General features: G+C 39.9%; 1 protein-coding gene, 1 long non-coding RNA gene, 3 other non-coding genes and 1 pseudogene across 16 annotated transcripts; 2 read left to right on the top strand and 4 right to left on the bottom strand.

The window, feature by feature from the left end:
* The first annotated feature begins 79,692 nt into the window (after nucleotides 1-79,692).
* On the top strand, nucleotides 79,693-79,821 carry LOC145508128 (small nucleolar RNA SNORA19). The gene has a single exon (XR_014055387.1). It is a non-coding gene; the product is annotated as a small nucleolar RNA SNORA19 (small nucleolar RNA).
* A 50,671-nt stretch (nucleotides 79,822-130,492) lies between these two features.
* LOC145507328 (uncharacterized) lies at nucleotides 130,493-160,284 on the top strand. Its single transcript, XR_014054778.1, has 15 exons — nucleotides 130,493-130,603; nucleotides 131,957-132,319; nucleotides 132,466-132,571; nucleotides 135,710-135,774; nucleotides 136,008-136,086; nucleotides 136,377-136,537; nucleotides 136,657-136,850; nucleotides 137,160-137,341; nucleotides 137,558-138,146; nucleotides 141,851-141,934; nucleotides 142,373-142,605; nucleotides 146,083-146,675; nucleotides 156,354-156,551; nucleotides 158,545-158,884; nucleotides 159,952-160,284. It is a non-coding gene; the product is annotated as an uncharacterized LOC145507328 (long non-coding RNA).
* Nucleotides 156,671-375,550, bottom strand: COP1 (COP1 E3 ubiquitin ligase). Of its 12 annotated transcripts, none has more exons than XM_081493670.1 (20): nucleotides 375,011-375,550; nucleotides 351,927-351,986; nucleotides 341,932-342,029; nucleotides 334,819-334,895; nucleotides 334,025-334,144; nucleotides 320,093-320,161; nucleotides 310,235-310,294; nucleotides 306,366-306,442; nucleotides 284,334-284,391; nucleotides 272,925-273,039; nucleotides 271,693-271,828; nucleotides 242,666-242,809; nucleotides 239,398-239,506; nucleotides 238,544-238,625; nucleotides 229,514-229,630; nucleotides 203,226-203,343; nucleotides 200,125-200,249; nucleotides 198,930-199,090; nucleotides 159,142-159,186; nucleotides 156,671-157,008 (listed from the first exon to the last, which is right to left on the bottom strand). In XM_081493670.1, exons 1-20 carry the CDS (start codon nucleotides 375,427-375,429, stop codon nucleotides 156,991-156,993), a joined length of 2,208 nt encoding a protein of 735 aa, XP_081349796.1. In that variant the 5' UTR covers nucleotides 375,430-375,550; the 3' UTR covers nucleotides 156,671-156,990. The 12 variants fall into 12 exon arrangements, with proteins under 12 accessions (XP_081349796.1, XP_081349797.1, XP_081349800.1 ...); XM_081493671.1 differs by having other exon boundaries at nucleotides 334,831-334,895; XM_081493674.1 differs by lacking the exon at nucleotides 320,093-320,161.
* LOC145508142 (small Cajal body-specific RNA 3) lies at nucleotides 181,697-181,837 on the bottom strand. Its single transcript, XR_014055400.1, has one exon.
* A 9,798-nt stretch (nucleotides 375,551-385,348) lies between the features above and the next one.
* Nucleotides 385,349-385,420, bottom strand: TRNAE-UUC (transfer RNA glutamic acid (anticodon UUC)). Its single transcript has one exon. It is a non-coding gene; the product is annotated as a tRNA-Glu (tRNA).
* A 57,112-nt stretch (nucleotides 385,421-442,532) lies between these two features.
* LOC145505159 (small ribosomal subunit protein eS4-like) lies at nucleotides 442,533-555,262 on the bottom strand (annotated as a pseudogene).
* Nucleotides 555,263-558,264: the final 3,002 nt, after the last annotated feature.

The following is a 558,264-nucleotide window of genomic DNA, read 5'->3' as shown; positions in this document are numbered from 1 at the left end:
GGAAAGGTATCACCAGCATCCATTGGTGCTTCGACTTCCTGCCTGGCTTTTCTGTAAGGTCTTTCATATTCATTGCCCGTATTTCTTTTCATTTTTCTTATCTATCAATCACTCTTAAGTAAAGAGCCATTCTCTTCTCTGCTGTTCGGTTTTGACCTCTCCTTTCAGTGGCTCTTGTCCTCTTCTTTCTGCTTTAGGAAGCAAGCCCCCCACCTTGGGCTATTTCCAGTTCTGTTTATTCAGTGTTCTCCCACCTTCTCCCCCACTCTGCTTTCTTTGACTTCCTCTCTCCAAGTGGCCAGAGTGTGATAAGATTCCAAGATTCAGATGGGGAGGACAGAGAAGGTCCTTCTCGTGGGTGACAGTGGACTCTATTCCCCCCCATCCCTCCCTGGGTCTGCCCTGCCATGGCGTTGTCTAGATGCCTATGTTAATATGTAGAAGAGCTGGCACGGTGAGAAGAAATACAAAGGCAGTGTGCTCTCTCTGTGGGGTTTCTGAAGAAGGGGGTCAGGCTGGTTGTGTCCAGGCTGGTTTATTTCATAGTCTTCCTACCCCCTCCAGGAGTCAGTCTATAAGACCCTTGTAGGTCACACACAGGCGACTCACAGGGCATGACTTCTGATCTTGGTCCACCCAGGGACCTGTCATTCTCCCCAAAGTGGGTCGCCTTCCCCTTCCTTCCCCTTCACCATCTGTTTATAGCCTCTTGAGTCTACATTTCCTCTTCCAAAAAATGAGAACAATAATCTTTCCTCTGGGCTCTGAATCCCTTAGAATGTGTTCTGAGAATTGAATGTGAGGCTGCAGGCAAGGTTCAGAGCATTTAGGGAGGAAAAGGCCTCAGTCAGTTCAGTTCAGTCACTCAGTTGTGTCCGACTCTTTGCGACCCTATGAACTGCAGCACACCAGGACTCCCTGTCCCTCACCAACTCCCGGAGTTGACTCAAATTCATGTCCACTGAGTCGGTGATGCCATCCAACCATCTGATCCTCTGTCGTCCCCTCCTCCTCCCTCCTTCAATCTTTCCCAGCATCAGGGTCTTTTCTAATCAATCAGTTCTTCACCTCAGGTGGCCAAAGTATTGGAGTTTCAGCTTCGGCATCTTTCTTTCCAATGAATATTCAGGGCTGATTTCCTTTAGGATGGACTGTTTAAATCTCCTTGCAATCCAACGGACTCTCAAGAGCCTTCTCCAACACCACAGTTCAAAAGCATCAATTCTTCAGCTCTCAACTTTCTTTATGGTCCAACTCTCACATCCATACATGACTACTGGAAAAACCATAGCCTTGACTAGATGGACTTTTGCTGGCAAAGTAATGTCTCCGCTTTTCAATATGCTGTCCAGGTTGGTCATAAGTTTTCTTCCAAGGAGCAAGTGTGTTTTAATTTCATGGCTGCAGTCACCATCTGGCAGTGATTTTGGAGCCAAAAAAAAATAAAGTCTGTCGCTGTTTCCACTGTTTCCCCATCTATTTGCCATGAAGTGATGGGACCAGATGCCATGATCTTCGTTTTCTGAATGTTGAGTTTTAAGCCAATTTTTCACTCTCCTCTTTCACTTTCATCAAGAGGCTCTTTAGTCCTTCTTCACTTTCTGCCGTAAGGGTGGTGTCATCTGCATATCCGAGGTTATTGATGTTTCTCCCGGCAATCTTGATTCCAGCTTGTGCTTTATCCAGCCCGGCATTTCTCATGATGTACTCTGCATATAAGTTAAATAAGCAGAGTGACAATATGCAGCCTTGACGTACTCCTTTTCCTATTTGGAACCAGTCTGTTGTTCCATGTCCAGTTCTAACTGTTGCTTCCTGACCTGCATACAGATTTCTCAAGAGGCAGGTCAGGTGGTTTGGTATTCCCATCTCTTTCAGAATTTTCCACAGTTTATTGTGATCCACACAGTCAAAGGCTTTGGCATAGTCAATAAAGCAGAAATAGATGTTTTTCTGGAACTCTTTTGCTTTTTCGATGATCCAGTGGATGTTGGCAATTTGATCTCTGGTTCCTCTGCCTTTTCTAAATCCAACTTGAACATTTGGAAGCTCACGGTTCACGTATTGTTGAAGCCTGGCTTGGAGAATTTTGAGCATCACTTTACTAGCGTGTGAGATGAGTGCAATTGTGCAGTAGTTTGAGCATTCTTTGGCATTGCCTTTCTTTGGAATTGGAATGAAAACTGACCTTTTCCAGTCCTGTGGCCACTGCTGAGTTTTCCAGATTTACTGGCATATTGAGTGTAGCACTTTCACAGCATCACCTTTCAGGATTTGAAATAGCTCAACTGGAATTCCATCACTTCCACTAGCTTTGTTTGTAGTGATGCTTTCTAAGGCCCACTTGACTTCACATTCCAGGATGTCTGGCTCTAGGTTGGTGATCACACCATCGTGATTATCTGGGTCATGAAGATCTTTTTTTTTATAGTTCTTCTGTGTATTCTTGCCACCTCTTCTTAATATCTTCTATTCTGTTAGGTCCATACCACTTCTATCTTTTATTGAGCCTATCTTTGCATGAAATGTTCCCTTGGTATCTCTAAGTTTTTTGAAGAGATCTCTAGAGTTTCCCATTCAATTGTTTTCCTCTATTTCTTTGCATTGATCGATGAGGAAGGCTTTCTTATCTCTCCTTGCTATTCTTTGGAACCCTGCACTCAAATGGGTGTAACTTTCCTTTTCTCATTTGCCTTTCACTTCTCTTCTATTCACAGCTATTTGTAAGGCCTCCTCAGACAGCCATTTTACCTTTTTGCATTTCTTTTTCTTGGGGATGGTCTTGATCCCTGCCACCTGTACAATGTCACAAACCTCTATCCATAGTTCTTCAGGCATTCTGTCTATCCGATCTAATCCCTTGAATCTATTTCTCACTTCCACTGTATAATCATAAGAGATTTGATTTAGATCATACCTGAATGGTCTAGTGGTTTTCCCTACTTTCTTCAATTTAAGTCTGAGTTTTGCAATAAGGTGTTCATGGTCTGTGCCATAGTCAGCTCCCCGTCTTGTTTTTGCTGACTGTATAGAGCTTCTGCATCTTTGGCTGCAAAGAATATAATCAATCTGATTTCGGTGTTGAGCATCTGGTGATGTCCATCTGTAGAGTCTTCTCTTGTGTTATTGGAAGAGGGTGTTTGCTATGACCATTTTGTTCTCTTGGCAAAACTCTATTAGCCTTTGACCAGCTTCATCCTGTACTCCAAGGCCAAATTTGCCTGTTACTCCAGGTATTTCTTGGCTCCCTACTTTTGCATTCCAGTCCCCTATAATGAAAAGGACATCTTTTTTGGGTGTTAGTTCTAGAAGTTCTTGTAGGTCTTTATGGAACTGTTCAACTTCAGCTTCTTCAGCATTACTGGTTGGGGCATAGACTTGGATTACCATGATATTGGATGGTTTGCCTTTGAAATGAACAGAGATCATTCTGTTGTTTTGGGGGTTGCATCCAAGTATTGCATTTCATACTCTTTTGTTGACTATGGTAGCTACTCCATTTCTTCTAAGGGATTCTTGCCCACAGTAGTAGATATAATGGTCATCTGAGTTAAATTCACCCATTCCAGTCCATTTTAGTGCACTGATTCACTCTTGCTATCTCCTGTTTGACCACTTCCAGTTTGCCTTGATTCATGGAACTCACATTCCAGGTCCCTACACAATATTGCTCTTTATAGCATCGGACTTTACTTCCATCACCAGTCACATCCACAGCTGGGTGTTGTTTTTGCTTTGTCTCTCTCTCTTCATTCTTTCTGGAGTTATTTCTCTACTGATCTCCAGTAGCCTACTGGGCACCTACCAACCTGGGGAGTTCATCTTTCAGTGTCCTATCTTTTTGCCTTTTCATACTGTTCATGGGGTTCTCAAGGCACGAATACTGAAATAGTTTGCCATTCCCTTCTCCAGAAGGGCCTCAGAAATAGTCTATAAAGGTATCTTGTTTTCCTCACTGTTCATATCGGTGAACTGAAGTCCAGATCTTTTGGGGGGTTTGTGGGTTTGTTTTTTTATTTGCACATTTGAGGGTAGCCCAGAATCAGAGAAGCTACCTTAAGCCCCATCCGAGATAGAGTCATATTTTCTCACTTGTACTAACACTGTTGGAAAGCATTCACTCAACAGCTCAAAGTCAGATTTTGAGTTTCTTTGGCCTCACAGGCAGGCCACTCGTTCCTGTATCAGCATCTCTACTTCACACATTCCACCTAAACTGAGCCAGGGCTGCATCTCCAGAAAGCATGTGCTTTTGGAAACTTTGTCAGATCTGAAGACAGGGCCTTGCCTTTGTCCGAATTGGACCCAGTCCTGGGCACCTGGAAGTGACTGGGACCCACCATGCTGTGAATGTAAATGTAGAAGCTGCTTTCAAAAGAGACCTTTTGATTGCAAAGAATAAGCTAAGTAGACTGAGTTTTAAAAAACAAAAAATATTTTAAATGACACAGATATTTAGGTTAGAGGAAAAAGTTAGAGGAAGACATATATTAGGAGGATCTATATATGTACATGCATATGAATACATTGTTATGAACTAAGGCATTGTGTTAAGCATTTTGCATACTAGATTTCATTTATTTAAATGCTTAAGAATAAAAATGGAGAAAAAAAAACAAAAAAAGAAAAAAAAATAGAAAAAAAAAAAAAGAATAAAAATGGAGGAAAAGAGTTTTCTAAGTAGTTAAAAGCATGCATTTATCCTGTAGCAGAGAATGAAGATGAATGAAAAGGCTGGTTAAGTAAGTAGGTAAAAAAAAATTCTACATAGAGACCAGCTTTAGTCTGGGCTGCCAGCCAGAGGTATCTAGAAGAAAGGAAATAATGAACTTATACGTTGTCAAAACTGGAAAGAGCCCCAGGACTGATCTTTCCAACCAGTGATTGTTCCATTTTACAGATGGGAGAAGTGACAGAAGGGAAGTGACACAGCCATCCTGACACATCTGATCATATCGTGTCCTCTCCTTGGACAGGAATCTCTCAGGGAAATCTAACAGCATTTCCCCGTACCCCAGCGAGATTAAGTCACTGTATTCCATGGACAGTCATCATTAACCCTCTTGTTGTCCTTGTGGTCCACTGCCTGGCAAGGGCTCTGGCTGACCACCAGGCTATCCACCCAGCCCTCGGAGGACGTGCTTGCCCCAGTTTCCATGTGCATCTTCTCGTGCAGCCAGGGGGCTTCATCCTGGCTTATAGCCTCTGTGTCATTATTAAAGACTAGTCCCCAGACTCAGCATCTGACCTTTGAATCTGTTGTGCTCTTTGGAACCTCAGAGTCACAGAGTATTTGAGCTGGCAGAGCCCATGTATCACCCGGTGCAACCCCACCAACTAGAGAGTAGTTAGAAGACTTACCCAAAGTGACACAACTAAATGAAAATCGCTGATGCCGATGTCTCTTCTCACTTCCCATAAGGAAGCACTGGTGTTGATGGCAGTAGTGAACAATTCTCATAGGTTCCTGGCCCTGATGGATCCTGGGGGAGTGCCACTGCCAGGATCATATACAAGGACGGAGGGGCATGGGGCCAATGGGAGGCCTGGTGTGGGAAAGGGCTATGTCCACACAGCCAATATCTGTCCCCCGCACACCGGCTGGGAGCCATGCCACCTGCATCTGTCCAGACTCTCGTCTCGTTGCACACACATGGACGCCTCACGTGACGTTGGGAAGAATGCGTGCAGCTGCCTTCCACCCCACTTCCTGGGAAGAGTGTGTGGGCTGAGAGATAAAACCTAACTGATAATAAGGAATAATGTGATAAAAATACGAGTTTAATATAAATAATAAATGATAGCAAAAATTAAATAATGGGCTATGTTCACACAAAAAATAAGTTATGGAACCTGAGGACCTATGTCTCTGTGGCCATATTTCCTATGCAATCAGAGTCAGAATAATAAATGCTTTTTTTTAGCATTTACCAGATACTGTTGTTCATGTATATATATAGAGAGAGAAAGTCCAAAAAAGTATATATCTATGTATGTGTATTCATATACACGGGCTTCCCTGGTAGCTCAGCTGGTGAAGAATCTGCCTGCAAGGCAGGAGACCTCGGTTTGATTCCTGGGTAGGGAAGATCTCCTGGAGAAGGGAATGGTAACCCACTCCAGTATTCTTGGTCTTCCCTGGTATATCAGATGGTAAAGAATCCCCCTGCAATGAGGGAGACCTGGGTTTGATCCCAGGATTGGGAAGATCCTCTGGAGGAGGGTATGGCAACCCACTCCAGTATTCTTGCCTGGAGAATCCCCATGGACAGAGGAGCCTGGTGGGCTACAGTCCATAGGGTCTCAAAGAGTTAGACATGACTAAATCACTAAGCACAGCGTACGTATACATACATACATATATATATATATTCTCATTCATTCTTCATAACAGCCTCATTAGGCACTATTATCCCTATTTCATAGATCAAAATACTGATGGATGGAGAAGCTGAAACATAGCTCAAAACAAAACCATATTTAATTAGCAATACTTTGTACTGGGTTTTCAGATCATGGAGTCTGACCACAGCTCAGTTTATCAAGTGACTTCATCCAATGATAAGCAGAAGGCTCCTTCCCTCATCGCATCCCCACCACCCCCTCCCCCAACCACCCACACACATATACTTTCTTTATTCCAAAGGGGAGCTGGACCAAAGCCCAGAAGAAGTTCCATGAACCTTTTTTTTAATTCTCCTGAGTCATCCAGCATATCTCTTCTTAAGCTTAATAATAATAAGAGGAAAGAAAATTCAGCTTGAGGAAGGAGCAAACCATCAGCAGGAGACAGTGTTTATTTCCGGTGCCATGTAGGTGAGCAGGCAGCAGCCTAGCGCTCTGGATGAAATGCCTGAAGTGACTGGGGGGCCAGGCAGCCCCAAGGGTGCCCCCAGAGGACAAGTGGGGAAGTGTCAGGGCCCAAGGCTCCCATAGGCCTGGGTGGAAAGGGCTAGTGCCCTTAAACAACAGTGGTATTAAGAGGGTTTGACTGCAATCTAGAAAGCAATGAAAAGATATCTTTAAAATCCATCTTATGCCCTACCATCAAAAACCAAATTATCTGGTGTCAAGAGCAACTGAGTAGATAGAAAGTACAGGCAAGGAAAGGGGTGGGCGGTGGAGTGAGACATGCAGGGCACAAAGAACATGCCAGTCAACAGGTGGGACAGAGAAAGAGCAGGATAAACAGGATTTGCAAGAAGGCCCCAGGAGAGAAAACAAGCTGAACAGAGCTGGGCTGTGGGATGGGGGTGGGAACAGCCCCGGCTTCCTTAGAACAGCGTGCCTGGGGGCGTCAGCTCTCCCAGCAGATCAGCCGATGGGACCCCCCAGCCTTCAAGATGATGGACTGCGTCCTCTGTTTCTCCAGCTCTGGGACTCTATGCCTTGGGGAAGGGCTGTCTCGGGGCCACAGTATTCCTGAGATTGTGACACGAGCGTGACCCTCCCCCTTGAGGGAATGGAAATAGAAATGACAGTTTTAAAAAATGAAAAAAAAAATTCTTTTTGTTTCTCTCCCACCGCAGGTCCCAACGTCTAACAATCAGATCACCCATTTCTCAAACATGCTGGATGCCAGATGTCTGGACACCAGAGGCTTGCAGAGTGGATGAAATATTCAACCCGAAGTTAGGTTTTTAAGAGTCTTCTCCTCAAAAGAGCTCACATTCCAATTCTGTCACTAACTATTTTTTCTCTTATAAATTGCTTATGCGGGAAGAGGTTCAGGGCTCCAGACAAGTGAAGAGAGCACTGGGTATGTATTCAGTCCGAACCCCAAGCCAGGAGCTTGTTGCTCTTCACTGAGAGAACACAGGGGCTCTGAGCATTACTGTGTGTATGGGTGTCTCATGGGTGTGTGTGTGCTAAGTTGTTTCGGTCATGTTCAACTCTTTGCACCCCCATGGACTGTAGTGCGCCAGGTTCCCCTCTGTCCATGGGATTCTCCAGGCAAGCATACTGGAGTGGGTTGCCATGCCCTCCTCCAGGGGATCTTCCTGACCCAGGGATTGAACTCAAGTCCCCTGCATTACAGGTAGGATCCTTTACCATCTCAGCCACCAGGGAAGCCCATTTTAGAGGGAGGTGATCCTTGTGTGTGTGTGGTTGACACGCATGCACTCTTCTTATTCCACCTCCATCCCCATAGATATTATAAACCTCTTGGGAACGAGAATAGTGTCTGGCTCCTACGTGTATCGTCTGCATCCCCAAGACTGCCTCACTCAATACATATTCGTCGAATTGAACTGAATGGAACAAAATTGAGTTGTGGGGGGAAATCATAACAATACTTTTTTGGCCTTGGAAGTGAAAAGAAAGGAATTTGTTAAGAGAGGAGCAAAGACTTGGGATGAAGAGAAAGAGACTCCCCTGTTTTCTGATAAGGCCACCAGTTGGGTATTGAGGGGACATGCTCAGCCCTTCTTCTAGGACATTATTATCTTTGCAAGGGCCCCACAGCTCCTTGTCCTCTTAATAAGGATATACAACCTGTACCTTCTTTATATTTTCAGAAGTATTCAGCCTTTTTAAAAGGCGTCTCTGGGACTTCCCTGGTGATCCAATGGCTAAGACTGTGGGCTCCCAGGGCAGGCGGCCTGGGTTTGATCCCTGTTCAGGAAACTAGATCTCATATGCCACAACTAAAAAATATCCCACATGCCACAGGGAAGACCTGGCACAGCCCAATAAATTTGAAAAAAAAAAATTATTTGAAATTCCTGGCACCTGGTTTGGTTGAAACCTGTCTCTATCCACTCAAGCTGAGTGCTGAAACGCTCCAGCTCAGCAGTGAATACCACCAGCCTTCACAGGTAACACAGCAGCCACAGGCATAAACAGGGCTCTCTTTACTCCACTCCCTTCCATCCCTCCATTCATGGGAATTCTGGTTCCCTTTATCCTCCATCCAGGCATCGCCAGATGGTGTCTCACGGATTCAGGGAAAACATCTTAGCTGTATGTACTCGTGCCATTTCCCTAAGCTTCACGTTTGGCTCATTGGGGTGGTGTCTCTAGTTGCCCCCAAATGCCAGCAGTGTCACTGATGCCCACTCTGCCACCCTATGATGTCACCCTATGATGCCTGGGGTCCCAAGGGATGCATCTATCATTCTGGGAACAGAGCTGTTACAACACTGGGCCCACCCTCTGCTGCACTACTGACCCTGACAGGCAGGGCTGCCCCAGCCAAGCCACAATGCCAAGGTCATGACCGCTGTCACTAGCAGTGCTTTCTAAAGGGCCAGCACCTTGGTGCAGACCTCCAACTCTGCCAGCAAAGCTTCTGCCAAAGCAGCCATCACCAGCCCCAAGGCTAGTATCAGGCTGGGCTCTTCGTGCCTCTTGGAGGATCTAGAAATAACTCTGGGTGTTTGCAATGCTGGCTTGGCAGCCTCATCCTCCTGAGTTGCAGATGTGAAACTATGGGGGCTAAATGATGCGATCTGAGTGGAAGATCACTGCTATTTTTCAAGTGGCCTCTCCTTTCTGGGGACAGATCACCGTGCTTGAACCTAGTGCAGCTGTCTGCATTGTCTCTCTGCTCAGCATCAGTCCCCCCCCTTCCTGCCTCGGGTCCCTCAGAGCTCAGCTTTACTGGACATCCCAACAGGCCTGAGAACCAGCCCAAACTCAGATAAAACAGAGGCTGCAAACACAGATGCAGCCAGAGAGGATGGGCTTGTGGACACAGTCCAGGAAGGAGAGGGAGGGGTATGAATTGAGAGATTAGGGTTGACATACATATAATACCATGTGTAAAATAGATAGCTAGTGGGAAACTGCTGTATAGCCCAGGGAGCTCAGCTTGGGGCTCTGTGATGACCTAAAGGGGTGGGATGGAGGCGGGGGAGGGAGGCCCAACAGGGGGGGATGTATGTATACATATGGTGGATTCACTTTGTTGTATAGAAGAGACTCACATGACATTGTAAAGCAATATACCCCAATTTTTAATTGATAAATTAATTTTTAAATTGAAAAATAGATAACTGATAAAGATATACTGTTTAGCACAGGAAACGCTAATAAATACTCAGTAATGACCTATATGGGAAAAGAATATGAAAGAGAGTGTGTGTATATATATGTATAACTGATTCACTTTGCTGCACCACAGAAACTAACACTAAATTTATGAATCAACTATACACCAATAAAAATTTTTTAGAAAAAAAAAAAAGAAGCCTAAGGCTACAAATTCAAATATGCCAATTAAAACTTAATTTTTGCCTCAAATGTATTTTTGTGGGAATGAAAGTAAAATATAATGGCAGGGCCTAAAGCAAATGGGGCAGAGTCACAGGGCAGGTCTAACAAAGACCAAGCAAAGGGCAAAAAAGGAAACCCTGTGGCTCCCTTTTCTTCTCACTCAGCTTTTCCAGGAATTCTAAATGTGTTTGCTACAGCTTTCTGAATGTGTTTACTCTGAATGTATCTCCTTGCTTTGGGAAATTGTTTAAGAACAACAGCCTCGGCTTTGATAAAATCAGAAATGCCCCAAATGGTATGGGATAAGATAAAGGTTATAGTGCAGGTAGCCTGCTAGATTTGTCAAAACCGTTCCCAAGGTAGAATACAATTGGCTTTATCAGATTCTGTCTATTTACTTTTTTCCCCATGAGGAAGCTCCAATATCCTACAAGTCCCCACCCCACTTTCGTCTATGATCTCAAGGCCACAACAGGTCCTTGGATGAAAGCAAACATCTTCTGGGCTGTCCTTGCCTAGAACTCACTGAGGACTGATGAGTATTCTGATAACCAGCCAGGGTTCTTGGCCTTTCCCAATCAATAGAAATTGACTAGAGGCCAGACAAAAAATTCAGGCGAGGCTTTACTGGGGTCCCTGCTACAGCTTCCCTGATAGCTCAGATGGTAAAGAATCTGCCCGCAATGCAGCAGACCCCGGTTCAATTCCTGGGTTGGGAAGATCCCTTGGAGAAGGGATAGGCTACCCACTCTAGTATTCTTGGGCTTCCCTTGTGGCTCAGCTGGTAAAGAATCCACCCGCAATGCGGGAGACCTGGGTTCAATCCCTGGGTTGGGAAGACGCCCTGGAGAAGGGAAGGGATACCCACTCTAGTATTCTGGCCTGGAGAATACAGTCCATGGGGTCGCAAAGAGTTGGACATGACTGAGCGACTTTCACTTTCACTTTCTGCTACAGCAGGAGAGAGTGAAAACGAGTAACAGGTCTCCTTGCTCCCATGGTCTGAGGAGCCTGGTAGGCTGCAGTCCATGGGGTCACTAAGAGTCAGACACAACTGAACGACTTCACTTTCACTTTTCACTTTCATGCATTGGAGAAGGAAATGGCAACCCACTCCAGTGTTCTTGCCTGGAGAATCCCAGGGATGGGGGAGCCTGGTGGGCTGCTGTCCATGGGGTCACACCGAGTCGAACGTGACTGAAGCGGCTTAGCAGCAGCAGCAGCTCCTTGCTCCTCTTGGAGGTGGGCCAAGCTGGTTTCTTATACGGGATGAGGGGAGGGGAGGGTTCAAGGACCGGGCTGGAGGGGTGGCTTAGGTGTTTTGCCCACTCCTTTAGTGGTGCTGAGGGCAGGGGGCACGAACAGTATACTTTTTTTGCTCCCGACACCCAGTTTTTTGCTCCTGGCTCTTCAGAAGTAGCAATTGGGTTTTTGTAATCTTTTTGTACCTTTTGTCCAGAATTTGCCCCGTCTGCACATGCTTGCAGTTGTTTTTAGTCCCCATATAGTTTCTTTGTGTTTTTGTTGCTAGAGGAGAGGTCTGTCCAGGTGCAAGCACTGCAGTACTGCAGCAAAGGGTCCCAGGTCCCAGCCTACCTCCTGATAGAGAGACTGAGCACACCATGAATGATGGGCTCCAAGGAAATTTGAAGAACAGGGAACTCTACTCAATACTCTGTAATGACCTATATGGAAAAAGAGTATAAAAAAGAGTGGATATCTGTATATGTATAGCTGATTCACTTTGCTGTACAGGAGAAACTAACATGACATTGTAAATCAACTATAGCCAATAAAATTTTTCAGAAAAAAGAAAAAAAAAACCCTGAGGCTACAAATTCAAATATGCCAAGTAAAATTTAATTTTTGCCTCAAATGTATGATACTTTTTGAGGCATTTGAGGAGTGCAGCATCATATTAATAATGGGATCAGATTCAAACCATCCCCTCCCACAGCTCCCCTTGACCCAGGGGTCATGTACAGGAAGGCCTTGGATGTGACCTGAAGACTCCAGAACCTTCATCCTTCACTCAAAGAAAAGAAAATGACTCCATAGGCACAATGGGAACAGGAGTGGAAAGAACTGGAAATAAATTTATCCTTTCACAGGCATGGAGAATCCATTCTGTTCTATCTAGCACTAGGTTATATATGTGCTTCAGAAATGCAGGAAATTTGATCCTTGGCTCTTGTCTTCAGGGACCAGATTCTTTTTGAGCAATGTCATGATGCCATGGAACACCAGAGAGAATGAAGGAAAAATGGACACATAGAAGGGCCAGCCACTCACCTTTCAGTTCTTACTCATAAGAATTTTTTTCAGCAAACAACAACAACAACCAGGAAAATAGCTTCTTCTCTGACTTTTCTAGTTCCTGATTCAGTTTGAATGACTCCTTGAGGAATGAGATATGGAGAGCTGTCACCAGGAAATTGTTTGCTATTAACACCTATGCGAAATAAAAGATCAGCTGGTCAGTTTCCACCTTATTCAAAGGATCTAACTGGTGAGAACCCTACTTAAGCAGGCACCTTCCTACTTAAGTGAATGTGGATTGGAATGTATGCCCCTCCCCAAATATGTTTCAATCCTGACCCTTGCTGCCTGTGAATGTGACCTTATTTGGAAGTAGAATCTTGGTAGAGATAATCAAGTTAAGATGATTGGAAATCACGGGATTAGTGTGGTCTCTAATCTAATGACTCGAGTCCTTATAAAAAGAGGGAAAATTGAACATAGGCACTTCACAGCATGTGAAGATGGCGGCAGAGATTGGTGTGACATGTCTGCAAGCCAAGAACACCAAGAAATGCTGGCAACCACCAAGGGGCTAGAAAGATCCTCCCCTACAGCCTTCAGAGAAAGCGCTCTCTGCCAAGCCCTCCATTTTGGATGTCCAGCCTCCAGCACTGTGAGAGAATACATGTCTATTGCACCCAGCTTGTGGTACTTTATCACAGTAGCCCTAGAGAAGAATACATTTCCCTGACCTCTGCTTCTCCCAGCTGCCACGGCTCTTCTCACGCCCCTGCTTCCCAGTACATATGCTGCTGCTAAGTCACTTCAGTCGTGTCCGTGTCTTAGCGACCCCATGGACTGTAGCCCACCAGGCTCCTCCGTCCATGGGATTTTCCAGGCAAGAGTACTGGAGTGGGGTGCCATTGCCTTCTCCAGTACATATACACACACACATACACTTCTAAAATCAGAAAATTGTTCTAAAGCCTAGACCTGGCGTTGCTTCCTGCCTGACCAAGATTCACACATTCTTAGCCTTTAATCCCATAGCAAAATCTCCTGTGGCAAAATAACCCTAAAACTGACAAAGAAGCTGAAAGAGACACCCCAACAGTGCCTGAGGATAAACACGGTAAGACAATGCTGAGGGGAGAAGCCTCAAGAGAACAAACTGCTACTGGCTGGGGGAGGGGAGACACCGAAGGCAAAGACTCTGGAGAGAACAGCAGTTTCTTTGCTTCAGGCTGGCACAGTCCCAGGATGGGCCTCCCAGGACCACTTCAGCCCCTTGTACGTCGGGAGATGTGAGGGGTGGTACCACCCTACTCTATAGCAGGCCAAATGACCTGGGAAGGTGGATGCCATTAAAGTGGGAGACATTCCGATTCCTTCTCAGCTCCTGTACCCATCCTAACTCAACAGCAGAGGCCTCTCAGTTCTCTCCCATCCATCCGTGCCTGTTCCTGAAAGCACAGGCTCAGTTGCCTCTGAGCACAAAAGCTCTAAGGATGCCTTAGAGCACAAAAAACTCAGCAATCAGAACCTCAGCCACCTGCAGACTTGATTAGACCCAGAAGGTTTGGTTTTTCCTTGCGGAATTCATTTACATCATTATCCCCCACCCACTAAATTGGCATATTCATAAATACCAACCCATTTCCTAACCCATTAAGGCACAATTAGGAGTCGAGAGATGCACATCCAATTCAAGCTCTTCTAAGACAAAGTTGCCTCACTCTTCTGCAATTCCTCACATGCCCAGGGGGAAAGCTCAGGAATGCTACCAAATGGAAGGTTTGGGGACCCAAGTTCTGGGGCAGCATGGATCATTGCATCCAAGGAGGTACTGGACAGAACCAGGTGCTTGCTTATTTACCTCCCTGGGACAAGAGATCTGCATCATGTTTAGAAATCCATCTTGACAGAATGATAGAATGAGAAGGAAAAAAATCACTGAGCACCCATCTGGTCCAGCACCTTCATGTTACAGCCCAGAGATGTGAAAACACTCCCTCCAGCCACACAATCACTGTGACAGAACAAAGACTTGACCCCAGTTTCCCTGACTCCCAGTCCAGTCCTCTTTCTACAACTGTGATCAAAGAAGCGAAAATAATATACATAGGGAATCCTAGGCCATTGAGGAGCTGGCACATTCTAAAGCATCGCCTTGATGGCCCTGACCAGTGACCCTTTTCACCCTCTCAGGGTCAACCCCAAGTTGTCAAATCAAATGAATGAATTGCTGATATTCTCGCTTGCCTAAGAAAGTCACCTCTTGGAGGGTTAATAAAAGCTGTCTGGACTTCCCTGGTAGTCCAGGGGTTAAGAATCCACTTGCCAATGCAGGGGGCATAGGTTTGATCCTTGGTCCTGGGACATCCCATATGCCTTGCACTAACCCCACATGTCACAACCACTGAGCCAGAGCCAGTGCTCTAGAGCCTGCAAACCGCAACCACTGAAGCCCTTGAACCTAGAGTCCGTGCTCCATAGAGAGAGAAGCCACTGCTATGAGAAGACTGCGCTTTGCAACTAGAGAGTAGCCCCGCTCACCGCAACTAGAGAAAGCCCGTGCACAGCAGTGAAGACCCAGAACAGCCAAAAATAAATAAATAAACACATCTTTTAAATATACATATATATATAAATTTTTAAAATTAAAGCTGTCTCAACTATCCTACAGTATCCCACCTTACATTCAGAGAGCACTGCTGCTCTGACGATTGGTATTATGATGCCCAAAGAGGATCCAAATTCCTGTGCTTATCATTGGATATCTAGGCCTTCAAGGCCTTCTACAGTCTGATTGATATCAACCACTCTTATAGACCTTATTCTCTTCCAGGTGGAGATGCATAAATTGTTTTACTGTCTGACTTCCATCTTTCTTCCTAATAGCACCCTATTTTCATTTAAAGTAATGTCAGCTATAACAGTGAAACCTCAAAACTTCAATTACTTAACGTAATGAACATGCTTCTTTTCCACCTAACAGTCACTATAGGCACCTCTCCTCCAGGAGGTAATTCAGAGATCTAAGCTCCTTTCATATTACGATCTACTGTCTCTAATGTATGGCTCTCAAGATGACATTATGTTACCTCCACTGTGGCTACCAGATGGGAAAAGAAGAAGCACATGCCTGGAAGTGATAATATGCAGAATAGCATCACTTCCCCCTCATATTCATTGGTTAGAACTCAGTCACATGGCTGTACCCAACTGCAAAGGAGGCTGGGAAACAGTCCAATCCTGCCTAGGAATAAGAGGAAAGAATTTTGTTGATTAGCTAGTATTTTCTGCTGCATGTCCCAAATGACTTAGGTGGGCTTTCCTTTTCCTTATCTTGTGAAATCATAGCAGACGATAATCTTTGGGTTGCCTTTTCATTGGCCACCTCCCAAGGAAAGCCGAGGGGCTAAGAGTCCCTGGTTGTAGACTACCTGCACAGACATTAACTTAAACTCAGCCTATCATGTATTTTCCATCAGGATTTTGAGTCTTGAGTGAGACAAAAGATGCAACAAGAGATGGAGAAAGTGCTTTGAGGTCATTTTTATTGCACTGTGGTGGGACTCGGTGGTGGTGATGACCTCTGGTGGACATTCAGATGTCCAGTTAAGCAGAGCTCAGGCTGATGTCTTCATTTCCACCTCTCACACCCACTCCACTGATCCTTCTTTTCCCAGTGCCAGAGGATTACTTCCCACATCTCAGTATCACCACCATACTCTAGAGTGGAAAGAAGATTGAGAACAGCTGCATGGGAAATAAAGAGATTATCCTTAGAAGTCATCTAACACTCTCTCAGGCTTCTGTGGTAGCTCAGACTGTAGAGTCTGCCTGCAATTCAGGAGACCTGGGTTCAATCCCTGGCTCAAGAAGATCCCCTGGAGAAGGGAATGGCAACTCACTCCAGTATTCTTGCCTGAAAAATCCCATGGACAGAGGAGCCGGCGGGCTACAGTACATGGGGTCACAAAGAGTCAGACATGACTTAGCAACTAAACAACAATGAAAGTTCCTCTAGAGTAAGGAAACTTTATTCTGTGGTGTTCCCTCAGCACTCCTCTCATTTCTGCTAAAATACACCCCCTTCACCATCATGTGCGTAAAGTGATGCTGAGCATCTGGACTTAAAGACCGGGCTTACCATACGAGGTTCCCCATAAAGAGGGTCCCCAACTCTAGATGCAGAGGGTGGGTGAGTGCCTCAGAAGTGAGACTCAATGCCCCTAAATAAAGCACGGCGTCTGAGAAGCCTCCACCCCACTGTCAGAATGTCTCCTTGCTATTTAAAAAGAAGCTTTCAGTTTCTCAGGGAAATTCTCAGGAGCCTGGTTTCCTTACTGTTTGGCTGTGAGGTGCTGCATTAAGTACCTTAGGGCTGCCTACTTAGCTCTCAGCCCCCTCCATAAAGCATTACCTTTATATCTCACTGTTTGCCTCCCAGGAACCAGATACTTTGCTAGCCCAGGGTTTTCATTAGCACTGGATGGGAGCAGCTCTGTAAACATCAACATTTCACCTCTTAGTGTGTGTGTGGGGGGGTGCGGGGAGGGGGGGAGTCACCTTCCTGGTGGAGAGGAGTGAGCTCTGAACACTGTGGTCTCAGCCTCAGGGCTGGGGGTGAGCAGAGAGGTCAAGGCAGATTCTTCCTCCTTCACATATCTGGTGATGAGGGCATCTCAGAGGATCTAGGTGCTTTGTTGGGACACCTCTCACCTTCAGCTACAGAGACTCCCAAGCAAGAAAGGGACTGAGAGTGGAGAGAGGGTTCAGAAGATGGAATTGAAACTGTCAAATCAAGCCCATTGTCCCAGCAACCCACACCACGTGGATTGCTCTACCTGAGCACTAGCCTTCTGTAGGCACACTCTAGATCCATCAAATTCCAGTGAGAATCATGCAGCAAGAGTATTATCAGCTCCGCAACACATGAACAAAAGATGCTGACCAAGGATAAGGCTTTGACCTGCATGGCACATGGGGATTTTGGCAGATGTGCTAATAGGTGGCACTAGAGGTAAAGAACCTGCCTGCCAAGGCAGGAGAGGTAAGAGACGGGATTCAGTCCCTGGGTGGGGAAGATCCCCTGCAGAAGGAAATGGCAACCCACTCCAATATTCTTACCTGGAAAATTCCATGGACAGAGGAGCCTGGCCAGCTATAGTCTATAGGGTTGCAAAGAGTAGGACACGACTGAAGCAACTGATTGTGCACACAGGTGCTAACTGGGGCTTCAGCACCCTAATCTAGGCAGCTAATCTACCTGATGGAATCCTGCTCCCTCCTCACTCAAAGGGACGCTGCATGCACACTCATCTGACACTGCAAAGAGCTCTGCTGAGAAGCCAAGCGTGGGATGAGAGAATTGGGAGAGGGTTCAGGGGCTCTTAGAGGCACTAAGCCAGGGTTTCCCACACCAGCTATACTTGACACATTCTAGTGAATCAGAGACAAGCATCAGATTCAACAGAGTAGAAAGGAGGTTACGCTGAGGGTCTCAGCTCTAGACTTCCCTGAAACTGTGAAGAGGTAGCACTCAGTGGGAAGATTAAATGTCCGTGCTAGAGAACATGCTTACATCACATTGGGAAGGATTTAGGCTAAACAGAAGGAAGAATTTCAAACATCAAATGTTTTGAAATGATATCCAAATCTTTAAGGCTTGATAATTCCTCTCAAATGTTTGCTTAATTGGCCCTCTCTTCTCTAAGGTCAAGGACGCATTAGCTTTCACCTACACAGCAGAGTTAGTCCTCACTGCTGCTTGTGTTACTTACCTCTAAACCATTTTCCACTCCTCCACATTGCAGACAGAAGTATCCGTAAAGGAAGTCTGACCATGTCACTCCCTTCCCCAGATAAAGGCCAGGACGCTTGCATGTGGTCTCACACTTTACCTTCCAGCAACATCAGTCTAGTCTCATTTTCTGCCTCATCCCAGGCTGTTTGCAGCTCTGTGACTTTGCATATTTCTAGTCCCCTTGCCTTGAATGCCCTTCTGTCCTCTGCTTCACTCCATCCTCTTCTTCACCGGGAAACTCTTCCTCTCCCACCAACACTCAGTCCAGGTGTTTCCACCTCTAAAAAGTCTGTTCCAGCCACAGTGGCTTCTGTGCTCTCCTCCTGGCAACCTGGGCCCATCTTTAGCATTGCCTGGACCGTTCTCTCTCATCATGGTCTGTATTATCTGTCTTTCCAACTCTACAGTGTTCCTTGAGGACAGCAGACCATATCTGGCCCACTCATCATTGTATACACAGGGAAAGGCATGAAAGGGGTGTAGTAAATACTGGTTGATCTAACTGGAACTAAATTTGCCTAGTTTGGGGTAGTCCTGGGCTTAAAAAAGCCAAAATGATGTTTCTAGGTGAGAACTCACTCATCAGAGCTTTGAAAGAAGAAATAAATACACTTGTCCATGATCAAGGTTGCTGGTGGCCTTCAGTCTGGCTCCATCCTGGGCCAGGTGAGTTCTCTGTGCAGCACACAGGACTCGACTCTGCCCATAGCCTCCCTGGCTCTCCACCAGCAGCCAGGGACTTTCTGATGGGCTTGTCCTGAGGCTCTGGGGCCACGGAGGTTGTGCAGGGGCTTGGAGGTATACCAACAAGTTAGATATCTTGTTCTTTGCTTTCTGATCAAGATGTGAAGAGTTGGGCTTCCCTGATAGCTCAGTGGCGAAGAATCCACCTGCCAATGCAGGGGACACAGGTTCGATCCCTGGTCTGAGCAGATCCCACATGCCACTGAGCAACTAAGCTCATACCCCACAACGATTGAGCCTGTGTTCTAGAACCCGGGAGCTGCATCTGCTGAAGCCCACGTGTCCTAGGGCCCATGCTCCGCAAAAAGAGAAGCCACCACAGTGAGAAGTCCACTCACTGCAACAAAGAGTAGCCTCCCCTTGCTGCAACTAGAGAAAAGCTCACGCAGCTTTGAAGATCCAGCATAGCCAAAAATAAATAGATAATTTATTAAGAAAAAAAAAAGATGGGAGGGGCCCTTGCTTCAAGTCTACTGTAGCACAGCTGATTTCATCTGGAGAGAAGACTTGAGGGCAAGGACTCCAGTGGGTCTGGCCTCTGAGCTCACTTCCTCTCTGCACATGGGGCCTGCGTGCCCGTCGGCTGCCTTGTCCCAGTCATGATCCAGCCCCCAATGGGAATGACCTAACTACCCCCTTTCCCAGAGAAGTAGCCATGAGAAAGGAGCCCCCAAATTCACATTTAAGAGGGACCGCTCTGCCTCGGCCACATAGGAGAACTCACTCTCCTCAAAACTCTGGGTGTAATTTTAAGGTAAAATATCATGGTTTGGTTTTGCTTTTGGAAAAAGACAGAGGACTAAATTTAGCGGCCTGTCTGGAATACACTCCCCGGGGAGTCTCTACCCTTTAAAAAGAACTGGAGAGAAATGTCTCCCAAGCAGGAGCAATCCATTCATGAAGGATACAGGCCTCAGGGTTCATTCCTCTCTTTCTCAGAGAGGAGCTCTCTCCTCAGAGCTTTGACATCCCATCCATTCCTGCTCTAGGTCCTGCAATGGCTCCCCACTGCCTTTAGGATAAAACTCAACCTACTTCAAAGGATCCTCTGGGGCTCTATAATCTGACCTCCACTGATACATTCATTGAACAAGTAGTAACTGAGTGCCTGCCTGGTGGTAGCTTGATGCCAGTCCTATGAATGAGAGATGTAATCATGGACCTTGCCTTCAGGAGTTAGAAGTTTCATGGATATGACAGTTGGTTTTATGTGTCATGCTTGGCTGGACAACAATATCCAGTTATTCACTCAAATGTTAGCCTGCATGTTGCTGCAAAGACATTTTGTAAATGAGATTGAAGCCCACAATCAGCTAATTTTGAGCAAGGAAGGTTTTCCTAGATGATCTTGGTGGGCCTGATTCCATCATATGAAAGGCCTGAAAAGCAGACCTGGGACTTCCTGGTTGAAGACATTCCATCTGTGGCCAGAACTCCAACCTATGTCTGAGAGTTCTGGCCTGCCCACCGGACAGCCACCCTGTGGATTTCTTGCTTGAGTGGCCAGTCCCCACAGCTGCACAAGCCAATTCTATGCAATAAATTTCTGATACAGTAGCAGTGCTGGGGGCTTGCCTGGTGGCTCAGCAGTAAAGAATCCACCTGCAATTCAGGAGATACTGGTTCAATCCCTGGGTCAGGAAGAGCTCCTTCTTCAGAGAGGAATGAGGTCCTTCTCCTTATATCCTGGAAATCAAATGGCATCAGACTCTAAGGAAGGGGAGGCTGCTCTGAGGATGTAAGTGGGGCTAGGAGGCCTCAGAGACAGTGGGTGAGAAGGGGAGTGGGAAAGTGGGGGGAAAAAAAGGGAGCCTAGAAATGGCAGGTCTGTTTTGCCCAGTGACACTGTTCAAGGTCTGTAGAACAGCCCACCCAAAGCACAGTAATTAGAAAGAGTGACTTTTTTTTAGCTGGAGGGAAAGTACTTTAAAAAGATCCAAGTTTCACATTGGCATTAACATGGAGAGAGACGGAGATGTCCTTCAAGGAAAATAGAATCCAAGAGGCAAAGGAAGTGAGGATGATACAGATTTCACTTTGCCAAAAGTCTATCCATCTACTGCTTTAGAGATTAGTCAGAATCTTGGAGAAAACTTTCACTTTAATAATCCATGGAATTAGGAGCCTTTTCAAAGCAATTTCATCTACACGTCAAGGGGCTTGGAGTCCTTAAACTGACAGCTGGTTGACAGAAGCAAAGTGCTATGATCCCAGGGGTCATCTGCATCCTTCATGCCAGAGCTGGCTCCACCCCCAGACACTCAAGTGCTGACAGCAGCTCACCCCCATGTAGGGTTCGTGGCCTATTGGATTTTATTGGATTTTGTCTATTAGCGAGTATGACTGGTCTTTTCCAGTAGGCTGAATATTCCTGAGGTACTGACATAAGGATGAAATCTCATGCTCCTTGCTGGCCCCCATAATTCCTGACTCAGAGTCTAGCACATGGACAGAGGGAATCCTGCATCTGTGGGTTGACTCCTGCCCTGGGTTCATAAGGAGAAGGACAAGAGTTGGTAGCAGGGACTAAAGAGTGTTGTCCTCGGTGGTGATCTGGCTCCTGAACCCAGAGAGCCCACTGCTGGGACCAGGGACGCCACCTCAGCAGCTGGAGCAGAACATACAGCAGGTTTGTGCTCAGGATCAGGTGTCCTACCACTGCGGCCCCTCCAGGTAGCACATTCCTACACCAGGGAACTCAGGTCCTGACAGAGGGCAGGGATTCAGCAGTCCTGCAACTGGTGAAGGATCCCTGACCATCCCCCAAATAATGCAGGTAAGAGAAACCCAGCATCAGGAGGAGGAAATAGGGTTTCCCTGGTGGTCCAGCAGTTAAGAATTCACCTGCCAATGCAGGAGACACAGGCTCAATCCCTGGGCCAAGAAGATCCCACATGCCACGGGGCAGCTAAACCCATGCGCCACAACTACTGAGCCTTCGCTCTAGAGCCTTCAAGCTGCAACTACTGAAGCCTGAATGCCTACAGTCCGTGCTCTGAAACAGGAGAAACCACTGCAATGAGAAGCCCTCACCCTACACTACAGAGCAGCCCCAGCTTGCTGCAACTAGTGAAAGCCCGTGAGCAGCAGCGAAGACCCAGCACAGTCAAAAATAACTAAATAAACATTTTTAAAAAGAAGGAGGAGGAAGTAACCTCGAGTGTTCTCTATGTAGGATCACACGCCCAGGATCCCCAAGAGAAGTGAAAATCCCCCTGATCTTTCTAGACCGTGGGATGACTGCATGGTCGGTTACAGTCCTGATACCTCCTGCCCTTGCAGAATCCCTGCCTCTCATCTAAACCGTCTCCACCAGGCTTCAGAGCTCTCATTTCAGGAGCAGAGGGAAGGCAGCCCACCTGTGTTTTTCTTTAGAGGAAGGCTCTGGAGTGGCCACGTGCCTCACTGCCGACACAGTAAACCTTGGCCTTTTCCCCTCCCGCCTACTGTTCCTTCTCTAGTGACAACTGTGTCATTTGCTGATGAGAGAAAGAGATGCAAAGTCCACCTGGAAGGCAAGGGAGAGAAAGAGCAAAGGGCTCTAGGAAGACAGGACTGGTCAGGCGCAGACATAAACGGATGGGATCTCTCCTTCCCCGTGTCAGTGATGCAGTTTCTCAACAGCGATGAGCTCAGGTGACAGAGCCACTGACCCCACACTTTGCTGCACAGACTTTTCTGATTACAGAGCCGACACAGGACCCCACATCTTATCATTGTGTTCTGGCTCCCTGATGGGTTCACTGGACACAGAGGCAGGAGAAGAAGTGAGAAGGGGAAGGGAAGACTCTGGAGGGAAGGTTTGTACAGAACCATCTCTGGCCTACTCACCCTCTGTCTTTCCACCCATTTCTGCTTACTGCTTGCATGATTCCTCAAATGCTTTCCCCTCCTTTGGATCTAAACCGTTCTCCTGTCCAGTTTGCCTGCTGACTCCATTTGGGCTCTCCTCCTCTCGCCAGGATTTTCAGCCCCTTCAAGACTCACCTTCTCCTCTTGCCCTTTGGTATTCAATGTGTTGACCGCGAACCAACTGCCTGGGCTGGGCATCACCTCAGAGCTTGTTAGAGATGCAGGGTCTCAGGCCCAACACAGACCTACTGAGTCAGAATTCTCATCACAGCCAGATGCCCAGATGATCTGTGTGCCCATTGAAAATTAAGTTACTCCACTCTAAATTAGAAGACACATTCCTGGGAATCCCCTGGTGGTTCAGCAATTAGGACTCAGAACTTCCACTGCCCAGACCTGGGTTCAATCCCTGGTTGGGGAACTAAGATCCTGAAAGTTGTGTGGCTTGGCCAAAAAAAAAAGACAAATTCTTGACAGCAGGATTGTTTTTGCCCCATTGTATTCTCAGAGCTGACCACAATGTCTGGCAAATAGTAGATCCTCAATAAATGTTAACTGAATGGGTGGATTTCTGGGCTTTTTCTTTCTGACCTCATGTACCTTGTCCTCTTCTAAGAGGGCTTCTGACTCATTTGTACCCCCTGCACCACCCTTCTCCTTGCCCCTCCGCACTCACACTTTTTCCTCCTCCTCTGCTGCAGGGGACAGGGCAGACGACATACAGGAGAAGAGTTTGCTGAAGGTGGCTCAGAGGCCCCGGCAGAAGATGGCATCAGGCTTTGCTGGTGTATGTGCCACAGAGAGGAGCCACACGTGGAACAGGAAGGGTGTCACACTCCTATCACTGACTTCTTCACTCATCAACCAGCAAAACCTCTGACATGATGAGGGGCCCAAGAATGACTTAGAGACAGTGCTCTTAGGGACAACAAATGCAGGTTCTAAGTGACAAAAACCTGAGCTCCGGTTTGCTTCTGTGTTCACCCTTTCAGTAAATGCACACATTTGAAATATTAATACTAGTAACAGGGGAGGGGATGAAGAAAATATAAAAAGTGCTAAGAAATAGAACATGCTCTCAAGGAGCTTGCAGAAGCCCAGGCAATGCGTCCTAAGATAACTCAGTTGTTTCTGATGCTTTTTTTTCATCATAGCGTAACCTCTCACAGGAACAGCAGGAAATCAAATTGAACTCCTGGCCAGATTACACAAGGATCCTAGGATTGTCAAAGTGTAATTAAAAGGAGGAGGAAGGGAGAGTAAGCTCAGAAATGGAAGCTGACTGCACTGACAAAGAAGAGGATAAAATGTGAAAATAAGGGAGAAAGGAGAGAATAACCAAGAAAAAAGAATGTTATTTGCAGCCATGAAATAGTCACACTGTAAACCTTTATATATATATATATATATTTTTAATTGAGGTATAATTGCTTTATGATGTTTTACTAGTTCCTGCTGTACAAAGAAATGAATCAGCTAAATGTATAAATGCTTTTGAATTGTGCTGTTAGAGAAGACTCTTGAGAGTCCCTTTGACTGCAAGGAGATCAAACCAGTCCATCCTAAAGGAAATTAGTCCTGAATATTCATTGGAAGGACTGTACTTGGGCCACCTGATGGGAAGAACTGACTCATTGGAAAAGATCCTGATGTTGGGAAAGATTGAAGGCGGGAGGAGAAGGGGACAACAGAGGATGAGATGGCTGGATGGCATCACTGACTTGATGGACATGAGTTTGAGCAAGCTCTGGGAGTTGGTGATGGACAGGGCAGTCTGCCATGCTGCAGTCCATGGAGTGGCAAAGAGTCAGACCTGACTAAGTGATTGAAACACATATCCCCTCTCTCCTAAGACTCCCTCCCACGCCACCCCTCATCCCATCCCTCTAGGTCATCACAGTGCACCGAACCAAGCTCCCTGTGTTATACAGCAGCTTCCCACTAGCTCTCTCTATTACACACTGTAGTGTATATACATCAGTGCTACTCTCCCAGTTCATCCCACCACACCCCCCCGCTTTGTCCACATGTCCATTCTCTATGTCTATATCTCTATTCCACATATATGTCCTAGTGAATGACATTTGTTTTTCTCTGACTTACTTCACTGTGTATGACAGACTCTAGGTTCATCCAGATCACTACAAATGACCCAGTTTCATTCCTTTTTATGGCTGAGTGATATTCCATTGTACCACATCTCCTTTATCCAATCATCTGTCAGTGGACACTGAGGTTGCTTCCATGTCCTTGTTATTAAAGCCACCTTGCCATTACTTAGTAAGCAGGTGAGAAATTTCAGCTGTGAACTTGCAGATCGCGTGTTCAACCACCTTCTGAATGTCCTGGGTAGAAGGCTGGTAAGTCTTCTCCCAGGGGCCTACTAGCAGTTGGCAGCATATATTCTCCAGCGCTTCATTCCCAACAGAGGGAGTTCCACAAGGAGATAACAATGTGAGCCCTACATGCCGAACTCCTCCTGGATGAGAACAGGAGACAGCTGTCCCTACCTCCACATCCAGTGGGTACAAGCAGATCATGACAAAATCTACAAAGCCTGCCTTCCTGTGAAAAAGCTTCAGGTCACAGTCATCCTGGCTGGGCCAGGCAGGGGAGCTGCATCTGAGGGCACTTTGCTTGAGCTGGCTGCAAAGCCAGGGGTTTCTAGGCGATCAGTGTGTGCGCTGGGCGACATTCTGACTAGAAGGCATAGAGCCAAAGATCGAGGGACTTTTGCCAGCTGAAACTGTGAATAATCACTGAGAAAAAGCTGATTGCTTAATTACGAGGTGGAGTATAAACACAGAGACAGGAAGACAACAAACAGGGGTGGGAGGGTGGGGGAGCATGGAAAGCTGAGGGTCTCTGGATCTCCTCTCCATGGTTGCCATGGCCACTGGCTTTCCAGCCCACTGCTGCCACACACCAAGCCCTGGACCATTTCTCCATCACATAGGCAACCACTGGGTTAATCAGCTCATCCTTCCAGGAGGCAGGAAAGAGGTGTGAGTGGTTGACCTGGAATTACAGCACAGAGACCAAGAACCCCAGAAAGACAGGTGCCCTGGTTGGCATCACAGAGAGACTTGAGTCAGGAACAGTTACTTGAAAGTTCCTTAACCTTGTTGATCATCATCTGTAAAGTGGGTTAATAATATAGATGTCATGAGTCCTCAGAATAGAATAAAAGGGTAATTTTTCTAAGCCAAGGAAGTTGAGTTAGGAGGGAAGAAAGGCCATCCTGAATAATGTGGAAATGTAGAAGCAATGAGAATTCCTTTTTCCTTCCACTTCTAACTCCAGGTTTATGCTCAACTTCCCCCACCTCCAGCCAGCTCTGCTACACCTAACTTTGTGACCAGAGGTTACCTCTTGGTTGTCCCATCTAGAAATAAGAACGATGTCCTTTCTACTATGAGTAACAAAAAACTGATCATGGCCACCTCTTCAGGCTTATCTTCTGCAGCCATCTAAACTCTTATGCTTCCAAACTTTCATATTGCAATGACTCCTGCCATTGCTTCTTTCCTTGGCAATCAAACTAGTGCTCATAAAACTCAGCTCAAGCATCAGCTCATCAGGAAGCCTTCCTTGAATGCTTGGTTTCATTTGGATGCTCCCACCCCACACAGTTTCTCATAGCATCCGTTATTGTCATTCTCTTCTTTTTGAAATTCATTCATTAATTAGGCTGTGCCAGGTCTTAATTGTGGCATGTAGGAATCTTTTAATAGTTCTCTGTCTAAGGACAGAACCTGGATCTCCTACATTGGGAGTGTGGAGTCTTAGCCACTGGACCAACAGGGAAGTCCCCTAGTCATTCTCTTCTGTATCTGGGGTCTTTTCTATTTCCTATGAGATTCTGAGTAAGGACTGCCGCATTCACCTCTGTGTTCCCACCTTTTAGCACAATACCTGGCCCATTACAGGCTTTCCAGGTGGTGCTAGTGGTAAAGAATCTACCTGCCAATGCAAGAGATGTAGGTTTGATCCCTGGATGGGGATATCCCCTGGGGGAGGAAATGGCAACCCACTCCAGGATTCTTGCCTGAAAAATCCCACTAGCAGAGGAGCCTGGCAGGCTACAGTCCATGGGGTCGCAAAGATTCAAACACAACTGAACTACTGAGCACGCCTGCTGGCCCATTACAGATTATCAACGAGTCCTCAATTAATTAATTAATTAATTATAAATATAATGGATGGGGAATAAGCTTCCTGGATATATGGGGGGCAGGGGGAGTGAGAGGCAAGAAACAAGATGTACAATTGCCCAAGGTTGTAATACACTTGAGCTTTAACTTCTAGAAAAAGGAAAGTGAAATAAATGACCTAGTGCACTAGAAAGATTTTTAACAGCCTTGCTCTGTGGCCCTAATAAGAAAGTGAGTTAGAAAAGGATGTAGGGCATCTTTCCTGGATAGATTTAGAATAGAAATGAAATATCTTTATGCAGCTACAGGCAAAAGTCAATACCAAAACAGTAAGTGAGAAAAAGGAAATTTCCAGTCAGAAAACTCCTTAAAGGCAGGATTTAGGTTACACGATCCTGATGGGAGGTTAAGCCAAGATTTCTTCAACTGTAAGCATGCCCTGTTGAACTTTCTTCCCAGTGAAATGCAAGCAGGTCTGGCCTGGCAGAGCTAGACAGTCCTTGGATATGACATCAGGGAAATTGCCTTACATATTGAACTATATACTTGTTCCTCTTTAATAGTTTCCTGGGTATAAATTGCCCTAAAAAAACTGTGGGTTATTGAGGGAAGGGCCTGTGCCTTTAAACTGATCTGTGTCACCTCCTCCCTACACACGCACACACGCAAGCGTGCGCACACACACACACACACACACACACACCATCTAAGATGGGTCCAGGCAGCTACATGTGCTGGGCAAATACTCAGTTAAAACAGATTTGAGTAAATAACGATCCATTTCCTTGGGTTTAGATTGTTGACAAACATTTACAGAGTATTTTTTACCACATGGCCTTCTCTGTACTAATAGCTTCATATGTTTTATTTCACGCAATTTACACAATTAGTTACTGAGGCTGGAATATCCCTATCCTCATTTCACTGATAAGGAAACTTGAGGCCAAAGAGGTTAAGAAACGTGCCCATGTTTATGCAGAGAGTAAGGGGTGAAGCTGGGATACAAACCCAGGCAGTCTGGCCTCAGAGTTCCTGCTCTTAACCACGACTTTCTTTTTTCCACTGTACCACGTGGAATCTAGTTCCCCGACAAGGGATCGAGATCACACCTGCCCTTCTGCATTGGTAGCACAGAGTTTTAACCACTGGACTGCAGGAAAAGTACACCTCTACTTTCTCTCTGAAGAGGTAAAGCACATGTAGATGCTGACTGCTGATCTGTCTCTGGCACCACCAGGTGTGATGGGCGAATGTTTGTGTCCCCCCAAATGTGTATACTGAAACCCTAATGCCCCATGTGACTGTGCTTGAGGACAGGGTCTCTAAGGAGGTACATGCGTGCTCATGCGTGCTCAGTAGCTTCAGTTGTGTCCACTCTTTGTGACCCTATGGACTGTAGCCTGCCAGGCTCCTCTGTCCTTGAGATTTTCCAGGCAAGAATGCTGGAATGGGTAGCCATTTCCTCCTCCAGAGAATCTCCCCAACCCAGGGATTGACCCTGCATCTCCTGCAGCTCCTACATTGCAGGCAAATTCTTTACCACCAGTCATCGGGGAAGTCCTCTTTAAGGACATAACTAAGATTAAAGGAGGGCATAGAGGTAGGACCCTGATCCAATAGGCGTGCTGCATGCTAAGTCGCTTCAGTCATGTCTGACTCTGCGACCCCATGGACTGTAGCCCACCAGGATCCTCTGTCCATGGGCTTCTCCAGGCAAGAATATTGGAGTGGGTTGCCATGTCCTCCTCCAAGGGATCATCCTCACCCAGGGATCGAACCCACGTCCCTTATGTCTCCTGCATTGGCAGGTGGGCTCTTACCACCAGCACCACCTGGGAAGCCTGATCCAATAGGACAGGGGTCCTTATAAGAAGAGATGCAGAGAAGCAAAGCAGTATCAGGACACAGTGAGACGGCAGCCATCTGCAAGCCAGGAAAAGATTTCCCACCAGAAACCAACCCTGCCTGCACCTTGATCTTGAACTTCTGACCTCCAAACTGTGAAAAAAAAGTATGCTGCTCCTAAATGGGAGAATACATAATGGAATCACTCTGTTGTACACCTGAAACTATCACAACATTGTTAACCAACTATACGCCAATATAAAATAAAAAGTTAAAAAATAAAAGTGTGTTGTTACAGCCACCCAACCATGGTATTTTGCTATGGCAGTCAGAGGAGATTGATAAACCAAGCCAGCATCTTCCAACACAGGCAAAGTACACACTGAGTGCCTCCTCAGAGCCCAGTTGAGCAGAGCGTCCTCCTCCAATTCCCACCCTCTTCTCCAGGGTCTTGGAGCTGACCCCAGCACCCCAGGCTCCAGTGGCAACTCATCCTATGACCACCATCAGAGCTTTCCCATCTCATGTTCCATTCTCATGGTGCAAAGGCTAGCTGGATTTGCTGTAGTTTTGCAGGCACTATGTTGGTCTTCTTAGCATTGCAGACTTTAATCCCCATCACTGCTCAGGGAAACCAGTGCTGTGGTATCTACCCAGTTGGTTGTTTTGTGGATGAAATGCAATAGTTTGTGTACAGGGCTTTGAACAGTGGTCATCACCGGTTAGTGTTCACTTGGGAGGATTATTAAATCTCCCTGCATCCCAACTGGTAATTTGGTAAAAGCTGAACTTTGACCCTCAATCTTCCTGCCTCCAAAGACCAAGCTATAAGCTTTCCAAGGTGACAACCAGCTCATGTGATTAATCAGTTTGACATCATACCAGCATGACTCTCTCCACTATTCATTAAGCAGGATTTCTTTCTAGTTCTACTCATTTTGGTTGAGAAAAAAAACTGTTGTATGCATGTGTGTGTATGCATACGTATATTTTTCAACTAAAATTCAAGTCATGCTGTCACAGAAGGGAGTGGCCTAAGTGAAATCTGGTGGAATAAATCTTTTTACCTTTACCCTCGGGAAATAGCTGGGAATAGTTCAGATCAACCAGAGATGGACTGGAGTGACCAAGGCTTGTTTTCTCATCTACACAAAGGTCTCCAAAACATTCCCAAAGTTGCATTCAGAGTAATCCCTATGTATACGAAAGGGTCACAAAGGAGGGAGGGGTGGATGCCCAAACTCAGATATTCTGGGCCCGTCATGGGACCTTCAGAAAGGATCTAGTCAGAGTGGGGACTGTGGTAGAGTGTGCTGGTCATAAATCTGTACTCAATTCCAGACCTAGATGTCAGATCTTCTGATTTTTCAAGAAAAGTTAGATACACCTGAAACTACCACAACATTGTAAATCAACTAGAAAAAAAAAGTCATGCCCCAGGCCCTCAAAACCATACTCTGTCAGTGTTTCAGGCTGTGAAATGAAGGGCAGAGTCTGGTGGACCTGACATTCAGTGCTTCTGACAGCTGACTCTATTTCTTAAAACACAAAGAATGAGATGCACATTTTTAGCACCAGCCACAACACACAGTGGGTTCTTAGTAAACTCTTGTTCTTCATTGAATTCTATTTAATTGCTCCGGGGGTAAAGAGAGGCAGGTACAGGGAGGAGCTGGCATAGGGCACACAGAGGTCCAATCCAGTGTAAAAAGCCAAGAAGCAGGGTTACCCCTTTGTTCCAAGCAGGCCTCTAGCTCATATCTTGGACCTACTGATTAAGCACTCAGCAGAATAGCTGTGTAAGTGCTAGGATGGGAGCAGAATTTTAAGAAGCCATTCAAAATAAGCACAGCCCATGACATCATTGTCTGTTTCACAGTGACGTTGAGGGAGCCTCAGGGGCCAACTGGGAATCAGGTCACAAAGACAGCAGGAACGAAATATGGATCCATGTGTGAGGGACTGGGAGAAAAGGGTCTCCATCCTGTTCCTAGTGTGAGGAGCCTGGGAAGACAACAGACTAACTGTGTGCGTGACTGCTATTCATTAGGCTTCCCCACCAGCAGTCATGAGCCAAGGAAGACGAAGGAGGGGCTCCGAGTCCCCATCACTGGCTCCCAGTTAAGTGCAGAGGCCGTGATCTGCCTGCAGCTACTAGGCTAGGCTTTCAGCTCATGCTCCGCTGTGCAATTTGTGAACCCCCACTTTGCAAAACCAGCACCAGTTTCTAAATTTAAGCAGCTAGAAATGTTCATTTTAAAGCCAAGGATCTGGAGTTGGTTTAAGCAGGGAAAATACCACAGTCCCCATTGGCTCCCACTCTGTCACTGTGACAGTGTCGGCAATGAATGGTAAAGCTGCAGCTTGCCTTCCAAACTGTGGCAGTCATTTTTTAAATGAGATCATCCAAATAAATGGCTATTTTAAGTCCAAGGCAAAGACGTACACTTATGTCATAGGAACACTCTGAAAAAAGCCAGTTCACCAAGTTCTCAGGCCCCCAAAGAGCTTAATTCACTGTGTCTTGCTGGGGACATCACTGCCAGGGACTCAGAGGTGAGAGCCCATGTTCTAAGCCCATTGCCAGGGATGCAAGCGTGTCAAGTGCCAGAGGCAGGAAGCCAAATTGCTCTCGACCTGCAGGAAATTAATATAGGGGAGCTCTGCCTGCAGTTCGGGAGGAATGCTCCCCTCTACCAGCCAGCTTGCCTCAGAAGGATGCAGGGCCCCAGAGCAGGTCCAGATTCGGGAGGCCAAATTCCCAGGTCTACACAGAAGATTTGAACTTGAAGAATATTCTCACAGTTGATGGCAGCAGATAATTCTCAGAACCATAGTGGCAGCCGGCCTGGAATGATCAGGAATGGGATTAGCAGGGAAGGGGCTAGAAGGATCAATGAAAGTATTAGCCCCTTAGTTGTGTCTGACTCTTTGAGACCCCATGGGCTGTAGCTCGTCAGGCTCCTCTGTCCATGGGATTCTCCAAGCAAGAACATTGGAGTGGGTAGCCGTTCCAACCCAGTTATCAAACCCAGATCTCCTGCATTGCAGGCAGGTTCTTTACTGTCTGAACCACCAGAGAAGCCCCAGAAGGAGCAGAGTAAACTTCAAATCTGAGAAAGAACTGAGGCATGGCAGTGAGAGGATAGAGGGAGAATTATACCACAGCAGCTTTCCAAGGAGGGTGTGTGTGGTTAAATAAAAGCTCTTCATTTTGCTGAGCCTCTGATGGATATGGATAAACCAAGGATGAGTCTTTCTTCTCTAGCATCTGCTTTAGCCTCTTTGTAAACAGAACAAGAAGAGTTCAAGGTCCAGGGGCCCAGCCTGGAGTAAGGGCTAAGGATGGGTGCCCTGGCGAGGCAAAGAAATTTGCAAAAATGCCTGAGGGGCAGATGGCCAACCAGCCTTTCAGAACAGGAAATATCTACTGTTTCATTTGAAGATATAGATGCTGCCGTGTAAATAAGCACCTTCCAAATTGACATCGAAGTCTGCTCTACACTCAAAGATCATGAATCAAAGAAAATAGATGCGTTTCCCAGCAGGGTCAATGTGGGGCAGAGAGAAGCAGCTGATGCCACGGGACGACGTGACGATTCATAAAATGAGCTCATTCCGTAGAGGCGGGCACTCAGGGCGAGGCAGTGATGAGAGTGTACATATTCTGGGAAGGAGGGCCATCTTGATGCAGGCATTGCAATTCCACAGGGCCTGCAGTGGCAGCCAGAAGAAATAGGAGCTAGATCTTAAGGGCAGGGGAGATCCACCCATCATGCAGGCAGATTATGGGGAAAGGGAGGAGTTAGACCAGAATACAGACAAAGTGGGACACATGGGGGGCCCTGCGTGAAGAAGCCTCATTATCAAAGAAGGACGTCACAGAGGGCAGGGGTCTGCGGCTCAGAGGTCACCACTGATACCCTTATTGTGAGATTCAGATTCCAGGGTTAGTTTAACAGGATGACCTTGTGTAAAGGAGTAGCTGGGACAGCTTACATCTTTAGGCATCTCCCTCTCCCAAGTGGGGGACCCCAATAGCTTAGTTCTGAATAGCTCTCCAAGAAAGTGTCCTGGCATATCCAGTGGAGAAAGAAAAATAGGTACCATGGAAGGTTTTGAAGAAAAAGGATGATACAATGAAACAGATGTTCTAGGAGGATAATTTGGCCAGGATGTCAGGGTGAGTTGCTGGTGAACAGATGATACGTAGGGAGAGGAGATGGCTGGCCCAGGAATAATAACCTCCCGAATGAGCAAGGTGGCTGTGCTGATGGTGGACAAAACAGAACTGAGTGCATCTCCATGAAGATTACACAGACTGTGTGGGGCCGAGAGCAGAGGAGAAATCAAAGACTTCAAGCTTGTCTGAGATGGAGAATGATAGTGAAAGTGGTACAAATAAAGAAGGGGGTGTAGTTTTAAAAGGAGAAAGCAAGAGCATCTTAGAAATGCTGAGTCTGAAGCGACAGCCAGACAGCCAAGTGAAAGTGTCTAATTAGACCTTTAAAATTATAAGATGGAAATTAAGGCCAGGGCTTGAGATTGTGTTGGTGAGTCATTTGCCTAAAGTAAATGAAACTGCAAGAGGGAAGCATGTGATGGAAAATTGGAGATGTCTGCAGTTACAGAAATGGGAAAAAACAGGGTAGTCAGAGAAGCCCTCACTCAGGATGAAGGGTGAAGGACAGGAGAGGGCCTTACAGCGAAGACTGTGAGTGTGAGACAATGGCCACAGAGAGGCCTTCAAACCTGGACTCTGAAAGTGACCTTGATTGATGCTCTGGAGAGAAAGTGGCCTGGTCAGTGGCCGCTGGGGGCCCATTTTGAGGGACAACCTCAAAGGAGGACACTGAGGAGGGAGACCACTCTGCTAGAGATCAGAAGAAATCACTACTTTCTCACCAAATTTGGCAATAAAAAGGAGACCTGAAGGAAGACAGAAGTTGGGAAGAGGGGCTTCCCTGGTGGTCCAGTGGTTGGGAGTTTGCCTTGCAATGCGGGGATCACCAGTTCAATCCCTGGTCTGGGAAAATCCCACATGCTGCGTGGCAACTAAGCCTGCACACAGTAGCTGGGGAGTACTGCCTACTGCGACTAGAGAAAAGCCCACGCAGAAATGAAGACTCAGCATAGCCGAAAGCAAATAAATAAATAAAATTACAAAAAAATAAGTTGGGAAGAGGTGGTGTGCTGTCCCCTGAGGCACACAAAGAGAGGTGGCCAGTGGGGGAAAGGCTCTTGGAAAAAGGATCAGTAAAGGAGCCAGAATCTTCCAGAGATGGGAAAGGAAGAGACTGGGAACAGACTAGGCCCATAAAGGAAATTCTTCTCTGTATCAGTTACCTCTTGCTACATAACAAGCACCTAAAAACTCAGTAACTTGAAACATTCACCTGTTTCATCTATATCAGCGGTCTACATGTAGTTTGGTGAGTTCTGTTTTCTGGACCAGGCCTGAGCGGTATCAGCTAAGCTTGTTCAGACACAGGTGGTCAGCTGCTGAGTTGGCTAGGAGCTTGGCTGGTCTGAGCTTACTCTGCTGGGACATCTTCACTTTCCTTCTTCCTGCTCCCCCATCTTCCAGCAGGCTCTCCTGGGCTTTTGCTCACCACAGTAGAGGGGTTATGAGAGAGCGAGTAGAGGTCCATGCAAGTTCTTCAGGCCTCATCCTCACAAACTAGCATGAGATCCAAGCAAGTCACAAAACCATTCCCAATTCAAGGCAGGCAGGGGGTGGTTCCACAAAGTCACATTGCAAGAGGCACAGATAACAGATAAAAGACTTCAGGCCATTTTTGCAATCAATATCCCAGGACCTCCTTGCCTTCATCTTCTCTGAATCATGGAGATGAGATGCATCAGTAAGGAGGCAAAAAGGTGAAGAAAGTCTTTTTTTAAAGAAAAAAAAAAAAAAACAAGGTCTTGATTTGCCCAAGTTCCACAGAAATAGAATAGACCTGGAGGTTACGAAGAATGAGAAAAACTTGGAACAGCCGCCGTAAAGCTTGCGGAGGGAACCTGCGTGCAAAAGAGAAAGGGTTGCCAAGGAATACAGCGAGGACCAGCTGAGAGCAGGAAGCAGGGACTGCAATGCCATCCACAGCCCCCCAGAGCCACCCAGGGCCACCCAGAGCCCAGGCATGGGAAAAAAACACACACAGTGGAGGCTTAGGGGGAGGTAATGAGACAGAGCAGCAGCAGCAGCAAAGCCAAAGCTGGGGCGGAAGCCAGTGGTTCAACGTCTGTGTCTCTGGCTCACAAGGGCAGAGTGGTGGGCCTTTGGCCAGTGCACCCACTTGCCTGGTGAGACAGTGGAGCCTTCTCTGGGGAGAAGCCCTAGGCCCCCTGTGTCTCTGAGGTGCCCTCCATGTTGATGGGACTCCCCAAGAGGAGCCCCAAAAACTGTAAAAAGTAACTGAGTGAGTGGATGTGACTCTGAAGGGCAACAAAATCAATGAACGGAAAATAGCTCATTTCTGTCCCATTGATTTTTTTTTTTTTATGCTCATTGAGGACGCGGCTACCCATTGTCATTAAACTAGCTACTTTTCGGTGAAATACTTTAATTCTCTCTAAGATCAACTCCTGCATAACCAATTCCTAAAATAAATTATTTATAACGCATCTCATTCTCAAAAGAGTGCATTTTTAGATTGCATAACCACAGTGGGGCAGTCAATCCAAAGGTTTTTTTCCCACCTGACATAGCCTCACCCCCTCGCCCTCTCCAGGTGTCGCTATTTCAGCCTCGCCCTCTCTCGCATGAGACTCCCCTGCCCTCTGCCTCCATCCAAGTCCAGGACTTTCCCCCCCAGGCCTTGAGCCCTTCTCAGGTTCCTCTTGCTCTGAACCCTTGGAGTACCCTCTTCTTGTCTGGAGATGGAGAGCCATCACTCATTGCTTAGCCTCCAGGCCTCCACGGCTGAAACCTTGAACCCACCCAGGACATCAGATGGCCCACACTCTCAGTTCAGTAGCCCTAAGCTCACTTCTGGAGGGGAATAAGTGTTGATCTTAAAATTCCCCCAGTCTGTGGTTTGAACAAGCTTCTCCCTCCCCTGAATCCTTGTTCAGGCCTCCCGCCCACCTCTCTGGTCTCTGCGAGAATGCTTGTTCACACAGAGCCTGGGCGTGGAATAAGTCTCCTGTTTGCCAGGAAATCTGACCACCCACCTAGCAGGCTGGCTTTCCTCTACCGGACCCTGCAGAGAGGTACAGATTACCCTAGAAGGGGTGAAGAGGTGAGCGTGGTAACTCTCAAAAGGGCCTGGAGTTTTGTTTAGCTTTTATTTTGAACTGGTCTAGAAATTACTTGATATACAAAATAACTTTTAAAATCTTCCCCTTGGGCCTGGTCCTGTGGTCCTGTGGTTAAGGCATTTTGCAATGCAGGGGATGTGAGTTTGAGCCCTGTTCCGGAAAACTAGGATCCCATACACCCACTGTGTAGCAATAAAGCCTCTGTGCTGCAACTCAGACCCGACGCAGTCAAATAAATAGAAATAAAATAAATAAATATTTAAATAAAACAAAATATTTCCCTTAAATTTTTTTTTTAAGTTGGCGATGATTTTCAGACTTTCACAGGTAGAAAGCACACTTGTTACCATAAATCTGTCACCTTCCAGAAGGATCCTGCCCACTGTCCATTTTCAAGATCAATCTTTCTTCTGAGTGTTTTACCTCCCACTGCCTATGAGACTCTTCCAGTTGGGTCCAATATTAAAACTCAAGATGCCTCATTTTGTATTTTATGACTTGCTCCCCAAAATCCAGGCCACATAGTTTCTAGAAACTAAAAACTTCCTAGTTTCTATTAGTGAACCATTAATAGAGGTTAAAAAAGTATATGTCGTCAAAAGAAAGAACAGACTGATGGTTTGCCCAGGCCCCTGGGTCCACTATCATCTAGGGAGTAGGAAGGGGAAGAAGCTGCAGCCCTGCGGGGCTCCTGACACAGAGCAGAAAAAGCACTGGCTGGTGGGGAGGTGGGGGTGCAATCTTGATGCTGCTTTTTATTAGTCCTGTGACTTGGTAAATTCTCTAAAATGGTAGGAAAGTTGCAGCTGAGACTCAAGGGGTAAACAATGAACATAAACATAGTTTCACTAACACTAAAAAATTGTCTTCAAATTTTTCAAATAAAGAATCACAGATTATTATTACTAAATTAACCTGATTTCACCTGCATAGTCATGTACAGAGTGGTAACGGGGTTCAGTACACATTATCTGTGTGTACAGTAGCATATTAAATATCTTAAGCTGAAAACGTTTAAGAAAACAGCAGAATCAAGTCATTCTAACACATATTCAACCCTTCTTTTCTGAAACAGGCTGTTAAATTCCCATATGAAAAGTACTTTTCCTGTCCCAGGAGGAAGGAAGATACTCTTATGACCAGAAATGGGGAATTGAGGTCTGAGAAACCTGTGCAAATAAGCCTTGTCAAATTAACTCTTATCTTCCTGGTTACTTCTTCACCACTTACTAACCCTACCCAAACCCCTCTGACTTGTCAATACTTCACAAATTTATTGTTTCTTTGTCTAAAAGGTATAAAAGCTTCTTACTCTGATCACTTATTCCGATCTTCGTTTTCTTGTGACAGCTCCCATGTACCTGTAAAAATTCATTAAAATGTGTATGCTTTTCTCCCGTTAATCTGTCTTTGTTTAACTTTCAGACCCAGCCAGGGAGCCTAAAAGAATTAAAGAAAGCTCTTTCCTCCACTGCAGTGGACTAAGGGAAAATGGATTTCCACAGTGGGGTTTTTCAGGTCTTCTGATTCCCTTAGATTACCTGTCCATAGGGTTACCTGAAATAATAACCCAAATAAACATCCCAGTGTTATTACTTCATTCATTCAGGAAACATTTCTGATTACTATGTCCCAGGCATATTGCAGGGATATGGCAGTAAATATAACAAATACCCTGCCCTCTTGGAATTTACCTCCAGTAAGGGAACCTGATCCACCCCCACTAAATTAACAACAACCAAGAAAACTCCGCACACATAAAATGTCAGGTGAATAAAGTCAAGTAAGAAGAAAAGGGAGTCCCTGAAAGCGGACAAGGAGTTCATCTTTATACGACAGAGTCAGTGTGGGCTTAGAAAGCTGACACAGCGGGGAGACCCGGAAGAAGTGAAGACTGACTTCAAATGAGTGGTCTACAGCTGGCCTGCCCTGGTTCGGGATGGTTCAGATTTGGCCACTGTACCAGGGGAGGGGTTCTCAGAGGTGGTGTGGTTGGTCTCTACCAGAGTCAACTGAAGGACCTCTGGGCCCCACTGAATGCACCATCTTGTTTTCTTGCTCCAGCTGGCGGGGAAGTTGTAAAGGGGGAACCTCATACTTGGGTGAACTCAAATCTTCTCATCGCCTTCTGCCCCCTCTTCAGATACACCAAAAGCAAGCACATCAGTGATATAGGAAGGTCCAGAGAAAAATGGAGCTAGCGGAGGAGTGACTGCTGTGATTGACAGGAGCATCTCTATTGTTTTAACCTGGCTTGGTACCTTCAAATGCCATTACCTACCAATGCAGCTCCAACCCAGCTAGATGAGAGAAGAAAACTTCAGTGGGCCATCTGAGAGGAAGCCTGTCAACAGTTCAGAAGCAAGAAAGTTGAATCTGATGGGTTTAAGATTTCCACCAGCAAAATGTTCTGCTAACACTTCGGAATTACTACTCTTCCACCGAAATATGCATTCTCCCCATCCCCATTCCACTGCCAGGGTTCACAGCTACAGTCAAAAGGAAGCTTTATGTTATATTTTAAGTTTAACTGTAGGTGGTGTTTAGCCTTTCCCTTTCTTTCTCTTATTGCTTTATTTCTCCCTTTTCTTTCTTTCCTTTTTTTTTTTCTGAATTTACTCTGGCTCATGAAGAATAGATCAGTTTTCTGATTCTCTGAGTCAACACATATACTCCAATATCAAAGTAGAAACATTGGTAATTAAAAGGAGAGAGTGGCAAAAGAAGAAATAGCAGGAGATAGGAAAGAAGAAAAGTTACTATAACAAAGAAAAGACTACAAACTGAGCAGTAATGGATAGCTAGATGATGCTCCTCAGTTCCACCAACCCCTCTAGGCACCCACAGCCTCAAACTCTTGTATTAGTGTGCTTGGGCTGCCAGAACAAAGGACCACAGGCAGAGCGATTTAAACAACAGAGATGTATTGCTTCACATTTCTGGAAACTAGAAGTATGAGATCAAGGTGTCAACAGGGCTGGTTTCTCCTGAGTTCTTTCGGTTGTGCTTGTATATGATGGCCATCTTCTCCTTAAATCTCCTCATGGTCTTCTCTGTGTGTCCTTGAGTGCTTAGCTGCTCAGTCATGTCTGACTCTTTGAGACACCATGGACTGTCACCCTCCAGGCTCCTCTGTCCATGGGATTTCCCAGCAAGAATACTGGAGTGGGTTGCCATTTTCTTCTCCAGGGATCTTCCCGATCCAGGGATCGAAACCACGTCTCCTATATCTCCTGCACTGCAGGCAGATTCTTCACTCTCTGAGCCATCAGTTTGCCTGTATCCAAATTCCCTCTTCTCATCAGTATACCAGTCACTGCATTAGGCCCCACTTTAATGATTTGGTACATGTGACTCCACGGACTGTATCCCACCAGGCTTCTCTGTCCATGGGGATTCTCCAGGCAAGAATACTGGAGTGGGTTGCCATGCCCTTCTCCAGGGGATCTTCCCCACTCAGGGATCAAACCCAGGTCTCCTGTGTCTAATCGATTGCAGGAAGATTCTTTACCATTAAGCCACTGGGGAAAACTTCATTTCACCTTAATTACCTCCTTAAAGACCCAATTTCCAAATAGAGTCATATTCTGAGGTTCTAGATATTAGAACTTCAACGATGGATTTTGGAAGAACACAACTCAGCCTGTCCCAGCCCTGAAACTTCAGGATCTCTGGACTTCTGTTTCCTTTGCATTCTTCCTTCCTCCTTTCTGGGATGTTTATTCTGGAATGGAAGAGTAAGGAAGAGGGCATTCAGAGCCAATGCTGCCAGGAGGCTGGCTCCACCAGAGTGGTGGCCGTGGCATGGATGCCCTGTCAGCTCCTCCCACTCAGGACTGGCCCCAACAAGCAGGGACCACACAGTCCCACCTCAGTCCCAGTGAGGAGGGCAGCCACCCAAGACTCCTGGAACAAGGCGTTGTAGCCACACATCCCACCAAACAAACTCACTCAGAAGGACAATGCAGATAGTAGAGTGCAGTTTATTACACCAGTGGGCCCAAGGCAGAGTCTCGCCTTAGCCAAGGACCCCAGCCATTTTTTGTGAAAACCTTATATGCCCTAAGTGTACATGCCCAAACCCACCTCCCCAAATTCCCTGAAACTAGTCTGAACAAAGGGAAAGAAAGATACACTCGAAGTTAACCCGTGATTCATATGCCTTAAGCCTATGTAGTTAACAATAGTGGTAGTAGACAACTATCAATAAGCCTGTGGTCATACCCCAATAAGCATAATAGAATTTATGATTCTGTTTGGTTACACAGATAATTAGGGTATTCTTTTAGGCGACAGAGAGTCTAGGTATGAGCCCTGGCCTCTTCCACGGCAGGGGGTGGGGGGTAGGGGGTAGGGTGGGGTGTCTGGATTTCCAGTTGGTATGTCATTTCCGCAGATACTAGGCATATAGCTCAAAGTCCACAGTCCGGCCCAAGATGGTGTCATGCTTTCAAGATGGAGCTTGTTCTGTCTGTTTCTTCCTTCAAAGGGACTAGAATTTCACTCTAACAAAAGATGAGCAAGATGGTTTCCTCGGTGATGAATCACTAGGAAAATGAATTTCTTCTTCTCTAGGGGGTAGTCGTGAGTCCATGAACAGAAGTCAAGCTTCTAACCATCCCTGCTCCCTTCATCCACACTCCTATCTGTCCCTGCTCCCCAGATCTGAGCATTCTGGAAAAGAACCTCCATCCCCTAGTCCTCAGAAGAGAAGACAAGTTCTTAATTCCATCAGCCATCACTAGCCATGTCCTCCAGACTTCTAAGAAGTTCTCAGGTCTCATCCTAAGACCCCCATCCTCACGGCTTGAACTTTTGCCTGAATCTCCCTGTGGGGGTAAAGTTGAGAACACTAAGGAAGCTTCAAGCTCACAGTCCAGGGAAGCAATTGTGTGTCCTCCCAAAGACAGGACTGTTTCCTCATTTTTCTCCCTGAGACTCAGCCAGCTTTGTGGGGAAGCCAGACTTGAGCAGCATCGTGGTGCCTGGAGGACACAGTTACACAAGGGCATTCTCCTCAGACAATGGAAGGCTCGCCCCGGGCTAGAGCACATGGCACTGTGCTGATAAGTTGGATTCCAAGGCAGAGCTGTCAAAGGATGGCAGCGCTTTTGGCAGGGCTTTAACAATTATGTAGAAATGGGCCCTCAGGCTTCCCATCTCACCAACGACACAAGCAAAAGCTCCAAATATTGGCTGAGCCCTGAGTCCCTGCCCAACCCGACCCCACCCCACTTCCGCTTCTCAAGAATCCAGGAGAAATGGGCTGTTCACAGGGGTGTCAAGTGCCCCTCAGGGCCCATCAGACAAAACTGTTGAACAGTTATTATTTCAGAAAGAAGAGCACCATCTTTCAGGGTCTTAGCAGTGTTCCAAAAGAGGGGCAGTCAACAGGAGTATTTCTAGCACTTTGGGGTCTAGGCTCAAAGAATTTAAAGTGGGTACTTGAAGGGAATGACTTAGACAAAATTAGGCAGGGTTCCTGACATAATAAAGTTTAGTGGACATAGTAAAAACAGGGCCTTGCTGTGAATCTTGGTAGGCACACTCTTGTTTGATAAGCAAGTTCTTTATTTAGGTGAACAAATTATTAGTATACTAAAAGAGCTGTTTGTGCACATAAGAAAGCCATTGCTGCATAAATTGGGCTTCCCTGGTGGCTCAGTGGTAAAGAATCTGCCTGCCAATGCAGGAGACACAGAAGACACGAGTTCAATCCTTGGGTCAGGAAGATCCCTTGGCATAGGAAATAGCAACACACTCCAGCATTCTTGCCCGGAAAATTCCATGGACAGAGGAGCCTGGCAGGATACAATCTATGGGGTCACAAGGAGCCGGACATGACTGAGCATGCACGCATGCTGTATAAACCGGTTTGCAGTGAGATTGTGGTCATGGGTGTCTCAATTCTTAGTCCTCCCTCATGGCCATTCTCCAGTCTAAGGTGGAAAATAAACCATTACCTTCTAAGGTTGTGATCAACCCAGATCTGCATTGCTGTTTAAGGTGTCATGATCATGCGTCAAATTCTGATTGTAACTATTTCTACCTCTGTAAGTATCAGGTTTTCCTGTTTCTGGTAGGCAGAGTAATGGCTTTTCAAAGCATGGCCATACCCTAATTCCTGGAACCTGTATGTTATATCACGTGGCAAGGGAAACTTTGCAACTATAGTTAAGGTTACTGATATCAAAGTAGTAAGATTATCAGGGATTATGTATTAGGCCTGGTCTAATCACAAGAGCCCTAAAAAGCTAAAAACTCTCTCCAGCTGGAAGCAGAAGAGATGCAGCAGCAGGCGAAGTAAGAAAGATTACAAATGTGAGAAGGGTTTGACACGCCTATGCTGGCTCTGAGGTGTAGGGCCCCATGTGCAAGGACCAAAGAAAGGCCCATAGGCATTCAGGGTCATCTCTAGGGACAGTTAGAAGGAAAACGGGACCTTCTGGTTTATCGCTATAAGGAATTAGATTTTGGCAACGATTTGAATGTTCTTAGAAGCAGATTCTTCCCAAAGCCTCACAATAAGAGTCCAGACAGCCAATACCTTGATTTCAGCCTTTTGAAAACTGAGCAGGAGAAACAATCAGAGCAGCCCAGGCTTCTGATCTACATAGTAATGACATGATAAAATTGTGCTGTTTTGACCCACTGAATGAGTGGCAATTTGTTATGATGGTGGTGCTGGAAAACTGATACACTGCTTTTTGCTGGCTGGTCATCTGCTGGGTCTTTTGATGGAATGGCAAGTGCACACCAGTATTTGAGCACTGCAGCAAGACTGGTGCAAAGAAAGGAATTATGATCAGCATTTGCAGTCCATTCCTAAGTGAGGAGCCAAGTATGTCCAACAGAAAAAAATCCATTCCAAAAGGAACAGCTTACAAAACCATGTATTAGTTAATTTATCTACTTTCCTATTTTTTATGCTTGTTTCCCAAATCTCTAGAAATTTAAATGCAACATTTTGGGCCCACAATAGCCTGTGTCTCACCTTGAAAGGCCAGTATTATATCCGGGGCTTCTCCATTGTGAATTACCATCTGTCCAAACTTACAGCCTTCTTGGGTCAGGACTTCTATGCCCTTAGCAGATTATCCAGCTTCCTCAACAATAAATGAATGAATTTCCAGAATTTCAGGGCCTTTATTTAAGACATGAAATAAAGAGGCTGGAAGAAAAAAAGGAAATAGTTCAGAATTTTCCTTAATGATTAAGATTTGGGCTATCTTAATAGGCTCAGTTTTTTGAGTTATCTAAATATCTCTTTTTCCAAGAAGGAAAGTAGATGGGCAGATGCAAATTCTGGGTGATATTGGAGACTATTGGAAGGCAGGCTATAGTTTTTCAGGATAACAAATCCCCATCTGGCTTGTGAGTTGTAAGCTTTTTGCTCACAAATCCAATCCTAGCTATTGGGAGCCTCCCAATGATCAGAAATCAGCCAAAATATCTCTATGAAGTCATTGAATCTTGTTTCGGCAGTACTTGACAAGAGTGATTTGGCATGAGCCAGTGAGAGTTATAGAAAAGTGATTATTAGGTTGATTTGAAACAGAAAAGCAAGAAACTGGGCTTAAGTCATGAGCCTTTCTGGAAGGGTCTACAAAAGTAAGGCAGCTCCCAAATGCTTATGGTACCCTGGCCCATATGTTTCATAGTCCGTTTCCAATGTCTGTTTCTGGGAACATTCAGTTACATAGGCCAGTTCCCATAGAAAGTTCCCAGGTCTTGTTTCCATGGAAATAGGAAATTTCCTTCCAAGATATGATATGACAGCAAGTCTTAGATTTTTAGCTCTTTGGCCATTTTTGATGTTTGCCATCTAAAACGTCAAAAAATGATTGAGGAAAAAAGTGATTCATTACAAAGGGCTGGTGCTGAAGAAAGATGGATGGTAACCAAAGAAAAATGAGTATAAAGTCAACTGTTGGTTTTATTGGATATTTTGGCCAAATCTTGAGCCAGATATTAGACTATAAAATGCAAAGAGCAGTATGAAGACAAGGGCCTATGAGCATCACAGTTAAGGGTTAACAAGTAATTGTGAGCAGATTTTTAAATTAGTTAAGAGGAAAGAATAAGGTGCTTAAAAAAAAAAAGAATAAGAAATATAAATTAAAACCTGATCACGTGTGGCTCTGGAAATCTAGATTTTGTTCTGTGGATGTTGGGTGGAAGTTTGCAGGAACACTGTATGCTGTTGTCTACTTGATCCAAGTATTGGTTGATGCTGTCTCCTCCTTTCTGGAAATTGTCAGAATCCTCAGTGTAAAGCCCCCAGGTGGGGCAGTCTCCCAGTGACCTTTATTCGAGAGAGATAAATCCAGGGGTCAACCCTTCAGAGTTTTGCTGTTGTTCTAGTTTTTTTTCGACAGTTTTTTTTTTCTCCCCCAGAAAACCACGTTAGCATGATATATCTTTCTTCATCCATTTACTTTTCTTTAAATATTTATTCACGTGGCTGCGTTGTGTCTCATTTGCGGTTCAAAGGCGTCTCCATTGCCGTATGCGGGCTTCTCTCAAGTTGTGGTGTGCGGGCTTAGTTGCCCCGCAACGTGCGGGATTTTAGTTCCCCAACCAGGACTCAAACTCGTGTCCGCTGCATTGGAAGGCAGGTTCTTAACCACTTCACCACCAGGGAAGTCCCTTCACCTGTTTATCTTTAATCTGTATATGTCATTATATACAAAGTGTGTTTCTTATACACAATATGTAGTGGGATCTTGCTTTTTGATTCCACTCTAACAATTTTTGATTTTCAGTTGTGCATTTAGACCACTGATGTTCAAAGTGATTATTAATATAACTACCATAGTTTTACCATTTTCTACTTGTTGCCCATATTGAATTTTTTTCTTTGTGTTTTTGTCTTCCATGTTCTATCTGCCTTTCATGGTTTTAATTGAGCATTTGATGTAATACCACTTTCTCTCCTCTCTTAGCATATCTAGTAGAGAAATTATCTGGTTTTCTCAACAAATAAATAACATAATAAAAACACAAGTGGGAGAGATGTTACAGTTTTAAAGAGGTATCACCCAAATGCAATGTATGAACCTTGATCGGATTCTGAAACAAAGAGAAAAGAAAGTTTTTGAGGTAACTAGGGATATTTGAACACAGTCTGGGCACTAGTTGTATTATTGGATTATTGTTGATTTTGTTAGTTGGGATAATGGTGTTTAATTATGTTAAAAAATGACAAGAGGACAGGTAGATAGATGAAACCACCCTGGTAAATGTTAGCAAGCTAGGTAATCAACACATAGGATTTCCTTATATTTTTCTTTCTACTTTGTTTTGTGCCAAATTTTCCATTATAAAGATTTTTTTTTAAGCTGATAAAAGTGATCTTTATAAGATGTGGAGCGTATATACAAAGGAATATTACTTGGCCATTAAAAAGAATGAAATAATGCCATTTGCAGCAACATGGACGAACCTAAAGATTATCACACTAAGTAAAGTCAGACAGAGAAAGACAAATATCATATGATGTAACTTATATGCAGAATCTGAAAAAATGGTACAAATAAACTTATTTACAAAAAAGAAACAAATTCACAGACTTAGAAAACAAACTTAACAGGAGGGAAGTATCGGGGGGAGGAATAGATTGGGAGTTTGGGATTGACATGTACACATTGCTTTTTAACATAAATAACCAACCAGACCTACTGTATAGCACAGGGAAGGCTGCTCAATATTCTGTAATAACCTAAATGGGAAAAGAATTTGAAAAAGAGAATAAATACATGCATATGTCATTTTTAAACTAATCTTTGTATTTGAAAAAGTCAGCAATTGCTTTCATAGAAATGATCCAAATAAGTAATTCACAACTCTTTGCTACCACATGGACTGTAGTCGGCCAAGCTCCTCTGTCCATGGAATTCTCCAGGCAAGAATACTAGAGTGGGCGGCCATTCCCTTTTCCAGGGAATCTTCCTGACCCAGGGATCAAAACCGGGTCTCCTGCCTTATTGGCAGATTCTTTACCATTTGGGCCACCAGGGAAACCCTACATTAGGTGACAGAATGCTAAAAACCTATCTCCAATTCATCAGCGTGGTGTGTTTCCTTTGCTTATAGCTTATTCATGTTGTACACGTTTCTGCTGTTTTGTGGAACAGAAGAAACCAACACAAAACTGTAAAGCAATTATCCTCCAGTTAAACATAAATAATTTTTTAAAGAAGGAAAAAAAAAGAAATAAAATCAAAATAAGGAACCATAAAACATGGCTTCCAATATGAACTGGAATACTCACTTTAACCTTCCTGGACCTCAAATGATTCCTGCTCTGTGAAGCAGAATAATGACTTCCCACTTATTTAGATTAAATAAGCATTTTAAAAACCTAAAACATTAAATAAGATAATTCACATTAAAACTATCTAAAATATGTAATGCTACATAAACGGATGGGATTGTTATTTTTGTGGTTATTTTCATCAGCAGCATAATCATTATTCAAATGTATTTAGTTATAGGAGAGCAAAGGTGAATAGATCAGGATAGTTCCTATGAGGGTAAATCTGTGTAATGGACTTGAGTGCTTGATAGAGAGGAGATGATGAAATAGACCAGAACGAGGTAGATTCTCCATACCTGGCTTGAGAGATCTAGATATGACCAGAAAGGTGGGGCCTCTTAGGTCAATACAGCTTTTTATTCATTCGTTCATTCACTCATTCAACAGACACATATCAGGTACTTGCTACTACATGCCAGGCACTATGCTGGATGCTGAGGGACAGCCGTCTAAGAAGATGATTATAACAGAATGTGGGATTACAGGAACGTGGAATAGAGACGCCCGACACAGCCTTGGAATGGGAAGGAGAGTTCACATGTAGGCTTCTTTGAGCTGTGTCGGTCAAATAGAAAGAGGGGGGAGGAATGTTCCAGCAGAGGGATAGCGTGACCAAAGACATGGAAGATGTGCTTTAGGAAACCACAGAGTGGCAGCAGTGGTGATTTTCTGCCAGAGGCAGGAAGATGTGAAATTGAGCTGAGATGGGACAAGATGGCAGAGGCAAGAAGCCAGGCATGGGGAGTGGAATCCTGAAGCCAGAAGATCTGTGGACCCAGGGACCAGACTGCAGTGGCAACTAGGAGGCCCCTGGGAGTTGGAAGAGGTAGGGAGGGAGCTGTGGGCTTTTTCTTGCATTCTGGCTCAGTTCTGCTTACAGGGCCTTCACAGTGGTGCACCTGACTTTAGGCTGAGGAAGCCAAGGGCACTTCTCAGGTGTGAGCAAGCCACTGGGTTGAGGGTGTATAAACAACAGCTAACTTTAATCAGAGATGCCACAAAGGAATGTGTCGTGCTGAGTGCATGTTAATTAGGGCCTCCCAGGTGATTAAACAGAAGTACCACTTCCAGCTCAGTTAAGAAAAATATTAATTAAAAAAGAGCAAATATGATAAAGTTCAGATGCCTCTATGCTGCCTCTTCAAGTCAAAACTCCATCTGTTCTTTGATTTGGGAGTAGTGAGTGAAGATACCCCTCTCGTCTATGCAGCTGCAGAGCAAATGGCATCCTTTGACATTTGAGTCCATTAGATGCACCCTGGAGATGCTGCCAGCCTTCATATCCCAGCTCCTGTCTGACTTACATAGCACTCTTCCTGGCTTCCTTATCCAGGGGTGAAACTCAGTGTTGCTGCTCTCCCAGTAAAGGAGATAGATGTAGAGTATGTAGATATAGAAGCTTTTTCTCATCTCTTTCCATTGAGCTGGGGTCAGTCCATCATTCAGAAAGCTAACACTCAAGGGAACAGGATGAACTACATGCTTCTCAAACCAGAATCTTAGGATACCTAGGTGTGGGGCTGTCCCTGAATGTTTATTCCCAGTATTTCCCCAAATCTCTACATTACTTTCCAAATTTTGTGTTAATCCATAACCTTAAAAATAATGAAATCACATCCTAGAATCATTTTACAAGTGGCATAGTGAGACTCATTGCTCAAGTTTACCTTCGTGCCACCAGAAGGCCAAATTGTTTCAAGCCACACCATATGAACAAAGGTTTCCAAACAGTTTACATCAAAACAGTTGTTGGACTTCCCTAGTGGTCCAGTGGTTAAGACTCCAAGCTCTCAATGCAAAGGGCCCAGGTTCAATCCCTGGTCAGGGAATTAGATCCACATGCTGCAACTTAGTGTCTGCATGCTGCAACTAAGGCCCCACACAGGCAAATAAAAAACCATTGTTGTCTCCAATCCCTTAGCATCAACCCCTCCCTAACTGGTATACATGTCAGAATTTACAGCATTAATGATTGCAGGTAACTTGTATATGAAGGATGTGCAGTAACAAATCCTGACTCAGAAAGCAGGGAATGCAGTTCTCACATTAGAGCTGCTATGCCACACTCACAGTATTTTGCTATCACTGTAACCTGTTGATGCCAAAAGAATGGTTTTATAATAAAAAAGTATAGATGTATCCTAAAAAACAAACAAAAAAAACCAGTTGTCGTAAGAACACAGTCATCACATCTACTCTCTCACAATAGTGCATTTAGTTTGTATTTAATTTCTGCATTAAATAAAATCTTTAATATGAATACTTCCTTCAAGCAAATAAGATACCTTTATAGAATTTTTAAATAACATTTCATTAGAACTGCTGTTTGAGATTGACATGCTGGCCATCTTCATCAGTTTTTAGATTTGATTGTCCTGAAATAGCATACACAGCCCTGAATTTACCCAACATTGTAAATATATTTATAAGCACTTGAGACTCAATATATTTAAAAGCATTCTTGTCATGATTATTAGTTCTGAAGTCAAAATAAGGAAATAATGTAAAAGTGAATGTGATGCTGCAAATTTCTCCTCTTTCGTTTTCTTGTTTTGGCCATGGCGCATGGCATATGGGATCTTAGTACCCCCACCAGGGATTGATCCCACGCCCCTGGCATTGAAAGCACAGAGTCTTAACCACAGATTTCTCCTCTTAAGCCCAACAAGTTGCCTTCAGGAAGCCCCATCATCTGTCAGTGTGGACTCATGGTTCTACGGACAGGCTTTGGAGGTAGTCTACAGGGGTAGACTACAGGGTAAATCCCTGCTCAGTCGCTGCCCAGCTACGTGTCTTCTTTATCTTTGCCCTGTCAGCTCTAAAATGGGAATAAAAATGGTAATACCTGTTAAACAAAGTTGTTTCAAGAACTAAATGAGTAAGTGCGTGCGTGCTAAGTCGCTTCAGTCTTGCCAGACTCTTTGCAACCCCGTGAACTATAGCCTACCAGGCTTCTCTATCCATGGGACTCTCCAGGTAAGAATACTGGAGTGGGTTGCCATTTCCTTCCCTGAAGGATCTTCCCAACCTGAGTATCGTATTGTGATCCTGAGTATTGGGGATACTGTGGCTCCTGTATTACAGGTAGATTCTTTACCACTGAGCCACCATGGAAGACCTAAATGAGTGATTAAAGTTATTGAAATATAATGTAATGTAAAGTTATTGAAGCACTGTCTGGCACTTAGAGAGGGATTTAAAAAATTCAGTCATGAAATGGTAATGTTTTCAGTATAGCTACGGGCAACTTCTTCAAATCGAGGTCGGGGCAATTGAATGGTTATTCCTGACTATCCTTTGTGTGCCCTCACTGGCTTCAGAGCTACACACGCTGGAAGAGAGGGGCCTTCATGGACCAAGTGGCCTGTGCACATTTCAGGGGGGTTTCCACCTGTGCTCCTTAGAACCCAAAGGCATCCTGAGTTGAATGACATGTTTTGGGTTCCGCGAATGTTCTGATTCAAATTTATAATATGATTTTTTTTAACTCTAGTAAGACTCAGTGAAAGTGAAAGTCGCTCAGTCATGTCCAGCTGTTTGCGACCCCATGGACTGTATAGTCCATGGACTTCTCCAGGCCAGAATAGTGGAATGGGTAACCTTTCCCTTCTCCAGGGGATCTTCCTAACCAAGGGATCAAACTCAGGTCACCCACATTGCAGGCGGATTCTTTACCAACTGAGCTATGAGGGAAGCCCCTAATAAGATTCAACACAATATCAAACGTGCTCTGTGCTAACTCTGATAGTGAGGACAACCAACCAATGGGTTAACTTTGTTCTGTCACATTGACTTGTTTTCATGCAGACCTTAAAGAAAAATGTCTACTGACAGATCTGGGGATAAATTTGAAGGACTTGTAAATGAGTCATTGAACATGATGTCTGTAGCTCTGTACTAATCTTTTTAAAACTCAAATATGCACAAGTGAAAAATCAAAAAGTAAAAATAAAAATGTATATATAATCTAGTACTCCGTGAGAGATCAGACAAGTTCGGTTTGTTCATTCATTCACTCAACAAACATTGATTTTATGTCTACTAGGTTGCTGGTTCTTCTCTGAGCTCCTTTATATAGCTATGAACAAGGTTTAGGCACATTTATTCAACCTGTTCTGAGTCATAATTAATATGCAATAACAAGTAAAATCAGAACACTTTTTGTCTCATTACTGTCATAAAATTGGTAGACTAAGCATTTATTGTTAAGTATGGAGTGTCTACTGAATGACTTTTATATTTACAATAAGGAAGTGAGTTTGCTGTTAGTTGTTGGTGATTTAACTTTGAAACAAAAAAGTCCTACAAATCCTCCCTAATGCTTTTGGATCAGTTTGATTGAAGAGAATCTTGAGATTGCAAGGTAAGCTACTTGTCTGTTTGAATCAGGATTTTCTTGATACTGTATATCCAAAATGGATTACAGAAATAAATTGGATGTTGAGGTGTGTATAACACTGCAAATGTCAACCACTATCATGATTTTCAAATTCTGTGTTCATCAAAATAGATTTGGTATCCTTTTTGATTGACTTTGTAATAATTAAGAAAAGGTATAAGTATGAATGCTGTCCTTAAAATGCTACCATTGTATATTTTATATATTAGGATACTGAGCGAAATTCTGTCTGGAAAAAATTATTCCTCTGACATTTTTAAATTGCTGGTGTAAAAATCAAGTGGACTGAAGGAGAGAGAAGGTTTGTTGAGATCCGCTTTCATACACTGAAAATTAGAGCAGAGATCAGGCCTTCCAGTTACTAACACAAGAGAAGAGGCAAAAACAGGATAATTGCCTGTAAGAATGCTGTAAGTTTCCAGAGTCTTTATATTTCTTACAGCTTTGGTGTAGTTTTTTTTCTTTTTAATACCTCCAACCTCTTGAGTATTGGAATAGAACCCGTAAAGCATAAAGGCTCTGTAGTTCTATTTTAAGGGACCACAAAGAAAAGAGCCACTAGGGAGACTGGTCCCATAACATTCTAGAAATGTGGCCAGCCTTGAGAGCTCTGATTTGGAAAGCTACATTGCACTACCAACCCCAGCTCTCCAGCCTTACCTGTGCTCTCAGTGCAGATAGCAATCTTTTCCCATTTCCCTAGTGAACTTTCTCTGTCTCCTTACTTAGACCAGTTATTCCAAACATTCAACATCTTCCCAAGTTCCCTGCTCTACCCCAGCCAACCTCACAATGCACATAAAACTAGGCACTACAGTTAGAGGGGTAATCTGTGTAGTGGTTAAGAACATGGTACTCTTGAGCCGGACTAACTGGGTTTGAATCCCAACTCCATCACTCAGTAGCTGCATAACTTGAGTTGAGTTAATTAACTCCTCATGGGCCTTGGTTTCCTTATCTCTAAAATAAGATAAAAATGTGGTGGTTAATTCTATGTGTCTACATGCCTCGGCCATGGGGTGCCTAGCTCTATGGTCAAATACTATTCTGTGTGCTTCTGTGATTGTATTTTTGAGCAGGATTAGCATTTGAATTATGGGAAATTATTTCCCCAAGTAGATGGGGAAACAATGGTAACAGTGACAGACTTTATTTTCTTGGGCTCCAAAATCACTGCAGATAGTGACTGCAGCCATGAAATTAATAGACATTTGCTCCTTGGAAGAAAAGCTATGACCAATCTAGACAGCGTATTAAAAATCAGAGACATTACTTTGCTGACAAAGGTCCGTCTAGGCAAAGCTATGGTTTTTCCTGTAGTCATGTATGGATGTGAGAGTTGGACTATAAAGAAAGCTGAGCACTGAAGAATTGATGCTTTTGAACTGTGGTATTGGAGAAGACTCTTGAGAGTCCCTTGGACTGCAAGGAGATCAAACCAGTCCATCCTAAAGGAAATAAGTTCTGAATATTCATTGGAAGGACTGATGCTGAAGCTGAAACTCCAATACTTTGGCCACCTGATGTGAAGAACTGATTCACTGGAAAAGACCCTGATCCTGGGAAAGATTGAAGGCAGGAGAAGGGGACGACAGAGGATGAGATGATTGGAAGGCACTACTGACTCGATGGACATGAGTTTGAGCAAGTTCTAGGGGTTGGTGATGGACAGAGAAGCCTGGTGTGCTACAGTCCATGAGGTTGTAAAGAGTTGGACACAACTGAGTGACTGAACTGAACTGAATATTTGAATTGGTAAACTGAATGAAGCAAATGGCCTTCCTTAATGTTGGGTGGGCCTCATTTCCTGGTGGCTCAGACGGTAAATAATCCACATGCAATGCAGGAGATCCAGGTTCAATCCCTGGGTCGGGAAGATTCCCTCGAGAAGGGAATGGCTACCCACTCCAGTATTCTTGCTTGGAGAACCCCATGAACAGGGGAGCCTGGTAGGCTACGGTCTATGAGAGTAGACCGTGCTGTCTCAAAGAGTCAGACAGTACTGAGTGACTAGGCATCCATGCAATTGGTTGAAGGCCTGAGTAGAACAAAAGGGCTGACTCATCAGAGAAGGCAATGGCACCCCACTCCAGTACTCTTGCCTGGAAAATCCCATGGATGGAGGAGCCTGGTAGGCTACAGTCCATGGGGTCGCTAAGAGTCGGACACGACTGAGCGACTTCACTTTCACTTTTCCCTTTCATGCACTGGAGAAGGAAATGGCAACCCACTCCAGTACTCTTGCCTGGAGAATCCCAGGGACGGCAGAGCCTGGTGGGCTGCCGTCTATGGGGTCGCACAGAGTTGGACACGACTGAAGCGACTTAGCAGCAGCATCCTTGAGTAAGAGAGAATGCCTCCTGCCTCACTGCCTCTGAACTGGAACATTACTTTTTCTTGCCTTAGGACTCAGACTGAAACACTGGCTCTTCCTGGTCTCAAGCCTGCTGGCTTTTGGACTGGAACTTATGCTAGTGGCTCTCTCAGTTTGGGCCTTTATACTTGGACCAGAACTCTACCGTCAGTTCTGGGTTATACTGCTGTGTGTCCAGCTCACCAATGGCAAATCCTGGGAGCTGTCAGCCCCCATAGTCCTGTGAGCCAATTCTTTACAATAAATCTTTTCTCTGTTGGCTCTGTTTCTCTGGAGAATGCTGAGAATACAAATAATGACACCTTTCCTCACAAGTTAAGCTAATGATCTGATAGATGTAGAGCTCTGAGAAAAGAAGATGGCATGTAGTAAGTGCTCAGTAAGTGTTAACTGACTGAACACATTACACCGCCTCCCTTCTCTTCCATAATCATGTAATGACAAAAGAAATAGAAAAACAAATCCATAGCAGCACTGGAAAGTCAAGAGAGAAGCCAACTAGCAGCCCACACCAGATGAATCTTCTGAAAAGTAAAACAGAAAAGATTGACAACAAACCCCACAAAACAGAGGAAGTCACAAATCCAACAGGTAAAAAAAGAAAAGCTTAAAAAAAAAAAAAGTGAATTTTCCACTAGTCCTCCAGAGAACCCTTAGAATCACAGGCACCAGAGGATAAACTAAGGGAAATTAATCAATCACTGAGTGATGGAACAGCTGTTCTAATTTCTCACTTTCAGAACAACTTATTCTGGAGTTTATCTCAGTTGAATTTTAAATACTGCTCTCTAAAATGGGAGTTCTAACATTAAAGTTTTAACTTCCAGTAGGGCTGGAGTACTGGGGTACTGTCCCAGATAATTTAAGGCTACAGTGACATTTAGATAGCCTTCTCCCAGAAAATTAGCTACATTCATACCCTAAAGCCACGGTTCTCAAACTTGGCCACAAATTGAAATCATCAGTGGCGCTTTTGAAACCTGAGTTAAACTTCCAGCGGTCTCCTCGAATTGCTCTAAGGAGCAACATGAATGTCATGATTTTTCAAATCTCACCAAAGTGACTCCAGTTTGCAGGCAAAGTTGAAACCATGCTAAATAGAAGCCAACTGTCAGTAACCCCTCCCACTTGAAAATCTAACTGAAATGAGGTAGCTATTAGATCAACTATATGAAATTTTCAACATTCAACCTTTCTTTTTTTTTGACCTATAAACATGGCCATTTCACATAGTTCATTGAGCATTGCAAACTGAAGGAAAGAGGATCTTCGTTATGACAGAAAGTTTAGCAATACTGTCATTTGCAGTAATGTGGACAATAAAAAAATATATACCCAATGAATTGGATAATTTAGCTGGAGATATTTATAGGCAAAATGTCTATAGTGTTGATAGGAAATGTAAAAACTGAAAGACATACTAAAGAAAAAACTGTTATACATGAAGGAACTGGGGATTTATGGTTTTGAAAATTCTCAACCTCTCTAGACAACAAAGGATGTCAAAAGTAACAAATGGATCCTAAGCACAGATCAAGTTCAGGACATTACCAGGAACCTAAAGATGAGCTGAGGGCATGGCTATAATATTCTTTGTTAAAGCTTCAGAAATATCGAAGATGTTACCTCAGCATAGCATTCCATTTTTTAAAATAACAGTCCCCAACCTTTTTGGCACCAGTGACTGATTTTGTGGAAGACAATTTTTTCCATGGCCCAGGGTTGGAGGGGATGGTTTCAGGATGATTCAAACATGTTACATTTATTGTGTACTTTATTTCCAATCTAATGCTGCCACTGATCTGACAGGAGGTGTCAGTCTGTGGCCCAGAAGTTAGGGACCCTTGTTTTCAAAGATTCTTTAAAAATTTCAGGAGTATGCCTAACAGATCCTCCAAAAGAGGTAATATGGCTTCTAGGAAACTTCAAGGTGTTGTCCCTTAGCAAACTCCTAAGATAGACAAGGGTGTATCTCAAAAAATTTTTATGGGAGTAGCTTTTGTCTAATGGAGTTGGCCTTAACAAGATTCCCAGGAGGTGTGCAAAGCTTTCAAAAGAATTATACCAACAAAAAAACACTACCAGCTTCAAGGAGAAAGAGATATTACAAAATGAAAAGAGGGATGTTTGGATTCTTAAAATTCCACTGAAAGGAAGCAGGCTAAGATAACTACTTAGCTAAACACACATGCTACTGTTTATAACAAAGGCCCAGAAAGAAAATCTGTGAACCACGGAGAATAAGTTTCAGAATTAGTAGGACTGAGTCCTGATCAAGGAACTTCAAACATTCTCTTGGCTGACTATATAAAGTTTAAGAACAGAAAAAGTTATTGTAAAGCAATAGAAATCAGAACAGTAGTTGTGAATGGTGGAATGGGTGGTAGAAATTGACTGGAAGTTTGGAAATTTCCTATATATACAGGTCTGCAGGCATTTATCAAAACCTATCAAAGTGTACCCTAAAGATCTTTTAATTTCAGTGTATGTACATTTTACTTGAGTTGATAAAACATAAAAAGAAATTTAAAAATTAAATATAGGCTGCTGAGCTAAGGCTAAAAGTTAAATGAAAAATCTAATTCAAATTAAATAATGAGAGAGCTAGAAGCTCAAACAGAGCAAAATAATTTTTAATAGAAGAAAGGAATTAATAAAGGTAATTGAAAAATAATGTATTATTTAAAATAGACTTAATAAATTATGATTCCTTAAAAAAAGACAACTTTTGACATAATGGTCAAGAAAGAAAATAAAACATAAATGAGGTTAAGTATATGACTACAGCTATTTAGGAAATTCTAAAGATTATAGCAGTTTATTATGTACAACATTACCACTAAATTTGAAAGTCTAGGTCAAAATATTATTTGCTAAGAAAATATATAAACTACTAAAAAAACTTTTTTAAAGAATGTAAACCCAGATTAGATCAATAGTCATGGAAGAAACAGAAAAATATTGTTGAAAAAAAAGTCTCCCTTCTGAGAAAATCAATACAATCAGATCAGTTTAAAGATGAATTCTACAAAATCTAAAGACAGTTTCTTTAATATTGAATGCTTTAAGGACTGTGAAGAGATATGATGCCATCCAGTTCACTTCATAAAGCAAGGATACTTATGATACTAAAGGCGGACATGGTAGCATAAAAAAGGGAAATCTTAAACTGTAGATAAATATGACTTTTGACAGAATTTTAATGAAATAAAATAATAAAATATTTAACCCATTATATTCATACACAATGCCAATTATGATTATGTTGGCTTTATTTGAAATCACAAAGATGGCTGAAACTGGAAATTTAGTAATGCAAATTATTACATTAAGGGTAACACATGTCATCTTAATAGATAGTAAAAGGCATTAATAATATTCCATATTCATTTTTTAATGTAAATATTCTTTGAAAAGTGGAAATGTAAGTAAACTTCTTTGTTATATGAAGTATATCTACCAGAAATCTACCCAAACATCAAACTTACTGGTAAATCTTTGAAGATTTCCCACTCAAGTCAAGAACAGTATGAGTCTCATTAGTATTGTTCTTATTCAATATTTGATTGATAAGAATAACTTCCATTCTTACATCCTTGCCAATACAGTAAGAAAAAGATTTGAGTATAAACGCTGACTAACCTGACACTAAATTTTAATTACCCAAGGGTAATATGATTCTTTATCTAAAAAATCCAAAGGCATTAACTGAAAAACTTTTATAGCTAGTAAAAAAGAAATTCAGTAAATTGGCCAGATAAAACTTATATCAAAAACTAAAGAGTATTAATCAGAATTCTTTCAACTTCCAGTTCCTTCCATATCTACAAACTTCTTAAAACTTCCCTACCACACCTTCATTCTTCTTATAGCTTCTGTGTCTCCTATATTTACTTAATTGCCTCAGAAACTTTGAAATCTCCTTAAATTACTTCTTCCAGTTTATTAGTCACCAGGCTCTGATTACTTGACTTACTAGGCACCTTTCTGAAGCATCTCCTCCTCTCCAACTCCACTACTACACCCCTGTTTCAAGCCTTCACTGTCTCTCCTATGGTTTTATGATAGCATTTTGTCTGATCTCCCTGTATTTGGTCTAACACAGTCAGTTTCTGGACAGAAATCCCTCAGTTGGTAATTATCATTTCCTTCTTCTCCCTATAGACTAGTGATTGGTTCTCCCAAGTAAGTAGCACCAGTGTCGCTGTTTTTAATCACTCAGTCATGTCCAACTCTTTGTGACCCCATGGACCATAGCCTGCCAGATTCCTCTGTTCATGGTGTTCTCCAGGCAAGAATACTGGAGTGGGTTGCCATGCCCTCTTCCAGGGGATCTTTCCGACCCAGGGACTGAATCCAGGTCTCCCTTATTGTAGGCATATTCTTTACCATCTCAGCCACCAGGGAAGCCCATGTAGCTACAGCTCCACATTCAAAGTCACCATAAAAGAAAATAGCCACATGACAACTATGTACCCCAGACAGTGCAATGTAATGAGAGCCTGGAAACAGAAACAAGAAGACTTGAAGCACTGCTGATGCCAAAGAAGGTTGAAGCATTACTTCTAGGCCAGAAAATGCACTTGGGAAAGTTCCCCAGACTGATGTCTCTTTATTCTAGTTATCTTTTGCATTGGCAAACAATAATGGTAACCATTCCCAATTAAATCTTTATTTCCTATTTACATTTTGGGACTCAGTGACACTAATTCAGTAGATCCTTGGTATCCAAGAAGCTAACATTATCACCTACCATTTACCAGCAGACCCAAGGATCTTTGACATGTGGAAATGTGTGATTTTGCAGAGGCACAAATCTCAACCTCACAGGCTATGAGACTGCTGTTTGTGAGTGAATCACTTAGTAGTGAGAGAGCCAGCCATCCTGGGGTTTGTTGAGTCATACACTCAAGAATGGAAACCAAAGGCCAAAGCTCTGGATTTGTAGTAAACGGTTTGGGGCAAAGGGGACCTGGGTATTTGTCATTCTGCAGGCAAAAAGGAGGGAGAAAGCTGAGATGCCCTTCACAATGAACCTCAGCAGGGGAAGAACCCCAGGAGCAGAGTGGCTGATGGTAGAAAGCTGAGTTCCTGGGAACTCTGACAAAGAGAAAAGTATGAGACAAGTTGGCCTGAGCCTAAGATGGAGACCCAGAGCTGGGCTGAGTTCAGCAAGGGCCGTATGCAGCTTACAACAAGAACAAACCTAAAGAGACAAGCTAACATTCTTTCTTCCCCATCAGCATGAAGAGTCATCACTTTTATTATCCTAAATAGAAATGACTTAGAGCACAGCATGTCAGCCAGGATGCGATAGCTGGAAGAGGCTGGTATGTAAGACACAAGTAGGAGTGACACAGAATCCTCAGCTACCTTGCCCAGAAGGGCAATCCTTCAAAAAAATGAGTCTTATTTGAGCAAAGATGTCAGACTCCAATACCCATTTATATGACTTGTTTCTGCTCCATCTTGCACTCAGAGGTGTCTGGATAACTCTACCCAGTGAATAATAAGACCATCTTATCTCCTTAGGGGATTCTGTACCTTTGGGGGATACATCATTCTGGAAATCAAATTAAATGCCCTTTCGTATTGAGCTCATCTCACTTGTAGCGGAGGGCCAGGTACATTAGCCCAGGGAAACAATGTTGCCAGGGCCCAGCCTTGGAAGGAAATGGGTTTAAGTGTCTAGTTCAGTTTCAGCACTTGGAAATCGTCCATCTTGATGAGGAAATGAAATCAGATGATCTTTCCTTTGCTTATTTGAAGACAACGAGACATTTCTCTACATCAGACAATGGGCTTGTGACCCTGAAGGACACTTGTTCTCTTTACTTTGCCTTGGCAGCTGTAAGCTCTGAGCAGCTGACGTGAGCATGAAGGAAAGGGGCTTCCTTAAGGTGCACCATCAAAGATGGATAGTCTGAGCCAACAGTGAGGTCAGGGATACAGGGAACCCCAAATGGCAGTTAATTTTAATTTTAATTGGTCTTGGCATACCCTAAATGACTTCCTGCACAATAAATCCATCTTTTTAATTATTAACTTAATTAACCCAATTATTGGTTGAGCTAATATTCAAGTTAGGTGGTATTCTCAAAGTCACTTACAGTGTACCAGCATGCAGAACCATGCAGAACCAGGAGGACTGGGTTGAGATAACGCTGTTGGGTAATTGGAGATCGACAGGCACTCCCATTGGGGATATCAGGCACACTGTTGATCCAACATAAACCAGTTATACAGAGTTCTGGGTCAGCCAGGCTCCCCAAACTTTCTAGTCATCCTTCAAGGTGATTTCTCACAATGGTGTTGACATTACACAGGGTGCTGAGAAGGTAGAAGTGGCCCCAAATCACCATGCTGGTGCTCACCTCCATGCCTTGATGCTCCCCACCAGTAGTACCCTACTCTTAAATTTCCCTGGACTCGCTCTTCCTCAAACTTTACGATTGAGCTCAACGACTCTGCCTCCTGGCAGTCTTCTCAAAGGGCTTCCTGATCACTGCTCCTGTATCGATAGCATCTAGCACATTGCCTTGTGGGGAAAGGCACTCAATAAATGTTTGATGAAGAAAAGAATCAATTACCCTGTGCTTATCACTTTTTACACTCTACAGCTATTGTCTGTTTTCTTATTTATAGCTCCAAGTACTGTGAACCCCTTGAGGACAAGAAACTTATTTTATTCATTTGTATGTCCCCACTCCTAATAATTTATGGCACCAAAAAGGCACTTAACAAACAGGAAAAGAGCTCATCTTGGGACGCTGACTTTTCTGTTTAGAGAGTATACTTCAATAAGCTAATTTTCACATAAACTTTCTGAATTATAAAATGTTTTCGATGTCTTATTAATGCTTGCCCTCATTAAGGATGGGGGCAGGGCAAACTATGAATTAAATGCTTGTATCATTCCCATTGGACAGATGGGAAAACTAAGGCTCATGAGGTCACATGGCTTGCCTGTGACCACACAGCTTGTATATGAAGCAAGAACTCAAGCAGTTTGTCTGACTTGAGTCTGTACTCGGTTATTTTCTAATCAACAGCAAAAATTTGTTCCCATCTCTTACCCACAAGTCCTGTCTCCCTGGAGCACCTTCCTCTCAGACTACGAATTAATGGTTCATTCATAAGTTAGCTCAATGCAGTTTAAGGGTTAAGATAAAAACATGTTCAGAGGTGTTTGCCTTTTAAGATGACACTCCTGGAAACTGATGTCCAGAAGAGAATGACTTTCAAGTGCAAGAATTTCAGACACGACACCAGACAAGCAGAAGGTGGTGAATAACTGGAGGCAGTAACCTGGGTGACCCAATAGTCATTTATTATGTATGATATGTAAAGTGATGATATTAGTCATTTATTGCTGCATAACAAATTGCTCCCAAACTTGGCAACTTACAACAACAGTAAATATTTACTTTCATACACAATTTTTTAATGTCAGGAATCTGGAAGTGACTTTACTCGATGGTTTTCTCTCAGGAGGCCCTGCAGGGTTGCTGTAAAGCTGTCAATTGAAGACTTAACTGGAGCTGGAGGATCCACTTCCAAAATGGTGCACTCACATCATGCTGGTTGTTGGTAGGAGGCCTCAGATCATCCCCCACTGAGCTTCCATTTCCATGGGCTACTTAAGTGTTCTTGGAATACAGGGGCTGGCTTCAATCAAAGTGAGGACTTCAAGAGCAAGCAAGACAGAAGTCACAATGTCTTCACCAACCCAGCTTTGGCAGTCACATTTCCTCCTTTCCGTAGTGCCCATTGGTAGCATGGTCTGTCCTACTCAAAGTAGGAGGGTCAGTAGGAGGTGAGGATCATTGGGGACTGTCTTAGAGGTGACTACCACCAACCAGTAGGTTGCTGTGGCCAGGATCTTTACTCTGACCCCTAGGTTTGCTTCATTGATGGCTCCAGCATGAAATAAAAGTTGTCTTTTTTATTTTTATATGTTTTAAACAGGCAGAACTTTAGTAATATATTTAATCAAAGAAAGCCAAAAACACAAAGTTAAATCTCTTAACCTGATGAAGATGAGATGGACAAGATCAGCCAGGTAGTTTCTGGAAGAACTCAGAAGAGACAAGAGGGCAGGAGAGCTAGTTGGCCTCTACACTGACCACGCCCTAAAATTAGACTTTTGACCTTCTCTCAAAGTTATGCACACAGTCCTAAAGATACAAGGATGCAACTGAAGGAAGAAGATGTTCACCATTCAACCTTACACTTGCTTTTGTGACCATACAACACTGCTTGTAGACTGTGAATTCATATTTTTCTAGGTTTTTGACTATTAAATTATATTGCATTGATATTTTTCTATAAAGAACTCTAATTTATAAAATATAATAAACAGTTGAGATACTCTACAATTTTTACAACTTTTGTTTTTGTTTCTTTCATTTTAATATAAAAGGAGCCTCAAAAAACTGAAATGCCCTAGGTCTTTCTTAACATCTGAGACACTCTGCTCTCAATACCCTCCATTCTTGTTCCATTTGAGTAAGCACAGGGGTTGAGTAAATGATCACTAAGTTCCTTCCAGGTCTCGAAGTCCTTTAGGCCTCTAGCCCCACAGTTGTCAAAGTGTATCTGTAAGTGTTCCTGGATGATCGTTTAGTAAAAAGGAGGAGGCAGGAAAGGAAATGTAAAGGATAAATTCTGGCCATCACACTGGTACTCTCTTCACAACTTAGTGAGCAAGGAGAGAGGTAGAGCTATGAAGTGGGAGAAAAACATAGGGATCATTTTACAGGGTTTTTTCCTGATTCATAAAGTCACAGTGAGATTGGCTGTCGGTTTGAAACAGAATGGAGTCCAGAATATTCCACTGAGAGTTCATCTCTCCTCTGTGGTCTGGCTTGGCCAGGGCCTCCGACTGCCCCTGCAGCAAGCCTGCTCTAGAAGGGCTATATATAGATGTTCTGCCTCAGAAACTGGGCCACAGGAGGGCTGGCCATTTGTTTTTGTTTCCTTCTTGTCCCACCAGCATCTCTGAAAAGAATAATGATTGTAGCCATAGGCCAGGGCACAGGGCTGGGACAGTGTGGGGATGCAGGTAACACAGCAAGGATTCCTGGTGCCCACAGGTGGTCAGGCTGCTGATGGTGCTGCTGGCGCGCTGCTAAAAAGCACATTCTGGATGTGTAGGACTGATAAATGGACTTCTCTGGACCAGGGAGGTAGATGTGACTGGGTGAATGAATGAGGAAGGAAACCTCTGCTCACCCACCACCCACTTCTGAGCCACCTCCTGACCTTGGAAAGGCTAGTAACCTTGACTTGGTTTGATCAGGACCCTTCCCCCTCCTCTTCCTTTCCAATGATCCCTCATTGACAAAATGTCCCTGTCCCATGGCAAGGACACTCTGCTCTCCTCATCTCCTGGCATTCAGCAAAGTCCCCAGGAGGATACAGGCGTCTCCCCCAAACTTCCCATCATGCCTAACACCAGGTAGAGCTATAGAGTTCAGTCTCTCAAGAACTTGCCATATTTCTGAACAGTTAAGGTGCAGAGTGTAAATTCAGCTCTTCTTTTAAATGCCATTGCAGCTGAGGTCTTTTGCCCTGGGGTGACTACCCTCAAACTCTAAGATGATACTCATCTAGCCCCTGCTTTTCCTTTGGTCTTTCCTTTGGAGGAGTATCTGTGTAAGAAAGAGAACCACCTGGCTTTCAGGGATGGAGATGTTCTCTTGCGGATCATCTATTGACACTGTGATGCCACCAGAAACCAGCTGGAGGGGTGGGACTCAGTGGAACTTTTTAATGTTACTGTGTGACTGGGGTTAAAAAAAAAAAAAAAACCAGAACATTGCTGTAGAAACACACAAAGAGCTGCCACAAAGAAGAGGGGATTAGGCTATTCATTAATCCCACAGGAAGGGCTAAGGCCCTGGGAGAGGTTAGTGGGAAGCAGATTCTAGCCCGAAGTAGCATATCCTGCCTCAAGACATGGCGAGCTCCGTCACTGGGGGTGTTCAAGAAACAACCTTTCTAAAATATCAGACAAATTTCAAAATGAAAAATAAATTTGAGGAGACTTCAAATCCAACTGAGTTGTTTTTTTTTTTTTTTTAATGGAGTTGAAGGAATAGATGGATAAATGTGGAAATGGAGGGAGGCTTGAGCACAGGGATTTCTTGTTACTTTTTTTTCCAGTTCCAAGTCTCTGTCCTCTGGTTCTTCCCAACTTTCAGAAAGCACGAGGCTCCGGAAGGAATAAGACAGTGTGCCCACGCCAGGGCCCTGAAGGAAGATGAACTGAGGGAAGACTGGGGCCTCTTAAGCATCTGTGAATCTGTCGAGGAAAAAAAAAAGTCACCCAAGAGATAAGGAAAATACTCCAAATCATTCCCAGACTGAATATTTAACAAAATTGGGTTTTTATTTTTTTTAATAAGGCATCAGTGGCTCTTTTTAAGCAACAAAGAGACTGTTTTATGCAAATTTCCCCTCAGGGCTTTCATTAAGATGTTAACATCTTTCTTATCACAGTATCTACTTTATTACAATGAATCATAGTGCTTCTCTATTCTCTTGCTGAGACATCTTTGTAAGATAAACTCTCTGGACTGAGAGCAAGGCCTATTTTTTTTTTTTTAAGTGAAAAAGTCGAGAGTTCTAAGGAAAGGGTTGGGAGACAGGAGATTAAAAAAAAAAAAAAGGCCTCTAGTGTGGGTGACACCTCTCTAGTGTGGGCTGCTGGGCACAGAAGCCTTTTTGTCCTCCATATCTTGTAGGCAAGACTCCAGCATCCATGACCTTCCCTGACATCCAAAGGGCAGATTTGAATAGTTCCTAATCAAGGAAGGAGCAGCCAAGAAATCACCTGAACCAAGATTTAAAGGGACCAGAGAAGATCATCAAGATCAGGAAAGGAGATTGAGATCAGGAAAGGAGATTGAGTGTGCTCTGCACACATCCTAATCTTGTCAGCAACCCCACCCTTGAACTATTGCTATAAAAGTAAACTTAGTGTCAGTCACTCAATCATGTAAGGCTCTTTGCGACCCCATGGACTGTATGTAGCCCACCAGGCTCCTGTGTCCCCGGAATTTTCCAGGAAAGAATACTGGAGTAGGTAGCCATTCCCTTCTCCAGGGGATACTCCCCACCCAGGGATCAAACTCTGGTCTCGTGCATTGCAGCCAGATTCTTTATCATCTCAGCCACGAGGGAGGCCCTCATCAAATCCTTCCAAGTGAGGACACAGAGTTTTCGAGGGCAGAAATCAGTTGTGTCCCCCTTTGCTTGACAAAGCTATAAAGCTATTCTTTTATATTTCACCCAAAACTCTGTCTCTGAGATTCAATTCAGCACTGGTGCAGAGGTGAAGCTTTTGACATCAAGAGCAGTGGGGAAATCTGGACACCATCCTGATGAAGAAAATGGGCTGGCTTGCACTGATGGTTATGGTTCAACTCCCACTGGACACCAAGCTCATGTCTCTTGGGCTGGGAATATTTGAATCATTCTGCTTCTACCAGCGAGGCAACATCTAAGCCCTTTGAGGACAGACTTCATCTCTCCATCCAAGCCCCTCTCTGGGCCATGGGTAAGTGTTTGTTTGGTCACAGATATTATTTTTCCTCTGCAGGGACTCATTCCATGGCCCTAGAATGAAAAAAAAAAAGAGGTCACAGGAAAAAAAAATGCCATATAGAGGATTTCCCTGCTGGTCCAGTGGTTAAGATTCTGACTTCCAATACAGGGGACAGATACGGGTTTGGTCCCTGGCCGGGAAACTGAAATCCACCATGCCATGGAGCAACTAAGCCCATGCACCACAACTAGAGAAGCCCCATATGCCACAACAAAGACCCAAGGCAGCCAAATAAACAAATAAATACTAAAAATAAAAACAATAAAGGGCTGTCCTATATTCTAAAAGTAAAAAAAAAAGAAAAAAGAAAGAAAAGAAATGCCATATATAACTCCATTGTTATGTGGATGGGAAGTCTTTTGAATCACAAGGTCCCAAAGGAGGAGAATGGGAGTGCTTTCCATTGAGACTTAGACAGGAGAGCTGAGGCCGGGGGCACAAGCTCTCGGGCTCCTTCTGCCCTACAAAGGCATATGCAGAGCAGGCAGGTCAGGGTGTGGGGCAGCCTTCAAGGAGAACACACATTCTTGTAGACCGGGAGTCGGCAAAGGTCTGTGAATGGACAGAGAGTAAACATCCTAGGATTTGAGGGCCATGTAGACCATATGGGCCCAGAGAGTGTGGACATGTTCACAATTAGGTTTTATTTATGGATATTGAATTTGAATTTCATATTAGTTTCATGTCGCACACACAAAAATATTCTTTTTGCTTTTTTCCTCCAACTATTTAAAAACATGGACTTCCCTGGTAGCTCAGCTGGTAAAGAATCCTCTTGCAGTGCAAGAGACTTGGGTTCAGTCCCTGTGGTGGGACAATCCCCTGGAGAAGGGAACAGCTATCCACTCCAGTATTCTGGCCTGGAGAATTCCGTGGACTGTGGAGTCCATGGGGTCGCAAAGAGTCGGACACAAATGAGCGACTTTCACTTTCATTTAAAAACATAAAACGGTCTTAGCTCGCAGATTGTATAAAAACAGGCAGAAGCCCTTCAATTTTCAACCCCTGATGTGGACCAAACCCCTTCATGATGGAGTCTTTCCCGCACTTGCATGTGAGGCCCAGATGTGCTTCATAGCAGGACAGGACCTCCCCAAACCCTGGAGCGGCTGATTAACCAGACCGGGGACGGCTGCCTCCCAGTTCATGCTTCCTTTGCCATCTGACCTCAAATATGATATTCTTGTGAGGAAACCTAGTCTATGGGTTCAAAAGCATTTCTATTCTGCCTGTGGAATGTGATTAAAGCGTGCAAGGGGCAAGCGGGGAGGCCAAGGACCTTCCAGGAGACGTTTGGTTCAGAGAGCCTGATATAAAGAGTTCTTTTAAAATCATTTTAAAGAAGGTTGGTGCTAAATATCAGGAAAGAGGAAGTTGTGTGAAAGTGAATTAGAAGAGAAGGCCATGGAGCCCAATCTTTTGGAAATGGCTTTGCTGGAAAATTGGGTTACAGGAAAGTAAAGACAACAGACAGTTTTAGGGAAAGGGGGCTGGGGACTTGTATATATGAAAGGAGGGGGGCAGGGCTGATATTCTGTGTGGTCCAAACCATAGGACTGAGGGGGAGTTAAAAGAGCAGGTTCCCTGTGATGATGATTCTCCAGGCCTTTAGCCGAGGAAACCCCCACACCCACCCCAACCCCTTGGGCAAGTTACTTAACCTTGCACGGTGGCTCTGAAAGGCATACCCACAGCAGATGAAGCACAGAGCATGGCCAGAATGAAGGGTCAGTGAAAGCTGGTCCTTATCATCACAACCATCACCACTTCTTAGCGTCTCTCCCGTAGATTTCGGTAAATACATCTAATTTCAAATTTGTCACGCTCAGTGGATCTTATGTTCTGCACTTCGCTCTTAAAATGTTTGTATATGCTTTTCCCATGTGTCTCAATAACTTTTAATTTTTGGCCAATGGTTTCATAATATTTCTTTGAATTGATTAGGTTCCAGCCACTTAACCTCTTGCCAGTTTGTAAGGATTTTGGTCTTCACTATTACAAGCAGCGAAAAAAAAGTGAAAGTGTTAGTCTCTCAGTGGGCTCCGACTCTTTGCGACCCCATGGACTGTAGCCCTCCACGCTTCCCTGTCCATGGGATTCTCCAGGTAAGAATACTGGAGTGGGTTGCCATGCCCTCCTCCAGGGGATCTACCCAACTCACAGTCTGAGCCACCAGCGAGGCAACATTCCCATGAATAACAAACTTGACTTTCTCAGAAGGTGAAACGCAGCCTGAAGATGGACTCATATATGGGTTACTTATGGTCTGTCCTCCAGAATATTAACACTGACTCTGATAATAGGAGAGAACCGCTGTCTGCAGAGAGCTGCACCAGCCTTGGGTTTTATTATTTTAGTTTATTTTTGCTAACAAATGTGAAGTGGTAGCTCACAATTTCTTTATCATTCTTTTTTAAAAATGATTTACATATGAGATGGGTCACCTCCCTTGCTAACTTTATTAACTGCAATTGATATTTGTTTACATTCTCCAGCTACAGGGTCAATAGACATGTGGTTTTATCTCTTGTAGGTGGCTGTAGGCTCTTTGTTTACATCGAATGTAAAACTTTTTCACAGATTTTTTTTTTCTACATTGTTATCTGTTACCCATTTCCTATTCGTTTCCTTCATATATGGTTTTTCATGAAGCTTTAAATCTATATGGATCTTAACCCATCATCCTTATTAATGAAAATGTTATGAGTCAAGCAAAGAATAAATCAGCTCCCCTTCACAGCAAGGAAAGGTTAAGATTCTGTTTTATTCTCTTTTTTTTCAACATTGTGTCTCTAATCCACTCAGACATACAATGCTATACAGTATAAGTTATGGACCTGGATTTTTCTCCATGTTGCTTTTAGTGATCCCAACAAAATATACAATTATGTGTTTCCCCATGGTTCCTTATACTTCTCTTGTCACATATTTTTTAAATATTTCCTCTTTAGAGTCTATTTCTAGAATCTGTTATCACCCAATGAAGTGACCTATATTCTGTTCTTAAGTCAGTGCTATAGCATCTATAGCATCTTAATAATTGTCACTGTGAAATAAAAAAGACTTGTAAGAGCAAGTTTCTAGCAAACAGCATGACATACAATAGAAGCTCATTAAATGTTTATGGAAGACATGAACAAAGTTTTCCAAATTATTTTTATTGTTAAGCATCATCGTTTACAGTAGTTTGTTTATCTCTATGAAGTATCTTCACTATTTAATAGGATCAAACCTATAAGTTAACTTGGAGAATACTGTCATATTGTACTTGTCTTATCATTCAAGAGTAGCTTTGAGTGAAGCTATATGAGATTGTAATTAAGAATCTTATATGCCTTCCTATTTTCTGTTGATGGCTGGAGGTGTGTTCCCTCCCTGCTATTTACCTGGGGCCAAATTATGGTGGAGGTAATGAAGATAATGGTGACCTCCTTCAAAAGATCCCATGCATGTACTGCTACACTCAGTGCCCCCAACCCTGCAGCAGGCCACCACCGACCCACACCTCCGCTGGAGACTCCTGGACACTCACAGGCAAGTCTGGGTCAGTCTCTTGAGGGGTCACTGCTCCTTTCTCCTGAGTCCTGATGCACAAGGTTCTGTTTGTGCCCTCCAAGGGTCTGTTTCCCAGTCCTGTGCAAGTTCTGGCAACTTTATAGTGGGGTTAATGGTGACCTCCTCAAAGAGGGCTTATGCCGTACCCAGGTTTGCTGCACCCAGAGCCCCTGCCCCTGCAGCAGTCCACTGCTGACCCGTACCTCCACAAGAGATGCTGAAACACAGTTCTGTCTCTGTCTCTGTGAGGTCCCTGGGTCCTGGTGTGCACAAAGTTTGTTTGAGCCCTCTGAGCGTCTCTGGCAGGAATGGGGTTTGATTCTAAAGGCGAATTCACCCCTCCTACCATTTTGCTGGGGCTTCTCCTTTGCGCTTGGACGTGGGGTATCTCATCACAGCCTCCAGAGCCAACCATCTTACTCTGACCTTGCTCCAGACCTTGGACACACCCAGCAAAGGAAAATTGGATTAAAGATTTACTGAGCACGGCCCCGCCCATCAGAACAAGACCCAGTTTCCCCCTCAGTCAGTCTGTCCCATCAGGAAGCTTCCTTAACCCTCTTATCCTTCTCCCTCAGAGGGCAGACAGACTGAAAACCACAGTCACAGAAATTTAACCAATCTAATCACATGGATGACAGCCTTGTCTAACTATGAAACTATGAGCCATGCCATGTAGGGCCACCCAAAACAAGGTCATGGTGGAGAGGTCTGACAGAATGTGGTCCACTGGAGAAGGGCATGGCAAACCACTTCAGTATTCTTGCCTTGAGAACCCCATGAACAGTATGAAAAGGCGAAAAGATAGGACACTGAAAGAGGAACTCCCCAAATCGGTAGGTGCCCAATATGCTACTGGAGATCAGTGGAGAAATAACTCCAGAAAGAATGAAGGGATGGAGCCAAAGCAAACACCCAGCTGTGGATGTGACTGGTGATGGAATCAAGGTCTGACTCTGTAAAGAGCAATATTGCATTGGAACCTAGAATGTTAGGTCCATGAATCAAGGCAAATTGGAAGTGGTCAAACAGGAGATGACAAGAGTCAACATTGACATTTTAGGAATCAGTGAACTAAAATGGACTAGAATGGGTGAATTTAACTCAGATTACCATTGTATCTACTACTGTGGGCAAGAATCCCTTAGAAGAAATGGAGTAGCCACCATAGTCAACAAAAGAGTCCGAAATTCAGTACTTGGATGCAATCTCAAAAATGACAGAATGATCTCTGTTCGTTTGCAAGGCAAACCATTCAATATGATGGTAATCCAAGTCCATGCCTTGATCAGTAATACTGAAGAAGCTGAAGTTGAACGGTTCTATGAAGACCTACAAGACCTTTTAGAACTACCACCCCAAAAAGATGTCCTTTTCATTATAGGGGACTGGAATACAAAAGTAGGAAGTCAAGAAACACCTGGAGTAACAGGCAAATTTGGCCTTGGAGTATAGAATGAAGCAGGTCAAAGGCTAATAGAGTTTTGCCAGGAGAACACACTGGTCATAGCAAACACCCTCTTCCAGCAACACAAGAGAAGACTCTACACATGGACATCACCAGAGGGTCAACACTAAAATTGGACTGATTATATTCTTTGCAGCCAAAGGTGGAGAAGCTCTATACAGTCAGCAAAAACAAGACTGGGACTGAGGGTGGCTCAGATCATGAAATCCTTATTGTCAAATTCAGAGTTAAATTGGAGAAAGTAGGGAAAACCACTAGACCATTCAGATATAACCTAAATCAAATCCTTTATGATTATACAGTGGAAGTGAGAAATAGATTTAAGGGACTAGATCAGATAGACAGAATGCCTGATAAACTATGGATGGAGGTTCATGACATTGTACAGGAGACAGAGATCAAGACCACCCCCAAGGAAAAGAAATGCAAAAAAGCAAAATGGCTGTCTGAGGGGGATTTACAAATAGCTGTGAAAAGAAGAGAAGCTAAAAGCAAAGGAGAAAGGAAAGATATACCCATTTGAATGCAAAGTTCCAAAGAACAGCAAGGAGAGATAAGAAAGCCTTCCTCAGTGATCAGTGCAAAGAAATAGAGGAAAACAATAGAATGGGAAAGACTAGATATCTCTTCAAGACAGTCAGAGATACCAAGGAAACATTTCATGCAAAGATAGGCTCAATAAAGGACAGAAATGGTATTGACGGAACAGAAGCAGAAGATATTAAGAAGAGGTGGCAAGAATACACAGAAGAACTGTACAAAAAAGATCTTTGACCCAGATAATCACAGTGGTGTGATCACTCACCTAGAGCCAGACATCCTGGAATGTGAAGTTATGTAGGCCTTAGAAAGCATCACTACGAACAAAGCTAGTGGAGGTGATGGAATTCCAGTTGAGCTATTTCAAAACCTAAAAGATGATGATGTGAAAGTGCTTCACTCAATATGCCAGCAAATATGGAAAACTCAGCAGTGGCCACAGGACTGCAAAAGGTCAATTTTCGTTCCAATCCCAAAGAAAGGCAATGCCGAAGAATGCTCAAACTACCCAACAATTGCACTCATCTCAGACACTAGTAAAGTAGCGCTCAACATTCTCCAAGCCAGGCTTTAGCAATATGTGAACCATGAATTTCCCAATGGTCAAGTTGGCTTTATAAAAGGCAGAGGAACCAGAGATCAAATTGCCAACATCCACTGGATCATCAAAAAAGCAAGAGAGTTCCAGAAAAACATCTATTTCTGCTTTATTGACTATGCCAAAGCCTTTGACTGGGTGGATCACAATAAACTGTGGAAAATTCTGAAAGAGATGGGAATACCAGACCACCTGACCTGCCTCTTGAGAAATCTGTATGCAGGTCAGGAAGCAACAGTTAGGACTGGACATGGAACAACAGACTGGTTCCAAATAGGAAAAAGGAGTACGTCAAGGCTGTATATTGTCACCCTGCTTATTTAACTTATATGCAGAGTACATCGTGAGAAACGCTGGGCTGGATGAAGAACAAACTGGAATCAAGATTGCCGGGAGAAATATCAATAACCTCAGATATACAGATGACACCACCCTTATGGCAGAAAGGGAAGAAGAACTAAAGAACCTCTTGATGAAAGTGAGAGAGGAGAGTGAAAAAGTTGGTTTAAAGCTCAAAATTCGGAAAACTAAGATCATGGAATCTGGTCCCATCACTTCATGGGAAATAGATGGGGAAACAATGAAAGAGTGGCAGACTTTATTTTTTGGGCTCCAAAATCACTGCAGATGGTGACTGCAGCCATGAAAAGACGCTTACTCCTTGGAAGGAAAGTTATGACCAACCTAGATAGCATATTAAAAAGCAGAGACATCACTTTGCCAACAAAGGTCTGTCTAGCCAAGGCTGTGGTTTTTCCAGTAGTTATGTATGGATGTGAGAGTTGGACTATTAAGAAAGCTGAGTGCTGAAGAATTGATGCTTTTAAACTGTGGTGTTGGAGAAGACTCTTGAGAGTCCCTTGGGTTGCAAGGAGATCCAACTAGTCCATCGTAAAAGAAATCAGTCTGGAATATTCATTGAAAGGACTGATGTTGAAGCTGAAACTCCAATACTTTGGTCATCTGATGGGAAGAGCTGACTCATTTGAAAAGACCTGGATGCTGAGACAGATTGAAGTTAGGAGGAGAAGGGGTCGACAGAGGATGAGATGTTTGGATGGCCTCACCGACTCAATAGACAGGGATTTGAGTAAACTATGGCAGTTTGTGATGGACAGGGAGTCCTGGCGTGCTGCAGTCCATGGAGTGGCAAAGAGTCAGACACGACTGAGTGACTGAACTGAACTGATGCCTTCCTAATTGCCTTTGCTTCTATTGTTTAGGTTGCAAGTTCCCAGAGACTTTTATTCTGTTTCTCTCATTTTTATGTACTTGATATATCCTTTATCTTTGAAGCTTTACAATGATATTTTCTGATCATCTTTCTTTGGTAATTAATCCTAAAAGGGACTCTGTACAGGTTAATTCCTTTACTAAAACACTCTGGGAAACTTTCTACTAGTATGTCTTTATTTACTCTTTCCTTATTTATTAAACTTTCCTAATTCCTATCTTCTATAGAGTGGCTCTTCCTATACAGCTAGTCCTATTTTTTTTTCATGTATCATAATTATTTATTTAATTATTCTATTTTTTGGTTTAATTTTCCAACTTATCCTGTATCTCACACTTTTGTCATCCAGAGTCAATTCTAGTATTTTTTTCATTTCTAAGAATATTCCATTTTTGATATCTACTATGAAACTATAGTCTCCACCTCCAAACAAGGTGGAGACCATATTATATATTTATTATAATCATTTATAATTATTATTATTATTATTAAGCCTTAAATTTTCTTTTATTTATTTTTTTTCTAAGCATATTTTCCCTGTTTCCTGATCCCTGGCTTGGGGGCCTGTTAGTTTCATTAATGTTTTTTCCTGAGCTTTTACAGCTTTATTTATTTCTGCTGCAAAACTTGTATTAATAAGTTTGGGTGGGACTTCCCTGGTGGTCCTGTGGTTAAGCCCAGGCACCACAACTAGAGAGTCCATGCACCACAGTGAAAGATCCCCTATACTGAAACTAGGACCTGACACAGCCAAATAAATAAATAAATATTTTTTTAATATTATTTTAAAAAATAAGTTTGGGTTACTTTGGAGAGAGTAGGACACAGGGTCCTTTGAATAAGGTTGAAATACGTCATTGCCCAGCTGAGGGAAGGTCCAAACAATGAGAGTCATAGGAGGAGAAAGGTTCATTGACCGAGAGATGCTTAAAGAAGAGGAAACCAGTGGAATGATTCCAGCAGTAAATTGATGGAGCACAGGGGAGACCGGGAGCATCTCCAGGTCGGGCAAGAGGAAGAGAGAAGAGCAGACTCACATGCTCTGTGCTTGTAGTTCAGGAAGTCAGGCTTCAAATAGCCTTTCAAGACAAACAGGAAAATAATTGGCTCCAGAGAAAGAGGCAGAAATTGGAGAAGTTTCTGGAAGACTGATGAGCTGAATTTATGGTGCTATGTAAACATGAAAGCTTAATGGGAAGAGTTTAGTAAGAGGTCATGATCTCACACTACTGTACAACAAATTAAAAGTTAGAATTGGAGGCTAACTGCTGCTTGTATCTGAGCTGATAAATCAGATAATTAGATTGGTTGCAGAATTTTAATGCAGAGAACAGCACTGCAGCTCTCAGATCTCGGGGGCTCACCCCTCACCCACCAACAGGAGGGAGCAGTTCACAGGAAAAAACAAGGTCTTGGTGGATTGTTTTGTCCATCACAGGGAGCAGAGGACGGGAGATACTGGGTGTGGAACCCAGGAGTTTAGACTGTGCAATGTTTCATTAAAGTGTTTCTTTCACTCCTCAGATGACAAGTGCCCACACCCAGCAACAGGGGTGGCTCGGTCAAGTGACTCCTGTTAGAAGGTGACCCACCCACCCTCCCAACATCTGTTATTTGATGCTTGACACATGGTTGCACTCATATTCTTCTCCCAAGTAGATCTGGTTCTGGGAGGAGAACTCACTGTCCATTAGGAGCTTTCCTAATGGGGAAAAAAAGCACAACAATCTGCTGTGTGTTGTGTTTTACTTGTTTTTTGTGACCTCCAAACTGGAACTAACAATAATTGGGCAGAATCTGTTTGGAGACTGACTTGGGTATAGTTTTACAAGGAAGCTCTCCAAGGATAGAGTGGGCAGCCAAGAAGGTGGTAAGTGAGAAGACTGCAGATGGGGTTGAAATTATGTAAACTGTTGCAGGAGACCACCTTTAAGACCACCTTCCAGTCCTGAGTTTCTGTGAGGTTAGGTACCATGAAGCAACCTCCAAGTCTTCATCTGCTGGGAGAGACAGCCTCTTCTAAGTGGTGAAAAGAATCCTCAGAGGAAAGTCAAGGAGCAAAGTGTATCTTGATCTGCCAGCTCTTACAGGCTGCAGGACCTGACATAGATCCTCAAACTTTCTCTTAAGAGAAGGGGCTTAAACTTGTTTTATCACCAACCTGTAAGTCCTACTGACTGTACCTTCCAAACATACCTCGTGTGCTCTCTCCATACCTAGTGCCTCAGCCTCTGCTGGACCCTAGTCCTTTCTCAGCCAAGCTATTACCAGCATTTTCCTATGAAGTCTCTGGTGTCCTCTGGTATCCCACTCCCAATGTCTCCGCTTCCTGGCCTCCAGAGTGATCTTTCTAAAATGCAAATTGGATCACATCACTCCCCTGCTTTAAACTGTTCAGAAGCTCCCTGGCGCCTTCATAATAAAGGTCAGCTTCCTGAGTATGGTCCCCCAGGCTTCCCAGTCAGCCAGCTGTAGGGACCACATGCAGCTCATTCTAGCATCCCCAGGACCTAGATCCGTGCCTGGCACATGAAAGAGCTCTACAAACATTAGTATACATGTATGCATGCTCAGTCATGTCCAAGACTTTGGGACCCTATGGACTGTAGCCCACCAGGCTCCTCTGTCTGTGGGATTATCCAGGCAAAAATACTGAAGTGAGTTGTCATGCCTTCTCCAGGGCATCTTCCCAACCCAGGGATCGAAATCAGGTCTCCTGTATTGCAGGCAGATTCTTTACCGTCTCAGCCACCAGGGAAGCCCAATGTTAGTAGAGTGAATGAATAAACAAATGTCCTGCCAACCCTGTTATTAATACCCTCGTCAGCCCCAACTGACAACGTCTCTAAAGTTCAAGCCTAGCACATCTCTATATTCTGAAGTGTTCACCACCACCTCCCTAGCTCCAGTTATTCCTTTACTTGTTCCTCAATATCCCACTCTGCCTTTTCTAGGACTCTGCCTTTTCCATTTCAGAACACAGAAGTATCCAGAATGAAGCTTGGCTTCTGAAAGTGCACGCTTTGACTGCATCTGCAAAAAAGCCTCAGGATACCCCCAAGGAGACAAAGGTCACTACACCGATAGGAAGCAATTAACAGCCTACCCCTGCCCTTGTAATCTCAGAGCCCTAGGTCTTTGAGAAACAGTAAGAGGCCAGCTTTTCTTAGTGGGGAGGAATCAGAACCTACTTAAGCCTCACTCTCCCCCTCCCACACCCATCAGAAAGGAATACATAAGATGAAAAGGCTGTAAAGGGGAAAACGGTGGGGAGGGCATGTTACAAGCCAAGGTCAGGCCAAGGGGTTGGCTCTGCTCTTAATGAGCAAGGAAAGCCCCATCAGGTAGGCAGCGGGGAGAGGAAGGCAGCCTGAAGCTGGTAATTTTCAGCAGGCAGGGAAACTGCTGAATTTGACTCTGGTGAAGGGAAGATGTCAGTTGGACATCCGTTCCCTACACCGCAGCAACTAATTATTTCTCTGTGTTGCGGTCGGTTGGGGTGGAAGAGACCAGAGGCTGGCTGAGTCCTGTCAATAAACCAGAGTTTGACTGGCAAAATAAATCAGTAAATAAATAAACACAACCCATGGCCACCAGAAACAATAGCATCCAAGCAGCCTTCCTTTCCTGTAGGAGCAATTGACCTTTGTGCCTGGCGGGGCAGGCATGGGAAAGACTAAGGGAATCACATCCCAATCTCCCCCACTATCATCTGCTGTTCTCAGGCTCTCTCTCCCTACATAGTCTCAAGGAGCACTGGCCCCCATTTCTGAGCCTCTTATTCCCATAGATGCTGAAAATTTCATCCTCCATCAGCCCACATCTTCCTTGTTATCACAATCCGGGGGACCAGAAGGACCAAGAACATTTTTAAGAGGATTTTCCTATGCAGTGTCTCCTATTAGATTAGACTTCAGCCAAGTTGCAAGTTTCTTTTTATTTCATTTACTTTTATTTATTTCTTGACCTTGCAGTGTAGTATGCGGGCTCTTAGTTCCCTGACTAGGGATCGAACCCACATCCTCTGCAAGGGAACAAGGATTCTTAACCACTGGACTACAGGGAAGTCCCCAAGTTGTAAGTTTCTTTAGGAAGCTCTTCCTGCATCCTTTCCCTCTTTTGGCCCAATCCCGTCTCTCTCCACAGCTCTTACCTTCCCTTGGGTCTCTGACAAGAGAAATACCTGGCCAACTTATTCATACACCATTAACAATTAACTGAAGAAGGAATTCGTAGGGCCTGGACTCCATCTTAGGCCTGTTCGTGCTGATCACGCTCGGCCCCCTCTCTAATGGACTCTGAACTCTGTGCTTTGTGCCTGTGGAAACGACAATAGAAGGATAAGACCCCCTCCGGACAGGGGAACCTTGAAGATTGTATCCAGGTTACTCATCGCCTAAGAGAAAACATACACTAATCACCCCTGTCTCTGGACAGGCCATAAATTTTTCTGTACCTATCGGAGTGTAACCTCGGGCTTATTGATTATTGGCCAATTGTTTAACTGTTTGAACACATAACACCTGAATGATGAGATTATTGTGACTGTATTTACCCTTCCTTTGTTTATGTAAGTCTCAAGGAATTTGGAGTGGTGAGTTCGGACAGGTACACATGGGGTATAAAAGATTTTCACAAACGCTGGTCGGGGTCCTTGGCTAAGAGGAGACTCTGCCTTGGGCCTGCCGGTGTAATAAACTGCCCTCCATTACCTGCATTGTCCTTCTGAGTGAGTTTGTTTCCCAAAACGCGTGGCTATAACATAACCTGTGTCACCTGGTTTTCATATCTTTTTCTCCAACCTGGACAAGAATTATTTCTGTAAACCTGATGCCCGGTGCATAGACAGAGTCCGGTAAAAGTTTGAGGGGGAGAGGCAGGGAAAGCGAGACAGACGATGTTAGCAGGAATGAATGAATGTTAGTAACAGTATGTTACCCCTGCTGGACTCCATGAAAAAAAAAACAACTTCATTTCAAAATGCAAATTGGGGCAGGAAAATGAAGACCACACCTGCATCCTTGGAATTCTCCAGTTCAGAGAAAGAAGACAAAGTCCTGAAAAGACAGAAAGGGATATAGTGATGTCCAGTCTGAGAAGGAACATCCAGAAATAACCATAATTGTTACTATTGAGTGCTTGAGCCAAGGGTGGGGGTGATGCTGTGGAGGGGTGGGGGAAGGAGAGTAAAGGCAAATGGGTACAAAGGGCTGTGGCTCTGGACCCCAGAGTCAGCCATCCTGTTGTGGGCCCCAACAAGTGCCATCAGCTATCTGAGACTCAGTTTTCTTGTCTTTAAAATGGGTATAGGAGAACTTCCATCAGGGGATGAATGTCAGTAAGAAAATTGAGCTTCTTTCCTCCTACAATTGGAAACTTTTCCAAGACACACATCTGGCCAGGCTGCTTCTGCTGAAATTCCTTCTGTGACTTCTGACAACACTTAGAAAAAAGCCCAAGGTCCTGCAAGAGGCTCACACAGTCCCACGAGGTCTGTTCTGCCCATCTTTCCAGCCTCCCCTCCCCTCTCATCTTTGCCTAGGCAGCCAGATCTTCTTTCAATGCCTCAACCTTGACTTTCTCCCCCATAGGGTGTGCATATTTATGTTCTGGAATATTCTGTCCTTTTATCTTCACTTGAGGAAATGGCAACCCACTCCACTATTCTTGCCTGGAGAATCTCACAGACAGAGGAGCCTGGTGGGCTACCATCTATAGTGTTGCAAAAAGTTGGACACAACTGAAGTGACTTAGCATAGCACAGCACAGCTACTTCTACTCAGCACAAATGCTGCTTCTTCTGGAAACGTAGATGATTCCACCTCTCTAACCAAGTGGAATCCCTTTATGATAGAGGAAATTCCTAAACCCACACCATCTCTCCTCCTCCTCCACCACCACCATTCCAGCCCAAACACCATCATTTCCCTCGGGACTCCTGCAGCAACCTCCTGCTGACCACCACTGTTGCCTGCCTACGGTCTGTTTCCACTTGCATCCAATGTCCTTCTAGCCTCAGGACCTTTGTATGTGCTGTTCTCTCTACCTGGAAAAATCTTCCTCCAGATCTCCGTGGGAGTCTTTGTCAGCTCTTCTATTTCCCTGCTCAAGAGTCATCCTTTCAGAGGGGTTCCTCAGTACCATCCTGCCCAAAGCCACACTCTAACCTCTTCCTCTGTTTTGTTTATATCATGGCACTCACACATCATCACACTAAACTTCCATTATATGTTTACTTTGACATTTTATGTTCAGTAGTCTCCTGTTGTTGTTGTTATTCAGTCGCTCAGTCGTGTCCGACTCTTTGCAACCCCATGGACTGCAGTGCACCAGGCTTCCCTGTCCTTCACTGTCTCCCAGAGTTTGCTCAAGTTCATGTCCACTGAGTCAGTTATGCTATCCCAACCATCTCATCCTCCATCACCCTCTTCTCTTTTTGCCTTCAGTCTTTCCCAGCATCAAAGTCTTTTCCACTCTTGTCTCATCTCCTGTACTAGGACGTAAAATTAAAGAGGGCAGGAGTTTACCCAGTTTACTGCCATATTCTCAGCTCTTAGAACAGTTCCTGACACATAGAAAAGACCTTCGCAATACCATGAACTCATGTTGGTAGTAATCTCACAGTGGCTTTTGACTGCTTTAACATCTGCCTCTTCTGCTGATTTATAAGCTTCATTAGGGTGCGGACAGTATCAGTGTTTCCTTGTCATAGACTCCACGGTCTCAGTAGCCTGCCTGATACATAGTAGGCGCTCAATAAACACTTACTGAACAAATGCATGCATAAGAGGAGGAGTGCAGGGAAATGGAAAATTATGAACACAAACATCAGGTCCTACGATTAGCTTCGGTTGTATCTCCTAATCATACTTGCTAATACTGGGAAGCAGTGAGGTAGAGAATTTAAGTCTGTGCTCTTTTGGCTCAATTCGTCTATTGCTTTTCTCAAGGATTTTTGGAGGGAGGGGCAGGCTCCTGGGAACGCATTCTCTGCCTCTCTGATTTCTCCTATATTTGAAAAAAGTTGAGGCCCACAAACTTAGTTATAGGATTTTCCAACTTGCTTCCATCACATTTTACGCCCTTCTCCAATTCAGTGCTCAGAGTAACCTCACATAAATATCATCTTCTACATCAATAACACTTGTGAAATCTCCATCTTCCTTGTGGGCAGCCTGCAAACTCAGCTCATAGCAAATACTCTCCCTGTCTTATGCCCTCTGTTCTATGGGAGAGGCTGAGAAGGCAGCAGCAAAGAGCTGTGGTTGCATACAAGTTGGTGGTGTGTGATGGCATGAACTTCACTGCCACATATTTGAGGAGACAGAAGTAAGTTGCTGTATCTCTGCCACTCAGATGAAACGTAGTTCTTCCCAACTCGGGAATATAAACTTTATAGCACCCAGCTCTCTCAGAGAATGATAACTCACATTCCAAGGGAATTCATCAAAATCCAGTTTATTTCAGTGCACATTTCATTGACCTGCTTTCTCTCGTATATGTGAGCAGTGTTAATCTTATGTGCTATACAAATAATTGAAGGTTAATTAGCAGTAAAACTAAATAGAAATGCTGCCAGTCTCCTTCAGACAAATAAAAAATCCGCTTTATTTCACAACAGCATTTAGTGTGGTGATTCAAATTACTATAAGCTCTGCAGAAATAGTCTAGCTATGATATAGCTCATGGAAGTCAGGGAGGGCTAGACATCAAGACAGACTAACAAAAATGTCAACAGTCATAGTTCTGAACTCTTTTCCTATTCTACTAAGACCTTGGTCGATATCTTTTGATCCATCTAAGGTCTGTCTCTTGGAAAGTACAGGAAAAAACTGATGGAAAATGTTGCAGTGTAGTCCTTTTAGAGTAAGATTGCTGCAATGTTTTTATAAATTTGCATTTTGTTTTAAAATGTTACCTGTATTATTTGACCTCCCTCCCCAACATTTCCCAGCACTAACTAACCAGCACTGGTCTATGGTTTAGTGAAAGGAGTGTGGAATTAGAAGACTATTGATTAATCCTGTGATATAGGGCAAGACATCTAATAATTCTGAGCCTCAATTTCCTCCTCAGTCATTCCTCCAAATCAAGATGACCAGTCTTGCCTCATAAAACTGTAATGAGAATTAAGTGAGGTCATCAAGGGGGCTTACGATGGATGCCCAGTAAATACTGGTTTCTTGTGTGGAACGCCATCTCAATCCTCTTCCCCCAGTATCAGACTCAGCCTAATTGGTCAGCCCTGACTCTTGCTTTTGCTTTGAAAATTCCCTCCTATTTTTTTTTCCTTGTGTTTGTTCTGACTTCAAACTAGATTATAAACTCTTTGGGGATAGGAATGTTCTCTTCTCTTTTCTCTGTAAATCACGGTTTCACAACACCTAACTATCCTGACCTGTGTACAAGACAATGTTCTATTGACTGGGTGGATTTACAGGTAATGAGCCCAGTAACATAAGAGAGAAGAAGGAAAGCTGAGGAAGGGCTGAGCATTGGTCTTTTACATGTTGTAAGCAGCAGAAAGTTTCTGTCTCAGAAAAGTAAATTCTCATTTCTCACATAGCAAGAATTTTCTCTGTGGTCCTGAAAAGGCAGCTGTTTTATTATTATTATTAATTTGTTTTTTGATGACCTAAACATCATATGGAGGGGTAGCCAAAATCCCCATAATAAAATCTGGTTCTGGATAGAGGTATAGAAGGTCAGGAATAAGGTTGCCAGATTTAGCAAGTAAAAATGCAGCATAGAGACTTCTCTGATGGTCTGTGGCTAGGACTCTGCCCTCCCAATGCAGGGGGCCCGGGTTGGATCCCTGGTCAGGGAACTAGATCCCACATGCTGCAACTAAGACCTGGTACAGCCAAATAAATAAATAATTTTTTAAATGTAGCATGCCCAATTAGATTTAAATTTCAGCTAAGCAAAAAATTTTATAAGTACTTCTGATTCAATATTTGAGACATTTTTACATTAAAAAACTATCTGTGATTTAGCTGAAATTCAAATTTAATGGGACATCCTGTATTTCACCTGACAGCTCTAGTCAGGTAAAAGCAACCATAAAACATCTGGGTAGAGAAGGCTAAGAGGAAGAGAGGAAAAACAAAAACCAAAAACTTCCCACTCAAAATGAGCCTTCAAACCAAAATTTCAATATACATTAAGAAAGTAAAAGCTAATACATGTACAGCAACTATACTTTAATTTAAAAAGAAAAAAAGTTAATGCAAACAGCCAGATAAGCAGCACAAATCCACTGTAGATGAAATTATCATTTTTTAAATAAATAGCATTAGGGAGAACTGTAATATCAATATTTTATTCCTTCCTATGTATACCTCAAGCATACTAAAGGTTAAAATAATTTGTATCTTCTTCCTTTTTAAAACATAATGTATATGAAGTAAAATTTTAAAAATCCAGACCAAAAAAAATTAATAAAAAGGAAATGTAAATAAATTATATCAAATTCTACCATGTAGAGATAATCACTGCTCTCATTTTGGTGTCTTTTTAATTAAGACATAAAGGATGAAAAAAGCCAGTCTTGTCAAGCACTGGGCAGAAAGAAAGGTACACGCAAAGTCCCTGAGGTAGGCAAGTCTTGTGCTTATGGAAATAAATATGGGACTGTATGGCTGGAGTAAAGAGGATATCACTGAGATATGCAGTTGTACAGTAACCACTGGCCAGTTCATGCAAACCTTGCTTTGATGTATAATTTTACCTTATGTGCAGCAAAAAGCTATAGTTTTAAGCAGAAGTGGATGTTTATATTTAGTAATTATCCTTCTATTTGTATTTTTCCAATAGTATTTTAATAATTAGCTATGGTTTTTCTTTCTCTGGTACAGCTTTTAAAAAACTGAGATATAATTGACATATAGCATTGTTCTAGTTTCAAGTGTACAATATGTTGATTTGATAAATGTAGATATTGTGAAGTTATTACAACAATAAGTCTTGTTAACATCCATCACCACACATAGTTACAATTTTTTATTTTTTTACAAATATAAGTTTATTGTACAAAATTAAGGCCTTCACAGTCCATAATTCATTAAGGCAGCTCAGCTGGTAAAGAACTCACATGCAGTGCTGGAGACCTGGGTTCAGTCCCTGGGTTGTGAAGATCACCTGGAGAAGGGAACGGCTACCCACTCCAGTATTCTGGCCTGGAGAATTCCATGGGCTGTATAGTCCATGCAGTCGCAAAGAGTCAGACGTGACTGAGCAGCTTTCACTTTCACAAACACAGACTAGGTAATTTTTTTAAATCCTTTATGGAAATTTCACAAACACTTCCCCTCTCCCTCCAACTATTAAAGTGGACTGACCAAATGTTATTAAAATGAAACTATAAATAACACCAAGTCTTTTAAAAACAGTTATCCTAGGGACTTTAGCTGGTGGTCCAGTGGTTAAGAATCTGCCTGCCAACGGAGGGAATGGGGATCTGATCCACATGCAACGGGCAACTAAGACCCAACACAACCAAATAAATTTTTTTTTTTAAGTCAGCTATCCTAAATGTTACTTATTTGCATAGGTGATATTCATGGATAGGACAGTGTGATCTTAAGTCCCTATAAAGCATCCCTGGTAGTTTCAGCCTGTCCATCATTTTCAAATTCAACAAAAGCAATGTCATGCCTCCCAGGTATCAAGCATACTTCTTTGAAACCAGGAAACTGATTAAAGAACATGGTCAACATCATTTCACTAATCTCTTCCAGTAAATTATTAAGGAATAAAATATAGTTTGGAGGGTGATCAAGGACCTGAAGACTTGGTATTGCATTTCCTTGGTATCAGCTTAATTTGGTGTTCCCTGACCAGGCTTTTTGTTCACAATTATTACCATTTGTTCCACAGTTTTATCTTCTTTTCTTTTCTTTGTCAGCAAAAGTGCCACGCATTTTAGATATTATATCACAATCTGTTCTTACATACTGAATTTGCTTCTTTTTTAATGTTGCCATTCATATGGTTGATATAAATTGTATGATTTAGTCTAATATCCATGTTCTGGGTTAAATTTTGTTCAAATAGATGGAGGCATCTGCCACATCCCCAATTTTTTGTGCTTTGAGTCTTTTAGATGAAATTAATTTTGTATAATTGGACAAAGACTTTTAATTACAGTATCTTTAGTATGTTCTTAGAGAAAAGTGAAACTGTAACTTCAATACTGAAAAGGGTAAACAAAACTAGGCAGCAAAAAAATGAGGATAGTAAAATAAGAGAGAACTCATTAGACATCCTTGAAATTAAAGAAAAATGTCAGTAAATTTTACAAGTTTAGTAGACGATAAAAATTTCATAGTCTAAATGATAGAACTGAGGAATTCGCCCAGAAACAGACACACACACACATACACACACACACTATATATAATGCAGTTAAGCAACAAGAAGGAACAATTGAGAGAGAAGTCTTAACATTCATCTAATTCCAGAAAAAAAGAGAGAATGAAAAGAATGACAGGGACTCAATATTTTAAGAGATAATTATTAAAAATCTTTCCAAAATTGGATAAAGTTATGAGTCATTAAACAGAAAGCACATTCTAAGAATCTAGTGAGATAAATACAAATGAATCCATTCACAGATGCATTAAAAAAAAGTAATAAGGGCCATGGGGAAATCTTTAAAATGATCAGAAAAGAAGACAGAACAATTAGACTAACAGCAGATCTTGGATCTGAGATAATAGCTTGCTAAGTACAATAAAATACCATCCTCAAAGGTTGAGAGGAAAGCAAACATCGCCCTAAAACTGAATTTTGCTGTTAGCTTCAGAGACCTAAAAAGAGGCTTACACAAATTAAATGAAGGTTTCATTGTTTCGTATCAAAGGAACATGGAAGTGGCAGCCCAGGAGTGGGTGGAGCATCACAAAACCCAAATCCATTCCTGTGCTTCTCCTCTACTTTCCTAAGCTTATGGCTTCTTTCTTCATTGTCCAAGGAAGGCTCCTGTGTTCTGCAGAAAAAGGACAAGGATAAAAGTGTGCTCCTCTTGGCTAAGTCAGCTCTCTTTGGGAAGCTCTCCCCCAACTTAATGTTTTCTGCTTACATCTAATTAGCCACTCATGGCTATGAGCGTCTAGAAAATATAGGCTTTCTGCTGAGCATACAGCAGCCCTAAATAAAATGTGTTCCAATTCTGTTTCCAAGGAAGGAGGAAGACAAGTTGTGGGCTGGGCAGCTAGCAGTCACTACCCCAGCTACTATTTAGGAGTTCAGGCAGAATAAAGACACATTACTAACCATAAAAAATACTAAAGAAACTTAACACCCACAGCCTCTCACTAAAAGCACTATCAAAGATGCACTTCATTTAGAGATAAAGCAAACCCAGAGGAAAGATCTGGACCACAAGAAGCAATGAGGAGTACAGAAACTTATAAAATATGTCAGTAAATGCAATTGCAATTTATTAGAAAAATAGATATTATTTTTTGCTTTTTTAAAAAGGATAAAACTGCTAATGAAATTACAAGATGCTGGGGATATTTAAATGTTGTTGTTTAGTCACTAAGTCATTTCCGACACTTTGCAACTCCATGGACTGCAGCTTTCCAGGCTTCCCTGTCCTTCACTATCTCCTCAAGTTTGCTCACACTCATGTCCATTGAGTCCGTGATGCTATCTAATCACCTCATCCTCTGTGATGCCCTTATCCTTTTGTCTTCAATCTTTCCTAGCTTTGGGGTCTTTTCCAATGAGTCAGTTCTTCGAATCAGGTGGCCAAAGCATTGGAGCTTCAGCTTTAGCATTAGTTGTTCCAATGAACATTCAGAACTGATTTCCTTTGGGATGGATGGGTTTGATCTCCTTGTTGTCCAAGGGACTCTCAAGAGTCTTTGCCAACACCACAGTTCAAAAGTATCAATTCTTCAGCGCTCAGCTTTCTTTATAGTCCAACTCTCACATCCATACATGACCACTGGAAAAACCATAGCCTTGACTAGATGGACCTTTGTTGGCAAAGTAATGTCTCTGCTTTTTAATATGCTATCTAGGTTGGTCATAACTTTCCTTCCAAGGAGTAAGCGTCTTTTAATTTCATGGCTGCAGTAACCATCTGCAGTGATTTTGGAGCCCCCTAAAATTAAGTCTCTCGCTGTTTCCACTGTTGCCCCATCTATTTGCCATGAAGTGATGAGACCAGATGCCATGATCTTCGTTTTTCGAATGCTGAGTTTTAAGCCAGCTTTTTCACTCTCCTCTTTCACTATCATCAAGAGGCTCTTTAGTTCTTCACTTTCCTCCATAACGGTGGTGTCATTTGCGTATATGAGGTTATTGATGTTTCTCCTGGCAATCTTGATTCCAGCTTGTGCTTCATCCAGCCAAGCATTTCGAATGATGTACACTGTGTATAAGTTAAATAAGCAGGGTGACAATATACAGCCTTGTTGTACTCCTTTCCCAATTTGAAATCTGTCCGCTGTTCCATGTCTGGTTCTAACTGTTGCTTCTTGACCTGAATACAGGTTTTTCAGGAGACAGGTCAGGTGGTCTGGTATTCCCATCTCTTTAAGAATTTTCCAAAGCCCCCAAGCTCCTCGGTCCATAGGGATTCTCCAGGAAAGAATACTGGATTGGGTTGCCATGTCCTCCTCCAGGGGATTTTCCCAACCCAGGGATCAAACCCAGGTGTCCTGCATTGCAGGTGGATTCTTTACAGTCTGAGCCACCAGGGAAGCCCAAGAATACTAGAGTGGGTAGCCTATCCCTTCTCCAGCGGATCTTCCCAACCCAGGAATTGAACTGAGGTCTCCTGCATTGCAAGCGGATTCTTTACCAGCTGAGCTACCAGGGAAGCCCACAACTGCTATATCAGTTGCCTAAGTTATCAACAGCACTGTGGAAGCCTGAGAAATGATCATGCTGTTTTAAAATTGCCCCACACAATAGCACATAACCCTTAGTTAAACTTTAAAAAACAAAACAGGTTGAAAAACAGCTTAAAGGAGGCAAACACAGCATCTGCTGTATCAACTCAGAATAGTCCTAGCCTTACTCTCACACTTGCTAATTCCACAACTGCTTTTTTTTAACCTTAACATTTTTATTTAGCTACAACCAAAGAGTGTGTACCTCTTTATAATTCTGCCGCTTTCATAAAGTACCATTTTCTTACATTTCTGCAGTCTTCCTAATAATCATTACAATGACCACACAGCACAGCATCTTTTATCCTGAGTTCAATTCCCCGCCTTAGCCAGCCTGCTGCGGGTGCTTGCAGGCCACCGCTCTTATCCTATTCCCTGATCACATCTCCATGGGCCCAACCCTTATATCTGGTCCCTTGTACTGTCCTCCAGCTCCTGTGCTCTTAACCACGCTGCATCCCTGCCACTTGGGCAGTGATAGGATGTGACACCCTTTATGACACTGTCCATGGGGGACCCCAAGAACAGCTATTTGAGTGTTACCTTTGCCAATAACCACCGTTGCTTTTGGAGCTAGGCTACCAGGGACCAGCCAGGGGCTGGGCACCTCTTTTACACTATTACAGGCAATTCTCAAGGCAACCATGAGATAGCCACACATAGCTCTACTTTACAGATGAGAAATGTGGGGCTCAGGGAGGTTTAGCAGTGATTTTGGAACCCAAGAAAATAAAATCTGTCACTGTTTCCAATTTTCCCCTTCTATTTGCCATGAAGTGATGGGACTGAATGCCATGATCTTAGTTTTTTGAATGCTTAGTTTTTTGAGTTTTAAGTCAGCTTTTTCACTCTCCTCTTTCATTCCTATCTTTAGTTCCTCTTCTCTTTCTGCCATTAGAGTGGTATTATCTGCATATCTGAAGTTGTTGATATTGCTCCCGGCAATGTTGATTCCAACTTGTGATTCATCTAGCCTGGCATTTCACATGATGTACTCTCATATAAGTTAAATAAACAGGTAACAATATACAGTCTTCAAGTACTCCTTTCCTAATTTTGAACAAGTCCACTGCTTCATATCTAGTTCTAACTGCTGCTTCTTGAACCACATATAAGGTTTCTCAGGAGGGTGGTAAGGTGGTCTGGTATTCCCACTTTTTAAGAAGTTTCCTCAGTTTGAAATAGTCAATGAAGCAGAAATAGATGTTTTTCTGAAATTCCCTTGCTTTCTCTATGATCCAAGGAAGCTTGGCAATTTGATCTCTGATTCCTCTGTCTTTTCCAACTTGTACATCTGGAAGTTCTCAGTTCATGTACTGCTGAAGCTGACTTGAAGGATTTTCAGCATAACCTTGCTATTGTGTGAAATGAGCACAATTGTATGGTTGCTTGAACACTCTTTGGCATTGCCGTTCTTTGGGATTGGAATTTAAATGTACCAAGATGTTAAATACAAAACTGATGTTGAGTATATAGATTGTACATTATCCTTTATATTTGTCTATAAGCTTGGAACATCTCATAATTTGAAAAATTGAGAGGCAATACATACCTAGAATTTTAAAACATCTTTGCATCAAAAGACATCACAAAGTTAAAAGACAAGAAAGAGACGCTGGAGGGAAAATGCTTGCAATATATGCAACAACAACAAAAAAATCAATGTCTAGAAGATAGAACATTACTTTGCATCAATAGAGAAAAGCCAAAATCCAATGGAAGAAGAGGGAGAGGATACAAAGGAGATTTTATAGAAGAAGAAATACAAATGGCTAATAAGTATATTAAAAGGATGTTCAACCTTGTAATCGGGGAAATTCAATTTAAAATAATAGGGTGTTATTTTTTACCCACTAGAGAAATAAAAACTTAAAAAATTGAAAATACCCAGCCTTGACAAAAGAATAAAGAATGACTACTCTAGGACCCTGTATGAACACGTGATTTGGCAAAACTAGTTTGATTTAATTATTTGGTAGAACTTAAACTTTTACAATATTCATACCATTAGACCCAGAGTTACACCTCTAGAAATTCATTTTACAAAAACCACATGGTATAGTCAAGCTGCCTTCTCAGAGGTCCTATATGTTCAGTGTTAAGTGATTTTTAAAAATCGCTGTTTCTGGATGGACCTAGAGTCTCTCATACTTCCCTGGTGGCTCAGCAGTAAAGAGTCCCTGCCAATGCAGGGGACACACGTTTGATCCCTGGGTCAGGAAGATCCCCTGGAGAAGGAAAGGGCAATCCGATCCAGTATTCTTGCCTGGAAAATTCCATGGATAGAGGAGCCCGGTGGGCAACAGTCCATGGGCCACAAAAGAGCCAGACATGACTAAACATGTGACTAAACAGCAATAACAAGAGTCTGTCTTACAGAGTGAAGTCAGAAAGAGAAAAACAAATATCGTATATTAATGCATGTATGTGGAATTTAGAAAAATGATACAAATGAACCCACTTTCAGGGCAGGAATAAAGACGTAGATGTAAAGAGTAGACTTGTGAACACAGTGGGAAAGAGGAGTGTGGGATAAACTGGGAGATTAGGATTGACGTGCATACACTACCATGTGTAAAATAGCCAGCTAGTGGGGACCTATCGTACAGCACAGGGAGCTCGGCTGGCTGCTCTGTGATGACCTATATGGGTGGGATGGGAGTGGGATGGGAGGAAGGTTCAAGATGGAGGGGGGATATATACATAGCTGATTCACTACATTCTATAGCAGAAACTAACACGACATTGCAAAGTAATTATACTCCAATATAAAATTAAAATAACCTGTTTTTTGACTAGCTTAAAGATGGATTTGAAAACGGTTTTGGATACAATTAAGTTATTTAGACTATAAACTCATCTTGACCTAAAAAAACGAAACAAAAAAACACACATGAACACCAAAATGTATAGGTAAGAATAATCATTACTATAATTTACTATAATTATAAAAATTGGGACTAACCTAAATGACCAATTTAGGTTAGGACAATAGGAGAGGGGATAAATAAGCGATAATACATCTATGCTGTAGAATATCACAGAGCCATTTTAAAAATGGAGCAGAACTCTGGTGATATACTATGTGAGATGCACAAGCCAAACAATGACTACAGCATGATCGTATGTGCACTCCTTAAAAATCATTCATGAGTATGTTCTGCACTTAGAAAAAAGGCTGAAATGATACTAAAATACCAATAGACGTGAATTCCAAGGAAGAGTGTGGGAAAGCTGCTCAACTCGATTCTGTACTGTTTAAATCGTTTAAAAGATTTGATGTTTAAAAGGCAAGAAAGAGACATAGGAGAATGTTCTCAAAGTAGTTCAGGAAGTATGATAGGCTTCATTTCTCTCACATGTAAAGTAAGGATAGTTGCATCTGAGCTTGCTCTTTCACTGGAGATTGTGAGGGTCAAATGAAGGGGCAATGAACATCTGTTTGGAAAAGAAAAGCAAGACTATATTCAAAAGTAATGAACGATCATTGAATAAGTGGGGTCAGGCATTTTACCACGAGAAATAGATTTTAACGTTTTAATTATCTTAATGCTAAAACCAGTCTAGTGAGGGGCAAAGTGAAGGATTGAACCAAAGTGATTCTGCCTCCTTGCTTTCCCAGAACCCCAAAGTTCAGCATCTTTTGAGAAGCGGTGCCAGTGATGGGTAAGAACACAAACTGTTCTCCTCCCTGTGACTTCGGGCAATTTACTAAACTTGTCTCTTTCTCACTGTTGTCTTTTATGAAATGGGTATGCAGAACCTACTACAGACAGTTATTAAGTGAGTTAACACACGTGAAACACACTGGAACCTGACACAGCAGATGGTCTGTAAGGGATGGCTGTTGTGACGACTGGCTTGAATTGCCTGGTTAATCACTGGGAAAAAGAAGCATTTTCCCCTGCTTCTCTGATTTGGGGTTTAGAGAAGAGTGAAAAACTCAATAGGAACCTCCTTTCTCCCTTCAGAAATCTTTGTACACAAGTAAGGAAATATCTTTCTTATATTCTAAGTCCCCCGTTCTTGAGGACATCTCCACCAGTCTCTCCCTGCCACGTGGCAACTCAAACCCTCACCAGGTCCAAGCGTGGGACTTCCCCCTAGCATGTTGCAGACCCCAGCTCCCCTCCTGGGGGCTCTCTTAGGTTGCCCCTGTCTGACTTAGCACTCTTCAATCCATCCTGCCCAAGCAAAGACCAACACGCAAAGTTTTTTTAATCCATGGATGGATCAGAGATGTCAAAAACCACATATCCATTTCAAAGCCTCATTTTTTAAAATTATTTTTAAACTTTTTATTTTGTACTGGGCTATAGCTGATTAACAAACAATGCTGTGATAGTTTCAGAAGAACAGTGAAGGGACTCAGCCATCCTGGACATGTACACACTGTGCTGTCATATTTAAAATGGATAAGCAACAAGGATCTACTGTATAGCACAAGGAACTCTGTTCATAACTTCATTTTGAGAGATATTAGAGAAATCTGGCATTTCCTTCTTAAATTGTGCATCTTTCCAGGAAAGTTTGCTTCTCTTTCTGCCACAAAGGACCAGGGTCCTGACTGACCCCAGCTCATCTTCCTGTGCCAGGCTACCTGCCACCCTACTGCTAACTTCCCACGGACTTCCAAGAAGTTCATGCCTTATGTACACTCCTTCTCCATGCACGTAGATGGGAGAAGTTGATTGAAGACAGGAAGACAAGTCCTCTACTGCCTGCAACACTGGGGAATGAGGGCTGTGAAACCCCAGGAGGCGCTCCAAGGAGGGGCTGGCTCTGCCTCCCTTCCACAAGGGACACGTGAAGGCAGGGGCTGTCACTGTCCTCTACTGCACATGCTCAGTCCGGGGCCCAGGGCTGCCAAACAGTAGTCTCCCACGGGTCGGTGAAAGACTTTGGGAAGTGCTGAAGAGCAGAAGGACTAAGGGCAAAGAGGAAGGAGAAGTAAAAAGGAAAGCCAGGGAGATAAAAGAGCCCTCAGGAAATGGCAGCTCCAAAAAACAGCAAGATGTTTCAATCTTCAGGCCAAAGAAGAACATCATCTGACTCTTTACTGTTTTGTTCATGAATCTTTGCCAACTGAAAATCATTTGGGAACGTTCTCTTTCAGGATATGTGACTGTAGCCCATTCAACTTAAAGAGGTGGCTTTGAGCAAGTCTCTTAACTTTGCTCAGCAGTAGTCTCCCCCTTTGAGAGACAGGATAAGCATACCTACCAGGAGAAGATGGGTTGCACTGATTTAAACAAGACAGAGGTTTATAATCCTCTTGTGTAACAAAAATCTAGAGGAGGACATTCCATGGTCCTATGGCAGTTTCATAGTCATTGGAGGCTCTGGGCTCTTTCTGTCTTCCATCTATAGTTGGCATATGGCTTCCAACTGCAAGGTCACATCATAGTCTAAGAAGGCTATCAGAGCACCATACGTCATGTCTGAAATTGAGGTAGAAATTAGAAGGAAGAAGGGATGGACATACTCCCAGCTGAGTCAGTCTCCTAAAGCAAGGGTTCCCAACCTCTGGGATGTAATGCCTGATGATCTGAGGTGGAGCTGCTGCAACAATAACAGAAATACAGCGCACAATACATGTATAGCACTTGAATCATCCTGAAACCATCTCCCCACCCATCCCATTCTATGGAAAAACTGTCTTCCCCAAAACTGGTCCCTTGGTGCCAAAAAGGATGGGGACCACTACCCTAAAGAATTTTCCCAGGACCCTCACCCTCTGCAACAACTTTTGCTTACATCTCATTGACCATCCGTAGCTGTAAGGAAAGCTGGGGCATGTCTTTTAACTGTGCACATGGCCCCCAGGAGTAAAAGGAGGGGAAGTAGGTGAGCATACATACTGGGCAGGCAGTCCCTGCTGTAAAACCTCAGAGAGGTCTTAAAGAGCCACAGGAAATAATGCATGCAAGTAAGCACTTTGTAAACTCAAACTAAGGGCTTGGCAGCTGTTCTCAGTCATCTTCATTGCAACACTGTAAAGTGGAAACTGAGGTGCAGAGAGACCGCCAAGGTCAATAGCCATTAAATGATAGACCTGGGATTCTGAGGGAGGCCTGGCTGTGACTTTCTTATACCTCCTCTTCCCATAGGAGAGGGTTTATCTTAGGAGTCTGTTGTGAGTCTGTGGAGGGGTCTTGGCAGCCATGCATACATGACTGACCTCCCATTCTGCTGAGTCTAGGTACTGGGGGTGGGGGGCGGTTCTTTTGCAAGCTGAGAGCCTGGGCTGCCGTCCACTGAGTGTGGAGCACCAGAGGACCCCAGTAATCTTCAGCCTCCATGAACTCTGGTCACGTTGTCTTCTTTGAGATTATGGATGCTTTTAATTTTGCCTTTTACCAAGGGCCTTGGGACCAGAGGCCTTCAGGCATGAGTGCCTATAAATTGCATCTTATTACATTATTAATTACCATGTTATCTGGAGTCAAATAACTGATTAATTCTTTGGCAGGCAATGCTGTGAAATAGAAATCCTTCCTATTCCCTTTCTCCCTGCCCCTCCCCAGCTCTCAGGGAGGAAGTAAGGGATCAGACTTCTATCTGTTTTGAACTCTTTGAAAGAACCACCTGTGACCATGAGAGGCAGCTGTGCTGCCGGTGTCTGGAATATCATGAAAAACAAGGAAGAAGTTAACCCACTGGAAACAGAATGATAAAAACAGATATCCTGGGACTTCCCTGGTGGCTCAGTGGTAAAGAATCCATCTGCCAATGCAAGAGACATGAGTTCTATCTCTGATTCGGGAAGATCTCACATGCCGTGCAGCAACTAAGCCCATGTGCCACGACTACTGAGCCCACGTGCCTCAACTACTGAAGCCCGAGAGCCCTAGAGCCCATCCTGTGCAATAAGAGAAGCCACCGCCAGGAGAAGCCAGCTCATCACAACTGGAGAGCAGGCCCCACTCACCACAACTAGAGAAAGCCCATGTGCAGCAAAGAAGACCCAGCACAGCCAAAAATAAATAAACAAATCAATAAATAATTTTTAAAAAAAGAAATAGACATTCTGGGACACCTGAAATTCAAGATAACATGGGACTGGGACCAAGATGAACCAGCCTGAAGTTTGGATGCAGCTAATGGAGGAGATGGGAAGTAAAAAAGATGCATGTTAGTTTGTGGGGACAGAAAAGCTCAAGAAGGAAGCTACTGGACCTGGAGTAGGCTGATAACCTCCAGCAAAGACAAAGGGGCATTCTGAAATATAGGATTTGCCTGGCGTGTCAGCAGGAAGGGCCTTGGGTTCCTTGAGACCCCTGAGAGGGAGCCCTCCTGGTCCAGAGATGAACCCTGGAGGTCACAGAGGGCTGGGAATCATTAGTGCTGTCTAGCTCGGGGACCTGCTGTGCAGAAAGGGACCCGTCTTTGCTTCTTGGTCCACCAGTGCATGGAACCTCTTAACTAGGGCGAGACTCCTCTGTTTTGGGGGCAACCTGGAAGTTTCTCATAAGCTTTTATGATATTCCAGGACAATAAGGTAGGGCTACCAGTGGGTGGTAGATTTTTAAGGAGCTGTGACCTTCTGGGGTTTCCCAGGTGGCTCAATGGGTAAAGAATCTACCTGCCAATGCAGTAGACGCGGGTTCCATTCCTGGGTCGGGAAGATCCCCTAGAGGAGGAAATGGCAACACACTCCTGTACTCCTCCTGTGCCTGGGAAATCCCATGGACAGAGGAGCCTGGCAGGCTACAGTCCACAGGGTAGCAGAGACTTGAACACAACTTAGTGACTGAGCACATATGAACAACCTTCCTAAGTTGCACTTGATAGCTGATAGAAGCACCCTCTTCTCGTCTCCTGCCATCTCACACGTGGTCAGACATGCTGCATCGGTGAGAGTCTTGATGGACTCTTCATGTGGGAGGCAAATTCTTGGCATCTTCCAGCTGCATCTGTGCAGTTGGCAAAACCCCTGCCTGCAGAATTGCTGTGAGGGTTAAGTCCCATCTGTCAAACCCTCACACCAGGCCTGATGCAGAATCGCTACTGAGCAAATCTTAGTGACATATCACAGCACAGGGCCCTCCCCTAAGTACTGCAACTGAGAACACAAGTAGGAGGGCAGGTGCAGGCAGGTCAGGGCTCCACGGAGGAGGGGTTCTAATGTCCTAAGAAGGTGGCTCCTGGGATAGGGTCATCACCCACAGTGAAAGTCTCCTTTCTTTCCAGCTTGGGAAACTGCAGACTTCAAAGGGAGGCAACCCATCACACAGGGTTTAGCCCGAGTCAAACTCAGGTTTGGTCCAGACTCTGCTGTGTACTGGGCTTCCCTGGTGGCTCAAGTGGTAACGTATCTGCCTGCAATGCAGGAGACCCAGGTTTGATCCCTGGATCAGGAAAATACCCTGGAGGACAGAATGGCAACCCCCTCCAGTATTCTTGCCCGAGAAATCCCATGGACAGAGGAGCCTGGGGGGGCTACAGTCCATGGGGTCGCAAAGACTCAGACACGACTGAGTGACTAACACACACACACACACACTGCTCTGTACTAGTTAGACGTTCAAGGCCAAGCTGCTTAACCTCTCTGAGACTTAGGAGATTCATCACACCTCCCTCAGAAGGCCGGCGGTGTCTGAGGAAACCACACCGCTCCACCACCGCAGCTGGACCGGAAGACGTAGGCAGCCGGGGAGGCCGAACCAGCATACACACCCCCGTGGCCCCCACGAGGTGTCTCCCAGAGCCTCTGCCAGAGAAAGGTCAAAGCAGAAGCAGCTGGTAGATTTCTCCTCCCTGGGAGAAAATGAGCCCGCAGAAGACCACCAGGATTATGACAGCATCTGTGGGCTTTTCACTCTGATTCTGAGGAACCTAGCTACCAGCATTAGACACGACCCCACCCAGCTTCCCAGCCCTCTGAAAGCAGAGAAAGGGGACAGGAAACTCAGGTCCAGAGAAAGAGAGGCTGGAAGGGAATCACAAGCCGAGGAAGAGTGAGGACTCAGGCCTCTCACAACCAGCACTCAGGGTGAATCTAGACTCAGCCCATGGCTTGCTCAGCCTCTCTCTCTGCTACACATATGCGCATGGATACCCACAAATGCGCAGACTTTTAAAACTGGACACACACTTTAAAAACCATATGAAACTTGTGCATGAAGTCGATGGAAAATAGAGCCACTTCACATAGGAAGTGAATACCTGACATCTTCCCCGCTGCATCTGTGACAGGGGGCAGAGACTGTTTGTCCAGTTGGTACGAGGATAAAGTCACATACATAAACCCCTTACCAGGTGTCTGACACAGGGTGGCTCCTTGACAGGTGTGAGCTTTATGTTACTGCCTTTGGACCCCTCCCAGGTCCACTCACACACCACCACTCAGGTTGTGCACTGCCCAACTCCAGGAGACACCATTCCCGTAGACTACGCTGTGTGCAGTCCTTCCTGGGTTTGGGCAGTACGCATCCTGCACCACTGTGCGTGGTATGCCTACTGAGGGCCCGTCCCTTCCTCAGAACAGACACACAGCACCCTCAGACATCCCTGCTGACTTTGACTCTCAGCTGGCCTTCCTAGCCTTTCACTTGCTCTTTCCTCAGCTTTGAATCCCTCAGCTGATGGAGAACCAAAGTGGTGTAGCCACCAGGAAGGCAGTGTGGGCAAAACTGAGGGCAGTCTGAGTTTCTTTCCTTCTTTTCTCAAGTTTACCTAGATCTGGAGTCTCTTATCTTTTAGGGCCAGTGGATGATTTTTGAGACTAAGTGTGCTGCGTTCCCTGACCCTAGGCCTGGCTCTCCAGCCTGGATCCTGAGGCAGGGGGGCCTGGCTGGGCTACAGCAGTCACCCGGTAGAAAAAGGATGTTGGGGGATCATGAGGTATTTTACTCACAGCAAACGTGGAGCAGGAAACCTGGGAGGCTGCAGCTGCTGCCGCTATTTCCATTTAACTTGTTCAGTCCCAATCCCCAAGTCATTTATCTGGTGAACCAGCCAGGCAAGGACAGAGCCTGGCTCTCAAGGCAGGCCTGGTTCCCAATGCACTAATGACACTTAACAGACACCAAATCCTAGCAATTTCCAAACAAAACCTTGAAGCTCCAATCCCAGAGCCCCCGGGAAACACTCCATTGCTTCCCCAGACTTTGCTCAGCTGGTCCTTACTGATTGCCAGCAATCCCCAGCTGAGAAGTCCCCTGCTCTCCTGCCCCTCCCTACCCTTCAGCCCCTCACTCCCCTCCCAGCTCTTCCCTGCCCACTCCCCGTCCACTTCCATGTCCCTGCTTTAACAGGGGAAGCTGAGTTAAGCTCCAAGAGCCCTCTGAGAAGGTGGCCAGACGGTGCAGCAGGCCCTGATTTATGTTGCTTTTAAGAGCGTCACCTGTTTGCAAGAGCTTCATCCAGTTGCTGAAATGACGCTACCCGTGGACCTGGCTGGGATGTTCAGATCCACCATGTGAATATTGCAGAGTTCCACGGCTACTGCAGATACTGTCTGCCAAATAGCAGACGCCAGAGCTTTTCACTCAAAAAAGACTTTACATAAAACACAAGACCAGACAGACTTTCAACCGGATTTGAATCCTTTTTCACTCTGCTTCACTTCTTGTTCTTAAAACACAGAGAAATTTTAAAATTGCATTATTATTTTAATGATGGAATAATTCACTTGAAAAAATATCAAATACGTCATAAACAACCACTCCACATAAAGAAGAAAATAAATGTGTTGAAAACTACCCATGTAAACCTATCCCACCCTCTTGCCTCCTGCTCAGTTGTCACCATCCTAAATTAGGTCTTTACTATCTCCCTGTGTCTTTATATATTGCATTCTTTTTTTAACTTTGAGATACTTGTGGATTCACATGCAGTGGTTAAGATAATAGAGACAGAGTCTGTATACTCTTCACCCATTCCCTACTGCAGTAACCCCTTAAAAAACTGTAGCACAATATCACAACCAGCTAACTGACATGGAAACAACCCACTGACCCTATTCAGATTTCATCAGTGTGACATACACCTGTGTGTATGTGTGTGTAGCTATACATGTGTATGTGTGTGCATTTAGTTCCATGCAATTTTCCCTCCTGTGAGGATTCGCATGACGACAACCATGGTCAGATATAGAATAGTTCTATCACAAGGACACCTGTCACAACCAACTTCTCTCTTCCCTCCCTAGCTCCTGGCAACTACCAATCTCTTCTCCACTTCTATTATTTTACCATTTATCATATAAATGGAATTATACAGGATGTAATCATATATAAGATTACCTTGTTTCCCCACTAAATGAGATGTCCTTAAAATCCATCCAGATTGTTGCATCTATCACTCATCTCTTCCTTGTTATTACTGAGTACTATTCCATTGAATGGACATAACATAGTGTTTAACCATTCGCCTACTGAAGGATATTTGTGTTACTTTGAGGGATGTTACAAATAAAGCTGCTGTGAGCCTTTTTTGTAGAAACTTTTATGTAAACTTAAGTATTCATTCTTCTGATGCAAATGGCTAAGACTGCACTTGCTGAGTTGTATGATAAGCACATACTATTATGTGGAACTGACTCCTTTCTTTTAAATACATATTGGTATCACACTTTGTGCTTATTTTTCTGCAACTCACTTCCCTCTCAACATATGTTCCTTGAAACTTACCCACGTTTATATATGTAGTTTTAGCTTATTTTTACTGATATATAGTATTCCACTGGCTTCCCTGGTGGCTCAGATGGTAAAGAATCTGTCTGCAATGCAGGAGACCTGGATTTGATCCCTGGGTTGGGAAGATACCCTGGAGAAGGGCATGGCAACCAACTCCAGTATTCTAGCCTGGATAATCCCCATGGACAGAGGATCCTGGCGGGCTAAAGTCCATGAGGTTGCAAAGAGTCTGACACAACTGAGCGACTAAACACACAGCACATAACATTCCATAGTGTGAATATACTACTATTTACTATCTTTTCTAACTCCAATTCTAGAAGGCTAAAAATTGTTACAAGAGAATGGATTTGGTACATATGGAGGTAATTTATCTTCCCAGTTTTAGAATGGGGTGATATGAAATAAGCTTTAACTAGCCAAGAAGACAAGCCTTGATGGTTTAGCCTTGGTTCTGCCCGCTAGATTACCTTGGTAAAGTCACTTAACCTTTCTGAGCTCAGTTTTGTCATCTGTAAAATCGGAATCTCAATAATAATACCTGCCTTAATACTTGTGGGAATTAAATAAAAATATAATATATAAACTAAAATAAAGCATGCAGAATTAATGGTAATTACATTTATTAATAAATATAATTAAGTGCCTATTCTCACCAAAGGAAAGAATAACCAAACTATGCGTTCTAGACTTTTCATGGAAAATCCAGTTTCAAATCATCTCCTCCACTATTCTTCTAAGTTGTCTTGTCAGGTCTGATCTGCTTTGAGGGTCCAAAGATGCCATCAGTAGCAAGGTCAGGGTGACCATGGAGATCCTAGTCCTGATCTCCCTTCAAGATTGTTATCCCATTTTATAGATGAGGAAACAGAGGCTCAGAGGTTGAGGAGCTGGTCTAGAATCACACAAGAGCTGGACTCCACTGCCTTTAGTTTTGGATTCAACTTCCTCACTGACCTGAAGGGTTTGTGGGAAACCCTGGGCCACCCACACTTGGTGTCCAGACTGAGAGTGGAGGGAGTGGGCTTCGGTCCTGCTCAGAGGTGGCAGAGGCTCTTCCCTGTTCGTAGCAACCTTGAGAACCACCCTCTCTCTCTCTCTCTCTCTCACACACGCAGACACACACACACTCCTCCAGAGGCCAGCCCATCCCCTCGCCCGCTCCCCCTGCCCAGGCTTCTGGAGCGGGAAGTCTGAGATCAGCTGGGCCACCACAGGATGGGAGGAAGGGAAAAGGGCGGAGAGAACGCTGCGTCAGACCCAGTATCAAGTCTTTAAATATACATTGCTGAATTGCTGGGCTGAGCATCAGCCAGGGTGACATGACAACACTCTCCAAATATTTAGAATGTGTGAGTCCTCAGGAAGGAGATTTTTTTTTTTTTTTAGTCTGAAATGAGGAGGGGAGGCACTGGGGGAGGGGCTGCTGAGGAGCAACGGCACAGGATTCAGAAGGAGAAGGAACTCAGATGTCGGGCCCAGAAACCTTTTCCCTGCCTCTGCCTCAGTTTCTCCCTTGTAAAGTGGGAGGAGGGGAGCTGAACGTTCTCTGAGGTCAGCCCAACTCTGGAAAAAAATTAAAGCTTTTACATCTGACATCCAGGCGCCACCTGTCCCTCAGGGGAAGCAGAGAAAAGAATGGTCCCTGAGGCGTTCCCGTTGCCCCGAGGGTTCCAGACCTCAGGTGTCACAGCCGCCACTGACCACTGACGTGCTTCCTATTTTTCCTGGCTCTCCTACCTCACAGGCTGTGTGAGCTGGAATGTTTCCTAGGACTGCAGGTGAGGGAACTCACCTAGAGAGGGAGCAGTAGGATGGGGAAATGGTGGGAGCTTTGGGGAAGGGTTTCGTCCTGGTTCTGGAAAGGCCATTGCCTGAAGCCCAGTTTTCTGAAGTGAGACCCACTGATCGCAAGCCCGGGCCCCCCGCAGCCCCCGCCGTGACTCCCCGAGGAGGGAGGGCCTGCGGACTCCTCTGTCCTGATTCTGATGTTCTCCTCACAGCCTCACGCAGGGAGCATCCCTGTCACACCAGAGAGAGACCAAGAGGAGGCCTGCACAGGGCACCCTAGATGCAGACCAGCCACCCCAAGCCATCCGTCATTCAACATTCAGGACCCCTGCAGCTCTTCCCAAGCCTCTTCTCCTACAGTCTAAGCCTGCTTTCACAGGGGAGACAGCCCATCCTGGCAGCCCCCTTCTTAAAGAGTTTCTGGTAGAAAAATATCTAATATCACCATCCCCCCCAAAATAGGAAGGAGGTGCCACCTCCACCCTCTGGTGATCCGCTGAGCTTTGCTCTCCACCCCGCATGTCCCCACATGGTCCACCCCATCCTCTCACTCCCTGGCCAACCAGGCCTCCTTCAAAATGCTGCCCTGCACGTCCTGTCCCTGTGTGCCCAGCACCACCGCCTCATGCCCTCAGCGTGCTCTCACATACATCACAGGCCCACACCCCTCATCCCAAGCCTGGGGGACCTGATGTGCTTCAGAATTCAGGTTTCTGATTTTAAGGAGGTGACATGATGCTTATCCCCTCTGGTGTCTCACATCCCTGCAAGGTCTGGACAAACTCTCTGCAATCAAACTCGTTAATACTTCCGCCGGGAGACCCATGAATATTCACGCCAAGTGGGGATAAATAAAAGACTATAAATAGCTTCTGTTTAGGACAGCTTTTGCCTCCAAATGAGTTCCATGAAAACTCCTCTGTTTTCTGGCTTCTGTAGATAAGAGAGTGAGAGCCTGACTTTAACCTGAGCTGTTCCCCGCTCACCTCCTGATTGTCATGTCACTACTTTGTCCAGAGTGCTTGCTATACCCAGGTGGTCTCCTGTAGTCCCCTGGTCTTATGGATCTCCAATGGTCTCAGCCTGCAGCGGCTTGAAGGAAAATTTCACTTCCCCAGCCAGATACTGAAGTCAGGGCATGGCAGTGAGAATGCTGAATCCTGGCCACTACACCATCAGGGGCCAGTGGTCAGTAACAAGGCTCTGGTCCATCAGCTGTGTAGTAAAGAACTTCCACAGAAAGATGGAAAGTAGTGAAAAAAAGTAAAGTGTTTATTAGAGGAAAAGTGTCCATGTGAATATACACACAGGCAATTCCCTGATAGCTCAGTTGGTAAAGAATCCGCCTGCAATGCAGGAGACCTGGGTTCTATCCCTGGATTGGGAAGATCCCCTGGAGAAGGGAAAGGCCACCCATTCCAGTATTCTGGCCTGGAGAATTCCATGGACTATATATCACTTTCACTTATCTTCCAGGTTTCCTTGAGCCAATCATCTTGCTTTGCCTGGTTCTGAGTCTGTATTTGGTTTGTCTCAGGGTCCTCCCATGTATGTACACACATCTCTCAACCAAGATGGATTCTAGCAAAGAGGCCTATGGGTAGGTTGACACTGCTCCCTTTTTGACCTTGAAGGAGCCTTTCTTCCCACATACAACCAGGAAGGTCTTGTTGACCTCAAGAGTGAGAAATACGTGATCTCTCACCTAGGCAGGACTTAGCTCCCCCTCCTCTTCATCTTAGAGAGTCTGTCCACAGAGGACAAACTCCAGCTATTCATCCTGGGCCCAACTACCTCCTGCCTCACCATCTTGCAGCTCATCTGCTTCAGACCTTCCAGACTGCCCTTGAAAACATGACTCCCTTCCCCTCCCTGGGCTGCTCTTCCCCAGGTCAGCTCTAGGCTCATGGGCCTCCCTGACCAGCAGAGCAACCTCTTATTTCACAAGCTCCTCTGAGGTGAAGCTGGGTGATTACTTGTCCTATTGCACAAGGGTTTTATACTGATGGTGCGAAGGGCATAGATGGGGTGCTGGTTAAGACGGAGGAAACACTAAAGGAGACAGAGTGGAGATGTTGGGGGTGGTGTTTGCCTGGGCACAGCCTGCTCAGTGGACAAGGGTCTGCAGCCTTAGCCCGAAGCCTGAGGGTAGGTGCCGAAGGATTTACTTCCGCAGTGGATGCTCTGAGCCAGGAGCATCGGCAAGGCCACCATGGGGCCCAGGACACAGTGTGCAAACTAGAATGGGGCTGAGGACAGGGCCAAGCCTGCCCTTATGATGCTTTTATGCAAATTATAAAAGGTTCCCCCTCTAATGGCATGGAAGCATGGAAAATTATCATATGTGAAACGAATCGCCAGTCCAGGTTCAATGCATGATACAGGGTGCTCGGGGCTGGTGCACCGGGATGACCCGGAGGGATGTGATGAGGAGGGAGGTGGAGGGGGGTTCTGGAAGGGGAAAACATGTACACCCATGGTGGGTTCATGTCAGTGTATGGCAAAACAAATACAATATTGTAAAGTTAAAAACTAGAAAATAAACTAATTTTAAAAAATAAAAAAAATAAATAAAATGTTCCCCCTCTAGACAGGCACCACGAGAGGCTCACAGTCCAGCCCATCCCTTGGCTCAGCAACCAACTCCGTGCAGGTCACCAGGTGTATAGTTGTACACAGAAGCCCCAAGGATTGGTCTTTCCAACTTTCACCTAGAACATTTTGGGGCTTTGAGGAGGGCAGGCTGAGGACATGGCTGGGGGTAGGGGTTGGGGCAGAGCAGTGAATGCAATTCCAGAGGTACTTTCTCAAGCTAGACAGCGGGAGACCTCCCTCCAGTGGCCTTGATGGACAGCCAACATTGGGGATCCTGGAGAACTGATGGCGAGCTTGCCAGATGCTTCCTAGAAGGACTGGCAGGTGTATTTTGCAGGGAGTTGTCCTTTGATGTTATGCAGATGAAGGGCAACACCCAGGAACAGTGAACTCTTAATTATCACTTCCTTCAACCCAGGGACAGGGGACATCTGGGGTTTAAAGACTCCTTGGGGCCCTTGGGTAGTCAGAACCTAGTTTTCTAGAAATGGCTGGCCCCTGAGGAGTCAGAAATCTTCATGCTGCTATAAAGAGAGGGACCACTCTTTGAGGTCTGGAAGGAAAGAGGAGAGAGAGGCCCAGGGGGACTGCCTCCCGCCTCCCTCCTGGATTCTGCAGTGGCCCTTCTTGCTCCCTGGGCGGAACCCCAGACACACTAAGGAAGTGAGTGTGGGGGTCAGAGAGCAGTAAGCAGAAAGGAAAAAAAAAAAGAATGACAAATAAAGACAAATGGAGAGGAACAAACTATGAGAAGCGCTCGCTTCAGCTTACCTACCCCCTCCCCACTTTCCCTAGAAGATCAAATTATGACCTGAAATCACTAGATACATATTTTATTATGTGGGTAATTTAAAAGATTAGAGTGAGACAAAGAATTCATAAGCTGTAGTCACATTAGAAGACAAATTGTTTCCATTAATCTCTGAAGAAGGGAGGGAAAGTGAGAAATGAGAAAATGTAAGTGAGCAGGAGAAAGGCAGGGGGAGAAAGCAGAGTTGGGGGGGTGCGGGGGGGGGACAATGAAGCTTCTTTTCTCCCTGTCTCTGGCAGCTCCCCCCTACCCCTCCCCTCAAAAACAAGCTGAGGCTCTGCTCCAGAGAAAGCTGATTTGCATTGCAGATTTGTCTCAGCTGCTTTTTGCTTCTGTTGCCAACCAGAGATGGTTTAAATAACATGTATTGTTCTGCGTGATTCCTTATGCAAATGTTTCTAGCCTGTTTGTTATTCCTGAATAATTTCCAACGCCTGCTGTCTGGGCAGAAGAAGCAGCTCACTCTCCCAGCTGTGCTAGGAGTCACCTGCTGGCGGCAGGTTTTAATGGCCCTAGCCCCACTCCGGAAGTCCAGCAATGGTGTTCCAGGGAGCCCCATAGGCAAGTCCCAGCCCTGGACTGGAGAATGTCATAGCTGGGAGAACTGCCAAGAATCTGGTCTAACTGCAGGATTTTATGTAGAGGAAACCGAGGTCCAGGGGAGGGAAGTCACCTCAGTGACTGGGCCCACCCTGTCTTTCTCTGAGGAGGAGGCTTGCTGAGTGCTGGTGACATGGAGTTGTCCGCAAACACAGATTATGAAGTTGAGGACCCGCCTCCCATGAACAAGCTAGTGAATAAAATGAATGACCTTTGATTTAATGAATAAATTGTGTGGGCACCTACTTTTTTTCCAGGAATGGGGTTAGAAAAATAAGAATGTTATTGAATCAAACCTGGGTCCACTCACCCGATGTGCAACAAAGCCTTCACATGGGTTGTAGTGAAGCAAAGTCCAAGGTGCCATGCAGGAAGAATGGACCACTCATCCTCAAAAGACCCAAACTCATCAATGGCTTTTAGTGCTGGGTTTTCTAGTGTAAGGGAGAGGATTTTATGGTATGGATCAGCTAGAGCACAATTCTCAGATTGGTTGGTGGAGAGTCCCTTGGACTGCAAGGAAATCAAACCAGTCAATCCTAAAGGAAATTAGTCCTGAATACTCATTGGAAGGACTGATGCTGAAGCTGAAGTTCCAATGCTTTGGCCACCTGATGCGAAGAACTGACTCATTTGAAAAGACCTTGATGCTGGGAAAGATTGAAGGCAGGAGGAGAAGGGGACAACAGAGGATGAGATGGTTGGATGGCATTGCCAACTCAGTGGACATGAATTTGAGCAGGCTCCAGGAGTTGATGATGGACAGAGAAGCCTGGGGTGCTGCAGTCCATAGGGTCACAAAGAGTTGGACACGACTGAGCGACTGAACTGACTGACTGAAGGTAGTAGCTTCACTGATAGCTCAGATGGTCAAGAATCCACCAGCAATGCAGTAGACCTGGGTTCGATTCCCGGGTTGAGAAGCTCCCCTGGAGAAGGGCATGGCAACCCACTCCAGTATTCTTGCCTGGAGAATTCCATGGACAGAGGAGCCTGGCAGGCTACTGTCCATGGGATTGTAAAGAGTTGGACACAACTGAGTTAACACTTAAGGTAACATAGTAATATTTCAGAAATCTCAATCATCAACCTCAGTTACAAGTCTGGGTCTACGTACTGGTGGTCAGTATGCAGTTAACTTCTTCCATCTGGTGAGGGTTTTTATATCTGTAAAACAACTCAAGGATATGGCTCAGGATATGATCTAGAACCCTTGAGGAAGAACTAAAGGTCCTTGACTTTGTGTTATGGCTACTCATTATTATTATTATTTTATCTTACTTGACTGTTTTCCTTTGTTTCTTCTATTTCTCACTTCTCTGAAAACATTTTCTCTTTGGAACTGGGGAAGACTTCTACAGAAAAGAGGAAGGGGACATGGGGGTTATCCCTAGAAATGTCCCATGGGATCTTGCTAAGTTTCAAAAATACAAAGAGATCCTTCTCTCAAGAAGCTCCAGGGCCCAGGCTGGAGTTGGTACGTGAAGTGACATCACCTTCAAGGTTTACCTCCTCCTTGCTTCTACCGGATCACACTTTGCCAAGGTTGTCCTGGTCTTGTTTGGGAAAGAGAAGACCTGGAGGGTCTCTGAGAATTCTCTTCCAGAACCTGGAGGCTGCCCGGGGACCAAGTCCAGAGGCCAGGTGTCAGTACCAGACACCAGAGATATTTTTATAATAAAAAAGAGGAAAAATGTTAAAATGCTTAGGGCTGTCTCACCAAGGAATGGGCACCCCTGAGGGGTAAGGAATCAAGCAGAGGATGGAAGGATGGAGTCTGCCGGATGATGGAGAAGGACTCCCAGAGCTGGCTGGGAGAATGGACATTGCTCAGCAAAGTTCATTGACCTTATAGTTCCAGAATGTGTAGTGCACACAACATAGAGAAAGAGAAAGGGAGAAAAGAGTTTTCCAGGAGTAGGGGCCTTAGACAGGCCCTTGAAGATAAGTGGAGTGTGGTCCTCAGAAAGGACAGATTATGGAACATTCTCACCAGGGAAGCTGAAGGACCAATCCCTTTCTCATGGGTGGTCCTTCCACCCTGGCCTCCTGCTCCTGACTTCCCAGAAGCACCAAGACAGCACATGGAAGTCAGGCACTCAAAGCCTCAAGAGGAACTCCCAGGCCTGGAGAGGGGCAGGCCTCCAGCCACCCACCGCAGCAGCCCTAGCCACTGAGCTGCATATTCAGACTCCAAGGAGTCTGATGTCCCCCCAGGCCTGAGCTGGACGGCATCATGTGCTTGGGATGGGGATGAGTGGACCGCAGCTCGGTTGAGTGGGGGTCACCTTAACCATCCAATCCCATTACCCACTACGTGGGCGATGCTGTCAGGCAGGAACCGGTCGATCAGGAAGCGGTAAAAACCAGCTTTGCTGGATGTGACTTCCATGCCCACATGCTGCTGGAGCCAGGAAATCAATGGATCCTAACTGGGGCAGATGGTCCAGGGGTGGGCACCCCGGCTGGGCTTCTTACCATCTATGGAGACGCTGAGCAAGTGACCTCACCTCTCCAAGCCCTAACTTCTTCATCTACCTCCAAAGAGAAAACACTTATGTCACAGGGTTGCCAGGAGGACAGGAGAAGATGGAGCAATATGTGTTCTCTTGGGACAGAGAGGGTGTCCGGCACACAGGGCAAGAAAAGTGAAAGTGTTAGTAACTCATTTATGTCCGACTCATTGCGAGCCCGTGGACTGTAGGCCCCCCAGGCTCCTCTGTTCACGGAATTCTCCAGGCAAGAATACTGGAGTGAGTTGACATTCCCTTCTCCAGGGGATCTTCCTAATCCAGGAATCGAACCCCAGTCTCCTGCATAGCAGGCAGATTCTTTACCAGGGAAGTGGGTGCTCAACAAATATCCATCCATTTGTTTTATATCCTCATTTTTTTCAATGATGATGGACAGGTAGTGGGATGCGGGCGTTTTATATGATACCTGAAAGCGCCCCATCTGGGATAAGAGGAGGATCTGTCACCCCTAAAAGCTGTGCTCCACCAGGCTTGGTTTGTCCTCACTTTAGGGCAGAAGATGAGAGAGAAGAGCAGTCACACAACACAGCCTTGAAGCCCACTAGCTTTGGGGATAAGGATTCCAAGTGCACATCTGAAACATGTAGACAAGTGACGCTGTATTCTCCTCCCTTCCTCCCCAGGGTCCTAGGCTGAGTGGGGTGATAGCGTCCTAACTCCACCAATTCAGAGCACTTTCAAGCAGTCCTTAGTTTGAGCCTTAGTTTTTCCATTTGTAAAATGGGTGTTAGAACACCTACTCCACAGAGACGGTGCAACGATTAGATGTCATAGTGCACGCAACACCCAGCACAGTGCTCGCAAATAACAACAACAAAATGTGAATTGCCCTTCCCTTTCATCCCCTACTGCTGATTTTAGCCCCGGGCTTGCATCACCCTCCTAAGCAAGTCATCTCTCAGTCTCCCTGACAGCAGACCATCATCCAGCGATGACGGAGACTAGCAGCAGGACCGAGCCGAGAGGTGAGGGGAGAAGGGAGAAGCAGCACTGAGAAAAGCGGTCAGCATTTATTAGAAAATTCTTGGTGGATTTACAAGGAATTAGTGTACCTTGTCTCATACCAGATGCCACACTGCTCTATCTTTAGAAACCTCGGGGTGAGGGAAGGTTCCAGGCCTGTGAGCATCCCGGCTCTCCAAGGCTGGCTCTATAAATACCCACCCAGCCGGATTCAGCAGCTCTGTTCTCAGATCTGGAAACAGCCCCTCCTCGCAGCAGCCCTGGAAGCCAGTGGCCTAGAGCCCTGAGCAGCCCTGGACACAGAACAGGGCCATCAGGAGCCCACCTCCTGCTCTGTCCCCAAGCGCCATGCCGCAGCCCACAAGCTTGCTCTGGTGCCCGAGGGCCAGGGAGGAAGGAGGCAAAGACAGAAGATAAGACAACTGGCCCTGAGATTGGGGGCGAGAAGGCGGGGGGCACACGGCAGGGGGGTGGAGGATGCGAAGCGACGGCTGATGTTCCTTCTCCCCAAAGCGTGTTCTGAGCTTCTGCTCCAGCAGGGCAGGGCACCAGGCCAGGAGGAACCCGGAGAGGACAGACTCAGGCCTCCCTCGGGGAGCTCAGAGTCCGCTAAGCCCATGGAACAGGAAGCAGGCCATCACTCGGAACCCTCTGCTTGAGTGAAGAATAGAAACCGAATACTTGGAAAAGCCTGGGAAAATGAAGCCTAAGGAGAGAAGGGACTCTACTTAATACTCTGTAAAGGCCAAAATGGGAAAAGAATCTAAACAAGAGTGGAGGGATGTCCTTGGTGGTCCAGCGGCCCAGACTCCAAATGCTCCCAATGTGGGGGCCCCAGGGTCAGTCCCTGGTCAGGGAACTAGATCCGGTATGCTGTAGCTAAGACCCAGTGCAGCCGGATAAATAAAAGCACATAAAAAAATAAAAAGAAGTGGATATATGTATAACTGATTCACTTTGCTGTACACCTGAAATTAACACAAGTAAATACTTGTAAATCAAGTATATATATATATATATATATATGATATGTTAGTCACTCAGTCATATCTGACTCTGCAACCCCATGGACTGTAGTCCACCAGTCTCCTTTATCTGTGGGATTTCCCAGGCAATAAGAATACTGGAGTGCGTAGCCATCTCCTTCTCCACTGGATCTGGGAACCAGCTCTCTTGCAGAGCAGGCAAATTCTTTACCATGAAGCCCCATCAACTATACTTCAATAAAAATTTAAAACTAAAAAAAAAATTTTTTTTTAAAAAGAGAGAAGTGGGGAGGAATCCACAGAAGAGCAAAGAAACCAATGTAGTTCCTCAGCTGTCTCCTAGTCCTGTAGGTGCCTCCCCCAATACCTTTGCACATGTGTGTATAGACGGAACGTCCAGCATTTGAGTGATGTGGATTTTGAAAATATTTATTATTGAAGTATAGTTGATTTACAATATTAATTTCAGGTGTACAGCAAAGTGATTCGGTATTTTTGCGATCCTTTTCCATTATAAGTTATTAGAAGATACTGAATATAGTTTCCTGTGTTATGCAGTAAATCCTTGTTTCTCTTCATATACAGTAGTTTGTATCTGTTACTTCCATTCTCCTAATTTATCCCTCCTCTTCTTCCCCTTTGGTAATCATAAGTTTGTTTTCTAGGTCTGTGAGTTTCTGTTTTGCATATACATCCATTTGTATTGTTTTTTAGATTCCACATATAAGTAATATCATACAGTATTTGTCTTTGTCTGGCTTATTTCACTAAGCATAATATTCTCTAAGTCCATCCATGTTGCTGCAAATGGCAGGATTTCCTTCTTCTTTAAGACTGAGTAATATTCCATTGTGTATGTATATATTATATCTTCTTAATCTAATCGTTTGAGTCTTGTTTTAAATGCACCAGTGGGTCCATAGATAAGGTCATCCACAAGAACTTGTCTGCGATGGAGCTAATTGTGCCCCCTGTACACACATGCACACAAACATACTCATGGAGGCATCACACTTTGCCGGCTTCATCAGCCTGAAAGATTCTCAGTGAGTTTCTAGAAGTTGGCCAGGCTTGGACATCTTTGAAGAAGGGAGCCCCTCTCTTCAGCACATCCCAGGTGACTTCTGCCCACTGTGTGCTGGCCACGGAGGTGTGTCTTCAAACCATTCTAACTGCTGTCAGGCCGGGCCTGGAGGGGGCAGCAGCTAGGGACGGAGAGGAGGTGAGGGGGAAAGGAGGGGAGGGGAGAGGGAGGTCTGAGACAAGGAGGCAAGAATTGGGACTCAAGGGAGATAGAAGGGGAAGGAGGGAGGTAAGTGATCTTCACTTCTCTTCCCTTCCATCTGCTTCCCTAGTCCCCTCTCCTCTCTTCCTGCTCTTTACCCCAGAGCCCCACCTCTCTCTCTCACATACACACACACACTCTACTCTCCATCCCCACATCCCAGAATCCAAGCTCCCCAACACAGATGTAAAAACAAAACTGGGTCATTTGTAGAGATGTGGATGGAGCTAGAGAGTGTCATACAGTGTGAAGTCAAAAAGAGAAAGTCAAATATTGTATATTAACGTATGTATAGGGAATCTAGAAAATGGTACAGATGACCCATGTTGCAGGGCAGGAATAGAGACTCGATGCAGAGAACAGATGTATGGACACGGACTGGGGTGGGATGAATTGGGAGACTGGGATTGACGTACGTGCACTTGCTGTTTAGTCGCTAAAGGCATGTCTGACTCTTTGTAACCCCATGGACCGTAGCCTGCCAGCCTCCTCTGTCCATGGATTTCCCAGGCAAGGATACTGGGGTGGGTTGGTATTCCCTTCTACAGGGGATCTTTCTGAACCAGGGATCGATTCCATGTTTCCTGCATTGCAGATTCTTTACTGCTGAGCCACCAGGGAAGCCCTCCATATATACACTGCCATGTGTAAAACAGATAGCAAGTGGGAAGCTGCTGTATAGCACAGGGAGCTCAGCTCAGTGCTCTGTGATGACCTAGAGGGGTGGGATAGGGGAAGGGAGATCTAAGAGGGAGGGGATATATGTATAAATATAGCTGATCCATTTTGTTGTACAGCAGAAACTAACACCATATTGTAAAGCAACTGTACCTCAATTTTAAAAACATAAACAAAAAGTGAAAAACACACACACACACACGGACCAGGCTCTCTGGTGGCCATAGGTGGGGTCTTATTTCTCCAGTGAACTAACTCCTAGGACTGGAGTCACAGGTGGATGGAGAACTAGGTGGCCTCAGCCTAAGCCTGCCTTTATCTCAGTGTTGGCCTTGTTAGTGGGGCTCACAAGACAGTACCACACCACTGTGAGCCTCGGGATTATGCTCTGATGGTACAGGGCAACCGTTCAAAAAAGGATGCTAAGCAATTGCACAGAATAACCTTGGAGACACCCTGGGTTTCATTTATGCCTGGAGACTGGCATGGGGACACAGCTTCCATCACAGACTCATCTTCCCAGGAAAGGCCTTCCAAGTGCCCAGTGCCAGATTGACTTGGGAGTTATGAAAGTGATTCCTGTAGGGGCCGGGTCGCCCGCACACCCACAGCTGGTGACCTTCCCTTTCTAACTGGGTTTATTTTTGTGACCGGCACCAGCAGACCTGAGCCACTCTTTGGCAAGGTAGATGGTTTGTTTTGAAACCCCTGTGTCACGCTGAAGCAATCGCAGGCTTGTTCCTGAGCCACTGCAAGTAGAATTCAATTGTCAGCAAGGCAGCAGGGTTAAAAGTCAGGAAAGCAATTTTTTAAAAAACCGACCTCAACTCATTCTGTAATATTTCCTATTTACATTGAAGAAATGTCAATGCTTGGCTTTAGGCCTCACAAGAGACCAAGGATTTAAAAATACCTATGAGACAGATATAAATCTTTGATAAGACAATAACCGCAGAGAGAGATATGCCTGGAAATGTTAAGTGGGCTGGGTTCGCTCACTGCTCTTTCCAGTTTCCTCGACTTGACTTACACACGTCCGGGTGCTCCACTTACTCCTGTTCACTGTATCGAGTGCAGAGTGTGTGTGTGTAACTTGGGCACTTGGTGTCTGGGCCTGTTGTTCACAGAGGGGAAGAGCAATTAGAAATGTGCTAATTATCCTTTTATTTGGACTATGGTCCCCAAAGCTTAAATGTACAGCTCGCATCTATCTTGGTCTGATGCAGCTGTGATGATTCCTGTGGGGGGGGAGGGGGGCGGTGCTGGCTGTCTACAGCTCCCCTGCCAGGAAGGCCAGGTGCAAAGCAGAACAGGTCACCTGGCAAGCATCTGGGCGGGGTCTAGGAATCAGGGCAAGAGCCTGGAGCAGGAGCTGGACATCAGGAAGGATTCTGAAGCCTTAACAGGACTCTTTGTTTCTTTTTTTTTTAATATGTCTTTTAAATTGTGTAAAAGTCACCTAATATAAAACATACTATTTTAACCATATTTAACTGTACAGTTCAGTGGCACTGAGTACATTCACAGGGTTGTGCAACTCACCATCATCCATCTCCCGAATTTTTCACCTTCCTAAACTGAAACTGTCCCCATTAAACACGAACTCCCCATCTTCCCTTCTTACTCCATCCCAATGCTCTGGCCCCTGGCACCCACCAATGTACTTTCTGACTCCAGAAATTTGACTAGTCTAGATATCTCACAGGAGACAGGAATCAAGACCATCCTCAAGAAAAAGAAATGCAAAAAAGCAAAATGGCTGTCTGAGGAGGCCTTACAAATAGCTGAGAAAAGATGGCAAGTGAAAAGCAAAGGAGGAAAGGAAAGATACACCCATTTGAATGCAGAGTTCCAAAGAATAGCAAGGAGAGAGAAGAAAGCTTTCCTTAGTGATCAATGCAGAGAAATAGAGGAAAACAATAGAATGGGAAAGACCAGAGATCTTTTCAAGAAAATTAGAGATACCAAGGGAATATTTCATGCAAAATGGCCTCAATAAAGGACAGAAATGGTATGGACCTAACAGAAGCAGAAGATATTAAGAAGAGGTGGCAAGAATGCACAGAAGAACTGTACAAAAAAGATCTTCACGACTCAGATAATCACGATGGTGTGATCACTCACCTAGAGCCAGACATCCTGGAATGTGAAGTTATGTGGGCCTTAGAAAGCATCACTATGAACAAAGCTAGTGGAGGTGATGAAAGTCCAGTTGAGCTATTTCAAATCCTAAAAGATGATGCTGTGAAAGTGCTGCACTCAATATGCCAGCAAACATGGAAAACTCAGCAGTGGCCACAGGACTGGAAAAGGTCAGTTTTCATTCCAATGCCAAAGAAAGGCAATGCCAAAGAATGCTCAAACTACCGCACAATAGCACTCATCTCACACACTAATAAAGTAATGCTTAAAATTCTCCAAGCCAGGCTTCAGCAATACGTGAATCGTGAACTTCCAGATATTCAAGATGGTTTTAGAAAAGGCAGAGGAACCAGAGATCAAATTGCCAACATCCACTGGATCATCGAAAAAGCAAGAGAGTTCCAGAAAAACATCTATTTCTGCTTTATTGACTATGCCAAAGCCTTTGACTGTGTGGATCACAATAAACTGTGGAAAATTCTGAAAGAGATGGGAATACCAGACCATCTGACCTGTCTCTTGAGAAACCTGTATGCAGGTCAGGAAGCAACAGTTAGAACTGGACATGGAACAACAGACTGGTTCCAAATAGGAAAAGGAGTACGTCAAGGCTGTATATTGTCACCCTGCTTATTTAACTTATATGCAGAGTACATCATGAGAAACGCTGGGCTGGAGGAAGCACAAGCTGGAATCAAGATTGCCGGAAGAAATATCAATAACCTCAGATATGCAGATGACACCACCCTTATGGCAGAAAGTGAAGAAGACCTAAAGAGCCTCTTGATGAAAGTGAGGGAGGAGAGTGAAAAAGTTGGTTTAAAGCTCAACATTCAGAAAACTAAGATCATGGCATCTGGTCTCATCACTTCATGGCAGATAGATGGGGAAACAGTGGAAACAGTGGCTGACTTTATTTTTCTGGGCTCCAAAATCACTGCAGATGGTGACTGCAGCCATGAAATTAAAAGACGCTTACTCCTTGGAAGGAAAGTTATGACCAACCTAGATAGCATATTAAAAAGCAGAGACATTACTTTGCCAACAAAGGTCCATCTAGTCAAGGCTGTGGTTTTTCCAGTGGTCATGTATGGATGTGAGAGTTGGACTATAAAGAAAACTGAGTGCCAAAGAATTGATGCTTTTGAACTGTGGTGTTGGAGAAGACTCTTGAGAGTCCGTTGGACTGCAAGGAGATCCAACCAGTCCATCCTAAAGGAGATCAGTCCTGGGTGATCATTGGAAGGACTGATGTTGAGGCTGAAACTCCAATAATTTGGCCACCTCATGCGGGGAGCTGACTCATTGGAAAAGACCCTGATGCTGGGAAAGATTGAGGGCAGGAGGAGAAGGGGACGACAGAGGATGAGATGGCTGGATGGCATCATCGACTCGATGGACATGAGTTTGGGTGGACTCCGGGAGTTGGTGATGGACAGGGAGGCCTGGCGTGCTGCGGTTCATGGGGTTGCAAAGAGTTGGACATGACTGAGTGACTGAATGAACTGAACTGAAGATATCTCACAGAAGTGGAATCAAAGAATATTTGCTCAACTCTTTGTTTCTTGAACTACACATCAAGTTTCAAGAAATAGCGTGCCCAATATCCCATAACTGTGATGGGCCAGGCGAGGTGGGAGTCCAGGCTGCCCTGCTCCTAAGGTTCATGCCTCCACTTTACTTGACTACCCGGAGGCCTGCCCCAGCCTACCCTCCTCCACAGCTGCCTGTAACCCTGCACCTTCCCGGTTCCCTGCCCTGCCTGGCCGCCTCTCCCAGACTCAGTTCAGCTAGGGGTCTTGTGCAGGTTGTGCCGCTTCACGCTTTGGTTGGATTCCCTTTCATTCTCCACCCAGAAGCCACTGGCTTGTCCATCTGGCTTCCCCGGCTCCTGCAGCAGCCGCACGCTCACCCCTGAGGTGTTTGGCAGTCCCCGCATTCATTGTCTGTCACCAGGGGCCTCTCCCGTGGCTGCCCCTGACCTCTTGGCCCTACAGCCGGTGTTGACAGACACTTGGGAGGTCATCCTGTCCGAGCCCCAGTCTCTCATTGACAAGGCACACACATGATTCTAGTCCCCGGCAGGCACCTGGCTAAGGTGAGCCTGAAGGGAGGCTGCGATTCATCTCGTTGATGCCACCTGGAAGCTCCCATCTTCCTCAGGAAACAGAGACTCCCACACTCACTGTCTCACCCAAAGGCTTTCCTGCAAAGAGGAACCTGGCCCACGGCAGCCGTCCACACACCAGAAGGCCCTCACCCCCTCAGCCCCTCACCCTTTCACCCCCTCACCCCAGACCTGCCACTCCTCAGGTAATCCCAGCTCCTCCATCTCCCCCGGGACCATCTCCAGGCCCCCAGTCATCCTGGAGACTGTCTCCTGTAGACTCGGGAAAGCCATTTTTAAATTCAGCCTGTGAGTCCTTCCTTCACAGCGACCTAAGCAGGGGTTCCTCGGGGACATCAGAGCCACCGGGTGTTTTCTCATCCAGGAGCACTGCCCGCAGGCCATGTGGCCCACCCTGCAGAGGCCCTACCCGCCCACAGCAGGCATGAGGCACCTGCTCTCTGACCGAACAATGCAGACTGGGTGGGTCCCTCTGCCCCAACTCCCAAAAACTAGATGCTCCAAGAACCCCAGGCTCAGCCAGACAAAGGGGAGTTTCCTTCAGTCTCTTTGACTGACTAAGGGATAAGAATGAACGGGAGACATTACTCCCCGGGGGGCTCTAAACAAGGGCCCACAGGAGCCACCCTTGCAGGATCAATCATTCCTTCTGCTTCACTGCAGATTAGGAATTGGGGGAGGGGCTTGCCTCCCTCGGAGGGTCTGGAGGTTATGGTCTGGTGGGGGGGTGTGATGGGGCCTAGGGGAGAGGCTTCCCTGGCTCAGTCTGAGGTGTTCCTGTGTTTGGGAAATAGGAGGATGGTGGGAGGTGTGGGGGGTGTCAGGAGAAGCAGGGGGCCTCTTCTCAGCTGTGCTGTAAAAGCCATCAGGAACCACCAACCATTTCAGTAAAGTGAAGGGGCAGCTGGGATCCTGGGACTTAGCTTGCATCCACCCCTTTGAAAATCTCCTAAATCCTAGGGACCACTTGCACAAAAGTTTGCCCGCAGTTTGGGGGCTGTGGTGGAACTCCCCAGCCCCGTGGACCTAGATCTGCCTGGTGGGCCCCCCCAGTTCCCTCTGGCTCTGTCACCTCCTCTCTGGCTGCACAGTGCAGCCTGGGTGGGCACGAGTCCCCTCCCTCCTTCTGTCCCAGCTCCCAGGAACAAGACGATCCAAGAACCCTGGCTCAGCAGACAAAGGGGAGTTTCCTTCAGTCTCTCTGACTCCGCTACTAAGGGAAAAAGAATGGCGGGAGACATTACTTCTGCGGTTGCTGTTTTCTAGCTTACTGAAAGATCTGCTCTTTTGTGCTGCTGTAGAAGAAAAACAGCGCTGTGACTGGTGTTTCCAGGATTTGTGGCACGCACTTTGGAGGGTCTGTCATGTTTCTCACAACTGCACACACGTTCCTTCTCAGCGGGTTGTGGGTGGAGGGGGCCCAGCCCTCCCCACGGTCCAGCTAAATCTCTTGGGGGAGCTCTTGGAATCTTGCCCAGGAGAGAGAATACAGGATGGGGGGCCCTTCTGGGAAGGCCGGAGGGACCCTGATAATCGATAGCACAGCCCTCATCCATCTCAGATCCTCATCGGTCTGTGGCCTATTAAACACTCCCAGCCTGTCGATAACCCAGTATTATAGCTCTTTTGTTGAGCCCGCCAAGGCCAGCTTCCATTTGGCCAGAGAAAAATAATGATTGTTTGTTTATTAGTTGGGAAAAAATGTCCAGCCACAAACGTGCCTTTGGGCCAAAGCCAGATTCCATCAAGCCCTCCCTGGGCCCAGTCTCTACCCTCTAGGTCTCCTGTGCTGGTGGATCTATGGGGTGGGGTCGTCTGTCACGTGCGGGTGGCCCAGGGACCGCAGGGGTCCCTGTGGAAGTCTCCTCACAGCCAAGAACACTCTGACGACCTTGGCTGATTCTTGGCTGCTGCGTGGGAAGTGGGGCCCGGCCGGGGAAGACTCTGGTCAAGCCACACAGGCTAGTGTGACTCAGGAGCCCAGGCTGCTCTGGCCATGGGTTTGAGCCCCCCCATGTGAGCTCCAGGGTTTCTCAGCTGGAGGCTGCTGGCTGAAAGCTCAGACAGCTGTTCTGAGCTGGGGCTACCAGGATGTAGGGGGCCTGGGCGGGAGGAAGCGTTTCCTCTCATTCTGTCTCTCCTCTCACCCTCCCTTGACCAGCTTTCTTCAGCAGGATCTTTGGAATCAGAGTGACCAGGTTTCAAACCCCAGCTCTGCCACTCATGAACTCTGAGATCCTGGCGAATTATTTAACTTCCCTGAGCCTCAAATGACTCCTCTAATTATTGGGAATCTTCTGACTGTGTGAGATGAAATACAATAAGTGGGTGATCCAAGGCCTATGGGTTCCAGGCCCTCAACACCAGCTCACTGAGTTGCTCCCTTCTCCTCCTGGGGAGCCCGCATCTTAGATGCACTTGGTGGTTGGAGCTGGTTGCCTATCTCCCTAATCTATCTCCCCCAAATTTCCCTTTCCCAGTGGCCCGGGGGACCCCAATCCCCAGCTCCCACTTTCCTTGTTGTCCTTCAAATAAAATGACTTGCCCTTTTCTTTGGAAAGAATCTGCCTGAAATGCGGGAGACCTGGGTCCAATCTCTGGATTGGGAGGATGCCTTGGAGAAGGGAATGGCAACGCACTCCAGTATTCTTGCCTGGAGAATTCGATGGACAGAGAAGCCCGGTGGGTTATAGCCCATGAGGTCGCAAAGAGTCGGACACAACTGAGTGACTAACACTTATTGATTTCCTTTCTTTGGAAAAGTTTCACTGTTAATCACTAAAGGGAAACCAGAAAGATGCAACCAGAACTAGACTGATCAGACTCCAGCCTGAGTCCCAGCTCCAACAGCCACTCACACAGTGTGACCTGGGACAAGCCATCTGGCCCCCTAGGTCTTCAGTCTTCTCACCTGTCAAACAGGAGAACAGTCCTAAACAAGCTAAGGTCTCCCCTACCTTAAAAATACTGTTTCCTCTTAGAAACAAGAGAAATATCTTGCAGCATCCTCCTAAGTGCTCTCTCTCTTCTATTTCTTGTGTTTGCTGACCCCACACCCTCTTACTATACTGCTCCACTGATCCTGGGATGCTGGTGCCCCTCCCCACCCCCAGTGCTCTCTGCCTGTCCCACAGTCTTTGGACACCCTGTTCTGGAAGATCAGTAGCAGTTCAGGTGACTCAGCGAGCCATTTACATCCCAGAGGAAGTCCTAGGCACTTCCCTTCTCTCCATGGCTCCCAAGCGTTCTCAAGCAGCGTCAGAGTCAGTCAGTCCCTAGGTCTTCGGCCTCCCTTTCCTTCTCCTCCTTTCCGCATGTAATCATTGAACTTCAGCTAAGTTCAGCAATGGTGACAAACGGCCCCAAATCTCAGTGGCTCAAGCAGCCAGGATTTCTTTCTTGTGCACACTCGTGTTCCTGGTGAGTCTGCAGAGCTCAGCTCCACACCCTCTCCCTGCCAGGACCAGGGCTAAGACAGAGCAGCCCCACCGGGCTGAGGAAGAAGCACTGATGGCACGTGCAATGGCTTTCCAGGCTTCTGCTTTGACCTGGTCACCGTGACTTCCATTAATATTTCATGGGCTTACAGATGGCTAACAAACACATGAAAAGATGCTCAACATCGCTCATTATTAGAGAACTGAAAATCAAGACTACAGTGAGATATCACCTCACACCGGTCAGAATGGCCATCATCAAAAAGTCTTCTATTTATTTATTACATAAATAAATGTATTATTTTATTTATTTATTTATTACAAACAATAAATGCTGGAGAGGGTGTGGAGAAAAGGGAAGCCTCTTGCACTGTTGGTGGGAATGTAAATTGTCACTGTGGAAGACCATATAGAGATTCCTTAAAAAATTAGGAATAAAACTACTATATGACCCAGCAATCCCACTCCTAGGCAAACACCCTGAGGAAGCCAAAATTGCAAAAGACACATGTACTCCAATGTTCATTGCAGCACTATTTACAATAGCTAGAACATGGAAGAAACCTAGATGTCCATTGACAGATGACTGGATAAAGAAGCAGTGGTATATATACACAATGGAATATTACTCAGCCATAAAAAGGACTGCATTTGAGTCAGTTCTAATGAGGTGGGTGAACCTAAAGCCTATTATACAGAGTGAAGTAAATAAGAAAGAGAAAGAGAAATATCATATGCTAATGCATATATATGGAATCTAGAAAGATGGCACCAATGAACTTATCTGCAGGGCAACATTGGAGAAACAGACATAGAGAACAGACTTACGGACACAAGAGAGAGGGGGGGAGAGGGTGAGATGTATGGAGAGAGTAACATGGAAACTTACATTACCATATGTGAAATAGATAGTCAATGGGAATTTTCTGTATGACTCAGGGAACTCAAATAGTGGCTCTGTAACAACCTAGAGGGGTGGGATGGGGAGGGAGATGGGAGGGAGGTTCAGGAGGGAGGGGACAATGGTTCACCTATGGCTGATTCATGTTGATGTTTAACAGAAAACAACAAAATTCTGTAAAGCAATTATCTTTCAATTAAAAATTATACTAATAAATATATGTATATATATATATTTCATGGGTTAAAGCAAGTCACATGGTCAAGCTTGCCTCAGCAGGGGAGGAGTCATAATCTTTCCACAGGGTCAGACAGTGAGTATCATGACAGTAGTGCAGTCCTCATTGTAAAGCCTTACAGGGGTCCTCTAGTCCACTCCCCTCATTTTACAGGTGTGGGGAAGAAAGCTCAGAGACATGAGGTGACATACCTGAGGACACACAGCAGTCAGTGGGTGAGGAGGGGTCAGAATCTAGGTGTGTGATGACCTTTCAGTTCAGATGCGGGAGACAGGTGTGAATCGAATCCCACCTCCATAATTCTGGATAAGGTATTTGAGCTCTGAGCCTTGGCTTGCCTCTGTGGACGACGGGGAAAGGCTGTCAGTCTCCCCACAGGGAGGTTGGGAGCTTGGGTGAGGTTTAATAAAGCGTCACGCTCAGTGTTTGACACAAAGGCGTCTCTAAACACATGTTTGTTCTGGTCCCATTGTTTCCTGTCATCAGCCCCAAAACTCCTTCATCTCATTCCCCTCCACTTTTTTTTTTTTTTTTAATATTTGCTTATTTACTTGGCTGCGTTGGGTGTTAGCTGAGGCACACAGGATCTTGTTGCATCACATGGGATCTTTCATTGCAGTGCAGAGACTCTATAGTTGTGGTGCGAGGGCTTAGTTGCCCCGTGGTGTGTGGGACTTTAGTTCCCTGAACAGGGATCGAACCTGCATCCCCTAAATTGCAAGGCAGATTCTTAACCGTTGGACCACCAGGGAAGTCCCTCATTCCCCTCCACTCTTTTTCCTTAACTGCCTCCAAGCTTACCACTTTTTTTGTCAAGAAGTTGAGCCAGAAAAGCCTCTGACGGCAAAGCCTCCTGGTGTTGCCTCCAAGTTGAGGAAGCAAAAGATCCTCATAGCAAAGTCCTTCTCAAGGATCTGACGACTCACGGCCCCTTTACATCCACTATTTCTCAAAGCCTCATCTTAGCCCTGGGCATCATTCCCATTACACAGATGAGAAGATTGAGGCCCAAGGTGGTTAGGGATGAGCTCGCCTGCCCTGCAGAAACCAGGACTTTCAGTCACTACTCTACATGTCTACACTCTTCTACAGCACCTGACCTTGGACCCATCCCCACAATTGCCTCCCCCTCCTCCTTCCCCTCACCCCTAGTAATGAGTAGAATGCCTTTGAGCTTCCAGAAGAGCCATGGTGGATTTGGGCATGACAGAAATGTGGCTGGTGTTTAAAAAAAAAAAAAGAGTCTTCAAGAACAATTGTCACCCGTTCTGTTTGGCTTCGCCTTATAAAAATTCTGTTTTCAACAGTCATGAAATGAAGGTCCAGGGAAGTCTGTTCAAGCAGAGCCATTTCCTGAGAGCTCTGACAGTTAACATTTCAGGGATGTGTGTATGTATGTGTGCGTGTATATATATATATATATATATATCCCTCCCAAAGATAGCTCTGGAGCCTGTTTGGAATATGTTTTTATGATTAGGTGAGGGGCGTGTGTGTGTGTGTGTGTGTGTGTGTGTGTAGGTTGTTTGCTGCTGTGTTTGTGTTTCTCTCTCTCTCCTCTCTCTGAAGGGCTGTTTCCTTTGTTCTGGGAATCTGGCTCTTCTCAGAATGTCTAACAACGGCACAGATGGTCCCAATTTATTGCCACCTAACCTGTCTGGGGAGACATCACGCCCTGTCCTGCCTCCCCACACCTGTCTCCCTGAGCATCTCAGGAGGCCCCTTTTGCAGCCGGCCTCAGCTTCCTTCCCCAGGTTACCCTCTCAAGAGCCCTCCCACTCAGACCTGGTGGCTCAGGCTGCCCCTACCCTGGGGGGGATGCACCTTCCCTGGGGCACAGACATCTCCCGCTCTGGGCTCCAAGTGAACTAGGAAAACTCCCTGGTCTCCCAAATCTCCAGCCTCCACCAAGGATGCAGAGCTGCCCAGCCTGGAGACAGGCCTGCTTTGCAGGGTTTGCCCAAAGCAACAGGGCTCTTACAGAGAGCAAGACAGAGATGCTGTTTTACTGATTTTGAACTGACTGTCCTGGAAGGGGAGGATGAGATGGAAGGCTCAGGGTTTCAGAAGCAGCAAGCTGCGTCTTCCCTGTAGTAGGGGCCTCCCTCCTAGTCCTGCAGGGTACACTTATCGCCCCCTCACACACACACACACACCACCCTCTCGTACACTCACACACACCATCCCCCTCCCCGAGCCTACCACATCTGGACACTGTTCTAAAAATCAGGGATATGGCAGGAGGAAAAAAAAGAAATTCTTAACCAGTGTGGGGTGGGGGAGGAGTTGGATGGAAGGGAAAGAACGAAGTTATATAAGGTATGGGAAGTGTCCAGTGTTCTGAGCAAAAGTAAAGCAGACAGAGAGGATAGGGAGTCCTAGGATTGGGGTTTGTGTGAAAGTCTAAGTATGACTTGAAGGAGACGAAAACTCAAGTGGTGTGGGTGTCTGGGGACAGAGCAATGCAGAAACAGTGACCAGCAAGCGTGAAGCTGGAAGTGGGCTGTCTCAGGGGTAGTGGGGAGGAGAGAGTGTCTGAGGGGAGACAAGGCAAGGGGTAGGAGGTGAGGAGAGGAGGTGCTGGGGGACTGGACTGTAGCCGAGGGCCACTCCGGTGCCTGGCCATTATCTGAGTGTAGTGGAGGCCATGGGGTCATCGAGGAGGTTCAGGATCTGACGTGTTTTGAACACCTGCCTGCTGTGTGGACTGTGGATGCAAGGAGGCAAGGATGGGAGCCGAGAGGTGAACTGGGAAACTACGCCAGGATCCTAGGAAGGACTGCCCCGGCAGCTCAGGCCACGGTGGTGACAGTGGTTGCTTCTGAGTGTATTTTGATGGTAGGGCCCAGTAGGATTTGTTAGTGGGTCAGCAAGGGGGTGAGAATTCCAGGGACTTGGCTTCAGCAACTAGAAAGTGGAACAGGTTTGGAGGCGACCCTCGGGGTTTAATTTTGGGTACATTCTGTTAAGTTTCATATGCCTGGGACTTCTCTGGTGGTGCAGTGGCTAAAAGTCTGTACTCCCAATGCAGGGGACCCAGGTTCAAACCCTGGCCAAGGGAACTAAATCTCACATGCTGCAACTAAGAGTTTGCATGCCGCAACTAAGATCTGGCACAGCCAAATAAATAAATATAAATAAATATGTGTTTAAAAGATGCCTGTTAGATATCGAGGGCAGAGAAACACATTTGGGAGTAGACAGTCTCTGTTCCCATTCACCGCGTCATCTGGTCTTCACCGAAGCCTGTAGAGTTGGGGGGGCACAAAGTACAGTCAAGCAAGTTTCCTGAGCTCACACAGCCAGTCAGAAGGGCTAGAAAAGAACTCATCTTCCTGGAGATCTTGACTCTTGACCCTGGGCATGTTACTCCCAGAATCCTCAGTGTTCCTCACCCATGATTGATCAGTCATCATACATCAAGCAGTAACATCTACCGTCATTGTCCTCTCAGGATCACAAGAGGCAAGGGGCTCTAAAGAGATGCCTCTCCTCTTCTCTCCAGACTCCACTTCCTGGCTTTCTCCAGCACCTGCCTTCCAGTTAAGATGCTTCCTAATCACCCAGGGCCCCCAGGCTGTGTGTTTATTTTGATGACTTTCTTACAGAGACTCATTTAAGATGCTTCAACGTCACCCTGACTCTAAGAAACAAGCAGCTGGATTTTTCTCATCTCTTTAACCCATTAACTTCTGGAACAGTGTTTTAGATTTTGTAGATGGCAACCAGATAGACTGGAGAACCATAAAGGTTTTTTCTGGACGCGTTTTCTTTGCTTCCTCCCATCCTCTCGCTCATTTTTCTCTCCCTATAGGTCAAGGCCAGGCTCCACGCAGTCCTTTAATTCCTGTGACCTTGCTCAGGGGGCAGGGAGATGGGATAAAGTCTATAACAGCACAACTTCCTCTCAGCCAGTCAACCTCCCAAGAGCCACAGGCTCTGAGCAGCAGTGTCCAACAAAAATATCCAGTGAGCCACTTACACACTTTCTAGTAAAAGGATAAATAATGAAAAGAAGTGAAAGTAATTTTAACAATATATTTAAATTAGCTGTATATAACTCAGGTGGTGCTAATGGTAAAGAACTTGCCTGCCGATGCAGGAGATGTAAGAGACATGGGTTCGATCCCTGGGTAGGGAAGATCCCTTGGAGGAGGAAATGGCAACTCACTCCAGTATTCTTGTCTGGAGAATCCTGTGGCTAGAGGAGCCTGGAGAGCTACAGTCTATAGGGTCGCAAAGAGTCAGACATGACTATAGTGACTTAGCACAGCACTGAAACTTAAATATCATTCACTGCTACATATAACGGAGAAGGCAATGGCACCCCACTCCAGTACTCTTGCCTGGAAAATCCCATGAACGGAGGAGCCTGGCGGGCTGCAGTCCGTGGGGTCACTGAGTCGGACACGACTGAGCGACTCCACTTTCACTTTTCACTTTCATGCCCTGGAGAAGGAAATGGCAACCCACTCCAGTACTCTTGCCTGGAGAATCCCAGGGACGGGGGAGCCTAGTGGGCTGCCGTCTATGGGGTCGCACAGAGTCGGACACGACTGACGCGACTTAGCAGCAGCAGCAGCAGCTACATATAAAAGTAATAATGAAATAAGGTACTTTGTTTCATACCAAATCTTTGAAATCTGGCATGTATTTCACACTTAAAACATATAATCAATTCTAAAAGCCACATTCCAAGGACTGGGTAACCACATGTTAGCTAAAGGCTACATGTAACCACAGGCTACTATGCTGGATCCTGAAGGTGTTGGGGTCGGGTATCTTTCTTAGCCCATCAGGTGTTTCCAGGTCTTAGTTGGTCCTGATTCCCTGTGCATCTCACTTGGCCATCCATCTCCTGGGTCAGGAAGGAGGCTCTTCCAGGGCCCCTCCTTCTCCTTTCAAGTCCTCTTCCTCTTTTTAACCCCTTCTTTTCCTCTTCAAGGTCCCATCTGCCTCTGTCCAGCCCCTGGCACATGGTTGCAGTTCCTGTCTGCCGGCCTGGTTAGGTGGCTGCATTTGGGGAAGGGAAAACAAGGCATTTCCAATCCTGGGGGCCATGGAGGCCAAAGGGGGAAGGAAGTGACATGCTGGTCTGAGTGCTGTGAGGGTATCTGAAGAGGCCGCAGGTGACCTTCTTACCCATGCAACTCACACACCTGATTAGGCTACAAAGAATGAGAACGCCCTTCCTGCCACGAATACCGTGACAGTGGCCCTTCCAGGCCTTGTCTGTAGGACGATCTGGGTTTCAAAAGGGATATGCGTGGAAAAAACCATCTCTGGCCACCTGTCTCTCATTTCACTCTCCCCGGAACATTGTGACCCAACTTTGGATTGCTCCTCTTGTCCCTGGTCTAGCTTATCTCAAGCAAATGCATTGATCTTGGAGTCTGATGAAGCCTGGGACATTCCCCACTGTCACCTTTACTACACATACCAGACCTAAAACCTGGAAACTTCTGGGGAGCATTCAGACATCACCCCTCACCCAGTCCCTGCTCCCATCCACTGCTCCTTCCAAATATCTCTCCCGGCCAACACCCAGACACCAACAGGCATGGAAACATATCCTGCACCATTGTTCTTGCTAGGCCTTCCCTGTCTTCCCCAGAGCATCCCTGCTATGCTCCTTCTGCCCCCTCACCACTGAATGTCTTTGTGTAAAATGGAAATAATAACAGAATCTGCCTCATAAGTGTTAGCATAAAGATGAAAGGGGTTGTGTTTGTAAGGCTCTCAGAATGCACAGAGTGCTAGTGGGTTTGTTTCAGGATTCCCATAGCAAGAGCGTGAGATCGGCATCTTCAGACCATCATAGAGATGAAGAAACTGAGGCAGAGAGAAGTGAAGTACGTCCCCAGGCTTCCAGACAGGAGTGGCAGAACCCAGACCCCAGTCTGGGACTCTTTTCCCCACTTTCAGAGTCCGTCACATCATGTTTCACAGTCTCAGGGAGAAGAAAATGAATGGAGCCTGCCCGGAGGAAATGTAACGCAGTCAAGGAGACGGTAAGTGCATGGAAAATTCCCGAGACTGTTTCAGAACCGAGGAATCCAGAGGGGAGGAGCCTGAGGGGCGCAAGGGGCTGTCTAGCTCTCTCAGAAGCTGCTGTCAGGAGTGCCCTGACTGTGCCCCCATCACCCTCTTAGTGAGGATCCCAGCTCATCCCCTCCCACCCCCACTCCTCAGTGTGGGCCTCCAGCATCTCCTCCTGGTTTGATTGACTGCCGGGAAGTAAACAACCAAAAAGGCCGACTAGATCAGCAAGGCAGCATATGCTGCTCATGGGGACTTAAACAATTGCGCTTCTAAATAACAGCTCAACACGGGAGAGAAGAGATGTTGCAAGGCAGGATATGATTAATTGCCAAATAAATTATTGAAATTATAATTGCAGAGGAGTTCAGAGGAGCGTGTGATTGCTGTGGGTGGGTTGGGTCAGGAAACGGGGCAGAGGGCTGTGTGAGCTGGGCCTGCAGGGGGGTCGGCGATGGGCAGGGCACAGCGCGAGCAGAGGGCATTCCTGACACAGGGAAGAGAGGGGATAGTCTGATTCTGGTGCCCGGGGTGCCCAGGGGCTGAACTGCAGACAGTCCTTCCCACCATGGGCATCCTCTCCCCAGTGACCCCATGCTCACCTTGACCTTCCTGCTCTCTGAGCCTGCGGGGTCTGAGTGCTGGTCTTTCACTCCTCTCTGGTCTATCAGCCTCCTGCGCCCATGCCTCAAGAGTTCCATCTGTACAGTGGGCTGAGAGGCATGTCTTTCACACACTGTAAGAGGAAAAACACATGTCTCTAAGCCTGGAAGGGAGAGGTACAAAGTCAGCAAGGTCTGCTGCAGCTCTGTTATACTGAGGTTCATTTTCACAAGTGCTCAAACATCTAGTGAGCCAGATTACGCCTCCTGGAACATGCTCTGTAGAACAGTGGCAGAGGCATAAACTTAGAAGTGATTTTCAAGCTCCTGCATTTCAAGCCCCGCTCTGTCTTGTAATGGCTATGTGATCTTGGATAACTTGCTGAACCTTTCTGAGCCCCACTTTTCTCATCTGTAAAGTAGAGCTATGTGGCTATCTCATGGTTGTCCTGAGAATTGCCTGCAATAACGTAAAGCAGGTGCCCAGCCCTTGGCTGACTCATGGTAGCCTTGCTCCATGAGCAATGCTGGTTATTGGCAAAGGTAACATCTCAAACAGCTGTTCTTGGGGTCCCCCATGGACAGTGTCATAAAGGCCGTGACACCTTATCACTGCCCCAAGTGGCAGGGATGAAGTATGGTTAAGAGCACAGGTGCCAGAAGGCAGAACAAGGGACGAGATATAAGGGTCAGTCACATGGAGATGTGATCAGAGAATAGGAGAGGAGTGGTGGGCTGCAGGCGCCCGCAGCAGGCTGGCTAAGGTGGGGATTTGAACTCAGGCTAAAAGATGCTGTGCTGTGTGGTCATTGTAATAATTAGGAAGACTGCAGAAATGTAAGAAAATGGTACTTTATGAAAATGGCAGAATCATAAAGCAGTACACACACAGTGGTTGCAATTAAATAAAATGTTAAGGTTAAAAAAAAAAGCAAAAAAAAATAAAAATTAAAAAAAAAAAAAAAAGCAATTGTGGAATTAGCGAGTATGAGAGTGAGGCTAGGACTATTCTGAGTTGATACAGCAGATACTGTGTTTGCCTCCTTTAAGCCATTTTTCAACCCCCCTTTTTTTTCTTAAGGCTTCACTAAGGGTTGATATGTGCTATCGTATGGGGCAATTTTAAGTCAGCATGATCATTTCCCAGACTTCCATGGTGCTGTTGACATCTTAGGCGACTGATACAGCAGTTGTGATCAATAGGACATTTCATCTAGGAAAAAAAGTTTTATCAGCCTTTCAACATAAAGGGGCCTCATCGGAAGGGTGATGTCTGTACAGGGATCTCTGCCACTTCTTTTGATCAGACCCTTTGGAGGGTAAGGCTCCCGTTTGGCTGCAGGTGTATTTTACAGGGATGGAAAGAAATGTGTCCAGTGAACAGATTTCCCAAGTGGCAGTCTGGGAGTGCCTGCGGGAGGCGGTGGCCTGCATTGGTCCTCCCAGGTGAAGAGTTGGCAGGGAAAGAGGTGCTAGAAGGTGGCGCAGCTTGGCCCTCAAAAGTCGGGGTCAGGGCAGGGGAAGGTATGTGGGGTGTCAAAAGGAGGCCAAGAAGGAACTTTTGAGCATTCAGAACCTCTCATGAAGCAATGGATGGATGACCTGCAGTCAGAGGGCTGGGACTGGGGAGGACTGGAAGGAGCTAGCAGGAGGTAGGCCTGGATCTCTGGCTCATCAGAATCAATAAGGAGTGAGGTTGGAAAACATAGATTCCTGGAGCTCTGCCCCAGGCCCAGTGAGTGAGAATCTCCCTCCAGCCTTGTATCAGAATCTGTACGTTCTAAGAAAATCCCGTTGGGATTCTCAGGCAGGGAGCGAGGCCGGCCCTGGGAACCGCAGGCTGATGTTGCCTCTAGTGGCCTTGGAGACACGGTGCTCAGAGCCCTTCTGGGGAGAAGCAGCTTTGGGCCCTTGACTTGGCTGGATACATGTGTGTGGGCTCAGTTCTGTCTGACTCTATGCGACCTCATGGACTATAGCCCCCCAGGCTCCTTTATCCATGGGATTTTTCAGGCAGGAAAACTGGAGTGGGTTGTCATTTCCTCCTCCAGGGGATCTTCCTGACCCAGGGATCGAACCCATGTCTTCTGTGTCTCCTGCACTGGCTGGTGGATTCTTTACCACTAGAGCCACCTGGGTGCTTGCCTGTTAGCAGCTGCTCCCATCCCCTACACCAGCACCACCCCACTCCCCCCGCCCTCTCTCACCCAGGATGCTCTGATGGAGAACCTCTCCCAGCAACCCTCTCTGGGGAGGGTGGGAGAATCAGTCCTGAGGCTCCAGAATTCTCCTTCCAAGCACTCGCTGTGCCAGATCAGTCCCAGACCAAGCGGAGTCAAAACTGTATATTCGTGATGAATGTACACAGAGAGTTGGAATTTCAGCTGACAAACAGAATACCACTTTTTTTCTTTTCTTAAATAGAGTGCCATTCAAGTCTCCATTTCCTCCAGCTTGAATAAATTTACCCTCAGTCACCATAAAAGCTGCTCATCTCGCCCAGGATCATGCACAAGCTGAGGCTTCAAAAAAGACCTTCTAGTGGTTCCTAAGTGGGACAGCCCGCCGCTTGGCTTCCTCATGGGAGCAGAAGAAGCTGCTGTGAGGAGACCGTGAATTAATATCTGTAAGGCATGGAAAACTGGGCCAGGCACAGAGCAGTCAGTAACCATGGTTGTTGTTGTTGAGCTGTCTGTGCTGTTTACTACTGAAACACCCATTCTCCTACCCTCATGCTCCCTCCAGGCCCAGTCACTCTCAGGGCCCAGGAACCTTCAGGAAGAAGCCAGAAAGCTCCTCTAAGCTCTTGTTATGCTCCCAGTTTTCTTTCACCAAATAGTCCCCAGCTCCTCATGCTGCCCTGGGCCATTCGAGGGGAGCCCCTATCCCTCCCTTGCCCCAGTGCCCTGCATGGTATTTGGCATAAGCTCATGTTTAGTCTTGAATCAGGCGTGCAGCAGCTTTGGAGGCTGCCATGCTGAAATGGGAGATGGGAAAAGAGAGGAAGAATAAACGGTGAGTGGAGCTGGGGTTTACATCCACAAGGCTGGAGGGTCTGGACTCAGATCTCTGACCCAGTGCCCTGAAAGCCCCCCAGCTAACTACACCCCACGAGGCTCACAGAGCCTGCCAACGTGGTGCTGGCTGGTTGTAGCTTAGTAGGCGTGTGCAGGGCCACCCTCCAGGGCTGCTCCACTTTGAAGGAGGCTCCTAGGGACAGAAAGCTCAGAAGACTGGTCCTCTGGTAGAAAGTCTGCAGATCTCCAGGGAAACGTGAGCTGGAAATGTTGGGAAATACAGCTTTCCATGCTAAGTCACTTCAGTCGAGTCTGACTCTTTGTGACCCTAAGGCCATAGCCCACTAAGCTCCTCTGTCCATGGAGTTCTCTAGGTAATAATATTGGAGCGGGTTGCCACTTCCTCCTCCAGGGGATCTTCCCTGGGATTGAAGATCAAAGATCGAAGACCCAGGGATCCAACCTCCATCTCTTATGTCTCCTGCATTAGCAGGCAGGTTCTTTACCACTAGCGTGACCTGGGAGGAACCTTCCAAGGCACCTCAAATCACACCCACAAGCCTCAGGCCCACTGCATCATTCGTCAGTCAGTCAAGGAATCCATCAGAGCACTGAGGGAACACAGTGAAGTGTGCTGGCCAGGGCCTGAGGCCGTGAGAGGCCATCCTTAGAGACTCTGGGATGGGCCATCAGGTTTTACATCCGGACTCCTGTCTCTTCCTCCGCTTGGGCATCACCACAGGCCATCAGGTTCAGAGGGCAAGGCCCTGAGAAAACCCTGCCCAGAATGTTGCTTTTTTAGTGTAAGTATATCCCGAATATTGGATGGGACATATGTGTACTAAAAAATTAGTTGCCATTTATCTGAAATTAAAATCTAACTACGTACTCTGCAGGCTTACTCGCTCCATCTGGCAGCCCTACCTCCCAGGGGCACCCATCTCTAATCCACGGCCCCCAGGAAACCACCAGGTTGCATTTTTCAGATCCTGTAAGGAGTGTTTGCACATGTACAGAGAGAATCACAAATGCCCCACATCACAGAGTGGAGAAAGCACAGTCACAGCTAACACTTGGTGCTTTCTAGGTCTTTCTATGGGCCGGGCACTGTTGTCAGTGCAGACCTGTATTAATTACCCCTATTAATTCATTTCATGCTCACACCAAGCTGATATGGGAAATGTTATTGCTACGCGCCCTTTTACAGGTGAGGGGGGCCTGAGGCTCAGAGAATTAAGATGACACAGCTAGGAAGAGCAAAGCCAGGCTGATCTGGAGCATGAACGTAGCTCCGCAGCCTGTCACACAGACTTTATTTTGGATAAAAAGGGGCTCTGAGAAGAAGTTATCACGAGTGCGTTTGCTGATGCTGGAACTGCCAGATGGGCTGTGCCATCAGGTAGGTCCCTTCTCGGGTGTCACACAGAAGTGTCGAGTCGTGTATTTATCATACAAACACAGCTCCATCTACATTCAGAATACTGACAGAGCATTAACCAGCTGCCAGCGCGGTCTGTCCCAGGGAACGTTTGGTGCACTGCCACCAACTGGCAGCTTCGCAGACACGTGGGGCTGTCACTGCTGGAGCAGGAACAGGCTGGGCGGCTGCACTGGGGCTGCTCCCCTGCCCTCCCCAGGCCTGTGTAAGATCCACACCACTTGGGCCATTCTACACTTATTCATAATGGTGTGTATACCGCTTGTCTCTTCCAATAAAAGGCAAGCCCCTAAAGCAGAGAGCGGGCCTTCCACTGATCCCTGCACTGAATGTTTTTTGAGCACTTACTGCGTGCCAGGAGCATGGGTAGGGACTGAGATACTAGTCCCAGTGATGGCAGGGCTGGGTAGACAGCACAATGAAAGAAACTGGTATCACAGACTATGATGTATTCTAGGGGGCAATGCTGGGTACAGAGAGGAGGCCCTGGGGGTGGGGTTGGGGTGAGGTGGGGAGGGGTGTGCAGGCAGCTGAGCCACATCAGGAAGAGCTTTCCAGAAGGTCAGAGGCTGGGGAGGCGAGCCTGTTAGGGACCTGGTGGATGTGACCACATTGTTCCGCTGTCCATGTTGCCCGTGGCCAGGTTTGCCAGGGGCGGGAGTGTCACACAGGGGACAGGTGACATTTTCGCTGTTCCCCTCTTTTCCCGTGAGGGGAAGGGAAATAGAACAGAGGCTAAAAGTGCGTTGATTCTGTTGTTGCTTTGCTTTTCTGGGTGAGAGATATTTGAGGAGAATTAAATACAGAGGGAAAGGATGTTGTGCAGATGGCTAGGTGGAGGATGTAGGAGGGAGGGGGGAGAGTGACCAGGATGGGGGGTGCTGCAGGCATGGGGGGGGAGGGGAGGACTCACCCTCACTACTCGGAGGGAGCGAGGGATGCGACCCGACGCAGCTAGAGGGTCTCAGCCATCACTTCTGTCTTCCCTGGGATGGAGACAGTGATCTCCCCCCATGGGTACTGACTCAGGCAGAAGCTGAGGGCAGAGAGGTTCATGGCCCTGCTTCTAGCTCACATCATTGCCCAAGATTGGTGCCCGAAAATGTTTGCTGACCTTGACTGAACTGACTCGGGGACCCCTCCCACCCTCTACCTCCCCGACAGGATTCCCACCACCTTAGACCAGGTCTCACTACGGTCTGCAAGGAGCTGCCCAAACCCCCTCATCTGCAAGGCTCCCCCTGCTCCCAAGCCTGCCGGAGCCCTCTCTCTGTCCCTCCTGCCCTGCCCTGCTGGGGGAAAGCCATTCTTACCTGCCCATCAGCGGGTTCTGTGCAGTGGCTCCTGCGGGCTCATTCCTGCCCTGGCACCTGCCCTTTTCTCTGCCTGGAAAGCTCTTCCCTTAGGTCTCCCCAAGCCCACTCTTCTCTTTCAGCTCTGGTTCCTCCAGGCATCACCCTCAGAAAAGCTTGGCCTCTTAAGTAGCTGGAGCTTCCCACACCTATCTACCCAAACATCACCTATGACTGCCTCATAGCATGTATAACTGAGGGCATTGGCATCTGTCGTTTACTTAGTGTTTCCTCTCTGGAGGATGTGGCCTCTATGAGGGTCTGAACCAGTCTGTCTTGTCCCCTGTCTGGCATCTCGAAAGCATCTAATGATTGTGGAATGAATGAATAAGTGAATGAATGAATGAACCCACAGACCCTGCCCCAGGCACTGCTGACCTCAGTTGTCACAGAGAGAGCAGCTGAGGCTCCCGAAAACCCCCTTGGTCCCCCTCTCCCTGTCTATTGTTTTCCTACTAAATCGTCTTCTGGGAATTGTGATGAGCTGGATTAGATAGCATAATCAAGATAAACTGGTTATTTAAACAAGGCCCCCGTGGATCACCCTATGGCTTTTCTGAAACGCTTTTTCATCAGGCATTTTCTCTTCAAGGAATTGGGGCTTGTGCGGCAGGCCTTTAAAATGTGTTTTGTTTTTTTAAAAGCGATTTCCTGTCTCTGGCCTGTCAGATGCACTCAGCCCACTTCATCCATATTGAGTGGACCACGTCTCAGTCCTGTGGCTCATGGAGACTGTAGAAGGCCCAGCATCTTTCCTCCTCTCCAGAGAAGCTGCTGGGGACCCGAGAGCCCCAGCCCTCAGGCGGAGCGGGGAGGACAACATCTGCTGATAATCCCTGGACCTGGGGCACTGAGAGAGGTTGACTGAGCACCCAACGCTGCTCTCCACGCTTTTCCACATCACATTCCTCAAGAATGCCACCAGATAGGCGTGTCTCGATTTGATGATGATGATGATGATGGCTGAAGCACAGAGACACTAAGGAACTTGCCCTAAAGTCCACACAGTGAGTGGAGGGGTTAGGACTTGGCTCCACGGAGTCCAGCACCACAATGCCTCTTTCACTTTCCCCAGCCTGTCCTAAGAACTGTGGACAGGATGAACAGTGAGTGCAGGCGTGGCCCTCTCTACCCCTCCCTCCCTCCCTCACAGGCCAGCAAACAGGCTGGTGCCCTGAAGAGGGCAGGAGAGCCCACTGGGAACCAGGAGCCAGCATGATGTAGTGGAGCAGCCCAGCTGTTGGCAGCAGACAACCCAGGTTGGATCCCAGCTCCGCCTTCTTCTCAATGCTCTACGTTTCTGGGGATAACGCCTTGTGCTTCACAAAGATACATTTCATGTATGGCTTTGGGATTCCCTGGAGATGCTAAAAAGACAAAAGAGATCAAGTAGGCACACACCCCCATGAGGTAAATCCAGACACTGAAATGTCAGAAAGGGCCCTCAGACAGGAGCCAGGCTAAACACCAGGTTTTAGGGATAGGAGATAGAGGCCCACAGTGGGGAGTGGGCTCAGGATGTGAGTGGAGGAGCAGAGCCCACTCCCTCCTCCCCTTCTCCTCTCTCGGCTCCCTTTCCTTGTAGATCGTGAGTGAAGGTGTGCTCTGGGCTACGCAGAGTATTTCTCTTCCTCTCTTGGAGAAAGGCCAGCCCTGCCTGGCAGCCGGGACATGGAGAAGAGAGACTATTGGGGCAGAGATGACAGCCACACTCAGGGGTCACTGTTCCCCTGCCCCTTGAGAGATGAGGACATGAGAATATGAACCACAGTGTGTGAGGGAATCAGTTATGAGAGGAAGGTCTTTCAGAATTTTTGCTGTGGTCCACCTATCTCCCTTCAAGACAGTCAAGAAAAGTTTAAAGTGACACACCGGTTGTTAAATAGGGTGCTACTTGGTTCATAAACAGTATGTCTTTGAGCACCAACTATGTTTCAGCACTCAGAACACCAAGCTGTCCTGGAAACCATGACTCAAAGTAGGGATCTTTAGGTGGCTCCATTCAGTCAGGGTTAATGTCTCTAAGGTTCTTTTGATCATTTCCTCATGATTGCAGTGTGGCTGCTGAAGCACCAACCATCAGATTCTCATTCACAACAGGAAGAATGGAGAAAGGATCAGGAACTTCACAGTAGAGTTCCATTTATGTCTTATTAGCTAGAATTGTGCCTCATGGCTACACCATAGGAAAGGACACTAGTAGGAAATAGGTTGGGAATGGGGCTTGGGTCAGGCAGCTTGTGTTATCTGTCATACTCTCCTAGGCTACTTTTATTTCTGCCAAACTCAGCAAGAAGTTACTGTTATCTAAAGTGTAAGTGGACAAGAGCTTAACAGCCTGACCATTTAGGAGGAGACTTCAGTAGTCTAAACCTTCAAGACACAAAGATACAAAGCCACAAGTAGTATGAAAGTAGGTTGGTGGACAAAGACATTGAATCCAGTCCTCTCTCAAATTGTGCTCAGTGGGACTTCCCTCGTGGTCCATTGGTTAAGATTCCATGCTTCCACTGCAGAAGGTGTGGGTTTGGTCGCTGGTCTGGGAACTAAGATCCTACATGCCACATGACACAGCCAAGAAAAAAGAAATTGTGCTTGTGGGTGAGCCCAGCTGCGTCATCCCTTGATGAGGTGTCCAGCAAATGTGCCAGTGAGTGGTGAGTTATAGATGCAAGCATGTCTGCAACTGTCCACTCTCTCAGGTCCCCTCAGTACTTCCAGAAATGAGGGGGAAAATGACTTCAGATGGGAAAGGTGTTTCTCAGGCCATTTCCCCTCCAGTATCAATATAATCACCCAGGAACAGTTAGTTTGGCTCTATCCACAGAGATATAGGAAGCACATGGTACATGCCAGGTCCTGGGCAAAGACACCTGGGATATTGTCACCCCTGTCTTGCCCTCAGGAAGCCCACAGTCTAGATCAGCACTGGATTAACCAACAAAAAAGACAAAACATGTATCTAGGAAAGCCAGAGCTCCAATCCAGGAAGCTATTTGATTTTTAGCATAGAAATATGTTTCTGATGTTTGTTGTTTTCAGATGTAGCATCACTTAACTTGAATTGGCTATTATGGGAGGTGGGAGATACCGCTCACTACACATCCCCTCAGTGGGGCACTCCCCAAGGGCAGCCACTATATTTATTCTCTTTTAGTCCCCAGCACCTAGTATGTGACTGTTAGGGCTCAAACATCTTTTTTTAAAAAAAATAGATATTTATTCGTTTGTTTAGAAGCTACCTATAGATGGCTGGGGGCTTCTCAGGTACTAGTAGTAAATAACCCACCTGCCAATGCAGGAGACGAAGAGATGTGGGATCGATCCCTGGGTCAGGGAGATCCCCTGACCCAGGGAGGAAGGCATGGCAACCCACTCCAATATTCTTGCCTGGAGAACCCCATGGACAGAGGAGCCTGGTGGGCTACAGTCCCTAAGGTCGCAAAGAGTCGGACATGACTAAAGTGACTTAGCACGCATGCACGTATAGATAGCTGGAGGAATACAGGAAGGAAGGCTATCTTAGAGGCTCTGAGAGTTTTTATTTTTTGTAGCTACACCTCATGGCATGCAGGATCTTATCTCCTAGACCAGGAATTGAACCTGTACCCACTGTAGTGAAAGCACAGATTCTTAACCAGTGGATCGCCAGGGATGTCCCAAGGGCTCAAATATCTTAATGCAGCCCTGCAACATCTTGTCTGTCCTCCGGGCACAGAAATTCTTTACACATCTTTCCCGAACAAGTTGTGAGGTGTCAGATTTGCCTCTTGCGTCACAAATGAGCAGCTACGAAAAATGGTTTTAGAACCTAAGTTAGCAAAATGATGAATTAGTTCAGACATACACATATTGAGACATTAGAGCCCACTCGGGCTGGTCTATGTAATAAGGTCACGTCCACCTCTCTTTCTCTGATACATTTTCGAGGCCAGACAGAGAGAAGGACCTCTGGGGTGTGTGGGGAGAGGCTGTAAGTCACAGGCTTTGTCCAGGGAAGAGTCCGAGTCCTCTGTGATGCGAGACCGTGGGCATATGGGGAGGGGTGGATCAAGAGGGTGGTGATTAGAAGTGCTGGGATTACAAGCAGAGGGGCTCCAGCTGAGTCCTCGGGAGCCTGCTCAGGGCTCTGGTGAAAGGCAGGAAGTGGGCAGCAGGGGACCTCGAGATGGACCTCTCCCAGCCTGGCTTCTGTGCTCCTAACAAGAGCCAGCGACACGGATGGTTCTCCAAGGCGGTCATGCATTCCTGGATGTAATGGCCCTAACTATGGGTCTGTGTCCAAAGCATGTAAACTATGCTGCTCCCAGACACCCTGGGAACTGCAAATTTAGCCAGACCTAAATGAATATTAATCGTCTGAGCCAGGAGTGGTTTGTGCTTTGTTTTGCTTTCAGATGCCTCTTTCTCTGCTTTGAAGTCCCAAATACAAGCTCTACTCGCAGAGATCCTGGCCAGGCAGGTGCTCCAAGCCTCTCTCCCTCATTTCTACGGCAGGAAGGACGGTGGGAGCAGACATGGTAGGGAGCAGGCCTAGGACCCAGAGGGTGTGGGCAGGTCTGGGCTGAAATCTGCCCTCTGCCTTTTCTGCAGGAAGAAGGTAAGGAAAGCAAACCAGTCCCCATGGAATAGGTCGCTGGGCAATCATGGCCACTGATGGCTCATCTCCATCCTCACCCTCACCCCCAACCACAGGTGACTGAAGAGGGGTGGGCAGTTGGCTCAAGGGGAATCAAACCACAGTTTGGTTGGTGGCCTGAACAAGGACACAGAGGTTAGTTTTTAATCAGGTCAGTAATTCTCCCACTTCAAACTTGAACTCAGAAATTCTCTCTCTACCCACTTAAAAAAAAACCCGCTAGTGAGCAGGATATGCATGCGTGCATGCTCATTTGCTTCACTTGTGCCTGACTCTGTATGACCCCATGGACTGTAGCCTGCCAGGCTCCTCTGTCCATGGGATTTCCCAGGCAAGAATACTGGAGTGGGTAGCCATTTCCTTCTCCAGGGGATCATCCTGACCCAGGGATCGAGCCCACATCTTCTGCTTCTCCTGCACTGCAGGGGGATTCTTTACCACTGAGCCACCAGGGAAGCCCAGTGAGCAGAGTAAGCTGCAGCCTAAAGGACTGGCTACATGAGAGTGTGGCCAGCTGGGTCCTGAGCTTGCTGTCCAACCGCCTTTCTCCCCACCATCACCATCGCGGAAGTCCTGAGACCTCTAGGTAGATGGAGGGCTGAGGATTGGGGAGAGAGGAGGCCACACGCTTCTCACTTCATCCTGCTGGGCTGCCCGAGGAACTGCCCTCACCAGACATGAACTACTTCACAGCTCTCTTTCCAGGAAGCTGAGAGAGGCCAACGAGGGGGTCTCAGGGTGTGGAGGAAGGAGACTCTCCTGGCAGGCAGGTTTTCGACTTCTCCTTCCTCTGCCAGCAGCCAGCTGTCATCTGGAGGCAAATGCACGTTAACCTGCCCGGATTTTATCTTTGAAATGGACTAGCTGATCTTGAAGATCTTATTTGACAGTCTCAATAGGTGAAAGGTGTTCCGAGAGAATAAGTAGGAGAAAAGAGTGTGTGCGTGTGTGTTGGGAGGTAAGCGGTTCCTTTGGTGGCTGGTTGAGGGGGTCCTTCTGAGAATGCCACATTCGTGCTGCAAGCGGGCGAGAGAGGAGAGAGCGGTGAGTCTTTGGGGCTCCAGCAGTCTGGCAGGAACACATATTTCAATGTGTGGGTATGAAGAGACTTCGTTCACAGTCACAAAGTTGTCTTGTGTGCCAAGGACCACAGTAGGTGCTGGGGGGTGGAAACAAAACAAAATTATAAATACAGTGCCTGCCTGTAGGGGGCGCTCTACTGACAGTGTGAAACAACGGAGGGACTCGGGGTGTTTCTCCGCGCTGGTGCATCTCCGAATGTGGTGGAATCAGAAACCGACACCGTCCTTCTTCTCCTTTATGGAAACTGGCAGTGCCTCTGACTTCCCAAGGAGGACATGACATAAAGAGGATGATGCTGACAGACCAGGTGGGGACAGGCCAAAACTTAGTTGAAGCGTGCAGGTACCTGCGAGAACAGGACAGGTGGAGTTCTGGACAGGAAAAAACCTATCTTGGAAGCAACTATTTCTTCAACACATTTTACGGAACACCTTCTATTGCCTTGGTCCTGTTCTGAATCCAGGAGGGCTGGGACATGGTGACTGGCCAGGTGAGGTGACATGTACCCCCCTCTTCCCTCCAGGTGAACCTCAGGCTCTGCAGACGCCCCATAGCCTCACAAGCATCTCAGGGGCCCAAGGCTCAGAGCCAGAGAGGTCAGCGCCACAAATGGAGCTTGTCCACAGCCTCCCTGCTTGTCTGGGGACCCCGAAGGTGGGAGGGCTGCCTGGCAGCCTTGCACCGCGTGGCTAAAGGGAGGGAAATGGAGGCAGAATCGTCAGGCTCCTCTGGTCTATAAACAAGCCCAGCCTGTACACACATGAGCCTCGGTGCTGTGACGCTGTAGTCTCTCATTTCCCTCCGTCTGACGGATAGCTGCGGCAGGGCCAGAGGAGAGAGGGGTGTGAGGAGGAGATGCTGAGGGACTCGGAGGACTCCGCAGTGTTCCTCTCCTACAGAAAGGGCGGATCCCGCACTTCAGTTCAAACACGTCCCCATCGCCTGCTACGCACAGGCAGACGAAGATTTAACAGGAAATCAGCGGCAGGTGGAGCCCTTGTGACGCTCCCCGTGTGGTGGGGACACGTGTGCCTACCTAAATTACAGATCCAGGCTAGCGACACCTTACTCGTGGCACCCATCACAGAGCACTGAGGATGCACGCAGCAGAGGCAGGTTTGCTCGGTGGATGGGATGGTGGTGGGGGGTGGCGGGGCAAGGGCAAGGAGAGAGACTGGGAAGTCATGGAAGGTTTCCACAGGGAAAGGGCATTCCTGGCAGAGGGCTTAGCTTGTGAGCGGGCTGAGTAATGGGAGATTCGAGGGTGGTAAATACGGAGGCTAGCAACCATTTATTTATTCAACAAATATCTGCATGCCCCTAATATGTCACTGCTGGGTGCTAGAACCTTAAATGTCAGGGCCAGGGGAAGAAGTAGAATCAGGAAGAAAGGTAGGGGTGGCTCATTTTATGAGGGCTTTGAAAATCAAGCTAAGAAAGCCAGTGGCAAATTCCCTGGCGGTCCTGTGGTTAAGACTTCATGCTTTCACTGAGAGGAACACAGGTTCAATCCCTGGTTGGGGAATTAAGACCCTGTGTGCAGTGCAGCCAAAAGGAAAAAAAAATGCTAAGAAAGCAAGTATCTTTGAAAAAACTGGGAAGGACAGGGCAAAGATCACTAAAGAGGGGATGACTAAGGTCATGACCCTTTCCTGCAAAGTCCTTAGCCTGATCCTTTGAAGAAAAGTCCCTAAATGAGGGAAAGAAGGGGACACACACATATAGAATTTCACTGCAGTAGGAGCCATTAGAATTCTATGAAAACTCAACTTCGTGGAAGGTAAAGGACATTGGGGCTGCAGCAGTGCTCGGAGGAGTTGTAGGGAGCCTGCTACCTGTCAAGTCTTTGGGGATCTGGTCCTGCTGCAGGAAAAATACATGCCTTACACTTAAGGCTGGCGGGAGTAGCTGGACAAGAAGAGACTTGTCCAGCTTAACAGAATCTGAACATACAGAGAAAAAGAGAATAATGGGAACAGCCCAGCACTCTTCTCGAAGCTGAGTGAGGCCCTTGCTTTAAAGTCATTTGAAGGCTGGGAGGTGGTGGGGTTGGTGGTTATTAAAGCCACACCACCACAGGGCTGTTTGGAGTGGAATTCATGCCTTTTCTGCAAGAAAATGTAAGAATACAGTGATACCACCAGTAATGTTTGCTGATGCTTTTGGTGAGTGTTGGAGAAATAGAATTATAACACAATGTAGTATAATTAAAATCAAGATGCCCTGGATTTCCCTGGTGGTGCAGTGGATAAGAATCTATCTGCCAATGCAGGGGACATGGGTTTGATCCTTGGTCTGAGAAGATCCCACCTGCCACAGAGCAACTAAGTCCATGCGCCACAATTGCTGAGCCTGTGTGCCACAACTACTGAAGCCTGTGCCTGGAGCCTGTGCTCTGCAATGAGAGGCCACTGCCATGAGATACCCAAACACCGCAATGAAGAGTACCCCTCTCTTGTGGAAACTAGAGAAAGCCCGCGGACGGCAACAAAGACCCAGTGCAACAGGAAAACAAACAAACAAACAAACAGTATGTGCCAGCTCAGATATCCTCTCCACAAAGAGAGTAGAGAAAGAAACCCCTGTGATGATTGAACGAGCATGAAGCCAGAACATGATATGCATCACAGGCAATCCACTAAGCGATTGCAGAGACAGAAAGAATCTCCCCCTTATCTGGCCAAGCAGACATAGCCCATTACATGCATGCTCCCAAGGTGATCAATAGCTAGTCTTTAAGAGAGAGGACGTGACCACACCTCTATCACGCATAGTTTCTCCTAATGTTATCTTGGTAACTAGGGAGACCGCTTGTGTTGACTTGATCCAGAGGTGAAAGAAACTTCTCATATCGTTAGATCAAAAGGTAGTTTTGCAAACTGGAGCATGGTGCCCACGAAAGGCTATTACCCTCCGACACAAAGTGGGAGATGGGGGAGCTGGCTCCCTGGATGTTTGTGTTTCAAAAAATGTCTTCCAGGAAGTCCCAGGTCCAGGAGAAAACATTTCTTAATTGGGACACTGGCAAGAGGCTTATTTAGCCAACACAGTTGAGGTCAATTATGAAGATTTAAACACATTTGAAAAGGACAGAAAAGAAGTTCTGAAAGAAAAAGGGAGCTGTTTTTTTCTTAGTTTCAATATGAAGACTTAAGCCTCATTTTAATTTCTGTTTGCCCTTACAATCTCCTCCCTGTGTTACTATAATAACCTTATAATCTTCTAATTATTTCCTTTGTGGCGTCTACCTTTCTCTGGGCAGCTTACAGTTGTCTAAATATCCAGTAAGTTTATAGTAAAATGGGAACAAATTAATTACCAGAATTACAATTTAACATAAGGATGAATTTAAATAATCAGTGTGACATATACAGAATAACCCAGTGTCAACCTGGTGACATCAGGCCAGTCTTTTGCAGTCTTTCTGTCTATTAATTAGATGCTCCTCTTTCCCACATTATCTTTCTAAACAAAGCAGTTAACATTTTTTTGTGTGTCAAATTTAGAGCTTGAGCACCTGGGTAGATACTAATTGTTTTCACTTCGTTATCATCAAAACCACTAGTGAAGATGGTTCTAATTGTACTCTGCTAATAACTGGGCTGCTGTACTAAAGCCCAGCCCATATCCATACTGAGAACACAATATAGTGCTGATGAGAAATATTTGGTTGTGGGGACCATTACTGGGAGCACAGAAAGAGAGAGTAGGGTGACAAATAATATTGTTTGTTTTCTAATAAATGTGATTTTCAAAGTAAGTGGAATAATCATGGCTGTGAATAGGACAGCTAGGCAGCCTGTGAGAGTAGTAATACATTCTCCAGAATATTTCTTTTCAGTTGAGGTCAATACCAGTTGCTTTCTCTGGAAAAGTTAAGTGTTGGGTCCTTTGAAGTACCCACAATCCAGTCTCCCATGATACTAGCTTCACATGGGAAGCATGTCCTTCACTTTGGTGGCATATGCGTAGACAGCAGCAGAAAGCATCCCTTCCCACTCAATGAGAGCCATCTTTCTTCTGTAGACATAGATGAAGTCTCCCAGTTGACAGGGGTGGTCGACTTCCTCCAGCAGATCCTTCCAGATGTTTGTGACTTTAACTTTCAAGGTTTCTGGAAAAAGAAGTCTTGAACACAGTTTTAGGTATTGAACATACGCTGCTGTTGCTGCTGCTAAGTCGCTTCAGTTGTGTCTGACTCTGTGAGACTGCATAGACAGCAGCCCACCAGGCTCCTCTGTCCCTGGGATTCTCTAGGCAAGAGTACTGGAGTGGGTTGCCATTTCCTTCTCCATTGAACATATGAGTGGATTCCATTAAATTGGACACAGGACATGGCCTCAGACCCCAATTCATAGGCCTGACAAACATAAGTTCAAAAGAAGACAATCCATGCCTGCTTGTAGGGGCTATTCTAATTTCTAATAAGACTAGTGATAAAGCTCTAGGCCAGTGTTGACCTGCCAGATGCTGAACCTTATTCAAGGCATGGTGGCACCAGTGGTAAAGAACCCGCCTGCCAATGCTAGAAGACATGAGACGTGGGTTCAATCGCTGGGTTGGGAAGATCCTGTGGAGGAGGGCATGGCAACCCACTCCAGTATTCTTGCCTGGAGAATCCCCATGGACAGAGGAGCCTGGTGGGTTACAGTCCATAAGGTCACAAAGAGTTGGACACGACTGAAGCGACTTAGCACGCACAAAAAGTTTGACTCACTTGTTCTCCTTGCCCAGAGGACCGGGGCTTATGGGAATCTGTAAACATTGGTGTAATTTCTGGAGAACAGTAGAACCAAAGTGACTTTTTCTGATTCAGTATTGTAAGCGAGCCTCTACCACTGCCTGTGCATCAGCTTTTGAAAAGGAGACGACTTCAGGCCACCCAAACATGGTACTCAACGTAAGTAGACACAATCTACCCACCCTTCCTCAGGCATTACTTTTATGAAATCCAATGGCTTCCAGGTTCCTAGTAAAGCTGGTCAGGGAGAACTTTCTGAGCTTGCTTTCAGAATGGCCTGTAAAGAAGTCTGTTGACAAATAACACATCTCTTCTTTACATGTTTTGAATTATTTTACCTTTTTGGTAAGTGTAGTATGAGCTTAGTGTATTTAAATCCTTCTTTTATTCGGGTGACTTTGTTGATGACACAACATCAACCAAGCAAAAAGGCACTAGTTTGTGTTAGGTAATTTCCATGGTCCATTTTCTTTTGCAAAGCATGGCATTACTGTTGGTAGGAATGTAAATTGATACAGCCACTATGGAGACTAGTCTGGAGGTTCCTTAAAAAACTAAAAATAGGACTACAATATGACCCAGCAGTCTTACTCCTAGACATATATCCAGAGAAAAACATAGCCTGAACAGACACATGCACTCCAGTGTTCATCGCAGCGCTGTTCACAACGGTCAAGCCGTGGAAGCAACCCAAATGCTCCCCAACGGAGGAATGCATAAAGAGGTTGTGGGACATACATGCGATGGGATATAACTCAGCCATAGAAAAGATCAAAATTGCGCCATCTGCAGAGATATGGATGGACCTAGAGACTGTCATACAGAGTGAGGTAAGACAGAAAGAGAAAAACAAATATTGTATATTAATGCATTTATGTGGAATCTAGAAAAATGGTACAGATGAACCTACTTGCAAAGCAGAATTAGAGATTTAGACATAGAGAACAAACATATGAATGCTGGGGGCAGGGAGAGTGGGGTGGGATAGATTGGGAGATTGGGACTGACATATATATACTTCTATGTATAAAATAAATAACTAATGTATAGCATGGTGGAAAAAAAGAAGGTATAATCTGTTTATGGGACATATATTAAGTTAACCTTAAAAATGCATTCTAATATACATTAGGTGCAGACAAATAATGTTTGATTCCACTTATGTCAGGTACTTAAAATAGTCAAATTCAGAGTCAGAAAGTACATTGGTAGTTGCTAGAGGCCCTGGGGCCGGGGTAGGGGGCTAGTAGGGAGGGGTGATGGGGAGTGCGTGCTTAGTGGGGACACGGTTTCTGTTTAGGAAGGTGAAAGTTTTGGGAGACAGATGATGGTGAGAACTGCACAATGATGTGAATGTCCTTAGTGGCACTGAACTGTACAGTTAGATATGGTTAAATAGTATGTTTTATATTATGTGACTTTTACTGCAATAAAAAGTTTTTTTAAAAAATGAACAAACATTTCTTGTTGTCTTGAAAGTGCAGCTCTGCCATGTTTTGACAGCAGCTTTTGCAGTTCTGTCAGCAAAATGAATTGCTGATATGTGAGCTGGCAGTTGTAAGGCGCTTAACAGATCAGCTTTCAATTTGACACAAGATTTTTTTTCATTCTCATTGAAGTCAAAAGTTTTCTATTTTAAAAAAATTTTGCATGACAGACACCAAACACATATTTACTGCAAATACATAATTTTCATTGTAAGTCCAGAACCAAAAATTGCAGCTCTAGTAACCATTAACTCAGCAGCTTGTGCCAATTTAATTTCAGATAGAACATAAGCCACCAAGATTTCATGAGAAGTAACGACAGCATAGGAAGCCTTAAAGTTGGCCATTCTTACTCTGGGTACATGACCCATCAGCAAACATTATCAAATCTGCTTTTTGATCTGAGACATCTGATAAATCACACTGAGGCCTAGTATCTTCTTTTATTACTATTGTATAATCACAATCATCTACTTGATCAGGATCTTAGAAGAGGGTAGCAGTTTAGGAGACTGTACCTCCCAAGCACAGTATTAGGACTGGATACCAATGCCCGCTCATAGCTGGCTTGAAGGCACTCTCACACATGTTGCGCTTATACAATTGTAAGATCGCTGTCATAGCAATGGGTATGCACATAAGTCAAATGACCCAAGGTAAGAGATGAAAACTTTTCAATAACAGTGGCTGTGGCCCCTGCCCCTGCTCCGAGGCACCCAGGCATTACCAGTACTCCAACATCCAGAAAATCTGAGAAATAAGCTATTGGTCTATGGCCTAGTCTCAGTTTGGAGTTAATACGCTCTTAAGTAGTAGTTCATCATCAAACAAGTGGAAAGGTGTTTTTTTTTTTTCAAAATCTGGACTCCCCAAAGCTGAGGGAGAGGCTATAGCCAATTTCAGTAGTGCAAAGCCTCTTAGACTCTAAGGAGCAGACGAGGGGGTCTGGAGAGTTATGGAATTGCTCTGTCAGAGGTTATGCACACTTGGCAAAAGCTGGGATCCATTATTGTAGCACCTAGTCCCCCATACTATGTTTTTTCGTAGCAGGCTGTTTTATATGCAAATTTGGCTGACTCTCAGACTGTGACATTTTTGGCCTTGGCTGACAACCTTGTGGTTGTTGTTTAGTCACTACGTCGTGTCTGACTTGATCTTGAGTTAAATTAATTCCATTAATCCCTTGGGCCCAAAGCGATGCCTCAATTTGTTCTGGGGTGCTTTTCCAGCACGGTGTGAGATTGCCACTCTGCCATCCCTCTTTTCTTTCAGAGGGCACATAGCAAACAATTCAAGTGCTTTTTTCTATTTTAGGGAGCTCCATGAACACTCTGACCAGGGTACAGAATATAGTGGCCTTCAATTGGTACAGCAGGGCTCTCCCTAATAGGTTTACAGGAGAATTAGGAGAAAGTAAAGCAAGCATGCTCCTCAGTGAGGGCAACTGTCTCTATGGGAATCACGGAGGAAAAGGAACAAGAGGGCTGACCCAAAATACCAACAGCTTGTATTACCTTTTGTCACATGGAAAGTGAGAAATTTCTGAGGAAATTGCATGATAAGTAGCACCCCTCTCTACTGGAAAAGGCAAGAATAGATTAACCTGAATAAAATTTATCAACATATTTGCTTCCCCACTTTCCACCTCTGAGAGTCCCTCAATCTCTTCATTCTGAGCCATTTGCCAAATATTTCCTGGCAAAGGTTTTTTCCTGCTAGACCTTCCTGATTCGCTTACCCCTGCAACCTCCTCATATTCCCATCTCCCTTTAAGGTCCTTCCACGCCCTGATGTTTTGCAATGATGATGTATAGTTTTGTCCTTTTCCTTTGCTCTCTTCATAGGCTGGCCAGAGTTGGGATTATTCCTTTTACTGAAGAGTCCTAAGTAGCCAACACAGCAGTCTTTAAACTCTCTTTTTCTTTGTCCTCTGGATTATCCCCAAACTGAGTGGCAGCTGCTAAGGTTTGAACACTAGTCGGTGCTTGCTATCCTGCCACCTTCTCCTTAATCTGGGTTTGGAGAATTGTCAAGAGAGCTGAGAGAAAGGTTGCTAAGACTGGAATGTGGATTTGATCTGCCCCTGAGTCCATTCCCATAATGTTAGAGAGAGCCTCAACAAACAGCACAGAAATCAACAGTGAACTCCCTGCCTTCCGTGTACACTGCCCACAACTTCTCCCAGCTCACCTTTATTGGAAAGGCGTCCAGTCCTGCCATCAACAACCCCTCTCCATGGGTCTTTAAGGCCATCCGTTCTTCTGCGATTGTAGGGAGTGGTGGAGTATTGCCCTCTCTCAGCACAATGTCCTCCTGTAGGCGATCATTTCCTGGCCCACAATGAGCTTGCTACATCAGATACTTGAAATCTGTTGGTCCCCAAAATCCCCGCAGCATCTAGGGCACACTCGGGGCTGTAAACTGAAAATATGCTGAGGACCATTGCTGCCAACTTTTGTGGATCTTCCCAAAGTGCGAGGAGAAAAAAAAAAAGCCTTTAGATGAGTGACATTTGCGGGGGAGAAGGGTGTGGTCAACTCAGTATTTCCTTTGTGCCTGAGGGGCTTGGGTGGCTTCTCAGCTGCACCAGCTTTGCTAGAGATCCGAATAGGAGGGCTGGTTTTCCTCATATTGAAATAGGAAACAGGATTATACGCACATTGGTTTCTTTTCCCATATTTGTATGTATCAGTGTAACTCCTTTCTCGTTCGTCTCTCCAAGCATCTAGTGCAAATACTGTCCACCCTGCAGCGTTCATATAAGGACTCAGTTCTCAGTCACCCCAGCATCTTGATCATTCCTCATGTCTGCCTTTCCAGCTACATGGTGTGTGTATGAAAAGGGACTCTAGGAGGTGGAGTCTGGTCTAGGACATGAAGAAGACTCAGGGCTAGTCCAGCAGGCACACCATTCTGCATCCTCCATCAGCGGGTAACACCTTACCTGCTGTGTAATGTACAGCTAGCAAAGTCACGCACATCTTTCTCAGGGAAACCCCCTCTTCGAGGGAATCACCGTGTCTGATCGTTCTCTACTCATCCCCAGGAGTCATTGTAAGACAGGGAGGGGAAAGTGAGACAGCAGATGAAGGTGGAGGAGAAAGAGAAAGCACCTCGGACTTCCACATTCCTGAGTTGAGACTGGGGATTTCCCCGGTGGTCCAGTGGTGAAGAATCTGTCTTCCGGTCACTGAGCCCAAGTGCTCTGGAGCCTGCTCACGACTACTAGAGATGACTTTCTGCCGTGATGAAGGCTAAGCACAGCCAAAACAATAAAATAAAAACAAAACAAATCTAAAACAAAACAAAAAATATCACTTCCCTGAGCTGTGAGGCTGGTAAGAGGCTTATTTAGCCATGATGAAGATTTATTTGTATCTATCTGAAAAGGAAAGAAGTTCTGAAAGAAAAAGGTGAGGAAGTCTTTCTCCTTAATTTCAACAGGGAGAATTAAGCCTCTTTTTAATTCGTAGTTGTCCCTGCAGTAGGCAGACAAGTATTCCACCTTGCTTTCCTCGCCCTCTGCGTCAATGAATTAGGATCATATTTTCAGATTTGAAACAGGTTTGAAAGGATGATTCCAAAGGATGATTCCAGGCCTCTGTCTTCTGGCTGCTGAGTGTCTGAATCATTTAAGACCAATAGTTGTGATCACCTCTGATGACCTCCCAGGATGGAGAGGTCACCCACTAATGTTGCCAGAGGCTTTCAGTGTTTCAGCAGTCTGATAGGTTCAGAGTTTTGCCTCAAATATGAGTCCTTTCTGCTATACATTAATGATTAAATAAACATCACTAGACGATTATCATCAAACTAGAAGATTCCTCGCTGTTTTGACAGCCAGGTGTACCTGTTCTCATCTTTGAAGATAACTCTCACCCATGTCATCTGGCAGTTCTTTGGTCAGCAGAGGTAAACTGGACATATGACTCAGTATTTTTAGAATGTCATTGAAATCCTATATCCTCTATGGTTGGTTTAGTCCCTAAGTCGTAATCGACTCTTTGTGACCTTATGGACTGTAGCCCACCAGGCTCCTCTGTCCATAGGATTTTCCAGGTGAGAATACTGGAATGGGTTGCCATTTCCTTCTCCAGGGGATCTTCCTAACTTGGGGGTAGAATCTTGGTCTCCTGCACTGCTGGCAGATTCTTTACCGACTGAACCACCAGGGAAGCTATATCCTCTATACAACACATTTTAACACTCTAATCTGCCCTTTTAGCTCTCTTCCCACTATAATATATGCAGTAAATAATTTAACCCTTCTAAATATGCTTTAAAAATAATGCTGACTTCACAGGATTACTGTTATATAGAAATTATTTTCACACGTGTATCTTACCTGCCTAGGGCTCCACGAAGGGATCACGTCCTGTACTACCGGCTATCTTCCAGCATGCCTGGCAGTAAGATCTAGGCCTAGTGGGGTGGGTAAGGGGTATTCCACTGAGATAGAATTCAGCTCAATCTAGGAAAAAACCCACCTAACATTAGAACCATCCAGGCAGGATGTTTCAGGAAACAGCGCACTCTCTCAAGCGCTAGATGTACTTCAGTAGACACTACAAGACTACTACTAGCCACGGTGCCCTTCGAAGAATTTGGACACTGAACAGGGTGTCCAATTCACTGGTTGCTTTGGAGAGAGGACTGGCTCTTTGACCCTGAGAGCAAAAAAGAAGGGATTACTTAATGAAATGTACTGATTATATGGTCAGAAGGGCTGGATTTCTGTTCAAATGGCCTTCCCTCCCCACCCCTCAGCTCAAAAAGGTGAAAACTAATGCCAAGGTTCTGATAATGTAGAAACAAGAATAACGAGTTAAAAGCACTTGGCGTCACTAGACTGCTTACCCTCATATACCAAGGAGAGGTGAGGAGAAGGAGAGACAGAGACATCCCTCTCCTGTCCTAAAGATTTGTTATGACCAGAAAGGGTGGCTAGATGCTAGAAGAACACTTCCAGGGGAAAGAAACCTTGGGAAACATCTTTGGCTCCACTTGTGGCACTGTGGGTATCACTCTCTTCCACGATAACCAACCTCTTCTCTTGCCTGCGGTCACAATTCCCCCTCCCTCCTCCACTCTGGTTGCCTGTGCAGAGCAACAAGACCCCAGCAAAGGTGTTCCAGGTTTGTAGCTAAATCCTACTCTAAATCTTCTCTAAGGAGAGAATGCACTGGGCATGTAGTCGGAAAAGGGACATTTCAGAAATTTCACTGTGGGCATTTTCCTAATCTTTCATGGCAGCTATGACGATGGACTTTTGGCAGGTCATCTCAGAAGTAGATGTCATGTTTAGAAAGTACAGGGATAAAGCCATTATATGGACATACTGAAACTTCCAGAGCAGCTAATCTTAAACTTTTGCTATTCCATTCTTCTGTGTCTGATGGCAATTTTTATAATTTATACTTCATTATTCTTCATAATGGAAAGAAACTGAAAAGTAACTACAATTTTAATATGCATATGCTAATACTACCCTGTATTCAAGGAATGCTTTTTAATTTCCACAAGTGCCAGAGGCCTTTCCAGAGAAGATATGTTATTGAAACTGCAAAGCTTTGCAATTCAGAAACATAGGAATACCATATCCCAGTTCTAAGAATAGCAGGGTAAAAAAAAAAAGAATAGCAGGGTAAAAAAAAAAAAAAGGAATAGCAGGGTGCCCTTCCCAAGAGAACCACAGGGCTCATGAGAAGTTTCTCCTGGGACTGGTCAAAGAGAATTTGAAAAGTGGAAATGAAGACTCTTTCTTAACAGTTGGCCAGAGTTTGGTATGAAAAATATTGAAAAAGTAATAATGTGCTTGCTAACTGGGCTGGTTAATTTGAACAGTTGGCCAGAGTTTGGTATGAAAAATATTGAAAAAGTAATAACGTGCTTGCTAACTGGGCTGGTTAATTTGCTTAATTTAGGGAAAAAAGTCATTTTGTTGCATTTTTCAAAATTTAACCTTCGAAATTGAATGCTTCTATGAGACTCAGTCATTCCAAGAAAATATCTGTCAGGTTCCACTTCTCCATGAAAGTGGTACGAGCTTGAAAAGCTGCTTTTATATTCAGAAAAGAAATTTCAATAGCACAGGATGAAAGCCCCAGAAAGGAAAGTAAAGGGGCGGGGGAGTCAGCTTTGCAAAATACCCTCGGTTTTCACACAGAAAACAGGCTGCCTTCTGCAAAAATCTTGTCAGAGTATTCAGTGAAAATAATCTCAAACCCAGGCCTCTCAGCCCTCTCTGTTCAAGGCATAGAGATCTTCTTACTGTTCATTGAGCTTTGACAGAAAAGAGTGTCCCTTGGTTCTGTGCAAATGCAATACCAAGGTGCATCCACACTGCTTGTGTGCACTCCTGTGGAACGGCCATCAATACAGCAACAAAAAAGCTTTAGTCATGTGGTGTGCCCTCCAAAACAGCCTTCCAGGTTCCTGTGCTAGAGACACACCATTATGGCAAGAGAACCCCATTACTTTAGAAATACTTTTATCCTCTTGAATGTAAGCTCCAGATTGATTGGATTTTTCATGGCTTTCCTCTTCCTCTGTCACTGCTGTTTGGTGAGCACTTTAGAACACAGGTCATCAAACCTGGGCCTGCAAGCCAAATTCAGCTGGTGGATTTTTGGATGGCTCATGAACAACCCATGGTTTCTACATTTCAAAATGCTTGGAAAATAATTTTGAAACATATTGTTGACACTTGATAATTAAATGAAATTCAGGGACTTCCCTGGTGGTCCAATGGCTGAGTCCATGCTCCCAACGCAGGAGGCCTGGGTTTGATCCTTGGTCAGGGAACTAGATCCCACATGCCGCAACTAAGAGTATGCATGCTGCATCGAAGACACCACATTCCTCAAGGAAGACAGATTCTGGATGCCGCAAACAATACCTACCCAGTGCAGCCAAAGATAGAGAGTCACATCTCAGTGTCCATGCATCAAGTTTCATTAGAACCCAGGCACACTCATTTGTTTACACTTTGTCTAAGGCTGCCTTCACATGCTAAAATGGCAGAGTGAAGTCATGACAGAGACAATATGGCCCACAAAGCCTAAAATATTTATAATCTGACCCTTTACAGAAAAAAATTCTGCTGACTGCTAGCATGGAAGAGACTACCTCATAAAAGGGGCTTCAAATTTTGTTGAATGAATAGAGGTGCCATATGTAAGTGGCCCTCGGACCTTACTCATCTTTTTTGAGCAATAGCCCATATCCATTATGGACCACTAGCTGAGGATACCAAACATGGGAGTAAACTGAGTTACTGCATATGTGCTCAGCCTTGTCCAACTCTTTTGTGACCCCAGAGACCGTAGGCTCTCTTTTCATGGAATTTTCCAGGCAAGAATACTGTAGTGGGTTGTCATTTCCTCTTCCAGAGGATCTTGCCCACCCAGGGATTGAACCTACGTTTCCTGCATTGCAAGTAGATTCTTAACCACTGAGCCACTAGGAAGTCCAAGCTGAGCTGCTATTAGGTTACAATTTCACCAAAGCTCACTTACAAAAAAGATTCTGCAATAGAATAGATTCTTTCAGGTATAAAAAACTAAAGGTTAATCTTTATAACAAGTAATTACTTGTGTTTGCCTTGGTTCTTCCTCTGGAAAATCCTGAAGACTATTTTTGTATGTTTTTCTCCAAAAGGCTCCTAAACCTCTGGTCACAGATTAGTACTGACAGTAGGGCAAAAGCAGTACAGGTAGGAAAATCTATAAAATCACTTTCAGAGAGATTGAAAAATATACTATACAATAATCGATTAACCCAGACTACTACCATCTTCTGGAATTTTAACACAGAATTCATGAGCATCCCTACCCAGTTCCAATCTGATGCAAGATCTTCAGAACTTGGGCACTAGGGAGTTTGATTTGAAAACTGGTCAACGACAAATGACTCACAGAGAAACAGGAAGACATTAAAACCACAAACAAATGGGAAGATTTCTTTTCTCATATTAAGAAGCTGCAGTGATCTTAGATGAAAAGAAGAAACAAATGACTGTAGGCACTCAGATATCTTAGTGACTAAGTCACAAGAATGACAATGGACTTTCCATAGTATAATCTATTTTCAGAGATGAGCGTATTACTCTCAATGAGTAGAACTGAGAGATAAATACGGAGTGTAGAGGTTTACTTTTGCAAAACTCAACAGTTTCTTAGTGGTGAAGTTGAGACTTCACTTAAATCTCCTCTAAACTCCATGTTTGCTGCCATTTTTGTTTTAATTAAAGTGGTAGCTGTGACAGATCACTGTGGTTTATCATGTACTCCTCCAGCTTTAAATCACACTATTGTCTTGCACTTCGTTTTGAAACTATCCTCATACCTTTTGTTTTTGACAAACTCACCTTAGAACAGTTACTTCAAGATTTACAGAAAAATTGTGAAGAGTTCTTCATATAGCCTATACTCAATTTCCCTATTATTAACTTCTTGCATTAGCATGGTACATTTTTTACAATGAATTAATATCAACTAAACTCCATACTTTGTTTAGATTTCCTTAGCTTTTATGTAACATCCTTTTCTGTTTCAGGATCCTGTTCAGGACATCACATTACATTCAGTCACTCCTTAGGCTGTGAGCTTCTCATTTTCCTTGTTTTGATGACCTTGACAGTTTTGAGGAATACTGATAGTTTAGTACAATGTCATTCAACAGGGATTAATATATTTTTATCATTCAGACTGGATTTATGAATTTGGTGGAAGATCACAGAGTTAAAGTGTCATTTTTATTATATCATATCCAGGATACATAGAATCAACAAGACATAACTTTTGATGTTGACCCAGATCACTTGGCTAAGGTAGTTATTTGTCAGGTTTCTCCACTGTAATCTTTTTTTCTCTCTCTTTCCACATTGGACTCTTTGGAAGTCACTACACACAGCCCATACTTAAGGAGTAGGGAATTATGTTCCATCTCCTTGAGGGTTGAATAGCTATATAATGTGGAATTCTGCAGGGGAAACTTCATTTATTCCATTATTTATATAAGCACAGACTCAAAGATACTTAAATTTTGAGTTATAATCTATATTCCAACACTAATTTATTTTATTGCTCAAATTGTTCCAACTTTGGCTACTAGAAGCTACTCGAGCCGTTTTCTTTGCTTCCCTTGGTCTTGAATGTTTAGTCTTCAGCTGAGATGAAAAATATTCCTGATATAACTCCCCTACCCTGATCCTTAATCCCTAAATGTATTTTCCAGTACATCTAGGCTACTAGGGTACTTCTGTATTTTTACTTATCTATTTCTCCCAGTGGATGATAAACTTTTTGAGGCAGGGATTACATCTTTTTTAAAATTTTATTTCCTTATTTATGGCTGTGCTGGGACTTGGCTGCTGCCAGCTGTGGTGGGCGGGGCCTGCTCTCCAGCAGTGGTGCTCTGGCTTCTCACTTTGGTGGCTCCCCTCCTTACGGAGCACAAGCTCTCGAGTGTGCAGGCTTCAGCAGTTGTGGCACACGGGCTCAGTTAGTCCTCAGCATGCAGGACTAAGGAGAGAACCCATGTTCCCTGCATTAGCAGGTGGATTCTTTTTCTCTTATTTGTGGCTCCGCTGCTGTGTACAGATGTTCTCTAGTTGCAGTGAGCAGGGGCTGCTCTTTGCTGAGGGCTGCTCCTTGTGGTGGCTTCTCATACTTGGGAGCACAGGCTCTAAAGAGGCTGGACTTCAGCAGTTGTGGCAGATGGGCATAGCTGCTCTGCGGTGTGTGGGATCTTCCTGGACCAGGGATTGAACTGATGTCCCTTGCATTGCAAGGGGGCCTCTTAACCACTGGACCACCAGAGAAGCCTCAGGGATTACATCTTATTTATTTTACACATCTAGTATACAGTATCAATACATAATGCCTCGCTCGTACAAAGAAGGAACTTAACAAATATTTCTAGAATGATCACTATGGTTTTCTCTTTAGTCCAAGAATCCCGGGTGCTTAATATGTTAACCAGAAGCCATACAGGAGTTGGTTATTAACTGTTCTGGTAGGAGCTACAAAGTGCTACTATTACAAGTGTCAAAGTCAGTCATGTAATGCAATAAGCTTGGGATCTAAGTTAGCACTTCCTCACGTCTCATTTGTAAGTAAGCAGACTTTTCCTATTAATTTCAGTTATACGTGCATAATTACATTAAGGGTAATGACCAATTACCTTTCTATTTAGAACCAAAGCTAGGGAGCTTCTAGTTCTGCTTAACTTAGACAAGTGGTGTTCTCAAAACAGGATACAGGAATTTCAGTCATGAGGTTCCCAAGAGACTTACTGCTGGTTGAGGACTGCATATCCACTGAAGAAAAAATATGTGCTGAGCTGCATTCGTTGTTGTCAATACTTATGAGGAAATGACTTTAAAATTAATCAAGAATCTTCCAAGATGTAGGAATAAGATGAACTCTAATAAGATGAAACCGATTTTGAGGTTGGATCATGCTACCACTCTAGTCCAAGCCACCATTAACTCTTGACTGATCACCTTTCCTAAATGCACTCTTGCCTCCATCTATCCATTTACCATAAATGAGATCATGTCACTCCATTTAACACAACCACTTAACTCTTTTATTACAAAATTCAAAATTTTATGCATGCCCTAGAAGGTTCCATACTTTTTGGGGCAGGTCCTTTATCTCTTCAAAGACATTCCACACTCATCTCTTCCTTAACTAGTAATGGTCCAGCCACTCTTATCTTTCTGAGGTCATGGCACAGTCCCGTAAATTTTTTGATGTCTAGTACCTCAATCTTCTTATAAGAACTTTTCAAAGTTTTTCAATCCTTAATGTTTCTTGTGCATGAGTTGTGTACCTAAGAACAAAGGCAACTTGTCTAAGAAACCCTCACAAACACACTGAAATAAAGACTAGATTAAAACATAAAAACTCATATTCTTGAGTTAGAAGCTTTTCTGGTGTTAAAAATGTACATCATCTTTGAGCTTTAATTAACTGATGTTATTTTTCTGAGAAAGAGTAATATTTAATTTTGACATCGTGCAGAGACTAATTCAAATTTTAAAATGTTTTCTATTTACAAGAAAGAGTTAAACACAAATTTAAAGAAAACATCACCTTCTTAATAAGCTATTAAAAAATTGAGTCCCTTTGATAACTAACGGTATCCTATTGCAATCTTCCAAATGTATGGAAATTAACATAATCTTATAATGCTGAGAGCTTGAGATAAAACAACAAAAAAGTCAGACCAAACAAAAATCTTAATAACCTGCTTCTATTTAAATGCATTCAAAGAGGCATTAACTCTCTGCTTCCTACTATGATGACTTTCTGGACATATGTGCCTGAGTAAAGTTCTTTAAGTGAAGAATATACATGTGAATATTCTTTCTCTATTTTTGCAAAAGGTCATTCATTAATCTCAGAAAAGAATCCCAACCGACATTGTTCTGGCTGATGACAGGTGTAACTTTTGAATGATAGTGATCCTTCCTCTCAGAATTGTGTCTAAAAATTTATCAGGTTCTTAACTCCCAGATGTTATTAGTTAAGATACAACTGTCTTGAAGCTTTAAAAACTGAAAAATTTCACTTAGGTTTCAGGCTTACTCATTTGGCAGTAAAAACTAACCTGAACTGATGAAGACTATTTTTAGTCTTTATTAATCTCACGTAACGTGAACATTGATACATTTTGCTGCAGAAATATTAATGTGTTTAAAAACCTCCAGACTCTGTCAGAGGATGTTATATAATACATAGTATATGTACTCTAGGGCTTCTCTGGTGGCTCAGCAGTAATGAATCCACCTAGATGCAGGAGACTCAAGTTCAATCCCTGGGTCAGGAAGATCCCCAGGAGAAGGAAATGGCAACCTACTCCAGTATTTTTGCCTGGGAAATCCCATGGACAGAGGAGCCTAATGGGATACAGTCCATGGGGTTTCAAGAGTCAGACAGAACTTAGCGACTAAACCACCACCACCACTCTATTGCTTTCCTAAAAGTCAAAAAGTTCTAAATTCCAAAATGCATTTGGCCCAAGGGTTTCAGATAATGAAATGTGGACCTGTAGTAGGTTTCAATAATTTTAAATAGAGGGATACATGGGATAGTCTGATCACCTTTATCAACTACATACTTATTCATACTAAACTTTTCCAGGTGTCTATTTCTATAAAATACATGTGGTATATAATTCTGATTATCTTTATCTAAAACGTGTTCAGACTTAAAATAGCTCAAATAGAAAGCTTCTGCTTTTTACTTTTGCTTTTACTGCTACTCTAAGTTCTTTCCTTTTACAAACTGAAATCAATGTGCAAAATTAACCAGACAGTCTAAGAGATTATATGGTTTGAACATTTGGGAAATAGGGCTTCAATTTCTTTTCTTCTAAGTGAGAGGCTGGCAAATGATGGTCTGTGGACTTCTGCCTATTTCACAGCTATGCCCATTTATTTATATATGGTCTGTGGCTGCTTTTCAGCCACAATGGCAGAGCTGTGTAGCTGTGGCAGAGATCATATGACCTGCAAAGCCTAAAATATTTACTATCTGGCCCTTTATCGAAAAAGGCTTGCTGAGCTTTGATCCAAGTCGATCACCCCACAAGGGGATTAATACCTATGACTACATTATAGCCATGACTTTATAAAATAAGTTGGTTTGTCTGCATTTAGGGCTTATTTAGGGCTTCCCTGGTAGCTCAGCTGGTAAAGAATCTGCCTGCAATGTAGGAAATCCTGGTTCATTTGATTCCTGGGTCAGGAAGATCCGTTGGAGAAGGAATAGGCTATCCACTCCAGTATTCTTGGGCTTCCCTGGTGGCTCAGCTTGTAAAGAATCTGCCTGCAATGTGGGAGACCTGGGTTCAATCCCTGAGTTGAGAAGATCCCCTGGACAAAGGAACGGCTACCCACTCCAGTATTCTGGCCTGGAAAATTCCATGGACTGTACATTCCATGGTGTTGCAAAGAGTCAGACATGACCAAGTGACTTTCACTTTCACTTTAAGGCCTTATGGGTGACATTTCAAAGGCAAAGATAGAGATAGCTGTCACAGACTGATATTCCCTTTCTGTCTGAATGTGGTCTCAACAGGTCAACATGTTAGACCCTTGGCCAGATCCAGAGGGACTGAGGAATATGCTACTTGCTGATAACATAACTCTGGTCAGAGGATGAAGACAGAACTTCATAAGGTGAAGTTAACAACGTTCCCATCGATTGTAAACATTAAATTCACTGAAAAGAATCCATATGCTTTATATTTATGTTGATATGCATAATTCCAAAGAGGTAGGGAAATATGGATCTTACAAATTATTCATCAGTATATTGTAATTCATGTGTGCTATGCTTCTTGGAAAGACAAAATTATCTTTTGCCATATTTGACAAAAAGTTCCCCAGCTCAGCTGTGGCTCAATAAACTTTTATTATTTTTTTGTTATTTATTTTTATTCAAAAGAATTTGTTTCCCTATCACAAAAATTAGATAAGCATACCACCAACAGCAGCAAAGTCCGTAGAGTTACATTGATGGTTGACAGTTCACTGGGTATTCCCAATGTCCCGAAGGTCAAAAGGAAGAAAAACAGGGAAAGAAAAAAATACTCAAAACAAATCCAAAACCCATGGTGACTTTGGGGAGAGACATTGCAGGATCTGTCTTCTCTTATTGTCAGCTGCAGATGTACTTCAGCAGAATCTAGTACAATTTAACTTGAGCAAACCCTTCATACCAACTCTAGCACCTAATAGAGAGAAAAAAGAATCAGTGTAATAAAACAGTTTTACAATATAGAAAAAGTTTAATCAGTCTTTATTACATTGTAAATAAAGAACCAAACCAAGTAATCATTTCCCAATTGCTAAAACGCCAAAGACTTTGAAGGGTTTAGACATTAATCCATTCTTACTTTCAATTTGATAGCTACATGAACTCTTTCAGGTTAGTTATCTCTACAGTTAGCTAGGGTGCCTTCGAGATAAACTACATAAAAAATAAAGATAAATAACTGACTGATGCACAGCGTGAATATGATGTTTTTGGAATATTATGTTGGTATCTTTCTACAATCATAAGAAAAATTTTAACTATTATTGTTTAGAATTTTAATCTATTTCTTGCATTGACAAGCATCTCATAGTGATCAAGGTATTCAGGACCTAAAATCTAATCTTTCTCTATTGCTTCTTTTATTTTCAAGTCAACTATCTGGGTGTCAAGATATTTTGTTAGCTATCAGAGTAGTACCTTATCATACAAAAAAAATTGTGATATTGCTAAAACTAAAAATAAGAAAAAGCAATGATCAGTTATAAAAAGAGTAGAAGAAATGGCTGAGAAAGGATATGGAATGTGAGGACAATTATGAGTACTGTCAAAAAGGATTATGTTAGATGGAGACTGTAATTCTAGGTGGTTAAGAATTAAAGGGGCAACTTATAGCCTGCTGTGCTAAGGCCTGAGTTATACGTGTGCTTCCCTAACGCTTTTTGTCTTTATATTTGGCAAGCACGTTACTTTACATAAGAGGTGGCTTAACCAGTAACTGCTGAACAGAAATCCTAGATTTATCACTGAGATTCTATAAGTATGTATGTAGCTTTGAGCTTTCTGTAGATACATTAGCAATACCAGTTGCCTCAAAGGCCAAACATGCAGAAGGCTGCTTTTTCAATACAGCCTTGCCATGAGAATAAAGAGAAACTGAGAGACTACAGAATCACTTAAAATGGAGATTCTAAGATCTTCTACCATCTTGTATGAGGCTTCCATAACATAGCACTGGCTTTTGTCCATGACTCTCTAATAAGGCTTCGCAAATGAAAGAAACCAGATATATAAAAAGAAGTATACCATGTAAATTAATTTGACCGGCTAATAGTGCTGTTCTGCCTTGCATTTGCTCCTTTCATCTCTGTAGGGCAGTGTGTGAGGCTTGGATTTGCTCTCTTGATTACTGGGTCATTCTCCACTCAGGATGAGTGGAAGGAAGCCATGGCAAAATTAATGTTAAGTGGCAGGGAAACAGATACATCTTATTAAAAAAGAATGCATTCTGATACTTCTTTATCAGCAGAGACTATGTGGAAAGAACTGGTACCCACAGACTAAGTGCTAATCAAACCCATGTAGTAAAAACCCTTCTCCAAGAGGATGTTTTGTTTAAAAGCTCACTGCTTGGCTCAGGATTTATTTATCCAATGTATTGTACCTAAGTGCTCAGTATCCAATGATGTAACTAGATAAATTTTTTTATTTCCTTGAACCTCTAACTACCAAGAAAAGCATGTGGAATACTATATCTGAATTTGGGAATGAGGCTGTGAGTGAAGAGACTAAATCAGTTTTCAGATTATACCAATGGCCTGATCACATGATCAATCAATGTTCAACAGAAAAGCAGAATTCCTTTTCTTCCCCTAGCAACTGAGGAAAAATCTACTTGTCAAGGTAGAAAAGGAAGAAAAACAAGAGGAAGAGCAGAATACGATAAGACTTAAAGACATTTTAAACTTTGCTAAGTGTCTAAGCATCTGTTGCTGTATCTTGGCTTCTGTCCCCTGAATGCCCAGCGGGACAGCGGCACCGGTGTAACAGCAGCTGAGTGGTGAGTGGCCCAGGTGAGTGCTTACTAGTCTTCATCTGGTTGTCATGCTGACCGCCCTTCAATCCCTTCAGCATCTGTATAACCTCTAACGAGTACTATCATCTTCTCCAAAGTTGCAAGCTACCTGTTCTTTTCCCCTTCAATCAAAGCCATTTCCAAGCAGAGACTCATGATTTGGCATGCTCTCTAAGGCTTAGTACAACTCTATATTTCTGTGTTATAGTTATAGTCTGCTATAGCCTAAAAATGGAGATGTATAAAATAGCTTACCTTAATTGTACCCTGACTGTTAGCAGCAATCAGCACATTGGACTCCTAGAAAAGAACAAGAACTTTTAGGGTACAGAGAAGGATTTCCTGCAGGGCAGCCCGGGAGAATAATTTCCTCTTCATCCTTCTTTCTTTCACTTTACCCTAAGACACCAATACAATCTAAACTGGAGAACCAACTTTAACATGTTTTTAACTATGAATTATAAATTCAAAATCCCATATTTTGAGGATTACATTTAATAAAAAAAATACAATTGGAAGCAGCGTAGGAAACTTTCAAATGTAAAGAAAAATAAAAGAGAAACAGACTGCCACTAGGAGGAAAGCCAAGGGAAACACAGACTGAAACAAAGCGCAAATAATAACTTGAGAAAAACAAAGTACACGATTCTTTCCATAGACAACTTCCCCTTCATTCATTTTATCCCTAAGAAACCAGTAACTGGTACACATCTCTATGTATAGCTATTTGGTATTAGGAAAACAAAATAAAACAGAATGTGAATATTCATCTGGAGACAGACGGTTATCTTTCTTTTCAACTATTCTATCACTCACTATATGCATTTAAAAAACCTTGGTTATTACTTCAAATAGAATGCATGTGGCAACATATTGTTTAAATATTCTAAGCCTTAAGAAAAAACTATTTCTCTGGAAAGCAGAAAGGATGGAAAAGGAAATAGGCAAGATTGAGTTTACCAGAGAGAATCTCCCTGAGTAGGAAGAGCTGGGACATGCCTTCTGTTGTAAAGAGTCTAATAGGCTTTGAGCTTTGGCGTGTATACAGGTCTTTTTGTTTTTCAGAGCAGGCAGTCAGAAGGAAGTAAACAGATTCAAAACTGCCATAGAGGCCGTTTGACTGATATGAAGTCCAAGTCCAAATAACAGCTCTCAGAAACAGATAAAGTGGTCAAACTTCAATGAAGGATGGGATCTGCCTGAATATCCTACAGGTTTCATCAGAAAGTGATGAAAAGAAAGAACACTTTGGATTTGTATTCTGGGAAAGTTATTGCAACCAATCTTGAGTTAAACCTTAGTTTCTTTGATGCAAAGCATCTGTGCTCTACAAATGTCTGTATTTCTATCATTTAACTTTCTCTTGGATTGCAAGTAAAGTTACCTTTGAAAACTGTTCACCTTGTTGCTATTGGTGTAGGAGGAAAAAAATAATCTCTTCCGCTAATCCCAAATTTGGGGGATCAGACTATTTCTTGGATGCAGTCAGTGGTGACAGCATCAATGGTCAGTAGTATCAAGAAGGAATAAAGAGGTCTTCCCTTGGTTAGGAATCTGCCTGCCAATGCAGGGGACATGGGTTCAATGCCCGGTCCAGGAAGATTTCACATACCTTGGAGCAACTAAGCCCATGAGCCACAACTACTGAGCCCACATGCTGCAACTACTGAACCCTGTGCACCGAGAGCCTGTGTTCTGCAACAAGAGAAGCCACAGCAACAAGAAGCAACGCACGACAACTAGAGTGGCCCCCACTTGCCATAACTAGAGAAAGCCTGAGCAGCAATGAAGACCCAGCACAGCCAAAGATAAATAAATAAGACATAAAAAGGAAGGAATAAAGACACGCTTTTTCTGGAAGTGGGCATGGGAATTGCTGATGATAGGGTTTGGAACACAGAACCCCCAAATATGGCACGTTGGTATATTGAATGTTTCAAGCTAAAGGATTTCAAAAAAATGGCAGAAGCAGTAAGGTTACTCTGCCCTTCCACACCTCCTTCCCTTCTCCCCTAAAATAAAATTCTCATGTGGGAGGTGTCCTCCCTATACCAAGGAAAGGAACATTCTTATCTCCAACAACAAAGGAATGCTAAGAACAATCCAAGTTTCCTGGGGCTTACTACTCCCGAGTACAATTACCTCATACTCCCTAACCTATCACATTGCTTCATGACCACCCACTCTTCACAAACACAGCAGAGAATAAACAGGTCTACTTCCTTGGGTCTTCATTTCCTTATGAAGGCTTTCATGTCATGTAAAATATATTAAATAAATCTATACGCTTTCCTCCTGTTAACTTGTCTGTCAGAATTTACAGACCCAGTCAAGGACCCTAAAAGAGTAATGAAAAACTTTTCCCTTCCCTGTTGTTGCTCAGTTGCTAAGTTGTGTCTGACTCTTTATGACCCCAAGGACTACAGCACGCCAGGCTTCCCAGTCCTTCATTATTTCCTGGAGTTTGCTCAAATTTATGTCCATTGAGTCGGTGATGCTATCTAACCATCTCATCCTCTGTCGCCTCCTTTTCCTCCTGCCCTCAATCTTTCTCAGCATCAGGGTCTTTTCCAATGAGTTGGCTCTTCACATCAGGTGGCCAAAGGACTGGAGCTTCAGCTTATTTCCTAGCTGAGTTTTCCCCTTAAATCAGCACATGAGAGTTGGGCCATGAAGAAAGCTGAGCACCGAAGAATTGATGCTTTTGAACTGTGGTGTTAGAGAAGACTCTTGAGAATCCCTTGGACTGCAAGGAGGTCCAACCAGTCAATCCTAAAGGAAATCAGTCCTGAATATCCATTGGAAGGACTGATGCTGAAGCTCCAATCATTTGGTCACCTGATGTGAAGAACTGACTCACTGGAAAAGACCCTGAGGCTGGGAAAGATTGAAGGCAGGAAGAGAAGAGAACAACAGAGGATGAGGTGGTTGAAGGGCATCACCGAATCAACGGACATGAGTTTGAGCAAGCTCCAGGAGTTGGTGATGGACAGGGAAGCCTGGAGTGCTGCAGTCCATGGGGTCGCAAAGAGTTGGACATGACTGAGTGACTGAACTGAACAGCACATATATTCTTGAAAACAGTAACACAGGAAAATAGCATTCACTATCAGAATTAGTTTCAATATCCACTTTGGGGAATTATGGGCTATCACTGGGACTAAATGTGCATAGAGTTAATACATCCATATGAGGGGGTGGTTGCGATAGGGGGTATTCCCAAATCCCTCTTATTTATCTACTCTTTTAGTAAACTAAGTTCAGAAATTGGTTGGAGTGAGTTTTAGGCATCTTTCGGGAATACAATAAGTCACTGTGAGCTTCTCAAGAGGCGGAATTTCTGTAAGTGCCGCAGAAAACAACAAAAAGAGGCACTGTAGTATAATGTGATTTCTTTCTTGCAAGAACTTTAAACAAGCTGTTTAAAGCTAGATGCGGCAGTCACCAAGAATTGCTCCCTCTGCTATGGGAACACATAACATCAGGATAATGAAAAATGTATGGCCTAAAGCTACCTCTCTTTCTGCCATTTTGGTTCGAGTCATCTTTCAATACAGAAGAAAGTAGAAAATCCTGGTGGAGATGAAGACTCATCCTGAGGGGAATCCACCTCTGCCAATTACAGAGATTATTAATTACACAACATAAATTTGTAATTCTTCAAAGGTTGGAAGAACCTCTGAAAAAACCTGCTATATTACCATACAGTATGAAACTGTATGCTCAATATAAGAAACTTAACTTGAAACACTTTTTCCTGTGGAGATAGATGAAATATCTCATTTACAAATAAGCTAACACAGAGAGTGACTGGCCAGTTGGAACTGTCTTTCAGGACTAATATATAGGTAACTGAGTCCTAAGAACTTTTAGAAACACTCAAAACTATTAAACATGACAAAAAATAAAAGAAAAATAACAGGTTCACTTCTCAGCGTGCCCCTCCCTCCAAAGCAAACAAACGTATTAAAAAGGGATTTAGGATTAAATTGTCTTTCAGAAAGGCAGATATTAGCTTAAGATAAATGAATTTTTACATGCAAAAGAAAAATAAAACCAGGTATTTTACTTCAGCATAGAGGTACAGAGGTGATAAGTACAAGGTTATTACTATGGCTTTTGAGTAATTGTTTGCATTTTGAATGACTAGTAATTCTTAGCTGTAGCCTGCCAGAGCGCTAATGTAAAAAAATAAGTTCTGGCTCAATGTGTTGTTTTTACTCACTAAATAAAATAAAAATGCCAGCCAGTAGTTCTCATTATTTTCTCCCTCTTTCTTGGAAACTGGTAGTTTTCCTACAAAGACCTCCTCAAGGTTAAGACAATAATGCTCTTACTATTTTCTTCTTAAGAGACTAAAAAAGACAACAGAAAAATCAGCAGCAAGTCTTTTACAAAAGTAGAAGACAAATACATAAGCATAGACCAACTTACTGAGAAAGCCGGAGATAGATACTACAGTAACTTACACTGAAACAAAACTAGCGTCCATTGGAACTGTTTCTTCTTTGCCAGCTTGCCTGTAAAAGAGCCACCACAGCTACTACATTAAAATCCTGAGCAAGCTGAGAACTGACAATTACTCATTTAGCTTGAAACTGGAGGATACAGTCCTAGAGATAGTCATAATTGATTTTAAATGTGAAGTTGCTTCACTAGATATATAAATATGTGATTAAGAAACTTCTAATTCTGGCTAGGAACAGAATAAATGGAATGGATTTGCCCTCCTACCTTAAATAGGTAGAAAACTGAACAAAATATACAAGACAGCAATGGACAACAGGCAGTACAGGACTGTGATTACAAGAGGAGAAACAAAAAAGGTCATCCTATAGTCACCTCAGCTTTCTGCCTGGAGGCCATTTCTGGACCACAGAGCAAGTGAGGGGAATCCAAATAGAAGAGAGAGGAATCTGAGAAGACCACAGCAGAGTAAGGTGAGGAGACAGAGGTGTAAGCATGGGGTATCTGTGGAACAGCTGAGATTTGTAGGGCAGAGTACCACAGAGGAGAAAGCTACTTAAAAGAACAGTTCCAGGAATCTGTACTGGGGTGCCCGTGACTATACATCAGAATAACACACTGTGTGCTCACAGGGAGAAATCACACAAAGCCAGAAAAAGAACAATGAAAAGGGAAAGTGCAACTACTGAGAATCTAAAACATTATCCAATTCACACAGGGTTAGGAGATGTCGGAGTTTAGACAAACCAGAGTGAAGACAACATTCAATGCCCCCATTTAATAGAGTCCTCAGAGGGTTAGGCCTTATCAGTAGGGCTAACCTAGCCTTAAAACAAATGTTCCTCTAGACCAGGGATTAGCAAACTGATCCTATGGACTAAATCCAGCACAAACTGTCTGGATTTTAAGCTTCACTTTTAGTAGAACCCAGCCATAGTCATTAGTTTACAGTTGACTCTTTGGTTCCACATCTGTGGATGTAACCAACAGTGGATCAAAAATATTTGGGGGGAAAAAATCTAGATAGTTCCAAAATGCTAAACTGAATTTGTTATTTGCGGCAACATTTGATTTACAACTATTTACAAAGCATTTACATTGTATTAGATGTTATAAATAATATAGAGATGACAAAGTGTACAGGAGGATGTGCTAGATTACATGTAAATACTATGCCATTTTATACAAAGACTTGAGTGTCTATGGATTTTGGTATCTGTTGGAGGTCTTGGAATCAGTCCCCTGTGAATACCAAGGATTGTAGGTAAGTACTGTCTATAGCTGTTCTTGCAATACAGTAGCAGAATTGAGGAACTGCAACAGAGACCATATGGCCTGCAAAGACTAGAATATTTGCAATGTGCCTTTAAGAAAGAGTTTTGTTAACTGCTACTTTAGTTCTCCTAATAAAGTTTAAAAACCAAGTGTCAAAAGAACCAACTTTGTCTCCAAAAACTCAACTTTCTGTCAAAACAAACTTCAATACTCTTAAAAGAATAAAACAAAATCTAGACATTCAACAATAAAGCATTCACAGTATATAGGATTTTAGAGGCAAAAATAATCAGGAAAAAATTTCAATGAGTAGAACCAGATGTAGAAATGAAAATATAACAGAAGTAACAAATGAATACTTCAAAGTAAGTATAATTATATTCAAATATTTAAAGGAAACAATGGACTTAATGAAAAAAGAAATGGAAGATATAATATAAAAATCAAATGGAATTTCTTCACTTGAAAAGGATAGTATCTAAAAAAAAAAAAAAGAAAAGGATAGTACCTTAAATGGAAAATTAATTGGATGGGCATAACAATAGATAAGACAGTGAAGAATAAAGTAACAATAAATGTGGCAACACAGGAAAAAAAAAATCGAAACTGACACAAAGCCTGGAAATTAAGAAAGAAAAAATATTAGTATTTGAGTAAACAATAGGACAATATGCAATCTAATAAATGTATAATGGGAATTTCAAAGGAGAAGGGAGAGAAAAGGTATATGAAGATATAAACCTAAAATTTTTCTAAATGTGAAAACCCATAATCTAAGAAGCTTAATATTTAAGTAGAAAAAGGCACAACACTAATATATTAAGATACATCATAAACTACTAAAAATGAGTAAGAAAGAGAAAATCTTGAAAACTGCCAGAGGAAAAAAAGGACATGTTGTGTAAAATAAACAGAGTAGAGAGATCAGAAGGGGGAGCATCCACATCCTATCAAGATTCACACAGATCCCTCAGAGCCTCTTCCCCAAATTAAAATGATGACAGCATTCTGACTGGTGTGATATCTCATTGTAGTTTTGATGTTCATTTCTCTAATAATGAGTGATGTTGAGCATCTTTTCATGTGTTTGTTAGCCATCTGTATGTCTTCTTTGGAGAAATGTCTGTTTAGCTCTTTTTCCCACTCTTTGATTGGGTTGTTTGCTTTTCAACATTGAGTTGTATGAGCTGCTTGTATATTTTGGAAATTAATCCTTTGTCAGTTGTTTCATTTGCTATTATTTTCTCCAATTCTGAGGGTTGTCTTTTCATCTTGCTTATAGTTTCCTTTGCTGTGCAAAAGCTTTTAAGTTTAATCAGGTCAGGTCCCACTTTTTACTTTGTTTTTATTTCCGTTACTCTAGGAGGTAGGTCATAGAGGATCTTGCTTTAATTTAGGTTATCAAGTATTCTGCCTATGTTTTCCTCTAAGAGTTTTATAGTTTCTGGTCTTAGCATTTAGGTCTTAAATCCATTTTCAGTTTATCTTTGTGTATGGCGTTAGGACGTGTTCTAATTTCATTCTTTTACATGTAGCTGTCCAGTTTTCCCAGCACCATTTATTGAAGAGGCTGTCTTAGCTCCATTGTATATTCTTGCCTCCTTTGTAAAAAATAAGGTACCCATAGGTTCATGGGTTTATTTCTGGGCTTTCTATCTTGTTCCACTGGTCTATATTTCTGTTTTTTGTGCCAGTACCATAATGTCTTGGTGACTGTAGCTTTGTAGTAAAATCTGAAGTCAAGAAGGTTGATTCCTCCAGCTCCATTCTTCTTTTCCAAGACTGCTTTGGATATTCAGGGTCTTTTGTGTCTCCATATGAATGGACACTGGTCAGAATGGCCATTAACAAAAAGTTTACAAACAATAAATGCTGGAGACGGTGTGGAGAAATATTATGTAAAATGAAAGATATTTTGACAACAACTAAAGCCAAGATAGTGCAGTATAGATGCACTGTAAGAACTGTTTCAGGAAGTTCTTATAAAACATGAAAACTTAAATCTAAACAAAATGATGAAGAGTGCTGGAAATGATCAACATGTGAGTAAACATAAAAGATGTTTGCTTTCTTGTTTTTTAATTTTCTTAACAGATAATCACCAATTAAAGCATAAACAATAACAATATATTATGCTATTATAAATAGAAGCAACATATATGTCAGCAAAAGTACACAGGATAAAAGAGGTAAAAAATAGAAGTACATTGGAAAGGTCTTCCGTAATATAAGTGGTATATCTGATGACAGACTGTGATAAGTTAAACATTAATATTGTAAACCTTAGAGAAACAACTAGAAAAGGAAAAGAAACAGTACAGCTAATATACTACTAAAGGAGATAAAATGAATTATAAAATAATCAATTAAAAAATGAGAAATATGGGCACAAAGAACAGATAGGCCAGACAGACAACAAATAACAAGATGGTAGACAATACCTAACTAGACTGACAAGTAAATGTAGATGGTTTAAATACTACAATTAAAAGGCAGAGATGATAAGACTTGATAAAAGAGCAAGTTTATGTTGCCCACAAGAAACACACTTTAAAGAAAAGCAGATATTTTTAAAAAGAAAAAAAATACGCCATGCAAACATTAATCATAAGACAGTTGGGATGGTTCTACTAATATCAAAAGAAGTAGACTTCTAGGAATTTCCTGGTGGTTCAGTGGTTAGAATTCAGTGCTTTCATTGCCACGGCCCAGGTTCAACCTCTGGTCAGGGAACTAAGATCCTGCAAGTCACAATGCACAGCCAAAAGGAGAAAACAAAACAAAACAAAACAAAAGCAAAAAACTCATAGAAAGTAGACTTCAGGACAACGCATATGACCAGGAATCAGAAACATTTTATAATAAGCGTCCATTAAAAAAAATCTTAAATGTGAATATGTAAATAAAATAGAGCTTCAAGATACACGAAGCAAAAACTGATAGAACTGAATTGAAACAGGTAGCTCCACACTTCAGTGTGCAGATTTCAACACTCATCTGTCAATAATTCAAAGAATAAGTAAATGGAAAATAAAAAAAGATACATAAAAGACTTGAATATTACTATTAGAAACAAATTGAACAAACTAATATTTACATAAAATCTTAAAAAAAGAATGAAACCATTTAAGTGTGGACTCTGACCAAACAGACCTAAAGCAGAAAACAGTAACAAGAGATACCTGGAATATTTGGACATTTAAAACACTCTTATATGACATAGGGCTCAAAAAAGAAATCACAAGGAAATAAGAAGCAATATACTGAAAGATACTGAAAAAACAATATATTAAAATTTGTGTAATACACCTAAGGGCTTCCCTGGTGGCTCAGCGGTAAAGCACCTGCCTGCAGTGCAGGAAACACAGGTTCAATCCCTGGATCAGGAAGATCCCCTGGAGAAGGAAATAGAAACTTGCTCCAGTATTCTTGACTTAGCGACCAAATAACAAATACTCCTAAAACAGTGCTTAGACGGAATTTTATCTCTTAATGCTTATATTGGTAAAGCAGAAAGTTTAATATAAATGATGTAATAGCTATCAGCTTAAGAAGCTAGGAAAAAAGCAAATTACATACAACAGAAGTATAAATATGGTAGTAATAAAAAGCAAAAACCAAATAAAATAAAAGACAAAAATGGGCAAAAATTATTAAAAACAAAAGCTAGTTCTGGAAATAAAATCGAAAAATCTCTACGAGAGAAAGGGTAAGGTAATAATATCTGGAATGAGGGGATATCACTGGACATCCCACAGATATTTAAAGAAAAAGACAGTATGAGTAGAAAAAACTATATGCCAATAAAGTTGACACACAATGAAATAAATGAATTATATGAAAGACAATTCAATTCCAAAATATGACAGAAGACCAAGTCAGAAAACAGAGGAGGAAGGAACACTTCCAAATTCAGTTTGAGTCAAACAAAGCAAAAGATATTATTAAAAAATTACAGACCGATTATCTTTATATATAGGCGTAAAAACTCTTAAAAAATTCCAGTAAAGAGAATTCAGCCATGTATAAAAAGAATAATACATCATGCCCAAGTGGTTTTAATCCAGATATTCTAGTAGGCTTAACCTTTTTTTTTAGGACAATGAATGTAACTAACATTTTTAACAAAAGAGAAAAATCATATAATTACAATAGACATGGAAAATGCATTCAACAGAATTCAACACATATTCATAATAAAAACTCTCAGGAAACTAAGAATAGAAAAGAATTCCTCAAGGTGATAAGGAATACCTGTGAAAATCTTCCAGCTAATGTCATATTTAATGGTGAAATGCTGAACTAATTCTCAGACTGGGAGCAAGGGCAGGATGCTTGCTATCACCACTTGTATCTAACCCTGTATTAGAGGTCCTACCCAGTGGGCAATAAGAAAGGAAAAGCATACAGATCAGAAATAAAGAAACAAAGCTGTCTTTATTTGTAAATGACATGGCTGCCTATGTAGAAAGTCTTTAAAAATCTTTAAAACAGCTGCTAGAACTAATATTTTGACCTGACTAATATTTTGGCTGTCAGATCCAAGGTCATTATATTAAAATTTATTTCTATAAACCAGCAATGAATACTTAGCAAAGAGATTTTTCTAAAAATATCGCTTATAATAACATCAAAATAGAAACTGCTTAGAGATAATCAAATATATGTAAGATCTACATGTTGAAAATTATAAACTAACACTGAGAGATATTAAAGAACATCTAAATAAACTGACAGAGATACCATGTTGATGGAGAGATATTCCCATAAAATAAGGATAGATTTATGTGTAAGTCTTGGTACACAGAATGATAAACAATTTCTTTTAACCTGAAGACATAGGTCCCTATTAAACAAAATCAGAATATCCCTTTCCTCAGTCTCCAAATGTTAAGCATGTTAAACTGATTTCTCCTTCTCTCAGAATAATAATTTTGCAGAAAAAATAGAAATAGAAGATTTTATATTAACAAATCAAATATTTAAACCAAGTGGAACAGTTCCTATTAAAACTTGACCAAGAAGAAATAGAAAACATGAATCATCCTGTAATGTAAAACAGGCATTACATTAAAAAAAAAAGAAATGAATCAACGGTCAAAAATTTTTTCTACCTCAAGCTCATATGATTTCAACTACAAGTTCAATCAAATATTCAAGAAAGGAGCAATTCCAATTTTATACAATTTTTTCCACAGGAAAGGAACACTCCTTAACTTGTATTATGAAGCTAATGTAACTATGAAATCAAAATTTGACAAGGACGATACAAGAAAGAAAAATTATAAGCCTGTTATTCATGAAAATAGATGGAAAAATGCTAACAAAATAGCAGGAAGTCAATTTTAACAATATATTGATATAAGGATACTATATCTTGAACAAGTTGGGCTTATTCCAACAATAAAAGATTGGTTTAATAGTAGGAAAAAAAAACGTTACCTGTTACATCAATATTTCAAAAAGAAATATTACATCAATAGGTAAAAAAAGAAAGCAATAATATACTTTAGCATTCATTAATGACAAGAAAACTTAACAACTGAAAATGAAAACTTCTTAATAAGGGTATCTACCAAAATCCTAAAGTAGAAATCATATATAATAGTGACATAATCAAGTTTTCCCTCTGGCAAGTAACAGGATAAGGATGCCAGATATCAAAACCTTTATTTAACATTCTACTAAAGTACCTGGCCATTGGAATAAGTCTAAATGAACAAAATGTACGAAGGTACCAAAATTGGGAAGGTAGATTAAACTTTCATTACTTGTGGATCATATTGTTGTATACATTAAAAAAATCCATAATACGTAGAAGTGCATAATTAAAATTGATAAGAGAGTCTAGCGAGTCTGCTGGATTGAGAAATGGGGACAATAATGTACTATTCTTTAGGCACTGTTGATTCTTTCTCTCTTAAAATAAGAAATCTGTTTACTTGAATAGGTAGAATAGACATGTGTAGTAGGAATCCAAACAGTACAAAAGAATAGAGGAAATGTGAGTGTCTCCCACCTCTCTGTTCTGAGTTCCTGGAGCAATTACTATGATTAGAAATGATTAGATGTGAAATCTTTCCAGACAAATTAGCACCATTACTGTGAAGTTCCATTGTATGGCAAAGCCTTCTCAAGATGTAAGGAAATGTGAGTTTTCTATCAGCTGATTCTTTTCTTGTTTGATTTCAGGATATCAAACAACTCTACCCACAATTTGGGATCTCACATTTGTAAAAGTGACAAACTGTATTTTATACTCAATTCTAAGTCCCCTGATCACCTCAGAGAGGTCTTTCAGCTTTTCTTACAAAATAAAGCACCTCCACAGAATTCACTGCTGAGTTCTGGGACATGTTAGTAATTGGCCTTCTGAGTGAAATGGACCTAAATCTGTATCTCTAAAATCAAATTAACAAAATATGCAGGCAAATTATGCTATATAGAGTGAAAGTGGCAGAGTGGAATAAACATGGTCACTGTAGTCAGAAACACTTGAATTCAAAGCTCTAACATTTCCAAACTATGTCATCCTGGACAAGTTACCGAGCCTCTCTGACTCTCAGTCTCCTCAAATATCAAATAAAACTAAGCTAATGAAAACTGACCTCTCAGAGCTAATGGAAGGAAAAAGTGAAGGGGAGGGGTGGGGTGGGAAGAAAACTGAGCTGAGTTGCTTTTATGACCAAATGAGACACTTAATGTATCTGGCATATAGTATACATCCTATAAGGAATTGTTTCTAAGTGAGCGGGTTTTTTTCAAAAAGAAAAGATAGTCAGAACTGTCCAAAATCATGAGAAAATGAAGAAATTGTTTAATAATAATATGTTATTAGATTTGGGCATTAGATGGTATTGGTGAATTCTTGCTTCCCAGGTGGCTCAGTGGTAAAGAATCCGCCTGCCAAAGCAGGAGACTTGGGTTCGATCTTTGGGTCAGGAAGAATCCATGGAGGAGGAAATGGCAACCTACTCCAGTATTCTTGCCTGGAAAATCCCATGGACAGGGGAGCCTGGTGGGCTACAGTCCATGGGGTCCCAAAGATTGGGAAAGGAGTACAACAAAGCTGTATATTGTCACCCTGCTTATTTAACTTATATGCAGAGTACATCATACAAAATGCCATACTGGATGAATCACAAGCTGGAATCAAGATGGCTGGGAGAAATAACAACAACCTCAGATATGCAGATGATATCACTCTAAAGGCAGAGAGTGAAGAGGAACTAACAGCCTCTTGATGAGGATGAAAGAGCAGAGTGAAAAAGCTGGCTTGAAGCTTAATATTCAGAAAACTAAGATCATGGCATCAGGTCCCATCATTTCATGGCAAACAGAAGTGGAAAAGTGCAAGCAGTGAAAGATTTTATTTTCTTGGGCTCCAAAAATCACTGTGGACGGTGACTGCAGTCACAAAATGAAAAGACACTTGCTCCTTGGAAAGAAAGCTATGACAAACCTAGACAGTGTATTTAAAAGCAGAGACATCACTTTGCCCACAAAGGTCTGTATACTCAAAGCTATGGTTTTATCAGTTGTCATGTATGGATGCGAAAATTGGACTGCCAAGAAGGCTGAGCACCAAAGAATTGATGCTTTTGAATTGTGGTGCTGGAGAAGACTCTTGAGAGTCCCTTAGGCTTGAAAGGAGATCAAACCAGTCAATCCTAAAGAAAATCAACCCTGAATAGTCACTGGAAGGACTGTTGCTGAAATTCCAATACTCTGACCACTTGATGTGAAGAGCTGATTCACTGGAACAGACCCTGAGGCTGGGGAAGCTTGAAGATAAAAGGAGAAGAGGGAAGCAGAGGATGAGATGGTTAGATAGCATCACCCGCTTAATGGACACGAAAATGAGCAAACTCATGTTTGTTGAGTTGGTGAGGCCATCCAACCATCTCATCCTTTGTCTCCCCCTTCTCCTCCTGTCCTGGGGTTACAAAGAGTTGGACACAACTTTGCGACTGAACAACAATGGTACTGGTGACCTCAGAAGCAGCTCTACATAATGTTCAAAACCTTTGCAAAAGTCCCTGGAGCTAACTCAGCTTCTAGAACTTCACTCTGACAGAAGCTTCTGGAAAAAGTTTTCCCTCATCTCCTAGGTGACAGGGTAACTCACCAAATTACTTCCACAGAGAGAATAAATGTCCATTATTCCACTTTCAGAATATGATAGTGGCTTCACCATAACGTTTATTATTTTCATGCCATTTATAGTCATCTACCACTATCCATTTATCATCATTAGGTGGGAGTTAATAACTGTATCTTCATAACAGCTCAAAAGATTTTTTTGAAGTGAATTATATTGAAATACCTTTAAATAAACAAGCTTGTAATATGTGAGGGCAACTTTATCATTTTTAAAAGGAAATTAAATATAGGAAAGTACTGATTAAATTATTTAATAACCTAACTGAACTCTCTACTTCTAATCTCTCATTACAACGCACTCGATACACTGCTACAAAAATATTCTCATGGGATAAGCTCATCTCCTGGTACACTGGGCTTTAGGAGCTTACTAATCCCTATAGAAAAGAGCCCAAACTTCTTTTCCTGTGTGTTATTCCAGACTGTATACTCTGGTACCTCTCTGGCCTCATTCCCCAATAGTGTCTAATCCCATGGACAGAGGATGTTGATGAGGGAAACTGTAGTGCAAGTGTGGAACACTTTTAATAGAGTAGTACATGTAAAAAGGAGGGTGATGGTTGTGGTTTAGTCTCTAAATCGTATCTGACTCTTGCAACTCCATGGACTGTAACCCTTCAGTCTCCTCTAACTACATGCAAGGCAGTGTAGCAGAAAGAATATGCATTTTGGAGTCAGGTAGACCTGGGTTCAATTTTCAACTCTGCTATTCCTTATTTAGTTGTGTTGTCTTGGGTAAATCAGTTAACCTCTCTGAACCTCAATTTCACTTTAAATATCAGACAGATATTAAGATATCTGATATCTGATGTCTTTAAACATCAGACAGACCTCAAAAGTATGTAACTTAAAAAGATTTCTAGCGATGATTCTGAATTCAGATAAAACTTCTTATATAATGCCTGGTTGGTAGTAACCAGATGCTGGTTTACAGTCTTCTGTCCAGGTATGGTCATTCCATTGTCTTAAGCTTTCTGAAACTCTTTTAGTATTTATGAAGACCAGCACAGAAGCCAATATCTTCATAAAGTCTTTTAAAATCCTCCCTATTAGAAGTAATCTTTCCCCTCCAGGGCCAATATTTTCTGGGGTAATTCTTTTTTGAGGATTTCTTTCATTCAAACTTATACCACAGTTATTTGTTTATAAATATTTTGTGTTTACTAGGTTATAAATCACTTAAATGCAGAGAATATGTTTTGCATATTGCAAAATTAATATCTGATCAATGAAAAACAAGTAGTTCTCTAGCTATGTCAATTTATGTATACAATATTGAAGATGACAGAACATTTATTATTTATTGATTAATCATTTACCTTGAGTTTCCCACCTACCTCAATACTTTCTATGTATTTTCTAATTTTATTCCTAAATATTACGTAGAAGATAGCATATTCTGATTTCATAGAAGAAGAAACTGAGGCATAAAAAATTAGTAACCCCCCACCCCAAAGCTTTGGGGCTTCCTTCACAGCTCAGTTGGTAAAGAATATGCCTACGACGTAGGAGACCCTGGTTCAATTCCTGGGTTGGTAAGATCCCCTGGAGAAGGAAATGGCAACTCACTCCAGTATTCTTGCCTAGAGAATCCCATGGACAGAGGAGCCTGGCAGGCAGTCCACGAGGTTGCAAGAGTTGGACACAACTTAGTGACTAAACCAACCAACCAACAAATCTTTGGAGTTAATATTTACAGTCTCAAGGAAGGAAACCTAGTAACCTGATTCCAGTAATCTTAATCACAACACTACTCTAAGACAGAAGTTAGAAATGACACACACTGCCAGCACCCTTTAGATGTTTAAATTAAAAGCACAACCTTGCCAAATTAAGGATCTCAAATATTTCAGAAACATTTTCTCCCCACAAACAACTTTATGGTCTGTGTTGTAAAACTAAGGAAGGAAAGTTCCTCAAAGATCTTTTCTAGGGGCAAAAAATGCCCAGATATAGGATCTTTAAAATTGAGTCTCGATAGAACACTATTAGTGACACAGCAAATGTGAAGTACACTGAAATACTAATCACATCTGTCCTCCAAAACAAGAGTTGCCTTTGAGATCACTAGCAAAAATTAATGTAAGGGTCTGTCTTCAACAATTTGTCCTATAAGCACTGAATTTTCTTATTGAAGTACTCACTAAGTTAAAACTGAACATCCATTTAAGTCCTTTAGATAAGTACCTGACAATGACAAAGATAAATCACTATGTACAACATACAGTACCTGCAAATACAATTCCCTAGGGGACAAAGAACAGTGGGGAGGATGGCTGAATTTAATAGTCTACCTTAAAGATATAGATATATATACAAATATATATCTTTAGGGAAAAATATTAAATATATATATGAAGAAAGAAGTATATAAAAATTTGAGATAGCTAGGCTTTAAACAATAACAACCACATTATATCTGTTACATTACAATCTTCATTGTATCTGTCAATTCCTTAATATTCTTTCCACAGAGGCTCGTGTCTTATTTCGTGTTTTCTTTTTTATAAACAGAGATATCTTTTTTCAGTTCAGTTCAATCGCTCAGTCGTGTTCCACTCTTTGCGACCCCATGGACTGCAGCATGCCAGGTTTCCCTGTCCATCACCAACTCCCAGAGCTTACTCAAACTCATGTCCATCGAGTTGAACTTACTCAAACTCATGTCCATGCAATGCATGATACCATGCAATCATCTCATCCTCTGTCGTCCCCTTCTCCTCCTGCCTTCAATCTTTCCCAGCATCAGGGTCTTTTCCAATGAGTTAGTTCTTCACATCAGGTGGCCAAAGTATTGGAGTTTCAGCTTCACATCAGTCCTTCCAATGAATATTTAGGACTGATTTCCTTTAGGACGGACTGGCTGGATCTCCTTGCAGTCCAAGGGACTCTCAAGAGTCTTCTCCAACACCACAATTCAAAAAGCATCAATTCTTCGGCGCTCAGCTTTCCTTATAGTCCAGCTCTTACATCCATCCATGACTACTGGAAAAACCACAGCTTTGACGAGATGGACCTCTGTTGGCAAAGTAATGTCTCTGCTTTTTATCTTGTTTGCTTGTTGCTCAAAGAGTGTTAATTTTGAGTATGACTGCAGTGTCACGGCAGATAAAAGACCACTCACACTTCAGGCTCTTTTCATACCAAGCTTATAAACACAGAAATAAAAGTTAGGGGCTTTGGCCTCATTTTTTTCCTTCCTTTGAGGTGGGGTGAGAGGGTGGTTAACATCTGTATTCAAAATGCATCTTGAAAATTAAAATGGCTTTCCCTGGTCAGGGAACCGAGAGCCCACATGCTGCAGGTGCAGCCAAAATAAATTAAAAAAAAAAAAAATTAAAATGGCTTTTCTCCTCATGTAGGAGTTCATGGACTCTGTGTGTAGTTGAATTTGATTTTCATTCAGGATTCTACAGCTCATGTGCAGTATAGACCAATGTCTAATGTTAAGGTAAATGATCACTCGGGGCAAACTGGGAGACTCTTGATGAATCAGATCCAAACAAAAGTGAAATGGATGTAACTCTGAGATCCAAAAACAATAGAAACTTGATAAAAGAGAACCTCTATAAGTGGGTTTAGTAGAAAAACACTTTCAAATGAATTTGCCCTTTCAGTTTTTCTGTTTAAGCATGACTCACAGTTCCCTTATGAACATCCCCTTCCTTTCCTGTGAGATGAAATGCAAATATGATGATATGCAGAGATTCTGAGGAGGCTCTCTTCCATCAATGTTCTGTTAAGTGGTATTATTCAATTCTCCAATTTTTGCACTCTTTTATATTTCCTTCACACTATCCCAAGGCAGTTATATACTTTCCTATGGTAGCCTCTGATTTATACACAGAGAGAAAATACTCCGAGTGCTAACATTTCATTGCTTCGTCTTATTGAGCTGTAGTGGATTTCCTGACAGGCACAATCATTCTTCCATTAAAACCCGCTTACAGAGGTTCTCTTTTATCAAGTTTCTATTGTTTTTGGATTTTGGAGTTATACCCATTTCACTTTTGTTTGGATCTGATTCATCAAGAGAGTCTCCCAATTTGCCCAGAGTGATCACTTACCTTAATATAGACATTTGTCTGTGCTGCACGTGGGTAGCAGGTGAGAGCCCACACAAATATAGGCAAACACTGGCTCCAAGATGATCTCCAGTGGTTTTTAAATAAGTGCCACTGGTAAACCAAACAGTTTCTTTCGACCCTGACCTTTCTTTCAGCATGTGGTTTTTCAGAAATAACTTAGTAAAAAATATGTAAATATGTCTAAGAGAGAATGAGTACAAAAACACAATCTATCAATAAGAGGTCCTGCTCTTTAAATGAAAATGTTAACAGTCAGCCTTCCCTGCATTCTATAAAGGATCTAAAACTGAGTGAATTAATTGTTTGAACTGTGTTTTCAAGACAGACAATTAATAAAATTTGTTTTCTTAGAATCTAAGGTTCTCATTTTACTACTGTCTCACTGTCTCATTTTACTATCTTATAGAGACAATGCAAAAAATTCTATCATCATCACATAACTAATTGTTGAGAACTACAGGCAGTTACTGTGTTAAGGACTATATATTTCACTTAATCCACATACCAATCCACAAAGGAAGATAAGAGATAATACTTTTATCCTCAATTTAAAAAGAATAAAACATGGTCTTAAAGACACTTAATAACTTGTTCAAAGCCAAACACACAATTATGAAATAGCGAAGCCATGAATCAATATGTAGAGACTGATAAAATATGCTAATTTTTGGTTTTAGGCATATTGGTTTGTTCAGTTTATCACATGACTGGCCGTGACTTGAATTTACTAACTTAGGAGGAGAAAGGGGTCTTAGGTGAGCATTTGCTATGTATAGGAGAACTTCAGCTCTCAGACATTATATATATGGACATTACACCTCAACTCTCATATGCCTAGATTCCTAACCATAACTATGATTTCAAGTATAATAATATATAAAATTATTATATATTTTATGTAATATATATTTTATATATATTATTTATATATATTTTAATAATATACAAAATTTCAAGTATAATACCATCTGAGAGAAGGACTTGGCCACAGAAATAAGGTGGAGGGAAGTATACCATAGTCAGTATATGTAGTGGCTGTGCCAGGCTAATAGACACCCTGCCAACCCAACTTAAGATCTTGGAGATTAGAGTTTATTTATCATAAAGGAATGCTTTCAAGACTACTCAGTTAAACACAAATCCTTTCTTTCCTCCCCACTGGTATCCTTGCATAGGATGATACTGGGTCCCTTTTTAATCCCAAACTGTAAGGACTATTATGAATAGAAAAATATAGCCATAATGTATCATTAACAGAATAAAGGGTTACTGTTTTAATAAAATATATTACCTTTATCACACTTCAACTTTTTTTGATTCATTCAAACAAATACCTACTCTTACAACTAATTTACCTAATAGGAGGCAATGAATTACTGCTAATCGAAAGAACTTCTACATTGGTTGGCTTATTACATTTTCAAATCTAAAATTCTTAAGCTTTATAAATGAGTTTCCTAAATAAATAATGAAAATACCCATTAATGTTGAAAATTTTTTACTATCATTCTAAGACAAGGTGTACCAGATATTTTTAGGGCAAAGAGATGGTATTCTAGGTGCTAGATATCTCCTATACTTCATGACTAGATTTAAGAAAAAGTAGCATTAATCACAGTGAGAGTAGCATCAGACATAAGTGTGTATGAAATTCAAATTTTCTCCAATGATAAAAGAGTCTAAGGTGATCATGAATATAAATACAAAATAGTAGCTCACTAAATTTTTACCACTGGAATCTGTCTCTACCAAACAAATATGAAAATTAGCATTCTTTAAACATAAGTTGGTATAACCTGCTTCTCTCTCTGGGAATATGGCCATGCATGCATATATATATTGGTCTAGTAGTATAATTTCTTTGTAGGGCTTCTTTGAAGATGTTTTGCCATTTTGAAAGTATAACTTAATACAGTAAGAAATTACTCAAATTTCAAAGTAGTAAAAAGTCATGTCTCATGTCTGTTTGGAAAAATATGTGTGTATAGACAGAAACACACACACTCACACACACACAAGGAAGGAATCACCTACCTACCTATATCAGAGTCACCAGATTATCGTATTTCTTCCCTGCCTTCAACTTACTTGCTTTTTGTTAAGACCTAATCTTTATATTATACAACTCAACACTGAAAAAATACCAAACAACCTGATTAAGAAATGGGCAGCATACTTGAATTTACCTTATTCCAAAGATTGCATAAAAATGGCAAACAGACACATAAAAAGATATAAACACTAGTCATCAAGAAACTAAAAATAAAAATCACAGTGAAATATCACCTCATACCTATCAGAATAGCTATTATTAAAAAAGAGAGCAAATAACAGGACTTCCCTGGTGGTCCAGTGGCTAAGACTCTACTCTCCCAATGCAGGGGACCCATGTTCAATCCTGGTCAGGGAACTAGATCCCACATGCCACAAGTAAGACCCAGTGCAGAACAAATAACAATTGTTGGCAAGGATGTGAAGAAATGGGAACCCTCCTACATAGTTGATGGGAATGTAAATTGGTCTAGCTACTATGGAAAACAGTACAGAGGTTCCTAAAAAAAAATTTAACAATTTAATTACCATATGATCTAGCAATTCTAAGTATATTCCTGAAGGACCAAAAAAAAGACACATATGCACCCCACCATGTTTACTGCAGCATTATTTACAATAGTCAAGATATGGAAGCAACTTAAGTGTCCATCAAGGGATGAATGAATAAAGAAGATGTGACATACATACACACACTCACACACATACACAATGGCATCTTACTCAGCCATAAAAAAGCATGAAATCTTGCCATCTGCAACAACATGGATGGACTTAGAGGGTATTATGCTAAGTAAAATAAGTCAGACAGAGAAAGACAAATACTGTATGATTTCACTTAGATGTGGAAACTAGAACACAAAACAAAGGAACAAACATAACAAAACAGAAACAGACTAACAGAGAACAAACTCGTAGCTGCCAAAGGGGAGAGGGATTAGGGGATGAGTGCAACAGACAAGGGAGACTGAGAAGTACCAACTTTCAGTTATGAAATAAATGAGTCATGGGAATGTAACATTCAGCATAGGAATATAATCAATATTGCAATAACTTTATATGTGACAAATGTTAACTAGACTTATCATGATTTATTATTTTGTAATGTATGAAAATATCAAATCACTATGTTGAACACCTGAAACCAATATAAGTCAATTATACTTCAACAAAAAAATTGTAACACCAGGCACAGGCACCAACCTATCATAAAAAATTGTACAGCTATAGCATTACATATCTGATTGTCCCTGTTTTTAGCATATCCTTGGCCATAAAAGTAGCTGTAGTTCCATTCAATCTTTAAGCATAACAGTATAGACACAGTAAATATCCATCTTATAATGGGATTTAAAATTTATTGCAGGCTCAAAGTCTGAGCTTCCATAAAACTTCAAATAGCAAAGAAGCACAAGTAAATGAAGGTGTTAGGTACAGGGTACAAAATACTCACTTGTGTTTACTTTATATAAGTCTATTTTTAATTTACATAATCTGCTTTGATTTGTTATATATGAGGATCATTTGATTCTTATATTCACATATATCTGGTTTGAGTAGAAGTTAGCTATCCATTACTAGATTTATTGGAGTTTACAAAGGAAATAGTTTTAAGGGTCATATAAGATCTGGCAGGAAAAGATATAGAAATACATGTAGTCACACAGAAGAACAAAGAAAGAAAATGGCAGCAGGTAAATGCAAAATGATAGGGGGTGCTGCAAAGGACTTAAGAACAAAAGAAGTATTACATTTCATGGCCTTGGTTGAGATATCCTATAAAGTAAATAGTGATGAGGATACCTCTCAAATACATGTGTAAACATATGTTTAGACAGGTTCAGTCATAAGGCATTCTTTTCCCTTTTGAATTAGATCTGAATAATATTTGTGTTCATGATTCTTAGTTACAGGTTATTTTAGTGAAGGGTCTTGAATCTAGATTTGAATTTATCATGCAAAGAAACAGAGCAAAAATAAGTGAGTAAAAAATCATGAAATGGTTCATTAAACTGTAGACTAAGGACTTCTAAAGAGCCTAGAAAAATAAGACTACTTATTCAATAAAGGTCTGATACAAGAATCAGTCAGAATAACAGATTTGGGATTTCAGAATCACAAACAAGGATTCTCACACAATTAGTGACAGATAAACCCAGCAGTGGCTTGCATACCCTGGTGCTATATAACATACCTCAATGTATTAGAAAAGGCCCCCCCGTTCTTTCTCCTGTTCCCATACCTCTCCCCACAACTTACTGCACAACACACACAATGAAAAATTTAGTACTAAAAATTTAGATTTCAAATTTAGTACTAAGCTAATACTCAGTAGCAAGCTTTTCCATGAAACACTCATTCCTGAAATTTAGTTATAGACTTACAAGATTACATAAACTGTATTCTGGAAAAATCACTTTCTTAATGACAAATCAATTCTTAATGATTCATGGAAGCTAACTCTGAATAGCTTCTTCATATCCAAAATATTGACTGACCTTTACTGATAAACTTGGATTAGTTAAGCCAATGTGGTCCCTCAGAAAAATCACATTTCTGTGTTCATTCTATTTCCTGGTTGTAGTTTCCTTAATCAAACAAAAAAGAATCTATTTTTAAAAACTGTAATATACCTCAATCACTGGTTAAGATGGATGCAGAAGTAATCTCACCTGGTAGTCTGTTAATAATCTAGTACACTTAATTAGCAGAGATAGTAAACAAAATGGCAAGGAAAGCAGTACTTAGGAGTGCTAGTTTTAAAGGCTGTATGGAGGGGAACGATCAGACTTAGCCAGCTGTCCTAAGCCAGACAGAGACCTCCATGTTAATGTAGGATCACTGCAATTTGTAGACAAAAGGCATTTTTTCATTTGTCCACATGGTTGGTTGCTGCAGGTTCCATTTTTACTGTGCTTCATTATTAAGAAGGCTTTTGTTATCCAGTCTTTTCTATACCCACTTTCAACTGCATCAAATCCTCATTTAAATACACTTCAATACATTCAAATACATTCAAATGAGTTATAGAACAACAACCATGATTCAGAGAACAGAAAAAGAACAATTAAGAAGGTACACTTAGCACACAAGCTCAAAATGATCCTTACTCAGCAAGAAAAGGTTATAAAAAACATGTACAAGGGAGAGAGGATTGAGATACACAAAAATGTCACATCATTTTCACCACCCTTCCTTCATTCCAAATGCTTTCCAAAGTCTTCTCCCTTCTCGCCAAGCAGCTCTTATCAACTTAATTTTCCTTGCCACACCAGACAACTTCTCTCACTTATCAATACTTCTTGACAGCTCTTCTGAATAAAGTCTGAGAACAGTGTGCTTACAGTGGCATATCTGACAGGGAAAAATGACTCTTTATTGTTGATTAATATAAAGGAGGGCTTCTGAGCATAGAACTGTTCATTTCTAAGGGTGCTATTGGATAAATTCCTCCAGGATACTCTGGAGACTGGGGTTCGATTCCTGGGTAGGGAAGATCCCCTGGAGAAGGAAATGGCAATCCACTCCAGTATTCTTGCCTGGAGGATCCCATGGACAGAGGAGCCTGGCAGGCTACAGTCCATGGGGTCGCAAGAGTCGGACATGACTTAGTGACTTAACTACTACTACTACTACTCTGGTAAAGCTGTTCCAAGAGTTCTGTATTATTTTAGGGGTACCATGTAACGAAGTAGAAACAGCAGTTAATTTAAGACAAGGAGAACTAGGCCTGCATTTTGGTTCTGCCATAGTACTGTTCAATCCTCCTAGAAACTCAATTTCTTCAACTATAAAACAGATAATCTTAAGTATTTCAGAGAATTTTTATGAAGATTCAAAGAAAACAGAGCAATGTACCTAACCAAAAAAGAACTTGCATATTTCAGGCACCAAAAAAATAAGTGGTAGTTATTCTCACTGAAACACTGTTACTGGGACTTCTCAGGTGGTCCAGTGGTTAAGACTCTGAACTTCAAATGCAGAGGCCAAGGGTTTAATCCCTGGTTTCGGAACTAAGATCCCATATGCTGTGTGCAATGTGGCCAAGAAAACAGAAAAAGACACTGTAACCTAAATTTCTTTACAATTAAAGGGCAGTTTTCTCAAGTATGAGTATACTACTGTATTATTTTCAGCATCAGATTTATGATCTTATAAAATTGATTAAAAACATAATGCAGGCTTTTCAGATTAAGACTAAATTTTATCTTAACTTTAACTTTCCTAGAAAAGGAAGTAGCTTTTATTATGGCAGTTACTGGTGTTGATACTTTTTGCTCTCAAACTAGAAGCAAGAAATATAACTAAGGCAACACTAACAAAATCCAACCTTGGAGAAAAATATACTTGAAAGGCGGCTGGTACAGTGCATTCAGTATGGACCATCACAGAAACCAGAAACCAGGGAGATGAAATGGTTAGGAGAGGGATAGAAAAACAGGGGGTGGAGGTGGGACAGGATGAAAGGATTTAGATAAATGGCAGAGGCACTATAGAGGACAAGGCAATATAATCACATAAGGAACAACATCAGCACAGGTCTAGAGGTAAAAACGGGAACAGTCTGGGACAATGAAGAAACCTTCCCAGTAGATGCTTTGTGCTAAAAAACCAACCAACAAACAAAACCAACAGAAATAAGGTTGGACAAACAGCATTATTATAGATTCTTGAAAACCTTGAACACAAGTTAACAGTTTAGATAGGATGTGTAAGATCAAACACTTGAGAAAATAGGAATCATTAAAGGAGTAGAAAGAGGAGTAACAATTAAAAATCATGTCTACCATCCCTCTATACTATTTTAAAGGCCGACTTCCTAACTAATTACTACTAAATTTGGATTTGAGCTACTTTTGAATCAGTTCCTCTACTATATTTTTTCTATAATTAGAACTGGATTTTTTTTAAGGATTATATTTAATAGTGAGGGCAAAATATAATCTTTAAATTAGATAAAGGTATTTGAAGTGAAAAAGATAAAATAATGGACAAGTTCAGATAATATATTTATCAAATTTTCCTCTAATTTTTAATGATGGCCAAATATACAAGCTGGAGTTACACACAAATACTGAGTTTGAAAGAAACTTTTCTGGGTTAATTAAAGATAACAAGCAATGTTCAACTCCATCTAAATTACTCTGTTAAATGATTATAAAGATATAATGGGATCAGAAGTAATCTATGGTGGAGGAGGTGGGGGGAGTGAGAAGAAACTCACTGTTTATGAGGTGATGGGGGAAAAAAGAGCTGTTCTTTCACCAAGTTTTACTAAAGTCAACTTGGTAAGATTTTGAGTTAAGGAAAAATATAATAGACTTCCTTGTGAATCACAAGCTCCCTGTCATCAAGTGTTCAAAAAGCCTTAAGGATATTAAATATGATATAAATCATTTCACCAATGGGCAAAAGGTAGGGCTAGGCAGTTATCAATCAAATGGCTGTTATCCACTCAATGAACACTCTACTGCTTTTGTGGTTACATAACCCAGCACTTTAGTGAAAGGACCTCCAGTCTAATGACATTACAATATGGAATAAAAAGAGATATATGAAAGAATAACTGGGCTCAGTGAACTGAAAGGTCAAAGGCACAAAGGTTAAATGCAAACAAACATAAAAACCCATCAGAGGTGTTGGAGGATTCATAAGCAATTCAATGTTGCTGAAGTATAAAATATGCCTATGCAAGTGGTAGGTGACCATACTGGAAAGGTAGGTGGAAAGTCTGAAAAAGGAGGGTGTTGTTAGACGTCACATCAAGCTTAGACTTTATTTTATAACCACTGGGACACTACTGAAGGATTTTAAGCAGCACAGGTAGTACTGAGAAGTAATTGCAAGGAATGATGAAAGCTTGAACTAGTGACAAGTGGAAGAGTAGTAGGAGTAGAAATTGATGATGGATTCAAGATACATTAAAAAGAAAATGAGATCATATTTGTGCTGAGATTACGTACCAAAACTTGATTTTACATTTGTTAAGACTCTAGTTTTAATGGTTAAAACTTTGTACGTGAATAAATTTGACTTTAAATTTACAAAATGCCAAAGAACAGAACTGTGCTTAATAAAACTTAAAAAACTAATCCAACATTTTCTACGATATAGTAAATCATAGCAATAGCCTATATTATTGGAATTTCTACAGCAACTCATAAGTAGAACGCCAAATTGGCATGTCTTCATACCTGTTAGCTACATATAAGAAATCAGGCAAAATTTTAGAAAAACTCAATATTTGAGACTAAATAATTAGAAAGTCCCTAATTGTTAAGATCAGGTCATGTCACAATTTCTGGATAGCCTAAATATTTTACTTTTAAAATTCCTGCCCTTGGCTAAATTTATATTGAGACTTTCATTAGAAAACTAATTGCAAATAGATGATTCCATTGCCACTACCGATTCAGATACTAAATTATCTTTTTTAATTGAGATTACTTTCTGCACTAGATTGAATGATTACCTGTGGTATCAGGGGGAGGTGGTGGTTACAGATCGACATCTATTATAAATTGTACCATGAAAAAAGTAATCATCTCTAAAATGTTACAAGACATAAAATGTCTGTTTTAACATAGTTCCGAAATAGGCTGACAATACACAGTAGGCAAGTTTAAAGAGCAAGAATAGAAGTCTACGATAACTGATTATTCAAAAACCCCTTATATTTATTTGTATCTCTGGACATAATACAAGTCTTGAAAACTAGAAAGCTGAGTTTAGAGATGGAGAAATCTGGAAAGAAGACTGCTCCTGTGCTTATGATTAGAAAAGAGCTGCTGCTGCTGCTGCTAAGTCGCTTCAGTTGTGTCCGACTCTGTGCGACCCCATAGACGGCAGCCCACCAGGCTCCCCCGTCCCTGGGATTCTCCAGGCAAGAACACTGGAGTGGGTTGCCATTTCCTTCTCCAATGCATGAAAGTGAAAAGTGAAAGTGAAGTCGCTCAGTCATGTCTGACTCTTAGCGACCCCATGGACTGCAGCCTACCAGGCTCCTCCGTCCATGGGATTTTCTAGGCAAGATTATGGGAGTGGGTTGCCATTGCCAACTTCAAATTAATGACATTTCTTGAAACTACTAGAACTGAGTCAGGCAAAACAAGTTAAACTCAGGAGAAAGTGGCAGCTGCAGGGACAGAGAATATCAGAGTATCTGCTTACCAGGTATGGAAACAGTTGGATAAACCCCATATGGAGATTAATGTTTAACAAACTCCTATAGGGTAGTCGGACACGACTGAGCGACTGAACTAGACTGAACTGACAGTCGCTCAGTCATGTCCTTAGATACCCCAAGAGCAAAGTTAATGGCAGGAGCTGAGCTCTGCTAGAGCAAAGAGTTAAGACTATCACATCTTCCAAATGCACATGCACAGAAAGGCTCCTCAGAGGTCAAAAAGGGAGGGGGCACCACCCCATAGTAAGTGTTGTCAAGCCTCCCACAGGCCTCTGTGCTGAAATCCACCTTAGCAAAAAGATGTGCACACATATTGGTGAGGATCCTAGGGCAGGTTATATGTGAAAAAAGCAATGAGATAATTGGCCAAAGGTAAACAAAGACACAGAAGAACTGTCCTATGTAAGTGGTTTGACCATACCCACACCTCTTCTCTCTTAGGAATTTTCCTAAAGTATCATAACCAGTGACAAAACCTAGATTTATACCTAAAGATCAGATCAAAAGACTTAAGTACATGAAAATATAAATATATACACATGAACCATCTCTCTTTATCTTACCATCATCTCCTCTCCTCAACAACCAGTTCATGGTTATAATGGAAACTTTTAAAAGTTTAAAAATTAGTCTTTTTTATGGACATCAAAATAATAACAGATAATAAAAGCTAAAAAATATCTGAACCTTCTGATTCAGTTTTTTCCCTCCACTTATGGGATTTTATATTACAAATACAATATTATAAGAAAAAAGGGGAAAAACAATAGGTCCAAAAACAAGACAAATTTAGAATTGAGAAAAAATTAGAGGCAGCCTAAGAGTTTAATGAAATAGATAAATAGTAATTGATAGCATATATAAATGCTTTCTACTAATATTATGATGTTAGATGAGAAGTTGCTTAGATGTAGTTAGATGTAAAAAGCTAGATGCAAAATGTACCTACACATACTGTAAAACTAAAAAATGTAGGCTGAAGACTGGAAGGACAGCATCAAAACATTAACTGTGGTTTTTGTTCAGGTGGAAGAATTATAGGTCAATTTTCCCTATTCTCTATTTTGTAAAAGTTTTTTTTAACAGTGGAGAAATATACACTGTGAAACAAAGATCATACAGGGATAAGAAAACTCATTACGTCTCTTGAACATACCATAACTGGATTTAGAGAGTACAGTGCTAAAAGTAAGTTTCTGCTTGGTCAGACATTACTTTGTAGGTTACAATAGGCGGAGAAGGAAGCTTGTAGTTGTTTTGATTCTATTGATATACAACTTGTATATTCAAGTTGTACAATAATTCAAATGCAAACTGTTCATGCAAAGAAACCTCATGCTTATTTTAAAAAATAACTGCCACTTATCAATTGGTAAGAAACATGGCACCTAAACTGTATGGGAGAATTTCTTCCTAAGGATTTATTTGCATCTATTCTGAGCTAATAGTTTCACTCTTAACTCAGCTTGATGAAAAACCCTTACTTACATCTAAAATACAGGACATAAAAAGCTCAAAGTAACTTGTGCTTTTGATAAATCTCATTCAATAGAAAAAAATACACCTTCACACAATTTACTAATACTATTAACTAAACAAAATCTTTCCCCCACATTACTTGTATTAAATGAGTAAGTTTAAAAGTTAATGATATTTACACAAAGACTAACCAAAACCAAAAAAAACCAACCAAAAAAACCAAGTTATTAACCATGAGCAGTAATCTTTTTCTCCATGCCCTAATGTAATGACACGGAAAAATAAAGTGAAAAGGAAAAAAGAGAAATAAGTAAAAAGCATGCACTAAATGTATAGAACAATACAGAGTGGTCAAAATTAAGTGGTTTTCTTCACTATACTTCATTATAGAATGGTGAAAACTGTATTTTAAAAATGATGAGTACTTCCATGGAGAATATAAAATCTCTAGGGTAACCAGGCTGCCCCCACCAGTAAGATCAGTGAAATTCCACAAAGGAACGTACAAAGTGTTTTGCTAACAATAATTCATTTGTTTCATTACTGAAGGGAAACAGTTTTCAGATCTTTAAAAATCTAGCAAAATATAAAAAGCTATAATTAAAAGGTCTTAACTCTTAACAAAACAGAAACTTTGAGGAGATGAAAATATTCTTATGAACAGAAATTCTTGCTGAATTTTTAAGTCCCAAGAAAACTTATTAATATAGCATAAACCCTCCTGTATTTTATTCTTTTCAAAATATCAAGATAAGCTAAAACTGTTTTTAAATGTTAAGTACCCATGGATAGAGGAGCCTGGTGGGCTACAGTCCAGAGGGTCACAAAGAGTTGGGCACGACTGAGGGGACTGAGCACACACACATGCACCCATATGAATCTCTAGATCAATTATCCATTCTTACTGGTTGGCATTTTGGATTAATCTGAACCACTACGGTTTTCTACTAGAACAAACATCGAGGGCTATCAAATGGATTACAAATTTGATTAGTAAAAAAAAAATTGATAAGGGTTCATGAGTATGACTGGTGAAACTTAAATGACTCTTGGCTGCTAAAAATAGGGATTATATATATTCAGTAACATATTTCAAACTAAACAAAGATATTTGGATACTCTGGCATGAAATAAAGTATTTCATTTCTTATTAACCGGGTGATAATACTACTGTGCAACCCATGAGGACTTTCTTTTCCAGAGTTAAAATAATTCTTATTAATTTTTTTAAAACATAAAAGCTTGGGTCTCCTAAAATAAACCAATGTTTGGAATGTTGTGAGAAATAAAAATACACTAAAAGCAAAGACAAACACTATTATTTTTCTCTCCCAAATTCTGGAAAGCAATGCAAAAAGATATGTGTGGTGAATCACAAAGCCACAGTTCTAGATACTTAGGATTTAAAACAGCAAATTAACAAAATGGAACTGATACTTAAAGTCAGATTGACTTTCTGTACAAAATCTATCCCTAAAGCTTCCTACTTTCATCAGAGTCAAAGATCTCGAAGACAAATACAAGCATAACTATTTAATTCTCAACAATATGTATATACTCTGTCATTAAAAACAAATGATTTAGATTTATTTTCTGCCTCATCTTCATTTTTCGCTTTGCTATCACAGTTTAAACAAAAAAATCTGTTTTCATCGAAGCTGATCTTCTTATATACAGTAAAAAAAAAGACTAATATAAACAGGCACAAAATTAAATGGCTTCTTCACAGCAATTATAATGAATGACTTTTCTACATGATCAAATTATTCCTATTTTTGGCAGTTAATAAGTTTTCTACCATCCTGGGACTAGCCAATGTCAACTTCTGATAGCTTTACTTGGAAGCAACACTGCATAGAATGGGATTTAAGATATAATGGAGTAAGAGATATGGAAGGCACAAACCTCCACAAGGATCACATCAGTATAGGAGACTGTCCTAAGAACAACAGAAATTAATGTGGGACTGTGGAAGTAAGATACAAAATCACATTTCTTTTCCTCAGATAGACTGCAGGAAACATTTTTCTCTCAAACAGTTGCTGTCTTTGGTTAACATTGCTTTAAGTAATTGTTAAATATATTTTTATTCAGTTAGAAAAGAATAATCATTTTTTTATATACTGTATACACTTCAGCATATGAAACCAATTCAAGCAGTATTCATTAAAAATGTTTAAGTCAAGGAAGTGATATCCAACATTCACTCTCTTTCCTTCTACTAGTGTTATAGAAATTTATAGGAAATATCAAGATAAATATTCAGAAACCAAAGTTAAATTTTTTCCCATCTCAAAATATTTTGGACACTTTAAAACATGGTGGGGTAATAATGAAAATTATTAATAGGCTAATGGCATCATTCAGAATGATTAATAAAATCAAATTAATATTAATAAATTTCTTTTAAAAAAGCAAAACAAAACCCATAATCAAGTCACTTAAAAATTTGTGTTGACTCTACTCTTCAAAACTGGTGTATTTTAGAAGGAAAAACACTATTTTTAAAGAAGCATTTAATGAGAAAAAGAAATTATAAGAACCATTCTAATATAGGTCAAATTCCATTACAGCACATACAAAAAGGAAAATAAAATATTTAAAATGTCACCATATAGACCCATCAAATTATTTTGTTGATTTCATTACATTTCCACCATGAAATATCTAATGCAACAAATGTTTTCATAGAAACTGTCCATACAGTAGTGAACATTAAGGTTAAGGGATACTGATACTTAACGTAAGTTAGAGAAGAAATAAATTACAGGTTTGCTTCAGTTTTCCACAACCTTCTGGTCTCCTCTATTTTCTACCTTCCCACCCGACTCTAGTCTGGACACTAAGGGATGAGTGGGGCACTTAGGAGAGATGGGAGCCACAGTCTTCCTGGAAGGCAGGGTCCATGCTCAGAATCTCCTTTCCTTCCATGCCCAAGACAGACAAGAGATCATTCGGATTGGCCCAGGAAAATTTTTTAAAGTGTTATAAACCATCCGGCTAGAAGGAAGAAGAAAGGAAAGATAAAAGGGAAGGAAAGATAAAAGGGAAGGAAAGATAAAAGGGAAGGAAAGATAAAAGGGAAGGAAAGATAAAAGGGAAGGAAAGAAACAGAAATGAAACGAAAGAAGAAAGAAAAAGAGATCCTATGTTGTCTTCTCAGTGTTCACTGAAGCATTTAGGATGAGAAATACTTTGTAAGGGTGGGGAATCAATATATATTAAAGGTAGCTTTTTAAAACTGAATAAAAGAAAAAAGACCACATCTTATTCTTTTGTGTGTTTCTTCCTGAGAAGCATAAGAAGTAGCAAAATCTAACAGACATTAGGTATTCATAATTACAATTATTCCCTCTTTAACAGATGCTTGAGAACCATTAATGCCTCCTGGTTACTATGCATACAAATCTCCAGTGGTAACATACATCATCTGTTTCCAAACCTGATTGTTCATATAATTTTCTAGAGAGACCTGGAGAACTTTCCAAAATACGAATCTTTACTCTCTTTCCTACCTCCCCCAAGGTACAGACTCAGAAGTCTAAGAAGAGAGCTGTTCTGTTATATACATTTGGTGAAAAGATTCTAAGGTGATTCTGATGATCAGTCAGGTCTGAGAATCACTGTGATAAATCAATTTTATCATAGATGCCTTCTGCATTTTAATAGATGTAGACTGGCTTTTCATACATGCTTTAGTGGAATTTGATGCTCTATACACAGTGTTTACTAAATCAGAGAGGGAATGATAAATCTCTTGGATAAAAGCAATATAAACTGGAAAACAGATATATTATGTAAGGCTTTTTTAGAGAAGACCGAATTGTGAAACACTACAAATGCAGTGGAGAAAGGGAAGGACAAATAATAAATACCAATTCCTCCATAGCCGCATGCACTCTAATGTTTTCATTGTTTTTGAAAATGTACAAGACCCTGGAGATTATATCCCAAGGACAAAATGGTAACTATGAAATAATTATATAGGTATCCAAAATGTTAATGTTGAGAAAACTACTTTTCTTAAATTGATATAGTCTTCATACTACCACTGAGTTTTAAGTATTAGAAATATCTCTCCCCTTTACTCTAGTATCTCCTTGGTTTCAAAAAACAGTATTTAATTAACTATGCAACAAACAAGTGAAAGGACAAGGCTGAAGAACGGTATCATTCATTACAAAAATTATGTATTAATTATACATTATGTGCACACCATCTGTTCAGTGCTAGTGGTTTTAAAAAAATTTTTAATTGGAGGATAACTGTTCTAGAATGCTTTGTTGGTTTCTGCTATACAACAACAGGCATCAGCCACAAGTACACATATATCCTCTTCCTCTTAAGCCTCCCTCTCACACTGCCCCCCATCCCATCCTTCCTCTCTAGGTTATCACAGAACACTCGCAAGCTGAGCTTCGTGTGCTATACAGCAACTTTCTACGAGCTAGCTATTTTACACATGGTAGTGAATATATGTCAGTGCTACTCTCTCAGTTGGTTCCACCCTCTCCCTCCCCTCCTGTGTCCACAAGTCCATTCTCTGTCTCTATTCCAGCCCTGTAAATAGGCTCATCAGTACCATTTTTCTAGACTCCATATATATGCATTAATAAATGATATTTGTTTTTCTTACTCACTTCACTTTGTACAACAGGTTCTAGATTTATCCACCTCACTAGAACTGACTCAGATAAATTCCTTTTTATGGTTAAGTAATATTTCATTATACATATGTACCACAACTTCATCCATTCATCGGTCAATGGACATGCTAGTGATATTTTAGAGAATGAAAGTTATTACTAGCAAATACTCATATAACTTTCACTATTTTAAACCCTTTATATATATTAACTTATTTTAACATTATAATAACCCTAAAGGTAGGTCATTATTATCATTAACACTTTAAAGATGAAGAAACTGAAGCACAGTGAAGTTAAGGCACTTTAACAAGGTCAAAGATCTAGTAAGTGGAAAATCCGACTTGAACCTTAGTGGTCTGACTCCATAGTCTTTGCCCTTGTTCTACACACTATGATGTTTGTTTCCAGGAGGTTACAGACTAGCAGGGGACAGGAGACATGAACACAAATAACAGTACAAAGCAGTGTATTTATTCATTCAGGAAATATTTTTAATGGATAGGAATTATGAGAGATTTAGGTAAAGAAAAGATTTCCATAAGAACACAAAGTTTTAGTTAAAAACATTTTATAATAAGTGTTTCATTATATAAAGCTTTATTTGTAAGAAGTAAAAGTGTATTTTTATATGACTGAAAAAAGATGTCCCTGCCTAATATACTTATAACTTTGCACAGTATGGGTGATTAACACTGTTAACAAATTTCTATGCCAAATCTTGCTGGACTTGCTTTCAAGGAAGGGAAATTAGGTATATCATTAGTCTGACATCCTTCACTACTGAGTTATAAAAACTTTCAATATGACTCCTGGTGTTTCAAGCCACAGGAGGAAAATCCACCCTTAATAACCCTTAAATAACTAACTAAAGCTTTTTCTGAGGATATAGTACATATATACATTTGTCACTTTTGAAGACCTATGAGAGTCTTTAAGTATCCTTTACAAGCTTTGTCTTTCACTAGTAGATATCTATCTATAATTGGTGACTCAAGACTAGATAATTATGTATGATGTACAGCCTCAGCAGGAGTCACCATGGACTCAAGGTCTGCTTCCAACAAAAATATGGTGTCCCTTTACACAGATACAATTATTTAACGAAAATAATTTGCCTTCTGTTAAATTATATTCAATATAAATTTGAAACAATTTATATTCTATACCAATAGTTTCAGATAAGAAATATGCCACAGAATTGATCCACAGATACAGAACATATATATATCTGTATATATATATATGTGTGTGTGTGTGTGTGTGTGTGTGTATATATATATATAGTCTCCTTTACCTAACTTTCAGTGTCTGAATAAAGCAGTGATGATAAAAAAGATACAACAGAAATAAAGAATAAGAATATCATTCCAAATTTACTTTCGCTCTATAGCATTACTTTTAAGGTAGATGTGGATGTAGAGGATAATGGAATAGATATAAATTACTAACATCAAATTGCCAAAGGACTATAAAATTATAAAATATCTCAGTTGCATTGAATTTCCTGTTTAAGCAAGAATTTCTTTAAAAAAAAAAAACTTTTCAGTACATAAACATACAATTTGTAAAAAAACAAAAGTTAATGCTTTAGAAAACTGTTTATGGAAACAACTAATAAAGATTGTTTTACTAATGAGATTATTTTCTACCTGGCAAAGATACTGGCATTATAGTTCATGTTTTATGGGTATGGTCAAACTGAAACACCTGGACTTTCTCTGTGCAAGACCCAATGGAAATAGACGGTACTATAAGGCAATCTACCAATTTTGATCAAAAGCCTTAAAGCTATTCATTTCCTTCAAATGAATAAATCTCTAAAGTTCTCCCCTAAAGAATTAATTAGAAATTTAAAGATTTATTACAAAAATATTCAAGAAGCATTATTCATAGTAGTAAAAAGTAAAGTATCTTCAGCAAAATAATGGTATACCAGTTATGGTAAATCCTTAGACTAGAATAATATGGAACCACTGAAAACTCTCTTTTCAAAATATATTTAGATCTGGGAAATATTCATGACAAAGGCAAAAGGTAAAGAATATATGATAATATACAAAATATTCACTGCTAATGGGGGAAAAGTTCCTATGAATGGAAAAAATTACATGTTAATTATATTAAAATGCCCATATTAGTTATTTCTGGGAAAAGTGATAACAGATACTTTGTTTTTTTTTTGTTGTTGTTATTCTAAATTCTCTAAAATGTACATGTATTCATTACTAATGGTTTCTTTCAATAATAAGCTACTATAACTATCTGGGGAAGAAAACAAAAATCTAAATCTAAGCAATGTTTCAAGATGATGACAGTATTCTCCACTGATATGCTTGCTAAGGAAATTCACTCTGACTCCACACTCTCCTAATACACAGCTGCAAAAGAACTTTCTTTGCAATCAACTATAAATTAGTTTAAGGATAATTACTTAAACTAATCATATCACTACTGCCTTTTAGTAGGAAGGAAGGGAACAAAGAAATACATTTTATGTTAGTCCATATGAATACTTACTAGAAATTGTGAGTAAAAAGAATTGTAGAAGAAAGGCTGAAACTAGAACTAACATGAACAGATCCAGGTAACGGCTTGTCCAATAAGCATCAGACAGCAAACATTACTACATCGGGACACGAGAGGTTAAAATAAATTATGCGGTACTTTTCAAGAAGTAGAGTCACAAAATGAACTGAAATTATAGTCCACTAGCCCACCATTTCCTATAATCAAAAGTACACAGCTGACTGCTATACATGGAAATAAAGCAAACCACACTATTTCATAGACTGTGTAATTATTCAATTGGAATGTATTTGGATGTTCAATTATATATGGATATACTACATTCAAGTACACAGTTTTAGACTTTACAATTGCTTTTTCAAATAAATGGATAGCAAATTTTTTTTTTATTACAGCAAGTTAAACATATGATCAAGCTCACTTCATTTATATTTAAAAACCAACCAATGGGGAAATTAAATTTCAAAGTCCAAATAAAAGTAGAGTGGTAAGTGGTATTCCAAGCAGTTATTTCATACAAATTCCCCCCTTTTAGAAAAAATCGACATTAATACCAAAATAGGCAATACAAATAAGATTAACTCCTGGGGGTTAAAATCCTAAGAATCTGGCAATAATAGAATATTCATATGTCAATAATTCTAAATTACTAAAGTTTAATTAAGATATCTTCAAATGAGTTAAAATAATAAAGTAAAAACAATATAAAATGAAGAATTCTGCATTCTTCATTAGTATAGAATAAATATTACCATTTCTAAGTATTCTAGAGAGGACCTATGTTGTACAATAAAAAATTCTTCTTCTAAAAAAAGAAAAAAGTATTTTTGATACAGTTCAAACTTATCTTAAAATTTTTTTGAAAATTAAATGTGGTACAAGAGGTTGTGGCACTTTAACAGTAGAAATGCTACAGCCACTAACAGAAGAACAAAGGACAGAAGACTCTGATGTGCTTTTAGACATAGGGAAAATATTAGGAAGAAAGAAAAGGAGCAAGGACAAAGTACTGGCCCTCAGATTAAAACAAGCAATGTTAGACATATTCTCTGACTTTAAATGGAAGGAATTAAAAGCAAATATTATAAGCCTCGAAGAAAAGTAGACTTTAAGAACCTACTTTGGAGGTTATCCTATGAACTATAATATGCACCCTTTTTAACATTAATTAGTTCTTCTGCCACCTTCCTTGACAAAGGAAGGGCTTAAGACACTTTAATCACATTTATTCTATTGTCAAGTACTTAATTCTATGTGTGTATTATGTCCAACAGACATCATTGCTCTATACAGTCAACATGCATTTAGATTTACTGCATATTTACCATTTCTATTGCTTTCCATTCCTTTCTGCAACTCTGACCTTCCATCTTCTGCATTTTTTTTTTCTTCTGCCTTAAGAATATCCTTTACAATTTTCTTTAGTGTAGGTCTGCTAGTGGCAAATGCTTCATTTTTATTTATCTAAAAAAGTCTTCATTTACTGGATATGGAATGCTAGATTGGCAGGTATTTTTCCTTCACACACTCAAGGTCTGGCTCCACTATCTTCTGATTTCTATTGTTTCATTGAGAAGTTGTCAGTTCAATTACCCATTCTTTGAAGACAGTTTTTCTCTGCTTTCTTTTAAGAATCTCCCATCGTATTTTTTCAGCAGTTTTAATAAGATGTGTCCCACCACCAGCAAGGGTCACAGGATCAGACACAATTAGTTTTAAATCTAGCACTTAGTTAGCTTTATAGAAGGATATAAGATAGGATATTCAGCGTACACAGCATCTTCAAAACCATGCATAGCTTCTTGGATCTCTCCCCAAAGCACAGAAACTGAGCGCAGCTGCCACGGACAGCTGAGATGCAGCTGGTTCACCTCCACACAGAGAGGTACCTTGGTTTCCTGCCAGTCTTATATTGTTCACACTGCACAGATGTAAGGCCAGTATGTCAACTGACAATTCTCTCAGTCCAGAAGCAATGTGATAGAAGAGGTTTCAGAGTAAAATTAAGAGATAACTAGCTCCTAATGCATAACATTCCCTATTTGTCTTAATACAGCTTATTTCCACAGCAAAGTGCTATGACAAGGTGGACCCAAAGTCAGATTTTCATGCAGGTCTATGTATGTTCAGGGTCCGGATCTGATATTAAATCTCTACTCACAATGTAGGTTTCAACTCATTTATTCTCTGGGGTATGAAAGCTTACTGAATCTCTGCCTTAATGTCTTTCATCAATGATGTAAAGCTTTATCAACAATAATCTTTTCTAATATCTGCTTTGGGGCTTCCCATGTAGCACAGTGGTAAATAATCCATCTGTCAATGTAGAAGGTGCAAGAGATGTGGGTTTGAATCCTGGGTGGGGAAGATCCCCTGGAGGAGGAAATGGCAACTGGTCACAGAGTCCGACATGACTGAGCATCAACTGTCTTATTTCAACTTCTACCTTCTTTTTTTTTTCATCATTTTTTGTCTCTCCATGCTTACTTCTGTATATTTTCTTCTAACTATATTACAAGTTCATTAATTCTCTTTTCAACTGTCTCATCTTCCACTCAACTCATCCACTAAATTCCTAATTTTGGTAATTATATTTTCTTAATTCTAGAATTTTCATTTAAAAAATACTTTTTATTTCCCAACTGAAATTTTCAACCTTGTCTTTCATTTTCTCAGTATGGTTATTTTCAGGCTATGTCTGATAATACCCAGAGTTGCTGTGATTTTGTTTCTATTGTCCAATACTTATGCTAAATTTATTCACGTCATCTTGCCTTTCCTATGTCTATTTACTTTTTATTGTGCCTAGTTATTATATTTGCAATTTTGAAAAAACATAAAATTCTTAGGTGATCTTCTTTTGAAGGCCTTCTTGCATAAAGGAGTTAATTTTACATCCTGTGAACACCAGCAATCCATGATAACCTCAATATATTCAGGATTGATGTGACTTGAAATTGAGTTGCAAAATCACTGGGGGCTTGTCTTCGACTGGTTTACTCTAGACTAGAGCCCTTTGGGTACCTAGACCAGAGTTCACCCATATGGTGGTTAAGCACTAGACTCCATTCCCTGTGATCCCATGAAGCTACTGTAAGTATTCTCAGACATTCCACCAAAATAGGCAAATGCTCCCAGCGGGGAAAGAATATTCAAAAGCCAGGCTCACATTCCTAGACTGCTAATTCTTTTCTATCTTGTTTACTTTTACATGACTTAAAACAGGTTTTGATTTTAAAATACATACACTTGGTCTAACTTTTCTAGTTCTACTTAGAGGAAGGGTTGGTCCAAATCATGTTGTCTGCCAATACCAAAACTGAAGTTGAGCAACAGAACTTTAAACAAGATAGCTTGAATACACCTATTTAAACTGTACAGGAACGCAGAGGTCTTAAAGTACCTATCAAGTAGAATTTTTTTGTGTCAAAAATAAAACTAAGTAAATACCTAAAAAGTTATTAAAAAAAAAAAGACATTAACAAATGACTAACATTTATAAAAATCAACACAATAAAAACAATTACTTCTTCATATAACTTATGAGAAAGCTTGTATGTTAAAATGCATAACTGAATGACAAGTTTGAGGAAAATTTTTCGGGCAACCTGGAAATTCAACTTTCTTGTTAAGAAATTAAATGTGTTTAAATATTCTCATGTAAATGTATTTTGTAGAGAGAAATTCTGCCCTGAAATAGTACTTAACTAGGTATGCATATAGGCCACTCTGCTTTATCTACATCAAACTTTTTCCTCCTAATATAATACCAGGTTCATCTGAATGTTTATTTAGCCTATACTGCACATGATTAAAAAGAGAAATGAGACACAGTATGTTCCCTGGATAAATTTCCAGTCCTGCAGGACAGATACAGAGATAATCTGGTAATGACGTAACAGAGGTATGCATATGATGCTATGGGTACACAGGAGAGACATCATGTCAGCATGATGTAACATTTCAATTACCGTTCCTTTAGTGACAATTCAATTACTACTTTCTAAAATGTCTATTTCCTTTTGTGATGTAATACTAAGCAAAAAAGAAAATATATGCAACAATTTATATTTTAAACTTAAAAGGCTCACCTCTGTACATATAAACACAATGCATCATATGAGACACCAAGGTGGGAAAACTAATACAAAAACTTACCCCATCTGGAAGTGCCCTCCAGCACACAGCACTAACAAATTCATTTGTGTCATCTTCTTTTCGGTCTTTGTCCAGAACACTTTTGACCGTGTCAAACTTAAAAGTTAGCAAAGTCTTAGAAAGTCCTTTATAGTACAGGTAAAGAGAGTTGTTCTCGCTTCCTAAAAAAAAAAAAAAAAAAAAATTTAAATAATTATTTTAAAATATCTTTTTTTGTTTAGAATGGGAGAACTTAGTATTAGGACTTCACATTCATAAGTTAACTGTTACTCAACATTTAAGTTCATTGACTAATAATCTTTTATGGTAAAATATGAAAGACCAGAGCACAGGACTTCTTGGGAATCATGTGAGAAAAGGATTCCTAGGAAAAAATGTATATTTTCCTAACCTAAAGACATTATCATTGTCAAATGATTTAACGATATTGATATAAAAATCATTTTTAGCAGAGGTATAGAGAAGAACCAGAAATTTATTATTACAGTATAATCTTTTAAAGTACATTTAAAAAGATTTCTGTCTAGAGGGGAAAAAAGTTGCAGCACTTATAAAGGCAGATTTTAATAATCTACAAAACTTATTTCTCACTTCCTAATAAAAGATGAGTGGTCTACAAACCTGTATTTTGAACAATCTGTCAAAGTAAGAGATTTGCTTTGACAAGGGTTAGGTTCATATACATGCAGAGATAGTTAATTTTACTGAATAACGGCCAAGTCATTTAAAAGTACTGATGGAAGTTCATATACTCAGGAATTAAATGTATTAAAGCATTTCAACAGTACCAAATTTGATTTTCATATTTCTAATTTAAATGTGTACAAATTATCAACAATGAGAGTCCTAGAATAACAGATTGAGACTACCCAAACAGACTGTTTATTGAAGAGAACATTATATAGGGGGAAATGAACATCAGACTTAAGAACACAACTGTCTCCAAAATTAAGATATCAGCAGAAATGTCTTCTCATAATACAGTTAACAATCTTATGCTATTTCACATGGCTGGGGCTTGTGCTCAGTGAAGGAGAGAAGGACTAATGCTTTTTCTAATCCAAAGAAAATTCAGCATGCTACCTTTTGAATGTACAGATCATTTCCTGAGTTGGTATGTTGTCTATTCCACTGAATGCAATTTTAGTGACAGATACCTATTTAAAAAGTTCCAGGAGAAAGTAGTTTCACTTACCACAAGCTATATAATCTCCATTGGAAGCAAGGCCTACAAAGTTTTTTTCATTGATATGACCCTTGAAAGAGCGTAGGCAGTACGGCTTCCCTACATTCCACAGCTTTAGCTGGCTATCTGTTGAACTGAGAGGAACACAAAAAGTTAGAACACCTCTAAGATTTCATAACATGAAAACTCATCACTGCTACTAATCAGAGGTAATCCAGTTTGGTGGTAGGGAATGCAGACTCTGGAGCCAGACTGTCTGAGTCAGAATGCTCAGTATGCTATTATTTGCTTTTGACCTTAGGAAAGTTAATACAAACTCTTTGGCCTCAATTTTTTCATCAGTTAAATATGAAATATAATGATTCCTATTTTACATGATTAGACGAATCCTAGAAGAGATTGAAAAAAAATTAAATTAATTTATTTAAATGCTTTCAGTAGTCCCTGGGCACATAGGAAGTATAACCATTAGCCATCAATCCCACCATATGATCACCATCAAACAATAAGAAAGCTCTACTGGGGGTTGTGTTCCCAATTTCAGTTGATTTGATTTATTTTTTCAACTGTTTAATTATATTAGTATATTAAATATAAACTATTTTCACAGCTGAGTTGTACCTACAGGCAAGGAATACTATGAATGTTTGGTCTATACGGTTTACCTTAATATGCAAATGTAGCTGTTAATCAAAAAATAATTGAATATAAAAATCAATGCTAATCCTATCATGCAAAGACAGTCTGAGGATTTGAATAAAATGCTCAATACTTCTGACTTTTTATTGTAAAAATTGAATCATACAGCACATTATTTTGCAAAGTGCTTCTTCCTCACCCAACAATTTGTTTTACATTTTATGTGAAATAAGCACATTTCTCTATTAATGACTATACAATAAATCATCTTTTCTCTTATTCTAACAGTCACAGAATAGGGCACCATGCTAAACGTTTGACATACAATATTCTATTCAAAGATTCACAACGTATAAGTAGTATTCTCAGTTCCATTTCAGAGGTGAGGAAACAGATATAGAAGTTTAAGAATATTTTTAAGGTACCACTGCTAGCAAATAGTAGAGCCAAGATTGAAACTCTTATTTCAGAGGCCACATTCCAAACTTCCAAAACTCTATTGCTTCTCATTATTTTTCAACATAGCATTTATTCTCAGACATTTATGTTGTTTTTTGGTTTTAGGGTTTTTTTGGCCATGCCACGCGGCTTAGTTCCCCGATCAGAGATTGAACCTAGGCCCTGGCAGTGGAAGCACAGAGCTATAACCACTGGACCGCCAGGGAATTTCTGACATTTATGTTGTTTTAAATTTTTTCTTTCTGCTCAACAATATTACATTGATAATTCTTTTATGTGTATGTGTATGTGTGTGTGTGTGTGTGTGTGTGTGTATGTGTGCATACAAAGAATTCAGAGGCTGCAGCAACATGTATGCGTAGGATTGTTTTAATGTTCCTTTTTTCATATTTCCAAATATACTTGTGGGTAAACTTGTCTCACACACTTCTAAACACCAAATATGCTCAAGAGGAAAATCATCATAATTTATAAACACCAAAAAGGAAAAAAGACTGGTGAATATATAAACCACAAATCTACATTAAAAAAGGTCAACTAAGACTTCAAATTTATACAGTTAAGCATACATATACTTCAACTTCCTGACTTCCCTGGTGGCTCAGACAGTAAAGAATCTGCCAATCTGCCTGCAATGTGGAGACCTGGGTTCAATCCCTGGGTCGGGAAGATCCTTTGGAGAAGGAAATGGCTACCCACTCTAGTATCTCTCTTGCCTAGAAAATCCGATGGACAGAGGAGCCTGGTGGGCTACAGTCCATCGGGTCTCAAAGAGTTGCACTCAACTGAGCAACTAACACTTCACTTCTTACTTCAACTAGTTGAAATCAAACTAACTGATTCAACACTTATAAGTCTGAAATTTAAGAAAAAATATTTTTGCCATATAATATATCATTCATATTTGAATCTGAATAAAGTTTTCATTATTTACTGCCCATTATTACTCCTAAAGAAGGGAGACTTTCTGACTGGTCATCACTTTAAATATACATTTGTGATCTAATTTTCTATGTTAACTCCCCTTAGAAACTCAGCTCTCATTTTCTTTTTTCCTTTTCTTTTTTTTAAATAATAATCAAATTACCTTGTTAAATCAACTTAAATTACCAAGTTCTTATCTAGAGCAACCAGTATGGAGACAGACGTGGTGGGAGATCCCAAGTATAAGGCCCTGGCGTTAACAGTCTCCTAGGATATATTAGAAACTATGTGAAAGAAAGAAAACAATGTATGATTAAGCTTGAGAAGAAATAATATATACGAAAAAAGGAGACTTTGAGAATGGGCTTTTACTAGGGTAATATAAAATAAAGAGAACAATAAAATGGATAACAGAACAGAAGGACTGTCCCTGTTAGTAGAAAAGCTTAATCAACAGTATTTTAGCAACTGAGATGTATTTTTCTGGTTGATGTCTTTTTTACCTACAACAAAATAAAAGTTAACTAAAAGCTTATTTATGGCTCTCTAGTTCAGAAGGCTTCTCAAAGAATATTTGTCAGGTATAAGCAGTCATATTTAGAAAGTTCTCTTCAAATTATATTTAAAACTCACCATGAAAGCATAGGGAGATCAAGTAACATGGAATCATAAAAGTCAATCAAATGTTGCTTTAAACCCAAAATTATACTACTGTGCCACAATACAGATAATATATAAAAACATATTAATGCTGTTTAGTAAATAAAACACTTCTCATTATTATATTGTATCAACTGTTGTTTCTCTGTTTTTAAGGAGCAGGGGCTGATATTCAATCTGAAGTTCAAATGTTTAAGGGGGCAACTTTAAAAAATATAGCATCATTTGGATTTTTTCCACAAATAACATAAAAGAGAGCAATACAGACTAAAATACATATGTATTTTAATTAAACAAGTTATAAAATTCTACTATTTTAAGAAAAAGTGCATATACCACAGTGTTACAGTTCACAGAACCCATGGTGACATTACAAACCAGTAAATGATGACAAGTCAAACTCAATTTCTGAAAAGATTAATACTCACGCAGAGACAATTTCCTCACCACTCACAAACTTTGCGTAAGAGACGGCTTTTCGGTGTCCTTTGAATACCATGATTGGCTGTTTAGTGTTACGAAGATCATAGTAGTGAACACAGTGATCTAAAAGAAAAACAAACAGAAAAGAAAAAAATGCAGTAAATGAAGAAATGGAAAGCAAAGCTAATTTTAACTGGTTTGAGGGTTTTTCATCAAATGTTTCAGGAACAATATCCAACCTATGATACTCAGAAAACTAAGGGTAACGACTCATTTTCAAAGATAAGCAAATACAGTAAGTTTTGTTTTGCAGCTAGGAGAATATGGTTAGTACAAAACAGTATATACACACATGCCAATGTGAGTCTGAAAGGGAGTTCTACTGATATTTCTTGAGATCCTGGCCCCAGAAACAGTATTAAGAGTTCCAAAACACTGGAAAATTTTTAATGTATCCTTACATTCTGATGGCTTTAGAAAAGTATTGTAAACATTTTGGGCTTCAAGTTAAACAAAATGCAATACAATTTTGCTTCCCACATTTGCTTTTTAAAATATACTTTCTCGAGACACATTTTCCATACAGTAAAAATTTACTCACTGCAAGTATATGATTCAGTGACTTGTACTAACTTTACCCAGTGGTGCAAGCATCATCATGCATCAGTTTTAGAACATTTTCTTCATTCCAGTAAGACCCCTCACGCATATTTACCATCCACTACCCTAGGCAACTGCTATATTTTACCTCTATAAATTTCCCTTTTCTGAAAACTTTTATACAAATGGAATCATACTATATGTAACTTTTATGTATGGGTGGCTTCTTTACCTAATGTTTCTACAGTCCATCCACATGTTTAAATGTGTTAGTAGTTCATTCTTTTCTTGTCCAGCCATCATAATTAAGGAGTTAAGGGGAAATATGACAAATATGGATAGTTGTTTCAATTTTATGTATGGGTGGCTTCTTTACCTAATGTTTCTACAGTCCATCCACATGTTTAAATGTGTTAGTAGTTCATTCTTTTCTTGTCCAGCCATCATAATTAAGGAGTTAAGGGGAAATATGACAAATATGGATAGTTGTTTCAATTTTATGGATATTTGTTTCAATTTTTTGGTTATTGTGAATAATGTTGCTATTAAACACTCACATTCAAATCTTTGTATGGACATTTATTTAGGTCTTAGGCAAATACCTGAAAAGTGCAAATACTATATCATGTTACAATCTTGTGTTTAACTCTGAGAAACTGACAAACAGTGCAGGATATCATGTCACACTCCTACCAACAATATATGATTGTTCCAATCCCACTATTGAGTTCTTTGAAACTTTTGGATACACATCTGAAATGTGTTTTGCAAATATTTCCAACCATTCTGCTGCTTATCTTTTTAGATAAGTATAGAAGTTTTTGTACTTTGATAAGTTGTTAACTTTATAAGGTCCAATTTATCTTTTTTTATAGAACACTCGTTATTGTAAATATAAAAACTGACTAATTCAAGTTCTTAAAGATTTTTCTATTTTTTTTCTAACAGTTTCAGTGTTTTGGTTCTTACCTTTAAGTCTGTGATCAATTTTAAGTTAATTTCTGTGTATGGTGTGAAGTAAAGGCCTTAGTAAATCTTTTTGCATGTGGATGGATATGAATCCAGTTGTCCCAGTATCATTTGAGACAGACTACTATTTCCCCAGTGAATTGCTTGGCACCTTTACTGAAAATGAACGGACTATAAATAAGGATATATTTCTGGATTCTTAATTCTTAATCAATTGATCCATACCTATCTACTCTTCTGCTAGTACAACAATGTCTTAATAACTAGAGCTTTATAATTCTGAAATAGGGAAGAGAAAGTCCTCAAACTTTCTTCCTTCTCAAAATTGTTTTGGTAGTTCCTGGTCTTTTCCATTGTGAGTTTATCTTACTTTGAGTTCATTGAGCTTCCTGGATGTGTAAAGTGATGTTTATTAAGCAATTGGGAAAGATCTAGGGTCTTTTCTCCTCAAATTTTTCCTGGCTTTTTCTCTCTCACCTTATCTTCTGTGAGTCTGCACTGTATGTACTGGTATGCTTGATAGTGTCTCACAGGTTTCTGAAGCTTCATTCATTTTTTTCTTCATTCTTTTTTCTCCCTATTACTTAGACTGAATAATCACTCTTGATCTGCCTCTTGGGTTCACTGATTCTTTTGCTGGCTCAAATTTGCTCATGAGTCCCTCCAGTTATTTTTTCTTTTCAGTTATTACACTTTTCAACTACAGAGTTCTGATTTTTTTTCTTATTTCTATTTTTAATACTATTTGAAAAGATGTATTTGTCATATTTCCCCTTAACTCCTTAATTATGGTTTAATTCATTGAATATTATCTATAAAAGCTGACTAGTCTCTATCTCATAAGCCCAACATATGGGATAGTTTTTATTGACTGAATTTTTCCTGCTTCTTGGTGTATATCATAAACTTTTTTGTCAAAAACTAGACATTTCAGAGAAATGGATAAAGAAGATGTGGTACAAATATACAATGGAATATTACTCAAGCCATTAAAAAGAATGAAATAATGCCAGTTGCAGCAACATGGATGGACCTAGAGACTGTCATACTGAGTGAAGTCCAAGTCAGACAGAGAAGGAGAAAAATCGTATGACATCCTTTATATGTGGAATCTAAAAAGAAATGATACAATGAACTTACTTACAAAACAGACTCACAGACTTATGATTGCTGGGGGGAATAATGGGGAGACGGGATAGTTAGGGAGTTTGGGATGGACATGTATACACTGCTATATTTAAAATGGGTAACAAGGACCTACTGAATAGCACAGGGAACTCGGCTCAATGTTATGTGGCAGCCTGGATGGGAGGGGACCTGGGGGGACTATGGCTTCACTGTGAATGATGACTGCAGCCACGAAATTAAAAGGCACTTGCTCCTTGGAAGGAAAGCTATGACAAAACTAGACAGTATATTAAAAAGTAGAGACATCACTTTGCCGACAGAGGCCAGCATAGTCAAAGCTATGGTTTTTCCAGTAGTCAGATATAGATGTGAGAGTTAGACCATAAAGGCTGAGCACCAAAGAACTGATGTTTTCTAATTGCGGTGCTGGAGAAGACTCTTGAGAGACCCTTAGACTGCAAGGAGATCAAATCAATCAACCCTAATGGAAACCAACCCGGAATATTCACTGGAAGGACTAATGCTGAAGCTCCAATACCTTGGCCACCTGATGTGAAGAGTCAACTCACTGGAAAAGAATCTGAAGCTGGGAAAGATTGAAGGCAAAAGGAGAAGGGTACGGCAGAGGATGAGATGGTTAGATAGCATCACTGACTCAATGGTTATGAATTTGAGCAAACTCCAGGAGATAGTGAAGGACAGGGAAGCCTGACATGCTGCAGTCCATGCGGTCACAAAGAGTTGGACACGACTTAGTAACTGAACAACAACAATGTTGTTGGCTGAGTCCCTTCGCTGTTCACTTGACACTATCACAACGTTGTTAATCAGCTATACCTCAATACAAAATTAAAAACTAAAGAAAACAAAACAAAAAAACCCTAGACATTTCAGATAGTAAAATGTAACAGTTCCAGAATCAGTTTCTACCTTCCCTCTCCCAGGTTTACTGTGGCTGGGCTTTTAATTGCGGATGCTGTTGTTATTTATTTGTTCAGTGACTTTTCCAGAACTAAATTCTATAGAGTCTGTAATTCCTGCTGTATAGAACCAATGAAGTCTCTGATCAGTTCTGTTGTCTTTTTTTTTAAACCTAGCAGAGTAAAGGCTGCTACTGGGTCACTTAGAAGTCACAAGATTTCCTTAAATTGTTTGGGTCAGTGTCTTCTACCCTTTGCCAAGGGGATCTCTGTGTGTAGTAGGCTGCTACTGCTGCTAAGTCGCTTCAGTCGTGTCCGACTCTGTGCGACCCCACAGACGGCAGCCCACCAGGCTCTGTCGTCCCCGGGATTCTCCAGGCAAGAATACTGGAGTGGGTTGCCATTTCCTTCTCCAATGCATGAAAGGGAAAAGTGAAAGTGAAGTTGCTCAGTCGTGTCCGACTCTTAGCAACCCCATGGACTGTAGCCTACCAGGCTCCGCCATCCATGGGATTTTCCAGGCAAGAGTACTGGAGTGGGGTGCCATTGCCTTCTCCGGTGTGTAGTAGGACATGCTTTCAAAACTCAGGCAACTTATACATCTGTCTTACTCTTGACTTTTAGCTCATATAGAGCCTTATGGTCAGCCAGAGGTAAGAGACTAGATCTCTCTGCAGTTTTTCTGAGAGAGGACACTGGCCTGGACATGCAAAACACATTCTCATCCCAGGAACATGTGAGAGATTTTTCAAAAAGTTGTAGCCCTTTGCCCAGATCTTCCTTTCAAATTTTTCACAGGGCTCCTGTTTGTCCCACGTGGCATCATAGCCTTCCATAGTTGTGGTACTACATCTGATTGTTTTCAACAACACCCTGAGGTCTAGGTCCTTTCCCATGGAGACTCTGAATCAGGTCAAATAGAAACAACATCTTGCCAATGGAGCCTTCTCTAGTGAGTTGTAAGTCAGGTCAAATAGTGACAATGCCCTGGAAATGAGAGGATTTTTGAGAAGTTCCAAAACTAGTTCTGGCCCCAGTGTTGACAACAACGTTGCTGGTTTTCAAAGTTTCCATAACCATAATGTTAGTTCATTTTTATAAATTTGCCAGTATTTTTGTTGCTTATATGGAAGAGTATTTCCACATCCCACTTTATGTTTATCATTGTAATTACATTAAGTGATCACCTCAAATGACAGCATTCAGCTTATACCATGGAAGTAGAAATGTATAGCTGTAGTTTGTTTGGCATGTGCTAGAGTAAAAACAGAAGAAAAAAAATCTGGCTTCATTTGCTGTGTTTATGTTAAATTTATCAGTAAAAAAGATTAAACTTCTCTTTTGCAGTAAATAATTCAAAACCGAAAAACATTTTAGTAAAATAAGTCTTTAATTTTTCAAGTTATTTTATGAGCTGAAAATAAGATACTATAAAACAGCATACTACAGTATAGTGAAATAATACTTCAGTCTGGGCTAATAAGCAAAATGGGCTGTAATATGTAAACGATATTGGGGTGTAAGTAAAGGTTATGTCATTGTGTACTGCAAAAAGATTTTTCAGTAGTTGGAATGAGAAAAGTAGTGTGGAGACTTGAGTATGAAACAGTAGATGTTTCTGTAGACATGCTGCTGCTGCTGCTAAGTCGCTTCAGTCGTGTCTGACTCTGTGCGACCCCATAGACGGCAGCCCACCAGGCTCTGCCATCCCTGGGATTCTCCAGGCAAGAATACTGGAGTGGGTTGCCATTTCCTTCTCCAGTGCATGAAACGGAAAAGTGAAAAGTGAAGTCGCTCAGTCGCGTCCAACTCTTAGTGACCCCATGAACTGTAGCCTACCAGGCTCCTCCGTCCATGGGATTTTCCAGGCAAGAGTACTGGAGTGGGGTGCCATTGCCTTCTCCGAAACAATGCTTAAGTAATAACTAATAAACACTGGGGATACTTTAAACTATTTTCACTACTAGGAAGGCAATAAAGCCAAAGTAAAAATAAACCATGTGGACATGTAAAGATTGTAAATAAATCTACTGATTTATTTCAAATATCTAGAAAACAGTTGTCTAAATTAGTGACAGTAGGCAAGAACAAAAAAGCCTAGACAGGGTTCTTATACAGCATTTAGCTGATAATTTTTAAATTTTTAATAAAATAACCCAATCAGGGGATTTGGTTTTTCAAATGGTAAATGTAATCTGTTTCAATTTACTGTGATCAGATTAGTCAAATGTTTGGATTAACTCTCATCATTATTTAGTTTTTTACTTTTTTATCCTGGCTTTTTCTGCAGTTCTTCATTTTCTGCCTTCAATACTAGCTACAATTTACCCACATTTATGAATCTCTTTGCTCACAGGATTTCATTCCTTACATTTTATTCAATTCTTGATTTAATTCTCTTCTTTTGTTTATTTCTCTGTGGTGGGGTAGGAAGAAGAAGCATCCCATACCATGAAGGCAGTGGTTAGAATTCTCAGGGAGTCAATTCCTCTCCACCACTCAGAGCCCAGGCTAAGACAAAGTTTCTAGAACTGTCACCTTGCAAATAGGCAATTACAACACTCTAGGTACACACTTCCCAGGTCCACACCATCTGTTTCCACCCCACTAACTCTTCAATATCCAGGTCCCTGGATTACTAAGGCTAGCGACTTCCCCATCACTAGCAGGGAACAGAACCCCAGCTCACGTTTACTTCTCTTGTTTTTATATTCCGCTTTGTTTGTGACCCTTCGCTATTTCAATACTCTGTAAGCTATGTACCTAAAATAGTATCTTATATAATTTACCTAAAGTAGTGTTCAGCTAAAATATAAATGTTCATTGACAGAGGATTTTCACTTTATCTAGTCTATCACACCGTTAGAACCAGAACTCTCTCTTGAGAACCTTATTACATATATTGGTATAACTATGAAGCAAGTTTCAAAATAAAAGACTGAGTGTGTGAGGGCTCAGTTGTGTTCCACTCTTTGCTACCTTTTGGACTGTAGTTCCTCTGTCCATGTGATTTTTTAGGCAAGAATACTGGAGCAGAGCCTTTTCCTCTGCCAGGTGATCTTCCTGACCCAGGGAGTGAATTCCCGTCTCCTGCCCTGCAGGAGGATTCTTTACCACTGAGCCATCAGGAAGCCCCAAAGACTGAGTAACCCTCATGTTATGCATGTCAAGTAACTACTTTTCTGGTGTATTTCACACTGTCCCTCCAGTTCCAGAGGCACTTTCATCCAATCCAGAGTATTTTTATTAATATAAAGTATATTTCTATATTAAGTATCTTTCTATAGTAGTAATATGGTAAATTGCATGCAAGAAAAAGATTGAAAAACTAACCAAAATGGAGAATTTAACTACAAAAGATAATGTAGATTTGGAGTTCAATCTATTTAATGACCTTTATGCTTTTTTTTAAAAAGTCATAATGAATCGTATTATCTCAATAATAATAGTTCATAAGAAATAATAATAATAATAGTTCATAAGAAAAAACAATTTGGTTATTTTTAACCAAATAATAATAGTTCATAAGAAAAAACAATTTGGTTTTTCTCTTTTACTAGACAGATTTGGTCCTTCTGTTTTGCTAAATGCTATTAAAACAGAGACAATATTTTAATGCAACGACGTTCATCAAACAAACAAAGCTTTCTTACTATGACATATAAAAGATCTTCATTATTTAGCCTTTATCTGCATTTCCATATTCTTGTTCCAACAATTCAGGAACCTGCAAATATTTTTAGCAAGAATAGTTATTCCTACCCCAGGAGAAGTCAGAGGGGTACACATGAAAATGATCTGAGGAGCAATTTTGAAATGCAAATGCTTGGTCTCCTCTCTTAAGAGTATAATTCTGTAGGTCTATAATAGGGCCTAGATGTGAATAATGCTTCAGCTTCTTAAAAAAAGACTGATAGATTTCAGATTTTAAAAACACTATTCTAATGCTATTTTTTACAACATATTATAACTTATTTGCTTGTCTACCTTTCTGTGATTTCCTGAATTTTAGGATTATTTTTTATTTTTGTATAGACAGTAACAAATACAAAGTTATTTTAAAAATAAGTGTTCCCCCCTGCCTTGTGACCTCAGCTCTCTGAGGTGATCAGGAAGTTATAATTTTGTTTCTCATATAGTGTTTTTTGCTTTTAAGATGAAGGTAACATTTTCTGGTAGCTTTCTATACACTAAGCCAAAGTGCTATGTTTTGACAATATTTCCTCATCACATCTGTAGAGCACACATCCTCGCATACTTGTAAGAAAACTACACTGACTTGGCCTGGTGTAGTGTTCCTTCTCATTCACACCCGCCTACCAGAGTAACAGCTCAGTCTTTCCTTGTTCACTTTGCAGTAGCATCTATTAAGTATCCTGGCTAGAAAATTTTAATATGTAGAAAAATTTAATATATTTAATAAAAATTTAATATAGTTTAATATATTGGCAATCTTGGTCTCACAATCAGTTGTCTCTGTGACGTCAGTATCACTATATACCCAGTTAGAAATAAAGTCTGATAAAATGCCTCATGAAAAGAATTAATATAGGGAAGTCAATACTAAGCTGATAGAAGACAAATAATTTATTATTTTGTCAGCAAAGTCTCAGATTTTTGCTTGATTAGTAATCTGAAAAAGGCATTTACTCAATTTTCCTGGCATGGCAGAAGAACTGCAAAACAAAGAGATAACAAGAATTGGAGAATGAACTGGTGGTAATGAAAAGAAATCAGGAAGTGTATATGTAGAACTCTGGGGAAGAGACTCAAGCATGGGCTTGAGAGCCACTGGTAAAGGCAGCATAACACATAAGACTAGAGGAAAGCAGGAAAAGGAAGAGGAACAGGATGCAGGGGAGAAGGAGAAGGGCACTGACAGAGTGAGGAAGTGGGCTGGTAAGAGAGGAGAGAGGGAAGGAGAGACACAAGAGTGAAAGATCAGGCAAGAAGGGCAGAACAGAAAAGGGAAAGATGGAGGGGAAGAAGAAAGAGGAAGGAGAGAAGGAAATAAGAGAGCGAGAGAAAAGGAAGGCAAAGAAGGAAGGGGAGCTGAGAGAGAGCACTAGAGAACATGAACAAGCAAGAGGCAACACATTTATAGGCAAGAAAAAAATTTTCTCTGATTCTGAACTACAACCACAGACAGTTCTATAATGGCAGAGTGTTCTTTTCACACTCATGTGTGAACTTATGAAAAAATTCACATCTTACTAAAACTCCTTCATTTATATCATACAAATACATATTTCTTAACAACTACAAATGTTTTCTTCATTTAACGTTGTGTGATAACTCATTTAAAGACTAACCGAACAATTAGTTAGCTTCCCTGGTGGCTCAGAGAGGAAAGAATCTGCCTGCAATGCAGGAGACCTGGGTTTGATCCCTGGGTTGGGAAGATACTTGCCAGGAGAATTCCATGAATTGAGGAGCCTGGTGGGCTACAGTGCATGGGGTCGCAAAGAGTTGGACACAACTAAGTGACTAATACTTTCATTTCACTTTTCAATTTAACAATTTTAAAGCATTTAGCACCTGTTTTTTGACAAGTAATAGCCACTCACCTCAGATATGCGGATGATACCACCCTTATGGCAGAAAGTGAAGAAGTACTAAAGAGCCTCTTGATGAAAGTGAAAGAGGAGAGTGAAAAAGTTGGCTTAAAGCTCAACGTTCAGAAAACTAAGATCATGGCATCTGGTCCCATCACTTCATGGGAAATAGATGGGGAAACAGTGGAAACAGTGTCAGACTTTATTTTTTTGGGCTCCAAAATCACTGCTGATGGTGATTGCAGCCATGAAATTAAAAGATGCTTACTCCTTGGAAGGAAGGTTATGGCCAACCTAGATAGCATATTGAAAAGCAGAGACATTACTTTGCCAAGAAAAGTCTGTCTAGTCAAGGCTATGGTTTTTCCAGTGGTCATGTATGGATGTGAGAGTTGGACGGTGAAGAAAGCTGAGCGCCGAAGAATTGATGCTTTTGAACTGTGGTGTTGGAGAAGACTTTTGAGAGTCCCTTGGACTGCAAGGAGATCCAATCAATCCATCCTAAAAGAGATCAATCCTGAGTGTTCACTGGAAGGACTGATGTTGAAGCTGAAACTCCAATACTTTGGTCACCTGATGCAAAGAGTTGACTCACTGGAAAAGATCCTAATGGTGGGTAGGATTGGGGGCAGGAGGAGAAGGGGACGACAGAGAATGAGATGGTTGGATGGCATCACCGCCTCGATGGACATGGGTTTGGGTAGACTCCGGGAGTTGGTGATGGACAGAGAGGCCTGGCATGCTGCAATTCATGGGGTCGCAAAGAGTCGGACACGACTGAGTGACTGAACTGAACTGAACTGAATAGCCACTCATTGATTCTCCGCTGACTACAACTATCTACCTACATCTATCCCAAAATTAACTAAGTAAACTTCTGTTTCCTAAATGAATACTGAAAAACTATAGCCTCATAAATTTTAGAATCAGTCTAAAATTTTTCATCATAAATTTGCAAGAGCTGCCGTTACAACATATTTAAATAATAACATTTAAAAATATGAACTAAGTATATCTAATGAAATCTAAACATCACAGTAGTTTGATGTTGAACATCACCCATTAAAAATATACATAAACAAATTATTATTTAATAATGAAAAGTTTTATGTAATCTTTTCCTTGAATTTTCATTTCCTTTGCAAAATAAAATGTATCCAATTGATTTTATACTGACTTTTTAGATTGTCTTACTTAGCATTCACTCCTTTGAAAAAGAAAAATGTACACAATACAAACATTAATTTTCTGTGACCAAAATGCTCTAATTGTAAGACATTTTTTCCACTTGAGTTACTATTAAAGTTATCAGTAAACAATTGATAAAAAAACAATAAAATTTGATAATTATTAAACAAAAGTAGTATTTTATTAGGGCTCCCCAGGTGGTACAGTGGTAAGAATCTACCTGCTAATGCAGGAAACACAAGACATGTGGGTTTGATCCCTGGTTTGGAAAGATCCCCAGGAGTAGGAAAGGGCAACCTGCTCCAGTTTTCTTGCCTGGAAAATTCCATGGACAGAGGAGCCTCATGGGCTACAGTCCATGGGTTCACAAAAGATTGCACATGACTGAGTAACTAAGCCCATAGCACACAATATTTTATTAGAAATACATGTCTTCGTAAGATGGTTGTAGCACAGCCTCTCCCTCTGCTTTTTGTCCTGGTAACTACAAATAAGTTTACCTACTCTTAGAATTCCATTCTTATTGTTGGTATTAATTTTATTCCTATAGCTCATTTATATATTTATCCAGATACAGTCATAAAAAATGGAAAATGTCATAGTAATGTCATTCAATTTTTTAAATCCCACGTTTGTGCCCAAAATCACATAGTCATCTATTATTAAAAATATTTTTAATGATTTGACATCTTGATTGGACTGTGCCTTAATTTTTTATTTAACACAAGGAACTAGAATCATCTACCTTGTTACCTAGTAATTGAGAGTATTTTACAAATCACAATTTTTGCAAAGTAATAAAATGGTTTTAACAACATCAAGCCAATGTGCAGAAACACAATACCTTATTCCAAGCACTTGGGACAGATAAGCTTCGTAACTCTACATGTTTCACTTTTTGAAAGGAAATATGCAACACTCCAAATAAGGGATGTGTCTGCACTCTGTAATCAAATACATTAATATTTCTACTGGAAAACGTGTGAACAATTACACGAAGTGGGATATATAAAGATAAGCAGGTATCTAATCATGCCATCAAATGAAATGAATTTTTGGTATTCAGAACTTACAGGATTTTCAAATTGCAGATAATGCACCACTGACCAGTATTAATTGTATCTGTTTATTATCCAACTGAAGTAAGAAGATCTACATCAATATTTGGTGCTAATGGCTTCTTTGATTTGCTCCCACGGAACTTGAAAATAAGGAACAATGTATACACATTTTGATAAAACTCAAGAAAGAAGTCCTTTAAAGAAAAAATTAAAAAAAAACTTCACACACTTTCACTGTTTCACTCAAGAAATATCTAAAGTAAAAGAACTAAAACAAAGTACAAAATATACTTTTTCTAACACAATGTTTCACTCTTAACAGAAATATTTTTAAGACAAAGGATGACATCAAGTTACTCAGTAACAACATTTAGAAGAAAGAGCCCTTTGTTAGATAATCCTGAGGTTTTTACAATCTGGCAAAATGTATCATCTTAAGACTCATAATAATGAGTATGCCTTTCTTTTGTAAAACAGAAAAAAGCTATTATAAAAGTTGAAGAAGAAAAGGAGGCACTGACATGGTATCTCAGGCTTCACTGCCAGGCATATCAACTTATATATGAACTTTAAGGATCTACATACATCCTGAATACCTTCTACATAAACCCTGAATACTTCCAGTGTTCCATCAGGGTTTTCTTACTTCAGTTTGGAGACCTTTGCTTCAGATTACATGTCACATATTTAAGTATGCATTTTTACACGTGAAGATTATAAAGCATAGGCACAAAGGTAGTAGAGTATTTTTATGTAAAAATCTTCCTGTGATTTCACACAAGGGGAAGCCAGTGAAGGTAATATAATTAGCTAACGTACATTGACACTCAATAAGTTAACAATTCTTTCATAAACAGAAGATGATTAGAGCCTTGATAATTATGTAGCCTTTATTCACTCAGTATCATAAAATTTCTAAGAACAGGGTATTAATTAGTCATTACCACAAAATTGCAGTGTAGCAAACTATTCTAAAATTTAGTAGCTCTGAGCCATCATTTATTTTCACAGATCTGAGAGACAGCTTAGTGTTGGCTAATTTCAGTAGTGCTTCTTTATGAGGCTGTAGGTTGAATGATTTGGCTGGGGCAAATCAGCACCACTCCAAGTGGCTTTCCTCCTCTCATTGGGACCAGCAGCTGGCTTGATCATGTTCTCTTCCTGGTGATGGCAAAGGGGCAAAAGTAAGCAAGCCCAACTAGGCAAGTGCATTTCAAACTTTTGGTCAATTTTATAACTAACATCACTGGAGCCAAAGCAAGTCTCATGGCCAAGTTCAAGGTCAGGGTGGGGTTGTTTCTGACAGTGGGAAAAAACTGTTTTGTTATTAAAGCACATAAGTGCACAGAGGAGTAAAGAACTAAAACCAATAATGCAATTTAATATAAACATTAAAATCTGAAACAAATCTTTCAGCATTAACAATAGCTTAATATTTAAAGAGGCCAATTAAAATGGCTCTGTTGTTAAAGTAAAATTTGTAGAGTTTTAAAACACAGTTTATACAGCTTAAGAGTAATTCAGAACCACTAGAGGAAGAAATAACACTTGAAATATTAAGAGGTACAACACTACTTTTATCTGTTGAATGGTCACAAAAAGATGAAATAATAATCACTAAACAGAAAGAAAGCTAGCTTAGAGAAACTTTTGAGCTCATGGCTTGTAATACTGACATGGAAATCTATATATTCTGTTTTAAACTAAGATCTCTAGGGGGGGAAAAAGAACAATCACATTTTATGTAATTCAATTATGTCCTTTAAGATAATATGTTAACCATGGTCTCTGTCTAATGATACCTGTAACTCAGATACTAGTAGCTAAATTTTAGATTCTCTAGAGCAGTCTTTTATAATATAGCCTCTTTGGCAATACTCATCCAAATTTTCCCACTAAAGAAATAATATGTAAATTACACGATTCATTACTCTACGGTATTTAGTATATCTAAAAAAACTAACCTTACAAACAAAATGTGAAAACACCAAATAAATGTTCAAATTCAGAAAAATGATTTCAATTTTTAATGTAAATATTTCAAAAATATTTGAAGTATCTCATTTGACAGATTTACAATAATCTGCAACAGTAAGCCCTATTCAGAAATAACTTTAAAAAAAAAAAAAAAACTTCAGGAAAACATACTTTCTGGAACCCATTAAGTAAATCACAAATAACAGGATGTAAAAACCTTTTCTTATTGAGTGAAAATTTGAATAACCAATGATACTCATATTTAATCTGGAATTGTTGCTGTTAGTCACTAAGTTGTGTCTGACCCTTTGCAATCCCATGAACTGTAGCCCAACAGGCTCCTCTGTGCATGGGATTTCCCAGGCAAGATTATTGAAGTGAGTTGCTACTTCCTTCTCCAGGGGATCTGCCCAACCCAGGGATGAAACCTGTGTCTCCTTCTTGGCAGACAGATTCTTTACCACTGAGCCACCTGAGAAGCCCGATTCTTGCATTAAGCTTAGTCTAACAATTCCTTAAACATAAATGATCATGTCTTTGATGGCGGTTTAGTCACTAAGTCACGTCTGACTGTTGTGACTCCATGGACTATAGTCTGCAAGGCTCCTCTGCCCATCGGATTCTCCAGGTAAGAATACTGGAGTGGGCTGCCATTCCCTTCTCCAGGGGATTTTTCTGACCCAGGAATTGAACCAGGTCTTTCTAGCCAAGAGATACCTGGAGTAACAGGTAAATTTGACCTTGAAGTACAAAATGAAGCAGGTCAAAGGATAACAGAATTTTACCAAGAGAACACACTGGTCATAGCAAACATCCTCTTCCAACAACACAACAACACATGGACATCACCAGACAGTCAATACTGAAATCAGACTGATCATGAACTTTGCAGCCAAAGGTGGAGAAGCTCTATACAGTTAGCAAAAACAAGACTGGGAGCTGACTGTGACTCAGATCACGAACTCCTTATTGCCAAATTCAGACTGAAATTGAAGAAAGTAGGGAAAACCACTAGACCATTCAGATATGACCTAAATCAAATCCCTTACGATTATACAGTGGAAGTGACAAATAGATTCAAGGGATTAGATCTAATAGACAGAGTGCCTGAAGAACTATGGATGGAGGTTCGTGACATTGTACAGGAGGCAGTGATTAAGACAATCCTCAAGAAAAAGAAATGCAAAAAGGCAAAATGGTTGTCTGATGAGGCCTTACAAATAGCTGAGAAAAGAAGAGAAGCTAAAGGCAAAGGAGAAAAGGAAAGATACATCTATTTGAACGCAGAGTTCCAAAGAATAGCAAGGAGAGAGAAGAAAGCCTTCCTAAGTAATCAATGCAAAGAAATAGAGGAAAACAATAGAATGGGAAAGACTAGAGATCTCTTCAAGAAAATTAGAGAAACCAAGGGAACATTTCATGCAAAGATGGGCACAATTAAGGACAGAAATAGTATGGACCTAACAAAAGCAGAAGATATTAAGAAAAGGTGGCAAGAATATACAGAAGAACTATACAAAAAAGATCTTCATGACCCAGATGGTGTGATCACTCAGCTAGAGCCAGATATCTTGGAATGCGAAGTCAAGTGGGCCTTAGGAAGCATCACTATGAACAAAGCTAGTGGAGGTGATGGAATTCCAGGTGAGCTATTTCAAATCCTGAAAGATGATGCTGTGAAAGTGCTGCACTCGATATGCCAGCAAACATGGAAAACTCAGCAGTGCCACAGGACTGGAAAAGGTCAGTTTTCATTCCAATCCCAAAGAATGGCAATGCCAAATAATGTTCAAACTACCGCATAGTTGCACTCATAGCACACGCTAGCAAAGTAATGTTCAAAATTCTCCAAGCCAGGCTTCAACAGTACCTGAATCGTGAAGTTCCAGATGTTCAAGCTGGGTTTAGAAAAGGCAGAGGAACCAGAGATCAAATTGCCAACGTCTAGTGGATCATCAAAAAAGCAAGAAAGTTCCAGAAAAACATCTACTTCTGCTTTATTGACTACACCAAAGCCTTTGATTGTGTGGATCACAACAAACTATGGAAAATTCTTCAAGAGATAGGAATATCAGGCCACCTTACCTGCCTCCTGAGAAATCTGTATGCCGGTCAAGAAGCAACAGTTAGAACTGGACATGGAACAACAGACTAGTTCCAAATCGGGAAAGGAGTACGTCAAGGCTGTATATTGTCACCCTGCTTATTTAACTTGTATGCAGAGTACATCATGCAAAATGCCAGGCTGGATGAAGCACAAGCTGGAATCAAGATTGCAGGGAGAAATATCAATAACCTCAGATATGCAGATGATACCACCCTTATGGCAGAAAGCGAAGAACTAAAGAGCCTCTTAATGAAAGTGAAAGAGAAGAGTGAAAAAGTTGGCTTAAAACTCAACATTCAGAAAACGAAGATCATGGCATCTGGTCCCATCACTTTATAGATGGAGAAATAATGGAAACAGTGAGAAACTTTATTTTGGGGGGCTCCAAAATCAATGCAGATGCTGACTGCAGCTATGAAATTAAGACTCTTGCTCCTTGGAAGAAAAGCTATGACCAACCTAGACAGCATATTACAAAGCAGAGCCATTACTTTGCCAACAAAAGTCAGTCTCGTCAAAGCTATGGTTTTTCCAGTAGTCATGGATGAATGTAAGAGTTGGACTGTAAAGAAAGCTGAGCATGGAAGAATTGATGCTTTTGAACTGTGGTGTTGGAGAAGGCTCTTGAGAGTCCCTCGAACAGCAAGGAGATCCACCCAGTCCATCCTAAAGGAAGTCAGTCCTGAATACTCATTTGGAAGGACTGATGCTGAAGCTGAAGGTCCAATACTTTGGCCACCTGATGTGAAGAACTGACTCATTTGAAAAGACCCTGATGGAAAAATTGAAGGCAGGAGGAGAAGGGGATGACAGAGGATGAGATGGCTGGAATGGCATCCCAACTCAATGCACATGAGTTGAGTAAGCTCTGGCAGTTGGTGATGGACAGGGAAGCCTGGAGTGCTGCAGTCCATGGGGTTGCAAAGAGTCTGACATGACTGAGCAACTGAACTGAACCCCCTTTTTTAATGGTTTGCTCACATATTCCTATGGTCAATGTACATATTCCTAAACAGTGCAGTCTGTTCTGCATGCTCATAAATAGAATTGCACTGTGTTTTTCTGACTTTCTTTCATTCAACATTTATGCTTGTTATTCATCTACATTATTTCATGGAGCTGCAGTTACTTCATTTTCACTGCTGAAAATGTTCTACAGTGCGAATATGCAAACAATACAACTATATACATTACCTAAATACATGTTTCCCTAGGGTGAGGTTTCTCAAACTTCAGAGTGTGTAAAAATTATCTGCAGAGCCCATTAAAAAAGCTGGTTCCTGGGGTCCACCTCTGGAAATTCTGATTCAGTAGGTCTTGGTCAGGGTGTTGGAATTTGCATTTCTTACAAGCTCCTAGGTGATGCTAATGTTTATGCTTTGAGGAGCGAAGCTGTAGGATATATTTATTATTTCCTTATTTATTTCAAAGAGTTTTTCATGTACTACAGACACGAAGATTTTATCACTTATATGTGTTCTAAATATCTTTTCCCAATTAATAACTTTTTAAGAAATTATGTTTTAGGTATTATTTGGTAAATAGAAGTTTTTAATTTTGCTGCAGCCAAATTTATCCACCAAGCATTTTATACTTCTCAGTGTTTGCAGTGACTGCTCAATTAGTTTCAAAAAATGAATGATCATGTCTATTATATTAGTAACAGCTGAATAATAAATGCCTGACTTTAAAATATTTCTGTATTTAATGTGAATATAAAATTTCTTGTGAAGTTTATTTTTAATAAAAAACCTAGCTAAATGCCACTTACAGGCTGGAAGGCAAGACAGATATAAATAGGTGAAAGATTTACTAGGTGCCTCAAAGTTGCTCTTAAATTCTAGACTATTAAAGGTAGATTTTTATGACAAAATAACAGTTTGTTTCTTGAATATTGGTGTTAATGCATGCCACTTCCATTTGCATTCACAGAAATTACTTAGAAACTTGAAAACAAAATGTCCTTGACATAGTATAAATAACTGAAACACATGTTCATGAATGCTGTGATGCTAATTAAGATTTATTAAGTAAATATTCAGACAGTTAATTTATTTAAATGTGAAGGAAAAGACATCCCCACTGGCAACCACTATATAAAACAAAACACAAACTCTTAGTCTTCAAAACAAAAAATAACCTTTTTGTTATTTTGTCCAAATCACAAAAATTAGAAAATACTGAAAATAGGGAAACAAATGGTGCATGTTTGTATGTACGAAGTGTTCAGTCTGCAGACAGTAACAAATTGTTTACAGCAACCAAAACTGAAAAGTCTGTTGAAAACACAGTTAAACTGGAATATTTCAGAATTCCTGTTTGTTCTAGAAACATTACTCCTTCCCAGTGAATATGCTGATGAGTATAAACATCACTCCTGAATCAGAAAAATATGTAAGTCTTCCTTTGACTTACATTAATACCAGTAATTTCTTGGGGTGGGGGACAACACAACTTTAAAGAGTATTACTTAGGAGTACCCAGATTTCCTACCCGTCACCAAAATTACAGCTTTAAAATTTGCAAAATGCTTCAAGTTAGTAGTAAGCAAGCAAACCTACCATTCTATTAAAACCACAGACTGTTAGGAGTTCTATTTACTTTAGTGTAACAGTGCTCTCTCAAACTGGCTTTAGAAAGGATGAGTTGGAGAAAAATAGTTTTCTTTTTTCTACTCAATAAGAAAACACCAGTAGTAATCTAGTAAAAAGACAACTAACAAATGCCTTTACCCTTATGTCAAAAATTTTGTTCTCTCCTCTGGCAAATGCTTCAGAAAATCTCAGGACTTAAGAACGATTTTAAATGGTTTAAAATAAAATCTAAAGCCTTTTTCTCAATATTTAATATCAAAAAGATAGTTTAAAACTCTGTAGTCTACTTTTTTCAAGGGGACCACGACCTAGGAGTTGATATTTTAAAAGAAGTACTTGCAAACTTTTAGTCCACCTTAAGAAATTTTTCATGCTCTAAGTTCTAGTAAAAAAAAAAAAAAAAAAAAAAAAATCTAACCAACCAACCAATGCCCCCCAAAACTCATCTTTTTATATTATGTTAGAAGGTGAAAGAGCAAAATAATGAGCACAAAGAGAGAAATGAACTCATTGTATCAAATAGAAATATAAGATGTAAATGAAAAGTAGGCAGGAAAGCTTAGAATTAGCATTAGGCATCATTACCCTAGTAGGATCCACAGTGCCCTTTCAACCAGGAGTCAATCCGTAATTGGTGGGGAGTTCACATACTAATTATGTATTATCATAACTCCAAAAGCAATGTTTAAAAGTGTACAGCCCATTCCCAATGTCAAATTCATCGTCACAAATGATATTTAATAAGCAACCTGATGATTATGATTCTGTAACTCAGTGGCAAAATAAACGGCACAGCTAAAGAGAGACTGATGTTTTATAGTTTAAGGAGCAACATCTAGATAATAGCCTACATTCTAAGAAATATTTCAATTCTAAATGAAGATGATTCAATATCAGTCACTGTTTTCCAGTAATAAAGCTTTTTTTTTTTTTACTATGATTAAAGGCATTGATTCTAACCCCGATTTCAAGGCCAGGAAAAATAAGTCCTTAACTCACATCAACTATTCAGCATTGTGATGGACTGGGCAGATGACATTTAGTATCCGTTCCCAACACCTTAAAGAATTTACAGCCAATGGAAGATGGAAAGTAAAAACTATATTGCCCACATTCTCATGTAGCTATGCTTCTAGATGTGAATCCGATTTCACAATGGATGCACTTATGTATGATTTGAAAGGTTGGAATTTTGTGGTCATTCTGCATTGGAAATATCTGTTGCAAGCATCACTGTAAAGATGTGGATGTTCTCTGGAACAGATGCAGTGCTGTTCCAGTGTCCAGTCTGCAGCTGTGTGGCAATTACAGTGAATTTCTGATCCTTTGATTACAGCCATGGCATTACATTCTCGATCTCAACAAACGTTGATCACAACAGTTCCAATGGCCGAGAAAGAAATAACAGCCCTCCTGGCTTACCTATACTGAGAGTGAGTTTAGAGTCATTCCAGAAGGTTCAATTTACATATCTCCAACTCTCCTAATAATCAAATTTGCTTAAGAACATTAAAAACAGTGGGAATATGTGGTGTTCTGCCCCAGAAACACCACCCACCACACACCCCCAACATAAACACACACACATACATGTACTTTGAAGAAGCTAACAAATATTTAGCTACAACAATGAAGAAGAAAAAAGGCAGAAGACACAAATGACCAATCAAGAATGAAAGAAGGAATATTACAACTGACACTACAGAACACTAAAGGAAGAGGAAATTTAAAGGAATTAAATCACAAGAGAATGTTATGAACAACTTTATGCCCACTGATTAGAAAAATTAAATTTACAAATTCCTAGAAAGGCAATGACAACCAAAAAGACCTTCAAGAAGAAACAGAAAATCTCAATAGACTTATAAAAAGTAAAGAAACTGAGTAATATAAAATTTTTCCACAAATAAAAGTCCAAGTCCAGATGGTTTCACTGATACACTCTCCCAAATATTTAAAGAAGAAATAATAATAAGCCTTTACAAACTCACTCAGTAAGCAAATGAGGAAACGATTCCCAAGTCATTCTATGAGGCCAATAGTACTTTAGCAAACTGAATCCAGCAACAAGTAAAAAGAATTTCACAACGTGGTCAAGATGGATTTTTCCCAGGAATGGAAAGTTGCTTTAACATTAAAACAACAACCCCCCCTCCATGAAATACCTCATATTACTATAATAAATAACATAAATTACAAGATCATCTCAATATAGGTAGAAAAACCTTAGACAAAATCTAATAACATGATAATAAATACTTTTCGCAAACTAGGAATAGAGGAAACTTAACCTGATAAAGGGTATCTACAAAAACTCACAGCTAACCTCCCACTTCATTGTGAGTGAATTAATACTTTCCCGCTAAGATAAGGAAATCCCTTTTGCCAATTTCATTCAGTATATATAAGAGCTTTTAATTCATGCAATAAAACCAAAAAGCATTAAAATAGTAAAAGAAGAAATAAAATTATTTTTATTCACAGATGATACAATCCTAAATGTAGAAAATCTCAAGAAATTCACCATAAAACTATGAGAAAAAAAACCATGAGTACCAAGATTACAGGATGCAAAATCAGTATGCAAAAAATTGATTGTATTTCTGAAGCCTAGCAACAATCCAAAAATAAAATTAAGACAACAATTATATTCAGTAATAAAACACTTAGGAATAAATTTAACAAAAGAAGTTCAAGACTTACATACTGAAAGTTATAAAATACAAGATGTTAAAAATGGTTAAAAAGGAGACAGAGGATTATAGACCAATTTATGTTTACAGATATTAAAAGTATAAGCCAAAAAGTCTAGCAATTTATCAAAAGATTTCTACATTATGCTCAAGTAAGGTTTACTCCAGAAACACAAATATAGTATCAGAAAATGGATAAGCATATCTCAACATATTAAACCATATGATTATATAAAGTGATGCTGAAAAGGCACCTGATAAAATATTGAATTTGCTCTTAACTAAGAAACAGTTAAATGAATGATTTGAATAAATGCTATTCTTCAGGGAATTCCCTGGCAGTCCAGTGGTTAGGACTCTGCAATTCTACTGTCAAAGGCCCAGGTTCAATTCCTGCTCAGGGAAGTAAGATCCTGCAAGCCATGTAGCAAGGCCAAAAAAATTTTAAAAACGCACAAAACTATTCTTCAGAAGGGGATATCATGAACAGCAAACCACTAAAGCGATTCAACTAAAGTAAATACATGGGAAACGTAACTATAATTAGTATCATATAACATGCCTTTTTAAAAAAGAGAATGCAAAAAATCATTAGAAAAGAAAAAACACAACCATCACTTTTGGCTACTATCAAATATAAACAGATAGCTCAAAGGACTCTAATAAAAAGTTACCAGATTTAATAAGAACAATGCCTAGATATAATACAAATATTCAAATATCAACAGTTTTTTGTTTTTTACTCTCAGCAAACAGTAGTTAAAGGAATGGAAAAAACTAATAACAAAATTACAGCAAATATAGAAAAAAATTAACCAGAAAGACCTAAAACCTAAGTGAAAAAAACTAAAACTCTCTTTGAAAGATAGAAAATAATCCAAACAAAGAAAAAAGATATCTCATGTAACTGTAGTAAGATAAACTATCTTAATATCACTGGTTTCAAAATTAACCAGTAAATATAGGGTAATTCAGATGAGAATTCCAAAAGAATTTTTCTAGAACTGGAAAAATATAAATCTTAAAGCTTACATGGGAACATAAAAATTAACTAAGAAATACATGAAAATTTAACACAGTAAGGACAAAACTGCCTGCCCGATACTTGAGGCATTTTTAAAGCAGATTTCTCCTTTCCAGGAAGGAGAAATTTTTTTTTTTTTCCAGTGTTTTGAATGTTGAGTTTTTTTTTTTTTTTAATAAATTTATTTATTTATTTTAGTTGGGGGCTAATTACTTTACAATATTGTAATAGTTTTTGCCATACATTGACATGAATCAGCCATGGGTTTACATGTGTTCCCCTTCCTGGACCCCCCCACCCACCTCCCTCCCCATCCCAACCCTCTGGGTCATCCCATTGCCCCGGCCCTGAGCATTTGTCTCATGCATCGAACATGGAATGGTGTTCTGTTTCACATATGATAATATACATGTTTCAATGCTATTCTCCCAGAACGTCCCACCCTCACCTTCTCCCTCAGAGTCCATAAGACTGTTCTATGCATCTGTGTCTCTTATTCTGTCTTGCATACAGGGTTATCATTACCATCTTTCAAATTCCATATATATGCATTAGTATACTGTATTGGTGTTTTTCTTTCTGGCTTACTTCACTCTGTATAATGGGCTCCAGTTTCATCCATCTCAATAGAACCAATTCAAATTTTTTTTTTAATGGCTGAGTAATATTCCATTGTGTATATGTACCACAGCTTCCTTACCCATTCGTCTGCTGATGGACATCTAGGTTGCTTCCATGTCCTGGCTATTGTAAACAGTGCTGCGATGAACATTGGGGTACACGCATCTCGTTCAGTTCTGGTTTCCTCGGTGTGTATGCCCAGCAGTGGGATTGCTGGGTCATATGGCAGTTCTATTCCCAGTTTTTTAAGGAATCTCCACACTGTTCTCCATAGTGGCTGTACTAGTTTGCATTCCCACCAACAGTGTAAGAGGGTTCCCTTTTCTCCACACCCTCTCCAGCATTTATTGCTTGTAGACTTTTGGATAGCAGCCATTCTGACTGGTGTGAAATGGTACCTCATTGTGGTTTTGATTTGCATTTCTCTAATAATGAGTGATGTTGAGCATCTTTTCATGTGTTTGTTAGCCATCTGTATTTCTTCTTTGGAGAAATGTCTGTTTAGTTCTTTGGCCCATTTTTTGATTGGGTCGTTTATTTTTCTGGAATTCAGCTGCAGAAGTTGCTTGTATATTTTTGAGATTAATTGTTTGTCTGTTGCTTCGTTTGCTATTATTTTCTCCCATTCTGAAGGCTGTCTTTTCACCTCGCTTATAGTTTCCTTTGTTGTGCAAAAGCTTTTAATTTTAATTAGGTCCCATTTGTTTATTTTTGCTTTTATTTCCAATATTCTGGGAGGTGGGTCATGGAGGATCCTGCTGTGATTTATGTCGGAGAGTGTTTTGCCTATGTTTTCCTCTAGGAGTTTTATAGTTTCTGGTCTTACGTTTAGATCTTTAATCCATTTTGAGTTTATTTTTGTGTACGGTGTTAGGAAGTGTTCTAGTTTCATTCTTTTACAAGTGGTTGACCAGTTTTCCCAGCATCACTTGTTAAAGAGATTGTCTTTTCTCCATTGTATATTCTTGCCTCCTTTGTCGAAGATAAGGTGTCCATAGGTGCGTGGGTTTATCTCTGGGCTTTCTCTTTTGTTCCATTGATCTATATTTCTATCTTTGTGCCAGTACCATACTGTCTTGATGACTGTGGCTTTGTAGTAGAGCCTGAAGTCAGGCAGGTTGATTCCTCCAGTTCCATTCTTCTTCCTCAAGATTGCTTTGGCTATTCGAGGTTTCTTATATTTCCATACAAATTGTGAGATGATTTGTTCTAGCTCTGTGAAAAATGCCATTGGTAGCTTGATAGGGATTGCATTGAATCTATAGATTGCTTTGGGTAGTATACTCATTTTCACTATATTAATTCTTCCAATCCATGAACACGGTATATTTCTCCATCTGTTTGTGTCCTCTTTGATTTCTTTCATCAGTGTTTTATAGTTTTCTATATATAAGTCTTTTGTTTCTTTAGGTAGATATATTCCTAAGTATTTTATTCTTTTCGTTGCAATGGTGAATGGTATTGTTTCCTTAATTTCTCTTTCTGTTTTCTCATTATTGGAGTATAGAAATGCAAGGGATTTCTGTGTGTTAATTTTATATCCTGCAACTTTACTATATTCATTGATTAGCTCTAGTAATTTTCTAGTAGAATCTTTAGGGTTTTCTATGTAGAGGATCATGTCATCTGCAAACAGTGAGAGTTTTACTTCTTCTTTTCCTATCTGTATTCCTTTTATTTCTTTTTCTGCTCTGATTGCTGTGGCCAAAACTTCCAAAACTATGTTGAATAGTAGTGGTGAAAGTGGGCATCCTTGCCTTGTTCCTGACTTTAGGGGAAATGCTTTCAATTTTTCACCATTGAGGATAATGTTTGCTGTGGGTTTGTCATATATAGCTTTTATTATGTTGAGGTATGTTCCTTCTATTCCTGCTTTCTGGAGGGTTTTTATCATAAATGGATGCTGAATTTTGTCAAAGGCTTTTTCTGCATCTATTGAGATAACCATATGGTTTTTATCTTTCAATTTGTTAATGTGGTGTATTACATTGATTGATTTGCAGATGTTAAAAAAACCTTGCATTCCTGGGATAAAGCCCACTTGGTCATGATGTATGATCTTTTTAATATGTTGTTGGATTCTGTTTGCTAGAATTTTATTAAGGATTTTTGCATCTATGTTCATCAGTGATATTGGCCTGTAGTTTTCTTTTTTTGTGACATCTTTGTCTGGTTTTGGAATTAGGGTGATGGTGGCCTCATAGAATGAGTTTGGAAGTTTACCATCTTCTGCAATTTTCTGGAAGAGTTTGAGCAGGATAGGTGTTAGCTCTTCTCTAAATTTTTGGTAGAATTCCGTTGTGAAGCCGTCTGGTCCTGGGCTTTTGTTTGCTGGAAGATTTCTGATTACAGTTTCGATTTCCGTGCTTGTGATGGGTCTGTTAAGATCTTCTATTTCTTCCTGGTTCAGTTTTGGAAAGTTATACTTTTCTAAGAATTTGTCCATTTCAGGAAGGAGAAATTTTAAAGATGTTCACGTCTGGCATTTGTACATATTTCATATTGATTATAAATATGATCATCATTTTTCTATTAAAAATGATGACTAATAGTAAGTGTGTTTATAACATTAAAAAACTCAAAAAACTACTTTATCTAAATGACTGATAAGTATTAATTAATTAAAATACCTTAGCAGTTATTGAGCATCATATTCTAAGAGCTTTACACATAGCATCTTCCTTTCATAATCCTCATAAGAGCCCCAAAAGATGTATCTCTATTTTAAAGATAAGGAACTTGGGGAGAGAATTTAATCAACTTGCCCAAAGTAACATTTCTAGTCAGTGACAAAGGATTTAAATAAGAAAATACTAGTTCCCACTGGAAAAGAGCAGCATACTGGGGGAAAAATGTATCTGCTAATGAAAAGGGAATTCTACCCACATATACATGTTCTCCTGGAATTTAACTATGAAAGTATGTTAGTATCTAAGTGAAATACACAGTAAGTTGGAATAAGGAAAAGATGTAATGACAAATTAAGATTTAAATTTACCTTTTAAAAAAGTAATTATTGTGTTCATGATATGGTGCTACATTATCTTTATTTTTTTAACTGAGATTATCAATATAAAAAAAATGAATCAAGAATCAGGGAGATTTAGCAATGTAAAAGCTAAAATACAAGTGTTTACTGCTTCAGTAAACACTAAAGGTAGAAAACCATATATAGAAGATAAAGGAATTAAGAGTAAAATGATCACATAATTAATCTTTCAACCCAGAACACTTTTGAGAATGAAAGAAGAGCCTAACAGTTATTACAATGGTAAGACAAATATAAACTAGGACTCCCCCAGACAAATGCAGACATTCCATCACCCTAGTTAAGAAAAATGCTTTAAAAAAAATTCTTTGGTATGATTTTTTTTAGTACTTACTATGTTAGAATGTACTCCACAATATAAGATTTAATCTATCTTATTCACTGTCCCTAGATGGGTGCTTCATACATAGTAGGCACTCAATAACTGCTCAAGGTTTTACACTAGGTTTCCTTTAATTTAAAAACAAAAGGTCTCCGGTGTCTATACAATATTTAAGCATCATTATGACCTAAATTTGTAAACAAGCATAAATCCGTGTATGCAAAGACTTAGACGAACAAAAACAAAAATAATCAACACATCTTTATGTATTAAACATGGGTGATGGAATGCTAAAATTAAAGCACAGCAATTAATGAGTAAAAATGGTATACTACTTAATTCTAAGTTAGAGTGCAAGAATGAATGAATGAGTGCAATAATGAAAACAAAGTTTAAACCTACAAAGAAAGTTATTCTTTAAAAAAATTTTTTTACCTTAGTAATGAAAACTGACATCAAGAGAAGACAAATCTTTCATTTCTTACCTGCACAGCCGAAAGCCAAATGGTATCTAGAAGAGGGGCTGAATTTAACACAGCACACATTAGCCTTCGCCTCAATGCTTGCCACTGAGTTGTCCAGGTTGGTAGACCATAGCTTCACTAAGAATAAGTAACAATAAAAATGAAAATAAACAATACATTAGCCATTGCTTCTACAACCTAGGAAGTCTGCTTCTTGCTACAGCTGTCTTTTCATGCTAATCCAAGTATTTTGATTTAGTAGGATCAAAAATATTTAAACTGAATGAATGAATACTGTTCAATAGAACAGTATATTTAAGCCAAGAGAGCTTAGTTTCAAACTCAGAAAACAACACAGATAATCAATATATAATGAGAGAAAATATGATCTCTTAACTAAGGCATACAAGACAGGTTAAAAAAAAAAGCAGTCTGGAAACACATGTGTATTTGTTTTCAGTTCAGTCGCTCAGTTGTGTCCGACTCTTTGCAACCCCATGAATTGCAGCACGCCAGGCCTCTCTGTCCATCGCCAACTCCCGGAGTCTACCCAAACCCACGTCCATCGAGTCGGTGATGCCATCCAACCATCTCATCCTCTGTCGTCCCCTTCTCCTCCCGCCCCCAATCCTACCCACCATTAGGGTCTTTTCCAATGAGTCAACTCTTCGCATGAGGTGGCCAAAGTATTGGAGTTTCAGCTTCAACATCAGTCCTTCCAATGAACACCCAGGACTGATCTCCTTTAGGATGGATTGATTGGATCTCCTTGCAGTCCAAGGAACTCTCAAGAGTCTTCTCCAACACCACAGTTCAAAAGCATCAATTCTGCGGCGCTCAGCTTTCTTCACCGTCCAACTCTCACATCCATACATGACCACTGGAAAAACCATAGCCTTGACTAGACGGACTTTTGTTGGCAAAGTAATGTCTCTGCTTTTCAATATGCTATCTAGGTTGGCCATAACCTTCCTTCCAAGGAGTAAGCGTCTTTTAATTTCATGGCTGCAATCACCATCAGCAGTGATTTTGGAGCCCAAAAAAATAAAGTCTGACACTGTTTCCACTGTTTCCCCATCTATTTCCCATGAAGTGATGGGACCAGATGCCATGATCTTAGTTTTCCGAACATTGAGCTTTAAGCCAACTTTTTCACTCTCCTCTTTCACCTTCATCAAGAGGCTCTTTAGTTCTTCTTCACTTTCTGCCATAAGGGTGGTTTCTTCTGCATATCTGAGGTTATTGATATTTCTCCTGGCAATCTTGATTCCAGCTTGTGTTTCTTCCAGCCAAGCATTTCTCACGATGTACTCTGCATATAAGTTAAATAAGCAGGGTGACAATATACAGCCTTGACATACTCCTTTTCCTATTTGGAACCAGTCTGTGTTTCCATGTCCAGTTCTAACTGTTGCTTCTTGACCTACATACAGGTTTCTCAAGAGACAGGTCAGATAGTCTGGTATTCCTATCTCTTTCAGAATTTTCTACAGTTTATTGTGATCCACACAGTCAAAGGCTTTGGCATAGTCAATAAAGCAGAAATAGAAGTTTTTCTGGAACTCTCTTGCTTTTTAAATGATCCAGCGGATGTTGGCAATTTGATCTATGGTTCCTCTGCCTTTTCTAAAACCAGCGTGAACACCGGAAGTTCACGGTTCATGTATTGCTGAAGCCGGGCTTGGAGAATTTTGAGCATTATTTTACTATCGTGTGAGATGAGTGCAATTGTGCGGTAGTTTGAGCATTCTTTGGCATTGCCTTTCTTTGGCATTGGAATGAAAACTGACTTCCAGTCCTGTGGCCACTGCTGAGTTTTCCAAATTTGCTGCAATATCGAGTGCAGCACTTTCACAGCATCATCTTTCAGGATTTGAAATAGCTCAATTGGAATTTCATCACCTCCACTAGCTTTGTTCATAGTGATGCTTTCTAAGGCCCACTTGACTTCACATTCCAGGATGTCTGGCTCTAGGTGAGTGATCACACCATCGTGATTATCTGGGTCATGAAGATCTTTTTTGTACAGTTCTTCTGTGTATTCTTGCCACTGCTTCTTAATATCTTCTGCTTCTGTTAGGTCCATACCATTTCTGTCCTTTATTGAGCCTACCTTTGCATGAAATGTTCCTTTGGTATCTCTAATTTTCTTGAAGAGATCTCTAGTCTTTCCCAATCTGTTGTTTTCCTCTATTTCTTTGCACTGATCACTGAGGAAGGCTTTCTTATCTCTCCTTGCTATTCTCTGGAACTCTGCATTCAGATGGGAATATCTTTCCTTTTCTCCTTTGCTTTTCGCTTCTCTTCTCTTCCCAGCTATCTGTAAGGCCTCCTCAGACAGCCATTTTGCTTTTTTGCATTTCTTTTCCATGGGGATTGTCTTGATCCCTGTCTCCTGTACAATGTCACGAACCTCTGTCCATAGTTCATCAGGCACTCTGTCAATCAGATCTAGTCCCTTAAATCTATTTGTCACTTCTACTGTATACTCATAAGGGATTTGATCTAGGTCATACCTGAATGGACTAGTGGTTTTCCCTACTTTCTTCAATTTAAGTCTGAATTTGGCAATAAGGAGTTCATGATCTGAGCCACAGTCTGCTCCCGGTCTTGTTTTTGCTGACTGTATACAGCTTCTCCATCTTTGGCTGCAAAGAATATAATCAATCTGATTTCGGTGTTGACCATCTGGTGATGTCCACGTGTAGAGTCTTCTCTTGTGTTGCTGGAAGAGGGTGTTTGCTATTACCAGTGTGTTCTCATGGCAAAATTCTATTAGCCTTTGCCCTGCTTCATTCTGTACTCCAAGGCCAAATTTGCCTGTTATGCCAGGTGTTTCTTGACTTCCTACTTTTGCATTCTAGTCCCCTATAATGAAAAGGACATCTTTTTGGGGTGTTAGTTCTAGAAGGTCTTGTAGGGCTTCATAGAACCATTCAACTTCAGCTTCTTCAGCGTTACTGGTCGGGGCATAGACTTGGATTACTGTGATATTGAATGGTTTGCCTTGGAAACGAACAGAGATCATTCTATTGTTTTTGAGATTGCATCCAAGTACTGCCTTTCGGACTCTTTTGTTGACCATGATGGCTACTCCATTTCTTGTAAGGGATTCTTGTCCACAGTAGTAGGTATAATGGTCATCTGAGTTAAATTCACCCATTCTAGTCCATCTTAGTTCGCTGATTCCTAGAATATCGACGCTCACTCTTGTCATCTCCTGTTTGACCACTTCCAATTTGCCTTGATTCATGGACCTAACATTCCAGGTTCCTATGCAATATTGCTCTTTAGAGCATCGGACTTTGCATGTATCACCAGTCACATCCACAGCTGGGTATCGTTTTTGCTTTGGCTCCATCCCATCATTCTTTCTGGAGTTATTTCTCCACTGATCTCCAGTAGCATATTGGGCACTTACTGACCTGGGGAGTTCATCTTTCAGTGTCCTATCTTTTGCCTTTTCATACTGTTCATGGGGTTTTCAAGGCAAGAATACTGAAGTGGTTTGCCATGCCCTTCTCTAGTGGACCACATTCTGTCAGACCTCTCCACCATGACCCATCCGTCTTGGGTGGCCACATGGCATGGCTTAGTTTCATTGAGATAGACAAGACTGTGGTCCGTGTGATCAGATTTGTTTTAGCATTCTTTAAATTGTGTGTATGTTTATGTGTTTGAGGAGGGAAACTACGTGGCTTATCTTCCAACCTATTAAACTTTTGAGAACTTCACACACACACACATTTTTCACATGTATGATTTATATATATATATCACATTGTATATATGATATGCACAAATGTCACTTAAAGTACCTAGAAGCAGTTCTTATTTTATCTTTCACTTAAGAATTCCATGATTTTAAAATTTTATGTGGGAAACAGAAAGACTCACAGACTTAGAGAATGAACTTATGGTTGCTGGGAGCAAGGGATACTTAGGGAGTTTGGGATGGACATGTACGTACTGCTATATTTGAAATGGATAACCAATAAGGGCCTACAGTATAGCATATGGAACTCTGCTCAATGTTATGTGACAGCCTGAATGGAGAGGAGTTTGGGGAAGAATGGATACATGTATATGTATGGCTGAGTCCCTTTGCTGTACACCTGAAAGAATCACAACATTGTTAATTGGTTATGTGTGTGTGCTTAGTTGCTCAGTCATGTCTGACTCTTTACAACCTCAGGGACTGTAGCCTGTCAGTCTCCTCTGTCCATGGGATTTTCCAGGCAAGAATACTGGAGTGGGTTGCCATTTCCTCTTCCAGGGAATCTTCCTGACTCAGGGATTGAATCTGTGTCTCCTGCATTGTCTGGTGGATTCTTTACCACTCAGCCATCTGAGAAGCTTTTAAAGTCAATATTATCTCAATCAAAATCCCAGCATAATTTTCTATAGATACTAGTAACTTGATCCTAAAATGTTTGTGGAAAAGCAGAGAAACTGAAGAGCTAAAATAATTTTCAAGTACAAAGATGAAGGACTCACACTAAATGATTCCAAGACTTAAGCTACAAAGCAAGACAATGTGGTACAGTAAAAGAAGAAATACATAGATCAATGTAGAATTAAAAAAGTGTCACACTCCTGTGTCAGAAATGGACAGATCCAGCAAGCAGAAAATCAGTAAGAATGTAGTTGAACTCAATAATAAATCAAACTAGATATAACTGATACCTACATATTACTTTATCTAACAACAGTAGGATACACATTCTCCCCAAACTCACATGGATCATTCACTAAGACAGATCATACTCTGGGCCATAAAATACCTTAACAAATTAAAAAAAAAAAGAAACCATACAATGTATTGCTCAGACTACAATGGATTACATTTGGAGATCAAACAACATACTTCTAAGTAATACACACGTCAAATAAGAAACCTAAAGCAAAAATTAAGAATATTTTGAACTAAATGAGAATGAAAATATAATTTAAAAAAGAAATCTGTGGGATGCATCACTCAGCAGAAAATTTATAGCACTGAATACATATATTAGCAAGAAAAAAGATCTAAAATCAATAATCCAAGCTTCCAATTTAGGAAACTAGAAAGTGAAGAGCAAATTAAATCCAAAGTAAGCTGAAGAGAAGTAATAAAAGTCTGAAGAAAAATCAGTAAGTTAAAATCAGGAAGTCAATAGAGAAAATCAACGAAACCAAAAGCTCGTTTAAAAAGACTAAATTGACAAGCCTCAAGGCAATCCTTAACAAAATCTCAATGAAGTTTTTTGCAGTAATAGAATAAAACGCATCCTAAAATTTATATGGAATCTTAGTAGGCCTAAAATAGCCAAAGCAATCTTGAAAAAGAAGAAAAAATAATGGAAGACTCACTTCCCAACTTCAACACAAAGCTACAGTAATCAAAACAGCGTGGAAGTGGCATAAAGACAAACACACAGACCAATGGAAGAGAAGAAAGTTCATAAATAAACCCGCACAGATATGATCAAATGATCTTTAGCAAAGGTGCTAAGATCTTTCAATGGGGAAAGGAAAATCTTTTCAACAAGTGTGTTGGGAAAACTCAATAGTCGCATGTAAAAAATGAAGTCAGACCATTACTTTATACCTTACACAAAAGTTAACCCAAAACGGATGAAAGCCACAGATGTCAGAGCTAAAACTATAAAACTGTTAGAAGAAAACAGGGCGAAAGCTTTATTACATTGGATTCGGCAGTGCCTTTTTGAAGATGACCCAAGAAGCATAGGCAATAAAAGAAAAAATAGGCAATCTGTATTTCATCAATATGAAAAAGCTGTGTGCATCAAAGCACACTATCAACAAATAATGTATCTGATAAGGAATTAATATCTAGGATACAGAGAGTATGCCTGAAATTCAATAGCAGCAGTGAGAAAAAAATACAATCAAAATGGGCACAGGACTTGAATAAACTTTTCTCCTCAGAAGGTATACAAATAGCCAATAAGCACATGAAAAATTGCTTGACATCACTATCACTGAAGAAATGAAAGCCAAGCAAAACCACAATAAAATACCACTTCATACCCATTAAAATCATTATTTTAAAAAAGGGAGGGAAGAACAGGTATTGGCAAGGATGTGGAGAAACAGAAATAGTTGGATGCTATTGGTGGGAATATAAAATGGTGTAGCCATTTTGGGAAACAGAATGGCAGTTTCTAAAAAAATTAAGTATATATCATATGACCCAGTAATTTCATTTCTGAGTATATGCCCAGAAGAACTTAATACAGGGATATGAAGAGATATTTTGCCATTCATGTTCATAGCAATGTTATTTACAAGAGCACAAAAGTGGAAGCAACCCAAGATCCATCCACCAATCAACAAATGAAACAAAATATGATATATCTATACAATAGATTATTTTTCAGTCTTACTAAAGATGGAAATTCTAACATAAGCTACAACATGGAAAAATCTAGAAGACATTATGGTGAGTGAAATACAACAGTCACAAAGGACAAATACTCATATATGACACTGAAGAGTACTAGTAAATTTCACAGAGACAGAAAGGAGAAGGGAGACTGCCAGGAGCTGATGAAGGGGGAATGAGGAGTTACTGTTTCAGTAAAACAGAAATAGTTTCTGAAACAGAGTTTTAGGTTTGCAATATGAAAAAAATTCTACAGATTGACAATTATGAAAACAAACTGAAGGTAATTAATGCCACTGAATAGTACACTTAAAATGGTTAATATATGTGTATTTTAAAACAATTTAAAATCAATAAGTAATTTTAAAAAATCTCTTCCTAATTAAAATTGCTCTTTCTGCTTAAATTACTTATATTTTCCTGAGGAAACTAGCCAGTCACCACCTTTGAACAAATGTTAATCTTCAGTAGAAAAACACAAGTATTCTCAATAAAGGCTACCCCACTACATTATTTTTAAAAAGTATTTAACATTGATTAGTGAAGCTCTGTATTACTTTAAAAAAAATCAATTATAACACAATGCTCTATTTTAGAATCCAAAGATAATTTCTTACAGCAATCATAAAGGAAAGTGTTACAATCTATATATACTGTGGATAAACAACTTGCTACTTCTCTTTGATCCAAAACTTTCTGGAGGGCAATACAGTCATGTCATTTCTGTTTTACACAATAGGACAGCTCTACCATTCAAACTACTGCACAACTGCACTCATTTCACATGCTAGCAAGAGTAATGCTCAAAATTCTCCATGCTAGGCTTCAACAGTACCTCAACTGAGAACTCCCAAATACTCAAGCTGGATTTAGAAAAAGTAGAGGAACCAGAGATCAAATTGCCAACATCTGTTGGATCACAGAAAAAGCAAGAGAATTGCAGAAAAACATCTACTTCTGCTTCAATGACTATGCTAAAGCCTTTGATTGTGTAGATCAGGACAAACCAAGGAAAATTCTTAAAGAGATGGGAATATCAGACCATCTCATCTGCCTTCTGAGAAACCTGTATGCAGGTCAAGAAGCAACAGTTAAAACCAGACATAGAACAAAGGACTGGTTCGAAACTGAGAAAGGAGTACGTCAAGGCTGTATACTGTCACCCTGCTTATTTAACTTACATGCAGAGTACATCATGTGAAATGCCAGGTTTGATGAAGCACAAGCTGGAATCAAGATTGCGGGGAGAAATACCAATAACCTCAGATATGCAGATGACACTATCCTTATGGCAGAAAGCGAAGAGGAACTAAAGAGTCTCTTAATGAAGGTGAAACAAGAGAGTGAAAAAGCTGACTTAAAACTCAACACTCCTAAAACTAAGATCATGGCATCCAGTCATAGATGGGTAAACAATGGAAACCGTGACAGACTTTTATTTTCTTGGGCCCCAAAATCACTGCAGATGGTGACCGCAGGCATGAAATTAAAAGGCCCTTGTACCCTAGAAGAAAAGCTATGACAAACCTAGACAGCATATTAAAAAGCAGAGATATTACTTTGCCAACAAAAGTCCGTCTAGTCAAAGCTATGGTTTTTCCAGTAGTCATGTACGGATGTGAGGGTTGGGCCATAAAGAAAGCAGAGCTGAAGAATTGATGCTTTTTAATTGTGGTGTTGGAGAAGACTCCCGAGAGTCTCTTGGGCTGCAAGAAGATCAAACCAGTCAATCCTAAAGGAAATCAGTCCTGAATATTCAATGGAAGGACTCATGCTGAAGCTAGAGCTCCCATACTTGGGCCACATGATGTGAAGAGCTGACTCATTAGCAAAGACCCTGATACTGGGAAAGATTGAAGGCAGGAGGAGAAGGGGACAACAGAGAATGAGATGGTTGGATGGCATCACCGACCCAATGGACATGAGTTTGGGCAAGCTCCAGGAGATGGTGAAGGACAGGGAAGCCTGGCGTGCTGCAGTCCAAGGGGTTATAAGAGTCAGACATGACTCAGAGACTGAACAACAACAATCATTGTGAAATAAAGTTTTCAATGCTAGAGCTACCCCTGCCAATCTATTCACTAGTCTGCAAGTTACATATTGAAAAGAAGGAAAAGGCCAAGATAAAAGAAATCTGTTAACAGGGCTTTATAAATCTAATCTTGAGAAGAAACAGGCCAAAACAAGACAATAACAGAAAAGAACGAATAGTAAAGACAGATACACACACACATACATATACAAAAATAGAAAGAGGGATCAATTAAATTGGCAGAAAGAAATATAGAATTTCTGCCTTAAAACACGATAAACTTCATTAAAAAATTTTGGTATACACTGAGAATTTAATATAATTCAGAATACAGCGATGTCTAAATATTTCAACAAAAAAGTTCATTCCCAGTATATATAAAGGAACTGGTATACATAAAGGAACTGGTTATAGAAACATCACAGTGTGGCATGAATTCAGAAAAAATTATTATAATGAAGATGCAGAAGATTCATTTTTCTTTCACTCCAAGAAATACAGATTTTTGTGCTTATTAGACTATTTTAGAATAATAAGTAATTGCAAAGGATCGCTATGGATTTCAATAAATATCTGTATTTCTGTTAGGTTTTAAAAGGAATTAAGTCAGGGGAGGAAACCCAAATAGTACCTTTTGCATCATCAGAACCTGAAGCCAAGAGTTTAGGATCCATCAAATTAAAGTCAACACTCCAACATCTCTTCTCATGCTCCTAGATGTAGAAGGAAGACAAAGTAGTCTCAGAATACAGATCTTAAATAAAGCAAAACAAATAAACAAACTTGATACCAATTTATCACTATGGTGGGGGGGGGAGAAAGAACTGGCTATGAAAATAAATGAGATTTGCAGTAGCTCATAAACCTTTTAAACATACATTTATAAAATTACCACTTTTGGAAATTCATTTGATATATCCTACAAATGCAAAGAGTCTGAAGAGATGCGTCAGAAAAGCATTACTGGAATTACATAGGTAGATGGTTGGATGGCATCCCTGACTCAATGGACATGAGTCTGAGCAAGCTCTGGGAGTTGGTGATGGACAGGGAAGCCTGGTGTGCTGTAGTCCATGGGGTCGCAAAGCGTCAGATACAACTGAGCGACTGAACTGAGGAACTGAGAAAATGTTAAATAATGATTTTAAATTTGTAATTATAAAACACATGAAGCTCTATAATTATTAAAAATTACAAATGTGATTCTTACAACAAACTCCCGTATTTTGGCCACCTGATGCAAAGAGCCAATTCACTGGAAAAGACCCTGATGCTGGGAAATATTGAGGGCAAAAAGAGAACGGGATGACAGAGGATGAAACTGTTGGATGGCATCACCGACTCAATGGACATGAGTTTGAACAAACTCTGGAGATAGTGATGGACAGGGAACCTGGTGTGCTGCAGTCCATGGGATTGCAAAGAGTTGGACACGGCTGAGCAACTGAACAGTAACAACAACAGGTAACTAGTATTCTTATTTACCTGATAGACCTTTGACCTCTGTCCTGTGAATCCATCCCATAGGATGACGGTGCCTTCATAATCACTGCTGGCTAATAGGTTCTTATGATAACTACTCCAACTGATACAGCTGAAAGAAAGGGATATTAATTTAAGCCTTATTTTACATAAAAATAAACAGCAATGGATACAAAGAATTTGGATGTGTTCAGAAAGATTAAAACCCTTTCAAAATGGTCTAGTTCACAATAATTATTCTACCCACAATCCATCCAAGAAGAAGGCATCAAATAATTCCCAGATTTTTCAACTGAAACTACCAAGTTACAAACCATAACCACTTTTTACTCTCATCACCAGCTAGAAGACAGATATGGTGTGCCTAAAGTTGCTACTGGCCATCCTTGACACATGAAGAAAACATGTCTGTACGTGGAGACAACAAGAGGCCAGGGGGGCACACGTACGTCATGGCGGAGTGGCAGAGACCAAATCAGACCCTTCAGGCCCCTATATCCAGTTGTGTCAGATCATATAAGTCAGTAAACTAGTCTGAATTGAGTCTCTGTGTTCACAGGCAAATGTTGACTAACATAAGTGTATGACTCAAATTTCAATAAAATGCATTTAACAGAATTAAACTTCTAACATTTATGGTTTCGGCTGTTCTCAAATGTTCCAATATTGAGAAGGCAACATCTAAAAATATATGCTTTTGGTTAGACATATATGTGCATCACACACACAGTAAAGCTAATGTATATTAAAGAAAAAAGTCACTTAGAAAGCAAAGCAGCTGACCTAGGTGATTTCCAAGCATTTGAACACAGAGCCTTTTTGCTGTCTTCTAGCTGTACTCGTGCTACATTTTAGGGGTTGAAGAGTTTATTTGCAACTTTAGATATACTTATTAGAATTTCTGGGAGAAACTGCATGGAACAGTCAAGAGCCTTGGATTTAGTCAGACCTGAGCTTAAATTGTGGAAGAAACCCAAGCTGGGATCAAGATTGCCAGGAAAAATATCAATAACTTCAGATATGCAGATGACACCACCCTTATGGCAGAAAGTGAAGAAGAACTAAAGAGCCTCTTGATGAAAGTGAAAGAGGAGAGTGAAAAAGTTGGCTTAAAGCTCAACATTCAGAAAACTAAAATCATGGCATCTGGTCCCATCACTTCATGGGAAATAGATGGGGAAACAGTGGAAACAGTGTCAGACTTTATTTTTTGGGGCTCCAAAATCACTGCTGATGGTGATTGCAGCCATGAAATTAAAAGACGCTTACTCCTTGGAAGGAAGGTTATGGCCAACCTAGATAGCATATTGAAAAGCAGAGACATTACTTTGCCAACAAAAGTCCGTCTAGTCAAGGCTATGGTTTTTCCAGTGGTCATGTATGGATGTGAGAGTTGGATGGTGAAGAAAGCTGAGCGCCGAAGAATCGATGCTTTTGAACTGTGGTGTTGGAGAAGACTCTTGAGAGTTCCTTGCACTGCAAGGAGATACAATCAATCCATCCTAAAGGAGATCAATCCTGGGTGTTCATTGGAAGGACTGATGTTGAAGCTGAAACTCCAATACTTTGGCCACCTCATGCAAAGAGTTGACTCATTGGAAAAGACCCTAATGGTGGGTAGGATTGGGGGCAGGAGGAGAAGGGGACGACAGAGGATGAGATGGTTGGATGGCATCACTGATTCAATGGACATGGGTTTGGGTAGACTCCGGGAGTTGGTGATAGACAGAGACGCCTGGCGTGCTGCGATTCATGGGGTCGCAAAGAGTCGGACATGACTGAGTGACTGAACTGAACTGAACTGAGCTTACATTCCAGATCTGCAACTTACTAGCTGTGGCTTTGGGTAATTCAGTTCACTTTCACAATTGGTGTGCTCCAAATGGGTTTCAGGGAAGCTTACATATTGACCCTTTCAGCCCCATGTCCATTGTTTCCAGATTTGAACAGTTTCCTTCTCTTTATTCCAAGGTGCATAAAATACTACCATATTGCTTTATATCTGTCAAGACAGACAAGGTAAACCCTCTAATACATATTTTCATTATGGTAACATTTATTATGAATTCTTGATGTGGGTCAAGTATTGTGCTGAGTGCATCATGTGGATTTATTTAAAGTATAATCCTGTGAAATAGGTATTACTATTAGAGCCTCTATTTTACAAATGAGTAGCATGAAACGGTTAAGAGCAAGATTCTGTTTGAATCTTGGCTACTCCATAGACTAGCTGTACAACCATCAACAAGTTAATGAACCCTTCTGTGCTTCAGCTTCCTTGTGTATACAACAGGGTAATGACAGTCTGCTTAAGACAGAGAACTTATGATAATGCCTGCCACTGAAGAATTCAATAAAATTATGTCTCACTCATGCTGCATTCTTTTCACTTAAGAATAAAGTATATAAACTAAGTAGATAACCATTACACATTCTCAGTGATGAGCACCAGTTAGATCAGTCTACCATTTTCATATGAATTAGGAAACAAAAAGAAAGCTATACAAATAAAGGCTACAGTACTTGCTATATTATTAACATTATTAAAGTGTCCACATATATTATATGTGTCATTCATTCAGATAAAAAAGGTACAAGAATGACTGGAAAATGTTCAAAGTTTTAAACAAATTTACTATTAGTTTCTTGATGTCACTCCCTTTGAAGCCAGTGCCTATGAAAATAGCTTAGGAACCTTGTTTTAAACATGAAGATTCTAGCATTCCTTTTAGATTTTGTAGGGGCAGATCAGAAGCTGGGTCTAGTTTCTGCAATTTTAACAGTATTCCAGATTTAAAAAGCACTCGTTATAAACTCTAACCCTTAATACATGAAACTTAAACACTATGCCCTCACAAAAAGACACATACCATTCTTGTGAAAAGAATTCTTAAAACTGTAAACAATTATAATAGTTAGAGATACGTGCATGCTAGAGGAAAAATTCCAGACTCTGAGATACTATTCACTGGGCTACAGTAATTCTTCATTCAATACCCCATGAAAGGTCATCTACAATAAAGACATTTATTTGATTAAATGAAAGAAGATTTTCATCTGGCAAATAGAAAAACACTAACTACTAACCTCACAGGGAAAAAGCAATTAATATCTATAAAAAAAAGATATTCTGATGTATCTTCTATATATAATTAATAATGTTCATCACAAACGAGTAAGGTGTCACATTAAAAGGTAAAAATAACAAACATACTAATCACAGATATTGTTACATACACACTACATTATGCCAAGTAAATAATGTAAATACCTGATTTTGGAATTGCAGGTCATTTCATTTTCAGGGTAATGAATATCCACCGCATCCTGAATGACTGTGCCATATTCATAGACTTTAATCTTCTTTGTAACCCCAGCAATTGCAAAGTAGTCACAATCCCGGTCAAATTCAATACTAAGGAACGAAGTACATACTTGGGTCAGTAAGACTATTTACCTATCCTTGTGATATTACGATGACAACATTTCAGAATTTTTTTTTTCTCCCCTATTTCTAAAGTGATTCTATCTACAATGATAACAGATCTACTTGAAATGCCTTCAAACTGTATTAGGCCTTATGGAGATTAAGTCATTATCAAGACATATAAAATTAAGAGTGGTGGAGAACTGCATAGCTATACAATTCTGAACCACAGATGGTTTTTTGGTTTCTAGAAACCTGACATGATTTTCAATTCATCTTTAGTAACCATATTACAACATACCAAACTGTCAAGGCTAACAAGTTACACTGTAAAAGTAATGAGGGAAGATTTAATGGTTTGGTATATTAAAAATACATCAAAAGAGAATAGTCAATAAGCCTTTTCCTTAATTTTAGCTTTTTCTCTACCTACCATTCTGTGTAGATGATAGAATTTCACAACATTTAATGTTATTTTAATAAATTAATGAGTACACAAGCTGAATTATGACACAACTAAGGAAGGTATAACAATAAAAAGATAAAATATACTTATGAATGGAATCATTAAATAATCATTATGTTTCCTCCAATCATTTCTCACCTCCCAATCTAATATGATCTCTCTGACTTATGAACCACAAACAGAGGAAAAACTAAGTAAAAATTTTTCCTTCTTTTCAAGTTACTTAAGAGAATTTGCCTCTCTCTTACTGACTTTTTATACAAGTTTCAAAATAAGTAACTCCAAAGCAGAACACAAGGTTTTATCCACCTTTAAAAACCATAACTTGGAGTCCTAAAAAAGTTGCTATATCAATCAACAAGAATGTTAAGTAACCTAATGGAATTAAGAGTAAAATGAATCATCACACACATTATTTCTCAATGAGTTAAATATCCTTTCTAGAAGCTCAGTCATAAAGCTAGAGAATACATAAGAATTATTGACCTTTAACTAATTACATAATAATACCAATAATAGATAATATCCATTGATCACAACACTCACCATAACCACTACACAAACTAATTCATTAAATTCTCATAATAACCTTATGAGATAGGTATTAATCTATCCACATTTTATATGAGAAAACTAAAGACTGGAGTTGAGTAACTTGCCCAAAGCATCTTATAAGTGGCTAAAATGATATGGTAGTGCTCTGCATATTTTAAGCATTCACCAAGTGCATACAAATAACTACATGACATATTTTTCTTTATAGATTAACTGTGACATCTTTTTACCAAGAAGTATACGGTTAGTTAATAATATAGTAAGAAGCTTTGCTAAGCTGACAATGAATAAGGAAAATAAGTACATATCAAGAATATTTCCCATAAAAATACATGTTGAGATGCTCACTTTTCATTACAACTTGAAATCCTTCCTCAATTTTATGCAATTTTTAAAGAAATTTTATGAAATGTCATTGATTATTGCAAAATTCAGCAAACGCTCCCTTCAATACTGTATGACTATGTAGCAACACAATAGACTTACTTGTACAACAATTTCAACCTAACCGCTGTCTCAGCTAATGTTATCTGCCCTGTGGACCCTAATGCAATATAACTGTATCGATGGCAACTATTCTTCTATCCCAACTCAATTTATACTCACAATCTTACACTACTGAATGAGAAATATTACTGTGTCTGGTAAAGGACAGAGTTATCAGAACTGAAATTCTATCCTTAACTTAGGAAATTTTGTTATGGCTGAGATGTCAAGGGGAAACCAGTTATATTATCTGTAAATATTTTTTCTTCATCTACAAACACACATGGCTAATAAATCAAAAATATTCCAAAGGTTGTACTAGTAAAAGTTAACATGCCACTTCCAAACTATTTGTTTTTAATATAAAAAAGTTTAAACACTAACTTATTAAACACACTACAGGAAGAAAACTGGCATATAAATTAAAATACTGTCAAAAGAATGGATTTGATGATATAAACAAGTAATTAAATCTATTTCCTCTGTTGCTACCCTGTTATTCAATACAGCTCTCTTTTTTTCAACAAAGGTTATTATTTAGCTATATCAGATCATTATTAACTCATACATTTTGTTTTGTTTAAGAGTTGTTAACTTTTTGTTAATAAAAGTTTCATCTCATTATTAACTTTTTGTTTTTACCTTACAGCTACTGTTTTCTTACATTCTGGTTATGTTTTCTTCTTAATACATTAGTATAACAAGGACCTAGATAGTATCCTTATTTTAATATTCTAAGATACAGAGGCTCTAGTTTAAAAACAAGATTTTAATAGAAATACTGATCAAAAAGTATGAAGAAGAGCATTATTTCTGATTAAAGGGGAAAGAAAGAAAAATAGCTACCTTTAAAAAAAAAATGCAAGTACCTCCACGTAATTAAGACTCAGAATTTAAGCGGTTCCAAACATGAGTCATTTGTTCCCAATTTCAAACAGATTTAATCACATCTGTTCCCAAAGACAAACAAAGTCAGATCCTAGAAACCAATCATGGAATAACTCAAAAGAATAATGTAGTTTTCGGGCAGAGAGCTTTTCAGAGCTAATTCAAAATAGATGGTCTCTGATTTCACAATACAATATTTTAGCTGCTTTAATTTCTGAAATCTGATAAAACGAACAAAAGTAATAAACAATGACTAGTTAGGCTGAAATAAAAACAAAATAAAAGGTAAACAAATTAAAAAACACTTGATGGTGCAATTAAATTCAAAAAAGAACTGTAAAAAGTCTTGTGATACAAAATTCATTTCTGCTATCCACTATCACCAGTAATAAAACAAGTAGTTTATGAAAGTTAATTGCAATAAAACAAATTCAGTTTCACAGAATTTTTTAAATTTAAAAAATAAACATTGAAAAATTATCTGAATGGGGCCTTACATGAAAATAAACTGTATTTTTCTTTTACACTTGGAACGTTTCAACTGTTTTTAAAAGTGATTTATTTAAGCAGCTGTAAAATGAAACTCAGCTGTTTGAAATTGGCTATATTCTTTGTCAAAAGGGCCATCAGTCAAGTGATTAACCATCAAGGCAATAGACCACACAGGACACCTGATTAATGCATACATCTAGTACAGAGTAGCACAAAGCAACGTAAATACATCAGTATCTCAAGAGGGGAATTTTGTCAGGGTTCCCACTGTCTGTCATATTTTTTTTTGTAATTACAAAATGTATTAGTGAACAAGGTAGATTAACATCCCTGAACAACAGAATCCAATTTATCAAAAGAAAATGTAAAGTAAACAAAATTGTTAAAGGTCCAATTCATTACCATGTTAGTGTGCCCCAGGAAACAGGGGCTGCCATAATTTCAAAAAAAACAAAGAAAGGCTCAGAAATGGCCTTTTTTTAAATGAAAACAAAAGAGTAGAGCTTTACATAATACAAAAAGGATAAGTAAATAATAACGGAGGATATTCAACTGTGACTTTCTTTCAACTCAATCAATAGTATTGGCAAAAACTTCCATAACGTACTAAATACTCACTATGTGTCAAGCATTGTTTAAAGCACTTTACATTAAATATATTTAATGTTCAAATCTCCACTGCATAGATAAAGAAACTGAGATGTACTAAGGTTAAGTAATTTGCTCAGGGTTCACTGGAAAATTCCAAGTCATCAAGTTTCAGAGTCTATGCTCTCAATCACTATGCAAAACTCCTATTTTAATGAGAATAGAAGGGCCCGTCTATAAGAAACAGAAAGGCAAAATAAACAATAATAATAACATAAAAATGGTATCTACTCATGGCATACATATGATAGTAGTAGTAATAACATCATAATTCATCCTGTACAACAATTTAAACAGAGAGAGAAAAAAGAGAGTACAGTAGCCTGGTAATTAGTAAGCAAGGTCATTTATTACTAAAATAAGCAAGTGCCAAACAATAGGAACAAAACATGACACAGGAATTCAAGAGTCAATGATTACTAAGACTCACTGGAAGAAAATGTATGATGCTTGGATATTCTCATCCGTATGAGAATATTCATATGGGTGTGCCTGCTATCTGCCAAACATGGACCGAACTGATGGAAAACCAGGATGTTAAATCAAAACACATTTGAGAAATGTGCAGAAGTATGCATTAATACAAACCTGGGCTACTGCAACAGCCTCCTTACAAGTCTGCCGGTCCTGACTTTTATCTTTTCTAATCCATTTGAAGGATGGATATTAGGGAAAATTTCCAAAAACACAGCTCTGTTCACATAATTATCATCACTTTGTTGTTGATGTTATTGTTCAGTGGCTAAGTCATTTCTGACTCTCTCTGCCACCGTGAACTGTAGCATGCCAACACTTACTACCATGTAAAATTCAAACTTCAACCATTAAGAAAGGTTTGTCATAACCTGGCTTGAAGCTTTTCTTAAAACTTATTTTATTTTTTAAAACTACGTATATAGGCAATGGTTCAAAAAGTGTACAGAGAAAAGCAAGTTTCCCTCCCAATTTTACCAAATAAGCACCTGACTGGCCTCCCTAGAGACAATCAATAGTTACAGTTCGTGCATACTACTAGAGTCACTCTGCACATGAACAAACATATGGGTATTCACAGTCTTTTTTTTTTTAAACACATGGGATTATATAATAGTATCTTGACAATCATGCTACATCAGTACATATTAGGGATACCTCATTTTTTTCTCTGGTTGCACAGAATTTCAACATATGGGTATATTATAAATTATTTAATAAGTCTAATGAGGAACATCTACATTCTAGTTTTTTACTGTTAACAACAATACTACAATGAAATAAATACCTTTCTATGCATGTCATTTTTCACATATGCCAGAATATCCCTAAATATACGTGGATTATGAAGTGCTATGTCAAAAATCATACCTTGTTAATATAGTTAAATAAAGCTAAACCTCTCTCCATCCAGATTAACACCACTAATAACTTCAATTTTGTCTCCAAATGTTTCATTATCTTCTAAATCTAACTAAAACCCAGCTCTTCCCTGAAAATGCTGATTCCTCTGAGGTTCTCTCATGTTCCATATTAAAACACACTTACATATAAAGTCAGAGTCCTCCTTGCTATGCACAACTTCCCCAGGTATTCTTCCTACTCCCTAAAACCTCCCAGGTCAAAATATCCTGTTAACTTGTATTACATAATACTGCTCCTTATTACTCCTTCTACCAATCCATGAGTTCTTGGAAATTTTAACTTTTAGCTCAATATAACTCTCTCCAAATCTACCCTTGTCATAATTCTTAATAATTTCAACAATCCCACAGATTCTAATATCCTGGTCTATCAGTTGGACTTTCCTTTCTCCAAAGATCTTTTATTCTGCTCACCTCCACCTCATACAACCATGATTAGGCTTTTTCATTACCAATAATGTCATTTCTCCATAATTGCAATTTCACTTTCTGACATATTGCTTTCTGACAACCATTTCCATTCGCTCCAGCTAACTCACTGTTAGCAACAATCCTTCAGGCCCATGAGGAATCTAAAAATTCACTGATCTTATCACCACTGTCCCTCCCCTGCCTTGTATATTCACTTTTCCTTTACCCATCATAGGTTACACAGTGAATAATTAAAATGCCCTCACATCTAACTCTACTCCTTTAACATTTTTACATCTCTTTTTCCTTATACCTAACTTCCTTGGTAAAACTCTAGTGAATCTAACACTCTACTCACTCCACACTTGAAATGGCATGCTGAACATGGCTAGAGAAAAAAACATGTTCTGACCATGACCACTAACCTCAAGTGGAGCTCTCACACTGCTCCTGTTTATGATCAATATCCCTGGTCCCGTAAAATCTGCTAAAAATTTGTCCCACACTATTTGCTTTAAAAAAATGTACATAATTGCTTCATTCTTCTCAAATTTCCCATATCTCTTTCCTCTTAATCACTCTCAGCAGATTATTTTGCTCTCTCTAGTTTATCACACACACACACACACACACACACACACACACACACACACACAGAATAAACAGATAACTTACAATGGCTACCACCATCACATCCTCCCCTTACCAGCATATACCCACATACTTTGATAAACTCTGCCACCTCTCTGGTCACTGAGTGAAGGATTCACACCCCTAGATGGATCCAACACGTCTACTGGTACACTAGATTCCAGCTTTGCTTGCCTACTCTAGGACTGCTTCCTAGATTGACCTCTACTGCTCTCCTATATCATTCATTTCTTCCATTCTCCTGGATCTTTTCCATGAGCCTTTCAATTTCAGTGTTTTCTTCCTTTAAGTGAAACACAAACAAAACAAAACACCTCTTAGAATCCTAATTCTGCTTTAGCTATCATGCTATTCCTTTCCATTCTGATCACAGAACTTCACCAAAAAAGTGGTCCAAACACATCAATTCCTAATTCTTCTCCTCCCTTTCTCTTTAACCCAATGGAATCAAGCTTTCACTTTCACCACTGAAAATGCTGTACTAAAGTCAACAATGACCTTCTGTCTGCTAAATCTAAGAGTCAAATCTGAATTCTTATCTTACATGAATATCAACAAGAGCTGGCTTAAGCTCATATATCTCTATATCAGCAAAACAAACAACCCAATCAAAAAAATGGGTGGAAGACCTAAACATTTTTTTTCCAGAGAAGATATACAGATGGCCAACAAACACATGAAAAGATGCTCAACATTGCTTATTATTAGAGAAAAGTAAATCAAAACTACAGTGAGGTGTCACCTTACACCAGTCAGAATGGACATCATCAAAAAATCTATACAATAAATGCTGGAGAGGACGTGGAGAAAAGGCAACTCTCGTGCACTGTTGGTGGGGCTGCAAACTGATACAGCCTCTATGGAGAACAGTATGGAGATTCCTTAAAAAACTAGGAGTAAAACTACCATATCATGCAGCAATCCCACTACTGGGCATATACCCTAAGAGAACCATAATGCAAAAAGACACATGTACCCCAATGTTCACTGCAGCACCATTTACAATAGTCAGGACATGGAAGTAATCTGGATGTCTATTAATAGATGAATGGATAAAGAAGTTGTGGTACATATATACAATGGAATATTACTCAGCCATAAAAAGGAACAAATTTGAGTTAGTTGAACTGAGATAGATAAACCTAGAGCTTGATATACACAGTGAACTAAGTCAGAAAGAGAGAAACAAATATCATGTATTAACATGCATATATGGAATCTGGGCTTCCCAGGTGCACTATGCAGCACACCCAAGAGACTTAGGTTTGATCCCTGGGTTGGCAAGATCCTCTGGAGAAGAGAATTGCAACCCAATCCAGTATTCTTGCCTGGAAAATCCCATGGACAGAGGAGCATGGTGGGTCACAGTCCATGGGGGTTGCCAAGAATCAGACACAAGTGAAGTACTTACATGCGTGTGCGTGTATACACACACACACACATACACACACGGAATCTAGAAAAATGGTACTGATGAACCTATTTCCACGGCAGGAATACAGATGCAGACATAGAGAACAGAGTTATGGACACAGTGGAGCAAGGGGGGAGGGTACAAATTGGGAGAACATGGGATGGCGGGGTGGGAGGAAGGCTCATGAGGGAGGCTCTCAAGGAAGTGGACATATGTATACTTACAGCTGATCCATGCTGCTGTACAGCAGAAACCAACACAGCATTGTCAAGCAATTATCTTCTGATTAAAAATAAATTAAAAAAAACCCAGAGCTGACTTAAATGATCACTCCCCCCTCCTCAACAGTTTATTTTTCTCCCACCTCACTAGCAGCTCCATCATAGCATGCATTGTTCATCCCTCCTCCTGTGTCCACTTTCATACTCAAGTATCCCCTAGCTCAGTTCTTGCCCCTCATCTTTGAATCTCCATGGACTTCTTTGGGAACCTCATCTAATCTTTAGGTTTTAATCTATACACTAATGATTACCAAATGTTATCTCACATGTCAGACCTCTCTCTGTACTACTGGCTCATGCCTATTTGACAGCTCAATTTTAATCTAACAGGCATCTTAATTCATGCTAAACTGAGTTTCTGAATCCCCTATCAAACATTTCCCTCATCTTATTTACTAACCCCATTTCTCTTAATTAACTTTAACATCAACTCTTTCAGCCCAACCTTCAAAATACATACAGACTGTAACCACTTTTCACTAGCTCACTGCCACCACTCTCACCCAAGCTACCATTATCCCATGCCTATATTATCTAATAGGCTACTTACTGGCTCCCTGCTTTCATATTTGACCCTTACAGTCTGTTTGCAAACAGGTCAAATCACCATTCCTCTGGTTCAAAATTCTTTAATGGCTTCTGACTTGGTTTCATGAAAAAGGCAAAGTGATTATAAAACAGTGTAAGTGATTTGCCTCTCCCTCTCGCTTGTTTTGGTTACACTGGCCTCATGGTAAAACTAGGAAATTCCAAACTAATCCCACTTCCGAGGCAGTGCACCTGATAAGTCTCTGATCCTGAAGTGGTCTAATCTTTTTCAAACTGAAGCTTTATACTCTCTATCCCCTACTTGCCTGAATTATCTCCCTCTGCTCTATTTTTCTTTCATAGGATTTAAGGAACTTATATCCTATACTTTCTTCTAATATGTTACCAGTTTCTTTTCTTTTTTTATTTAAATACTCATCCCACCTGGAATTTATTTAAAACTATGAGAAGAAATGTAAATTTGTATTTTTCTACATCATTACTGAGGAAACCCATTTATTGAATAATCTCTTTCCCACATTTATTAGAAGTGCAGAAAATGAAGAGGAACTAAAGAGCCTCTTGATGAAGTCTGTCATAAACTGAGAGCTGATCTGATTTAAAGTCTCATACAACTTGTGTTTTTATTTTGTCTTACAGCTAACAAAATTTTCCAATGTATAATGATATTTATAACTACTTTAACTTCATCATGGACTGAACCCTAATCATTATGAAGTGCCAGGGCAGGAGGAAATATGAAGAGAAAATGAAATTTAATGCTTTCTAGCCTGAATTAAACCTTCCTTTCAAAATTTACAGCTCCAAGTTTTAAGAACTCTTTTATACAGAACAAATCTATGCTTCATATTGTGATCTAATGTGAAGATAGCTCCCTTTTGATGGGAGGTTTAGCCTATTTACAGTTATTTATCAAGGATACATTTGCTTTCAATTCTCTTTTATGTTGTGATATGTATTTTTAACTGCATTTTTAATTAAAAATATTTTTCACCATTTGATTTCTTTCTGCTTTCTATGTGCTAGTTTCAAAAATGGCAACTGTAGTATTTCTGTCTAGTGGCTATTTTTATGATTTTAAGAGTTACCACAGAAAGAAAGAAAGGACTAAATACATCTATTAAGTCTCTAATCTGAGCAAAGAACAAAATTATTTTTGCTTTTCTTCTTCCTAGCCTATTGATTACATTGATGATATTAAAATTTACTTTATACATTCAAAGATACTTTTACCACTCATTTCTGCGCAACTGAAACACCAATACTTTGGCCACCTCATGCCAAGAGTTGACTCACTGGAAAAGACCCTGATGCTGGGAAGGATTGGTGGCAGGAGGAGAAGGGGATGACAGAGGATGAGATGGCTGGATGGCATCACCGACTCGATGGACATGCGTTTGGGTAGACTCGGGGAGTAGGTGATGGACAGGGAGGCCTGGCGTGCTGCGATTCATGGGGTTGCAAAGAGTCGGACACGACTGAGTGACTGAACTGAACTGAACCAAAAAACCTATAAATAATTACCTGAGCACAGAAATGAATCTCATTGTACATATAAAGACAAACTAGCCATGGTATTTCTGACTGCTCTACTTATTCATTATAACTAGGTTCAACTATCTGACTACTCCATTATATCGTCTAAAGCAGCCATATCAAATAATTTACATACTAAAATATACATTACATTTTAAATTATTTTCCTTTTATTTCTCTCATATTAAAGCTAGGGCACTACAATTTTTTTAATGTGTATATAGGTTTTAGTATCTACTACTTTTACTTCAGAATAGCATCAATGTTCAAGTTTATTTGTGGATGTTGAAATTTCAATTTCATATAATTTTCATGTCACAAAATGTTATTCTTTACATTTTTTCAATATTATTTCTTTATATTTTCATTTAAAAAATATAAAGACTATTCTTAGCTTTTTGCTGTACAAAATTAGACAATGAGTCAGAACTGGCTTGCAGGTCTTAATTTACTGACCCCTGTCTTGAATGAATGGATACACTTGATTTTATTCCATAGGCACTAAAGTGAAGCCACATTCAAATTCTGTGTGTATATTTGTATGATTATTTATATTAACTGGCTTCTTTGGGTTTTAATTCCACAAAGCTATAAGATGTTGCTTTAAAACAACTCCTTTAAAAAATTTTATTTTTCTGTTCCCTCTGGCTATCACTGAAGAGCTAGAACAAATATGTATACTATCTGACATATATTCTGTAACACTTGTGTGAATGCCAAGTGTTTCACACTGTGATAAAATTTCTTTCTGGGCTTCCAGGTGGCACAGTTGTAGAGAATCTGCCTGCTAATGCAGGAGATGCAAGTTCGATCCCTGGGTCAGGAAGATCCTCTAGAGGAGGAAATGGCAACTCACTCCAGTATTCCTGCCTAGAAAATTCCATGGACAGAGGAGCCTGGCAGGTTACAGTTCATGGAATTGCAAAGAGCCTGACATGAATGAACACAGAAATACCTTTCTATTCAAAGGATTTAAAATTAAAGATACAACTGGAGGCCCTTTAAGATCAATGTACTGATTATCAAATTTCTCTCATTTAAGTCTATAGCAAGTTATAATTTATACTCACTTACATTAACTTAGTTGTAAGATTCTCCATCTACCTTAAAACACCTTTCTATGTGCAATATAACAATATCTTATAAATAGATGGTGTTTATTAGAGAACTTTGGAAAACTAAAAATAACTTCTGAAGCAAAGATTAACAGAAAGATAGTATAAAAACATCTACTAGAGAAAAAAACAAAGAGTTAAAAAGCGAAATATCTTTTGTTCCGAAAGTTACTATGACACTGTGTCCTCTTTGGAATGTGTCGGTATTTAGGAAAGTGGAGGGAACCATAGGCAAAGAAAAAGCTTCAATTCTTTACTTTTGAAATTGAAGTAGAAGATACATCTATCTAACTGTTTAGTATCCTCAGGTAGCATTTACAAGCAACCAATAAGAATACAATTATTAAATCATTAATGTTATTAAGGCTGTGATGCATCATCAGAAAACAACACAAGTATGATACAAAGAACCTATTCAACACTACAGAGGGGTAATCTAAAGTGAAAATGTATAATCTAGGAAAATTTTCATATATAAAATATATGAAAGTATGTTCCCAAAATAAGTTAGCCAGACAGACTTTAATAAATCAGGAATCCGCCTCATATTTCTCACAGAAACAAGTGGAGAAAACTGAGAAAAATCTAAAAGAGAAAATGTGACTTTTATTAGATTAATCCTTTCAATTAAGGGGGGGGCGGTGTCAGCCTGCCTTTGGACAGATGTCCACCACCCTCCACCTCAGTTGCCAGCACCTGAAATAAAGCCCTTTCCCTTCCCCCAACCTGCCCTGCTTATTGGCTTTTGAGTGGTGAGCAGCTGGACCTCCCATGCATAACTTTTGGTAACAGATTTGGCACCCAACATGGGGCTGGGTACTGTTTGCTGGCTCTCCTGGGTCTTCCACGGGAGAGCTGTGGCTGTGACAGTGTATTAGCCTGCTGCTTATGGCTAGCTAGCCCCAGGCAGGGGATTCGGGGGATGTTCCTAGCAGCTGCCAAAACCATTTGTTTTGAGGATCCTCCCTGTTTCTCCCCTGCTCAGCACTGGCTGCCAACTTACGCTTTTCCTTGGCGGGATGGAAACTTGCATTTGGGACGAACCTATGAGCTCCAAGACTGGGTAAGTCCACTGGTGTGGACTTTTCCATTTGCGAGCAACTTTTCCATTTGTGAGCACTAGTGCTATTTGGGCATTTTGCCAATTAGTTCTGACTGCCGCTGAGGATTGTTTGTGAGTGCTCATGCTATTTGGGTACTCTTACCAGTTGGTTCTGATGTGTCTGATGTTGAGAACTGCTTGGGAAATGGGGTGCTTCCCTGGTGGCTCAGATGGTAAAGAATCTGCCTGCAATGTGGGAGACCTAGGTTCAATCCCTGGGTTGGGAAGATCCCCTGGAGAAAGGAATGGTGGCTACCCACTCCAGTTTTCCTGCTTGGAAAATTCCATAGACAGAGGAGCCATGGAATGTGGGGGGGCGGGCAGTAGAGAAAAGAGAGAGAGAGTTCTTGTTCTAAAATTTTTACAGAAATGCAAAGAATTTAGAATAACAAACAACTATGACAAAGAGTATCAAAGTTGTAGGATTTACATTACTTGATTTGAAGGCTTATTATGAAACTACAAAAAATAATCAAGAGAGTGTAGTGCCAGTCAAAGAGCAGACATACAGATTAATACAACAGAACCGAGTATCAAGAAGCACATTTATACATACTTGCTCAACTGGTTTTAAAGATAGAAGCCAATGGGAAAGGTTCACCTTTTTAAACAAATAATGCTTGGAATAAGTGGATATCCATACTGGGGGGAAAAACTGATTTTCAACTTTTACTTCAAAATCTAAACAAAAATTAACTTGAAATGGATTATAGATTTATACACAAAAGCTAAAACTATTAAAATTATAGAAGAAAACGGGATAAAAATCTTCATACTTTGGGACAGGCAAACATTTCTAAAGGAAAGAGCCTAAATCATTTTAAAAAACTAACTGGAATTCATAAAAATTAAATACTTATGTTATTTGAAAGATGCCATTAATTAAAAGGCAAGTCACAGACTGGGAGAAAATACTACCAATACATATTTCTAGTACATAAAAAATTTTCACTACTCAATGATAGTAAAGGCTGATTTTTAAATAATGGGCAAAAAATTTGAATAGGTGCTTCATAAGATACACAAAATGGCCAATACGCACATTAAAAAGCATTAGTCACAAGGGAAACACATAATAAAACAAGCAAATATTTATATACCCACAAATAAAAAAACTGACAATGCCAAGAGTTATTGAGGGTTTGGGACAAATGGAACCCTCTTACACTGCTGACAAGAATGTTAAAATAACTCAATCACTTTGGAAAACAGTTTGGCAGTTTCTTAAAATGATAAGCACAAACTAATCATACAACCCAGCAATTTCAATCCCAGGGATTTACTCAAGAGAAATAAATATGAAAATGATACCCAAATAACTAGTATGTGAATATTCATAGGAGCTTTATTCATAATAATCAAAAATTAGAAAGAACTCAAATGTCCATCAACACATGAAGGATAAACCAACTGTGGAATATTCATTAAATGGAATACTGCTAAATAATTAACTAACAACTGACGCAGAAAACATGGATGAATCTCAAAACATGCTGAGCTAAACAAGCTAGACACAAAGGAGTACATTCTGTATGGTTCCATTTAGAGTAAACTCCAGAATGACTAAACTACTCTGATGAGAGAAAGCAGATAGCCAGTGGCCTGGGACAGGAGTCTGGAGAATTAAAAGTAAAGTGGCAGTAAATAAAATTTTTGGAAATGTTCTCTATTTAGATTGTGGTTTATACAATTGCCAAAATTAAAATTTAACACTTTATTGTAAATTGTACTTCAACAAAGGTGATTTTTAAAACTACCCAGTTGTGATCCTACATCTATTAAACTTAAATTGTGTAAATAATAGAACAACAAATTTAGGATCTCAAGGATGGATCAAAGAACAATGTTTTATAACTTTAAGTGCTATCAACAAAAATTACCTATGAGCGTGGGAGAGGAAAAGGGAAGAGAAAGACAACAACTACTAGCAGTAGGAAAGCAGCCACGTGTAAAGACGAGTATGATACAGCTGATCAGCGCGCAAGCTTTTGTCTTATTTCAGGGCATTTTCCAGCTCCACTCAATAAATAATTTTTAAAAGACACAAATAAGAAACCTTCTGCTGAACAAACCAGAATTGGTTACTACAAGAGTACTAAAAACCATAGTTATCACTCAACCAATGATGGCATGCTAACAGGCTGAGTGACAGGTCAGTTAGGTTGTCATTTAGGTTAAGTAATGATGAAGCATATAAAATAGTCAGCCAGTCACCACTAGATAGAACATCTGACACAAACCCCCTTTTCTTTCACAGACACCAGAATATGACAGAGCTGTAATCAAGTGGAACAGTACGTCTTTAGAGCCTAAGCAAACCCACTAGTTCAAGAGTCAGCAGAACTGTTCTGTAAAAGGGTCAGAGAAGCTGTGTGGGTCTCTCTTCAAGCTACTCAACTCTGCTGCTGCAGTTCAAAATCAGCCAGAGACAATATGGAGAGGAATGAGCAAGACTGTGTTCCAATAAAACCTACTTATGGACACTGAAATTTAAATGTCATATAATTTTCATGTCATTATTCTAAGTCATGTTACTGTACATCGTTACGTTATTATTTTCCTTTTGTTTTTTTTTTTCAACCAATTAAAAATATAAACACCATGCTTAGTTCCTGGGTCATTCAAAAATAGTTGATGGCCACTGCTATATCTAAAACAGATAACCGACAAGGACCCACCTACAAGGACCTTTGCCTTGTTATGGGAAGGAAACTTCCCACTGGAAGTTTCTACAGAAACTCTGAAAGGAAACTCTGCCCAAAGTTATGAGGCATAATGGATGGAAGGGGAGTTTGCAAGAGAATGGATACATGTACATATGGCTGAGTCCCTTTGATGTTCACCTAAAACTATCACAGTATTGTTAATCGGCTATTCCCCAATACAAAATAAAAAGTTAAAGAAGAAAATAGGTGATGGACCCGATTTGAGTCCCATGGGTCATATTTTGCTGATTCCTGTACTAAGCATAAAAGTCAGTATTTTTCTTATTCATAACATCTTCTTTTATATAAATAAAATCAGTGCAAAGCTTGAAACTAAAATTTTTAAAGCAATTACAAAGAAATATGAAATTTCATATTACATTTATGCCAATGGCAGTATGTATATTTAAAATTATTTTTAAAGGATAACAGAATAGTATTATCTGGACATATCAGTCTATTGCTCTAAGTCAGAGTATGTGCCCATTAAACATTAGTTAAATAAATTTTAGAACCAATTTTTGATCCTTTATGAATACAATCTATCAAATATAATATATCCCTTACTATCTTTATATGAACACACTGAGCGTAGTAAGGTGAACAGCCCTGCTGACATTAGCTACCACATTCTATTACACCTCAATGATCTCTCATGATCTCAATGAATCTATTAAAGTATGGCAAACCACTTAACCTCATATTAAATAGAAAACCACCTGCTTTACTTTTTAGCTCCTATTTGCAGTTTCATCATTTCTTCCCTTGGTCAAGCTAGGTAGCTATCACTTCTTGCTGCTATCACTGAATCTATCCGGAGAAGTTGCAAACCAAGCTTTATTTTCCCCCTGAACTTAAGCAAGTACAATGACAGCCAGACTTCAACAACAATTACCACTTCCACCACAAACTTCAGCAACACATTACAAAAGAGAGGATTTTGAACACAGTGAAGAAAATAGTACATTAATGTCACTTCCTATCTTAAAGACCAAGTAGAGAAAGAATAATCTATAGAAATTCAGAAGAAAAAAATTAAAAGAACCACCTCAAATACCTTCAGGAACTTGAAAGTCACAGCCTAAAGTGAACTTTGTCTTTAGTCAACTCTTTCAGCATTTTATCAGATTCCTATAAGCATTTATTGGAGAAGGCAATGGCGCCCCACTCCAGTACTCTTGCCTGGGAAACCCCATGGATGGAGGAGCCTGGTCGGCTGCAGCCCATGGGGTCGCGAAGAGTCGGACACGACTGAGTGACTTCACTTTCACTTTTCACTTTCATGCACTAGAGAAGGAAATGGCAACCCACTCCAGTGTTCCTGCCTGGAGAATCCCAGGGACGGAGGAAGCTGGTGGGCTGCCGTCTATGGGGTCGCACAGAGTCGGACACGACTGACGTGACTTACCAGCTTAGCAGCAGCATAAGCATTTATTATATACTTTTTACCTTGCATTTTAGTTTACTCTACGATTGGGTCAACAAACAGGACAGCCCATTAGATATCAGGCAAACTACCTAGTGTTGCGAGCACAGAGATGAAAAAGAGTTCCCTGCCAAAATGCAAGTAACTCTCACCATAATCTCCATACCAACACTCCCTTACTTGCTCTCTATTCTCACAATCCTTTATTCTCAGCCTCCATACAGCTGATTCCACCACTTTTGCCTCTCTCTCAACACCTTGCCTATCTTTATTTCCCTCAGTATGCCTTTTAAGTTCCATGGTCCATAAATTTGATCATTTTAATCATCTAATATCTTTTTCTTTTACAGCCAAACATATACACTAACCACCCTTTCTATGTGTCACTCTGAGATGACATATGGAAAAAACATAAACTCTTAAGAGAAGAACTCTTTTTCTCTCCTTGTCACTAAATATACAAGCACGCCTGTCTTTGAACCCATTCTCTTCTTTTTCCCTACTATTATGGAGGAAGTGTCCTCTCTTCTAATGAAAGCAAAGTCTCACTTTGCTTTGGATGCAATCCTGCACATGATCTAATCCTACAAATTATCTTACCTTTCCTCATTCACTGGTTTTCAGAGCAATAAACTCTCCTAGTTTTCGTTTTCATCTAAAACCCTCCTTGATCTGCTTTACTGGTTCCTTTTCGTCTACCTGACCTTTAGATGTTGGAGCTCTATGAGTTTACAACCACAAAGTCAATTACCAACTGTACAAATCCCCATATTCACAGACCTTGTCTCTGTAGAACTGTAGAGCCTAAGCATAAGATCCCATGTGCCTCATTACCTTTAAGCCTACTCTTCTTCCAGGATCCCTGTCTCTGTAAATGACACCCAAATTTTTCTGCCCAGCTGCTGCTGCTGCTGCTAAGTCACCTCAGTCGTGTCCGACTCTCTGCGACCCCATAGATGGCAGCCCAGCAGGCTCCGCCGTCCCTGGGATTCTCCAGGCAAGAACACTGGAGTGGGTTGCCATTTCCTTCTCCAAAGCATGAAAGTGAAAGTGAAGTCTGAAGCCTAAAACCTGGAAGTTATCATTCTCTGCTTCAAAGACAACATCCATCAATCATCAAGTTTTGTCTACCCTAGTGCCCACATATTTTTAAATGATATTGACCTCACCCATATAAGCAAGCATCATGTATTATGCCTGGTCAATTTCAACAACCATCTACATATTGGATCTCCCTACTTTCTCTCTTGCTTCTTTTAAATCCATTCTCCATACTATACCCAGTAAAGCTTTCTTAGCATTTACTACACTTTATTCTATACATTGGCTTATAAGTTTGCCACTATGTGGTATACGTTGAAGGTAAGAGAAACCCAAGTAAGACAGTAGGTGCTGAGAGAGGGCATCAGAGGGCAGAAAGACTGAAACCACAATCATAGTAAACTAGCCAATCTGATCACATGGTTCACAGCCTTGTCTAACTCAATGAAACTAGGCCATGCCGTGTGGGGCCACCCAAGACAGACGGGTCATGGTGGAGAGGTCTGACAGAATATGGTCCACTGGAGAAGGGAATGGCAAACCACTTCAGTATTCTTGCCTTGAGAACCCCATGAACAGTATGAAAAGGCCAAAAGATAGGACACTGAAAGATGAACTCCCCAGGTCAGTAGGTGCCCAATATGATACTGGAGATCAGTGGAGAAATAACTTAAGAAAGAATGAAGGGATGGTGCCAAAGTGAAAACAACACCCGGTTGTGGATGTGACTGGTGATAGAAGCAAGGTCCAATGTTGTAAAGAGCAATACTGCATAGGAACCTGGAATGTTAGGTCCACGAATCAAGGCAAATTGGAAAGGGTTAAACAGGAGATGGCAATAGTGAACGTCGACATTCTAGGAATCAGCTAATTAAAATAGACTGGAATGGATGAATTTAACTCAGATGACCATTTTATCTACTACTGTGGGCAGGAATCCCTCGGAGGAAATGGTGTAGCCATCATAGTCAACAAAAGAGTCCGAAATGCAGTACTTGGATGCAATCTCAAAAACAACAGAATGATCTCTATTCGTTTCCAAGGCAAACCATTCAATATCACAGTAATCCAAGTCTATGATCCTACCAGTAATGCTGAAGAAGCTTAAGTTGAACGGTTCTATGAAGACCTACAAGACCTTTTAGAACTGACACCCAAAAAAGATGTCCTTTTCATTATAGGGAACTGGAATGCAAAAGTAGGAAGTCAGGAAACACTTGGAGTAACTGGCAAATTTGGCCTTGGAGTACAGAATGAAGCAGCTCAAAGGCTAATAGAGTTTTGCCAAGAGAACACACTGGTCATAGCAAACACCCTCTTCCAACAACACAAGAGAAGACTCTACACATGGACATCACCAGATGGCCAACACTGAAATCAGACTGATTATATTCTTTGCAGCCAAAGATGGAGAAGCTCTATACAGTCAGCAAAAACGAGACCTGGAGCAGACTGTGGCTCAGATCATGAACTCCTTATTGCCAAATTCAGACTGAAATTGAAGAAAGTAGGGAAAACCACAAAACCATTCAGGTATGACCTAAATCAAATCCCTTATGATTATACAGTGGAAGTGACAAATAGATTTAAGGGACTAGATCTGATAGAGTGCCTGATGAATTATGGACAGAGGTTCATGACATTGTACAGGAGACAGGGATCAAGACCATCCCCAGGAAAAAGAAATGCAAAAAAGCAAAATGGCTGTCTGAGGAGGCCTTACAAATAGCTGGGAAAAGAAGAGAAGTGAAAAGCAAAGGAGAAAAGGAAAGATATTACCATTTGAATGCAGAGTTCCAAAGAAGAGCAAGGAGAAATAAGAAAGCCCTTCTCAGCGATCAATGCAAAGAAATAGAGGAAAACAATAGAATGGGAAAGACTAGAGATCTTTTCAAGAAGATTAAGAGATACCAAGCGAACATTTCATGCAAAGACAGGCTCAATAAAGGACAGAAATGGTATGGACCTGACAGAAGCAGAAGATATTAAGAAGAGGTGGCAAGAATACACAGAAGAACTGTACAAAAAAGATCTTCACGACCCAGTTAATCACGATGGTGTGATCACTCACCTAGAGCCAGACATCCTGGAATGTGAAGTCAAGTGGGCCTTAGAAAGCATCACTACGAACAAAGCTAGTGGAGGTGATGGAATTCCAGTTGAGCTATTTCAAATCCTAAAAGATGATGCTGTGAAAAGTGCTGTACTCAATATGTCAGCCAATTTGGAAAACTCAGCAGTGGCCAGTCGTAAAAGAGATGGGAATACCAGACCAACTGACCTGCCTCTTGAGAAACCTGTATGAAGGTCAGGAAGCAACAGTTAGAACTGGACATGGAACAACAGACTGGTTCCAAATAGGAAAAGGAGTATGTCAAGGCTGTATATTGTCACCCTGCTTATTTAACTTATATGCAGAGTACATCATGAGAAACGCTGGGCTGCAGGAAGCACAAGCTGGAATCAAGATTGCTGGGAGAAATATCAATAACCTCAGATATGTAGATGACATCACCCTCATGGCAGAAAGTGAAGAGGAACTAAAGAGCCTCTTGATAAAAGTGAAAGAGGAGAGTGAAAAAGTTGGCTTAAAGCTCAACATTCAGAAAACTAAGATCATGGCATCTGGTCCCATCACTTCATGGCAAATAGATGGGGAAACAATGGCTGACTTTATTTTGGGGGGCTCCAAAAACAAAGGTCCGTCTAGTCAAGGCTATAGTTTTTCCAGTAGTCACGTATGGATGTGAGAGTTGGACGGTGAAGAAAGCTGAACGCCACAGAATTGATGCTTCTGAACTGTAGTGTTGGAGAAGACTCTTTAGAGTTCCTTGGACTGCAAGATCCAACCAGTCCATCCTAAAGGAAATCAGTCCCGGATGTTCATTGGAAGGACTGATGCTGAAGCTGAAACTCCAATACTTTGGCCACCTCATGCAATGAGTTGACTTATTGGAAAAGACCCTAACGCTGGAAAGGATTGGGGGCAGAAGAAGGGGACGACAGAGGATGAGATGGTTGGATGGCATCACTGACTTGATGGACATGGGTTTGGGTAGACTCCGGGAGTTGGCGACGGACAGGGAGGCCTGGCGTGCTGCAATTCATGGGGTCGCAAAGAGTCGGACACGACTGAGCGACTGAACTGAACTGAAAATCACTGCAGATGGTTATTGCAGCCATGAAATTAAAAGACGCTTACTCTTTGGAAGGAAAGTTATGACCAACCTAGACAGCATATTAAAAAGCAGAGACATTACTTGTCAACAAAGGTCTGTCTAGTCAAGGCTATGGTTTCTCCAGTAGTCATGTACGGATGTGAGAGTTGGATGTGAAAGCTGAGCGCCGAAGAATTGATGCTTTTGAACTGTGGTGTTGGAGAAGACTCTTGAGAGTTCCTTGGACTGCAAGGAGATCCAACCAGTCCATCCTAAAGATCAGTCCTGGCTGTTCATTGCAAGGACTGATGTTGAAGCTGAAACTCCAATACTTTGGCCACCTTATGCGAACAGCTGACTCATTTGAAAAGACCGTGATACTGGGTAAGATTGAGGGCAGGAGAAGAAGACAGAGCATGAGATGGTTGGATGGCATCACTGATCAATGGACATGAGATTTGGTGGGCTCCCGGAGTTGGTGTTGGACAGCGAGGCCTGGCGTGCTGCAGCTTATGGGGTCGCAAAGAGTCGGACACGACTGAGTGACTGAACTGAACTGATGTTGTAGATCACTCTTATCTGTACTCTCAACATTACAGTATTTGTTATAAATACGTACAATTAAAATTAAAACAAAAACAATACCGTAAAAAATATAGGTAAATATGTATAACTGATCTAAGGACTGTGGAAAAATTTTCTAGATTAAAAAAAAAGCCCAGAGCTTAGTTTTAAAAAAATTCAAACGAGCAAATCTTCCCTGTATTAATATTAAAATGTGGCTTCCAGTAGGTTACAGTGCACTGGGTTGTAAAGAGTCAGACAGGACCGAATGATTAACACTTTCACTTTTACTTTCTGGCCATTAGTCCTACTTTTATCTCTTGGTACCTAACAGAATCATTCTAATTCCTTATCTACTTTGATTATTTGAAAAGAGTCATCAGTTTAACAAACTCTAGTCTTTTCCAGGTAAATAATTTTATCATGAATAGAAGGTAGCATTCTAATTCTAAGCCTGTGTTGTTGGCTTTTTGTTCTGATTAGTGACAAAGTTTCACTAGCCTACTAAAATCTCAAATGCTAGCCTAATCAATACTTTTTGGTATAAGCATAAAATGATTTGAGTTTATTGTTTCACTGTACTACTGACAAGCCTCAGCCTAAGCAAGGGCAAAAGAAAATAAACAGGAAAACAAAGAGGAATTGAGATGAAGAGGAAAAAGTCAGGACAGAGGCTTATGGGGTAGGGAGGGTACATAGCAATTTCTAAAGCTTAAATGTAGACTGTTCCTTATTTCATCTTTAGACTGTGTCTTGAATTGTCACAGAAGTAGGAAACTCATTAACACTTGCTGACAAGCTTGGATGTCTCTATTTTAAGTTGTTAACATTAACTTATTTTTCTGTCATGTGTCATTGGTGATTTACAGACTTCTTTTTTAGCCTAGGGATACTTTATTCAAAGGAATACTTATCAGCAAGCAAATATGTAAAACCGGGTGAAGGTTGACAACTGCTAGATCCTTGCCTGCTCTGGGCCCTTCCAGGGCCTGCAGTTTTCCATTCATGCATGCATTCATTCAACAACTGTTTACTAATGAGCACCTACCATGTGCCAGAAATGGACATGCAGCAGGGAATAAGGCAGATAAGATCTCCTCCTTGATGAAGCTTCTAGCCTAGAACACAATGTTTTAAATTACTGCTTCAAAAAACTGGCCCCAGGCCAAATTCTGAAGGAAAAAAAAAAATCCTTTGCTCTGCACTCCCACTCCTCTCATTTCTCACCAACCCCAGATGGCCCACTAACTCTTCAGACAGTAACAGAGATATGGTCTGAAAATAAGAGGAATGCATAAGCAGCCCTAAAAATCATACTTCTTCCCCAGAAAACCAGTCACTAATTACCTGGAGACAACCTATTTTTAAGCACAAATTTAAAACTCACAGTATTCTACAATAAAGAATATATTAAAAGGTACCCTAAATCTGGATCAGCACCGACTGTCATTAAAAACGGAAGTTAAAGCAATCCTTATAACTGGCTACTACAAAAAAAATAAGTATTTAATTTGAATATTTTCAAACTATGGCACAAGTGACATTGGAACCTCATATCTACCTTAAATTAAAAATAAATTTTCATTATTAAAGCCAAGTTAGACGTAATTGGGATACAAAGTATCAGAAGCTCACAAGAACTACTTCTTTTGGCTGTCTCAAAAGTAAAGCCCTTTCAGAAACTTTTCCCAAGGTTTTAACAGATCTTGAAGGGACACCAGAACAGCAGAACCCACGGCCCAGAATGTCTTAGATCAAATCTTAGTTTTGTCATTTCGTAGCACTGTGTTGACCTTGGACAAGTTAGAAAATTTCTATCTCAATTCCTCCTGTGTAGAATGAGATTAATGACAATGACTTACTCCAGAGGGCTGATATAAAGATTAAAAGAATTACTGAAACACTTATAATGTCATGTAAAATACTTATAATGGTGTCTGAAGAAAAGTAATCAAACACTACATCATTACATTGCCAGCAGCAAAAAAATGCCACAATAACCATTTTCTTATGAATTTACTAATGCCTGATATAATTCTATTTCAAGAATATATAAACAAAAATATATTGTTTATATTGAGAAAATATAAACAAAAATGTTAATCTCTAAACTACAGATAGAGAGTATAACAATTTTAACCAAAACAATCTAGGAATGCATAATTCAAACCAAGAATTCAACAAACAGCCACTGCCACTAAGTATTCAGTAAGTTTAAACAATGCAGCATCAAAGCATTTCTCTCTGGTGGCCACTGAATACCTAATTTAAGAAAAAATGCAAAATGTAACATTATTGCTATGTCAGAAAAGTTCTCTATCCTTTTTATTAATTGTTGATGTTTACTGAGGACTATCTAGTATTCATAAGAATGAACTTCACTAATTTCCATACCTTGTCTATTGTCCAATAATTGAGATACTGTTAAAGTAAACAAATGCTGCCCCCTTGTGGACTTATGAACATGGTGTTACTTTAACCCAATGAGATCCATAAGCAAAGGACGACAAATTTTAAAAGCAAAAGTTTCTGGTTCAGCTTTTATTCTCAGTGAGATTCTCACTCCAATAAATGACCAAACACTAGACGTGTTTCACGTAATTTTACAGAAAGAATAGTTTCTTCTATAACGCAATGAATTAATGTACCACATTAACATTATTTTTCATCTCTAACATGTCTCCCCTCTCCTTCCCAAAGAAATTCTTTATTAAATGTCCTAATTAGCAAGGAATTGAAAGCTTTTAAAATGAATCTGTTATCAATGATGTGTTTGAATGTGAGAAACTAGAAAAAACCAAAAACCACCAGTGTTGTGAAAGTTTCAAAGTCCCTTGAATACTATGGATTGTATGTTTCTTTGTATGGATTGTATGTTTCTTGTATGGATTGTATGTATAGTTTTCATCAGTTCTGCCTTATGCACTCTTAAAATTGGAAATTTTTCCTTCAGAAACATTAATTCAATATAAATAAGAGAAAACAATGGACGTTTACATGCAAGATGAAACATGTAAAGGTACCTTTAAGCTCTTTGTTTGAAATATTTTGATTGAAATATTCTGATACAACTAACCTCACTTTCAGTAAGGGAGACATTTCCAAACTGAAATCTTAAATTTTCCTATGATAGTAAATGTCAGCCTCAGAAAACACAGCGTTCTGATATAAGTGTCTATGATCAAGGTTTACTTATCTTTTAAAAAACAGAATTACACTAAATGGAGCTAAAATGGCTTTCAGGAATGATGAAAAAAGAAAAGCTCTTATTCTTTTTTGAATACCTATGCAGGTTCGATCCCTGGGTCGTGAAGATGCCCAAGATGCCTTGGAGGAAGGCATGGCAACCCACTCCAGCATTCTTGCCTGGAGAACCATGTGGACAGAGAAGCCTGGCAGGCTATATAATCCATAAGGTCACAAAGAGGTGGACACAACCTAAGCGACTTAGTATGCATGCACGCAGAAGTGTATAACCAATCCTACATTTTCTAACTAGAAACGCTGCTTTTGTAATATGAAATTAAGAAGGAAATTTTTATTTTGCTTTTGGTTTTTTGTTCATTTTTAAATGGAGAAGAAAATATAATACAGGATGAATTCATGATGGTCTGGGACACTAATCAATATTACAACAGATTTCTAACCTGCATTACATTTCAGTTGGGTAGAGACATAATTATAGGTAAATGTATACACAGCAGGTCAATATGATTTATTGTATAAAAGCACTGAAACAAAACTGAGAGTTCTCCTGAATCCAAGCATCAAAGCTGACCTGTGCATGGCTATATGCCTAGCCTGGCCTACAGTAGGTGGTCAATGAATTTTTGTTAAATAGGTTAATTACTACTTTAATTAATTAGTTAAGCAAAACCCACAAACTTCTGCATTTTTAAACTCTAATCATTCCAGGGCATGATTAGGAATGCTACTATTTTCAATCTATAGAAAAAGAAGTAAATGTATGATTTTTGTCTTATTTGTTAGCAAGTTAAGCAAGCTTGAATATAGTAAGATTTAATGTAATGGTCTTTTTAACTAATGGCCTGAATTTCAAGATGAATATTCATCACATAAATAAAAATCTTAGTCATGTAAATGAAAAAGCATGTGTAGTTTTACTAATTTATAAAAAGTTAAAACTTGTCAAATTCCTGAACTGAATCAAAAATATCTTTTTTAAGGCTTCTCTATTCTACCAAGAAAATCTGAACATACACTAGCAATTTGATGCTTCTAAGGGACTACTGCTAATTGTGTTAGATGAGATACAGCCCTGCAGTTATATAATGTCCATATTTTAAGACATACAGATTCTTAGGAATGTATGGTTGAAATGACAAGATACTTGGCATTTGCTTCAAAATACTTAAGCCAAGAGAGTAAGAATAAAGAGTAAAAACACAGCGAGTATAGCAAAATTTGGATCACTGATGAGTCTGGGAGATGACTGTTATAAAGGATTCCATTCTCTCCCATCTTATGTATATTAGAAACTTTTGCTAAAAAAAAAATTTAAAGAATGGTCATCAAGATGAAGACAAAAATAATGTAAATTGATAACAAAAAGATAACTAGAAAAACCCAATATTTGAAAACTAGTCTCAATAATCCATGAGTCAAAATAAAACCAAGTTTGAAATTAAAATGTCTTTTGAACTGAGTAAAAATAAAAAATATCATATCTTTGATACAATTACAATGAACAATCTAATAAGAAAAACACCAGCATCAAAAAAATATTTAGCAATTAACAAACGTGATGACTTGTACAATAGAACTACTAAACACTGCTGAAAGAAACGAAAAAAGACATAGATGAAAACACACCCCATGTTCATGGATAGGAAGGTCGAATATTGTTACGATGTCAGAACTACCCAAAGTGATGTACAGATTTAATTCAATTCCTATCAAAATCCCAATAACTTTTTTTACAGATACATAAAAACCCATCCTAAAATTCACATGGATCTCCAAAGGACCTGAAGTAGCTAGAGAACTCACACTTCCTGATTTCAAAACTTACTGCAAGTCTATAGGAGTCAAAAAACATAGATAAAAACAGACATATACACTAGTGGAATAGAAGAGAGAATACAGAAATAAACCTTTGCATATATGATCAAAGGATTTTTGACAAGAGTGCCAAGCCCATTCAATGGAGAAAGGACAATTTTTTCAACATATGATCCTGAGAAAACTAGATATTCACATGCAAAAGAATGATTTTAGATTCTTCCTTAAAACTATATATAAAAATTAACTCAAAATGGATCAAAAACTGAAATCTAAAACCATAAAACTCTTCTTATAACTTTAGATTGGCAATGATTTCTTGTATGCCACCACTGGCACAAGCAACACAAAAGAAAAAATATATGACAAATAAGACTGTAAAATGTTTAAAATTATGTGTATCAACAGACAATATCAACAGAGTAAAAAGGCAACTCACAGAATGAGAAAGAAATATTTGCAAATCTGATAAAGGATTAATATTCAGATTAGACTGATTTGTGTTGCTGTACAGCAGAAACCAACACAACACTGGAAAGCAATTATCCTCTAATTAAAAAAAATATTCAGAATGTATCGGAAATTCCTGCAACTCAACAGCAAAAAAACAAATTCAATTCAAAAATGGAAGAAGAACTTGAACAGGCATTTCCTCGAAGAAGATATACAAATGACTAGTGAAAGTGAAGTCGCTCTGTTGTGTCCGACTCTTTGCGGCCCCATGGACTGTAGCTTACTAGGCTCCTCCATCTGTGGCATTTTCCAGGCAAGAATGACTAGTAGGCATATGAAAAGACCATCACTAATCATTAGGGAATTCAAATAAAATCTAACCAATCAAATCTAACCTCACCACCCAATAAATAGCTATGATCAAATAAACAGAAAACAAGTCCTAGCAAGGATGTGGAGAAATTGGAACCCTTATGCACGGCTGGTGAAAATGCTAAGTGGTATAGCCTCAGTAGAAAATAGTATGGCAGTTCTTTGAAAAATTAAAAACAAAATTACCATGTGATGCAGCAATTCCATTTCTGAGTATATACACAAAAGAACTGCATGCAAGGTCTCAAAGAGATATTGTTACAGCCATGTTCAGAGTAGCATCTTCACAGTAGCTAAATCATGGAAGCAACACAAGCATTCATTGACAGATAGATAACCAAAATGTGGTATGTATATATATACACAACTGGAGAAGGCAATGGCAACCCACTCCAGTACTCTTGCCTGGAAAATCCCATGGATGGAGGAGCCTGGTAGGCTGAAGTCCATGGAGTCACGAAGAGTCAGACACGACTAAGCAACTTCCCTTTCACTTTTCACCTTCATGCATTGGAGAAGGAAATGGCAAACCACTCCACTGTTCTTGCCTGGAGAACCCCAGGGATGGCAGAGCCTAGTGGGCTGCCATCTATAGGGTCGCACAGAGTCAGACACGACTGAAGCGACTTAGCAGCAGTAGCAGCAGCATATATATACAACGGAATGTTATTCATCCATAAAAAGGAAATTCTGTAACATGGATGTACACTGATGACATTATGCTAAATGAAATAAGCCAGTCAAAGAAAGAAACATATTGCACCATTCCACTTATATGAGATACCTGAAGTAATCAAAATCATGACAAAGAAAGTAGAATGGTGCTTGCCAGGACTGGGGGGCAAGAAAAAATAATGAGTTATTGTTTAATGGGTACTGAGTTTCAGTTTTACAAGATGTCAAGTGTTAAGGAGATAGATAGTGATGATAGGTGCACAGTATTATGAATGTACTTAATACCAGTGAAGAGTTCACTTGTTAAGATGGTAAAGTTTATATCCTGTGTATTTTCCCACAATAAAAGAATTTGGGGGAAAAAAGAAAAGATACCACATAAAATATTGTGGGATGTACTTAATACAGTGCTTAAAGGGAAATTTACAACACAAATTATATTAGAAAAGAAGAAATGTTTCAACTCAGTCACTTCAGTTTCTACCTTAAGAGACTAGAAAGATAAGAGCAAAGTACACATAAAGAAAGAAGAAAATGGGAAATAATAAAGTTAAGAGTAGAAATCAATGAAACAGAGAACAGAAAAATAGTGAGTATCAATAAACCAGGAGCTGGCTCTTTGAGAAGATAAAAATTCCTAAGCCAGACTATTAAGTTGGAAAAAAAAGAAGAAACACATTTCTAAAACCAAGGATGAAAAAGGGAAAATCATTACAGAATATAAAGATATTAAGAGGATAATAAAAGAATACTATGAATACTAATATGCCAATAAATTAAACAACCTAGATGAAATGGACAAATTTCTTTAAAGGCACAAACTAATGTTCAGTCAAAAAGAAATGGATAACTTAATTAGCCTTAAATCCCTTTTAAAAATTATATTTGTATTTAAAAATCCTCCCTCATAGAAAACTCAAGACCAAGACAGCTTCAATGGAGAACTGCACAAAATATGTAAAGAAGAAATAATACTAATTCTTTACAAATTTTTCTAAAAAACTGAAAAGGAGAAATATATATATACATATGTATATTCTTATATATTCTTATAAGGATATAAACTTATATAAGAATTATAAGATAAATTATAATATTATAAGAAGAATTATATTCTTATAAGAATTTAAGAATTCTTTAAGAATATAAGAATTCTTATATAAGAATATAATTATAAGCTTATCATATGTAAGAATATACCTTGTTACCAAAACCAGACAAAAGAATTATAAGAAAACAAACTGCAGCCCTATGAGATGGATACTAACAAACATTCCATTTTACAGATAAATCAAGGACTAAGGAGATTCAGTAACTTGCCAAAGACCACAGAGATAAAAATTGGCAGGCAACCTGGATTTCAGAACACAGGCTCTTAACCATAACACTATTGCTTCTCAAATTCAATTAAATTCTAGATACTTCTGCAAAAGAAAATAGTACAGAGTGCTGTCCAATACTTACCTAGAAACTATGCTGGAACCATTATAGAGATCACTAGCATATGACAATGTAGCCAAAGGTCGTACTGAATTATAGCGAGTAAACTTGGACAAGCATTCCTGAAATTCATCCAACTGGCTTGCAGTTCGACTGTCATCTATATGAAGAAAACAAAACAAAGTAAACAAATTCAACTGCAACGTAAGTCAAAGAGCAATAACCACAGATTAACAATTATATTCTAAATACAAACAATATCTCTTATTTAGAGAAGACTAATGTACACGAATTAATTAGCTGATCTTTCAGCTTTCATAAAAATTTCTCAGTGGTTCTTGAAAGACACTGTCTCTTTGAACACCAATAAGAACATACTATGAATTCTTTCTTTTTTAAGCAATCATTTCTTGCAAAACAAAGGAAAAAAAGTACCTATGATCAAGAAAAGTTAATCATTTATTAAAATAAAGTCCCTTATCAATGGAGAAAATGAGAGTTTTGTTAGTTTGAAGGAACATATTTACAGAGATACATTATCATGCTCCTGTTAACTCATCAAAACACAATTTATAACAATACAATTTAGATTAAAAAATGAATTTTTAAATAAAAAGCAAATGAAATATTTGTTCACATAATACTTTGAAGTGTTTCAAACCAATTGTGGGATGGGAGCTTTGACTAAAAACAACTTCTCTGAAATCCCTACAGGAATCTTTTTCTTACATTTCCCCATTTTCAACTTGCACCCCCAGTTATATTAGTCAATATTCTTCTCTATTCCCTTAATGCCTTTGGCATATTTATATAACATATAATACTATGCAGCATTATTTACCTGTTGGTTCCCTTTACTAAATTTACAATACTCCTTGACAGTAAAACAAGCTCTTTCATCTTTTTATTCTTAACACAGATGATAGTGCTTAGAACTTAACAAACATTGAAAAATAGAAGGCAACTGAATGGAATTTATTTTTGCTAGCTACATATTCATGGCTGATTTGTTTTTAACTTTATACAGATCAGTATATACAGATTAAAAATTCCCAAATAGAGAAAGAGAACAAAAATAGTTATAGAAAAGCAATGTAATCCAAGATGTCCAAGAACCTCCAAAATGCTGTGCTAGACTATGTTGAAAATAGACAATTTTGCTTTATGAATAGGACTTTTCATAAATCTAGCATAAGAAGCTAAACCTGGACATGAAACATGAATTTGAGATATTTTAAGAATTCTTGAATATGTACCTGAGATACGAGACATCCTTGTAGAAAAGTAACATTGCTCTAAGTCTTCAAAATGAGCAGTGAGTCGTTTTCTTCTTGATGCTAATGTGCTGTTATACCAGGGCTGTTTCTTTGTCTAAGGTGATAACGAGAAAAAGACACTTGTAATTCTGAACAAAGCATACTATTTTTTCCACAGAGAATATCCAGATGCTTGAATATCTAATTTCAAAAGTTCACATTAAAATAATTACAAATGGCAAAATCCTGTAGTTCTTAAGACCATATTTTCCAATTCTTATTTTAAAGGGAAAATAGGCCAATTTTATAAGAATAAAATGAGAAGCATCTTTCAACTCTCCAAATTAAATGAAGATAGAATTTAATATCTATGAATATCTATGAAGACAAGTGCCAAACTTAGAATTTTAAGAATTTGAATATGCATCAATTGTTATGAAACAATTACCAAAAGGAAAATAATTACTTTTCAGCATTATAGTGCAGCCCTATACATTCTGAGTAATAGGAACAGTGCTTAGTTGGATAGAATAGGTATTTAAATTAGTATTTATTATTAGGTTAAGGGGTAGTCAACATGTATATACTAAATAGTTTGATATATACATTAGAAAATCAAAATAACTAAATCATGTATATATATTTAGACAACAAAAGCAAATCTGAAATATACTAGCATATGAACTCTATTAAAAAAAGTCTATAATCCTAAATATATATCACCAACACTATGTTAACTAAAAGGGTATGAAAACTCTTCCACAAATGGTATCTATGGTTTTAATGCGGCACATTAACAGACACAGAAATAAGCTACATAATGAGATCTTTAGACGACACAAGTTAACCAATAAGAATACAACTGCTAATGTATTAAGAAACACTAAGTTACTACCATGAATAAAACACTTATCTAGAGTTAACTCCTACTAAAAGCAGATGGCTATTGTCCTCCAATTAAAAATAAATAATTTTTTAAAAGAAGAACTATATTTTAAAGCAGTGCTTGGATCACAAGAAAAAAAGACTATTTACCAAAAGATTAACAACCAAACAGGAAGCTGAACTCAGAGAAGTAAAGGTAAAATAGAACAATGTAGAAAAGGGGAAAGAAGAGGACAATATGAGGACAAATATGAACAAAAGGGCAAGTACTAGATCTGGAAAATAAAAAGAGAATTTGAAAACTGGAAGACAATCTAAAATGAATACCCAAAATGAAGGATAAAAGTCAGGGAGACAGAAAAACTTGAAAGAAAAAAAACATAAAAGAAAAGGTTTAAATATGGGCAACCCAGAGACCCAGAAAAGAGTAACAGATGGAAGAAGACATATTTTAAGGGCTAATGTTGACAATTTTCCAAAACTGAAAACATACATGAATACAGACAGAGAAATTATTCCTATCAAGGATAATTAAAAAGAAATCCACAATTACATATACTAAAGCAAAACTGTGTTTCTGTCCAAGAGAGAAAGATTTTAAAATCACACAAACAGAAAAGATAATTCATCTAATAAAAACAATTAAAAAAGCAAAACACTTCTCAAAAGCAATAATAGAAGCTAGAAGATCCTAAGCTTTGGTAATACTTAAAAAGTTGAAAGAAAATAACCTCAACCTAAAATTCAGATCCAAGAAAACTATCCTACAACAGAATGCTGAGCAAAATGCTTTTCCATGTGAATGAAAGCAAGGATTATCACCAATAAGCCATTTCTTTAAAAATTTGTGAAATTTTATAATTGTAAAGTTCAATAAAACAAACTAGAAGACTAGAGACACAGAATGAAAGAGAATCAAGGATATAGTAACCAAGCAAGTGATTTCAAATACTGTTTGTATACATTAACTATAATATCTCATTTATGGGGTTTAAGAATAAGACAGAATAAGTATACCAAAACCCAGCATATAACTCTAAAGAGAGGGCCCGGATACTTTTACTTGAAAATCCTACCAAATATTCATGGAAGATATCACATCAATCTTGCACAAACCTTTCAGAAAACACTTCCCCATTTGTTTTATGAGGCCAGCGTAACTGTAATACCCACATCCAATGAGGGTACTGGAGGAAGGGAAGGAAAAAAGAAGGGGAATAAGAGCCTGCATGACAACAAGCATCCACAGCAAAATAATAGCAAACAGACTCCAACAACATGTACAAAGAATAACTCATCATGACTAAATGGGGTTTAGTCCAAGAATGCAGGGTTGTTTTCCTATTTGAAAAATCAATCCATGCAATTCACCAAGTGGGCAAAATAAAGGAAAATAACTATATAATAATTTCAAGAGATGCAGAAAAGACAAAATTCAACACTTGTACAGGTTAAAATTTCTCAAAAATTTAGGAATAGAAGGACACTTCCTCAAGGGCATCTACCAAAATGTAGAGCTAACATATAAGCTGAAGTATTCGGGGGAAGGGGGGGGTAAAAGGAAAAAGAGAGGAGAGATTTCGGAAGGAAAGGATAAGAACGGAGAAGGAGAGGCAGGGAGAAGAGGTGAGGGAAGAAAAGAGAAGAGAACACAAAAAGATTAGAAAAGCCAAAAATATTTTTGCTGATCACATGATTTTACACAGAATTTCATGAGAATCTACAAAACAACTAGAATTAATAAGTTTAGCAAGGACTTCCTTGGTGGTCCAGTAGTTAAGAATCTACCTGTCAATGCAGGGGACATGAATTTGATCCCTGATCCAGGAAGATTTCACATGCCATGGAGCAACTAATTAGGCCTGTGCACCCTAGAGCCCAAGCTCTGCAACAAGAGAAGCCATCGTGATAAGAAGCCCGTGCGCCACAACTAAAGAGTGGCCCCCACTTGCCTCATCAAGAGAAAGCCCAGTGGGAAAGCCGAAAAGACTCAGTGCAGCCAAAAATAAATAAATGAAAATGTTTTCAAAAATTTAGCAAGATAATAAGAAATAAGGTTAACATACAAAAATCAATCATATGTTTATATATTCACAACAAAGTAGAAAATTTTAAAACAACTGGATCAATAATAGCATCAAAAAAGAATTAGAAATTAATTTAACAGAAGCATGGAAGACCTCTATATTACAAATACAAACACTGCCAAGAGAAATTTTTAAAAGACCAAAATAAATGGAAAGATATTCATGGACTAGAAAGTTCAATATTACTAATGTGTTATCATTAGCGTAACTGGGCAAATGATGCATAGACTCTCTCTATGTTTTTGTTTGTTTATACTTATTTTGTTCTGACTTTACCACACAGCTTTTGGGATCTTAGTTCCCTGACCAGGAATTGAACCCAAGCCCCCATCAATGCAGGCACAGAGTCCTAACCACTGTACTACCAGGGTATTCTCATGGGCTATCTCCGAATTATTTTTTAAAACTACACGTGAATCTACAATTATCTCGAAATTTAAAAATCTTTACAACTGTAAAAAAAACTTAGGAATAAATTTACACAGAAATAAATAAAACCTAGACTCAACATCATAAATATATCAGTTCTCCATAAGGTAATTTATGAATTAAAGGCAGTTTGAATCAAGATACCAAGAAGCTTTTTTATGCAACTAGAGAAACTGATACTGAAGTTCATGTGAAGAAACAAACCAGGAAAGAAACACTGAAAAAGAAAAGCCAGGGGGGTGGGGGAATTAATTTCTATCAGACATTAAAACATAAAGAGGTGACAGTGAAAGATGAAAAGAAAAATATGTCAGTAGAAGAGAAAGACCAGAAATAAATCCATATACACACAGAATTTTTGATATAAGAAAGGCTGCATCTCAAAACACTTGATCAAAGAAAGATTTTTAAAAAGTGGACAGGGGACTTCCCTCGTGGTACAGTGGATAAGAATCTACCTGCCAATGCTGGGGACACAGGTTCAATCTCTTGTCCAGGAAGATTCCACAAGCCTAGAGCAACTAAGCCTGTGTGCCACAACTGTTGAGCCCATGCTCCAGAGCCCACAAGTCGCAAATACTGAGTCCACGTGCTGCAACAAAGAGTAGCCGCTGGGTGCCACAACTAGAGAAAGCCCATGAGCAGCAACAGAGACTCACTGCAGCCAAAAATAAAAAATGAATAAATAAATAAAAAGTGAGCTGGGACAACTGACTAGACATTTGGATAAAGATAAAATTAGATCCACACCTCAAAACATATACAAGAATAAACTCCAAAGAGAACAGGAGTCCAAATTAATAAATGAAATGAGACAAGAAAACGTGGATAAATTTCGCTACATCCTAGTTAGAGGTAGACGTTTAGAACTATGACTCAAAACCCAGAGGCAACAAAAGATTGGTAACTTTAAATAATGATTTAGACATTTTGAACAGTTTAAAAAAAATAGAAGAAAATATAGGCAACATTTATCACAGATAGAGTGCCAATTTTCTTAATACACCGACTGCCAAGTCTTAAAAATTAAACAAAACAGATAAAAAACTTTATAGAAAAAAATAGGCCAGAAATATGAATACATAATCCACTAATAAGTGTATTAATATACCAGCAGTCATATGATATTTGTTCAATCTAACTCATAATTACAGAAACACTAAACTATTCTGAGATATATTTCTCTCTTGACAGGTAAGCAAAAATTTTAAAGTAAAACTCATTCTATTAGAGAAGCTCTGAGAAAGATTCTAGGAGAGCAGACACATTCATATACTGCTGGGGAAAGTGCAAACTAGTACAATCCTTTGGGGGAGGAAGATGATTTGGCAATATCAATCTCTCTGTCTGTCCATCTGTCTATCCATCTACCCATCCATTCATCCATCTTTGACCCAGAAATCCCACATCTAGGAATTTACACTGAAGATACAACATCCAATGATATGAAAATATATATGTAGAAATTAATCACTGCATCACTACTTTATAATTACAAAATAATGTAAACTACCTCTCTTTAAGTAACAAATTGATTAAATAATCCTATGCAGCTATAAAAATAAGGAAAAATTCTATGCACTTCTATAGATTTGTTTTCATGATAAACTGTTAAATAAAAAAGCAAAGCACAGAAGAGAATCACATCAGCATGAATCCATAGCTTTTATGACAGATACAGAAACACAGATATGTGACATACATAGATGATTATATAAATGATGTTCATCAATTGAATAGTAATCTCAGCTGGTCTAGGCTGCCCACATGGTTATATACAGAGCTACTGACTCTTAACCTATACTGCAAAATGTATTAAATAAAGGTAAGTGGTATTCCATAACCATAAGCCTGAGAGTTGTTTGGGAACAGACTGCATCACTCTCTCAATATTGTTTAGTAATAATAATTTAATTTATGATTCACCTATTTCAGTGAAGTCTGTAAGTTAATAACTGGCCACATAACTAGAATGCACTGCCTATGGAGCTAGCTATTCTACTATGACTGGGCATATTTTTTCTCTAGAATTTTTGCTTGTATAAATAATATTGGTATATAACTTTTAGATAGTACTTCGAATCATTTCTTATAAGAAATTTCTATGTTTATCACTACCAAATCACACAGCTGAGTATTATTTTACATGTGAGTGGGCCATTTGGATTTATCTTTTTTCCCCATGTTCTTCAATCTACTTTTTGCCTGTTGGCGCTTTCATCAAAAACATGGAATTGATATAAGAAACTTTTTTTATTTTGAAGCAATTAAACCATTTGTCTATCATATTGATAATACCTTTTCCAGTTTGGGTATAAAATTTTGTTTGTGGTACTTTCTTTTACACTGTCCTCTTTCTTAATTTCTACAGTTCTATTATTATCTAAATCATTATTTAGCTGATCAGAACTCTTACAGTAAGAGATAAAATAGAAAGCCAATTTCCAGCAAATGGTTTCCTGGGTATCGCAAGATAATTTACTTAATCTTCCGTTTTACCACTGATCTGCATAACCACCTTCACCATAGGGTAAACTCTTAATTACCTTTCAGTTAGATTTAAAATTTTTATTGTGCCCCATTTGTTAGAGCAGTCTTAGAATACATTAAAATAACCTATTGGGTAAATGTCCTTGTAATATACTTCTGAAGCATTCATTCTACAAATAACCATTTAAAGTCAGTTGGTCACACTCTCTACAAATCCTTAAAAAATATTCTTGAGGTTTTTTTTTTTTAATTAGAATCACATCCAATTATGGTTATTGGTCTATTCAAATTGTTCAATTTATTAAGATTTCTATTTTTATTAGTATGCACCAGCACCAAGTTTTTTAATCTACTCAGTACTATAATGCTGCTGTTAAGTCACCTCAGTCGTGTCCGACTCTGTGAGACCCCATAGACGGCAGCACACCAGGCTCCCCCGTCCCTGGGATTCTCCAGGCAAGAACACTGGAGTGGGTTGCCATTTCCTTCTCCAATGCATGAAAGTGAAAAGTGAAAGTGAAGTCACTCAGTCGTGTCTGACTCTTAGTGACCCCATGGAATGCAGCCTACCAGGCTCCTCCATCCATGGGATTTTCCAGGCAAGAGTCCTGGAGTGGGGTGCCATTGCCTTCTCCACAGTAGTATAATAGCCAATTTCAATTATATATTGAAACATCTTATATATAATCTTCTTTTTTAATCTATCTACATTTACCATCTTAAGTTTTTCCCAGTTTCTTGAGTTCAATGCCTGGTTCATTTATTTTTATTCTCATCTAAAAATGAATCCATTTAATGATATAATTTTTAGGATAATTCTGACCAAAATTTCATAAATTTTGATATATAACATTTTTAACACAGAATTTTTAAGTTGTTTGTAGCAACATTTGTATACTCTTTGACACAAAGGTATTCAGAGGAGTCTTTGGTTTACTCTCTTCCAGATTGTTGAAGCAGCTGTTTACTCAAGGTTCTGATTCTGAGAATGTAGATGGTACAATTTATCTTGTTTTAGAATCAATCCAGTTTTCTCAATGCTCCAAGATTACTAACAATATGTATATCCCTTGATACAAAGTATAAAGTGAGGCAAGTACTCATTAAGCTGTTTGACTTATTCAACCAAAGAAAAAAATCCAGAGTCTTTATAATGACAAAGTCACACGCTAAGTGACCTCTGGTATTTACCTTTCTTACCTCATTTCTATTTTTCTCCGCCTTGCTCATTCCTCTCCAGTCATAACAGATATCTGGGCTATGTCAGGCATGCTTTTAGCGCAGGGCTTATGTACTTCCTTTCTTTCACTCAGCTTAGATCTGCCCAGAGATAGTCACATAGCTTGCTCCCTTACCTCTTCTTTGTCAAAGATACTCTATCTTTATTACTATTAGTATATCTCCAACTAGACTGAAAGCTGGGTTACAGCAAGAATTTTTGTCTGCCTTGTTTTTGTTCAATAACCCAAGCCAATCATTGTGTCTGGTAAACAGAAGGTACTGGGGAAAGAAAAAAAAAACCAAACTGTTGGCTTAATAAGTTAATATTTAAAAGCACAGGTCCTGAAGCCATAATGCCTGGGTTAGAATATCTTAACTTCTCCTTAACTTCTTTGCCATAGTTTCCTCCTTAGTAAAATAGAAAATAATAATAATAGTGCATATCTCAAGTTCTAAGAATTAAAGTAGTTAATGCTTGTAAAGTACACTGAGCAATGTACATGCAATGCATAGTAGATGGAAAATAAATGTTATCTAAATACTAATATTACTACTTTAATTATTTCTTGAGCTATACAGTAGGCCTTTCATATCCATAGGTTCTATAAATACAAATTAATCAAACACACAAAATATCCACCCCCCAGCAAAGGAAGAAATTCTGGAAAATTCCAAAACACAAAATGTATCTGCAGCTCCACTGGCAACTATTTACATAGTATTCACATTGTATTTAAATTTTTTTACATAGCATTTATGTTATACTAGTTATTATAAGTAATCATAGAGATGACAAAGTATACAGGAGGGTGTGCTGAAGAGGTTGTATGCAAATATACCACAATTCATATAAGGAACCTAAGCATCTTTGGACCTTGCCATCTGCCACAGCTCCTGGAACCAATCCCTCATAGACACTGAGGGATGAGTATACTTTAAAATCTCCTACCATGTTTAAGTTTTAATCAATTTTTAAAAATTTCTAATAAAGTTTTGCTTTATATAAATACCACTCCTTTATATTACGTCACACAAATTACTACTAGCTTGTGGGATTATACCTTTTATTATGTGAAAACGTGTATCTGTCTTCTAATGATTTTTTCCTCGAGTTCTATCTTAATCTGTACTTTACTTTGCTGTTTGTTTCTGTCATCTTCCTTACCATTCTCACATTTGCCAGGCTTATCCTCATCTACTCCTTTGTTTTCAATTCTTTTTGTGTCAATTTGTTTTAAGTCTGTGTTTTATAAAGAGTATTCCTAGAAACGAAGGGTAAGGAGTTTGGCACAGTATGTCATATGAGTTCTGTCCCAGAAAGCCCTAGCAGGTTTTCCTCTTCAACAACTTCCCTGTCCTCCAGCAGATGCTAAGGTTGGAGTCTCCTGGGAGACCCAGACGACTTCACCAAAAGTGCTCTTTCACTCTGCACATGGTGACTCACATTAGGCAGACTTCTTAAGTATTCTTTTTATTGTCTATAAATTCTTTTTAAGTTTTCCATATGAGGACAGCTATATGTCAATGGGATTTCTAGTGGGTGGAGGTTGGAGAAACCACAGGCTTACTGTACCATCTCAAACTAAGTCTCCTTTATTACATGCAAAGAGTAAAAATTAAAAAACAAAAAACACACACACAAAAAAACACTATTCTGAATGTTTTTTTCCCCACCTAGATTCAGTTTCTGTAATTTCTAACTCACAGAATTTGCTAGAAATTCCAAATCAACGTCCTCTAAATGGCAATAGGAAAAAGGCTTCTCTTGTTCCTCTATGTAGAATTTGTCAAAGCCCTGCAACCAAAGACCAATAGGAATATACCTGTAGCTGAAGAAGTTTTATTACTGCTCATTGCAATGAAGAATGCAGCACACTATGGGTTAAGGTAGGAAGATGTTACATACTACTAATAGGATACAGACTCACGTTAAGTGATTTGGGGGAGGGAAGGCTCAAGGAAGTAAGGCTTTGCTCTGGATTGGATATTGTCAAGAAGGGGGATAATCCTGTGACCAGGTAGCTTAATAAATCGTACCTGGACAAACAGAAAACTACAGTGAGATTAAAGCTGTAATTAGTAAAGATGCCGGAGAAGGCAATGGCACCCCACTCCAGGACTCTTGCCTGGAAAATCCCATGGACGGAGGAGCCTGGTAGGCTGCAGTCCATGGGGTCACTAAGAGTCGGACACGACTGAGCGACTTCACTTTCACTTTTCCCTTTCACGCACTGGAGAAGGAAACGGCAACCCACTCCAGTGTTCTTGCCTGGAGAATCCCGGGGACGGTGGAGCCTGGTGGGCTGCCGTCTATGGGGTCGCACGGAGTCGGACACGACTGAAGTGACTTAGCAGCAGCAGCAGCAGTAAAGATGCAGCAACTGCTTGTATTAGTCAGGATACAGGTGTGTTTGGTATTTTACGTATTTTGCACAGTGCTTTTTCAAATGTGCTTAGGTAAATTTATGAAGTGATCTTGGTTTTTGTTTCATTGCTTCCTAGTCCCAGAGTGACTTTGTCCGATGCGGATGTTCTGTGAGATTATGTTTGAAAGGAAAACATCAAGGCCCAGCTATGAATGCCAAGCCTGTTTCCAGATTCTGGTTTCCCTCTTCAAGTTCTTAAAGGTGCTTCCATTCAATTCTTAAAAATTTCTCCTGAGGGACTTCCCTGGTGGTCCAGTGGTTAAGAATTCTCCTTATAATGCAGGGGACATGGGTTCGATCCTTGGTTGAGTAACTAAGAGCCCACAGGCCACAGGGAAACTAAGTCCACGCTACAGCTAGAGAAATTTGTGCACTACAGGAGACATGGGTTCGCTCCCTAGTCAGGGAACTAAGAACCCACAGGCCAGTTGGCAACTAAGTCTGTGTACTGCAGCTAGAAAATCTGTGCACCACAACAGAAGACTCCATATGACACAAAGAAGATCCGACACAGCCAAATAAATAAATATTAAAATAAGAGAGAAAGAGAAGCCCACACACTGCAATGAAGAGTAGCTCCTGCTCACAACTAGAGAAAGCCTGTGTGCAGCAACAAAGACCCATCACAGTCAAAAAATAAAATAAATAAAACTTAAAAAAAATTTTCTCCTGCTATATCTCATTATGTCTTACAAAAACACCTAGATCTAGTGCATTCATGACTGTTCAGGAAAAGATACAAACAAATCTATGAACTTGCCAAATCCAAGCACACATTTGAAGATAACACAGGATATGCTGAGGAGTTATGCAATCTATCATAACAGTCATAGAGGCAGTCATCTAAGCAGTGGGAAAAGAAAAACACAAATAAAAGCTGTATGATATGAAAGATTTTCTTTCCACTTTGAAAAAAATAACTGCACTATCACACAAAATGAATATACAAAAAGACATGCCTTACTTAAATGCTTTATTTTTTCCTTTTATGGAAAAAAGGAGGTAAAGGATAATTGTAAGAACAATTTGTAAAATCTGAATAACATATAGGAATTATATAAAGCACCACATCAATGTTAACTTCTTGAATTTTAAAATTATATTGTGATTACACAGGACAATATTCTTGTTTTTAAGGAAACATAAATTGAAGTACATAGATAAAGGAACATTATGTCTGTACCTTACTTAATCCAAAGAAAAAATTTTATGTGCATATATGTAAAAGAGAGACAGAATGAGAATGATAAAGCAAATGTGATCAAATGTGAACACCTGGATTATCTGTATACAGAATATAAAGGAATTATTTTTAACATTCTTGTAACTTTTCTCTAAGTCTGAAGTTATTTCAATGTGAAAAGTTAAAAAAAGCACAGTCTGGCCTCAAAGTTAGACTTGACAAATATCAGCATCCTCAAGTCAGAGATGAAGAGAGTAAAAATCAAAATAATCGTACAATTAATTAAAGAAAAGGAGAAGCCAGTCTATTTTAATAAAGCTTGTAGTTTACCTTCCGGAAAAAAGCTTCACGTTTCAACGTAATAATAGGTAATTCATCAATAAATTATAACTTTCTTATCTCCAAGAGAAACAATGTCCTGATTACTCATAATTTGCTCTTACAGTATTTCCTTCCTCTCAAGGCCTAATGTTACTAGCATGCTAAAAAAAATTTTTTAATTCAATCAGTAATGAGCAGATATACAGCTGATTATTCACCAGAGCTATTCAAGCCCTAATCAATGCTATAGCACACAAAACCAGCTGTCTCTAGGATAGGACATTCCAGTAAACTCATCTGTGATTTTACAACTCAGGTGATTAGATTTATGGCACCACTAGAACGGATTGTTAGATACATCATTTACCTGAGAACTGCCACTGAAACCTGGAGGTTGGCTGTACTCTGTGGAATCAATAATACTACTGCAAAATGAAGAAAAAACAATGTGATTTCAGTTTTTACATTCTCTTTAGCAACAGAAAAAGTAAATCTAAAATATATCATATATAAATCCAATATTTATTGTCAATAATTTATAAGTCAAATAAATACATTTTCCATAAATTAAAAAATTAGGAAATAAACAATATACCCCTCATCCCACCACCTTAAATATACCCATCTTGAAAGAATGTCAATAGGGAATAATCACAAGACAGGCACACACAATCGAAGTATTCGCTACAACTTCGTTTTCAGACAGTTGTTTCATTTTCAGTTAAATTGTTTGAACTCTAAGGAAAAGAGTACTTAGAATACTGTAAAAAGAGCACAAGTATGCAATCAGAAGCTCTGATCAACAGATCCTGTCCTGACGCTAGAGCTCCGTGCCCTTGCAAACACCTTACAATCACTTGGTCTCCTTATCTGCAAAGTGAGATGAGTGGAGACTAACAATGACTAACTAGCTCTATCTGTAGTCCCTTCAAGCTCTAAAATGCTATGATAATCATCTCATGTGAAAGAAAACTACTAAAGGAATGGAATAAAAATGGTAGAATACCAATAACCTTTCTTTTATAACCCAAAATCTATATTCTAATTTCCTCTGCTCTAGTCAAACATAATTTGCTTTCTCTGTTGGTTGTTTCTATTTGATTATATTCTCTGTGCATTCTCCTACTTACCTTAGTAAACCCTTTTTAAGTACAGACTACCTTTTCTTCCTAAGAGTTCTACCTTACCATATCTATCTTTTCACTTCACTCTTCTCCCCCTCCCATCTTTAAATAAATTAGCCTATGAGGACTACTAACATCTGAAAATGGCATTAACATATACATCAACAATGATAGATCAACAGCTACCTACATTTTTAAAAATTCTTCCCTATTTCTATTATAGAAATGTCTATATTTGTCCACCTTAATGAAATTTAAGCAACTGAGAGTACTAATTTCAGTGCATCTCTTTACATAAATACACAAAGTCATTATTCACTTTAGTTCAATAATCACAAAGGTTATAATATAAGAGGCACTCTTAAAGAGTACAGAGTGGGTATGAATTTCACCTGTTAGCAGCTAAATGACCCTGGGTAGTTATTGATATTACCTGGCCTCAATGCCAAAAAATGGTAGGTATTCAATAAATTTTATTCTATTAATAAAATTTGTCAATAACATACAAACTTATGTTTTCAAAAATTTAATAAATCAGAAGGAATTGTTCTCACAGTACTCCAACACATAATAATAGACACTAATTTATTGTGTTAATCATTCCTATAATAAGACTCACTTATAAGACCCTCAAAGCATCTACACCATAAATTAAAGAATTAACAGGATCTTGTAGTTAATTTCTTCTGATGAAATATAACTAATGCCTACTTTCCTTGAACAGGGTCATGAACTGATACGACAAGATCACGTGCTATTTTCAGAATACTCTATACAGGGACTAATACGGCTAAAAATGAGGAGACGCCAGGTATTTAAAATCTGTGTTCCTTTCACTAATGAAACCAAATCCTCTATTTGTATAAACATTAATGAAATTATGAAGCTTCACATTTAGAGATTGATTGAACAGAACTATTTCTAGATAATATTTTATGGGATTGTAATTCAGACTTCTTTGATTGCAAGCTGGAACAATGATACTGATATCTTAGTGTGCATAGTGAAATAACACTACATTTCAAACACATTTAAAATTGTACTGATCAGGGTATCCCTGGTGACTCAGAGATAAAGAATCTGCCTGCCAATGCAGGAGACACAGGTTCAATTCCTGATCCAGGAGGAAAGAAGCAACTAGGTCCATGTGCCACAGCTACTGAGCCTGTGCTCTAGAGCCCAGGAACCACGACGACTGAGCGTGCCACAACTATTGAAACCCTTGTGCCCATGCTCTGTAACAAGAGAAGCCATGCAATGAGAAGCCCACGCACCACAACTAGAGAGTAGCCCCCACAGCAATGAAGACCTAACACAGCCAAAAATAAACAAATAAAGTTAAAAAAAATAGTACTGATCAGATTGTTGAAAGCATTGAAATTATAGGTTTTAAGTCACACGTTGGTAACAATCACTGCAGAATTTGAAATTTAGCTTATTATTAGATCTTAATATTATTCAAGAAAAATTTATTAATGCATACAACTGCAACAGAAGCAATCTGAAGAAATAAATCCCTTTAATTTTGCTTTTTAAATGTGTGTGTTTATGTGTGTATAAAGTAAACATGATTAGAAGAGAATATTAGAAAGCATGGACTGGGCTGGTTCCTCCGTTCCTCTTGATTCTGGTGCTATTCTACTTCTTATCTCCAAGTTAGCCACAATCTACAGATGGTGATAAAAACAACAATACTAATAGCTATAATTTATTAAGCATTCACCATGCTCTATTGGATCACAATAAACTGTGGAAAATTCTTAAAGAGATGGGAATACCAGACACCTGACCTACCTCTTGAGAAACCTGTATGCAGGTCAGGAAGCAACAGTTAGAACTGGGCATGGAACAACAGACTGGTTCCAAATTGGAAAAGGAGTACGTCAAGGCTGTATATTGTCACGCTGCTTATTTAACTTATATGCAGAGTACATCATGAGAAACTCTGGGCTGGAGGAAGCACAAGCTGGAATCAAGATTGCTGGGAGAAATATCAATAACCTCAGATATGCAGATGACACCACCCTTATGGCAGAAAGTGAAGAAGAACTAAAGAGCCTCTTGATGAAAGTGAAAGAGAGTGAAAAAGTCGGCTTAAAGCTCAACATTCAGAAAACTAAGATCATGGCATCTGGTCCCATCACTTCATGGGAAAGAGATGGGGAAACAGTGGCTGACTTTATTTTTCTGGGCTCCAAAATCACTGCAGATTGTGATTGCAGTCATGAAATTAAAAGACGCTTACTCCTTGGAAGGAAAGTTATGACCAACCTAGACAGCATATTTAAAAGCAGAGACATTACTTTGCCAACAAAGGTTTGTCTAGTCAAGGCTATGTTTTTCCAGTGATCATGTATGGATGTGAGAGTTGGACTATAAAGAAAGCTGAGCGCCAAAGAATTAATTGATGCTTTTGAACTGTGGTGTTGGAGAAGACTCTTGAGAGTCCCTTGGACTGCAAGGAGATCCAACCAGTCCATCCTAAAGGAGATCAGTCCTGGGTGTTCATTGGAAGGACTGATGTTGAAGCTGAAACTCCAATACTTTGGCCACCTGATGCGAAGTGCTGACTCACTGGAAAAGACCCTAATGCTGAGAAAGATTGAGGGCACGAGGAGAAGGGGACGACAGAAGATGAGATGGTTGGATGGCATCACTGGCTCGATGGACATGGGTTTGGGTGGACTCTGGGAGTTGGTGATGGGACAGGGAGGCCTGGTGTGCTGCGGTTCATGGGGTCACAAAGAGTTGGACAAGACTGAGCGACTGAACTGAACTGAACTGAATGCTCTAGGCACTGATTTAATAATTTAAACTTCATAACTCAGGTAGATACTATTATCATTCCTGTTTCTCAAATGAGGAAACAAAGCCACCACGAGTTTGCACATTTGGCCCAAGTTAAAAAGTTAGCAAACAGGAGAGTTAAAATTCACAACCATGCAGTTAGGTTCTAGAAACTACACTGAATCAGAATGCTATGATTCCCAGGCATATCATATTCTACAACTAGAGTGAAGAAATCCTGGACTAGTCCACACCACTCCACAGATACAGTTTAAAGAGAAAAGTTAAAAAACAGCAACCTAAAAATATGAAAGTCAACAATTACTTCAATTAATGTTAAATAAATAATCTGAAACTATTCAAATAAATTATAAAAGTAAATCCATCAAACTATGGCAAAAGCAAGAAGAAAATTTCAAAGCAGATCTGATAAACAGAATGCCAGAAGAACTATGGACGGAGGTTCCTGACATTGTACAGGAGGAGGTGATCAAAACCATCTCCAAGAAAAAGAAATGCAAAAAGGCAAAGTGGTTGTCTGGCGAGGCCTTACAAATAGCTGAGAAAAGAAGAGAAGCAAAAGGCAAAGGAGAAAAGGAAAGAATACCTATTTGAATGCAGAGTTCCAAAGAATAGCAAGGTGAGATAAGAAAGCCTTCCTAAGTGATCAATGCAAAGAAATAGAGGAAAACAACAGAATGGGAAAGACTAGAGATCTCTTCAAGAAAACGAGAGATGTCAAGGGAACATTTCATGCAAAGATGGGCACAATAAAGGACAGAAACAGTATGGACCTAACAGAAGCAGAAGCTATTAAGAAAAGGTGGCAAGAATACACAGAAGAACTATACAAAAAAGATCTTAATGACCCAGATAACTATGACGGTGTGATCACTCACCTAGAGCCAGACATCCTGGAGTGTGAAGTCAAGTGGGCCTTAGGAAGCATCACTACGAACAAAGCTTTTCTCCGTTGCCTTTTGCTTCTCTTGTTTTCTCAGCTATTTGTAAGCCTCCTCAGACAACTATTTTGCCTTTTTGCATATCTTTTTCTTGGGAATGGTTTTGATCACTGCCTCATGTACAATGTCATGAAACTCCATCCAAGTTCTTCTGGCATTCTATTAGATCTACTTCAAAATTTTCTTCTTGCTCCTGCCACAGTTTGATGGATTTATTTTTATAATTTATTTGAAATAGTTTCAGATTATTTATTTAACATTTATTGAAGCAATTGTTGACTTTCATATTTTTAGGTTGCTGTTTTTTTAACTGTTTAACTGTTTTAGTGGAGGTGATGAAATTCCAGCTGAGTTATTTCAAATCCTAAAAGATGATGCTGTTAAAGTGCTGCACTCAGTATGTCAGCAAATTTGGAAAACTCAGCAGTGGCCACAGGCCTGGAAAAGGTCGGTTTTCATTCTAATCCCAAAGAAAGGCAATGCCAGTGAATGTTCAAACTACTGCACAACTGCACTCATCTCACACGCTAGCCAAGTAATGCTCAAAATTCTCCAAGCTAGGCTACAACAGTATGTGAACCAAGAACTTCCAGATGTTCAAGCTGGATTTAGAAAAGGCATAGAAATCAGAGATCAATTTGTCACCGTCCACTGGAACATAGAAAAAGCAAGAGAATTCCAGAAAAACATCTACTTCTGCTTTATTGACTACACTAAAGCTTTTGACTGTGTAGATCATGACAAACTGTGGAAAATTCTTAAAGAGATGGGAATACCAGACCACCTTATCTAAATCCTGAGAAATCTGTATGCAGGTCCAGAAGCTACAGTTAGAACCAGAAATGGAACAACAGACTAGTTGCAAATTGGGAAAGGAGTATGTCAAGGCTACATAATGTGACCTTGCTTATTTAACTTATATGCAGAGTACATCATGCAAAACACTGGGCTGGATGAAGCACAAGCTGGAATCAAGACTGCCAGGAGAAATATCAATAACCTCAGACATGCAGATGACACCACCCTTACAGCAGAAAGTGAAGAACTAAAGAGTCTCTTGATGAAGTGAAAGAGGAGAGTGAAAAAGCTGGCTTAAAACACAACATTCAAAAAACAAAGATCATGGCATCCGGCCCATTACTTCATGGCAAACGGATGGGGAAATAATGGAAATAGTGACAGATTTTATTTTCTTGATCTCGAAACTCACTGCAGATGGTGACTGCAGCCATGAAATTAAAAGATGCCTGCCCCTTGGAAGAAAAGCTACGACAAACCTAGACAGCATATTAAAAAGCAGAGACATTATTTTGCCAACAAATGTACATAAAGTCACAGTTATGGTTTTTTCAGTAGTCTTGTATGGATGAGAGAGTTGGGCCATAAAGAAAGCTGAATGCTGAAGAACTCATTCTTTTGAACTGTGTTGTTGGAGAAGACTCTTGAGAGTCCCTTGGACTGCAAGGAGATCCAATCAGTCAATCCTAAAAGAAATTAGTCCTGAATACCCATTGGAAGGACTGATGCTGAAGCTGAAGCTCCAATACACGTGATGTGAAGAACTGACTCACTGGAAAAGACCGATGCTGGGAAAGAGTGAAGTCATGAGGAAAAGGGGATGACAGAGGATGAGATGGTTGGATGGCATCACCGACTCAACGGACACGAATTTGAGCAAGCTCTGGGAATTGGTGATAGACAGCAAAGCCTGGCATGCTGCAGTCTATGGGGTCACTAAGAGTTGGACATGGATGAGGACTGAACTGAACTAAAACTAGGTTAGGAATAATACTCATCATGAGGAAAATAAGACGATAAAAAAAATTTTAATGTTCTTGCTGATGACAAGGAGGAGCTCAGCTAAAAACATATGAAAACTAAACTGCTGTTAATTTAAGTTACAAAGGAAATTCAGTTATGCAAGCAGATGTCACAAAACTACTCTCACTTAAATTATTTGCTTCCAAAAGCAAGGATATACTTTGTAATTAAAAGACATACCGTTACAAATGAACTTATATACAAAACAGAAACAGGTTCACAGACATAAAAAACAAATTTACGGTGCCAAAGGGGAAAGGGGGCAGAGGGATAAATTACAAGTTTGGGAATTAACATATACACACTACTATATATAAAACAGGTAAGCAACAAGGTCCTACTATACAAGTACAGGGAACTATACGCTGTATTGTGTAATAACCTGTAAGGAAAAAGAATCTGGAAAAGAGCATATGTATATGCATTTATGTATGTGTATATATGTATTTATGTATATATGTATATGTATGGATGATGTGTATATATGTGTGTGTGTGTATAGAAAACTGAATCACTATGCTGTCCACCTGAAATTACCACAGCATTGCAAATCAACTGTCAATTTAAAAAAGAAATTTTTAAAAATCTAAATAATAAAAAATGATAGACTGTTAAGTCAATTTTACATATAAGATACACCTATAATAAATAGGAAGCTCAGGAAAACAGTGATTCACCTTTGGCAAAAATAATAAGTAACTAGTTTTAGATGGAGCTTTTTTTGAGAAAGGAGGATTCACATTTAAATTACCAATAGGCACAAAATCAACTAATTAAATTATACAGAATTTTAATATGCAAGCAAAATAAAGTGTATTAAGATCATTTAAGGGTGAACATAAAGAAAATCAACTACAGCATATTAAAAAGATCATACATCATGACCAAGTGGGCTTTATCCCAGGAATGCAAGGATTCCTTAATATCCGCAAATCAATCAATGTAATACACATTAACAAACTGAAAGATAAAAACCATATGATTATCTCAATAGATGCAGAAAAAGCCTTAGACAAAATTCAACATCCATTTATGATAAAAACTCTCCAGAAAGCAGGAATAGAAGGAACATATCTCAACATAATAAAAGCTATATATGACAAACCCACAGCAAACATTACCCTCAATGGTGAAAACTTGGAAGCATTTCCCCTAAAGTCAGGAACAAGGCAAGGGTGCCCACTCTCATCACTACTATTCAACATAGTTTTGAAAGTTTTGGCCACAGGAATCAGAACAGAAAAAGAAATAAAAGGAATCCAGATAGGAAAAGAAGAAGTAAAACTTTCACTGTTTGCAGATGACATGATCCTCTACATACAAAACCCTAAAAACTCTACCAGAAAATTACTACAGCTAATCAATGAATATAGTAAAGTTGCAGGATATAAAATTAACACACAGAAATCCCTTGCATTCCTATACACTGAGAAAACAGAGAAATTAAGGAAACAATACCATTCACCATTGCAACGAAAAGAATAAAATACTTAGGAATATATCTACCTAAAGAAACAAAAGACCTATATATAGAAAACCATAAAACACTGATGAAAGAAATCAAAGAGGACACAAATAGATGGAGAAATATTCCATGTTCATGGACTGGAAGAATCAATAGAGTGAAAATGAGTATACTACCCAAAGCATCTATGGATTCAATGCAATCCCTATCAAGCTACCAATGGTATTTTTCAGAGAACTAGAACAAATCATTTCACAATTTGTATGGAAATACAAAAAACCTAGAATAGCCAAAGCAATCTTGAGAAAGAAGAATGGAACTGGAGGAATCAACCTGCCTGATTTCAGGCTCTACTACAAAGCCTCAGTCATCAAGACAGTATGGTACTGGCACAAAGACAGAAATATAGATCAATGGAACAAAATAGAAAGCCCAGAGATAAATCCACATACCCATGGACAGCTTATCTTTGACAAAGGAGGCAAGAATATACAATGGAGAAAAGACAATCTCTTTAACAAGTGGTGCTGGGAAAACTGGTCAACCACTTGTAAAAGAATGAAACTAGAACACTTTCTAACACCATACACAAAAATAAACTCAAAAGGGATTAAAGATCTAAATGTAAGACCAGAAACTATAAAACTCCTAGAGGAAAACATAGGCAAAACACTCTCCGACATAAATCACAGCAGGATCCTCCATGACCCACCTCCTAGAGTATTGGAAATGAAAGCAAAAATAAACAAATGGGACCTAATTAAACTTAAAAGCTTTTGCACAACAAAGGAAACTATAAGCGAGGTGAAAAGACAGCCTTCAGAATGGGAGAAAATAATAGCAAATGAAGCAATGGACAAAGAATTAATCTCAAAAATATACAAGCAACTCCTGCAGCTCAATTTCAGAAAAATAAATGACCCAATCAAAAAATGGGCCAAAGAACTAAACAGACATTTCTCCAAAGAAGACATACAGATGGCTAACAAACACATGAAAAGATGCTCAACATCACTCATTATCAGAGAAATGCAAATCAAAACCACAATGAGGTACCATTTCACACCAGTCAGAATGGCTGCTATCCAAGTCTACAAGCAATAAATGCTGGAGAGGGTGTGGAGAAAAGGGAACCCTCTTACACTGTTGGGGGGAATGCAAACTAGTACAGCCACTATGGAGAACAGTGTGGAGATTCCTTAAAAAACTGGAAATAGAACTGCCATATGACCCAGCAATCCCACTACTGGGCATACACACTGAGGAAACCAGAATTGAAAGAGACACATGTACCCCAATGTTCACTGCAGCACTGTTTACAATAGCCAGGACATGGAAGCAACCTAGATGTCCATCAACAGATGAATGGATAAGAAAGCTGTGGTACATATACACAATGGAATATTATTCAGCCATTAAAAAGAATACAGTTGAATCAGTTCTAATGAGGTGGATGAAACTGGAGCCCATTATACAGAGTGAAGTAAGCCAGAAAGAAAAACACCAATACAGTATACTAACACATGTATATGGAATTTAGAAAGATGGTAACAATAACCCTATATGCGAGACAGAAAAAGAGACACAGATGTAAAGAACAGACTTTTGGACTCTGTGGGAGAGGGCAAGGGTGGGATGATCTGAGAGAATAGCAGTGAAACATGTATGTTATTATATGTGAAACAGATTGCCAGTCGAGGTTTGATGCATGAGACAGGTGCTCAGGGCTGGTGCAGTGGGATGACCCAGAGGGATGGGATGGGGAGGGAGGTGGGAGGGGGGTTCAGGATGGGGAACACATGTAAACCCATGGCTGATTCATATCAATGTATGGCAAAAACCACTACAATATTGTAAAGTAATTAGCCTCCAACTAAAATAAATAAATTAAAAAGGAAAGAAAATAAACTAAATAAATGTTTAAATAAGTAAATTGAATGAACCAAAACAAAAAAAGCTGCATGCACATATGAAATTAGACTAAGCGCTGTCACTAATTTGTTTTTTCATTAGTATAAACTTAAGACAGAAGAAAATAAACTCTACATTTAATAAACAATATGGGGCTACAGCCAAACCCTGTTCCTTTCTAGTACAGTATTCCAGGTAAAATTATTGAATCAGTTTTCTCAAAACAACACATCCTGAGCAACATGTAACATGAAAATAATCTGATTTATTTTAATAATGATTAATTAAAACAAAATATGTTTTTAATGTTTTTTAATAGCAAAGTCTGTTACTATTTTATTTCCTTCCTACCAAGGCAGTAATCCCTAGTATTATAAACAGATCAAAAGCTAAATAACTTGCGTTCTTCAAAATAATGCTTTTCTGTCAGTTACTTAACACAGATGCACTGAATTTCAAATTAAAGGTAAATCCCATTTACTAACAACCCAAATTTTCATGGCCCTAATTTTGCAGGCATCTTAGGAGATACTAGAAATTGCTCTTCATTTTCGAGTTTTCCTTTCTAATTCTACATACCCCTACATTTGATACAACTATTCAAACAAATCATATAAAATCAACATAACTAATCTATTGAGTGCTACCATCTACTGAGTGTTTAGTATGTGTCAGGCATTATTCTTTCATTTCTTTAAATGTACTATTACATTGTATTAGTCAAGCTAGGTATTATTATCCTTATTTCACTAATGAGAAAACTGCAGTGTACAGAAGTTAACAATAAATTTGCCTAAGGTCAAACTGCTAATAAGCTGTGGACCTGAAATTTGAACCCAGGCAGTATAATTACAGAATCCTCACCAAAGACTGCCAAAGTAACATATGCTTTCTCTTCTTTAAAACTCACTACCTACCATTTTTGAACTGTAAGTTTTTACTGATTTTCTTTTTTGACCTTTATTATCAACTCGATAATCTCTAAAATCCTTACCTCCCAAGGCTTTACAGGCTCTAGAGTAAGCATGCCTGCTTTAGAATACTGATTACGCTACTATAACTGTGTGATGCTGGGCAAATGCTTCATCTCTATGACTCAATTTCCTCCTTTGTGAAAGGAAAAGGATATATGGCATCTATTCTGAGGGCTGTATGAGATAATACATAAAATTACAAAACAGTACCTAATACACATATGCTCTACTACTCTGACAGTTACAACTTTTCCAAGTACAAGTCTCCTCTAGGGTAGAAATAATTTCCTGATTTTGCTGCAAATTCAACTGAAAATTAACATGAAATATTTTCTTCTACAGTGTCTCAGATTATTAGAATAGACAGTACTACTACTACTCATTCATGGCATTTGTAAGAATTTCAACAAGGTATTTTACAACAGATTTTATATAAATATACATTGGTGATTACAATGGCCTTTTCAGCAATACATAGTCTGGATTTTAAAAATATTGGGCTTAAAAAGATTACATAAAATTTCAATTCCTAAAATCCAGAACTATGAAAATCAAATACTCTTTGTAACTTTTTTGAAGTGAAAACCTGATCAGAATACATTTAATACCATTTACCTCACTGTTAATGTGTATGTTTCAATGCTGAAATTTTAATTTGCTTAAGGAACTGCCTATTCCTCCTCCATCAGTATATGTGATATATGGCATACGTACTGTTACCTTTCTAAAACTGGTGAGTGTATAGGGGCACAGACACAACATTATATACTGAAAGACATCTGACCCAAAGGGCTCCCCAAAATTTATGAAAACCTACGAGTTGAACACGACTGAGTGACTTCACTTTTACTTTTCACTTTCATGCATTGGAGAAGGAAATGGCAACCCACTCCAGTGTTCTTGCCTGAAGGATCCCAGGGACGGTGGAGCCTGGTGGGCTGCCGTCTATGGGGTCGCACAGAGTCGGCCACGACTGAAGCGACTTAGCAGCAGCAGCAGCATATGTCATATAAGCTTTGGATTTACTTGGGGAACACAAGAGCAGTTTGATAATAAAAACCATTGGGCTTCAGAATGCACATCTATAATCTTTAGGGAACAGAGATTCAACTTACTCTTCAAAGAACAGAAGTTATCAAAGTATTTCAGATATATAGGAAAAACTTTCCCCAACACCCTCTGTTCCCATTTAGTTATAGATGGTTAGAAACAGTTGTAGTTATACAGTGCATAGGAAGACTGCATGAATCTAATATTATGTTGCCTTTTAAAAGGTCTGTAATTCCACAGTATCTCTAAAGTTTAAAAAGAAAAGCAAAAGGGCAATTCACTTTAAAGTCTGCCTTACAAGAGCTTCCTCAGAGAGAAACTTAACTGCTGCAGGTGTAAAAAGCAAATGTGAGGGAAAATTTCTGAAAGATTGAACAGGTCTGAATCTACTGCATTACTGCCTTTGAAAGTAAATAACTTCCTTGGAAAATTTTCAAAAACAGGATAATAAGCTCAAAAGAAAAAGACTGACAAGATCGATCCACCTCCAATGAAACTAGCAAAAGTCCCAGTTTGTTAGGCTAAGTGCTCCATTTTATTTCTTTATATTCTATTACCACTTATCAATGAGTGGGAATAGATTACAATTTAGTTGTAATTCATAGGGGAGAAATTTGTGATTATCAGATGATATAGTTGCCACAAATCTTACTGTTACAAAAACCCAGTTCTCTGAAATAATCTGAGAAAAAAGTTTTAAAAGCAAAGAAAGTAGAGGAAGCGTTCCCGAAACAGCAACAAAAGATTCACAGGTAGAGGATCTGGAGAATGGGGAAAATACACTGGAACCTGGGGACTGGAGAGACAGGTAATGCAGAAACAGAAAATGGTGACAGCACATGAAATTCTACCCTTGCATCCAGTGATACTTACATCTAAGCTACCATTACAATGCATACTTTTGATTTTCCCAGCCTCTCCCATCCCTGACCTCCCAGAATCAAGGTAAACCCAAAGGGGTGAAAAGTTCCCTATATGACTCTAAGGTGAAAGGGCAAAAGGCCATCAGCAAGAGGCTCTAATTAGAGTAATATGAATAGAATCAATAGGGAATGCCAATAGAACAATTTGCTTCCTTCCAAGAAACTTAATTTTAACTTTTCTGGTTCGCTCAAGCCAGGAACATAACTTGAGGCATTTTTGAGACATTATAGAAGGATATGTAACCTAACAAAGCAGAGAGTAAAATAAATAGAAATCTTTACTCTATCTTTCCCAAAGATGAAATAAGCTTAAGACAGTTAAAAAAACTTCAGTGTTGGACAACAGAGCTTTCTTTTATGAAAAAGAAAATAAGCATATCTTACTTAAAGATTTTTAAAACATTATCAGTAATACTTAGAGATTTTTTAAACATATCAGTAAAACTTAAGAGATTTTTTAAAACCTATCAGTAATACTGACAGATTCACTGCCCACTAAACCATACACTTTTCAAGTATGATCCTCCAGGCTAGCATTTGATATTCTGGAACTCACCTCAGACCTAACGATCAGATTTTAAGGGCATGGTTCAAAACACTACATGTCAAACAAGAGTCTGGGTTGATACTGTCCCATTCATACCTCAGCTTTCAGAATTAGAAACAACTGCTAGTATCTTCATCAAGCAGTGACAATTAGTTTTTAACAAGAAGCCAAAGATTTATTTAAAAGGCCTGACATACCTACTCTACTAGTGGGCCTTAGGAAACATCACTACAGACAAAGCTAGTGGAGGTGATGGAATTCCAGCTGAGCTATTTCAAATCCTAAAAGATGATGCAGTGAAAGTGCTGCACTCAATATGCCAGCAAATTTGGAAACTCAGCAGTGGCCACAGGACTGGAAAAGGTCAGTTTTCATTCCAATCCCAAAGAAAGGCAATTCCTAAGAATGTTCAAACTACCACACAACTGCCCTCATATCAGACACTAGCAAAGTAATACTCAAAATCCTCCAAGCCAGTCTTCAACAGTACGTGAACTGTGAACTTCCAGATGGTCAAGCTGGATTTAGAAAAGGCAGAGGAACAAGAGATCTAATTGCCAACACGCATTGGATCATAGAAAAAGCAAGAGAGTTCCAGAAAAACATCTACTTCTGCTTTATTGCCAATGCCACAGCCTTTGACTGTGTGAATCACAACAAACTGTGGAAAATTCTTAAAAGAGATGGAATACCAGACCACCTTACCCGCAAAATCTGTATGCAGCTCAAGACAGAACAGTCAGAACTAGACATGGAACAACAGACTGGTTCCAAATCAGGAGAGGAGTACATCAAGGCTGTATATTGTCACCCTGCTTATTTAACTTATATGCAGAGTACATCATGTGAAATGCTGGGCTGGATGAAGCACAAGCTGGAATCAAGGTTGCAGAGAAAAATATCAATAACCTCAGATATGCAGATAACACCACCCTTATGGCAGAAAGCAAGGGGAACTGAAGAGCCTCTTGATCAAAGTGAAAGAGGAGAGTGAAAATGCTGGCTTAAAACTCAACATTCAGAAAACTAAGATCATGGCATCTGGTCCCCCCACTTCATGACAAATAGATGGGGAAACAGTGAGAGACTTTATTTTCTTGGGCTCCAAAATCGCTTTAGATGGTGACTGTAGCCATTTTTTAAAAGATGCTTGCTCCTTGAAAGAAAAGCTATGACCAACCTGGACAGCATATTAAAAAGCAGAGACATTACTTTGCCAACAAAGGTCCGTCTAGTCAAAGCTATGGTTTTTCTAGCAGTCATGTATGGATATGAAAGTTGGACTATAAAGAAAGCTAAGCGCCCAAGAATCTGCAGTCAATGAGACTGCAGATGTATGAAGATTATCTTTTACATAAGTGCCAAGCAAATTTGCTTTCTGTGTTTTCTGTTTCTTTGTTCAAGTTGAAAATTCCTTAAGATTCTTCAATGTCCTTCATTGTCTATGGCATCAAGTTCAACTCCTCTGCATGTTACAGGGCCAGAGTTAACGCATGCAGTCCTTAGTAATCACAACAATAAATGCCGAGTATAGCAGAGATTTCTTAAGATCTGTTCATAACTATCTAACTTTGGAGATATGGAAAATAGTGTCAGGCTGTGTATGGAGAATTTTCTATATTGTAGAATTCTCCTCCTGAATAAAGGGAAATGTTACATTAAAAACTCTTTACATGCAGGTGGAAAAGCTGCCGCCGCCTCACTTGTCACGCACTGCACGTTCGTGGAGAACCTGGTGCTAAACCATCTGCAGACGACCTGCTTCTGGTCAGGCTTTTGTATATAGTATAGCAGCTCCCTAGCTTCGATCTGTTGAAAGTCAGCCCACAATACAAGGGTTCGTAAAAGAAAAAGATTTTTTTTTAAAGAAAAAAAGGAAAAATAAGAAGAAGAAATATAAAAAATTAAAACAAAAGAAACCTCTTGGTTTATGTAGAAGATTTGTTTAAAATATATAATAAATTAGTGACCAATCTGTAAGGCATCGAGTCAGACTTGACTATAAAAACGTTTTGACGCCTACATTTTAATAAAATGCTTTCTTGGGAAATTCCCCAGCAGTTTAGTGGTTAGGAATCCATGCGTTCACTGCCAAGGGCCCAGGTTCGAACCTATTTGGGGGACTATTTATATCTCACAAGCTGTGTGGCACAGCCAAAATAAATAAATAAAAATTAAAGTAAATAAAAATTTAAAACGTTACCATCCCAAGTAAAATAAAGCAGTTGAACCAATAATAATTGCCAAAAAGTACCAAAAATGTAAGCATTATTATGTGAAGAAGCCATTGACACTACTCTGGTTGTGGGTCACCATCCAGCCAAAGACTCAATATGCAGCAATACAGAAGATGAGATCATTTTCATTCACTACACCAAAGAGCCATTATAACCACCACCCACCCTTTCCCCACCACACACATTTTTTTTTTTTTAATGACTCTGGAGAAGGCAGAGTGTCACTGGGGCAAGCATAACTGCATAGAGTTCTGTGTGTGAGTTAAAGAGTAACTTCTTATCCTAGTTCAGCAGCCATTCAGTTCAGTTCAGTTTAGTCGCTCAGTTGTGTCCGACTCTTTGCGACCCCATGAATTGCAGCACTCCAGGCCTCCCTGTCCATCACCAACTCCCAGAGTTTACCCAAACTCATGTCCATCGAGTCAGTGATGCCATCCAACCATCTCATCCTCTGTCGTCCCCTTCTCGTCCTGCCTCCAATCCTACCCAGCATTAGGGTCTTTTCCAATGAGTCAACTCTTCGCATGAGGTGGCCCAAGTATTGGAGTTTCAGCTTCAACATCAGTCCTTCCAACGAACACCCAGGACTGATCTCCTTTAGGATGGACTGACTGGATCTCCCTGCAGTCCAAGGGACTCTCAAGAGTCTTCTCCAACACCACAGTTCAAAAGCATCAATTCTGCGGCGCTCAGCTTTCTTCACCATCCAACTCTCACATCCATACATGACTACTGGAAAAACCAAAGCCTTGACTAGACGGACGTTTGTTGGCAAAGTAATGTCTCTGCTTTTAAATACGCTATCTAGGTTGGCCATAACCTTCCTTCCAAGGAGTAAGCATCTTTTAATTTCATGGCTGCAATCACCATCAGCAGTGATTTTGGAGTCCAAAAAAATAAAGTCTGACACTGTTTCCACTGTTTCCCCATCTATTTCCCATGAAGTGATGGGACCAGATGCCATGATCTTAGTTTTCTGAACGTTGAGCTTTAGGCCAACTTTTTCACTCTCTTCTTTCACTTTCATCAAGAGGCTCTTTAGTTCTTCTTCACTTTCTGCCATAAGGGTGGTGTCATCTGCATATCTGAGGTTATTGATATTTCTCCCAGCAATCTTGATTCCAGCTTGTGCTTCCTCCAGCCCAGCGTTTCTCATAATGTACTCTGCACATAAGTTAAATAAGCAGGGTGACAATATACAGCCTTGACGTACTCCTTTTCCAATTTGGAACCAGTCTGTTGTTCCATGTCCAGTTCTAACTGTTGCTTCCTGACCTGCATACAGGTTTCTCAAGAGACCAAATTCCTTGAACATTATCAGTTTATTCAGTCAAATTATAAAGTTTAGAAATTCACAAGGTACTGACCCACTAGTGTGTGTATCTGTGCGCATGTGTGTGTGTGTGTGTATATATATATATATATATACACACATATTCTTAATAAGAGTTAAATAATTCTGGCATCCCTAAGGTGACCCCTTGCGTGTGTGTGTGTGTGTGTGTGTGTGTGTATACATATTCTTGCTGCTGCTGCTGCTGCTAAGTCGCTTCAGTCGTGTCCGTCTGTGCGACCCCATAGACAGCAGCCCACCAGGCTCCACCGTCCCTGGGATTCTCCAGGCAAGAACACTGGAGTGGGTTGCCATTTCCTTTTTCAACGCATGAAAGTGAAAAGTGGAAGTGAAGTCGCTCAGTCGTGTCCGACTCTTCACGACCCCATGGACTGCAGCCTACCAGGCTCCTCCATCCATGGGATTTTCCAGGCAAGAGTACCGGAGTGGGGTGCCATCATCTTCTCCATACATATTCTTAATAATAGTTCAATAATTCTAGCATTCCTAAAGTGACCCCTTGCTTTTCCCTTCATTTTGATTTATCTGGACCTTTGTCAAAAATGACAGACAAATGAAAGTTTAAGCCTCAAAAATATCTAATTAGAGTAAATAAAAGCAAAAGTATCTCATATAAAAGTCTTACCTATAAATTTTATTTATAAATATCCCTGTTCTATACCACAGAAAACTTACATAAAGTGAAGGTGAAGTCGCTCAGTTGTGTCCGACTCTTTGCGACCCCATGGACTGTAGCCTACCAGGCTCCTCCGTCCATGGGATTCTCCAGACAAGAATACTGGAGTGGGTTGCCATTTCCTTCTCCAGGGAATCTTCCCAACCCAGGGATCGAACCCGGGTCTCCTGCGTCAGAGGCAGACACTTTAACCTCTGAGTCACAATTTAAACTTACGAATGTGTCTTTAAAATGAATTAAATATGATCAATAGCAAGTCTATTACTGGCAAAAGCATTTGAAAGATCAGAGATTCTAGATCAATCTTATTTACTATTTGTATTTATTTACTACTTTACCACAGGAAAACAAGAGTTATTCTGCAAATTTAACTCTAGTAACTATCTGGATCATATTAAAGCATATTCACCTCCAGGCAGAGAAGCTTCAACTAATACATTATCTTTAAACCAGGTTCTTTGGAGTTCTAAAACCAGAAGTTAGCGAATAATAAATAACAGTTCTGAAATACTTGCTTGATTTAAAGACAAAGAATGAAGCAATTATGAGACAATTATTTCTAAGACAGAAATCATGTCAATGAGATGCATTTTTAAAATTACAAGCAAAACCACTGGCAATAAATGGCTTTGAAGAGGACTAAAATCTAAACTTTAGACTCTAGGTTTTTTCGGTCTAAGAATATTTTAATCTAAACCAACTTATCAGTGTCATTGTTAAGAAGAAGATTTGACTAAAATGTTTCATACTCTCGGATTAAAAAAAAAATCATTTGGCAAAAGCGACTGTGCTTGCCTATTACTCTCTAATTTACTCATAATTTAATACAAAGAGAAATGTAACAAAGAAGTACAAGCTATAGTTTATCCTCTGAATTGTGAAGACTTTCTTCCTCAGGATCTAAAGAACTAAAAATGTCCTAAAAGCAGCAATCTTCAGGTTTGAACTAATTCCAATAAGAAAAATATGCAATGAATGAAGGCTTAAAAGTTTTACAAAATTTAAACCGATTTTATTAAGGAAATAATCACATATTCACCTCCAACTTCACTCACCCCAATGAAGCCTGACAGTTTTTTTTTTTAAAGATTAATTAGTTTACTTATTAAGTATACAAAAGGTCATGCTTCAATCAAGTTTTCACAAGCTATGAAAATTAAACTACATTCTAGGTGACACATACATTTACTCAAAAACCTATTTTAAGTTCTATTATGTATAAATGCTCATATAAAAATGCAGGAGTGTAAGAAAATTCCAGTATTAACAGGATTATAGTACAGCATGTGAAATCTACCCAAACTAGCACACATAGTATAGAATGGGAACAAAATAAATAGGAAATGTTTTTAAAAACTGGTAGTTAATTCTATCTTGCACTTCCTTCCTCCACTTCATTTTCTAAGGGAACTGGTGTATCAAAAAAGAATAAAGCTCATCCTTGGCTGGATTCTTGGGGATGACTAGAGGGTGGGTAGCTACTTAAGAGAGGAACAGAGGAATTTCTAAGCAAAAAATAATACATAATAAAGCTACCCTAATACCCCATTTGGGGAGTTAAATTCTAAAGCACAAAAATAGTAGGCAAGGTAAAGGGGATTATGTAAGGCCATACAAAAGTGATCTAAGCCAATTTAAATACAATGGAAAGTCACTGAACGATTTTAAGGAAAGTAACATGATGAGCGGAGAAGGAAATGGCACCCCACTCCAGTACTCTTGCCTGGAAACTCCCATGGACGGAGGAGCCTGGTAGGCTGCAGTCCATGGGGTCGCTAAGGGTCGGACATGACTGAGTAACTTCAGTTTCACTTTTCACTTTCATGCACTGAAGAAGGAAATGGCAACCCACTCCAGTGTTCTTGCCTGGATAATCCCGGGGACAGGGGAGCCTGGTGGGCTACCGTCTATGGGGTCGCATAGAGTTGGACACGACTGAAGCGACTTAAGAGGCGGCAGCAGCAGCAGCAGCAACATGATGAGAATCCTCACAATACACTGTAGGAGTATAGTTAAAAGACTATTGCATGACTCTATGAGACACTTGGGGTCTAAACAAGGCAGCAGGAAGAGAATAGACAGGATATGACAATTACAGCCAATTATGGTATACAGAAGACAAATTCCTGGGGAGGGAGGTGTAAACCAATAGTTATATGACTTCTGTTTCTCTTTACATTAAGTATATAACCCTCACCATAAACCCAAAATCAATGTAAGGGATTTAATGATCTTATTAGGAAAAAAATGAATCCACAAAAACTCTTTTTTAAAGTAAACCTCCTAAAAGAGACCAAAACATTACAATGAGGAATGAAAACAAAACCTGGCATTTAAATAATGATGATAATAATTATGGGGGGGATTATATTTCAACTATATACTACTTCTTAAAAATAAACCAAACTTCAATATTGATAGCATAACATTCTTCCCATGTTTAATTCCACATCTTAAGGTTTATTTCCCAAGAATATTCAAAGCTACCATCATTTTCCCAAGTGTCTCTCTTAAATCTTAAGTGATAAAGAATGTATTTTAAGAAAAAAATCAGAACACTCCTTTGAAGAAAATATCATGTTTGCCTGTTTTTCCATCTTCAACTGTGAACCAGTCTAACTGACCACATCATCTGACAATAGTGTTCCATACGATTTTAGTAATTCAACAAAGTTTTCACAGACATCATGAATTCCTACATCTCTCATGAGACTGGCCACTTTACTTTGTAATACAACCACTTCTCTTCTCTTCCACCAATAAAGTCCTATAAAATCCAATAAAAAGTCCATTTCCTCTTTATGGATTCCTGCAATGTTCCTAACATTCCTCCTAGCTTCCAATTGCAGGGGGTTGGGAGAGACAGAAAGTCTCTTCTCTATCCTCTACAAGTGAACCCCTGTAAGTATTTTATAATCTAAAATAGACCCTACTCAAAACTACCCCGTGACTTTTTATTATCTCTTCTCCTCACTTCATTCATGTGTCAGCTTTCTAATACGTCTAACTTCCTTCCTGGGATACTACTTATATGTCATGTACAAATATTATATTTTATTTTTTCTTATTTAGCATCTCCTTCAACCTACACACACACACACACACACACACCCCCCAAAGGGAAGTTCCATAAAGAGAGAGACTTTCCAGCTACATTCAACACTTAAAACAGTGCCCAGTGCATCAGAGGCATTAAATTTTAAAAAGCCAGTTAAATGAACATAATACTATATTGTTAATATGTTATTAAAAGTCACCAGCGAGAGATTAACAAAGACCAGGGGCTTCCCTGGTAGCTCAGATGGTAACAAAGACCTGGTCACAACAGATAGAAAGAAATGCTATATTAAAGTGATATGACAGAGAGAGTGATCTGATAATGAGAATTATCAGTTTATTAGAGAAGACGTTGTGATATGACAACTTTTACTTGCCTGGATGCACTCTCATAATAAATATTCCATTTACACAGATCCCACATACATCAGCAAATGAATGCTAAGCTAAAGATAATATCCCACAGACTGAATCATTCCCAAGTGTTTTAAAGAAAATAAAATATGAACAAAAACAAGCTGAATTACACAAGTAAAGTGACCCCAGAATCACTTAGCACTCATGAGGATTCTCTATAAAATGGTTAATGAAATATATCAAACATACCAGGAATGTTATTTTACTAGAATATTCCTTGTGTCCCTTCCCCACATATCATCCCAAACTAGATGTAAAACGGCTTTCCTGATCTGGCACTGGCTGTGAAGTTAGTGTAATCTCCTGTACTGTCACTGGACTGCTTGAAAATCCATGTGTTATTCTAAAACTATCTGTCTAAAAAGCTTCTGCTGGACCACAATCGTGAATGGATTAGCAAGTTAAAAACATGTAAAATTTCTCTTACTCTGAACACAACAAAAAAGTTCAAATTCAAATGTCAGGTAGTAGATATTTCATCAATAGAACTTTAAATTTACATAGGGACTATAGACATTCACCATATTTCACAAAAACATACTGAAGGAGGCCAGTCACTACCGCTACTTAAAATCTAGGGAAACAGTCATGAGTAAGATATACGTAATTTCTGCTCTATAGAGAATACAGAAGGGAAGACTTAATTAAATTGATAATGGGGAGTTATAAAGAAACTAGCAGAGATGTCTAAACAAACAGATCTACCTAATTCAACAGGATAGTGGCAAAGTCAAAGGTATTAGTTTAACTAACTTTTCCCTAATATTACCATTTCATTTTCTCAAATTATAGATTTTTAATGTCATCTGATTTTAATCACAATATATTCAAAGCTACTATTATTTTGAGAAATCCACCAAACTTTTAATTCATTGCTAAATTCATAGTATTATAATATTCTACTAACTGTCCCTGGCATGAAATTTAAAGCATAAAGGCAACAGATGGGCCATCTGAATCTCATTTCTACATCATGACCAAATGTAATTTCTCAGGAGTTGTGTTCATTACATGGAAAAGGCTACCAAGGACTAATACCATATCCGCACTTTATAACATAAATCCAAAGCAATTACAGGTTTCAAGCTTTGTACCTGTGTGATGGAGAAGGAGCTTCAAATTGAGGCACTGTGCTATCCTCACTGACAGGAGAATATAAGCCGCTCATTTCCTGGAAGCACAATTATTAGAGTTATAGATACTCCAAAGAGAAGATGTATAAGTCAAACGGAGCTATTTCTTTCTTTCCAATCCCAGGTTTTATCAGCCCCTTTTTGTCTCAACATCCAAATTTCTCAAGGTTTCCTCTCCATAGAGTACAAAAGCAAGGCTATCTGAAACTTACAAGTCTTTTTCATGAATACATACTTAAAGAATTAGAAATTCTTTAATAAATATTATTCATTACTAATGAAGCCACCAAATGCAGAAAAAGACAAAAGTAAATATTTTTAATGAGACATACTGTACACTATGTGAACAGTGAACTAGCTAATCATTTTTAATCTAGGTGAGAACCTATTGATAAATATTAAGATAAGTATGGCAACTGACTAAACAGAACTTTGTCAGCAAAGGAATGACTCTGCTTTTTAATACAGTGTCTAGGTGTGTGTTAGTGTTAGTCAATCAAGTCGTGTCCAACTCTCTGCAACCCCACAAACTGTAGCCCTCCAAGCAAGAATAGTGGAGGGGATTGCCATTCCCTTCTCCAGAGGATCTTCCCGATCCAGGGATTGAACCTGAGTTGGTCATAGCTTTTCTTCCAGGTGCAAATATCTTTTAATTTCATGGCTGCAGTCACCATCTGCAGTGAGTTTGGAGCCTAAGTAAATAAAATCTGTCACTGTTTCCATTTTTTCTCCATCTATTTGCCATGAAGTGATAGGACTAGATAGCGTGATCTTCGTTTTTTGAGCTGAGTTTTAAACCAACTTTTTCGCTCTCCTGTTTCACCTTCATCAAGAGGTTCTTTAGTTCCTCTCTGCTTTCTGCTATAAAGGTGGTGTCATCTGCATATCTGAGATTATTGATATTTCTCCTGGCAATCCTGATTCCAGATTGTGCTTCATCCAGCCCAGCATTTCGCATGATGTACTTTGCATATAAGTTAAACAAGCAGGGTGACAATATGCAGCCTTGACGTACTCCTTTCCCAATTTTAAACCAGTCCATTGTTCTGTGTCCAGTTCTAACTGTTCTGTCTTGACCTGCATAGAAGTTTCACAGGAGGCAAGTAAGGTGGTATGGTATTCCCATCTCGAAGAATTTTCCACAGTTTGTCATGATCCACACAAAGGCTTTAGAGTCGTCAATGAAACAGAAGATGTTTTTCTGGAATTCTCTTGCTTTTTCTATGATCCAAGGTATGTTGGCAATTTGATCTTTGGTTCCTCTGCCTTTTCTAAATCCAGCTTGAACATCTGGAAGTTCTTGGTTCACGTACTGTTGCAGCCTAGCTTGGAGAATTTTGAGCATTCCTTTGCCAGCATGTAAAATGAGGGCAACTGTGTAGTCGTTTGAACTTTCATTGGCACTGCTCTTCCTGGAGACTAGAATAAAAACTGAACTTTTCCAGTCCCTGTGGCCACTGCTGAGTTTTCCAAATTTGCTGGCATACTGAGTGTAGCATTTTCACAGCATCATCTTTCAGGATTTGAAATAGCTCAGCTGGAATTCCATCACCTCCATAGCTTTGTTTGTAGTGATACTTCCTAAGGCCCACTTGACTTTGCACTCCGAGATGTCTGGGTCTAGGTGAGTGATCTATCGTGGTTATCTGGGTCATTAAGACCCTTTTTGTATAGTTCTTCTGTGTATTCTTGCCACCTTTTCATAATAGCTTCTGCTTCTGTTAGGCCCATACTGTTTCTGACCTTTATTGAGCCCATCCTTGCATGAGAGTTAGACTGTGAAGAAAGCTGAGTGCCGAAGAATTGATGTTTTTGAACTGTGGTGTTGGAGAAGACTCTTGAGAGTTCCTTGGACTGCAAGGAGATCCAACCAGTCCATCCTAAAGGAGATCAGTCCTGGGTGTTCATTGGAAGGACTGATGCTGAAGCTGAAACTCTAATACTTTGGCCACCTCATGCGAAGAGTTGACTCACTGGAAAAGACCCTGATGTTGGGAAGGATTGGGGGCAGCAGGAGAAGGGGACGACAGAGGATGAGATGGCTGAATGGCATCACCAACTCGATGGACATGGGTTTGGGTAAACTCCGGGACTTGGTGATGGACAGGGAGGCCTGGCATGCTGCAATTCGTGGGGTTGCAAAGAGTCGGACATGACCGAGCAACTGAACTAAACTGAACTTGCATGAAATGTTCCCTTGGTGTCTCTAATTTTCTTGAAGAGATCTCTAGTCTTTCCCATCCTGTTGTTTTCCTCTATTTCTTTGCATTGATCACTCAGGAAGGCTTTCTTTTCTCTCCATGCAATTCTTTGGAACTCTGCATGCATATGGGTGTATCTTTCCTTTTCTCCCTTGCCTTTCACTTCTCTTCTTTTCTGGGCTATTTGTAAGGCCTTCTCAGACAATCATTTTGCCTTTTTGCATTTCTTTTTCTTGGGGATAGTTTTGATCACCACCTCATGTACAATATTATGAAACTCTGTCCACAGTTCTTCAGGCACTCTATCAGATCTAATCCGTTGAATCTATTCATTACTTCCACTGTCTAATCGTAAGGGATTTGATTTAGGTCATACCACAATGGTCTAGTGGTTTTCCCTGCTTTCTCAGTTTAAGTATGAATTTTGCAATAAGGAGTTTGTGATCTGAGCCACAGTCAGTACCCAGTCTTGTTTTTGCTAACTGTACAGAGCTTCTCCATCTTTGGCTGCAAAGAATATAATCAATTTCATTTTGGTATTGACCATCTGGTGATGTCCATGTGTATTCTCTTGTGTTGTTGGAAGAAGGTGTTTGCTATGACCAGTGCATTCTTTTGGCAAAACTCTTTTAGCCTTTGCCCCGCTTCATTTTGTACTACAAGGTGAAACTTGCCTGTTACTCCAGGTATCTCTTGATTTCCTACTTTTCTTTCCAGTCCCCTATGACGAAAAGGACATCTTTTTGGGGTTCTATTAAGTTCTATAAAGTCTTGTAGGTCTTCACAGAACTGTTCTCCTTCACCTTCTTTGGCATTAGTCAAAGTTACAGTTTTTCTAGCAGTCATGTACTAATGTGAGAGCTGGACCATAAAGAAGGCTAAGCACTGAAGAATTGATGCTTTTGAACTGTGGTGTTGGAGAAGACTCTTGAGAGTCCCTTGGACTGCAAGGGGATCAAACCACTCAATCCTAAGGAAATCAATCTTGAATACTCATTGCAGGGACTGATGCTGACGCTGAAACTCCAATACTTTGGCCACCTGATACAAAGAGCCCATTCACTGGAAAAGACCCTGATGCTGGGAAAGACTGAAAGCAGGAGGAGAAGCAGAAGACAGAGGATGAGATGGTTGGATGGCATCACCGACTCAATAGATATGAGTCTGGCCAAGCTTTGGGAGATGGTGAAGGACAGGGAAGCCTAGTGTGCTGTAGTCCATGGGGCCACAAAGAGCTGGACATGACTGAGCGACTGAATGGCAGCTGGATCATTACTGTTCAACTCTCTGAGCAACAACGGCAACTGGATCATTACTGTTCAACTCACCAAAGTATAGAAAAACAGGATATATCAGTCTCTACTTTGAAAATATTCTTTGCAAACATTAAGAAAAGTAACATCCCTCTTGATGCAAATATTAGCATTGTTTACTAACTGGTTAAACTCTTAACTTTTGATCATTAACTCAGAGGAAAAGGGCTCCTAATAAATTACTGCAGAAATTATGCCTGTTACTTTCTATATAATGGAGACTAATCCCATAAATTTAATGCAGCAATTTAAAGGAAAAGCAAAATTTTCATGAAATTGAAAAGCTACTCGAGATATAAGAAATTCTTGATCTTACTTCCACTCTTTTGATATCCTCTTCCAAAACACTTAGCTCCTTCTGAATCTGCTCCAGTTGCTGTAGATTAGAGAGGGGGGAAAAAAAAAAGCCTAAACCAAACCACACTAGCATCACCACAATCATAAAACAATTTTACATTTGGAATACGATTTCTAGGAAATTGTGCACTAATGGTAAATTGTAGGGGTGAAAAACTGCAGATAAAAGCACTGAAAGTCCTATGTTAAAAAATAAATGTAAAGACTTAATATTTAAGAAAATAGTACTTTCTTTAATACAATAATTGACTTTATAATAAAAATATTAAAGATGAATAATAACAATATGATTTAATAAAAAGAAGATATCCAAAGAACTTTCAAATCACCTCATTTAATTGTCAGCAACTAATGTCAGCATGTCAGTTGTTAACCTCATTTTATTTTATTTTATTTTTTTTTTAAATAAATTTATTTATTTTAGTTGGGGGCTAATTACTTTACAATATTGTAATAGTTTTTGCCATACATTGACATGAATCAGCCATGGGTTTACATGTGTTCCCCTTCCTGTATAAAAATAAGTCTCGAAGATTAAATTCTACCACCCAAAAGCAATCACAAGTTACCCTCTTAAACATTTTTTAAAACATATTTAAGATAATGCCTCATCTTTGACATTTTGCCTATTGCACCATAACTTTTCTCCATGCTTTTAAAATGCAAAAATTTTAATTGTTATATCGTATTTAATGATATATTGCCAATTATAAGTAATTCTGAACCATAGGAGTCTGCATTTTAGATTGAGTCTGCATTCCAAATTTTATTGAGATTACTAAAATGAAATTATTTGATCAAGAGAAATAGCAACTCTTCACTACATAAAACAAAACTGCTTTCCAGGAACACTATCAAATTTAAATTTCTATAATTATTATATATAAGTGGCTGTCTTAATCTAAGCCAAATATATTGAAGCCAATTTTATTTTTCAGCCATGTTGTGCAGCATGCAGAATCTCAGTTCCCCAAACAGGAATCGAACCCATGTCCCCTGTGTTGGGAGCTCTGAGTCTTAACCACTGAACTTTCAGGGAAAATCCCTGAGCCAGTTTTTAGAATATAAAATAATAATAATGAATATATTTATGTAATACTTATTGCCAGATGTGCAATAGGAAGTATTACACAGGAAAATAAATCACAGAAAGATTAAGTGACTTGCCCAAGATCACAGTAAGCACACAGCAGAACTGGAGTTGAAATCAAGGCAGCCTTCTTATTCCAGAATTCATGCCATTAATTACTACTATGTTATAACACTACCACTTGAAAACAGCACCTTATTATTTAAGTTTATTTTACCTAATGACTAGTAGGGGTAAACAGATTTTTAAGCATGTTTTCTTCTGAGGCAATATATAGACAGTTGATAATATATTAACTCAAATATTAACCAGTCTTAAACATTTTGCTAAGTACTGTGAGGAACGGGATTTAGAAAACTCGAGCCCTTGGCCTCATGGAATTCAGTCTAAGGAAGAGCTTCTGGGTTAGTGAACATGTAGGCTGGTGAGTACATGAAGATGCCTGCAGAATGGCACACCTGGAGAAGGTGTGGAAGCTCCATGCCCCTTCCCACATATTTCAGTTCTATCCTTTTACAATAAACTGATAATCCAGTAAGTAAACTATTTTCCTGTTATGTGATCCATTTTAGCAAATTATCAAATCCTTGGAGGGGGACACGGGAACCGCCAATTTATAGCCAGTAGGTTAAATATACAAGTGACTTCTTGGACGTGCAATTATGATCTGAAGGGGCACCTCAGTCTTGTGCGAATGAGTCCTCAACCAGTGGAATCTGGGGCCAACTCCAAGTAGACAGTGTTAGATAGAATTGACCTGAATTGAGTTCCAGGACACTCTGCTTGTGTCTACAGAGAACTGGAGAACTAGTTGGTGTAAGAAATCACCTACACATTTGGTGGCCAGAAATATGGAGAGAGGTAATGAATAAAGGGAACAAGTGTTCTCCTTTCAGGCATCAATATAAGACATTATAGTATGAGGAAACAGAAGAAAGACAAAGGATAACCGTTTTAAAAAGCAAAAAGAACAACTAGGCTAAATTCACTCTGCAAACATGTTTCATAAACCAGAGAGGCAGAATCTAAAATAAAAGCATAAAGCAGAGACCAAGAATGTTTTGGAAATATATGAAGAAAGTTCATAAAGCTGAACTGTCATTATCTAAATGAAAACAGACCACAAATGGGAATGAAAACTGACAAATTTCTGGATCAAATCTGCCTTAACACTATTGTGAGTTTTGAGGGTACCAAAAATAATCATAATAAACACATAAGATGGAGAAATGCTACTTGAGAGCACAGTCCAAGTCATCAATAGCAAGCACTCTCAACACAGTATACTGTATTACAACCCAAAGAAATTATTTTAAAAATTTGAAAAGTGAAAGACAGAAGTCTCTGAATCCCTTAAGACTAAAACATAAAAGAATTCAAAAACAGAACCCCCTTTAATTGACATTAGCTTTGGTGCAGTTAGGTATCATTGGCACTCACTTATTAGACCTTCACTATGATTGAATAAAAATATGCTGAAGTATTAAATTCAGTATCTTAATTTTGTCTTTTAGAGCTAATATAATTAGAATAAGTTACAGTTGCCAAGACCTCGTCAATTATCTGAAATACAAAACTGAACAAAAGAATACTGATAAACTTTAAGGAAAAAAAAAGCTGGTTAAAAAAAAGTAACAAAATTAATAATACTATATATATATATATATATATATATAAACAAAAAGCACTAAAAATAAATTAAAAAAAAAAAGCACTGTATACTGATTAGAATATCCAACATCCAGAACACTGACAACACCAAAAGCTGAAAAAGATGTGTAGCAACAAGAACTCTCATTTATTCTTGGTAGGAGTGAAAAATTGTACAGCCACTCTGAAAGGCAGTTTGGCGGTTTCTTTAAAAATTATACATATTCTTATCATATAAGCCAGTAATCACACTCCTTGGTATTTACCCAAGCGAGTTGAAAACTTCGATTCCAAAAACACACATTGATAGCAGCTTTAGTATAATTAACAACACTTGAAACAACCAAGATGTCCTTCAGATGAATGGATAAACAGTGGTTCATAAAGACAATGGAATAATATTCAGTGCTAAGAAGAAATGAGCTTTCAAGTCATAAAAAAACATGAGGAAATTTAAATGTGTATTACTATGGGGTATATGGAAAAAATCTCTGTACTGTCTTTTCAATTCTTCTGTGAACTTAAAACTGCTCTAAAAAAATCTTTAAAAAAATATAAATACAGTGAAGTAACTCTTAAAGAAAAAAACATAAGAACAAAAAATCAAAAGAGAAAAGAAACAAAAACATAATAAAATGGCAGGCTTAAACTCTTTTACATTAAATGTAAATGGTTTAAATACAAAATTATAAGACTGAGTCTGGCAGAGTGAATGAAACACCTCTGCTGTATATAAGAAATTCACCTCAAATAAGTTAGTGATACAACAAGGAACCAAAGATTCAGTAGGATGCAAAACATTCTTACCACACTGTGCAACTGCAGGAAACACATACTTTAGAAGCACGAGTATTTCAAAATTTAATGAACTACCATGTGACAGTGCAAGTATCATAATATAAAAACCAAATTATTTTCTGATAACAATGCAATTATAACAGAAATCCATAATTTTTTTTAAAAAAAGTCTCCATGGGTAGTATAGTAGATAAGAATCCACCTGCAAATGCAGGGGACATGGGTTTGATCCCTGGTCCAGGAAGGTTCCACATGCCACGGGGCAATTAAGTCCCTGTACCACAACTACTGAGCCTGCTCTCTAGAGCCCATGAGTCACAATTACTGAAGCCTGTGTGCCTAGAACCTGTGCTTGGCAACAAGAGAAGCCACCACAATGAGAAGCCTGTACACAGCAATGAAGAGTAGCCCCCACTTGACACAACTAGAGAAAGCCCACAGGCAGCAACAAAGACCCAACACAACCAAAAATAAAATAAGTAACTTCTTTTTAAATGAAAGAATCCCAACATCCAAGTAATAAGTTTATCTATAAATAACCCACATGCCTAAGAAAAAGTATAATGAAAATAGGAGACTACTTTGAACTAAGGACTAACAAACAAAATGCCATACCAAAATTATTAGATGCGACTAAAAGAACTATGGCCTGAAATGTGTATATTATTAAAAATAAAGTCTGCCTACTAATGTGAATATCCAAGTTAACAAATTAGAAAAGAAACAACAAAATAAAACCAAAAAAAGTAGAAGGATGGACAATGTAATTATAAGGAGGGTAATTAAGAAAATGGAAAACAAAAATAAAATAGAGAACATAAACAAAGCCAAAAAGCTGGTTCCTGGATAAAACTCATAAAATTGATACATCCCTGAATCCCTGACATGACCTGATCAAAAAAAACAAACAGAAAAATGTACAGCACCAATAAGCAGAGTTAGGAATGAAAGACATCACTAAAAATTCTAGCGGTATTAAAAACTTAGTATTAAGACCAATCTAATACTAAAAAATTTGAAAATTTAGAAGAAATAGAAAAAAATAACATGTCAAAAATGGTATCTAAAACAAAAATCTGAATAAGCAGTACATGAATCAACGAAGTTTCTGCAAACAACAGGTCCATACAGCTTTTCCAGCAAAATCCTTAAACATTCAGCAAAGATATTCATCCTAGATTATACAACTTCTTCCAGAAAACAGAAAAAGAGGGTACATTCTCCAACCAATTTGATAAAACCAACTTTATAACAAAACTGGACAAGATCAGTGTATAAAAAGTTAAAGAACAATCTTATTAATGAATATAGATTCAATAAGGGAGCCAAGGAGGGCAAACAACTGTCCTACTTATCTAGAATGCAGAACATTCAGTGATAAAACCAGAACACTCCTGGGCAAATCAGGACAGTTGGTCACCCTAGGTGCAAAGTTGATTGAGTTTTTAATGTTAAACAAAGAATGATCCATTTTAATATAATGAAAAAAAAATTATATCATCTCAACTGCACTAAAATTTTGGAGAATACTCAACCCCCACTTAACAATTAAAAAAAAAATTCTCTTAGGAAACTGGGAATAGAAACAACTTCTTGAATGATTTAAAAAAATACCTACCAAAAACCTACAGAAAACATCATACCTAATGGTGACACGTCGAAAGCTTTCACTTTGAGATCAGCACCAAGACTAGGATGCCCCGCTATCACCACTTCTATTCATCATTGTACCGGATATCCTAGCCAGCAGAGTAAGACAAGAAAAATAAATAAAGGATATAAGGATCATAAAGAAAGAAACTAAACTGTTATTATTTGCAGATGATGATGTGTGCAAAGAAAATACAAAATAATCTACAAATAAATTATTAGAATTAATGATTTTAACAAAGTTGCTGGATACAAAAAAACAAGTATGTGTCAAAATCAATTGCATTTCTATATGCCAGCAATAAATAGTAAGAAACTGAAATTAAAGACACAGACATCACTTAGAATAGCATAAAAATGATTGAAGACCTAAGGACAACTCTAAAATAGACATATGTAAGAATATCCTGAAAAATATCAAAATTTTGGAGGCCATTTTTAAGGACCTACATATACAGAGAGAAATACCATGTTCAATGGCTAGAGGACTCAATACCGTAAAGAGAGCCTCCCAAATTGATCTATGGAGTCAAAGTAATCCCAATAAAAATCACAGCAGCTATACCATGGAAATGTATCAGCTGGTTTTAAAATTTATAGAGAAATGCGACTTTCCTAAAAAAGAATAGTGACTTACTTCAAAATTCTAGTATTTAATACAATGTGGTATTGCCAGAAACACAGACAGACAGACCAGTGGAGCAAAAGAGAGCCTGGAAACAGACCCATGTATGTATGGACACATGATGTATGATAGATGTGGTATTTCAAAGCAATGGGAAAAGGATGAACTTTTTAATTAAGGATGCTTGGACATCTGGATATTCATATGAAAAATTCCCAAGTAGATTATAGATGTATGTATGAAAAAAAGAAAGAATTAAAAGATTCAAGTAGATAATATTGCAAAATGTCTTCATGACCTCAGATGGAGAATAATTCTTTACCTAATAGAAAAGGCACTAATTATAACGGGCAAGACTAATAAATTTGACTCTACTATAGACAGAAACTTCTCTTCATCAAATAACATCATTAAGACAATGAAAAAAGCAGCCCAATTAGAGGGGAGAAAGATCTGCTATAGATAAGTAGGTAGACAGACAGACAGAACAAAGAATTTTTATCTAGAATATATAAGCAAACCAGAAGGAAAATCAATGAAATAGAAAAGATGCACAAAGCTTAAACCAAGTTCTTCATACATACACAAAAATCCAAATGGCCAATTCATAGTACTGAGTACTCAACCTCATTATCCATCAGGGAAATGCAACTTAAAACCACAAAGAGATACCAACACATATCCCGAGATGAGCTAAACTGAAAAAAGTCTACTGATATCAAGTACTGGGAAGAATATAGTACAATAGGAACATTCCTACAATTCCTGTAGGAAGAGTAACCAATTCAACCACTCAGGCATTGTTTGGCATTATCTACTAAATTTGAAGATGTACATATCCTATGACTTAATAATTCCATTTCTACATATGAAGCATAGAGATATATTCTAATATATACCTTGATAAGATATATATATGTAAGATAGTAACATTGTTTGCAATAACAAAAATAGTGTGTATTCAATTAACAGAATACTATACAACAACAGAAGTGAATCAATTACAGCCGTATACAACACTAGGGATGAACCTTAACACTGAGCCAACGAGAAGAACAAAACATGACATAATGCAGCAGTGCATTTATATTAATTCAAAAGAAGAGACTTATAAATTAAAAATATTTAGACTTTAAAACAATAAAGAAAAACAGAGGGGTCAGAATACTGACTACCTAAAGGCAAGGGAAGACTATAATCTGGTAAGGGTAGGCAGAGAGCTTTACGAGTCCTAGCAAAAATCTATCATGATCAGGATGGTGGTTACATGGATGATTGTGCTATGAATCTTTAAACTGTAATTTGTTTTACAAACTTTTCTGTGCTTTATGTCATATAAAAATATTAAAATGCAATATATTTATACTCAAAATAAAACTTCAAACAAAACCAAAAGGAAACCAAGATTCCTCAAAACTGTCCTATTACAAGGAATTAAAAGGGTACCACAAACGACCAAAAGTATATTTTAAAATTAAGTTGAATGAAACGTCAGGCAAATTGTTCAAACGCTGGTACAAATTTGCACTGAGGAGACTGGCTTTTACATAGAACCTGAAGCCCTCTTGTTCAATCTAACTTTGAAGAAAGAATAGCATGTTCATTTAAAAACATATATTTGTTAAGACTGGCTCTAAGACAGCCTCCAAAAAGTCCCACCTCAGAATCCACAACCTGTGTAATTCCCTCTTTCTGTGGGCTGGACCCAAAAATTTGCTTCTAATAGAAAAAACAAAACATTTGTTGAGATGTAACTTTCAAGATTAAGCTACAGAAAGCATGTGACTGCTGTCTATAAAACCCTCTCATTTTCTTACTTTCTCACTCTGAGGAAGTCAGCTGCCGTGGAGCAAGTTATCCTATGGAGAAGCCCATGTGGTAAGAATTTGGTATCTCTTCCCAACAGCCAGTGAGTTAACTTGGATGCATTCCTATCCCCGTAGAACCTTAAGATAACTGCTGCCCTGGCCAACACCTGGATTGCTTGTAGCCTGGTGAGAAACCCCGAACCAAGGCACTCAGTTATTCTATACCAGGATTCCTGACACTAGATAGTAAATGTTTTGCTGTTTTTAAGCCATTCAACGTGAGGGTAACTTGTTACACAGAAATAAATAACTAATGAAAATGCCTACTCTGTGCCTTGCACATTCCCTTCTCTCAATACTTAAAACAGAGTCAATAGAAAAAAAAATAAAAAACAAAAATTAAATCTATAAATCTAAAAGCAAGATGTGATACTTGAACAAGTAAGTATGTTAACTCTGAAAAGCAGATTCAACTGCCCAATTAGAAGTTCTGCATAAAATCACAAAGCTAATTTCCAAAGTCTGAAAGTTAAACTTGAGGAAAAAAAAAATCAAAAGCAGTAACTGACCTCCTAGTCAATCTGTATTATTTTATAGTTTATATGCCTGAAACGATTTCAAATCTAAATATGTTGCAAGCATCAAGACACTCTAGAGAAGTTTGAAAAATCTCAGAGAAAAAAGAAAACCTAATAATAGATAACAATCAGCCATTTCATTTAATCCCGAGTTATCCTTATGTTTGGACTGTTCACTTAATTGATTCATTATCAAGTAATTTCCTATGTGCTAATTTCATTCAATGAGTTCAAAATCTAACATAAAAAGAACCACATAAAACTACTGCAGAACAATTTGATGTTGTTTTAGGAGGGGAGAAAGTATGTATGAAATAGAAAAAACTATCACTTTTCCAAAGAATTTGCTATAGCAAAGATGGTTGGGTACTGAATTAATAATTTTGTTTCCGTATGTCATAAAATGTTCAGCTTTATTACTTAAAGTATGGTTCAAGGACCAAGAGCATCATCTGGAGCTTGCTAGAAATGCAGATTATCAGGCTCCAATACACACCCTCTTCATCAGAACTTGGATTCTAAGAAGATCCTCAGGTGATTCTTAAACAAACTGAAGTTGAAGATAAAGTACCCACCAAAAAAATAAATTAGAAGTCATTTAAATATATATATAAATCTTCAATTCATAATGAAAATAATTTTAATAGATATTAAAATCACAACTGCTACCTCAGCAAAAGTTAAAGGAAAATACAATCATAAACCATGTGAACAACATTTAGCTATAAACAGAAGCATAACATGGAAAAATCCAATCTAACAAAGTAAAAGAAAGTTAAAAATAGACATCATGAATAGTCAAAAAAAAAAGTGGAAATATCGAACTAAGATAATATAAAGTTCTGGCAATGCACAGTTATCAAAATAAGTTCTCGTCTTTTTATTTTCAAAAAATAATAAAAACTGCGTGGAGCCTAAAATACATGGTTATATTTTTTTGAGTGGAAATGACCTAATTAGACAACTGAAAGTAAAAATATAAGATTTGAGTCCATTAGGAGTTTAAATATAAAACAGTTTTCAAAGTTATTTTAGCATGCTACTGAGAACATAGGACTTTGTCTTTGGTTTTCCCGTATTTTGTACTATTGTGAAATGACTTTGACATGTTAAAATGCTTAGTTAGCGCACTATGGTTATAAAATTGCTAATAAAAAGTTATTTTTTAGTTATCCTGCATGACTTAACACTTTCCAAGTCCTAAATAGGTAGCTATATTTTTACTTGTTTTTCCTCTCCAGCATGCACTTTAATCATAGGAAAACTGTAACTCCTATGTTTTCTTTTCAGGGTGAAAGTTTGGCTGTCATTTGAGCCTAACTTTCATTCTTTGTAGCTATTCTTTATAGTTTTGAGGTAATGTCATTATTTTCAAATCTACAGAAAACTTTTTAGCTCATCTCTAAAAAGGGATTTTTAACATATCAAGTTGCAAAGGTAAAAGAAGTTAAAATAACAAAGCTTAAAAAAAAAAAAAAAACAACTCCTGAAAACTCAAATGCTTTCTAGTATTTAAATAAAATTTTAAGCCTGAAGTGCTTTCACAAAAATGGGGACAAAAATGTCAAGAATCAACAACAGTAAAGAAACATTATGTAAAATACACAAAATAATATACCTCTCTCTTATTTCTTCTTGCAACCTTGAGGAATTCCATAAGGATCTGTAGTTGGGCTGCATGTGATTCCTATAATAGAAAATTATAATTGTTCTTTTAAAAATACAACTTTGAGTTCAAAGTCTTCTTTAACACCACAGTATAATCAGTATGAAGCAATTTTATTCATCCATTTAAGTTAGTCCCATTCCTATTTTGTCAGTTTCCTACTTGCTAATTGGCATTTTTAAAGCAAGCCATTACGGGCTTCCCCATTTGCTCAGTGGTAAAGAATCCGCCTGCCAATGCAGGAGACACGGGTTCAATCCCTGGTCCAGGAAGATCACACATGCCATGGAGCCACTAAGCCTGAGCATCACAGCTACTGAGCCTGTGCTTAGAGCCCAGGAGACACAACTACCGAGCCCACACACCATACAACCCATCTCCATGACAAGAGAAATTGCCATAATGAGAAGCCCTCAGACCACAACTAGAGAGTAGCACTTACTAGCCAGTCAAAATGTGAAGCATCACTGAGGTACTATACATACTACAAAAAAGCACGGCCACTTTGGCTTGCAGGATCTTAATGCCCAGACCAGGGACTACTCAGCCCCTTGGCAATGAAAGCACTGAGTCCCAACCACTGGACAGCCAGGAAACTCCCTACCTCACTTTCAATGAACTGAAACTAGCTCAAGCAACAAGTGAGCTCCAACTCAGCTAAATTCCTGATCAGACCAAAGAGGTCAACCTCTTATCCTTGCTTCCTGACAAAGGAAAAGACAAGACCATTCAGGAAGAAAGTATTAACCACTTTATCTATACTGCTCTTGAATATAGAACATCTAAGACATAATTTTAAAATTACAAGACATGAAAAGAAGTAGGAAAGTCAAGAGAAAAATAACAGGCTAAAAGAACAAAATTCACGGATGACTCACATGCTGGGATGAGCAAAAAAAAAAAGACTTTAAAATATTTCCATATATTACTAAAGAATTAAAATAAAAAATAGACATGAGTGAAAAAACAGAAAATTAGAAAGGAACTGAAAAATTAAAGTGCAAATCCTAGAAATGAAGAATACAGTCTGAAATTTAAAAAAAATTAAAACAAAATAACTTCAGATAAAGTTAGGAACAGATGGACAGAGCAAAGAAATAACAAATTCAAAGACAGTTCAAAAAAAAGAAAAAAAAGAAGCACCAGAAATATGTGGGATAATATGAAAAATAAAACATATGATTGGAACCCTAAGGAAAAGTAGAGAGCACAAGGCTGAATAATGTTCACATGTGCAACAAACAGATCCTCTTGTTCTGTGAAACACAACCAGAATAAATATTTTTTAAATGAAACCTAGGAATACCATAGTCAAACTACTGAAAACCAATGTCAAAAAGAATATCTTAAGAGCAGCTAAAAAGGATACACTATCTTAAGGGGAAGAACAGTAAGAATGACTGAAAACTTCATCAGAATCAAAGAAGCAAATAGAAAATGAAAATATATCAATAAGGTGCTAAAAGAAAAACAAAAAGTTAAGACATTCTATGAAGATCAAACCTATCAGCTCTACAAGAAACAGAAAAGAAATCATACAGACAAAAGGGAAATGACTCAGATGGAACCTCAAGTCTACAAGAGAAAATGAAGACATCTCAAAGGGTGAATATATTGGTTCAAAAGGGTCCTTTTCTATCCTTTTTTGCAACATATCTTCAAAAGACTAGTGACTTTTTAAAGCAAAAATAGGTGGAGTTTATAACATTTATAATTTGAATCACAAAAGTCAGGAGCTTGGTAAATTGAAATACTATAAGATCTTAGACATTTTCCAGAAAATGGTATATAGTTGACCCTTAAACAACACAGGTTTGAACTGCAGAGGTCCACTTATACACAGTGTTTTTTCAATAAATACAAACTACAGTACTACATGATTCAGAGTTGGCTGAATACACAGATGGTGAATTGTGGATATGGAGGGCAGATAAAGTTAGATTCAGATTTTCAAATTCACAGGGGTCAGCATGTCTACTTGGAGAAGGCAATGGCACCCCACTCCAGTACTCTTGCCTGGAAAATACCATGGACAGAGGAGCCTGGGAGGCTGCAGTCCATGGGGTCACTGAGAGTTGGACACGACTGAGCGACTTCACTTTCACTTTTCACTTTTATGCATTGGAGAAGGAAATGGCAACCCACTCCAGTATTCTTGCCTGGAGAATCCCAAGGACCGGCGAGCCTGGTGGGCTGCTGTCTATGGGGTCGCACAGAGTCAGACACGACTGAGCGACTTAGCAGTAGCAGCAGCAGCAGCATGTCTACTTATTGCATTGCTTAAAGATCAACTGTATATTTAATGTTGATTTGAATACAATGTCCTGGAAGTGTTATACTATAAACTCAAGGTTGATTGTGAAAAGTAAAAGAGGAATTCTGTAATCTTTAGAGAAACTACTAGAAATACAATAATTATAAGCAACATGCAAAAAATAGAGACGATAACATGCTAAAATGAAATCCTGGAAACACAATGCTCTCTAAAGAAAGCAAGAAAGGAGAAACAGGAAATAAGGAATATATGGAAAACCAGAAAACAAATACAAATGTGGTGAGCTCAAACCCAACCACGTCAATGATCGTATTACATTTAAATGAACTTTAGCATTTGAATTAATGAGCTTATTAGGTATCATTAAAAATTCAACTACATACAGTTAAGAGACACACTTTTAAAATATAAAGGCAACAATAAAATGGAAGTACAAAGATACAGAAGAATATACCATAGAAATGTTAGTCATAACTAAACTACTTAAGCTATATTATCAATAAACATAAGAAAATATAAAAGCAGATTTCAGAACAAGGTATATTTCCAGCATTAAACATATACAATTCATAATGACAAAGGGGATGATTCATCCAGAAAACATCACAATCCTAAACATGTATGTACCTAATAATGAGCTTCAAAATACACGATGCAAGAATCACAGAAACCAATGAAAAATAAATAATCAAAAATATTTTTAACAAATCCCTGGCAACCCACTCCAGTATTCTTGTCTGGAGAATCCCATGGACAGAGGAGCCTAGTGGGCTACAGTCCACAGGGTTGCGAAGAGTTGGACACAACTGAAATGCCTTAGCACACATGCACACATCAATAACTGATGCAGCAATGAAAACATCAATATCTGAATAATATTAACAAATGCTACATTCATAAAGCACAACAAGTAACACACTGTTTTTAAATGAAGATGAACATTTAACAAAACATAGACCTTATACTGAGCTATAATAAAAATCACAATAAATTTCAATGGACCAAAAACAAACAAATTGAACTTACAGGCTAAAATGAAGTGAGAAAGATAAGAATTCCTACTTCAAACAACAAAACAGCAGGCCAGTTATATGAATGGATGCATTTCTGACAAAGGACCAGAAACAATACATTATCCCAGGAGCTAGGTAGAAAAACCTCGAAATACACAAGAATCAGGAGGAATACTCTCAAAAAGACTGCCTCAGCAGTGAGGCAAAATTAGCTAGACAAAAATCTATTCTAGTTCTCCCTAACAAAACTTAAAACACAAGCTTCAAGAGAATCAAGCTATTTTGAAAATACTTAACTACATGCCAGAACAAAGCTTAGGAATGTGTAAAGGAATACAAAATTAACAATATTAAACATGGTAAAATTACAACTTCTGGCATCCAATCACAAAATTAGTAAGCACGCAAATACGGAAATGCTGCCAAAATAAGGGGGGAAAATCCATCACTTAAAACAGAAACAACAATGACACAAATAATAGAATAAGGAAACACAGTCATAAAAGAGTCCTACAAGTTAGTACAAAGCATAAGTATAAGGAGAGACAATGGAATATAGAAAAAAGCAGTGAACTTGACAACAGAAATAGAAACTATACAAGATGAACTAGATGGGGGAAAAGATAAAACATAAGTAAACAGAGCAGTTTATCCATGAGCTGTGATACAACTTCAATCAGCCTAAGAGATGTGTAACGGGAGTTCCCAAAGTAGAAAAGGTGACAGAAAAATATTTGAAGAAATAATAACTGAAAATTTCCCAAATCTGGTGGAAACTATAATACCACCATCCAAGAATCTCAAAGAACCTCAAGAAGAAGCAGCATGAGGGGGAAAAAAAAAACAATACCAAGGGATATCAAAGTCAAAATACTTAAAACCATAAAAAGAGCGTACACAGAGAAATACAGTTCACTTCGAGGATCAAGACTTCTCATCTGAAACAATGCAAGACACTGGACGATGGAGCAACATCCTTAAAATACTGAAAGAAAAAAAGGAAATCTATAATTCTATACTTATTTGGAAGTCCTTTTCAGATACAAAGGATAAATAAAGACATTCTCAGATATAAATGGTGAAAGAATTTATCACCAGCAGATCTATACTAAAGAATAATAAAGGCTGTCTTTCCGGCAGAAGGGAAGTTACAGATGGAATTCAAAAGAATAAATGAAAGAGTGAAGTGAGTGGAAAACAAAAGAATGAAGTACACCAGAAATGATAAATATATGGGCATATATAGAACTTTTAAAATATCTCCATAGAGTATAATTTACTATTCAAAATTAATAATTTATTAGAGAACTATGACATACATAGAAGTAAACCAATTGACAAAAACAGTACAAAGGCTGAGAGAGGAGAAATCTAAGTATATTGGTGTAAGGTTCTTACACTACCAATGAAGTAGGACAATATTACTTAAAGGTACAATGTAATGTAATGTAATATAATGTATAATTATGTTAAGAACCCAAAAGCAATCACTAAGAAACCAAACAAAATGTTGTATCTGACAAATAAAATGAAAGTCAACAAAGACAAATTAAATAAAATCATAAAAAACACTCAATCTAAAATCATATAAATCACTGTCTGACTGTGATACAATTCAACTAGAATTCAATTATCAAAATACCATTTGACAAAGTAGCTATATCCAAAATACACACACACATTTCTTACAAATGAATAAAAAAAGACAAACAAACTATTAGGAAAATGGGAATAGGCTATGAATAAGCAATTCAAATAAGAAACCAAGATATCCAAACAAATGAAGAAATTGCCCTCACTAGTAATTAAAGAAATGCAAAAAATACAAAACAACAAAACACACACACACACACACACACAAGCATTTGGCAACTATGAAACCAGCAGAAACTAAAAAACAATACCAAAGGTTGATATGGTACAAACTCACAGAAGAGCAATTCGGCAATATTTAATATGGTTAAAATGTACATGTAAACCCTATGAACAGCAATTACACTTCTTAAATCACTTAAGTATTTATACACGAACACAAGAAGACATAAATAACAACACTAAATGCATTGCTGACAATCATGAATACCGAATAACTTAAATGTCCATCAACAGGAGAATAGAAACGTTCATGCAATGGATAACTATAGAGAACTTAAACAAACTAGATCTATATTCATCAGTGGAAACCTCAAAAAGTAAACAAAAAGGCATATGTCAAAGGATAAACACAGTTTGAAACTTCTAAATCATACAAACAACACTATATATGATTGTAGATACAAGTATTTATTTTATTAAAGAAGGGTTATACACACTTCAGAAGGATCCTTGCAAACTTCAAATGGTGATTACTCTGGGAGAATGGAATGAGAGGGTGTTAAGTATAAAAAATATATATAATTCTCAAAAGGCATATCTAAGAAAAAGTGTTACTATTTATTAAAACTAAAAGAGGGTAAGTCAAAAGTTGCATTATTTACTGTTTTTTTCTGTATGTTGGAAACATTCATCAAGTTTCAGTTCAGTTCAGTTGCTCAGTCGTATTCAACTCTCTGCGATCCCATTATCCAACTCTGCATCGCCATGCTTTCTTGCCCATCACCAACTCCCAGAGCTTGCTCAACCTCATGTCCATTGAGTTGGTGACGCCATCCAACCATCTCATCCTCTGTTGTCCCCTTCTTCTTCTGCCTTCAATCTTTCCCAGCAACAGGGTCTTTCCTAAGGAGTCACTTCTTCGCATCAGGTGGCCCAAGTATGGGAAATTCAGTAACAGCATCAGTCCTTCCAATGAATATTCAGGACTGATTTCCTTTAGGATTGACTGGTTTGATCTCCTTGCTGTCCAAGGGACTCTCAAAAGTCTTCTCCAACACCACAATTCAAAAGCATCAATTCTTCAGCACTCAGCTTTCTTTATGGTCTAACTCTCACGTTCACACATGACTACTGGAAAAACCATAGCTTTGACTACACAGACCTTTGTCGATAAAGTAACGTCTATGCTTTTTAATATGCTTTCGAGGTTGGTCATAGCTTTTCTTCTCTTTTAAGTGAGCAAGCGTCTTTTAATTTCATACCTGCAGACACTGTTTGCAGTGATTTTGGAGCCCAAGAAAATGAAATCTGTCACTGTTTTCATTGTTTCCCCATCTATCTACCAGGAAGTGATGGGACTGGATGCTATAACCTTAGTTCTCTGAATGCTGAGTTTAAGCCAGCTTTTACACTCTCCTCTTTCACTTTCATCAAGAGGCTCTTCAGTTCCTCTTCACTTTCTGCAATAACAGTGGTATCATCTACATATCTGAGGTTATTGATATTTCTCCTGGCAATCTTGATTCCAGCTTGTGCTTCATCCAGCCCGGCATTTCACATGATGTACTCTGCATGTAAGTTAAATAAGCAGGGTGACGAAATACAGCCTTGACAAAATACAGCCTTTCCCAATTTGGAACCAGTTTGTTGTTCCGTGTCCGGTTCTATTGTTGCTTCTTGACCTGCATACAGATTTCTTAGGAGGCAGGTAAGGTGGCCTGGTATTCCCATCTCTTTAAGAATGTTCCACAGTTTGTCATGGTCCACACAGTCAAAGGAATTGGCGTAGTCAATAAAGAAGTAGTAGATGTTCTTTTTGGAATTCTCTAGCTTTTCTATAATCCAACAGATGTTGGCAATTTGATCTGTGGTTTCTCTGCCTTTTCTAAATCCAGCCTGAACATCTGGAAGCTCTCGGTTCATGTACTGTTGAAGCCTAGCTAGGAGAATTTTGAGCATTAATTTGCTGGCATGTGAGATAAGTGCAACTGTGCAGTAGTTCAAACATTCTCTGGCACTGCCTTGGGAGTGGAATGAAAACTGACCTTTTCCAGTCCTGGGGCCACTGTTGAGCTTTTCAAATTTGCTGGCATATTGAGTGAAGCACTTTCACAGCATCATATTTTAGGATTTGAAATAGATCAAGTGGAATTCCATCACCTCCACTAGCTTTGTTCATAGTGATGCTTCCTAAGGCCCACTTGACTTCACACTCCAGGATATCTGGCTCTAGGTGAGTGATCACACCATCGTGGTTATATGGGTCACTAAGATCCTTTTTGTACAGTTCTTCTGTGTATTCTTCCCACCTCTGCTTAATATCTTCTGCTTCTGTTAGGTCCATCCTGTCTCTGTCCTTTATTGTGCCCATCTTTGCAAGAAATGTTCCCTTGGTATCTCTAATTTTCCTGAAGAGATTGCTAATCTTTCCCATTCTATTGTTTTCCTCTATTTCTTTGCATTGATCACTAAGAAAGGCTTTCTTATCTCTCCTTGCTGTTCTTTGGAACTCTGCATTCAGATGGGTATAGCTTTCCTTTTCTCCTTTGCCTTTTGCTTCTCTTCTTTTCTCAGCTATTTGTAAGGCCTCCTCAGACAAGTCTGCCTTTCTGCGTTTATTTTTCTTGGGAATGGTTTTGATCACCACCTCCTGCACAATGTCATGAACCTCCATCCATAGTTCTTCAGGCACTCCATCAGATCTAATCCCTTGAATCTATTTGTCACTTCCACTGTATAATCATAAGGGATCTGATTTAGGTCATACCTGAATGGCCTAGTGGTTTTCCCACTTTCTTCAATTTAAGTTTGAATTGGCAACAAGGAGTTCATGATCTGAGCCACAGTCAGCTCCTGGTCTAGTTTTTGCTGAGTGTATAGAGCTTCTCCAATTTTGGCTGCAAAGAATATAATTAATCTGATTTTGGTATTGAGCATCTGGTGATGTCTGTGTGTAAAGTCATCTCTTGTGTTATTGGAAGAGGGTGTCTGCTATGACCAGTGCGTTCTCTTGGCAAATTCTGTTAGCCTTTGCCCTGCTTCATCTTGTACACCGAGGCCAAACTTGCCTGTTCCTCCAGGTATCTTTTGACTTTCTACTTTTGCATTCCAGTCCCCTATAATGAAAAGGACATGTTTTTTTGGTGTTAGTTCTAGAAGGTCATGTAGGTCTTCACAGAACCATTTAACTTCAGCTTCTTCAGCATTAGTGGTTGGAACATAGACTTGGATTACTTTGCTATTGAATAGTTTGCCTTGGTAACAAATAGAGATCATTTTGTCGTTTTTGAGACTGCACCCAAGCACTGCATTTTGGACTCTTTTGTTGACTATGAGGGCTACTCCATTTCTTCTAAGGGATTCTTGTCCACAGTAGTAGATATAAAGGTTATCTGAATTAAATTCACCCATTCCGGTCCATTTTAGTTCACAGATTCCTAAAATGTCAATGTTCACTCTTGCCATCTCCTGTTTGACCACTTTCATTTTACCTTGATTCATGGACCTAACATTCCAGGTTCCTATGCAATATTGTTTTTTACAGCATTGGACTTTACTTCCATCACCAGTTACATCCACAGGTGGGAGTTGTTTTTGCTTTGGTTTCGTCTCTTCATTCCTTCTGGAGCTATTTCTCCACTCTTCTCCAGTAGCATACTGAGCACCTACCAACCTGGGAAGTTCATCTTTCAGTATCATATCTTTTCGCCTTTTCCTATTGTTCATGGGGTTCTCAAGGCAATAATACTGAAGTGGTTTGCCATTCCCTTCTGCAGGGGACCAAATTTTGTCAGAACTCTCCACCATGACCTGTCCGTCTTAGGTGGCCCTACACAGCAGGGCTCATAGTTTCATCGAGTTAGACAAGGCTGTGATCCATGTGATCAGTTTGGTCAGTTTTCTGTGATTGTTAGCATGCAAAGTAAAACAGGAAAACAATAATGTAAAAATGCTGTAATACCTATGATACCTTTGTTTCTGAACTGCCTCCCTCTTCAAAAAGATCTGAGTTCTAAAACTAAGATACCTGTATTTCTTCAATTCTAAGAGACAAAAGCACGCAAAGATTAATATTGTGAAGTCAAATGGGGAATAAGATTAACAGCTCTCACATTCAGTATGTAAACCTGTCTATCTTCAGTACAGAAGCCCGCACACACCCTTATATGTGCCTGTAGTGTGATAGTACAGAAAGTCTCTCTTTTACCACCACCGTGTTCTCTTAAGGTCAATGGCTATGACTTGTACAAGAAGGGATCAGAGATTCCAATTGCTTCTTAGTCAGATTCTGAAAAAATTATCCTGTTTTCAACCTTTACTCTATGAGGTATCTTATGCTCCCAAATCCAAGGAAGGCCTTTTTTCCATAATCTAAATAGGGTTGGTTACCACCAGTTCCCTACTGCCGGCTCAGTTTGCTCAGATCTAATCTATCCCTTTTCATCCATCTACTTTATAGCTTAAAAAAGTATGTCTCTTCTCCCATTCTTTTGCCTTTTAAAAATCACTTTACTGTCATTTTAATGACATTAAGGGAGCAAGATAATTATATATGTTCAGTCTATCACTAAAAAGTATTTTTATATCATTTACCACTATGTGAAAACATTTATTAATTTATTTAGTTTATCTCCTCAGCTATTGTACCCTGTTCCCCTCAACACAACACACAGAGCAGAATTCTGTCTTTTTCCACTACCTTTAACACAGCATCTAGCACACAGGAGATGCTAATAGAAAACTATGTTAAAAAGCACAGAAGAGTTTTGGCAACAATTTCTGAGATATGACACCTAAAGCAAAAGCAACAAAATAAAAAACAAGTACAACTATATCAAATTTACAAGCTTCTGCAAACCAAAGACATGATCAACAAAATGAAAAGGCAACCAACAGAATGGGTGAAAATACTTACAGATCATATATCTGATAAGTTAATATATAAAATACTGTATATAAAAAATTAATATAATTCAGTAGCAATAAAAAAAAGCCCAAATAAATCAATTTTTAAATGGGCAAGACATTTTCCAAAGAAGATATTCAAATAATCAGCAGGTATATGAAAAGGTGTTCAACATCGCAAATCATTAGGGAAATATAAATCAAAACCACAAGAAGACGTCACTTCACACTAGTCAGAATGGTCACAGTCAAAAGGACAAGAAAGAACACATGCTGGTGAGGATGTGGAGAAACAGGAACCCTTGTGCCCTGCTGGTAGGAAAGTAAACTGGTATAGCCACTGTGCAAAACAGAATGGAGGTTCCTCAAAAAAATTAAGAATAAAACTATTATGTGATCCAACAATCCCACTTCTGGTATATATCCCAAGGAAATTAAACCACTATGTCAGAGAAACACCTGCATTGTCATGTCCAATGCAGCATCACTTATAACTGCCAAGATATGTTGGTAACCTAAGTGTCCATCAGCGCATGACTGAATAAAGACATGGTGTGAAAGTGAAAGTTGCTCAGTCGTGTTGGACTCTCTGAGACCCCATGAACTATACAGTCCATGGAATTCTTCAGGCCAGAATACTGGAGTGGGTAGCCTTTCCCTTTTCTAGGGGATCTTCCCAACCCAGGGATCAAAATCAGATCTCCTGCGTTGCAGGCAGATTCTTTATCAGCTGAGCCACAAGGGTGGTACATATACATATAATGAAATGCTATTCAGCCACAAAAAGGAAGGGCATTCTGCCATTTGTGACAACATGGATGGACTTCATGAGCAGTATAATGAAATAAGTCAGAAAGAGAGACAAGCACCATATGATCTCACATACATATGGAATCTTAAAAGAACACACAAAAAACACCAAGCTTACAGAAAAAGATCATATTTGTGGTTACCAAAAGCAGGGAACAGGGGAAATTGAATAAAGGTCAAAAAGTACAATTTCCACAACCTAAATGTCCACCAACAGAGCAATGGATAAAGAAGAGGTGATAAATACACACAATGGAATACTACCCAGCCATAAAAAGGAACAAAATAGAGTCATTTGTAGAGAAGTGGGTGGAGCTAGAATGTCATACAAAGTAAAGTTTAAGTCAGAAAGAGAAAAGCAAATATCGAATATTAAAACATATACATGCAATCTGGAAAAATGGTATAGAAGATCTTATTTGCAAAGCAGAAATAAAGACACAGAAGTGGGAACAAATATATGGGCACCTAGGGTGAAGGGAGGGAGAAGGCAATGGCACCCCACTCCAGTACTCTTGCCTGGAAAATCCCATGGACAGAGGAGCCTGGTAGGCTATAATCCATGGGGTCGCTAAGAGTCGGACACGACTGAGTGACTTTACTTTCACTTTTCCCATTCATGCACTGGAGAAGGAAACGGCAACCCACTCCAGTATTCTTGCCTGGAGAACCCCAGGGATGGCGGAGCCTGGTGGGCTGCCGTCTATGGGGTCGCACAGAGTCGGACACGACTGAAGCGACTTAGCAGCAGCAGCAGCAGGGTGAAGGGAGAGGGGGAGAAATTGGCAGACTGGAATTGACACATATACACTATTGATACTATGTTTAAAATAGATAGCTAGAACTTCCCTGATGGCTTAGAGATAAGGAATCCACCTGCCAATGCAGGAGACATGGGTTTGATCCCTGATCCAGGAGGATCCCACATGCTGCAGAGCAACTAGGCCTGTGAGCCCCAACTACTGAGCCTGTGTTCTGGAGTCCAGGAGTCATGACTTCTAAAGTCCATGTGCCCTTGAGTCCGTGCTCCATGAGAAGCCACCGCAATGAGAAGTCCTCTCACTGCAACTGGCGAGTAGGCCCCACTCCCCACAACTGGAGAAAAGCCTGTGCAGCAGTGAAGACCAGTACAGCCAAAAGTAGATAAGTGAAATTATATTAAAAATGTTTAAATAAATAAAACAGATAACTGTGAGAACATACTGTATAGCACAGGCAACTCTACTTAATGCACTATGGTGACCGGAATGGGAATGAAGTCCAAAAGGGAGGGGGTATATGTATATGTATAGCTGATTCATTTTGCTGTACAGCAGAAATGAACACAGCATTATAAAGCAACTACACTCCAATAAAAATAATTTAAAAAAAATAAAAAGGGTAAAAACAAACAAAAAAGCACAAACTTCGAATTTTAAGATAAACAAGTAACGAGGACACAATGTATAACAAGATAACTATAGTTAACACTAGTGGATGGTATATCTGAAAGTTGCTAAGCGAGTAAATCCTAAAAAAGCTCTCATCACAAAAAAAAAAAAACTTTTCTTCTTTTTTCTTTTATCTATATGACATGATGTTAACTAAATTTATTGTGATAATCATTTTACAATATATGCGTGTCAAGTCATTATGCTATACACCTTAAACTTATGCAGTGTTATACATCAATTTTGGCTTTCCAGGTGGCACCAGTGGTAAAGAATCCTCCTGCCAATGCAGGAGACACAAGAGACACGGGTTCGACCTCTGGGTTGGGAAGATCCCCAGAAGAAGGGAATGGCAACCCACTCTGGTATTTCTCGCCTATAAAATCCCATGGGCAAAGGAGCCTGACAGACTACAGTCCATGGGGTCCCAAAGAATCAGACACAACTGAACAACTAAGCAGGGATATGCCAGTTACATCTCAACAAATCTGAAAGAAAGAAAAGCAAATAAAAGATAAAGCCATCCCACTCTCCTCCCCAAAAAAAACACAGGAGAAATTCCCACCATGAAAAAAAGACACAACAGGGAGCCTCCTTTTAGTCAGCTCAACCTCAGCCACTCCCTTCTCCCACTAAGAGAGCCCATTCTACTCAGTTTCATCCAGATCTAAGCTACATTCATCAGAATCAATCCACAGAATTTCTTTTTTTTTTCTCTTAAAAATCAAGGTCAGAGGCTCTTTTTCTTCTATCAAAAAACATAAATTCACAAGTACAGGTGACCACATTATCTGCCATGGGATAAAAATCCAATAAAAGAAAATCAAACCTGTCCCAAAGAAACAGTCATGAGAAGTAAAACAGAAACTCTCCTGACAACATTCAAATGCCTGATTTCATTCCTTATAGTCACCAAAGAAGTGATGGTTCCAATGTTCCTAACACTTGCTTGTTAAGCTCTTCTTTTTTATGTGTGTGAGCGTCTCACTCCCTTATTCTGTCAATTTATATTCCCTTTTTGTTCAAGGTAGTTCAGGGTGGGTATCTGCTTACACTAACATATACAGTCTTTATTAAAATGGAGCATACTCAATTCCTAACTAATACATGCAAATTCTCATTTTATATGTTTTACATTTATTTACCTGAAATAAATGTAACTTTTCACTTATTTAGATTCCATTACATGAAAACAGGACATAATTTTGTTCCAGTTCTCATTTTTCTAAATGCCCTAAGTTAAGCTATCGACTACTGCTACTGCTAATCGACACCTGCTGGAAGGATTTTATGTAAATAAAAATAAACCTTATTTTCTCCTCCAAATCCCACATGTGAAAAGGGGAAGATTCATTAGAAGAAAAAAGATCAATAATAATTGTTCCCTATTAAAATGAAGCTATACTTTCTCATGATCTGAACACTCAGCTTTTGTTAATAAAAACTGGACACTGCAAGTAAGTTGTATTATAAGGAATTCTTTCTTTGAATTGAAAAAGGGAAATGTTATAAGTGGTAGCTTGCAAATGACTCTTTCTGAATAAAACTGGATTGACTGAGTAATACTACCCTGTTATTTTTAAATATTTCTATATCTTTTTAAAATAAAATGTTTTAAAGTTCAGGGGCCACTTACTGCTTCCAGTTGTTTCTTCTTCTGCACTAGTAACTCCAGCATGAGGTTGACATTGGCCAAATCAAGATTATCTTGGTCAGTTCCCAACAAATCCTGAAATATTTGCCACCTGTGGCCATTCTAAAAACAAAGAAGAAACCCAACTTAACAAAACTGTTTTAGAGAGTCAAAAACATATGCTTGCTACTTTCTAATATGTTTATTACATATCAAAAATAAACTATAATGTTCCAACCTATTCCTTCCCAATTAGTGGCTCCCCAATGCCTTCTAATTATAATTTAATCACTATTTCTCCCTTAAATAAATTTAAATTATATGAAAGGCACATTCAAGATATGTCAAGTCAGCTTCTCTAAAGGTGTAATTCCCTTCAAAACAAGTGCCTAGATTTTAATTACTTGTCTAACCATATTTTCCACTTTGTATTTGGTAAGGTAATAATTTAAGTTCACTTGCTTCAGTAATCTGGGGTTAATCCTCTTAAATTGAGAGTCTTTTAACAGTTTTCTTTTTTTCAAATGACCACCCATAGTTTCATCTTGCCATATAATTCTTTAAATGCGATGTGTTACAAGCCAGCTGACTCAGTATTACCCCACCAGACCTTTCAAAAGAGTAAATTTTAGACAATTCAGATAAAAGAAAGCTGTTTATTGAATAGAATAATCCTAGATCTATCTCCTTTAAGAAAAATCAGTAATATGCTAAGCTTGAATACCCAGTTAATATTAAACCAATAACACAGCAAAATGAAATTTATTAAAAATAGTAATAAAAGAGTTGAAACATACGGTGCTACTCACTGAGTGGTCCAATTTGAACCTCTTTTCCTCAAATCTTTGCTTCTGTTTGAGAATGAGCTCATTCACTGAAAACAAAAACAAAACAAAAAGCACATGTAATCTGTATTTTTATTAAATGATCTAACTGTTCTATTTAAATGGATTCTATTTAACTTTAAAAAGTCTCAAACCTCAGAAAAAAAAAAATGCTAAGCAGAATATGCTTGGTTTTTTTTTTCAAATTAGAAACAGTTTTGCCACAGCTACTACTACTACAACTACCACTATTATTACCATTACTATTACTGCAGAAGGAAAATTCTTCAGAATATGTACTTTCTCTTACATGTGTCAGTGATGACACTATCAGCATTTGGAAACAGGCAGTTGTTCTTGACTGTAAGAGACCGTTGCACACTCTACAGGGCAACTGGCAGATTCTATGAGGGAGGCACTAAAGGTTTTCATTTGTTGTTCTTTTTGTTTGTGACTTTTCTATAAATATCATGGCAAACACAGTCGGTTACCTATCCAAAAGCCATTCTAACCCTTTTTAAAAAAATAAGAACATGAGGGGCTTTCCCTGGCCCTCCAGTGGTTAAAACTCCGCACTTCCGCTGCAGGGGGCGCCAGCTTGATCCCTGGTCAGGGAACCAAGATTCCACCTAGTGCTCAGTGTGGTCAAAAAATTAAAACAAATAAATAAAAATAATAAATAAATAAAAATAAGAATATTATTTTTTCCCAAATTTCAGAATGCCAACTGTCATATACTTTCAGAGATGCTAGATCCCTCCCTGGCCCTAGGGAATGATGCTTGACTTAACCTAAATCAATCTAGTCATATCCTCTTGACAGTGACTGACAAAATGGTTAACTACTGAGACCTAGTTTTGCCCAATAAAGGGTATGCTGTCTTTCAGAAGAGAAGGACTGAACGAGTTCTTTGTCAAACTGCCTTCATTTAGGGATGGTACCTGGAATCACTTAGAGCCACCCTGCATCTCTCTTGAGGAGCTAGCCAAAGGACCAACACATCTGCTGGGGAAGGAAGGCCAGAAAGACAGAAAGAACTTGATCATATCACTGAGATATCAAATTAACTCAATCTAGAAATTCTTTCTGTGTAAATCAATACATTTCCCTTAATGTTCCAGCCCTTTTAATAGATTTTTCATCTTTAACAACCGATTAAAAAAAAAAAACTGATAAAAGAGCAACTAGCACTAAGCTAGTTTAACGTACTAGTCTTTAATTTACAGACGTGTTATCCTATGGGTTATTCTTTGCATTTTAGAGATGAGGAAATACTAGAAAGAGTACAAGAAAGTTACGCACGGTGACATATAATACAAGACAAAGCTAGGATATAAACCTATCTAATACTTCCCACTATACCATAATTTACTACAAATATTTTCTAAAAAATCAGAGAGATACCAGGGCCACGCTAGAAACCAAGGTTTAAAGATAAGACTCAGCCTAAGTAAGACTTAAAGACGCAAGCAACTAGGAGTAAGCAGACAAACACATACAATGCCTCAGTTATCATATGATAATCAGTACCATCACTGAAATGGACTTTAAAAGAACACAGGACAAGGAGCTATTAAAACGTTAACGAGTAGACTCCACACGGAAGGTGACATTAGAACTGGGCCATAACAAGCACACAGAGACTCACTAAACAGGAAAAGAAGTGGAAAAGAATTCAAATAAGGGTGTGTGAGAAACTCCCTGGTGATCCAGTGGTTAGGACCCACTGCCATGGGTCTGCACTCAATCCCTAGTCAGGGAACCAACGTCCAACAAGCCACATGGTGTGCCCCCAAAACGGGGTGGGGTGGGGGTGGGAGGGTGTAGAGGGGGTAAAATCTCAAGAAATCTCATTTAACACTGGCCATGAATGTTCCAAACCCATAACTGTAATTCTCTGGATCCTTGTAATAACCATAGTACTAAGAACAAATAATGCCTTTCTCAGACCTCCCTGGTGGTCCAGTGGTTAAGAGTCCACCGTGCAATGCAAGGGACACAGGTTTGATCCTTGGTCGGCGAGCTAAGTTCCCACATGCTATGGGGAAATTGAGCCCGCATGCCACAACCAGCAAAGACTACATGTTGCAATGAAGAGCCCACACTCCACAACAAGGACAGCACAGCCAAAAAAACAAACAAACAAAATACCTTTCTACTGCTAAAGATTTCATTCTAGCAACTGTCATTTTAGAGGCAAGATAGCAAAGTAAAAGCACAACTCAAGTCAGGAGCAAATCCCATACTTAGGGCCAAATCCCAATTCCACCATTTACTGGGGCTGTTGGAACTTTACACAAGTTACTTGCCTTCTCTGTGCCTTAGTTTCCCCATGGGAAGAATGCAGATGACAACAACTACCTATGTCATAGGACTGAGAATGTATAAAGTGCGTGGAAAAGTACTTGGCAGTAGTAAAGACATTATATGTGTTGGTGACTTTTTTTAAAGCAGAGATTTTAAATTTTGCATGCATTTTGTCTTTTACATTAAAGAGTAAGAAGGTCATTCATTAGGGAGGTAAGACCATTCAATTTACAAATTTTATCCACAGAGAACACTAGAAAACAGATTGCTGGGGTGGGGGTGGTGGTAGGGGCAGGGAGGTAGCTGGAGGTAGATCATGAATCACGGAAGGACAAGGAGAGCTAGAGTAAGCCCTAGTAGGAGTGCAGGAGAGCAACTACAGAGGTTGGAGGAGACACACCCCCTCGCCCTGCATGAGCCTTCCAGCAACAGGAGAAAGAGAACCCAATTTCCGCAATCTCCAGACTCACTTGCCCACAGCCCCACCCTGTAATTTTACGTTCTCAGTCACGAGCTTCAACACTGCTTCCCAGTCCTCGCTGGCGGCCTGAACAGCTTCAGGCTAAAAAGGGGACCTAACAGGTCCCCATTCCTGAACACACTGGGACAAAGAGCAGCCTGGTAAGGGGAAGGGTCCCCAGAACTCCCTACATGTGAGAGGAAGAAGCCTCTTGATGAAAGTGAAAGAGGAGAGTGAAAAAGCTGGCTTAAAACTCAACATTCAAAAAACGAAGACCACGGCATCTGGCCCCATCACCTCATGGCAAATAGATGGGGAAACAATGGAAACAGTGACAGACTTTATTTTCCTGGGCTCCAAAATCACTGCAGATGGTGACCGCAGCCATGAAATTAAAAGACGCTTGCTCCTTGGAAGAAAAGCTATGACCAACCTAGACAGCATATTAAAAAGCACAGACATTACTTTGCCAACAAAGATCCATCTAGTCAAAGCTATGGTTTTTCCAGTAGTCATGGATGGATGTGAGAACTGGACCATAAAGAAGGCTGAGTGTCAAAGAATTGATGCTTTTGAACTGTGGTGTTGGAGAAGACTCTTGAGAGTCCCTTGGACTGCAAGGAAATCCAACCAGTCCATCCTAAAGGAAATCAGTCCTGAATATTCATTGGAAGGACTAATGCTGAAGCTGAAGCTCCAATACTTTGGCCACCTGATGCAAAGAACTGACTCACTGAAAAGCCCCTGATGCTGGGAAAGATTGAAGGCAGGAGGAGAAGGGGATGACAGAGGATGAGACGGTTGGATGGCATCACCGACTCAATGGACATGAGTTTGAGCAAGCTCCAGGAGCTGGTGATGGACAGGGAAACGTGGCATACTACAGTCCACAGGGTCACAAAGAGCCAGGACACAACTGAGCGACTGAACTGAACTGAAGAGCAAAGAGGATAGAAAGGCAAAAAGTGAGAGTTGTGCCCCTTTTGGAGGAAGGGGGAAGGAGAGAAGAAAGGCAGAGGAAGAAGAAAAAGGAGGAACTGTAGTGTAGGGCTTAGGGCATGAAAGGAAAAAATCAAAATACCTGTCTCGACCAAAAAATACATGAGTCTAAAGACCAGAAAACCAAACCCGCTTGTGTTTGGAGTGTATGACTTCCAATTCTTTGCTCTCATTAAAACTGAAGAAAGAAGTGGACTTGTTAATGATTACAGCAGTAAAAAAAAAAAAAAAAAAAATTTTTTTTTTTTTACTAAATAAGCGCTTTTTTTTTGAAGCATGTAATTCAGAAGGAGGTCAAAGAAATAAGTGACACTGCTGGAACAAAGTTCCTTCAATCCCCATCAAAGTATTTATGTAAGCAGAGTTTCCCATGATTTACCCTTTTCAAAATAAAAAGGAAAAGTCTTAAACTTACACAATGTTATATGTCAATTATATCTCAATTTTTTTTAAAAAACTGTGATCCTAAATAAATTAAAAAAAATAAAATAAATGAAACTGAATTCCTGTCCTAGTAATAACTATCAGTGGCAATGGAACTAATTGAGAAGAACACCATCACATATTAAGCAGCTATTTTCAATAAATTTTTATGTCTAATACTTTATAAAATTTGTATATATTTGATAAAATGCATTTCGAATAATAACAAATCAGAAAAAACACATTCAGAAGTTCAAAAGGAACTTCAAAGTCTGTAATTTCTCTTTTTTGTTACAGAAAAGTATGACAGATAAATCAGTAAGAATTTCAAGCATGTGTGTTTGTGTATTTTTTTTTTTTTTTTGGCCATACTGTGCAGCATGTGGGATCCTAATTTCCCAACCAATGATTGAACCTGTGCCCCCTGCACTGGAAGCATGGAGTCTTAACCAGGGAACTGCCAGGGAAGTCCCAAAAATACATAATGACAAAATTATGTGGACAATTTACAATTTAAGCAGAAGTTCAAAGGGACAAAATACAAAATTCCTCATTGTTAATGAAAAGTCTTTTATTTTTGAAACAATGATAAGTCAAATCATTATACTATTCAGTTTCCACTAGATACATTTTAAATAACCACATTTATAATACTTTTTAAACTATATTCTTTACAAGCACTAAAACTTACAAAGAAAACTTTGGATGCTAATTTAAATATGGCATCAATGTGGGAAGTACATCATTTTTCAGAATTTTTATGTGTCATCCAAGCAAAAAGGTTTGAAGATCTTTTCGAAAATGCATAGCCCAGCCCTCTAGCCATGACTCAAGTAAACGTAAAGCATTAAGAGTGAAGGATCCTAACCTATCAATAAAAATATTAGAATACTTCAGAATCATATAATTTACTTATTTTACGATGCTCAAGAGGAAATCTGATATCACTTTTAGAAGGCCCCACATCTTTCTAGTCCAGCGAAGAACTACAGGCATTATACAAATCATGTAATCTCAAACTAAATCAATGAGAATAAATTGGTTTTTTTCAATATAGAAAAAAACAATTGATATACCACTTTCAGAAACAGATCTCAGTAGCTTCCTGAGTGCACAGGAACCTAAGGATTTGACTATCATTGTACAAAGGTAAAGATTGGAAAGGGTGACAGGCAGTGAAATAGAATAAATATATCAGGATGAAATGTTATTTCTATGGCTGACATAAATACTCATACTGGAAGCTGCATTATAACTAAGACTTCAAATCTGGGCGTAAAATACTTAACGCTTAAATTACCTAAAACCAAAATTCTTTACCTATATAAAGAGAAGATTAAAAACTATATCATAATGAAGATAATGTCTAGCTAAGGAAATCCGTAATTATGACTTCATTATTCACTGAATGTATACATTTGAGAATATATAAACTATGAAATTACACCTTAGTGTTAATATTTTCACATTCCTTCTGTATGGTATTCTCACTGTATTTAGAAATTTACATAACAGAATTTCTAACTTATGATCTCATTAAGGAATACTGCCTGAAATTTTTGGTAAATACCAAAATCTTAAGACCATTGATTTCCTTGCTGTATTTAACCATTCCAAAAGAAGGAGTAGTTTTCTAAAGTTATAAGAACTCAAAAAAAAGTGATTCTAAAACTCATAAAGTAGCATCAATCCATGTCTGTGAGTTCAAGGACAAAGGCTTCTTCTTTGCAGGACTTCGGTTTCCCTGACTCAGCTCATGAAGTCCAGTCCCATAGAGCATCATATCAATCAGTATTTCTTCTTTTCCTAAGTTCATTCTCCTAGTTTGTCATAAGACTTTATCTACCTAGAAGAACTTTGTATTTCAACAGAAAATCCTCAAAATATTTTCTTCAGGGTTCCTTTCTGCTATGCAATCATCCAATGATTTATTTTCCTTTATGAAAAGATATTGGAATGCAGTGAAGAATGAAAGAGAAGAAAGGGTTGAAGTCAAAGGAATTCTAGAATAGAGATAAAAAAAGCAAAGCCAAGACTAAACGGGTTCCATGTCATGACTTAATATTATAAAACACCAAACAAATCAAACTGCAACTGAAGCACAGGGAGGTCAGACTCTATATATCCTTACCTCCAAGTATGTTATGCTTTAGAAAGAAGAATTATCCTTTCTGATGTACATAACCAATAGTGCCCTACTTCCTGCCTATCCATACCTGAAAATTAATTTTCATTCACAAAAACTCAAACTGAAGACTTTCCACACTACCTCAGGTTTTTCAACATGTAGAATTTGTAGATTTTTCATAACTGGTCTCTGACTAGGTATTATTCCCAACTACTTACCATTTACCTTAAGAGTTCCCTGTTTGTATCTGTCTTCTCCAGTCACCATTCCTCCCTTACAATTAGTTCCATCTTCATGTCTTCCTTTCCCCAGTTTTACTTTTCAATTGCCTCCCCAGGTCATAGACTCTTGTTCCCTCATCCAGGAGTCCTCATACCCAACTTTTTACCCTCTTCCCATTCTCCATTAACCTTTCCCTCCACTGCTTCTGCCCCAAAACAGAAACAAGAATGGACAACAAGATACAGAGAGACAGGGTTCTGGAACTCTAGTATTCTCCTACAGCCTCACATTCTACCTAGCTATCAATGTAAGAACTTAAGAATTGTACCAGTCAATTTTTTTTTAATGAAACAGATATAATATGATATATGGTACATATAGTACAGAATCAACGTCACAATCCAAGCAAGACTGGGGAAAGCACTCTGGTGACTAGGACAGAGAGATATGCTTACCTCTAAGTTATGTTCTCTAAATAAATTAGTGCTGGCACAACCTTTTGGGGACTGAATATTTTTAAAAATTAAAAATCATTCCAAAGACTCACCCAAGAAATTAGGATACAGATGGTCAATATTATCCACAACATAGTTACACTTGGGACATCTATTATTATCCTCCAAACTCTGATGAATACACTTGTAGCTATTAACAAAGAAAAAATAAAATAGGCTTCATTAAATCAGTTACTAATTAGTAAACTGGTCACAAAATAATGCCTATTAGTTTTCTATTCCTCATTTTCAACGTAAGTAATCTAGCAATTATCAAGTTTATTTCAGCTTATACTTTTAGATCATAAAAAAAGTACATAGGACATTTATTAGATAATAGTATACGAAAGTTATTTAAAAACAAACTCAAGTAACAAGCCTACTGGATATAAAATTTAAAAGGTAAGTTTATGCAATTTAAATGGTACATAACAATAGCAAGAAAAACAAAAGCCTACAATTTAGTTAAGCAAACAGACTGTGTTCTTGGAGTGCTGATATCCTTAATACAAGAAGAGCTAATTCAAATAAAAAGAAAACAAGAGAAGAACAGAAAAATCAACAAACCAAAAATTAGTCAATAAGCATGGGAAACACCACCTTCACTAGGATGATAAACTGATTTAAAATTACATACTGCCTTTTACCAATCAGAATAAAATAAACAAAAGGCTATCAGAGTTAGGAGTACATGTACAAATGAATAATTTCAAATGCTGTTGCAGGAAATTTAACTAACATAACTTTCTAGAAGACAAATTGTATGGAAAATTCTTAAGGCTGTGTAACCTCTTTGATGCAGTGATATTACTTCCTGGAATTTATCTTTAGGAAATAAGCAAATATATATAAGTTGAAAAATGTTCAATTCAAAGTTATTTGTAAACAGCAAAATAAATTAGAAGCAACCAAAACATTAGGAAATTGACTACATAAATTTGTAAACATCAATCCAATGTGCAGAGGCAACAAAAATCATATTGTAATATGTAATTATAAGCCATGAAAAATAATAACTACTACAGGCATAGCTAGAGAAATAAGACTGTGATAAATTTTTCCCTTCTCAGATTATTTATTTCTGTAATGTTTGGCTTTTTACAATTGTATATTGCCTTACAATAAAAACAAAATGTCATTCAACTAAATAGCAAAGAAATATCAAATTGACATTACAAAAATAATCATTACATTACTAGGGCTTCCCTGATAGCTCAGTTGGTAAAGAATCCACCTACAATGCAGGAGACCCCGGATCGACTCCTGGGTCAGGAAGATCCACTGGAAAAGGATAGGCTACTCACTTCAGTATTCTTGGGCTTCCCTTGTGGCTCAGCTGGTAAAGAATCCGCCTGCAATGTGGGAGATCTGGGTTCGATCCCTGGGTTAGAAAGATCCCCTGGAGAAGGGAATGCTACCCACTCCAGTATTCTGGCCTGGAGAATTCCATGGACTGTATAGTCCATGGGGTCACAAAGAGTCGAACACGGCTGAGCGATTTTCACTTTCACTATGTTACTGAATAAAAATAATCTTTAACACAGTGGATACAATTCCATTTCTGTTTTAAAAAATTCTGTATGTGTACATTTCTTTAAATTTTTTAATTTCATTAAATTGTAGTTGATTTACAGTATTTTGTTAGTTTCACACGAGCAGCTTCAGATTCAAGTTATTACAAGGTACTGAATATAGTTCTGTGAACTAAACAATGGTTAAATCCTTGTTTATTTTATGTACAACGCTGTATATCTATTAATCCCACACTCAATTCATCCCTCCCATTCCTTTTCCCTTTTGGTAACCATAAATTGTTTTCATGTCTGTCAGTCTGTTTCCATCTTATAAATAAGCCGAGTTGTGTTATTCTTTTTTTGGTTCCACTTACAAGTGATATTTGTCTTTCTCTGCCTGACTTACTTCACTTAGTATGATGATCTCTAGGTCCACCCATGTTGCTAAAATGCCAATGTTTTACTTTTAATGGCTGAGTAATATTCCACTGAATCCATACCACATCTTCTTTATCCCCTTATCATTGGTTGATGGATATTTCAGGTGCTTCCCTGTCTTAACTACTGTAAATACTGGTGCTATGCACATTAGAGTGTATGTATCTTTTTAAAGTAGCATTTTCTTAGGATATGTGCCTAGGAGTATGATTGTAGGATCATATAGTAACTCTGTTTCTAGTGTTTTCAGCAATCTCCACAGACTGTTTTCCACAGTGGCTGCACCCATTTTTCTTTCTACCAACAGTGTAGGAGGGTTCCTTTTTCTCCACACCCTCTCCAGCAATTACTTATTTGTAGACTTTTTGATGATGGCCATTCTGACCAATGTGAGATAATACTGATACTTCACTGTAGTTCCGATTTGCATTTCTCTACTAATTAGCAATATGGAGTATTTTATCATCCAATTGATGGCCCTCTATATGTCTTTTTTGGAGAAATGTTTATTCAGGTATTCTGCCCATTTTTTAATTGGGCTGTTTTTTTCGGTTTTTTTTTGACACTGAGATCATGACCTGCCTGTTTATTTTGGAAGTTAAGCCTTTGTCGGTCACATCATTTGCAAATATTTTCTCCCAGTCTGTATGCTGTTTTTTCACTTTGTTTATGGTTTCCTTTGCTGTGCAAAAGCATGTAAGTTTGATTAGGTCCCATCTATTTATGTTTGCTTTTATTTTTTATCTTTTGCCTTGGTAGACTGAACTAAGATAACATTAGTGTAACTTATGTCAAAGAATGTTTGCCTATGCTCTCCTCTACAACTTTTATGATATCATGTCTTATATTTAAGTCTCTAAGTCATTTTGAGTTTATTTTGGTGTATGGTATAAAGGAGTGTTCTAATTTCATAGATTTACATGCTGCTGCTGCTGCTAAGTCACTTCAACCATGTCTGACTCTTCACGACCCCATGGACTACAGCCTACCAGGCTCCTCTGTCCATGGGATTGTCCAGGCAAGAGTACTGGAGTGGGGTACCATTGTCTTCTCCGACATGCAGCTGTCCAGCTTTCCCAATACCACCTGCTGAAGAGACTGTCTTTTCTCCATTGTATATTCTTGCTTCCTTTGTTGGGATTAATTGACCATATACATGTGGGTTTATTTCTGGGCTCTCTATGCTGTTCCACTGATCCATACATCTTTTTTTTATGTCAACACCATGCTGTTTCGATTATTGTAACTTTGTAGTAATGTCCAAAGTCTGGGAGGGCTACGCTTCCAGCTTTGCTATTTTTCCTCAGAATTGCTTTGGCAAGTCTAGGTCTTTTGTGGTTTCATATAAATTTTAGGATTATTTGTCCTAGCTCTGTGAAAAATGCCATGGATAATTTGATAGGGATCACATTAAATATGTAGATTGCTTTGGGCAGTGTGGCCATTTTAACAGTATGAATTCTTCCAATCCAAAAGAACGGAATATCTTTCCACTTCTTTGTAGCATCTTTCCTTTATCAGTGTTTTATCATTCTCAGCATACAAATCTTTCATTATCCTTTGTTGTTGTCGTTCAGTCACTCAGTTGTGTCTGACTCTTTGCGACCCCATGGACTGCAGTTTGGTTAAGTTTATTCTGGCAACCCACTCCAGTACTCTTGCCTGGAAAATCCCACGGACAGAGGAGTCTGTTAGGCTGCGGTCCATGGGGTCGCTAAGAGTCGGACACGACTGAGCGTCTTCACTTTCACTTCTCACTTTCATGCATTGGAGAAGGAAATGGCAACCAATTCCAGTGTTCTTGCCTGGAGAATCCCAGGGACGGGGGAGCCTGGAGGGCTGCCATCTATGGGGTCACACAGAGTCAGACATGACTGAAGCAACTTAGCAGCAGCAGCAGCAGCATTCCTAGGTATTTTAATTTCTTTAATGCGATTTTAAATGGGATTGTCTTGTTTTTACTTTCTCTTTCTGACATTTCATTGTTAGTGTAAAGAAACACAACAGATTCCTGCATACTGATCTTCTGCCCTGCTACTTTGAATTCATTTGTTAGTTCTAATAGTTTTAGTCACAGCAATCAGACAAGAAAAAGAAATAAAAGGTAAAAGTAAAGGAAGAGATAAAATTGTCATTGTATGCAGATAACATAATACTCTGTAAAAAAAAAAAAACCCTAAAGACTCCACACCAAAACTGTGTGCATTTAAATGTGTACATTTAAAATAAATCAAAAAAGACATTCACCATAATGTTAACAGTATGTGTCTCTGGGTCATATAATTATGGGAAACTTTTTCTTTGGCAGTGTCTACAAGTTTCTATAGTAAACAGGTACTGCTCCTAATAATCAGGGGAAAAAAGTTACTTCTAAAATTTTATTAGAGTGATTTATGTATAAATATGATTCCCGAAAAAGATAATATCTCTTTTTTTAACATTTTATTTTACATTGGAGTATAGTTGATTAACACTGTTGTGTTAGTTTCAGGTGAACAACAAAGTAATTCAATTACACATATATATGTATCTACTTTTTTTCAAATTCTTTTCCCATGTAGGTTGTTATATAATATTGAGCAGAGTTCCTTCTGCTACATGGTAGGTCCCTGTTGGTTATCCACCAATAGTACTTGTTTTATTCTGAGTCCAAATTACTATAAATTTACATCACCTTCATAAACTGAAGGAGATTTTTGTATCTGCCTACTTTCTTCCACCTTATCAAAACAAAAACCTACAACTATCAGGTTGCTCTGTTCTAGTTATTCTCTACTTTCTCATCTCACATTTGTTACTGAAAGACAAGCAAAAAAGGAGGACATGAGAGAGAATCAGTGTAACAGTGGTCTTTGGCACAGCACAGGGACCTAGAGATTAAACATCTGGCATATAATAGGTACTCACATACTGAACAAATGACTTGCACAGTGTTCCAGAAACAGTGTCATCAGCCCCTGCAACTATGACCAGGCTAGGAATACCATATTACCACAGGATAGATTCCATATAGGAGAAAAAATTTCCTATATGGAAATTTCAGTGAAAGAAATAGTATTTTTTTTCATTTTAATGTTAAATTGTTTTTATTTTTTTGCAAGGGAAAAGCATAAAGAAGATGTGCAAATACAACAGATTAAAAGTTCCAACATGGAAACATTTATAGTTTGCTTAGGAGAAAAGGAAATGAATTAATATTACCAGAATACTTGCCCACATGACAAGACTTAATCCTTACAAAAAAAATAACAAAACCGCAGGGAATTCCCTGGAGGTCCAGTGATAAGAACTCTGCATTTTATTGCTGTGTCCCAGGTTAGATCCCTGGTTGGGGAACTAAGATCCTGCAAGCCACTCTGTGTGACCATGAGGAAATAAAAGACACCTACATGTTCAAATAAAGTAAGTCATGAAGGAGAGAATCTGAGGTTATGAAAGGTGGGAGACAGGGGCTGACAGATAAGCAGAAGGACATTTGGGGTTATAGCAAACAGCTTTTGAAAAGAAATGCTAGTTAGAAAATGAGCAAATAAAATGATGAGAATAAATTACATTGTTAAGACAGAGAGTTTGTCGATATACAAATTATTCCTGAATCAAGTAGAATATTCCCCTCTCGTTTCTTCAACCCCCAAATCATATCTCTTGTCATTAAGCTTATTACCATACCATCCTCTCCCATAAGGAAAAAAGAAGTCTAGGACACAACCAGAAACAGAAGCTCAAATGAGTTTTCTGCACTGTACTTGATAATACCCATCTATACTGTAAAATTTAAATGTATCAAATTACATCCCACTATACAAAAGTGCAGTGATAACAAGATGCATCAAATTTATTCTATAACATCTACTACCTCACTACCACCTCAGGTAGATCCTCTCTAGTTTGAGAAAAAGTAACTGTCTTATTCTGTACTTAATCTGTGTATATGTCTCAGAGCAGCTCTTCTATTTGCTAATTAAAAGCAGAGATTTGTTTCATTTATCTCTCTACCCTCAATATCTAGCCTAATATCCCACTGAAGAGTTGGAACTCAATAAATGTTGAATACATGAAAAAACAGATATAAACAAAAAAGAGACATACTTTTATTGCCTTCCGGGTCATATAAAATACTCCAAGAAAGTTTCAGTATTTCTTATCACAAGCATGCATGCTAAGCTGCTTCAGTCATGTTCGACTCTTTGCAACCCTATGGACTGTAGGCGCTGGGCTTCTCTGACCATGGGGATTGTCCAGGCAAGAATACTGGAGTGGGTAGCCATGCTCTCCTCCCGGGAATCTTCCCAACCCAGAGACTGAACCTGTGACTGATATCTCCTGCACTGGCAGGCAGGCTCTTTACCACTAGCGTTGCCTGAGAAGCCCTATCACAGTAACTCTAATTCATTCTCATTCATCTATCTACCCGACCATCCCAAGTCCAAATGCAATGTTTTGGATTCCAAAAGAAGAGAAAGTACCTAAACTAGCAATCAATATAGGTGAGCATAAAGAGATAAGAAGGATATATATATTTGGGGTCCACCTGAGAAGCTTTCAATAGCTACTCACACTGCAACTCTTAAAAAAACTTAGTACCACAGTGTGCTGACATAGATGGGTACCTGTGTTCCCTAATAAGTGTAGATCTGATCACAAAGAATGACTATTTCTCCACAGATGTATATAGTTGTTCTGTTTCTCCTATTAAGTGCTTACCTACCTACAAAATATAATAGATTTTTCTGTCTGAGTCAACAGGGATGAATAGATAAAGAAAACTGAGTAATTAGAAAATTCTCAAAAAAGAAGGGGGTACAGAAAGAACAGATCAGTACCAGTGGTTGTATGTAACAACCTGGTACTAGTCAAGTACAAGACAGTGGATTAGTCAAAAGTCCCAACAGACAAACTGACCCTTAGATTTGATCAGAAGTATGCTGTGATGACAACACTGAGGGACCCTATTAATTATAACTAATTTGTAATAAAGCAAAATAGTAAATCAGCAATTGATATACATGAGGTCAGAGAAGCAGGGGACAGGGGACAACCTGGAAACTGCAAGGGGGAAAGAGAAAGAACAAGCCTTATCTCTATATCATACAGAAGCCAGTTTTTTAAAATGATATCACTGAGTTTAAGTTAGACTATAGCTAATAGTAATAGCAGATTCACTGTGAAGTGGGAACGAATAAAGAGAAAGAACTTCCTGCTATATGGTCTCCAACATGTTACCAGTAAAGACTTATCATTTATAAGTGGGACCAAGGATAAACAGTTAATGTGGTCAATCTGATTCAGTGTTAATAATCTGGATTGAGCCTTGAAGTAGCATACAGCTTGACTCCAGGTTACCAGCCCCAGGGTTCAAGTTAGCAGAGAGTTGATACAATAGGCTACTGTTCGTGACTAAAGTTCCATAGGCCTCACATAAGAGATAAGGTAAATAATTATTAGCTTTTGCTTTAAACAAAAGTACAAAATATTTAGGGGCTTCCCTTGTAGCTCAGTTGGTAAAGAATCTGCCTACAATGCAGGATACCTAGGTTCAATTCCTGGGTTGGGAAGACCCCCTGGAGAAGGAAATGGCAACCCACTCTAGTATTCTCGCCTGGAGAATTCCATGGACTGTAGCCTGCCAGGCTCCTCTGTCCATGGGATTGCAAGAGTCGGACACGACTTAGCAACTAAACCACCACCACCACAAAATATTTCATAGTTTATCAAGCCTGGGACTGGGACTGTCAGACTCCAGGTTTATTGGCTCCTTCCAATGTTATTATCTCTATCCTACCAAAACCTGCTCTCTGGTAGGTATTTTAAAACATAATCACATCAGAGTGTAACACAGTAACTTGAACTGTAACAAGGATCTAAACTTTATTTTTATTTGAAAGATAAAAAGGGTATTTAAGAAACCAATGGGGTTTCCCAACAATGACCTAAAGACATACCATGAAGATTACAGGACTCACTGAAAAGGCTAGGACTGCCTAGTTATAAAGTCAATCAGTAATTTACTATATTTCACAACTTAGTGAAACAAGATCTCTGACCTGATTTAGCAGACTCTTAAGCTTTTTTTTAAATGCCACAGTAAATTATAAGTTAGAGGAGGGCAGTTAGGAAAAATGAAAACCTCACTTTACAACCTGTTTCACACTTCACTTTCAGATCTGTTAAAGAAGACGTGACAGGACATGAAGACAAGGGGGATTGAGGGTTGGAGAGTAGCAGCAGAGATAGGCTGAACGACTTGACAAAGGTAAATTTTAGACCCAGAACCCAGAACTAGATTCCTGGTCCATCGACTTAAGACCTTGCTCTTTTAGCTTTACAACAGGATGCTCAACTAAGGGCAATTTTGTCTCCTAAGGGATATCTTGGCAATGGCTGGAGACATTTTTGTTTGCTACAACTGTGAGCAAAACGGTTGCTACTGGGTTGTTAAAGCAGCAGGTATACCTGTTGGGTGTATTAGAACACAACAGAAATATTGAATAAACAATGTAAATAATTTAGGGAGATGATTACAAGTAGAATGTATCACCCCAAATCAAACAGGCAAATAAATAAACTAAAGGAATTAAACATACAGAAATTACACCCTCATTAGGATGACCACTATTTAAAAAGAACCAAACCAGAAAATAACAAGTACTGGAAAGGATGAGGACAAACTGGAACCCTTGTGCACTGCTGATGGGAATGTAAAATTGTACTGCAGGCAGGAAAAACAGTATGGAGGTTCTACAGAAGATTAAACACAGATTTATCACATGATTCAGCAATTCTACTTCAAGATAAACACCTGAAAGAACTGAAAGCAGGATTTCAAAAAGCTATTTATACATCAGTATTTAAAGCGGCATTATTAACCATAGTTCCAACAGATGAAAGCAACGCCAGTGTCCACAGAGAGATGAACACACAAAGTATGATATATGCAGTCATCCCTCGGTATCCACAGGGAATTGCTTCCAGGACCTCCATGGATCCAAAATCCAAGGATGCTCAAGTCCCTTTTACAAAATAGCACAGTATTAGCATATAGCTTACTGCACATCCTCCTGTATACTTTAAATCATCTCTAGATCACTTATAATATCTAATATGATGTAAATACTATGGAAATAGTTGCCAGTGAACTGCAAATTCAAGTTTCTCTTTTTAGAATTTTTGGGAGTTTTTTTTTTTTTTTTTAATACTTCTGAACCCTAGTTGGTTGAACCCACAGATGCTGAACCTGCAGACATGTAGGGCCAACTGTACATGCAGTTAAATGTCATTCAGCCTCAAAAAGGAAGGAAACTGTGACACATGCCACAACATGGATGAAACCGGGGCACACTATACTGAGTGAAATGAGCCAGTCACAAAAAACAGATACTGGTTGATTTCACTTATATGAGGTATCCAGAGTAGTCAAAAATCACAGATAGAATGGTGACTGGCAGAGCTTGGGGGAAGAGGGATATGGGGACTTGTTAATAAGGATAGTTTCTGTTTCGCAAGATGAAAACATTCTGGAGATTGACTGCACACAGTGTGAACAATGTTCAACATTTCTCACTTAAAATGGTTAAGCTGGTAAATTCTATGATATGCGTATTTCACCACAACTGAAACTCTTTCAAAATACACAAATTTATGTGACATATAACCTAAAGACAGCACTGAGCACAGTGTTAAAGGACCAGAACTTTTTAATCCTCTAACATCCTTTTTTAATGACCTGCTAGCCTGCCTTAATGACCCTCACATCTGACCCCCATGAGTGAGGTAAAGGTGTTTCATGCTTCATTCTGATACCCAGCACCCTCCAGTTTCCTAAAACAGCAGTCAAAGCTCTTCAAACAATTAATAAACCCAGAAGTCTCTTAAACATAATTTCATATTTGATTTCATGGTAAATCAAAGTATTTCACAGAAACTACACCACTAACCACATTTGCCTTGAGGCCTCAAACCTAAAAAGGCGTATCAGTCAAGGAAATATGATTCAAAATAACCAACAGTAACTATAAAAATGCAACTTCTCACTGGCTACATTTACACACAAGTTAAAAACTGCCCGAAGACAATTCCACTAAATAAAATCATCTTACCAAAAGCTGTGACCACACTTCGTCATGTATGCTTCCTCAATCATATCAAAGCAGATGGGGCTAAAAACAAATAGAAAAATAATTAATACATTTTTTAAGTAATTACAAATTGGAAAAAGTCATAACAGTATCAACAAAATCATATTTCAGTACACAGTAAATCTTCAAACTTTTTACTGATGAGAGATGAAATTTCTATTGGGCTGAATGAACTTTAGTGGATTGCTGGTAAAATGATAATTTGTGGGCCATCAAGTTCTAAGATGAATTAAATGAATAATTTAACTGATCCCAATATTTTAACTTGCCCGTAACTTTTCACAGTGTAATGCAATCACAAGAGTAAGTTCTACTATCTTTTCGATCATCCCTGGTACGAGACTATACAAGACCTACTCATCTAAATGCTCTTTTATTTTCTATCTCACAGAAAACTGAGTGATAAATTTACAGTTACAATTTCAGTAACTCTTCCAGGCAGTGAAGATGCTAATGATAACTAATAGTTAACACAAGCTATGCATGTCCACTTATATAATGACATATATTAACTCACTTAATCCTTTCAACAGCACAGGTACCTATTATTAGACTCACTTTATAGATAAGGAAATCGACACAAGTGATGTTAAAGTCACAGAGCTAGGAAGTAACACAGCCAAATTTTCTAACTCAGGTGCATGTTCTCAACCACTATTCTACACTACTTTCACATACGATAAGTTAAATATCAAGTCACACCAACTATGCCACATGTTCTGGCCAAAGAAAGCTGGATAGCAATCTCTTGAGAGGATACAGTCTACCAAAAAAATGCAAAGCCTTACAAAAAGCAATTTCCCTTTATCCTTTCCCATTCTTCCTTCCAAAAACTCCATGAAGTCTCCAGAGATACAACAGCCATCTTGTGATCATAAAGACAACAACCATAGGCTAAGAAGACAGGATATGAGTTCCTTGGTAACATCCTTCAGCAGTTGCATCAGCCATGAATTGTCTCTCTTTGGACTCCACATTACATGAGAAAACCAAATCCTCACTTGCTTAAGCCAATATTTATTGATTTTTCTGCTACTGGTATACAAATCCAGTCCTTATTGATGATACGTGACAATTAAACTGTAAATGAAAATTTATCCATTCCCTTCAAGAAAAGTTTCCTGGGCATAAGTACCATCTTAGAATGTGAGGTTTTAAGTAAGTTATAAAGTCTCAATGTTGCACAAGCTCAGTGTTTCATCACCTATAGTATCCTGGCATAGACTGCACTGGATTTGCCAAGTCTTTACTGTCCCAGACTCAGAAGAAGGAGAAATCTCTTAAACGTGCGGATTTGGTAGTTCTTCTTTTGGAATGAAGTTCATCTTACTCCCATCTGAAGAAGAAGGAAGAGGGGTGGGAGTCCCTCCTGAGGACACATGGATGAGCTGACCAAGGGGCTCTGTGATCCCAGTCTGTGACTGAAGGATGCTGAAGAGCAGATCTGGGATAGACAACTTTTATTTTACACTGGTACAGCTGGTCACTGGGTGCTCAAGCAGGTATCTTAAGGCCATTTTTTTTTTTTACAGATAGGAATATTTACTTAATTATATATGAACAGAATATAGCTTTCAGAATTTTAAATTTTTTTAATTAATTAATTAATTAGGGTCTTCATGGCTGCACATGGACTTCTCACTGTGGTGGCTTCTCTTCTTGCAGAGCACAGGCTCTGGAGTGCGGGCTTAGTAGTTGTGGCAGGCAGGCCCAGTAGCTCCACAGTATGCGGAATCTTCCTGGACTAGGGATCAAACCCATGTCTCCTGCATTGGTAGGCTGACTCTTATCCACTGTACCACCAGGAAAGTCCCAAAATTTTAACATTTTGAATACTTCAAACCTCACGATTGTTAAGATTACCTAACTATTATGAATCATATTCTACTTTTCATCTTCCAGTTTTCTAAGCCCATCTCTTAGCATTCAAACTCCAAAAAGAGTGAAAATTATCTTTCTTGAGTGGACCATATAGTTTTATTAGTAAGAAAAAGGAAGAGTTGAGAGTAATTCTCTTAATCTTAGAAAAGGCTGAGTCAAAGAATTATAGAATGACTTTGAAGAACAGATATTCCTTTTGTTTATACAGATCTCTTCGGGTCTACATCAGCCCCTAAGCCTGGACTCTTCAAATCGCTTGTGCTCTACCCTTTTTCATAACTACCACTTATTCCTTGATTTCCCTGGTCACCTTTTCTTTTCTCCTTTTTTCTTTCTTTGATTTTTCTTTTGTTTCTTTTTCCCATTTTTTTTTTTTTCTTTTCTCTTGGTCATGCTACGCGGCAAGCAGGATCTTAGTTCCCTGACCAGAGAGCAAACTGTGGCTCCTGCGATGGAAGCATAGAGTCCTAACCCCTGGACTGTCAGGGAATTCCCAACTCTCAGCTCTTCCCAATTTCAAAGGGCAAAAACACACCCAGGGTAGGTTTTGGGAAAAAATGTAAACAAACAGCTTAGAATTCCTCCTACTCTGCCTATCAACAGCATTCAAAGACAATGAGCTAGAAGACCTAAGCATAAGTACAAACATAGCAAGTATATGAACTGGTAGACAAGCTAAACATTATACTGATATCTGAAATTTTATGCAGCCCCCAAATCTTTATACAGACCCCCCCAAAATGTTTATGGATCCTCTCAAACTTTTTATGGACATCTGACACAGTGGCAACATCAAAAACAAGGAAGAAATCACAAATGGATTAAAGCCCCTGCTGTGACCATTCATGCCTCCTGTACCACTATAAAACAAGCAATTCTTATAAATCAACACAGAAATTCCAACAGAAAAAATGGGAAAGGATATCAATTCCTAATTCACAGGAAGGGAAGACACACTACTTTTCAAGTATATAGAAAGATGTTCTGACTCAGTAGTAATCAAAATATGCAAATTAAGATGACAAAAGAACATGTTAACTTCACTAAATTATTAGAAAATTAGAATACCAAGTATATTAGGGAGGATATGGAAAAACAAGAATTTTCATGAAGAGACATCTGGCAAAGCAACCTACATTGAATTTTCATATATTTATTACATATCATTTCATATATGTGATCTGTACGTAAGTACAAAATATAAAAATATACACATTCAGCATGTGTGCATATCTGTAAATACATATATACATGTGTGTACATATATGTAAATACATATATACATGTGTTTACATTTGTGTGTGTGTGTATGTGTGTACAGAGCTAAGAGAGAAACACCACATCGGTCAATAGGGAATACCTTTGAGGATACTTGCCACAAACTGGATACTTACAGTAGGGAATTAGAGGCAGCCTTAACGATCAAAATTACTAGAATGGAGAAATAAAAATGTGCTTAGATATATACTAGAAAACACCATGAAACAGTAGTCAAAAGGAATGAATCAAAGGTACATGACTGGATATTTTGTCAAGTGAAAACAGAAATGAAAATAAGATCTGTGACACAATATGATTCACATAAAATTAAAACACAAAAAATATGTTTCACAGGTATACATATATTCAAAAACATACATAAATCACAATTGAAAACCAAGAGAAGAGGTTAGGAAAATAAGAAATTAAGTAGGGAGAGGAATATAATACCTTATTCAACAGAATCTAAAAATGACATCAATAGTAAGACGTACCATTATATGCAACTAAAAAAGAAACAATTCTGCTAATTAAACTAAATACTTCTTTATCAGTTAGGAATTTTATCCTTTTCTAAAAAGCTTTTCAGATTTAAGTTTTATCATACATCACTCTTGTGGAAAACACACACATAATTAGGTTTTCCAACAAATTCTCATTCTTCAGGGTTTAACTGTTCTGAATCACTTTTTGACTAAGTCACTGATATGCAGATTTTTCCAGGTAATACTGTCTACTTCTGTGGTGAACTATCATTCACTAAGAGAATTCATAGTGGAACTAAAAGCTGTTGTTCCTGGGACTGTAAGCCAAGTTTACATTCAGTCAGATCACCTACACTGACTCCAGCTTTCAGAATGTTGCTAAACATGTCTAATTCACCAAATTCTAATCTGTTGAGGCAGGCTTTTCCTCTGTTGACATACCAGTATGAAACTACAGCTACCTCCAAAAATTTTTTTTTAATTCCATCATCTACAACACATAACCCAATTTTCAAATACACCAAAGAATAAATGAAGGAAAAATTAGAATCAAAGAATATGACAAAGTGAAACAAAGCAAAAGAGGAGCCTTGGGCTGGTTAATGAATAAGGTGAAACACCATTTGTTCACTCTGGACTTGAGGTCAAAATTTAAATGAAGCAGACTTACCCTCTTACTATACACACTTAGAAACTGGCCGGCCATGGGGGGGGGGGGTTGGGGGCAGGGTGGAGAGCAGGGAGAATAAATAAACCAACTGCTTTTAGACACCGGACACTAAGCAACACAGTACTGAGATTTCTGAGGAAAGTGGACAAATGAAATGAACGCTATCACAGATTTAGCTTGTTGCCTTAAAAAGAAAGTTCCACAGGCCCAAGGAGGGAGAACACAAGCAGAGCACCACAATCTTGCTGGAAGGATAAAGAGGAAAGAATTGACAGGGCAGGACACCCAAGAAGGAGTTGCTGCTGCTACTGCTAAGTCACTTCAGTCGTGTCCGACTCTGTGAGACCCCACAGACGGTAGCCCACCAGGCTCCGCCGTCCCTGGGATTTTCCAGGTAAGAACACTGGAGTGGGTTGCCATTTCCTTCTCCAATGCATGAAAGTGAAAAGTGAAAGTGAAGTCGCTCAGTCATGTCCGACTCTTTGGGACTCCACAGACTGCAGCCTACCAGGCTCCTCCATCCATGGGATTTTCCAGGCAAGAGTACTGGAGTGGGGTGCCATTGCCTTCTCCGAAGAAGGAGCCACAAGAAGAAAATCCTAAAAAAATCTACATAGTATTCTCATCAGATTCACTGCTGAATACTAGTCACATGTTCCCAAGGTGAAAGACACTGAGCTCACCTCGTCTCACGTGCACACCAAAATCACAACAATATGCAGAACAATTATCACTGAAAATGAGTGAAATCTACCAGAAAAAAAAAAAAATCTACAACTAAAGACATAAAGAAGGAACCACATTGAGACCGTTAGGAGGGACAGATTTGCAATATAATCAAATCCCATTCCTCCCAGGTGGGTGACCCACAAACTGGAGACTAATTATATAACAGAAGGTCTCCCACAAGAGGAGTGAGAGTTCTGAGCCCCATTTCAGCCCCTGCAGCTCGGGGGTCCAGCACCAGGAAGAAGAGCCCCCCCAGGATTTGGCTTTGAAGGCCAGCAGGGCTTGACTGCAGGAGCTCCACAAGACTGGGGGAAATACAGACATCACTCTCAAAGGGTGCACACAAAATCATACACCCAACGGGACCAAGGGTAAAAGCAATAATCTGACAGGAGCCTGGGCCAGACCAACCTGCTGGCTTCACAGGGTCTTCGGGAGAAGCAGGAGGTGGCAGCAGCCCACCCTGGGGACATACACACTGTTGGCATTTTTATCAGGGCGCACTCATTTCCAAGAGCGCTCCTGGAGGCTCTGGCATTCTGACATCAAGATCTGGCCCTGTTTAACGTCCGTCAACTCCAGGGCTGGGGTTCCTCAGGCCAAACAGCAAACTTGGTGGGGACACAGGCCCACCATCAGCAGAAAAGCTGCCTAAGACTTCCTAAGGGCACAGCTGCCTCTAGACACACCCCTAGATGCTGCACTGCTAACAGAGGGCCAAGACCCAGTTCTACCCACCAGAGGTCAGGCACTGGACCCTCCCACCAGGAAGGAACACAAGCCTCTACACCAGCCTCACCCTACAGGGGGCAGACACCAGAAACAAGAAAACTATAGTTCCACAGACCAAGTCTGCAAAGGTGGGTCAGACACTACCTGGGACCCAGTGACAAGAAGGGAGGGCACAAGACATTTTCTACAAAGAGCCACTTCTCCAAGATGGAGAATATGGTTAAAATGACCATACTACTCAAGACGATCTATAGATTCAATGCAAACCCCTATTAAATTATCAATGACATTTTTCATAGAAAAAAATTTACGTTTGTATGGAAACACAAAAGACCCTAAATGGCCAAAACAATCTTGAGAAAGAAGAACGGACCTGGAGGACTCATACTGTCTGACTTCAGACTATACTATATAGCTACAGTAATCAAAACAGTATGGTACTGGCACTAAAACAGGCATACAGATCAATGAAACAGGACAGAAGGCCCAGAAATAAACCCACGAACTTATGATCATTCAATCCATGACAAAGGAGGTAAGAACATACAATGGAAAAAATACTACCTGGAGAAGAGACTACAGTCTCTTCAATAACTGTTGCTGAGAAAACTGTACATGTGAAAGAATGAAAGCAGAATATTCTCTAACACTATAAACAAACTATAAATAACCCTATAATTAAACACTATAAATAAACTTAAAATGGATTAAAGACCTAAATGTGAGACAGAATACTAAAAAACTCTTAAAGGAAAACACAAGCAGAACACTCTTTGACATAAACTGTAGCAAGATTTTTTTGGATCTGTCTCTGAGAAAAACTGAAAGTCAAAACAAGAATAAAGAAATTAGACTTAAGTCAAACTTACATGGTTTTGCACAGCAAAGGAAACCATACAAAATGAAAAGACAACCTACAGACTAGAAGAAAATAAATGCAAACAATGCTATTGACAGGGGATTAATTTCCAAAATAGACAACTCCTGCAATTCAATATTTTTTAAAAAAATTTAAAAATGGGCAGAAGACCTAAATAGACATTTCTCCAAAGAAGACATACAGGTGGCCAACAGGCACATGAAAAGATGAAAATATGCTCAATACTGCTAATTATTAAGAGAAATGCAAATCAGAACTACTATGAGGTATCACACCAGTCAGAATGAGGTATCACACCAGTCAGAATGGCCATCATTAAACAGTTCACAAATAATAAATGCTGGAGAGAGTGCAGAGATAAAAGAACTCTCCTACACTGTAGGTGGGAATGTAAATTTTGCAGCCACTATGGTAAACAGTCTGAAAGTTCCTTAAAAACTAAAAATAGCTACAACAATCCCACTCCCGGGCACATATTCAGATAAAACTCTAATTCAAAAAGATATATACACCCCAATTTTTACAGTAGGACTATTTACAATAGCTACGAACAAAGCTAGTGGAGGTGATGGAATTCCAGTTGAGCTATCTCAAATCCTCAAAGATGATGCTGTGAAAATGCTGCACTCGAATGCCAGCAAATCTGGAAAACCCAGCAGTGGCCACAGGACTGGAAAAGGTCAGTTTTCATTCCAATCCCTAAGAGAGGCAATGCCAAAGAATGCTCAAACTATCGCACAATTGCACTCATCTCACACGCTAGTAAAGTAATGTTCAAAATTCTCCAAGCCAGGCTTCAGCAATACGTGAACCATGAACTTCCAGATGTTCAAGCTGGTTTTAGAAAAGGCAGAGGAACCAGAGATCAAATTGCCAACATCCACTGGATCATCGAAAAAGCAAGAGAGTTCCAGAAAAACATCTATTTCTGCTTTATTGACTACGCCAAAGCCTTTGACTGTGCGGATCACAATAAACCTTGGAAAATTCTGAAAGAGATGGGAATATCAGACCATCTCTTGAGAAACCTGTATGCAGGTCAGGAAGCAACAGTTAGAACTGGACATGGAACAACAGACTGGTTCCAAATAGGAAAAAGAGTACATCAAGGCTGTATATTGTCACCCTGCTTATTTAACTTCTATGCAGAGTACATCATGAGAAACGCTGGGCTGGAAGAAACACAAGCTGGAATCAAGATTGCCAGGAGAAATATCAATAACCTCAGATATGCAGATGACACCACCCTTATGGCAGAAAGTGAAGAAGAACTAAAGAGCCTCTTGATGAAAGTGCAAGAGGAGAGTGAAAAAGTTGGTCTAAAGCTCAACATTCAGAAAACTAAGATTATGGCATCTGGTCCCATCACTTCATGGGAAATAGATGGGGAAACAGTGGAAACAGTGTCAGGTTTTATATTTTTGGGCTCCAAAATCACTGCTGATGGTGATTGCAGCCATGAAATTAAAAGACACTTACTCCTTGGAAGGAAGGTTATGACCAACCTAGATAGCATATTTAAAAGCAGAGACATTACCCTGCCAACAAAAGTCCATCTAGTCAAAGCTATGGTTTTTCCAGTAGTCATGTATGGATGTGAGAGTTGGATGGTGAGGAAAGCTGAGCGCCGAAGAATTGATGCTTTTGAACTGTGGTGTTGGAGAAGACTCTTGAGAGTCCCTTGGACTGGAAGAAGATCCAACCAGTCCATCCTAAAGGAGATTAGTCCTGGGTGTTCATTGGAAGGACTGATGTTGAAGCTGAAACTCCAATACTTTGGCCACCTCATGCGAAGAGTTGACTCAATGGAAAAGACCTTAATGCTGGGAAGGACTGGGGGCAGGAGAAGGGGACAACAGAGGATGAGATGGCTGGATGGCATCACCGACTCGATGGACATGGGTTTGGGTAGACTCTGGGAACTGGTCACGGACAAGGAAGCCTGGCGTGCTGCATATCAGGGGGTCACAAAGAGTCAGACACGACTGAGCAACTGAACTGAACTGAACTGAAGTCATGGAAACAATCCAAATGCCCATCAACAGATGAATAGATGAAGATGTGGTATATATACGCAGTAGAATATTACTCAGCCATAAAAAAGAATGAAATAATGCCATTTGCAGCAACATGGACATACCTAGAGATTATCATATTAAGTGAAGTAAGTGAGAGAAAGACAAATATCCTATGATACCACTTACATGTGGAATTTAAAAAAAATGCTACAAATAAACTTATTTGCAAAGCATAAAACAGACTCATAGACAGAAAACAAACTTACAATTATTAAAGGGGATAGCAGGGAAGGGGCCGGGGTGAACCAAGCAAGATAAACTAGGAGTCTGGAATTAGCAGATACAAACTATTATATATAAAACAGGTACAACAAGAACAGTCAGTATAGCACAAGGAATTATAATCCATATCTTATAATAACCTAATATGGGAAAGAATCTGAAAAAGGATACATATATGTATAAGTGAATCACTTCGCTGTACACCTGATACTAAAACATTGTAAATTAACTATACTTCAACTTTTTAATGGTTTTTAAAAAAAACTATATAGCAAAAGACAATGGACTGATATCTTCAAAATACTGAAAGAAAAAAAAAAACTTTAAACTTGGAATTTCATATCCAGCACAAAAAAAAAAAAATTCAAATATAAAGACAAAACAAGTAATTTCCAAAATAAACAAATAAATAACTTAGAGAATTCATTGCATACAGACTTCACTACCTGATATATTCACATTAACTTCTATGAGGCACAAGCTGGAATCCAGATTGTCAGGAGAAATATCAATAACCTCAGATATGCAGATGACACCACACTTATGGCAGAAAGCGAAGAGGAACTAAAGAGACTCCTAATGAAAGTGAAAGAGGAGAGTGAAAAAGCTGGCTTAAAACTCAATATTCAAAAAACTAAAATCATGGCATCCGGTCCCATTGCTTCATGGCAAACAGATATGGAAACAGTGACAGACTTTATTTTCCTGGGCTCCAAAATCACTGCAGATGGTGACTGCAGCCATGAAATTAAAAGATGCTTGCTCATTGGAAGAAAAGCTATGACAAACCTAGACAGCATATTAAAAAGCAGAGACGCTACTTTGCCGACAAAGGTCTATATAGTCAAAGCTATGGCTTTTTCAGTAGCCATGTATGGATGTGAGAGTTGGACCATCAGGAAAGCTGAGCACTGAAGAATTGATGCTTTTGAACTGTGGTGTTGGAGAAGATCCTTGAGAGTCGGCAAGGAGATCAAATTAATCAATCGTAAAGGAAATCAGTCCTGAGTGTTCATCGGAAGGACTGATGCTGAAGATGAAGCTCCAATACTTTGGCCACCTGATGCAAAGAAGTGACTCACTGGAAAATAGCCTGAAGCTGGGAAAGACTGAAGGCGGGAGGAGATGGGGACAACAGATGACGAAAGATTGGATGGCATCACCGACTCGATGGACATGAGTCTGAGCAAGCTCTAGGAGTTGGTGATGGACAGGGAAGCCTGGCACGCTGCAGTCCATGGGATCGCAGAGTCCGACACAACTAAGCAACTGAACTGAACTGAATTGGAATAAGGAATACAAAGACAGCAAATATACACAAAGACAAAAAGAGCTCTAAAAGTGGTAACAATGAATATAAATATGAAATATATTTTATGTTTAATCACTCTAAAATATAAGCAGCAGGAAGAGTTCACAGTTGAATATAGGGCATAATACCATCCCTAGAAACAAACAATGCAAGCACAAGAGGAAAACAGGAAGACAGATGGAAATTATAACCTAATATTTTAAGATGGACTAAAAGAAATACAGAAAATTACAAAAGCATTGAAAGATAAAGAAAATTCTCAATTAGGTAACCTCAGAAATCAATTATTAGGGAAAAAAACTTATTTTAAAAGAAGTTAAAGAACTCAGGAAAACTTAGAAATAAAGAAAAAGACATAAGAACAAATAAGCATAATGGATACTGAAATCAGAGAAAACTAGATGGCCATTGTAGGTATCTGATTTTGCAACCTTACCACAAAACTTCTGATAGACCATGGAGTGAACCACACTAGTAGTGATTATCTGAACTTTTCATCTTACCATTGTTTATTAAAATAATGATCTTCAGTTGAATCTTTAAAGAAGATAGATTCACAGCAGCTGCCAAAACTAAAGGTAGATATTATACTGCACAATCCTTAAGCTTGCCGAAAGGTTATGTGTGTCATTTAACTACATTAAAAACAAACAGAGCAGAACAGATACAGATACAGAAAATTACTTTTTAATTCACTCTTTTGTATTTATAATGCACATCATCTCAGTTAAGCAAGGGTCTCACGACAACTGGTTTGACTCTCAAGTTAAATTTTCAATCAGTGCCTTATTTATACTCTTCCTTTTATATGTATTATCTGCTTTAAAACCAGCATCCAAACTTACCAAATGATATAATAATAAATGATATAATAATAAGGTCATTGCTCAATCCACACATATTTTGATACCAACACTAATTGTCAACTGATTCTAGTAGCATTGATTCTAGCTAACCAAGCATTCAATTTTTCAAATGTTAAGTATTATACGAGAAGACATTATCAAGATAATCAGAACCAGGCACAATTAAAGAGTCATTCAGGAAAATAAGGAGTGGTTACATCTTATCTTACCTAACAGGATCAAAGAACCACTTTCATATTTTGGTACCAAACGTGAAATCCTGGCAAATACCACCTGATTCCTTTCGGTGATTTTATAAGTTACAGTGTCTTCATACATGTATTATATAATCTAAACCTCACAATCCTATAATGGGATACCATTACATCTCAATTTATAAATGAAAAAAAAAAAAAAAACCTCAAACATTCATTTGCCCAAAGTTAAATCTCAGGGCTTTTAATTCCAAGTCCAGTGCCCTTGGCATCATAAGATAAAGGAAACAAATACATGTATCACTGTGACCATGAAATTTCAAATCACTATCAGCATTTAGAAAATCTTGGAAAAAATTATTTTGAATATCTTGAAATTTATATACATCCCTCAAGAGTGAAAGACACCCAACAAAAGTCAGCCACAGAAATGTTTCTTCCTTCCCCTCGAAATGTCCAAAACTTGACACTTCCCTGGCTTCCTCCTTCCCCTTAAACCAGCTGCTATGTGACCACCCCCAAGCCACCCTTCATTCTCAATTGGCCCTAAGTGGATTCAGGACTGAAAGACAAGGAAATAAATGAAAAGGAAAATAATAATAACCTCAAATCATTTTTTAACACCTATACAGATAACACTAGATCCCAAGTACCAATCTTCACAGGGAGCAGTTAAGTTCCAGCCTCTGTCCATTCATCTCACTCCCTAACTTCATGTGATATGATACAAAGCCCTAGAAAACTTAAATGTCCCTTTTAATAGAGATTAAACTTATCCTGTATTTTATAAAAGAGATTCCTTTCCTATCTCCATGTTTAACTTTGTCTTATATCACAAGATTCTCTGAATCAGGACAGGAAAGGTAAAGAAGGAAAGAAAGACAAGGCAAAATTTTTACACTCTGTAATTTAACAATGAAATCTTAAAAAAAAAAAAAAAAAGAGGAGGGTAGGGTATTCAAAATAGCTATGGTAGAGCCTCAGGAGCAGTTTTTGTTTTGTTTTTTTTTAAATGAGACCATGTAGCTGGGGAAAAAAGGACACCGTGATTAACACAACAAGTGATAGGCATGAAAAGATAAGCAAGGGAGCCAAGCTCTGGTGTTTCGTCCACTGCAATCTTCTAAAAAAAGGAGACGGATCAGGAAAGCAAATATGGCCAAAGAGTGTCAGTACTGATTCCTCCCAGTAGGAAATCACCCCAATACACTCTCAGTTTCCTCCTGGATCTTATTTTATTCACACACTCCCAAGATTCCACTACTCAGAGTAGCAGTTCTAACCACGAAAGGCTTACAGTTAGAGAAGAATTTCAATTAGGCTTGTGAGTTATAAGTGGAACAATTAAGAGAACTGTCTCATAGCAAACAGCATCACCAGGGCTCACAGGATCTGGTGTTAGATTCAAGGTGGATCTAGGGACCTCAGTGCACTTACATGGAATATAGATCTTCACTAGAGCTCTGCTATTAATGTGACTAACGTTTCTTTTTCTGCATCTCAAGGATATCTCAGCTTGCAATATACAACTGACCCTTGAACAACACAGGTTTGAATTATGTGGGTCCACTTACACACAGATTTTTTTCAATAATAAATACTACAGTACAACACAATCTCCATTTGGTTGAATTCACGGATGTGGAGGGACTGTGGATATGAAGGGTTGACTTAAGTTAAAGTAGATTTTCGACTGGGCAGAGGGTGGGCATCCCAACTCCTGTGCTGTTCAAGGGTTAATCATATAGCCCTTCAAGCATTAGCACTACTTTAAGAACTTCAATATTTTTTAAAAATAGGCCAATTCAAGTGTTTTTCTTTTTAAATTTCAAATTCCTGAGACAGAAAATCATTGATGCAAAATAAACACCGTTTCATGCCAAAACCAACAAGATGCAACTGTTATATTTTAGTCATTAATTGAGAAAAACCACCATCACAGGCCAATGAGCTAGAAAAGATAGCAAGTTCACACATTAGAAAAACACAGATGCATATGCAGGAGGGGCTACAAAAGTATGCACAGGGGAGATACCATACCTAGTATGTTTCATTAGACAATGAAAGAAAGTGAAAATGATTCAGTCCTGTCCCACTCTTTGCAACCCCATGGACTATATATATAGTCCATGGAATTCTCCAGGCCAGAATACTGGAGTGGGTAGCCTTTCCCCTCTCCAGGGGCTCTTCCCAACCCAGGGATTGAACCCACATCTCCCATAATGCAGGTGGATTCTCAACCAGCTGAGCCACAAGGGAAGCCCAAGAATACTGAAGTGAGTAGCCTATCCCTTCTCCTGCAGATCTTCCCAACCCAGGGATTGAACCCAAGTCTCCGGCATCACAGGCAGATTCTATATCAGCTGAGCCACCAGAGAAGCCCTGATACTATCAGTCCCATCATCGGGATAAAGAAACACCCAGCCATGTGGAAGATGTGTTCCTTATAGCCATGTAGAAATGTGCTCCTTATATTTCCACCTGGAGTTTTTAAAGTAACTTGTGAAAAAATATTGCTTTGGGGACTTCCATGGTGGTCCAGTGGTTGAGAATCTGCCTTTCAATGCAGGGAACGCAAGTTTGATCTCTGGTAAGGAAACTAAAATCCCACATGCTGCAGGGCAACTCCTAGTGGTGATGGCTGCACAACACTGTAAATGTACTGAATTGTACATTTTAAATGGTGAATCTTATACGGTATTCATTTTACTTCAATTTTTTTTTTTTTTTTTAGAAAAAGAAAACAGAACTTATAACTTCCCAGGTGGTGCAGTGGTAAAGAATCTGCCTGCCAATGCAGGAGACGCAAGAGATGTGGGTTCAGTCCCTGGGTGGGGAAGATACCCTGGAGGAGGAAATGGCAACCCACTCCAGTATTCTTGCCTGAAAAATTCCACAGAGAAGCCTAGTGGGCTACAGTCCATGGAATAATAAAGAGTCAGACACAACTGAGTGTGCACGCGTGCACACACACACATAGAACTCACACTTCTGGCCATGAGGGAGTAACTGGGATGGATCCTACAGAATGGAGGCAAACTATTACAAAATTCTTACACTGTTTATGAAGTGACATAACATTATTTGAAGGCAGACTACAAAAAATTAAAAATGAGTATTATAAACCCTAGGGCAAGCACTTCCCCCTAAACACACACACACACACACATATCTATATCCCATACAAGTATTACTAATAAGTCAACAGTAGAAACAAAAGAGAAATCTTAAAAATACACAATTAATCCAAAAGAAGCCAGGAAAAGAAGGGGAAAAAAGAGAGAAAAGGAATAGAAGAATAGAAAGGACAAATAGGAAACAAAGAACAAGCAAGATGTATACATAAAACCAAGCATATAATTATGTCAAAATGCAAAAAGTCTAACCAAGCCAATTAAAAGGCAAATTGTCATAGTAAGTAAAAAAGACTCAACCATAAGCTATCTACAAGAACCCTACTTTGAAACAGACATAGAAGTAGTGAAGGACAAAAACACATATCATGTAAACATTTAAGAAAATAAAGTTGGAGAGACTATGTTAACAGACTAAATGGATTTCAGACCAACAAATAGTCCCAGTAATACGCAAGGACATTTCAAAATGATAAGGGGATCAACCTACCAACTCTAAATGTGTGTGCCCTACTACTAAAGTTGCAAAATACATGAAACAAAAATTGACAGAATTGCAAGGAAACATAGTAAAATCCACAATTATACCTGGCATTTAAAGATTTTAACACATCTTTCAGTAACTGACATAACAAGTATACAGAAAATCAGTATGGGTGTACAGAGCTTAACACATCAACAAACTTGACATTTACAGAATATACCAGTCTACACACAGGAGAATACTCATTTTTTTCAAATGCATATGGAACATTAACCAAGATAAAGCCTACGGTGGAAAATGAAAGAAGTCAATAAATTTAAAAGGACTGAATTCATACAAATCCTATTCTCTGAACAAAGCTACATTGTATTAGGAATCAATAACAGAATGATATCCAGAGAATTCTCATTTAGAAATTAAAATACTTCTAAGTAACCCATTCTTCCAATCACAATGGAAAGGATTAAAAAAAAGTATATGGAACTGAATGAAAATTAGTGCAGGATTAGTAAGGGAAACTGCTGCTGCTGCTGCTAAGTCGCTTCAGTCGTGTCCGACTCTGTGTGACCCCACAGACGGCAGCCACCAGGCTCCCCAGTCCCTGGGATTCTCCAGGCAAGAATCTCATCCCCTTTTAGAAATCCAGCATTATTCTATGTGATGGGCTGGACTGTGTCCTCTCCCAAATCCATACATTGAAATCCTGACCCTCAGTACCTCAGAAGACTGTATTTGGAGATTGGACATTAAAGAGGTAATTACGGTAAAGCAAGGTCATATATGCAGGACCTAAACACAATATGACTGGTGTTCTTACATGAGATTAGGATACAGACAACACACAGACCAAAGCACAACTATGTGAAGACACAAGAGGTGGCCATCAGCAAGTCAAGGAGGGAAGAACCCAAATCTGACAACACCTTGATCTTGAACTTCTAGCCTCTAAAACTGTGAGAAAATAACTTTCTGCTTTTTAAGCTACCTAGCCTGTAATTATGTTTCAACAGCCCTAATAACCCTGATATCAAAACATATATAAATACGTAAAATAAATATATATGTGCATTATATGAAAACAATAGATCAATGTCACTCATAAATAAAAATGAAAAATACAGCTTTAAAAAATTAGTCTATGAAAGTTGCTCAGTCATGTCCAACTCTTTGCGAGGCCATAGACTGCCAGGTTCCTCTGTCCATGGAACTCTCCAGGCTAGAACACTGGAGTGGGTAGATGTTCCCTTCTCCAGGGGATCTTCCCAAGCCAGGGATCAAACTCAGGTCTCCCACATTGCAGGTGGATTCTTTACTGTCTGAGATACCAGGGAAGCCAAAGAATACTGCAGTGGGCAGCCTAACCCTTCTCCAGCAGATCTTCCCAACCCAGGAATCGAACCAGGGTCTCCTGCATTGCGGGTGGATTCGTCACTCTCTGAGCCACCAGGGAAGATCCCAAAACAAGGCATAAAATTCAAAAAGGAAGAAGTAAACCTATATTGATTTTCAGATGACATGATTGTCATCTCAGAAAATCATATGGTTCTACCAAGAAACTGTTACAAGTAGTAAGTGAACTTAACAATTTAAAGGACAATATATTTACATTTATATTTAAAGACAGTATATTTAAAGTCAATATACAAAAATAATTTGTATTTCTACATATTAACAACATTAGGAAACTGAAATTAACACAAGAGCATCAAAAACATGAACCACGTAGGAGTAAGTTTAACAAAATATGTGCAAGATCAAACACGGAGAACTATAAAACTCTGCTAAGAGAAGTTCAAGACCTAAATAACTGGAGAAACATATTATGTTTATGGCTCAAAGATTCAATATTGTTAAGATGTCGGATCTCCCCAAATTGAGTCATAGAGTCAAAGTAAACCAAATTAAAATCCTAGAAATCTTTTTTTTAAGAATTGGTAAGCTAAAATATATGTGGAAATGCAAACACCCTAAATAACTGAAAATAGAGGAACAAAACTACACTATCTGATTTCAAGATTTACAACAATGATACAGAAATTCAGACTGCGGTATGGGCATAAGGATCAACACTTAGATCAATGGAACAGAATAAAGATTTCATAAGTAAACTTAAAAATATTAAATTTTGAGAAATACTCCAAGAAAATTTAATGAAAAAAGATGGTCTTTTCAACAAATGGGTGCTTCAATAACTGGACATCTACAATGGAGGGGAAAAATCTTCAAATCTTACCACAAACAGTATATAAAAACTAACATGAAATGATTGTACCTAAGTGAAAAAAAGCTATAAAGTTTCTAGAATATACAAGAAGATTTAGACAACAATTTCGATAGAACACAAAAGTCAGACTATAAAAGAAAAAAGTCCAATAAATTGGACTTAAATTTTAAACTTTTGCACTTCAAAAGACTGCTCAGAAAACTAAAAAGTAAACAATAGACTCGAAGAAAATATCACAATATATAGACTGACAAAAGACTTGCAGCCATAAATAAGCCTTACAACTTAACACAAACATGAGAAACATATGCGAGAGATTAGAAGACACACTTGATAAAAGATATGCAAGTGGAAATAAGCACATGGAAGTATGCTCATCATCATCAGTCATTAAGAAAATGCAAATTATGACAATAAGATACTACTAGACACACCACTAGAATGACTGAAATTTGAAAGACTGAAAGCAAGCATTGGCAAGAATGTGGAACTGAAACTCAAACATTGCTGGTAGAAATGCAAACCGACAGTCACTTTAGAAAACCATTCTGCAGTTTCTTATAATGTTAAACATACAGTTGGCCACACAACCCAAGAATATACTCCTATATATTTACCCAAGAGACGTGAAGATGGGTCTACACAGAAACCTGAATGTGAATGTTTACAGCAGCTTTCTTTACAATCACTGAAAACTTCAGAAACAAAGAAACTCAGTATCTTTTAACTGATGAATATATAAAGAAGTCATGTTACATCCATGTAATGGAATACTACTCAGAAATTAAAAGAAGAAAATTAGTGAAACATTCACCATTATTGAGGGCTTCCCTGGTAGCTCAGCTGGTAAAAGAATCTGCCTACAATGCAGGAGACCCCAGTTAGATCCCTGCATTGGTAAGATCCCCTGGAGAAGGGCATGGCAACAACCCACTCCAGCATTCTTACCTGTAGAATGCCCATGGACAGAGGAGCCTGGCAGATTACAGTCCATGGGGTCACAAAGACTCGGATGCGACTGAGCGACTAAGCACACACAGCACAGCACTCACCATTATCGAATCTCAAAAACATTACTCCAAGTGAAAGAAGTCAGGCACAGAAGACTACATACTGAGCGACTCCATTTATTTAAAATCCTAGAAAAGGCAAAACTATATTGAAGGAAAACAGACTGCCAGGTTATCAGAGGTGACAGAAGACTGAGTGCAAAGCTGTGACACAGTAAACTTAGGAGTGAGATGGAAATGTTCTGTACCCTGATCAGGGTGGTAACATAGATATACTCATTTGTCAGGATCACTGAACTATACACTTAAAACTGGTGACTTCTACTGCATGCAAATTATATCTTAATAAGGCTGATTGTAAACAAAATCACTGGTCTCTGAAAGGCAAGGGAATATAGTGGTTAAGAACTTGAGCTTCGAGCCAAAACGTCTGGATATAAACACTGATACCACCATTATTAACTATATGAATTGAGACAAGTTACATAACCTCTCTGACCTTCACTTCCTCATCTATAAAATGGGAATTAGGGACTTTCTGGTAGTACAGTGGATAAGAATCCACCTGCCAATGCAGGGGACATGGGTTCAGTTTCTGGTCTGAAGATTCTACATGCAGTGGAGAAACTAAAGCCCACACACTACAACTACTGAACCTGTGTGCTACCACTACTGAAGCCTGTGCACCTAGAGCCTATGCTCTAAAACAAGTGAACTGCAATTAATTAATTTTTTTCAATGGGAATTATCTGCATCAAATAGTTGTTATAAAGATTAAGTCATGTCAAACCCTTAGAATAGTGCCTGCCAAATAATAATAGTTTATATTGGAACACATATTATTATTATGTGGGCATCCCTGATAGCTCAGCTGGTAAAGAATCCACCTGCAATGCAGGAGACTCTCGTTCGATTCCTGGGTCAGGAAGATCTGCTGGAGAAGGGATAGGCTACCCACTCCACTATTCCTGGGCTTCCCTTGTGACTCAGCTAGTAAAGAATCCGCCTGCAATGTGAGAGACCTGGATTGGGAAGATCCCCTGGAGAAGGGAACAGCTACCCACTCCGGTATTCTGGCCTGGAGAATTCCATGGACTGTATAGTCCATGAGGTTGCAAAGAGTGGGACACGACTGAGCGACTTTCACATTATAATTATGTATACCGAACCAACTGTTAGTACTTTTTAGTAAACTTGGCATTTATGAACTTTGAGTTTCAAGCATCTACATGAGCCTCCAACACAGTTACCTGTAATTTTCACTAAACCCACTTTTCTTCATTATCTCTATCTGAGCCAAAAGCCCATCCTTAAACTAAACTGAGGCCTCATACTCAGTAGGGCATGGGCAACAGGTCTCATCTTTAGTGTTAAATATGACTAATAGGTGTGGCTTCCTAAACTGCTATGTTGAGGACTGTGAGACAATATATGAATTTCAAAAGAGTATTTAACATCTGCCATGACACTCAGAGAAGCAGTGATGCCAGGATGTGATATTATAATTATGTGATTAAAAGTTTTTCTTCACATAAATCATGAGCTCCTTCAGGACAGTGCATTATTAACAGTTTGACACAAGAGGCTATCTGTCACATTTATTGAACAGTAGATGGACTTAACATAGATTCGACCTACATTTGATCAGGCAGAGTAAATTTTCCCATAAGGGCTTACTATCAACCTAAAAATTCTTATTTCTGCTACAACTTAGAGAATATCTGGGACTTAAAGAGGTAGAAAAGGTCATTTCAGGGAGCTGGAAAGGCTAACACAGAGACAGTCATAATGTGACAGTGTAAAAGAAAGATATTGTCCTCCAAACACAGGACAGACTCATAATTTAACAGACCATGTAAGAAAAATTTGAAAAGTAAGGCAACAAAGACTTCCTTTGAATGTCAGAGACTTATCCAACTTCAAGCTATATATACCACTCTCTACTGTACTACAGACTCTTCATCTATAAAAGTCAGAATTTACAACTTGATGGTATTATCAATCCTTTGAAAGAAATACTAAAGTCAAAACTATAAATCCCTAAAATGTCCATCAATTCTACAATAAGATATAAACTTACTTTCAAATATAAGTAAGGAGAGACCAATACATGTTACTGACAATTCAGCATTTGACTTTAAATCAACTGTTCTCAAACAGGGTGAAAGAACAAGTCATCATCACCAAGGGAGCTTTTGCAAACTACACTGCCCACTCCAGCCTCCCAATTCTGTTAAGTCCTCTTAGGATGTGGGCAGACAGACAGGCAAGGGGAGGGAGTAAGAATAAAAATATGTGTCTCCTGGACTTCCCTGGTGGTCCAATGGTTAATAAGACTCTGAGCTTCCACTGCAGAGGCCTCAGGTTGGATCCTGGTCAGAGAAATTCTGCATGCCACAGGGTGTGGTCAAAAAAAAAAAAAAAAAAGTTATCTCCTGTGATTGTGAAACAGCTGTTTTCCTCCAATCCACCACATTTAAGAACCATGAGGCTAAATGCATATATTTCATCTTATAGATCTGATATTTTTAAATTCCATAAAAGAAAGCACTAAACTGAGAATCAGGAGATGTGAGTTGTAATCTTGTTCCTGAACAGTCCAATCTAAAACAAAGTTACTTAACTTCTCTCTACCTCTATGAGAATACAATTATATTAGTATTACATTAAAATTGGAAGTTCTATACAACTTAACAGAGTTGCTCTAGGATAAAATGAAACATGAAGCATAAACATCTTTAAAATGTGAATGAGGAATTATTATCATTATTCAAACTTAAGCCTCACTATGATATAAAAGCTTAGAATAATTTGGACTGGTTCACAGTTTAACCTTGAAGCAGCCAAGACCAACCACCCAGGGCCAATTAGAAATGAAAAGGATTCCTTGGGTTTTGCCTATTCCTTTGTCTTCCTACCCTAAACACTTGGCCAAATCAAACCTAGCTTGAGAATCAGGAAAACTGATTCCCATTAACGAATTCTTCTGAAAAGTCAACCTCACCAGCAAAAGAGACCAAGGACTATGACATTCTTAGAAAGTTAAATATTCAGAAGTCTTAACTAAAGACTCTCACTGGACACTTCCACTTAGAATATAAAAGAAAACAAAAAAATCTAAGCAACATGGTTAAGATTCAGAGACTGGATTTAATTTTTTTTTTTTCAAGTTAGGTGACAGACTAACAAAAATTTTAATAATTTTACCCCTAAAAAATAAAAATTAGTGCCAGCGGCTTATACTCCCCTCTCTCTCTCCAATTCTCTATAAAATGGCTTACAGTAAGTATAATAAGTAAGTATAAGTGCATACAGTGCCTGGCAGACAGTGAGTGTCAAATAAATATCTGTTGGATGAATGATTAATTCCCTTCTTTTACCTTGTATTTTAGTGCACCTACATGGATGCTAGCATGCTTGTTTCCTTTAATCTACTTATAAGTGAAATGGAAATGGTGGCTAAAAAGACAAATTCTAAAAATCCTTTGTTTCATCAGTTTCTCCTTTTATCACATGGCATTCTCTACCAGGTACAAACACAAACACTCAGACCTAAACATAGGCTGCCTAAGTTACTTATAAAAAAAAATTTACAATTCTAGTCCAGCTTCAGTGAAAAATGAATCAATTCTCGATCTAGAATAATTTATGACAAAAGCAAAAATATAAAGCCATTTTCACTGCAAGAACTAGAAACTGTAAGTCTAATCAATAACTTTCTTATACTCCAACTTCTAGCCCTATTATATTTAATGACAACATACCATCTGCAACCCTGAAGTAAATCAACTTCCCCTCTAATGATAGTGCAAGCCAACTTCCCGTATCACTAATATACTAACTCTATCAACAATTTCCACCAGAAGAAAAGCACAAGATCCTACCAGTTCTCAGCTAACAGCAATTCCTTTCTCTTAATCTTACCATCTGAATTGGACAAAACCCAGTGAAAACTCAAAACACTCTCAAGCAAGACAATCAACTCCATCTTCCACTTAATATGAATAAGCCCCCTATGCCAAATGTCTAACTGAGTACTACTGTATACTATCCACGATGACAACACGTCTAACTCCAAGCGTTTCTCAAATCAGAAGTTCTAAAAAATTCTGATGTGTTAACACAAGTGCCAAGTGCAGTGCAATTACATCTGACCCACGGATGGTATTTAACAATGTGGCCCCCCCCTTCAAGACATTCAACTGAAAGGTGCAATTTTTTGTGTGAACAGCCTTTCTTGACTACAGAAGCCACAACAGCAGATTTAAAAGTAAATGACCTAGCCTTTGAAGTAGGAGGCGATATTTACACGTACACAAAACGGATATTTACATCAACGCACACACGACGGATATTTACAGCAAATACTACTTCTCCTTAAAACAGCCATACCTATGTTTAGAGTACTATCTACCACACTTTCAATAAACAAACTGTGACCAACTCCCTCCATCAGCATACCAGGAAGCTTAATTCTCTCCCTTTACAAGTTTAATTCACCTTCACGAGCAATCAGGACTGACAGGGTACCTAATTCACCAGACGAACAGGAAATTCAAGGCCCGACCTCCGTGCCCACCTTTCTCCTCTTATGCACAGCCACTTATTTGTCCTTCCATCTCTCCCTCTTATTTATTATTGCCTAAACTCCCTTCACGTCTCCCCCCCAACACTGCCCTCTCCAGTACCCTCACCCTGCGTCGGGATGCCAACATTTCCCCATCCCACTCCACCAACCCCTGCCAACGCTCGAATCCCTCTGCAGACACTGCTACAGCGCCCCACAGACCGCCCTCACCCCGGACCCCAGCAGCCCCAACAGCAGAAACTCCTAATGCAGAGATGGGGGGGGGGGAGGTGCTGGAGGCTGCTCGTTCAACCCACCAGACGAAGTCGTTGCTTTTGTCCTCGTAGGAGTTGATGAGCCCGTTGCACAGGGGGGCGAGCAGAGGTCGCTTCCTGCTGCCGCTGCTTAGGCTGGAGCTGCTCCCTCCTACGCCGGCGCTGGGCCTGGCCGCGCAGCTGAGCCGGGACAGGCCCGCGGACACCGCCCCGCCGCCGCTCCCGCCGCCGCTGCCGGACACCGCGGCCGCCACCAGCACAGGCCGCGCCGGGCCCCCGAGACCGCCGGAGCCCGCGGCCTGGGCCGCCCCGCCGGACCCCTGCGCCGCCGCCGAAGCCGCTACAGAAGGGGGCGACGGGGAAGAGGATAAGGACGAGGAGGCGGAAGTCACCGAGGAGGCCGCCGAGGAGCCGGGGCTGGTGCCGGCGGAGCCCGATCCGGCCTGGCGGCTCCCAGACATCGTGACTCCCTCCCCTCCGGCTGGAAGCTCGGAGGAGAGGGACCGCGACCGCGACCCGCCGCCGCCGCCGCCGCCGCCTCCTTCCCCTCCGCCTTCAGTGCATCCTGAGGACGCGCGCCGCGTCGGGAGGTGGGGCTGAGGAACAATAAAGTTGATTTTTGTAAAGGCAAAACCACACAGCAGCGTCCGCCGGGAGGGGGAGGAGGGAACTATTACAGCAGAGCAGGAACCACCGCCGCTCTCGGGACCGCCGCTGCCGCGAACGCCGCCGCAGCCAACCCGAGCGCGCCGTGGGCCGGCCGTGCGCGCGCGCGAACGGCGGAAGGGGCGGGAGCGGCGGGGGATACAACTTCAGACGCGGCCCGGGCGGCGCTCAGACGCGCCGAGCTCTCCCTGGGCGACGGCGGCGTCCTAGCACCGGCCGCCGCTCTAGGGAAGAGCTGGTCTTCCTCCGTAACGTGCCCGAGGGTAGGGCCGTCTGAGGGAACGAAAGGGCAGCGGAGAGAGAAATGGATGGGCAGGGTGGCGGAGGGCTTGGGGCAGGGGGCCGCGGGGGTGGAGCGGAGGGAAGCGCTCCGAAAGCAACTGCGCACGCGCCCCCGGGGCGCAGACCCTCCTGCTTTACCCAGGGTCCCGGCTCCCGGCGGAGGGGAGCGGCGCCGGCGCGGAAGCTGCGGCGCCGCGCATGCGTGGGGGTGAGCCGCATTCCTGAACGTGAACTGGGAGCGGCGGCTTGTGGCTTGGGAGGCAGGCCGTGTGACCCAGTGGCGAGGGTACGACAGGTACTTCCGATTCGGGGATTGAAGGCTCTGAAGGCTGAGGCACAGGTAAAGAACCTGGAAGCCCTGAGCCGCTGAGAAGAGTTCTGGACTGACAGGACTCCAGGCGCTGCTGCTGTTAGCCATTCCACAGTACTGAAGTCAGTGAAGAGTGCTTTGTACGGTGCAAGCGTGGTAGCAGGTGTTTCCAATTGTACGTGCTCGACCGTGATCTCACTCGTTTGAAAGTTATTTACCAAGTTAAGCATCATAATAATGAGAAAACAAATTATATTTAATCGGAACATAGCTCAGTTAAAACCTCCGTCTGATGTGTGTCTGATACAATTTTTAGCACAAAACAAGGAAAATCTGGCAGTTAATGTTACCAGAAGTTGCAGTTTCTGGTAGGCTTTTTGAAATACTGAAATTGGTTTACAGATTTTCATTGGCCATTTTGAGACCCCCCCAGATTCTGGGTGATGTAAATTAGAAACAACTAACTCTGACTGTCAGTATACTTTCCAGCACTCATGCTGTGATTCTTAGAGGGAAGGGATCTCAGTTAATTCTCTTACGGGCAATTAGAGGGCCTTTGGGACAGGGCCAGGGGAGGGCCTCGATGCAGGCCCAGCAGCAATACCTAGCCATTCACCTAGCGGTGAACCACCCATCCATCTTAAGGCTGCCATCCGACTGAAGTCTGCCTTAGCTGCTCACCCTCATATTCCCAGCTCAGGTTTCTGCTCAGAATAATGATACAGGGATGGGCATATCAGATTTCTAACAACCCTCTTCTTTTCCTGATTATTCTCTTATACAACCCTTTGTTTAAATTTATTTTCCAGACCCAGTTAAAATATCAAGCCTTACTGACTTCTCAGCAGAAAGAGTTGCACCCTCATTTGTGTCCCTAGAATATTTTGTTTGCACTTACAACATTGTATTTTAGTACTTTATAATTCTCCTCCATTAACCTATCAGCTTCAGCTTTATATTCCCAGCCAATTTAGCATGTAACCCAATACCTGGCCTATGATCAGTGCTTATTAAGTATTTCTGGGCAAACAAAGCAATTGACCTCATTTTTATTTTAATTATTTGCTTAAAGTCTGTCTTTCCAACTAAAATTTAAGCTCCATGAAAGAAAGGACCATACGAGTTCTCAGTGGGCATTCAAATAATTTTTTATGAAGGAATCCATAATAAATAAATGAATGTAAATAATTTGATGAATATTCCCCCCTTTTTTTAATTGCTTGACAATATTATGTTGATTTCTGCCACACATCAGCATGAATCAGCCATAGGTATACGTATATCCCCTCCCTTATATATGTCCGCTCTCTCTCAAACCTCGCTCCCACCTCCCTCCCCATCCCACCTCTCTAGGTTGTCACAGAGCCCCAGTTTGAGTTCCCTGAGTCATACAGCAAATTCCCACTGGCTATCTGTTTTACACATGGTAGTATATATGTTTCCATGCTACTCTCTCCACTCTTCCCACCCTCTCCTTCCCACCCTACCCATATTGTCCATAAGTCTGTTCTCTATGTCTGCATCTCCATTGTTGTTCAGTCTCCCAGTCGTGTCTGACTCTTTGATCCGATGGACTGCAGCATGCTGTGCCTCCCTGCCCCTCACCATCTGCCAGAGTTTGCCCAAGTTCATGTCCATTGCAATCCATGCTGCCCTGTAAATGGGATCATCAGTACCACCTTTCTAGATTCCATATATATGCATTAATACAAGACATTTGTTTTTCTCTTTCTGACTTACTTCATTCTGTATAATAGGCTCTAGGTTCATCCACCTCATTAGCACTGACTCAAATGTGTTCCTTTTTATGGCTAAGTAATATTCCATTGTATATATGTACCACAGCTTTATCCATTCAGCCATCAAGGGACATCTAGGCTACTTCCATTTCCTAGCTAATGTGAATAGTGCTGCAATGAACACTGAAGTACATGTGTGTTTTTGAATTATGTTTTTCTCAGGGTATATGCCCAATAGTGGGATTGTTGGGTCATGTGGTAGTTTTATTCCTAGTTTTCTTAAGGAATCTCCATACTGTCTTCCATAGTGGCTATATCAATTTACATTCCCACCAACAGTGCAAGAGGGTTCGCTTTTCTCCACATCCTCTCTAGCATTTATTGTTTGTAGATTTTTAGATGATGGCCATTCTGACTCGTGTGAAGTGATATCTCATTGTAGTTTTGAGTTGCAGTTCTCTAATAATGAGTGATGTTGACAATCTTTTCATGTGTTTATTAGCCAAGGAATCTGATGAATATTTATTGAACATTTATTACACATAGCCTTGGACTAGGCAAGGAAGAGATAAATATAAGTTCATGGAATAATTGAAGAGTTAGAAAAATACGTAAAGATAAGTAATGTTTCCAAGGTGTACGTTCAATTCAGTTCAGTCACTCAGTCATGTCCAGCTCTTTGTGAGCCTATGGACTGCAGCATGCCAGGCCTCCCTGTCCATCACCAACTCCTGAAGCTTACTCAAACTCATGTCCATTGAGTTGGTGATGCCATCCAACCATCTCATCCTCTGTCGTCCCCTTCTCCTCCTGCCTTCAATCTTTCCCAGCCTAAGGGTCTTTTGCAATGAGTCAGTTCTTTGCATCAGGTGGCCAAGGTATCGGAGCTTCAGCATCAGTCCTTCCAATGAAAATTCAGGACCGATTTCCTTTAGGATGGACTTGTTGAATCTCCTTGCAGTCCAAGGGACTCTCAAGAGTCTTCTCCAGCACCACAGTTCAAAAGCATCTCTTCTTCAGTGCTCAGCTTTCTTTATAGTCCAACTCTCACATCCATACATGACTACTGATGTATGTGCTAAATGCTTAATCAGTAAAGCAGAGAATCAACATAGGAACTGAAGCAAGAGCAAGTGCTTAGGGCCAGCCGTGCTGATGGTTGGGGGAGGGTCGAGGGGTGAGATTGGCAGGTGTAGGGAGTTGTTAGACTGGAAGAGAAAAGTATGGCTTGGTCAGTTAAAGTATAATTAAAGTCATGAGCCCAAGAAAATAAAAAGTAAAAATGCTTACATCAAGTTCAGATATCTATTTGATAGAGTTCAAAGAGTTCATTTGACAAAAATTCATTTGGGGGCCATATTATAAAGAGCCTTGATTCTACTTTGAAAAATAGGCTACAAGCAGTTGGAAATAATGAAGAGATTAAGTAGGGGTAAAATATATTTGAAGTGTTTTGAAGACTACGTTTTCTGCAGATTAATCTTTGAGGAGAGGTGGGAAATTAGGAGCAAAGAGACTAATCAGAAAAACATTAGAGCAGTCCCAGCATAAGTGATGAGATTCTAGGTTAGGGTGTGTGTGTGTGCGCGCGCTCAGTCGTATCTGACTTTTTGTGACCCTGTGGGCTAGGCACCAGCCTCTTCTGTCTATAGGATTCTCCAGGCAAGAATACTGGAGTGGGTTGCCGTTTCCTACTCCAGGGGATCTTCCTGAATGAGGGATCAAACCTGCGTCTCCTGCATTGGCAGGCAGATTCTTTATCACGTAGCCACCAGGGAAGCCCTCTAGGTTAGTATACCGATAAGGAAAGTAAAAGGGTATTCTGAAACCCACACACACACAAGAATCTACAGGATTAAGTTACTCTCTGTAAAAGAATCTTCATTGGACTTCCCTGGTGGCACAGTGGATCGGAATCTGCCTTGTAACACAAGGGGCATGGGTTTGATCCCTGATCTGGGAAGATTCTCCATGCTGCAGAGCAGCTAAGCCCGGGCACCACAACTGCGGAGCCAGAGCTCTAGAGCTCATGAGCCGCAACTGATGAGCCTGAACCCTACAACTACCGAAGCCGGCTCACCTGGAGCCCGTGCTCCACAGCAAGAGAAGCCACCACAATGAGAAGCCCATGTACTGCAATGAAGAGTAGCCCCCATCACCGCAACTGGAGAAAGCGTGCTTGCAGCAACAAAGACTGCACAGCCAAAGAATAGAATCTTCAAGATCCTTGGGGGCATGACCCATGTCTGTCTTAAGGTCATCACCATCTTTCCCCATGCTTGGCACAAAGGCCAATTAGATGATTAAGTAAAAATTAGGAAACACAAGGATGAAGGACTCGAATGATGACTTCAGGTATACCAGCATGACAGAATTAGATAGACAGTGAATGGTTTGATTGTAGATATGTTAAGTGTTCATGAGATGAAAATACATTCAAGTAAGCATATCTAGCCGGTGACTGAAAATTCAGGAAAGACACAGGAGAAGATTCAGCACATAACGAAAATAAAACTGATTTCCTGAGCTCTCTCTCCAGAGATTCTGAACGTATGGTTCTAGGCTAGGACCTATGAATATGCATTCTTATCCTCACTCAGCTGAACTTGGTGCAGGTAACCTTTTAAGAAATACTATGCTTAATATTATAGGCAGTTAAGGAGGAATATGTAAAACAGTCTCTTCCTTTCAGATATCTTATTCAGAGGACAGAAAGTGATATGACCCTGGCTGAGAAATCTCCTGGGGGAAAAAAAAAATCATCAGCTTGGTATTATCTCTTTGAAACCTATCTTCAGTATAATCTGAACTCACAAAAGGAAGCTGAGGCAATGTGATGCAATAGTATTTCCCTTTAATACCAGATAAATGTGTAAAGATTACTCTGAAAGTACACAGTCCTTTTCTAGTTTCTGGCAGCAAGATCTTCTGGGAAAGCAGAAGAGAAAAGAGGAAGAATGGCAAAACACACATTCAGGAAGTCAGCCAATTCAGAAGTAGCTATTAGGAAAAGAGAACATTAATGAAAAATAAAAGTGAACATGAAATAAAAATTAAGGCCTAGTAATTAAAAATAATTTTATCATGTTTGAAAATATTAGTCCTGATAAAAGTGGATGACAAAAGTGACAAGACGAAATCCAAAGTCTTCTACAAAAACACTTCTGAAGTAAAATCTCATGTGCATGCACATGCTAAGTCACTCAGTTGTGTCTGACTCTTTGCGACCCCATGAACTATAGCCCTCCAGGGCTCCTCTGTCCGTGGGATTCTCCAGGCGAGAAAACTGGAATGGGTTGCCATGCTCTTCTCTAGTGGCTCTTCCTCCAGGTGATCTTCCTGACCCAGGGGTCTAACCTGTGTCTTTCGTGGTCCTGCATTACAGGCAGATTCTTTACTGCTGACTCAGCAGGAAAACCCAAAATCTCATATAGTTAAAATGGAATAGAATTGTCAACAGGAGTGAACTTCTCAAATATATTTCTAAGGTGTCTTAGTTAAATATGACATTTTAGGGAAATAAGGCCAGTGGTTTCCATCTTCCACTAACCCTGCCCTTTGGTAACCAATCTCCCCAAAAGATCCTCCCTGAAAAACTTTTCTGCCTGACTCACCTGGAGGGTTTGCTTCCCTTTAGCCCTGTCTGCTATCTCAATCAAACCTGTGAGTGAATGGCTGTTTTCTGTTAACTTTTTTTTCTTATGTGGTTGCCCTGTTATAACAACATAAGGAACGTGAAATAAACACACTACTGAAAAGCTAAATTGAGAAGGAAAAGGAGTCAAATATTTTCTGTCCAAGTGAATGGACAGGAAAAAGTAGAAAATTTTTAGGAACTCAATAGCATTGTAATACATCTAGCAGAAAATAATCCATAATCTACTGGTAAAATTAAAAGCTCCAATTGCTATGTTAAAACCAGAGGTAGTTACCTGTGGAGCACTGTAATTTCTTACAATTTGAGGACAACTCTTTTCTGAAAATGTCTACTACGCGGTTTTCATTGCTAGAATTGCATCATTAGCTTTTATTCCCTTCTAGTCTTTCTATATGAAATTACAAGAATTTTTTAGAGAAGGTAAACTAATAGCATTAATACCTTAGTAAGTCACTCATCCTATTAAGAGGAGTTCATTTCCTTTTCAACCTACTGTTAGCAATTTTAGTCAAAGTCCTTGTAAAATATGGCCCAAGCCAATAGAAGCATTGTTAACAATGAAGAATGATAGGTGTGGCTGTATGAATGTGAATGCAAGTTACTGGATAGGGTTAGTCAGCTTATTAAAAAGAAACCCAAGTGCTTCCCTGATGGTTCAATGGTTAAGAATTTGCTTTGTAATACAGGGAACACCAACTTGACCCCTGGTTCTGGAAGATCCCACATTCCTTGGAGCAACTAAGCCCATATGTCACAATTACTGAGCCCATGCTCTAGGGCCCACAACCCGCACCTACTGAAACCAGCATGCTCTAGAGCCTGTGCTCTGCAACGAGGGAAGCCACCACAGTGAGAAACCCACACACCACAGCTACAGAGTAGCCCTGACTCACTGCAACTAGAGAAAGCTCAGGCTCAGCAATGAAAACCCAGCACAGCCAAAAATAAATAAAATGTAAAAGATCCAATGCAGCCAAATAAACAAATATTAAAGAAAAGAAACCAAACATTAGGAAAAGCTGACATTGAGTAGAGAAACATATACTTGTTTTATATGTGGTGAATGTGTACAGATTTTATGAATATATGGGTAGATTTAGATCTACTTAAAGACCATAAACCAAAATAAGGTGAGGTATAATGCATTCTACAAAAACAGAACAGTTGAGGTCATCAAGAGGTGGAGACCAGGTAATATTAAAGATCCAGCAAAAAACACTTCACCCTGAAATGGAAGCAGGTAACACTGCAAAGTCATTTGCCCCTTGGACTTGACCAGCCATGCATGTGGCGTTGCATACCTAAGTGATCTGGGAAAGTATGTACAGCTAGAATCAAGAAACGTTTAAAACAGTACATTATCCGTTGTAATTTGCATCGTCTCTTCCTAGATCATGAGTGATATTTCTTTCTGCCTTGTACTCTGAGTGTACTAGGAGGCAATTGCTGGCAAATCATGCTACCATATTGTCTCCAATACCCATTCCTATCATCCATTGAATTCTGTAAGAATTTAGAATTCTTACAGAATTCTCAGACTGCTAAAGTAGCACTAAATTATGAATTTGCGTAACAACCTAGAATGAAGGAGGAAGAGCATTCAGATATAATCATTATAATTAGACATACCAGGTTGGAAGAGAAGTTAGTTTGGGAGCCTATTCTTAACATTTGAAGGTGATGTCAAGTAAAACAAATATTCCATCTGCCCATATGTTTCCTCTTTTGCCTGAGTTTGTATGGTGATTCTTATATTCTAAATGTGAATACTCTGCTCAGATAGAGCAAGTTTTTCTTTTCTCACCCCACACTGAGTCCTCCCACACAGAGCCCTGGGCATCTCCCATTAAAACCAGTTCATCAACTGCATTTGCACTTATCAATTTATTATAGAATAGTAGAAACTGGTACTATCTCACCTTCTGTTTAGAAAAATTAGGTCAAAGCAATAAAGCTGCTGGCCAAAATCTCAGGACTCCACCCTATGTTCAGCAGCTAAGGTTTGCTAAATCTGGATTATCTCTGTCTGACAGTAGTTCACCTGATACAAGAGCATATAATGGTTTTGAGTTAGTTAAATCCAAGTTGTAGATTAAAATTAAGTATCATGTACTATTCTTCATTCTTCCTTTGCTGTGTACTGATACTTAACTCTCAAACTCTTGGTTGGTACCAAGATGAACCAGTGTTAATAATTTGTTGTTCCAACTCTTTGCGACCCCATGGACGGCAGCAAGCCAGGCTTCCCGCTTCTCCTCCTGCCCTCAGTCTTTCCCAGCATCAGGGTCTTTTCCAATGAGTCAGTTCTTTGTATCAGGTGATCACAGTATTGGAGTTTCAGCTTCAGCATCAGTCCTTCCAATGAACATTCAGTTTTGATTTCCTTTAGGATTGACTGGTTTGATCTCCTCACTGTCCAAGGGACTCTCAAGAGTCTTCACCAACACCACAGTTCGAAAGCATCAAGTCAGCCTTCTCTATGGTCCAACTCTCACATCTGTACATGACTACTGGAAAAACCATACCTTTGACTAGACAGACCTTTTGTCAGCAAAGCGGTGTCTCTGTCTTTTAATACACTGTCTAGGTTTGTGGTAGTTTTTTTTCCAAGGAGCAATCATCTTTTAATACAAAGTAACATGAAGCAAGTTTGTCCTTCCACATGAAACGACTGAAAAAATGGGCACACTAAATGAAACAACACTTTCAGATATTGGATGTCAGCTAGCACAGAGTAGTGATTCCTGAGAAAGGGGAAAGAAATGAGGCAAGCCCTACAACTGCCCCCGCTTAATGCCTGAAGAACATCTGCAAGCCACACTACAAGAGGAGGACCTAGGTCTCAGGTAAGGAAACATACGTGGGAGGCTGAGAAGTGGCTGAGAATCCTGTGGCTAGAGTTTTCAGGGTAGAGTTGCAGAAAGGAAAAGAGGTCTACAAAGAGAGCTCCATAGATCTCAAAAGCTTTTTCGTCAAGTCCTCAGCTCAATCCTGATTAGGACGTGATGAGTGTGAAGAAACTGCCTGAGGATAGTCTGCCTGCAATGCAGGAGACCTGGGTTCAATTCCTGGGTCAGGAAGATCCCCTGGAGAGGGAAATGGCAACACACTCCAGTATTCTTGCCTGGAGAATTCCGTGGACAGAGGAGCCTGGCAGGCTACAGTCCACGGGGTCGCAAGAGTCAGATACAACTTAGCGACTACACCACCACATAGTTAGGGAAAGAACCACCCAAAGTTGCAGGAGTGGGGAGGTGAGGGTAACCACTCCCAAAGCTCATGTAAAACTAGAAGAGTTATTGAAATGTGAAAATTTGTTTGTTGCAGCAGCTAGTGCATATTACTCTAGCTAATAATTCACAAGAATTTCAACATCCTTTTCAAATTCTTAGCAAGCACTGGAAAAAAAAGATACATAAATATTAGAAACAGTACTAATATTATTCAATAAATCATGCCAGGGAGATTGTCCAGTTAGATTATAAATCAAGCCCTTACTTGACACCATGCAAAAAGTTTTCCACATAAATTTAAGTTTAAATATAAAATAATTATCAAAAATATCAATTATATTTTTAATATATAACATTGAGCATACTATAGCCTTTTTCATAACCTTATGGTATCAGTATACTCTGACATTTAGGTCATAATGAATGGGATTCAGAATTTATAGAATAAGACTCTGTATTTGTATCATTCTTACCTTCCTCTCGGGATCTTAGTTCCCTGACCAGGGATTAAACCTGGGCCTCAGCATTGAAAGTGCCAAGTCCTAAACACTAGACCACCAGGGAATTTCCTCTCACCCTATTTTAGTATTTAAAGCTGAGATCACATCCTTTTTTCTTATCTCTTTGTTTGCCACTCTACCGACCTTATCAATCTGATTTATTTTATTTTTCCTTAATTCTGGGAAATTAATCATTGCATATTTCATCATATTATTTCATCATGTATTTCCTCCTTTTCTCTCCTGAGATTTCACTTAGTTGAAATTTCAATTAAATACTTTAATTTCTATCCTTTCTACATCATATATATATATAATTTTATATTTATATTCTCTTTCTTCATTTTTTACCTTCTAGTAGATTTTCTCTATCTCATCTCATTAATATGTCTTATGGCTTCATCCATCTGTTACTAACCTATCAATTATTATACTTTTCCTACCAAATACTTTCTTGGTTCTCTTTTTTTTTTTTTAATAACTTTTGGCCCCTGAGATGGATATAATTAGAAGATAACATCTGATCATAAATTAATTACTCATTTGTAGGAGGTCAGTGGATCAGTCTCTCTATTCTTCAGTAGTTACATACGTTCATTCAATAGATATTCACTGGACACTTGCCATGTATCAACAACTGTTCTGAAGATACAGTACATACACAAACTTCCTTCCTCATGTGTTTTATGTGTTAATAAGAAAAGAAGTTAATGTTCAAGTCAGTAGGTAAATTCTTAAGGCTTCCCAGATCATTCAAGAATCTGCCTGTCAAGCAGGAGATGCAGGTTTGATCTCTGGTTCAGGAAGATCCCCTGGAGAAAGAAATGGCAACCCACTCCAGTATTCTTGCCTGGGAAATCCCATAGACAGAGGAACCTAGAAGGCTACAGTCCCTGAGATTGCAAAAGAGTCAGACGCTCCGACAGGACTTAGCGACTAAACAACCACAGCAGCAAGTTCTATGAAACAAAGTTGACTAATAGAGGTGCTATTTTGATTGAGTTGATCAAACCATCTCTGAGACTATTGTTAGAGCAGAGACCTGAATGAAAGGAGAAGTGGGCCAGAGCGGGAGGATCATTCTAGGCAGAGTATCAGAGGATGTGCAAAGACTCTGATCAGGGAAAATGCTTAGTATTTGAAGCTCAAAAGTCAGTATGCTGGAGCGGCATATTAGGGTGGAGAAAGAGAGTGTGTGTGAGAGAGAGGGAAGAAAGGAGGTCAGAAAGGTAATATTCTAGGCTATGTTGTATTCCTCCCCAGTCCAATTCATATGTTGAAGCCCTAATCTGTCAAAATATGACATTCAGAGACAGGGTCTTCAGAGGTAATTAAGTTAAAATGAGGCCTTGAGGGTGGACCCCAATCCAGTTTGACTAGTGTTCTTATAATGCGGTGAGAATTATGAAGAATCTGGCTAAAGGTCCTAGATCCTCTGTAATCTATATTGGTTATGTTTTAAATACAACCACTGATTTGCCCTGGTGGCTCAGTCAGTAAAGAATCCACCTGCAATGCGGGAGACTGGGTTTGATTCCTGGATTGGGAAGATCCCCTGGAGGAGGGCATGGCAACCCACTCCAGTAGAATTGCCTGGAGAATGCCCATGGACAGAGGAGCCTGGTGGGCTGCAGTCCATGAGATCGCAGAGTCCGACATGACTGAGAGACTTAAGCACACACATCCCTTTGCCCTACCTCTAGTGACCTGTGGGGATCTGTGCCCTTTCTCCTCTTCAGTCCATAAGAGACTCCGTGGGGGAGAGCCAAACCTCAAAACTTCAGCAAATTTAGCATATAACCCAGACTTAAATCAGTGAATCATATTCTCAGTGCCTCCCCCACCCTTCCCACCAGAGTTATTGGATCAGGAATGGACAGATTACTCAAAAAAAGGAGCTTTTCCTGGGACGTTTAGGAAGGAGACCTTGTTGGGCTCCCCCCCCCCACTTTGGATCTGAGAGCAAAGAAGTCATAGCTATTACCACCATGTTGGTACCATCTTGCTACCATGTGGAATCCAAGAATGAGACCAACATAGAGGAAAGTAGAATTAATACATAGAAATGAAATTCTAACCACATCATTTCAGCCCTAAATCTTGCCATTTTTGATATCAGCACTAACCCAAAATATTTAGTTACACAGGCAATAAATTTCTTAACTGCTCTTATTGCACTTAACATTGTAATCATCCGTATCTTTTGACTAGACTGTCACATTGATGGCAACGACTCTATCTTCTCTGGTCTATTCCCAGCATCTGGCAAAATGCTTGGTATACAGAGAATGAGGTTCATATATTTTTATTAAATAGATATTGAATTAAGATGCTCCCATATTTTAAAGATACCTTAAAGATTAATCCAATTTCCTTTGTGATTTTGAGTTTTTACAAAATCATGAAGATATTTTCTAGTCTAGGGTGAATGCATGACTCACACAGAACTCACTAATATTCTTTTAGTACTGTCACTCCATATTTTTGGTGGGTGATGTATTTGATATACTTCCAAACACCCCCATAGCAACTGAAGTTTCAAAAATATGCTCAGAAGTAATATTTTCATCCTTGTCAGTTCATATACTGTATATCATCTCAGACCAGAAGCCCCAGTTGCAATCTGTTTTGGAAGTCCTTGTTTGCCTTCTGCCTACTTGGGAAGAAAATCAATCTCTAGATTGATGTTATTCATTTGTTTGTTCATTCCTTCATTCATGTGTTCAGCCAACCTATCATCAATCTACTACTACATAACAAATGCCTACAAACTTAGAGGCTTAAAGCAATACCACTAATAGTCACTTGAGTCCATGACTCTACAGGTTGGCAATTTCTACTGAGCTCCACTGGGAAGCTCTTTGGGTCTCACTCAGACTCTCTGTGGCTGCTGGATTGGCTGGAGGCTAGATGGTCTAGATGCCCTTAGCTGGGACAGCAACAATCTGCTCTACCCCATGAGGTATGTCATTATTTTATACCAAGTATTAACTCAAAGTTAACCCTAAAACATAAAGCTATATGTTTGGGATGTCATAGGGTAGGCAATACCAAGAGAAATCACTGACCAGACTAGAATAAAAATAAGATCTGGATTTAGTGAAGTTGAGACTGTATTCAAAGGGATTATTGCAAGAGAGGGAAATGAACTATTGCAAATTAGGGAGGAAGGTTATTGCTACAAGATCTGTAGCAACAACTCCAGAGTTGGGCAAAAAGAGTAAACAAAGCCAGAAGGAACTAGGTGTGGGGGAGCGGGTGTGAATGGGTGGCACATTCAAATTGTAGACCAGAGAATATTTTATTTAGCCCTGTGGCCAGTTTACTCTAAGAAGGGGATGTACACTGGCTTACACTGAGGGTGAGCCAAAGTTTAGGGGCCTGGAGTAAGGAGACAGATTAACAGGAGGAAAAATAATGATTTTAATAATATACTTATGAGACTCCCTCAGAAATATGAGACTCAAAAGTCAGCCAGAGGATGGAGGTTTATATACCAACATGAGCTCAGGAAAAGTTTAGGGAGGGATCCGGGGCTTCAAGGGCTTCCCTGGTGGCTCAAACGGTAAAGAATATGCCAACAGTGTGGGAGACTCTGGTTTGATTCCTGGGTTGGGAAGATCCCTTGAAGAAGGGAACTGCAGCCCACTCCATTATTCCTGCCTGGAGGATTCAACGGACAGAAGAGTCTGGCAAACTACAGTCCACGGGGTCGCCAAAGAGTCAGACATGACTGAGTGACTAATATACACATTGTGGTTTCAGAGACGAAAAGTCAATTCTGTGGTTAGTTGAAGGAGAAATTTTTTGTAAATAAATGTTGCCCTGCTGTGCAGATAAGTCTCACAGGTGAAAAAATTATCTCTAGTAATAGCTCTCTTCCTGGTGTAGGCTCCCTTTTTAATGTAGATTTCCTTTATAAATGTGTATTTCTCTTACTGAAAGTGTATTTCTATTCTGTTTTCAGATCTTCTCCTATATCTACAGTTTCTTAAAAATAATTGTTGTGGTTTGTGCATAGATTGGAAAAGAATTTCCAGACATGAGGCAGAATGAGGGGAGAAAAAAGTTTATTGGAGTGGGAGATGTTGTTAGAAAAGCAGGCAGGCTCAAGGGAGAGCTGAACCCTTTCCCAGACTAGCAGCCAATTTTTATTGCCTCAAGACAGAGAAAATTCCTACTGGAACAGTGGCATTAGGTGATTGGTTAGGAGGCTATAGGGTGGGTGATATTGCTGTTGTTCAGTCACCCAGTCATGTCTGACTCTTTGTGACCCCATGGACTGCAACACATCAGGTCTCTCTGTCCCTCACCATCTCCCGAAGTTTGCCCAAGTTCATGCCCATTGCATCGGTGATGCCATCCAGCCATCTCATCCTCTGATGCCATCTTCTCCTTCTGCCCTCAATCTTTCCCAGCATCAAGGACTTTTCCAATGAGTCAGCTGTTCGAATCAGATGACCAAAATACTGGAGTTTCAACTTCAGCATCAGTCCTTCCAAGGAGTATTCAGGATTGATTTCCCTTATGAATGACTGGTTTGCTCTCCTTGCTCTCCAAGGGATTCTCAGGAGTCTTCTCCAGCACCAAAGTTCAAAGGCATCAATTCTTTGGTGCTCTGCCTTCTTTAGGGTCCAGCTCTCACAATGGTATGTGACCACTGGGAAGACCATAGCCTTGACGGGCAGAGTAATCCCCTTCATGGATAACTGCCTTGTCATGGTGAAGGGGCTTGCATAACTCAATGAGACTATGAGCCATGCCGTATGGGACCACCCAAGATGGATGGGTCATAGTGAAGAGTTCTGACAACATGATTCGCAGAAGGAAGGAATGGCAAACCAACCCAGTATACTTACCGAGAATCTCGTGAACTATATGAAAGAGTGGGTAATAGGGTGGGTATTTTACCTAACATGGGATCAGGGAACTGGCTAGTTTAGATCCAGAGACTCATGGCAACAGTTGCTATGGGGCTTGGTCAGTTCCAGAGATTTTTATCCTGTGACCCTGGTACACAGCTCCACACCTGTGACCTTGGTATCAGGCTCCACAGTAATCAGTTCAAAATAATCCTTATGCCAAAGAGGTATATTTTGGGATGGCATATTCTGCTACCCTTCAAACTATTAACTTGCTTTTATTGTAATAAATCTCTGAAAGTCCTATTATTGTCAAACACAAGTTCGTAAGTCCAACACACAGTGACGCCAAACAAATGGAAACACCAGAGTTTGGATTATTGTGAAAGCCAAACGAGGAGAATGAATGGCATGTGTGCAAAGACCTGAACTCCCAAATAGATTTCACAGAAGAGTTTTTAAAGGCAAAATTTAGGGTGAGGGCTACTGAATGTCTGGCTTTCTTCTGATTGGTTGATGATGAAGTGACAGGGTGGTGTTCCAGAAATCTTGTCCTTGGCCTGAAGTTAACAACCTTCGCTTGGGTGGAGGCCTCAGTTCTTATAGAACTCAAAGATTCATGGCTGTGTATATTCCTTGAGGAGGAACTAGCATTCTTCATTGCTGCACTGTTGTTTCTTGACTGCTTATCCTTTGTTTCTGCATTCTCTCACTTACCTAATGAGTAACTGTTTGAATCTGCCCTTCAGAACTCGGGGAAGGTCTAGGAGGCTGAAGCCTATAAGCAAGAAAACTGGGGACGTGGAAAAGCTTTTGTATCCAGGAGGGCCCCACAGGCTCCTGCTCAGTTTCACCAGCTTTTGTCAATGTGTAAGTATAATAGAGTCTAGGGAGAAAGTGATCCGTCATTCTGGTAAGTCTTTCATGGCAGGGAAGATTATTTCATACTTTCTGATGGAAATGTTGGGGGAGTGTATAATTTCCTCATTTCTGTCTCGCCACAGTAAAAATTTGAAGTGACCGACAGACTGGTGTTACAGCTCCGTGTGACAGCTCAGTTTTATTAGAAAGCAAAGGAAAATACATCCTTGAGGCATGAGGATGGGTTGACCCAAAAGATGTGAAGAGAAGAGAAGCCCCAATCCTTCTAGGCTTCCTCCTTTTATATATTTGTCTCCTCCCCGCTGAGCCTGCCCTATGTAAATTGGGCTAGCCAGGAGGGCTGTTTGTTTTACCTGAGGTCCTCACTTGGGTCCTTGGGCCTTCCTTTGTTCTATTTTCATGGGCTTTCCCCTTCTTTGTCTTTTAGCCACCGCCATTCTGGACTCCTTTTTCCTATTCTGACTACCTAACAGAAGCATTAAAGACAACTTCCCACAATTTACACTAAGTTAACTGAAGAATTTTTGGTTGTTAGCAGGGAAAAAATTTATAAATGTGGACATCCTGATGGCAGTAGGCAGAAAGAGAATGATCTGAGGCATTCTATTAATATCAAAGGAACATGTGTAGGTGTCTATGGTACTGCTTGCCAATGACGTATTAATGACTTAAATGACTGCTGACTTAGGAAATAGGGGCTATTGTGTGAGTTAAGAGCAATCCAAGGCCTTGGTCACAGCATGCTGAGAAGACTGGGGACCACTCGTCTCCTTGCCACAGCTTGTGGCAATGATTCCATGCCAAGAGAGGCAAGCAGAGAGGATCAGGCTGCTGCCGTCTCCACCCCACCCCCCACTTCACTGAGTATTCAGCTTTTACAACTGGAGTGTCACTCAGAGAGAAACTTGCCATTGTTCCTGAGGCAGAAGATAGATGGGCCCCCTGGGCAAATAGTTGGAGCTCGTTCTCTGTGGACCTGTAGACAAGACAAAAATAGCAGGACAATGGAGGAAGGAGGCTCAGTCCTGCCCAGATAGAAGATAAGAGACTACCTATTTCTCTTCTCAAAGTCAGGAGACCTCCTCAACTACATGTGCACAGTGTAGAAAGGATCCTTAGAGGTCAAAAGGCGAGTGATGCTAAGTGATGCTAACTATCCATAGACCTCTTAGGTAAAACCTGCCTTCACTAAGATGCGTGTGCACATATGGGAGGATCCTGAGATATACCAAATATGGATTCGGAACCAGGTAAATCAAAATGATTGACCAAAGGAAACCTGGAAGAAATGTTCCATAAAAGTCATTCAAACTACTGTGATTCTGAAACACTCTCTCTCTGAGTCTGCCCTTGTGTTTATCATACATACTATACTCTTTTTTCCTCCTAATAGATACTTTACTTGTTTTACTACTTTCTGTCTTTGTGGAAATTCTTCTTCTGCAAAGTCAAGGAGCCAAGGCTTTTCATCGACCACTGGTCTAGCGGTTAGGAGTTGGTACTCTCACCCCTGGGACCCAACCTCAATCTCTGGCTGAGAACCAAAGCCCTGCTTCAAGCCACTGCAGGCAGAGGCCACCCAAGATCATTCCCAACCCCAGCTCCAGAGCTTGGGCTCAGAAATTTTTCTTAGAGAGAGAAGTGGGCTATACAAAAGATAATTTCTAATCTTTTCCCAAAGGAACTGACTTCATGGGTAACAGAGTTTGGAGAAGTTCAAGCTGAAGGACCTAAACAGTAGACACTGTGGTGAGAGGCAACCAGAAAGAGATTTGTGGATTTAATAAAGATACGGACTAGACTGCAGGCTGGATAGTTTGTAAGAGAGGACTTTGGAATAGGATATCTGGGAGGATTCTTTATGGAGTCAGAAAAATACACAGAACACTAAGTTCAGAAACTATTCTTTAAGGGAGGGATAGTTTGACTGGATTAGTTTATAGAGCAATTAGGCGCCAGGACACTGATGAGAAAAAAAATAATAAAGCAACTAACCAGCAGTTAGTGAAGGTGAAAATCTGGGTGTAGTTAGGGAAAGATGAGGAGAGCACTGTCATCTCAGGGTGACTGTGCTGCTGCTGCTGCTGCTGCTAAGTCGCTTCAGTCGTGTCCGACTCTGTGCAACCGCATGGACGGCAGGCCACCAGGCTCCCCCGCCCCTGGGATTTTCCAGGCAAGAACACTGGAGTGGGCTGCCATTTCCTTCTCCAATGCATGAAAGTGAAAACTGAAAGTGAAGTCGCTCAGTCGTGTCCGACTCTTAGCGACCCCATGGACTGCAGCCTACCAGGCTCCTCCGTCCATGGGATTCTCCAGGGTGACTGTGGGCATATCCAAAACTATCACTTCTTAAGGAGCAATATGAGTGTGAGTGTGTGTGTGTATGTGCATGTGCATGCATGCATGTCTGTGCACATGTGAGCTGGCTAGGAGATTAGACTTCACTAAAATAATCCAACCAATCATGAACAAATTGAGGGGGAGACACTTACGAGACTACTGTTGCTGCTAGCAATCTGGACCAGCACAGTGACTGAACTTAACATCCCTTCCAAATGTAGAAAAGTTCGGGTAAAAATAAATGACGGATAAGAGGAGAAATAATAGAAGAGTATAAAGGAGTGTATAGGTGGGTTATGCGATGAAAGAAATCCAATCTTAGGAGAGTTTTAGAGCAAGAGAATAATATTATCTTAGTATAGTAATACCAGGTGCCCAGAAGGGGCAAAGCTGTGTTTGCCAAGACCACTCCTGCTTTTGTTACCTAAAGTGCTACCAGTTTGCTTGGGCAAACTTCAGCATTTGCTACAATGTTTATGCCTTCCTTCTGAAGACTCCTCTCTCAATTTCCTTACCTGTAACATGAGGTTAATAATAATGTATACCTTCAGAAGTTGTATGAGGAGTTAATACATGTGAAGCTCTCAGAAGAACACAAAATTGCCTCACTCTCCACCCCAAGCCATAATGATTGGCCCAGGGATGGTCAGTTGGCCCAAACATGGCCAATTACAGTCCTTCCCTGGACACTTTGGAATTGGAATTGAGAAGGACCAGCCTTTCTTTGAGAACTTGGACTGTGAGACATAAGATGCAAGATATTTCGGTAGCCATGTTTCCCCTCATTTGGAGCAGAGAAGTACAGGGAATTGATATGCAGAGAGAAAAGCAAGCATTTATATTTATAATCCATTTTTTGCTTAAACTAGTTTGAGTTGTTCTCTGAGAACTGCTTCCTACTGGGATTTAGGCCAGTGGTGGGTGGCTCCCAGCAGACTGATTACCATGTAGCTATAAACCTTAACAAGCAAATGCTTAGCAAGGTTGCTGGTTATAGTGGACAGAATACAATGGCAGCACACCCAGCATGCCGTAGTGTGCTATGTGCAAACACAATCACCCTGGTTTTTGTGGATGGAAAGCTATAAGCAGAATGAGGAAAGACAATGGCTTCCTGTTGGGATTAAAGCAGTAGGCATCGTGTGATGGATTTGAGATTCCCTGGGGAATAGCCCCATCCTTAGAGAGGAAGGCTGTGAGAGGTCTTATGAAATACTTAACCTAGATTACAACTGACTTTGACCAACCAACCCTAGTAGAAGGTGCCTAACATTTTTGGGTACAAACTATGTACCCTAACTGCACTCAGGCTGTTAGTCCATGATGGCAACAACATGTATAGTGGATTAAACAACAATGACTCACAAGACAGAAAAAGGCTTTAGGGGAGATAGATGCCAGTAGGTATTCTGGGACAAGTGGGGTTTGCTTTTAATGAGGAGCAGCATTCAGAGAAAGAAGACATATTCATTAGAACAGGCAGATTAGAGGGAGTTCTCTTCCTAGATGAAGGATGAGAGGCAGCTTGGAGAGATAAAGAAGCACTAGCAAACTGGAGCAGACAGATTCAACAAATTCTGCTCCGCAATGCTAGAACACAGAGTTCTAGCAGACAGGGAAAAGTCTGCACCCTGACCTGAGAGGTTCTCTGGAAATTCTAATGCAGATGGAGGCTAAAGTGGACAGGAAGCAATGACCCTCTACCCTATTCCTGAGCCTTAAGGAAGCACACCTATGGAAATCTTAAGGCCTCCAAGCTTATGGAAGTTCTCTGTGGGTACTTGTAATTTACACCAATGTACAGTGATTGAAAGCTGAAATAAAACATATCCTGCAGTATAGTTCATAGGAATAGGAACTGTGCTAAATACTGCTCAAATCCTCTTCTTTGGAGGAAGATGGGCTCTGCTATATTTTTACACAACGAAATGCAGTCTCAGTACAAGCCTACGAGGTGGGGAAGGTGAATGACTATTCCCTCCAATTAACTTGAATTAACCCAGAGAAAGCCATGCCAAGGCCAGTTATAATGACACCTGTCTTTTAATAATACCTGTTATATGGGCAAGGGTAGAACACAGATCATGTATGTGTGCTTGTAGTTACTCAGTAGTGCTCGACTCTTTGAGACCCCATGAACTGTAGCTTGCCAGGTGCCTCTGTTCATGGAATTCTCCAGGCAAGAATACTGGAATAGGTTGCCATTTCCTATTCCAGGGGACCTTCCTGACCCAGAGATTGTCTCTTGCGTCTCCTGCATTGGTAGGCAGATTCTTTACTGTTGTGCCACATAGGAAGCCTGTATATGTGAGTCCATTGTTCAAAAAAATGAAAATACCATGGAGAAAGGCGTCTAATAGGCCATTCCAGAAGGATCTTGAGAGTACATCTGGGAGGTTTCAACCTCAGTCCTGCCTCCAACCAGCAAGTGACTGATTTGTCCTGTAATGAAGCTGAATCGCACTGACAATGACGATGTGGTATTGTTGGAAAGATTCAACTGCCTCATGTCAAGGAGTCCTATAATACTATAATACACTGATGATCAAGTTTATTGGGAGATTGAGTTATAGCCTCCTCAGGATGTAATATCTAAGGAAAACGACCGGCCTAAGGAGGAACTGGATCTAGCTAACCATCAGTTGATTTCTGAGCTAAATACTTATCATAAGGTATAAATAGTAGTAGGTCAAGGGGGGAAAAAGAATAATCAAACTAGTGCCAGAATATGAAAATGTCTGTAATGGCTTTATAGGACAAATTAGATGTTTCTTTAAATCTGTCCCTACCCCATATTGGCTTCTTCAAATGTTAGGCATATTTGTGTTGGTTCTGTTCCAAAATGGAGTCACTTGTGTTAGGCCCCACATCAGCAAACCAAGACTTAATACCTAACCTAATTGAAGTTACAGCCTCTCCCAGGAATGTAACCTTTCATGAGTCAACCAGTAATTACCTGGTTAGCACTGAGATACTTGGCCGATAGGCTCCTTCCATTCCCATTAGAAGAGTGGCCTTACCTAAAACCATGCAATTCTTCACTAATAATTTCCTTTCTCCTGCTTACTCTCTGCTTTAAAAATACTAAAATCCAAGACTTCCCTGGTGGTCCGGTGGCTAAGACTCCATGCTCCCAATGCAGGGGGCCTGGGTTTGATCCCTGGTCAGGGAGCTAAGATCCCATATCCTGCAACTAAGACCTGGCACAGCCAAATAAATTCATTAAATAAATAAAAAGATTTTCTAAAAATATGAAAATCTTTTCCTTTTTTGCAGCTAGAAAGTGAAGTTGCTCAGTCGTGTCTGACTCTTTGTGACCCAATGGACTGTAGTCTACCAGGCTCCTCTGTCCATAGGATTTTCCAGGCAAGAGTACTGGAGTGGGTTGCCATTTCCTTCTCCAGAGGATCTTCCCAACCCAGGGATTGAATCCAGGTCTCCCTCATTGCAGGCAGACACTTTACCATCCGAGCCACCAGGGAAGCACTAGACATAGAAGCTCTTTTCTATTCACTAGGTTGGATGTTGCTCATTTCATGAGTCACTTAATGAAGCCAACTAGATCTTCACATTTCCTCATTTGAATTTTTGTTATTTAACAGTATTATTTCTAGATCTTTTCCATAAATGCTACACAAAATGTATGTACTTTGATAGCTATTATCATTATGTTGTAACGGTTCTGTGTTCAAAAAACAGGGGGTGGCCTGTGATAGAATAAAAAAACCCTTTTCATTTCCTAAGTGATTAGAGTAATAGGAGCATCTTTTATGTCTGCTTTTTTGTTTTTGATTCCTGCAGTAGTTTTAGAGTGATAAAGGTAAAATGGGTGCATTTGGTTATTTACAACAAACATTTTCAATCACACCTGAGCTCATAATAGTGAGGAAATTTTTGGAAAACCTCTAGATCAGGAGCCCCCAGCCTCCAGGATCTAATGCCTATTGGAGTATGTGTGTGTAGTCTCTCAGTCGTGTCCGACTCTTTGCGACCCTGTGGACTGTAGCCCACCAGGCTTCTCCGTCCATGGGATTTTCCAGGCAAGAATACTGGAATGGGTTGCCATTCCCTTCTCCAGGGGATTTTCCAGACCCAGGAATCGAACTCGGGTCTCCTGCATTGCAGGCAGACTCTTTACCCTTAGCCACCAATAATAGAAATAAAGTTCACACAATAAATGAAATGAGCTTGAATCATCCTGAAACCATTCACCCAACCCTGGTCCGTAGAAAAACTATCTTCCAGGAAATTGATCCCTTGGGTCAAAAAGGTTAGGGACTACTCCTCTAGATAAGTAGGGCATCACCTAAGGATGGGGGCTGGTTGCCAGGGGAACCAACTAAGATGATTAGAGGGTTGAAAAGCAGGTTGATGAACAAGAACCCATCCATGTGTCACATATTCTGTGAGTAGTGAGTAAAGGAAAGAAGACTTCTCTTTATGTCTTCACTTATTTACTCACTTGACTGCACAGGGTCTTATTTGCAGCATCCTGGGCCTTCGATCTTCCTTGTCGCATTGGGGTCTAGTTCCCTGACCAGGGATTGAATCCAGGACTCCTGCATTGGGAGCCCCAAGTCTTAGCCACTGGAAGTTCCCAAAAGACTTTTCTTTGCATAAATTAAAAAAACAAATTACAGTCTTCCCTGGACAGGCACCTCGATTTCCTACTTCAACAGTGTTTGGAGGGAACCCACCTCCTCAAAGCCACTCCAGCACCACGTAGCCCCAGATCTCAACTCATTGTGAGGATAGTAGCCTCGCTGGTGTGCCAGAACTACCACAGGGACTCGGAGACTGCCATCAACCACCAGCCTGGAGCTCTTCACCGTCTATGGCTACCTGTCAATGTCATATGAATTGATGACTTTGATGATGCGGCTTTGAAGAACTTTGCCAAATACCTTTCTCTCCAATCTTGTGATGCAAGGGCACTTACTGTGAAGCTGGTGGAGCTGCAAAGAGGTGGCAGAATCTTCCTTCAGGATATCAAGAAACCCAGTCACGAAGAGGGGGCTGAATGCTATGGAATGTGGGCTACTCTTCGGAAAAATTGTAGATCCGTCTCAACTAGAATGGGCACAAAATGCCCACTGACAATAATGACACTGCCCTCCCCCCACCATGTGACTTCTCTGGTGGCTCAAATGGTAAAGAATCTTCCCGCAATGTAGGAGAACCAAGGTTGATCCTTGGATCGGGAAGATCCCCTGGAGAAGGGCATGGCAATCCACCCAGTATTCTTGCCTGCAAAAGTCCAGAGACAAAGGAGCTTGGCAGGCTGCATTCCACGGGGTCGCAAAGAGTCAGACACAACTGAGTGACTAACATGTTTCTGTGTGACTTACCTGAATGAGTAGATGAAATCCATTAAAGATTTGAGGGACTGTGTAACCAACTTGCACCAAGATGGGGGCCCGGTGAATCTAGCATGACTGACGAAGTATCTCTTTGACAAGCACGTCCTAGGGAGCAGTGACAACAAGCTAGCCTTAGGCTGGCTTCCTATAGCCATGAGGATGACTTCCTTGGTGACCAAGGCAGGCTGTGCATGTTTGGCTTATCTCTGCCTTTTCTATAATTTGTACCAAAACATCTACTTAAGTTCTTTCTTGGTACAATTCATTCAAATAAAGTAATTTGATACCCCCCCCCCAAAAAAAAGCAAATAGCAAAAACAGCCTTGGAAAGCGGCTGGGAGGACCGGTATAACAGTTGCTGCAATATATAGGAAAAATGTCTATTTTCTAACAAAAAACTTTGAGGCTTGCACAGAAACAGGAAATTGTGACCTATACATATGACTGAAACTGTGAGAGTAAGTAGATGTCAGATTTAAGAGAAAAAGACTTCAAAGTAGCCATTATAAATATGCTCACAGAACTAAAGGAAAGCCTGATTAAAGATGTAAAGGAGATAATATGATAGTGTGGCATCAGATAGAATATCAATGAAGAGATCGAAATACAAAGAAAAGTCAATATGCAAATTCTGTTGAAGTTGAAAGTGTTGATGGAAACACACACACACAAAACCTAAAAGTTTAGAATAATGTTTTATTTGGCTGACTTGCTGAGGACTTAACTCCTCTGAGGGACTATTTCAAAGAGATAAGGGAGGAGCTAGGATACGCAGGCGTTCAAACAAACCTGGTAGTCCGACATCAAAGGATTACTGCTAATGAAAGAAAAACAGATACCTGAAGTGAATGAATTTCGTGCTTTTCTGTGTATGGGAAGGTGTGAAAGTCTAGGCTCATTGAAATCATCCCTTTGATATGCACCTGAATTATTAGGGCCAGTATCCTGTTTTTCTCCATCCTGAGTCCCCTAAAGAGTGCACAGAGCAGGGCAGCTGCCTTGGCTGACAGCAACAACATCCTTTGTTTACTGATGTAGCAAGTTCAGTTCAGTTCAGTCGCTCAGTCGTGTCCGACTCTTTGCAACCCCATGGACTGCAGCACACCAGGCTTCCCTGTCCATCACCAACTCCTGGAGCTTGCTCAAACTCATGTCCATTGAGTCGGTGATGCCATCCAACCATCTTACCCTCTGATGTGGCGAGTGATGTCCATAAAAAGTACAATAACTAGAATTTAAAAATTCCCTGGAGGGACTTGATAGTAGATTTGAATGGCAGAGTATAAAGAATTAGCAGACTTGAAGAGAGATTGGTAAACTTCCTACAAGTACACGTTATCTCACTCCAAAATATTTTGATGTATTTTTATTTAGTGGTAAATCTTTATTAATTTTTAATGGTTTCTTTGGTTATTTAGAAGTTTAATTGTTTGAGGCTTTTCTAAATATCTAATTGTTATTGGTTTCTGATTTAATTTTGTTGTGTTTAGAAAACATATTCTGTAGAATTTAAGATTTTAAGTAGAGACTTGTTTTATGCCCCAGCATAAGATCTGTCTTTGTTAATGCTCTATAATCACATGGGAAGAGTGTGAACGCTGCGGTTTATTGGATCAATTATTCTATAAAGGTCAGGTTAGGTTAAAGTGGTTAATATTTTTAGATCTTTCACATCCTTCTAGATTTTTATCTAGTTATTAAAGAGGAAATTGATATTTCTACTTCTTAAATTTGTCTATTTGTCTCTTTATTTCAGTCAGCCTTTGCTTCATCTATTTTTAAGATCAGTTATTAACCACCTGCATTTTAGGTTTGCTATGTCTTCTTCATGGATTGACTCATTTATCATTATAAATGTCTCTCTCTATCTGTGGTAATTCTTCTTGTCTTGGGGTTCATTAAGTCTAATATTAATAAAACTCTTTTCAGCTTTCTGTTGCATTTACATGGTGTATGTTTTTCATTCTTTTCATGTCAACCAATTTTTTAAAATTTAAAGAAATAGTGACATGCTTGAATTTACTTCTGTCCTTTCTGTTACTTGCTTTTCTTAAATTGAAGTATAGTAGATTCACAATATTGGGTTAGTTGTGGTGTACAGCAAAGCAATTGATATATTTGTACATATGTGGACATATATTATTTTTTAATGATTTTTTTCAACTACCTTAAAGTCTTTTTTAATTTATTGTTGGCTGCACTGGGTCTTTGCTGTGTGCAGGCTCTCTCAAGTTGTGGTGCTCGGGCTTTGCACTGCCGTGGCCTCTCTTGTTGTGGAGCACAGGCTCGAGGGTGTGCAGGCTTCAGTAGTTGTGGCACAAGGACTTAGCTGCCCCAAGGCATGTGGAATCATCCTGGACCAGGAATTGAACCTGTGCGCCCTGCATTGGCAGGTGGATTGGACCACCCGCAAAGTCCCTGTATATATTCTTTTCCATTATAGTTTATGACAAGATATTGAATATAGCTCCTGGTGCTATACAAGAGAACTTTATCTGTTTTATATACAGTAGTTTGTATTTGCTAATCTCAAACTCCTAATTCATCCCTTCCCCTCTTCCCCCTTTGGTAACTGTAGGTCTGTTTTCTGTGTTGGTCAGTGTGTTTCTGTTTTGTAAATAAGTTTATTTGTATTATAGTTTAGGTGATAATAAGCTATGGGTGATATCACATGATACTAGATTTTCTCTGATTTAGTTCCCTTAGTACAGTAATCTCTAGGTCCATCCATGTTTCTGTAAATGGCATTATTCATTCTTTTTTATGGCTCTGTAGCATTCCATCATGTGTGTGAATGTGTGGGCTTCCCTGATGGCTCAGACAGCAAAGAATCTGCCTGCAATGAAAGAGACCCAGGTTCGATCCCTCTGTCGGGAAGATTCCCATGGGGAAGGGGGATGACTACCTACTCCAGTATTCTTGCCTGGAGAATTCCAATGACAGAGGAGCCTGGCAGGCTATACAGTCCATGGGGTCACAAAGAGTTGAACACAACTGAGTGACTAATACACACACACAAACATATATATATGTACATATATATATGAATGGACATTTAGGTGGCTTCCCTGTCTGGACTATTGCAAATAGAGCTACTATGAACACTGGGGTGCATATATCTTTTTAAATTAGAGTTTTCTTAGGACATATGTCCAGGATTGGGATTGTAGGGTCACATGGTAACTCTAGTTTTTTAAGGAACCTCCCTACTGTTTCCCATAGCTGCTGCACCAGTTTACATTCTTACCAACAGTGTAGGTAGGAAGGAAGATTCCTTTTTCCCCACACCCTCTCCAGCATTACTGCTTGTGGACTTTTAATGATGGCCATTCTGACTGGTGTGAGGTGGTACTTCCATGTAGTTTTGATTTGTATTTATCTCATAATTAGTGATGCTGAGCATCTTTTCATGTACCTATTAGTCATCTGCCTATCGTCTTTGGAAAAATGCCTATTTAGGTCTTCTGTCCATTTTTTGTTTGGGTTGTTTGATTTTTCTGATGAACTGTTTTTATATTTTAGAAATTAAGCTCTTGTCAGTTGTACTGCTTGCAAATTTTTTCTCTCAGTCCATAGATTGTCTGCATTTTGTTTATGGATCCCTTTGCTGTGCAAAAGCTTATAAGTTTGATTAGATCCCATATGTTTATTTTTGCTTTTATTTCTTTTACCTTGGGAGACTGATCTAAGAAAATATTACTAGGATTTATGTCAGAGAATGTTTTGCCCATGATCTCTTCTGGGGTTTTTATGATGTCATGTCTTATAGTAAGTCTTTAAACCATTTTGAGTTTATTTTTGTCTATACGTGAGGAAGTATTCAACTAGGTGATTTATATGTAGCTGTCTAGCTTTCCCAAAACCACTTCCTGAAGAGATAACATACTCTCTTGACTTTTACAGCTTTATACTAAGTTTTGAAACTGGGTAATGGGAGTCTTCCAACTTTGTTTCACAGTATTATGTTGGCTCTTCTAGGTACTTTGTCTTTCTTTGTATATTTTATAATCATTTTGTCAGTATCTACAAAATAATTTGAGGCTTCCCAGGTGATGCTATGGTAAAGAACCTGCCTGCTAATGTAGGAGATATATGAGGAGTGAGTTTGATCTCTGGATTGGAAAGATCCCCTGGAGGAGAGCATGGCAACCCACTCCAGTATTCTTGCCTGGAGAATCCCATGGACAAAGGAGCCTGGTGGACTACAGTCCATAGGGTCGAAGGGTCAGATACAACTGAAGCAACTTAGCATGCACACACAAAATAGCTTACAGGGGTTTTAATTGGGATTACATTGAATCCATAGATCATGATGGAGAGAGCTGACATTTTAATAATGTCAGCTTGAGTCTTATAATACATAGACATAGAATATCTCTCTGTTTGTTTAGAGCCTCTTTTATTTTTTTTAAAGTAAGATTACTTTTAATTAATTAACTTTTGGTCAAGCATGGGCTTTCTCTAGTTGTGGTGAGTGGGGTCTACCCTCTAGTTGCGCTGCATGGACTTCTCATTGTGGTGGCTTCTCTTGTTGCAGAGCATGGACTCTAGTTGCATAGACTTCAGTAGTTGAGCATGCAGATTCAGTAGTTGTGGCTCTGGGGCTCTAGAGCACAGGCTTAGTAGTTGTGGCACATGGGTTTAATTGCTCTGCAGCATGTGGAATCTTCCCAGACCAGGGATTAAACCATGTCCTCTGCATTGGTAGGCAGATTCTTTCCCACTGTACCATCAGGGAAGACCACGCCTCTGTGATTTTCTTCATTAGAATTTTGTTGTTTCTACATATAGATTTTGAACATATTTTGTTAGATTTTTATCCAAGAATTTTAGTTTGGGGTGGGTGTTATATGTGGTTTAATTTTTTAATAAAAAATTCCAGTAGTTGATTGCTGATGTATAAAGAATGGTATTGACTTCTGTATATTAACAGGTTATTATACATCCTGCAATTTTGCTATGATTGCTTTCTAATTCCAGAAATTTTTTTGTCTGTTTTTTTGGATTTTCTATGTAAGCAATCATGTCATTTGCAAACAAAAATCATTTTATTTCTTTCTTTCCAATCTTGTGCTTTTTGTTCCTTCTCTGGTCTTATTGTAGTAGCTAGAACCTCCAATATAATATTGCTAAGGAATGAATATTTGTGCTACTCCCAAATTTGTATGTTGAGACCTAATCCTCAATGTAATGGTATTTGGAGGTAAGGGCTTTGAGAAGTAATAAGGTTATATTAGATTATGAGAATGGAGCCCTCATGATAGAATTAATGTTCTTATAATGAGGAAAAGACAAAAGATATCTCTTTCTGCCTGCTTACACCAAGGAAATTAAAATAAATCAAATTAATATTGAACTCTGATGTTGGAAAAATAATTAAGTAAACCTAACAAAAATGGAAGGAACAAATAAAGGACTAATTGCTAAGTTAGAAACAACAGAGTAAATATACAGTCCAAGAACTATTTTCTTGAAAACAAACTTTATTAACTGGAAAGCTCACTAGTTTAGCGTACCAAGTTATGAGGGTGAAAATGCAAATAATAAAACTCAAGATGAAGATGGAGAAATGATAGATGTGGGAAAAAAATGAAATTATAGGCAAATACTTTGTAACTGTTAATAAATTTGAAAAATGTAGAATGATGTTATAATTTATATACTGTGCTTCCAGTTTTGTAAAAGTTGGAAATTATAGTTTCTTTATTTTCTGTAAGTGGTCTGAGCATTTTCATGAGCTCATATACCAGTGAGTGGTGGAAAAATAAAATGTGTATTTGCATTTAGAAATATCTTAATAGCTTCAAGATAAGAATCTCTTTTCTTTAAAACTGTCCATTTTGGATAAAAACTCAGTCTTCCCGAGTTGCTTACCTCTCTTCTTCCCAAAGGCAGTGTCTAGATATAGTGGACTGGAAAACTGTGCTTTGTGGTGATGGAGCAGGGAGGGCCCTGCCCTGGGTCTTCACCCTTGAGCTGCTGTTGAGCTCTGCTTCTGGTGAAACTCTGTCAGTGTGGGGATTATTTGTGCGGAGCTTCCATGTGAGGAGGCCTTTCTTCAGCCTTTACTGGTGCTGCTGGCCCTCTGAGATCTGGCTAAGACTTTCATGTGATTCCTCTTGGAATTTGCCCGCAGGTTCTCAACCACATTTGTTGCTCATCTTTTCCATAGCAATCCCTTGTCAACTTCACTATCAGCCACATTTTAAAACTTTCTGCAGGGCACATAGGCATCTCTGGATTCTTTAGGATATTAGCACTATCTCTGGCTTTCTATCTATCGATACGGTGAAGTCACTCTGCAGATTTCACTCTGAACTGGCTGTCCCATTTTGATCTGGAAACATCTGGAAACATTTCCCATCTGCTACTGCACTCCTTGAGGACAATTGAGCTGTCCACTAAATCCAGAGCTGATGTTTTGGGAGGAGGAGCAGGAAAAGGTAAAGGACGTGTTTAAGCTGAAAGAAAAAGTGTTAAGAGAGTTCTATGGTGGCTTAGTGGTTAGGACTCTGGGCTTTTCTTGCCATGGCCTGGGTTCAATCCCTGACTGGGGAACTGAGATCCCACAGCCATGCAGTGCAGCCAAACAAAAAATTTAAAGAGAATAAACTACTCTAAACTGACTAGTTTATCTTCTCTCTGCTTTCCTGCATCGCTCAACAGGATGGGTACCCAAGAGCAACATTGGATTAGTTACGGAAAATAAAAGAAACCTGCATGGTTTGCACATCTCAATGGTAATTATCCCATTTTTTGAGCTTACTACATTTGAGGTATTTTCAGATGTAATCTCACTGATTGTAAACCTTGTTGCTCGGAAACTGTTTCTATTCAGAAACAGGGAAGCTCCATCTAAAACGAAAAAGTCAATCAGCTTGAAGATCCAGAGCTGGGTTTTTTTTGAGTCTCTGGCAAAACACTAATCTGATGGCAAGAATTTATTGTGTCGAAAGAGATTTCTAAACAAACAAGCAAACACTTCTCTTTTTATATCAAAAGCCAAGCTTGGAGCACTGGGTAGGAAGTATTATCAAAAGGGTAATTTGGAAAAAAGGATTTAAGGCTAGAAGCATACAACAGTCAGGAAGAGGAGGAATGTTTCCACTTAAGAGATCGGAGAGGAAAAAAAGGCTGAGTGAGGCCAGAAGTTAGCATCACCATATATCCTTTCAGGTCAAATCTTGGGAATCAGAAAACAGGGTGGTACATCTAGGTGGGCATAGGGAAATCAGAAGACATCGGAGCTAGTGACTAGCTTTTCTAGTCATATGCAGTAGATGAGGGATACCTCTTCAACTTGACCCACAGTCAGATAGGGCCACACCTAAATCAATTTGGGAGCAAGAGAGCAGCACTGGAAAAGACAGGGGCTCCATGACTTGTGTGTAGTACAGCAGTGTGAGAAAGCCCACTGCACTTCATGTAGGAAATACAGAAGATAGCCAAGTAGGGAACAGGTGGCCCTGGTATGGGGCCACCTTGGCAAGGAACAGGGTAATGTTACAGCAGAGGCTCCTCATTTAGTGATCGAATCTGAGGGCAAGGTGGAGGATGTGGCTGAGAACCAAGAGGATCTGCAGCCCCCAAAAGAGCTAAGGAGGGGCCATCAGACCCCAACTATGTCTAGAAAAGACACCAACTGATTCATTACCCAGGGATTTCAGTAAGTTTTGAAATCTAACCAAAAAGTCATACATGTGGACTTAAGGCCCCTCCCTTGTTTCTTTTATAAGGATTTATAACCTTCCAAACGTACTTGACTGCATCTTGGGTAGAAAAGGTGAGGAGAAATATTAAAGCATTCAATATTTACCCCCAAAGACAAATTTTTTCCTAAAAGAGACTGAATTTACTGTTTTAAAGCCAGAGACTAAAATGCCTTTAGCTGGAAAGTTTAAATTACTTTCCCTCACTACCTAGTATGACAGAGGCTCAAAATCAAGATGAGTTTAATTACAGACAAGAACGGCCAATAAAGCTAGACTAGATAATTTGGACAAGCCCTCCCATTGAAGACAACTAAAATATATATAGGATATATGCGTATATGAATAAAAGCATCATCTAAAAATATAAAACTAGCAACTATGAAAAGTGACATTTTTTAACTTCTCTATGAAATGTCTAGATGTGTATTTCTTTATTAGCTAGCATGGGATTCATTGAACTTCTGTGTATTCACGTCTTTCATCAGTTCTAGAAAATCTCAGCCATTATCTTTTCAAATATTTGCATCAAACAGAAAATCCTTTAAGGCAGCTAGAGAAAGGAGACATTAACTAAAGTCATAACAGAATTGTAGCTAACTTCTCAAAAGCAAAAATAGAGACCAGAAAATAGTGGGATGATATCTTTAAGGTGATGAAAAATATGACACCCAACGTAGAAGACTCTACAGAGTGAAAGAATCCTTTGGAGGAAAAAATACAGAAAATTTTGAATAAACAGAAACTGAGTTGATCATGCACAAAGGAAATTCTAATAGCTATTCTTCAGATTGAAGGAAAATGACCATGGATGGAAGGTCAGAGGTTTAGAAAGAAAGAATGTGTTAGTCCCTCAGTCGTGTCCAACTCTTTGCGACCCATGGACTGTAGCCCACCAGGCTCCTCTATCCATGGAATTCTCCAGGCAAGAATACTGGAGTGGGTTGCCATTTCCTTCTCTAGGGGATATTCCCAACCCAGGGATCAAACCCATGTCTCTTATATCTGCTGCACTGGCAGGGGAGTTCTTTACCACTAGCGCCACCTGAAATGAAGAGCAATAACCTGTTCATTAAATGAACATTGCATAAAATAATAATAAAGCTATCTTGTGTTTTGGTTTGAGTGAGCTATCTAAAGAAATGAAATATATGTAGAAATAAGCTTATACATTGAAATGAAGATAAATATAGTTAAAGTGTTCTCAGGCCTTTGCTTTGTCCTGGAAGAGGTTAAAATGATGAATTAAGGAGGCATGTGGTAACTTCTGGTGTAACTATTAACAAATACAGAAGCAATATATAATTTCCAAACTAATTGGGAGGATGGAATGATAAAAAATACTGAATAATGTTCAAAAGAAGGATATACCTTTTGAAGTTTGCATTATCCTTGCTGCTACTGCTGCTAAGTTGCTTCAGTCGTGTCCGACTCTGTGCGACCCCATAGACGGCAGCCCACTGGGCTCCCCCGTCCCTGGGATTCTCCAGGCAAGAATACTGGAGTGGGCTGCCATTTCCTTCTCCAATGCATGAAAGTGAAAAGTGAAAGTGAAGCCGCTCAGTCGTGACCGACCCCTAGCGACCCCATAGACTGCAGCCTACTAGGCTCCTCCGTCCATGGAATTTTCCAGGCAAGAGTACTGGAGTGGGGTGCCATTGCCTTCTCCTTAGATACCTACATATACCTACATTCCTTGATTACACCAACGGAAGGGTGTGTTACACGATCACAAAGGAAAAAGGTCTTCAAAGACATTGAGGAGTAAGGAGAACATGCATTCTACACATGATTTAGGGGATTGTGGGGAGTTAGAAGCACCCATTTGGGAAAGATTCAAGAGAAGAAATGTCCACGAGGAACATTTGCTGTTGATAGTGTAAAAAAGGTTGTTTTCCATAGTCAGAGGGGCACCATTGAAAGGAAAGCAACAGGTATTGGATTAGTGGGGAGCACTGTAGTAGGAATGCATAGATGACCAGAGGAGCTTCAAGACAGAATAAGAATAAGCATAACAATAGGAGAAGGCATGCTGAACTTAGCTGACCGATAGATTTTCTAGTTAATTAGTCTCATACATCTTCTGGCATATCTGAGGCCTGTCAGAGTCATCAGCCACGAGTAGGGTGATTGAGTTTCTGAAAGATCCCTGATCTTGAAAAAATGACCTTCAGACAGTCTAGTTGGTTCCCATGACTCACACTGAGGAAATGACAGCAACTGTTTGATGTTCAGGTGACTTCAATAATATCTGCCTTGAAAGTTTGCAAAATTGTAATTATTTTCTAAAACTATGTCTGTTAAATTGAATTTACCTTTTCTTAAAAGCTAGATATTTTGGGGCCATATAAATTCAAAAACTCAAGGTCATCTTTTCAAAAAGAACAGAAGAGTTCAGTAACCAACCAGCTGAATTATGTGACTCAGGACAGCCATATAAATCAATACAGAATCCTAAAAGTAGGCATGCAGAGTAGTAAGTACCTTATCATCTCTTTCTTCTTCTTGAAATTCTGGTTTGTGCTCTGAGTTCAGTAATGATGGACTTACCCTGATTTCCCACAAGTCATCGAATAAATAACATAGTATTTTAATAAATTCTTCAGCATGGTTCATTTTAGAACATACATATTCATTTCTGTATATATTCTATATTCTATCAGTGGCAAAAGGTAGACTGTGAACTTCATTCCTTTCAAGTTCGACTCTCTGTTGGAATAAACGGTAAGACTCTAAGGTAATAAGGGAAACAAGAAACTTACTCCTCTGGTCATTAAATGAATTGGATATGGCAGGAGTGTTGCCTTGGGAGTAATGGCTCTTACTTCAATGATCAGTCATTATCACCAGCTCTGCAGTGAAAACCTCTGAAGAATTTTAATGGTTTAAAATCCTTATTCTTTGATAAAAAATCTAATTTGAATTCTAGAATCAGAAATTGCTTTGGAAATACTTGATAAAATATTAAGGGTCTGGTTTATCCTGGTGTATTACATCTTCTAAGTAGAAATGGAGCCAAGAGGTGATGCATGGGAAAATCATTGATCATACTGCTCCTTTAATGCAGTTTTTATTTTCTACCTTTTGTGAATCCTAAAATAGGGGCTTCCCAAAGGCAAAAAATCATGGGTTAGTGAAAGTATTTATCTGTTATTTATCTATTGATTTGTAATTTTTGGAATTGCTCAGTAAATTAATCTAATTCCATTGTCTGGACCAATGGAAGAGCAAACACACAAGCAGGCAGCTATTAATCTGTAAACCGGCGCGTGGTGAAGAGATGTTTCTATTTAAAGGCAAAGATTTAATCTCTCAGGTAACTTGTTTCACTCTGAGCTGCTTTTCTGGCTCTATTGGTCTAACTTGAGCTTGAATTATTTCCTCATCCTCCTTTAATATTAAAAATTATTTTGTGGAGTATTAAAAATAATAACACGCCATAGAAAATTACAAAAGTACATAAAAATATATAATGCATTGGAATGGATATAACTTTCTTAACATTTAATTATAGCTTTCATAACATTTGGCAACCCACTCCAGTACTATTGCCTGGAAAATCCAATGGACGGAGGAGCCTGGTAGGCTACAGTCTATGGGGTCGCAAAGAGTTGGACACTACGGAGCAACTTCACTTTTCACTTTCTTAACATTTTAGCGCTCTTATATGTTAAAACACACACACACACACACACCTCTACACAGTATACTGATAATTCTCAGTCCTGGCTTCACATTAAGTGTTATCATCAATACCACTATATATGTAATGATAATAATGAAAGTTAAAAAAATTATCAGTTTGTTCTATGAAAGAGGAATTGAAACTCCAGTCATTTGAACAATGCTTAAAGAAGGATCTTTACCCCTACCTCAAGAGATTGATTAATAATATTTTTAAGTTAAATTTTAAAGATTGTATATATGTAAATATGTGTTTCTAATTTTGATTACTTCACTTAATATTATAATTATTTTCATGCCATCAAAATTCTTAGTAGTCATCTTCCTTAATAACCAGAAAAATTCCATCTTGAGAAAACATCAAAATTATCTATTATTTTTATTTATTTTCCAGTAATTAAGCATTAAGATTATTTCCAAAAAAAATACACAATGATGGACAACATGAGCTAAATCTTTATATGTACATATGATTATTTCCTTAGGATAGACTCCCTAGATATGGACTCACTAGACTGAAGAAAGGAAAGTGACAGCACTTGGACTAAGAAAACAATTCCTTGGAATCCCACAACAGATTTCCACCAGCTAGAACAGTGTCAAATGGCCACTCCCAACTAGAAGGCAGGAAGAGAGAAAAAGTCTGCTGAGCCAACAAATGTAGTCCATTCCTATGGCTTTACAGTTTTTGTATACACCTTTTATTCTTTTTCATGGAACATAGTCATCTTTTCTCCAAGTTCAACAACCCCAAAGTCTTATGCAATTATTACTTCCAGCCTGAAAACATTAATCTCTGGGTGATAAACAGTTCTTTCTATCTGGAATATGGTTTCTAGGGGTTCAGCAACATATAAACAAAAGCAATAGCTATTAATCTTTCACTTTCATCTGAATCAGCTAAGAACTTATTAAAACAACTTGGTTGCTCCCACACCAGTGTTTTTGATTCAGTAGCTCTAGAGCTGAGCCCAAAATTTGTGTCTTTGGCAAGTTCTTGATAAGGCTACTAGTCCAAGGGTCACATGTATTACCTATAGTATGCTATCACAACCAGGAAGCTGACATTAATATAATCTATCTTATTCAGATTTCACCAACTTAATGTGCAGTCATTTGAATGCATATATGTGTGTCATGAGTTAGGCAGTTTTATTACATGTGTAGACTTGTGTGATTACTACCCATAGTCAAGATACAAAATAGTTCCATCCATGAATCCCTTGTGTATCCTTTATAGTCACCAACACCTCTCTCCTTCACTTGATCATTCAAAATCTGGCAACTGCTAATCTGTTCTCCGTCTCTGTAATTTTGTCATTTCAAAATGCTTTGTAAATGGAATCGTAACCTTTTGAGATTGGCTTCTTTCACTCAGGAAAATTCCCTTGAGATCCATCCAAATCATTGTGTATATATCAATAGTTAACTCTTTCTTATTTCTCAATAATATTCCTTGGCATAGATGTATCAGGATTTGTCTAACAATGCATGTGTTATAGGACATTTGGGTTTTTCTCAGCTTTGAACTTTTACAAGTAAAACTACTATAAACATCCATGTACAATATGTGTGTGTGAATATAATTTTATGTTTACTTAGGATCCATTACTGAGAGTGAAATTGCTGGGGTATATGATAATCATGTATTTAGTTTTACAAGAAACCTATAAAATTTTTTCCAGAGTGGCTTTTACCATTTTGCAGTCTTACCGGCTATGTATGAGTGACCCAGGTTTTTCACATCCCTACTATCATTTGGTGTTGTGACTCTTTAATATTTTCATTTTTCTGATAGATAATGCAGGATATCTCATTGTGCCTTTAATTTTCATTTCTTTTATAGCTAAGGTGTTATCAAGCATATGATTTACAAATATTTTCTCCTATTCTGTGGTTTGCTTTTTCACTGTCTTGATAGTAACTTTAATGCACGTAAGTATTAAATTTTTAATTTATTTTTAAAAAAACTTTTATTTGATCATTTTTATAAGTTTTTATTGAATTTGTTACAGTATTGTTTCTGTATTATGTTTTGGTTTTTTGGCTATGAGGCATGTGGGATTTTAGTTCCCTGATCAGGGATCAAACCTGTACCCCCTGCACTGAAGGCAAAGTTCTAACCATGGAACAGCAAGAGAAATCCCCATAAGTTTAAATTCTGACAAAGTTCATTTATCTATTTTTTTCTTTTGTTGTTTATTTTTTTGGTGTCATATCTAAGAAACCATTGTCCATTCAAGGTCATGAAGATTTATCTCCATGGTTCCTTCTAAGAGTTTTATAGTTTTGACTTTTATATCTAAATTTTTAGTCTATCATTTGGTATGTTTGAACCTTGTGTTTGTATGTTCAAATTTTTTTTTCATTATCGTAAAATACAGATAACATAAATTTTCCTATCTTAATTTTTTTAAAGAGTAAAGTTCAATAGTGTTAAATATGTTTGCATAGTTGTGCAACCAATTCCTGGAATTCTCTTCATCTTGTAAAACCAACATTTATATGCTTATTAAACAACTAATTTCCCCCTTATCCCAACCCCTGGTATCTGCCACTGTAATTCCTGTTTCTATGAATTTGACTATAAATATTTCATATAAATGGCATCATATTTGCCGTTTTGTAATCAGTTTAGTTCTCTTAGCATAATGTCCTTCCATTTCACCTACATTGTAGGATCAATATATGTCAGAATTTCTTTCTTTTTTAAAGTTGAATAATATTCCACTCTGTCATATTGTTTGTCCATCTGTATGTCAACAGACAATTTGGTTCCTCCATGTCTTGGCTATTGTGAATAATGCTGCTGTGAACATGTGTGTTAGCCACTCAGTTGTGTCCAATTCTTTGCAACCCCATGGATTGTAGCCTGCCAGGCTCCTCTCCATGAACATAGGTGTACAAATAAGCTCTTTGAGATTCTGGTTTCATGGCTTTGAGGCCATACATGCAGAAGTGAAATTGTCAGGTCATATGGTAATTGTACTTTTAATTTTTTGAGGAAACACCAGAGTGGCTGCCTCATTGATTCCCAGTAACTGTGAACAGGGTTCCAATTTCTCCACATCCTCATCAACACTTGATAGTTTCTGGGTTTGTTGTTGTTGTTGTTATTGTTTTGTTTTTTGAAAGTAGCCATTCTAATAGATAGGAGATGGTATCTCACTGTAGTTTTGATTTAGATTTTCCTAATGATTAGTGATGTTCACATTTTTTTCATGTGTTTGTTAGCTATTTATGTATCTTCTTTGGAGAAATGTTTATTCAATTCCTTTGACAATTTTAAAATCAGATCGTTTGGTTTTTTTGTTGTTGAGTTGTAAGAGTTCTTGATATATTCTGGATCTTAATCCTTTATGAGATAGATAATCTGCAAATATTCTCTCCCATTTCGTAGGTTGCCTTTTTACTCTATTGATTGTATCTTTTACTGCCCAGCAAATTTTAATTTTGATGTGGTCTAATTTATTTTTACTTTTGTTGTCTGTGTTTCTGCTATCCTATCAAAGAAATCATTGCCAAATTCAATATTATGAAGATTTCCCCCTATGATTCTTTCTAAGAGTGTTATTGCTTTAGCTCTTATATTTAGGTTCTTTAATCCCTCATATAGTATCTTTCATATGTGAATGTATCACCTCTAAAAAAGTCAAACAAGGAAACTAATAAATTAACAACTTTATGGCTTTTATTGGGTTAGAATTAAACTCATACAGTTATTTGGGAAAAATTGACAGCTTTGTAATATTCAAACTTCAAATATAGAACATTATTTTGTAAAGTCATTTATTTACAGACTTTTTAATGTCTGATTTAATATTGGACATTTTCTTTAGTAGGCTTTTCAGGTAGCATGTGTTATTTCTGGGTACCTTATATTTTAATGCTTACTCTAAATATCATATGTTCCTACTATTATTTTTTCACTGTTTATTATTGACTTTGAAGAAAACTGGATTAATTGTATATTTCACTTTTGTATGGCATGTTGCCTTTCCATAAGAAAGGGAGAAATAAGAATACATATTTTTATTTTCTTTAGAAAACAATGGAAGATACATGTATTTCACTTAAGTTCCCTTTTTGTTATACTAGTTCTAATGCATTTTCTAGTTGTTTCTCTAGAACTGTCTGTGTGGGAAAAAATGCATGCACTTATCTCTATTTCTAGATGTGTTTATCTACCATTATAATCCTAGACCATCAGCTTAAAATTATTGGAGACATCAGTAAGATGGTTATCTCTAAATTAAAAATACATTGTTTTCCTTTATGTTTAGAAAATACATTAGAAAAATTCCCTTCAAGTTGCCAGAAAAAAATGTGTAATAACCAAAAATAAAATATTGTCCCTCTAATGGAAGGAATGTAATACAGGAAAGATTAATGATTTTATTCACTTATCTTACCTGCATTAAAAGTATAAAGAAAATGTATTTTAACACAGACCTGACATTTACTAACCATGCAACTTTGGGCAATTAACAACCACTGTAAACTTCAGTTTCTACATCTGAAGAGTATTAGTATAGTCCCTAATTCATGAACTTGTTACAATAATCCAGATGAAATGCTTGGAACAATCCTGGTGAAATGCTTAGTATCATGCATGATACATAATAAGTGTTTAATTACTGACATTATTGTTACTTTTTGGATAAGACATCTAGAGCAAAGTTATCATGCCTGTTTTTACCTAATTGAGCACTAAAGATTGTAGTTTTTGAATAGATACAGACAAAGAGGAAATAATAAAGTAGAAAAATAAAAGAACATGGCTATTTGTGATTTTGGCTTTGGCTGATATCACTGAAGAACGATCATTTGTTTTGCCGCTTATCATATTCACTGTGTCTCAGAATTGGAGATACATAGAAGGGAGAGGTGAAGGTTTGTCTCCCTTTTGGCAGGGGAGAGGGTGGTTTGTATGCCATTTTATTTTGGTTGTACAAATGTGATTTATAAATGATTCTTAATCCCTTTCGATTGACAATGCAGGTGTTGGAAATCTTCCTTGGACTTGTCATACGGCCTTCTCATCTGACAAAGTTGTAACTAGTTTTTGTCATTTTGTGTATTGTCATAGATTTTTAATGGTGAGTTGGGTGTAAGTTGAGTTGTATTAGGCAATGCTGTTATGTTGCTATGCAGAGAAGCATCCCGAGGTTTGTAGAGCAACTCATATAAAGTCACAGGGCCTGTAAATATGAACATTTGTATTTGAATTTAGATTTGTTTACTTTAGTGTGTAAAGTTCAAGAGTCATAATGAAGTTTAAGAAAGGGGTCAGTAAAAGTGAGGGAATAAAAGCCACATAGAGGAAGGCAGATTTGATGAACTTGGAGGTGAAGCAGTGCTGTGTGATAAAATCCAAAGTGTGCCTCTATCATCTTGTAACTCAAGTGAAGTGTTAGTAGATGTCATTGGAATTGAGGAATTCTATGGCCAGGGTACTAGGTGTTAAGTCAATAAGCATGGGACTGGGATTGGGTAGGGGATTGGATGAATAGGAAGATTAGCTCATTGATTGAAGTCATCAAGAATGGTGGCATGATCTGCAAGTGTAATGACCTGTAGTGAGAGTGATAAAAAGCTGTCTTGAATTGTTAGAGGAGTCTGGAGCAAGGAGCATTAAGAACTATATAACTCCTCATGCCCAATTAATGAGAGGGACTTCCATTGGTCGAAAAGATTCATGAAGTAGTTGTATTATCACAGCAAAGTCATGTTTCAGCTGAGGCTACAGCTGTGGAAAATTCTGAGGTGATATAGACTAGTTTGTCTCACAGTATGAGTGTTCTCTTGTGGTGTCTTGGGTCCTTGTGGGAGTGTACCCCTTGGCTTCAGATTAAAGCTGTCTCTGTGTCAATGGAATTCAGCACTCATTTCCTGTCCTCACATGGTTCTGTCAACACAGATTAAGTTTCTTTCCATTTCCTTGATATGAAAAAGCTTAGATCCCAAGAATTCCTCTGTTTTTGTTCACTCTGCTTTGGTTTTCCCCAGCTAGCTTTCTTTTTCTGAATTATTTTGAAATTCTCTCATTTTTTCTTGGGAGCAACTTTCCCTGGCCTTTGATTCTTTTTAGATTAATGTAGCATAAAACAAATCCATCTGCAAAGTCAGTTACAGATGGATATTACAGACTTTGAATACTATGAATTTACAGTCTTCATTCTGCAAGAGGAGAAAGTGCATTTTCTCTCCTTTCAGAATGAATGACACAAAAATTTGGTGGAGGTTTTTTTTTTTAAATTCTTATATAGTTAATTAAAATTTAACCATACCTCTTGTTGTCTTCTCTCCAGGAAAGAAAAGAGAAGAATAAAAATCCATCTGTTCTGCCTTCTAATTAGTTGAGAATTCACATAGTGATATACTTTGAAAATATTTTTCCAGCTTTATTTATGAGTATGTCCTTTAACGCCAGGATTAAAGTCTTTTTTTCTTCCCTTTCTAGCAATAATGCCTGGCAGTCTGTCATGGAATGATATTACATAGGTCAAACTGATTTATCCTTCCCAAAGTCCTGCTTACGATTCCCTGGTATCTTGTGATCTTTTAGTATTTTATAAATGGAATGATTGATGAATTTGGTCTATTCAGGTATCGAGTTAAGGTGACCAGGTTATAATTTTTAGGGCTATCACTTTATTTTCTACTTTAGAAGTAGGCCCTACCCATGTTCTTACTCTGTTCTTAAGCTTCATAGCTGTCCACCATGTGTTCAGAAAGATTGTTTGTATGATAAATTCAGGACATGCCTTAAATATTCCTGGATCTACCTACCAGGGCATGCTGATCTGAAAACATCCACTATATTTAATCTCTGACTCATTTATCTCCTATTGTGGATGAACTTTGTATCCTATTGCAAAGGTGGTAGAAACTTGTTTATTTGACCACAGTTGAACCTTTTTACAAGCTTTCTACTCAAGTTCAGCTTTCGACAAAAATAAAAACAATTATCCACATGGGAATTCTATAGTTCACAGGTCACAATCTCCCTGTCCTGAGATTAAATGATAGAAAAAAATTAGTGGTATATGGAAAAACTCAGGAAGATGCCCAATAGTGGAGTACATATCATTACTTTTCTATGAATCTCTAATCTTTTGTTGCTGTAGAGTATTTGGAAATTGGCCAAGGAGGTTTTGTTTAGCTTCACTTTTCATATCAAAAGAGTTCACAGTTATGTTACTTTGTTCTCCCAGTAAGTCTAACTCAGAAGTACTTATTTAAATGGTTTATTAAATGAGCTGCACTCAGTAGAAAGAAGCAGAAAGCACCTTTATTTTTTTCCCTTGTTCTTTGGGTTATAACACATATTTCTAGCCCCTGGAATAAAATCTCAGTCAGGTCCCACGTTTTTCCTGTCTCACTAAATAATTAAAATCACAGTATAGTCAAATATCAAAAGTCCAAAATCCCATTCAGTTTAAAATCTCTTCTTCCTCAGTTTAGGTGTACATCAGGCTTAGAGGAGAGCTTCCCTGATAGCTCTGTCAGTAAAGAATCCACCTGCAATGCAGGTAGACGGGGGTTCAATCTCCAGGGAAATCCCCTGGAGAAGGAAATAGAACCCACTCCAGTATTCTTGCCTGAGAAATCCCATGGACAAAGGAGCCTGGCGGGGTACAGTTTGTGTGATTGCAAAGAGTTGGACATGAATAGTGACTAAACCACCACCACCACCAAGCTTAGAGGACTGAAGGGATGGGAAAGGGAAGGGCTTTCACCTTTTTCCTTTCCTTACTTCATTGCATTCTCCATTTAATAGTTGCTATTTTGAGGCTCTTTAATATTAAAATAGGGGAAAGAAAAGGGGCAGAAAAGTCCTTAACTTTCAACAAAGTGATGCTGCTTCCCTGTGGCCAGTTTCATCCCTCCTCCACTTGTACATCCATGAGGCATCTTTATCCTCTCATTGTTGAGGCTGCCTCATTCTGGCAGCGGATTTTGGTAGGACTCCCGGCCAGCTAATCAACTTGACCTTGTCACTCCACTTCATGGGGTTTGTATCTGATCCAAGGAAGACAGACCCCCTGCCCTGCTGCCAGTAGATGTATAGCTTACAATTAATATATTTCTTTTCTTCTTTAGGCAACTCTAGTTGCCAGGAAAGTCCCACGGACAGAGGAACCTAGCCCGTTACAGTCCATGAGGTTGCAAGGGGTCGGACACGACTGAGTGACAGAGCACATGCAAACACACACACACGCACACACACAATAATAATCACAAATTGCTTTAATTACCTTTTAGACAAGGTAAATTAATAATTCACCAAAGGTCACACAACCAGTAAAACAGAGCCTGGATTTGAACCTAGACAGGGTGGCTCAGCAGTAAAGAATTCACCTGCCAATGTAAGAGACACAGATTTGATTCCTGGGTGGGAAATATCCTCTGGAGAAGGAAATGGCAACCCACTCCAGTATTCTTACCTGGAGAATCCCATGGACAGAGAAGCTTGGTAGGCTAGAGCCTAGGGGGTCACAAAAAGTTGGACATGACTTAGTGACTAAGCACCAGCAAGCATTTTATGCAGAGATCACTTCAGCCTGTTCTGCTGCAGACAGTCATGCTTCCCAGTCTTCTTCATGTTCTGGTTCACAGAGAAACTGAAAAGTATTTTTATGGCATGACGGGAAATCGAAACAAGGCTGCTTGCAGAGCAGCAGACTTAGGGCTGCATCAGACTTGACTAAGGTGCCCCAGGGACTGAGGGGACTAATCTTTTGGTGCATCTGTAACTCGTGGAGGTCTGCCTACCCTATATTACCTCTAGACAAGAACACAGTCTGCATATAGATTTTTTAATAATATGGGAATTTGATGGGTGGTAAAGGTAACATTTCAAATCAGTGAAGAATATATTATTTATTAATGATATAATATTAAAATATTTTATTTTATAAAATTATATGTTTCACATAACTATAAAGTATGTATTTTAATATATAACATATTTTATAAATATGTATATTATCATATGTGAAACAGAACACCATTCCAGGTTCGATGCATGAGACAATGCTCAGGGCTGGGGCAATGGGATGACCCAGAGGGATGGGATGGGGAGGGAAGTGGGAGGGGGGTTCAGGATGGGGAACACATGTAAACCCATGGCTGATTCATGTCAATGTATGGCAAAAACCACTACAATATTGTAAAGTAATTAGCCCCCAACTAAAATAAATAAATTTATTTTAAAAAAATAAATTATTTTATTGATGTATTGAAACAACTGAATCTCCACTTGGGGAAAAATATAGTGATGTACAGATGTGAGAGTTGAACCATAGAAAAGACTGAGTGCCAAAGAATTGATGCTTTTGAACCATGGTGCTGGAGAAGACTCTTAGAGTCCATTGGAGATCAAATCAGTCAATCCTAAAGGAAATCAACCCTGAATATTCATTGAAAGGACTGATGCTGAAGCTGAAGCTCCAATATTCTGGCCACCTGATGCGAAGAGCCAACTCATTGGAAAAGACTCTGATGCTGGGAAAGATTGAAGGCAGGAGGAGAAGGGGGTGACAGATGATGAGACGGTTAGATGGCATCACTGACTCAATGGACATGAGTTTGAGCAAGCTCTGGGAGATAGTGAAGGACAGGGAAGCCTAGTGTACTGCAGTCCGTGGAGTCACAAAGAGTCGGACATAATTTAGCAACTGAACAACAACAACAATACTTTCTCCACACACCCACCACCTCCTTAACCTGAATTTTCTAATGAAGATACAAAAACAAATATAGAAAGAAAAATACTGATAAATGCCTATAGATCAAAGAGAAAGAAGCTTTCCATATGACAAATATTCTACACAAATTCAAAAGACAATTGGAAGATTGTCTATCAAATATATACATAACATGTCAGGCAAAATACTCATTTTCTTAGTACACAACTATTATAACAAGAATTAACAAGAAAAATGCAAGCTTATAAAAACAGGAAAAAATAATTATCAAATAATAGAAATAGATATTTTATAGATAAATAAGTGCAGATAGATTATAAACATATCAAAATATGGTCTGCCTCATTTATAAATGAAAAAAATGCACATTGAGTGAATTCCCTAGGATTCTAGTGGCTAGGACTTGATGTTTTCACTGCCATGGCCTGGGTTTAGTCCCCGCTCAGGGAACTAAGATCCTACCAGCCACATGGCATGGGCCTCCCCCTACCACCTCCCCCAAACTTATTGGAACAAGCAAAGAAAAGAACACAAAAGAGGTTATTTCCTACCTATAAGATTATTAAAAAAGATTAAAATTGGATAATATAATACACACAAATTGGCACAAATTACCCTGTGGAGGACATTTTAGCAATATCCAGTAAAATTCAATATACACAAAGCTTCTCATCCAGGTATTCCACTTTTAAGAATTTATCCAGTTTTATACAGGTCTGAAAAGATGCATATGCATGTTGTTGCAGCATTATTTGTAAGGAGAAAAAAATTGGGTGAGGGACAACCTAACTATATAGCAATGGGGAAATATTACACAGTTCTTAAAAAGATAGATGTATTATTAACAAATACAGGATAAATCATATTCCTCCATTTGTGTACAACAGTAGAATTAGATATATTGCTATTAAAGCATATATACATATATAAATGCATGGAAACTCTGCAAAGGTAAGTAAGAAATTCCAGATGGAGGAAATTTTGTGTTGCAAAACTGGCCAAGGGCCTGGAGTAGAAAGGAACTTCCTTTTGTTCTGTTTGAAGTTATTTCCCCCTGCATGTATGCTATTTTATTTTTTTAAAGGAGTAATAACAAATTGTTCTTTTCATTAAATTTTATTTATTTATGGCTGTGCTGGGTCTTCATTGCTGTGCACAGGATTTTCTCTAGTTGTGGTGAGCGGGGTGGGGGGCTCTTTTCTAGTTGTGGTGCATGGGCGTCTCTGAGTCAACACGTAGCTCAGATGGTAAAGAATCTGCTTGCAATGGAGGGGACCTGAGTTTGATTCCTGGGTTGGGGAGATCCTCTGGAGAAAGGAATGGCTGCCCATTCCAGTATTCTTGCCTGGGAAATCCCACAGACAGAGGAGCCTGGTGGACTACAGTGTACGAGCTTGCATAGAGTCGGATAGGACTGAGTGACTTTCACTTTCATCCTACCCTAGAATTATTTACACAGAGGAGATTATTTGGAGTGGGGTCGCAGCCCAGAGTTTGGAGTTGAAAATCCCAGGCACCCTCTTTGTTCATTTTGTGGCTTTAAATGGGGTAAGAACCAGCTAGAACCAGTATCTCCTTAAGGCCCAAAGGTGGCCGCACCTAGGAGGGTAGGGTTGATCCACAGATGTGAAGCTAAATAATCTCTATCAAGGCGCTTTTACCTCAGTAGGGGGCTAGGAGTGGGCAGGGAGCATTGTTGGAGCTGGGTGGAGTTATTGCAAATGGAGGAGTTATTTGCAGGTTTCAGAGAAATGAGGGGCATTAGCCTGCTTGCCATCTGCAGAGGCAGTAGAGTTTACTCTGTGTCTTTGCTGAAAGGAAAGGTGGTGCAGCCATCACAGCCTACTGTGGGGTTGGGCAACCAGGCGATGATTTTGGACAGGTTCCCTTTTTTAACCAGGCCAAGGATGGAAATGATCAGGTAGAGTTCACCGCTATGAGGAGTCAAAAGAGAGCACTCCAGGGCTAGTTGATAAATTGCATCTTAAAAAGAAACAAGGACCTATTCAACTTGCATCAACAGGAAGAAGTACCCTGGGTACTGATGGTGCCATTGTACTGAAGCAGATGAGAATGGCCAGTCACAATATAATCTCAGCAAAAAGGAGAGTTCCTTTTTGGATGTGCAAGACTTTGGTGCAGAGAGGCTCTGCAAATTCATCTTAGTGCTGGGAATGCTAGGCATCTGCTGGCTTGCTCAAGGTTCAAAGTCTTGCCAGTCTAGCAGCAGTGCTCACATTCTGGTCAGGATGTCTCTGTTTCTATCTCTCTTCATGTCTGCCTCTATGCTTTTTGTCTTCCTTATCTACCTATCTATCAGTCTGACTGTCTATCTGTCTGCCTATCTGTCTGTCATAATTTGGGTCATTGTTCGTGCACACATAACAAACTATCATGGGTGCTTGCACTCAGTGGTGTCTGACTCTTTGCGACCCCATAGACTGTAGGCTGTCCAGGCTCCTCTGTCCATGGGATTTTCCAGGCAAGAACACTGGAGTAGGTTGCCATTCCCTTCTCTAGGGTATCTTCTCAACCCAGGGATCGAACTTGTGTCTTCTATGTCTCCTGCATGGCAGGTGGATTCTTTACCACTGAGCTACCTGGGAAGCTCTTGATAAAAGTGAAAGAGGAGAGTAAAAAGTTGGCTTAAAGCTCAACATTCAGAAAACTAAGATCATGGCATCTGGTCCCATCACTTCATGGGAAATAGATGAGGAAACAGTGGAAACAGTGTCAGACTTTATTTTTTGGGCTCCAAAATCACTGCAGATGGTGATTGCAGCCATGAAATTAAAAGACGCTTACTTCTTGGAAGGAAGGTTATGACCAACCTAGATAGCATATTAAAAAGCAGAGACATTACTTTGCCAACAAAGGTCCATCTAGTCAAAGCTATGGTTTTTCCAGTAGTCATGTATGGATGTGAGAGTTGGACTGTGAAGAAGGCTGAGTGCCGAAGAATTGATGCTTTTGAACTGTGGTGTTGGAGAAGACTCTTGAGAGTCCCTTGGACTGCAAGGAGATCCAACCAGTCCATCCTAAAGGAGATCAGTCCTGGGTATTCACTGGAAGGACTGATGTTGAAACTGAAACTCCAATACTTTGGCCACCTCATGCGAAGAGTTGACTCACTGGAAAAGACCCTGATGCTGGGAAGGATTGGGGGCAGGAGGAGAAGGGGACGACAGAGGATGAGATGGCTGGATGGCATCACTGACTCGATGGACATGAGTTTGGGTAAACTCCGGGAGTTGGTGATGGACAGGGAGGCCTGGCGTGCTGCGATTCATGGGGTCGCAAAGAGTTAGACATGACTGAGCAACTGAACTGAACTGAACCTGGGAAGCAACAAACTATATTGGGATGTAAAATGCTTAGAACATCTTCCCAATTACCAAATAACTAATGTTGTTAAAAAAAACTGCTTTGAATGCAGTAACGTTTAAAGTTTACATGCTCTACCATAAACTTTATCGTTACAACAAATACTACACAACTATAAACTGGTTATAAAATGCAGACATAGTGAAAAACAAGGCAGTTTTTTATAATGAACTGTGACATTTCAAGTAGATATTTGAAGCTTGTAAAAAGTGAGAAGATGAAATGGAAGGAGAGTTGAAATAGTCATTATTTGTCCCTGGTCACAGAAGGTGATGATGTGAATGTACTTAGTGACAAAAGGTCAATTGCAAGCAAATTACACTGATGCGGTAAAGTCAATCTATTCTTGGAGGCATTAGTTTTTCCTCCTCCTGCTGGATAAACGTACAGGATCATATGTGCTTCCAAAATAACCGAGTCTCATCTCACTTCTTTGAAAATTGTTTTAGTGAAATAGCTTCCTTAACCCACAATTTTATGGATGAGATGGATGAGTTGACAGATTCAAGATTGTATGCCTTTAAAATAACAGGGGAGAAAGCATACACGTTTATTTGTGGCTGATTCCCTTTGCTATACACCTGAAACTATCACAACATTGTTAATTGTCTGTTCACGCATGCTACGTCACTTCAGTTGTGTCTGACTCTGTGCAACCCTATGGACTGTAGCCCCCCAGAATCCTCTGTCTGTGGGGATTCTCCAGGCAAGAATACTGGAGTGGGTTACATGCCCTCTGTCTCCTGCATTGGCGGGTGGCATTAGCAGGTGGGTTCTTTACCACTAGCACCACCTGGGAAGCCCATTAATTGGCCATACTTCAATATGAAATAAAAAGTTTAATAAAAAAGAAAAAATAACAGGGGAAATAGCATATCAATGGAAAACCCACAACTCCTTTTAAAAAATGTAGCTAAGCTGTTTCATTGCACTGTCTAGGACTTCCAATACAGTGTTGAATAGAAGAGATGAGAGAAGATGTCTTTGTCTTATTCCTGAGCTTATGCAGAAATCATTTAACATATCCTTATTGGATTTTAGCCAATGTCCTTTTTTCAGACTGAGACAATTATTTTTGATTCCTAGTTTCTGCGACATTTATCAGGGATGAATATTGAACTTTGTCAAATGCTGGTCTGCTTTTTATTGAGAATATTATGCTTTTTTCCTTTCTTATTGTGTAAATGTGGTAAATTACATTGATTGATTTTCACATGTTGACCTAACTTGCATTCCTAAGACAAAACCCCACTTGGTCATGGTTATGTTGTCCTTGATCTATGTTTTTGGATTCCATTGGCCAGTACCTTGTGAGGATTTTTGAATCTGTGTTCATGAAAAATATTGGCCTATAATTTTCTTTTTTTAAAGTTTGAGTTCAGGTTTTGGTATCAGAGTTATACTGGCCTCATAAAACAAGAGGGTAGGTTTTTCTTTCTCCCATGAAAGAGTTTATGCAAGATTGGTACTCCTTTTTCCTTGAATATTTGGTAGAATTCAAGAGTTAAGCCATCTGAATCTAGAGTATGTGTTTTTTTGTGTGTGTGGGGGACAGTTTTAAATTACATATTTAATTTCTTTCCAAGAGTTCTGCCTCCACTTCTTACTCTCTGTTCTACATGGATCTTATTTGTTTACTCAGCATTTATCTTGTCTGTGGGAATCATCCTTTCTTATTCTATGGGGTCATAGAAGAACTGTCAATCGTTGTATTTTAGACCTCTACTTCCTTGGAGGTTGTCAGTATGTTAGCCAAACTGACATAGCAAATTGAGACCTTTCTGCTAGAAAAAGCAGGCAAAGACTCTTTCCTTTACTGTAAAGGTGCTAGGATACTGTGAGTTTAGGGCTGTCAATGGCCATTTTCCCCAGACACAGGGAGGAAGATTGTCTGTGGTTAGAAGAGAGGACCAATTCACGGAAGGAAGCAGAGTTAAAGATGGAAAGAAGCCTGATTGGATCATTTAGATGCCTAGGGCAAATCATGTCTAAAACTAGTTCTATTTTTAGGCTTTTCAGATACATAAGCAAATAGATTCTTAAATTTTTTTATTTTAATTAAGTTAATTTGAGTTGGGTGTCTGACATTTGTAATGAAAATAAACTTGACTAATACAGTCAGAAGAATCTGCACTCTTGGGCTTTCAATCTTAATCTGTGGTTTGGTGTTAAGGCACTTCCTTCTCTCTTTGCTCATTAGGTAGGAGGTAAAGAAAGGAGGAGGAGGTGTACAGATGGTTGAGAAATATTCCTTAAAATAAAGTGCATTGAAAGAATGACTCTGATCTTATTTTGGAGGTACCGTGGGGAAGCATGCGACCTCAAAATACTAAATGATTGCTAAGAATGTATTTTACATGAAATAGGCCACTTTCACCTTCTGAGATGGCCCACCCTCTGTCTGTGGAGTGTGTTTCTCTCTAAATAAATTCACTTCCTACCTTCCTACCTGTCACTTTGTCTGTCACCGAATTCTTTCTGCAATGAGACATCAAGAACCAGAGCTTCATTAAGTTCTTAAACTAGGTGTGTGATTTCAGTTAAAAAACTATGGGTTCAAGTTCTGATCTGGGTTTTGGCTGGGTTCCAGTCCCAGTTTCAGTATCTTTTCTCACCAGTGGACTACACTCTAGCCACTCTGATCTACCTGGGTCATGTGGTGCTTAAGGATCTTTCTTCCCAGGGGTCTTGGGATCCTTGAATAAATTGGTCAACTTCTCTTAACTGTTACATACAAAGGGGTCTAACCTGGAAGGGCCTTTATAAAGCCTCACCGGTTTCCCCCAGGACTTGGCTGCCTGCCTGCCTTTTACTTGCATCACACACAAAAAGCTACCATTCAAATGATAACCCATTTAGCAAGAGTCTGCTCCTAGATAAGTTATGCCTCAATCTTGGATCAGGAGGCAGATGCCATAATTTAAATTTTTCCTCATCTGAGGCACCAAACACCTTGGCCCCGTGCTACCAATAATAGAGGATTTGAGGGCATACAAAAAGAGGTATGAACTTTTGATTCTGTGTGTTCATGTTGAGTAGGATTTTCCCCCAGTTCACCTCAAAGCAAATTGGACCTCTGTTTTCTACCCTCTCCTGTTTAGTTCTGAAGGTGTTCAGATTAAACTGACAAACGACACATTAGCTAAAGAAAAAAATGCATACTCATGGGAATGCTCAAAATGAATAACTGAAAGGGGTAGTTAGAAATTGGTGCTTATATACCACATTAATGGGGAAGGGAAAAAAAAAAGAAAAAAATATTGTAGTAGAGCAACTAGATTTACTAGAAGCATTTGCTCTTGGCTTCAGGAATGTTACGTATTTCCCAGGTAGCATTTGTGGACTGACTTGGTTTTCCCGTTATGGATCACATTCTTATGTAAAAGGGCATTTCAGATTCCAAAATATTGACTTAGCTGTGACTTTTTTTTAAGGCTACTAGAAAGTCTAGAAATTGTTTTATTTTTCTATCTTAGCGATTGTTTCCTACAATATGATGAAATATGACATAATATGAGATGTCAAAGGTAGACTTTGTCCTGAGAATAAATGAGCTGTACACTTATCTCTCTTGGTAAATAAAGAAGTCAGTAGCATCATGCTTTATGAGTTTATGGAACATATTACATACATAAATCCCTTAGCCACTGAATAACTGAAAAAAAATCTACCAAGGCAGTCTGTTTAATTAACTTTCAAGAACTTTTGCTTGAAATCCCTTTATAACTTAAAGGTTATGGAAATAAGTTACATTCAGTGAACTTATAATTTGGAAAGAGAACATTTAAAAAAATTAATCAATTGGGAAAATTGTTATACAATGATTCTGAGTGGATAATTTTTATTTTACATTGTGCTGTAAATACACTTGCTAATTCATTTTTAGAAAAGAAGATTTTTTTTTCACTTTTTTTTGGTCACATCATGGCCTTTTATGGGATCTTAGTTCCCTGACTAGGGATAGAACCCATGCCCTCTGCAGTGGAAGCAAGGGAAGCAAGGAGTCTTAACCACTGGACTGCCAGGGAAGTCCCAGGAAGATTTTCTGTGGATTTCCTTTGGACTTTTGTGTTTAATATAGCAAAAAGAAATTCATATGTAATAGACTGAGCATTAAGATGGCTCCATGACATGGATCCTGAAACCAATTGTACCCTTATTCATTCTTATACATCAATAAAGATTCTATTTTCAGACTTAATGATATTTACTGGTTTGGAAAATATTTCTGTCTCAATATTAAAGAATATTACTTTTAAAAAAAATCTCTTGGAGGTCTGATGACATTTGCAGATTGAATTTGGAGGCTTAGTTACAATAAGATGTTCCCTCTCAGGCACTATAGTATGGATTTTAAAGTTAGACGGATCTGGCTTCAAATGTCAGCCCTGCAACTAACTAGGTGGAAAGTTACTCAACTACTTTGGGTCTAGCACACTAATCTTAAAGGGTAATGTTAGCAATAATATTGATGCATCCTAAGCATTTAGTGTCTGGCACATGGTAGTGTCTGGCATAGTGTCTGGCATGTAGTATTTCCTCAGTAAAAGGTAAACTTCTAAATATGATGGTGGAAACTGTCAGGTCCACATAAAGATCTGAAAGGGAATGGTTTCTGAGAGAAACCTGTGTCATAGATACTAGCTCACAATCCCACCACATTTTGCTTTTTCTATGTTAATATGGCTAAAATAGAGGAATGTACCTGAGAAAATTACCAACAAGTAGGTGAAGAGAGCAGCCTTACGAGAGACTGAACGTGACTCTCTGGGGAGAAAAGTAAAAGGGACTTTGTTGGGGGGGCGGTCTTTGTGTGTTGGGGGAAGAGGTTGGAGGGTATGAAGCCAAGAGATTATGGGAAGAGAAGTCAAGTTTTCTTCCTTCTTAGAAAACCAGAACATTTCATATGTGGTCAGGATATTGTGTGTGTGTGTGTGCGCGCTTGTGTGTTTTCTTTGGTCAACACACACTCAAACTATCTGGGAATTTCCGGAGACTAGAAAGTAAAGCATCTAGAAGGTGGCCTCAGTAGCAAGAAAGCCATCCCAGTGGCCAGGAGAGGGATGAGGAAAGGTGAAAGGAGGGAGAGATTTGCTTATATTCGGTACCAACCAGGGCATTAATGTAAATCTTGTGTTTTTAAAAAATTAAGATTGTTAGTGTAATTCTATGTTAGGAGTGTTTCCAGGGTTTGTGTGTGGAGAGGGATGTTATGGTGGTTATTTTTCCACTCTTCCCTATTTCTTCACTGCCTACAAAAGTCTTACTTTGAATGGAGCTGTCGTGTGAAAATCACTTACTTCTTAAGGCTCTCGTGAAGCTGGGGGTGGCCATGGGACGTAGTTCTGAGCAAATGAGATATAAGTGGGAGTCAGCCAGTTGTATCTTTGAAAGCTTTGCTTTCTTGGTAACAGGACAGAAGTAACTATTACTGCCCTCTTCCTATTGTTCCTGTTTTGATTGGGTGTTTGGAGGTGCAGCATTCTTCTTCTAATCATCAGGTGTCAAAGAGCAGGACCCATGAATCCAAGAGCCTGGATTCACGAGGGTGCCATAGAGCAACAGAAAGCCAAGAGTTGTTTCCTGCCTCTAGACTATCACCCTGATGGTGATAGTCAAATGCATTTCTAACCAACACTATTGATAAACAAATTTTGTGTACTGACTTCTTTTTTCTCTCTCTCCCTTTTAAAGAAATTGAGACCTATTGAGTTATGATTAGCATACTATGCAACTCATCCTTTCAAAGGGTGAATTCAGTGTGTTTGTAAATGTATTCACATGGTTGTGTAATCATCACCACAATCTAATTTTACACCTTTTTTGTTTCCTCTCCACAAACCCCGTATCCATTCACATGTATGCATGCTAAGTCGCTTCAGTTGTGTTCACTCTTTGTGACCCCATGAACTGTAAACCAGCCAGGCTCCTCTGTCCATGAGGATTCTCCAGGCAAGAATAGTGGAGTGGGTTGCCGTGCCCTCCTCCAGGGGATCTTCCCAACCAAGGGATCAAACCCATGTCTCTTATGTCTCCTACATTGGCAGGCAGGTTCTTTATCACTAATGCTGCCTGGTAAGCCAATATCCATCCACAGTCATTCTCTATCTCCTCTCTACCCCCCAGTCACTCTTGAGCCATAGGCAACCACTAACCTACTTTCCGTTTCCATATATTTGTGTATTTCACATGAATGGTATCATACAATATGTGGCCTTTTGTGTCTGACTTCTTTTACTTAGTGATGAAAGGTAATTAGAAATGAAAAAAAAAATCTTGTTTTCAAGGTTCATATGTGTTTTCATGTGTGTTGTAGTGTATAAACTATTCTGTTTTATGCCTGAATAATATTCTACTATATAGATTTACCACATTTTATTTCTCCATTTATCAGTTGATAGACATTTGGGTTGTTTCTACTTTTGGCTCTTATAAATAATGCTGCTGTGAACATTTGTGTACAAGTTTTTTTGGGTAGACGGTGTTTTCATTTCTCTTGTGTATATCCATTGAAGTGAAGCTGCTGAGTGATGATAGTATTTTGAGGAACTGTTTTCCAAAGAAGTTGCACTATATAACATGCCCACCAGCAATATCTGAGGGTTCCAATTTCTATATCCTCACCAACACTTGTTAGTATTCTTTTTTTTTTTTATGATAGCCACCTTAGTGGGTATGAAGTAGGTATATCATTGTAGTTTTAATTTGCATTTCTTTCCTAATAATGTTGAACATATTTTCATGGACTTTTTTTGTGTATATTCTTTGGGGAAATGTCTATTCAGATCTTTTGTCTATTTTTTAATTGGATTGCCTTTTTATTATTAAGTTAAGAATGATAACTATTAGTTGCTTAAATAGCAACTATTTCTAAAACCTAATATACTTTAAACAAAGTAGGATATTTATACAATTGTCATTTTGATGCTTTCAAGTCAGTCACAAGAGGCATAGGCATAGTATTTTAATTAATATGAAAGCACAATCATTAATAGTATTACTATGTTATTATAAATATATTTAGCCCTTAAACTCTTATATAGTTAAATCTTAACTGTTAGTATTTTCAGTTTAACCAGCTGGACCAAGTAGAATCAGATTGGTTAAATTTTATTTTTGGACTTGTATAATGTCATTTGGTTATTAAGTCAGTGTCCCCGAAGGATAAATGCTTTTATTTTCTGCTTTAGCATTAATTAATATAACAATCTTATCAAGACTCCTGGTCTCTGATTCCCAAAAAAGTCCTTTTGAGGTACTTTCACCTTCCCTGAGAGTCAGAAACCACTAGAGTAAAACATTAATTTACTCCAAATACTTGAAGTTGCTCATTAACTTTTTCTTATAGCAGTGCCACAAATTTAAGCTTCTGTTCCCTAGGGGTGACCCAGCACAGAGTGATCTTTTCCCCTGAACAAGAGCAATGACAGTGAGAGTGAAGGGACATGGACAGATTTGAGAGACACACGGGAGGGAGCTGTGACAAGATTTGGTGACTGGGCTTCCCAGGGGGCGCTAGTGGTAAAGAACCCGCCTGCCAATTCAGGAGACATAAGAGACGCAGGTTCAGTCCCTGGGTGGGGAAGATGCTCTGGAGAATGGCATGGCAACCCACTCCAGTATTCTTGCCTGGAGAATCCCCAGGACAGAGGAGCCTGGCAGGCTGTAGTCCATAGGGTCGCACAGAGTTGGATACGACTGAAGTGACTGAGCACATAGAGAATGGAAGGGTGAAGGTGAGAATGAAGCAGAGGAAGAAACAGGTTTATGAAGTGGGTGATGGGAATGGCTCGAAGCGCCTTTGTTAGCACAGGAAGCAAGAGCATATCGGTCTGTGTGAAGAAAATGCCAAGTTCTGGTTTGGACACAATTCATCTGCAGTTTCTCTGGAAAATTTACATGATGGTATCAAATAGATAGTATTTGTATCTGGCCTTTAAGAGAGAACTAAAATCTAAGTTGGTACATTGGACGTCTAAGCCTGAGAGCAGATGATAGCACTGAGAAAGGATGGAGAGTGAGGAGAAAAAAGGGCCTCATTCAGATTCATGAGGAACATAAATATTCGAAAGATGAAGAAAGGAGGAGTCTGCAAATGTAGCTGACATGGAGCAGCTAAAAATGTAAAAAGAAAACAAAATTTCTGGGAAAAAGAAAAGTTATCTTTATCAAATGATTGAGTGAACCAATCACATAAGAACCGAAAAGTGTCTGTTAGATTAAATCAAAAGAAGGTTTCTGGTGGTTTTAATGAGAATAGTTTGATTATGCTCACATAGCTAGTTAGCTGCAGACCTGAGATCTGAAGCCAGGTCTGTCTGTCTTTAAAACTGACATTCATAGTGCCTGGGAGGGAACATCTCATTGTACTTGACTTCCAAATTCAATCAGCAAATGTCATCAGACCTTCAAGAGATTTTTTAACAAAAATAATATTCTTTAATATTAAGCTGAAAATAGTTTTCAAACCAGTAAATGTCACTATGTCTGAAAATAGAATCTTTATTCATGTATAAGGATGAGTAATGCTGTAATTTGTTTCAGGATCCATGTCATGGAACTATCTTAATGCTGAGTCTATTACACATGAATTTCTTTTTGTTATTTGAAGCACAGAGGTCCAAAGCAGATTCAAGTAACAGTCTACTGCAGCCAGGAAAAGGATGGAGAGTGATGGAGGAAGGTACTGCCAGAGGACATGATGTTTGAGCAAGGACCTGAGTGCAGTGAGGAACAAAGCCATGGGCATAATCAGGGATTTCTAGCAGTGGGAATACAAGCACAAAGGCCTCAAAGTGGAAAAGGATTTATCAAGTGGAAGGCAGAACAAGAAGCTTAGAGCCTCAAGGCTTAATTCTATAGTAAAAAACTCCAAAGTCTCAAAGAATGCAATCTCTAACCTGTCTTTTATCCTTTAACCATATTTTTAAAAAATCTATTTTGAAAAAGAAATATCACAGATAAAAGTTCAAGTATAGCATGGTAATTTTTTCCTTTGAAACATTTGGGAGAAAGAAAATTGATGTGGCCCATTGCCCTGAATTTTTTTTGGCCACACTGTGTGGCTTGCAGTTCCCTGATGAAGGATCAAACCTGGACAGTTGGCAGTGAAAACACAGTTTTAACCACTGGACCATCAGGGAATTACTACCTCAAATTTTCTAATGTGTATTTTTACAAAGAAAAATTGGTCCCAGAGACATTTTGAGAGAACTATATGAAATTTTTTCAAGAGTTTCATAACTGAATTTATTAAATATATCTAAGAAGAACAATACTTTGGTCACCTCATGTGAAGAGTTGACTCATTGGAAAAGACCCTGATGCTGGGAAGGATTGGGGGCAGGAGGAAAAGGGGACGACAGAGGATGAGATGGCTGGATGGCATCATCAACTCAATGGACATGAGTTTGGGTAAACTCCAGGAGTTGGTGATGGACAGGGAGGCCTGGCGTGCTGCGATTCACGGGGTTGCAAGGAGTCGGACACGACTGAGCGACTGAACTGAACTGAACTGAAGAAGAACAATGTTTATCATACTTATAGTAGACTATATGCATAAAAATATAATAAATTAACATTAATATTCATCGAAAGTTGATAGTATAGCATATTTTACTTTTATAGGTACTCAATTTAAATATTTGTAGAGTAGGGCTTCTCTGGTGGCTCAGACGGTAAATATTTGTTGAATGAATGAAATGCATTTATTTCCTCAGAAAGATTTTATAACATAACATTTTAGTTCAGGCAGTTTAATCTGGATGCACTGTTCCTCATGTCCTAATTGTAACATCCTATAATTCAGCATTATTATTACCTTTAATTTATTTTTGGAAAGAACTATATGTCAGAATAATGGCATATTATCTTAATGAATTTTAATAATAGAATATTATTGTCTAATACTTTTATTAATTTATATAATCACTCACATGAGCAACTTAGTAAATGCAGCACACTGCTGCTGAAGCTTTATTAAAAATAATAAAGACATGTAATTAAAATATTTTTATTGAAGTATAGTTGATTTATAATGTTGTGTTAATGTCTGCTATACATCAAAGTGACTTAATTATACATATATCCTTTTTCATATTTCTTTCCATCAGGGTTTATCATAGAATATTAAATATAGTTCCCTGTGCTATACAGCAGTACCTAGTCCTTTATTATTATAAATACAATAGTTTGCATCTGCTAATCACATACTTCCAATTCTTCCTTCCTCCACCTCTCATCCCCCTTGGCAACCACAAGTCTGTTCTCTAGATCTGTGAGTCAGTCTCTGTTTTGTAGATATGTTCATTTGTGTTATATTTTAGATGCACATATAAGTGATATCATATATTTGTCTTTATCATTCTGATGTCACTTAGTATGGTAACCTCTAGGTCCATTCATGTTCCTGCAGATGGTATTATTTCATTCTTTTTTAGGCTGAGTAATATTCCATTGGAAATATGCATATATATATGCAAAAACAGATGTCATTTTCATAATAGGGGAGTGGAATGCAAAAGTAGGAAGCCAAGAGATACCTGGAGTAACAGGCAAGTTTGGCCTTGGAATACAAAATGAAGCAGGGCAAAGGCTAACAGTTTTGCCAAGAGAACGAGGTGGTCATAACTCAGTATTTACCGAGTTTCTTAGTAATTTGATTTGTCCACAACAAATGCATGATTTTTTCTGCATGGTTTTATATGGCTTCTTATTTTGGCAATTGTGGAATGTCTTCCTTCAGTGATGATGCAGGTATTGTACTCTTATTGCTAACATTAGTTTGTCTAGATTAGTCTCCTGCATCTTTGAGGTTGTTAGCAAAAATGCAACCTCTCATGTACAGGGGCAAGTTACTTATTCTTTTTGTGTCTGTTTCTTGATTTGTAAAATGTTGAAAGCAATAAAATAGCCTACCCCCTACTATCTGCTGGGAGACTTAAAGGATTAATATGTAAATGAGTTTGAACAATTCCTGGCACATGCTAAGTACTGAATAAATACTAAGTAATAAGTTCTAAATATCATTAATCAACAGTCTCAGATATGCAGATGATACCGCTCTAATGACAGAAAGTGGAGAGGAACTACAGAACCTCTTGATGAGGGTGAAAGAGGAGAGTGAAAAACCTAGCTTAAAACTCAGCATTAAAAAACTAAGATCGTGGCATCTGGTCCCATCACTTCATGGCAAATAGAAGGGTAAAAATGGAAGCAGTGACCGATTTTTTTTTCTTGGGCTCCAAAATCTCTGCAAATGGTGACTGCAGCCATGAAATTAAAAGATGTTTGCTCCTTGGAAGAAAAGCTATGACAAACCTGACAGCATATTAAAAACAAGACATCACTTTGCTGACAAAGGTCCATATAGTCAAAGCTATGGTTTTTCCAGTAGTCATGTATGGATGGATGTGAGAGTTGGACGATAAAGAAGGCTTGAGTGCCAACGAATTGATGCTTTCAAACTGTGGTGCGAGAAGACTCTTAAGATTCCCTTGGACAGCAAGGAGATCTAACCAGTTAATCTTGAAGGAAATCAACCCTGAATATTCATTGGAAGGGCTGATGCTAAAGCTCCAGTACTTTGGCCACCTGATGCGAAAAGCTGACTCATTGGAAAAGAGTCTGATGCTGGGAAGGATTGAGGGCAGGAGGAGAAGGGGGTGACTGACAATGAGATGGTTAAATAGCATCACTGACTCAATAGATGTGCATGTGAGCAAACTCTGGGAGATAGTGAAGGACAGGGGAGCCTGGAGTGCTAAAAGTTCATGGGGTCACAAAGAGTCAGACACGACTTAGCAACTGAATAACAACAACAGCAAGTGTTATTTGTGCTGAGGTTACTGGTACCAAACAAAATACTTCCCAACTTTATGCATGTGCATTTGGGACTGAGGCTATGCAGATAACCTTTCCATATCTCCTCTTGTTTCTAATTAATGTCCCAATTTGTATAAGATGTTTTCAACCACGTTTAAAGGCAGTCTTGTGAGTAAGCCATAGTCATGTCTCACTCTCACCAGCGTGAGTAAAATGGATTGGTTTCAATAAATATGTATCTCTCTATCTTGACTACAAGGTAACTCTTGTACTGTTTTTTAATGTTAGAAAGCCAGCTTAAAGCCTGGGAGTAACTTGGTGCAACTCCTAGTGGTTGTCCATGTAGCCTTCCCATACACATCAAGTTTCTAATTCCAAAGGCTTAAAGATGAGTAAATGTATTGACATACAAAGACTTTGAATGCAACAAACATGAATTCAGTTGTTATCATCAGAACACATCTAAACTTTGTGCTCAGTAACCAATATTCATGAAATGAACTGAATCTGTCTCTGAGAACAATAAATAGTTCCTAATCTGTTTGGAGATAGAACAACTTTGTTATGTTTTGTGTCAAGAAATGCTATTGTTCCATATTTATTTCAGAAATTTAATGGTAAATCCAAATTAATTTAGTTTTAAGAATTTTATGACACCTTTTGGGATATTACAACCAGGATATCACAAAATGAATCTTGGGAATCATTGGCAATTTGTAACACACACGTCAAAAAACAAAATGTACCAACTATGTTATCATCTGAAGATTACATTTACCTCTATACCCAGCCAGAGATGTTACACAGCAAATAAATAAAAAGGACATATTTCTGTGTTATAATGCAAAGAATGAGCATAGAAGTAAGATAAAAAGATGAGATTAAACACTGACTTTCTCACAGTTAGAGGACTCACTGTCATTGCAAGTCCTGATAGTTCTTAGAGTGTAGTTGAAAAAACTTATTATTGAATAGACTGTTAGACTGTGTGTGGAGAAAGAGAAATGAGAAAAGAGAATCTGGTGGTTGGAAAAATGAGTGGGACTAGCATGACTGACCTGGTAAGATCCTTCAGTCCAAGAGATGAACACGTGCGTTTTTCTTTCTGCCTTCATAAATCACGACTGACCCATTCAAGCTGGATTCTCTAAGCAGGGCAAAACAGAGGTCAGCCTGACATAAACCCATGACAGTAGGCTCCTGAAGATTTATGTAGATTTGGGAAGATTCTGTTTTTTCTTCTTTCCAAACTCACATGCAATGCCATGGGGAATCCTGGATATGTCCCACGAGCCGGGCAGGGGACAACTGAGCAAAGGTTTATTAACTGATGATCTGAATTTACGTCAGAATTTTGCGACCGTTGCTGTTTCTGTGTAGATCAAAGATACATAATTGATATATTTCCCCTGCCATGCCACAGCACTAACCAAATGATGGGTTCACTTTTCTTGTTCTATTTCTAGCTAAGATAAAATCACATTTAGAACTTGAATGTTACATTAATCTCATTAATTAATGTAATAAATGCTTCCTAAGTGATGCTGTGCTAGTTGTGTGTGTGTGTGTGTGTGTGTGTGTGTGTGTGTGTGCATGTGCGCTGGTGGGTCTGTGCATGTGAAAAGAACACATCAATTGGTGATTCCTTAAATATCTTTCACTCTTTGAAGAGAGCTGAAGCTTGCACACTGTCAGTTTCCACACAGACCTGAGTGCTATAAAACTTTAATTGGATCATGAAGATGTATAGTGGAAGGAAAGTACAGGCATTCTTGATGGAGGAAGTTTCACATGCTAAGACACAGAGGCAATGAAGTTCAGATGTTTATAAGAAGTATTTCATTCATTCATTCTATAAATATTTATAGAATACACACTGTGTGACAAACACTGTCCTAGTCCCTGGATACTCAGCGCTAAACAAGGAAAAATCCTTGTTCTCATGTGACTTTCATTCTGAGAGACAAGGGACAGATGGTAAATAAATTAGGTAATTTCAGACAGTGTTAAGTATTATGAAGGAAACAGGATAATATAGGTCGTAAGTGGGTGGAAGACATTAGACAGTGTGGTCAAGGAAAGGTTTAGTTTTGCTGGAGAGTAGGTTCTGTGATAGGATCGTGAGATAGTAAACTAGAAAGATCTGTATGTGGGAGTCCTTGGAACACCATGCATGTCAGGCCTGATAAGTTCTTTCAAGGCATTTCTAGAAAACACTAAGTACTTTAATTCTTAAAGAAGGGAGATCTGTGCTCACTCTCCTGAACAGTGGTCTTTTCTAGTACCCCGTTTCCATGCTAAGTCACTTCAGTCATGTCTCTTTGCGACCCTATTGACTGTAGCCCACCAGGTTCCACTGTCCATGGGATTCTCCAGGCAAGAATGCCGGAACAGGTTGCCATGCCCTCCTGCAGGGGATCTACCTGACCCAGGGATCAAACTTGCATCTCTTATGTCTCCTGCATTGGCAGGCGGGTTCTTTACCACTAGCATCACCTGGGAAGCCCATTACCCTGTATAGAGGAACACTTATATCCATGCTTGGCAGCTAAGTGGAAATGGTCATTCTCTAGTTAGTCACTATTACATCTTGATTCAATTAACTTTATTCAATGTCTAAATGCCTAGGAGGTTAATCTTGACAAGTGTGTCTAAGAGAGCTGTAAGAATTTTTCTTAGTTGCTCATAAAATATTTCCAAATCACATTTAACTTCAGCTTATTATTTTTTCTGTTTTTCATTAAAATTACCTCACACTGAAGTCTATCCACACAGAAATAACAAAGTTCCACCACTTTTGTAAAAATGACCAAATACGATTTTGAAAACATAAATGTTGTTTCTTTACTTCCTCACCTAAGGAAGAAAAAATGTCTAAGTGGATTTTTCTCAAATATTCCAGTAATACAAATTTTCATTCAGTACAAATACAAAATATTTTAACTTATAAAGATAATTTTTTTAAAGAAAAATCTTTATTTAGTTTTGGCTTTGCTCAGTCTTGATTGCTGCTTGGACCTTTCTCTAGTTGTGAGTGGGGGCTATTCTCTAGTTGCAATGCACAGGCTTCTCATTGTGGTGGCTTCTCTTGTTGCAGAACACAGGCTCTAGTGTCCTCAGGCTTCAGTAATTGCAGTTCCATGGCTCTAGAGCACAGGCTCAATAGTTGTGGCACTTGGGCTTAATTGCGTTGAGGCATGTGGGATCTTCCCGGATCAGGGATTGAACCCATATTTCCTACATTGGAGGCAGATTCTTTACCACTGAGCCAACAGGGAAGCCCTAAGGAGAATTTTCAAAGAAAGTTTTAAGCACGTGAGCTGTAGTGGAAACTTGTTATCTTAATGATTTTATTTTCTTGACACAAAAACTTTTAGTTGAATACCACTAGCCTTGCTACGCTCTAAACATGTGTACTTCCCTTAGAAGAGATTGCAGTTCATAAGGCTTACAGGCTATCAGGAGTATGTCTTATGAGAAAAAAACAGTTTTCACAGATGAAGTTGAATGATATCAAAGATACAGGCAATACTGAGATCATTTGCTGACTGTGTTAGGAGGGAAAATCTTGATAACGGTGGAGTGGGGCTGGGTGGTGGGTCATATTAAAAATTAGAAAAAAAAAAGCACAGGAAAACATGAAAAGAAAATGGGATAAGAGTAACACACCATCCCATGAAATCAAGCCATAGTATCATACTTGTCAATTTTGCTTGTTTTGCAGAAACATCACTTGTAAAACTGGACACTATAAGGAAAAAAAAAGGTCATCATTGCTTTTTACAAAGTTATAGAAGGACTTTAGAAAAGTAATAAACAAGGTTGATTTTAAGTTTGCGAGTATGGTTTGTGGGTAGACCCCAAATTATTGTGCTGAGTTACTATCCTTCTTAATTTCATTCAGTTTGTGAAATATTTTTTTCAAAGTTTTCATGACTGGTAGATGGATGATGGGAGATGCAGCCCAGCAGAGTTTATGGAGACCAGGAATGAGAGACAGGGTTCCAGGTAAACAGTGAAGAGTCAGATACAAAGAGAAGACAGGCATCATATATGTAATAGTCATCTTGAGCATACTGTAGACTGGGTGGCTTAATCAACAGAAATTAATTTTCTTATGGTTCTAGAGGCTGGAAGTCCATGATCATGGTTCTCGCTCATTTGGTTTCTGGTGAGAGTTCTCTTTCTGGCTGCCTTCTTGCAGTGTTCTCATATAGCTTTTTCTTGGTGTGTGTGCAGAGAGAGATAGAGAGGGAAGGAGAGTAGCCATCTCTCTAGTGTCTCTTCTTGTAAGCACACTGATCCTATAAGATCAGGGCCCTACCCTTATGATCTCATGTAACCTTAATTACAACAAGGGACATGCATCCTGTCCCATCACTTCATGGCAAATAGATGGGGAAACAATAGAAACAGTGACAGACATTATTTTCTTGGGATCCAAAATCACTGCAGATGGTGACTGCAGCCGTGAAATTAAAAGATGCTTGCTCCTTGGAAGAAAAGCTATGACCAACCTAGACAGCATATTAAAAAGCAGAGATATTACTTTGCTGACAAAGATCTGTCTAGTCAAAGCTATGGTTTTTCCATTAGTCATGTATGGATGTGAGAATTGGACCATAAAGAAGGCTGAGTGCTGAAGAATTGATGCTTTTGAACTGTGGTGTTGGAGAAGACTCTTGAGAATCCCTTGGACTGTAAGGAGATCCAACCAGTCAATCCTAAAGGAAATCAGTCCTGAATATTCATTGGACGGATTGATGTTAAAGCTGAAGCTCCAATACTTTGGCCACCTGAAGTGAAGAACCGACTCATTAGAAAAGACCCTGGTACTGGGAAAGATTGAAGGCAGGAGGAGAGGGGGATGACAGAGAATGAGATGGTTGGATGGCATCACTGACTTCATGGATATGAGTTTGAGCAAGCTCTGGGAATTGGTGATGGACAGGGAAACCTGGCATGCTGCAGTCCACGGGGTCGCAAAGAGTTGGACATGACTGAGCAGCTGAACTGAACTGAACTGAACTGAACTGAACCTTAATTACATTCTTAGAGAACCCTATTTCCAAATATAGACATACTGGGGGATTAGGACTTCAACATGTGACTTTGGGGGGCCACATACTGTCCATAAAATTTTGAAAAAGGGATGGGGCTTCTAACTGAAGCAGGAAGTAGAAAAGTCTTAACTACAACTGAATAATAAATTTGACTCTGAGCTTCCTGGCAAATAATACAGAAAGGAAAACATAATAGGCAGAGTGAATTTAAGTCAGTGGATAATTCTCTTTGACATCTTAAGACTATTCTCTCTTGTTATGTGTTTCTGTTTGATATAGCAGTTTCAGATATTTACTGATAAGGGCAGAGGATGGGAAGGGAAGCATTTTGGGGGTTAGAGATTCTGTTGCACTTCATATCACACTATAGACTTTCTTCTACATAGAAGGCTAATTTCAAGCACTGTTTTTATCTCTTGGAGACTGGGTGGAAGATGTCAGGAAGTACAAATTCAGACTAAAGTTGAATTTATTGCCACTGGAATTAAAGACGGGGCTTTTGAACCATCAATACATATGCAGGAATGAAGGAAAACAAATGGAAAAGCCACAAATCCTGCAAACAGATTGTTTCAAATCTGAGGGGGATTTGTAAACCTTCTTGCTAGTTCAAGTTAATAAAATACTTTTTACCAAAAATTCTAAAGATCACTTATGCTAAATGTTTTGCATTCAAGTAAATTTAAAATGATTTTATCCTAAAAGTTTATGGAATAATTAAAGGCTCTTTACTGGTTATGAGCTAAAGTTGGCATCTTTATTTTAGATGCTTGGGGTTGGTCAATATAATGTACACAGTGCAAAGGGTCACAAAATCATTTGAATGATGATTGCATTAATATATTTTTATGAAGTCCCAACTTTTTATTTTATATTGAAGTAGAGTTGATTAACAATGTTGTGTTAGTTTCAGCTGTACAACAAAGTGATTCAGTTATACATATACATGTATCTATTCTCTTTCAAATTCTTTTCCCGTTTAGATTGTTACATAATACTGAACAGAATTCCCCTTGCCACACATCAGGTCCCTGCTGGTTCTCCATTTTATTTAATTTTTATTTTTTTTAATTGTGAAATTGTGGTAACACATTTACAGGAGACTTGGAAAATATAGGACAAGGTTACATATAGTTCCACTATATATTACAAATATTTTTTAAGTAGATAAATTTTTGGTTTTAGTTTCAATATCAAACTCAAAAATTAATAGAATGAATATACAGAGAAGTAGAAAGATATAGTAGACCTGAAAAGAACCAATTCAACATAACTAAGACTTATACAACTTTCACACAACAGCAGGATACAAATTCTATTCAAGTTTCCATAGACTGTAAGCTGGGAGACATACCCAGAGACATAAAACAAGGTGCAAAAATTTCATGGTCTAAAGGTATCACTTCATGGGAAATAGATGGGGAAACAGTGGAAACAGTGTCAGACTTTATTTTTTTGGGCTCCAAAATCACTACAGATGGTGATTGCAGCCATGAAATTAAAAGACACTTACTCCTTGGAAGGAAGGTTATGACCAACCTAGATAGCATATTTAAAAGCAGAGTCATTACTTTGGCAACAAAGGTCCGTCTAGTCAAGGCTATGGTTTTTCCAGTGGTCATGTATGGATGTGAGAGTTGGACGGTGAAGAAAGCTGAGCGCCGAAGAATTGATGCTTTTGAAGTGTGGTGTTGGAGAAGACTCTTGAGAGTCCCTTGGACTGCAAGGAGATCCAACCAGTCCATCCTAAAGGAGATGAGTCCTGGGTGTTCATTGGAAGGACTGATGCTGAGGCTGAAACTCCAATACTTTGGCCACCTCACACGACGAGTTGACTCATTGGAAAAGACCCTAATGCTGGGTAGGATTGGGGGCAGGAGGAGAAGGGGACGACAGAGGATGAGATGGCTGGATGGCATCACTGACTCAGTGGACATGGGTTTGGGTGGACTCCGGGAGTTGGTAATGGACAGGGAGGCCTGGCGTGCTGCGATTCATGGGGTCACAAAGAGTCGGACACGACTGAGTGACTGAGCTGAACTGAACTGAAAGGTATTGAAATCATACAGAGTCTGTTCTTTTATCACTGTGGAATTATGTTAGAAATCAATTATCCAAAGACATTTGAAAATAACCCATGTATTTTCAAATCATGCCATATTACCCTCAATTAAGTATAAAGATCTTTCCAATCACATAACCTAGAGATCACTTAACCCTGTTGACTGACAGTCTTTTATTTCTCTCATCCAGCAATGGTGGGATGGATCCCTTTTCCTTGGGGAAGAGATGTCTGTGGTTTGTTGCCTTTGCCAATAACAAAAATGTTGGTGAACTGGATGGCAAAGCTGTTGCCTTAGGCATCGTTCACATGAACCATATCAAAAGAACCAGGAGGTCTATTTCAGTTGGTGATCACACCAATTCTTCCCAGGTTAGCATCTCTGGTCACCATATACAGGTTACCAGTGTTCAAGTTGGTGGAATGGGTAAATCTTGTTTGTCTCCAAATCAGTCTGAACAGTGTCATTCACCTTGATGAGGGGAACAGGGTAATAGATGGTATGAGCATCATGAGTTACCAGATGAGGGATTCCTTTTGTGTCCACAGAGGTCTTTCTCACTTTGTGAAACTTGTACTTAGCTTCCTCAGGTGGACTACAACAAACAGCAAAGTGACCCTTGGTGTCATAGAAGAGAGGGGAATTCTCTCTTGTTAATTCAGTCTTGTTAAGGCTGATGACATCTATTAATCCAGCAGGATAGGTTAGGTTACATCAGTTTGGATCTTTGCCATCAATTTTTTTTTTCTTGTATTTATTTATTTATTTGGTTTCACTGGGTTTTAGTTGTAGCATGTGGGATCTAGTTCCCCGACCAGGGATCAAACCAGGGCCCCCTGCGTTGGGAGCATGGAGTCTTAGCCCCTGGATCACCAGGGGAGTCCCTGCCATCAATCTTAATGAACTGTTGCACATGCAGATCTTCTTCATCTCCTATCAGAGCATACTTAAGTCTGTCCCTTAGAAGATGATGAGGGGGAGACTTTCCCTAAGGCATGTGGGGACTGGTAGATGGACAAGGAACAGTACATTTATCAGTTTTTCAGCATCCAGTGCTTTGGAGTTGCTACATGCTTCAGATACTTCCTGAGACATTGAATCAGGGTGGTGTTAAACATGAAAAGAGCATTCTTTAACCCTTTTCAGCTCACCTAAACTTTCTTTGAAGTCAACTTGGTTCTTAAATTTACTTTGTTTTCTCAAAGTGTAAAAACAGAAAAAATAATTTCTGATAAGTGAGATCCGTTCAAAATCGCAAATTCAAGATTTCAGTGTCTCCAAGTATAACCAGAAAAACAAGTGTAATGTAACCCCCTAAATTTTATTCCTTCATTCATCCTTTTGCTCATAATTTGATCAGTTTTCATTGAGTACCATCTACCTGCCGGGATATTTCTTAAACTCAGGATAAACTGTGGTCTCTTGGGACTTCCATGTCATTAAAATGCAATGCTGTGTGATAGCGGTCATCCTGGAGATATGCACAAGTGTTACTGGAACACTTGTGGGGGTCACCCTTGCTAGATGAGAAAATTTGCATTGGTTTTTGGAGAAAATGGCCTATGAGCTGTAAGCCGAATACGAGCAAGCCATGGAAAGAGCAGGGAGTTCCTGTAGTGACATTATATGTTTGGGAGCAGCTGGTTCAATGGTAGAGAGGCACAGCTGAGTGAAAATTCAAGCGAGTGACATGTATACAGTGGAATATTGAGTAAGAATAGTGTGCGGCAAACGGAAGACTAGGATAGGGCTTTATATGCCACACTAATTTGGCATGCTCTCCTAAAAGTACTCCTAAAACCTTTGAAGGGTTTTAACCATTGGATTGGGGTGATCAGATCTGTTTTTTGAATGACAGTGCCAGTAGGAGTGTTGCAAATAGATTGAGAATAGGGTATGAGAACTGTGGTCTGGAATCAAGTTAGAAGCTGTTACAGTAATCCAGGCAAGAAGTGATGAGGTCCTGAGCTACACTGTTAACTATTTCCCAAAGACATAAAAATAATTTTTTTTTACTCAATTCTGGGCCAGATACTTTAAACAGTTACTTAGAGGAAAGCAGAATACCTATTTATAGGCAAGGCTAGTTCTTTTTATTTTCTTTCTCATTAAAAAGATTAGCCCATCAATGCAATTTCAAGCCATATGATATTTTAGAACTTCCTAAGGAAAAAAACAATAGTCAAGTCAATATTAAATCATCCATGCTTACAAATGGACTACTCTCTTTTCAGGCAACCCTCTGTAGATTAGAGTGAAATGGCTTCCCTGTGGCTCAGCTGGTACAGAATATGCCTGCAATGCAGGAGACCCTGGTTTGATTCCTGGCTCAGGAAGATCCATTGGAGAAGGGATAGGCTACCCACTCTAGTATTCTGGCCTGGAGAATCCCATAGACACTGGCAGGCTATAGTCCATAGGGTCGCAAAGGGTCGGACATGACTAAAGTGACTTAGCAAAGCAATCTGTAGATTAATTAGAATCAAACCTATACATTTTAATAGTAACATATGTTCTGTTATCTGCCAATCTATTTTCAAGTCTATATGAGTATGACTGTATGCCACAGTGAACGAATGAACAGGAAAGATCAAAGTCATTTTATCTGGTTCTGTGGTTTATAAAATTCAAATCAATGTGAAGAGAACATAGCAGGCATCAGACATCCATCTCTGCTTGTACCAGGTCATACACGGTAATTCTGTCCAAGTACAAGTTTCCATGGTAAACAGGGCAAGACTTGCCAACACTTCACAGGCTTCCAAAAAGAAGCTGTGTCCTCTTGGGAGAACTTTGTAACTGGAAAAGAAAATCTTCACGGATGAAATCTTCAGCAAAATCAAGTCACAGACTGTGTTTCTGCAGCAGGCCTTTTGCCAAATGTCTCATCAACAAATATGGCACTGGCAGTGACCCGTCCTAGGGTAAAGGTGGTTTATAAAATGCTCCTGCCAAACCTTGTTTTTATTTGCGCACAGCTTCCTAGGGGAAAAAAAAAAAAAAAAATCTGACTTTGAGTTGAAATTTTCCACGTTTCATCCCAATCCAAAGGTTACTTAAAAAAAAAAATTTTTTTTTTTTTGGAAAGTTGAATTAAAGTCAAGTGAAATTTGTGAAGTTTAGTCATCTATGTGTACACAAAGATCTCGGTGAGTAACACACAAAAATTACATTTTCCTTTTGCTTGTGACTTTTGAAAGACTAAATCCTTTTGGCTCTTTCTTTTGAAACCCTGTCTCAGTTACAAGGACAGGAAACCAACCTTTTTTTTTTTCAATTTATTCAAACAATTTTTTGCCTAGGAAGAACTAATTAAATTTGTAGTTGTTTGTCATGCACAGACCCTCAGTCGTGTCTGACCCTGTGACCCCGTGAACTGTAGCTGCCAGGCTCCTCTGTCCATGGGGTTTCCTAGGCAAGAACACTGGAGTTGGGTGCCATTTCCTCCTCCAGGGATCTTCCTGACTCAGGGATCAAACTCTTACGTCTCTTACATCTTACATCTCTTATGTCGCCTGTGTTGGCAAGCAGATTCTTTACCACTAGAGACACCTGGGAAGCCCCATTAAAATAAGACTTTACATATTAAATCCACTAGTAGCAAAAAAAATTTAGGATGTCTTCACATATACATACATTTGATAGAAAAATATATTTACAAATCATGAGCATAATTCAAATAAATTCAACAAATCTACCAAGTACCAGGTACTGAGAGTTCAGTGTTCGAGGTATATAAAGCTGAATAGTGGAGTGGAGATAAGAGTAATAACAATGGCAATAATGTAAGGCAGAATACAGTAAGTGTAGAGGTATAAGCAAAGTAATGTAGGACCACAAAAATGGAGAAATTAATGTTGATTGGCGGAAGGGGATAGTTTATTGTGAGTTTTGAAGGATTGAGAATGGCAAAGATCAGTGAGTCGGGAAGGACATTCCAGACTAGAGGCCAGTGTGAGCACACTAATGGAGGTTAGAGATGGGACCAGTCAAGGTTGCTGCTAAGTTGGATGTGACAGAGGACAGAGTAGAAAATCAAGTTACGCAAAGTTGAAAAGTTAGGCTCAGAGTTTCTCAATGCGTGTGCTACTGATTTTGGGGGGGTGAATGGGTCTTTGCCATCTTAGGGAGTGTGTGCCTTCTAAAAGCCATCAGTGCTCCATGGCATTTGGATCACTGAAAAGAATTCTAAAACATTTTCAAATCCATCCTGGGGACAGGCAGTATCACCCCTGCAGAAAATGACTGAAGGTGGCTTGGATTCCAAATTTGGGGGCAGTACTTAGTTCTGTGGGCTTCCCTCATAGCTCAGTCGGTCAAGAATCTGCCTGCAACGCAGGAGACCCGGGTTTGATTCCTGGGTTGGGAAGATCCCCTGGAGAAGGAAATGGAAACTCACCCCAGTATTCTTGCCTGGAGAATCCCATGGACAGAGGAGCCTGGCAGGCTACAGTCCATGGGGTCACAAGAATCGGACACGACTTAGCGACTTAACTACTACTACTACTACTACTACTTAGTTCTGTAGGTGGTGAGTATCTACTAAAACAGTTCTGACTAAAGCAAGGGCATGGGCAGGCTTGGGATTCAGGACAATGATTTCTGGAGATTGAATCAAAGAAGGAAAAGAATGGGATAATCAAGTCAGTCTATTGCAATAGTCTAGAGAAGAGTCAATGTGGACTTGAAGTAAAGAATCTCATCACTTTCATGCTTAAAAACATTAATATACATTATTATTATTAAAGTCTTTATTGAATTTGTTACAACATTGTTCCTGTTTAATGTTTTGGTTTTTTAGCCGCAAGGCACGTGGGATCTTAGCTTCCCGACCAGGGATGGAACCCACATCCTCTGGATTGGAAGGCAAAGTCTTAACCACTGGACCACCAGGGAAGTCCTTATTATTATTTTAGCTCTTCTTTTTGCCTCTGCTACTCCATTGCACTGCATTGTAGAATTCTTTGTGCTGTAGCTGTTTTCCTGGTTTTTTTCTTTCCCAAATTAATATCATATGGTAAAGTCAGTCTTACAAAAACAAGATTTTTAGAGGGTGATCAAAACACCCTCTCTACAACATACTTTCTAATTATAGCATAAACACGTGGGGGTGTGGAAAGCTCTATTTAACAAACAAGACAGAAAGAATGCTGTTTCTCTGTTTTGTTTCAGATAGTGTTTGGATTCTTTCACTTCTTGAGAGGGCTTTTTTTTTTTTTCTTTTTCTTTCCCTCTCTCTTTTTAAAAGAAAGGCTCTGTTGACAGTAGACTGAAAAGTTTTGAAACCCAGATGTCAATTCAATGGAAACTCAAAGTGGATAGGCAGATGGAGTCTTTCAGAAGCACCACCAGTAGCCAGAACAGAAGACAGTGCCCAAGGCAAGGGAGGCAAGTAGGTCTTGTCGCTGCTCAGATGTGTGCAGGTGGTGGTGGAAAGCACAGCTACTTCCACGGAAGCCCAGGCTGCACATCTCTAAAGGGCACCCCGAGTCAGCACAGCGGCTGAAATCACATCTTTAACAGGTCCTCTCTCATCCACATTGCTGCCTTTTTGTTTCCCCAGGGGACTTTGGAAGGGCCTCACTCCAGCATTTTTGCCTAGGAAATCCCATGGTCAGAGGAGCCTGGCAGGCCACAGTCCATGGGGTTGCAAAGAGTTGGACACAACTTACCGACTAAATAACAACAACAACAAATATTGACAGAAGATCAACCACAGATATGTTGTGCTTTTTTTTTTTTTTGTAAAAAACCCTCTTCAGGAAACTTTCAGGTGTTTTTTCATGGGAAACAAAATGGGATTTCAGGCCTCATTAAGCAACTGAAAACTTGTGCCACATCTACACAGAGGCTCAAGGACTTGAAATTACAAATTCGAATCTGATCCAAGTCATTAGTGAGGCTCTCATTCTCCAAACCTCCTCTGAACTTTCAGCTGGGTTAATGTTAAGGGTCTCTGAAATGGGCTTGGGCCCCCACTCATATTTACCAGGGCTCTAGTCCCTTCAGTCTTTTCTTGTGCAAAATTGTTAATTTTGTTCTTCACTGAAGAACATACTGAAAAAAAATGATTATAATGTTTCTTAAATTTTCCTGATACTTTCTATGTTATAAAGCAATTTTATATATATTAACCCATTAAATACTTTGAAGCTCAGATGATTAAGGGATTTATCCAAGGTCACAGAATGGAAAATCCAGAACTCACATCCAGGTCTTTTTGACTCTGAGCTCATGTGTTCCCTCGACAATTTGCTTCTGAGTTACCAGCACTTTGATCCCTGAACTGATGGTAAGGAGGGCCAGAATTTATGAGCAATATGATCTCCCAGTTCTGACCCAGGAATCAGTTGCTTCAAATAATGAGAATCAGTTCCATTGGCAGTTTCCAAAACTGTCTTTTAGAAAGTGCTATTATGGCAGCAGCTTTTGTGGTTCATTACCCTCTGTGACAGGAGAGGCCAGTGGCCCGGCTCCGGGTGCCCCTTCCTCCCTACGTTGTTGTATTCGGTGACTCCCAGCAGCATGTTCTCCTGGCTGTGGTAGACTCCCAGTTGCTCCTGTCACCAGCTTTTGAAAGGTCCTCTGGGTCATTCCAGAGTTTCTTGTTTCCTGGAATAGCTCCTTGGCAAGTAGACAGTGCAGCGTCACCACCTCTAAGGGCAGACCTCAGTTCTGGTGCTCGACAGCAACTTGTGTCTTCAAATAAGCCCCTGGAGTGACTTAGGGGAAGCAAGGCTCCCTAAAGGTCCACGATGTCATGCTGGGATTTGCTGGACTCTGAGACAGATTTAGGTCTCCTGAGTCTCCACTGGTTCGGAGTGAGTGCCTTGACATTCTTCTTTCAGTAGTCACATGTGTTGCCTGTAAAATTTTTCTCTACATGATCAGTTCTCCTTTATTGTGTGTTTATGTGAAATGAGCCCTGGAAACCGCCCTAGGCATCTCCAAACATTTTAGCCCTCATAATTTTCTAACAGTGACCCTGGGTTATGTAGAAACTCAAAATTAGTCTTCATAATCACTTAGCAATAAGAGTAGAGTGAGGTTTATTTAGGGCTTGTGCCATGCCAAACCCTGCAGAAAGTTAGTTTAGTTTAGTTACTCAGTCGTGCCCGACTCTTTGAGACCCCAGGGACTGTAGCCTACCAGGCTCCTCTGTCCATGGGATTTTCCAGGCAAGAGTACTGAAGTGGGTAGCCATTTCCTTCTCCAGAGGATCTTCCAGACCCAGAGATTGAACCCAGGTCTCCCACACTGTAGGCAGACACTTTACTGTCTGAGTGGCCAGGGAAGTCCCTAAAGAGCTGGACCACAAAGAAGACTGAGCGCTGAAGAATTGATACTTTCAAATTGTGGTGCTGGAGAAGACTCTTGAGAGTCCCTTGGACTGCAAGGAGATCAAACTAGTCCATCCTAAAGGAAATCAACCCTGAATATTCATTGGAAGGACTGATGCTGAAGCTGAAGCTACAGTACTTTGGCCACCTGATATGAAGAGCCAACTCTTTAGAAAAGACCCTGATACTGGGAAAGACTGAAGGCAATAGGAGAAGGGGGCTGCAGAAGATGAGATGGTTAGATAGCATCACTGACTCAATGCACATGAATCTGAACAAACTCTGAGAGATAGTGGAGGACAGAGGAGCCTGGCAGCCTACAGTCCACGGGTTTGCAAAGAATTGGACACAACTTAGCAAATGAACAACAACAAATCCATTCCAAGCACGGAAGTGCTTTCTATTAACTTTTAAAATCCTCATAGCACATTCCTGAGGAAAGTCCTGTTTTAAGCCCCATTCATTTACTATTTTTTAATTTAGTAAAAAGACTTATTTATGTATTTGGCTGCATGGGGCCTTGTTTGTGGCAGGTAGGATCTTTGATCTTTGCTGTGGTATTCAGGGTCTCTCGGCTGCAGAATGCGACTTCTTAGTTGCAGCGAGTGGATCTAGTTCCCTGACCAGGGATCGAGCCTGGGCCTTCTGCTTTGGGAGTGTGGCGTCTTAGTCACTGGACCACCAAGGAAGTCCCACTCCTTTCAAAAACAGGGAAAAGGAGACTTACGAAGTTAAAAAAAAATCTGCTCAGGAGGTAATGGATGGGAGATCTGCCTTCTGGTTCTTTCTGAATTCCAGAAATTTTTCGTGGATAAGGAAGAGTATATCACATTAAAGAATTTGAGTGCCTCCTTTATCCTTGCAGAATGTCACATTTTCCCCGAGGACAGATATTCTTAAGCCTCACGTGGTCTGAGCAGAACACTTCTGTGGCAGATACTTCTTTTCTCACCTAACTGATTCTTCCTTGCCAAAATGAAAAGTTAGTCGCTCAATCATGCCTGACTCTTTGTATTCCCGTGGGCTGTAGCCCACCAGCCTCCTCTGTCCATGGGATTCTCCAGGCAAGAATACTGGAGTGGGTAGTTCCCTTCTCCAGGGGATCTTCTCAACCCAGGGATCAAACCTGGGTCTCCTGCGTTGCAAGCAGATTCCTTACCACCTGAGGCACCAGGGAAACCCCCTCCTTGCCAAAGTCTCTGGTTTTGTTCAAATTGCAATGTGCTGTGGAGCTTCAAGAGATTGGATCTTTGTTGGCCTCATTCAACCACAGAGATCACATTCTTCTTTGCATATTGGGTATAAGAGCAGATCTGGATGAGTTGGGGGATCTTTGGGGCACTTCTAGACAAGATATTCCTCTTTGAGTGAATACAGAACCACGTGAGGAGAAAGCACCTTTGTCCTCATTCTTCTCTTCCTGCTTTGGACAATGTTGAGCGAGGAGGTGATGCCTGGGGCTCAGAGAGCTTGCGGCCATTAGATTACAAGCCTGAGGATAGAGATCAATGACCTGTGGCTGGCAAAATGGGATAATAATAATAATAATAATAATAAAAGCCTGGTTCTTTTTAAATGACATGGAGCCTTCAAATTGATCCTGGAATCACTTCTGAATTTTTCATGAACTTGACAATAAATGTCCTTTTATTTGTGCCAAGGCTTCACAAAATGTGAGAAGTATGTGCCAGTCTGCAAACTATTTCTTACTGCTCTGTAAAGGGATAAGAACACAAATTGAGAATAAGGGCTTTGATACTACTCTAGTACATTGTTTGACACTGTTGTTACACTAGTGACAGGAGACTTGTTGAACAAGATATTGACCAGTCCAAGATGGATTGGAAATTAAAACAACAGCAACGCCACAGGTAACTTAATTGACAATTCAGTGGACTTTTTTTTTCTTGCTGTTAGCTAAGAGTATCGGAGAAGGCAATGGCACCCCACTCTAGTACTCTTGCCTGGAAAATCCCACGGATGGAGGAGCCTGGTAGACTGCAGTCCATGGGGTCGCTAAGAGTCGGACACGACTGAGTGACTTCACTTTCACTTTTCCCTTTCATGCACTGGAGAAGGAAACGGCAACCCACTCCAGTGTTCTTGCCTGGAGAATCCCAGGGACAGCGGAGCCTGGTGGGCTGCCGTCTATAGGGTCGCACAGAGTCGGACACGATGGAAGCAACTTAGCCGCAGCAGCAGCGGCAGCTAAGAGTATTCTTAACTCTTAAGAAAAGAAGTTTGTGCCCACATGACTGATATACTCTCAAATTTAAACGACTTTATGTCACATGGTAGAGACTTAGACACAACTGAACTTTTTGCTTAGGGGCTGTCTTAACAAATGTGTTGTTCTGTTTGATCTGATTCTTCTGTGGTCATCATGCTTTGAGAGAAAACCAAGCCTCTTCAGGTAAAGCAGGGTGGTATAGACTGGTCACTTGTTAAGTATAGCAAAAGTATAATGTTGATAACACTTAGTTCAGGGCTCCGTCATGAGGTCCTGCAGGGGCCTCTCCCAACCAACCAGTCTGTCATTTCTCTTCTTCTCTCTCCTATTCTTGTTTTTACTCTCAGCTTGACATGAAGTCATCTTTAAGAAGTTTTTGAGATATTTTTATTTTTTACTGAAGTATAATTGATATATAATATTACATTATTTTCAGGTAATCACTACAGCATAGTAATCCAGTATTTTTATGGATTATACTCCATTAAAAGTTATTATACCTAAGGTCATATCCATGAAACATAGTCTAAAATCAATTATACAAATGCTAAATCAACTCTAAGATTTAGTGCTCAATCATTGTATAAAAGAAGTTAGAAAATAAAGAATTTCCAGATAAAAAAGTTATTACAAGATAATGTCCATAATTCCCCATGCTATACAATGTTTTCTCATTGCTTATGTATTTTATACATTGTAGTTTGTGTCTCTTAATCCCTTACCCCTAATTTGCTCCTCCCTCACCCTTCTCCCCTTTGGTAACCACAAGTTTGTTTTCTTTGTGTGTGAATCTGTTTCTGTTTTGCATTTATGTTCATTTGTATTATTATTTTAAAAACATATTTATTTATTTCTATGACTGCTTTGGGTCTTAGTTGCAGCATGCAGGATCTTTCACTGTGGCAGTCAGGCTCTCTAGCTGTGGCTCACAGGCTTAGTTGTTCTGTGGTATGTGGGATCTTAGTCCCTCAACCAGGGATTGAACCCATATCACCTGCATTGCAAAGTGGATTCTTAACCACTGGACCATTAGACAAGTCCCTATATTGTTCTTATTTTTTAATTCTTATTTTAAAATTTTTATTTGTATAATTTAAACAAAATTTTATGCAATTTTAAAGGTAACTTTCCATTTAGTTCTTACCAAATATTGATTATATTCCCTGGACTGTACAATATATCCTTGAATCTATCTTATACCCAATAGTTTGAACTTCCTATTCTATCTCCCCTATGTTCTCCACTCCCCTGCAGCTGGTAACCACTAATTTGTTCTCTATATCTGTGAGTCTGCTTTGTTTTTGCTGTATTCACTAGTTTGTTGTATTTTTTAGATTCCACATATAAGTGATATCGTGATATTGTACAGTATTTGTCATTCTCTGTCTGACATTTCATAAAGCATGATATTCTTTAGGCCCATCCATGTTGCTACAAATGGCAGGATTTCATTTTTCATGGCTGAATAACATTCCATCATACATATATGTTAGTCACTCAGTCATGTCTGACTCTTTAAGACTCAATGGACTGTAGCCTGCCAGGCTCCTCTACCCATGGAATTCTCCAGGTAAGAATACTGGAGTGGTTGCCATTCCCTTCTCTGGGGGATCTTCCCAACCCAGGGATTGAACCTGGGTCTCCTGCATTGAAGGCAGATTCTTTACCGTCCGAGCCACCAGGGAAGCCCCTTATATACATACACCACAATCTTTATCCATTTGTCTGTTCATGGCCCTTGGGTTGCTTCCATATCTTGGCTATTGTAAATAGAGCTGCTATGAACATTGGGGTACATGTATCTTTTCAAATTCGAGTTTAATGAGACTTTAGCAAATAAATTTCCATAAAGCCACTTAAAACTTTGCAACTTTAGGAAAGTTACTGACCTCTTTGAATCTCAGTTTATAAAATGAGAATAATATGATACCCCTATTATAGAAATAATAATAACACCTAGCACTTATTGTGTGCTTACTGTGTGCCTGGTACAATTTTAAGCCCCGTATAGGTATTACCACATTTAGTTCTCTTAGTGACTTTATGATGTATGTGCTACAACTTTATCTCACTATACAAATGAGAACTGTGACAAGGTTACAGAGCTGTGGTTTGAATCCTGATGTGACCATGAGAGCTCTCCTGCTTGACCACTATGCTGTAGCTCCTTATTGTAAGAAATTGTTAATATTATCTGATGAAAATATTTGGATCAAAAAATAGCTTATCTAGTGATTTTGTCTGTGAACCATCCATTCATGTAATTGCATATTAATATGATTGTTTAGAAATTAACCATTTCAGAGAATCAAAAAAGGAAAAAAAAAAAGAAAGAAAAATAATCAGCTGAAATATCTGGCTTCTGATTGATTTCCTGTTCAGAAGTTTCCTAAAAGTAAACTTAATTATAGTGTTGATCTTGGTAGATTAGAACATGTGAATAGCTTGGAGTATTTTGCCAACTAGACCAACCTTTTTCAGGTTGATCCCTCAGCTGCCAGAGGCAGTGGAAAGATCTGCTTCATTCCTTGGTAATCAGCCTGTTTGATGGAAGGCAGGGCTAAGTCCGGGAAACATACAAGACCTGGATCAGAGGAGTTGGCCTCCAAGGCTGGCTCTTTCACTGCCTGGCTAAATGATATTGGGCAAGTCACTTAACCCTTTCAAGTCTGTCTTTGCAGTGGGGTTCAATTGAAATAATAGAGGTGTAAGTTGCTTGTCAAACATAAAGCCTTGAGAATGTATTTTTATATTTTCTATTTATATCGGTGCCTAATCCCTCATATTGACACTGTGGTATATTTGGAAGCAGTAGTATTCTTCAGTGAAAATTCCACTCTCTCCAAGACAAGTGATCTGGGTTCCAATCTTACTCTATACCCAACCTTCTGCAGCAATATTTTCTTACCTGGAAAATGAAGGATGTGTGTGGATGGAGGGTTTCTAAATGATCTCGGGGACCCTGTGCCATTTCATCATCAAAAGTCCTGAGATATTTTCTCTTCCTTCTTCTTTTTAAATAATTTTATGTATTTTTTGGCTGTACTGGGTCTTTGTTGCTGTGTACGGGCTTTCTACAGTTGTGGAGAGCAGTGGCTACTCTTCCTTGCGGTGCCTGGTTGTCTCATTGTGGTGGCTTCTCTTGTTACGGAGCATGGACTCTAGGCGCGTGGGCTCAGTAGTTGTGGATGCCCGCTTCTAAAGCACAGGCTCAGTAGTTGTGCTGCCCAGGCTTAGTTGCTCCTTGGCATGTGGGATTTTCCTGGACCAGGGATCAAACCTGTAACTCCTGCATTGACAGGCGTATTGTTTAGCACTGAGCCACCGGGGAAGCCCTGAGATATTTTCTTTAGCTATTTATTAACAGAGGTTGCTACTGTTGCATTTCCACATAGCTGAAGCACATATACAAAAGACACCAGAAACTGTTCTTTTGACTCACGGGAACAGACAGCACAGCTATGGATCAAAAGGGTATCACACAGACACCCTTCAGATATAGTCTGCCAAGGGAAGGAGCGCGTGTGTGTCTGTGCTTGGAGAACACCCCAAGTGCCTCACTGGGGTGGACACTGCATGAACACAGAGCTGTGAAGAGATGTTCAAATCCCAGGATGCAGCTAAGGTTGGCAAAATCTGCCCTGCTTAGACTATCAGAGCTACAAATGTCAGTGTGTACAAGGAGGAAACTGACATTCAGAAGGAATGCATCAGTTGCCTGAGGCTCCACAGAAGATCAGCAGTTAGCAGGCTGGAATCCGCCTCACCTCATTCCCAGGCCAGGGGTCTTTCTATTGTCCCATGCAGCCTTATTGACAAAGATGACGTTGACAAAATTATCCTAAGGGATCACTGAAAGAAATCATCGCAAAACACCAAAAGAAGACAAAACCCTTGACACACTCAGATGATTTATGTTTTTCACTCATCTGAGACATGTGGATATTTTAGCAACACCTTTTTTTAACTGACTTAAAATATGCACACATAATCAGTAACATTCCCTGCATCATTGCTGAGAGTTACACATTATTGTAAAGAAAATATTGTGATATCAAGCTGATGAAACTTTATATTTGAAAGATTTCTCTTTTAGATGTTCTGATTCACAGACATCTGCAGCAGTTCTCTAACAGAAGTCTTTTATTTTGTGTGAAACATAATGTAAACATTTACTCCAGATCAACCAGAAGGAAAGGCATAGTGGTGAAAAAATAATAGAAGGGTAATGGCACGTTTAGACCCAGTGAGACCTGAGGGTGATGGTGAGCTATTAGCCAAATATGAGTCTACAATAGTTTATTAGAAAAGCAAGTATTATACTTGGACATTTCCATTGGAGTAAGCTGTATTATAGCCAGAATTATAGTGTTATACTCAGGAGTATAATAGGACTGCTATAATACTGCTATTATACTCCTATTATAGCCAGTGTTTGTCAGTCCTTTAATTTAGCATTGAGTCTACTTTTGTACTTCTCTTCAAGTAAATTCAATAAATGGCAGAGGAACAGTAGAAAAGAAGAAGCTCAGTGATGAAAGCATTGAGAATAAAACCTTTGAATTATGTGATAGATTGTTAGGGAAGATGTTATTAGCTACTAGAAGAAGAGGGACAGTCATAGGGGGTATCAGAAAGAATACCTAATTACAAGATTCAGTGAGAATTAGATGGTAAACCAATAGTTAACATTTACTGGGTACTTAGTTTCAGGCACTGTGCTAAGTACTATTCATGAACAATCCCATTTAATCCTCATAAAAACGTAGATGGGAGTATTGCCCAGAAGTATGATGGGTTTTAATTATAGAATTTACCAGTCATAGAGATAGGAGGGTTAGAAACTTCAGGCTTTTGTTTTGGCTATTTAAATAAAGTGAAAATCTGGTTGTATTTCAATTTATTAGGAGCTTGCCAATGGCATTGGATGCTGTAGTATAATTTCTTCCTGTACCAAGCGGCCAAACTGATTTCTTTACAAAGAACCTTTCAGCTGAAGGACTTTTATTCTTTATTGTAATGTTTTCAAAGCAAGGATTCCTTACTTTTGAACGCTGGATACACAAAAACTTGGTGAAAATGAATGGTTGACTGGGAACTCAAGTTTATTATTATTATTGTTATTTTTAAACTTTTTATTTTATATTGCAGCATAGCTGATTAAGAATGTTGTGACAGTTTCAGGTGCACAGCAGAGAGACTCAGCCATACATATATATGTATCCACTTTCCCCTAAACTCCCCTCCCATCTAGGCTAGGCACTCCTAAATTGAGAGAACAGGATATAAATTACTTAGGGCCTCACAGCTGGCAGAAGAAAATGCAAAACCTCTCTGGAGAAACACTTCTTCAACCTAGGGTACACAAGATTTCCATAGATAAATCCACAATGAAGAGACATTCACAACCCCAAATTATAAAATACTGGAGATCCTTATGAGTGACAGTGAATCGATTAATAGAACTGTCAGGTGGAGACTATCAAATCTGTATGCTTAAAGTGACGTAAAAGAAGGAAGAATATCGTAAAGCATAAGATTCTGAAAAAGAATAGGCATATTTTCAAATAAAACTATTAGAGATGGAAGGCTCTGAAGTTAGTTGATAGGTTAACAATGCTGGCTTATAACTAAAAAAGAGAATTAGTATACCAAAAGATAAATCTGAGGAGATTATCAGGAAAGAACTGGAAAAAAAAGAAAATGTTGGAAAATATGAGACATCAAGAGACCTTGAAGATATAAGAAGATGAAACATATATCTACTAGGGGTTTCAATAATAAAGAATTAAGAGAATGGTGTAGAGGTAATATTCAAAGACAGAGAAACTAAGAATTTTTTCATTGATTTTTTTGTTGTTGTTGTTGTTGATTAAAAACATTAGTCCTAAGACTCAAGAAGCTTAACAAAATTCTTGGCAAAATAAGTAAAATAAATCCACATCTAGACCTATCTTAATGAAATTACAGAATACCAAAGACAGAAAAATATAAAGGCAAATTTAGGGAAAAACACAAGTTAACAACAAAGGAATGATAGTTTAACTAGCTGGAGATTTCTCAACAGGCAATGATGGAAGTCGAAGGACAGTGGAAAAAGATCCTCGAAGTCTTAAGAGAAAATAAATATTAACCTAAATTCTATAGCAAATTAAACTTTAAGAATAAAATCTCCTCTCCCTCTAAAACAACATTTTCAGACAAAATAAAGCTGAAAGAATTTAGCACCAAAGAACCTTGCCAAAGAAACTACTGAAAGATACAATTTAGAAGAAATAAAATTGAACTAAAAAGTGTAAGGAATGGTAAGCAAATGATTCTGTTTCCTCTAACTGCTGCTGGATGTCCGGTGGCTTCCACAGGGTTATTGACAGCACCTGAGTGTGAAGATAAGATAAGGAGATAGGTGGCTATTGCTGCGCCTGTATTTTTGGGTATGTATAAGACATTTTCCTGTAGGCACAGCATTGCAGATAGTGATGAGTTTTCCGTGCGGGCTTTTCAAAGCCTATTGAACTCAAATGCTACTAACACGGAACATTATCTGAAGAAAGAAATACTTGAGTCCAGAAGGAATGAAGCAAAGAGCTTAAGATCCCTAAATTACCAAGTCTGAAGTCCTCGAGTGATGGCAGTCAGTCATGGGGATAAGAGCAGTGAGTCCATGAATATTAGATTCTTAATGAAAATTCTAGATTCTTTCCATGAGGAAACATGCATTCTTCCCTGGACCCTAATCAGGATTTGCTTTTTCTTAAGTAGTTACAGACAGTAAAAATGGAAGAACAAGAACTTTGGGGAAAAAAACATCACCAAGGGTTACATGATTGCTAATAAGCCTTTGGATTTCACATAAAGGGTCCTTTTAGGCAAATACTTCTTTGAAGGCCTAGCTGAGTCGCCTGAAACACACTTTAGTGCCCAATCGTTTTTCCGGAAAGAAACTCACCGTTGGACTGATGATTGGGTGATTGTGCAAATATGCAAAGCCCAGAAACCCTCTGGATGGAAGGGATGCCTGAGCCCAGCATGAGGTGGGCACTGTCGGTCTCAAGAAAGGCAAGGAAACAACAGGTGTTCTTGGTTGGCACCAAGGGTCGCTGCTCTTGGTTGGCACCAAGGGTCGCTGCTGACAGTCCCATAAAGCATTTACAAGGTTGGCCAATGCTGGGTAGAGACCAGAGCCGGGGCAGGTGCAGTGAAAAGGCAAATTCCAGGGCAGCTGAAAATGGAGAGATTGTAGCAAAGAGACAGCAAAGTAGGAAAATTAAAGTTATCCTGTACCTGCCTCCACACCCACATAGACATGAAACACGTGGGCTCAGGGTTCTGCAGGGCAAAAATGGAAGTCTGAGAGCAGTAACTTAACTTGTTTGGTGTGAAAAAGACCAGAACACAGCAAAGGAACACACAACCAAGAGCTCTAATGTTAGTGTAGTTCTAACCGAAGCTTTTAACAGAAATGCAGTTACTTGACCGTAGAAAAATTAACTTTTTGATCAGATTAAAGCTATTGTTTAGTATGGTGTCATCAAATGGAATGAGAGATCAAGAAATCATTAGAGGGAATTCCCAGTGGTTAGGAGTCCGCACTACAGGCTCCATCCCTGGTCGGGGAACTAAGATTCCACAAGCTGCATGACTGGGCCAAAAAAAAAAATTGATTACAGCATGCTTTTCCATAAAGGATTTCAATTTAAAAAAGCCTAGCTTTCCAAAGAGTAAAATAATTAATATTCTAGAAAGATGTTGACAAGCTTAATGAGCCTTTAATTGAGAAATAGATTAAGGATATTATAACTAAGGAGCATAGCAGAATGAGAGCTGAAATGCTGGCTAGAAGAGTTATGTTAACTTGAAAAGTAATTTATGCCACATGATAATCTTACCTACTGAACTCCTTATTTTCTTTGTGTTTCTTTTTGACTCAGAAAATATGGACAATAGACTACTATCCCGTTTTCCTCCTTCCTATCTTTATCATCACAACTATCACATGAAGATAGTTTAATTATTTTCCCCGCTCTGAGAGTCCTTCATTCCAACAGGAGTGTTTGCCTGAAAATCCAGGGAGCTACATCAATTCAGTTTGACAAATATTTACTGAATGTCTGTCATGTCCAGTGAGGTACCAGAGACTGCAGCTATAAAGACAGGATGATATAAAGGTGAGTGACGGAGGCAGGCAGGTAATTCTTATGAGCTGGATGATAGACGTGGCTGTAGGGAGTACTGTGTGCAGCCTGGGATTTATTATTAACAGGGGCCTAGTGCTTAGGATGAGAGTTTTCAATACTGGCTGCTTTCTAACATTTCTAATGTTCAAACCACCTGAGGAGATTAAAAAAAAAAAAATGTGTTCTCCAGTTGTTACTACCTGAATAATGGGCTAGTTATCTTGGTGAGGCTCAGGCCCAGTCCTTTCCAAAGGTTTCTCAGCTTAACAGCTATTGATTTAACAATGGGCAGTCTTGGGAATTCCCTGGAGGTCCAGTGGTTAGGACTTTGCACTCCCACTGCAGGGGCCATGGGCTCGATCCCTGGTCAGGGAACTAAGATCCCACATGCCAAGGGGCAGGGCCAACTCCCCTCCCCGCCGAACCAAAACCAAGCAACAAAAAAGGGCAGTCTTACTCCCAAAGCCTGGTTTCAAATTCAACCAGCCAAGGACTCAATTTTCTCATTGCCAAATAGGGATAATGTTAGTTTTTACCAGTGGTGGACATGTGCCGGGCAGCTTGGTTTCCACTGGGAATGGCCCTCCCTGACTCATAAGGCGCCAGGGGGGCTGCCAATCCCATTACCTGCTGACCTCTGATAGAAAGGGATGGCTACAGGACTCAAGGCCCTTGGAGCATTTGGTCTGCGTGTTGTGCACGGGATCCATTGGGGCCATCCAAAGCCTTCCATGATGGAAAGGAGGAGAGGGAGAGGCAGGCAGAGCAAGAGAAGAGGGAGCAAGCCAGGAGTATCTGGTCCTTTTGACCTCTGAGCATACACATGGAGGCAGTCGATCTCCCCAGGTATACCAAGAGTGTCTGGCTGCAAACAAAGCCCACCGTCAGAGTGAAGCAGAGCTGAGAAACGAGAACAGTGACAGAATCCTGATAACATCATCTGGTCCTCTGGATTCACTTATTTCTGAAGCTAGGAATATCTGTCCCTGGGCTTTCCAGTTGTGCCAGACAATTAATTCTCTAATGCTCAGCTATTTGGGGTCAGTTTTACATTATTTGTTACCAAAAAAATGTCATGAAGGTTCTGTGAGGATAAAGTGAAATAGTGTAGGGAAAACACAAATCCTAAGATATTATAAATACTCCTCATCCTTGTCACCATTACAACATTGTCCTCGTTGCTACCATCACCTGCTTTTCTTCTTAAGTGGACTGTAGAATGGGGTGAAGTTATGATATTTTCTGACTTCTGTACTGCTTATTAGAAAGAACTCAGAAATTTTTGACATGCTCTATAATTATTTTTTTAAGATTATCCTAGCCATTGCTCTCAGTTCCATGAAAGAATGACGATGCTTCAAGCTTTGGGGCCTTTGAATATACCCAACCTTCAGAGTTTCATGCTGTCATAGGCAGAGGAATAGATGCTACTTATAAGACCTCTGTTCTTTATTTTTTAATATTTATTTTCTTCTTTGGCTGTGCCAGGTCTCAGTTGTGGCATTCAGGGGAGTTTTGATCTTTGTTTCGATCTTTTTTTTTTTTTTTAATATGCTATCTTTTAATTGCGGCATGCAAACTCTTAGTTGCAGCATGTGATATCAAACCCAAGTCCCCTGCACTGGGAGTGTGGAGTCTTAGCCACTGGACTACCAGGGAAGTTCCCAACTTTTTTTCATATTTTCACCATTAGAAAAATAAGCCTCAGTTTCCACTCCGTGGTTTATTTAGTGCTCCTCATGTGCCCACGGCATGTTCCACTTCTGCATATTTGTGCCAATTTGACTCAAAGTCCTTCCTCACCTTTTCTTTGCTCATCTAATCCAGTTGTCCCACAAGACCCAGATCAGGTTCTTTGAAGCTTACCTTGAACACTGTCTCTGAATTCACTCCTCTTTCCTTAAACTTTTAATGTCATATTTTGGTTAGTTTTAAATGTATATTGCTTTATCTCCTCAACAAGATGGTGCTTTCATTGAAAACAAGGGAATTCTCTGTATTTTTCTGAGTTTCCCTGTATCTGCCAGATTCCTTATGACTGCTAGTTCAAACAGTATACTTCAAATTAGGCAATTTTCTCAGAGGCAGATGAGGAATTGCATTGGTTGGTTGTAATGCTGCTTAGTAGACTGAGTTGCAAAAAAGTCATAGCAGTCTTTATAAGCCATAGTTCCAACTGTAGGGAATTCTAGGTACCAATTCTTAACTGCCTTTGCAGTTTGAAGTCAAGTCAAGAATTTCTTTCCCTATTGTATTTTCTTCTACTTCTACCACAATTTTGCCTTGGAGACTAGCATGGAAATTTAAGCTCCATTGAGTTAAACATGAAATCTCGTTATTTATACTATAATCTGGTCATATTCTAAGAGTCTTTGTCAATTTAAGAAAAAAGTTTTCTCCTGGCCTGTTTCTTTATTGTTATGCTGAGCAGCTACATGCACTCTCCAGTGAGGTCATCACACCCTTCTTGTGTGTGATGAGATTCCTGTTGCTTTAGACTAACATTGATGATTATTTAATAAATAAATGAACATATCTGGCTCTTCTCCCCAGCATAATTAGACTTGCTTTGTTAAAGCCATAGTTGAAATGGATAACCAGTCCCATTCTTTCCTTCCATTTTGAATTCTTAGTGTTGGCTTTTGTGTTCTTTTGGCAGCTCTTCTACTATCATGCTGGAACATGCTAATAAAGTCTACTGCACCTTAGATTCAAGATTATACATTGGCCAGGGTCCACCAGAAGATGCAATGCATTTAAAAGCCCTTTGAAAACTGTAAAACCCGGTAAAAGCAAGGGCTGCTGTTATAATGAGAAGGTTCTTGATTCTGGTAGCTGCAGAAGAGATGTGTTTAACTTTAGTTCATCAGCTTAGCTTCCTCAGGAATTTGGTTAACAACATCACAGCATGCCAACATGGAAATGGCTTACTGCACATTCAGATCTGGATTCTTTACTGATTAAAGAAAAAAGCAAGAGAAACCCCAACATGCACACACATGCATGTACCCCTACAATTCAAGGAAAATACTGAACATATGAAGAAAATTGCTAAAAAGCAACTCTACCAGGAAACTAACTACATATTACCACATTACATCAAAAACTACGAAATAAGTGATTATTATTCAATAATCTTAGCCACCTTCGTGTCTTACAAAGAAAGGGCTGTTTACTTTAAGGACCATTAAAACGAGCACAAATGGATATGTTTTCAGTTATACCCATTGAATCAAATCTTAAGCATGGGGAATCAAGAGTATTTTGTCACTTAGAATTAACACATATTATAAAATACATGTATTAATAAATAAATAAATAATAAAATATATGAGGAATGGGCCCACCAACCTTTCAAGAATTGCTTTATTGACTAGACAGTAAAGCCCTCTCTGTCCATACGTGAGTGTCAATTATGAAATCAGAAAAGAAGTTGTATCTTTTTTTTATTAAGATTTTCCAGCACACCAGCATACCACTGAGATCCAATCATAAGTGAGTGTCAACAAATCACAACTTTCTGAAGTTACCTCATAATTACTGGTACTATTTAAAGTTGTAAAAATCTTTGCCAGGTATTTGAAAAATTGTGCAGGTAGTTTAATATTAAAACAAAGCTCTTCTCATCCAGAGATTACATCCAAAGGGACACAGGCCAATGTTGTTGTTCAGCCGCCAAGTCGTGTCTGACTCTTTGCGACCCCATGGACGGCAGCATGCTAGGCTTCCCTGTTCCTTCACTATCTCCCGGAGTTTGCTCAAGTTCATGTCCATTGAGTCGGTCATGCTATATAACCATTTCATCCTCTGCTACCCTCTTTTCCTTTTGCCTTCCATCTTTCCCAGAGTCAGGGTCAGATGCACACAAAATAATCTCAGTAGATATGGTGTTCCATAAACCTCAGTTCAGTTCAGTTCAGTCGCTCAGTTGTGTCTGACTCTTTGTGATCCCATGGACTGCAGCACGCCAGGCTTCCCTGTCCATCACCAACTCCCGGAGTGTGCTCAAACTCATGTCCATTGAGCCGGTGATGCCATCCAACCATCTCATCCTCTGTCATCCCTTTCTCCTCTTGTCTTCAATCTTTCCTAGCATCACGGTCTTTTCCAGTGAGTCAGTTCTTTGCATCAGGTGGCCAAACTATTGGAGCTTCAGCATCAGTCCTTCCAAAGAATATTCAGGATTGATTTCCTTTAGGATTGACTGGTTTGATCTCCTTGCAGTCCAAGGGACTATCAAGAGTCTTCTCTAACACCTCAGTTCAAAAGCATCAGTTCTTTGGCACTCAGCTTTCTTTATGGTCCAAACCCGTGTCTCTTACGTCTCCTGCACTGGCAGGCAGGTTCTTTACCACTAGTACCACCTGGAAAGCCCCAGTGAATGCTAAAACTAGTGGAGTGACAAGTGAGATTTTACAGTGTCACAACTTATTTTCTCATATGTCAAAGCTAAAAAGTAACTTTACTATAAACCTGGAAAGCACCATCTCCACCAGTTGATCAAAATTAGCACCACCATCTGTTTGAGTTTTGACTTGAACATCTGGGTGGATGTAGGGGCCATGTACTGAAATAAAAAAGTTTGAGACAAAAGTCAGTTTGGAGTAGAGACTGGAAATTGAGAGTTCTGTTTAGACCACATTGACTTTAAGATCTATATATAGTAAGATTTATTGAAGCTATCTAATAGGCTTTTGGATATATGAGCATAGAGTTGCTGGGGAAGGTAAGAGCTGGAGACACACAGGCTCAGGCTAATGGTCACCAACATATTGGTGGAATATAATAGGGAAAGCATGAATTCAGAAAAGAATGGGGGCTCAAGGCAAAGCACTGGATACTCCAGAATATGGGATTCCAGTGGAGGAGTCTGAGTGGGGAGAAAAACAGAAGGATTTGGTATCATAAAATTCAAGAGAAAAAGTAGAGTAGTCAGCCAGTGCTGTTGCAAGAACAAGTAAGATTAGAAAAAAGAATTGGAGATAAAACCAGTCAATCTTAAAGGAAATCAACCCTGAATATTCATTGGAATGACTGATGCTGATGCTGAAGCTCCAATACTTTGGCCACCTGATTGGAAAAGACCCTCATGCTGGGAAAGTTTGAGGGCAAGAGGAGAAGGGGACAGCAGAGGATGAGATGACTAGATAGCATCACTGACTCAATGGACATGAGTTTGAGCAAACTCTGGGAGATAGTGAAGGACAGGGAAGCCTGCCATGCTTCAGTTTATGGGGTTGCAAAGAAGTGAAGTGAAGTGAAAGTCGCTCAGTTGTATCCGACTCTTTGTGACCCCATGGACTGCATAGTCCATGGAATTCTCCAGGCCAGAATACTGGAGTGCATAGCCTTTCCCTCCTCCAGGGATCTTTCCAATCCAGGGATCGAACCCAGGTCTCCTGTGTTGCAGGCGGATTCTTTACCAGCTGAGCCACAAGGGAAGCCCGGGATTGCAAAGAGTCAGACATGATTTAGCTGCTGAACAATAACATTCACCAAATTATACTGAGTTTCTATCAAATGCCAAGCATTATGCTTGGCCAAAGGAGAAGAAACACAAGTAAAAGACAATTAGTATATGGTGTGATGAGTACTATGATAGTAGCAACCACAGGGACCCATAGGGGAGAAGGAGGTGAGGAGTGAATGGAGGCCTTCAGGAGGAATACTTGCTGGTGTTGAGCACTGAAGTGTGGGTAAGGATTAGCCAGAAGTGTGATGAATTTGCTTAGGCAAAGGAAACCTATGTACAAAGTTATGGAAGCAAAGAAGTACAGGTAAATTGATTTGAGTGGACTGAATGTGTATATATATTATATATATATATATATATATATATATATATATATATATACATACATATATATATATATATATACACACACAGATATATATGTTGTTTAGTTTCTAAGTCACATCCAACTCTTTGTGACCCCATGGACTGTAGCCCACCAGGGCCCTCTGTCCATGGAATTTCCTAGGCAAGAATACTGGAGTGTATTGCCATTTCCTTCTCCAGGGGATCTTTCCAACCCAGGGATCAAACCCTCATCTCCTGCATTAGCAAACAGATTTTTTACCACTGGGCCACCATAGGGCTTCCATATATATATATATGTATATATATATACACACAAACACATACACACACACACATACATACACAAATATGAAGGAGCAAAGTCAGATGTGGCAGGAGAGGTAGCCAAGGGCAAGATGATGAAAGCCCCGGGTCCCTTACCAGGAACTACCTGGTAGCCTACAGAAAAGGACAGGAAGTATCCTGTCATGTCAGAGATGCCAGGGAGGAACGCCAGGCTGATTCTGGCCACGCTGTGGAGGGTCTGTTTGTTGAGTGCTTCAGGCTCTTGGAGATCCCTGCTCAAGGGCATGGGAAATTGTCCATTCCATGGGAACTTGGTTCCAAAGTTGGGGAGTGACCTGATGAACATAGCTGTTGGGATTAATAGGGCAGCAGGTGGCAAACATAAGAATGTACTATTGAGAATTTTTTATTTGGGTGTAAGATCTGCATATATCTGGTAAGCCATAATGGCTTCTCTTAATTATATAGTACTTTACTGAGTTCCCTGGTAGTTCAGCTGGTAAAGAATCCACCTGCAATGCAGGAGACTCCAGTTCGATTTCTGGGTCAGGAAGATCCCCTGAAGAAGGGATAGACTACCCATTCCAGTATTCTCGGGCTTCCCTGGTGGCTCAGATGGTAAAGAATCTGCTTGCAATGTGGGAGACCTGGCTTTGATCCCTAGGTTGGGAAGATGCCCTGGAGGAGGGTATGGGAACCCACTCCAGTATTCTTGCCTAGAGAATCCCCATGGACAGAGGAGCCCGTTGTGCTACAGTCCATGGGGTCACAAATAGTCAGACACTACTGAGCAACTACGCACAGCACAAGCATTTTCATTTGATCTTCACGTTGGCATTGTTTTCCTGCTTTTAGTAGTGGAAGTGAGACTGAGATAGGTGACTAGAATCACACACTAGGAATAATAGTGCAAGGCCCTGGACCAAGATCTTATAACTATAATAACTTGGGTTGTTATGCTACCAAGAGAGATCTTGGGACACCTTCCATACGGAAGGATTTATGGTTGAGCCTGGTTAGGAGACAGTGTACCTCCAGAGATCAGAGTGGCTAGGTCATAATACAGATATTTACCACCAGAGGGTGCTCTTGCCCAAGAGAAAATTGGCAGTTCTTGCAGTTTAAGAAGCTTGGCTAATGTGTTTCTTTTCTGAGGTTGTTCCGATAGGGCGGTAGGAAGACTCTGACAATAGTTGCCAGTGAACTGAACTGTAGCCTTCCATAGCTTGTGTCAAGAGAGATTGGTAGAAAAATGCTTAATTCTCTCTAAGAGAATTCTATGCTTTATCTGTGTGGAAGGGAGGAACAGATAGTTCATAAATAAAGCTGTTACGGTGACTGAAGATGGGAGGAGTACTTCCTGCTGTTCTAATGCAGGATTTAGTTCCTCAAGCTGTACTGTTCTTCCCAGGGATCATTCCTAGTTAAGGTGTTGTAAGTACTTTGATACGATGAAGCTATACAGATGACCCATCATTTTCCTTTCTGTGCCCAGGAAGGCTTGGGGCATGTTATGGGTTGAATTGTTCCCTCCTCTCCCACAAAAAAAGATAGGTTGATGTCCAAACTCCTCGTACCTGTGAATGTGACCTTATTTGGAAATAAGTTGTTTTCAGATGTAATCAAGTTATGATGAGATCTTACAGAATTAGAATGGGCTCTAATCTAAAGGCTGGTGTCCTTATAAGAAGAGGGAATTTGGACACGGAGAAACACAAGAACAACATGTGATGACAAAAACAGAGATTAGAGTGATGCATCTTCAAGCCAAGGAATGCCAAGAATTACTGGCAGGCACCAGAAGCTAAGAGAAAGGCATGGAACAGACTCTCCCTCAGACAGAACCTTTCTGACACCTTGATTTTGGAATGTTGACTCCACACTGTGAGAAAATAAATTTCTGTTGTACTAAGGCACCCAGTTTGTGGCAGTTTCTTATGGCAAGCCTAAGACACTAGTACAGAGGTCAAGGGTCTGTCCTTGGCAAAAGAGTGAAGCAGGTACCTCTGGGAACTGAAACTCTTGCCTAATTTATTGTACTAACTTCATTCCATCTTGCTTATCTCCCCTCCACCCTCCATATTGATGCCAGAGTCATAACTGTTGTTTGTTGTTCAGTCACCAAGTCACGTCAGACTCTTTGTGACCCCATGGATTGCAGCACACCAGGCTTACCTGTCCCTCACCGTCTCCAGGAGTTTGCCCAAAACTCATGTCCATTGCGTTGGTGATGCCATTCAACCATCTCATCTTCTGTCACCCTCTTCTCCTTCTGCCCTCAATCTTTCCCAGCATCAGGGTCTTTTCCAATGAGTCAGCTGTTCGCATCAGGTGGCCAAAGTATTGGAGCTTCGGCTTCAGCATCAGTCCTTCCAATGAATATTCAGGGTTGATTTCCTTTATACTAAAATCCAAATCCTCCAGTGGCGTGCCATAGTTTGTTCACAATAGAAGCAGACCTACAAAGCACTGCCAGACATGGACACTGTTCATCTTTATAGCCCTTTCTTGTCTCACTCATTGTTCTCGTGTGTGTGTGTGTGTGTGTGTGTGTGTGTGTGTGTGTTAAGATGCTAAGTCATGTCCGAGTCTTTGTGACCCTGTGGGCTGTAGTCTGACAGGCTCCTCTGTCCGTAGGATTCTCTATGCAAGAAAATTGGAGTGGGTTGCTATGCCCTCCTCCAGGGAATCTTCCCAACCCAGGGATCAAACCCTTATCTCTTGTCATTAGCAGACAGGTTCTTTACTACTAGTGCCACCTGGGAAGCCGCAGTGGTACTGATAGTTCCTTACAACTGCACTTCTTTTTTACCACTTGGTGATTTCACGCGGATGTGTCTTTGCTAATGTAAAGATTCAACTCAAATATCACCTCTCTAGGAAGACTTCCTTCACCTCTGTAATTGAAGAATTTGTCTGATTTCAGCACAGAGCCTCAAAAAACTCTTGGACTTTCCTGAGTGACAGAAGTGTCTTTGTTATGCTAATATTGTGACTCTAGGTAGGTCCCCATATAGCTCCAGGTCACCAGAAGGTTGGAACTTTTATTCACCAGACCTTCAGGGAGTGAAGCAGGACTGGAGATTGAGTTCAGTCACGTGGCCAATGACTTAATCAATCGTGCCTATGTAACCCCAGTAAAAACCCTGGGTACAGGACTTCCTTGTTGGTCCAGTTGTTAAGAATCTGCCATCCAATGCAGGGGATGTAGGTTGGATTCCTATTTGGGGAACGAAGATCTCACATGCCACCGGGCACTAGAGAGCCCTCGAGATTTAGAGCCCATGCTCTGCAACAACAGAAGCTGGTGCACCCAAACAAGAGGCTCTTACACTGTAACAAAAGCCTACGCACCACAACTGGAGAATCTCCCACACACCGAAAATACAGAAAGCCCACGCACCTCAACAAAGACCCAGTGAGGCCAAAAAATAAAAACAAAAACCCTAGATCCCATGCTCATGGAGACCCCTGGTTGGTGAAGACACTTATGTGCTGGAAGGTGATGTACCCCGACTCCTCCAGGACAAGGGGTGGAAGTTCTGTACTCCCTCCTAGAACCCATCCTGTGTGTGCTTATTTATTTATTCATTTATTTGTAATAAAACTACAATCAGTATAGCACTTTCATGAGTTCTTCTAGCAAATTCTCATACCTGACGGGATTATGGAGACCCATGAATTTATAGCCAGTCTAAAGAGCAGGTGAGCTGGAGCCCCTCAACATGCAGCTTGCTTGTGAAGTAAAAGCAGTCTTGTAGAGGACTGATCATTTAACTTGCAGAGCCTGACACTGCCTCTTAGTGGTTGGTGTCAGAAGTGCATCGTAGTATACCCGGTCAGTCAGTTCAGTTGCTCAGTCCTGTCCGAATCTTTGTGACACCGTGGACTGCAGCACACATACCAGGCTTCCCTGTCCATCACCAATTCCCAGAGCTTGCTCAAACTCATGTACATCAAGTCGGTGATGCCATCCAACCATCTCATCCTCTGTCATCCCCTTCTCCTTCTGCCTTCAATCTATCCCAGCATCAGGGTCTTTTCCAGTGAGTCAGTTCTTCGCATCAGGTGGCCAAAGTATTGAAGTTTCAGCTTCAGCATCAGTCCTTCCAGTGAATATTCAGGACTGATTTCCTTTAGGATGGACTGGTTGGATCTCCTTGCAGTCCAAGGGACTCGCAAGAGTCTTCTCCCAACACCACAGTTCAAAAGCATAAATTCTTTGGCGCTCAGCTTTCTTTATAGTCCAACTCTCACATCCATACATGACTACTGGAAAAATCATAGCTTTGACTAGATGGACCTTTGTTGGTAGAGTAACATCTCTGCTTTTTAATATGCTGTCTAGGTTGGTCATAGCTTTTCTTCCAAGGAGAAAGCATCTTTTAATTTCATGGCTGCAGTCACCGTCTCCAGTGATTTAGGAGCCCCCCAAAATAAAGTCTCTCACTGTTTGCAGTGTTCCCCATCTATTTGTCATGAATCAATGGGACCGGATGCCGTGATCTTAGTTTTCTGAATGTTGAGTTTTAAGCCAACTTTTTAATTCTCCTCTTTTACTTTCATCAACAGGCTCTTTAGTTCTTTGCTTTCTGCCATAAGGCTGGTGTCATCTGCATATCTGAGGTTATTGATATTTCTCCTGGCAGTCTTGATTCCACCTTGTGCTTCATCCAGCCTGGCATTTCACATGATGTACTCTGTATATGAGTTAAATAAGCAGGGTGACAATATACAGCCTTGACGTACTCCTTTCTCTATTTGGAACCAGTCTGTTGTTCCATGTCCAGTTCTAACTGTTGCTTCTTGACCTGCATACAGATTTCTCAGGAGGCAAGTCAGGTGGTCTGGTATTCCCATCTCTTGAAGAATTTTCCACAGTTTGTTGTGATCCACACAGTCAAAGGCTTTGGCATAGTCAATAAAGCAGATGTTTTTCTGGAACACTCTTGCTTTTTTGATGATCCAGTGATGTTGACAGTTTGATCTCTGGTTCCTCTGCCTTTTCTAAATCCATTTTGAACATCTGGAAGTTCATGGTTCACGTACTGTTGAAGCCTGGAATAGAGAATTACTTTGCTAGCATGTGAGATGAGTGCAATTGTGCAGTAGTTTGAACATTCATTGGCATTGCCTTTCCTTGGTATTGGAATGAAAACTGACCTTTTCCAGTCCTGTGGCCACTGCTGAGTTTTCCAAATTTGCTGGCATATTGAGTGCAGCACTGTCACAGCATCATCTTTTAGGGTTTGCAATAGCTCAACTGGAATTCCATCACCTCCACTAGCTTTGTTTGTAGTGATGCTTCCTAAGGCCTACTTAACTTAGCAGTCCAGGATGTCTAGCTCTAGGTGAGTGATCACACCATCATGGTTATCTGGGTCATAAAGATCTTTTTTGTATAGTTCTTCTGTGTATTCTTACCACCTCCTCCTAATATCTTCTGCTTCTGTTAAGTCCATACCATTTCTATCCTTTATTGTGCCCATCTTTGTAAGAAGTGTTCCCTTAGTATCTCTAATTTCCTTAAAGAGATCTCTAGTCTTTCCCATTCTGTTGTTTTTCTCTATTTCTTTGCACTGATCACTGAGGAAGGCTTTCTTTTCTCTCCTTGCTCTTCTTTGGAACTTTACATTCAAATGGGTATATCTTTTCTTTTCTCCTTTGCCTTTAGCTTCCCTTCTTTTTTCAGCTATTTGTAAGGCCTCATCAGACAACCGTTCTGCCTTTGTGCATTTCCTTTTCTTGGGGATGGTCTTAATCACTGCCTCCTGTACAATGTCACGAACCTCCACCCATAGTTCTTCAGGCTCTCTATCAGATCTAATCCCTTGATTCTATTTGTCACTTTCACTGTGTAATTGTAAGGGATTTGATTTAGGTTGTACCTGAATGGTCTAGTAGTTTTGCCTGCTTTCTTTAATTTCAGTCTGAATTTGGCAACAAGGAGTTCATCGTCTGAGCCACAGTCAGCTCCCAGTCTTGTTTTTGCTGACTATATAGAGCTTCTCCATCTTTGGCTGCAAAGAATATAATATAATCCAAAATCAGCACAATCTGATTTTGGTTTTGACCATCTGGTGATGGCCATGTGTAGAGTCTTCTCCTGTGGGTTTTAAAGACAGTCTCGTAGAGGTCTTTCCTGGTAGCTCAGTTGGTGAAGAATCCACCTGCAATGAGGAAGACCTGGGTTCGATCCCTGGGTTGGGAAGATCCCTTGGAGAAGGCAAAGGCTACCCCTCTCCAGTCTTCTGGCCTGGAGAATTCCATGGACTGTATAGTCCATGGAGTTGGAAAGAGTCGGACCCAACTGAGCAACTTTCACTTCTGTAGAGGACTGACCATTTAACTTGTAGAGTCTGACACTGCCTGCTATTGGTTGGTGTCAGAATTGCATTGTAGTATGCCCAGTTGGTTTTTAAAGGCAGTCTTGAAGCTGCTGCTGCTAAGTCGCTTCAGTCATGTTGTGTCCGACTCTGTGCAACCCCATAGACGGCAACCCACCAGGCTCCCCCGTCCTGGGATTCTCCAGGCAAGAACACTGGAGTGGGTTGCCATTTCCTTCTCCGTTGCATGAAAGTGAAAAGTGAAAGTGAAGTCACTCAGTCGTGACTGATTCTTAGCGACCCCATGGACTGCAGCCTACCAGACTCTTCTGTCCATGGGATTTTCCAGGCAAGAGTACTGGAGTGGGGTGCCATTGCCTTCTCCGCAGTCTTGCAGAGGGCTGACCATTTAACTTGTAGAGTCTGACACTGCTTGCTATTGGTTGGTGTCAGATGGCATACATGGCAGTATGCCCAGTTGGGTTTTGACACAGCACAACCTCCTAGTCCTCCTCTCCACCTCTTCTCCAGTTGGTGTTAGAACCTGTGTTGTTTTTGCCTGTCCACAAGAAACCCTCCTCCACAATTAATTTAGGTTGTCTGAGTGGAGCTAATCTCATTTCTTCAGCTCTAGAATAAGCATTTGATCCAAATCTGGCTGATAAGGGTATTCCGTTTCACCTCGTTGCTTTAGAATAGGCATGGGACCCAAGTCAACCCCATAAGATCAGTTTGACAGAGGAAAACCCTCTTTCCATTATGGTTGTTAAGCTGATAATAAGCAAGACCAGAGCTGCTTAATCCATCCTTGGCACCATTTGCAGAGAATCTGCCTGAGAATGATGTCAACACACATAAAAAAGAAAAGCTAAGAGACAATTGTCCTAATAGACTTTTTGAAATCCTGAAATGCGACTGTGTTTGAAACCAGAAATAACCTTCTGAGCCTCCTAGTTATGTTAATCAGTAAATTCTCTCTCTCTCTCATGTTTTTTTTAATAGTAATAAAGCTATTAGATTTTAGGATTGGCTGCATCATGTCTTAGCCACAGCACGTGGGATCTTTGTTACATCATGCAGGAACTTTTGTTGTGGTGCACAGACTCGTTAGTTGTGGTACACAGGCTTGGTTGCTCCATAGCATGGGGGATCTTAGTTCCCTGACCAGGGGTTGAACTAAAGTTCCCTGCATTGCAAGGCAGATTGTTAACCACTGGACCACCAAGGGAGGCTGTAGTAAATTCTTTTATTCAAGCTGTTTTCAGGTAAGCTTTCTGTCACTTGCAACCAAAAGAACTGACGATAGACCATCCTTCCAGAGCCTACCTATGACTCTCATTTCTGCCATCACACTCATTATAATTGTTTGTCTGCCTAGATCAAGAGAAGAGTGATGTTTTATTTGTCTTCAAAGTCTACAATACCTACCTCAATGCCTAGAATTTGCTCAATCACTCTGTTGTGTCTGACTCTTTGCAAACCCCATGGACTGTAGCCTGTCAGACTCCTCTGTCTATAGGATTTCCCAGGCAAGAATACTGGAGTGGGTTTCCATTTCCTTCTCCAGGGGATCCTCCCTCCCCAGGGATCAATTCTGTGTCTCCTGCACTGGCAAGAGGATTCTTTACCACTGAGCCACCTGGGAAGCTCAATGCCTAGAATGGTAATGTCCAACACATATTTTTAAAATGAAAGTTGGGTAACTAACCACCTCTTTCACAAGTGCTCATTTCCTCCCTCCTGGCATTCCTTTCTCCCTCTCACTTTCACCCCCAGCATAGTCTCCTTCACAAAAAAGCAGAGGGAAAAAAAGGTACAAGTCTAGAAATGGAAAGAATTGAATAATAGCACTAGTTCTTCTTTTTCGAGATATGCAACCTTATCTAATAATAGTTAACTAGTGGGAACCTACTGTGTAGCACAAGGGGCTCAGATTAGTGCTCTCTGATAATGAAGAGGGGTGGGATATGGGTGAGTGTGAGAGAGGTCTAAGAGGGAGGGTGTATATGTATACATATAGATGATTCACTTCATTGTACAGCAGAAACTAACACAACATTGTAAAGCAATTATAGTCCAATTAAAAAAGTAAATTAAAAAAATGATTCTCATTTCTCTGTCTAGCCTCTATAAAGTGGGTGATAGATGAAGATTCTCTGAGAGGAAACTTGCATGACTCCAATATCTGCTCAACTATTAATAAGAAGTCAGGCAAAACCTGGCTTCCACGGTAGCTCAGATGCTAGAGAATCTGCCTGCAATGTGGGAGACCTCGGTTCAATCCCTGGGTTGGAAAGATCCCCTGGAGAAGGGAATGACAACCCACTCCAGTATTCTTGCCTGGAGAATCCCATGGACAGAGGAGCCAGGTGGGATACAGTCAATGGGGTTGCAAAGAGTCAGACACGACTGAGCAACTAACACAAGACAAAACCTGTTAAGGACTAAGCTATGAGTTTTTTCTGGAATTGCTATATTTTAATAGATGATTCCTGAAGATTGAGAAATTTTAAAGGATTTAAGAGGTGAAACTGCCAAGGTGGAATGATAAGTTACAGATAAAATGATCTGACAGGTGTGCCCAGCTTAGTGGTCCCATACATCACATCTTTCTTGGGTTTTGCTATTGAAACCACTATTGGAAAGATACAGGATAGGACTAACCGCAAAAGATGGAACCTGGTCAAGTCTCTTCAATATATGCACTACCCCACTTGCAACTCAAATCATCAGAACCAGACCATAATCCAGAACTTGCCCAAAACCCACCGACAGGATAAATGTCTCATTCCATGTCCCCAACTTCAAAAGGAAAACATCTACTATGGGAAAAAGATAGACGGACTCAATGAAGAAAACAGGCTAAACTAAATCTCTCAACTCTTACCAAACAAGAATAAGAGAGACTGGGAGACTGTCCTAGCCTCTGGGACTGATTTTCTTTAGCACTGACAGGTTTGATCTCCTTGCAGTCCAAGGGACTCTCAAGAGTCTTCTCCCAACACCACAGTTCAAAAGCATCAATTCTTTGGTGCTTAGATTTCTTTATGGTCCAACTCTCACATCCATCCATGACCACTGGAAAAACCATAGCTTTGACTAGATAGACCTTTGTCGGCAAAGTAATGTCTCTGCTTTTTAATATGCTGCTTAGGTTTGTCATAGCTTATCTTCCAAAGAGCAAGCATCTTTTAATTTCATGGCTGCAGTCACCATCTGCAGTGATTTTGGAGCCCAAGAAAATAAAATCTGTCACTGTTTCCATTATTTCCCCATCTATTTGCCATGAAGTGATGGGACTGGATGCCATGACCTTAGTTTTTTGAATGCTGAGTTTTAAGCCAGGTTTTTCACTCTCCTCTTTCACTTTTATCAAGAGGTTCTTTAGTTCCTCTTTGCTTTCTGTCATAAGGATGGTGTCATCTACATATGTGAGTTTGTTGATATTTCTCCCAGCAATCTTGATTCCAGCTTGTGCTTCATCCAGCCCAGCATTTCACATAATGTACACTGCATATAAGTTAAATAACCAGGGTGACAATATACCAACTACCTTAACCTTAAGCTGAATGAGTTTCTGGTTGTTCAATATTTGTTAAACTAGGTTCTTTCGGTGTGTAAGCTATTATATATCCTGGGAATCACTAGACACCTTCAGGGAGTCAATTTGTTAAATGGTACCCCATTGCTTCAAAGAGGCCAGGTGTACCACAGGGAGAAACTAAGTTTTTAAGATCATGAACACTGATGTGTTTTTCCAAATGTACCCAATTTCCTGTCTCTCTGAGCCAATGCTCTGGGATAGACACGAGTGGCATCTCTGTATTCTTTTTTAAAGATTTCATGCATTTTTTCCTCCTATTGGATATGGGTTACTGTGAATTAAAGCAAAGAAGTTAAAATCATTTTTAGAGTTGGTAGAAATGAGTTCTATGTAGATGAAGTGAATTTCTAAGACTCACTGCATATAGTGGCTAACTCATCCTGATTTGCCCTGTATTTTCCTGATTATAAAAGTCAAGGTCTTATTAAATGTTAATGATTATGGGAGAAGTCCCCACATGTATGTGTACATACATGCTCAGTCACTGAGTCATGTCTGACTCAGTGTGACCCTATGGACTGTAGCTCGCCAGGCTCCTCTTTCCATGGGATTCTCCACACAGGAATACTGGAGTGGGTTGCCATGCCCTCCTCCAGGAGATCGTCTTGAGTCAGGGATTGAACCCACATCTCTTATGTCTCCTGCATTGGCAGGCAGGTTCTTTACCACTAGCAACAACTGGGAAGCCCTCTCTGTATGTATAGCTATCTCAAAATACAAAACACAAAAAAAGTGTATACTGCACGAATAATTTTTTGAATATACTAAACGGGTGCATATGCACAGAAAAAAATGAAAAGAAATATTCCAAAATATTAACTATGTCACGTGGGACTGATGGGTGATCTTTCTATTCTTCTCTATACATTTCTGTATTTTTCAAAATCTCTGTATTGAATATTTGTAATCAAGAAACAAACATTAAAAAAAAAGAAACAAACTTTTTTTAAAATGAAAAAAAAAAAAAGTCAAGGTCTTGAACTAAAAATCTAAAACTAACCTGAATCCTTTCAGTCATCCTACCTTTTAAACAAGACCACAAATTCCTCAGTGGCAGAGATTGGTTTACCTGTCCTATGTAGCCACCGTATGTAGCCACCGTCTTCCTCCTTCTTTTCCCTCATCATAATATCCAGTATAAACTTTACCAAATATCTGCAGTCTAAAGGAATGTCATCTAAGAAGCCAGAACTAAAATCAGCAAAGGAAGATCACTCAGTTTTCTAGTATTTGACTTTATTCTCTTAATGTCCTGAATACTGGGGGGACTGAGAAGACCAGGAGAGGGAGAGTAATGAAGATGGAGGATGCAAACTTAGAATGCTATTTATGGTCTAGGAAGAAGCTTTGGTTGAGTTATTGGCTTTTCTTCAAGGGTCAAACAGCTCCAATTTTCCAGAGGAAGCCCCTGGAAGGAACTTTTCCAGGAGAAATTACCATGTAAGTTTCCTCGATGAGATCAAAGCAAGTGTCCATCTGGTGATTTCCTGTTCCATCTCCTTTCACCCCTGTAGATCATGCCTATGATGCAATTTACGGACTGTGATCAACCAAATACTTGTCACAGTTTCAAAGCTAAAGTATATTCACATGCTTGTTGCTATAGTAACCATCAATAATATTAATAAAATCCTGTCTGGTTGAACCAGATGAATGGGACATGTAAACACAGACAAGAATAGCCATATCAGATGTCAACATAGAACGACATAAGCATAACTGTGTGTATGTTGGTTATCATCTTCCACTCCACCCCAGCAGCTACATCTGTCTTGCTTGTGCTCAAAACACCAACTGACTTCTGTGTAGGGGCTATATAAATAGGTACACAGCATAAAAAATTCTTCTTTGACCTCTAAAATAAGACAAAGAGAAATAATTTTCCTGGCGTTTAGTATTCCATGAAACTAGGAGTTCCCTGTATAATATAAGTACATTGTTCACCAATTATTGTCATCATAAAACACATTGTCTATGAAGCTTGTTCTTATAAAATATTTACTTTGCACATGTAAGTTACTGAAATAGTGGTTGATTTTAGCTGGAGGGTCAATAGACAATAGCTTCGTGATTAGTGCATTACGTAGATTCTTGTTTTGTAAAATGGTAGTAATATAATCAAACTTTATTGGCTGTTGTGATAATCTAATGAGATGAGGTGAGCAAAGCTTGTTGCACAGTGACGGCATATAAGTACTTGGCAAATGAAATATCATGGGGGGCTGTCTAACATAGTGGTCCTGGACTTGGAAGTTTGTTCAAATTCCAGGCTTTTCACTTTCCAGATGTGCATTTTTGACAAGTTTTGTAAATCTCCTTCAGCCTTAGGTGACTTTCTTCATTTACTGAATGGAGAACTTAATAGTACCCACATTATAGGCTGTTATGACAATTAGGTGATGTTATGTACCAAAGGTACTTCATTGCTGAAGACTTGGCCAGTACTCAACAAATAGTAGCAATTGCTGACATTACTAGTAATAGTGGTATTATAACTGTGAGTTGCTTAATAATGTGACAGAACAGGGTTGCAACAAAGACTTGATGAAAAAAAAATTCTTGGTGTGGTGGGGGAGACAGGATGAGATTATGCAGCTAATGATTACAGTCTTTTGCTGTCCCTGTTTACCTTGGTACATACTGGAAGCGCTACTCTTTGAACTTCTATTTCTAACTTTTAAATTTCACTTTCAAAATCCTAGGTATAAACTAGTGCTGTAAATATGTTCTCTATTATTTCTCTATTATGTTCTCTACTGCTTCTAGACTTAAAGCCCATTTCTGGCCTATTTCTAGGTTTCTTTTCTCCCACCTTTTTGTACTGCCCTTCCTCATCTTTGCTAGTTACCGTCTTATTTTTGTAGTCTATGAGACCAGAATTTTGGTAATATACAGTCTTTATCAGTTGGAAGACTTTGGTATCAGGAATAAGAATGAAAAGTTCATTTCCTGACATCATTCAACCATGATGTTTCTGGTCTCAGAGAGATATTTAGCCCTTAATAATCCTCTTTCCAACATCTTTTTTTCTTCTGTTTTTGTTGTTCAGTCATCACAAGACATCTATTTTTAAGAGGATTCATTGGAGCAGTCATGCCATGTAGAACACTAACATTTTAAAGATTTTCTTTCAATCAAAGAGGAGCATTTGTTTGCTAGTATGACGCTTACTTTCCTCCTTTTCTTTTTATGTCAGCAAACAATACAATAAATTGATTGTTTTCTCAGCACTCTGCTCAACAACTAGCTTAATGGATTAAAAAAAAAAAAAAAAAAAAAACTAGCAAACAAAGTCGTTCTAGTAACAGAACTTCCTGATTGTCTTAGAGTCACGTTGGGCACAGCCCTAGACCTTTTGTTTGAGGCGACAAGGACTTGAGGCCTGTGGTTAATCTTTTGTTGCCCTCATAGTCTATTTACTGTTTCATCTCCTCAACTAGATGTGGGTTTCCTTTACAGAGAAACTTTTTCCTAGTTTGCTTTCTTTTCTCTAAGAACTGATCTCTACTCACAGTACCAAAACTCTGTGGCTATAATTGTACCAAACAACTTTATTTTCTCCATGGCCATAGCAGTTTGTACCAATGGTAGACAGCCAAACCAGCCTCTGCCAATCAGAACCTTTCTCTTAGGGATTTGGAAACCAGATTCTGGGACACCTATTAGTTTGATGGTGCCAGAACAATAGGTTCAGGGCTGCAGGGCTGGGCCACGGTGTTAGTTATTTATTGCTGTATAACAAATCACCCCAAAGTTAACATTTTAAAAAAAAACAAGAAACATTGATTATCTCATGGTTTCTGTGGGTCAGAAATCTAATGGCTTAGATATCCACCTCTACCATATTATCTCTCACAAGGCTGCAATCCAAGTTCTGTATATTGATACGTTGATTGACCAAGGTTGTGGTCTTATCTGAAGGATTCACTGTGGTACAATCTGTTTCCATTATTAATCATATGGTTGTTGGTAGGATTCAGTTCCTCATGGACTGTTGGACAGGTGGTCTCAGTTCCATCCTGGTTGTTCATTAGGGGCTTTCTTAAGTTCCTTGCTTGATGGGGCTCTCCATAGGGAAGCTGGCTTTCACCAGAGAACAAGAGAATGAAAGAGAGAAGCACAAAATGGAAGCCACAATCTCTTTGTAACCTAATGTTGGAAGTGCTATTTCATAACTTTTGTCATATTCTACCCATTAGAAGGAAGTGGCCAGCTCTGTTCCAGACCAAAGGGTAGATGATTACACGAGGATGTACATATTAGGAGGCAAACATTGCTGATCATCTTGGAGGTTGCCTACCTCTAAGATGTAGGGTCATCTATGTCAGAGCATAGCCCAATGTAGGGTCAGTCTATGCTCTGATCTCCAATGATTCTTGTCTCTCCTATGTGCAAAATAGACTTATGCCTACCCAGAAGTATGGCATTACAGCATCAGTTCAAGGTCTAGAACCTCACTGTCTAAGTCAGTTCCAGGTTTGGATGAGGCTCCTTAAGAATTGTTCCTTAAATACTGCTCTTTAAATATGTTTTCTTTCAATCAATAGACATGTAAGCCTAAAAAGAAATTATCTGCCCTCAGTATGTATAATATATAATTATGATACGAGCATGGATTAACTAGTCCATTCCTATCCAAAAAGACACGAGAAGCCACAAAAGATTTACTAGTTAATAGTGACTCTGAAATTTGGACAATCAAATGTTGAAAATTCCTTGATTGTGTCTCAAGGCCTGAGAATAATACTTCATGGCTCTTGGCTCTGCTCTCTGGGTATCTTGGATGCAACCTGTGAGTCATCCTTTTTTTTTTTTTGTATGAAAGGTAACAAGTTTCAGCTGAGTTGTTGTCTCAGCCTAATTCCTACTGGTTAAATTTTGGGGGTCAAATTCCCTCTTTTAATTTTGTACTGCCTCTACTCCTTTTAGCATAAGATGTCAGTGTTTCTGCTCATTTAATTCTCTCAGAAATATCGTGTGCTTCTTATGAATGTCATTGGAGTTAGGATTACCATTAGATAAAGTCCATACTCATAAATCTCTTTGGGAAAAGCCCTTCTTCACATTGAGCTGGTGTTTAAATAAGTGAGGGACGGTGCATTTAAGCTTTTTAGAGCACCAGCTGTTTGAGAGACTCCTTAATCTCTGTAAAGGGACTTTTGTGTGACTGAATAATACTATTAGGCATCACTTATTTTTTTTTTCCTGAGGTCTGAACAAAAAGTTTTACAGTCATACCCTGAACTTTATCTCTCAACCATGTTCTCCCAGCCAACCTCTTTATTTGCTCCTTACTTGAAAACCATTTTTTAATTTTAGAATTGTTTGCCATTTGAAGTGGTTATGAATTTTTTAAAAAGCTGTTGATTCCTGGTTTCTTTTTGTTTAACAGTCCTATTTATTTCTCTTCTTTCACATCTGTAAGAAGAAAACCAGGAAGCACCTTCAACATTCTGCTTGGAAATATTCTTAACCAGATCATACACTTTATTAGGAACATTTTCTGCTTTCCACACAACTACAGATGACAGTGTTGCTAAGCTTTCTGTCCCTACATAATAAAGATCCTCCTTTTTTCAGTTTTGGATAACATGCACTCACTGGCAGCATACCCAAAGTCCGGATTTGGACTAAAAATGTGCTCAAGGCAATTTAGGTTTTCTCTAAGCATTGCTCCTTATAACCCTGTAACCTCCATCCACCTTCTGGCCCTAAAGACACTCCTATATTTTTAGGTATTTGTTATGGTACCAAAATCTGTATTACTTATCTGTATACAAGCATACCCCACCACCCCTGCAATTTAATGGCTTTTAACAATAAGCATTTATTATCTCCGTTTTTGTGGGTCAGGAATCTCCAAGTTATTTAGATGTCTCTGCCTTAAGATCACTCACAAGGTTTCCATTGGAGTTTTGGCTGTGGCTGCAATCTCATCTGAAAGCTTGCCTGAGGTCAAATCCATTTCCAATCACTGTCACTCACGTGGTCCTTGACAGGCTTCTCTTCCTCATGAGCTGTTGGACAGAAGTTCTCATGTTCTTAGTGGCTGTTATTTGGAGGCCTCCCTCAATTCCTTTCTCTGGGGGACCCTTCATGAATCAAATCATACAATAGCAGCTGGTGCCACTCACAATGAGCAAAGAGTGAAAATTTGCAGGTTAGATCTCTTTAACCTAATCTTGGAAGTGACATGCTATTGTTTTTGTTGTATTCTATACTGGAAATGAGTTACAGGGTCCAATCCACACTCAGGTATAAGAGATTGCACAAGAATGTCAAGGTAAAGTTGTGGAGATCACTGAGGGTCCTTTCGGAGGTCACCTATCACAAGCTGCCATCTTATGCTATAAGCAGGGGCAGAAAAGAAACAAAATGTGCAAGAAAGGTGGAGATAAGAACCACATTCTGCCTTGACTCTAATATCTTTCCAGTTCCTAACTATAGCTTTCGCAAGGACCAATTGCATTACTTGCTCTTGGCTTCCATAATATATCCCTATAATCTGTGCAGCAAATTCTCATTTTTTTCTTCCGCTTAAGGTAACTTAAATGACTTCTGTTACCTGACACTGAAAAAGCCTTGGTAAGGCAGGATTGTACTTCATCAGTATAGGTCTAGACCCTTATTAGGTTTTCAAACCACATTTGCACTAATTAAACAAAATGTTGATCTTTTCTAGAATGTTCCCTGTGGGACTCTGGGGTCATCTTAAACATAAACCATCACCAGCAAGAATAACTCCTATTTCAGTGTTTGGTGTCAAGCATAACTTATAAGGGATAGAATTTCACACAGACTAAGGGGTTAGATCAGGGCCTGGTGGGGTGAGTTGTTTGTCATAGCTGTTTTTATTCAGTTTTACAATATTTGTGTGAGGATCAAACTTCCTGTCATAGGTCTTTGCATTCCACGCATAGACAGTAATGCTGAAGGGAGATGCTTAGACTGTAATAACTGGGAAAGGAGAATTGAAAGTTGCCCACAATACATTCCTTGCTCCAAATAGTCTGAGGCAGGGACCTTTATCATTAGTCTTAACGTGGTCCAATGTGTTTTAGAGTTTCATTCTTTCAGCTTTTCACCACTAACCCCATGCAAAGGGCTTGGCCCTGTGGTAACGTGGACTGACTGTGAAGTGCTCAAAATGTCATGTTTTGGCAAAACGTGGAAATTCCTTTGAGGACAACTGTGGCTCATTGTCAGAGATAATCCTTTTAGGAATTCCGTGTCTGGCAAATGTGGCCTTCAATTTGTGGACTCTTGTGGTAAATTGGTATTGTTCAAGCTTTCCAGTCCTGAGATTTTTATTGTAGTTATGCTCTTTAATGATATATTCTCTGTTACTTTTTCTTCCAGATAAACATATTGGTGCCAATGTTCTGCTGTGGTCTGGTTGAAACTTGGGATATCATTAATTAAAAAAAATATATGTATAAATACATATATACTATACACCTTTCAAGTGAGATTGGACTTTGCTCGTGAGTCATTTTATTTACTGTTGAAACTACTGGACTGAAAGAATAGGCTCTTGATGGCATTTCATATTCTTGCTGGGACCATGACAGAATTTGAAAACTTCAAGAGACCATAGAGATTGTCTGCTTCACAACTCTCAGTTCAGAGTTAACCTTAACAGATCCTGGGCTTGAAACCAGAGTTCTTGACTCTTTCCTTTCACTGTGCTATTTTTAACTTGATCAAGTCTCTTATTGTTAAACAGCTTTATACAGCCAAGAGAAATGGAGCTTAACTTTTTAATGAACATCTTATGTCATTATCTCTTTCTTTCTATGGTTATTCTACTTTTAGAAAACTTCCAAAGATAGTAAACTCACATTTACCTAGAAGCCAAATGTAATTTAACGTTTCTAAATTTTCTAGACTCTGCAATCTTTGGATTTCTTTGACACTGAATGACAATAATTGGATACCCTGAGTTATGCGGCTGCAGGAAGTCCAATTCTCTCTCTAAGTATTCTGAGAATGCTCGGTTTGCAACAGGAATGATAGAATATCGTATGGTTACTCATTTGCTTTATCCCACAATACACACACACAACAGTCTCGGAATAATAATACCAGTCCTTTCACCAACAATATGATTTGGAGTCTGTTTTTAAAGTTCCTTTGGTCTTTCTCTCTGTGTGGTTATGTGACCAGCTGGATACACATTTAGGTTCTTTAGTTTCATTTTAACTTTTTTTGGAATGAATTTTTTAATTTAACTTTTTACAGCCATGTAAAATATGTACACAAGTTCAAAGTCAAAATTTATAAAACAAAATATAGAGAAGTCTTGAATTTTTCTGTGCATTCCACAATAGTCTTGACTTACAGTTAACTATTTTTTAAAATTATGACTTATCTTTTCATTTTATGTTTGCTATACATATCTTTTATATAAATAATATTTCACTATGTGGTCTTTTATTTTTAATCTCTCTTTTTTCTTATAGTGTACATATATGTTAATATTTGATATTTAGAAATGTTTGCTTTTCTTTGTAATCATGAATAAATGCATTTCATATTTTCCTTTCCAATATGAATATTGTTTCTTATCTAATTGTAGTGGCCAGAACTTTCAATACAATATTGAATAAAAGTGAGAATATACATTATGTTCTTATTCCTAATCTTAAGGAGAGCTTATTTAGGTTTTTCCATAGATGCCCTGTATCAGGTTGAGGGAATTCCTTTCTATTCCTAGTTTGTTGAGTTTTGTGCTTTTTTGGTCAGAAAAGAACTTTGGTGTTTGTTAAGTATTTTTATGCTCTCATTGAGCTAATATATGGTTTTAAAATTTTAGAATGTTAGTATGATATCGATAATATGATACTGATTTTCAAATGTTAAAACATTACATTCTGGGTTATGCTATAATATCATTTTTATATATTGTAAGATTTCATTTGCTAAAGTTTTGTTTAGTCTTTATGCATCCATGTTCATAACAGATATTTGTTTGCAATTTACTTTTCTTTTAATATCTCAGTCTAGACATTTGGAATCAGGAAAATCTTGGCTTTTATAGAGTATGTTGGGAAGTATTCTCTTCTCTTCAGCTTTCTGTAATGGTTTGTGTAAAATTGGTGTTATTTCTTTCTTAAATATTTGGTAGAATCCACCAGTGAAGCTATGTAGATTGAAGTTTTCTTTGTGGAAAGGCTATAAATTCAATTTAAAAAGAGCTACGGGGATATTCAGTTTGCCTACATCTTCTCTTTTAAAATTTATTTATTTTTAATTGGAGGAGAATTGCTTTATAATATTGTGTTGGTTTCTGACACATATCAACATGAATCAGCCGTAAGCATTCATATGTCCCTTCCCTCTTGAAGTTCCCTCACACTTCCCAACCCCTACCCCACCCCATCCCTCGAGGTTGTCAATTTGCAGGGCAGCAGTGGAGACACTGGCGGCTAAGACGATGAATCATCCTGTGATGCAGGAGACCTGGGTTCGATCCCTGGATTGGGAAGATCTCCTGGAGAAGCAAACGATTACCCACTCCACTATTCTCACCTGGAGAATTTCATGGACAGAGGAGCCTGGCAGGCTGTAGTCCATGGGGTCACACAGGGTTAGACACGACTGAGCGACTTTCCCTTCACAATGGAGACACAGACATAGAGAACAGACTTGTGGACACAGTGGGGAAAGGAGAATATGGGACAAATAGAGTAGCATTGAAACATGTACATTACCATATGTAAAGTAGACAGCTGGTGGGAATTGGCTATCTACATCTTTTTTAGTGAACTTTGAGTTTGTGTCTTTCACAAAATTAGCCCATTTCATCTAACTTGTCAAACTTATTGGCATAAAGTTATTTGTGCATGTGTATGCTCAGTTGTGTCAGACTCTTTGCAAACCTATGGGCTGTAGCCCACCAGGGTCCTCTGTCCATTGGATTCTCCAGACAAGAATACTGGAGTGGGTTGCCATGCCCTCCTCCAGGGAATCCTTCCAACCCAGGGATTGAACCTGTGTCTCCTGTGGCTTCTGCATTGCAGGCAGATTCTTTACTGCTGAGGCACCCGGGAAGCCCAAAAGTTGTTTGTAATATTTCTTTATTATTCTTTTAATATCTATCAATTTTGAATGATGTTACCTCTCTCATTCCTGACACTAATAATTTTTTCCTTTTCTCTTTTTCTCTTTAATCAGTTTGTCTAGAAGGTTATCAGTTTTATTTATTTTCTCAAATAAATCCCTTTTCATTTAATTGAATTTCTGTGTTGTTTTTCTTCTATTTCACTGGTTTTCATTCTAATCTCCATTATTTATTTTATTTTGTATACAATGGGTTTAATTAATTCCTTTTTTTCCTGTTCCTTCAGGTGGGAAAGTGAAAGTCGCTCAGTTGTGTCTGACTCTTTGTGACCCCATGAACTATACAGTCCACGGAATTCTCTAGGCCAGAATATTGGAGTGGGTAGTCATTCCCTTCTCCAAGGGATCTTCCCAACCCAGGGATTGAATCCAACTCTCCCACATTGCAGGCGGATTCTTTACCAACTGAACCACCAAGGAAGCCCAAGAATACTGAGTAGTGGCCTATCCTTTCTCCTGCGGATCTTCCTGACCCAGGAATCTAACTCAGGTCTCCCTCATTGCAGACAGATTCTTTACCAGCTGAGCCACCAGCTGAGCCAGTGGGAGCTGTCATTTAATTGAAACCTTTATTACTTTCTAGTAAAGGAATTTATTACTATAAACTTCCCTCTAATCCCTGTTTGGCTGCAACTCACAGATTTTGAGATATTTTTTCATTGTCATACAGTTTAAGTACTTCTTAACCTCCCTTTTGATTTCTTCTTTTACCCATAGGTTACTTAGATAATTTCTGTTATATATTTTCTGTGTTTTATTTCTAGTATAGCTCCATTGTTGTTTGAAAAAATACTTTGAGTAGTTTTAAATTTATTGAGATTAGTTTAATAGCTTAGAATATGATTTATACAATCTGTTTTTTTTTCCCTTTCCCTACCATCTTTTGGACTGATTGTTTTTTATAATTCTGTTTAATCTTTTTTTGTTGTTGATTTCTTATCCATAGTTCTTTGTTTTCTTTTCTTTCTTTTTATTTTGGAGATTAATTTAGAGTTTGTAGTACTTATTTTTAAATTCTAACTGTTTACCTTCAAGTCATTTTATACATTTTAAGTATACTATAAGAAACTTATACAGAGCTCCATTTCTTTAGAGTCAGTCATTAGTTTCATTAGTTTCCTTTGGTGGTGTCGTGTTTCCTTGATTTTTCCTGATCTTTATGGTCTTGGACTTGTTTCTGTGCACTTGAAGAAGTAGAGACCTCTCCTATGCTTTGTAGACTCCTTTGGAAGGCAAAGTCCTTCACCAGTCAGCCCCTGTAGAGATTTTGGGTAGGCTGGCTGGTGGTGTCTGTGGGCCGGTGGTGTCTTAGGGACTGCTGCAGTCCACAGGTTGGAAGGTCTAGTGCTTTGGTCAACAGGTGAGCCAGCCTGGTGCTTGGGTCCATGGGGACCCACCTTGTGCTTAGGTCCTCAGGGGTAGTCCTGGAGCCTGGGTTCCCTAAAGTGGGCCTTGGACTTGAATTTGAGGGAATGGGCCTGGGACCTGGGTCTTTGTGAGTACAGCTGGATCCTGGTTCCACATGGGCCATTCAGGTGCTGAGGACCACTAGGGTGGGCCCCAGTGTCTTAGTCTGTGGGAGCTGGGCTACTAGCACAGTCTTGGGAACGTGGTTTCACTGGAGCTGACCTGAAACCTGGTGCCATGCTGGGTGCCCAGGCACTAGGATGAGCCTGGAGTTTGGAGTCAGCCTGTTACCTGGGGTTTGAGGGTAGCAGGATATTAGCCTGGAGGTTGAGTCTGGGGGGCTGGCCTGCTAGGGTTGGTTTGAGATTTGGGTCTGTGGGACCCTGTCTGGAGTCAAGGGCCAGCTTGGCACTGGGATAGGCTGGGGACTTGTGCTCCTGGGAATCCCCTGGGAGCTCTCTAGGGCTGCAGGTGGGGGCCTGGTGCTCTGGTAGCCATGGTGAAGGGTGTTTATTTCACTCTCTTTTTCCCACAGGGACAGTGCTTCTCTCTGTGTAGACTCGCTGGGAAAGGGACAGTGGGAGTAATGTGAATCTATCTTTCCTACTCTCTCCAATGCATCTTTTCTTCTTTCTGTGTTTCATCCATGTTCCGTAATCCCTCACCTGGAATCCTTAGCTCATGTGAAGGTATTTTCACATGTGAATAATTGTTCAAACTGATATTTTCTTTTGGGAAGGAGAGCAAGAAATTCCTATGGCACCATCTTCTGATGTCACTCCTAAAATCTCTCACCTCTTCCTTTTAAAGATATTTCAACTCATTAATAGAATTCTAGGTTGAAAGGTTTCTTCCCTCAGTTATATTGCTCCATTGTCATTTGAATTGCATCATTTCTGACAGACTCTCTTCCTCTGTATATAATGTGCCAATTCTCTTTGACCACTTTTAAGATTTTACTGTTATCATGAGATTTAAGCAATTAATCATGATGTCCTTTGCTGCATTTTTCTTAATGTTTTATGTACTCATGGTTCTATGAGGTTCTCTGGCCTGTGAGTTTCAGTTTATATCAAATGTGGACAATACTTTGGCCACTATTTCTTAAAAAATTGTTTATTTCCTTTATGCCACTTTAAGACTTGAATTACACATACATTAGGTCACTTGAAGTTATCCTTTAGCTTACTGATGATACACTTATTTATTTATTTAAAACTCTCTTTTTCTCTATGTGTTCTATTTTTGATAGTTTATATTGTTGTTTTCCAGATCACTAATCTTTTCTTCTTCGAAATCTAATCTACTTCTATTTTTATCCAATATGCTTTTTATCTCTAAAATATCTGTATTTTATCTATCTATCTGTCTTATCTTTATATCTTCTGTGTCTCTACTGAACACGTTCTGTATTTTCTCTAGCCTCTTGAACATAGGGTATACAGTTAAAATTTATATGTGGTGGCAAATATTTAACAACTGGCTTTTTGGCCAAAACAAAAAACCCACAACATCTCAGCCCTTATTTGTCAATTTGCAAATTTTTGTGCTTTAAATTATCCCACTCTGGCTAATTTCAAACTACCAACATGTGATCATTGAATGTAGAGTTGAGAAGAGATGAAAAATAAGAACAAACTATTTCATAATATCTTCACCACATGAATATAATAACCTTAACCTCAGAAGTATAGATCATACTAAAATGTAATAAAATAATTAGCAAGATGAGTTTTGGTATTTGTTACCTTTGCTTTAACTATAAATTATTTCATTGTGAGTCTATATAATTTTAACAATGGTCATGTTTAACAACTGACTTGTAAAATTCCCAGTAATTGAGAATAATTGAAAAATTGGCTCTCCTGAGCCAGTATGACCTGATTTCAGTACACCATTAGATTCTCTTAATATCTTTTATCTATTAATTCTATCTGTGTCATTGCTGGGTCAGTTTGTTTGAGTTTTCCCCTCACTATGGGTCATACTTTCTTCTTTTGTTTGATGTCTGGTAATTTTTAATTGTAAATTTTACCTTGTTGGATACTGGATATTTTCAAACTATTTTAAATATTATTGCCTTTTTTGGTGACACCATTTTATTTCTTGGAAACAGTTTCATACTATATGCTTGATTTTAAGTTTTTGTTTGTTTTTGATGGGACACAGCAGCATTTAGCGGAGAAGGCAATGGCACCCCACTCCAGTACTCTTGCCTGGAGAATCCCATGGACAGAGGAGCCTGATGGGCTGTAGTCCATGGGGTCTCGAAGAGTCAGACATGACTGAGCGACTTCACTTCACTTTTCACTTTCATGCATTGGAGAAGGAAATGGCAACCCACTCCAGTACTTTTGCCTGGAGAATCCCAGGGACGGAGGAGCCTGGTAGGCTGCCGTCTATGGGGTTGCACAGAGTCAGACAAGACTGAAGCGACTTAGCAGCAGCAGTAGCAGCAGCATTTAGCATAGGGTTACTTTTTCTACAATACTGTGGCAAAAACTCTTTTGAGTACTGTACCCAATGCCCTGTGTTGAATTCTGCACTCTGACTGGAGGGAATAGAAACCATTCCCCAAGAGCCCCCAAGAACTGTTTCTTCTAATCCTTCAAGTGTCTCTTTCCCTGCTTACATAGTTTTCTTACATGAAGGAACTGATCGATATTCAGATGAAGACTCAAGGAGGACACTTTACTGATCTCTCTCTCTTCATCCTCCTTCTCTCTCTGCCTCTCTCCCCTACCATTCACTCCACCTCTCTCCCTCTTTTCTCTCCCTCCTGTCTAGTATTTTCCCCTGTGAACTCTGGCTGCCTTGACCTCCCTACATTTCCAGCTCTTATCTACCCAACCCCATGAGAAGAACTCTGAGATCTTCCTGAGTCCTCCCCACCTGCCCTGTGGTATGGATACTGTCTCTGGGCAGTACACTGGGACAATAGTAGGGCTACTACTGGTTCTTTTTCAGAGACTGGAGCCCTTCATTGCTAGATGTCTAATGTCTTGATAATCATTATTGTATGTATTTTGTCTTTTTCTTTTACTTGTTCATATGAGGTGGTACATTTGGCCTCTGTTAATCCATCTAGGCTGGCACTGAAGTTTCTAAACTTACTTTTTAGTTTAAAAAGTTCACTCTGTTAATTTTCTATTTATCTTAAGGCATTATCTATTTTATCTATTCATTTGCCCCTTCTAATTTAGTTGTAATTACTGATACTATATATTATTTTATTTATATTCTTTTCTGAGTTCTATTTTCTTTTTTCTAAGGATTCTACTTATGATGTATGTGTTCTTTCAACACTTTGATCATTTTCTTAATTGATTTTTAGCTCATTTTGAAACATTAGGTTACAGTTTTTATGTTTTGTACACATAACCTGTTGGAGCACTTTCATTGTTTAAAAGGATGTTATTCTGCTCTTTATTTTTTTAAAAAATTATCTTATATGGGTTTTGATTATGATCCTTGCTTGGGACTTACTTTAAGTAAAATGAATATTTCTCTGTTTTCAGGATTGTGGGATGGGCCAAGATAACTTCTCAAATTTCATGACTCGAGCTTCCACATCTGTTTTTTCACAAAGAGATTGATAAATAGACTCATGTTTTCTGTTTGTTGTCTTTCCCTAACCTCCCTCCCCTTTCACTTTTGTTTCTCTGTCATTCTGTATTTGAATAGTCTTAGGAATTTCTCCTTTTTGTTGAGATTTGTCCTGGGTAAGCATTTTAGACTGTCAATTTCAAGATTTTATGCAGCTTAGATGGACCCAGGTTCTTCATACTTTACTGTGTACTCCATGTACTCACTCTGAACAGTGAACCTCTCCCAGTTCAGCTACTGACCTTAAGTTGGCCCATCGCCCTTTCCAGTGAGTATCTATTGGGAATTTTGGATTGGAGTTCTCATATTCTCAAGTGCACTAGATACTCTGCTATTTTCCTCTGTGTAGATCCTGATGCCATGCAGACTTCGTAGTTGTTGTTAGTTCTCTCTCTCTCTCTCATTTCTTATTTAGTGATTTGTGGTGTTCCCTGTCTTCTAGTTTTGTGATGGATTTATCCATGGACACATTTGTAGCTATGTGCACTAGGTAGAATAATAGTCCCAGTCTCCCCACCCCCAAGATATCTCCATCCTAATCCTGGAACCTGTGAATCTGTTACTTTACATGGTAAAAGGCACTTCACAGATGAAGTTAAGGATCCTGAGATAGGGAGGTTATACTTTATATCTGAATGGGCCCAGTGAAATCACACAAGTACTTGAAAGTGAAAGAGGGAGATAGAAGAGTCAGGAAAGAAAATATTGATGGAAGCTGGGGTTTAGAGCAATATGATACAAAAAAGACTTGACTGCTGGTTCTGATGATGGAGGAAGGGGATTGTCCTGGGTAGAAAGGAAAGGAAGATTTGAATCTTTGAAACTCACCGAATCCAATGCTAAACTGGTATATTAGTTTCAACTGGCTACTGCAAAAAATTATCACAAACTTAGTGGTTTAAAACAATAGCAATTGATTCTCTAACATTTCTGCAGCCTAGATGTTTGAAATCCAGGTGTTGGGAGGGTTGAGCCCCTTTCAAAGCTCTAGGGAAGAATCCTTCCTAGTCTCTCACAGTTTCTGATCACTCCAGATGTTCCTCGGTTTGTGGCTGCATAATTCCAACCTCTGCCTCTGTCTTCACCTGGCATTTTCATCTGTGTTTTCTCCCTTTCTGTCTCTTATAAGGATACCTGTCATTGGATTTACTCATCTGGATAATCTAGGGTGATCTCTACTTGAGATCATTAACTTAGTTTTATTTGCAAAAACCCTTTCCCTAAATAAATTTACATTTAAAAGTTCCACAGTTTAGAATGTGGAAACTTAATATATATATTATACATAATATATATATATATATAATTTTATTTATTTTAAAAATAGACTTTGTTTTTTAGAGTAGTTTTGGGTTCACAGCAAAACTAAACAGATACAAACATTTTCCGTGTATCTGCTGCCTCACATACACGTAGCCTCCCCTATTATTAACAGTCCCCACCATAGACAGACATTTGTTACAACCGATGAACCTATGTTGGCACATCTGTATCACCTAAAGTCCATGGTTTACATTAGGGTTCATCCTTGGTGTTTTATATTATATGGATTTGGACCAATTTATAGTAATGGAGCCACCAATATAGTGATACAGAGTGGTTACATTGCCCTAAAAATCCTGTGTTCCACCTATTCATCTTTCTTCTCCCACTAATGATTGGCAACTACATATCTTTTTATGGTCTCCATAGGTTTGCCTTTTCCAGAATGTCATGAAGTTAGAGTCCTATAGTAGCTTTTCTGATTGGCATCTCTCACTTAGTAATATACATTTCTATTCCTTCCATGTCTTTTCATGGCTTGATAGTTCATTTCTTTTATATATGATCTTTTAAAAAATTATTTATTTATTTACTTTTGGATGCACTGGGTCTTCACTGCTGTGTATGGACTTCTCTAGTTGCGGCCAGTGAGGGCTCGTCTTCGTTGCAGCACGCAGGCCTCTCCTTTCAGTGACTTCTTTTGTTGGAGAGCACAGGCTCCAGAGCACATGGGCTTCAGTTGTGGCCCCAGGCCTCAGTAGCTGTGACTTGTGGGCCCTAGAGTAAGGGCTCTGTAGTTGTGGTGCACGGGCTTAGTTGCTCCACAACACATGGAATCTTCCTGGACCAGGGATTGAACCCATGTCCTCTGCATTGTCAGGTGAATTCTCATCCACTGCACCACAAGGGAAGTCCTCATTTGTTTTTTTTTGTTTTTTTTTTAGTACTAAATAACATCTCATTGTGTCATATACCACAATTTACTTATCCATTCACCTACCAAGGGACATCTTGATTGCTTCCAAGTTGTGGCAGTTATGAGTAAAGTGCTATAAACATCTGTATACAGGCTTTTTCTTTTTCTTTTTGTAGACATGAGCTTTCAATTCCTTTAGACAAATATCAAGGAGTGTGACTGCTGGACTCTATGATAAGAGTGTGTTTAGTTTTATAAGAAACCACCGAATGACCAAACTGTCTTCCAAAGTGACTGTGCTATTTAGTATTCTTCCCAGCAATGAATGAGAGTTTTTGTTGCTGTACATTCTTCTCACTATTTAATGCAACTTGGTTATAATAATTTATTAGTTCCAGGAGTCTGTTTTTTTTTTTTTTTGGTTGATTCTTCTGGATTTTTTGAGTATATAAATGTTCTTGACATCTGTGTGAAAAAAGATAGTTTTCTTTCTTTCTTCCTAATGTGTTACTTTTATTTCCCTCCTAATATATGTTCCTTTTTTTGGTCTTATTTCATTAGCCAGGACTCCAGTATGATATTGAAAAGCACTGGTGTGGGAGGGCATCCTTGCTTTGTTCCTGATCTTAGTGGGAAAACTTCAAATTTTGCACCATTAAGTATGATGCTAGCTGTAAGAGTTTTGTAGATATTCTTTATCAAGTTGAGGAAGTTCCTCTCTATTGCTGTTAGTGATATATCCTTTGAGGGTCCACAAAAACTGAGCACAATTGTATAAAATAGATTTGTGGAAGAAGGAAATCCCTTTTGTCAGATTGTAATTCTTCTACTCTGTAAGAAGATCATTTATTAGAAATCCAGGTTTCTCTTTTATGGTTATTGCTAAAGATGATGAACTTGGGCCTTTGTTTGTATATTTTTTTTATAGGTTACTTGTATAACACATGGGTTTTGATTAATTAATTAACAAAGCCATTTATCCCACTTTGGGAGCAGTGTAAGAAAAATCAGTATAAACTAGCAATATTGGTGGCAGCCTGGATGGGAGGGGAGTTTGGAGGAGAATGGATACATGTACTCATGGCTGAGTCCCTTTGCTTTTCACCTGAAACTATCACAACATTGCTTGTTAATTGGCTATACTCCAACACAAAAAGTTAAAAAAATAAACTAGGTATATTGTTCTTCTTGGGTGGAGGGAAAAAATTTGAAATTTGGAGGTCTTTGAATAAAATATTATAGCTCTTTACTTTCTATACAGCTAAGTGGTCCAGAAAAATAATTTGAGTCACCTTAAAAGTCAAAAAATCTGGCATCAGGCTGAAACTCTGTTGTTGTTGTTATTCAGTTGTGTCTGACTCTTTGCGACCCCATGGACTGCAGCACGCCAGGCTTCCCTGTCCTTCACCATCTCCTGGAGTTGCTCAAATTCATATCCATTGAGTTGGTGATGCCATCCAACCAGCTTGTCCTTTGTTGTCCCCTTCTCCTCCTGCCTTCAATCTTCCTCGGCAGCAGGGTCTTTTCCAATGAGTTGGCTCTTCACATCAGATGGCCAAAGTATTGGAGCTTCAGCCTCAGCATCAGTCCCTCCAATGAATATTCAGAATTGATTTCCTTTAGGATGGACTGGTTTGATCTCCTTGCAGTCCAAGGGACTCTCAAGAATCTTCTCCAACACCACAGTTCAAAAACATCAATTCTTTGACACTCAGCCTTTTCTCTAATCACAGGCATCTAGGATCAGAATGAAGAAATATACCTCATAGATGACTGCAATTATTTCCCAGGTGATGCTAGTGTTAAAGAACCTGCCTGCCAATGCAGAAGACTTAAAAGAAGCAGGTTCGATCCCTGGAGGAGGACATGGCAACCCACTTCAGTATTCTTGCCTGGCAAATCCCATGGACAGAGGAGCCTGGCAGGCTAAAATCCATAGGGTTACAAAGAGTTGGACACGACTGAAGTGACTTAGCATGGCACAGCATAATTGCAATTATGGTGCTTCAAGAAGAAGATAGTAAGAAAAGACAACCAAAATCTTTCTAAGTTTTTGTGTTTTCTTTTGGTTTCATTGCTATCTAATCTTTTGGTTGCCAAATAGGAATCTCACATTCCACATAGTTAACTTCTTTGTGACAGTGAACTCTTTAGAAAATGAACTTCTCTTGGGAACTATGCTTGCTTTTTGCACAGTTACAATAGATTACTTATCTGTTTCAATGATTTATTTATTTACTTTTGGTTGCACTGGGTCTTTGTTGCTGCACTCAGTCTTTCTCTAGTTGCAGCTAGAGGGGGCTTCTCTTCCTTGCGGTGCATGGGCTTCGCATTGTGGTCACTCCTCTTGTTGTGAAGCACAGGCTCTAGGTACACAGGCTTCAGGAGTTGCAGCACATGGGTTCAGTAGTTGCAGTGTGGAGGCTCTGGGACATGTGGGCTTCAGTACTTGTGGTGGGCAGGCTCAGTAATTGTGGCCCATGGGCTTTAGTTGCTCTTCAACATGTGGGATCTTCCCAGAACAGGGATAAAACCCATACCCCCCTGCATTGGCAGGCATATTCTTATCCACTGTACCACTGGGGAAGTCCTAGATTATTAATGGAGCTTGTTGAAAGTAGGCTAGACTCTGTGCAGATCTTCTTTAGAAATGAGTAATAGAGAGCCAGGCGTATAATACTAGATTGTATCATTCTGTGGTTTTTATTTTATATTAAGATATCTTTGTTAAATAAATGACACATAATTTGATTTTATTTGTCCTTATAAAATAAAAAAAAAATCTCAGCGCAAAGATGACATGAAACATGAATCCGGTTGTTTTCCAGAAGAAAGGACTAAATTGCTTTTTAAATGTCTGTGAGAACTTAAGTGGATTTAATTTCTGGTAGCCACATGTCTTTATTGGTCTGCCCTCTGAAGCTCAGTGCCTCTGTGTGGTTTAATCTCCTGGGAGCTTCTCTGAGGACTCGGAAATGGCCTTCTCAAACAGCTACTGGTTCTAACGCTTAGAGTTCCTCCTTTCTTCCTGATGGCTCCTCTGCTTTTTAACTTGGCATCTGCAAAGTTACAGTCTTTTTCTCATGCACATCACCAAACAAAAGGTCATCCTATCACAAAGGACCTGGAAGGGTGGCATGAAGATTGAAAAAATGGAATTTGGGAGCAAGAAATATATTAAAAGATTATTCGATTGTTTAAAAGTAGGTGAGGCAATGTTAATACAGGATATTAACAGAGGATAATACAGACCTGCCTAACTCTTATTTTCCTCATTCTTCTCTTTTAAAGAAAATGATTAACAAATTGAAAGATAGAATGAAGAATTAAAGAATGAGATGAATCCAAAAAGGCATCTGACTACTTTAGGCCAAGAGGAGATAAATCATGAACTTGGAAATGTGTGCGTGTAACTGCTCCTAATGATCTTTGAGAAAAAAATGGCCAAGCAGAGCATTGCCAGACACTTGAGGGAGGCAAACATTTTAACTTTTATAATGGAAGATATAGACATCAGAAATTACAAATGGGAGGCTTCGATGTTGATTCACTTAATTACCTATGCTGAGATCTGTCCATGACCGTATTCAGGGCTTGGCAGGTAAGTGGTGCCCTATCCCTATGCCAACTCTCAGAATTCTTGAACCTCAGTCCAATACCAGAGTCTCTTGATTTCCATCTGCCATTGAGAGGAGATAGGACTGCAAGCAAATAGCTTTAGGAACTTAGAAAAGTATGGCATTTTCACTGTAAACCAATAGAAGTGTGCTGGCAACAGTAATGCCAAAGCAATATATTTTACTTTCTGAGGGGTTGCTAGTGTTGAAAACAGCATATTTTACCAAGATACCAGGAATTGTGGAGTTGTAGAACTGGTAGGGATCTTAGAGATCACTTAGTTCAAATTCCTCATTTGAGTGAAAAAAAGAAGACCAGAAAGAAAGACTATATTGCCTAATTTCACACAGTAAGTTCATGGCAGCTAGAACTTGGAATAAACTCAAATTTCACAGACTGAATTCTTTCTAGAACATCAGGTTCTTCTCATGATATCTTGTTGACAAGAAGTAAGGACTGAATGAAGCACAGTTACGTGGATTTATAATTGGTACAATAGCCATAACTCAAAAAAAATGTTTAAGAGCTTTCTGTCATTTGAAGAGAAATCTCTAATGATATATTTCAGGTTTCTGGCTCTGTCACTGCTGTTTTTAATTTTTATTTATTGAATTGGAGATGAAGACACAGAAAATTTCTTGCTAAATTTTCAGATGACAAAGATGGGAGGAATAGCTAATACACTGGATGATAGAATCAAGATTCAAAAGGCTTTTGACAGACTGGAACAATGAGCTGAAAATAATAAGATGAAGTTTAATACTAGTAGAAGAAAAGTACTACGATTCATTTAAAAAATCAACTGCATCTGTTCAAGGCAGGGTGGTTTGTAGAAGTTTTAGTTGAATGTAAATGAAGTGTAGGCCAACCCGTGACTGTCTTAGAAGTATTCTCATGTTCTGCTCAAGGGAGGCAGTCATTCCCTGCACCGACCACACGTGGAAGATGAATCAGACTTTAGATACCATGTTCAAAATGTATTTATTTATTTATTTCTGGCCATGCTGGGTCTTCACTGCTGCATGCAGGCTTTCTTTCTAGTTGTGGTGCCCAGGCTTCTCACTGCAGTGGCTTGTCTTGTAGAGCATGGACTCGGGACAAAAATATTGACAACTGTAGTGTGTTAGACGAGAATGACAGGATTATGAAGGGTCTGTTGTAAAGAAAACTAGATACGTTTATTCCAAAAAGGGAAAAACTTACAGATAACTTGTCAATGATAGCTATCTTTAAAATTCTTTATTCATTTTTTTTTCCACGTTCAGTTTTTTCATTCATTCAATAAAGGTTTATTCAGAACCCTCTACTAAGTGCTAGGGATGCACAAGCAAATATGATCTCTACTTTTAAGAACCTCATAGTCTAAATCTGTGTTTCTAGAAGTAGATTCTTTGGACACCTGGATATATCAAATAGAGTCCTAGACTTCACATCAGATCTACTGAATCAACCCACAGAGTGAGGTCTAGAAAACAACATTTTTAGAACCACACATATTAGCAACATAATCGGATAGATATTGTTGTGGAGATTTATCCAATGTGCTTAGGCAGTGTATGGGAAGGAGACTCCGAGTCTGTTTGGTAGAGTCTGCCAGATAGTAGAGGGAACACAGATAGTCTCAGATGTCCTAGAGAGCAGAATTAGCACAAGTGAGGACTAGAAACTAAATGGGACCAGTTTTCAACTCAGAATGATGAAGAACTTTCTAACAATAAGGGATGTCAGTAACAGAATAGGTTTCTTACTGAACAGTGCACCTCTCATTCTGGAGATGAGTAAACAGTGGCTTGACAAGCAACTGTCCTGGGGTTTGGGGAAGTCCATGCCTCCCATCTATGACCCGTGTTAGCACAAAGAGGGACATTTCTACCAATACCTCTATCCCCTTTCTCTTAATTTGCTTACTTCTCCTCATGGAAGAGACCAGTCTGCTTTGTTAGAGTCTAGGGTATTTTTGAGGCCTTGCTTTACTAGGGGCAGGTCATCATGTAAAACTTTGAAAGAGGATGGTGATTACCATATGTGTCAGACATGCAGGCTCTTTGTCCAGATGGGTGTGGGACTCCAGGGTCTGCTCTGTGGGATCCCATGGCACACGTGAGTGTGTAGATTCTTAGATATATATTGAAGATGGAAAATACAGGCCCCAGTTAGCCTTAGGAATAAGCTATCTTTTCCGGCACAGTTATCAAGACCCCTGCTTTGCACATCATTGAAATGCTTTCCAGGCCATTAAGAAGCTGATATTTGGCTCTCTGTTGGGTTAAAAGTTCCATTATCAGACAGAGTTCTGAGATGGAGAGCAGGTGAGTCATAGGCCCATGAATCCATACTTTTTTTTTTTTTCACGGAGTGATGTAAGAAAACTAGCAGTTGGGCTCTTCTGGCACTCAGACATCTAGTCTCTAGAGGTGGAAGGTTGGAATAAATGACTCTTTTAACCTTTCAGAGTCTTAGTGGAGCCTGGATGCTTTAAGTCCCCATTTGTTTATAGACTCTAGCTGATATTACTTGAACAATTTGTCCCACTAGTGCCACCTGGGAAGCCCGTAAAGGCCCACCCCTTGCCCCAGTTTGGGATCACTCACTAGGGCCATCCTAGTTCCAAAGCTCCCCATGTGGAATATGGCAGTGAGAATGCCTGCAATTCAGTAGCATATCTGCTCCAGTTACTGTCGTTCCCTGATCTGGGCTATGACTCGGTTAAAACATCTTGCCGCTCTCACAGGTCAGCCTTGCTGCTGATATGGACAGAATGCTGCTGCTGCCCGTCTCGTAACCCCTGTAGTTCAGGTGTGTCTCATCACTGCCTGTGGCTGTGCCACTAGTCACCTTGATGCTATCGGCTAGGCTCTGCCATGCCAGCTATTCTAGACGCTAGATGTCTTTGCACAGTTATGACCTGTTCTCGAGCTCCACTTCCCTCGAAATGTCTATTCTTTTTACTGCTGTTCTCTTCATCTCTGCTCATGTTTGTTCTCCGAGTCTTTTGCTGGTAAGGAAACCTGTTCCCCTTCTTGTGTCTTTCCCCTTTATGGGGGTCTTTCCCTCATGGTAAAATCTTGTATTTTCATCATCCAGCCCTCTGTGGAGGTCATTTTCTTGTCAGAAACGCAGATGCCTTTGAGTGATTGATTTCTTTTGTGTATTTGTTTTCATGTAGTTCTCTTCTGCCTTGGGTATATAGATGTCCCAGCGGGGCTGGCTGGGGTTAGATGGAGAGTGTTTTAAGGATAGTCTCATATTGTACCCAGAATAACAGCTCCCTTTTCTACACTAAGGCCCTGATACTAAGTCTGTCCCTCCCGAGACTCCTCCTCACTTATGGTAACTTTTCCTTCAGTGGCCTGGTTGTCCCTTTTTGGAGCATAGCTTCCCTTGGGACCTCCCCAATCTATCAGAAATGTCTGTATTTGTCTAGACCTCATTTATGAACACAGTTCAAGTTCTTTCCCATGGGAGTCCTAGGCCCATACCAGTAAAAGGATGCAGCAAGATTCTTATCTAAGTGTCCACAAACATTCCATGACAGTTACCCTTAATAGCCTGGTGCACATAGATGACCTCTGGACAGGAGGGCGCCTAGTTCCACATGCTAGCATATCTGAAACTCGGCCAGAATGCATTGCTATGTACAGCTCTGGGATCCCATGAAGTGATAATGTGCGATAGGAAGAGAACTGAGACCGGAGCCAGGAGATCTGGAGTCTTGTTAGTGCTACCGATCAGGATTTTTTTTTTTTTAGCTCTTTCAGTCTCATTTTCCACCATTAAAAATGAAGGCATTACGCTAGATCATGTCTAATCACTCTTTCAGTTCTAACATTCTAGGATTTTTTTCTGGCCATTTGTGTCATCTTTCCACTCTTCATTACGATGACTTTAATTGGCTCTGGCATGAACTCCTCCGAGGGATGACATTTCCAAAACAGTTTGCTGCTGGAATGCAGATGATACTTCTGCAGGGTTGACACATATGCATTTCTTTGCATGACCTCTGAAACCCAGCACAGAATTTTCCATCACAATCTGCCTGGGATTAATCAAAGGCTTCAGGAGAGGCCCATCCAGGATAACTCCTTTGTAACCGATTTTGGATAAAAATCATTAGGTTCACCTTGTGCCCAGATAATATTGAAGGCTGGAAGAAAAAATCAATTGGATGGAGGTTTTATAAAAATGTATTTACTCCCCTAATATGAAATCCCTGAATTTGGTATGCAATAAAAAGTAAGGAGTAATAAGGGGAAGGTCAATGATGAGAATGTCCATAATCTAGTTCTACAGGATCAAATACTGTCAGTACATAATGTGAATGTTTTAACGTAGGGTATAAAGCTAAAAGACAGAATCACGAGACTAGAAAGAGCTGTGTGAAGTTATGTACATTTCCTTTTCTGAAGGGTAAATGAGCCCCAATTAAGCCAACTTCAGTGAAAGATGATCAATGTTGCACCTAATCCAAAGCCAACAGAGAATCTACAACCCTCAGGAAGAAATACTATCTCTTCTTCTTCATAGTAATTCAGTGTCTGAAAGCCTTCCTATCACCGCTGTTTCCATTTAAGGCAGGTATTAGGCAGGTGGCTTCCCAGGTGGTGCAGTGGTAAAGAATCCATCTGCTAATGCAGGAGATGCAAGAGATACGGGTTTGATCCCTGGCTCGGGAAGATCCCCTGGAGGAGGGCATGGCAACCTACTCCAGTATTCTTACCTGGAGAATCCCATGGAGAGAGGAGCCTGGCGGGCTACAGTCCATAGCGTCACACAGAGTCAGACATGACTGAGCAGTCATGCACTGTTGATCGATTAGGCAGGTGGTATCTACAAAGTCAGCCTCCTTCCTCAGTTTCTGTTATCCATGCTGCTGCTGCTGCTAAGTCACGTCAGTGGTGTTCGACTCTGTGTGACCCCATAGACGGCAGCCCACCAGGCTCCTCCGTCCCTGGGATTCTCCAGGCAAGAACACTGGAGTGAGTTGCCATTTCCATGAGTTTTGCCAATTCTTTCCTTAAAATGTCACTGTAATCTGTTCTGTCTTTGTCACACCTAACCTGCCTTGATTTAGGCCCTTGTCATTTCTAATCTGGATTCCTGTAATTGTCTCTTCATTCAGTAAACTCCAGATCCACAATAAAAGTAGAAAAATTGGATCCAATGCAAGATTGATGTTCTTGCAACTACACAATTTCACATTCTCTTGTAAGCATAGGAGGTAAGATTGACCAGCAATGATCTAGCAGACACGTACAAGGGAATTGAGAGTGGGGGTGTGAACGTATAGTGTTGGGCACATCTGTACCGAAGACTTGAAGGAAGATACCTTGGTACTGTGAATGATCTAGTTTCTGTATCCCTGGGCACTTGTATAGACTTACTGGAATGTGTGAAGTTAACTGGGTTCTGATCAGAGGCTGTGACCCATCTTGCTGGCTCCTACACTGGCCAGGTGCTGCTGCTTCCTTTTCCTGTCTATTTTTCAGGATTTTGCCTTGGCTCTGGGATTGACCTCACACAGTCCTGCCATACTTCTCTACATCAGATGCATTAGAAGCTTAGTTTTTCTACTACTACAGTCTCACACTCCTTTAGTCCAGCCTTTATGCTATTTTTGAAGCCATTTCTTTTTTTCTGACATGCAAATATTTTCATGTATTCTTCCACTCAGCATCCTTCAGTGGCTCCCCACTGTCCTCAGGGTACCATCCAATCTTCTTGTTGGAAGGGACATGGCCTTTTATTATCTAGTTCTTGCCTAGTTCTCCTGTTCTTCCTTCATTATGCCTTCTTGCCCTTGTGCTTGGTGGCATCTCTGCCTTGTATACCTGTTAACCTCCTAGGACTTGGCTCAGTTCCTCCCAAGTGTCTCCTGGACTGGAAAGCCATTTGTAATCTCGCTTCTTACTCTTAGGTATGCTGATCTCAGTGAGGTTCCATTCTTTATTCCTATGGGTTCCCACAGAGTCCTGCACTTACTTCTATCACAACATTCATCACACAGTGTTATAATTATTTGTCTCATGTCTATCCCTGGCCTGATTGGAAGCTTCTTGAGGCCTAGATCTTTGCTTCATTTTTATAGTTCCTGCTATAGCACTAAGAGAGAAGGCGATGGCACCCCACTCCAGTACTCTTGCCTGGAAACTCCCATGGACGGAGGAGCCTGGTAGGCTACAGTCCATGGGGTCGCTAAGAGTCGGACATGACTGAGCAACTTCACTTTCACTTTTCCCTTTCATGTACTGGAGAAGGAAATGGCAACCCACTCCAGTATTCTTGCTTGGAGAATCCCAGGGACGGTGGAGCCTGGTGGGCTGCCGTCTATGGGGTCACACAGAGTCGGACACCACTGAAGTGACTTAGCAGCAGCAGCATAGCACTAAACCTGGCCTATAGTGAATGATCAATAAGTGTGGGTTGGATAAATGAGGTTGAAGAGCTTCCTAAAGAAGGGTGATCTACAGATTTCTTCTTCTTTTTTTTTTTACTGAGTATGGGTTTAACTAGACAACCTCTGAAATTCTTCTGAGCTCTTATATACATGATTTTATGTTATATTGGGACATCGAGATTAAAATGCTCAGATCATAGCTGCTTCTACATAACACACATTTTCCCTATTTGGGTATTAAATTTCGTGATTTTGATCTTTTATGTGGTTCAGTTCACAGCATGGATACTGTTTTCAAAAGAGGATCCTCATTCATTTAACTGACAGAAATAATTTAGTTTGTCTCTGCTCAAATAACTTGATTAGATTTATTGCTCAGTGATTTATTCTGTACCTCTAAGATCCTACCAATGTACCTGAAATGTCAAAGAGTTTGACAGGGAACAGGAATTAGGTGTGGGTTGAAAAGACAGAGGCAGACATAAGTGTAAACTAGATCTAAGGATCAAGTGTCAAGAGCCAGAATCCAGATAAGCATGTTATCATATGTTGCAGACATGTTATCATATGTCGCAACCTGGCAATGGAATAAACCTGGGCAGAGGAACAGAAATCAAGAGGCCATAGAAACTTCAGTGTAGAGTGAAGCAGGACCAATAGCCTAAAGTCTTGGCAGGTAGAAAGAAAGAGAGGAGGACCTGGGAAAGGGTCAGAGGTAAGAAGGAAGACCAAAGCAGGAGGGAGAACAGACTCAAAGAAGAGAATCTTGATTCTGAGGTAGAATCTGACCTAGTCAGAAGATTCTTGATGCTCCTTTTTATAGCAGAAATTAACATCAACTTTTTTGGAGGTAATCCGAGGGTAGAAAACAGGAGCAGAAATTGACTGTTGGAGTCCTGTGACATTTTTTGTGGTACTTTTATTTGTTTTATAGTCTCTTATAAGCATATCTACTGTCTCTTGTTACACAGTGAACTCCTTGAGAGCACAGGCCGTGGTTTTCTCTCTACTATACTTAGTGTAGCACTTTGCATGTATCTGGTGCTCAGTAGTATGTAATGAATTAAATTACAGCAGTTAGGAATTATGTTATTAATGCCCTCTGGAGAATACTGAGTGGCTCTAGCGATTCCCAGAATGTTCATTTAAGCCATCTGTAGATTCAGTGTTTCTAATGCCAGTCGCTGTGTTTTGTTTTTTTTTTTCCTGGGTAATTGAATATTTAAGGTCTGTGTGACCCTGGAAAATAAGTAATGCTCTTAAGAGAGGTACTGAGATCTCTAATGAGTCACACACACAAAAAAAAGAGCAAGTTTTCTTGGGATAAGATTCCTGTCAGAGTGCCTCCTTTTTCAGTGAGAATATCAGATTGTTTGTTCATAAATGGATCAACAGCTGACACCAATGGAGTAAGTTTAAGATTCAAATTTATCTCAATGTCTCACAATTGAAAAAGAATCAAGTGTTGAAAACTTTGTAAAACTCAGGAATTCAATATGGCACATTGGTTTCTGCTTTCTTGATAAAATATCCTTCTGCTTTTAGGACTGTATACCTCTGTAGCCAGAAAGATATTCTAGAAGGAACCGCCATCTTGGAAGCTCTGAGTTTTCAGAATCTTAGGTAATACACACTTATGATCTGATATCAAATTTAACCCTGACAAATGAATACTGGAGCCTCACAAGGGAGGGCTCACATCTTCTGATTTTTTTCTGCATCTATTTCTACACCAGCTGGAGTCAAAACATCCTTCTACTTGCTTGACCTCTTTATTGTTTTTAGTTTTGTTTTTTTTTTCTCCTTGCTAAGTGATGAAAATGATCCAGCTCTACAGTTTCCCAAGGTCAATATGGTAGCCCTATATGGACAATGAATTTGAGATTAAGAATTCAGTTTTAACTCTGGGAGCTTGACACAAAAATGATTTAATAATCTGTTTGATTCTAGTTCCTTAGTTTCCTCACAAAAGAAATTTAATTTTCACCTGCTAGATTTTGCTGATTACCCTTTACCCTGCCCTGTGCTAGACGAGATTCCAAATGGATTTAGAGCCCAAAGTGTTGGATTGGAGTCTTGGTTCCACCATTCATTACCTGTGTGAGTGTGGGTATCATCAGAGGCTTAGTATTCTCACTTGTAAAATAAGAATTAAAAACTCCTTACTCCAGGTGGGTTATATGAAAGAGTGTATGTCAAGATATTTTGACAGTACTATTATCATTACCTAACTTTCTGCTTTATTTCTTTATAAATGAAAACTCTCAGAAAGTTAGTTCCTCTACTGTCTTAACATGTAACCTGCAATCCTTAAGGTAAAATTCAATGTTAACCAAAGACAAACAGAAAATAAAAATCATCAGCACCATCACCACCATCAATATCATAGTACAAGGTATATAGAGATGAAAACAATATCAGGCCAAGAGAAAGGCCCTCTCCTGCTTCAAAGAACAAATAAGACTCAGTGCTTTTTGCTATCCAGAATTGATTCAGTAGAAAACCACCTACTTTCGTATGATTTGAGGGGTAGTGAAAAGCATTTCTGTCCTAAAATAGAATCCTGCTGATGATCCACAGTAGAAAGTGGAAGAAACATGGGAAACTGGGCTAGTTTCACGTACTCTATAGGATTTCCAATTGTCAGGGACCTATGGGATCTGGGGACAATGTCAGAGGTGAGACTTAGAGTTTCAATGATCAGCAACATTTTGAAAATGAGATTTCAAATTTCTGGTTTTTCTTTTTTCTTTTTTGCATTTACGTGGAGGAAGTGAAAGATGTGGGGGAAAGCTACAAGAAGAAAACAGAACTTTAGAAACTGTGATCAAAGCACTCTTCTCTACATGTTCCATTGATTAGGGATTGATTGTAGATGAGTAATATGATAAGACTGATAGTAACCAAGCCTGGGGTCAAGAGATCTGGGTTCCAAGCTTGTGCTTATCATGAACAAATTTTGTTTTGTCTTTTAGTCCTTCATAACTCTGAGGCTCAGTTTCCATGTTTTAAAATAAAGGGTTTGAATAAATAGCTTCTTAGTTTCTTCCTTCAGAAAACTTACTGAGCTCTTGTTTCTTGCTTAGTAGTATGATTCAAAATAAATAAGACAGGTTCTATTCTCAAAGAGCTTACAGACTAATAGGGCAGATAGAAGGACAGACAAATATGTGTAGTAAAGGAATGCTGATATTAAGTTAGATGTTTGTCTTGTTGTTTAGTCACTCAGTCGTGTCCAATTCTTTTGTGACTCCTTGGACTATAGCTTGCCAGTCTCCTCTGTCCATGGATTTTCCAGGCAAGAATATTAGAGTGGGTTGCCATTTCCTTTCTCCAGGGGATCTTCCTGACCCAGGGATTGAACATATGTCTCCCACGTTGCAGGTGGATTCTTTACCACTGAGCCACCAGGGAAGCCCAGATGTCTGTCTATGTCCCTTCTAATTCTAATGTTTTAATTATTTTAAACACTCTTATAAAATACCACACACTCCCCGAAAGAGTCAATTATTCACAATTACCAGCACAATTTGACTTTCTTGTAATTTTTTCAGGAATTCTGTTGTCCCATGATCTTCCTGTTCATTGAAAATCATTTTTGACAATTCTTCACTGTCTGTTTTGGTATTTTTACATAATGCAATGAACTTTCTAACCTAAAAAGAGACTATTTTAATGTACTTGACCCATATTATTCATAGCATTATATGTCAACCCAGCTTCACCAGGGTACAATATAACAGTAATGGTTATTGCTAATGTCATATTAATTATTCATATTAGTGTCATCCACTAAAGTCACTCCAGAATTCCCCAGGTAGATTTAGGCAGTTTCTTTTCCCTACTACCATTTCCTTCCTTTCCTTCCTCTTCCTTCTTTCCTTCCTTCCTTCTGTCCTTGAAGTTTTATTACATTTCTTTATTATCTTATCTTCTCCACTAAAATATAAGCTCCTCCAGGGTGCAGGCTTCTAACCTATGTAAATATCTTGGCCTTTAGCACAGTCTCTGGGCACAGAGTAGATATTCAATGCATGTCAGTTGAATGAAAGAATGAATTTGATTATCTTAACTATAGCTCTATAGACAATGCAGTGTTTTAAATCATAATTTCTCATTAGATATCCAGCCACATTCTGCCTTTAGGTACTTAGGCATTATTCCATTGGAGGATTTGTGGACATTATACATCTGTTTATGTTTAAAAAAAGGGACTTCAGTTGAATGTCATTTTACAGAGCTGGCTTTTTTTTTTTTTAAGGGTTTCTTTCTCTTTTTGAAAGAAGCCATTGTCTCCATAACCTGAACCATCCACCCTGAACTCTCCTCTTTCCCACCCTCACCCTCCTTTCACCAGCACACATGTGATGCAGCACCATTTTAGGGCAGAATTTTATAAAGAGGAGGGACACTGGATCTATTCGGGTGATAGAGAGGTGAAAGAAGAGCTCATGTATTCCTTTATTTTCTGTCATTCCCCCCCGCTCCCCATTAAGGCCTATAAAGACAGTTCTTATGAAAGAATCTGAAGGCTAAATGTGACACCATGGATACCCAAGTAGTAATGCAGTGGCAGGGAAGGGGCTGGATGTGAAAATGTGAGGAAACAATTTGGATTCAGAACCAGCTTCAGCTCAGTTGCCAACTGATCAAATGTCCCTTTGGTTCCCTGAACTTATCCATGAAATTTGTATCTTGGAAAAACTACATTTGAAGTTGGCAGGACACAAGTGTGATGTTTATCAGAGTTGAGTTTTAAGTGTTTTATGTTCTCTTTCCCCTAGTGCTCCATGTGTTCTGAATAATCCTACCTTCTCCCCAATCCATAGTAGTGAAGAAATGCTACTTGGAGTATGAAAAGATCAAAAAACATTCGCTTCAGAACTTGTCTAATTTTTTCTCCATTGGCCAGGGGCAGTGCCAGATTTCCCATCTACTCTGGACACTGAAGAGCTAGTAACATCCACATTAATCTAGATTATGTTGACTTCGTCCTGTTCTGACAACATGTAATATGATGTGTCTTATTTAATCACACAATAGAAGGACACTTCTCACTGACTCATTCACTCACCATATTCCAACTGCGGAACATTTGATCACGCTCTTAATATTTATTTGGTGCCATGAATGTACATGGCAGGGAAATCACATTTGGAGGAAAAAAAAAAAAACGTTGTGCTCTCAGGAGACTAGTGTGAAGGAAGGAACACTTTCAAGCAAGTAGAAAAGTTTGAGATCAACTCAGGAGAGTGAGTAGGCAAATTTAAAATTCACCTTAGTGAAAGGTATAGTTGAGATTCATTTAATCATGCAAAACATATTTATTAACTGTCTATCTTTGTGGGCACTGTGCTAGGGTCTGGGGCATAAATTCTATGCCCTTATAGAACTTAAGAAAAATAGTGCACAAGTGACTATGAGTGTGAAAAGGATCATAAAATACATGATATATAGCTAGCATATGGGATATACAGAAGTGTAGACTAGGAAGAGCTAACCTCCACCATGAGGTTGGTGTCTTTCTGGAAGTGATATTTAAACTGAAGCCTGAAGGGCAAATAGGATTTATCCAAGGTTTGAGGGCACAGTGTGTGCATGTGTGTATGTGTGCTTGCCTACCTGCATGTGTGTTAATGTAGGGGAGTGGTTCTGGAGAGGGGTTTTTAGGCAGCAAGTTTAGAGGTTGCAAATGACTTGAAGCAATGAGAATGGCTCATTTGAGTAACTAGAGTCCAATTTAGCTGGAGTACAGCAAGTGAGAAGAGGTAGGTAGAATGATGGGCAGTACTTCTTTTTTTAAGATACAGAGCGGTTTTCCACTGACTAAGAAACTGTTTCCAGTGGCAAGGAAGACATCTTATGCCTGAGAGCAAGGTCATGGTAGTAATAAATAGGGTGGGCAGAACAGGACTTCTGGTAGAAAGGAAATGAAATCATATGGTTGGAAGATTTCAATGAGCATTTTCATTGCTCTAGGTATCAGGACAAGGTTTTGAGAAGCCATCAAGAAGTACCCTAGAAAGTATGTGATTGGGGTAAGTTATTCCCCCATATTCATGGAAACTAGACAATAAAGCTCCCTGAAGGAAGAATCAGGTCTTTCTGCTAACCCATGAAGCCCCCAAGCTTACTGAATACCTACCTCATACTTGACTTTTAATAAGAGGAGGAATGATTATCCTGAAAATTATCTTGGTTGTGCCTTGGCCAGATTTGCTTTGCCATTCCCCCAAAAGTTGCTTGGAGACCCTTGGAAGCTCTGTAAGTAGCCCTGCTCGGCTCAGCTTGGTCCTAGAACTGATCTCCTGAAGCAGTTCTGAACTTCCATGGTCTGCTTCCATTCTGACCCGAGTCTTTGGAACACATTGAGTGCAGAAGTCTAATCATGGAATAGCAAGATATTCTGTGGTTCAGGACTTAATGTGATAGCAGCGAAGAGGTTTGCCATCATGATTGGTCCCTTGTGAATTCTCTAAATTTTATTTCCAAGGGTGACCTTTTAAATCCTATAGATCTTCTTAGATTATAAAGACTCAGTCTTTCAAGGAGATCATGACGGTGTAACTCATTATGATGGTGAGAACTAACATTTTTGTAGTAACTTTCAGTTTTCAGAATACACTAATATACAGTTTCAATACTTTATTTCATTTTGGTATTGTCACTTTGTCTCTTGGACTGGTAAGGAAATTGATGTTCAAATGTAATTTGCCCAAGATCATGCGTGCATGCTAAGTCACTTCAGTCATGTCCAACTCTTTGGGACCCTATGAACTATAGAACTGCCAGGCTCCTTTCTACACGGGATTCTCCAGGCAAAAATATTGGAGTGGGTTTCCATGCCCCCCTCCAGGGGATCTTCCTGACCCAGGGATCGAACCCATGTCTTTTATGTCTCCTGCATTGGCAGGTAGGTTCTTTACCACTAGTCCACCTGGGAAGCCCTCGCCCAAGATCACGAAGTAGCAAGTCATGAAGACAGGACACACACTTTGTTCTTCAAGGACCTTTTCTCCACCCCCCCCACTAGTGTTTAAATAAAATTCTACTTTGGGACCTCAGGTGATTTACATCTGAATCTTAAGCTTTCTTGTTTGTAGCTACTCAAAGATAACAATCAGCCATGTTAGGACTATTTCTCATGATTATGCCTTTATGTTTTATTTCTGGTGACATAATACTTAAATTTAAAGAAATGGATAATTCTACCACAGCATAATTTCAGGTGTTACAGTAGAGTTCTTAAAGGAATGTCCTTGTGCAAGAGGGTCTTTCATGCTCCTTAAGTTTTATGAGAACATAATACAGTGGAAAAAATACCAACTGGAAATCCAGAACAATCCACTAAACTTTCTGTCTGAGTGTTTTCCTTCACAAAATAAACTCACTACTGTCCCATTTCATCACAGGGTGGTTGTAAGGATTAAGTGCAAAAGTTTTTCTGAAAGTAAATACTTTATAATACAATGTATATGCAATGCCATGCTATCATACCTTATGGTTGTTTGAGTAGTATAAAAATGCAGTAAAATGTGTCAACCTACCTTAGTAAACATTTGTTGAGAATAAAAAGTTTAATTTAGAAGTATTAACAACATGATTTCTCATTTTCCTGCTGGCTAGCTGGTCATGCTATCTAAACTATTCTTCTCTCTGTCTACATACATGGTTAACAAGAAATGATCCCTATAACTTTCATGCACAATGTATGGACAAATGGGAACACAAGCTGGAAAAGGCTTTGAGGAAGTCTGTGCTGTGGGATTATGACTGGTCTTTCCAGGTTCCTTTTGGTGTACACAACATGATTCTGCAACATTTAAGGAAACTTTTCTACCTTCTTTCCAGGACAAGGGGCAATGAATCTAGTCCCTTTTCTTCTAGGGATCAGAAAGGTAAATAGGATAGATATTCTAGAAGATGACATTCCTAAGGAGGGACAGAAAGTACGTGGATATAGGGAGGTGGCGTTTAGAAAACAGACAGTTTGGTCTTCCTACAGGCCAGGATGGTAGAATAAAAGGAATAAAGCAGAAAGGAGAATGAAAACCTAGTTGCATAGGAGAGGAAGTTGGGACAAGATAGGAAATGCAGTTAGAAACTAAGTGGTGTAGGGCCTTAACAGGGAGGGTAAGTAGTTTAAATTGTTTCTGGAAAACACCGAGGAGCCAGGGAAGGGGCTGATTCAATTAGCATAATAGAATAAGAGTATAATAAGCCTAATAGAATATCCCTATGGTAAAGGGTGGGGAGCAGCAAGTGTTAAGTGTAACACAGTCTTATAAAGCTTCAATTTGGTGTCTTTGTTTTATAAGAACTTATTTTTCTTCTCCCCTCTCTCTTTGACTAAACCTCCTTGAAGAACAAAATTCACAAATACACCACCAAGATGGAATTTAGAAAAACTGGACATGAGGGACCAGATGTTATTAATAAGTCCCGTCGTAGGTACTTTGTTTTGTTTTTGTTTTTTTAAATCAGATTAATGTCAAAGGAAATGATATCCTTATAACTGCAACTTTGATCCATCAAAGAGTGTTTTCTCAGTGCCTTCCCACCACAGGTCCAGAGGAAAACCAACCCAGAGTGAAAAACAGAGGCTGTTTGAGAGGCAGAGGCTGAATGTAAAGTTCGGTTCCTGTGACCTCAGACCTCCAGGAGGTGTTGAGAACTACTTGTCTACACGTCCGTGGAAGCCTTCCCTGTTAGGTCCTGTGTGGCAATGCTGGCCGCCAACTCTGGGCCCCCCTTCTCCTTCCTGGGAAGCAGATCCAGGCGGGCGGCACCTTGCTGAGGCCTTGAGTGAACTGCGCCGCCCTCCTGCGGTGGGAAGCCCTTTAGAAGAATGCTGAGGTTTGGGGCCTCCACCCCGAGCTACCCAACAGTAACTTCAAGGAGCTAATGAGTAATATACAGTAACAAGAATAAATCCCAATGAGCTTATTAGAAAAAAAACAAACCACAACTTTGGCAAGGGCAGGGACTATTGTCTGGGCTTGTTTGTCGATTTGTAGAGTGTTGCACGCCTTAATCTATCCCTCCCTCTACCCTTTCAGAAAGTAGAGATTAGCAACAAAAGATAGATCTTCAAAGCACCACATAGCTGTGATTTATGCCCCACTTTGGAGACCTTAGGAAGGCTTCTCATTGGGATTGAAAAGGGTTCCAACCAATCTCTGTTCCAGTGGTCCTCCCGGGACTTCTGCTGTGGTGTATGTGGAAAGTGGAAGCGCTGTGATCCAACCCCTGTCTCTTTTGCAAAAGCTTCTTTGTAATTACTTTGGAGTTTATGAAACTCTCCCTGCACCAAAAGCTACAAAACACAAAACAAAACGGTTTCAACGGCGGTAAGTCTTGTATCGTGGGAATATCTATCACAAACAACATGGGATTACTGTCAAATTGCCTTTTTCCCTCCCCGGGGGAAAACCGTGTTTTCAGAGCTGTCCAGGGGTTAAGATAACTTTGAGAATGCTGAAGTATTCATGGTCTTCAGGGGCTACCCTCAGGAAAGGTAGTTGCGCAGTCCTTAATTGGTGGGTTCTGGTCAAGTGCCATGTTAATGAGGCCAGTGCTGGAGGGTGAAAAATCACAGGCGAAAAATACATAGAAGAAAATCACAGATGAAATACCCTCTTGGGGAAATGTTTGGTGGTATCTCCTGAAACTGAATCAGTTCAGTTCAGTCGCTCAGTTGTGTCTGACTCTTTGCGACCCCATGAATCGCAGCACGCCAGGTCTCCCTGTCCATCACCAACTCTCAGAGTTTACCCAAACCCATGTCCATCGAGTTAGTGATGCCATCCAACTATCTCATCCTCTGTCGTCCCGTTCTCCTCCTGCCCCCAATCCCTCCCAGCATTAGGGTCTTTTCCAATGTGTCAACTTTTTGCATGAGGTGGCCAAAGTATTGGAGTTTCAGCTTCAACATCGGTCCTTCCAATGAACACCCAGGACTGATCTCCTTTAGGATGGACTGGTTGGGTCTCCTTGAAACTGAATACATGCCCACAATGTGATCCAGCAGCTGCTCTTTCAGGTGGTACCCAACAGAAAAGCACCAAAAGCCTTATTTGAGAATATTCATAGCAGCATTAGTCATAACAGTCAAATCCTGGAGACTACACAAATGCCCATTGACAGTAGGAAGGATAAATAAATTATGGCATTTTTTACACAATGGAATAATATATAGCAATTAGAATAAATGATCCACAACTAAATGCAATAACATGGATGAATCTCAACAAGTAATGGTGAGTAAAAGAAACAGCACAAAAGAATACACATTGTAGGATTTCAGTTATGTAAAGTATAAAACAAGCTAAACTGATCAATGGTTTTAGAAGTTAGGAAAGTTTTTACACACACACCCCTCCCCCAGGTGTAAATTTATTATAATTCCACAAAAGGTAAAATAAATTACTGGGCTGGTTAGTTTCACTCTGTTATATGATCACTTGGTTAAACTCCAACCTTAAAAGTAAAATAGGTAAGGTAGTGCTGTTGATTGCAAGAGAGAATGGAATTGAGCACTATCTCACAGCAAACCTATGAGCACAGTTCAAGATGAACAAACAAACCAAAAACTAAAACAGAAGGTTTTGAAGTCCCTATTGATTGGTATCTGTATCCGCCTCACCCCACCCATCTGGTCTCCAGACCTTTTACCTGTGTGTAATTAGAGGGCTTCAAGTGTATTCCAGTGACCCAGGAGAAAGATTATTTGTGGTGTTTGCTCAACATGGCATCACAGGTGCATCAATGAAACCAAATGAGGATATCTGTACTTTGCAGAAAGAGGCTTGTTGGCTGAATTTGGTGATCTCCGTATATCCTTTCCATCACCACCTTCGATAAAACCTAATTCTCATCTTCTTTTGAAACCCTAAGTACTTTCCCTGGAACTGTCTCTACAAATTCACTTGAGTTCTACTGAAAGGAGAAATAAGACTAAAAGCTTTTGGTTTGGGTTTTTTCCCACACTCTTATGGAACAATAAGCAGATATTCCATCATGGAAAGCATCTTATTGGACCACTCCAGAGCAGACATAAAATCTCTTTTATTCCTATCTTTTCAGCATCTTGGGACTTAGATTTGTTTGCATCCAATCTATAAACCCCCTTCATGAATCACAGCCTTGTTGTGGTGAAGGGGCTTGCATAATTCAATGAAGCTATGAACCATGCTGTGAACCATGTCGGGATAACCATGATATCAGACATCAGATATCTAGGTTCTATTCACCTAGAACCAGACAACCTGGAGAGTGAAGTCAAGTGGGCCTTAGGAAGCATTACTACAAACAAAGCTAGTGGAGGTGATGGAATGCCAGTTGAGCTATTTAAAATCCTAAAAGGTAATGCTGTTAAAGTCCTGTACTCAATATGTCAGCAAATTTGAAAAACTCAGCAGTGTCCACAGGACTGGAAAAGGTCAGTTTTCATTCCAATCTCAAAGAAGGGCAGTGCCAAAGAATGTTCAAACTAACAAACAATTGTGCTGATTTTCCCTTATAGTAAGGTTATGCTCAAAATCCTTCAAGCTGCTGCTGCTGCTGCTGCTGCTAAGTCGCTCTAGTCGTGCCATTCTGTGCAACCCCATAGACGGCAGCCCACCAGGTTCCGCCGTCCCTGGGATTCTCCAGGCAAGAACACTGGAGTGGGTTGCCATTTCCTTCTCCAATGCATGAAAGTGAAAAGTGAAAGTGAAGTCGCTCAGTCATGTCCGACTCTTCGAGACCCCATGGACTGCAGCCTACCAGGCTCCTCCGTCCATGGGAGTTTCCGCTTCAGCAGTTCGTGAACTGAGAACTTTCAGATGTACGAGCTGGGTCTAGAAAAGGCAGAGGAATCAGAGATCAAGTTGCCAGCATTCATTGGATCATAGAGAATGCAAGAGAATTCCAGAAAAACATCTATTTCTGCTTCACTGACTATGTGAGAGCCTTTGACTGTGTGGATCACAACAAACTGTGGAAAATTCTTAAAGAGATGGGAATATGAGACCACCTTACCTGTCTCTTGAGAAACCTGTATGCAGGTTAAGAAGGAACAGTAGGAACGTTACTTGGAGCAACTGACTGGTTCAAGATTTGGAAAGGAGTATGTATGACAAGACTGTATATTGTCATCCTGTTTATTTAACTTCTGTGCAGAGCACATCATGCAAAATGCCAGGCTGAATGAATCACAAGCTGGAATCAAGCTTGTCAGGAGAAATATCAACAATCTCAGATATACAGATGATACCACTCTAATGGCAGAAAGTGAAGAGGAACTAAAGAGCCTCTTGATGAAGGTGAAAGAGGAGAGTGAAAAAGCTGGGTTAAAACTCAACATTCAAAAAACCAAGATCATAACATCTGGTCCCATCACTTCATGTCAAATAGAAGGAGAAGAAGTGGAAGCAGTGACAGATTTTATTTTCTTGGGTTCCAAAGTCATGCAGATGGAGACTGCAGCCATGAAATTAAGGGACCCTTGCTCCCTGGAAGGAAGACTATGACAAACCTAGACAGGATATGAAAAAACAGAGACATCATTCTGCCGACAGATGTCCGTATAGTCAGAGTAATGGTTTTTCCAATAATCATATACTGATGTGAGAGTTGGCCCATAGAAAAGGCTGAGTGCCAGAGAACTGATGCTTTTGAATTGTGGTGCTGGAGAAGACTCTTGAGAGTCCCTCAGACAGCAAGCAAACCAGTACACCCTAAAGGAAGGAAATCAACCCTGAATATTCACCGGAAGGACTGATGCTGAAGGTGAAGCTCCAACACTTTGGCACCTAATGCGAACAGCCGACTCATTGGAAAAGACTCTGATGCTGGGAAAGATTGCAAGCAAAAGAAGAGGGCAGCAGAGGCTGAGATGGTTAGAGAGGATCACTGACTTGATGGACATGAGTTTGAGCAAACTCTAGGAGATGGTGAAGGACAGGGAACCCTGGCATGCTGCAGTCTGTGGGGTTGCAAATAGTCAGACATGACTTAGCGACTGAACAACAACAACAACAAATCTATAAATACTTGAAGACTACTGTATGGAGAAGGCCCCAGCATTATAGTCACTTCTTCACTTATTAAATGGATACTGAGTATCTACAATGCTAGAGGCACTAAGGGGATGAGTACGCTTGGGCAACCAGTTCCCTTTCTATCAATGGCTATCTGTGTAGCCTAGTTTCTCCTCCATCGTGCTAGTAAAATTAAAAGAATAAATACATTTTAAATTATAGAATAGCATTCAGAAGCTTGGACTCTGAGAAAGATAAACCAGAGTTTGAATCCTGGCTCACACGCTTAATAGCTGAATGTTCTTGGGCAAGTCCCGTAATTTCTTTAAGCTTTGGTTAAGATTGGAATAATAGTTGCATTACCTCACAGGTTTTTTGGGCAAGGATTAAATGTGATCAGATGACAGTTTCATCTCATCTTAAATTAGAAGCATAGCTGGATTTAAAGGAGCCAGAGGTTTTTAAAAAATTTTTTGAAAATAGTTATTTATTGCCTCATTTGGCCATGCTGGATCTTAGTTGCAGCACATGGGATCTTTAATTGCAGCATGTGGGACTTTTTAGCTGCAGCATAGGCACTTGTAGTTGTGGCATGTGGGATCTAGTTCCCTGACCAGTGATCAAATCCCAGGCTCCTTGCATTGGGAGCACAGAGTCTTAGCCACTGGACCACCAGGGAAGTCCCTACATTTAAAAAAAAATTTACTTATCTTTAATTGAAGTATAATGGCTTTACAATGTTGTGCTGGTTTTTGCCGTACATCTACATGAGTCAGCCATAGGAATACGTGTGTCCCCTCCCTCTTGAACCTCCTTCCCACTTCTTACCTCATCCAGCCCTTCTAGATTGTCACAGAACACTGAGTTGAGCTCCCTGCATCATACAGCAAATTCCCACTGGCTCTCTAGTTTACATATGGTAATGTATATGTTTCAATACTACTCTCTCAGTTCGTCCCGCTCTCTCTTGCCCTGCTGTGTCCACAAATCTGTTCTCTATTTCTGTGACGGTATTGCTGCAGAGGCTTGTTTCTTAACTGTACATGCAGTGAAACCAGCATTTCTTCACAATCTCAGGTCTTCCTACTGAGTCTTTGTGGCCTGTGTGCTTTGCATCTAATGACTCACAGCTCCACCTCCTTCAGAGGACTGTCCTTGGCTTTCTAGAGCTTCTTGGTCTATATACCAGTTAGCCAATGGCTGACTTCATGGAGTATGAAAGCCCAGATTTCTGGTCTTGAGAAGGGACAAACTTTGAAGTTGTAATTCATGCTCCTAATTTCTCTTTGGGTTTAAATTGAGGCTGGGACTTTTTCTGGTTACACTCTTGCTTAACTACTGTTGCTTCTTTTTTCATACAGAAAAGAAATTCACAATGGTTCTCAAGAAGGATTAGTTAATATTTGTATAACTTTCACAGTTATAATGACATATTTTTAATGTCCATTAACTCCTATTATGCTCTATAGGGTAATCGTTTTTCCTCTCAAGAAAACCTTTATTGGTATTCCCACAAATATATAGTCTTTGATTTCCAAACGGTCAGTGTGTTTTATTTGGTCTTAGAGGATTCATCAAGGACCTGGCGTAGTCAAACAATGCTGTGGTCTAGATCTGGAGAGCATTTGGAAGAAATAACTGATGTTAACTATAAATTCAGATCAAAGGAATTGGAAAAATAATGAAGAGATCTATGAATAGAGCTAAGCATTTTGCCCGAATAGCCAACTCATTGGAAAAGACCCTGATGTTGGGAAAGACTGAAGGCAGAAGGAGAAGAGGGTGGCAGAGGATGAGATGGTTGGATAGCATCATGAATTCAATGCAGGTGAACTCTGGCAAACTCCAGGAGATAGTAAGGGACAGGGAGGCCTGGAATGCTGCAATCCATGGGGTCACAAAACGTCAGACCCGACTTGGCGACTGAACAACAACAACCCTGCCTGACACTTAATAGGTGATTGAAAAATCTGTTGCAGCTGTGTTGCAGGAGGTCATTGAGAGGAGGTAACCTCTGGTTGGCCTGTGAGCTAGACCTGGGCAAGCAGAGGCTCCTCACCCCTTCCTCTGTCCTTAAAATATATGTCCACTTACTGTTCCCACACTAGCCTTGTCTCAAGGACAGCCTTAAGAGAGTAAGATGTTGTTGAAACCATCTGGACAGAATATGTAACTGACTCCAGTGAAGGCCTCTGTATAAACTTTTGAGATTCTGGCAGGTGGGGCCCAAGAGATACTTATCTTGCAACCACCCAAGATAAGCTTCATATGTATGTCCCCTTGCTCGTTAAAACTTCCACATACCAATCTGGAGTGGTTTACCTCTTTGTTTGATCTCTCTTTGCCCTCAGTGTATGGAGACCAGTTTTGAATCTTGCCCAGGGAACTCCCAAGGTTGCACATCAGAAGGTAAAGATTTTCTTATAGCCCACTGCAGACACTGGTTGAAGTCCTTACACAATTCTCTTTGAAAATATTATAACAACTCTCCAAAGTACATATTAGTCCCATTGTGCAGAAAAAGAAATTGTGGCCCTGAATGGCTAAATGAATCAGGTTTTAATAAGTGGCAGAATTAGGATGGGAGTCAGGACTGTCAGACTCTAATTAAAACTTTGAACCACTACCTTAGACTTTCTCTTACAGGACGTATCAGGTCACAGGGAAAATTGGTGGAATTAACTGTTAGATTTTATATCTATGTGATAAGAGGAGCCATGACCCCTTTTCTGAGATTGGCATCTTGGCTTTTTAAATCCTAATTTAAAGGATTTGATGTAGTCACTGTTGTTTCTTCTCTCTGCTTAAGATGCAACCTAGCCCTAATTCTGCTCCTGGCACCCTTTCATTCACTCACTTTCTCAAATTCCTTAGATGTTTGTCGAATGGCCACTATATAAAGACACTTGACTAGGTACTCAGGCCTCTAAGATGAAGAGACACACGACATGCCCTCAAGGAGCTTATATTCTGGTAGGAGGAGTCACGTAGAAAAAAAAAATATGTGCAATGTATTGTCACAGTGGATAGTTAACCTTCATAGGTTTTGCCTGCCCTTGTGGGTAGCATTTCAGTTTTTGTTCACGGAAATACTCTTTCCCTTCTAGTTCACTTGTGTCGTATGGGGCTGATCCAGTGGTTGGCAGGCAAAAGACACAGGCCTGACCAAACAGAACCTTCTAAAGTCTGGTCACATCTGTTGTTTGAGGATGGAGCATGTTTCAGGACAGGGAAGGATGGGGCATGAGAACCCCATTCAGAACTCTGATGAAACCCTCAGGGAGGAACCATCTTCTTTCTGCTTGGGTGGCTAGCAAAGTAAGTTGTAGCTAGGGACCTACTCCTGGAGAAATTTTGTCCGTGATGGAAGCCAACTGAGAAGAAAGTAGAGTCAAGAGGCAGAAGAAAAGACAAAGTCCTGATGATATTGTTTGAATACTTACCGCATTATTATTATTGACTTAAATTATTTTCAGTTGGGTTTTTATTAACTGCAGTATAAAGAGGCATGACATAAAGGGCTAGAGTGGAGGAAATGAAAGCTCATGTGGTCTTTCAAGATAACAGAAATGACTTTGAGCTTATTGTACAGTTTGTATAGATTAACAAATGTCCATAGGATGCAAAGTCAGATTTGAAAAGAAGAGCAAAGAAGATTTATTCTACCAGATATGGAAACATATTAAGCCATAGTCGTAAAGTCAATAAGTAGAAAAAGCAGAAAATAGTGTGAGGAAAAGAATAGGACAATAAATCCACGTTAAAGGAAACAAGAATTAAAAGTGGACTCATGTTTCCAAATAATTTCCAAATAATTTGACGTACAAAAGACAGGGCCCTACACATGTGTAATATACATCATTGGATTGTTAAATATATGATACTAAGGAAATAAAGTCATTATATGGAAACCATTAAGACAGATTCCTATATGACACTAAAAATTAATCTTCTAGAAGGATTAAAGACCTAAATGTGAATGGAATTATAAAACTAGTGGAAAAGTATGTCTTTATGAATTTGGAGTGAGGGAGGACTTTTAAAATAAGACCAGCAAAGCACAATTCATAAGGCAAATAGTTGATGTATTTGACTACAACACATTAGAGGAGTTCTCATCAATGAATGTACATGGATCAAGTTAATAGACTGATAATGACTGGGAGAAGATATTTTCATTCACCAATATAACCATAAGGGATAGATATCTAGAGTAGAACAGGAATTCTTACAATTCAGTAAGATAGATTGGGGAACTCAATGAACAGGAATAGGTAATTTACCCAAAGGGTGATCTGAATAGTTAATAAGTATATGACAATTTACTCAAACTCTGAAATCAGAGATAATAATGTAATATGATTTTATACTCACTAGAATAGCAAAAATTAGAAGTTATTGGTGAGAACCTGGGGATACTAGAACTCTTGTGCTCATGAAATGTACATTGGTATAGTCATTCTAGAGAATAACCTAGAAGCCCCTAGCTAAAATGATGTTTATGGGTACACCTTATGACCCAGGAATCCCAGGCCTGAGCATACACACCAGAGAAGTTTTCACACATTACCAGGAAGGGAAATATACAAAGATAGTCATAAAGGATCTTTGTTTGTGAAGGCAGAGAGCCATAGACATGAAAGAGGTGAATGAAAGAAAATAAGAAGCAGAATGAAATTTCCAGCAAATACCACCTAAGTCAATTTAAAACACATATACACACCTCATACTGTACATTTTTCAAAGATAACCCTCCACATATGTATACATACAGAACATATGTATATATATACACACACACATAAAAGCATGTGCATATGTACGCATATCTCTATCTCAGCCTATCTAGATCAAACACATTACTGTGGGTGTCTTTAGGATGGGGGAGGGGCTAATAAGTAAGAGAAAGAGAGGGAAATGTGACGGGAGGGGCTAATAAGTAAGAGAAAGAGAGGGAAATGTGACTGAAATCAGGTACAAAAGAAGAATAATAAAATAAAATATGACAGAAACTCTGTACGTGCTGATAATGATAGTGTGCTATGAACTGGAGAATATAATCAACTCACTTGTCTAAGCATATCAGGTCGAAAATAAAATTATGATTAAAATTAAAAAGTTAAAATGCCTTAGGTTAGGAGAGGGTCAAGAATATTTCACATGAGCTCTAGTCTCATCCCACCTTGGAGTATCATGTGACCTTAACTGTTCTTAAAGGGACATGGAGTAAATATTGTACTCTTCCACCTACCTCTCTGTGTAGCAAGAGTGAAATTAGATCTCAGTTACAAATCATTTTCCATGCTTTAAAAAGTAACACAATATGAATTTGGGGTTTTTGCTACTAAGATTAGATAGAAAGCAATTTCTGTTAGAGAAATGTAAATTAAAACCACAATGAAATATCATCTCACACTGGTCAGAATAGCGATCATCAAAACTCTACAAACAATAAATGCTGGAGAGGGTATGGAGAAAAGGGAATCCTCTTACACTGTTGGTGGGAATGCAAACTGGTACAGCCACTATAGAGAACAGTGTGGAGACTCCTTAAAAAACTGGGAATAGAACTGCCATACGACCTAGCAATCCCACTGTGGGGCATGCATCCCAAGGAAACCAGAATTGAAAGAGAAACATGAACCCCAATGTTCATTGCAGCACTATTTATAATAGCTAGAACATGGAAGCAACCTAGATGTCCATCTGCAGATGAATGAATAAGGAAGCTGTAGTACATATACACAATGGAATATTACTCAGCTATGAAAAAGAACACATTTGAGTCAGTTCTAATGAGGTGGATGAACCTGGAGCCTAATATATAGAGTGAAGTAAGTCAGAAAGAGAAAGACAAATAACATATATTAACTTATTTATATAGAATTTAGAAATATGATACTAATGATCCTATATGCAGGGCAGCAAAGGAGACGCAGATATAAACAATAGACTTTTGGACTCAGTGGGGGAAGGTGAGGGTGGGATAATTTAAGAGAATAGCACTGAAACATGTACATTAGCATATGTAAAATAGATGGCCAGTGCAAGTTTTATGCATGAAACAGGGCACCCAAAGCTGGTGTTCTGGGACAATCCAGAGGGATGGGGTGGGGAGGGAGGTGGGAGGGGGGTTCAGGATGGGGGGGGACACATGTATACCTGCGGCCAGTTCATGTTGATGTATGGCAAAAACCATCACAACATTGTCAAGTAATTATCCTCCAATTAAAATTAATTAATTAATTTAAAAAAGAAGGGGATATATGTTCACCTATGGCTAATTCTTATTGATGCATTGCAAAGCAATCATTGATCAATTATAAATCAATATAATTTTAAAAAATAAAAAAGCAAACTTGGTGGAAATCATTATGTTTATTGTTTAAAATCTTTGGCCTGAAATCAATACTTCTGATTTAGTAGTAACCTGCAGTTTGGGGTTTCCTAAAATATTCAGTGGTATGCAAGTTTTGACTGTCCTCATTAGCATATATAAATTGCACTGTTTTCCTCCAGGTTTGAGATAAAAGTCACACATCACGAAGGAAAGTGTCAGGTTCTAAATTATATCTAACATTCTTTTCTGGTTTTTGTAACCTGAATCTAAATCAAACATATTCTCATAGGACACATACACCTTTTCTTTATGTGAAACAAAGCCAAACAGAGCATCCCTTTTTAGCCACGAAATAAACTTTACAAACACACAAACAGTATGAGGCTCAAGGACCTAACAAACTATATTGAATGAAGTCCTTGGACTTCCCTTGTGTTCCAGTGGTTAAGAGTCCACCTACCGGTGCAGGAGACATGGGTTCTATCCCTGGTCTGGGAAGATTCCACATGCTAAGGGACAACTGAGCCCGTGTGCCACAACTACTGAGCCCATATGCTGCAACTACTGAAGCCCAAGTGACTAGAGCCTGTGCTTCGCAACAAGAGAAGCCACTGCAATGAGAAGCCCACACACCACCACTAGACAGCAGCTCACACACAGCAACAAAGACCCAGCACAGCCAAAAATAAAATAACGTAAAGAAGTCCCAAGGAAGTGTTGTTCTGGGAGCCCAAGGACTTTTATTTTTCTTGTTCTTTGCTGTATCTCTATGCCTATCACAACACCTGGAACATAGTAGGTGTTCAACAAATACTTATGGAATGAGTGAATATACAAATGAGCTCACACCCATATGAAAACATACACCTCTTCATCTTTATTCTGTCACAGTTCACTTTTTCTTTTGTTTCTCCCTTTAAAAAAATTATCCAGTCAACCAGCTCTTTACAAAAACATCTTAATGTACTGACATCTGTGAGAGTTGATGGGGAGAATAAAAAGGAATTACAGAATATAGTTCTTATGGCTGAGAAACTTATGATCTAATAGGGCAAATACATACGAGAAACACATGAGAATAAGAACAGGAAGTGTTTTAGCACTACAGAACACTGTTGGAAATTTATGAGAAAGAGACAGAGCAGGTGCAGGGCTGGGAAATGGGGAAACCACCTCCCAGCTGGCCTATACAAAGCACAGGGCCTCCCAACAGTCTGGGGCTTTTCTGGGGTGGGGGGAGGAGAAGGTTGTTTGGAGAGCTGGCCTGGGGCAGAATCTTCACAGAAGTTTTCTTGGAGAACCAGAGTTTGAGCAAGTCACTGGTGGAGGCCTTGCTGTTCTAACCAGCTGCTAATGAGAAACTGACTCTCTAATGTCAGGAGAGGCTGCTGAGGAGGCATAAGTACTTAATGGGTTTCGAGAGCTTCTGCAGATACATCCTCTAAGGAGAGGAAAACTCCATTCCAGACCTAAGGACGGCCGACAGGGTGCCCATACATGTGAACAGGAAAACTGTGGCAGAAAAAGCCAATAACTCAAAGATGGAAATCCTCAGCTTTGCGTCCAGGGAAAGCTTGGTTTAGCAATCATTGTGAGCGAGTGGAACCAGCTCAACCAACGTCAGCAATTTGAAGACATCTGGTCTTTATTTTTGGACTTTTGTACACTGAGGAGGATTATGGTTATACGATGTAGAGGCCATTTAGTTTTGTCAATCTACAGAATTTCTTAGAATAGGAATCCCTCATACTTAGAATAGAAACTTGGTGTTCTTCAAAGTCTTCTTGAGATTTTCGAAGATTAACTCTTTATCCCCCAGAATGATGTTCTGAGGGACATTATTTGAAAGAGATGCTTTTTAATCAGGAAATTGAATCATGGAGTAGACATGTATTTTGCCAAAGGGTAACCTCATAGTCAGTGGAGCCCCCAGTAACTTCAGCATCCCATGACTGCCAAAAATAATGCTTCTATCTCATTGGCCTTCATTTCTTCTGTCTCTGCTTTGCCTTCTCTTCTGACTCTTGTGTATCTTTAATCATCCCCTAGCTGGGCCTGGTCTAGAAAAAGTTATTAGTCTGAAAAGTTGTTGATGGTCCAGTATTCACTTTCCACCCATTGTCCTTCATATCTTTTGGCCAAGGACCTGGTGTCCCCCTCAAGCCCCATGAGATCTCTCCTCCTCCTCCACTTCTTCCATCATTCCTGACCTTCCTTACTTCTGAGATTAGTACCTGTGTTGAGTTCCATTGCCCAGGGCTGTAATGGGTGATTGACTATTTTAGACAATTTGTAGCAAAGCTGTTAATGGCCTAAAAATGGCTCAGAGGCTTCCTCCACCAGATGAGATTTACATTTTCATTGGGGATTTCAATGTCAAAGAAGTCAGTGGAGCATTCCTGCACCTTGGCAGTCTTCTCTCCTGATTTTCTCCCTTCTGGCTGCCCCTGACCCACCTGCTGCACGCTGGCACCTGTTCTCAGACTGTGGCTCCTGCAAGCTGGTTGGGCTTTTCTTTTTCTCATTCCAGTGTTTTCAGTTGAAATGGTGTTTTTCAATATCCTAGGAGCAAAGGACACAAGAAAAGCCAGGTGGCCTCAAGCAGGAGAAGGAATGTCCCACGTTGAATAAAGGGCCAGGCCCCTGGGCTGAGGTATATTGTCTATGGGAAGGCCCATTGGCTTCCAGTGATATTGTTGTCCATTAAAAAAAATCCATAGGCTTTTTAAAATGCATTTTCAACTTAATATAGCAGGAACAGCCACTCTTCTGTGCAATTCCTAAGGATTTATGGCTGGTTGGGGTTAATGGTTTGAGGTGTTATTCCTTTCTGTGCCTCATTAATCCCCAGGAAGTGCCTGTGCTGAGGTGGCTGTTTGGCTCAGGCTGGCCACAGAGGCGCCCCAGTGCCCTCTGCAGCTCTGCGGTGGTAGCCAGCTCTCAGCCCCTGCTCAGCTTGTTGTTCCTTCTGTGTTGTTCCTTCTAGCCTGGACTACTGACCCCCGCAAAGTCTTGGGCTCTAGACTACTTTTGGGACAGATGGCAGACATCCTTCTTAGATACTGGCTTCCCTGGTATGATTCAATCTTGGCCTCACCATCCTCCTACACTGCAGAAAGTTTGAAAAAGACAAATTATCCCCGTCTGAAAAAGAGGAGGGTGAACGTGGCCTTCCTCATGTTGTCAGTGATGGAGGAGACTGATCAATGGAGGGGACAGAACCGGAAACGGGGCAGAGTCTCTCAGCAACACAATATGCTTTCTGATGACTGGAACTTATTATACTTTGGGGGAAAAAAAAATCATAGCTTTTCAATCAAAGGTCATAGTGTTTATAAAGTATTGTGTATACTTCAGTCTTTGGCTTCCCTGGTGGCTCAATGGTAAAGAATCTGCCTGCCAATGCAGGAGACCCAGGTTCGATCCCTGGGTCGGGAAGATCCCCTGGAGAAGGGAATGGCAACCCACTCCAGTATTCTTGCCTGGAGAATCCCATGGACACGGAAGCCTGGCAGGCTGTAGTCCTTGGGGTCGTAAGGTGTCAGACATGACTTGGCAACTAAACAACACCAACAATCCTTCTGTCCCACCTCTCTTCCTTCCACCAGTGTTAACTGGGCACTTCCTTACTGAGCTACTAATGTAGATATTGGGGATGCACAGGAACAAGAGTGACTGGGCTCCTGTCTGCGGGTTTTCTACATTTTAGTGTGTATTTAGGACTTGTGTGAGAGGGCCTGATAACGAAACAAACATTTGGTCATTTTACAACCTTGTGATTCAGTCAAACAGGTGTATCTACACCTATTTTCACAAATGGGAGAGCTGAACCTTGGAAGAGATTGTGTGACCTGTTTCAGGTGAACTGGTTTATGCATTTATTTGCTCATCTATCAGATAGATTTATTGAGGGGCTTCTATGTTCCAGATCATCTCCTAGATTTTTGAGATGTAAAGTTGACTAGGCAATGAGCCTTGCTTTCTGGGAGTCAAAATATAATGGGGAAAGAGCCACAGAAACAGCTTGGAATTTAGTGACTGCTATGATGAAGCCTGCACTTGCAGAGTGGGGGGGTGTTGCGTGAAGAAGCCGCAGGTCTGCCTGAGGAAGTCAGGGAAGCAGGAGACAGAGCTGGGCTCAGACACAGTCAAGGGCCTGCTCCTGGTGGCAGCCTGCAGAGAATATGTGCAATAACACTTGTAGCACTGAATTGAGCCAGCTCCTCAAGGTCTGGCTTCACTCCCTGGTTTAAAGAGTCCCAGGCCAGTGGACACAGAGGGGGAAGGGGAGGGTGGAATGAATTGAGAGAGTGGCATTGACATATATATACAGTACTATGTGTAAAATAGGTAGCTGGTGGGAAGCTGCTGTATAGCACAGGGAGCTCAGCCTGGTGTTCTGTGATGACCTAGAGGGGTGGAGTGTGGGGGGTCGGGGGGAGATGGGAGGGGATATATGTATACATATAGCTGATTCACTTTGTTGTACAGCAGAAAACAATACAACATGGTAAAGCAATTAGACTCCAATTAAAATGAAAAAGGCCCCAGGCCATTGGAAATCCTATATTCACATTTAGCAAAATGCCCTCTTCTCTTTCTAAACTGAAACAGAAATTCCTCGTTCTACTTTTGGTTAGGCTTCCTGCTTTTATGAGATTAATTAAAAGCTGAGTAGCTGCTAAGTCTAGACAAATGGCAAAGTATTTCTATCTTATTTATTAAGGCAAAATGTTCAGAAATTCCTGTGAGAATCTGCTGCATCATCCCTCATCTTTCCTGTATCCCTCCCCTGTCTCTGTTAGACTGGTCTCTGTAACAGAGGACTTCTACCAACCCCCACCACAGCAGTACAGAGGGAACTGGAGAGCAAACACAGGAAACCTGGGCTTGAGTGCTGGCCCCACCATTAGCTAAAATTCTGAGCATGGGTAGATCATTTAATCTCTTGGTGTCTCAGTTTCCTAAGCTATAAGTGGTCATATAATACCTGTCCTACCTCATACTTGAGTCCTTCTGAGGATCAAAACAGATTCCAACACGTGGCAGTGATTAAGAAGGGACAATAACACTTAGGACATTTAAAGGGACAGCAATACTATTACTAGAGCATGTCTGTTGATGGAGGAGACGCTAGACATTTGCAAACTCGGCTTGTTTTCTGATGTGAGCGAAGGGGGTGTTAGATTTTCATATTTCTTTAATGTTTGAGGGCTGGGATGGGGCCCTGGCAACTGAGGACAGGCATCCTTCTTTAGCATTCTCCCTGCACAAAGGTCAGGTTCCCACTCAAGCGGCTCAGTTTCCCCAGTCTAATCAGCTGTAACAAATTGTCTCATTTCTCCTTGATAAGTGACAACCCCTGGCTGCCATGACTCCTTTTAGGCTGCAGCGGCTTCCACGAGCTGGCAGCTCCAGTTCTGCTGGGCTTGGGCCAGGCCTGGGCGGGAAGACCGCGGAGGAGATTAGGAATGGGTTATCCACACACTCTGCAGACACCCTCTCAGGCTGTGTCTGCTTGGATGGCATTAAAGGCAGAGGGAGCGCTGAGGATGGATGTGTAGGGGGTGCAGGAAGGAAAAGATGGGTCGGGGGAGTTCTGTTGCCAAGCTTAAAGGGTTATAAGAGGAAAAGTGGGTTGAGGGGAAAAGCAGTGAGGGAGGATGTAATAGCCAGAGCCAAATATCTTACTTGAACAGATAAAAGAGAGACTATTCATTTCTTTTGTAGACAGAGTGATCATGTCATCCAAATACAAAATTGTGACTACAGATTACCATCAAACAGTTATATTTACAACAAGAGGAAGCGTAGTTCAAATATAGGCTGTCTGGGAAAATTCTGAAAGACTGCTTCCTTCTTTCTATGACCTCATACCCTCCTATAACTTCAAAATCTTATTGTTTGTAGTTTTGCCATGAGGCACCATCGAGAAGTTTGTATTTGGGATCTTCCTACCTTTACTTTCAACAAATATTTATTGAGCACCTACAGTGTGTAGTGTGGGACCAGCTTCATGGATTCTGAGATCTATTTAGTTGCACAGGGCCTCCACTTAGGAAGCTTCTGTGCTTGGTTTAATGTACCACTGATGTTGTTTTGAAATTTGTAGTATTTCCTGAACAAGTGGTCCTTGTTCAAGGAATTTTCATTTTGCACTGTCCCCATAGAGTACCATATTATGTGCTGGAGAAGCAAAGATGAAAAGATACAGGCTTTCCCTCAAATTTTTCCCTGGATGTGACCAGTTCCCTGCCTAAGCAACACCCCAGGTGTTAGACATGGCTTTCATATATCATCAGCTAAACACTGTCTTAGCTAACTGAGCCTTTGAAAAGTTCCTTCATAACTAATTCACTATAAAACATTATTAATAACATAAACATTTTTCTTGATATAAAAATGGTTGAAATCACTGTACAGAATTTGAACTCTGCAGAATGATATAAGGAAGAAAACATAAAATAATCCACAGCTTATCACACATTAAGCAAAGGTCATCAATTATTCCTATTTATATTTTTAAATAAAAATAGGAACTTACTGCACTTGCATCTTTATAATCCTGTTCTTTTCACTCGAAATTTCATTTTTGCCATTTCCCATGTCATTAAATAATTTCCCAAAATATAGTGTTTTATGGGCTTCCCTGGTGGCTCAGTGGTAAAGAGTCATTTGCCAATTCAGGAGATGTGAGTTTGATCCCTAGGTCAGGAAGATGCCCTGGAGAAGGAAATGGCAACCCACTCCAGTATTCTTGCCTGGGAAATCCCATGGACAGAGGAGTTTGGTGGGTTACAATCCATAGGGTCGAAAAGAGTCAGACACAAATTAGCAACTAAACAACAATAACAATAACAATTGTTTTTTACGTTGGTAGCATTCTGTCACACGGATGTGTCATGACATATTTTCTTGCTTTTTGGGGACATCTAGATTGTTTCCAGTTTTTTTGCCAAAGTGAAATATCACGTGGATGAACATCCTTGCATATAAATCTTTGTCTGCTTCTTTGGTTATTTTCTTGGGATAAATTTCAAAAAGCAGAATTACTGGTTAAAGGGTATAGAGAGTCACATATGCAAATTATTGGCAATTTTCACTCTCACCAGTAAGTGACTGAGAGAACTTATTTCACAAATCTCCCTACATTGGCTGTTTTATTTTCTAAAACTTTATTTGTCCAAGTTTGCAGGTAATCGCATTTCTTTGATTACTCATTAGACTGAATATATTTTTCATATATTTGTTGAACACATATATATCATTTGTAAATTATCTAATCACATCTTTATTTGCTGTTTTATCAAAGTGCTTTTTTTTTTTTCCTGGTATCTGTAAGTTAGTTATCTATTAACTATCTTAGTTTTTTAAAAAAATATATTAGGGAACATGCAGAATTAGATATGAATGGCTGATAAATGCATATTTAACATGTTATCTCTGCTGAAAGTTACCTTTAATAATTCTTTGAACTTTATTGTTTTCTCTCTAAAAACTTCAGTAATGTTCATAATGAGAATAAGTTACTGCAAAGGAAATGAAATTCTTATAATTGCAAGAATTTCTGCAAAGGCTGAATGAACATCCAGAAAGAGTGATGTGGAGGGGATTCCTGTACTAAGGTGAGAGGTTGGACTGACTAGGTGATGACCAATCATTTTTTATTTTTTTCTCTAATTCTAATGGTAAAATTTTAAGGATCATTGCCTGTCAGGCTAGAGCCCTTCCAATTCTAATCTATGTGTAGTTACGTCTAGGTACATTCAGGCTTTCCTGGATCAAATAAGTTATCTCAGTAAATAACAGTATACTATCTGAGATAAAGTGAGATTAAGTTCCCAATAGTATGATTAAGAGGACCACACTTCACTATTATGAGGTGTTAAAAAGAACTCTTTATAGCACTATAGAAATCAGGGAAGTCCCCATGGAGGGAGGCAGTCTTGAATGAACCAGTCTGCAGCAGTAGAGAGGGATGTGATGGTTTTCCAGGTGCAGAAAAAAGCAGTGTGGTTTAAGGGTTATGAACCTGGCCTAGGAGTGGCCCTGTGTAGTTTGTCACCAGTCAAGCCATGGCAAAAGGGGACTGGTCACCTTGGGAACATGAACTTGCAACATGAACTGAGAAGATTTTTTTTTCCCAGAGCTAAGGGCAACTCTAGCTGGGGATTCCACCATAAAATTCTAGTGTTAATTTCAATGTCTTGCTTAGAAATTCTAGGTTAAATCTTGTAGCTCTGAAGCCTTGGAGGTCTCATCATTCTGGAATAAATCCAAGAGGGCTGAGGGTTTTTCTCTTCCTTTCCTTTCCCAGTTGTTTTCTCCTGGTCTTCTATTCTTATTTTTAAAACTGCTGGCTGGTTCGAGGTTGCAAATGGAGAGTAGCAGTTGCCTGGTAGGAGGTGATCTTCAGCTTCTCCATCTGAACTTTGAGAAGCTGCTCATACAGTTGGAGAACTATCTCACTGTCACAAAGATGTGTGCTGTTGCAAAAGGAGGGAGTCTTGGCACGTGGGCTGCCTGGTGAATCAGGGGCAGCCTGTACCTTGTTAACTCAGCTGAGTTAACAATGGAGCAAGGTGCTGGGTTCAATTCTCACTCAAGCCAGTTGACTTCAGTCTGTTCCACAAGTGGTCCTAACTTACCCTCCCCGATCAGATCTGTCAGTTTACAAAGTCACTAGTTTGTGGGGAGAGGTGTAGGTGCTTCAACACACACCACTTTCTCAGTTGTGCTTCATGTAGTTTATAAGCCATGAATCTCCCTCAGATGAGTATTTACAGAGCCACTGCAATGTACCAGGAACTGTACTAAGTGCTGAAAAGGCAAGTTTAATTAAGGTGCTCTCTCTCTAGTTGTTTGTTGTCGTTTAGTCACTAAGTCGTGTCTGACTCTTTTGTGACCCTGTGGACTGTAGTCCACCAGGCTCCACTGACCATGGGATTTCCCAAGCAAGAATTCTGGAGTGGGTTGTCATTTCCTTCTCCAGGGCATCTTCCCCACCTAGATAATGAACCCATGTCTCCTACACTGGCAGGCACTGGCAGGCGAATTCTTTACCACTGAGCCACCAGGGAGGTCCTTGCTGTCCAGTGGATTTGACAAATATGTGAGGGACAGCATTATCCATGAAGGGCTGGCTGGGAAGGATAAGTGGCAGCAAAGGGTGTGAGATCAAAGGTAGCCATTTTAAAGTGGACAAAGAGCAATAGATAGGGATAATCTGAAAGGTCTGAACTCCATTTATCTCAAGATTTGTGAATTTAGGTAACTTCCGAATTAGTTTCGCTGACTTAGCTTTTGGAATATCTGAAAGCACCAGAAAAGTGATGTTTAACATAACCCTCGGAGATTTTCCCATCCTGAAAATCTCTGGGCCATCACATCCCTCCCTTAAAATACCCTTTATGCAGAACTTCAGGCTGAGTTTTTCCATTGCACTCAAAGTTTTTTAAAATTTTATTAAATAACTTTTATTTTTTTAAATTGAAATATAGTTGATTTATAATGTTACGTTAGTTTCTAGTGTACACCAAAGTGATTCAGTAATGCATGTATATATATTCCTTTTCATATTATTTTCCATTATAGTTTATTATAATATATTGAATATAAGTTCATGGATTATATAGTAGATCCTTGTCAATTATCTATTTTATGTATAGTAGTTTGTACCTGCTAATCCCAAACTTCTAATTTATCCCTATCCTGCCTTCCTCTTTGGTAACCATAAGTTTGTCTTCTATGTCTGTGAGTCTGTTTATATTTTATAAATAAGTTCACTTGTATTATATTTTGGATTCCACATACAAGTGATATCATGGTATTTGCCTTTCTCTGGCTTACTTTACTTAGTATTATAATCTCTAGGTACAACCATATTGCTGCAAATGTCATTTCATTCTCTTTTTTATGGTTGAGTAGTATTCCACTGTGTGTGTGTGTGTGTGCCACAGCTTCCTTATCCACTCATCTGTCAGTGGACATTGAAATTGCTTCCATGTCTTGGCTATTGTAAATAGTGCTGCTATGAACATTGGAGTGCATTTATCTTTTTGAATTAGTGTTTTGGCTTCCCTGGTTGTTCAGCGGTAAATAGTCCACCTGCCCACGCAGGAGATGTGGGTTCAGTCCCTGGGTGGGGAAGATCCCCTGGAGAAGGAAATGGACACCCACTCCTGGAAAATGTCATGGACAGAAGAGTTTGGCAGGCTACAGTCCATGGGGTTGCAAAGAGTCGGGTATGACTTAAAGACTAAACAACAAACCAGATATATACCCAGAAGCAGGACTGCTGGATCACCCTCAGTTTTTAAAGGAACCTCTGTACTGTTTTTCATAGAGACTGCACCACTTTACATTCCTCAGGGGCTTTGTTGATGCAAGAAGAACGTTTGGATGTTTCACCAGCACCAGAAAAAGCAAATCTCCTTATTAGTCTCTATGGTTTCTAGGTCTGGCTTAAAACTCAACATTCAAAAAACTAAGATCATGACATCTTTTCCCATCACTTCATGGCAAACAGATGGGGGGAAGATGACAGATTTTATTTTCCTGGGCTCCAGAATCACTGTGGACAGTGACTGCAGGTGTGAAAGTAAAAGATGCTTGCTCCTTGGAAGAAAAGCTATGACAAATCTAGACAGTGTATTAAAAAAAACAGAGACATCACTTTATTGACAAAGGTCCATATAGTCAAAGCTATGGCTTTTCTAGTAGTAGTGGATAAATGTGAGAGCTAAACCATAAAGAGGGCTGAGCACTGAAGGAATGATGCTTTCAAACTGTGGTCCTGGAGAAGACTCTTGAGAATCCCTTGGAGATCAAACCAGTCAATCCTAAAAGAAATCAACCCTGAATATTCATTGGAAGGACTCATGATGAAGCTAAAACTCCAATACTTTGGTCACTTGATGCAAAGAGCCAACTCATTGGAAGATTCTGATGCTGGAAAAGATTGAAGGCAGGAGGAGAAGGGAGTGACAGAGGATGAGATGGTTGGATGGCATCACTGACTCAATGGACATGAGTTTGACCAAACTCTTGAAGTATAGGGAAGCCTGGCGTACTGCGGTCCATGGGGTTGCAAGGAGTCAGACACAACTTCGTGTCTGAACAACAACAACAACAACAACAACAACAGCTAATGAAGTGTCCATTTAGAAGGTGGCCTCTTTAACTGACTCAGTAAATTCTCACTGTATCTTGCTGTGGCTCATAGACCCGCATCTTCCAGGTGTATGAGTCCATCTCTTCTTTCTTCCTCCTGACTAAGCACTAGGGGTTCAGTCATGGAGTTACCCTCACCTAGTCCAGCTCCAGCCATTGTGTAGGTTAAGTGGGCTTAGAAAGAATTAGGAGTTTCAGCAGCAACATCTTCTGCATAGGGCCCTTTCCATGTACTCTTATTCCTTCTCATCCTTTATCTCACATAAAAAGGCAAACTGATTTTAAAATCTGTTACCCATCATATCCATTGAGTTGATGGAATCACCAACTCAATGGACATGAGTTTGACCAAAGTCTTGGAGACAGTGAAGGACAGGGAAGCTCGGTGTGCTGCAGTCTGCGGAGTTGCAAGGAGTCAGACATGACTGAGCAACTGAACAACAATAACACCCATTCATCACAAGGGTTTAATTGACCACTTTCATGCCTGTTTCTCTTTTTCTCTCCTGCTTTCAGGTACAACCTGGAAGGAAAAGTTTCCCTGATGGTGGGATATATGAAGAATGTGGATCTTCAGCTAATGCTTCTCTTTATCCCTTGTGGGGACATATGTCCTTTAAAAAGCTTTACCCTAGTAAATAATAATGATAATATTGTATTTATGGAACATAAACCACCTGTTAGGTACTCTGCTTGTTTATTTAAGCACATCATCTCATTAAAACACACCAGTCCCACAAAGTAGGAACAGTTATTAATATTATCCCATTTGTGCTGTGCGCTCAGTCATGTCTGACTCTTTGCGACCCCTTGGACTGTAGCCCACCAGGATCCTCTGTCCAGGGGGTTTTCCTGGCAAGAATACTAGAGTGAGTTGCCATTTCCTCCTCTAGGGGATCATCCCAACCAGGAATCAAACCCATGTCTCCTGTGTCCCCTGCACTGCAGGCAGATTTTTTACCGCTGAGCTTTTGGGGAGGTGAGTAAAGTGAATTCTAAAGAAATTAATAACTTTTAGTAGCTGGTAAATGAAACAATCAGGATTTAAGTCTAGGTTTTTCACTTCAAACTCTGTTTCTAACCACTATACCATCCCACCTGCAAATATTTTCAAACATTATATGTACTCAGCAGCTTTCTGGGCAGCACACCCTGGAAAGAACAGTGTTGGTCTCAAGGGCAAATATTTCTGCTTTAATTTCTGTGATAAATCCAGATCCTTCTGACCGGAAAATGCTTCTCTTTCCTCAATTCCCTGTGACTTTTTAAAGAAAAAGCCCAACTACTAAAAGAGTTCTTTTCTATCAGAAAAGAAATTACTTCCTTCTGACATCCATCAAATGTACTAGTTCCCTCCTTTTTTTCTCTCTCTTCTTTTCTCTTTTATTTCTCTGAGTGTGAGTGTTAAGCCCTTGTGGCGTCCAAACACACACTATAACTCACACATCCCTCCAGCACCCCTATGAACACATCTCTGATAATAAGTGGAGGATGGAGGACCCAAGATTAATTGCCTAGTGGGAAGAAGTGAATAGGAGTGGCTTGTGACTGGGCTCTTACTGTGGGTGGCACCTTGGGGAGTGCTGTCTTTTCAGGATTACGTTAGCAGTTGCGTACTTTCTGCTGAGGCCAGGAGAATAGCTCCCACTAGAAAAGGAAAAGAAAAGCTGACTATGGTTATTTCTTGGGAACTGGCCCCAGCGTGACCGCTGGTGACAACGTCCATTGGGCCAAAGGTCCTGAACCGTCTCATGGCGAGACTCTGCTGTCTCCCCTCCCCAGCACTGGAGGGCCCCCTAGACACTTCAGGCATCCCCCCGCTGTCCCCCAGTGCCTGAAATCCCAGGGTGCGTCAGAGGCCTCGCCTCCGCAGCCTGCGGTATACATTCCCCCTGCCACAGACACGCGCTCCGGGCGCTCCCTGCTGTTCTCTCCAGTTAGTCCTGGTTTGAGTCCATACGCTTTACATACCTTTGCAGGGGAAGCTGCCAACTGCTTGAAAGAGTTTTATGTGCTGGAGAAAGAAGGGACTTTGCCCTCCAAAATGCCTTCCAGAAAACACGATGGAATTTCTCTAAGGAGAAGCACAACTTTCAGTTTAAATTCCCAGATACAAGTGCTAAGCGAAATTCGCAGTAACAGTGTCGTTGAGAACCACCCCACTCCAGCACCACCCAGGAAGGTCCTGGATTTCGGAGGTTGAGGCGCACGTGCAGGGGGCTGCTGAGTGGGGCTGTGCACATCACTACAGCTTTAAGGGAGAGACCCAGGACACAGAATTAACTTGCACTGACTTCTCATCTTGCCCCGAGGTGGACGTCTGTTTCCATCTCTTTCCTCTGCTTACCAGCGGCCCCAGTGAATTTGTTGTTGTTTTGTTGCTCGTTCGTGTCCGACTCTTTGCAACCCCATGGATTGCAGCACTCCAGGCTTCCCTGTCCTTCACTATCTACTGGAGTTTTCTCAAACTCATGTCCACTGAGTCAGTGATGCCATCCAACGATCTCGTCCCCTTCTCCTCCTACAATCTTTCCCAGCATCAGGATATTTTCTAATAAGTTGGCTCTTCACATCAGGTGACCAAAAGATTGGCATTTCAGCTTCAGCATCAGTCCTTCCAATGAATAATCAGGATTGATTTCCTTTAGGATTGACTGGTTTGATCTCCTTGCAGTCCAAGGACTCTCAAGAGTCTTCTCCAATACCAGAGTTCAAAAGCGTCAATTCTTTGGTATTCAGTGAATTAGGGATAAGAATCCTCACTTCGGTCCTCCCTTCAATGGACATCTGTATAGACATCCCCTTTTATAGTTTCCTAATGATGTCTTAACATCTATGCTTTTCACCTGGCCTTTTCTAGACCTGAAAGCGGGAGAGACAAACCAGAGCAACAGGTTCTAGATCCAGAAAGGTGATCAGGTTGGAGACAGTCAAGAGAAATGAGGCTGGCTCAGGCTACATGGAACACTTGGAGAGAAGGAAAAGAGAACTGAATTGAGGAAAGAATGCTTTCCTGAAGGAAGACTTAATGTCCCTGACAAAACAGAAAATCCAGAGAAATATTCAACCCCTAATGAAAATGGCCCAGAAGCAACAAAAAATGTGAAATGAAAACATAATCATTTTTAAAAAAGCACAACAATTCCAAGAATACTTTATGCTTATCAGCTTTGCGCCAGCCTTCCTCATGTGGCGTCTCCCCTAATCTTGGCTGGATCTGATTTCTAATCTGGAGACCACTACTTTGGGTCAGTGAATTAAAAAAAAAAGAAAGTTTTTTTTTTTTTTTTTCAGTTTTGGGTTGAAAGAAAGAAGAGCTGCTCTCCTGGTTTCTCTCTGGCCCAATGGCACACCCTCAGAACGTGAGGGAGCTGTTGATTCTAGCATCCCGAGTTTGTCTTCTCTAGCTTTTACAGATAGTTGGCGATAGCTGGTGAATGTGCCTATTTGGGTGGGGTTTATGCCTAAGCCAAGAAGAACATAGGAAGGGAGGTGTTTTTTTACTTGGCACAATGAGAACCATGTAGGGGCAGTGAAAATGTGCAACGCTTAGGAAGGAGGATTATGCCTGGTTCCGAGCTTGCTTGGTTTGAGTTTGAGGGATTTGAAGTGTTCCCCTCAAAGGGTTGAGGAGCTCAAACAGTGTTCTGGGAGACTTATTTTCTTCTAAGCCAATTAGATTTTCATTCCTAGCTTTCATTTGCCTTGTCTTCTAAGACTCAGTTCAAGATATCTTAGCTCTGGAATGCCTTCTCTAGATACCCCAGTTCATTGTATGTGTGTGTGTGTGTGTGTGTGTGTGTGTGTGTGTGTGTGTGTGTGTGTGTGTGTGTGTTAAACTCTTTTTAAAATTAAACACAAATGCAGAAAACCAAACCAAACAAATTCAGGGCTTAGTGGATTGTTAAAACAAGCACTTATTTACTCATCACCCAGATAAAGAAAGAGCACATTGTCAGTCATGTCAGAAGCCTTCCAAGGGCTCTGTCCTGGGCCTCTCTGCCCCTGAAAGTAACCACTGTACTGACTTCTATAGGAATCACTTTCTTCTGTTGTTTTTTTTTTTTTAAAGGGGGGTGGTGGTTACCAGCAAAGTGGATCTTTAAACATTATAGTTGAGTTTTGTCCATTAACAAAAGTGTTGGTATGTGTTTTAAATCTCTTTAGTTCTCCAGGTCAGTTTTCTCTTTCATACCATTGATCTGTTGAAGAACCCAAGTCATTTCACCTGCAAAAATTTCTGTGGTCCATTTTAACTGCATACTCCTGATGCACTTCAACAGGTTCCTCTGTCCTCTGTATTTCCTGCAGCTGGATTTGGAGGCTTGAAACTCAGGCTCAGTCTCTTAGGCAAGATGATGGGTGAGCCATCAGGAAGCAAATACTATAATGACTAGTTGTCTCTGTTACTTTAGCAGGAAGCACATACTGTAATGACTATTTGACTCTCTCAATGTGTAGACCCATCAGTTTATTGTGAACTACAGAGTATTATAATTCTATTATTTTATTAATATTCATTAGTTAGAATATTTCTGTAAAAGACATTTTCCCTCATCTATTATTTGTATCATTGGTGGTATAATTCAGATAGGAAAGGCAAAGTAAATGCTTAATTCTTTTATCAGTTGTCAAAATAATGAATGTTTTCTATCATCCTCCAAGATCTTTTTTCATTTTAATTATCATGAACAGGTGTATCCATGTGTTCATACATGTATTCAACATCCTGGATAGGTTTCAAGCAACTATTTTAATTACCTTAGTTTTAATTTATCCCATCTTTGGCCAATGAGAGCCTCTTCCATTGGCACTAGAACATATGACCCTGATAGTCTTTGATGGCTTCCTTAATATTTGATATAATAAAATATTCTAGGTTCATCTTGTATATTTCCTGCCCTAGACCTGGAATATGCCATTTCTTCAAGAATCCCTGGTTTCTTTTAGTTGTTGTTGTTCAGTTGCTAAGTCGTGCCCCACTCTTTTGCAACCCCATGGACTATAGTCTGCTAGACTCCTCTGTCCATGGGGTTTCCCAGGCAAGAATACTGGAGTGGATTGCCATTTCCTTCTCCAGGGGATTTTCCCAACCCAGAGATTGAACCCTGCATTGGCAGGTGAATTCCTTCCACTGAGCTACCTGGGAAGCCCAAATTCTTTTAGTAGGCAACGGTATTTCAAAGCCACAACCCAGGCACAAAGTATGTTCATTACTACTGTGTTGGTTATTGTTTTTAGGTCTTTTCAGCAGATGGAACTAAGAAATATCCATATATTTTTCAAGATTAAATGCCTCATAAGTTCATTTTGATATTTTCAGTTCAAATTTGGTGCTATAGGTTTTTTTTTGTTTGTTTTTAAACACAATAGTCTCAGAACAATTATACTATTACTAAGGCCACCAATATGGTTATTAAGAGACATTTTAAAATTTGTTCTCTGCTTTTGCTTCTAATTTTATATGCGTGTGCTTTATTTTTTTAATTTTTTAAAATAGATTTTATTTTCTAGAGCAGTTTTAGGCTGACAGCAAAATTGAGTGGAAAGTACAGAGATTTCCCATTAATCTTTTGCTCCCACTTACACACACTCTCCCACTATCAACATTCTCTACCAGAGTGCTACAGTTATGACAATTGGTGAATATATATTGACATACCATTATCACCTGAAGTCCACAGTTTGCATTAGAATTTATTTTTGATGATATATATTATATGGATGTGGACACATACATAATGACATGTATTCCTCATTATGTCATACTGAATAGTTCCATAGCTCTAAAAATCCTCTCTGTTCTGCCTCTTCACCCCTCCCCCTTCTCCTCCCCTTGGTCTTTTTACTGCCTAATTTTTCCTTTCCCAGAATTTATATGGTTGAAACCATATATTATGTAGCCTTTTTAGGCTGGCTTCTTTAACTTAGTAATGTGCATTTGTTTCCTCCATGTCTTTTTGTGGCTTGGTAGCTCATTTACTCATCTACTTGTTACCGTAATTCTAAGTATGGCAGCTCATTCTTTTTATCACTGAATAATATGCCATTGTCTAGATGTAACACAGTTTATTTATCCATTCTCTTTCTGCAGAACATCTTAATTACTCCCAAGTTCTGTCAGTTATAAATAAAGCTGCTATAAACATCTGTATACAGATTTTTTGTGTGTGTGGACATAAGTTTTTAACTTCTTTTGGTAAATACCATGACTCATGATTGCTGGGTCACATAGTGAGAGTATGATTAATTTTGTAAGGAGCTGCTGACTTGTCTTTCAAAGTGGCTATACCATTTTACATTCCTATCAGCCATGAATGAGAGTTTCTGTTGCTCCATATCCTTATCAGCATTTGATGTTTTTGGTGTTTTGGATTTTGGCCATTCTAATAGGTGTGTATCTCATTGTTCTTTTAATTTCCAGTTTCTTAATGACATACAATGTTGGGCATCTTTTCATATGCTTATTTGCCATTTTCTTATCTTTTTTTGGTTAGTGTGTGTTCAGGTCTTTGGCCCCTTTTCTAACTCAGTTGCATTCTACCCACTTTTGAGTGTGCCATACTTAGAATTAGGGTAACAAGTAGATGAGTTATTCAGCATGAGCCTAAGATGTATCCACTATGAATTTCTAATGTTTGATGAATTGGAAGAACAGATAGGTAGAAGGCTATTTGCTTGTAGTGTTTCTTGGAGGTGAATCCATTAGGAGCAGTTCTGAAGAGAGTAAAATGTATATTACCCTACTTACCTCATGTCTGATTACTGCAGATGTGGTTGGCTATAGATAAAAACTAAAAGAGAGATTTCACTAAAAACTATGTCCGGTAGTAAGAATAGACTAGGTAATGATGCAGTAACAAGCAAGTGTGGAATTCCAGTGGCTTGATAGCATAATAATTAATTTATTTCTCATTCTACACAGTCAGTGCAGATTGGTAGGGGCTTCATTACCCCAGTCATTGGGAACCCAGATTTATAAAGGCTCTATCATTTTAAGTTTGTACTGTGTAGAACACATGACCTTCTTGGTTAGAGGGACGGGCTCAGGGAAGGTTCTATATTGGCTTTTCTACACTGAGGCCTGAAAATGACACACATCCTTTCTATTCATAGTCCATTGACCAGCACTTGTCATGTGGATACCTAACTGCAAGAGGGCTGGAATATATGGGAAATCAGCTGGAATGTTTGGTGAATTCCACTGTTTCTGCCATACTCTGTCAGCCATTGTGTGGACTCAATGAGGGTGATTGAAATGGCTACTTGGAGACTTGGAGACAGTCCAGCAGGAAATAGGGGTACCCAGTGGGAATTAGAAGTGATGCTTATCAGGAGACTTCAGGGAATAGAGGGAAATGATATCTAGTTCTTATCCAAGGCTTACACACTTATTACAAGCTCCATAATTGTATTATTGCTTCACACAAAAGCTGAAATTACCAACCCTCTTAATTTGCATAGTACAAAAATGGGAGGAAGTTGCTACAAAAAAATGTGATAGTTTTCAAACCTGAGCTGTGAAACAAGTCATAGGAATAGGAAATACTTGTAACTCACCATGGTTCTTAAAGTACTGTGACTTGAAGTTCCAGGATTTTTTTTTTCCATTTTTTAAATTGTTCTAAAATACACATAATATAAAATGTATCATTGTAACTATTTTTGGGTATATAGGTAAGTGGTATAAAATACATTCATAATGTTGTGCAACCATAATCACCATCTAACACCCTACGTCTTTTATCTTGTAAAACTGAAACTCCATACCCATTAAACAATACCCGCCCATTCCTCTCTCACCCCAAGTCCCTGGCAACCACCATTCTACTTCCTAATCTCTATGATTTTGACTATGCTAATTACCTTGTATAAATGGAATCATAAAATATTTATATTTTTTTGTTACTGGCTTATTTCACTTAGAATAATGTCCTCAAGGTTCATTCATGTTGTAGGATACATAGATTTTTTTCTTTCCTTTTAAAGTTGAACAATTTTCCATTGTATATTTATATCATATTTTGCTTATCCATTCATCTGTCAATAGATTCTTGGGTTGCTTACATATTTTAGCTATTGTGAATAATGCTGCTAAGAACATGGGCATACATATATGAGATCTTGTTTTCAATAACTTGGGGTATATACCCAAAAATGGAATTGCTAGATCATGTGGTAATTTCATTTTTAATTTTTTGAGAAAATACCATACTGGTTTCCACAGAGGTTGTACCATTTTACATTACCAACAGTGCACAAGGGTTCTAATTTCTCCACACCCTCACTAACACTTATCTTCTGTTTTTATCTTATTTTTAAATAGTAGCCATCCTAATGGGTGTGAGGTGGTATCTCATTTTAGTTTTGATTTGCATTTCCCCAAATATTAGTGGTGTTGAGCACCTTTTTGTGTGCTTATTGTCCATTTATTTATTTTCTCTAGAGAAATAAAGTTCTTTGCTCATTTTAAAATCAGGTTGTTTTCATGTTGTTGATTTTAGGAGTTTTTTTAAAAAATATATTCTGGATATTAATCCCTTATCAGATGTGTAATTTATAAATATTTTCTTCCATTCTGTGGATTGCCTTTTTACTCTGTTGACATCATCTACTGATGTATAAAAATTTAAAAATTTTACAAAGTCTGATTTTTTCCTTGGCTACTTGTGCCTTTCAAGTCATGTTCTAGAAATCATTGTCAAATACATTGCCATGAAGTTTCTGTTGTATTTTTTCCTAAGGGTTTTATATCTTGAGCTCTTACAATATGTCCTTGATCCATTTTGGGTTAATTTTTGTATATGGTGTTAAGTAAGGGTCCAATTTCATTTTTTGCATGTGAATATCTAATTTTCCCAAGACCATTTATTAAAAAGACTGTCCCTTCCCCATTGAATGATGTTGGTTGCCTTGTCAAAATCATTTGGCCACATTTGCAAGGGTATATTATGGGATCTCTTCTATTTGTTGGTGTATCTGTCCATTTTTATGCCAATACCACATTGTTTTGATTACTGTAGCTTTTCAGTAAGTTTTAAAATTAGGAAGTGTGAGTCTTCCAGTTTCGTTTTTTCTTTTGAAGATTTTTCTGGTATTCTGGGTCCCTTGAGATTTCATGTGAATTTTAGGATGAGTTTTTCTCTTTTTACAAAAAAAAATATGATTGGGATTTTGATGGGGATTGCATTGAAATGGTAGCTTGCTTTGTGTAGAATTGACACTTGAACAATATTAAGTCTTCCAATCTATAGACATGGGTTATGTTTCCATTTATTTATGCTGTTTAAAATTTCTTTCAACAATATTCTGTCATTGTACAACTCTTCTACCTCCTTGGTTTAGGCAATTTCTAAGTGTTTTAGCCTTTTTGATGCTATTGTAAATGGCATTGTTTTTGTAATTTCTTTTTTCAGATTGTTAATTCTTCATGTATAGAAATGCAACTGATTTTGATGTGTTGACTTTGCCCCTGGTACTTTACTAAATTAATTTATTAATTCTAACAATTTTTTTTTGTGGCATGTGAAAGCTTTAGAGCTTTCTACATGTAAGATCACATTATCTGCAACTGGAGATAATTTTACTTCCTTTCTGGTTTGGATGCATTTTATTTCTTTTTCTTGCCTAATTGTTCTTGCTAGATCAATACTATGTTGAATAGAAGTGGTGAAAGCAGGCATTTTTGCCCCGTTCTTGAACTTAGAGGAAATGCTTTCAGTGCTTTACCATTGAGTATGATGTTTACTATAGATTTTTTGTATGTGGCTTTTATTATGATCAGGTAGTTTCTGTGAAGTCCTATTTTTGTGTTTTTATCATGAGTTTTGTCAAATGCTTTTGCTGCATCAACTGAGATGATCATATGAGTTCTTTTCCCTTTTGCATCCTGTTGAGGTAGTGTATTACATTAATTAGTTTATGCATGTTGAATCATTCTTGCATTCCAGGAACAAATCCCACTTGGTCATGGTGTATAGTCCTTTTAATATGCCACTGAATTCAGTTGCTAGTATATTTTGTGGAGGATTTTTTACATCAATCTTGATAGATATTTGTCTGTAGTCTTACAGTGTTTTTGTCTGGCTTTGCTATCAGAGTAATGCTGGCTTCATAGTTCACTTTTCTTAATTTTTTCGGGAAAAGCTTGAGAGAGATTGGTGTTAGTTCTTTAAATATTTGGCAGAATTCATCAGTGAAGATATTATCAGGTCCACAACTTTTATTTTGGGGGGAGACTTTTTGATTACTGATTCAAAATCCTGTTAGGAAGAGGATTATTAAGATTTTCTGTCTCTTCCTGATTTAGTCTCTATAGCTTTTATGTTTCTAGAAGTTCACCCATTTCACATAACTTACCCAATTCGTTATTGTACAATTGATCATAGTATTCTCATACAATCTTTTTTATTTCTATAGAATTGGTAGTAGTGGTCCCACTTTCATTTCTGATGTTAGTAATTTGAATCTTCTCTCTTTTTTTCTTAGTCCATCTAGGTAAAGTTTTGTCAATTGTGTTGACCTTTTCAAAGAACCAACTTTTGGTTTTATTGTTTCTCTCTTATTATTTTTCTGTTTGCTGCTTTGTTGATCTCTGGTCTAGTCTCTATTATTTCCTTCCTTCTGTTAGTTTTGGGTTGTTTGTTCTTATTGGCACTTTAGGCTGTAAAGTTCAGTTGTTGATTTGAGATTTTTTTCTTTTTAATGTAAGCATTTAAAACTATAAATTTCTCCTTAGTACTACTTTTGCTATGTCACATAAACTTTGGTGTGTTGTATTTTTATTTTCATTCATTGCTAAGATTTTCTAAGTTCTTTGTGATTTTTTTCCTTTAATTAACTGGTTGTTTAAGAGTGTGTTATTCAGTTTCCAAGGATTTATGGATTTTCTAGTTTTACTTCTATTATTGATTTCTAACTTCATCCTGTTGTGGTTGAAGAAGATACTTTGTTTAGTACTTATCTTTAAAAATCTATTAATACTTAATTTTTGACCCAAAATATGGTCTATCCTGGTAAATGTCCCATGTGCACTTGAGAAAAATGTGTATAGTATTGTTTTGAGTACAATGTTCTGTCTACATCTATTAGATTTAGTTGGTTAATTGTGTTGTTTAAGTCCTCTATTTCATTACTTATGTTCTGTCTGATTGTTCTATGCATTATTGAGAATAGGATATTGAAATCTCCAGCTATGATTGTAAGACTGTGTATTTCTCTTTTCAGTTCTGTCAGTTTTGCTTTCTATATTTTTTATGATCATTAGGTACATACATGTTTATAATTGTTTTATCTTCTTGCTTTGTTGAACCTTTTATTAATATACAATGCACTACTTTGTATCTTGTGACTTTAAAAGAGGGATGAGATGGGGAGGGGGATGGGAGGGGGTTCTGGAAGGGGAACACATGTACACCCATGGCGGATTCATGTCAGTGTAAGACAAAGCCAATACAATATTGTAGAGTAAAAATAAAATTAAAAAAAAAAAGAAACTTAAAAGTCTATTTTTATCTGATATTAGTATAGCCACTTCTGTTCTCTTTTGGTTATTATTTTCATGAAATATTTTTTTCCTTCCTTTCACTTTCAATCTCTTCATGGCTTTAGATCTAAAGTGAGCCTCTTAAAGACCATATATAGCTGGATCATGTTTTTAAAATCCATTCTGGCAACCTCTGTATTTTGGTTAGAGTTTAATCTATTTACAATTAAGTAACCACTGAGGATTTGTCATTTTGGTATTTGTTCTATATATGCCTTGTAGTTTTTTATCTCTCATTTCCTGCATTACTATCTTATTTTGTGTTTAGTTGATTTTTATAGTGAGACATATAAGTATCTTCCTAATTTTCTTTTGTGTATATGCTATAGCTGTTTACTTTGTGATTGTCAAAAGAGATAACATTTAATATCCTAAAATTATAACAGGTAATTTGAATTTATACTCACTTAACTTCAATAACATACAAAATTTCTACTTGTTTAACATCTCTGTTAAAGATGACCCTCTCAGTTGTTGTTGATGTCACAAAATTACATCTTAATAAATTGTCCCAAAATATAAACCAATACTTCTTTTAAACGCATTAATATCTTAAATTATTTAAAAAACAAAATGTGTAGTTACAAACTAATGCTTACAATCATACTAGCTTTTAGACTAATGATTGTTTTTTAAAACGTGTATTAGTCTCTTAAGTCATATTTAGAACAAGAAGTGAAATTACAAATGATTGTTATAACAATATTAATGTTTATAATTGTCTACCTGTTTACCTTTATTAAGATATTTATTTCTGTATATGGCTTTTTCTAGTGTCCTTTCATCTCACCTTGCAATAGTCCCTTGACCATTTCTTTCAGGGCAAGTCTAGTGGTCCCAAAGTTCCTCAGCTTTGTTTATCTGGGGAATGTCTTAATTTCTCCTTTACTTTTAAATGACAATTCTCTGGATATAAGATTTTTAATTGACATGTTTTCCCCCCCTTTTTGGAGCTTTTTGGCCTTCAGAGTTTCTGAGAAAAGTTTATTGATAATCTTATTGAGGCTCTCTTGCACTAGGAGGTGTCACTTTTCTCTTGCTAATTTCAAGACTCTTTGTCTTTCACTTTTGAAAGTAAGTCCCAGAGTTCACCTTCCTTGCAGTTTGTTGAGTTTCTTTGATGTTTATATTAATGTCTCTCATCAAATCAGGGAAGTTTTCTGTCATTATTTCTCTCCGTTTTTGATCTCTCTTGTCACAATGCATATATTGTTCTAACTTCCCACAATGCATATGTTGTTCAGTAGATGGTGTCACACAAGCTTCTTGGCTCTGTTCATTTTTTTTTAAATCTTTTTTTCTTTCTGTTCCTCAGACTTAATAATTTTCATTGTCCAGTCTTTAAGTTCACTGAAAGAACTTTAAGTTCTTTCTTCCACATGCTCAAATATGTTTTTGAATCTCTCTTTTGAATTTTAAATTTCAGGTATTGTACTTTTTAGATCCAGAATTGCTTTTTGATTTTTTTTTTTAGGTTTTCTATCTCTTTATTGATATTTCTATTTTGTTGGTACACCATTTCTTGACTTTACATATTCCTTTAGTTCTTTGGTTTTCTTTAAGACAGTTGTTTTAAAGTCTTTGTCTAGTAGATCTGCCATCAGATCTTTTTCAGGGACAATTTCTGTTGATTTATTAATTTCCCTTTGAATGGGCTATACTTTCCTAGTTTTTTGTATGCTTTGTGTTTTGTGTGTATGTGTTGAAAACTAAACATTTAAATCTAATAATGTGGTTACTCTGGAGATCAGATTTTCTTCCCTAGAGTTTGACATTTTTGCTATTGTTTTGTTTATTGGTTTTTTTATTTTTAAATTGTTGTATACTGTCTTTTTGCCAAGGATAATCCTGAGGTGTAAATTTAGGGTCTTCTCAGGTTTTTTCCTGAGCCTGTACCTTTCCCTGGGTTTTCATGGTCATTTTCTAATTTTTCTATATATGCTGTTGCTTTTGAATATCTTAGTCTTTAATGTCTGGCTCCCAAAACGGGAAAAAGAGAGAAATGAAGAGAAGAAACAAAAGAGTACTAGCTCTTTAAATCTCCTGGAAGTCACTTCAGCCAGTGGGGAGGGGCTTGTCACAAAGAGGGGAAGTACAACAAATGCTGCCCATTTCTCTGTCTACATCTCAGTGATTAGATGCAGAAAGCAGAGATCAAAGCACAGATCCCTGATATTTTGAGGAGCGGGTTCTTATTGCCTACCCCGACTTGTGCAAACTGTGTGCAGAGGAACACACATATTGCTGCCTGCCATGGGGCTAGGAGTGAGGGATAGATAGCTTCAACTGTTTGAAAAGCTGAAATTGAACCAAATTAACCACAATTTACCATCCAAACTTTCCCCTGGAAGTTGCAAGCCTCAATAGACTCTGAAGTTCCAAAATGGTTACATCAGACAGATTCTGTCAGTGCAATTATTGTCTAGGTCAGGAGACAGGTTCCTGGTACTTCCTACTCCATCTTCTTAGAATTCTTTTCCAAGCCACAGGATTTTGCACTTGGAAAAAACCATGTGTTATATCAATAGGAGGGCGAAACAAGCAAGATAGAAAATTATATGTGCAGTACACACACATCTACATTAAACAACTACAACAGAAGCTCAATACAGAAAAAAATGAAAAGAAAATAAACCAAATGTGTAAATGTAGTAGTCATCTTTGGTAGGTGGTCTTAAGCAAAATTTTTTCCATACTTTTTATGTTGAAAACAAAAACAGAATGAATTTGCATCATAAATAAAGTACCTAAATTCTATGCTATAAAACTGTTACTGGGGCACGTGACTCATTTGAAACATGTGCAATAGAAAGCCACACTGTCATTAACTCTGGGCTGGCACAGAGTAGGTGCTCAATAAATATTTATTGACTGAATGATTACGTGTGTGCGTGTATGTGTGTGTCTGTGTGTATGACTTGGCTCACAAATAACCAAACACCTAGTATAGGCGAGGAGTTTTTAATGGAGTGTTACTGAAAATGAAAAGCCCAGATTCTCCGTTCCTGGCCCAGCATCAGTTGTTACTGGCCTCAGTGCATCCTTACAGGAGGAAGGTCTACACTGGGAAGAGATGGTTGCCTCTTTTAGTAAGCAGCAAGAACTGTGTGTGCTGTCACTTTGTCCTCCTGATACTAGGAATAGCCCTGGCAAGAGAAGTTCCTGTCATTATGGACCTTCCAGGATGGAAACTGGGAAAAAAATTGCCAGACAATCTTACTTTCTAAAAATCTCACCAGACAGGTTAAATGATTGAAAGAGGTCATCTTTCAATATCTTGGGTGAGGCAAGAAAATAACTCAACATCTTATATTCCTTTTAATAGAGATTAGCAACTTTAGTGTGTTCTTTTACTTTGTTTTTTGGAGGATGGGAGAGGGAAGTGGTTTGAGAAGGTGTGAAAGAGTGATAGCCATCTGTCCACTTAACTAGGAAATTCTGAAAAATTGGGATGGTAAAATGTTAAAAGAGAAGTTACCTATCTTGAGACATCTAACTGGTACCTATAATGGAAATGGGAAACAGAAACCAGAAGTAATTGCTAGACTTGCAGAGGGTGCAATTGTTCGATGTTAGTAAGGTATTAGATTTTCTGAGTTACTGTAGTTATTTGGTGCTGTGACTTTAAAAGACTTCTGTAAAATTTCAGAGCAAAGACTGTTTCATAAAGTTTTAATCGTTTCTCATCTGCCCTATTAATGTCTTTCCTTATGACCAGGCCAGTATCCTTTTAAAACAGAAAAAGGAAAATATTGAAAACACATTGTCAAGAAGGCCTTCATCTCAGTCTTGCCAACATCTGAATCTCTTAATGGTATAAAATGTGGTTCAAAAAATACCAACAAACCTTTGTGTCTCATGTCTATAACATATGTTCCTTGAGAGCAGGAAACTTGCCCATCTTATTCCCTGTGTCCCAACACCTAGAACAGTGCAGCACACAGGCGATTCCCAATGTTTATTTGTTGACTGAATGTCATTTGTTCTTTGCCATACTCATGGTTCTGAGAATCTAGGAGTAGAAGCTCAAGTCCCCATCATAATAAGGAAGACAGATGATGACTGTCATTGTTTTCTAAAATCAGTGACCTGGTCTCCACGTGGCATGCCTTCTTGTGACGGGGATATGACAGAGGTGGAGTCGGAGTGGGCCAGGTCATTAGCAAGAGAGTATGGAGGCCATTGGCTTTGTCTGAGGAGACCCCCAAAGTAGTATTTGGAGTGGGTGTCGGGGTGGTAATGAGTAGTCTCTTACAGCTATGGCAGGGAAGTATGAGACATTCTCATTCCACCGGCAGCAACAATTAGAAACCAAAATAGCCCGTTCGGTATGGGAGACAAGTACTGGAAATCAGAAACTTGGTGGTTCAGATGAATTTCAGTGACTGTTTTTAATGGAATAGCCCTGTGTGTTCTGGATGCCATTGTGGGGACCATTTACTGGCACCACGTGGCTTCTGTACCCAAGCTAGCCAGAATGAGCATCTGTGTTATTATTCAGCGCAGAATAGCCCTCCTGTCCTTCCTGGTTTCAGACTTTTCAGGCATATAGAACTTAATGCATGAGAAAAAGAAATATTTCTCTACCTCGGGGAGAACAGACTCCCAGTAGGAAATTTTATTCCTCATCCACACCTGAGAATCAGACTTTTCAGAATTATCTGAATACTAGCCTTTGGAAGGAATTCACCTTACTCTTGACTTTGGAGATCTTATTTAGAGGAAAGATAAGAAGTGTTCCGCTGCCCTGAAGCCTTAATCCCAGGTCCAATTCCTTGTACTGACTTCTTCCAGTAACTCTTGTTGGACAAAATATGGTGCCTGGAACAAAGAACTCCTGGAAACCAAAGCATCCTTAAAGCTTGCCAAGACTAATGTGTGGGATTCAGGGACTCTGGAGTGGTTCAAAACACGCCTGGAGCCTTAGGTACCTTCAGACCGCCTGGAAGCAGAGGCGTGAACAGGGTGCTAGCTTAGGCACCCAGAGTCAGTGAGCTAGTGCTCCCACATGTGTAGCCCTAAGTGGGGCTTCTTGAGGAAGACTGACCTGTCCCTCACTTAGACTTAGACTCAAGAACTCCCTCCCAACACTATGATTGCTCAAGATTTGTTTTTGTGGGTACACTGCAAAGCCAACAAGGCTCCTGAAGTCTCATTTTAATGGCACTTTTTATTTCAGTTGGTCTGTTTGCCCAGTTGTCACTTTGGGAACCATGGCTGAGCTGACTGTATTAGCATCATTTGGGAAGACTTTAACAATGACAGATTCCTGAGTTCTTCCTTGGAGGTTATAATTCTGTATGTGTAAGGTGGAAGCCCTGGAGTGTGTATTTTCAGAAAAGATTCAGATGTGAAGTCAGTCTGGAACCAAGTGGTCTATTGCCCCTCCTTTGGCTCAGGCTTCCCTTGTGGCTCAGCTGGTAAAGATCTGCCCGCAATGCAGAAGACCTGGGTTCGATCCCTGGGTTGGAAAGATCCCCTGGAGAAGGGAAAGGCTACTCACTCCAGTATTCTGGCCTGAAGAATTCCGTGGACTATACAGTCCATGGGGTTGCAAAGAGCGACTGAGCGACTTTCACTTTCACTTTTGGCTCATGGGTATTTGTTGGAGAAAGATCTCAGCCCTGTTGCCATGTTGGTGAGGCACTGGGAACCTCAAAATCCTCCAAATGGTTTCGTTAGAACTTTAAGTGGGTCAAAGTCATCATCCTTAAGCAATCTCAACACCCCCCTCCAATATCAACACTATCCTCTTCCTCTTTAGCTTTCAAGAGCAGCTCCAAAGAAACATTCTCTCAATCCCATCTAACTGCTCTCAAGAAGAGAAATTAGTTCTATATGAAAAACACAGTTTTTGATTCCTTTCTTTTCCCAAGAGAATCTTCCTTCCCCCTCTCCTCATCCTATCCTTCCTCTCAGGATCTTGGCCCTGTTACTCCTCCTTCCTGTGACTTTGGTGCATTCCAGTATCCCCTGTGACAGAGTTGGGTAATGTGTCTAGAATTTTAAAATCATGGCTTTCTCAATAAGAAATGCATTTTTTATTGTGATTTATTATAAACATTTGTTGTTGTTGTTGTTTAGTTGCTAAGTCGTGTCCAACTCTTTGTGACTCCATGGACGGTAGCCCAACAGGTTCCTCTGTCCATGGGATTTCCCAAGCAAGAATGTGGAAGTGGGTTGCCATTTCCTTCTCCAGAGGATCTTCCCAGACCAGGGATCGAATCCATGTCTCCTGCATTGTTAGAGAATTCTCTACCACTGACCCACCAGGGAAGCCCCATTACAAGTATATATACCTAAAGAAAGGCTACACACAACACTATGACCTCTTGCTACATGTGATACACTCCAGTCTCTAATGTATATACTATTCTGTTTAATTTTAAAAAGTAGAGTGGCTTAGATCTACAAAATTATTTTTATGATCCACTAAGGGTGTTCAAACTCAGTTTTGAAAAACACTACTGTCAGGATTCCCAGACTGATCTATATCTTAAATATGGGTGTAAAGAGAATGAACAACAGAGAATTCAAGCTGTCAAAGATTATCAGCCTAATTATTTGCTCTTTAATACATGGGTCAATTATGTGGATTCAATATGTAGTAGTTAGAGCTTATAGGTAATACCTGATGTAATATTACCTGGAAGCTGCTGGCATGCTAACCTTGGCTAGGGTCTATAGCTGAATATTCTGAGTGGGACCAGCTCCTGAAAGGACTGTAAAGGTAGAAGCACATGCCAGACTGTGGAGCATGAGCCATCAAAGGCACTTCATTTTCAGCAACAGGACACTGAGGAATCTTTGTTAAGAATCTATATTGATTTCAAACAGCATTCCAGTGGACTAGAGTCCAATACTGTTGTTGTTGTTGTTGTTTAGTTGCTAAGTCGTGTCGGACTCTGTGACCCTATAGACTGCAGCACGCCAGGCTTCCCATCCTTCACTATCTCCCAGAGTTTGCTCAAATTCACATCCATTGATTCGGTGATGCCATCCAACTCTGTAGTAGATTCCTTTTAAAAATATTTTCAATGTACTTAGAGTACAGGCTCATGGTTAAGATCACAGGCTCAGGTATCAGATAAACTCTGATTTGGCTTCTAACTCTTCAACTTACTAGCTGTGTGCCCTGGGGTAAATTACCTAACCTCTCTGAGTTTCAGTAAAATGGGAAGGTAAGTAGAATCAACTTACCAATAGGGATATTATGAGGATCAAATGAACAAACATCAAGTGTTAGGTAGGGTGCTTTACACAGCAATAAGCACAGCCTGATAGTAATGATCTGCATCACATCAAATGCTAAAGTAGGTTCAAATAGTGGATTTATTTTTACCTCGGAATATGTGGACCTCAGCATGAGAATGTGTGGACAGAGACCTTATCTAAGCTAGCAGTTTTGTGCTGTGGTATTCTTGAGCGACTGGTTAGGTGGAACAGAGAATGGCCAGCAAGACTGGCCAGGCTTCTCTGCCCTGCATCTGTCAATCCTGGGCTCAGAGATACCGTGCAGTCTTGCTGAGTTCCTTGTGAAGCCTCTCCAGCCAGGTCCTCATCCTATTTATATTACAGTCACCTATTTATATTATTGCAAAGAGTTGGACCCAACTTAGTGATTGAACAACAGCAGATTTATATTATAGGAGTTAAACTCTGTTCTCCCTTTGATGGAGCTGAATCAAGCTGTATTGAGATAAGATCTAAGTTATGTAAGACCTTAAGGGCTGACTGGCTGTTCAGTATTTCTACATTAATTAACGAATGAGGACATTTCCTCCATGGGAACTTGACAAGAATTCTACTCAATGAATATTTTGGGGACACCAATAATAATTATTAATCATATCAGCTAACACATCTACAGCACTTACTATGTGTTCTAGAAATCTTTGCATATATTATCTCAATTATTTATCACAGTAACCCATGGGATAGGTACCATTATTATCCCCATTTTGAAGATGAAGAAACTAAGGCACAGAGAGGTGAAGTAATTTTCCCCAGGTCACCCAACAAGTAAACTAAAGCACAGAATCAGATTCTGTGAACACATAAGGTAGTGACATGTGGACCCAGCTGGTTTTGGCTTTTCACTTTCTCTTGTGAAGATTGTGGTAGGTGGATGGTGGGGAGTAGCATCTCTGAAGTACTGAGGAGAGTCACACAAAAATAGGAAGCAGTGATTCTTTGGCCTTGGAAATTGCAGGATAATTGTACAACAGAATCTGAACAAAAAGCAAATCTCCCTAAGAAACAGCACCCTTTAACTTAGGGTTAAGGGCTTCCCTGGTGGCTTAGATATAGCCGGAGTGGGACAAGTGTTAGATGGTAGGTGATGTGACTCAGGGTGAGCAGGCTGTGAGGACTCGCGGGAATTCCCGTAGGTGTTTGCTGAGTAATAGTAAAGGAAGCCGACTCAGAGAAACGTCATGAACCAAAAGTGTCCTCTCACGGCCTCTTCATTCCTGGCACTTTTCTCTTTACTGTTCGTCGGTCTGTGTTATTTAGTACCTAGTAAGGTTCAAGCTTCTCTAGAGAAAATCCAAATACGTTGCTTTGACTCGAGGAGTTTCCCTTTTTCCAAACTCTGTATCAAGAAGGCTCAGCATGCGAGATGAAACACAGTGAGTTGATTTGTAAAACTGACTGTCATTGCTTTATTCCCTGAGTTTACAGCACATCAGCACAGAAAGTTAAAAAAAAAAGAAGTTATTTTCTCAAGCCTGGATTTGAAGATTTATCCTTTGGAAGAGTGATATACAGGGAAGTGCCCATGGTCAGGGGCCCCGCTCCACCTCCTCTTGGCTACAGGATAGGGTTTCTAGCTGACTGACAACCTCTGAGGCCGTGCACTGAACACTGCTGCTCACTAACTCTTGCTGGAGAGAAGCCAGCTGGTGGAAGAGGGGGTGTGTGTGGAGAGCAGCCTTCTCCCCCCAGGCCTGCTGTCCACACCTACCTCCCTCGACCAGGCCTGTAACTGGGCTTCCTCAGTTCCCAGCTTGGCTTGGCAGTACTGCTCTGAGCACCAGTCTCCAAGAAGTCTCTCTGCCTCCCTGGCTCCTGGGGCACCCGCAAGGGCAGTGCTGGATAAGTCTCAGGAACACAGAGCAGCCCCGGGGACCAGCCTGCTCCATGGTTTCTGGCCAGGCAGACCTGAAATGAGCTGGCAGGCTTTATTCCAGTCCTGAGGGACAGGTACCCACATCAGGAAACCACCATCCGAACTGGCCCCTTTCTTGGCAGTCTGAACTGAGAGGCCGAGAAGGGAAAAGGAGAAGGTAGAATTCCACCCTACCTTAAGGGCAGGCATGTGGTTGGTGGGGAGTGGAGATGGGCAGGCCTGAAGGACCAGGTGGGGTCGGGGACAGGCAGGGGTCATTGGGTAGCACACGACTCATCTGCTGGGCAAGGTCTGTCTTTGTAGACGCCCATCCTGTACATCTTTCTGCGCTCATGGGGGCACCCAGATGCGACAGAGAATGGATGAAGGAAAATATTTTCCTTTTCCAGCAGTAATTTCCTTCCATGACACTAGTTAGGACCTCCTTCTCTCCCTCTCCCCACCCCTCCCTCTGGCCCTTGCCAGGAAGGAAAATCCTACGTACACACCTGGAATTGTAGACTAGACGAAAACACTGAAGCCAGTCACCCGACTGTGCACACTTTCTACAGCTTCCCGGGGTGTCCGCACTAAACATCTCTCCTGGACATACCTGTGACTGCGTGTGGGAGGGAAGCCCCTCCTCTGCCCCGGCCCCCCACCCACACCCCCAGTGCCTTCTTCTTGTCGTCTTGCTCTGCCCTCGGCCCATCCGCCACCACCCATCCTGTTAATGCAGCAGGATCGTGAAAGGGTGGAGGGTTTCTGAAAATAAGTCTGACCCCAAAGTGATGAAGGAGGGAAGAGAAGCTTTCTGAATATTGGATTAAGACTGGCTCCAAGAATATTGATATTCCCATAAGAAGGCCGTTAGCTTGCCCACTACTTTAGATCCCCATGAATATTTCATGGGTTGATTTAAGCTCTGAGATTTTTAAAACACACAGACACAGACACAGACAAAGCACCTTTTCAGCAACAGGGCCATCATGCCCTCCTCCTGTGCTAGGGCTCAGACACACACTGGGGTGATGCCATGTGGCAGCTTTGAGACAGGGCTGTCCGTCCACCTCACAGGGATCTAAATTTATATCTTACCGGGGACATCTCCTAGTGTGGCCAGGGCAAGGCTTCCAGAAGGCAAACAGTGATTTAACACACATGTGTGACTCATCGAGGAAGCTGATGTCCCCAGCTACCCATTGCTGAGGGGGACCAGTTGTCAAATTAGCTTATTGTGTCTGCAACTGAGTTAATAAAGGGGGTGAATCAGCTTTACTATAGCATTTGGGGGTAAAAGAAAAACTGAGACTATGATTTATACTGCCCTAGCCCTAGACAAGAACGGATGTTCTTAAAAGGATTTTTACATATTTCTAATTAATTTCAAAATAGCTTTTTATTAGTTCCCTCAGTTACATTCCCCTCTGATACTTTGACAGTCTCCATTCTTCACTATGACACATTCTCATGCCATAGAGGGAAAAGAGAAAGGCCATTCAACACAATCCAGAAAAATCTTTCAGTCATACCAGAAGGTATTCATCCCGTTTCTTCCCTAAGCTGATTGCTGGCAGTCATAATGAATGCTGCTGCTTTCCTTAGCGAAGAGTTTGGTTTAGTGGAAAGAACTGCTAGAGATAGAAGACCTGGAAAGAACTACTAGAGATAGAAGCCCTGGTGTTTATAGAGTCAGCTTGACCACAGAGACTTTAGGTAAGTCACTTCTCTCGTCAGTTTTTCTCCATTCTACAAGCACTAATTAAACATCAGTATTTTGCTCATGACTCTCTCTCAGTTGTAAGTGAAGAAACACCATTGTCAGGGATAGAAAAGAAGGAGTTTATAATCTCATGTAACTGAAAAACCCGGAGTGGCTTCAGGCTAACTAGATCTGAAGGCTCACACACACATGTCATTGGGGTTTGTTCTTTCTCAGCTATGGTTTTTTTTTTGCATTGGCTCCATTTTCAGGCAGACTGTTCTCTTTGGGTGGCACAGTGACTGCCAGTATCTCTGGGCTTATAACCTGTCTTCTCAGCTTCATGTCCAGTGGGAAAAGGATTCCTATTTCCTGGATGCTCTAGCTTGCTGTCTGAGATGTCAATCTCAGTGAAGCAGTTTGGGTTATGTGCTCATCTCTGAACCAATCATAGTAACAGATGGGTGCCCTGCTCTGGCCAGGCTTATCACATGCCCAGCTGTGGGGTCAAGCCTACTCAGACCAGATGTAATTAGAGAAGACAGTGGATAGCTTCCCAACAACAATCAGGACCTGATACCATGAACTGTGTGTGTGTGTGTGGAGTTGAAGGACAAGTAAAATTGGTCTACGCTCTTTTCAAGGTTACCGAATGTCCTCTGCATTTCCGCATCCCAGTCAGTTCTCCATCCTTCTCTTACATTATAATCATCACCATTTGACTCACTGGATGGCTCTCACTTTCTAGAATGTTTTCTTCCCTGGGATTCCAGGCCCCGCTCCCTTCTACCTGTCTTTGTTCTTCATTGACTGCTCCTTTGCTGGGTCCTTTCCTCTCCTGGACTGTATCAGTTAGGACCCAATCAGAAAACATGCAAGTGATCCAAACAGAAAAATTATGATATGAAGAATTGTTTAATACTAGTGTATCATTTTACACACCAGAAAAAATGGCTAAGAGAAGGAGTAAAAGAAGACTCTAAGGAAAAAAGCAATCGCAAATGCAGAAATCCACCTCCAGCTGAGATTCAGAGATTTTTGAGGGTAGTGTGTCCACTTCAGGAGCACGAAGCCTGGCAGTGGTGAAGAAACATGCCAGAGGCCGTGGGCAGAAGCTGTCGGGTATGGGCTGCAGTTGGTCCATGTGGACTACTGAGCGGAGGGCTTCCAGAGCTCAGAGCCCAGTCCTCACCCAGTAGATGGCACAGAATCCAAACCTATCTCTCAGTAAATGGCAACTCCGCCATGTAGTTGCTCAGGCTAAAACTTTAGAGTCAACGTCTCTTTTTTTTTTTGCGCTCTGTGCTTAATTTCTCAGCATATCCTGTTGGGCCTGCATACAGAACGTATCCAGGCTTAGACCACCTCCACTGCTACCTCCCTAGTCCACATCAATGTTCTCTCTCACCTGGATAATTACATCATCTTCTAACTGGCTTCCTTGCGTTAGCCCTTTCTTAGCTGCCACAACTGCAGTTCAACACAGCAGCTAGAGGGACTTTGTAAAAAATTAAGATATAGTACATCATTCTTCCGCTCAAAAGCCGTGAGCAGAATGGTTTACATCACACTCAGAGTAAAAGCCCAAAGTCTTCATAATGGTTTGGTGGTTTAGCGGCTAAGTCGTGTCTGATTCTTTTGCGACCCCATGGACTGTAGCCCGCCAGGCTTCTCTGTCCATGGAATTTTCTAGGCAAGAATACTGGAGTGGGTTGCTATTTCCTTTTCCAGGGGATCTTCCCAACCCAGGGATCGAATCCAGATCTCCTACATTGCAGGAGTTCTCTCACATTGCAGACAGATTCTTTGCTGACTGAGCCACCAGGAAAGTTTATAATGGTTTACAAGGTCTTAAATGATGTTTCACCCCATTACCTCTTAGACCTCATATCTTTCTTTCTGTCTCATTCCAGCCATACTGACCTCCTTTCTATTCCTCAGACTCTTCAGACATATATTTTCCAGACCTTTGCAGTTGTTTGTTCCTGTGTCTAGAAGCTACATGGTTCACTTTCCTATCTCCTTC

The sequence above is a fragment of the Giraffa tippelskirchi genome, chromosome 5 (genome assembly GCF_054371585.1).
Source record: "Giraffa tippelskirchi isolate mGirTip1 chromosome 5, T2T-mGirTip1v1.2.pri, whole genome shotgun sequence".
Taxonomy (NCBI): domain Eukaryota; kingdom Metazoa; phylum Chordata; class Mammalia; order Artiodactyla; family Giraffidae; genus Giraffa; species Giraffa tippelskirchi.
This window is presented reverse-complemented; position numbering and strand designations above follow the sequence as displayed.

Bases quoted from the DNA above. Each gene is read 5' to 3' on its own strand.
- COP1 (XM_081493670.1), bottom strand. From the start codon at position 375,429: ATGTCTGGGAGCCGCCAGGCCGGATCGGGCTCCGCCGGCACCAGCCCC. The intron at 334,896-341,931 runs GTGAGTCTTTGG...TTTTGTTTTCAG, and splicing joins TCTGTATCCTAATTTCTTGG to TGAATGAGCTCATTCTCAAA. The intron at 271,829-272,924 runs GTACATATTCAA...TTCTTCATATAG, and splicing joins AAGGATGTCTCGTATCTCAG to ATGACAGTCGAACTGCAAGC.